The sequence below is a fragment of the Tursiops truncatus genome, chromosome 12 (assembly GCF_011762595.2).
Source record: "Tursiops truncatus isolate mTurTru1 chromosome 12, mTurTru1.mat.Y, whole genome shotgun sequence".
In the NCBI taxonomy this organism is placed as follows: domain Eukaryota; kingdom Metazoa; phylum Chordata; class Mammalia; order Artiodactyla; family Delphinidae; genus Tursiops; species Tursiops truncatus.
The window spans coordinates 40,620,696-41,087,844 of record NC_047045.1 but is presented as its reverse complement, the minus strand read 5'-3'; the positions used below and the strand labels follow the sequence as shown (position 1 = coordinate 41,087,844).

The window sequence follows — 467,149 nt, the reverse complement described above, 5'->3', positions numbered from 1 at the left end:
GAGTGTTTTAGAAAAAACAAATAGGCAGCATTTTGTGGGTAGAATGGCAATGGGAGTTTCTCCTTTTATAAGGACATTCTGTGGTACCTGGCTGCCTCTTCTTACAACTTACTTGATGAATCTTCTATGGTTATTCCAATGGTTAAAGGCATCATGGAGTGAACTGAAGAATGTTTAAGTGACATAAACACAAAACTTCATTTCTATTTGAAATAGATATTGCACATGTCCACATGCTTCACTGCTTGACACAGATTGTATATTTAATACTGTGATACTTACAGGGTAGAGCTTCTCTTGGAAAACCTCTTTGACCACAGCTGCCTTTCTAAGCAGCCACCTGGGTAAGAGAAAGCAGACGACTGCACAAACCCCTTACCACTCCTGGGAAAATAGCTTGAAAGTATGGGTCTGTCTCCCTAGCCAACTGTAAATTCTTTGTGAAGGGTCTGGATTTTATTCCTCCTGCACTCCTAGCACCTGGCATGATGCCCAACACAGAGCAGACGATTAACATGGCGAGTCATTAGCATCAGTTTTGTACATTGGCACAGAATTCCTTCATATGCTGTATTTGTATATGGACAGGGATGAACCAATATATTTTTGTTCCATGAATAATGAAAATGCTAGAAATAGGCATTACTTTATTTTTTTTCTTTTTAAAAATTTATTTATTTATTGTTGAGGTATAGTTGATGTATAATATTATATGTTTCAGATGTACCACATAGTGATTCATAATTTTTAAAGGTTATACTCTATTTATATAGTTATTATAAAATATTGGCTATATTCCCTGTGTTGTACAATATATCCTTGTAGCTTATTTATTTTATACAGAGTAGTTTGTACCTCTTAATCTCCTACCTCTGTCTTGCCCCTCGCCACTTCCCTGTCCTCTCCCCTTCCCTGTCCTCTCCCCATTAGTAACCACTAGTTCTCTATATCTGTGAGTCAGTTTCTTCCTTTTTTGTTATATTCACTAGTTGTATTTTTTTAGAGTCCACATATAAGTGATAACATAATTTGTCTTTCTCTGTCTGACTTGTCTCACTAAGCATAATACCCTCCAAGCCTATCCATTTTGCTGCAAATGGCAAAATTTCATTTTTTTCTATGGCTGAAAGTAGTAGTATCCCATTATTTATATATATTTTTATATATATATATATATATATATATATATATATATATATATAAAATGGGATATATATGTGTGTGTATATATATCACATCTTCTTTATCCATTCATCTGTTGATGGACACTTAGGTTGCTTCCATATCTTGACTATTGTAAATAATGCTGCTATGAACATTGGGGTGCATGTATCTTTTTGAATTAGCATTTTTATTTTCTTTGGATATATACACAGGAGTGGGATTGCTGGATCATAAGGTAGTTCTATTTTTTAGCTTTTTGAGGGACCTCCATACTGTTTTCCTCAGTGGCTGCACCAATTTAGTGTATAGGGTTCCCTTGGGGCATTACTTTCTTAAAATAGGTTCATTTCTTATATTTTTTGGCTGCAAAGTCATAATAAAGTATCACCCCAGAGGAACAAACAATTCAAACTGCATTTGAATAAAAGATTAGGCCAAGTTAGTCAGACTTGCCCTCTTCTTTAGATGCCATCTTTCCTTTGGTCCTCCTAGAGGAGGGCATCTTAAAGCCTCGCATAGCATTTATCTAGCAGGCAGTGGAAAGCCAGCTTGGACAAGCAACACACAAACATAACAGGAAAATTTGTTCATTTGATCTAAATGAGAGAATATAGGGGAAAGAAATGAAAATACTGACTTAAAACATTAATATATATTTAGCACATTCCTCCTCATTTTTCACACTTTCTGCTCTTCAGACTTGTGCAAAGTACTGCTGGATTTTTGCCACACAAAGATGCTATTAAGGACTAGATGTTTGTGTCTTCCCCCCAATTCTTATGTTGAAGGCCTTATCCCCAGTGTGGCTATTTTGGAGATGGGATGTTTATGGACATAAGCATGAGGTCCATGTTTGAGGTCACAAGGGTAGGGCCCTGATCCAATAACATTAGTGTCCCAGTAAGAGGAGACACAAGAGAATGCACTCATGCTCTCCCTTCGTTCTCCCCACTCCCTTCTCCCTACTCTTTCTCCCCTTCTTTTTCTTCCCTCCTCTCTCTCCCTCTCTCTCCCCCCAACCCCACCCCTCCCCACCATGTGAGGACACAGCAAGAAGGTGGCATCTGCAAGCCAGGAAGACAGTTTTCACCAGAAACTGAACCCTGCCAGACTGATCTTGGACTTCACAGCCTCCAGAACTGTGAGAAAACAAATTTCTGATATTTAAGCCATCTAGTCTATGGTATTTTGTTATAGGAACAGACTAATACATATTTTGTATTAATACATATTTTGGACTAAGAAGTAGGGTGCTGCAGTAACAAACACCTAAAAATGTAGAAGGGGCCTGGGAACTGGGTAGTGGGTAGAAGCTGAAAGATGTGCATGCTAGAAATATAAAGTGTTAAAGGCAATTCAGGGGGCTTCCCTGGTGGTGCAGTGGTTGGGAGTCTGCCTGCCGATGCAGGGGACGTGGATTCGTGCCCCGGTCTGGGAGGATTCCACGTGCCGCGGAGTGGCTGGGCCCATGAGCCATGGCTGCTGGGCCTGCACGTCCGGAGCCTGTGCTCCGCAACGGGAGAGGGGCCACAGCAGTGAGAGGCCCGCGTACCGCAAAAAAAAACAAACAAACAAAAAGCAACAAAAGAAGGCAATTCAGAAAGAGAAGACAGCTGGAGAGAAAACTTCCATCTTCTTAGGATAAAGAACATAAATAATCATGAACAGAAAGTTGGTAGAAACATGGACATTAAATGACATTCTGCTGAGCTCTCAGATGAAAATGAGAAACAGGTCATTGGAAACTGGAGAAAAGGCAATCCTTGTTACAAAGTGGCAAAGAACTTAGCTAAACTGTGCTCTAGTGTTTTGTAGGAGGTAGAAATTTTGAGCAACGAAATTGCTCTTAAAAGATCTCTCTTTGGGCGGAGGGGAAGTTGGCGGAAGAGTAGGACGCGGAGATCACCTTCCTCCCCACAGATACACCAGAAATACATCTACACGTGGAACAACTCCTACAGAACACCTACTGAATGCTGGCAGAAGACCTCAGACCTCCCAAAAGGCAAGAAACTCCCCAGGTACCTGGGTAGGGCAAAAGAAAAAAGAAGAAAAAACAGAGACAAAAGAATAGGGATGGGACCTGCACCAGTGGGAGGGAGCTTTGAAGGAGGAAAGGTTTCCACACACTAGGAAGCCCCTTCGCGGGCGGAGACTGCGGGTGACGGAGAGGGGAGCTTCGGGCCGCGGAGGAGAGCACAGCAACGGGTGTGGGGGGGCAAAGCGGAGGGATTCCCGCACGGAGGATCGGTGCCGACCGGCACTCCGACAGGCTTGTCTGCTCGCCCGCCAGGGCAGGCGGGGCTGCGAGCTGAGGCTCGGGCTTTGGTTGGAGCGCAGGGAGAGGACTGGGTTTGGCTGCGAGAACACAGCCTGAAGGGGTTAGTGCACCACGGCTAGCCGGGAGGGAGTCCGGGAAAAGGTCTGGAGCTGTCGAAGAGGCAAGAGACTTTTTCTTCCCTCTTTGTTTCCTGGTGCGCGAGGAGAGGGGATTAAAAGCGCTGCTTAAAGGAGCTCCAGAGACGGGTGTGAGCCGCGGCTAGAAATGCGGACCCCAGAGACGGGCTTGAGCCGCGGCTAAAACCGCGGACCCAAGAGACGGGCGGGAGACGCTAAGGCTGCTGCTGCCACCACCAAGGGGCCTGTATGCGAGCACAGGTCACTATCCACACCCCTTTTCCGGGGAGCCTGTGCAGCCCGCCACTGCCAGGTTCCCGGGATCCAGGGACAACTTACCCGGGAGAACGCACGGCGGGCCTCAGGCTGGTGCAACGTCACACCGGCCTCTGCCACCGCAGGCTCGCCCCGTACTCCGCGCCCCTCCCTCCCCCCAGCCTGAGTGAGCCAGAGCCCCCGCATCAGCGACTCCTTTAACCCCGTCCTGTCTGAGTGAAGAACAGACGCCCTCCAGTGACCTACACGCAGAGGCGGGGCCAAATCCAAAGCTGAGCCCCTGGGAGCTGTGAGAACAAAGAAGAGAAAGGGAAATCTTTCCCAGCAGCCTCAGAAGCAGCGGATTAAAGCTCAACAATCAACTTGATGTACCCTGCATCTGTGGAATACATGAATAGACAACTAATCATCCCAAATTAAGGAGGTGGACTTTGAGAGCAAGATTCATGATTTTTTCCCCTTTTCCTCTTTTTGTGAGTGTGTATGTGTATGCTTCTGTGTGAGATTTTGTCTGTATAGCATTGCTTCCACCATTTGTCCTAAGGTTCTATCTGTCCGTTTTTGTTTTAATTTTTTCTTAATAACTTTTTTAATTTAATAACTTTATTATATATTATTTTACTTTATCGTCCTCCTTTCTTTCTTTTTTCCTTCCTTCCCTCCTTTCTTCCTTCCTTCCTTCCTCCCACCATCCCTCCGTCCCTCCCTCCCTCCCTCCTTTCTTTCTTTCCTTCTTTTCTTCTTTCTTTCTTTCTTCCTTCCTTCCTTCCTTACCTTTCTTTCTTTCTTTCTTTATTCCTACTTCTACTAATTCTTTCTCTCTACTTTTTCTCCCATTTATTCTGAGCTGTGTGGATGAAAGGCTCTTGGTGCTACAGCCAGGAGTCAGTGCTGTGCCTCTGAGGTGGGAGAGCCAACTTCAGGACACTGGTCCACAGAGACCTCCCAGCTCCACATAGTATCAAATGGTGAAAATCTCCCAGCGATCTCCACCTCAACACCAGCACCCAGCTTCACTCAACGACCAGCAAGCTACAGTGCTGGACAGCCTATGCCAAACAACTAGCAAGACAGGAACACAACCTCACCCATTAGCAGAGAGGCTGCCTAAAATCATAATAAGTCCACAGACACCCCAAAACACACCACCAGACGTGGACCTGCCCACCAGAAAGACAAGATCCAGCCTCATCGACCAGAACACAGGCACTAGTCCCCTCCACCAGAAAGCCTACACAACCCACTGAACCAACCTTAGCCACTGGGGACAGACATCAAAAACAACTGGAACTACGAACCTGCAGCCTGCAAAAAGGAGACCCCAAACACAGTAAGATTAGCAAAATGAGAAGACAGAAAAACACACAGCAGATGAAGGAGCAAGATAAAAACGCACCAGACCTAACAAATGAAGAGGAAATAGGCAGTCTAACTGAAAAATAATTCAGAATAATGATAGTAAATCTTTAGATGATCCAAAATCTTGGAAACAGAATAGACAAAATGCAAGAAATATTTAACAAGGACCTAGAAGAACTAAAGAGGAAACAAGCAATGATAAACAACACAATAAATGAAATGAAAAATACTCTAGATGGGATCAATAGCAGAATAACTGAGGCAGAAGAACGGATAAATGACCTGGAAGATAAAATAGTGGAAATAACTACTGCACAGCATAATAAAGAAAAAAGAATGAAAAGAACTGAGGACAGTCTCAGAGACCTCTGGAACAACATTAAACGCACCAACATTCGAATCATAGGGGTTCCAGAAGAAGAAGAGAAAAAGAAAGGACTGAGAAAATATTTGAAGAGATTATACTAGAAAACTTCCCTAATATGGGAAAAGAAATAGTTAATCAAGTCCAGGAAGCACAGAGAGTCCCATACAGGATAAATCCAAGGAGAAATACGCCAAGACACATATTAATCAAAGTGTCAAAAATTAAATACAAAGAAAGCATATTAAAAGCAGCAAGGGAAAAACAACCAATAACACACAGGGAATCCCCATAAGGTTAACAGCTGATCTCTCAGCAGAAACTCTGCAAGCCAGAAGGGAGTGGCAGGACATACTGAAAGTGATGAAGGAAAAAAACCTGCAAAACCAAGATTATTCTACCCAGTAAGGATCTCATTCAGATTTGATGGAGAAATTAAAACCTTTACAGACGAGCAAAAGCAGAGAGAGTTCAGCACCACCAAACCAGCTTTACAACAAATGCTAAAGGAACTTCTCTAGGTAAGAAACACAAGAGAAGGAAAAGACCTACAATAACGAACCCAAAACAATTTAGAAATAGGGAATAGGAACATACATATCGATAATTACCTTAAATGTAAATGGACTAAATGCTTCCACCAAAAGACACAGATTGGCTGAATGGATACAAAAACAAGACCCATATATATGCTGTCTACAAGAGACCCACTTCAGACCTAGAGACACATACAGACTGAAAGTAAGGGGATGGAAAAAGATATTCCATGCAAAAGGAAACCAAAAGAAAGCTGGAGTAGCAATTCTCATATCAGACAAAATAGACTTTAAAATAAAGACTATTAGAAGAGACAAAAAAGGACACTACATAATGATCAAGGGATTGATTCAAGAAGAAGATATAACAATTGTAAATATGTATGCACCCAACATAGGAGTACCTCAATACATAAGGCAAATACTAACAGCCATAAAAGGAGAAATCGACAGTAACACATTCATAGTAGGGGACTTTAACACCCCACTTTCACCCATGGACAGATCATCCAAAATGAAAATAAATAAGGAAACACAAGCTTTAAATGATACATTAAACAAGATGGACTTCCTTGACATTTATAGGACACTCCATCCAAAAACAACAGAGTACACATTTTTCTCAAGTGCTCATGGAACATTCTCCAGGATAGATCATATCTTGGGTCACAAATCAAGCCTTGGTAAATTTAAGAAAATTGAAATTGTATCAAGTATCTTTTCCGACCACAACGCCATAAGACTAGATATCAGTTACAGGAAAAGATCTGTAAAAAATACAAACACATGGAGGCTAAACAATACACTACTTAATAACAAAGTGATCAATGAAGAAATCAAAGAGGAAATTAAAAAATACCTAGAAACAAATGACAATGGAGACACGACGACCCAAAACCTATGGGATGCAGCAAAAGCAGTTCTAAGAGGGAAGTTTATAGCAATACAAGCCTACCTTAAGAAACAGGAAACATCTCAAATAAACAACCTAACCTTGCACAAAGGAATTAGAGAAAGAAGAACAAAAAAACCCTGAAGTTAGCAGAAGGAAAGAGATCATAAAAATCAGATCAGAAATAAATGAAAAAGAAATGAAGGAAACAATAGCAAAGATCAATAAAACTAAAAGCTGGTTCTTTGAGAAGATAAACAAAATTGATAAACCATTAGCCAGACTCATCAAGAAAAAAAGGGAGAAGACTCAAATCAATAGAATTAGAAATGAAAAAGAAGTAGTAACAACTGACACTGCAGAAATACAAAAGATCATGAGAGATTACTACAAGCACCTTTATGCCAATAAAATGGACAACCTGGAAGAAATGGACAAATTCTTAGAAATGCACAACCTGTCAAGACTGAAAAAGGAAGAAAGAGAAAATATGAACAGACCAATCACAAGCACTGAAATTGAAACTGTGATTAAAAATCTTCCAACAGACAAAAGCCCAGGACCAGATGGCTTCACAGGCGAATTCTATCAAACATTTAGAGAAGAGCTAACACCTATCCTTCTCAAACTCTTCCAAAATATAGCAGAGGGAGGAACACTCCCAAATTCATTCTACGAGGCCACCATCACCTTGATACCAAAACCAGACAAGGATGTCACAAAGAAAGAAAACTACAGGCCAATATCACTGATGAGCATAGATGCAAAAATCATCAACAAAATACTAGCAAACAGAATCCAACAGCACATTAAAAGGATCATACACCATGATCAAGTGGGGTTTATTCCAGGAATGCAAGGATTCTTCAATATATGCAAATCAATCGATGTGATAAACCATATTAACAAATTGAAGGAGAAAAACCGTATGGTCATCTCAATAGATGCAGAGAAAGCTTTTGACAAAATTCAACACCCATTTATGATAAAAACCCTGCAGAAAGTAGGTATAGAGGGAACTTTCCTCAACATAATAAAGGCCATATATGACAAACCCACAGCCAACACTGTCCTCAATGGTGAAAAATTGAAAGCATTCCCACTAAGATCAGGAACAAGACAAGGTTGCCCACTCTCACCACTCTTATTCAATATAGTTTTGGAAGTTTTAGCCACAGCATTCAGAGAAGAAAAGGAAATAAAAGGAATCCAAATCGGAAAAGAAGAAGTAAACCTGTCACTGTTTGCAGATGACATGATACTATACATAGAGAGTCCTAAAGATGCTACCAGAAAACTACTAGGGCTAATCAATGAATTTGGTAAAGTAGCAGGATACAAAATTAATGCACAGAAATCTCTTGCCTTCCTATACACTAATGATGAAATATTTGAAAATGAAATCAAGAAAACACTCCCATTTACCATTGCAACAAAAAGAATAAAATATCTAGGAATAAACCTACCTAAGGAGACAAAAGACCTGTATGCAGAAAATTATAAGACACTGATGAAAGAAATTAAAGATGATACAAATAGATGGAGAGATATACCATGTTCTTGGATTAGAAGAATCAACATTGTGAAAATGACTCTACTACCCAAAGCAATCTACAGATTCAATGCAATCCCTATCAAACTACCACTGGCATTTTTCACAGAACTAGAACAAAAAATTTCACAATTTGTATGGAAACACAAAAGACCCCAAATAGCCAAAGCAATCTTGAGAAAGAAAAACGGAGCTGGAGGAATCAGGCTCCCTGACTTCAGACTATACTACAAAGCTACAGTAATCAAGACAGTATGGTACTGGCACAAAAACAGAAAGATCAATGGAACAGGATAGAAAGCCCAGAGATAAACCCATGCACATATGGTCACCTTATCTTTGATAAAGGAGGCAGGAATGTACAGTGGAGAAAGGACAGCCTCTTCAATAAGTGGTGCTGGGAAAACTGGACAGGTACATGTAAAAGTATGAGATTAGATCACTCCCTAACACCATACACAAAAATAAGCTCAAAATGGATTAAAGACCTAAAGGTCAGGCCAGAAACTATCAAATCTTAGAGGAAAACATAGGCTGAACACTCTATGACATAAATCACAGCAAGATCCTTTTTGACCCACCTCCTAGAGAAATGGAAATAAAAACAAAAATAAGCAAATGGGACCTAATGAAACTTAAAAGCTTTTGCACAGCAAAGGAAACCATAAACAAGACCAAAAGACAATCCTCAGAATGTGAGAAAATATTTGCAAATGAATCAACTGACAAAGGATTAATTTCCAAAATTTACAAGCAGCTCATGCAGCTCAATAACAAAAAACCAACAACCCAATCCAAAAATGGGCAGAAGACCTAAATAGACATTTCTCCAAAGAAGATATACAGACTGCCAACAAACACATGAAAGAATGCTCAACATCATTAATCATTAGGGAAATGCAAATCAAAACTACAATGAGATATCATCTCACACCAGTCAGAATGGCCATCATCAAAAAATCTACAAACAATAAATGCTGGAGAGGGTGTGGAGAAAAGGGAACACTCCTGCACTGCTGGTGGGAATGTGAATTGGTACAGCCACTATGGAGAACAGTATGGAGGTTCCTTAAGAAACTACAAATAGAACTACCATATGACCCAGCAATCCCACTACTGGGCATATACCCTGAGAAAACCATAATTCAAAAAGAGTCATGTACCAAAATGTTCATTGCAGCTCTATCTACAATAGCCCGGAGATGGAAACAACCTAAGTGCCCATCATCGGATGAATGGATAAAGAAGATGTAGCACATATATACAATGGAATATTACTCAGCCATAAAAAGAAATGAAATTGAGCTATTTGTAATGAGGTGGATAGACCTAGAGTCTGTCATACAGAGTGAAGTAAGTCAGAAAGAGAAAGGCAAATACCGTATGCTAACAAATATATATGGAATTTAAGGAAAAAAATGTCATGAAGAACCTAGGGGTAAGACAGGAATAAAGATACAGACCTACTGGAGAACGGACTTGAGGATGGGGGGGGAAGGGTGAGCTGTGACAAAGCGAGAGAGAGGCATGGACATATATACACTACCAAACGTAAGGTAGATAGCTAGTGGGAAGCAGCCACATAGCACAAGGATATCAGCTCGGTGCTTTGTGACCACCTGGAGGGGTGTGATAGGGAGGGTGGGAGGGAGGGAGACGCAAGAGGGAAGAGATATGGGAACGTATGTATATGTATAACTGATTCACTTTGTTATAAAGCAGAAACTAACACACCATTGTAAAGCAATTATACTCCAATAAAGATGTTAAAAAAAAAAAAAAGATATCTCTTGCGGTGGTGGGGAAGATGGACTGGGTAGGTCCAACACACAGAAAGCATGTTGGAAGGCATACTGAGGAGGAAGAAGACGCACCTTAAACACTTCGGGGACTTCCCCAGTGGTTAAGAATCCGCCTTCCAAGGCAGGGGACGCAGGTTCAATCCCTGGTTGGGGAGCTAAGATCCCACATGCTGCAGGGCAACTGAGCCCATGTGCCGCAACTACACAGCCCATGCGCTCTGGAGCCCACGCGCCACCACAAAAGATCCCGTGTGCCACAAGACCTGACGCAACCAACAATAATAAATAAATATAGAGAAGGGCACGTAACTCAGACCAAGGAAGTACAGAATACTCTCTGAAAGTCATGCTTGTTTCAGAACCAATTTATGCCTGTGTACTTGTTACTGTATTTCTATAACTTAATTACATATTATAAATTAAAATCTACGTAAGATAAATAAATTTTAAAAAAACATTTCAGACTTTTGTCTTCCTCTGGTCTTGTCCTCTGCATTCATTTTCTTACATGCATTGGTTGGTCCTGGTCACCCACCTTTGAAAGATCTGGTCCTCCAAGAAAATGCTGTCATGTACCAAGCTTTTTCTTTTGGTTGCAAGATCAACCTAAATTAATTGAAACCTATAGATCCTAAATTATAAACAAGATGTTCAAGATTTGACTGAATTCAGCTGTAGGTGCCATATCTGCGTTGAAAATGCATGATTAAATCTCTACTGGCATAATTTGTAAGCAGTAAAATGCAGAGATCTTAAGTGTATAGTTCAACGAACTTTGAGAACTGTATGTATCTATGTAACAAAACCCAAATCAAGAAACAGAACATTTCCATCACTACAGAAAATTCCCTCATTCTCCTTTCCAGTCAATACCCCACACTCACAGAGGCAACCACTGTTCTATCAACAAGTATTAGTTTTGTCTTTTTAGAATTTCATTTAAATGGAATCATACAGTTTGTACTCTTTTGTGTCTGGATTCTTTGACACTAAATAATGTTTTTAAGAATCACCCATATTTGATATATCACTAATTTGTTTCTTTTTATTGCTGAATAATATTCCACTGTATAAATATACCATAATTTATTTAGTAATTTGTCTGTTGATGGACATTTGGGTAGTTTTCTCTTTGTGGTTATTATGAGTAAAGCTACTCATATTTTTGTAAAAGTTTTGTTGTGGACATACATTTTCATTTCTCATGGGTATACTTAGAAATGGAATTGTTAGGTCATAGGATAGGTTTTCTCTTTAAAAGAAACTGACGAAGAGTCTTCTAATTTTGTATCATTTTCTACTCTGTGAGTAGTGCATGAGAATTCCAGTTGCTTTACATTTTCAGTAACATTTAATATTGTCAATCTTTTCATAAATCGTACCAATGTTCTCTTAGGTCAGCCTCCCAAGTCAATAAAATTAGAACAAAAATAAACAAATGGGACCTAATCAAACTTACACGCTTTTACACAGCAAAGGAAACCATAAACAAAATGAAAAGACAACCTATGTAGAATGGGAGAAAATATTTGCAAATGATGAGACCAACAGGGATTAATTTCCAAAATATACAAACAGTTCATACAACTCAACAACAAAAAGACAAACAACCCTATCAAAAAATGGACAGAAGTCCTAAATAGACATTTCTCCAAAGAAGGCTTACAGATGTCCAATAGGCATGTGAAAAGATGCTCAACAGTGCTAATTATCAGAGAAATGCAAATTAAAACTACAATGAGATATGATATCACACTGGTCAAAATGGCCATCAACAAAAAATCTACAACAGTAAATGCTGGAGAGGGTGTAGAGGAAAGGGAACCCTCCTACACTGTTGGGGGGAATGTAAATCGGTATAGCCACTATGGAGAACAGTATGGAGGTTCCTTAAAAAACTAAAAATAGAGCTACCATATGATCCAGCAATCCCACTCCTGGACATATATCTGGAGAAAACCATAATTCGAAAAGATACATGCACCCCAATGATCACTGCAGCACTATTTACCATAGCCAGGACATGGAAGCAACCTAAATGTCCATCAACAGAAGAAGGATAAAGAAGATGTGGTACATATATACAATGGAATATTACTCAGCCATAAAAAAGAACGAAATAATGCCATTTGCAGCAACATGGATGGACCTACAGAGTGTCATACTGAGTGAATAAGTCAGACAGAGAAAGACAAATATATGATACCAGTTATATGTGGAATCTAAAAAAAGTGTACAAACGAACTCATCTACAAAACAGAAATAGAGTTACAGATGTAGAAAACAAACTTATGGTTACCAGGGGGTAAGGGGAGGAGGGATAAATTGGGAGATTGGGATTGACATATACACACTACTATAAATAAAACAAATAACTAATAAGGACCCACTGTATAGCACAGGGAAGTCTACTCAATATTCCGTAATGGCCTATATGGGAAAAGAATCTTAAAAAGTGGATATATGTATATGTATAACTGATTCACTTTGCTGTGCACCTGAAACTAACACAACATTATAAATAAACTATACTCCAATAAAAATTTTAAAAAACAAAAACAAATACCATGCCCTCTTCTCAAGGTATGACTAAATTTGATTTGTTTTACTCATGAAATGCTTAAATAAATCTTAACTAGCTTAAAAAAAATGGGCAGAAGACCTAAATAGACATTTCTCCAAAGAAGACATACAGATGGCCGATATGCACATGAAAAGATGCTCAATATCACTAATTATTAGAGAAATGCAAATCATTTAATAGGAAACTATTATAGATTTTGTTCATGATGTATTATCATTTTTATAATTTGCTGGGTTTTATTTGCTAATATTTTGTTAAGAATTTTGGTATCTATATTTATGAAAGATAGTGGTCTATAATTTTCTTATGATGTCTTTGTCAGGTTTGGTATCAGGGTTATGCAGGACTCATAAAATTATTTAGGAAATGTTCTCTCTTCCTCTGTTATCTGAAAGACTTTGTACAATATTTGTATTATTTCTTCCTTAAATATTTGGTAGAAGAAATCAGTGAGGCCTGAGGCCTGGAATTTTCTTTATGAGAAGAATTTTAAGTATAAATTTGATTACTTTTTTTTTTAAGATTTTTTTTATGTGGATCATTTTTTGAAAGTCTTTATTGAATTTGTTACAATATTGCTTCTGTTTTATGTTTTGGTTTTTTGGCCGTGAGGCATGTGGGATCTTTACCTCCCTGACCAGAGATCAAACAACGCACCCCCTGCATTGGAAGGCAAAGTCTTAACCATTGGACCACCAGCTAAATCCCAAGTTTGATTACTTTAAAGGATATAGAGCTGTGCAGATTTTCTATTTCTTCTTGAGTCAGTTTTAAGTTGTATTTTTCAATGAATTTATTTCATCTAAGTTGTAACTATTTCTCTTAAGATGTATACTTACACATGGAACTGTCAAGTCAAAAGGAATGAGTATTTTAAATTATGACAACATTTATTGAGCTAACATGTAGTGAGCATTGCTATATACACTTTGCATATATTAACTCATTTAATTCTCACAACAACTGTATGAGGTGGGTATTATTATTGTCCCCATTTCTAATTAATGAAAAACAGGTGAGACAGAGAGCTTAAGTAACTTGTATGAGTCACACAGCTGATAAACATCAGAGCTAAGCTCCTAACCACTTACACCAGTGCTTCTCAAAATGTACTCCCTGGACCAGCATCATCAGCATCTTCTGGGAACTTGTTAGAAATGCAAATTCCCAGACTCCACCCCATATCACAATATCAGAAACTCTGGGGGTGGTGCTCAGCAATTTGTGTTTTAATGAGCCTCCATGTGATTCTGATGCATGCAAAAGTTTGAGAACCACTGACTTATACCATACTCTTCTCACACATATTCCCAAATTACCTTCCGAAAAGGCTATTACTTTATTTCTACCAGTAGTGAATGAGAGTGTCCATATCCCTCGGCCTTACCAACCTCACTGTGAGCAATCTTTATACACCAGTCTGATAGACAAAGAGTAGTATCTTGTCTCTTTAAGAAAGTATTTCAATCCTCCTTCCAATGAGAGAGACAGGTTCTGCCCCTTCTCCTGTTCTGCTTGGGCTTCCTTTCTTCTGCATGGCTTCTGGCTCTACTGACCTTCCATTTTGGGGGGTTATCAATCCTAACAGTTCTGACTTTGCCAGGCAACCATGTGGTGCTTAGCTTGAGTCCTACGTCAATCTCATTCTTTGGGAGTAGGGAGAAGCAAATAGGAAGTAAATTAATACTTTGCATCATGGTGCCAGTGTGCTGAGTGGCAGTGGGGATGATACAGGAGCAGCAAAGATCTGTAGTCACCCCAAGTGATAGCTTCAAAAGTGTTTGGGGGACCTAATCCCCAATCTCAAGATTTTTTTTGAGAGAGGATACCTTTCTAATGTCCAAGAGCAGAAAACCCTTGGTTAACAAGCGTTCCCATGAATTGATTTCATGGTGTTTCCCATTATATTTTCACCACATTGCAGAAAAGCACATAGACGTTGAGCTGGTTAAATCTCACAGGGCTAATCCCACTATGGTCCCTAATAATTATTGAGTTGTAATATTCACCTCCACATCAGCCATATCAACACAGCATAACAGAAAAAACATGGATTTTGGAGACAGACTTAGGCTTGAAACCCAGCCCTTCTGCCTCTGAGATGTGTGGCCTTGGATAAGTTACTGAACCTCTTTGATCCTGTTTTATTATCTATAAAGTGCCAAAAATAGCACCTATCTCACAGTTTAAGGATTAAATAAGATAATATGTGTTGTGCCCAGCAGAGTGCCTTGCCCATAGGAGACACTCAATAAATGGATGCCATTGGTTTTCTCTTTCCTCTGCAATTTCTCTGTGCTTGAATGTGTGTTTCTAGTGTAAATGATATGTTTAATACCCTTTGGTGATCTCTCTTTTGACAGATGACATCTACATCTGTGCAGACTACTAGGTCGGCCACTTGCAGGTCAAGAAGGACACCACCCTTCATGCCAAGGAGCGCTCTTACAAGCAGAGGGTTATGTAACGGGCACCAGGGTTTAGCTTCTTTAATGAAACTCTATCAAAAAATGAGGGACTCCTTCCTTGTGTTTTGGTAGCTTCACCCATCACCTCTTTTTTTTCTACCTCAACAAGAAGTTTATTAAATTGTGTTTCCATACCATTTATAGCTGTAGTTATACCAATGAGAGCAACTCTCATTTCTGGACAAGCAATTGCAACATGAAGCAGAAGCCACCCACCCAGTCTGGATCCAAAGAGTACATAATTCCTCCATTTCTCCACTGCGGTTCTCATAAATTAGCACCTGTACTTCCAACTCCCGAGTGATCAAATCTCAGAAAGACATGGTCCAGAAATGGGCAAAACTCAACTACCAATACTTTCGTACCATTCACATGTGAAACATCTCCAGGAACAAAAATAACTCCTAAGTTTTGCCTTTTAGCCCCTATAGGCTAGGTTTGGAAGGTCCGGCCCACTAAGGGGAGAGGAGGGGAGCAGTAAAGAGAAAGAGATCCTCTCTTTGTGACCACACAAGGAGTCCCTCTGAGAAGAGCAGCCCGTAGTGGGTGAGTCTGGCCATTCCAGAACTCCAGCCTGCCGGTGAGTGCCATTGCGAAAAGGGCTGATGGACTTGGAGCAGTCTGGGCCCAAGCTCCAAACCAATAAAACAAAGTTCCCTTCCAAAAACTCCTGCACTTAGGAGGAACTGCTGGAAGCATCATTCAAATTGAAGAAGGCAGGGGCAGCAAGGCCAAAGGAAAGAGCAGGTCCAAATGAAAACGGGAGGGAGCAGGAGAGGTGGGTCCAGAAAATCCAAAGTAATTTTTTTTCCCTAACCTATTTGTAGAAACTTAAGTTTTGTTTTGTTTTGTTTTGTTTGCGGTACGCGGGCCTCTCACTGTTATGGCCTCTCCCGTTGCGGAGCACAGGCTCCGGATGCGCAAGCTCAGCGGCCATGGCTCACGGGTCCCGCCGCTCCGCAGCATGTGGGATCTTCCCGGACCGGGGCACGAACCCGTGTCCCCTGCACGGGCAGGCGGACTCTCAACCACTGCGCCACCAGGGAAGCCCGAAACTTAAGCTTTTTAAATGACGAGCATTTCAATTCCACTCACGTATCTAAAAATCTTTTTAAAATACCCACCTTCTTGATGTACCATTGGTTTTAGAAGTTCCATACATTTTTCTGTATAAGGAATAGATTTATATTTGCTTCTCCACTCACACTATGTATATAAAAGCTCTTTTGTCATGAACAAGGAGCTTAGCTTTGATTGTAATATATGTGTGTGTATAATTACTTATTTGCAATTCATAGGAACTTTCATTGAAGAAGATAATCCAAAAGAGAACCACCAGTTAAGTACGGGCTCCTGCCAACTAAATTATGTGAACGGTTCTTGTATGATTGTTTGTAACATGTTCTTTTTTTCTAGTGAGGGTTGGACAAAGGAAAATCAGTTTTTAAAAGCAGAAATTCAGGGTGTGTCTGTCTCATGCAGCCTTAATACTATCTGGTGACTTTCTTCTAAAATTTCCCTACCTCATTTTGCTATCCTATTATTTTAACATTTGGACTTGTATCTTGACACCAGCTAAATAGCGCTTGTTAAAGCAAGGACCACGTTTCTGATTTTGTTCATCTTTGAATCTCCCAGGACCTTGTCAATATAAGGAATGTCCAATTTCACTGTTAGTGAGCTATGGAAGATTCAGGTTGGGCACATGGAATAACTTCCTAAGTGGAAACTTTTAAAATTGGTTAGTGACCTAAGTGAGGCCACATACCCTTATTGTTGGACATTATTAACCATTACATTGCCCTTAGGGTGGTTTAATCCGTATGACTTGGATAGTCTCTTTGGATTGTTCCTGTCCCTGTGTCCTGTGGGAAAACAAAATAATAGAAAGGCTGGACATCTTATCTGGAACTCACCCTGGCCAACAGAATTAACTTTTGTTTGCTCCAAAGGCTAAGGAATGAAAACAACGGACCTAGAATCTAGATCTTTTCACCAGATCTAGTTTCAGCAAACAAGTCAGTCTCCAGCCTGCCCCGGTCGCCATACCCTTTCTAATTCAGAGAAGGGAACAAATGAATTCTGCAACGTTTTTATGCTCTTAAAAAAAGTAGCAAAACGCTCCAAATTAAAACTGTCTAAAATTCTTCTTCTAAATGTACCTGCACATAAAACTTACTAACACCTAACTTAAAATAGTTACGAAAGCCAAATGAACGTCCAGTATTCAACTCAGTGTCTCACAAACAGTGTTTCATGGAACACTACTTCGTAGATTTTCACAAACAAAACATGTCCGTACGTGGTCAAATACACCTGAAAAATTCTAGGTTAAACACAAAGTACAGCTGGCGCTGCCCTCTGCAAGCAGCTTCTGCGCTAGGCCAGCCGGGCCGTGGCTGGGATGCCGGCACTGGGCCTCCGGGCGGGAGGAGTGGCCTGCATTGAACAACAGCGCCTAGACAGCCGCCACATCCTCAGCGAAGACGGGGATATAAGCGCCGCCCCACGTTACGATTTTATACACTGGCTGAGTGCACGATCTGATGGCCAAATGCTTGGAAAACACTCGGGTGCTTCTCCCTGAACACCAGCACCCTTCCCTGTCTCCCCTAAGTACCTGGTTCTCCGCCTGGCGCTGCGCGGGAGCCCCTAACCCCAACCTCCCCAGCTGAGGCTGCACTTGGGGGGGTCTACATAACCCCCAGGGGCAGGCACGGCCGCTCGGAGCCACCCGGGGGCGTGTTTCCGTGCTGCACCAGCGGGAGGAGGGGAGGAACCCCCGGCGCAGAGCGCTAGAGGGCCATGGAACGGGTTACCTAGATGCTGCCGAGGCTTTGCTCCGCGCCCACCCCAGCCCGCTAGCCTTTCATCTGGCAGATGCATTCTTAGGAGTGATTGCAAACGCGATTCTAGAAAATTCGCTTGCTGATATGATTCTTTCATAAACTGGATTGTTATCCTTATTTTCTACCGTTCTCCCATCATAAAGGGAAACAATCACTGGAAAAACCCAAAGTAAAGACTTAAAAACAAAAGCAGCAGACCTGGTTAAATCCTGGGTTAACGAAGCCATTAAAAGCCAACGCAAAGTTAAATTTTTACCTCCTAGATTTGCTGAACGTGGGTGCACGCCTGGAGTTCAATTTCAGGGCTTTAGTCACTGGTGCCCCACCTTTAGCCACCAAAGGAAAGGCTCTCAGCCATCCTGCAGCCTCCTGATTCCAGGTATACAGGGAAAACCCTGGGTAAGTGGGGAAAGGAAGGAGAGTGGTGGAGTGGTGGATGATACACCGTGGCTCCTCCCATCACCAGCTGAGGTCAAGGCCCTTTACCCACCTGAGGCCAGGTGTTTCTTCTTTGTGAAAGGGGCTCTTGATGCCTACTCACGTTGTTGGGCTGCACGCCACAGGCCTGCAAGGCCTGCACTTGTCCAGCTTTAAGACTGAAGAAAGAGCCAGAGGCAGAAGCAGAGACATCAATGGTTTGATGGATAGAGGAATCTTACATGTCTGAAGCAAAGTCCTGGAGTGACACCCCACTGTGTGCAGCTGACGGTGGGCAGGACATGGTGGCAGTCTTGCTTGGTGAGCGGGGGAGGGAAGATTACCAGTTATAGGGGAATTGATGTCAGGTGGGCTCATTAGTTACGAGGGAAACCAGTGGAATGGCACGCCCCTCACCGCCCCTTTGATAAGAACAGTCACCAGCTGGGGCCTGGGACAAGAACAAAGGAAGATCAGTTGTGTATAAGGTTTAGGTGAAACAGGCACTGATCAGGCAGGGGATGTACAGAGAGCAAGAGAACAGCCATCTTGAGAAGCCTGACCATACACACAGGTTACTTAAATCGTTGCCCAAATATTGGGGAAACAGCAGAAAAGAAAAAAAGAAAACACAAAGTACAGGCTTTCTCAGAGGCTTTCATATGCTGAAGACGTTGTGAATTTTCAGGAACTGATATAGTGCACCCTTTTCCATGCTTATTTGACCAAAGAACTCCTTTTTCCTGCACCTCCAAAGAATGCTCTATGGAAAACAATTTGGAAATCCCTAGTAGTGACACACTACGGGCCTCCTCCACAACCTTCCCCTGCTTTCTCCTTACTGTCAGAAGCCTGTTTGGTTCATTCTAGCCTTCCATAGAGGCTGGGTCCCTCCTCAGCTCCAGAGGATGGACAGTGACGAGACCAAAACCAACACATTTGATCTCATTCCCTTTGGTTCAAGCATGAGCATGTCATGCAATTCCGGCTGATAAAATTTGAGAGAAAACCTTTTGGGGAGTTTTCTAGGAGGATTTGTTTCAAACTAAAAAAAAAACAAAAACTAAGACACTAACATTCCATTTTCTATGTCTGGACTTCTGTATATGAGTTGGCAACTGTGACCACCAATGGGACCATGGAGAGAGCCAGCTTCAGAGGCACGCTGAAACACCCAAGATCACTGAGAAGATGAAAAGAGCCAGAATCCTCGAGTGGATCGAATCACTGATTTTACCGGCTCTGCAACTGTCCTATCTTTGGAATTCTCTTCTGGGACATTATAAATGTCCTTATTTTAAAAGTCACTTTGTTTGTTTTAAATACTTGCAGTTAAAATCATCCAGGTATGGGGGTCTAAGCCTAAGTCAGAACCTTAATACCACTGGCACAAGTACAGAACATTCAAAATATGTGTTTGGAAATGTTAATTGTTGAAAAGCAGTAGCTTATTTCAAATTAAGTATCTCCTACCATTATTACTGGGATTTGAAATCTTTATATTTAAATGAATGACTCTAATATCAACATTTTTAGTGTCACTAAATTAGAAAATGAAACATTTATTCCTTAGCAACCGCAATGGGCTATGATGGTAATTAATCATGGAAGTGCTGCAACAACGAAATCCATAACCAACCGATGAAATCCCTCAGAGCCTCTTAGGGAGCAGAACGTGCACAACAGCCCCGTGTCTCTCTGTGGTGGCCTGGTGTGCGCTGCACCACGTGAGGGCTAAGACTGTTCTCCCCTTTGTGTTCAACACATTTGCGTAGAGTCCTCCCTGTGTGCAAAGCTCTGGGTGAGGTTCCCCTCCCCTGTCCTCCAAGCCTTACTCCCCCATGAAAGTCCTATTTGAGTCTCATTTCTGTGAAACCTCCCTAATTCCTGCAGCCTCCACTAAGCAACCTTCTCAAAGAATTCTTCCTAGATGACCAGTCTGAACCATTTACTTTGGCATTTAATTGTACTCACCCCATAGTTTCTCTTATTAGTTAATATTTTATCTGGGCCCCTCTGTTGAATGAAAAGTAATAGAGAGAAGGTGGAAGTGATAAGAATATTGTCTAAGTTGATGGTTCTCAACTGTCAGACCCAACACCCCCTTTTTATATGAAATACTTTTGTAATGCCATTTATCTATGAAATTCATAGCTAAGGTAACTGACCTACACATATAATTTCAAAATATATCAATACAATGCCCTAGCTGTAGTTTAAAAGAGAATAGGAAAGTAACTTATGATAAAGTAATATCTATTTCAATATGTAAATGACTGACATGATTGCATTGCGTTAGAAGCCACAATGAATTATGGAGAAAATGCAGACTGATACAAGATGTCTTACAACTCAAATACCACACATCATGGTGCTATTAGTGATGTGACTTTCTGAAAGGATGAACAAAATTTGCTGAAGTTAAAAAACAAAAAGTCAAAACACAACCTACCTTGATGTATGTGGTAGGCTCAATCCTAGCAATTCAGCATGTATTAAAACTATAAAAAATACTTTCTGTTTATATGTAAAGTAAGTTTAGTTCTAAGTTCAAATAATTATAAACAGGTTTTTCACCTTATGAATGACTGAAAGGATATTCAAAAGTTGCAAGGGATGCAGGACAATTCTTCATTGTGGGGCACAGTCCTGCACATTTTAGCAGGACAACAACTCTGGCTCTTGTCCACTGCAGGCCAGCAGTAAGCCCCAATCATTAGATAACCCCTAAAATCCCCACGAATTTCTCAAAAGCCCTCTGGGAGGTATTGGTTCTAGTGAGATCTGCTGAGCTAAACCAAGGCCAGCTGAAGATGGGATTATTATGGATAATCCAGAATCTTACCCTCAGCTTTAAAGGCCCTGAGAGCCTGAGTTAACCCCATGATGCCAGTTTACTGGTTCAACCCATGGTTCTCAAGGGGGAGCTGCAGACCAATCAAAGAAGGCAGCAAGTCGGGGCCTGGGGCACAGTCGAGGGTGGTCCGTCTGCTTCTTTCTCAGGTGTTTTCCATTTGTTCCATTTACCAGGTGAGTTCCATGTATTCTTCTGTTTGAACAAAGGGTTCCTTAGTTTTAGGAAGTTAATGTTATATATGTTTTGACAGGTTTTTTTCCAGATTTATAATTTCTGAGAGAAGATGTGTTGACCTCCTCACTCCATGCCATAAGTGAATGTCCCATTTGGTTCTTGTTTATGATTTCTACTGCTTTTTTGAGACTCACTATGTACTGAATCGCTATCATCATAGTTTCCTTTAATTCTTTGAACATATTCGTAATAGGTGCTTTGAAGTCTTTGCTAACTTCTGGGCCCACTCAGAGTCAATGAGCTCTGGCAACTACCCAAACCTGAATCTCACATCTCAATGTTCAATCAGGATATTTGCTCCCTGTGGTCAAAACTTCAAGGGAAACCATGTCATTGTAAGTAGCTGCCTTTAAAATTCACCATGAGAAATCCCTCTCCAAGGATAGAAACCTCTCAGGCTAAGGCCTTACTTATCAATTCCCATTCTCCTCTGGGGTTGGAACGGCCAAGGAGAGAGGGCCCTAGAGGGAGAAGGACGTGTGAACCACGGCTGAGTAGCCTGAGTCAGCCGTCAGGGTCTTCCGGAAGAACTGCAATGACAGCATCCCCAAGGAGGAAAGAAAGTGTCCCCTCTCTGGCACTTCCTCCTCTCGCAGGTGGCCCATGAGAGAGGGTACAGTGAGCCTGGACACAGAGGATTCCCTGACTTCAAGCTCAAGAGGCTGGAAACTATGATCCATTTCTACTCAAAACACTTCTGACACCAAATGGGAGGTTTTTGACACCAAGCCATTCTTCAATTTTCTGCAGACACAAACTGGGTGTTCTACAATTTAATTCAATTCTGACAGTAACTACCTAGAGTTAGTGAGGTCCCCACAGTTTGAGGGCTCAGTCCCACAAGACTGTCCCCACTTCAGGGCCAGTTGAATGTCTGGGCTCAGGTTTGATAATATGATAGAACAGCTCACAGAACTGTTATTTACTACTACCAGTTTATTATAAAGGATACAACACAGGAACAGCCAAACAGAAAAGAAGCACTGAGCAAGGTATGTTGGCGCAGGAGCAGTGGTGGCTGTGGAGCTTCTATGCCCTCTCTGAGCACCTCATCTTCCCAACACCTTGGTGTGTTCCCCAGCCCAGAAGCTCTCCAAACCCTGCTCAGTTTTTTTTTTTTTTTTTTGCGGTACGCGGGCCTCTCACTGTTGTGGCCTCTCTCGTTGTGGAGCACAGGCTCCGGACGCGCAGGCTCAGCGGCCATGGCTCACGGGCCCAGCTGCTCCGCAGCATGTGGGATCTTCCCAGACCAGGGCACGAACCTGTGTCCCTTGCATCGGCAGGCGGACTCTCAACCACTGCACCACCAGGGAAGCCCCTCCTGCTCAGTTTTTATGAAGGTTCCATTATGTAGGCACGATTGATTAAATCATTGACATTTGGTGATTAACTCGATTTCCAGGCTCTTTCCCCTCCCCAGAAGTTGGAGAGTGGGGCAGAAATCATGCCTCGGTCTTTCTGGTGAACAGCCCCTAACCTGAAACTATCTAAGGGCCCCCAGCCATCCGTCACCTCATACCATACGAAAAGATACTCATCACTCTTGAGATTCCAAGGTTCTCAGAAGCTCTTGTTTCAGGAACCAGGGACTAAGACCAAGTATGATAACAAAAGATGTTACTATTGCCCCTATCACTCAGAAAACTACAAGGGTTTTAGGAGCTCTGTGCCAGGAACTGAGAATGAAGACCAAATATATATTTATTACATCACAATATCACACTGATGTATTCATCTCACAGTTGGATGCCCTGGGAGCCTGTGTCTGGGTTAGAAATACTCAACTCCTCGGCCAAGTTCTGGTCCCTGACTATGCCTGTGTCTGTCTTGTTTTTTAATCTATCTTGGCCTCTCCTTTTCTGTTCTTTCATGGCTGACCCACCCCTAGCCCCACCTGAGTTTATTTATTGGACATTGAATATATTCCACAGAAGCTTCTGGGCCTGGGACCTATTTTGTAAATATCTCCTCTTTGATCCATTGACAGTTTAACCCCCATAGAGTAATATTATTTCTCACATTTCCAGTTCCCAAGAGAGCTCACTTGAGCCTCCAGGCACAGACAACCTCCCCACCTGGATGATGAGCTCTGGAGGGGCATAACGCAGGGTTGGGTCAGGCCGACGTGGGTCCCAACTCCTCCTGACCAGTTGTGTGTGTGCCCCCGGGTGAATAATTTCTCTCTCAGAGCCTTGTGTACTAAGCTGTGAAATGAGGATCATAACACTTACTTCATAGGACTGATATGATGACCAAATGAGATAAGGTGTGGTCAGCACCTGGCTGAGATGTTATTGATAAACATTGTTGTCTTTTTGGTTTCTTCACGGCAGGGGTCATATTTCCTGTGTAGGTTCCTCCTACAACCTCTAGACCAGTGTCTGGTGCCAGCTGCTGCTCAGTAAATATTTGTTAGGGAAATACCTGCTGCTGCTCTAGTCTCCTGCATTTTTTGTTGATTTTCACACTGTGCTCAGTGCACTCTTGGGGGTTCTGAGGAGGTGCCCAAGGTGCCCACCCCCATATATATATATATACTTTTTTTTTTTAAGAAGGTATTCTGTGATTTAAAGTTTGAAAATAACTGCTTTATACTTGGAATAGCTTAGAGGAGGAATTTAGTTTTACGAATGACACATATGTCTATATCTTTATTCTCCAAAACATTAGCCACTGTAATTAAATTAAATTTAGAAATTCAATTCTGTTCCTCAATTTCACTAGCCATATTTCAAGCACTCAATAGCCACGTGTGACTAGTGGCTACTATTTTGGATAGTACAATATGAACATTTCCATGATTGCAGAAAGTTCTGTTAGACAGCACTGGTCTATGGTTTATATTATTTAAATCATAGGACTTAATTGACAGTGGTCGGGTACTGTGTGCCGTAATATGTTTGCAGGCTTAAAGGGTAAGTTGAGTTGCCCATAGATGTAGGTTTGGGTCCTGCCATCAACTTGCCTACTGGACTGGCTTCAGGTTCCCTCATCTGTACCAGGGCGGGTCTGGGCCACATCATAGGTTTCCACCTATTTTATCTCCAAGGATCCCTTTGATTGTTACTTTGTTCCCTTGGACCCACACCCAAGTTTAAAATAAACTGCTTTATTAGGTAATAATTGGCTTACCATCCCACTTTTGTTAACCGGTACAACCGGTGCTATTTATACCTACCAACAAAAACCTCTGATCAGCATAAGATTACCAGAATTCTTATTTTGAGTTGAAGTAATTTCAGCCCAAAACTTAGAAATGGGACATTGTGGTTAGCTTAGCCTTATCTCTGATAATTGTATAATTTCCCTGGGGAGTTTTTCAAACATTGAAAATAATGTATTGATTGCTCCTCCCTGTCTCTGTTACTACTTTCTCCCACCCTTAGGGTTTAAGGTGCCCAAGTTAGGAATCTCCTGACTACATGATCATTTAAGATTTCTTTGAATTTTTAAAGGGATTCTGGGTCAAAGGAGGGAATGATCCCAAAAGTCCAATTTGGGAATTTAGAAAATCAATAAAAAGAAGCCAAATTATCAAATGCACAAATCAAACTAAAAATCTAGAATAGTTAGACTTTTCAGTGTAGAAAACAGGATGTGCAGTGTGATTGCATTTTAAAACTATATATTGGGTAAGACTTCTGGCTGTGGGAGAATGAAGAGGTTGGCAAATTCTCACCCCCAAAAATAAAATATAAAACTGGGCAAAATTATAAGAAACAATTTCAAGGCTTTGGAAATCAACCAAAGGGAAATAACAAATTGAGAAACATTTTGTCATGAAAAGCTGCATAAAATTTTATGAAAGAATGATGAGTCTGTGGCTTTCCTGCCTGGAGCTGCTCTCTCCCCTGAGCCCCTAGCACATTTAGCCTGATGATTTTACCAGGGCAATACTGGCTGTGAAAACCAGCAGCCTCACTATCAGAGGTGGAGTGGATTTGATTTGGAATGGAAGGTGAAAACCCACAACCAGCAGTGTTGTCAGTAAAAGTAGCAAACTCAGTAGGAATTGAAAAGGAAAACGCACAGCTCTCCTAGCCTGAAATTGCAGTCCTGGTTGAAGTGAGCCTCTGACGAGCCAGAAATGTAAAGGGGAAATCCTAGAAATGAGAGAGCCATAGAAAAGCTATATAATCTCTCCATGCATCCCTGGCTGACCAGGAAACTATGCATGTGTCTATGCAAGGGAGAGTCAAGAGAGCCTGGAAGAAAGTACAAGTCAGGCAGCCTTGAAAACTGACTGAACTCTGAATGAATTCCTTAACCCACACACACGTCCATCAGCAGAGGATGGATCTTATAAACTTACGGTGTTTGAGCACAATCTCTGCCTAATCATTGGCTGACCACTAAACTATGCAGACACAGGGGACAACCCATAGGCAGCCAGGCTAAAAATTAAATATAAGAACTTAAAACAAACAAACAAAACAACTGAGCAGAGACATTAGTGGCCATACACTTGAAACCGAGCAGGACCCTGTGGGGCTCCTGGGCATGAAAGCCTTTCTGGGTCCCCCTTTCTAGACCTTCCCTGAGTTCCAAAGGGCAGGTTCAAATGGTTGTTAATCAGGGAAGGGAGGGGATGCAGAGACAAGGGAGGAGCAGTCAAGAAACAACAGTGCAGCCTTGGGACAGGATCCTGGTTCCCCCTCAAGGGACACACGTAACAATATCTTTGAGCTCTTCTGCAGAACTAAAACCCCCAAGAAATGGAAGATGTTAACTCCTTGATGAAGCATTCTTCATTCCAGAGAGAAGGTCACAGTTTGATAATCTTGAGAACCACAGAAGCTCATCAGGAGACCACCTGAGGCCTAATTAAAGGGATGCAGGCCCTGCACACACCCTGATCCTTATCAACAACCCCACCCTTGAACCATTGCTATAAAACTCCTCACCAAATCCCCCTAAGTTAGGACACACAGTTTTTAAGGGCACGAGCCTGCTGTGTCCCCATTTGCCTGTCAAAGCAATAAAGCTGTTCTTTTCTACTTCACCCAAAACTCTGTCTCCAAGATTCAATTTGGCACCAGTTCACAGAGGCCAAGTTTTCAGCATCACACTGCAGAGACACAGATTCTGCTGATTAAGTACAAGCAAGTTAATAAAAACAATAATAACCACCTCAGGAAAATAAATCAGAGTCCAGAGTTGCTACAGTATATTATCTAAAATATCAGGATTTCAACAAAAATTATGAGATGTGAAGAAACAAAATCTGATTCATACTCCAAAATAAATATGGCCCATGCTCAGGGGAAAAAGCAAACAACAGAAACTAACTCTGAGAGGGCCCAGGACTTAGATTTAGCAAGTAAAGATTTTAAAGCAGCTATTATAAATAGGTTCAAAGAACTAAAGGAAACCATGCTTAAGAATTAAAGCACTGGGTAATGGCAATGACTCAACAAACAGAATCTCAACAAAGAAACAGACATTATAAAGGAAGAAGCGAACGGAAATTGAGTTGAAATATATATAGCCGAAATTTAATAATCTATGAGAGGAGGTCATAGAAGAGTCAGTGAACTTGAACATATTGGGTTGGCCAAAAAGTTCGTTCGGGCTTTTACCATAACATTTGACAGACCAAACCCGAACGAACTCTTTGGCCAGCCCAGTAGCTCATTAGAAATCATTCAATCTGAAGAACAGAAAGGAAAAAGATTAAGGAAAAATAAACTGAGCCTCAGAGACTGGTGGGACAACAATGAGCATATCATTGGAGTCCCTGAAGGCTAAAAGAGAAAGTGGCAGAAAAATATTTAATGACATATGGCTGAAAATTTCTCAGATTTGATGAAAACAACAATCTACAGACCACAGAAACTCAACAAACCCCAAGGAGAATAAATAAAAAGAGATCCACATCTAGACACATCATAGTCAAATTACTGGAAGGCAAAGACAAGAGAAAATCTTGAAACCACTTAGAGAGGATGACTCATCATGTACAAGAGAACAATATGATTAATGATCAACTTCTTGTCAGAAACCACGAAGGCCAAAAGAGAGTAGAATCACATATTCAAATTGCTGAAAGAAAAACACCTGTCAACCAAGAGTTCTATATTTAGTAAAACTATTCTTTAATAATTAAAATGAAATAAAGATATTTCCAGATAAAGACTGAGAGAATTTGTTGCTAGCTGACCAGCTTTACAAGAAATACTAAAGGAAGTTCTTCAGGCTGAAAGGAACTGACACCAGATCGTAACTTGAATCCAAAGAAGGAATGAAGAACACAGGAAATGGTAAATACGTCAGTAAATATAAAGTTCTTATAAATATATTTATTTTCTTCTCTTAATTTCTTTAAAAACCATAATGGTTTGTAAAGCTGTAATTATAACACTATATTTAAGCTTATTATACATATATATAATATATAAACAATAGTAGCATAAAGGAAGGATTGAAATGGAGTTATATTGGAGCAAAGTTGCTGTATTTTACTGGAATTAAGATTGAACTAGATTGTGTCAAGGTAAGAGGTATATTTTAATCCCTAGAGCAATCATTAATAAAATACATTTTAAAAATAGTTTAAAAATCAGCAATAAAGATGTTACACTTAAAATATTTGTTTAACACAAAAGAAGACAGTAAAAGGGCAACAGAAGAACAAAACAAATCTGCAACATATAGGAATTAAAGAGCAAATTGATAGACGTAATCCAATCCTATCAATAAGTTCATTAAATTACATTATTAATCATTCAATGAAAAGGCAGAAATTCTCACACTGGCTATAAAACACAACTCAAAGATAAAAATAGACGGACAGTAAAAGAATGGAAAAATATTTGCTATGTAAGCAATAACCATAAGAGAGCTGAAAAGTCTATATTAATATCAGGATATATAGACTTTAAAACAAGAAATACACTGCAGACAAAGAGGTATTTCATAATGATGAAAATGTCAATACATCCAAAAGATATAATAATTATAAGTGTATACCCATCTAACAACAGAGGCTCCAAATACATGAAGCAAAAGTTGACAGAATTGAAAAAAAATTGACAATTCTGTAACTATAGAGATTCCAATACCCAACTTTTGATAATTGACGGAATAACTGGACAGAAAATGAATAATGGTAGAGAAGACTTAAATTGAGGAGAATACACATTCTTTTAAAGTGCATATGAAACATTCTCCAGGATTGATCATATGCTAGGCCAAAAGCCAAATCTAAATAAATTTTAAATGATTGAAATTATTTAAAAGATGTTCTTTAACCACAATGGAGTTAAACTAGAGATCATCAACATAAAGAAACTTGGGAAATCTCCAAATATTTGGAAGTTAAACAATGCACTTCTAAATAACTCATGGACAAAAAAAGAAATCAAAAAGGAAATTTAAAAACATGAATTTAAAATCAACAGAACAAAATATATCAAAATTTATGAGATGCAGCTAAAGCAGTGGTTGGGGGTAATTCATAACACTGAATAGCTATATTAAAAAAGAAATATTACAAGTCAATTACATATGTTCACATTAAGAGTTAGAAAAAGCAGAATAAATTAAACCTTAATTAAGCAGAAGAAAGGAAACAACAAAGATCAGTGTAGAAATCAATAAAACAAAACAAAAAAATAAAACAAAATCAATTCTATTAAACCAAAAGTATGTATTTTGAAAAGATTAAAAAAAAAAGAAAAACCTTTAGCTAGACTGAATAAGAGAGAAGACACAAATTATCAAAATCAACAATGAAAAGAGGGGACATCACTACCAATCTGATAAAAATTAAAAGAATTTTATGGCAATAACATAAAAGACACAAACTACCAAAACTTACTCAAGAAGAAATAGAAATTCTGTATAAATCTATAACAAGTAAAGTAACTATTGATGTTTAAACCTTTCAGTAAACTCTAGTAAATTATTTCACTGGTATAACTATAAATGGATTATAACCTTTAAAAACTGTGAATCACTGTATTGTATACCTGTAACTTATATAATATTGTAGATCAACTATACTTCAACTAAAAAACAAATCCAAAACAACCTAGTCTAGGTACTGCTGTGAGGGGGCTTTCCAGATGTAATTAAGATCCCAAATCAGTTGACTTTAAGATAGGGAGATATTCTCAGTGGGTCTGATCTAATCATATGGGCCCTTAAACGATGATAGACTTTCCCTGGTGAGAGAGTTTTGAAGCATGAGAGGAATTTGACATAAGGAAGTATTACAGACTGAACTGTGTCTCCCCAAAACCCCTTTGTTGAAACACTAACCTCGATGTGACTGTATTTGGAGACAGGGCCCATAAGAAAGTAATAAAGGTTAAGTGAGATCAAAAGTCTGGGGCCTTAATGTGCTATAACTAGTGTCTTTATAAGAAGAAGAGACACCAGAGACCACCCCCTCTCTGCACACTCAAGAGAAAAGGCCATGTGAGGCCACAGCAAGAAAGCAGACATCTACAATCCACGAAGAGAGGCTCTCACCAGAAACCAATTCAGAAAGCACCTTGATCTTGGACTTGTGGACTTCAGACCTGTGAGAAAATAAACTTCCTCTGTTTAGGCAACCCAGTTTGTGGTGTTTTGTAGTGGCAGCCCTAGCAGACTACTACAGAAATATTCTCCACTTCATGTTTTGAAGACTGTGAGGGTCATGTGACGAGGAGTATGGAAAGTGGCCTCCAGCTGACAGCCATCAAGGAAACGGAGCTCCATCCTATAGCTGCAAGGAACTGAATTCTGACTCAGTCAATTGAGCTCAGAAGAGAAGCTCAGGATCCAGATGAGGACACCTAGACTCCAGCCTTATAAGAACCTGAGCAGGGAACCCCGCCATGCCATGCCCAGATGTTTGCCCTACAGAACAGGGAGTTAGCAAAGGAGTTTTGTTTTAAGTTGCATAAACAAACGAACAAATAATTTCACTGGTGAATTCTACTAACATTTAAGGAAGAAATAATACCAATTCTACACAATCTTTTCCAGAATAAAGAAGAGGAGGAAACACATCCCAACTCAATTTATTAGGGCAGCATTACCCTGATACCAAAACTCTCACCAGCAAAGCCAATTAACAATTCCTGGGAAATAAAAATAGAAGCTGGGCAATAAAATAAAGTCTAACCTGTCTCTTTCTTTTCCTTGGGCTTCTCTAGTTTCACTCGCTCACAGGGTGCCGCATTCAGAGGCCTTGCACCCAGCACATCAGACCAGGGTTCCTGCGAAATGCCTGCAGCCAACACCTCAGCTCCACGGGCCGTGTGCAGAGACGCTGCTCCAGCCCGGCACTGCGATCTAGAATGTGAGCAGCTGCGCAGGCTCCGTGAGAATTCTGCCCCCTCCCCAATTAAGGAGAACCCTATTAAGGAACCCCACCCACAGCCTGTGAGGAGCGCGCGTGCTCTAGAGCGCAAGCTCGCGCCTCTCCTGTCTTTGACCAAAGAGTAAAGCTTTCCTTTGCTTCTGAACCAAACTCGGTCTCGTTCTATTGGCACAAAGGACACCGGGCAGAAGGACCCTTGTTGGAGACCAACTTGAGAGGGCTGGTAACAAAACTAGAAAAAGATATTACAAAAAATAAAACTACAGACTCAAATTCCTCATGAATATATATGCAAAAATCCTTAACAAAACATTAGCAAATCAAATCCAACAGGATATATAAAAGGATAATACATCACAACCTAGTGGGTTTTATGCTGGTAATCAAAATTATAAATAATAATTGTCTCTGGATCCTGGGATTATGGGTAGTTTGTTTTCCTCTAAATTTTCAATAATGAACATGGCTTAGTTCTTCAACAAGAATTTAAGGCGTCGCGCCCCGCCCAATGCTCCCTGAGCGCCGGGGGCGGGCCTGTGCGGCACGTGGCTGGAACCTGGGGGATATCCGCGCGGGCTTGAGCCATGGCTGAAAGTGGCCGGGCACCTCAGGCTCGGGCCCTCCTGCAGCAGGGCCTGCACGCCCGGCTGCAAGTACGTCCCGACGAAGGGGACGCCGCGGCCCAGTGGGTGGAGGTCCAGAGAGGATTAGTGATCCACCTGTGCTTTTTCAAGGGAGCTGATAAAGAGCTTCTTCCCAAAATGGTTAATACACTGTTAAATGTGAAATTAAGTGAAACAGAAAATGGCAAGCATGTCTCTGTATTGGATCTACCTGGCAACATTCTTATCATCCCTCAAGCCACCCTTGGGGTGAGAGTAAAAGGAAGAAGCGTGCAGTATCACTCTAACTCTGGAAAAGAAGAGGGGTTAGAACTTTATTCCCAATTTGTGACTCTCTAAAAAAGAATTAGCTGCTAACAGCAAGTGTGCCGAAGCTGGGGTTGTGGTGGAACATGGTACTTACGGCAACAGGTGTTAAAGCTCGACACCAATGGACCATACACACACCTAATCGAGTTTTGAAAAATTAAAAGTTTCTACAGTTGTAATTAGATTCTCTTCCCCTTCTGCTTCAGTACACTCATCTGCAGCATTTTTAGACAAGAAAATCCTGGGTCCCATCCATAACTCTGCAGCCTGCTACTTGGACGACCTCGCCACGTCACCTAAACACGGGATCTCAGTCACCTTCCACCCTGCTTTCCCCTAAACTCACACTCAAAATTTTGAAAAATGCCTTGTATTCGCTTATAGTCATTGATAAGAACATGGAAATGTTCTTAGAGAGCTGTGTTTAAGCATTTTGCAAAATCAAGAAAAATATGTTTCTTATACCCTCAAATGTATGTAATATGTAGTGAAAATCACTATTTGTGTTACGGTTACAATTATAATTTTGTCAATTTTGTTTTAGTATTTCAGATTTCCATATTTTGAATGAAATATGCAATTTACTATTCCTTCTAATAACATCTATGAAAATGTAATACAAAAATGTTATTGTACATTTTAATATTATTTTCCAAGGACATCCAAGTGCTTTAAATTATTTTAAGAATCTTTAGTTGATAGAGCAATAAGGTATGGGGGACTAAAAGTTGTTTTTATTTAATATACTAATGGCTTAATACTAATGGCTTAATATTCTGTTTCTCAGTTTTTTACCAAAGCAATGTGTGTTGCATTTTCTGTCTTTGGTTTTTAAAAGTTACTGTTTCATTAAATTAACGTTCATAAATTTTTTTAGGAAGTTCCTTTCTTGTTGGTTTAGATTGCTATAAAAGGAATAAAAAGGGGAAAAAAAGAATTTAAATATTATTATTTTAAAGAAATACAAAGAATTTTCCTCCAGTATTTCCTGGAGTATATAGGAAGTGGAAGAAACACTGATTTGGGTGAAAGAGTCACAAAGTAAAAACATTTCTCACAAAGTAAAAGATGAAATGAAAGCATGAAACAAAAAAATAGTAAATGTTTACATATGTGATGCCCCCTCCCCTTTCCTACAAACAAGCAGGAGTCAAGCAGAGTTCTTAGTGAAAACCAGGGGCCTCAGCCCCCAAGCCCTTCCCTGCACGATGGGGGCTTTTGCATGTGAACATGAATCAGGCTTTGTAATTTGCATGGCACTTAGCTCCTCTTTGAAGGAAATGTGATGAAGAAGTCATCAAAGTGGCAGTTTTTTAAAATGGCATGTCATGTGCAGAAAAGAGAAATTCCTAAGTATTAATTCATTCCCTGTTCTTAGCTGGGAACTTGAACATTATTATAAGTAAACAGTTGCTCTAGCACCAGGTACTGAATGAGGTTATTGTGCATTTGGTCTCTGCTGATGGGAGACCAGAACTGGCCTACCTCTGAAAGCACTGGCAGAGATTTAAAATGTAATTTTATATTTCGTTTTGCAGTTTGCAGAAGGAAACAGTGGTTGATAAACAGAGCAATTTCTCTCCGTATCAATCTCCCACTTTCCCCGAAGCTCTGGTTCACAGCTCTGGTGACACAACTTCTTCTCCCTCAGTTTGGACCAGAGTGGCACATTTGGAGACTAAATCTTGAGACAGTTGAGGCAGACCCACTGAGCTGGTACCAGTGCTGCGACGGAGCAGGGTTCCACCCTTGGGCCTGCCTGGGCCTGAGATGCGTGGGATCCCTCTCTACTTGGGCCCCAAAAACCTCCCCACGTATTTGACAATGCCCCAAATTCCTTTAAAAAGAGCATTTACACTAGAGACAGAAGGTCCAAAATGCTAATAACTGTAGGAAAGGACAACCATGGGCTGATATTCAAACTAAAATGCAAACGACTGATAGAGAGCTGTGTCAGAGAGCTGACTGCTGAGAGTTCAAGGTCCCTGAAAGGAGGAATGGAGGATTCTTCCCACAGGATTTTGCCCATGTTTGGAAGCCATCTCTCCACCAGACCTGAAAACTGCCTCTGTATTCTTGTCAAAGCACAGCTTTGGATCCTTGGGGTCTCTGAGCTAACTAACATAACCAAGAATTCTATGATGCAACATGGCTGACTTCACACAAATAATTACCAAATTGCAGCTCTCATTCAGGGCACACAACAGAGTGCCAGAAGCACCACACACACAGTGTATCTCGAATCAAAAGGAGAAGGTGCCAGGCCTGATTTATCAGGAGGAATAATTCTATGAAGGATGCTGCTACTGGGCTGCGAGCTTCCGACAAGTACAGCAGGAGGCTGGAGGTTGGCTGACTGGGAAGAGGACATGAGACAGAAATTGAGGGTGAGAGCAGTCCAGTTACAGGACAAGAATCAGAGGTGTGAGAGGCCCTGGGCTAGGGGAGAGTGTGCAGGGTGGCTGAGGGCAGCCTGGGACAGGTAGATGAGGATTGGCCTTAGAGGAGGCTGCAGAAGCCCACTGAGGGCAGGGCCTGGGGCCACCAGTGTGCCTGAGTGTCAGCAGTTTCCCCTGAGGCTGATTGTGTCAGTGAGGCCCTGACTCCCTTGAGGCTGCCTCAGTGCTCTCCCTGCAAACCCAAAATACCACCCCTGCCCATCTCACCTCAGAATCTGCTCTGCTTGGGTTTGGCCAGGGCCAGGACATACATGAGGAACCTGAGAGGAAACCCCCTTAAGGCTTGAAGGTCAAGTCTTACGATTCCCACCTATGAGGCATAGCTCCAGGGTCACTGTTCACAGAGCCACGCCTTGTCTGCCCCTTTCCTCCACTTCCCATATCCCTGGTCTTGCACATGCTTCTGTTTGCTGGGCTCCGCAGGCTCTTGTTGCTTTACTTGGCATCTGAGTGTCACTGTCCAGGTGCCCACCTAAAATTTTATCAAAATGCAATGTGACGTAATGTGGTGGTTAAGCAGGTGGACTCTGGTGTCAGACTGCCATCCACTGTGCAATCATGGGCACTTAAGCACTTTCTGTCTTGGTTTCCCTATATGTAAAGGGGGATAATAACACAACCTGTTTACCTAAGGTTGTTACAAGAATTGAAAGAGCATTTGCTAATGCCTGGCATGGGTCACAAGAATTGGCTTTAGCTTATTTATTTAGTCATTCAACACATTTGTATGGAGCGCCCGCCAGCCACATGCTGTCTTAGGTGATGGAGATACAAGGTGAGTAAAAGGAAGCACTGTCCTTGCCCTCAGGAGGCTTCCAGTCTAAATGAGGGATGTCTAGACTCTAATCAAATATTACAATGTAATTATTGCAAATGCATTTTACATGTAATATAAAAGATGAAAATGTATTATAAATGTGAGTAACAGGAAACAGTGCTGCCGAGAGGAGGTATGTAGTACTAAGAGAGTATGATGAGGAGTCTCACTCGGGGAGGGGTGAGATGTGTGAGGAAGGATGAAGGGCACTTTATTTCCTTGATCCCACCTTCTCACCTGGCATCTTGAAATAACCACTAGCTACCCCTTGGACTGTGATTGATGAAAAGGAGCCAGGTAGCTTATTGAACTAAATCAGTGCCCGGTGATTGTATAAACACCAACCACCATAGTGTGTCAGCAAAACATACTATGGCTCTTCCACCAGCTATAGGACATGGGACAGAGCTCCCATTCAGCTGGGCCTCAGTTCATCAGCTCTGGAGTTAACTGCCATAAGCCCCACTCCTAGAGGTCTGTGGGGGCCCTGGCGCCTGAGGAGACCTTGACCTCTGCAGCAGGTGGGGTGAGCCTTGTTGGATGGGTCCTGAGCATTTATGGGGAATATTTCAGACTCTTACAGTGCCTTGAAGCCCAGAGTGATGAATCATGACAGAGGTGCTGAGGGGAGTGTAAAAATCCAATGACTACATTAGACATATTTAAAACGGTTCAGACTCTCAACTCTCAAAGAAATGCTCTATATCTTTGGGAGTATGCACAAGAAAGCGGTAACTGTGGTTACCTCTGGGGGGCTGGGATGAAAATAGAAGTTATTTTTCATTGTCTTCTTTCATACTTTTTGAACTTGTATCTGTATCATTGAATCTGTATCATGTATCTGTATACAAATATAGTAATTTATAATTAAAATAAAACAAATGGTGAGATTTAAAAATAGAACATTGTTAGGGCTTCCCTGGTGGCGCAGTGGTTGAGAGTCCGCCTGCCGATGCAGGGGACACGGGTTCGTGCCCTGGTCCGGGAGGATCCCATGTGCTGCGGAGCGGCTGGGCCCGTGAGCCATGGCCACTGGGCCTGCGCGTCCGGAGCCTGTGCTCCGCAACGGGAGAGGCCACAACAGTGAGAGGCCCGCGTACAGCATAAAAAAAAAAAAAAGAACATTGTTAAAAGCCAAATAATCGGATGTAAATTATAAGATACAATGGTGATTTTTTTGGGCCTTTAAAAAAGCTGTAGTTTTTGTCCTTTGGTAACCTTACTAGAGCAAGTGATTAAACCAGAAGTTAGGAATTAGTTTTCATTTTTTTCATTCAACAAATACCTACCATGTGCCAGGCACTGTTCTAGATACTGGGGATACAATGGTGAACAAAACAGATGCTGCCTCAAATTTCCTTTCCTCATGGAGTTTAAATTTTAGAAGACCTAAGTTTTACTCCTGTATATATTACAAATTAGCTGTTTGACCTTGGAATCTATGGACTTACATGTTCCCATCTTTAAAATTCACACCATACAAGCTCTTAGACAGCTTTAACCATCAATTCTGACTCTAAAAGGTCAATAGTATATAGCAGAGTAGGCTAGGTGCTGTACTGGTTTTCTATGCCTGTCAACAAATGACTACAAATTTAGTGGCTTAAAACAATACAAATTTATTTTCTTACAGTCTGGAGGTCAGAAGTCTGGCACAGGTCTCACTGGGCTAAAATCAATGTGTTGGCAGGGCTATGTTCCTTTCTAGATGTTTTACGGGAGAATCTGTTTTCTTGCCTCTTCCAGCTTCTAGGGGCCATCCGCATTCCTTGGCTGGTGGCCCCCTTCCTCTGTCTTCAAAGCCAGCAAGAGCAGGTCAAGTTCTTCTCACATTGCATCGTTCTGTCCTCTTTTTCTGCCTCCCTCTTCCGCATTTATGGACTCTTGTGATTACACTGGCTCCACCCAGAGAATCCAAGAAAATCTTCCTATTTCAAGGTCATCTGATTGGCAATTCTATCTGTAATTCTATCTGTAATCTTAATTCCCTTTTGCCATGTAACATAACATATTCACAGATTCTGGAGATCAGGACTTGGATATCTTTGGAGGGGGTGCATTATTTTGCCTAATACAGATGTTAAGTAAACAATGCGAGTCAGCATTTCTCTGACTTTTGAATTTCACAAACCATTTAAACAAACAAGCTGTCTGGTTATCTATTTCTATGTAACAAAATCATCCTCAAATTTAGTGGCTTAAAACAATAGAAATAAAAAAAAAAACAGAAATCATTTATTTCCCTCACAAACCTGTAATTTGGGCAAGGCTTAGTGGGGAGTCATCTTTGCTCCATGTCGTATCAGCTGTGGCAGTTCAACTGGGGCTGTAGGATCCACTTCCAGAAGGGTTCACTCAGTGACTGGCAAGTTGGTGCTGGCTATCAGCTACGAGCTCATCCAGTGCTGTTGGCCTGGGCCTTGCTTCATCTCTCTATGGGCTTCTTCTCATGGCTGCTTGAGCTTCCTAACAGCATGTCAGTTGGGTTCCAAGAGGCCCGGGAGGAAGCTGCAAAGCTTCCTATGACCTCGTTTCAGAAGTTCTAGAATGTCACACTTATCACATTTTTAATAAAGTAAGTTTATTACTTTATATATATTTTTAGCCAAGTAAGTCTCTAAGACCCTCCCAGATTCAAGGGGAAGAAAATTAGATGCACCTCTCAGGGGGAGAAGCGCCAAAGAATTTGTGACCATCATTAATCTACTACACACACACACACAAACAAACACACAAACAAAATGGAGGAATAACATAGTACTGTCATATTTTATTTTGATAAACAGGAATATGAAAAGGCAAAACCAAAAGTGTTATCATGTAGTATATTATCCAATCTGTTTTTTTTTTTTAACATCTTCAATCTGTTTCTTAAAAATACTTTTCTTCTACCAAAAAAGTAGAAAGGACACAGTACCAGAGCAAATGGCAGTTCTTTAAAATTCAGCAAATTTGCTTAGTGAAAAACTTACTATGCTATGCTTGTTTTTCTCATTTCAGCTTAGGTTAGAAAACTAGGTCATGGATAGGGCATCCAGATGGGTCTTGGGAAACCACCAGGCATAAGGCACGAGTGCTTCTGTGGTTCAGAGCAACAGTCCACTGCCACCCCCTTGTCCTGGTGTGCAGCCAGACATCCACGACCCTGTGTCCTGCTGGCTCTGGAGCCTTACCACCCTATTCCATTTCCAGTCCCCCGGGAGCTGCCAACGGGCAAGCGGGCAGAAGGCTCTGCCTATTGTCTGAGGTTTGCCTTGGGGCCTCCATGACAGGGCTTTTTTCTGGCAGTGTCAGGCTCTCAGGCCCCATCTTGGGCTTCTTCCAATGTGGCTTTCGCTCTGTGAGCTGGGCTCTTCTGACGCTGCAGGCCTGGACAAGGCAGTGATACAAGCAGCCTGAGATGTGGGAAGCCTGCCTGAGGCCTCTGCCATCACCCCGTCTGAGCTTAGCAGAATCCCTGGGGGAGACTTTCAGCACCGGCCCCCACCCTCCATGAAATCCCGACACCCCCTGGGTACTATGGTGTCTCCAGGTTCCACAGTAGAAATGTGTTTTTAGATCAACAAGGGACCTTTACTTGATCTTCTGAGACCCAGGATGTGGAGACCTCTGAGCCAAGTCAATGCTGTTTTTCTGCCTCTCCCACCACAGCCAGACCCAGGAAGGGCAGAGGGCCTGGCATCAACGAGGCTGTTCTTAAAAGGATGACTGAGGCTGACCTGTGGAAGGAAGTCACCTGCTCACAACCAGCTCCTCAGGTGGTTGAGGACTGATTTCCCTAGTGTCTCTGACCTGCACAGACAAGCATGTCACAAGTGGGGAGTAGGAGAGTGCCAGCCAGGGAGGCCCATACCCTCTGGGTCACCTCCTGCTCCAAGGCCTTAGTGTTTCGGAGAGCAGAGGCCTAGCCCACTTTCATGCCACAAACGGTGAAGAGGGACATTTCCAAAGTACTCAACGCAGAGGGAGGAGCCAGGGTTTATTGCTGACCTTATTCATTTTAGGTAAGTCGTTCCCTCTTAGAGAAATGATCTCAAATTGGACTTTTGTTAATTAAAGTATTTGTCATAGGGCCCAGCAGTGAGGCCAGGTGAGAATCCCAGAACCGGAGATACCAAGAAATGTAGGCAACATTCAATTCACAAGTCACTCGGTTTCTTGTACACAATTAGCACACAACACAGGATTGTCAAAGTAGGGGAAACAGAAAAGAGGAAAACGACCACTCCAAGGAGAAGTCCGGGAAGGAGGCGTCTCAGCAGCCCCAGCCTGGCAGCAGGTCCATGATAAGTGTGAGTGGGAAGAAGTCGCCCTCGGCTCCAACAGAGCCTCGCTAGTGTCCCCTCCAATGGCTCTCAGCATCATGGAGTTGGGTCCTCCAGTGAAGAGGCTTCCAATCTCTAGGCTCAGTGGTCTCTCTCTTTTTATTTTTTGGCCGGGCCACGCGGCATGTGGGATCTTAATCCCCAGACCAGGGATCGAACCTGCACCCCTGCATTGGAAGTGTGGAGTCTTAACCACTGGACCGCCAGGGAAGTCGTCAGTGGTCTCTTTTTAAGGAGTCTGCCAGTAGGGTGTAATGGATACACCCCAGGGTCTTATCTCTATCAGTTGCTCCTTCTGTTCCAGTGAAATCTTTCGGCAAATGTTACCAAATAAATTCCTTACCTAAAGTAACACTCTTAGCTTATCAAAGATGCTTAGCAGTCCTACAGCAGACGTTTCAAAACAACTAACATGCAAGTTCACGCTGGCCACTGTGACTCCATTTTGAACTACTTAATGTAGCTTAAATCCTACGTTTTGCACGAGATGAGTAGGAATCACAATGCAAAAGAAATCACATCATAACATAAAGGTCTTATAGGAGTAAAAGGGCAAACTAGATACCAGTCATTGTCTATTCATGTATCTTGGAAAGATGTCTTGTTTTAATGACAGGTGTGGTGAGGGGATGAGACAACACCCCCTCGGGTGTTTCTCAATATGGGACATCAGAGAGCGGGATCGGAGGTCACCCTCCCCATCTAGTGATGCCTCTGAGAAGCAGGTCAGCTGAGCACAGGCCGGTACAGAGCCCTCCGCAATTAGCACAAAGAGCCAATTCAACAGCACACAAAGCTCATCCTCCGTAATTGTCCTAATTAGAAACATTATACATAAGGAGGCGAAACAATTTACACCAACTCCAGCGTGAGCTCAGGGCAATAGAGTTGTTTGTTTTTCAACCCTGAGGCTATAGTCACACACGTCTCAAAAACTAATGCATGTGTATTTTAGAGCCTGATATTTTCAGACACTCGAGAAAAATGTGGCAGCAGCAATATGCCGTGGCAAAACAGCCTCAGTCACGACTCTCCTCCGCCTTAACTTCCTCTGCTCTCTGTATTGGGGTTAGGATTTTGTTAGTAGCTTACTATTTCAAAACCTAATTTACAATCTGTTCTTTCTTCTCTGTTCTTGCATAACCTTGAAATTTAAACATCTTTCTGTCTGCTTTTTGTCTTTTTCCACTGGGCGGACTCTGATGATGTTTCCCTTGCTTAACAGAGTGGAAATCAGCATGCGTTTCTGTTTAGCAGCGATGCTGCCTGGAGGAACAAAGTCAGCACGTTACTTGCGTTAACACTGATGCTACTTCACTGTTGCTAGGGGAGCCAGAGAGAAAAGACAAAGAGCATAAACCACAGCATCTCACTGATATTTTATATCCGTACTCTTCTCTCCCCTCCTTTGGAGCAGGTTTTTGGTTTTGTTTTTTTTAATTTTCTCTGCATTTTCTCAGTCTGTAGAAGTGGACTGGAATTCTCCACCCCGGCTTCGGGACATTCACGGGGCATGTTATCCAACCCTACCTGCTATGCCCCTCCTTTTTCTGCCTCCTGCTCTGTTCCCTGACTATACCCACAACAGCTGGTGGATAAGTGCATGGTCTGTGGGTCCACATCGCCTGGCTTTGAATCCCAGGTCTTCATCCTGCGATCTTGGGCCACTTCATTAACATCGCTGAGCCTGTTTCCTCCTCTGTAAGATAGGGGATGTGCTTGGTCCCCTCCTCAGGGTATTGTTTTCAGCATTAAATGAGACACTGTATGTGTGAAGAGCCGAGAACAGAATAAGAATTTGATAAACATGGTTTATCTTATCATTAATATTCTCATGGCTTTCTAGATTTTTTTGGTGACTGGTCCTCAGTGAAACTGTGATAATGGAGGACAGCAGCGTGTCCGGAGTACACATGGTTCAATAGACTCCACATGATGAATACCATTTTCACTTAGCCCCCAAAAGGGTGCTGAACATAAGGAATTGTTCGTGGTTTGGAAAGCACATCACGACCTTCCCATACTCTGGGGTTGCTGTTTTAAAACGTCTGGGTAGCATTCTATTGCCCTCATGAAGAGGCGAAGACTAATCAATGGACAGAATGCCACGCCAGCCCAGCTGTACCCTGCTCCCTCCTTCCTGCCAAAATTGAAGGCTTTTCCTATGGACTGAGACAGGGGTCTGGTCCCACAGCCTGTTAGGAACCGGGCCGCACGGCAGGAGGCGAGCAGCGGGCAAGGGAGCAAAGCTTCATCTGCCGCTCCCCATCGCTCCCCGTCGCTCACATTACCTCCTGAGCTATCCCCCCACCCCCGAGTCCATGGAAAACTTGTCTTCTGCGAAACTGGTCCCTGGTGCCAAAAAGATTGGGGACCGCTGGATTGAGATAAAAATTCTCTGGAGGCATCACCTCAGGTTGTACGGGCAGTGTGGGGAGTATTAAGTAACACACAGTGAATCTGCCTTAAAGACAATGGTTGAAATCGTTCTTCCTTTAGTTGGATGCAAGGTATATTTTGATATGAGGTTCTTCCTGAGTAAACGATTTCATTTTCCCACGGTTTTACCTATGTGAAAATGCTCTACTTTCAGACTGTGTTTAATTCAACAATCTCGAAAAATTTACAAGTTCACAAAAGAAGTTAAAACAATTACCAAGGTATGTACAGAGGGGTGTTTTTGGACTGCTATCAAATATCTTTATATGCACATATTGTGTGTTTCCCCAGGTGGGCCTCGTCCTGGCCCCGCCTCCTCCTCTGCCCTGGGAGCAGGGCTTAGCTCTGGCCACTGAGGAACTGCAGGTGTAGGAGAGAGGTAAAAAAGTGCAGCTGAGCTCTGAACCCAGGAGCAATCGCAAATAACTCCAAACACCAACACTGAACTCACAGCACAAAGACAAGTTCCGTTCCTTTGTGCTGCCTGGAGCCTTTGCCAGACCTTGGGTCACGTTGCCCGGAACCATGTGGTCCTGCAGTGAAAGGCCCCCATTGTAATGACTAATCAACAAGGCAAAGCCAAGGTTGCCTTGTGCATCAAAACCTGGAAGGTCCTGCCTTTTTACGTGCTGAGAAGTGTGTGCTTAGTATTGTGTTCAAGTAAATGGGGAGGGGGCATTTCCTTTAAAAGTACTTAAAGCAAAGAAAAATAGCTACTTATCTGCTGTGTCCAAGTTGGAGGCTTTTTAAATGACCTGAAAAATGGGCTATTGCTTTCATTGTTTCCTTCCTTCTTCCTCCTCCTTCTCTGGGACACTTGTCTGCCTTTCCAAAAACTTCCTCTCATAGTGACCCCAGGTTCCTGTTGGGAATTCTCACCCTGCTGCGTGGATGAACAAGCAAAACAAACTATCATATGTCCTCTGAAAACATGGACAAAAAGACTTGGAAAAGTTTCTGATACAAAATTCCAGCTGGGTTTGGAGTAGTTCTTGTGGGTAAATGATGTAGTGAGCTGAATGTATATTATAAATTCAACACCATTAAGAGCTGACTGTTTAACACTTAAGCACATCATCTTTCAGAGGTGGGCATCTGAGTGCAAAACCAAGACCTTAGCCCTGTCTGGGTGCACCAGTGAACCTATCTTATCCCAGTTTCCTTGTTTATAAGATGATATGTTGGCCCAGATGCTCTTCAGGCTCCCCTGGGAAGTCTTTGGGGTATGAGCTTAAATTCCAGTTCTGCTACCTGCCTCCTTCCTGGTTCTGAGATTCCATAATATCTTGCAATTTTTCTAAGAGATTGAGTTGATAGAGAACATCTGGAGGGAATGGAAGCCTCTACATTATCAATGCAGAAATTGAGGTAAGGGGCCAACACTGAAGGCACAAAAAATGGCAAATGTTGAAATGAGGAAGACAGTGAGACACTGAGAGCAACTAACTCTACTTTCTCTTTGACACAAAGGAGTCTTTATTTGAAGTTCCCCAAGTTCCTTCTTTTCTCCCACGAGCTTACTTCTTTGAAAACAACTTCCATCAGAAGTCAGGAGACCTGGCCCAGTTCAGAGTCTGCCACAAACTCAGCCTGCTCCCTTCTCCCATTCAGTTTCTTCCCTGGCAAATGGGAGGTATGGACTTAGATGATTTCTAAAAAGCTCACCTAAGAGCTAACATCCATGATTCCAGGAATTCCAGGAAATGCACACTAAAACCAGGATTCTGAATCAAGTGAAAAACCAGACCAAGTATTTGAACCAACGATTTTCAGACATTGGACCACAGTAGTGCATGACAGTGATTCCTGAGAGTGGGGGAAAATAATGAGGTGAGTCTTATGATTGCCCCCAGCTTACTGCCTGGAGAGAACTTACAGGCCATAGCATTGGGAAAGGGAATATGGGTGGACCCCAGCAGTATTCCTTCATAGAGAAGATGGTGCTGGGATCCCAGAGAGACCAATGAAGCTAGAATTAACAGAACAGAATACTGGAGAAGAGAGAGCTACACAGAGAGAGAACTCTGGAGTTCTATAGAACGTCTTTGAGTTTTCAGATGAATACTGATCAGTGCATGTATATGAGGGAACTGCATGAGGTCAGGGAAAGAGCCACCCAAAAGGATTAGAGAAAACAGTCCCTGGAGATCACATAGGACAGGGAATAGACCCCATTCCCACCAAACCAGAGTTGAAGATCTTATAATTCATGGGGCACTGAGCAGAGTACTCACAAGGGCATTGTTTCAATTGTGGGGCCTTAGACTAAAAGCTGTTCTGGTCCTTCCTAACAAACCTTAAAAGCAAGTCTTGAAGGGATCAAACTATTTCCAAGTAACTTATGATGCCCAGAACAACACACAAGAATATTTTAAAAATATTGAACAAGGTAAAATTAAAACTAGAGAAATATGAAAAAAATACTAAGGCACATAATCATATTTCTCAAAACCAGTGATAAAGAGAGAATCTAAAAGTAGAGAAAAAAGTTATGACATGAAAAGAGGAACAAAGATAAGGATTATATCAGAGTTCTTGTCAGAAACAAAGCAAGTGACAAGACAGAGGAACAATAATCTTTGAAGTATGTAAAGAAAAATATTGTCAATCTAGAATTCTATACCCAGCAAAATATCTTTCAAAAATGAATGCAAAAGAAAGACTTTTGCAGACATGCAAAAACTGAAATAACTGCTCCCTGGTAGACCTGTACTATAAGACATGTTAAAGAAAGTCCTTCAGTTTGACATAAATCATAGCAATATTTTCTTGGATCAGTCTCCTAAGGCAAAAGAGATAAAAGCAAAAATAAACAAATGGGACCTAATCAGACTTAAAAGCTTTTGCACAGCAAAGGAAACCATCAACAAAACAAAAAGACAATCTACAGAATGGAAGGAAATATTTGCAAATGATGTGACTGACAAGGGGTTAATATCCAAAATACATAAACAGCTCACACAACTCAATATCAAAAAAAAAACAGACCAAACAACCCAATCAAAAAATGAGCAGAAGACCTAAATAGACATTTTCCCAAAGACATACAGATGTCTAACAGGCACATGAAAAGATGTTCAACATCAACATCACTAATTATTAGAGAAATGTAAATCAAAACCACAATGAGGTATCACCTCACACCTGTCAGAATGGCTATCATCAAAAAATCTACAAATAACAAATGTTGAAGAGAATGTGGAGAAAAGGGAACCCTCATACACTATTGGTGGGAATGTAAATTGGTGTAGCCACTATGGAAAACAGTATGGAAGTTCCTTAAAAAACTAAACACAGAACTACCATATGATCCACCAATTCCACTCCTGAGATATACCCGGAAAAAACAAAAACACTAATTTGAAAAGATATGTGCATCCCAGTGTTCACAGCAGCACTATTTACAACAGCCAGGACATGGAAGCAACCCAAGTGCCCATCAACAGACTACTGGGTTAAGAAGATGTGGTACATGTGTATGTATATGTGTGGAATATCACTCAGCCATTAAAAAGAATGAAATACTGCCATTTGCAGCAATGTGGATGGACCTAGAGAATATTATGCTTAGAGAAATAAGTCAGACAGAGAAAGACAAATGCTGTATGATATCACTTATATGTGGAATCTAAAAAAAAAATACAGATGAATGTATATGTAAAACAGAAACAGGCTCACAGATACAGAAGTTATGTTTGCCAAAGGGGAGAAGGAAGTGGGGAGGGACAAATTAGGGGTATAGGATTAACAGATACAAACCACTATGTATAAAATAGATAAGCAACAAGGATATAGCACAGGGAATTATATCCATTATTTCGTGATAACCTGTAATGGAGTATAATCTGCAAAAATACTAAATCACTATGCTGTGTACCTGAAACACACACAATATTGTAGATCGACTATATTTCAATTTTAAAAAAATGAAAGAAGGAAAGTCCTTCAGGCAGAAGAAAAATGATACCAAATAAAATTCTGGATTGACACAAAGGAATGAAGAGCTCCGGAAATGGAATTTTATTTACTTTAAACACATTACAAGCTATTGAGTGGGACTCTTTTTGTTGTGTTGTGTTTGACTACTAGGACTCAAGAGTAAAGACAGAGGGGAATTCCCTGGCGGTCCAGTGGTTAGGACTCGTTGCTTTCTCTGCCTGGGGCCAGGTTCAATCCCTGGTTGGAGAACTATGATTCCACAAGCCATGCGGCACGGCCACACACACACACACAAAGAGTAAAGACAGAGAAGTTCTCTATCCCTGAGCTGACATCCATAGGAACCAGAGAACCAAGCATTCATACGAGGAGATCGATGTTCCACCAACCACCATCTTCTACCTAACAAGACTAGGAAGGAGAGAAGGAGAGAGAGAAATCAGTCTAAAAGTCTGGAGTGTAATGATTATGAGGAGATGCTATTCCTCCCCTTCCTATGGGGATGGGAAATGGAAGTAGCCATACTTGGTCTCTGGTGAGGGGGTTCTAAGAAAATCATTCATAAAGATAGGGTGTAAATTAGTTCCCCATTTGGACATTTAATTAGGAAAAGGGTTTTCTGATTTACCAGTACATCATTAGGAGCAGAGAAGAATCTTGAAGAAAGAAAAGAAGGGAGAAAGAAGGGTTGCAGGAGGTAGTTTGAACGCACCCAGTTTGTCAAGGCTGGAGAAGGAGTTCCCTGTGGTTCAAATGCGTGCTGCTTAGAAAGTAGTTGGATTTGTGCCATCCCCATCCTAAGACAGTTCTCCCCTCCTCCCCAGGAAGCTTAAGCCGAAAGAATTTGTAGAGTATACATCCACAGGTGACAGGAGCTAAGGGGGCATGGATGGGCTGAACCTGGAGTTGCCATATCTCTGCTCTGTAAGTCCTTCTAAAGAACCTACATGTATCACCCAGAGGAAGCCAGCATTCGGGTGCTTGCCTTCCAGAGAGCATCTGCAGTCAGTCCAGGCTGGCCAGAGAAGCAGCAGCTACTACCAGGCATAGCAATTATATGGCCCACTGCCCCTTCCCTGTCCTACCTCGTAGCCCAACTAGAGGAACCAGCACTGGAAGGGTAAAGTAGCGACAGGGGCTCCTGGAAATACACCTCCAATCACTCAGGGTCTAGGTTCAAGCTTACATTGCTTAGGGCGGGAGAGGGAAGGAAGTGAGAATAGAATCAAGTTTGGAATTGATGTTTTCAACTGCACTGAGACTTAGTAACTGAAAACAACTGGAAAGTTATGGATCTGCCTAAGATGCCATTAAGAGAGCTACTAACCATTGGGGAAGGTAGACTTGGTATAGTACATTTGGGAAGAGTGTTTAAGAAAAATAAAAAGCTTTTATGTCTTAAAAAACAAAAAAAACCTGTCTTTCCCCCACAGGTACAATTACTTCTGTGAAGATGCTTTTCATCTTAGTGCTCTGATCCCCAGAAGTGAGTGAGGTGCTAATGAGGCCAGGGAGGCACTCAGGAGAGCCCCCCACTGTCACCACCCTGTTCCTGGTAGTCTCACTCCCAGCACATCTGGTCCTTGGGCCGTGGTCTATTTGACTGGAAGGAAAACAGGAGAGAGTGATGACCTGGCCCAGTGAGTAAAAGCCTCAGGAGCTATGTGTCCCTTTTCAGCAGAGGGATGATTTCTGGGGCCAAGCTCAGCTCTGCAGTTGCAGTCCAGGTTGGTCCCATAGGAAGGCCACAGGTGTTGTCTCTGCCTGAGGATGGGATGGGGACATCCTACCTGGCTCTCCTGGGAAGAGCTCTTGGCAAAAAGTCAGCAGAAGCTGAGCCCTACCCTGGTTGAAACCTTGACACTTGGTTATTTTCTTTCTTTTTCACTCCACAAGTAATACATGTTCTTAATGGAATAAATTAGAACATACAGGTAAGTGAATGAACAACCTCCCATAATCTCATCACCAAATAGTTACTAACATTTTTGAGTATCTCCTCTCAGATTGGGTGAGTGTATGAAATATATATATATATATATATATATATATAAAATATATAGTATATATGTATATATAATATATATATACAGGCACACAAACACAAAATGGATAAATATTATGCACATATATTGTGGGGCATTTATATTCTTCACAACCTTCTGTTCGCTTAAATAATGTCCAATGAACACCCTTGCACACAAATCTTTGTACATATTCTTTATAATTTCCTTTGAATAAATTCCAAGAAGAAAGCTGTACCAAGGAGGCTGTGCATTTTTAATAGGTAGTATTTTAATAGGTAGTGTTTTAACAGGTAGTGTAGTGGTGGCTCAGAATATGTCACCCCAAAATATACCACTTTGGCATATTGATTATTTTGAATTAAAGGAACTTGAGAAACAGCCAGGACAAGAAGGACACTCTGACCCTCCTTTGTCCTCCTGAAAGCAGGAGATAAATCTCCCATGTGAAAGGTACCTCCCCTGACCAGGAAGGTAGAAAACATTCTTGTCAACTGAGATGGGGAATTTAGGACTGAGAAGGCTATATAAACAAACCTCGTTACTTCATCACCAACTTACTATCCCAAGCTCAAATCCCTTTGTCTTGTTAATTGGTCACAAATTTATTGTTTCTTTGTCTAAAAGGTATAAAAGCTTCCTGCTTTGGTCAAGTCTTTGAGTCTCATATCTTTGCCGGGCTCACGTTAGTATATATGTACATAATTAAATTAGTTTTTCTCGTTAATCTCTCCTTTATTACAGGGGGTCTCGGCCAAGAACCTAGAAGGGTAGAGGGAAAATGATTTTTCCTCCTCTACACAAGTAACTGGATTTCTGTGATAGAGGAGGACCTTGAGAAGAAGGTAGAGGAAGAGGAGAAGCTGGACCCCATAGGTTAGAGAAGCTGCGCCTGTCCTTTCCTCCTGTTTACCTATTGTATCCACCCTTCCCCTCTCCAGGCTCCCCTCTTCTCTCTCTCCCCTTTCACCCTTTAATTCCTTCATCCTTTGCCCCTTCTGCCATTTCAGCTCTGGACTTTTTCCTCTCTGTGCTCAAATCCCATTCTGTTTTTGGGCTTTGAGCTCTCTCCATTGCTCAGCCTGCCTGCCTTTGTGCTGGCTTCCTGGCCAAGTGCCATGTGGTGACAACATGGCCGCAGCAACCTCAGCTTTACATCCTTTTGGGTCTAGACAGACCTGCAGGGAAGAGTGAGTGTCTTTTCCAGTGGCTCCCTTAATTCCTCTGTGAACCTCTCATTGGATTGACATAGGTCACATGCTCACCTCTGAACCAGTGACTGTGGCTGAAGAATATGATGTTTTTATTGGTTATATCTGGGCCACTTGCTGCAGCCCTGGAGTTGGGGTGAAGCCTCACCCAGCCCACAGGAACTAAAAGTGGGGGAGGGAGACCCTTAGATGAAAATCAAGCTCTGTTCTGGGAATCTAGCTCTATGCTGGGAACATCTACCTTAGGAAATAGTGAAATGCTCCTTGCATTTTATTTTGCTTTTAAATGAAATAAGTGCTAGAGTCATGTCTAAAGAGTGACTGAAAAGAATACTAAATAAATAAGAATATTAAACGGACACAAGTCTGAAGGGTACACGGTAGCTTATCTAATACTACGGGGTTCTTTTTGTTTCTTAAAAAAAAAATCTCTCCTGTCTCTTGTAAACACAAAAAGGATTCTACTTGAAGAACAACCTAGTCTTCCTTTTCACCCAAATTTACAGCGTTAAAAATAATTTTACTATTAATGAGAACTTTTTCATTCCAGGTCTTGAGCTTTTTATTTTTTTAATTTTTTTTAAGAATATCTTTTTATTTATTTATTTTAAACATAGGGGCAAATCTTCTTTTTTTCTTATAAATTTATTTATTTATTTTTGGTTGCATTGCTGCACGCGGGCTTTCTCTAGCTGTGGCAAGCGGGGGCTACTCTTCGTTGTGGTGCACGTGCTTCTCATTGTGGTGGCCTCTCTTGTTGTGGAGCACAGGCCCTAAAGCGTGTGTGCTTTTATTATTATAATAATAAAAATATTATTATTTTTAATCCTTACAACAACTCTGCAAGGTAATCTTACTAATCCCATTTTATAGATGAGGAAACTGAGGCTGAGGGAGGTTAAATAACTTTCCCAGGTGATACAACTAGTAGCTCCCACCAATTGATTCAAACCCAGGTTGTATATACCAGCACATCTTTCTCTGATAAGAAAACATAAAGTTCCCTAAACTTGTGTTCAGTTGAATTTCTGAGGGCTTTTAGTGCCCAGAGTGCTTTTGTGCCTTCAGAAGCTGCAGCTTCAGTTTGCTTTTGAACATCTCAATGGCCACAGGGGCAGAGTAGCACTAAATGGCAGAAGAAATCCAAAAGAAGAGACTAAAGTTTCAGATATTGCATAGATAGAAAGATATACTACTTGGGTCTTTTCAAATGGGTTAAAGGATGCCACACTTAGGTGTTCCAAAAGAGCTATTTCCTTTTGGCATGCTGGGACTGGTGAGGTGCATGTGTGGGCTACTCAGAAGCATTCTGATGCCATCTCCTGGTATGGTCAAGGGCTTGGGAACTGAGATACATGAGAAACAAGTACCTTACAGTGTATCCTCTCTGTGCCTCCAATGATTTCTACAGGCTGAAGTTTCCTTTTAATTTTTGCATCACATCTTTAGCACAGTTTGACTTCCTGGAACTCTCAGTCACAAGATTTCAGGTTTGAAGTGATAGCTTTTGTTACCACCTTATCTGCTACCAGAGCCCCTTTTCTGTTATAGAAATTCGGAGCAGGAAAGTTGATGCTTTCCCCAACAGGAGAGTTACCAAGAAAGAGTTTGAGTTCCCAAAAGGTGATGGTTCAACTCCAAGCTGGTGAATTTCATGAGCAAACAAAGCTCTGTTTGTAACCCTGTCAGATAAGAATAATCTGCAGTGTGTTTTGTCTTTGGTACAGGAAATGAGAGGTGGGTGATTCCACTTTGTGGAATTTGGCAATCATCTCTTTGGTCAGTATCTCTTATTTTGTTACTCATATTTTAACAGAAAGAAAAGAGGTCTTTTAGAAGACTATGAAACCCATATTTCGAATGGGAAAAGGTAAGAAAGGAAGCGTGGGATGTGTCCAGAGGACAGACAGTTCATACCTTTGGCTGGAGCAAAGGGTATGTGACGGTCAGGAGAGGGTCAGCGCCAGTTCAGGGAGGGTCTTGAAGGCTCAGCTGAGGAGTTTAGGCTTTTTTCTCAAAGTAGTGGAAGTTACTGAGGGTTTTTGATAAGAACTGTGTTTTAGGGAGAATAATGTATTAACAATGTGTGAAATGGAGTGGAAGATAGAGAGTGGGTACAGGGAAACCCAAGAGACGTCCACTACAGTCTCCCAGGCTGAAGAAGGGGAGCAGGAGAATGTCAGATGGAAAAGATGTCATAGGGGTGAGGTGAGGTGGTAGAGCTACTGTAGAGGTAAAAGTTACAGGGTCAGAGTGGCTATGGAAGGCACTGGGTGAGTGGGAGGATGGTGGTGCCATGTAGAGATCTGGGGAGAACATGGGGCAAGGGAAGCACAAGTTTGAAAGAAGAGACCATGAGTCCCCTTTTGGGACATACTGAGTTTGAGGGGTTAATGGGACATGTAGGTGGAGATCAGAAGACAACAAAGCCTTGGAGGCTTAAGCTATTAGCTAAGCTTTTGGTCCAAGCTTCAGCTTAAATGAGTCATCTGAATTGAGTTCGTTGAAGCCATAACACTGGATGAGAACATGGGAGGTTTCCAAGGGAGCAATCAAAACTAAGGGGTACCAGGCAGGTCCTTGAAGAATCCTGACTTTGGGAACAGGGGGAGAAGGGGTTAGAGAAACAGTTGAACAGGAAGAGAGCCGGGGTCTGGGAAGCTGAGGAAAGAGTTTTAAGAAGGAGGTGGTCAGTAGTATCCACTTTGGTAAAGGGGCTGAGAAGGTGGAGGATGGAAGCTGGTGATCTTTGAGAGAATCATTAAGGACAGTGGTGAGGGTCAAAGCCAAATTATAAAGCACTGAAAAGTATGTGGGCGTACTTAATGTCACTGTAATAGTATAATGTATATTTAAATATAATATTTAAATTAAATTAATTAAATAAATAATTTCTAAGTATTTACTGTACCAAACAGAAATTAAAATTAAATAGTACGTTTAAATATGGTTAAAATGGCAAACTTTGTCATATTTTACCACAAAAAAAGTGGGAGAAAAATTTAAACATCTCAAAAGTCATATCGCTCTCTACACTTCTATGCTCGAAATACATCATAATAAATTGCTTTAAAAAGTAAGTGGAGGGACTTCCCTGGTGGTGCAGTGATTAAGAATTCGCCTGCTAATGCAGGGGACACGGGTTCGATCCCTGGTCCGGGAAGATCCCGCATGCCGCGGAGCAACTAAGCCCGTGCACCACCACAACTATTGAGCCTGCGCTCTAGAGCCCGCGAGCCACAACTACTGAGCCCACGTGCCACAACTACTAAAGCCTGCGTGCCTAGAGCCAGTGCTCCGCAACAAAGAGAAACCACTGCAATGAGAAGCCCATGCACTGCAGTGCAGAGTAGCTTTCTCGCCACAGCTAGAGAAAGCCTGGGTCAGCCCGCGCAGCAACGAGACCCAGTGCAGCCAGATAAATAAATAAATTTATTTTTTAAAAAAGTAAGTGGAGAAAAAATTAAGTGGTAAGTCAGAAATGGAGGTAGCAAATACAGATGACTCTTTGGAAGAGTCTGATAGCTGAGTGAAGGAACAAAAGGATGGATGGCAATGCTTGATAAGGTTAATGAGATAGAAAGAATTTACTTTTCTTTTGATGAGGCAGCTTGAACATGTTTCTAGATTCAGTGTGAGGATCCAGAGGCAGGGAGAGAATGAAGATGGGCTGGGGGGAGGGCATGTAGTGGGTTGAGTGGTGATGTCCCAAAAGATTGTCTATGTCCCAACCCCGGAACGATGAATGTGACCTTATTGGGAAAGAGAGTCTTTGCAGGTGTAATTAGGGAGTCTTGAGTTCATCTGGATTATCCAGTGCATCCTAATCCAATGACAAGTGCCTTTATAAGAGACAGAAGAGAAGACACAGGGAGAATAGGAGAAGGCCATGTGAAGACAAAGGCAGAGACGGCAGTGATGCAGCTACAGCCAAGGAATGCCTGGAAGAGGCAACGAAGGAGTCTTCCCTACAACTCCTCGAGGCAGCATGGCCCTGCCCGCAGCTTAATCTCAGACTTCCGCCCTCCAGACATGATAGAATACATATCTATTATATTAAGCCACCGGGTTTGTGATTATTTGTTATGCAGCCTAGAAAACTATACAGGGGTGGGGAAGGCATTTGGCCACAGTCTGAGGTCCTGAAACAGACCTGGGGCTGTGTCTCAGGCATCTTAGTGTTCTGTGCCGAGCCCAGGGAGACCACAGCTAGGTGCTCAGTGATTCGTTTAGAAATTTGGGGCTCAAATAAACAGAAGAGAATTTCACTCACAGAAATCATTTTCCTTTGTCTTCACTTTTTCTTTTCTCATTCCCTCTCAATTTTAGAAAAATCAACAAAGATCTCACAGTCCTGATGTCTTTCTCTTCCACCTTTCATCTTTTCAGCTGTGACAGTGGAGCCAGCATGGTCCCCAGGGGCTTCTAGGGGGAACCTCTCCTGGGATCTTACACCTCATGCTCATCTGCACAGGCCAAGTGACCTGGGGGCCTGCGATCGAGCTGGGCGGCAGGTGGCGAAGGGTGGAGCCCTGCGGAGGCCTGGAGACAGGCCTTCCCCTCATAAATGTTATGCATATTAGTTGCTTAGACATCCCAATCCTTCCAAATTCCAGTGACAGAGAGGGCCTCACTGAGGGGTGGGCGCTTAACAACCAGGGAGAGATGACTGTCCCTTTAAGTCAACTTTCCTCTGTGTTTGAATGAGCCATTTATTCCCTGCCGAGCAAGCTGATATATATGGTGGAAAAGCCTTTCCCAGGGAAAAGCTGGAAAGCAGAAGCTCATAAAGTACCTGAGGACAGGAGAGACTGTGCCACATATGATAGCCTTGCACTCTGGAGTCCCACACACACAGTGGATGCCCAGTAATGTCTTTTGTTTTTACATCTATAGCAGAAACTTAACTCTATTTAACTTAACCCATATCCCACTCCACTTCCCACACGGAGTGTTTCATCATTACAAAACTACCAAAGTAATTTAAAAATTTTTTTAAAATTTAAACATGCTTTACTGAAGAGCTGCTGGCTAAGGCCTTTGAATCTGTGCCCCTGAAGGCTCCAGGGCGGGACTCCAGCTGGGTGGTGTAAGCCTTGGTGTCCTGACATGGGTGGCAGTTGTTAGAACAGGGACTGTTTAATTTCATTAACACAGTGAAGTATGCTCTCAGCAGGCAGCAATAGCCACGGTACAAGATGCAACCAAATCTGACTGATCCATCTTGCTCTAGCCACAGGCAAACTCTTCCCCTTTACGGGTTCTCCAGGAGAAAGATGGGAATCACACAAGGAGAGCCCCCTTGAAGAGGAGTTATGGTGAAGTCAATCTAAAGTGACCTGAACAATCAGCTGCCTTAAAACTGCTGCAAACGCTGTATGCTACAAAGCAGAATTCACCGTCCAGAGGGGCTGTCTTGGACTCCACCCAAGAGGTTTTAGTTTTTGAAGAGCCTAAAAGATTCCCAGCATATCTGTAGGATGAGTTGTGAGAGCCAGATTCCAGAGGATTATATTGCTCATGGATGCTTTAGCACCCTGATTAACAAGAATTTAACAGAAATGAATGATTGTTTAGCTGGAGTAGATGTATCTAAGAAGCAAACCTTTCTTAAACCCCACTAATGTACAACCTCAATCCACAACTGGATTCAATTACCGCGTGGAAAGAAAGGCATTTTCTCATAAAGCCGCTCTGTTTCCGTGCCTGGCTGCGAGCTGGGTCAGCCATGACAAAGACAAGTCTGTGCGTTGTTTTTGGTTGTTTTTCTTTTCAAGCTCTTCCACTGGTACTGCCAGGCCCCAAGCTGTTTGGATCAGTTATGTGGGGGCAGGTTTACTTGTTTTGGCTTTCAGCCTTTCTGTCCAGCGTTGATGATAGAAGAGGAAGCTTGTGTCCTACTGACCAGTGGAACTGATGGGCTACCCAGCAGGATTCAGCTGTTGTACCATGCTCATGTGCCCCTTAGGAGCAGCATTTGTGAGGAAGGTCAAAATTCTAAGGAAGGAGCGTGGGAGACATTGTAGGGTACTGAAGAGTCTAGCATAAATGAGGCTAGGTGTTACTGTTCTCAAATATTAATAATAATACCTAATATATACAGTGCTTACTATGTGCTATGTGCTATCCTGTCTTAAGAGCTTTACATGTAGTAACTCACTTAATCCTCCCAACAATCCTCTGAAATAGGTACTCTCATTATCTGCACTTTACAGATGGGGAAATTGAGGCACAGAGAGGTGACATGATTTGCCCAAGGTTAAACAGTTAGTAAATGGCTCCGAGCCCAGGCCTTGGTCACTATATCGTCAAAGAGGAAGTTGCAGAAATTTTTAAACCATGATTGGCATTTATTTAGCTACTATACATATATGCAGTATTCTTAACTCATGATCTACCTTAATATACCTGAACGACATTTTTGTATTGTAAGGTGCATATTTTAAATCTTAAGACCCAGCAGACCCATGTGGCCCAGCCTGCCTTGGGGCAGACAAGACATGATGATTACTATGGAAAGCCAGTGGGCTTGCATAAAAGATATTGCACCCAAGAAGGTGAAGACCAGCTCACTCAGCTGCCTGATCAGCAGCTCAAGCTTCTGGCATGAGCTTAGATCTCTGACAGGAAAATCTGGGACTTCTGACCTGGAATGAACATGGGTATAGCTCAAGCTCCACCCGTCTGCTTAATTCATTATGACATTTATCATTTTGTTGCCTCTTGGCTCCAAATTGACCCTTCATTACCTGCTTGGCAATAACGGAAAAGCAGTTCTCTTTGACAGCTAGTGTGGTGTTAAGTTTTGTCAGTAGAGGGTCCTGAAGGGACACCGTGAGAAGAAGGGGCTTCTCTTCCTGGTTCCAGTGGCCTTGCTCATCAGGCTCCTGCAGTGGGCATAGCTCTTCCTGCAGTGCCAGGTAGCCAGCAGCAGTGGTGCCCTCTGTGGGTAGCTTCCCTGGGCACCTCCCTGTGAATGACTTCTGGGGCAATCCCCACAGGAGGCTTCATAGTAGAGCGCCAAAATGGGTGGATGGCTTCCTTGGCACCCCACCGGGTAGCTTCGCAGTGAATTCTGGGGCCTGGTATCCCACTCTATGGATGGCTTCCTCAGCACTCCAGAGAGCAGGTTCTGCAACGTTTCACCGGTCTGGTCCCCTATGAACTTTTCTACCGTCCAGAGAGCTGTGGCCATACCCTCTCCAATGAGGTCTAGATCTCAGCCCTGGGAGGAGATGGCCTCTTCGTGAATGCTCTATCTCAGCCCTAGGGGTGATAGCTGCTCTCTGTGTTTGCTATTCCTGTTTTTCTTTAGTGCTATCTCTACCACTTACTAGCCAAACTCACGTACTCTAATTCCCTTTCAAAGATTCTTTTTTTTTTTTTTTTTGCCATGCGGCACGGCTTGTGAGATCTTAATTCCCCAACCAGGGATTGAACCCAGGCCCTCGCAGTGAAAGTGCCAAGTCTTAACCACTGGACCGCCAGGGAATTCCCTCAATAATTCTTTAGAGTTAACTTTCCTTGTAGAAATTACTGTGTGGTTTCTGTCTCCTGTTTGGACTCTAACTAATACATTCACTATATTTTTTAGTCCACCATTTAAAATAAAAATGTAGCCTCCTTTAAGAATCATGGAAGAAACAAAAACAACATAAGAACATAAAAACACTTGCACAGTAAATACCAATGCTTAAATAATACATTTACTAATAAGTTAGAAGGCTCTGTGTCCTCTTTCAACCCTTAGCTCTATACCTGCATGATTCTTACATGGTTGCAACCCTTGTGCACAGCTGAGTCTGTGCTCTATGTTTACCAGTTTGACATCAGTTTAAACAGTTTGATGTAGTCCCATAATCCACATGTACCCACTGTCCACATAGTCTTGCGTTTATCATCACTCATGGCAATATAATATTCCATTTTTCTATATGCTAAAATCTGTTTAGCTAGTTCTTGATCATGGGATACTTGGGTTGGTTCCTGCTTTTCCATGTTACAAAAAGCACAGCTTGAAATATCTTTGTGCAAGTTGCATCAGCCTCATGTGATTTTTCCTCTTGTCTCTCCCTTTCTGACTTCTCTAACAGCTGGGCTCACACATGTTGCCACTGGTAGACAACAGATTATAGGAAAAGGGATGAGAAATACGGGGGGAATGTCTGCCCAAGAAGGAGGATGAAGCTTTTACTGAAGTAAGGGCTTCAAGAAGCAGCAGATTCTACTCAGGAAGTAACTCCTCCCAGGAACAGAACCGGTCTCAGTGACCAGGGGCAATAACTGGTTGGAGTGGGAAGCACTGGGAAGAAAGTCATTCCAGAGACCAAGACTGTCTTTTCTTGGTTCTCTCATATTGTAACTTGTGACTAATGCATTAGTCATACTGAGAGCCTGGAAACTACGCAATATATACTAGAAAAACATTTTAGTTCTCAAGAATAGCCTCAAAATCTGACAATGCTTGAAGTAATTGAGTGGGAAGCATATTGTGGTTACCTCTCTCTGACATTTTTTTTTTTTGCGGTACGCGGGCCTCTCACTGCTGTGGCCTCTCCCGTTGCGGAGCACAGGCTCCTGGACGTGCAGGCTCAGTGGCCATGGCTCACGGGCCCAGCCGCTCCGCGGTATGTGGGATCTTCCCGGACTGGGGTACGAACCCGTGTCCCCTGCATCAGCAGGCGGACTCTCAACCACTGCGCCACCAGGGAAGCCCTCTCTGACATTTTAAACCACCAATAACTCAATTGTTTCCTGAATTCCCAGAGAGTCAGGGAACACGAAAAACCCTCCTTGTCACTCAACTAAGTAAATGTTAATCTCATACTTAAATCTTTCTTTTTCTTCACAAAAAAGCATTCCTGGTATGGTGCCCAAAAAGGAGCTTAAGCATAGCACTCATCATATTGTTCATTTTTTTGTTCAAATATAACGTTTATCTGAAGATTATTTCAACTCATTCTTAAAAGTTGTTTTGCTGCACATGCTTTCCCAGTTATTTTCTCTTATCACTTTGAAGATATCATTCTAGTTTTCTGGTTTCTATTGCTGTACAAAGGTGTTGGCTGACAACCTAATTGTTTCTTTGTAGGACATCTGCCTCTTTTTCTGTTTCTTGCCTTTAAGATCTTCCTTTCTGAGCTTAGCATGCTGCAGTTTTACTTCAACGTGTCTGGGTGTAGATTTTCAAACATTTATCCTGCAAGGTATATACATATATGATGCTTTCTGTATCTGTGGATTCATATTGCTCAGCAGTGCCGGACATTCTCATCCATTATCTCTTTGAATATTGCCTTTTCACCTATTCTCTCCAGTCTTTTCTGGGACTCCTATGATCAGTATACTAAACCTCACTTTATCCTCCATGTCTTAGTCACTCTTTCATATTTTCTATCTTCTTGTCTCTCTGTACTGTATTCTGGGTAATTTCTTCAGACACACTAGTTAACTGATTCTCTTTTCAACTGTGTCTTACTTACTGTTTAATCTAGCCATTGAGTTCCTAATTTCAACAATTATATTTTTCATTTATAAATGTTTTACTTGGCTCTGTTTCAAATCTGCCTGGTCATATTCCACAGTCTCTCCGTACGTGCACACACTTATGATTCCATCGTGGATTTCTTTAAATAGTTCATATACAATATTTTAAACTCTGTATTTAATAAGTCCAGTACCGAAGTCCTGGGAGTATAAATGCATTGCTTGTTGTTTCTGCTTTCTCTTACCTGTGGTGGCTTATTTTCCTGCTCTTTGGCGATCTTTGATTCTGAGCTCACTTTGCTCCATCTGTGGGAATCCTGAAGGTCTCACTTGGAGGTGTTTACTTCAGCAGAGGTCTCCTTTTGCTTCCTCCAGGACCCAGAGGGCCAATGTAGCCCCCTTCAAGTGTCAGGGCTTAAAGCGGGAGACTTAGTTTAGCCTTTGTCCCTTGCAATGGGCCCAGGGTTTAGTGTTCTAGTTTGGTCTGCGCTTCCCACCTCCTGCTTGGATTGCAGCTCACTGCTTGTTTCTTTGGACTCTGGAGGGTTTCTTTGCTACCTGCAAGCCCAGCAGCATGCATTAAAAACCACGCTGTATTCAGGATCTAACTGAATTGTGGCAGGAGGGTCTTCAGATGATCGGCTCTGCTGTAATGCTGGGAATGGATGTCACGTGTTCATAATGTTCAGGGCATTTGGACACAACAGCAATATATGCACATGCAGAAGGAGGCCTAGCCTGCACTTCAAAAGTTTAAGATAAAGATATAAGAAATAATTAGAGAAAATTTCAAAGCTCTCTCTGCCTCTCTTCATATATATGTATGTATGTGTATACATGCATATATGTATAACACACACATATATTTTTATATATATAATAAACAAGAGATGGGTGAAGAGCTGATACGTGAAGTTAAGTATTAGACTCTAAGGAACAGCAACTGGTATTCAGAGAGGAGTAAACAGAGGCACCAAGAGGGAATCAGTAAGACCTTATCTTTGAGTCTCTGTTTATAAACCAGGCCTTGCCTTACTGTTATTTTATCCCTTTGGCTTCATAATTATGACTTAGCTAGTAATTTTCAAATGAATATCCCTTTTGAAAGTCCTCTATAATTTCCTTATTTACAAGATGGGTGCTCATTAGAGTCCTCCTGGCCTTATCAGGTGGCTTTTATCCCTGGACAACGAACGGATGGACCATGTCATTTACTCTCCTTAATGATCTTGTAGTGAAGGGTGCTGAAATCAAACAATAGCTCAAAGAGATGCACCTTATTTTCTACTTCTGCATGCAAAGTTAACGTTTTCTTCCTTTCAATATCCACTTATTGAAGAAGGTTTTGAGAGGACTGGTTTCGGTTTTTATCACTAAAATCTCCTCTGATGTGTATACACCTTCCCCCCGGTACAGCAAAGTCTGTCTGGCTCTGCCTCTGCCCAGATCTGCAGCTCTCTACTGAACTTTGTAGCCTTCAAAACAGAATGATCTGAAACAGGGCCTGCTTCTGAGCTGGGAATTAATTGAAGAAAAAAATCTGGGCTCTGAACAAAAACCACATTTAAAAGAGTATGTCTTTTCTTTTATTGGCTTTTGCTCTAAAAAGCAAAGGCTGAAAAACAGCTGTTAGCTGTTTATACAGTATTTTTTATTTAAGTGTTAGACAATAGCTGTTTTCTTCTCCACTTAGAATGGCACATTTTTTCTCGGGCCATTTAAGTCTTCTCTCCGTGTGGCCACAAGTATTGGTATGCACCTCCTCTCTCTCCCTAGGTTTCTGGAGGAGATTAAGGTTTTATGGGGTTTTTTTCCCCTTTTTTTCTCGTGTCTGGTTTTCTTGTTTTAAATTCAGACTTGGGTTTCTCAGGATAGATGGCTGAGTTTGGTATCAGGTCAGAACGCTGCAGGTCAACTTTTGGACCAACTTGACACAAGTACTCACAGCAGACACTCTAGAGGAAGTTTCTTTAGGTGCAAAGTGTTGATCGTTTGTGGCGAAATCACATGAACAGAATTAGTTATGGACTCAGTGACTGTCATCTGTTCTTCACCCCTAAACGTTGATGGGTGGTTTCCACTATTTGTAATTCAGAAGATAATTCCTGCCAATCCCCACTTCTTTGGACATGCTCTAAAGTCACCGTCATTCATCATCACCCCCACTGTCCAGAGCAAAGCAAGATCAGCAGGGGGAAGTTTTGTAGATGAGAGAAAAACACACCCTGGCCTGCAAAGGGACTCAGTCAAAACGTCTTCTTGCATCCTCATCTCATGTGTTACCATAGCAATTCTTTTCACATAAGACAATGGTAACAACATCAAGTTACATGTTATTTCAGGTTTTCCTGGGGTTTTACTTGCCCACAGCCTGCTTCCTTTTAATCAGTTTAGCTTCTTCAGGTCATCAACTTGTATTGACTCTGTGCAAGAGAATAGTCTAGCCTACGATGTTTGGAAAGGGTAGCATCCTATACCTCACCAAGAATAGACAGTTGCTGGGTATATCTCTCTGAGATATCAGATATTTAAATTCTGCCTAATGAACACTGAGCTCCTTCATTTATTCATTCATCACACCATGGGCCATGCTACCTCTAACCCAGTGTCTAGAACTCAGGAATTCTTACAAGGTGACATCCGCGAAGCATTGTAAGCTTGTTGAAATAAAGATGCACCTGGATGAAAGACAATCTTTGTACCCTTCACTTGGACCCTAGGTATTTGCAAATCTACAATGATACTGTTACCTCCAATCCCCTAATAATCCCCTAAAGGTACTCCTCAACCTTACTTTTTGTCACATATAATTAAACAATATTTGCTCTTATTTAATAAGGAATAACACATTAGGATTTTTTCTTTTAGAATAATTGGTCCAAATTAGATGATTAGAAAACCAGTTCCCATGTATATAACTCCAAACCCTAGGTTTGTATGACATTATTTCAAAAACAAGATTTGTAATAAATAATATCCCTCTTTGGGAGATAAAGTTTGATATATTAAAGACTCTGAGAAGTCTTGTACTAAGGAAACTTTATGAAACTCTATTTTCACGGGACAACTCTTAAGCTCTCTCAGTACCTCCACTGGGAAAAACTGGTTCTGAAATCTGTCGTGAAGTTCACGTTGCTGGCATCCTCACATTCTGCTTGGCAGCCCAGGCCTAGGAACCACCAGGAATCCTGATTTCAGCCACCCTATCCTCCTGCTGCCACCTCTCCACTGACCTCACCAACTCCCTTTGCTTATGGGGCAGGGTTCAAATAAGGAGCAAACACCCAATAATGGTGTCAGTTCCCATTGACTTCTCAGAGGCTTGAACTGAGAGGGGAGAAGTGCCAGTGGTTGATAAAGAATCTGCTCCTTCTGCATTGCTGTCCTCACCTGCCCTCTTGCTTACTGTGGGCTGCTTCTCTTTTGTGGTGTACCTGCTTCCATTATTAGTAATTGCGTGGTCTATCTGCCACCTTGTTCTATGTGGTGGGCAGAGCCATAATTGGTATGAAAGAGAAGGATGATGAACCACAGCTACACTTACAGAAAGGGGCAGACATTCCCAAAATATAGGGGTAAGGGCTTTTACCCTTAGCCACATTAGGCTGGCATGGAACATGAAGTCTAAATTGAAATGGGCCTGGCAACCACAAAGAAACACATGTGACTCTGCAAAGGGGGAAAAGTAGACAGTGACTTGGACCACTGCATCACGCCACACAGGCACCAACTTCCTGAGTGCGGAGGCATCCATTTCAGTCCAGACATCAGAAATCTTTGTAAGATCATGTGCCAACGTTCTGCCCACTCTCCCACTGGGCATCCAGGGGAGGTCAGGGAGAGCAGAGGGGCAAGAAGGAGGAGGGAACAAGCACATTCTGGCCAGTAATTCACTTGAGCAGGGGCCAGTGCAACTTCTCACAGGAGGGTGACTTCCATCTGTCAGTGAAATCTGCCTGTGTGTGTCATGCTTGCCATGCATGCCACAGGTTGCATGTGGTGTTGCACAACAGGTTTATTTCGTTACATTTATGCCCACATCCAGTGTACATGCACACTCTTCGCCAGGAGAAAATAAATAGCTAGAAACCGTTTGCATGACAATGATTAGTTTCATAGCTGAGTAAGTTATTCATAACAGCGCTTTCAGCTATTTTGTTACTAATCTGACCCCAGGAGCAAGTAAGGTTGATAAAATGTTTATGGGCTAGTAAATATTTTTCTACTAATTTGCAAGGCTATAATAAAACCCGTGAACTTGATGGCCTGCAGGAAACATACCAAGAACTGGGAATGTACAGTAATTTGGAGCTAGAAGGCCTCTTAAGGACCTACAGGAAATGACTCCCAGAAAGGAGATGAATTGCAGTATTTTAAACAGAGAAGAATGATGCTAAGTTTGTGCTTAACCAGTTATAGCCTTGGAAAAGATCTTCCAGAAGGAAATGGTGGAAATTTCCTGCTTTCAATTATTCTTGCTTTAAAGAATAAAATTAATTCAAATATACCAAAAAAACAGTCTTCAAATGAAAAGTTACTGGAGCACAGTTTATCCTGCCTTGTAATATTAACTTTTAGGATTGTAAATTGTTTTGTGCAGTATACACAGTCACACTGTGCCCTCTTGTGGCAGAAGTATTATTACAACTAGAACTTAGAAGACACACCCTGCTGTATTTTATATAGTAATGATCAGATACATTTGGGAAAGTTTGTTCAAGGGAAAAGATGGCTTACAGAAGGTGTTTGGCAAAAAGAGGCATTTCTAGGGCACTTGAGAGCATGTACATCTGGGTGAGACTGTCCTTACACAAGGGGAGCAGCAGTTGAAAGGAACCCCAATGTTTTCACAGATGCAAAGAAATATTCATCACAGAAACCTGAGTTTAAATTTTGATATTAAAATTTTTTCACTTTTAACATTTTATAGTTATCCACATCTACGAACAACAGTAACTGCTATCATTTAGCAAACGTGGCAGGCAGTTTGTACACATTATCTCATTTTGACTCAAAACTCTGAGGTTATATAGGGAAACAGAGGCTTGGAGATATTAAGTAACTGTTTGTGTTTATCCAGTTAGTAAATGGCAGAGCTGGGATTTGAATTAATCGTCCCCTGATTCCATAAGCCTGCACGTTTTCCATCGTGCCAACTTGACTCTCTAGCCAAATTTTTCTTGAGTACTTAATACATGCGAGACACTGCTTGCCAGGCTCCCTGGGACTTATAAAGTGTAAGATACTCTCCATTCTTCAGGAATTCACGGCCTAAATAGGGGATTAAAAACATACATGGAAAAGAAGCCACCATACAATGCAGTATACAAGGAGTATCCATGTAGAACTATTTTTTAAACAAACAAAGGATCTGTATGGTCGTGTACATTTTTCCCCATCAATGCAGAAAAGCTATGTACATTCTTCAATTGCTTTTGCTATTGCTTTTGGCCTTGAGTGCGGGCAGGACCTGCAGCTTGCTTCTAACCAATAGAATATGGCAAAGCTGATGGGATGTTCACGAGTATGTGTGATTATATGACTATGTTACTTAAGACTTTAGCATCCATTTTGCTAGGGTCTCTTTCTGGCTTTGAGGAAGCAAATGGTCATGTTGTGAAACCCCATGTGGTAAGGAACTATGGGCAGCATCTAGAAGCTGAGGGCGGCCTCTGGCCAATAGCTAGCGAGATATGAAATCCTCAGTCCTACAAGAAACTGAATTCTGTCAATAAATGTCCCCAGTGAAGCCACGAATGAGACCACAGCCTAGCTGACATCTTGACTGCAGCCTTGTGAGACCCTAAGCTGAGATGTCACCTACCCACTCCTGGACTCCTGACCACATTTTGTTATTCTGAGTCACAAACAAAATGTGTGTTATTTTAAGTCACTAAGTTGGTAGTAATATTGTTACTCTGCAATAGATAAATAGTACAGTTATCTTTTAGAAGTTTTATAATTTTAACTCTCATGTTTAGGTCTTTAATCTATTTGAAGTTAATTTTTATAGATGGTGTAAGGTAAAGGTCTTTCTTTTTCTTTTTCTTTTCTTTTTTTTCATATGACTAATCCAACTCTTCTAACACCAGTTGTTGAAAATATCATCCTCTGCCCACTGAATTACCCTGGGATCTTTGTCAAAAGACAACTGACCATATATATGTGAGTCTATTTCTGAACTTTCTGTTCAGTTGCTCTATCTGTCTACCTTTAAACCAATGTACACTGTCTTAATTACTGTAGCTATATAATAATTATTAAATTCCTGTAGCTATATAAATAATTCTTAAAGAAAGTTGCAACTCCTCCAACTTTCTTCCTTTTTTTTTCTTTTTTTCTTTTTTTTTTTTGCAAAGAATTTGGCTCTTCTAGGTGCTTTGCATTTCCATATAAACTTTAGAAAGCAGGTTCATCAGTATGCCCTGTCCCGCACCAAAAACCACAGCCTCTGCCTGGAGCTTCCCCAGCCCTATATTACTTGCCTCTGTGTCTCACAATTTCAGGGGACCCATATCAAGCTCTCTGCGAGGTTTCCTGGAAGCTCCTCTTACTAGGGTTGTGAGAAGGTGCCATTGCCCCTCTCAACGTAGTAGCCACTCTTGACAAGGAACCCTATCCACCAGCCCACTCAGTGGAGTTCCAGGTGGAGAGTCACTGGACTGTTTTATGCCTTCAGTGTGGGTTGTATTCTTGGCCCGCTGTGTTGAACATCTTCATCTTGGTCTGTCTCATAACTTGCTTTATATGTCTGATAGTTATAGCTTGGCATCTTACTCAAACTTCGAATTTAACATTTTGTTATACATTTAAATTTAGATAAATTAAAACATTTAAATAATTTCATTTAGCATTTTTAGTTGTTTTGTAGGGGGAGGGTTGTCCAGGGAATCAAGTCTGCAATACTACCAGAAACAGAAGTCTGCAGTTATTTTTTATCCCAGGATTGCCACTAACCTCTTCCTGTTACCATTATAGTTATAAATTAATTGTATGGAATGTACAAATTGTTTCTCTGCAGTGCAATTGCACCACAGAACATAGATAGAACTTTCCTACTTGGAGAGGTGGAAGAAATGAAGGAAGACTTCGCCTTCTGAATATATTGGGGAAGAAGAGAAGTGCTCAGAACTCAATAAACCTGAAATTTTCCAAGTCCTTTTCAACCCTTAAATGTACCTCTTGTGAGCACTAAGCCTAGCTCCCAGCTGGGCAGTGCTATATGCAGCAGCATTTAAATGGGAGATGAACAATCCTAACCACATGCTGGTTCTGAGGCAGTTTCATACAAGATGACTGTATAAATCCAGATGAGTGCTTGTTAAACACAGGATTATATACCCACAGTGCTGGGTGGAAAGCATGTAGGCAGCAATAAGCAGGGTGGGCACAGTTTCTAGGATTAATAACATGGCTATCTATCAAAGAAATAGAGGATCTCCTCTGCATTTTTTTTTTTTTTAAGGAAAAGGCCAATATTTACGCTCAAATATCTTTACAGTTTGGGATACATTTTTTATTAAAACAAAAATAATACATAATTGAGGCATTGTATATACATATGGTTTGGTTTGGGCCAATAATTTTTTTTATAAGTGTGTTTGGGCCAATAATTTTTTTATAAGTGTGTAGCACAAATCCAAGGAAAAAAAATTTGAACTAGTAATTAACTTGGGGTTTAAAAACTTGCTGACGGGGGTAATAATTAAAATAGTAACAGTAGAAATGTTGTATATAATAAAGGTAGCACTTGATCAGTGGAGAAAAAGTGGATTAGTCAGTAGATAGGTTTGAGACAATTGTCAGTCATTTGGAAGAATGTAGTATCCTTATCTCACTCTTTACACTGATGAAAATTTCCAATGAAGCTTTGTATATAAGAGAAAAACACAAACCAACCAGCAAACCTTAAAATGCCAGAAGAAAACATACATATGTAAGTATGTGTGTGCCTTTGTGTGTGCGTGCATACATATACTCGTGACCAAAATTTCTTTATCCCTTGACAGGTTGTTTCCAATTTTTCTCTATTACAAACAATAAAATTTCTAGCCCATGTCCTCTTGTGAGAGTTTCTCGAAGGTAAGTTCTCATATTTTCAAAGGATAATATTGGTTGTTGTGTTGAGAGTAGACTTGGGTTAGGGAGCAAGAACAAAAGCAGGGAGACTGGTTGGGAGGCCATTGAAATAGTCCAGATGAGGGGTTAAGTGGCTTAGTGGTGGCAAGGATAGTGGTGACAAGTGTTTGAAATGAGATACATTTCGGAGGTAAAGGTAACATGACCTGCCAATGCTTAGACATAGCATGTGAGGGGAAGAGAAGAGTCAAAGAAGATTCCAAAGTTTGGGGCCTAAACAACTGAGAGATTAAAGGTACCATTCACTAAGATACGGGTCACTGGGGGATGAGCAGCTTTAGGGACAAGATCAATATCATGAAATCTGTTTTGGAAATATTAAGGTTAAGTGCCCATCAGACTTCCCAGTGGAGATGTCAAGAAATTGGAGTTCAGGGAAAAGCTCAGTGCCAGAGATACTGACTTAGGAGTCATCAGCATAAGGATGGTATCTAAAACCATGAGACCAAGAGGGAGTGAGTGCAGAGACAGAAGGGGTTCATGGCTCTTCTTAGAGCATTCCAGCATTAGAAAGTGAAAAGAGGAATAAGATCCAGAGAAGGATACCAAGAAGATATAGCCATCAAGACAGAAGGAGACCTGGTTTCCAGTTTGATAAATGCTGCTGACAGATCCAATAGTAACATAAAGACTTACAATCGACTATAGGAATTGACAGTGTGGAGCTCTCTGATGTGGGCAAAAGCCCGACAGGACTGGTATCAAGAGAGAATGGGAGGAGAAGAATTGAAGACTGATTTTATAATCAGTCTTTTGAGGAATTTTGCCTTAAAAGGGAGGAGGAAAAAAGGGACATTAACCTGAAGGGATATGGAATCAAGTGAGGATGCTAAGATCAAGATATCACAACCTTCTTGTATGCCAGTGGGAGATCCCAAGAAGAGAGGGGAATGCAGAAGAGAGAGGAGGTAACTGCATGATTGATGTTCCTGAGTAGGTGAGAAGAGATGGGCACCCAACACACACATTGCTGGGCTGCCTGAGTTAGAACAGTTTATCTTTCACATGGTGGAAAAGCAGGGGTAAAAGCGGAAGAGAGGTTAGATGTGGTGCCGTGGGTGAAAGTTCTCTAATTTTTCTCTGCTATGTTCTCAGTGCAATAAGAGTAAGAGCTGAGACTGAGGACTGGTTGCTTGAAGGCAGTCACACAAGAGGTGAGGGAGAAGTTTTGCCTATAATGGAGGACAGCTGGTCAAATTGTGCCATTAAAGATAAGTGAATTTGCAAGACCATCATGCCTACCGACCAGGCAGGCTGGTAAGCCGTCTTAGAAAACCAAAGCAGTTTAAGGACAGCTGAGCAGCGGGTGGAGGGGTGGGGAGATGTGGGGTGGGCCTTTACTGAGCAATTGTTACCTTCTGTGGCACTGAATTCATTCAACAAACACTGACTGAGAGCCCACACCAGACCAGGAGGTCAGGATGTGATTGTGGAAGAGATCCCTCATGGATCATATAACCTATGGAAGTATAATTTTCTGTAAGAATAAGTCTCAATTTTAGCAGTGAAGTAAATGGGGGACAAAGGGATGGTCTCAGGTTTCTAGTGAGAGTAAGTGCAGAGAAGGAAGGTTGTGAGAACTGACGAATGCAAAGGCAGAGGGAGGGGAGGCATACATTTTACAACTCGGAACAGACACAAACATTCCTCCTTAGACTCGGCTCTCCTTTTTACCTGTTACGCAGAGTTAGTTGCTGCCCACTCTGCCATCAGCTTGATGGTGTGGTCTTCAACAAGTCTCTTAATTTATGGGCAAAAGTATCCTGGATGAGTTGTTCTCTGAGGCCCCCGCAACAGTGCCATGATTCTGTCACGGAAACTATTTTTCCATTATGAGTAGCAAAGGGAAGGTGTTTTGTCAAACTATAATGAAAATCCATCCAAAATATTAACTGTTTTTGTAAGCCTCTCAATTTGAGGAAGGAGATAGATGGGCCTCAGGTTAGACATTTACAATTTGCCTCCTGTTTGCGCTTTGAGACAAAGATAATAACAGGAATAGGATAAGCAGCTTGACTTTGTCTCCTGCGGACAATTCAAGATAATGGAAATGGCAGGAACAGAGATGGGCTAAGCCCTGCTTAGGTAAAAGATAAAGAGGCCACATAGTTCTCATTCTTGGGGTCAAGAAGACCTCCCAGACTGTACATGTGCAGCAAGATTCCTCGGGGGGGGGTGCTAGCCCATAATATGTTCTGCCAACCTCTCAGAGACCCTACTGCTGGAATCCACCTTGGCTAAAAGACGCACGTGCACACAGGGAAAGGCCCTGAGTCAGACTAAATATGGACCCAGAGCCAGACAAAGCAAGATGACTGGTCAGAGGAACCCTGGGAAACTGCCTCCACATATGTGATTTAAGCCACCCGAAAGGTGCAACTCTCTCTCCGAGCCTGCCTTTGTGCCTATCTGCATGTACCTGTCTCTTAATAAAACACTTTACCTGTTTCACTATTCTCTGTCTCTTTGCTAAAATTCTTATTTTTCAAAGAAGACAAGAGCCAGGGCCCTGCTTCTAGCCACTAGTCCCTGGGTGGTCTAATGGTGAGGATTTGGTGCTCTCACCGCCATGGTCCAGGTTCAATTCCCACTCAGGGAGCTTAGAGACCACTTCAAGCCACCACACACTGCGGCCCACCCCCAAGATCAAAGTCATCCTGCCTCTTTCCTCTCTTATGGTTCCAGATAAATCCTGAGAGGTCATTATTGAATAAACCACAATTGCAAAAGATACGCTAAAGCGTAGTGGGCTTGGCCTTTTCTGCTCCTTAGCTGGCAAAGATAAAACAATCAATCATAGCAGGATTCTGTTCTAAATCAATTCTGTTCCAAATGTAATTATTGTTTTGGCTTCTTTCTGTCATTATTCCAAAGAGAACCACACTGAGCTCACACACTTTCAAAATGACCATTTGTTTCTCCACACTACAGAAAGTTGTACAGAATTTTCTATCTCAGATCTATTGTTGTTTTCCCATGGCACGTTTACGTCTCAAAGCTACATCACTTGATGTTTATTGCATGCTACGATTTCCATTTACTTCTTTCAAATGCCCTTTCTTAATGGATTTTAAGTAAATACAGTTTTTAGCTAATTAAACTTTGCTCCACCTTTTTTCATCTTTATACAGGTTAATTATTTCTTTATTCTACTGGAAACAAAGAAGTTCTAGGTAATGATTAATTTTAGGCAATCACATCAAAGGAGCCATGTAACCACTTCCCATTCAGGGCTAATTGCTGAACACTTAGTAAAGGCAGTAATAATCTTTTTGTTTTATTCTGACCTAACAAATGTTTTTATTTTCCCATATTCTTCTGTGACTCAATTATATTTATCACACAGTGCTAAAAATTAAGCGATTCTAAGTTCCTTCTGCAATTGGAGGTGTGAGTGAAAGATGTTACCGGCCATATCAGTAAACAAAGGATGTTGCAGCCATCAAGCCACTACAGCCGCCCTGACAGTGAGCCATGAGGGAACTCAAGAAGGAGACAAATGGGATGCCTATCGCCCCAGCCACTGCAGCCTCCCCCAACGGTGCACCTTGAGGGGACTCAGGATGGGAAAGAACAGGATACTGGCCTAGACAGGTAAATGCATATCAGAGGAATGATTTCAGTGAGCCCAGACTCTTGCATCTTCCCATATATAGAAAAATACTAAATTCATTAACTTGAGATTTCTAGTTTTAATTAATGGTAATATTTTGATATACCAACTACCTGGTCTTCCTGGCAAAACCCCCTATATATCCTGGCTCCTCCTTTACCTCTTCAGAGCAGTTCCCTCAGAGCTATTCTCAGAGGCTGCCTCCTGGGCTTGAAGTCCTCAGAAAGTCTGCCAAATAAAACATAATTCTCAACTTTTAGGTTGTGCATTTTTTTTCAGTCAACACAGGGAATTTCTTTGTGACTGCACAAACCTTCTATATTTTGCAAGCTGGGATAAATCCTCCAGTGCTTTTCTTCCTCAGCTGAGGTCCATCTATCCTTAAAGCTTATTATGAGCTTTCCAAATATCTTTGTATGAATTAGGATTCTGGATTCTATGTTGCAAATAACTCAAAGTAGCTTAAACGATAAAGAGAAATGTCAGTTTATGTAACAGAAAAGTCCAGAGGTAGTTGGCTTCAGGTAAGGTTTGGTCCCGCAAACAATGTCATGAAAAGAATTTTAGAGAGTGTCAGAACATTCAGGAAAAAACATTAGGTTGGTTTCCAGATTTTGTGAGTTTTTTTTTAATTAGTCAGCTTTATTTATTTAAAAAAATTTTTAATTTTTTGGCTGTGCTGGGTCTTCTTTGCTGTGCATGGGCTTTCTCTAGTTGCAGCAAGTGGGGGCTACTCTTCGTCGCGGTGCACGGGCCTCTCATTGCGGTGGCTTCTCTTGTTGCGGAGCACAGGCTCTAGGCGCACAGGCTTCTAGTTGCAGCACGTCGGCTCAGTAGTTGCGGCACGTAGTCCCCAGAGTGCATGGGCTTCAGTAGTTGTGGCGCGTGGGCTCAGTAGTTGTGGCTTGTGGGCTCTAGAGTGTGGGCTCAATGGTTGTGGCACACGGGCTTAGTTGCTCTGTGGCATGTGGGATCTTCCTGGACCAGGGATAGAACCCATGTCCCCTGCGTTGGCAGGCGGATTCTTAACCACTGGACCACCGGGGAAGTCCTGTATTAGTCAGCTTTTTGAAAATCGTAAGGTATTGTCATATCTTTTCTTACTCTAAGTAATTTTGTATTCATTATTTTTATCCTCTAAAGTGGTTTCTGCAAATTGCATAAACTTCAAGCTTCACAAAACCTGGATCTGTCCCTGCTGGAGAGGATAGAAGGTTGCTCTCAGAAGAAAATATGTTATTAAAATGAGGGTGAAAGGACATCTAATGAAAAAACATGACCACTAAAGTTTTAAATCTGTTTTCAACTTCCTTTTTTTTAAAAAAAAATTGTGGGGTGCACCACGCAGCATGAAGGATCTCAGTTCCCCGACCAGGGATCGAACCCACACCCCCTGCAGTGGAATCGTGGACTCTTAACCACTGGACCACCAGAGAAGTCCCTAATTTCAACTTTCTTAGCTTTCAATTCTGCCTATATGAGTCTGATAAATGTTTTGTTGGTAATGAAGCTATTTAAAAGCAGGGACTATGTGTTAAAACCTTGTCTGGCTGTACTTCCAGTGATCAGCAAAGTAATTTGTATGTAAAAACATACTGACTTACTAATGCTTCTTTCCAGTACTCTGATTCCAAAATGATTATACTTTCTTTTTATTTGAACATACACAAAAGTCCAAGCTCCACAGAGGAGTTAAACCATAAATTCAAAAAACCCTATATAGAAATACTATTATAACAATAGCAAAACATTTTTATAGAACAACACAATGACCTAAGCCTTGTCCATGGACTTACTTGTTTTGAATAATTATCTATTGGCTATGTCTCTGATATTTGTTGAAATACAGCTTTAAATGAAGTAAGAAACCTTGCCTGAGATAAGATTCTTATAAATTCGAGAAGTATTAAATGTAACCCAGTGCTTTCCAGCATCCTTGAAGAGCATATGTTTATTTTATTTATTTTTATTTTTTATTTATTAAAATTTTTGTCCGTGCTTCGCGGCATGTGGGATCTTAGTTCCCTGACCAGGAATTGAACCCTCACCCCCTGTACTGGAAATGTGGTCTTAACCACTGAACCACCAGGGAATTCCCCAGCATATGTTTACTTTAGAGGATGCTCTAGAAAAATGCATTTTAGGAAAGAGTTAATGTGAAATTACTCAGGAAGGAAATATTTGAGTTATACTGTTCACCCTAGCATTTCCAGGAGAGATTTGGGATTCATGTTGTTTTGTCATTAACTGAAATTCATCCTCAGTGAGAAAGTTTGTGAGAATGAATTTTGTCAGTTTTGTCTAGAGATTGTTGTCACTGCTCTGGAGAGGGGAATATCTTATTCCTGCAGCATCTGTGGCTTCTTCCAGAACTTCTTCATTTGTCAGTTATGAGTGACACTTTGGTACATTATTAAATAACCACAGTTTTGGGTTTCTTAGGGTCTATTGGGAACAAATCCAAACAAGCCTGCATTTATCTTTTGTACTTTGCCGTTTGCCAAGTCACCTCTCTCAGCACAGCATCTTCATATGTGAAAACAAGGGGGCTGTTCCAGAACGATCTCTGAGGTCTAAGCAGTTGTGACATTCTGTTATTCTAGGATCCTACTCTATATATACTCAGACAAATGTTAAAGACTTGATTAACATGGGAAATAGTTCCATGAAACTCAGGAATCTTCTTCAACATATTGTGAATGTATTGACTTTAAACTTTTCTGGAAATTTTCTGGGAACAAGTAATGTTCTCCAAGATATTTTAGAAAGGAGGAGACTTTTCTTTCCCCTCAGCAGTTACATCACCCTGCCTCAGAAATCATCTTGGATTGGGAATATTTACAGAAGTGGTTGGAAGGCCTCAGAATCACCTGGGGGTCTATTAAACACAGATTGCTGGTATGCACTCTCAGAGCTTATAGTTCAGCTAGTCTAGGGTGGGGCCTGAGAATGTGCATTTCCCACAAGTTTCCAGGTGATGCTGGTGCTGCTGGTCCGGGACCAAACTTAGAGAACCAATGGTTTACAGCATTCACCCACTTAGTTGACCCTTCCCTTGAAGGGTGGAGGACATCTAAGGTTTGTGGCCATTATGTAGGATGTGGTTTACATATTCTTGTCCCTAAAGACACCTCTTCTCTCCCTGCACCACATCGTACTGACACAGGCCAGGAAACTCAAGTCTGTGATACTAGGCAGCCCAGCCAGATGGTGGGTGCACAATTTTTAATCTCTGGCCTGAAGTATGGAGGGGGACTAGACAATACTTTCTTCTTTTCACCAGTGGTTTGTACTGGGAGACTTCTTATTTGGGTGGACTGGAGCCAGGTAGCATTCCTGACCTTCCATCCAGTTAATTATAAAAAGATTCTTGTTTAATCCTGAAATATGGCTTTTCATCCATCTATTTATCTATTTGCCCAGCCATTCAGCTATAATTCATAAGTACCCTAGAAAAACTGGAAAATAGATGTAAACAAAAATGAAAAACATTCAAAATTCAATTAGCCCAAGAAAACCACTTCCAAATGTTTTTTTGACAACTATAGAAACACAGATTACAAAAATGAGATCATATTGCTCTGAAACATGCATCACCATTTATTGTGAACATTTTTCCATATTAATAAATATACAATTATGCCATCATTTTAATTTTAAAATGATATATTATTGATTATAAAAGTAACAATTTCTTACTGTAAAAGCTTCAGACAATCAGGAACATATAAAAAAGAAAGTCTTACCCTGAGGAAAAAGAACAAAGCTGGAGGCATGACCCTTCTAGACTTCAGACTACACTACAAAGCTACAATAATCAAAACAGCATGGTATTGGCACAAAAACATATAGATCAATGGAACAGAATAGAGAGCCCAGAAATAAACCCACACATCTATGGTCAATTAATCTAGAACAAAGGATGCAAGAATATACAATGGAGAAAAGGCAGTCTCTTCAACAAGTGGGAAAGCTGGACAACTTCATGTAAATCAATGAAATTAGAACACTTCCTCACACCATATACAAAAATAAACTCAAAATGGCTTAAAGACTTAACTATAAGACATGATACCATAAAAATCCTGGAAGAGAACATAGGCAAAACATTCTGTGACATAAATTGTAGCAAGATTTTCTTAGATCAGTCTCCCAAGGCAAAAGAAATAAAAGGAAAAATAAACAAATGGGACCTAATCAAACTTAAAAGCTTTTGCATAGCAAAGGAAACCATGAACAAAATGAAAAGACAACCTACAAACTGGGAGAAAATATTTGCAAGCAATGTGACTGACATGGGATTAATATACAAAATATACAAACAGCTCATACAAATCAATATTGAAAAAACAAACAACCCAATCAAAAAATGGGCAGAAGAGCTAAAAAGACATTTCTCCAAAGAAGACATACAGATGGCTAATAGGCATATGAAAAGATGTTCAACATCAGTAATTATTAGAGAAATGCAAATCAAAACTACGAGTTATCACCTCACACCTGTCAGAATAGCCATCATCAAAAAGTCTACAAATAATAAATGCTGGACAGGGTGTGGAGAAAAGGGAGCCCTCTTATACTGGGAATGTAAATTGGTACAGTCACTATGGAAAGCAATATGGAGGTTCCTTAAAAAAATAAAATTAGAGCTACCACATGATCCAGCAATACACTCCTGGGTATGTATCCAGGAAGAACAAAAACGCTAATTCAAAAAGATACATGTGCCCTGATGTTCACAGCAGCACTACTGAGAAAAGCGAAGACATAGAAGCAACCCAAGTGCTTATGAAGAGACAACAGGCTTAATAAGATGTGGTATTTATATACAATGGAATATTACTCAGCCATAAAAAGAATGGAATATTGCCATTTGCAGCAACATGGATGGACCTAAAGATTATCATACTAAGTGAAGTCAGACAGAGAAAGACAAATATCATATGATATCACTTATATGTAGAATCTAACAAGTAATAGAAATGAATCTATATACAAAACAGAAACAGACTCACAGACATAGAAAACAAACTTATGGTTGCCAAAGGGTGGGGGAGGGACAAATTACGGGCATGGTGTTAACAGATAAAAACTACTACACGTAAAATAGATAAGCAACAAGAATTTACTGTATAGCACAGGGAATTATATTCAATACCTTGTAATAACCCATAATGAAACATAATCTGCAAAAAAAAAAAAAACTGAATCACTATGTTTCACATCTGAAACAAATAAAATATTGTAAATCAACTATACATCAATAAAAAAAGAAAGTCTTATTTTCCCATACCAAAACATCATTTTTAATAGCTGCAGCGTATTTTACTATGTAGAGAACACCATAATTTAACCAGTCCCCTGTGAACATTTAGCCTTTAAGTTGCTTCATCTTTTGCCTGTATTATAAGTAACACTGCATTGAAAAATTTTGCATATAGACATTTTCACATTTCTATGGTTATTTCCTTATTTTAATGATATTTTTATATCCTTATGTTTATGAGGGTAATGTGTGTTTATAAAACTTAGAAATAATAAAAACTTTTTTTTTTTTTTTTTTGCAGTATGGGCCTCTCACTGTTGTGGCCTCTCCCGCTGCGGACCACGGGTTCCGGATGCACAGGCTCAGCGGCCATGGCTCATGGGCCCAGCCGCTCTGCGGCATGTGGGATCCTCCCGGACCGGGGCACGAACCCGCGTCCCTGCATGGGCAGGCGGACTCTCAACCACTGCGCCACCAGGGAAGCCCTAAAAACATTTTTTTCTGAGGCAGCTGTGACCAACAGATGGTTGATTAACTGAAAAAGTTGGTAAAGCAAGGAATCGAAAAAAAAAAGAGGAATTTTATGAAAGATTCAGATGACTCTAATGCTATTTAAACTGTTCCAGAATAAAGAAAGAGAAATAAAGCATCCAAATTATTTAAATGAAGCTAACACTGATAAAAATATACAATTATTGTACAAGAAAACTATAGAGCAGTCTCACTTATGAATATCAATACAGCAATTCAACATAAATATTAGCAAACAGACTTCAGTAGCACATTAAAAGAACAACATTAACAATTAGGAATTCCAGGAATGCAAGGACCATTCAATATTTGGGAACCTATTATTATGATAGGAGAAAATTAATATTATCTTTCCAACAGGAACTAAGAAGGCATTTGATAAAATTCAATATCCATTCTTGGTAAAGATGCAGTAAACTAGCAATAGGTGGATACTTTCTTAAAATGGTTAAATATATCTATCACAGTCTAAGAGCCAGAATTGAGCTTAATGGAGAAACAATACACATTTCCATTAAAATCGAAAACAAGGCAAGGATGTCTAGTAACACTGCAATTATTTAACATTATTCTGCAGGTACTTACTAATTCAGTTAGATAAAAGAGAAACCAGAGGTGTATATATATATATATATATATATATATATATATATATATATATATATATATATATTTTTTTTTTTTTTAAAAGAAGAGCTAACAATCACTATCTGCAGATGAGGTAATGCTATACCTAGAAAGTCTGAGTCAATGAAAAATGATGTCAAACAATCAAACAATATGGGAAGTAATTTGGCTTGGTAAAAAACAAAAACAAAAAACCCAACAGAATGAAACAGTCCTTTGGGACTTTCCTGGTGATGCAGTGGTTAAGAATCCACCTGTCAATGCAGGGGACAAGGATTCGATCCCTGGTCCGAGAAGATCCCACATGCCACGGAGCAACTAAGCCCGTGTGCCACAACTACTGAGCCTGCTAGCCACAACTACTGAAGCCTGCGTGCTCTGCGACAAAGAGAAGCTACCGCAATGAGAAATGCAGTCCATGCACTGCAAAGAAGAGTAGTCCCCGCTTGCCACTAGAGAAAGCCCATGCACAGCAACAAAGACCCAACACAGCTGAAAATAAATAAATAAGTAAATAAATTTATTTTGAAAAACCAGTCTTTTAAATAAAAAACAATAATCAATTACAGGATGTAACGGAAGACCTTACTTGCACTGTAACTGAAAAAATAAGCTGAAAAGAAATACGGAAGTTCTAATTAAAGAAAAACTTAAAACACCACTGAGGGATACAAAAGAGAATGTGGACAAATGGAAAGGCATATTCTGCTTTTGAGTAAAAAGACTTAACATTGGAGTCATGTACACTTTCCTTACTTGGCCTTCCCTGGTGGCGCAGTGGTTAAGAATCCAGCTGCCAATGCAGGGGACATGGGTTCGAGCCCTGGTCCAGGAAGATCCCACATGCTGCAGATCAACTAAGCCCGTACGCCACAACTACTAAGCCTGCGCTTCAGAGCCCACGAGCCACAACTACTGAGCCCGTGTGCCACAACTACTGAAGCCCGCACTCCTAGAGCCCATGCTCCACAACAAGAGAAGCCACCACAATGAGAAGCCCGCGCACCACAACAAAGAGTAGCCCCCGCTCGCCACAACTAGAGAAAGCCTGCGGGTATCAACGAAGACCCAATGCAGCCAAAAATAAATAAATTTATTTTTAAAAAAGACAAAAAAAACAAAAACAAAAGGTTTAAAAAACAAACAAAAACCTTTCCTTACTTTAAGGCAATCTCAGTAAAAATACTGTAAGGAACTTTTTTGAGACCAATTAAGATACCTCTCAAGTTAATATGAAAAATAAATGGGCAAGAAGAGCCAGGATAATTATAAAAAATAACAGGGGAAAACCAACCCAGTTATTAAAACATTTAAAGTCAAAACAATTTACACAGTGCAGTGTTGGCATATGATAAGCAGCTCAGTGGAACAGAGTATAAAGTCCTGGACTCGACCCCAAAACTTATATATGACATAGTATATGACATTTACTGTTGTTCTGGTATATGATAAAGGCGCATTTCAAATAAGAGGAGGAAAAATAAATTTATCAGTCAATGGCATTGGGACAAATTGGGTAACTCTCTGGAAATAAACTACGTTGGACCCATACTTCATACCTTACACCAAATAAATTTCAGGTGGGTCAAAGACTTAACTATAAGAAGTAAAGAGAAGTAGAAAGGAGTATGGAGATATTTTCATCTTGGAGTAGGAGAATTTTCTAAGTACGATATGAAACCTGGAAGGTTTGAAAAGAAGTTTGATAAACTGAACTATATAAAAATGAAAAAGTTCAGTATGAAAAATATTACCATAAGGAAAGTCAAAATACAAATATACTGGGCTTCCCTGGTGGCGCAGTGGCTGAGAGTCCGCCTGCCGATGCAGGGGACACGGGTTCGTGCCCCGGTCCGGGAAGATCCCACGTGCCGCGGAGCAGCTGGGCCCGTGAACCATGGCCGCTGAGCCTGCGCGTCCGGAGCCTGTGATCCGCAACGGGAGAGGCCACAACAGTGAGAGGCCTGCGTACCACAAAAAAAAAAAAAAAAAAAAAAAAAAAAAAAAAAAAAATGGGGGGAATTTGCAATTCTTATCACGCATAAGTTTTATTTTCCTGTTATAATAAAGAGCTCCTACAAAACAGTAAGAAAAATACCTACACCTAAAACAGGATGTGAACGGGAGAGGGGGAAGATGGAGGAAGAGTAAGAAGTGGAGATCAACTTCCTCTCCACAGATACATCAGAAATACATCTACACGTGGAACAACTCCTACAGAAAACCCACTGAACGCTGGCAGAAGACCTCAGACCTCCCCAAAGGCAAGAAACTCCCCACGTACCTGGGTAGGGCAAAAGAAAAAAGAAAAAGAATAAACAGAGACAAAATAATAGAGACGGCACCTGCACCAATGGGAGGGAGCTGTTAAGGAGGAAAGGTCTCCACACACGAGGACGCCCCTTCGCGGGCGGAGACTGCAGGTGGCGGAGGGGGAAAGCTTCGGAGCTGCTGAGGAGAGCGCAGCCACAGCGGTGCGGGGGGCAAAGCGGAGAGATTCCCGCACAGAGGATTGGTGCCGACCGGTACTCACCAGCCCGAGAGGCTTGTCTGCTCACCCGCTGGGGCGGGAGGGGGTGCTGGGGGCTGAGGCTCGGGCTTCGGTCGGATTGCAGGGAGAGGACTGGTGGCGTGAACACAGCCTGAAGGGGTTAGTGCACCACGGCTAACGGGGAGGGAGTCCGGGAAAAGGTCTGGAGCTGTCGAAGAGGCAAGAGACTTTTTCTTCCCTCTTTGTTTCCTGGTGCGCGAGGAGAGGGGATTAAGAGCGCTGCTTAAAGGAGCTCCAGAGACGGGTGCGAGCCGCGGCTAACAGCGCGAACCCCACAGACGGGCATGAGACGCTAAGGCTGCTGCTGCCGCCACCGAGAAGCCTGTGTGTGAGCACAGGTCACTATCCACACCCCTCTTCCGGGTAGCCTGTGCAGCCCGCCACTGCCAGGGTCCCATAATTCAGGGACAATTTCACCGGGAGAACGCACGGTGCGCCTCAGGCTGGTGCATCGTTACGCCGGTCTCTGCCACCTCAGGCTCGCCCCGCACTCCGTGCCCCTCCCTCCCCCCGGCCTGAGTGAGCCAGAGCCCCCGAATCAGCGGTTCCTTTAACCCTGTCCTGTCTCAGCGAATAACAGACGCCCTCCGGCGACCTACATGCAGAGGCGGGGCCAAATCCAAAGCTGAGCCCCTGTGAGCTGTGAGAACAAAGAAGAGAAAGGGAAATCTCTCCCAGCAGCCTCAGAAGCAGCGGATTAAAGCTCCACAATCAACTTGATGTACCCTGCATCTGTGGAATACATGAATAGACAACGAATCATCCCAAATTGAGGTGGTGGACTTTGAGAGCAAGATATATTATTTTTTCCCCTTTTCCTCTTTTTGTAAGTGTGTATGTGTATGCTTCTGTGTGAGATTTTGCCTGTATAGCTTTGCTTTCACCATTTGTCCTAGGGTTCTGTCCGTTCGTTTTTTTTGTTTGTTTTTACTTAAAAAAAGTTTTTTCTTAATAATTATTTTTTATTTTAATAACTTCTTTCTTCCTTCCTTCCTCCCTCCCTCCCTCCCTCCTTTCTTCCTTCCTTCCTTTCTTTCTTTCTTTCTTTCTTTCTTTCTTTCTTTCTTTCTCTCTCTCTCTCTCTTTTATTCTGAGTCATGTGGATGAAAGGCCTTTGGTGCTGCCGCCAGGAGTCAGTGCTGTGCCTCTGAGGTTGGAGAGCCACCTTCAGGACACTGGTCCACAAGAGACCTCCCAGCTCCATGTAATATCAAATGGCAAAAATCTCCCAGAGATCTCCGTCTCAACACCAACACCCAGCTTCACTCAACGACCAGCAAGCTACAGTGCTGGACACCCTATTGCCAAACAATTAGCAAGACAGGAACACAACCCCACCCATTAGCAGAGAGGCTGCCTAAAATCATAATAAGGCCACAGACACACCAAAACACACCACCAGACGTGGACCTGCCAAACAGAAAGACAAGATACAGCCTCATCCACCAGAACACAGGCACTAGTCCCCTCCATCAGGAAGCCTACACAACCCACTGAACCAACTTTAGCCACTAGGGACAGACACCAAAAACAATGGGAACTACGAACCTGCAGCCTGCAAAAAGGAGGCCGAAACACAGTAAGATAAGCAAAATGAGAAGACAGAAAAACAGCAGATGAAGGAGCAAGATAAAAACGCACCAGACCTAACAAATGAAGAGGAAATAGGCAGTCTACCTGAAAAACAATTCAGAATAGTGATAGTAAAGATGATCCAAAATCTTGGAAATAGAATAGAGGAAATGCAAGAAACATTTAACAAGGACCTAGAAGAACTAAAGAGGAAACAAGCAACGATGAACAACACAATAAATGAAATGAAAAATACTCTAGAAGGGATCAATAGCAGAATAACTGAGGCAGAAGAACGGATAAGTGACCTGGAAGATAAAATCGTGGAAATAACTACTGAAGAGCAGAATAAAGAAAAAAGAATGAAAAGAATTGAGGACAGTCTCAGAGACCTCTGGGACAACGTTAAATGCACCAACATTCGAATTATAGGGGTCCCAGAAGAAGAAGAGAAAAATAAAGGGACTGAGAAAATATCTGAAGAGATTATAGTTGAAAACTTCCCTAATATGGGAAAGGAAATAGCTAATCAAGTCCAGGAAGCACAGAGGGTCCCATACAAGATAAATCCAAGGAGAAACACGCCAAGACACATATTAATCAAACTGTCAAAAATTAAATACAAAGGAAACATATTAAAAGCAGCAAGGGAAAAACAACAAATAACACACAAGGGAATCCCCATAAGGTTAACAGCTGATCTTTCAGCAGAAACTCTGCAAGCCAGAAAAGAGTGGCAGGACGTATTTAAAATGACGAAGGAGAAAAACCTACAACCAAGATTACTCTACCCAGCAAGGATCTCATTCAGATTTGATGGAGAAATGAAAACCTTTACAGACAAAAGTTGAGAGTTCAGCACCACCAAACCAGCTTTACAACAAATGCTAAAGAACCTTCTCTAGGCAAGAAACACAAGAGAAGGAAAGGACCTACAATAACAAACCCAAAACAATTAAGAAAATGGGAATAGGAACATACATATCAATAATTACCTTAAATGTAAATGGATTAAATGCTCCCACCAAAAGACACAGAGTGGCTGAATAGATACAAAAACAAGACCCATATATATGCTGTCTACAAGAGACCCACTTCAGACCTAGGGACACATACAGACTGAAAGTGAGGGGATGGAAAAAGATATTCCATGCAAATGGAAACCAAAAGAAAGCTGGAGTAGCAATTTTCATATCAGACAAAATAGACTTTAAAATAAAGAATGTTACAAGAGACAAGGAAGGACACCACATAATGATCAAGGGATCGATCCAAGAAGAAGATATAACAATTGTAAATATTTATGCACCCAACATAGGAGCACCTCAATACATAAGGCAAATACTAACAGCCATAAAAGGGGAAATCGACAGTAACACATTCATAGTAGGGGACTTTAACACCCCACTTTCACCCATGGACAGATCATCCAAAATGAAAATAAATAAGGAAACACAAGCTTTAAATGATACATTCAACAAGATGCACTTAATTGATATTTATAGGACATTTCATCCAAAAACAACAGAATATACTTTCTTCTCAAGTGCTCATGGAACATTCTCAAGGATAGATCATATCTTGGGTCACAAATCAAGCCTTGGTCAATTTAAGAAAATTAAAATTGTATCAAGTATCTTTTCTGACTACAATGCTATGTGACTAGATATCAATTACAGGAAAAGACCTGTAAAGAATACAAACACATGAAGGCTAAACAATACACTACTTAATAATGAAGTGACCACTGAAGAAATCAAAGATGAAATCAAAAAATACCTAGAAACAAATGAAAGTGGAGACATGATGACCCAAAACCTATGGGATGCAGCAAAAGCAGTTCTAAGAGGGAAGTTTATAGCAATACAATCCTACCTTAAGAAACAAGAAACATCTCAAATAAACAACCTAACCTTGCACCTAAAGCAATTAGAGAAAGAAGAAAAAAAAAAACCCCAAAGTTAGCAGAAGGAAAGAAATCATAAAGATCAGATCAGAAATAAATGAAAAAGAATTGAAGGAAACGACAGCAAAGATCAATAAAACTAAAAGCTGGTTCTTTGAGAGGGTAAACAAAATTGATAAACCATTAGCCAGACTCATCAAGAAAAAAAGGGAGCAGACTCAAATCAATAGAATTAGAAATGAAAAAGGAGAAGTAACAACTGACACTGCAGAAATACAAATACAGAAATACAGAAATACAAATACAAATACACTCCCAAACTCATTCTACGAGGCCACCATCACCCTGATACCAAAACCAGACAAAGATGTCACAAAGAAAGAAAACTACAGGCCAGTATCACTGATGAACATAGATGCAAAAATCATCAACAAAATACTAGCAAACAGAATCCAACAGCACATTAAAAGGATCATACACCATGATCAAGTGGGGTTTATTCCAGGAATGCAAGGATTCTTCAATATATGCAAAACAATCAATGTGATACACCATATTAACAAATTGAAGGAGAAAAACCATATGATCATCTCAATAGATGCAGAGAAAGCTTTCGACAAAATTCAACACCCATTTATTTTAAAAACCCTGCAGAAAGTAGGCATAGAGGGAACTTTCCTCAACATAATAAAGGCCATATATGACAAACCCACAGCCAACACTGTCCTCAATGGTGAAAAACTGAAACCATTTCCACTTAGATCAGGAATAAGACAAGGTTGCCCACTCTCACCACTATTATTCAACATAGTTTTGCAAGTTTTAGCCACAGCAATCAGAGAAGAAAAGGAAATAAAAGGAATCCAAATCGGAAAAGAAGAAGTAAAGCTGTCACTGTTTGCAGATGACATGGTACTATACATAGAGAATCCCAAAGATGCTACCAGAAAACTATTAGAGCTAATCAATGAATCTGGTAAAGTAGCAAGATACAAAATTAATGCACAGAAATCTCTGGTATTCCTATACACTAATGATGAAAAATCTGAAAATGAAATCAAGAAAACACTCCCATTTACCATTGCAACAAAAAGAATAAAATAACTAGGAATAAACCTACCTAAGGAGACAAAAGACCTATATGCAGAAAATTACAAAACACTGATGAAAGAAATTAAAGATGATACAAACAGGTGGAGAGATATACCATGTTCTTGGATTGGAAGAATCAACATTGTGAAAATGACTCTTCCACCCAAAGCAATCTACAGATTCAATACAATCCCTATCAAACTACCACTGGCATTTTTCACAGAACTAGAACAAAAAGTTTCACAATTTGTATGGAAACACAAAAGATCCCGAATAGCCAAAGCAATCCTGACAATGAAAACTGCAGCTGGAGGAATCAGGCTCCCTGACTTCAGACAATACTACAAAGCTGCAGTAATCAAGACAGTATGGTACTGGCACAAAAACAGAAATATAGATCAATGGAACAGGATAGAAAGCCCAGAGATAAACCCACGCACATATGGTCACCTTATCTTTGATAAAGGAGGCAGGAATGTACAGTGGAGAAAGGATAGCCTCTTCAATATGTGGTGCTGGGAAAACTGGACAGGTACATGTAAAAGTATGAGATTAGAACACTCCCTAACACCATACACAAAAATAAGCTCAAAATGGATTCGAGGTCGAAATGTAATACCAGGAACTATCAAACTCTTAGAGGAAAACATAGGCAGAACACTCTATGACATAAATCACAGCAAGATCCTTTTTGACCCACCTCCTAGAGAAATGGAAATAAAACCAAAAATAAACAAATGGGACCTAATTGAACTTCAAAGCTTTTGCACAGCAAAGGAAACCATAAACAAGACCAAAAGACAACCCTCAGAATGGGAGAAAATATTTGCAAATGAATCAACTGACAAAGGATTAATTTCCAAAATTTACAAGCAGCTCATGCAGCTCAATAACAAAAAAACAAACAACCCAATCCAAAAATGGGCAGAAGACCTAAATAGACATTTCTCCAAAGGAGATATACAGATTGCCATCAAACACATGAAAGAATGCTCAACATCATTAATCATTAGAGAAATGCAAATCAAAACTAAAATGAGATATCATCTCACACCGGTCAGAATGGCCATCATCAAAAAATCTAGAAACAATAAATGCTGGAGAGGGTGTGGAGAAAAGGGAACGCTCTTGCACTGCTGGTGGGAATGTGAATTGGTACAGCCACTATGGAGAACAGTATGGAGGTTCCTTAAAAAACTACAAATAGAACTACCATATGACCCAGCAATCCCACTACTGGGCATATACCCTGAGAAAACCATAATTCAAAAAGAGTCATGTACCAAAATATTAATTGCAGCTCTATTTACAATAGCCAGGGCATGGAAGCAACCTAAGTGTCCATCATCTGATGAATGGATAAAGAAGATGTGGCACATATATACAATGGAATATTACTCAGCCATAAAAAGAAACAAAATTGAGTTATCTGTAGTGAGGTGGATGGACCTAGAGTCTGTCATACAGAGTGAAGTAAGTCAGAAAGAGAAAAACAAATACCGTATGCTAACACATATATATTGAATCTAAGGAAAAAAGAAAAAAAAATGTCATTAAGAACCTAGGGGTAAGACGGAAATAAAGACACAGACCTACTAGAGAATGGACTTGAGGATATGGGGAGGGGGAAGGGTAAGCTGTGACAAAGTAAGAGAGTGGCATGGACATATATACACTACCAAACATAAAATAGATAGCCAATGGGAAGCAGTCGCATGGCACAGGGAGATCAGCTCGGTGCTTTGTGACCACCTAGAGGGGTGGGATAGGGAGGGTGGGAGGGAGGGAGACGCAAGAGGGAAGAGATATGGGGACATATGTATATGTATAACTGATTCACTTTGTTATAAAACAGAAACTAACACACCATTGTAAAGCAATTATACTCCAATAAAGATGTTAAAAATAAATAAATAAAAAAGGATGTACTGTTGAAGAAAACACAGAAGGCTCTTAAATATATGGAAAGATACTCAATCTCACATATAATAAGGAAATGCAAAAAAAGAACAACAACTAAAAAGAACATTTTATATATCAATTTGGCAAATCTCATAAGTTTGCTAACATACTATGCAAGTGAAAGTGAGGGAAAAATAAACATTATTACACATACTGAATGGAGTCTAAATTGGCAGAATGACTCTGAAGGGCAATTTGGCAATATCTATCAAGATTATAGATATGAATATACTTCCACCCAGCAATCATTTCTAGGAAATTAGCCAACAAATAGCTCTCATATGTGCAAATGGTATACGTGCAAAGTTATTCATTGTAGTATAATTTGTAATTACAAAATACTGGAAACAATCTAAATGTTCAGCAACAGAAGTTTGGTTAAACGAACTACTGTATATTCATCCAATGGAAAAAATGTCATGCAACTATTGAAAAAAGATGTAGTGACTTGGATTATTCTTCAAGATAGAGTACGGCAAGGTGCAGAACCATTTGTGTGAAAAAAGGAAACTAATAGAAATATATTTAATTTTGCTTGCTTATTCATAAAGTATTTCTGAGTGGATCCCCAGTATCTTAGGTCAGTCTGCAACTAGACTAGATGCCACAGACTAGATAGCTTAAAGAAAAATGAATTTTCTCACTGTTCTGGAGGCTGGAAGTCTGGGATCAGGGTGTTAGCATGCTCACGTCCTGGCGAGGACTCTCTTCCTGGCTGAAGATGGCTCTCTTCTCCCTGTGTGCTCACATGGTGGAGAGGGAGTAAGCTCTCTGGTATCTCTTCTTACAAGGGCACTAATCTAATCCCATTATGGGGGCTCTACTCTTATGACCTCATCAAAACCTAACTACCTCCCAAGGGCTCCATCTCAAGATACCATCCCATTGGGGTGGGGGGACTTAAGCCTTCAACATATGAATTTGGGGGGGGGATACAATTCAGTCCATAGCACTAAGTAACTGATAATAGCAGCCGTCTCTTGGCCCAAGGAGGGAAACAGGAGCTAGGGGATAGGACAGTAAAGGTGATTTTTCACTGTTTGCTCTTTATACCTCTGTAATTCCCCAACAGCAGCTGGATGTCCAACAATTTGATTCAATTCTGATACTATCTACCTGGAGTTAGTGTCAGATCCCACAAATGAAAGGGCTCAGTCCCACAAGGCTGCCCGCACTTCAGATGCCAGTCACAACTCCTGGGCCACCAGTAATTCTGACCAACCAGTTATAAATTGGGGGTTCCCATGACCCCTTCCTCAGGTATGATAATTTGCTAAAATGGCCCGCAGAACTCAGGAAAACATTTACTGGTTAAGTATAAAAGAGGCAAATGAACAGCCAAACGAAGAGGCACATAGGAGAGGTCCAGAAGGGTCCTGAGTGCAAAAGCATCTGTCCCTGTGGAGCTGGGGCGCTTCATCCTTCCAGCATGTGGATGTGTTCACCAACCTGGAAGCTCTCCAAACCCTGTTTAGGGATGTTTATGGAGACTTCATTGCAAGGGTATGACTGATCAAATCACTGGCCATTGGTGATTGAACTCCATCTCTATCCCCTCTCCTCACCCCTCCCCAGTGGTTAGGGGGTGGGACTGAAAGTTCCAACCCTCTAATCAAGGCTTGGTCTTTTTGGAGACCACTCCTGATCCTGAAGCTATCTAGAGGTCCACCAAGAGTCACCTCATTAGCACGAACTCAGACACGGTTGAAAGGGGCTTGTTATGAATAACAAAAGACACTCTGTCACTCAGAAAATTCCAAGGGTTTTAGGAGTTCTGTATCAAGAAGGGCATGGAGGGGGACACAAAGACCAAATATATATTTCCTATAATATCACAACACCTTTCCTTTTTAAATTTTTTTTGATGTGGACCATTTTTAAAGTCTCTGTTGAATTTGTTACAATATTGCTTCTTTTTTTTTTTTTACCAGAATATTCTCACATTTTATTTATTTCAAGGCACTTTCCACCAGAAAGTGTAAAGAGAAGAAATAAACTACCCTGGTAAAACATTACATTTTAACAAAACAGTGAGATCCAAATGAGACAAAGCAGAAAAACTGACATACTTAATGTTCATTATCTTGAAATGGCTTAAAGTAGTTTGCCTGCTGAAAAAACAGAGACTGCAAAAAGGAGGAAACAGAGAAGTCTGCCAAGATGCCCCCTTGAAGATTTTGAGCCCATGGGGAAGGAACTAAACCCTTTAAACAAAGGTAAAGAACCGAAGAGTAACATGTGAATTCTCCACATCTCGCCAGCACCCAGCTCACATGGGTTTTAGAACTGGCTGATCAAGTCACTCACTGATGGAATTGGTGAATAAAATAGCAACACTTCTCATAAGCATTTAACAACATTTCATGCACGTGACAAACCCCATTCAGGTCCCAATAGCTTATGGATGATTCTTGCCCATTACTATACATCTCAAACCCTCTATTTTGAAAAATATGTCAAATTGATTATATATTAATTATGCACATAAACGATCTTATATACACTAATAATAAAGGACTAGGAATATGCTGAATTACCTGGTGCTTTTCAAAAAATGTACAGTTTTATCTCTACTTCCCTAATATTTTCCTTCCAGCTTCTGCTGTATTTAACTCTTAATTTCCTGAAGATTAAAACCCCCTTTCTCCTTAACTTATTTTTATCCTCAAACCTCAGAGGAAATGATTGTACAGAAAGGTCACACCTGAGGCTGACGACGGAGACAGAATTGAAATTCATCACTTCTAGGGGGTAAGGAAAGGACCCCTGCCCCAATCCTCACAAGGTCCAAAGGGCAGCACAAAAGGCCAGGTCTAGGCCCTGAATGGTCTACAAGGACCGCAGCAGTTTTGCCTTTGCACCCGTTACTGAATTACACCATCACCTGGGGAAGGAAGAAAAAACATGGAACGCTTCATGAATTTGCGTGTCATCCTTGTGCAGGGGCCATGCTAATCTTCTCTGTATTGTTCCAATTTGGGTATATGTGCTGCTGAAGCAAGCACTGCTTCTGTTTTTTATGTTTTGGGTTTTTTTTGGCCGTGAGGCATGTGGGATCTTAGCTCCCCGACCAGGGATCGAACCTGCACCCCCTGAATTGGAAGGCAAAGTCTTAACCACTGGACCGCCAGGGAAGTCCCCCACAATACCTTTTGAATTTTGACCTATGTACACACACATACACACTAAATAGTATTAAAATATTGAAGAGGGGGGAATGCTCAAAAAGCCTGAGTTAACCAAGTTCACATAACTTGCTAGGGTGAGACCTGGGCCTCAGATTTCCTTACTTCTATTTAAAGATTCTTTACAATGTGTCATGATTATTTTTTCATCTCTTTGAAGATGTTTACTGCTTTTGTGACTTCAGGGGTCTGAGACTTCTAGTTTTCATATTTTAAAAAGGTGAGTCCTCCAGACTTTGGGGCATGGGACACTTGTGGGAGATCAACATTAATGTAGTTTTTCTCCAATGATCAGTGCAAGACATAGTATACAGAGACAGTTATTTATATCATGCAAACTGGGAAAGACCTGGAAACCATCCCATACAAAATACCTCTCTACTAGTCTGTTCAACGACCTGAAAGAAATCCTACTACTGTAAACCTATTAAGAGAAATGCAAATATTTCTAAGAGAGGTACTCTCACACTCTGAACAACCATTATTAACTCCGCCTGAAAAAATGAGTTTATTAGGTTCCTACCTCCAGGTCAGATTCCAAGAGCAAGCTCCTAGAGGAATGGGACTAAGGATAGTAAATTTCGGTAAAAAAGTTTTAAGGCCCAGTTTTATCATCTGTAAAATGAGTGGGCTGGACCAGTGTCGCCTCAGATTTTCTTCCTAAATACTGCTCTGCTAAATACCTTATTTCGTTTGTTCCATGGAAAAACTGGGATGTGTGAAAAGGGGAGAGGGGATTGTTTTTCTTACTTGTGAGATGAGGAAACTGAGGCTCGAAAGAGTTGGGTCTCTTGTCCAAGATCATCAGCCCAGGAGCCTGTTGGACATGATCATTAAGTCCAGGTTCAGTGACCTTTCCACATCATATTCGTTGCTTCATCTTTTGAGCCCCTACTACAGTGTACGGTGCTGGGATACAAAACTGAAAAGATGAGGCTCCTGCCCTCTTGGGGTCTGGCCGCCATTGGAGAAGATAAGTACCTAGCCACATGGTCAGCTCCATGCTGGAGAGAGAGATAGATGGGAGGATGGAGAGTTGGGAGTGGGGATCAGCTAAAGCTTCACAGGAGAGGCACATCGCTGAAGCTGAACTAGGAAGGATGAGCAGGTGTTTGGCATAAAGAAAGGGGGGGCCAGTGCTCTCAGGAGAAGACTTCACCTTAAAGTGGGATGCAAGGTGCAGTGAGTTGTCTGCAGCAGATTGTCAGAGAGAAACTTTGGGGCAGAGGGGCCTTTCAACCTCTTTTGGATAACATCATTTGTCATTCCCTTGTTCAGGTCTGTGCCAGATTGTTGGGGTCCTAGGCTCCTTCTGACTGGCTCCTCTGCCATCCCTATGTGGTCCTTTATTAAAGGGGCTATATTATGAAAGAAGATGAAAAGTGACAGACGAATAACCGACCACGCCATAACTTCTTCAGTTGTTTTATACTTAGTTTTACTTCCCAGATTATGGAGTAGGGGATTGGAATCGCCCTTGAAGTTTTCACAAGACTCAGTAACACACCCAGGTTACAAGTGAAGGACACAGACAAAATTTTCATCATTGATTAAAGGAAGAAATCCATCAAGGCTACTGCCTGGGCCAGCTGGAGTCATGGGTGAGGGCTCCTGGAACGGGACAGGTTGCTACCAGATGGCTTTGAGACACCGCATTGTGCAAGCCTCCCCTTAACATCCCAGAAACGCACTTTGGAAGTAGAACTAGGAAGTCTCTCTCTTCCCTTCCTCACGTTTGCTCCTCAATTTTTGACCACTTGGGTCAGTATCACTCTGACATACATCTGTCTCTGACATGTCAGTGGTTCTCATTTAGCTCACTTACAGACCTGTAAACACAGACAGACAGACAGACAGACACACACACACACACACACACATATACAGACCTCTTGTACCTCTCTCCTGAAGTGGGTGAAATCCATCTTCTGCTACACTCTTTACATTTCTGACACAAATACAATACTCAGGGCTCCTAGCCAAAACTCTAATTCATTTCATGTTCTTAAAAGAGACCTAAGTTATTCCAAATCTTTTGTCCATCTTACAAATTCCCTCTTGTTTGCTTGTTTTCTTTTACGGTAATGGGGGAACACTGCATTCACCTGAGTCTTTCTTAACACATTGCATTTGTTTATAAGTCAATCCTTTTAAAGCTGCTCCGGGTAGATCCCTTGGTGGGTGTGCAAGTGAAATGCACCAGAGAAAGATTGTGCTGTCTAGGATAAGAGAAAATTGCATAGTTCACGAAAGAGAGTGGGAGGGAGGGTGAAGATGAAAAGAGGAAGGAGGAAAGAGAGGAGCCCGAGGGGCCAGGCCACCACCTTCCCAGTCAGCCAGGTTTGTAACCTCAGGGACTTCTCACCTCTTCACATTTATGTGCCCTCCCCAGGCAGCCAGTTGCCAAAGCCTGCCATTCTTCCTTCTCTGCCTTTTAAGTGGGAATCTCCTTCATTCTGTTCTTACTATCACATCTTTAACCGGGATCCTGAACACTGAGCTCGGAATATATCAGCCTCCCAGCGGACCAATTTATCAGCTTCCCGGCTGACCTTCCTACCACCAACTTCTCTACCCTCTGTCACACTCCCATTATCAGACCAATCTTCCTAAAACATAGTTTGTCCACCACATTGGACAAAGCCTTGGCGGCTCCCCACAGACGTTTAACTAAAGCTCGCTAGTTTTAGCCTAAAATTCAAGGCCCCATGCATATGGCCTTAACTTATTCTTTTTGGCCTAGCTTCATAGCATTAGCTATTAGTAAACACTTACCAAGGGCCAGGCACGCTGTTAAAAGCTTCTAAATGTTGTTTGTCTAGTTGGAATCTCTTTCCAGGAAAGGCGTTTGTCCCCCAGTTAGTGAGATCCCGTCCGGTGGCCATTAACGAGAGCTGAGCATGTGACACAGACCAGCCAATCAGAGCATTCTTCCACCCCAAGCCGCAGGCCAGCCAATCAGAGCATTCTGCTCTCCCCCATCTCCAAGCCCAGCTTTAGGAAATTTGACTTAAAGGTACGAGAGAGAGTGGGTTTCACTCTTCTTCTGGGGTTGAAATCTACACAGAAAAGCAGAGAAGAGCAGAGAGGAGACGAGATGGAGAATGAGAGAGAGGGGGAAACCTGATGACATTGTCCCTCTGGATCCCACCACGCAGGCAGCTAGTTATACGTCCGGCCTTTTACCATAATGAGTCAAAAAGTCCGTTCCTTACTTAAGCTTTTCTGAGTTAGGTTTGCTGTTATTTGCAACTGAAACGATGACTGGAGCACTTTACAGGACTTAGCTCATTAGACCCTTACCATGGCCCGGTGAAGTAGGACTGTCACTTTCAATCATTTTGATGAGGCAGTGACACTAGAGAGATGTGACTTTCCCAGGGTCTCGCAGCTTTTATTGCGGAGATATTTACGACCAGGCGTCCGACTACAGAGCTCTTACGGTGTGTTCTAAGGCCCTTCAGGAAGACATGCCCAGTATTTCCTGTGTGCCAGGTAGGAGGCTGAGTGCAACACACGCCTGCTCCCATCCCATCTGCTCATGTGCTGCACACTATGGCCTCACGCAGGTCCTGACTTTTTACATCTGGATCTTTACTCAGGCTATCTTCTCCACCTGAGCATGCTCCCTACCCCACCTCTGCCCGGCCATATATACTGAGCCTTCAAATCTGAAATCAAATGTCAAATCCTTCTGGAGGCCTGTCCTCAAAGGCCTCACCCAGAAGAAATTACTTCCTCCTTTGAGTTTTAAAGACTTTGACTTGAACACAGGGCCAAATGAGTGTCTTCTGGGGCTTACTGCACAGCAACTTGTGGGCATTTCTTATGGAGGTTGAGGGGACTTGTGGTTTGAAGTCACCAGATTTCCACTCCAGTCATTTCAATGGTAATTCTGCAAAACCCACATGTTTTGTAGCAAGCAGTGCCAGTGTTGTGGTCATGAGTGGTAGCTTTAGAGTGTACAGGGCTGGGCTGGAACCTGGCTCTATAACTCTCAAGCTTCGGCAACCTTAAACAGATTGTTTGTTCTCTGGGTGTTTCATTTTTCTTATCTGAATACGGAGATGAGAACAGCATTGATTTAGAGAGCTGTGAGAAGTAAATGAGATAACCAACGTTAAGGCCTTAGCATACTATCTGGCATATAGCATATATCTCTATCTATCTATCTGTCTATCTATCTAAAGTTTTTATGTAAGGGATCATAGCTTCTACTCATGTTGCCTCCTCATACAGAGCAGACACAAGTAAAACATGTATTTATTAAGCGAAGGACCAGTCTTACAAATATCCACTCCCTTAAACCTTCTCCCAGGCTTCTACAGCAAATGACCAATTACAGCTGCTTGAGGAAATGAAAGACAGTTGGAAGCAGCAGGAGAGAGGTGGGGGGGTGGGAAGGAAGAGGGAAGATGGGGGTCAGGAAATAAAAGCCCCTTTCAAGGAAGAGTATTGGGACTTCCCTGGTTGTCCAGTGGTTAAGACTCACCTTCCAACACAGAGGGTGTGGGTTCGATCCCTGGTCAGGGAGCTAAGATCCCACATGCCTTGTGGCCAAAAAAGCAAAACATAAAACTGAAGCAATATTGCAACAAATTCAATAAAGACTTTAAAAATGGTCCAGATCCAAAAAAAAAAATCTTAAAAAAAAAGACTATCATAAGAGCAGCGAAGGTAATCAAAAACCAGAATTATTTTTGTTCCTTAGACCACCCCTTCCTTCAGCCCTTATTTGTCTTCTCTCAGTGGACATCAGGTGAGGTAGCCAATGACATAGGCTCCATTATCTTTTGGAATTGTGCAGCATTACCAGTTCAATCCTCTTCCTATAAGTGGGCATGAGACGGTCGTGCTACAGTGGTGGCAGCAGCTGCACCTGCAGTTGCAGCAGCCTGCTGACTTCTGGGCTGCAACTATGGTGGTGTGACCTTGAAACAAATATTCAAGCTGTGGCCCCTGACTCCTCCTCCAGCCCTTCCAACAATATTGAAAGCATATAATCCCTTTTATTGTATCCCTCTCTTCTTGAAATACCTAGAGAGGTTTCTGTTTCCAGCACTAACTTCTGCTTAATACATATATTTAAAACAGCATATTAAAATTAGTTTTAAAATGTTAGTCAATTTAAAGTTTATTTTAAAATATATTTATAAACATGATATATAGATATGGCAATTATCATGAAGATGATCACCCATGGCTGGATACTAAAGTTGAGGAGACACGGATCTCGTTTAACACTCATAACCAAGTTGGCACTATTATTACCTACAAGAGAAAACTTTGAGAGGTTAAATGACTTGCCCAGGATCACACAGGTACTAAGTGATTGTTCTGACTCCACCTTTTTTAAACTGGAGAAAGGACTTGGAACTTCATTTGATTGTCATCAAGGATCAGACATCAAGCAGCACCTGAGCTGTGTCCTGAAGAATTAATTGATTTAGCCAGTAAGCTGGGGAGGTGGGGGGGGATTTCTAGGCTGAACGAACAGCATGAGCAAAGGGATGGTGGTGTGAATGAACATCCCTCATCACAGGATCCGATGGAACCTTACAATTCTGGAGAAGAGGGACATGACTGGAAGTGATGCTTGAGAGGTAAGCAGGGATCCAGTCCTGGGAGGCCTTGGAGGCCATGCCGAGGAGATGAAACAATTCTGAAAGCCAGGGGGCCATGGAAGGATTTTACTGATGGCATGGTCTATTTACATGGGAATTTTAGAGAGGTCATTCTGGTAATCTGAGGCGTGATGGGTGGAGTTGTCTAGTAGAGAGCTGGGATAAGGGGCTAGAGCTATGGGAGAACAGTGGGCTGGGGGGGTCTATAGGTAGGTGATGAGAACAGAAACCATCTATCTTTTTTTTTTTTTTTTTTCTTTTTTTGCGGTACGCAGACCTCTCACTGTTGCGGAGCACAGGCTCCGGACGCACAGGCTCAGCGGCCACGGCTCACGGGCCCAGCCACTCCGCAGCATGTGGGATCTTCCCGGACCGGGGCACGAACCCCTGTCCCCTGCATCGGCAGGCGGACTCTCAACCACTGCACCACCAGGGAAGCCCAGAAACCATCTATCTTTGCATGGTTGATGGTCCACATTGAACAAGACAGTCCACATTGGGATGAGGGCTGGGATCTGGAGGCTGTGGGACCACAGGACATCAGAATATTTTCTCACATGCCAGGGACCCTAAGTCACCCAATCTAACAACTACTCTTAGATTTAGAAGGATGCACGAACACTGTTTTCTCTTAGGCCCCTTCCTTTATCCCCTCCCTATCTGCCCATGTCCCTTCCACCCACTGGCAGAAATACATCTGCACTGTATTTGTGTTAAAATGACCTCATTGTATGTCTAAGATGGAAAGTGTGCTGTTAGTGGGCTCCTCTTTAGGAAAACCCAAGACTTGTCTGAGTGGTGGGTAGTGTTTGAGCCAGGCCCTTTTAGTTTTCTTCCATTCATTTGTGGAGAAACTGGTGCCCTTAGGAAACTGCTTAAATTTTGTTTCATTATTCCCTATGTTTGGATTATGTCCATTCAGTCATTCAATACATACTGACTGTATTCAGTCATTCAACACACCTGCTATATGTCAAAGTTCCTGCCCTCATGGAGATTATATTCTATAGTAGTGATAATATATATATATATGATATGGTAGTTATATATATATATATATATTAGGTTGAAGAAAAATAAAACAAGGTGGCATGGTAAGGGGCTAGAGAGTGATGAAGCCTGATACTTGAGGAGGAGCAGAGGAATCTTCTCACAAAAGACAACATTTGAACAGTGACCTGACTGAAGTAAGGAAGTGGCCATATGGCTCTTGGGGAAACAGGTCTCAGGTAGAGGAAATTGAACTCAGAAACAGAGACTAGATTTGTGGTTACCAGGGGCAGGGGGTGGGGGTAGGGGTAGGGAAAATAGGTGAAGCTGGTCAAAGGGTAAAATTACCAGTTATAAGATGAATAAATTATGGGGATCTAATGTACAGCATAATGAATACAGTTAACAATACTGTATTGTATACTTGAAAGTTGCTAAGAGAGTAGATCTTAAAAGTTTTCACCAAAAAACTATGTGAGGTGATGGATGTGTTTCCTAACCTTACTACAGTAATAATTTTGCCATTTATACATATATCAAGTCATCACATTGTACACCTTAAAATTACACAACGTTATATGTCAATTATATCTCAGTAAAGCAGGGAAAATAAAAGTTACAGGAAAGTTTCCAGACTGTGGCAGGCAGGGCGTGATTTTTTTTTTTTTTTTTTTGTTCTTGTTTTGTTTTTGGTTTTGGCCGTGCTTTGCGGCTTGTGGGATTTTAGTTCCCCAGCCAGGAATCAAACCCAGGCCTTTGGCGGTGAGAGGGTGGAATCGTAACCACTGGACCACCAGGGAATTCCCTGTTTGATTTTATTGTTGTGGCTGTTTTATTTGGGACATAATCTTAAATTGAAAAATAAACAGAAAGTCAAAGTGGAAAAAAAAAAAAAAAAAGAAGTTCTGAAGTCGAGGGAATAGCAAGTGTAAAGTGCAGGGACCGGGGTGTGTTTGCTGTGTTAGAGGAATGAGCTAGGAGGCCAGTGTGGCCGGAGTGAAGAGTGGTTGAGAAAGAGAGGTAGGAGATGAGTCAGAGAAGCAGCCAGGGTCATGGAAGGACTTTGATTTTATTCTAAGTGCGCTAGGAAGCTGCTGAGCAAGGGAGTGTCATGATCTGAATTTTATTTATATATGTATATTTTTTTCCCATAGAAAGCAGAAAAATTATTTATTCCAAAAGATGGCAGAAATAAGAAATTCATCCTGAAAATATACTTTGGTATATATTTTTGGTATAATTCTGGTGAGACAGATTTTCCCTCTGAACATGTTCTCCTACTGACTGCCCCACTGCAGTCTTACCGTGTATAACAGTTTCCAAACGCTTCCCTCATTCTCATGTTGTGAGCAGGCAGCAGCCACCTTCAAACCCACAGGATCCGAGGAGACACAGTAACATTATTTCTCAGAAGGATGGTACTTTCTATCTCGGAACAGTACATAAACATTTTGTGGAGGCAGCACAGTTTAGATTAAATAGACACATCATTCATCAAAATGTAAAGGAGACAGGAAAAAATACTGCATTCTAGAATAAGATATTCAAATGTGGTGTGAATGTTTAAGGCAGCTGACGGCCAAAGTGGGCAAGTCGGGAAGGTGGTCTGGGTATGGAGGTGCTTTTGCATCTAGAGGAGTTCTCTTCGTGACCTCAACGACTGAGCCCTGGCGAGCAGGTCTTCTTCCTCAAGGCCAATGATGTTTGAGGTACCTACCAGATGGTTTCATTTTTCAACTGTGGTCCATAGCGAGGGTTAAGTTGGGCCAGGACTGCAATCAGCCAAAAGAGATAGCAGCAAACTGAACAGGTCACCAAGATGGTGATGATAATGATGATAACTCCCCAGTTGGGACCCTTAGGGATGAACCCAGGGCACCAAGAAGCCAAGGAAGCCCTAGAACACACTCATCACGACGAGAGGCACTGTGAAGCCAGTATACGCCATGGTTGCTGCGGGAGGTGTCAGTCCCTGCCCCGCCACCTCACTTTGGTCCCATCCGGAAGTGTCAACTTGAATTATATTTTTCAGAAATGCTTGCCTGCTGTGTGGGGCGAGGGAGGAAGCAAGGGGATCAGTTAGGAGGATGTTGCATAATCTAGCAAGGGATGATGGTTTGGATAAAGAGGTTAGCAGTGGAGGTGGAGAGAAGTGTTCAGAATCAAGCTCTATTATAAAGGCAGAGCAACTAGAATTTTCTGATGGAAAAGGATGTGGAGTGTGAAAACGGAAGAGGACTAAAAGAAGATACCAAGGGTTTTGGCCTAAGCAACTGGGTGAAAGTAGTGCCATTTACTGAGGTGGGAAGTTCTGGAGAGAAGCAGGATTGAGGGTGGCCATGGTAAGTTTGAGGTGGCTTTTAGATAGGTGATGGAGACATGGAGAAGGTAGTGGTATTAACAAGTCTGGAGTGCTGGGGTGAGGTCAGCTTGGACATATAAATTTGGGAGTCATTAATGTAAGTTTTGAAAGCCATAGGACTAGATCACGGGTTGGTATGCTGTTTTCTGTTTGCCAGCAGAAGGGCAAACAGAAGGTCCAGATAGTAAACATTTTAGGCTTCGTGGGTCATACAGTCGGTCATAGTTACTTAAGTTTGGCACTGTAGTATGAAAGCAGCTGTAGGTAATCTATGAATGAATGAGCATGACTATGTCCCAATAAAACTTTATTTGTAGAAGCAAGTGGCAGGCCAGATTTGGCCCATGGACTGTAGTTTACTAACTCTTGGGCTACATGATGCTACTAGGGAGAGTGTAAAAAGAGAAGAGAGAGCTCAGAGCCCTGGGGCACTCCAACATATAGAGAAAATGGGAGGAAGGGGAGGATCGAAGAGACTTGAGATACAGAAAGTGGCAAAGTAAGAGGAAAATCAAGAGACGGGGCTGGCACAGAAGCAAAGGAAGATGTTTCAAGAAGGACAATATGATATTGTGGTGCCAGTAAACACTGTGAAAGATTTTGAAATGAGCACCCCCCCCCCCGCCCCCACCTGCCAAATAGAATGTCTGTCTAGTATACCCTTTAGGGTTATCTTCATCTATCATTGTCTTTGAGCTATTTTATAACTTTTTAAGTTGTGGAAGCCTGATCATAACCAATAATTCTTGTCCACAGAAATGAATTGCATCCTGTGGAATGCAACTGATTGCGCTGGTGGAATGCAATTACCCTGTGGATAGACCAGTTCTGCATCTATTTGTAAATCTGTTCTAGCATTCCTTATTGCTTTAATACTTGGGCTTCATTGAATTCTTCTTTGAACTGATTGTAACATCTTATTAGTTCCCTCATTAATTAATGATTAAAAGAGGGGCTTCTCTGGTGGCTCAGTGGTTAAGAATCCGCCTGCCAGTGCAGGGGACACGGGTTCGGGCCCTGGTCTGGGAAGATCCCACATGCCGCGGAGCAACTAAGCCCGTGCACCACAACTGCTGAGCCTGCGCTCTAGAGCCCACGAGCCACAACTACTGAAGCCCGCACGCCTAGAGCCCATGCTCCGCAACAAGAGAAGCCACTGCAATGAGAAGCCCACACACCGCAACAAAAGAGTAGCCCCCGGGCTTCCCTGGTGGCGCAGTGGTTGAGAGTCCGCCTGCTGATGCAGGGGACGCAGGTTCGGGCCCCGGTCCGGGAAGATCTCACATGCCGCGGAGCGGCTAGGCCCGTGAGCAAGGGCTGCTGAGCCTGCGCGTCCGGAGCCTGTGCTCTGCAACGGGAGAGGCCACAACAGTGAGAGGCCCACGTACCGCAAAAAAAAAAAAAAAAAAAAGAGTAGCCCACACTCGCCACAACTAGAGAAAGCCCGCACACAGCAACAAAGACCCAACCCAGCCAAAAATAAATAAAATAAATAAATTTTAAAAATAAAATAAAATAATTGATGTGTTCATTGTATATTTGTATGCAAGTCATGATTTTACCTTTTATTTTTTTAATTTTACTTTTTTTTAATTCATTTTAACATCTTTATTGGAGTATAATTGCTTTACAATGGTATGTTAGTTTCAGCTTCACAACAAAATGAATCAGTTATATATATACATATGTTCCCATATCTCTTCCCGCTTGCGTCTCCCTCCCTCCCACCCTCCCTATCCCAACCCTCCAGGCGGTCACAAAGCACCGAGCTGATCTCCCTGTGCTATGCGGTTGCTTCCCACTAGCTATCTACCTTACGTTTGGTAGTGTATATATGTCCATGCCTCTTTCTCGCTTTGTCACCGTTTACCCTTCCCCCTCCCCATAGCCTCAAGTCCATTCTCTAGTAAGTCTGTGTCTTTATTCCTGTTTCACCCCTAGGTTTTTCATGACATTTTTTTTCTTAAATTCCATATATATGTGTTAGCATACGGTATTTGTCTCTCTCTTTCTGACTTACTTCACTCTGTATGACAGACTCTAGGTCTATCCACCTCATTACAAATAGCTCAATTTCGTTTCTTTTTATGGATGAGTAATATTCCATAGTATATATGTGCCACATCTTCTTTATCCATTCATCCGATGATGGACACTTAGGTTGTTTCCATCTCTGGGCTATTGTAAATAGAGCTGCAATGAACATTTTGGTACATGACTCCTTTTGAATTATGGTTTTCTCAGGGTATATGCCCAGTAGTGGGATTGCTGGGTCATATGGTAGTTCTATTTGTAGTTTTTTAAGGAACCTCCATACTGTTCTCCATAGTGGCTGTACCAATTCACATTCCCACCAGCAGTGCAGGAGTGTTCCCTTTTCTCCACACCCTCTCCAGCATTTATTGTTTGTAGATTTTTTGATGATGGCCATTCTGACTGGTGTGAGATGATATCTCATTGTAGTTTTGATTTGCATTTCTCTAATGATTAGTGATGTTGAGCATTCTTTCATGTGTTTGTTGGCACTCTGTATATTTTCTTTGGAGAAATGTCTATTTAGGTCTTCTGCCCATTTTTGGATTGGGTTGTTTGTTTTTTTGTTATTAAGCTGCATGAGCTGCTTATAAATTTTGGAGATTAATCCTTTGTCAGTTGCTTCATTTGCAAATATTTTCTCCCATTCTGAGGGTTGTCTTTTGGTCTTCTTTATGGTTTCCTTTGCTGCATAAAAGCTTTTAAGTTTCATTAGGTCCCATTTGTTTACTTTTGTTTTTATTTCCATTTCTCTAGGAAGTGGGTCAAAAAGGACCTTGCTGTGATTTATGTCATAGAGTGTCCTGCCTATGTTTTCCTCTAAGAGTTTGATAGTTTCTGGCCTTACATGTAGGTCTTTAATCCATTTTGAGATTATTTTTGTGTATGGTGTTAGGGAGTGATCTAATCTCATACTTTTACATGTAGCTGTCCAGTTTTCCCAGCACCACTTATTGAATAGGCTGTCCTTTCTCCACTCTACATTCCTGCTTCCTTTGTCAAAGATAAGGTGACCATATGTGCGTGGGTTTATCTCTGGGCTTTCTATCCTGTTCCATTGATCTATATTTCTGTTTTTGTGCCAGTACCATACTGTCTTGATTACTGTAGCTTTGTAGTATAGTCTGAAGTCAGGAAGCCTGATTCCTCCAGCTCCGTTTTTCGTTCTCAAGATTGCTTTGGCTATTCGGGGTCTTTTGTGTTTCCATACAAATTGTGAAAGTTTTTGTTCTAGTTCTGTGAAAAATGCCAGTGGTAGTTTATTGGGATTGCATTGAATCTGTAGATTGCTTTGGGTAGTAGAGTCATTTTCACAATGTTGATTCTTCCAATCCAAGAACATGGTATATCTCTCCATCTATTTGTATCATCTTTAATTTCTTTCATCAGTGTCTTATAATTTTCTGCATACAGGTCTTTTGTCTCCTTAGGTAGGTTTATTCCTAGATATTTTATAATTTTTGTTGCAATGGTAAATGGGAGTGTTTTCTTGATTTCACTTTCAGATTTTTCATCATTAGTGTATAGGAATGCCAGAGATTTCTGTGAATTAATTTTGTATCCTGCTACTTTACCAAATTCATTGATCAGCTCTAGTAGTTTTCTGGTAGCATCTTTAGGATTCTCTATGTATAGTATCATGTCATCTGCAAACAGTGACAGCTTTACTTCTTCTTTTCCGATTTGGATTCCTTTTATTTCCTTTTCTTCTCTGATTGCTGTGGCTAAAACTTCCAAAACTATATTGAATAAGAGTGGTGAGAGTGGGCAACCTTGTCTTGTTCCTGATCTTAGTGGAAATGCTTTCAGTTTTTCACCATTGAGGACGATGTTGGCTGTGGGTTTGTCATAAATGGCCTTTATTATGTTGAGGAAAGTTCCCTCTATGCCTACTTTCTGCAGGGTTTTTATCATAAATGGGTGTTGAATTTTGTCAAAAGCTTTCTCTGCATCTATTGAGATGATCATATGGTTTTTCTCCTTCAATTTGTTAATATGGTGTATCACATTGATTGATTTGCTTATATTGAAGAATCCTTGCATTCCTGGAATAAACCCCACTTGATCATGGTGTATGATCCGTTTAATTTTTTGTTGGATTCTGTTTGCTAGTATTTTGTTGAGGATCTTTGCATCTATATTCATCAGTGATATTGGCCTGTAGTTTTCTTTCTTTGTGACATCCTTGTCTGGTTTTGGTATCAGGGTGATGGTGGCCTCGTAGAATGAGTTTGGGAGTGTTCCTCCCTCTGCTATATTTTGGAAGAGTCTGAGAAGGATAGGTGATAGCTCTTCTCTAAATGTTTGATAGAATTCGCCTGTGAAGCCATCTGGTCCTGGGCTTTTGCTTGTTGGAAGAGTTTTAATCACAGTTTCAATTTCAGTGCTTGTGATTGGTCTGTTCATATTTTCTATTTCTTCCTGATTCAGTCTTGGCAGGTTGTGCCTTTCTAAGAATCTGTCCATTTCTTCCAGGTTGTCCATTTTATTGGCATAGAGTTGCTTGTAGTAATCTCTCATGATCTTTTGTATTTCTGCAGTGTCAGCTGTTACTTCTCCTTTTTCATTTCTAATTCTATTGATTTGAGTCTTCTCCCTTTTTTTCTTGATGAGTCTGGCTAATGGTTTATCAATTTTGTTTATCCTTTCAAAGAACCAGCTTTTAGTTTTATTGATCTTTGTTATCGTTTCCTTCACTTCTTTTTCATTTATTTCTGATCTGATTTTTATGATTTCTTTCCTCCTGCTAACTTTGGGGTTTTTTTGTTCTTCTTTCTCTAATTGCTTTAGGTGCAACGTTAGGTTGTTTATTCGAGATGTTTCCTGTTTTTTAAGGTAGGATTGTATTGCTATAAACTTCCCTCTTAGAACTGCTTTTGCTGCATCCCATAGATTTTGAGTCGTTGTGTCTCCATTGTCATTTGTTTCTAGGTATTTTTTGATTTCCTCTTTGATTTCTTCAGTGATCACTTCACTATTAAGTAGTGTATTGTTTAGCCTCCATGTGTTTGTATTTTTTACAGATCTTTTCCTGTAATTGATATTGAGTCTCATAGCGTTGTGGTTGGAAAAGATACTTGATACAATTTCAATTTCCTTAAATTTACCAAGGCTTGATTTGTGACCCAAGATATGATCTATCCTGGAGAATGTTCCATGAGCACTTGAGAAAAATGTGTATTCTGTTGTTTTTGGATGGAATGTCCTATAAATATCAATTAACTCCATCTCGTTTAATGTATCATTTAAAGCTTGTGTTTCCTTATTTATTTTCATTTTGGATGATCTGTCCATTGGTGAAAGTGGGGTGTTAAAGTCCCCTACTATGAATGTGTTACTGTCGATTTCCCCTTTTATGGCTGTCAGTATTTGCCTTATGTATTGAGGTGCACCTATGTTGGGTGCATAAATATTTACAATTGTTATATCTTCTTGGATTGATCCCTTGATCATCATGTAGTGTCCTTCTTTGTCTCTAACCTTATGGGGATTCCCTTGTGTGTTATTTGTTGTTTTTCCCTTGCTGCTTTTAATATGTTTTCTTTGTATTTAATTTTTGACAGTTTGATTAATATGTGTCTTGGCGTATTTCTCCTTGGATTTATCCTGTATGGGACTCTCTGTGCTTCCTGGACTTGATTAACTATTTCCTTTCCCATATTAGGGAAGTTTTCAACTATAATCTCTTCAAATATTTTCTCAGTCCCTTTATTTTTCTCTTCTTCTTCTGGAACCCCTATAATTCGAATGTTGGTGCGTTTAATGTTGTCCCAGAGGTCTCTGAGACTGTCCTCAGTTCTTTTCATTCTTTTTTCTTTATTCTGCTCTGCAGTAGTTATTTCCACTATTTTATCTTCCAGGTCACTTATCCGTTCTTCGCCTCAGTTATTCTACTATTGATCCCATGTAGAGTATTTTTCATTTCATTTATTGTGTTGTTCATCATTGTTTGTTTCATCTTTATTTCTTCTAGGTCCTTGTTAACTGATTCTTGCATTTTGTCTATTCTATTTCCAAGATTTTGGATCATCTTTACTATCATTATTCTGAATTCTTTTTCAGGTAGACTGCCTATTTCCTCTTCATTTGTTTGGTCTGGTGGGTTTTTATCTTGCTCCTTCATCTGCTGTGTGCTTTTCTGTCTTTTCATTTTGCTTATCTTACTGTGTTTGGGGTCTCCTTTTTTGCAGGCTGAAGGTTCGTAGTTCCTGTTGTTTTTTGTGTCTGTCCCCAGTGGCTAAGGTTGGTTCAGTGGGTTGTGTAGGCTTCCTGGTGGAGGGGACTAGTGCCTGTGTTCTGGTGGATAAAGCTGGATCTTGTCTTTCTGGTGGGCAGGTCCACGTCTGGTGGTGTGTTTTGGGGTGTCTGTAGACTTATTATGATTTTGGGCAGCCTCTCTGCTAATGGGTGGGGTTGTGTTCCTGTCTTGCTAGTTGTTTGGCATAGGATGTCCAGCACTGTAGCTTGCTGGTCGTTGAGTGAAGCTGGGTGCTGGCGTTGAGATGGAGATCTCTGGGAGATTTTCGCTGTTTGATATTATGTGCAGCTGGGAGGCCTCTTGTGGACCAGTGTCCTGAAGTTGGCTCTCCCACCTCAGAGGCACAGCACTGACTCCTGGCTGCAGCACCAAGAGCCTTTCATCCACAGGGCTCCTTAATTTGGGATGATTCGTTGTCTATTCATGTATTCCACAGATGCAGGGTACATCAGGTTCATTGGAGCTTTATTCCGCTGCTTCTGAGGCTGCTGGGAGAGATTTCCCTTTCTCTTCTTTGTTCTCACAGTACCCAGGGGCTCAGCTTTGGATTTGGCCCCACCTGTGCATGTAGGTCGCCGGAGGGCGTCTGTTCTTTGCTCAGACAGGACGGGGTTAAAGGAGCCGCCGATTCGGAGGCTCTGGCTCACTCAGGCCGGGGGGGGGGGGGGGGGGGCGGGGGCAGGGGGGGGCAGGGCGGGTCACGGAACTTGGGGCGGGCCTGCGGCGGCAGAGGCCTGCGTGACGCTGCTAGCCCGAGGCGCGCCGTGCGCTCTCCCGGGGGAGTTGTCCCCGGATCCCGGGACCCTGGCAGTGGTGGGCTGCACAGGCGCCCCGGAAGGGCATGTGGCTAGCGACCCGCGTTCGCACACAGGCCTCCCGGTGGCGGCAGCAGCGGCCCCAGCGTCCCATGTCCGTCTCCGGGCTCCGCACTTTTAGCCGCGGCTAGCGCCCGTCCCTGGAGCTCTCTCAAGCAGCGTTCTTAATCCCCTCTCCTCGCGCACCAGGAAACAAAGAGGGAAGAAAAAGTCCCTTGCCTCCTCGGCAGGGCCACACCTTTCCCCAGACTCCCTCCCGGCTAGCCGCGGCGCACCAACGCCCTGCAGGCTGCGTTCACGCCGCCAACCTCAGTCCTCTCCCGGCGCTCCGACAGAAGCTTGAGCCCCAACTCCCAACCCCGCCCGCCCGAGCGGGCGAGCAGACAAGCCTCTCGGCTGGTGAGCGCCGGCCGGCCCGATCCCCTGCGCTGGAATCTCTCCGCCTTGCCCCCCGCACCCTCGTTGCCGCGCTCTCCTCCGCGGCCCCCAAGCTCCCCCACTCCGCCACCCGAAGTCTCCGCCCGCGAAGGGGCCTCCCAGTGTGTGGACACTTTTCCTCCTTCACAGCTCTCTCCCGCCGGCGCAGGACCCGTCCCCATCCTTTTGTCTCTGTTTAGTTTTTTCTTTTGCCCTAACCAGGTACGTGGGGGGTTCCTTGCCTTTTGGGAGGTCTGAGGTCTTCTGCCAGCGTTCAGTAGGTGCTCCGTAGGAGTTGTTCCACGCGTAGATGTATTTCTGGAGTATCTATGGGGAGGAAGGTGATCTCCGCGTCTTACTCTTCCGCCATCTTCCCGGAAGTCCATGATTTTACCTTTTAAAATTATTTTTTAACGGTGGACATTGAGTAAAATAAGGGTTGAAAACTGACCATGGAATTTGGCAATATGGAGATCATGGTGACTTTGGTAAGAGCTATTTTGGAGAAGTAGTAGTGAAAGATTGGAGCAGATGCATAAAACTAAATGATAAAGACACATGGGCACAGGAAAAAGTAAATAGACCAATGGAACAGATTTAAAGAGTCCAGAACAAACCCACATGTAAATAGAAACTTTATAGATGACAGAGGTGAAAATGCAGAGAAAAGGATGGAATATATTCCATAAATGGTGCTGGGACAATTTTTTACATGTATGGAAAAAAATAAAATTGGATCTTTACCTCAAATCAAATAATCTGTTCCAGTGGCTTTAAGACCTAAATAAGAAAAGCCAAAGGCTAAAACTTTTAGAAGAAAATAGAATATTTTTGTGACCTCATGGAAAAACAAAAATTTAAAACAAAATACAAAATCACAAACTATAAAGGAAAATATTTATGGATTTGACTTAATTAAAATAAAAAAGTACCACTTCTGATCATCAAAAACACCATAAAGAGATTGAAAATACAATTATTCCTAATGCTTAACTGACAAAGGTGTCTGGAATATGCAAAAAGCCCTTACAAATCAAAATAAATAAAAATAACCTAATAGAAAAATGTGCAAGAATATGAATAGGCAATTCTCAGGAAAGGAAAACCAAATGATCAATGAAGATATGAAAAGATGTACAACCTCAGTACTAATTAGGGAAATGCAGATTTAAACTCCAACATAATACCATTTCACATCTCTGAAACTGACTAATGTTTAAGGGTCTGATGAAACAAGTATTGTGACAAAGGTGTGGGGAATTTTATAGCCTCCCAGTTGGAAGGCAAATTGGTATGACCACTTTGGAGAGCAATTCAGCAATATTTAATAGTTGATGTATGTGCCTTACAACACAACAACTCCATTCCTAGGTGTATACTTTAGAAAAACTCTAATATATGTACATAGGGACTCTTTATAGCAGTATTGCTGTAGTAAAAATCTGAATACAATCTGCATGTCCATCAATTAGAAAATGGTTAAGTAAATTGTGGTTTGTTGGAACAATGGAGTACTAAATAACAATGAAAAAGAAATGAACTAGAGCTGCACATATTAATATGTATGAATTTCACAAACATTCAGAGGAAAGATCAAGTTGCAGAGTACATGTACATACCTAGATTTTAGTGATATATCTTGCACATTTTTTGTTAGATTTATCCCTAAATATTTATATTTTCAGTGCTATTAAAATGTTTTTTTTAAATTTCAATTTCCAGTTGTTCATTGCTAGCATAGAGACAATTAATTTGTTGTATATTAATCTTGTTATCATGCAACTTTGCCAAGGTCACTTTTTCTAATAGGTTGTTTTGTGGTTTTTTTTTGGTAAACTCCATCAGATTGTCTACATAGATTATCATATCATCTGTGAATACAGACAGTTTTACTTCTTCCTTTCCAATCTGGAGAACTTTTTCTTTTTCTCTTTTCTTGCCTGAACCCCCAGTACAATATAGTGGCAGTGAGAGTGGACATCCTTATTTTATTCCTGATCTTAGGGAGAAAGCGTTCAGTCTTTCAGGCATTAAGTATGCTATTAGCTATGAGTTTTTTGTTGATGACTTTTATCAGATTGAGGAAATTCCCTTCTGTGATATTGTAATATAATAAGAAATACATATGCCGTCTTAATTCTCAGTTCCCGATACAGAGCTCCTAAAGCCCTTGTAAGTTCCTGAGTGATAGGGGTGATAGGAGGATCTATTGTTATCATATTTGGTCTTAATTCCCAGTTCCTGACACAAGAGCTTCTAAGACCCTTAGAATCTCTAGAGTGATAAAGGTGTCTCTCTGGTATGGTAGTAAGATGACAGGTGGCTGGAGGCCCCTAGATAACTTAAAAATGGGGGCTGGTTTCTAGAAAGACCAAGGTAGGCATTAGAGAGTTAGAACTTTCAGTCCTACTTTCTGACCTCCCAGGAAGGCAGGGGGCTAGAGTGTGAGTTAATCACCAATGGCCAATGATTTAATCAACCATGCCTGTGTAATGTAACCTCTATTGAGACTGAGAGAGCTTCTGGGTTGGTGGCGTGCCTTCCGTGCTTCTTCCTCCGTACCTCGCCCTATGTATCTCTTCATCTGGCTGTTCATCTGTAGCCTTTAATAATAAACAGGTAAATGTAAGTAAAGTGTTTTCCTGAATTCTATGAGCTGTTCTAGAAAATTATTGAACCTGAGGAGGGGGTAGTGGGAACCCTGATTTTTGTCAGTTTATCAGAATTACGGGAAGCCTCGGACTTGGGATTGGCATCTGAAATAGGGGACAGTATTGTGGGACTGAGCCCTCAACTTGTGGGATCTGATGCTAACTCCAATAGTTAGTGTCAGATTTGAATTACATTTAGGTAACCCAACTGGTATTTGGAGAGTTGGAGAATTGGTTGTTGGTATGAGCAAAACCCCACACATTTCATGTCATAAGTGTTCTATGGGCAGAAACAGATCATAATACCTTCTATTACTAGTTTGTTGAGTGTCTTTATTATGAAATTTTGTTAGGTTTTTTGTCAAATGCTTTTTTTTGCATCTATTGAGATAATCATATGGTTTTTCTTTTTTAGTTTGTTAGTATGGTGAATTTTATTGATTGATTTTCAGATGTTAAACCACTCTTGCTTTCTTGGGATAAACCTTACTTGGTCATGATGTATTGTCCTTTATATAGAAAGATGCATTCAATTTGCTAAACTTTTGTTAAGAATTTTTTATGTCTATCTTCATGGGGTATACTGGTCTGTGGTTTTCTTATGTCTTTGCCTGGTTCTGGTATCAGGATAATACTGGCCCATAGAATGAGCTGGGAGGTATTCCCTACTCTTCAGTTTTCTTGGAGTGTTATGTGCAGAATCTGTATTATTTCTTCATTAAATGTTTGGGCCTCGGCTTTTCTTTGTGGGAAGGTTTTTAACTACACATTCAATTTCTTTAATAGATATAGGGCTATTCTGGTTATCTGTTTTTTTCTTGAGTGGGTGTTGGTAGTTTGTGTCTTTCAGGGAATTTGTCCATTTTATCTATGTTGTGCCATTTCTATTTGGTGTAATTAGAATAGCAGATAAAAGTTCAACTTTCCCCATATCTCCCCCCCCCCCCGCTTCCCCCACCACGTGTACCTCCCCAGCATTTCCAACCTTAAGACTTTCTAGTTAGTAAGAAGCTACCTAATTAAAAAAAAATCCATTCCAAATTGTTTATTACTTAATGGATTAATCATTCCAGGAGCATTTGCATTTCAAAAGAAAATAGAATTATTCATAGCAAAAATAAATAAATCGTTAATGGTGTTATTTCAGGCTTTGTGACAAGTAGGTAAGGGAAGTACTTTGGGAGATGCGCTTTCCTCTTTTTCAAATCCTCTTCAAGTACAAGTTTGCTATTTTCACTATTCTGCTTAAGTTTCTACCCAGGGAGTTCCCTTTGCCCTTTGGTTAACATAAGATATTTCACACAGCTCTGCAAGATCCTGCCACTTCTCAGGGTCATCAGAATCCATTCTCTATGCCCTGCTCTTGTACATCCCTGTCCTGGCCCTCAAAAGGGTGGACTTCTCTAAGAAAGCGATATTTGTGCCCAAGAGTGGCGTCCAGAAATGTGCATATAAAACCAAGTGCTGGGGTAGACTCAAGCGCAAGTTTGAGAGCCACGGAGGTAAGGCGCGCGGCTCCAGACCGAACCCCGGCCTCCGCATTCCCGCCTTGAGCTGTCGGGCGACAACCTTTACCCAGGCACCGGCGCTTCCCTCGAGCGGCGACCCAAACGGACGTGGTAAGTGTCCAGAGTCTGATGGGGCGGCGGGGAGGCCGCGGGAAGTGGCGGGGCTGGGCGCACTGTGTTACTGCGGGCTCCGGGAGCACAGCGCACTGTGAAAGAGGCCGCGGCGGCGGGGACTCGCTCGATGGGAAGAGAGAGGAACAAAGCCTGGCCCCGCGCGCGGCTCGAGCACTTTGACGCGCGGGGGACGCAGAAGCCGGGGCGGGCCGAGGCGCGGCGGGCGGAGGCCGGGCTGGGTTGGGCTAGGCTGGGCTGGGCTGGGCGCTGTGCCCGCAGCCCCCGGCTCTAGGCGAGCCTCGCGCGTCCTGCTTAGGAGCGCGGGGCACGGCGGCAGCATGGGGTGCGGCAGCGTGGGGTCCGGCAACTTGGAGCTGATTTTTGACAGCGTGGGGCACTTTGGCAGGTAGGGAGTTGGAGTGGGGGTGAGGAGGGAGGTCGGTGCCTGGGGGCGGAGGGGGAGCCGAGTCGGGGGAGGCGCCGGTGGGGTCTGTTTCTTCCAGTTGCGACGGGGTTCTCGCGCTGAGCTCGCGATCCGAAAACATTTCCATCCCTCCTTTCCCAGAGAAGTCGGGAGGCCTGCGTCCTGACTCCTGGCCCTGGCTGGGCTCATCCTCTCGAACTGTGGCGGCGGCACCTCCCCAGAGCAAGCAGTGGGCTCTGGGGCTCGCTTCGGGAGTGGTGGGTGCAGGGCTCGTCCGGCGCGCCTACCGCTTGGCAGGTGGAACCTGGGGCGCGCCGTCTGCGGGTGCCGGCGTCCGGAGCCCCGGCTGGAAAGCCAGCTCACAGGAGTAGAGGAATGCCGGTTCTTGGCGGCTCATTTCTCTAATCGGCCAAACGGGCTCCTCTTTCACTTCCCCAGAAGACTGCTGCCCCGCCCCGCCCCGCGGTAGAGTCTTCCTCAGTGCCTGGCAGGTATTGAATTGCTCCAGAAACAACCTTTAGCGGTTGTTGTTTTGTTTTGTTTTGTTTTCTGTTTATAGAAACCTAATATGTGCCAGCTACACAGTGCTTTATTTGATGCCCACGGAATCTTGCAAAGGGGGTGAATCCTTATCTTAATGATCGGGAAACTGAGGGACCCACAGGTCCCTCAGTCTGTGGGTCAAGGACCCAAAGCTACGGCAAGGTGGGACCTAGGTTTAACCTTTGTACGATTGTCACCCTCTTTTCATTTGTCAAGTTAATTAAAAAAATTTAAAGTGTATTCATTCATTCATTCATGGAGAAAACACTTCTCTGTCTTACCTGGAACGTTTTGGGAGGAGAGGTAGCTGGGTGAGGGGCCATACAGCGTGCGGATCAGAGGTTAGGAGCTCAGTCTGAATCCTGGCCTGCCACTCACCGCGAACGTGACCATGGGAATACTGTGCCTCAGTTTCCTATCTGCCAAGTGAGAATTATAATCATTCCTGCCTTTAGCTCCCTCCCAGGCTTGTGGTGAAGAGATGATGATGTGCTGTTCTCCAGGGTGGAAAGTTGCACAAAAAGTTGGTTATGATTCTCAGTGTCCACAAAAAAGAAGTGGTGGAGCAGGTAGAGGAGGGGCAGGAGGTCCCAGCTCTCCCCTGCTTCCTCCTGACACCTGCGTTATTGAATGCTGAGCTGTGCCTGGCTCTGTCATAAGTTCTTTGTATATGTCACCTTCTTTAACCTTCACTACAGTCCCATGATATGGGTGGCATCACTGATTTCACACATGAGAAAACCAGGCCTTGCGCCTACATCACAAATCTGTTAGTAGCAGAGCAGAATTGGACGTCCATTGGCCTTCACAGTCCATGCTGTCAACCATGGCGCTCTCCTGAGCACAGCCCTGGGACTCAGCCCATGTATTCCCAGGATCACGTTAGCAGTGAGTGGCAGGCCAGGATTCAGACTGAGCTCCAAACCTCTGATCTACACGCTGTATGACCCCTCGCCCAATATTATCTCATCTTAGACTCCTTGAAGAAGAATAGCATGGGGATTACAAAATCAGCTCTGGGGATGGATGTCTGAGTTCCGATCCTGACTTACCAACTATTAACCGTATGGTCTTGGACATTTGACTTACCACTTCCTCATCTGTAAAATGGGGGTAATAATAGTACTACAAATGTTTATTGTAAGCACTCCACCTTCAACCTCTCATTTTATCCTCACAGTAACCCTATGAGGTAGTAGTTACTAATGCCATTCTTTCCCTATGTATTTTAGGGATTAACTAAGATACTTAGGTGCTATAACAAAAAGATCCCTCAGTTGGATTTTGTTCCTCTCTGGTAACTGTGCAGGGCAGGTTGTGCTCCATGGGGCTGTCCAGGGACCCAAGTGGGTGAGGCAGCTCCGCCATCCGCAGCGCCGGGGGCAGCTGCTCCATGTCCTTACCCACATGGTCAAATGTGGCTCACCATGGTGGGAGAGGGGAGAATGGATTTTGAGAGACAGCTCTTAGCCAGCCACAATAATGTATGCAAAAGTCTTATTATTCAGTGAGTTCTCAATAAATCATGGCTATTATTACCTAAGTCCCCATCCTAGTGGGAAGGGTAGATTGTGAAAGCTGCTTATAGGAAGGAAAAGGGTAACAAGTCAATGCTTACAGCAAAAGGTGAAAATAGTGTACAATACTATAAAATATCACAGTACCCATATTTTCTTTGGCATTTGCTCTAATTGGTCTTTTTATTGTTTATAAGCAGAGTTTATTGTGTATTATTATTATTTAGTCTTAAGGAAACCTAGTTTATTGTGTATTATTATTATTTAGTCTTTTTTTTTTTTTTTTGCGGTACATGGGCCTCTCACTGCTGTGGCCTCTCCCGTTGTGGAGCACAGGCTCTGGACATGCAGGCTCAGCGGCCATGGCTCACGGGCCCAGCCGGTCCGCAGCGTGTGGGATCTTCCCGGACCGGGGCATGAACCCGCGTCCCCTGCATCCGCAGGCGGACTCTATTATTTAGTCTTAAGGAAACCTAGTGAAAGTGTTAAGTAGAAAACCCTAATTATCTCTCATTTCTCATTAGTCATTTCTAAGGTGCGGAAGCACTATCCTAATCACCTTTAAGAGAGGAAAGCAGGACACCTAAGAAGAATTAGGTTTCCAGGACTCGTCCTGAAGCCATATTGAAGTTACAAAAACTTCAAGGCTCAAGTCCCATGTTAGAGGGAGTTGAGGAAACCAAGATTCAGGCATCTGTGTTGGGGGATCTAAGAACCTGGATCTTTGAGTTATCTTGGGATAAAGGGAGAGATGGTTTAAAATTTCAGAGTTGGAATGTTGAGCCTTGTGACTGACTTAATCTATGGATATAGGTACTGGGGCCAATATATGAACCTTTTAGGTTTTTTTATTTTTATTTTGGTTGCATTGGGTCTTCGTTGCTGCAAACGGGCTTTCTCTAGTTGTGGTGAGCGGGGGCTACTCTTCGTTGGGGTGCGCGGGCTTTTCATTGCAGTGGCTTCTCTTGTTGCAGAGCGTGGGCCCTAGGTGCGTCGGCTTCAGTAGTTGCGGCATGGGCTCAGTAGTTGTGGCACGTGGGCTCAGTAGTTGGGGCTCACGAGCTCAGTAGTGTGGCTCGTGGGCTCTAGAGCGCAGGCTCAGTAGTTGTGGTACATGGGCTCAGTAGTTGGGGCTCGCGGGCTCTAGAGCACAGACGCAGTAGTTGTGGCACGTGCGCTTAGTTGCTCTGCGGCATATGGGATCTTCCTGGACCAGGGATCGAACCCTTGTCTCCTGCATTGGCAGGTGGATTCTTAACCATTGCACCACCAGGGAAGTCCCTTAGGTTCTTTTTTGACTTCACCTTATGAACATCATAATAACTAGCACTTTTATGCACCTACAGTATGCCACAGTGCTTTCCATGTATTAACTCTTTACATTCCCACAACAACCCATTTTTCACGTGAGGAAACTGAGGCTCAGAAAGGGTAAGGATCTTGCCCAAAGACCCAGATGGTAAGTAACCAGAGACAAGATTCAAACCATGGCAGTCTGGCTCTGGATCCATGCTCTTAACCACAATGGGATGACACTAGTTATGCTTCATTATACAGAATTATATAAATCTAGGACCAAAAGTAATCTTCTTCACCTGTCACCCAGATAGCATGAGTCTGTTTCCTGGGGGTTCTGATCATCTTTGCTTTTCCTTGCCTCTGGGTTTCCTGTCTATTGTGTCTGTATGACTCTTTTTCCATTAGTGTTTCTCTCCAGCTGTGGGCATAGTGATATGTTGTGTCTCTGTTGTTCTTTTTTTTTTTTAATTAAAAAAAATTTATTTTGCCTGCATCACGTGGCATTGTAGGATCTTAGTTCCCTGAGCAGGGGTGGAACCTGAGCCTCCTGTAGTGGAAGCGTGGAGTCTCTAAGTCTGTTTTTCTGAAGGGGCCTTAGGCTGGGGGGGACACCTTATGGACAACAATCTTTATAAGGGACAAAGTGATATGTTAGAATGCTAGACACCTAAGGAAGTAGGGTTTTGTTTTTTTCAGGAAGTTATCCTTGTAACAGGGAAAGGGAAATTCAAATTGAAAGAGCGCTCAAGACCTTCCCAGCACGTAGAAAGTATAATTATATGAACTAGCATGGTTTGTTTGGGGACTGCTAGGTGGCTTATTATTTATGGAGTATAAAGTATGAGGGTGAGAGAAGGCCAGTGAGGGGTACACTCACAGTCATCCACAAGAATATTTTCGATGTCATGCTAAACAGTTTGGGTATTAGGATCACTGTGGAGAATGAAAGGTGCATTGGAGGGGCAGGAGTTGGGGCAAAGAGACCAGAGAAGACCCAGGTAAGAGCCCTGGTGGGAGATAATGAGGGTCTGGACCGGAGCAGGGGCCGTGTGAGCAGGTAGGATGGGATAGTTTTAACCGGTGGAATTGATAGGTCCTCCAGGCCCTAAGGCATGAAGGAGAAGTGGGAAGGACCATGAGGGCCCCCCATGCCCTGCCCCTACCCCATATTTCTGGTTTGTGTGGATGGTGGTGCCCTAAACTCAGAAGCAGTTACACTCCAGGTGGGGCAGTCTTGGAACTTAGGTATTGAGATCCATTGGAGGCTCTTAACGCAAATTCATTGTGGGAATTCCAATAAGAAGCCAATAAGTGGTATTACATTGGTACATTAATGATAGAGGCTTAATGGACACAATTTGACACTTTTATCATTGTAATCATTGTTTTTGAATAGCTAGAAATGCTCATAATGTATATGTCTACACATTCCTATATATTTGTTGTTTTTTGAATGTTGGACCATAGTTTATTCCTGCAAGTCACACTGAAAAGAAAAAACAGCTAACATGGAGGTGGTAGGTGTATGCTGCTGTTAGAATCTTGCACCACTAAAGTTCTCCATGGCACAAATTATACCCCTTTTGTTGTCATAATAGATATACATAAATTTTTAAAATTTAGAAGTGCCAGTCTTTTTTTTTTTAAACATCGTTATTGGAGTATAATTGCTTTACACTGTTGTGTTAGTTTCTGCTGTATAACAAAGTGAATCAGCTATACGTATACTTATATCCCCATATCCCCTCCCTCTTGCATCTCCCTCCCACCCCTCTAGAAGACACCTTCTTGTCAGCATGGATTGGGTGGCCAACCAGGGCTGCAGCTAGATGATACGCACCATGTGGACAGATTGGGTGTGCCTCGGCAGCCACTCCAATCACACCTCAGCAGGGGCATTGCTGATACTTTTTCCTCTCCCTGGGTCTTGCAAATATAAGACTTCTAAATTGATGTATTATGTATATACAGAAAAGTGTGTACCCTAATCTACAACTTGATGAATCATCATAAAATGAACACATACGTGTTACCACCCCAGATCACCCCTTATCATGCCCCCTTTCTCTCCCCCAAACTCACTACTATCCTCACGTCTAACACCATAGGTTAGTTTTGCCTGATTCTAAACTTTGTATAATTGGAGTAAAAAATCACGTACTCTCTGTCTGGCTTCTTTTGCTCAACACTGTGTTTGTGAGATTCACACATATCGTATGTCACAGTAGTTTGTGGATTTTCATGGCTGTGTCGTATGTCATGGCATGAATATTCCACAGTTTATTCATTTACTGTCAACAGATATTTGGATTGTCTCCAGGTTGGGTTTATTATGAATAGTCTTTCTTGTATATGACTTTCGGAGCTCATGTACACACTTCATTGGGTATTTTCCTAGGAAAGGAATTGCTCTGTTACCTGAATGTGCATGTGGTCAGCTGCCAAACAGTTTTGCAAGGTGGTTGTAATAAATTACACCCTTGCAAGTTGTTTATGAGACTTCCAGTGGCTCCACAACAATTGTTAAGTATTTTGAATGTCAAACGTTGTATCAGCATATGGTTAAACCAGGGAATTCAATTTTTCGGAGCAGGAAGCTTGCTTGCTTATTTATTTATTTATTTATTTATTTATTTATTTATTTACGGCTGTGTTGGGTCTTCTTTGCCGCACGTGGGCTTTCTCTAGCTGTGGTGAGCGGGAGCTACTCTTCCTTGCGGTGCGTGGGCTTCTCATTGCGCGGGCTTCTCTTGTTGTGGAGCACGGGCTCTAGGGTGCACGGGCTTCAGTAGTTGTGACATGTGGGCTCAGTAGTTGTGGCTTGTGGGCTCTAGAGCACAGACTCAGTAGTTGTGGCGCATGGGCTTAGTTGATCTGTGGCATGTGGGATCTTCCCGGACCAGGGCTCGAACCCGTGTCCCCTGCATTGGCAGGCAGATTCTTAACCACTGCGCCACAAGGGAAGCCCCTCTCCTGGGAAGCTTATTAAGCTTGTATAGAGTCCTGGATCCCACCTCAGGCCTCCTGAGGGTGGGGCAGAGAAGACAAATCCTAGCTTCAGAGGCCTGCCAGGGTAGGTGCTCTGTTGCGGGGACTGTGTGTGAATGGAGAATGAGAATAGAACACTTGTGTGACTCTGTAGAGAACTCTAGTGACAACTGTGGGGTTCAGGTTGGCTGGGGAAGGACCTGAGGCCAGGAATATGGTGACAAACTAGAGAAGCTGGTGGGATTCAAAGACTGGAGCCCTGGACGGTGCAGGAGGTGGGATGAGTGGGAGGGACAGGGGGAGCTGGGAGGATGGGAGGCCGCGGTCAGAGGGCAAAATGTGAGCTTTTCAGCAGTGGAACTGCACCAGGTGATGAGACTACTTAGGAACCAAACCCAAACGCCTTCAGGGGCAGGTAAACTTCAGACAAACAAAATCTGTCTGCTGCTTGCGGGGGCTGTGTTGTACTTTGCAGTGTTGGAATTTGTGGGGTGGGGAGGAGTGAAAGACTTATAACAATGATGTATGTTACATTCTCAGTCATATTCATATAGGATGCCTCTTAGGTCCCAAACAGGATTTGGTTGCAAGAGGATCTGGTGCCCAAGTCTTTCATTGCCTGTGTCTGGTAGTTAGACACTGGCCCACCGCAGACTCCAGTCTGTAATGATCTAGACAGAGTGATTCTCCCTCTGTTCTAGACACCAGGAGCTTGCCTTTAGTGAAAGACTCCATGCTGCCCTTTTCCTCTGGCATCTCCCAGGCAGCATTTATAACTTTTACCATAATTTATATAACTAATCTCCTGCTGGAAGACATTTAAATTTCCAGTGTTTTCCAGTTACAGACTAAACTTGTACATTAACTTTGGGAGAGTTGATATCTTTATGATGTTGAGTATTTGTTACTCCAGGGAAGTAAAGAATAAAACTTACTCTCAAGGGCAGATGGTACTACCCATTAATCTAATATCTTCTAGTGTAGTAGAGATGCTTAGGTGCTTGATTTTAAAAAAAGAATTAGTAAATCTGAACTCTTTTCTTAAGTAAGATTAGCTTTCCACTTTATTTACATGAGTAATTTGCTAAGCAAAGATTGACCAAACTTCAGGTCACTGTCGGTTTCAGTCTGTAAATTTGGAGACCCTACATTTACTTTTAAAATTTTGAATAAACTTTTAATTTTTGGATAATTTTAGAGTTACAAAATAGGTGCAAAGAGAGTAAGGAGTGTCCCTGTGTGACCCTCATCAAGTTTCCCCCATTGTTAACACTTTATATTACCATGGGATATTTGTCAAAACTGAGAAACAGACATTAGTACGTTACTATTAGCTAAACTCTAGACTTTATATAGATTTCGTCAGTTTTTCCAGGAATGTCGTCTTCCTGTTCTAGGATCCAATCCCGGGTACCACACTGCATTTAGTTGTCATGTTATCCCACTCTTCTCTGGTCTATGGCAATTTCTCAGTCTTTCCTTGTTTTTTATGACCTTGACACTCTTTAGGCGTATTGACCAGGCAACCTATAGAATGTCTCCCAATCTGGGATTACCTATTGTTTTTCTTATGATTAAACTGGGGTTATGGTTTTTGGAAAGAAGACCACAGAGGTGAAGTGCCTGTTCATCACGTCATATGAGGGGGAATGTGATCACCCATACAACATCACTGAGGATGTTAACCGTCAACATCCGGTTAAGGTATTGTTTGCCAGATTTCCCCACTGTGAAGTTTCCTTTTATCCTACTGTGTTCTTTGGAAATGAGTCACTAAGTCTAGCCAAGGGGGAAAGAGTGGGAGTTAAGGTCCATCTTCTGTAGAGAGGGAATATCTACAGGTATTAGTTGGAATTCTACTGTAAGAAAGATTTCTTTCTTCTTTCTTTTTTCTTTATTTGTTCAGTCATTTTCTTATGTAAGTATGGTGTATTTGTCAGGGTTCTCCAGAGAAGCAGAATGAGTAAGAGATAGATAGATATAGATAAAGGTAAGAGGAGATTTATTGTAGGAATTGGTTCATGTGGTCCTGGAGGTGAGAAGTCCCACAATGTGATGTCTGCAAGCTTGAGACCCAGTGCTATAATTCAGTCCAAGTCCAAAGGCCTGAGAACAAGAAGCTGATGGTGTAAGTCCTGGTCTCAGTCCAAAAGCCCAAGAACCAGGAATGCCAGTGTCTTTGGAGAGCAGGAGAAGACGGATGTCTCAGCCCAAGCAGAGAGATCAAATTCGCCCTTCCTCCACCTTTTGTTCTATTCAGGCACTCAACAGATTGGATGATGCCCAACCCCATTGGTGAGGGCGATCTTCTTTACTCAGTCACCTGCTAATTTCCTCCAGAGTCACCCTCACAGACACACCAGAAATAGTGTTTTATCAGATGTCTGGGGATCCCTTAGCCCAGTCAAGTTGACATGTAAAATTAAACAACATAGTATAGGACATCATATCATATGACATCATATCATATCATATATCATATATCCCAAAGTATTAAAAGGATTGTCAGTGCAGGCTATCTTTCAACAGGTTAAAAAAATATATATGACATGAATGCTCACTAGATCTGATTTGCCTTCTGAATGACATAATTGTGAATACATTTTATTCAAAAGCTATCAGCATGTGTACTGCTGGAGTTCAAATAACTTTAAATGTTGTGAAACTAATTTTATTAATGTAGCTAGTGAGTGAATGGCACTTTCACATTACGGTGCTACCTCAGGTTTTAGCTTGACATTTGGAAAGAGCTTGCTTTGGCTTAAGATAGACTGAATTTATCTCCCAGCTCTTAATTCTGTGCTCTGAGCAAGTCACTGGCCTTCCCTGAGCCTCAGTTTCCCTCTCTGTAAAATGGAAATAAAAACTACTTCATGGAATTCTTAACAAATGTTTTATTTTATTTTATACTTTGGATTATACTGTGCTATTTATTTTGTTGCTCAGATTGTCTCAGCTTTGCCCTTTGGGAGCTCTTTCATACTGGTTCCTCTGTCCCCCTGACACGCCACCACGTTTTTTGTATTTTGAGTACTTCCTTACTTTCTGATACTGTAAGATGCTCCAGGCTTATTTTGTATTCTCCCTGTCCTGGTCTTAGAATCAGACAATTTTCCTGGTTCCTTTTATTGGAGAATGATATCTAGAGCCCAAGATCTGGGCACCGATGTGCTTGTTGCTCTTGGGATATCATCCCTTTTAGGCCCTGTTGACAGATATATACACATATGTATACACACATATCTATAATTATTTCTGTGTTTATCCCTTTATCCAAGCTAAGGCATAATGGAGACCTTTCATATTTGCATATGTCTTTTTTTAGCCCATAGGCCAGATATAATAACTTGATTTTTTTTTTCTCTTTGCAGATACCAGATATTCCTCTATTTTATATGTGCCTTCCAGAACATCTCTTGTGGTATCCATTACTTGGCTTCCGTGTTCTTGTCAGTGTCCCCACAGCATACTTGCAGGCCCCCAGGCAATGTGAGTCAGGTCCTTTTCCAAGATATCTCTAGTTGGAGGTTGGAGGACATCTGGACCCAGTCTTCCATCGGCCGTGAAGATCACATCATAGTGCAGCTACAGGACGGTGAGATTTGGGAGCTCACAAGCTGTCACAGGTTCCGGAGGGATGACAAGTCGAGTTTGAACTATGATTATAACGGCCGTAAGAGTAGCTTCCCTTGCTTGGATGGCTACATCTATGACAGGAGCAAGTGGCGCAGCACCGTGGTGACTGAGTGGGATCTGGTGTGTAACCGAGAATGGTTTGGAAGGCTGATCCAGCCTACATTTATGCTTGGAGTCCTGCTGGGAGCCGTGATCTTCGGCTACCTTTCTGACAGGTAAAATGAAATGTTTAGTATTGTTACATCAGTGTAGGGTTCATTTTCCTATCTGATTTTCTTAGGGGACAGGGAATTATGTTCAAAACTGTAGTCATTTTCATACCTCCTATCTCAATTCCTTGTTGATCTGTTATTTAGAGACACAAAATAACATAGTGTTTAGGGGATGGGTTCTGAAGACAGTCTGCCTGTGTTCTGCCATTTATTAGCTGTGGGACCTGGGTGAATTGCCTAACATGTGTTTTAGAATCTCATGTGTAAGCTGGCAATGAAAATAATAGCGCTCACCTCAGAGGGTTATTGCAGAATTAATACAGAAAAAGTACCTTGGACACATAACCACTCAGTAGTGAATTTTTTTTTCTTTAAATAGATTTGCTTTTTAGGAGGATAGTCTGGTCCTAAGCAATAATATCTATGAAATTGTGTGATATACCAGCCATATTTTTAAGAAATGCACATTAAAATGAATATGTAGCTCTTAAAATAAAGCAAAGTTCATCTCTATATGGACATGGACCACACTTTTCGTATCTGTCCTAAAGTACAGAGATGAACTTATTTATTTGGTCCCCATAGTTGTGAGTTTTACAGGTATGTGCTGGGCACTGGGAACCTAAAAACAACTGCTTAGGTCAGAAATCCTTGCCCTCAGGGTGTGCTAGTCAAATGGGGCCAACAAACATGTCCAAATAAAAATTATAGGACTTTGTTTTGTCCAGGGCCATACTAGAAGTAAAAGCAATGGAGGCAAAGACTGTGGAAGCCTAAAGGGAGGAGTACCCAGGTCTTTCCCCCCAACACACACATCCCCCCCAGGAGGTGGCATTTGAATAATGAAATTGGAGCAGAAGCGGAGTCTAGTTATTATTTGGTGATTGAAGTTATGTTTCAGTGTTTAAGAATCTTCTGCTTCATAACTGTCTTCCTGGGAAGTGTGGAAGTTAGGGTGTCAGTGGGGAGAGGAACAAAACAGGAGATGAAGAGGTAGATATTCCCTTTTGGTAAGTCTGTCAGTGCAAGATGCAAGGTGGCTACCAGAGTGATGGGGTCCAGAGAAGGTTCTTGTCTTTGACTGGAAGAGACTTAAACTGAAAGGGCGAAGTCAGAGGTGAGCAAAAGACAGAGGAAAAAGAAGTAATTGGTAGAATAAGGCCTCAGAGGAGGTGGGAAGAGACATGATCCTATACAAAGACTGCAAAATGGTATTTGGAGAGAAAAGGGTGTGGTCTCTGGAGAGGAGGAAAGAAGAGAAGCCTGAAGGCAGATGCAGGTCATGTTGGCAGGTGGGCAGACAAGGAACTTGTGGGGCTTTCTCTTTGATGGTCTCTATTCTCTGCAGGAGAGGGCTGCTCATCTGCTGAGAGTGAAGACTTTGTGGGTGGTACAGGGGGTTGAAAAATAGTTTTAAATGGCATTCAGGACTCAAATGAGATTGGGAACATTTATGTGCAGGGCCAACAATCCCTACTAATGCATGTGGGAGCAGAGAAGGCTGAGGCCATGAAAGTGACTGTTTCCAGTTTGCTTGCATACCCTCTGCTGCACTGGGCAAACCTGTTGGTTGGAATCTCAGGACTGTATTTTTTTTACCTTACAATTATCTGTCAGGGACATCTCACAGGGAGAAAATATCTGCAAATCACATGTCTAATGACAGTCTAGTATCTAGAATATATAAAGAACACTTATAACTCAACAATAAGAAGACAAATAACCCAATTTAAAAATGGACAGATGATCTGGATAGATATTTTGCAAAGAATATATACAAATGGCCAAAAAACACATATAAAAATGCTCAACATCATTAATCATTAGGAAAATGTAAATCAATGCCACAGTGGGATAACCCCTGCTCACTAGAATGGCTATAATCAAAAAGACAGGCAACCACAAGTGTTGCCAAGGATGTGGAGAAATTGGTGGGATTGTCAAACTGGGGCAGCCATCCTAGAAAACAGTTTGGCAGTCCCTCAAAAAATTAAACATAAAGTAGCTTATGACCCAGCAATTCCACCCCTAGGTATATATCCAAGAGAATTGAAACATAACTTTACACAAAATCTTGTTCGCAAATATTTATGGCAGCATTATTCATAATAGCCCAAAAAGTGGAAACAATCCAGGTGTCCATCAACTGATGAATGGATGAACAAAAGGTGGTATTAGCCATGCAATGGAATGTTATTTAGTCATAAAAAGGAATGAAGGACTATAACATGGATGAAGATTGAAAACATAATGCTTAGTGAAATAAGCCAGGTTATATATTGGGCAACTCCATTTACATAGAGAGAGTCCAGAATAGGCAACTCTGTAAAAACAGAAAGCAGATTAGGGGCTGTCAGGGGCTAGAGGGAGCAGAGCATGGGGAATGGTGACTCCTGGGTGCGGTTTCTTTTCGGAGTGATGAAAATGCCTTGGAACTAGATCGTAGTAAGAGTTGCACAACTCTGTGAATACACTAAAAGCCACTGAATTGTGTACTTTAAAAGGTTGAATTTTATGGCATGTGAATTACATCTCATTTTTTTTAAGTCTGCAGGCATATAATTGTTATTTGTTTGCTTTTTAGGCAAAGAAATGCACTTCCTAATTATGAAAATATAGGGCAAGTAAGCAGCTTATTCTAGTAACAGGATGTAGCAAGACTTCTGTTTTTAGAGGGGCTTAATAAGAGTTGTCTCCCCTTGGTGGGCTGAGCCAGCCCAACAGAGAAGATGATCCAGCAGGTCACAGAGCAGGTCCTGACAGGGAAAGGACAAATCTTCCCTCTCCTTGCTCCCAATCTCAGGTTAGGTGGTCCTTTGGGGACCACCCAGAGTGATCGAGTGTGTATATTAGCAGCTCAGGTGGAGACCAGTCACTGAAAAACTGACCTCTTGAAGAAATCATGTGTTAACTCATGATTTGCTCAAAATAAATGAATAACAACAATCAAATATTGATACATAAGGTATTAAAATATAGGTAGCACTTATCTTTCTTGAATTAGAGTGGATGTTTTAAACTGTTGCAGCCACACCTTGCTCCTTCCTCTGTGTAATTCTTATTTTTCAGGGCAGGAAGACGACTTGTCTTGTGGGCCACAAGCACCGGTGTATTTTTGTTTGGCATAGCAGCGGCGTTCACGTTTGATTATTACAGCTTCATAGTCGCACGCTTCCTTCTTGCTATCGTGAGTTGGGTTGTTGTTGGTTTGTTTTGTTTCGTTTTGTTTTGCCTCTTTAATTCCACTGCAGGACTTTTATATTAAACCTTAACTCTCTTAGTCTTGTTCATTTAGAATCTAGTGAGAGAGATCAAGGACTAATCTTTGTTCACTCCACTGCAGAAGTCTTTCTGTAGAATATTAATGTCCTATGCTTAGAATGGAACTCATTCAAATGAAAAATTGTTGCTTAGTAAGCAGAAACTTTACGTTTGACTCGATGCCTGACAGGTGATCCACATTCCACGATTACTAACAGCAAGGATTTGTGGAACATCACTTCCACTTGGCATTGTACTGGGGATTCTAGCCGATACTATAAAGCAAAAGAGAGAGAGGAGACAGGGAGAACAAGAGGGAGAGAGGAAGGCATAAGGGGAAAGAAAGGAAAAAAAAGTCATCATTTGTAGCCATTACAAATAATCGCTACAAATTGTTTTACTTCTGAGCAATTGTATGGGTCTAGTCAGGCTTTGTATGCACGAGCCAAACAGAAGGTTCAGTTGTATTGTTAAGAAAGTCATTTGTATAATGTGCAGGAAGAATGAGAACAAGAAGGCATCGGGCATTTCTGTTATGGGGAACAGGGTAGTAGAGTGGAAAGGGCATGAGTTTGAATCCCAGCTTTGTCATGTATTGGCTTCTCAACTGTATGACCTTGGGCAAACACCTTATCCTCTTCAAACCTTAATTCCTGATCTATAAACTGTAGAAAATAATACCTGCTTCACTGGGCTGTTACCAGAATTCATGTAAGCATCCACAGTTCAGTACCTGGCACGGACTTGGCACTCCCGACAAGGGTGCTATTACTGGAAGTGGACCAGAGAGTGAGGAAGCTGTTTGCACACTTGGTGAGGCTTCCAGACAGCTTCCAAACTACCAAACAACAGCAGCAGTGGTTCTGTTTGGAGGTCACTGGTCAAGGATAACCAGGTGAAGTTTTATCTTCAGGGAGAGCTTGTGATCTTGCTGAACACAGAGCAGGGCATGCATCCCCTCTCACCAGAATGGATGATCCAAGGGTCTGGAGAGAAGCCAAGGACTTCAGTCTCAGAAGAAGAGGTCACTGCACCTCCTCAGAGGGCAAGGTGGTGTATTCTCTTTTGGAGTCTTCATCGATGGCTGGGAAGGGTTCCTAGAAAGCCACACAGATGGCCAAGGGTAGGAGGATGCATTAAAAAAAATTTAGGAGAATTGAAGGTGTTGCCTCTTAAAAAAATGTACATATATCTAGGTATGTAGAGAGTTTTTAATACAAAAAATAAAAACCAGCAGTTCTGTCTCCACTGAGGATGGAATAAGAGGAAATGGCTCTGTAGCTACAGAGTGAGATTTGATAAGAGACCTTCTGGTGAGAATGATGGTACAACAGAGGCACAGACAGGACTTGAGAGGGTGTGGAGCCCTCTTTTGGAAGATTTAAGAGGATAATTCTAAAAATGTCGGTTTCAGTCTTGCAAAATACCATGAGTTGATTTCCAGAGCCAAGAAAATGAGACAGGCCACCCATAGAATACATCTGTAAAATGTGGCCTTAATTTTCTGTGGCTCCTTCCTTTGGTTTTTATGGGAAATGTATTTGTGATACAATTTTGAGTAGGGAAGATGCAGGCAGATTCATTCACTCAGCACATTTATGCATCTGCCTACAGAGTGTAATGCTAAGTAAACCTGACCAGGCTGTTTCAATATCCCTACATCGTAGAGCAAGTCAAGACCCTGACGGGCCATTTTAAAAACCCATACAATGTTGACGATGGAGGACTAACAGTGGAGGGGGTCCCGCAGCGGGGGATGGGATGGGGAGTCTGGAGAGTCAGGGGCTTTTTAGTCTGAGGGGTGGGTGAGAGAAGAACCTTCCAGGCAGAGGCAGCAGCAAGTGAGAAGGCCCTGAGACATGAAGAAACTGAAGGTCCCGATGCCTGGAGAATAGAGAGGAGGTGAAATACATGATAAGGCTGAAGGAGAGAGAGAGGACAAGGCAGGGCCTTGTAGGATGACAAAGAGTTTGCCTGGTTTCCTAAAGGCAATGGGAATCCCCTGAAGGAGTTCAGTGAATTCAGGGGTGAAGTGGTCATTTTGGCTGCTATGTTGGCGGTGGGGTCAGGGTAGATGTGAAGAATAGAGTGTTATCAGTGGAGGTGACAGGTATGAATGGTGTCAAGGAGGCTTCTGGAATTATTTAGGCAGTTGTGCAATGGATTGTTTGAACCCAGTGACAGAAGTAACCAGTAGGAAGTGGGAGTGAACACAAAAAGAACTGGCACTGAAAAAAACATTTTGGGGACTGATGTTATAACTTACTTTAATGGGGAAATTTGTAGTATTTGAAGGTTTAAATTTACCAAACAACTGGATTCTTCAGTTTGGGAGTCCTCATTATCAGGGTTCATTATCTGAGTCTTGCAATTGCAAGGTTTCGTGGGGAAATAAAAGCTGTTGCCACAGAATATGAAACTGACCATTAATACAATAGTCCCCATCCAGCACCTCTCTGCTTACTGCTAGCAGGCCAGCCTCTTTGCGACTCTGATGCAAAGTGAAATTGCAGATCTTACCAAAGATTCTAGATTACAGAAAGTCTTTGAAAGCAGTGGGGGAAAACTGCCTGAATCCTACACAGATCCCTTGACCAAGTGGGATCTGGCAGAGATAAACCAGTTAACTTTTTTTTTTAATTAATTTTTATTGGAGTATAGTTGATTTACAATGTTGTGTTCATTTCCTCCGTACAGCAAAGTGAATCAATTATGCATACACATATATCTACTCTTTTTAGATTCTTTTCCCATATAGAAACCAGTTAACTTTTGAAGAAATTAGCATCCACAAGGATAATGACAAGATGAGCCTTCAAAAGAGTATGATTCAAATATCAAAGGATTAAGAGAGGCCTTTGGAGAAATCAGTGGCACTCTAGAATAATTTTGCAAAAATTAATTTTACGATTTGTTTTATAAAAGTCAAATGTGAAATAATTTTGTAGGAAAAATTCTAATCCTTTCACCACCACCCCCCTCCACACACACACACAAAAATCCATCATTTGTTTCATTCTTTGTTTATTCCATGAGGGGTCACACATTGTTATTATAATCTAAATTTTGTTAAATTAAAGATAGGCCTATTTTGGGGGGCTTATCTGGTGGTGCAGTGGTTAAGAATCTGCCTGCCAATGCAGGGGACACGGGTTTGATCCCTGGTCCGGGAAGATCCCACATGCTGCAGAGCAACTAAGCCCATGCACCACAACTACTGAGCCTGCGCTCTAGAGCCCGCGAGCCACAACTACTGAAGCCCGTGTGCCTAGAGTCAGTGCTCTGCAACAAGAGAAGCCACCACAATGAGAAGCCAGTGCACCACAACAGAGAGTAGCCCCCCGCTCGCCGCAACTAGAGAAAGCCCACACGCAGCAACAAAGACTCAATGCAGCCATAAATAAATAAATTTATTTATTTATTAAAAAAAAAAGATAGGCCTATTTTCAAAATAAAGTTTTTTCCCCCATTTTTTTTATTGTGGTAAAATACACGTAACAGTATTTACCATCTTAACTATTTTTTTTTTCTTTTTTCTTTTTTGCGGTATGCGGGCCTCTCACTGTTGTGACCTCTCCCATTGGGGAGCACAGGCTCCGGACATGCAGGCTCAGCGGCCATGGCTCACGGGCCCAGCCGCTCCGCGGCATGTGGGATCCTCCCGGACCAGGGCACAAACCCGCGTCCCCTAGCATCAGCAGGCGGACTCTCAACCACTGCGCCACCAGGGAAGCCCCAATCTTAGCTATTTTTAAGTGCATACAGTTCAGTACATATTAAGTACATTTATATTGTTGTGCAAGCATCACCACTATCCATCTCCGGAACTCTTTTCATCTTGCAAATCTGAAACTCTATATTCATTAAACAATAACTCCCCATTGCCTCTTCCCCCCCCGACCCCTAGCGACCACCATCCTGCTTTCTGTCTTATGAATTTGACTGCTCTAGGTACCTCATAAAAATGGAATCACATAGTATTTGTCTTTTTGGAGTTAGCTTATTTCACTTGGTATAATGTCCTCAAAGTTCATTCACGTTGGAGCATATGTCAGAATATTCCTTTTTTAAAGCTGAGTAGTACTCCATTGTACGTATAGACCACATTTTGCTTATCCATTCATCTGTTGATGGATGCTTGGCTTGCTTCCACATTTTAGCGACTGTGAATAATGCTGTTATGAACATGGGTATAAAAATATTTCTTTGAGCTCTCACTTTCCGTTCTTTTGGGTATATTCCCAAAATAGGATTGTTGGATCATATGGTAATAATATTCTTAATTTTTTGAGGAATTCCCATACTGTTTTCCATAGCAGCTGTACCATTTTACATTCCTACCAATAGTGCATATGGGTTCTGATTTCTCCACATACTCACCAACACCTGTTATTTTTTGTTTGTTTGTTTTTTTGATACTATCCATCCTAATGGCCATGAGGTGGCATCTCACTGTGATTTTGATTTGCATTTCCCTAATGATTAGTAATGCTGAGCATCTTTTTGTGTGCTATTTGCCATTCCTGTATTTTTTTTGGAAAAATCCATTTTTGAATTTGATTGTTTGGTTAGCAGACGTTTGTTCCTGTCCAAAGCATCCATAAAACATTTGGTCCAGGCCAAAAGGTACTTGATATTTGGTCCTGTCCAAAACCGTTTGGCATAGACCAAATATGCTCATGGATGTTTTGGATAGGAGCAAATTTCAAGGACCTTTAGGTGTGGACCAAATGTTTTGTGGATGTTTCTGACAGAACCAAATATCCTGTAAGGGTTTGTTTTATTGTTGAGTTTTAGGAGTTCTCTACATATTCTGGATGGTAGTCTCCTATCAGATACATGATTTGCATATATCTCATTCCGTAAGTTGGTTTTTCACTCTGGTGATAGTGCCCTTTGATGCACAGAAATTTTGAATTTCCCTGAAGTGCAGTTTGTCTGGTTTTTTTGTTGTTATTGCTATTGCCTGTCAAAATGAAGTTTCAATCAAATCTTTTTTCTTCCCACTAGTTACCATAAATTGTTTGTCCCCATTTAAAATTTAGGATTTGATAATAAGGCTCTTCTCTATATAGATAAATTGATACACACATTTGCAAGGAACTGAGACATAAATTCACACTGTAAAGGAATATTTAAATGAAGCAAAAGGCAGTGTCTGACATTTATATCATGCATAACCAGTCAAGTTTTGCCATTTGGGGTGGACAGGGTGTGGGAAGATGAAAGGACCCATTTAAAGAAGAAGGATGGATCGGATTAAACGCCATTGTATAAATATGATACGGGTTTCAGAAAACAATGCTTTGTCATTTTCTTTCTTGCCTATGTGTGATTTGCAGAGAGATTGGACTCAGTAGTTACGTGTGTGACCTTAAATCTGGACCACCCTCCCTGCTTTGTTTTGCAGTCTGGAAGTGGCTATCTCGTGGTGGTGTTTGTCTATGTGACAGAATTTGTCGGCATGAAGTCTCGGACGTGGGCATCCATCCACTTGCATTCCTTTTTTGCTTTTGGAACCATGGTGGTGGCTTTGACAGGCTACTTGGTCAGGACCTGGTGGATCTATCAGATAGTCCTCTCCACAGTGACTGTCCCCTTTGTCCTGTGCTGTTGGATGCTCCCAGAGACACCTTTTTGGCTTCTCTCAGAGGGAAAATATGAAGAAGCACAAAAAGTAATTGATACGATGGCCAAGTGGAATAGGACGAGATCCTGTAAACTGTCAGAACTTTTATCACTGGATCACAATGGTTCTGCTGGTAATAAGCCCTCTCAAGTTGAGAAGCACACCCTATCAGATCTGTTTTATGACTGGAGAATTGGAACAAGGACACTTATTGTTTGGCTGATTTGGTTCACGGGTTGTTTTGGGTTCTACACCTTCTCCTTGAATTCTGTTAATTTGGGAGGCAATGAATATTTAAATCTCTTCCTCATGGGTAAGTGGTTAAATTACATTTAAGTTGTAGCCATGAAGTGAAATTTCTACCAAGTTTTGAGAGTGTTTCTATTGTCTTTTTTTTCTACCAGGAACAATACTGCCAACTACGTGATTATGGTCTCTTTTAGTGTTACACATGTATATATTCTCTTTAAAAAAATGCAAACAGTTAGAAAACTTGAGTCCCTCCTTCCTCTTCTGCCTCTTCTCCTTGTTTGCTTCCTTTCTTTAAGCCCATTGCCATCTCAGAACTATCTTTCAGAGGTAACTTCTATAACCTTTGGCTTGTACTTTCAGATCTCTTTTTATGCATCTCCATACATTTGTGCAGATAAACGTTTTATATTTTAACATAAATGAGATTATTCACTACATACTGTTCTCTGCAAGTTGCATTCCTTTTAATATTTAACATGTCTTGGAGACCTTCTGGTATCTTTCTACCTTCAAATGTCCTTAATTTAGGAATTTTAGTCAGTAAAATAACCTAAATACATGCAACTGTAATTTATGTTGTCATGCTTCTTTTAATTAAGTAGCAGGTTAAAATAGCTTCAGATACTGCTGTGATAGCTTGAGGCGTGACTCCTAGGGTAAACCAAATTCATACCAGACACGAGAGAATTATCAGAAATGCATTTGTCCAGCTGGTTACTTCCATGTAGCCTGCTGGTATTTGATATTATCCCCAGAAAAGTTTGCTTTAAAATTTTTATACATAGCTAACATCCCTTCTCATTAAAGTGCTCTAATGAGACACCTGTTTTTGTTTATTATAGCTCAGCAGAAATTATGAGATAAGTAATTTTAAGAAAAAAACTTTACTCTTTTTTTGGGCAGACCAACGAGTTTGTAAAAAGAGCCTATCTTGACTTCAAACACATTCTATGTGTCAATTGGAGGAAGGATGCAGTATTCGTAGAACAGAGCAGCAAATGGTAGGAGAATGAAGTAGGGTGGGGTGTGGCATAGGGAAGCTTAGGAGTGCTGGAGTTTTAGATCTTTATGCTATAGTCTTAATTTTGATGGAGATGTAAATTCTCAAGAAACCGGGCAATCTCGTAAATATAAAAATCTTTCCGAGACACATACCATGGTTTTATAGTCTCCACTGCCTTTGATTTTTCATGTCATTACCCTTGCCAGCAGCCCTCTGCCTGACAGGCGATTCTAGTCAACACTTCCGAGCTGTGAAATTTTTGAACAAGTTTTCACCTCCTGAGATGGTTTGGTGCTGGTGGGAATTTCAGCTTAGGTTTTGTGCTACTTGCAGGTGATAAGCGCTACAGTAGCCTGAAGGCATATCTTTGAGGTTATGTGGAGACAGGAGCAGAATGGAGTTATACATTATAAAGTAAAGAAGATAAGGGCACATGGTCCTAATCCCAGACAGATTGGGCCTCATTGGTTGCACCATTTCTATCCCAGACATAGTCAAGTCAAAATTTAGATGCAGCATCTATACAACAACTCAAGAAACATCAAGGTGGAATATACTTTAAAAGGTCTCTTCAGCTGTTTCCCAGTTGCTGTGCAGCTTTGCTAGACTCCAGGAAGTTGGTTGGTGGCCTTGCACACAGTACTGTAGAGAGGGGAGCCCTGAGTCAGACGTGGAGGGAACCAGACCTGAGGGAGGGAGGTTGCAGGAAAGGGGCCTTGGCTCCCAAAGACCAGTCCCTGAGCTGTCACTTACTCACTGGGCTCAAGTCATTTAATCTGAGTTGGAAAGTGGGGGTAATAATCCAGGCCTATTCCCATGAGGTTCTTTGGAGAATCATTGACTTATTTGACCTTGAAAAGTGTTTGATAAACAAACAAGCAAAAAAAAAGAGTAGAGTAATAGATGTACCTACTGATCGGGCCTGGAGGCACGGACCCTACAGCAGGGTCTGTGAAAGGGAGGCCTTTTCTCTGGAGTTGTTTATTTTCCATGTTAATGAAAAGGAGGGAGGCTGTCTCTCCAATGGGGCTCAGAATGTTATTTTTTTGTCTTTGCCCAGCCGTTTTTTTTTGTTTTTTTTCTGAGCAGCTGCAACTGAGTTTAATTTCTGATGTACTGCTAAGAATGTTAACTCAGAAAATATGTGTCCACCTGCAGAGATATGTTCCCAAAACTGTAAGAGACATGTAGACCCAGACCTGCCGGTCCAGGTGCTTGCAGCATTCTGTAGTTGAATGGGAAAATGCACATCAGTCCTAAAAGGCAGTGGTGGGTAGTGTCCTGGGATTAGGCAAGGTCCGGAGGGTCGAAAGAACGGACCTTTGAATTACGTGGACAAGCTGGGCTAGTAAACAGTGACAGTTTCTCAAAGGCTATTATTGGGTTTGGTCAGTTTTGCTGAGAGAACTTCTTGCTTGCTCCCTGATGCATTCTGGCTGATAGATGTAAAGCTGGCACTGAATTTTCTACTTTAATTGCTATGTTCGAAGTTACAGTACAAACATTTCCCCATAGTTCTGCCAAGCAGAAGAAGCCAAAGATCAAAAAAGATCAATGTTGCCTATTAATTTACATATTTATTCATTCAACCAGCCCATGCTCCAGTCACTGTGTTGTGTCCTGGGGAGCTTCCTGCCTAGTCCGGGATAAGATGCCGAAGACAGGTGATAAGTGCTAGGCAGATTATGTGAGCATTAGCGCACGTCACAGCAAACATCCTGCCCGCTCCAGTGAGTTTAAAAGTCGTGGGGCTTGCTGCCTCTCAGGCAGTTGTTAGTTCTTAGAAGCCCCTGGCAGCAGAGAGAGGGCTGAGCATTCCTTTTGGGGGGCATAGGGAAGCTCTTTAGAAGGCAGGGTCCCCTTGTTAGAAGGCAGGGTCCCCTTGTTCAGTTGGACACTGTGGCTATTGAGATGTATCATTTTGCTCCATGACAGGTGCAGTGGAAATTCCTGCCTACATCTTTGTGTGCTTTGGGATGGACCATGTGGGGAGAAGAAACATTCTGGTTTTCTCCCTTCTCTCAAGTGCACTGACCAATGGTGTGATTATGGTGATCCCCAAGGTGAGTTACTTTATGTGTTATTTAGGGAATGGTTAGTTATACTATGACAGTGTGATGGGAGCATTTTCAGCTTAGGAATATGAAGATGAATTAAGACATATGGATAGAGTATATGCTGTACATAGTATTTTAAATGTTTTCTTTAAAAGTGATTCTTTCTCTGTTGAGAAAGTTTGAAAATAGTTGAAGATAGTTGAAGATAGTTGAAAATTTAAGGAAAAAAAGAAATGTGGGGCGGGGGTAGGGGGAAAAGCCTATAATCCCACTTCCGAGAGATGGCCACGGTTGTATCTTGCCAACCTGATCATCCTGAGTGAGAAGAGTGGATTGCACCTTCCAGTAGTTATCGTCATCTTAAACTTTTATTCATTCATGAGAGATCTATCCAGCATCTAGTATGTGCCAGGTTCTTTTCTAGGTGCTGAGGATGTGCAGTAAGTCAAGTTTCTCTGAGTATAATAAAGAAAAGCAAAATAGGATGAGGGATGGAGAATGACTGTGTATGGAGGGGGAACACACATGTGAACTATTTTATTTTATCTAAGGTGACTGAGGATGGTGTGCCTCTCAGAGAAGGTGATATTTGATCAGAAACCTGGAGGGAGGAAGCCATGGAGACAGCTGAAAGATATGATGAGTCTTATGTTCAGGATTGGTCCAGTTTAAGTAGTCTTGTTTTTTTTTTTTCCACTGTGGTAGATTAGTAGTTTCCAATTTCTAGTGTGCATAAATCCCCCGAGGAGCTTGTTTTTAAAATTCAATTTCTTAGTGAGAAACAGTGCCATAAACTACTGAAACGACTTTCACGTTCCTGTATTTTGGCAAACTCCATCCCCTAGAATACCTCTTGCACCCAGAAGTGCTCTTCTCTTTCCCCCCAAAATGGAAAACCTGTATTTTCATTCTCAATATGGAAAATGTGGTCACTATGACAATACTTTAAAATACTTTGTTTTAAATCGATTTAATAATTATTAAGCAATAGTATCTCAACATTTAGATCAAGGCATTTTAAGTTTTGCATATTGTTTGAAATTTAACTTAAGCTAACCAGTGACTTCCTTTTATAGTAACGCTTCACTTTGGTGAATCAAATGTTTTAATGTATTGACGTTTCCAGCTGATTGATATATACGACTGATACACATCAGTTAAAACTGCTTAAGACAAGGAGGTCTCTGCCAATTTGAGGGAGCTTCATCCACACCCTTTTTGTTTGTGTTTTTAAGTAGCTTGCAGTTATATTTGTTGAGTTGATGGCAGCTGTCTTTGAGCGGTGAAGATTTAGGGAAACCCTAGAACCTTCAGGTTCTACGGTGGTTAAGCCCCAGTGGCAATGTGGAAGACAGGAAAGTGGCTGATGGGGATTTCTAGAAATAGAGTACTAACCCTTAGCCACAAATTTTTCCCCTCTAATAACACTTCTCTCCAAATGGTAATGTCACAATACAAAATTTTTAAGTCCCATTAATTCATCCAACAAATATCGTCTACAATAGTAATTAAGGTGGCAAGGTGACATTGGTTGCCTTAGTAGAGGCACCACCAAATCTCAGTAACTTCACATCATAGACATTTATTTCTTGCTCATAGAAAGTTCGATGTGGGTGTACCTCGTTGGTGGCTGTGGGAGTGGTGAAGGGGGTGTTCGGCTCCATGGAATCATTCAGGGACTCGGGTTGACAGAGGTGCTGCCACTCCTCACACATGAGCTCCAAGGTCACCTGGGTCTCAACACCCAGCTGGCAGACAGAGGAGGAGAGAAAAGATCGACTGTGGGAGGTCTCTGAGAACCACTGCAGGAAATAGAACATGTCAGGGACGACAGCAGAAACCATCTGGGAGGGTCTCATTCCAAAGTGTCTCTCCCCAAATAGCTTTTCTTATTTGGTAATTCGAAATCTCCAAGGCTGCAGGGAGGCACAATAAAACTTTCCTCTAAATTTCATAAAGATGGAAAGCTTTTGCAGACCATGTGTCGAGTTTACAAAATAAAACTCTTCATTGTTTTGAAAAATACTGGAGAATTAGAAAGTTTTAAGTAATAATTTTAAGGATTTTCTATTTTTCTTTTAAAAATATTACTTGATGACAAAATGATGGTCTATTTTGCTAATATATATTTTTTCAGGATTACCATGTTTGGTGCGTGGTGGCAACTATGGCTGGAAAATTTTCCATAGGGGCAGCGTTTGGCCTTATATACCTTTATACAGCAGAGCTGTATCCAACCATTGTAAGGTAAGAGTTACTTATTTTTCTGTTGTTTTCTTGGTATCTTTCACTTATGTGTCATTTGATTACATCTGGCCTTTGAGTATAAATGCTTTCTTTCCGTAGAAGTTACTGGAGCTCCAAGCTATGGGAGGGTTACATGATGACGCTAATTCTGAATCTGAGGCTTTGTCTATACGTCATTAGCAAGGATATTAGAGAACTTGTTTTGAAATAACACTCTTATTATCCTAAAACCATTTTAAGTCTCAAATACAGTCGACTTACATGGACTCAAGGCTAATTTTCTCAGGTTGTATCTCTTGATGTCCTGATGTTAGTTGTGTTAGTTTGTCGGGGCTGCCATAACAAAGCACCACAGACTGAGGGGCTCAAACAACAGAAGTGAATTTTCTCACAGTTGTGGAGGCTAGAAGGCTGAGATCAAGCTGTGTGGCAGGTTTGGTTTCTCCTGGGGCCTTTCTCCTCAGCTTAATAAGAGATACTTATTCCTGTTGAAGGCACATTCTTTGCTTCCTACTAGACATTCTATAAGGTTTAAATAACTTTTAAAGGAATGCATGTTAAGATATTGCTTGACTTTAAAAAATTGAAATAGGATGTTCCATAGATATAAATCTTTCGGTTTCCCAAATCCCCACTCCACACCCCAAATAAACTCCTGCTCTACAAGACTGATGTTATCCTCAATATTAGACTCAATGAGCGTATGTAAGGGCCTCATCTGCATAGCTGATGCTGATTGGTTTCCCTGCTTTTTTGGTCTTGAATTGTCTTGAATTATCTGCATGTTTGTTCGCACTGCTGTTTCACAGAATGAGAATATAAATCATGAATGATTCTTAAAAAATCAAAGTAAAATTATTTCCAAGTATATTAAGCTAAGTTAAGTTTTACTATTTATTCTCTGCTAGAAGGGTGGACAGGGGCTCTGGGCAGCTGTTCCCTCACTCTCTGCAACCTGTGCCTTTCTCGTCTTCTGTTCTTGCTGCTGTATGAATCCTCTCTGCGTTTCCAGGTCGCTGGCTGTGGGGAGTGGCAGCACGGTGGGCCGTGTGGGGAGCATCGCGGCCCCATTCTGCATTTACCTCTCCAGCGTTTGGATCTTCATGCCACAGGTGTTCATCAGTTGATAGAACTTTACTGAGATAGCAGCGAGGCAGAAGAGCTGACTGCCTCCTTTATTTTTATTTATTGGAAGCCAATTTATAATTCGGTTATGGGGGTTTATAGAAACCTAATTAACAGCTCACCAGCTGGTAAGTAGGGTGGTGGGTTGTTGTTTTTCTTGTTCGTTGATTGCCTTCTCCCCCTCTTCCCCATCCCGCCCCGCCTCCGGCCGTGAGCTGTTAATCAATCGCAGCTCTGCCAGCCAGAGCAGGGCCTCTGCTCAGCACATCGTGAAGCCGGGACTGCGCAGGGAGAGCTCTGGTCTCTGGTCTCTCAGCCTGCGCCCCTCTGTCTGGATCCGCAGGCTGCCTCCCACCCCCAGCGCTTGCCTCTGTGTTCCCACCGTGTGACGGCTGGTCAAGGCCAGTTCTGGAGGCTGCTGCTCCCGGAAGGACCCAGTGGTGTCTGGCGGAGAGGTGTAGGGATCTGTGGTTTCCAGCTTCCCCAAAACTTGAGGGGCTCTTCACAGGCAAGGCTGCCTGCGTGCTTCCTCCTGGCTCCGGCAGTGTGAGCCGTCCTCCTGGTTATGAAGTGTGCGAGGGGTTCTGTGCAGTTTGCACGTGTCCTCGTGGCCGGGCTGAGAGTTTGGGAAACCACGCGGACCACTGTTACACACCCGGGTCAGGAAGAGGATGGGGGGAGGGGAGGGGGCAGGGAGATGCGGACAGTGCGGAATGTCGGGGGTGGCCTGAGGGGCTGCACCACCAAGGGGAGAGCCCTGGGTGTGCCGGCCCTCCCTCCCCCTCCAGGCTCCCTCTCCGGGACTTCTTGGTCCTCGTTCTCTCTAGGCTGTTCCCTCTGGGGCTCCTCCTGTGCTCCTGTCTTCTTCTGATTGCTTCATTCTCCAAGAGCCATTCTGGCTGTCTTTCTCAGTCCCTGCGCGGGTGACCTCTCCTGATTCTGACTTCTCTTCCAAGCAGCAGACCCACTAGCCTCATGGATAGTCTCCCTGGGTGACTAAACAGCTTCACCGTTTCCCAAACCCAGCCGGCCGGTGACTTGCATTTCCTCCACCCGACTCCGCTCTGCGGTAGGAGTCCGTGGCCTGCAGCGTGACCCTTGAGCACCAACTTTTTATTCTCCAACCCACGACACCGAGTCCTCTCCTTCTCTCTCACAAGCAGCCTACTCACCTACTCCAGTCCAGCCCCTCATCACCGCCTGCCTCTCTGGTTCCTTCCCTGCACATGCCCCGGCCCCATCAGAGTAGTTTGCCGAACCGGAGCTCTGGTCCAACTGCCCCTCACCTTCAGAGCAAAACCCAAACTCTGCCTGATACTCATGGCCTTTCCAGATTGACCCCCTGCCCATGTTCCCTATTTTGTTTTGTTTCCTCACACACTTCCCCCTCCTCTCCACACCCTGTTCTCATTCATCCCCACCGGCGTCCTCTGCCCGAACATCCCCTCTGCAGAGAATGCTCCTCCCCCCACAAACTTCATGTATCTTTATTTTTTTTAAGAGAATGGGACCAGTTTTATACATTCTGTAGCCATGAAAGTAATGTTAAAACCAGAAAAGCAGATGAGGCTTATTGACTAAATCAGGACCACCTGTGGAAGAGAAGGGGAGGCTTCTGGGGTACAAGCAGTGTTTTCTTGTGGGTGATCAAGACCATGATGTGTTTGCTTTATAATTATTTCTTAAACTGCATTTGTTTTATGCATTTAAAAAAATTATGTCATTTTATGGTAGATAGGTAGATAGATATAGACTTTTTTTTTTTTTTTTTTTCCTTTTTGAGAGGTAAATCCAAGAACTTTTAGGATCCAGGCTGCCTCAGAAGCTTGCACTCCATCTGGGTCAGAGCCCTGAGGGCTCCCAGGACCGTAAGATGCGTTAAGGCAGTGACTTCTTCCCAGTATGTCTATGAAGTCCCTTTCACAGGGTCTTCCTGGGCTTCGTGGAGAGCAACGGCCTCACCAGGTTCTTCTGGATGAGGATGTCCTGGAGCTTTAGTGGCTGTGACTTGCATGGCTGGGGAAATGAGACCAGAGCTGGACCCACTTGCCTCATTCCTAGTTCGTCCTCCTGCACTGCCTCTGCCGGACAACTAGTGGAAGGCCCAAAGCTCTAGGGGTTTAGATGAGGCAGCTAAACCTCTTTTAAGACCAGAGCAAACCCCACTTCTTTAAGAAGCCCACCCAGATCCAGTGATGCAACCTCTCCCTTTCCCAGGTCTGCATAGCATTTCGTGTGTACCCTTTCCACAGCCCGCTGTCGCAGTCTGGCTCTATTATTCACACGTATGTCTTTGTCCCCCAGTTAAATTGTTGAACTCTTGCAGGATAGGGCATTTTGTGTACCCACAACTGAGTCCACTGGAGCATTTCTCTCACCTTGCGTGCCATTCATGCTATAATTTACTTAATATTTTAAATCAAATAGAATGGCTTTTAAAATTTAGCTTTGCCCTAAACAACAGTAACAGTGAAATCATGGGTGTTATACTAGTTACATGTTTTTCTAAAATACACTAACAATCTCATAAGTAGTAAAACAAATTGTTTGAGATGTTCTTAAAAAAAAAAAAAAAATCACCTGGCATACACAGGTGGTATGCGTCTGCTCTTTGGGAATCATTGTCTCAGCATGGTTCTCTCTCGTGTCCCAGTAACAGGCACTCAGTCAAGTTTGCTTAATTGGGGGCGTAGGGTCTGGCCTACACAGGAAGGAGTTTTGGAGAATCCACCACTCTTTTTAGGTCACGGACTTTTCCAGAAGCATCTCCTTTGTGCTAGCACTTTATGTTCTTTGTTAAATAAATAAAAGATAAAAATGGAAAAGATGTTTTTAAAAATAAGCTAAGACACACAGAAGAAGATAGACAAATCTATAAAAGCAAACTGCTATAAAATCACTAAAACCAAATAAAGACTTTTTTTTAAAGGACATCCATAACGGTTCATTATGGACTACAGAGATAAAAGGGGTTTTTAAATTTTATTTAACAGGTACTTAAATAGTGCTTGTTATGTAACAAGCTCTATTTGTTTGTTTTTTGCTGTATGCGGGCCTCTCGCTGTTGTGGCCTCTCCCGTTGCGGAGCACAGGCTCCGGACGCGCAGGCTCAGCGGCCATGGTGCATGGGCCCAGCCGGTCCGCGGCATGTGGGATCTTCCCGGACCGGGGCACGAACCCGCGTCTCCTGCATCGGCAGGCGGACTCTCAACCACTGCGCCACCAGGGAAGCCCACAAGCTCTATTTTAAGTGCTTTACAAGAAGTAGTCTTCACAGAACGCAGGTACTGTTTTTGTTATCCCTATTTAAGTGACAGAACTTGGGTTCAAACCCAAATACCATGCCTTTTGCATAGGTCAAACAAATAAACAACCAGTCCTAAAAGGGATACAGAGAAATAAGTTTTTCCTCCACCCTGACCCTGGTCCCCCCTTCCCCAGGACAACCTCTGTCAGCAGGGTCTTGTGTATATTTGCAAAATTATTCTGTGAAGTTACTTCCTTTGGACGTAGTAGATGTTACTTGTTATTTTTAATGAGTAAAAAAATAAATTATTAAATTTCTCATTAAGCTTATTTATGGGTGTCAAACTGCCTAGGGAGCCAGTATTTTCATTTTGAGGAATAGAAATGGTAATCTAGAAGATAAGCTTATATTTTCTCTTTCAAAAAGAAGCACATGAAAATCACTCCTTCTGTTGCTTTTATTATCAACCATCATTTTTTTAGTAATCTAAGGGAAAAAAGTGGACGCCTAATTCATATCCTGTTTGTATTCATGAACTCATTTGGCAAAGGTTGAGTGTTGATTTTGAATTAGCCTCCCTGCTAGGTGATAAGCAGCAGAGATGAAAGAAACAGCGTTTGTCCTGAGAGATGTCCAGTCTGGTGCAGAAGGCAGAAGCCCCAGAGAAGAGGGCTGTGGTAGGGAAATGCAGGGGTTATGGGGTGGTAGGCGAGGGCTACCAACCGAGGCTAGGGCCAGAGGGGAGGTTTCCCAGAGGAGGGGGCTTTAATCTGTGTCTGGAGGAGCCAGTGAGAGTCAGCAAGGTGGAGGGGGAGAGAAGGGAGTTCCACGCCGAGGAAACAGGAAGGCAAAAACTTAGAGGGAAAAGGAACTTGACCAGTTTGAGTTTGGGTGCAAGCATTACTGCTAACACCCAGGGTGGGTTGAGGGAGCCAGGATATATGGGTGAAAGGATGGGCAGGATCTCAAAGGAGAGCAGAACAGAAGAACATTCAGACCTAAAGGTGGGTTGGAGAGGACAGGATGCAAAAGTTGTATCCACAGGACCCATGATGAGTTTGCATATGGTGGAGGGGGGCAGCTGGAAGGATGGGAAGCTTGTTCTCGGGGCTGGAGGGAACCCAGAGGGGGAACAAGGTTGAGGTGGGGAAGGACAGTGCACTTGAATTGTGGGTGATGAATGTGAGGTACCTGCTTGACGGCGGAGGCTGGGGGAGGCATCCAGGTGGCAGGTCTGGAGCTCAGGGGACACGCCCATGGGAGGTACAGATTTGGGAGTCAGCTTATGAAGAGGTGAGGGAGACTGAAAAGCAGAACCCTGGGAACGGTGGCATTTAAAGCCTGATGGGAAGAGGGGTCCAGTGCAGAGACTGAGATGCAACAGCCGGGGAGACAGGGAGGTGACCAGAACCCCAAAGGAGGAGGGCAAGTGAGGAAGGCAGGACAGGACAGCGGCTAAGAAAGAGCAGAACAGGGAAACGTGCATCAGGTTTGGCAGCTAGGAATCTGTGGCCTGGGAAGAGCAGCTTCTGTGGGTGGTGGGAGTGGGCCATGCTGTGGGGAGCAGGATGGAAGGAGAAGCAGTGAGCGCTGTGGAGAGGATGGGCTGGGGGCTGCAGTGGGTGTGGGCTGAGGCAGAGGGCCTCTTTTGCTTGTTTCAAAAGACTCGAGAGTAGTAATGATAGCTACCATTTATTGACTCCTTAACATAAGCCAGTCCCTGTTTTGAGTGCCCTAAATGTGTCACTTAATTTTATCCTTCCAACAATCCTTTGGGGGCAGGTAGTAGTATTATTTCCATTTTACAGATAAGGAAACTGAGGAGCAGGAAAGTTAAGTCACTTGCCCAGGGTCATACAGGTCGCAAATACAAGTTCCTGGGCAGAGTGGGTGCAGAAATTATAAGAGGCTCAAGAACATCTATTTTTACCGAGGGAAGCTAGCCAGTGGAAAGGAAAGGATCAAACATCAGTGAGAATTGGGATTGACATATAGAGACTACTATATATAAAGTAGATAATCAACAAGGACCTATTGTATAGCACAGGGAACTCTTCTCAATACTCTGTAATGACCCATATGGGAAAAGAATCTAAAAAGAGGGGATATATGTATAGGTATAACTGATCCACTTTGCTGTGCAGCAGAAACCAACACAACATTGTAAGTCAACTATACTCCAATACAGATCTTTTAAAAAGTTAGATCCAATTGATGCGTTCCAAAAAAACAAATCAGCGGGTAAGAAGGGAGGTCTACTGATGGAGGAAGACCCCACCCCACCGGCACCCTTCCACCTCCCACCCACAGGAGGAGGTGAGAGGTGACAAAGGCTCCTCCTTGCCGGAGGCAGGGGCGGGGCGGGGGGGGGGAGAGGAGGGTGAGGGGGCAGGGGTGGGGGGAGGGGGAGGTTTTGGGGATGCTTGTAGTGGGGCTGGGGGAGCTGGCCAAGGGCCATGGGAGACCAGGTCTTCTGCTGAGAGTGAGAGAGGAGATGGAGGGTTCTGAGTTTGTTTAGTGCCTGACTATTCTTACCACCAAGTTAAAAAGGAAAATCCAGTCTTGTCTTGGATATTCCATTTGATTCTATTTCTTGTTTAGACTTATTCAGTGTTTTTCAGACCCTGGCAGAGGGCTCTTCTGGGGTTTCTACGTCCTTTGCAATGTCACTTTAGATTCTGTTACTGCTTCTAGGCTTACTCATGTATTTCTAGATTTAGGTTGTCAGCGTTCTGCAAACAAAGTAAGGAACCGTCTTCCCGGGTCACGTCTGTTAGTGATGTGGCCTCACAGCGCGTCACAGTTGCACTGTGTCTCAGAGGCTGTAAAAGCATAAGTATGCAGATTTATCAGAAAAACGGTGCCTTAATTTATTTTTATGGGGTCTTCCCGGGCAGTATTTTTTGCTAAAGGGGTTTAAATTATATAAGGACAAAGTTTTTACAGACCATAAAGAGATTTAGTTCTAAAATCCACCCAAAATCTACATAGTGATCAACAGAGAATAGATGTGCAGACTTTAGTTTTTAATGTGATTTGCATTTTTAAAAGCAAACACCTTGGTGCTAGTCTAAAAGGTTGCCTTTTACGTGTCAAAACCTGGAAAGTCAAGAAATACTGAATTTTTACAGGAAATCACTTGGACCCACCCCTCCCCCACAGTAGCAGCTAGTTTCCATTGCCTCTGTTTTGTTTCCCCCTAAATTCTGTAGGTTTTGGTTCATTGAAACATTCATTTGTGCATACATGCATTCATTCATTCCCCACCATTTATTGGATGCTGATAGCATGTCAATTTTTGGGGCCGGGGCAGGGTTGACTAAGACAGTCCCTGGCCGTCAAGTCCAAATCCAAGACTCTGGGTTTCCCCATGAGACTCTGGAGTCTGGGAAGACAGGGCAGGGACTTTTTTTCCCCTGTGTAGCTCCTAGGACAGTGCCTACATGAGTAATAATGCAGGTAGTAACTGGGATTTATTTAGTAGGTGGTTAATGAGTGATCAGATTAAGCCTAGTCAACAAATTAAAGAACCCCTGGACCAGCATAAGTAACCAAAAGGTCTCACTAAGGAATAAATGACAACTGTTAGGTCAAATTCAATTCTGTTGCCCTCTGAAAAAGGTTCAGAAATGACTATTCTCTGAAGGATACCTTTCTTTCTCGATGTGTCACTTATTCTTTTTTTAATTCCTTCTAGTTGCTTGTTGGGACTTCAGCCTTCGTGAGTGGAGTGCTAACGTTCATGCTTCCAGAAACCCTCGGGAAGCCTCTGACAACTACTTGGGAGGAGGCTGAAAAAGAGAGCAGTTCAGGCAAATTACTTTCCACAACCGATAATACTGCGTTAGAAAATATCGCAGTGGTTAACTCTGAGGATTCCGGTCTTAATAAATAAATGTGCCAGACGTGCTGTGTAGCACCTGAAATATTGTTTAATGCTTTTGTATTAGAGGAACATTATTCTCATCTCCTGCATGTCACGAGTATGTGTCTTTTTTTTTTTAATTTTGTAAGAACGTTTTGAAACAATGGCTTGGTAAAAGTAGAAGAAATAAAAAGCAAGATGAGAATTCGCATTTTTTTTACACTGCTTTCTTATTGCCACAAAATATTTTTCCATATTTGTTCTTCTGTGTCACTGATTCTTGCAGCCCTGAGGGACTGCTACACACTCCCTTCAGTATCAGGATCCCCTCCCCACAACCGGGGACCCGGACTGTCGACTGGGAAGGGAGGGGGCATGTGAAAGTGTTTTTCTTTTGACAAAGCCGCTCGAAGATTCTATTTCTGATATTCCTTCCTCTCTTAGGAGAATCATAGCTCTAAATTCAAGTTTTCAAGTCATTCAGAAATGCCCCATTAAAAAACACTTGTCTAACCATAAAAGTTATAGCTACACAAAAAGATATCTTGCTTTCCAGCACCCTGAAGGAAGAGGGCTTGAATATGCAGACACATGTGCTTGTGTTTGGCCCAGTTAAGGGACACACATCTGCTAGGGGCCAGGAGTGAGTTTTCTAGCCTGACAGTCTGATTTTTCCTAAATTTACCAAATTCTCTCCATAAGTCTCATTCCCTGTACATAGAAGCTGTGGCATTTTAGTGTACTGCAAACTTTTTTTTTAAAAAAAAGGGAACTTGATTTTTATTTATTTATTTATGTCTATGTTGGGTCTTCATTGCTGCGTGGGCTTTCTTTAGTTGCAGCAAGCAGGGGACTACTCTTTGTTTTGTGCAAACTTGTTATTGCAGTGGCTTCTCTTGTTGCAGAGCACGGGTTCTAGGCACATGGGCTTCAGTTGTTGTGGCTCGCAGGCTCTAGAGTGCAGGATCGGTAGTTGTGGTGCACTGGCTTAGTTGCTCTGAGGAATGTGGGATCTTCCCGGACCAGGGCTTGAACCCGTATCCCCTGCATTCGCAGGCGGATTCTTAATCACCGCACAACCAGGGAAGTCCGCAAATATTTTAAGTTTGTAGATCATCTAGGAAATTGACATCTGGATCTGTTCCCAATATTAAAAAATTTTTTTAAGTATTCTTGCCTTTTAAACATAATTTATAGAAAGATTTACTTTTGTAAAGATTTTACTTTTGTAAAGTAATAAACTTTGTTTCCTCAACTTCACTTTTTTTTTTGCGGTACGCGGGCCGCTCACTGTTGTGGCCTCTCCCGTTGCGGAGCACAGGCTCCGGACGCGCAGGCTCAGTGGCCATGGCTCACGGGCCCAGCCACTCCGCGGCATGTGGGATCTTCCCGGACCGGGGCACGAACCCGTGTTCCCTGCATCCCCAGGCGTACTCTCAACCACTGCGCCACCAGGGAAGCCCTCAACTTCACTTTTATCTGGCAAAAATAGATTAAGATCCTGAACATTTCAGCTGCAAAATTATGGCATAACCTTATCTGTTAGAGGAGTTTGCAGTCTACATAACTTTCCCATAGGTTTTGGGTATTTTCTTCACTTGGGTTTCATCAGAAGTTCATTATTTTTTCCTTTGCTCTTGAAATTTAGCTGTTGGATATGTCTTATGTCCAGTACATTAGAATTGATGAAGCATTAATGTTATCTGCAGAGGCAAGTAAAAGATTAAGACAATCGTAGAGATACTGTTGTTTAAAAAGCAATTGCTGGGCTAAAAAGCATTGCTTGGGTCTTGATTTGTGACCCAAGATATGATCTATCCTGGAAAATGTTCCATGAGCACTTGAGAAGAAAGTATATTCTGTTGTTTTTGGATGGAATGTCCTATAAATATCAATTAAGTGCATCTTGTCTAATGTATCATTTAAAGCTTGCGTTTCCTTATTTATTTTCATTTTGGATGATCTGTCCATTGGTGAATGTGGGGTGTTAAAGTCCCCTACTATGATTGTGTTACTGTCAATTTCCCCTTTTATGGCTGTTAGTGTTTGCCTTATATATTGAGGTGCTCCTATGTGAGGTCCATAAATATTTACAATTATTGTATCTTCTGCTTGGATTGATCCCTTGATCATTATGTAGTGTCTTCTTTGTCTCTTGTAATAGTCTTTATTTTAAAGTCTATTTTGTCTGATATGAGAATTGCTACTCCCGCTTTCTTTTGATTTCCATTTGCATGGAATATCTTTTTCCATCCCCTCACTTTCAGTCTCTATGTATCCCTAGGTCTGAAGTGGGTCTCTTGTAGACAGCATATATATGGGTCTTATTTTTGTATCCATTCAGCCAGTCTATGTATTTTGGTTGGAGCATTTAATCCATTTACGTTTAAGGTAAATATTGATATGTATGTTCCTATTACCATTTTGTTAATTGTTTTGGGTTTGTTATTGTAGGTCTTTTCCTTTTCTTGTTTTTCCTGCCTAGAGAAGTTTCTTTAGCATTTGTTGTAAAGCTGGTTTGGTGGTGCTGAATTCTCTTAGCTTTTGCTTATCTGTAAAGGTTTTAATTTCTCCATCGAATCTGAATGAGATCCTTGCTGGGTAGAGTAATCTTGGTTGTAGGTTTTTCCTTTTCATCATTCTAAATATGTCCTGCCACTCCCTTCTGGCTTGCAGAGTTTCACTGAAAGATCAGCTGTTAACCTTATGGGGATTCCCTTATATGTTATTTGTTGTTTTTTCCTTGCTGCTTTTAATAATTTTTCTTGGTATTTAATTTTTGATAGTTGGATTAATATGTGTCTTGGCGTGTTTCCCCTTGGATTTATCCTGTATGGGACTCTCTGTGCTTCCTGGACTTGATTATCTATTTCCTCTCCCATTCTAGGGAAGTTTTCAACTATAATCTCTCAAATATTTTCTCAGTCCCTTTCTTTTTCTTTTCTTCTTCTGGCACTCCTATAATTCGAATGTTGGTGCAGTTAATGTTGTCCCAGAGGTCTTTGAGACTGTCCTCAATTCTTTTCATTCTTTTTTCTTTATTCTGCTCTGCAGTAGTTATTTCTACTATTTTATCTTCCAGGTCACTTATCCACTCTTCTGCCTCAGTTATTCTGCTATTGATTTCTTCTAGAGAATTTTTAATTTCAGTTATTGTGTTGTTCATCATTGTTTCATCTTTAGTTCTTCTAGGTCCTTGTTAAACGTTTCTTGTATTTTCTCCATTCTATTTCCAAGATTTTGGATCATCTTTTCTATAATTAGTCTAAATTCTTTTTCAGGTAGACTGCCTATTTCCTCTTCATTTGTTTGGTCTGGTGGGTTTTTACCTTGCTCCTTCATCTGCTGTGTGTTTTTCTGTCTTCTCATTTTGCTTATCTTACTGTGTTTGGGGTCTCCTTTTCTCAGTCTGCAGGTTTGTAGTTCCTGTTGTTTTTGGTGTCTGCCCCCAGTGGCTAAGGTTGGTTCAGTGGGTTGTGTAGGCTTCCTGGCAGAGGGGACTAGTGCCTGTGTTCTGGTGGATGAGGCTGGATCTCATCTCTCTGGTGGGCAGGTCCACATCCGGTGGTGTGTTTTGGGGTGTCTGTGACCTTATTATGATTTTAGGCAGCCTCTCTGATAATGGGTGGTGTTGTGTTCCTGTCTTGCTAGTTGTTTGGCATAGGGTGTCCAGCACTGTAGGTTGCTGGTCATGGAGTGGAGCTGGGTCTTGGTGTTGAGATGGAGATCTCTGTGATTTTCACCGTTTGATATTAGTTGGAGCTGGGAGGTCTCTGGTGGACCACTGTCTTGAATTTGGCTCTCCCACCTCAGAGGCACAGGCCTAACACCCAGCCGGAGAACCAAGACCCTGTCATCCACACGGCTCAGAATAAAAGGGAGAAAGTAAGAAAGAAGGAAAAAAAGAAAGGAAGGAAGGAAGAAAGGGAGGAAGGAAGGAAGAAAGAAAGCAAACTTAGAAAACAAATCCAGCAATGATAACAAGTGCTAAAAACTATACTAAAAAAGAAAAAAAAAAAAAGGACAGACAGAACCCTAGGACAAATGGTAAAAGCAAAGCTATACAGACAAAATCACACACAGAAGCATACACATACACACTCACAAAAAGAGGAAAAGGAAAAAAAAATTATATATATCGTTGCTTCCAAAGCCTACTGCCTCAATTCGGGATGATTTGTTGTCTATTCAGGTATTCCACGGATGCAGGTACATCAAGTTGACTGTGGAGATTTAATCCGCTGCTCCTGAGGCTGCTGGGAGAGATTTCCCTTTCTCTTCTTTGTTCTCACAACTCACAGGGGCTCAGCTTTGGATTTGGCCCCGCCTCTGCGTGTAGGTCGCCTGAGGGCTTCTGTTCCCGTCCGGAGAGGATGGGGTTAAAGGAGCCGCTGATTCGGGAGCTCTGGCCGAGGGGAGGGAGGGGTACGGAATGCGGGGCGAGCCTGCGGCGGCAGAGGCTGCCGTGACATTTCAACAGCTTGAGGCGCGCCCTGTGTTTTCCCGGGGAAGTTGTCCCTGGATCACAGGACCCTGGCAGTGCCGGACTGCACAGGCTCCCGGAAGGGAGGTGTGGAGAGTGACCTGTGCTCGCACACAGGCTTCTTGGTGGCTGCAGCAGCAGCTTTAGAGTTTCATGCCCGTCTCTGGTGTCCACGCTGATAGCCGCGGCTCGTGCCCGTCTCTGGAGCTCGTTTAGGCGGTTCAGTCCCCTCTCCTCGCGCACTCTGAAACAATGGTCTCATGCCTCTTAGGCAGGTCCAGACTTTTTCCCAGACTCCCTCCCGGCTAGCCGTGGTGCACTAGCCCCATTCAGGCTGTGTTCACGCTGCCAACCCCAGTCCTCTCCCTGGGATCCGACCTCCGAAGCCCGAGCCTCAGCTCCCAGCCCCCGCCCGCCGCGGCGGGTGGGCAGAGAAGCCTCTCGGGCTGGTGAGTGCCGGTAGGCACCGATCCTCTGTGCGGGAATCTCCCCGCTTTGCCCTCAGCACCCCCGTTGTTGTGCTCTTCTCCGCGGCTCCGAAGTTTCCCCCCTCCGCCACCCACAGTCTCCGCCCGCGAAGGGGCTTCCTAGTGTGTGGAAACCTTTCATCCTTCATGGCTCCCTCCCACTGGTGCAGGTCTCATCCCTAGTCTTTTGTCTCTGTTTTTTCTTTTGCCCCTGTTTTTTCTTTTGCCCTACCCAGGTACGTGAGGAGTTTCTTGCCTGTTGGGAGGTCTGAGGTCTTTTGCCAGCGTTCAGTAGGTGTTCTGTAGGAGTTGTTCCACATGTAGATGTATTTCTGACGTATTTGTGGGGAGGAAGGTGATCTCCGCGTCTTACTCTTCCGCCATCTTGAAGGTCTCCTCCTTTTAGCCATTATTGTGGTTTATCTCTACATTTACTTGGATCGTCTTTAATGTCTTTCAATGAAGTATAATTTTCTCCATAAATCATGCACATTTCTTGTATTTTTCCTAGGTAACTATTTTTATTACAATTAGAGATGTTAAGTTTCTAATATATTTTCTACTGTTTATTTTGGGCATAAAGGAGGGTGCTTGATTTTTCTATGTTGCTCCTATATCCAGCAACCTTGATAAAGAGTGTTTTTAACTCAAAAGGAAAAAAAACCCACTTTATTGGGAGAAAAATTGGGCTTTACAGCATAACAATTCACAGATATGTCATACAGGAAACCAAACATACTTTGTTCCTCTAGCATTTCTTAGTATGCACAGCTTTCTGATTTTATACTTGAAAAACAGTGATGTTGTATATCTATAATAGTTGGAAGCTAGTCATACGTAGCACATCAAACCCGTCTCTGGTTGTAAACATTTCAAGGAGTGCTTTACCACCACATTGGAAAGCTCAGAAAACAACCCACATACAAGTAGGTAAACTTCAGGCAGATGACCTTGTTACCAGTTCTGTTTAACTGTGGACCATACATCAACTTGACCTCAACAGGCAATGAAGTGTGAGGGGCAGTGGAAGCACGTGGATTCAAACAAACAAACAAAAAACCTGGCTATCAGCCTTCTCACTTGGGCAAATCAACCTCTCTTTACCTCAGTCTCCTCATTTGAAAATTCAGGATCATAATAAAATGTCGCTCACAGGACTGAAAAGATGAGATACTATATCTACATCATTTAGTGCCACCCTGCACAACCCAGATACTGTACCATGCTGTTTCTCCATGCACTTTATACGATTCCACCATGCAGTCAAGGAGAGTGTGGCAGCCGTCCTGTCCAGTCTTGGTCTTGGCCAGCTGGCATTTGGAGCCCATCATGCTGTCTCTGTCCAATTTGATTGTGTCCTACAACATATGTTTCTCCCTTGAGGACTCTGCAATTTAGATTGTTCTGGTGATAGTTTTGGCCCATAATAGCTGCAGGGAAGACTTACTGTGAAGCTAATGAGGCACAAACTTCAGACTCACTTCCCTCACTTGCACGGGCTCTTGAGAAAGACCTTAGCAATTGGTTTATTTGGTTATAAATCTTGGTAAATTTTGTAAAAAAAATTTGCAAAAGTAAGATCTATTCACTGCAATCAGTTAAGACCACTACCTCCTTCTACTCTGTTTTCCTTCTGTAAGATATCCCCTGTCAGATGACATCAAAGTGGTTACAGACATTTTGTTCTTTCATGATTTTGTGTGTATATATATATATATATATATATACACACACACACACACAAAAGAGGGCTTAAACCTGTATAACTTCAGATCCCATAAAAACTGAATCTGTCCTCCTCCCCCCACCCCCTGAATCTCTGTTAATAGCTATGTTGTTAGGTATAAGTTCATATTAAAAATATACTCTCCGAATATATTCAATTGAACAGTCAGTTCTGAGGGGCTGACCTGTCCCCTTTTGATCACTCCTATCAAATACTTACCACATACTCAATACAAAGGGTTCATTCTGTAAAATGGCATTATGCGAAGGGGGTACATAAATTCTTGTGGTGGTGAAGAGGAATATTTTCTTGTTTAAGATTGTGAATTCTGACTGCGGAAACCAGTCTGTGGTATCTCCCCCCAACAGAGTGTCTGGGAGTTGTGGGTGTTCATGTCTTATCTGAATTTGCCAAGGGTCAGTAATGGCTGCTCATTTTATCTCTGAAGCCCACACTGTACCAGTATATACTGACAGCTTCTTGTTCCCTAAGTAACTTCATCTTCTTCCTTCATTCCCTGCCTCTCCCTGTGCCCACCTATCCCATCAGGGACCAAACGTTAGAGATTTTCTTGGATGTACAGGTAAGTCTTTTTTTTTTTTTTAATATTTATTTATTTATTTGGCTGTGTAGGGTCTTAGTTGTGGCATGTGGGATCTATGGTTGAGGTGTGCGGGCTCCAGAGCATGCAGGCTCAGTAGTTGTGGTGCGTGGGCTTAGTTGCCCCGTGGCATGTGGGATCTTAGTTCCCTGACCAGGGATCAAACATGCGTCCCCTGCATTGGAAGGTGGATTCTTAACCACTGGACCACCAGGGAAGTCCCTGTACAGGTAAGTCTTAAAAGTCTTATTTTATAAGGAAGAAAGTGTTCAATTATAGACTCTGCTCTACTTTTGTGTCCCAAGTCGGAGCTAAGCCAATGTATCACAGACTCGAATCTCCCTGAACTCACCCCTCCCATGCTTCCCTGCCCCAACCTGCAGCCATACACTGCTGAATCCCTGGTCCCATGAGCCTTGCTTCCTCAATAACCTCTGAAGAGGCTATTCAAGTTCCATTGGCTTGAGGCCCTTGATGTACTGGCAAACTAACACACCAGCAAGGCTAACATGTCTCGAGCCATTGACGCCCATGGAGAGCAGAGCAGGAGGGGCTGGTGGGCAGGGAGGACCCCAACACACTGCACAGGTGAGCCTCTGGGGACCTCCAGAGCCCAAAGTAAAAAGTTCCTGAAAAACTGTTGGAGAGGAGTGTGAAGCTGAGCTCACCTGCAGTCTCAGGGAGATCACATCAACTCCTGGACTTCAGCACCTTGGCAACCACAAGTCTGTTCTCTATGTCTGTGAGTCTATTTCTGTTTCTTAGATAAGTTCATTTGTGTCACATTTTAGGTTCCACATATAAGTGGTTTCATATGGTATTTGTCTTTCTCTTTCTGACTTACTTCGCTTAGTATGATAATCTCTAGGACCATCCATGTTGCTGCAAATGGTGCTATTTCATTCTTTTTTATGGCTGAGTAATATTCCATTGTGTATATATACCACATCTTTATCCATTCATCTGTCGATGGGCATTTAGGTTGCTTCCATGACCTGGCTATTGTAAATAGTGCTGCTATGAACATGGGGTGCACGCATCTTTTCAAATTATAGTTTTGTCTGGGTATATGCCCAGGAGTGGGATTGCTGAATCATATGGTAATTCTATTTTTAGTTTTCTGAGGAACCTCCATACCGTTCTCCATAGTGGCTGTACCAGTTTACATTCCCACCAACAGTGTAAAAGGGTTCTTCTTTTTCCACACCCTCTCCAGCATTTGTTATTTGTAGAAGGAATTTTACACATCTTAATTCAGCAGGTGCTCACAAAATTAGTTCATTTCCAATTTTCAAATGGGGAAACTGAAACTCAGAAGCAAGGTGACTTGTTCAAAGTAAAACAGACAGGTCTCCTGACACCAAAGTACATGCTTTAGTTAAGACTTTGAGCCTTGGAATCTAACACTCAGATGAAACTTTGCCACTTAAGAGCCTTTGGGCCTGTCCTTAGTCTTTTGGAGCCTCAATTTGCTCATCTATAGAGTGGGAATAATAATAACAGTACCTACCTCATAGGGTGATTGTGTTACATGGTATCATGAATGTGTCTGGCACAGGGTTAATGTTAAATACATATTAGTTACAATATTATTATCATTATTCTGATACTTCAAACTGCTTCCCTATAAACAGACTCACTGACTGTAAAGTGTCTACCACACAGTGGACACTCAGCAAATATTTGAATACGTGGGCTAAAGAATCATTTGATTCTTATCCTAGATTAATTCCTGAATCATTTTTTCCAGCTGCAATCAGGTCATCATCTTAGTGATCAACAACATTATTCTGCCCTCACCCAACCCCACTCCCACCCCCATCAGCTGACTCAGCAGAGCCAGGCACCAGGAGAGGGCCGCTAACTCGGGGCAGCCAAATGAGGAAAACGCGTCTGCTTCTGGATGGAACGTGCTGGAAGTTGGACAGGTTCACCCCTTATTTACCACGCTTACAAATCAGTTGGAGAAATCCCAGATTTGTGGCAAGACAGAGGGTTTGTAAACCAGGAAGAGAAGCGAGGGCTGCCAAGCACGGACCGGCTTCCAGGGGATCAGCAGAGCTGCAGCTCCACGGACGAGATGAGGTCAATCGCTCCTTTCTCCAGGGTAATAAGTGACAGAGACAGAGGCGTGTGGGCCAATGGAGATTAAGATTAGAGGGAATGTCCTTAATAAATCCGCCAATGGGAAGCAGTTTTGCTTCTTCTGTCTCTTAGGGCACTAGACCAACCACTCACTGGGAAAACAAGTTTTGGTGCCAGAGCCTTCGGTGGGTTCCAAGGCTGCCTTTTCAGAGACAGGTACTTGAATGCTCCTGCTTTCCGCTCAGGGGTGGTTCTGGACCTACTCCACGAGTTTGGGGGATGTGTCTAAGGGGGATCAGGTGACAGAGATTCACAGGTCACTGGACCAGAATGTACCCCCTTTGCTGGGTCACTTTTCTCTTCCCTGGTAGCTGGATATTCTCAGCCACAGGTTACTTTCCCTTTCAACTTAATTTATTCAAGCTATTTTGAGAAAGTTGCTGGGAAGGGGAGGCCTTGTGAAATAGGAAAGCCGGTAAGGGGATAGGTGTCTGCTTTCTACCTCTAGGGGCCACGCACAGGACTACGCTCCTCAAGCTTGCCCCCCATCCACTGGTCTGCTCCTTGCCCTGGACCCTTCCCTTCTCTTCCCTCTGCCCTGGCAATCCTGTTCCTTCTCAGCTAGCCAGCCCACTGGGGAGCAGTCAGATAAAATTATGGCTGAGGAAACTGTATACTGCTTGAGAAATGGAAATAACACACACTAAACCACTTTGGAAGACTTTACAATATCTCAGTGCCAGAGACCTTCAGAGATGGAAGTGAGCGCTGACTGCCTTTGCTGTACTCACAGTGGAGCGAACCACGCCACTCCCTCCTGAGAAAAGATGAATTTTACGTGCAGGTGGCCGTGTTTTGTACCACATGACCTGATGCCCTGGCTATTGCTGACTGGACAAGGAAGGACACCTGTGCCAAGGGCAGATTTATAGGCTCTGTCAGCCCAACAAGCTGGGCTGGGGCTAGAGCTTTGTGTAATAGGGCTGGTGACGACCAGTTGGACTAATTGCATTTTCTCTCTCTGGAGTTTCCACCTGAGACCTATTAGGGGAAGTTAGCTGGAACCAGAAGTGGAAAGATAAGCAGGGAAGCTTGGGGGAACACGGGAGCTGACGGTGGAGAGGGCTCAGTGGACTCCTGGTGCTCAGAGGTGAGGCGGTGGGAGAGTGTTGAACCCTCATCAACCCTCTGGTTTCCACCCTGGGTGCCGGTCTCAGGATGCCCAGCCCAGACCCCTGGATGTCTGTCTCCTGCATTTCCCTATGCACTCTCAGAAGAAGCCCCCTTTACAAGACAACCTCAGTGCATCTCTGTTATTTACCACCCGCAGGATCTAATAAAGAATTCACCCGGCCTGGTTTACAGATGAGGGAGTGGAGGCGAGGAGACCATGGCTAGCTCCCCAGGTTACAGAATCAGAACTTGAGTCCACGAAGGAATCCAAGCTCCTTACCTGGAAAGCCTGCTCTCAGAGGATGGGGTTTCAAGACAGAGGTTTTTGTGGGAGGAGTGGGTTTCCAGTTAGAGTGAAGAGCAGGAGAGATGCTGAGTTCCGTTGTTCGGACTTTGCATCACATTGTTATAATTAAAAAGCAGTTTGTAAACAGTAACAGCTGAGTTCTAAATTGCCCCAGGGTCTGGGTCGTGCCCTCTCCATGGCTGCTCCTCAGGAGGTTTCTGGGAGCAGATGCAGCAGCTCTGCTGCTCTTGTCCACCTCGCTTATTTCACCAACCTTCCCTAGGCCGTGTCCACAGGGAAAAGGGTTTAGGAATGAAATGAGTAGAAATCCACCCCCAAGGGCGGACTTACTCAGCTGTCCTTTGTTCTAAAGGCAACTTAGTCCCAGGTTTGGGACTAATGTCTAAACTCCATGGAGACCTTGTTGTCCGTACCCTGACATTTAATGGAAAGAGGGCTTACAGGGAGCTCTCTTTATCCCATGAGAAATGCCGGCAAGAAAGGTCGTATTTGGAGAGGCTGTGGACCTAAGGAAAGAACCTTCAGGGCCAAGCTTTGTACTGGACGGAATAACTCTTGAAACAAGGTTTGTAGCTCACACTGTGCCTCCTCACAGGCCCATGGGTACAGTACGGATTGCAACTGTGGGAGCTGGTGTGATGGGACTCTCCACTGCTGTGTGCATTTCCAAACTAGTCCCGCGATGCTCCATTACAGTCATTTCAGAGCAGTTCAGTCCCGAGACCACGAGTGATGTGGCAGCTGGAATGCTTATTCCTCCTGTTTATCCAGGTGAGAAAGAGATTTCTGCTCCTCTGTCAGATATGATGGACGTTAGATAGAATGACGTTGGTGGAATTCTGTTGACGAAGACAGCTGGATGTTCACGTAAGTGTAATGTGCACTTTTGACATCTTGTTGGTTCATCTGTTAGGAAAGGCTCAGTTATGCAGCAAGACAGAAAGAACCTTCAAATCTTAGCAGCTTAAAAAGCAAAGGTTTATTTCTTGCTCATGCTGTATGTTGATTGAGCATCAGCAAGGGTTCTGTTCATCACTCAGGGGTCTAAGCTGATGAAGCAGCCAGAGCCTTGAATGCGGTCAGTACCTGTAGCTGGGGATTGAGAGCCCTGAGGGGTCTTGCCTTAGCAATTAAAGGTTCATGGTCAGGAAGCAACATTCATCACTTCTGGTGACAGCTCATTGGCTAGTGCTAGTCACATGCTCCCACCCTTCAGAAGGAGGCCAGGAAGTGCAATTCTATAAGGCTCCCAGAAGGTAGACAGCCAGAGTATTTGGTAAACAGCACCAATGGCTACCACAGTTGGTAACTGGTAACTCAAAGTCTTTCTACTGATACCAGTAGTGACCATCAAGTCAGAAAATACTTGTAATGGGACTAACATTATCCTCACTTCTAAGCCAGTTTAAAAACAATCAGTCAATATGTATTCAGGACTAAAAATGCATTGATTTTTTTAAAAAATTAATTAATTAGTTTATTTATTTATTTTTGGCTGCGTTGGGTCTTCGTTGCTGTGCGTGGGCTTTCTCTAGTTGCCACCAGCAGGGGCTACTCTTTGTTGCATTGTGCAGGCTTCTCATTGCGGTGGTTTCTCTTGTTGCGGAGCACGGGCTCCAGGTGCCCAGGCTTCAGTAATTGTAGCACGTGGGCTCAGTAGTTGTGGGTCGAGGGTTCTAGAGTGCAGTCTCAGTAGTTGTGGTGCACGGGCTTAGTTGCTCCGTGGCATGTGGGATCTTCCCAGACCAGGGCTTGAACCTGTGTCCCCTGCATTGGCAGGCGGATTCTTAACCACTGCACCACCAGGGAAGTCCCAATGCATTGATTTTTAAAAACACTTTCATGCGTCCTTTCCATTCTGTATTCGTCATACGAAATGGGAAGAGGAGGAAATAGCATTAAATAGGAAACAAAATCACTTTGCAGCTAATGAAGTTTATACTCAGTGTCTTCACTTCCTCATTTCCATTCTCCTTTTTCCCCTTTAATTTTAGTTTTTATTTTTGTATCAAAGTTATACATGGACATAGTTTAAGCAGTCAAATGCTTATGTTATTACAAAAAAACAGCAATCTGGACTTTGAAAATTGCCCTGCCTATTTAATCTGGAAACTCATGTCTCCAGTTCAAGATACAATCTCTGAGTTACCCAACTGCCGATTCCTCCCTCCTGCCGTCTCTGCCTTTCTGTCCAGAATTGCTGTTTTGCTGGGCTTCCTGGATGAGTCCTCCCATTGGCTCAATTTTTTCCTCTTCCTATTTCTATCTTTTTCTCTTTCTATTTTACTTTCTGGGAGATTTTCTCAATTTTTTCTTTTTGCCTTGCTGTTGGATTTATTATTTCTACCGTAGCATTTTTAATATTCCAAAGATCATTTTTATTCTCTGAATTTCCCTTTGTTATACTATTTGTGTTCTGTGGCTGCAATGTCTTATCTTTCTGAAGACACTAGTAATAGTTTTAAAAGTTTTTCCTCCCTGCATAGCTTCTGTTGTCTCCAAGTTGTGTTTTTTTATTTGATGTGCTCGTTTTTCATGTTACAGGTTTTCCTTGGCCATGTGGTCTGGCCATCTTTACCTGTCTGTTGACCTTTAAGAACAGGATCCTAAACAGCTGATGGGAGTTTCTGGGTCCTTGCGTAGGGCTTGTTGCCTTGAGGCTCACTGGAGTGAGATGGGAGTGCTGTTTGGTTGGAGAACCTCTGATGTCATTATATTTAAGTCTTTCTTCTTGGGCAAGTCATGTTTCCCAGAGAAGAGGCTTCCAGTCCCCTGGCTAGGGTGGGTGAAGGCCTGGCTGGCAGCATTCTAGAAGGAGGGGGAGAAGAGGTCTGAGGTCTTAGCATGTGGTTTGCACATGTTTCCTTAACACTCTTGTTTTCACTAGGGTATTCCTGCCTTTGCCTGCACTTGGTGTTTTCCTAGTCCAGAGACACCCCCTGCTTCACCTAACAGAGGATAAACCCATTTTCTGCCAGAGTGGGAAGGGCAGTCGCCTCACTATTGCAATCCAGGAAATTGGCTTTGTCAGCACCCGTGATGCTAGTGTACCTCTTGGGAGCTGCCTTGCAGGAAACAAGCACAGGAGCCTGGTGTGTGTGCAGAATGCTAGTTCACACTGGACACCTTTCTTGTGACCAGAGTCCTTGTGTCCATCTCCCAGGCATCCCCTTGTATGCATCAGGCCCAGGTGAATGGTGAGAAGGCTGCCTGATAGTCATGGAATCATCTTCAAATAAGGAGACTCACCTGAGAGTTCATTCAGGCCCCTGAGGCCCAGCTCACCCTTTGGCTGGGTGATTGGGGCCCCTGGATCAGGGTCTTTCTCTCTGGTGCTGCTAGATAGACTTTGGTTTTCTCTCTGGGCTTCTTTCAGACCAGCCCCAGTGATGAAAATCTTCTGTGCCCATAAATGTCAATACCATATGGGGACTATACTGTCCCATAGGTTTGTTGTGAGGATTAAATGAGTTAATACATGTAAAGCACTTAGAACAGTGCCTGGACGTAGTAAGTGCTATGTCAGCACTTGCTATTGTTATTACCGCTACTCTGGCTACAGTTTTCTTTTACCAGCACTTGAACATGAATTAGGTCCCAGGCTTGCTTTACCCACTGTTGAACTGGAATTCTCTATTCTTTTGGGGTGACTTTTGCAGTATGTGAATAGCAGTCACTATTTTGTTTTTTAAGGTTTGGAGTGGGAACAGGGGTGTGCATTTCAATACAGCCTCGTACACTGTCTTAGATTGTTGGGGTATAATCCATATGAGGTCTAATTTAGTTCTTTGCAGTTTATTATTTATTTCCTCCTTATTTGTAAACCAGTAGACCCAGTCTGCAATTTTGGGAGTGTTGAGTTCACACGGGCATATGTTTAAAGACAACAGCACAGATCCACTACTAAAGAAATATTTACTGGCTCCTGAGCAAGTGAATTGCTTTAAAACCTGCTACTGAAATGCCCTCATTCACCTGGAAGCAGGATGCCTCCAGGGGCTTTTCGTCTCTACCGTGAGCTCTAGGGACATCTCTCCAAGCAAAGCTGACCCAGTATCCTCTCTGCTCAGTTCCCCCATCTCCTCTGTGTCTCCCCCTATAGCAGCCCCTCAGGATTACTGTTCCCCAGTCCCTGGCCTGACCCTGGACTCTTTCTCATGACCTTCCCACAGGGATCAGACGGCCAAATACTTCATCCACAGTTGGATTTGTCAGTGCTTCTGTGTCATGCTTGCTCTCTGTGCCTACACTGGACACTATTATTTTGGGGCTTGAACCCTGACCCGTATTTTCTCCCTGGCAGGCCTGGAACCCTTCCAGAGCTATGTCCAGATCCAATCTCCTGTACACAGGCAGGGATGCCTGGGAGATAGGGGGCACTGTTCCACAGGACTCTGACAGAGAGGTGTGGTCCCGGCACACCCCTGGTGACCCCAGGAATGCTACTCCAAGCTGGTCTATGATTCCATGGAATGGAGGGGAATGGAGGTAATGGCAGCCGTGGATGGGGCTGTAGGGAGCTCAGTTCCACAATGCAGGCCTTGTTTCCTTGTATCAGAAGGGTGAGCAACCTTGGCTTCCCACTGACGTTCAGTCTGTTCTTCGACCTGGTTGATCTGGGCCCCACAGATCTCCCCTTATCTCCTGCCATGTTTTCAGCCCTCAGGAAAGAGGCCCTGGGTTCTTTCTCCTATCATCTCGACTGTGTGGCCAGCTGGATGCCTCAGCCAGATTGGCTAACTTGGCTCAGATTGGTTATGGACCTTTCAAGGACCTCTGAAATATGCCTAGTGCCAAAGGCCAATACGCCCTTTCCAGCTGGCCCATATGTTAGATTTTTCCCTCATCGGTTGATTTCCCCTCTGTTGATTAATAATTATATGAACCGACCCTGACAGCAAGTGTCAGCATTCAAAACTCTGGTGGCTGACTGATCCTCCGCCACAATGCGGTACTTTATCTAAATGTTCCTCCCTGCCTCTTTAGTTTTTCCCAGTTTGTAGGAAGGAGCTTCTCTGACGATAATCATTGTCATTATTTTCCTTTCTGTTCTGCTTTGCTTTTCTCCACCATCACAGACACACCCATTCACAAGCAGAAGCAGTGGTTTAAAGAGACTTTTGATCACCTGTTTGCAATTGCCAATTCTGCAGAAGCTGAAGATGCTGGTGTTCTCCTGGTGTCTGGGTAAGAGAGGAAATCTGAAGTTATTTTAGAATTTAGAGTGATCTTAACAGACTTTAGAGTTCAACAGAAAATATCACTGAGTACCTGCTATGAGCAGAGTGCTGAACTAGATGTAGGAGGATTTAGAAGAACATTTTAGGTTTTACTCCAAAGAACTCAAGAAAGACAAGTTATAGCATTAGACTTTTAAACAATAAACAACCATTATAGTTTCTCATCACAAATGCTATTTTGAGTTTCCTCAGGGAATATGCAGTGATTTACAAATATGGCTAAAAATATATATAGCAGGTAAACACTGAGTTTGGGTTATATGGGGCTGATGGGGGGGTGCTGATGGAAAGCAAACAGGTGTGATTGATATGGGAATGGGTACAGAGGCCCAAGGCACAGGCACATCTTTCTTATTTGGTGTCCATGGAGAATGAAGTGTTCCAAAAAAGCAACTATTATAGGTCACTAAAGTTACCTTTTAAAGTGCCATTTGGGAAAAAATATTTCTGAAACGGTTAGCAAGCTTCATTTGATTTTTCACATCCAATTTCCGAAGAAATGCAAAATTAAATAAAAGAGTTTAAAATATTAAACATTTCTAACACAAACTGGCACTTAAAATATGACAATACCTTTCTATATCTTCTCAGACAGAAATCACTAACCATACTGTCACTTCTAAGTTACGACATAACACATACATTGTCTGTGTTATTCTATGTGATAACACAACTATGCCCTACAGCCTTCTGAAAAACAGAGGGATGTCTGCCTTTTACTAAGTTCTCAAAACCACTGCATCTTTTGTGCTGTTTAAAAAAAAAATGTCCTGTCTCCTCTTTTGAGTTCAGGCTGTCTGCTGACATTTTCTGCTGGAACGTACCTACATCAGGCAGATTTCTACTCTATTCCGCTTCTTGCTCTCCCTCACCATCACAAACACCAAACGCTATTGATATCACTAAGTCCCTACCCAAAGGAGCAGCTTTACTTCTCTACCTTCTGAAGATGGATTGAAACTGTAACTGTCTCCAGAGCCAGTTGATAAGCCACATAGAAACATTGTTGTCATTGATTTATGGTCACACTTTGTTTTTGTCCAAACCCAGCATGACCCAGTCTAATTCACAAACATCAGCTCTCAGTAATTTTTGGAAACAGTTGTGTCCAAGATTCAAATGTCCTTTCAAGAGCAAGACTTTGCCACTATTGAGGATATTAAAAGGAATGTACTTTAAGCCATTCTAAAAAAGAGTTATTTATTTTCCTCATATGAATGATTTTTATCCCACTTGCTTCCAAAAAGCATTTGAATCAGTCAAGTGAAGATAAGGGCACAAATGTCCTATGCACCTTGGCATAAGTATAAACTTTATTCATCTACTTATTCCTTCAAAACAATTTACTCAGCATTCACCCGTATCAGGTACTCTTCTAGGAATTAGGGAAATAGAAATGAGCAACTTAGTACATATTGCTTGGCACAAAGTAGATGCTCAATAAATATGTGTTGAGTGACTTTTTAGGAAAGACAGACATGGTCCTGCCCTCATGTAGCTTATGTTCTGTAGGGAATGTCCTAAATCTAATGAGTTACATATGAGACATGAGTCACCAAGGGAAGAGTACAGGGTGCTATGGAAGCATTTATCTGGAGAATAAACTTGTTCTGGTAAGTTATGAGAAGCCACTCAGAAAAAAAGTGATGTTTCAGTGGAGACCATCCACATGAGTGTAGGTTAGTCTGCTGACCCTGTAGAGGTGAAGGGGACAGAGATAGGGTCCAGGGCAGAGGAGGCAGCATTCAGGTAGAAGCAATAGTACATGTATAGACCTGAATCTAGGGTGACTCTGGTGTGTTGGAGGGACTGAAAAACGCCTAGGGTAATGGAAATCCATTGAGGGATTTACACAGTGAAGTAACTGATCATATTTGCATTTCAAAAACATTCTGTCTGCAGTGTGGAGAACAGATTTGTGGAAAGAGAGATGATGGTGGGATAGATTAGGTGTTGATAGTGGGCATAGAGAACAGATGGATTTGAGAAATGCTTATGAGGAGATTAGATGGGACTTGATAATTGATGGCATGTAGCGGGTGAGAGTGGAGAGAAGGTCAAGGATGATTCTCTGGTTTCTGGAGTTAGCACCTGGGTGGATGGGGAAAGGGGGAGCGAAAGAGCAGTGGGCATGGGGTAAATGTCTGAGACATGGGGGTAGACTTCTCCAGTAGAGAGTAGGCAACATGGGTCTGGATCTGGTTTTGGAGCTCAGGAGAGAGAAGAGGAGATAGAGTCTTCTGAGTGTTTGGCCTATAGTATGATGGTGAAGACAGGGAAGAGGACAATCTAGCCCAGGGAGAGTGTGCAGCATGAGACAGCAAGAGGGCCTGTTGTAGAGACCTGCAGCAAACAACATTTATACCTTCCACAGGAACCATATAGAATGAATTACTTAGAGATATAAATTCCAGTACATTAATTACCATAGCATTAGCAACCATGTATAGCACTCAAATGACTTCCCTTGCTACTTTAGAGCAGCCATGCTTTGCAACATTTATTCCTATTGATGTAAAGAGCCCGATACTTATAAATCCAAACATGTGCCTAGCAGCTATTGATAGCAAAGTTATAAGCTTCTTGTTAACAACTAATATCTTTCTAGCCTCATCAGCCCCAGCCATGACTGAACGATAACAGGGCTTGTCCTGACAACTCCTGGCTTCTCTTATCAAGAATGTAACGTGATGATCTACAACTTAATTCATAATTCACAGCCCTGTCTCCTGCACCACCACCGTTGCTTCTTCTAACTTAGATATTTTGTTCAGAATTGAGGCGAACCGTTAAACTTTTGATGGTTTACTTACACTTTATGTAAAGCATTATGCAAAACAGAAAAATCTTTCCTCAAAAATGCATCATCATAAGTAAATAAAGAAAATCTGGGCAAGAGCTTTTTAGAAAAAGAGAGTTAAATTCAATCTTTAAAAGGCACACAACTTTTTAAATGTCTTATTCCAATGCCGCACCCCCCACCCCCGCCATGAACATTTTAAATTTAGCTACTGAGTTATCTGAACCTGAGAGAATTGAAGAATAATTTCTTTCTCTGTATGGGTATAAGAAGTGTGTTTTAAAAATGCTTTAGAGAATGTAACATGGAGTTCACTAGAAATTTCATAGAACTTCAGGAAATTTTTCCACTTTATGTGTTTGAGTTGGCAGATATTTCGGAGCATTCCTACTGAGGAAGTGCCATTCTGGGCTGATGTGGTGCTGGGATTTCGAAAGATGACTGAGGATGAGCTGAAGAAATTCCCCCAACATGTGTTCGGTCAGGCTTTTACTACACTCAAATGTGAAGGCCCTGTCTACCTCCCGTGGTTGGAGAAAAGGTCAGTTGAAGTGGCTCTTTGCTGCTTTCTTTGTCTGTCACACCCATAAATAACTTCATAGCTTCTCTGTGGCTCCTCAGAGCTCTTGTGCACTGTGTCTTGCTGTTCATTAGTGGCTAGGGCTTTGTACAACATTCTGAAGACACTGTGCCACAAGGAGTGAGTCATACCCAAGTTAGTAACACGTCCATCTTCTGCTTCACTGTGCACCTTGATGCACGATTTGGTCCTTCTCTCCGCACCAGTAAGACCCCCTCGTTGAAACAGTATCTTACTTTGCTCATCCGTAAAGTGAGATGTTTGGAGAATATGCTTCCAGCTGTAAAATAATATGATTTACTCTAGTTCTTTCGAGAATCTTAGGCTTATTATAAGTTATTTTTGAATTTTTTTCTCATTAGTGAAAAAGAAAATAACCCCACTATTTTATTTTGTTATGAGCAAGAACTTTAAAAGTGAGGGCTTATCTAAATTAGGTAATTGCTTCCTTACCAAGTTCAGCCCCAAATTTCATGAACTTGCATTTTGGCTTGGTTTTCAGGACTTTCTGTTTCCAGTTGGTTAGGAAACACGTCAAGGGTATTTTTATTTAAGACACATCAATAAATCTCTCTTTAGTTTCATCTTGAAATTGCAAACATGTTGAAGGTTGTGAAACTTTGGCCCTTTCAATCCCCAAGTCTGTATATTTGGTAGATGAATAGGAACAATGCAAATTATTGGGTAAATGTTGGAAAAGTGACTTCAGGTAAGCAGTGGCAGCAATGGCTTGGTCCCAGATGTAGGAGATAGGATAATTAATTGGAATAATTAATTAATTCCCTAATTCTTTGTTGAACTTCTATGTATACCTAGCACTGTGCTAGAAGCTAGTCAAAAATGAAGGATAAAATATGATCAATTTTCTTAAGGAATTCATAGTCTATTTGGGGATGATGGTGTATATATGTGTGTGCACATTGATATACATGTTAATTAACAATTACAGTAACACATGTGATGAGGGTTAAATACAAATTTATGAAGGTGGATTGGGAGTGCAGAGGAAGGAACCTAAGTCTGTTAGGCACATGCTGGAGCACCATGATATATTTTTGTAGCTTTATAAGTGCTCTTTTCACTTTTATCTCTTAGCAATTTATATGGGACTTTTTTCTTCTTAAAGTGCCAGTTTCATAAAACCTACACTTTTGTGCCTTGTCGCTGGCCCATAAACCCCTGTTTGTATGCCAAATTTAAACCACTGTATATCAGCTGATAAATGAACATTTGAGCCATCGTGTGATGGAGTTACCCATCAGCCAACATTCCAGTTTCAGGGCATCACCATCTTTTCTGAGTGGCAATGTTGTGTGGTGTTGCATTTTTGTCTTTATATTATAAAAATGCCTGGAAAAAGAACATTGGAATTGCTAATGCTATTGATATGTAGTTGGGGTATCATATATCTTAATAAAATTCAGATAAGGGGAAATTATTAGGCAAGCCATAAGTGGGAGAGCTCTGTTGTAAATATATACATATTTATTTTGGGCCACCCTCAGCCAGTTTCACACGAGAACATATATTACCTGAACAATGTGTTCAAGTATCACCTTCTAGAAAACAGGCCCCTTATTTCCATAATAACCTTATTTTCGAGCCTAATCTCTAATTGTGGGATGAAGGCCTGGGAAAAGTCTTGATTTTCTCTCATTAGTTGGAAGCCTGCTGTCAGCGTTTTACTTTACTTAAAATAACCCTGAGCGAGTGGTACTTTGTGCCAGTGGGAGCCACCTCCCGGGTGCAACACCATCGGGCCTGATGACCAGCCAGCTGGAGTCATGCCTTGGAGCATGCTGTTTCCTGTCTGTTTTTAGGTGACAGAGTCAAGGAGAAGAGGTCTGAGGGGCTGCTTTTGTCCCCATAGAGTCCCGGGGAGGACTTTTTAGGTCCATTTGTTTGATATACGTGTCCACCATGACAGTGGGTGGGGACATGTGTGCCTCAGACAGACAGTACACACAGTACACACTGTTGCAGGGAAGCCACGAGGAGACCCCCTTCCTAGCTGTCCCACCCCCGCCCCACCTCCTGCTTTGGTACCCCCCTAGGTCCCTGATACTTCGTGCTTCCTCTTAACCCCCAGTGAGGGGCCTGCACAGACAGTATGCAGGGGCCTCCTCTCTGTAAGATTGGTCAGCCCCCCTTCCCTCAGGCCCTGGCACCTGACCAGAAGGCCAATGTGGGGGAGGAAGAGGGTCACCCGTTCCCTTTACTTCTGAGGAAGGCTTTGTAGGGCTGGGACTCCTTTAAGCCCAAGGCAACCCTCTCAGAGCAAGGACTTCAGGCCAGGTGGGAGGCCAGGCAGCATGGTGGTGAGAGCGTGGGACCCCTGGGGCTCCCTCTGTAGGCTGCCACCCACTTTCCACCTCGGATGACCCAGCTGGGGAGCCATACAATCCCTGCTTGTTCCTCACACCCAGGGTCTGTTATGTTGCCTCCTACGCCCCTTCTACACAGTGTGAGTGTTCAGCCTGCAGCGTTCTGACTCAAAAACAGGCATTTTACTTAGCAAGCCGCATAACAATGCCTTCAATTTGAGCTCTATCCTTCTGAAATAATATTAATTTCCAGGAAAGAAAAAAAAAGTTTATAACCACAAAGTAGATCGTTAGCATTTTTCAAAGAACAGAAAGAATCATCCGCTTCTCAAAAAAAAAAAAATCCAATAATACCCAGAACAAACAAATAAACAAAACCCCCTGAGGGTTAATCAGCCATGCAGATCATGTTTTATATCTTTGGCCAGTGGAGTTATATTCTGCTGCTTTGTACTTGCCCTTCCAGGAAATGAATCACAGAGGCAATAAGTCAACTGAGCCTGTCTCTTCACCAGGCATCCTACCTAAATAAATCATCCCGACTGGAGCAGGATGGTCCTGCCTTGGGAGACATTCAGAAAGCGGCATGCCCCATTTCGGTGCTGGGGGCCCTGTAACGTTGGTGCGTTGCCTTCTTTCCAGCAGGCCACGCCTTATTCTGTGGCCCTGATAAGGGCCCTGCACTGAGCACAGCACTAACCACACTGAGCTTCTCTCCCTGCACTTTCCTTCCCACTCATCTAATGAGTCCTCTCTGTTACTTTCCCTGCAGGGTCCCAGACTCTTGTCTCCTATAGCTTCTGTTCTCCTACTTGGCCTGACTCACAGCAGTGCCTATGCCACTCCCTCGACAGTTGGACAGAAATATGGATTGTACATCAGGCATGTGACAGGTCATCCCTGCCTAACAAATGTCCAACTTGCAAAGGTCCCTTCCTGTGCACAGTAGACCCCTGCTCCCCCATGCCCAACACACCCCGTGCCCACCAGAGCACAGCCTTCCTTTTCCAGGCCCCTAGAGAGTTCCTCCTACTCCCAGCATTGGCCCCTGGCCCTTAACCAGAGGAGGCATGGGCAAAAGTTGGCCTTAGACACAGGTCTAATATGAACTCCCCACTTTCTTCCTGGTTACACAAGGATGAGGCAGGAGGGCACCAGCCAGGAAAGTGGAAAATGATGGTGTTTATTTTTTTTTAATTTATTTATTTATTTACTTTTGGCTGTGTTGGGTCTTTGTTGCTGCGCCTGGGCTTTCTCTAGTTGCGGCGAGTGGGGGCTACTTTTCGTTGTGGTGTGCGGGCTTCTCATTGTGGTGGCTTCTCTTGCTGCAGAGCACGGGCTGTAGGCGCATAGTCTTCAGTAGTTGTGGCTCGCGGGCTCTAGAGCACAGGCTCATTAGTTGTGATGCATGGGCTTAGCTGCTCCGCAGCATGTGGGATCTTCCTGGACCAGGGCTCGAACCCATGTTCCCTGCATTGGCAGGCATATTTTTAACCACTGCACCACCAGGGATGTCCTATTTTTTTCTGAGGATGGCAACAAGGTTAGTAGGGAATAGATGGAGGCTGGCTGTGGTGCAATGGCCTTGGGGGCTTCCACTGGGGCTCCAATTGCTGCCCTAAGGCAGTGGAAGAGGGGAACCCCACCTGCTGGACTGACTAAGGGTGCACGGCTGCTCCCCTCCGGACCACTCTGCCCATAGAAACCCCAGGCCTCATCCACACCTCCTCCCCAAAGGGAACAGAAGCTGCTCTGTGACTGAACAGGGCTTAGACCGATTAAAATAAGTTCGTGCAGTGGACAAGGCAGAGATGGATCTTCCGAGAAGTGGGAAATAGAATACAGTTTATTTTATTAGAACATGCATTGCAGCAGAACGAGTGAGCAGTATGGTCATCAGATGAGGTTAAAATTATCAGGTTAAAATTATATGGTGAGAGAGACAGAGAGAGAGAGAGAGAGATTTAGTTGCTTTGTAAACCTAAAATGCATTTTAAAAATTCTAACTATGATATTTTAAGTATAGCTACATTAAGTGTCACTAGGAATAAACAGTGGATTTTCCCCCTGAATCTCTATGCATAGCATTATTTGCCAACTGAGATTTTCAGTTAGTTTTCTTCTTTTTCTCCTTTTCTTCAGACAAATGGACTAAAAATTGTTAATTTTCTGATTGCTGTTAATAAAGTACCCTGCTTCAGGTTTGAAGCAAGGATGCCAATGTGGTGCCACTCTCTAGCTTTTAGGGTTCTCTAGAGAAACAGAACCAAAAGAAAAAATATATATATATAAAGAGATTTAATATAAGGAATTGGTTCACACAGTTATGGAGGCTGACATGTCCTAGGATCTGCACGGTGAGTTGGCAAGCTGGAGACCTAGGAGAGCCAAGGCTGTAATTCCAGTCTGAAGGCTGGCAAACTTCAGACCCAGGAAGAGCGAATGTTTTAGTCTGAGTCTGAAGACAGGAAAAAGCTGATATCCCAGTTTGAAGGCGGTCTGGCAGGAGGAAGGTCAGCCTTTTTGTTCTGTTCAGGCCTTCAACCAGTTGGATGAGACCCACGTGAAGGAGGGCAATCTACTTTACTCAGTCTACCAATTTATGTGTTCATTGCATCCAAAAATACCCTCACAGAAACACCCAGAAGAATGTTTGGCTAAATATCTGGGTACCCCATGGCCCAGTCAGGCCAAAACATAGAGTTAATCATCATATACCCAAACTAGGATTTCATATTGTCTTCAGTATTGGCCAACACTCATGTCAAGTCCACTAGGTATTGGGCATTGAGCTGGGTCATAGGTGTAGTGAGAAGCATAAGACGTAGTCTCTCCCCTTGAGAAATTTATAATTTATTGATATCAGTCCCCTAGAATTTGTTGTGCTCACATCTTGTGAACCACTGTCATGCCTATTATTTCACTTGAACTTGAACTTCACAGCCATCTCTGAAACAGGCAAGGGAGGTGTCATCCCCATAACACAGGTGAGGAAACTGAGGGTCAGAGACAAGAGGTGAGTTGGCCCAGACCTCAAAGCTAAGCTAATGTGAGGCAACTGGGACCTAAACCCATGCTTTCCAATTCTACATCACCTCTCATTTGGAACTTGCTTCATTCTGCCAAGTATTTACACTCTGTCTCCCAACTCCTTTGTCAATCCTGAGGAAGGGCACTTTGCCTCTAAGCAGTACCTTGCACACAGGCATTCAACCTGCACCCTGGTGTAGAGAGCTGCCAATAGTCTTTTTCTCATATTACGTCTCCTATATTCTACAAGTGACCTATGAATAAGATGATAGGACCTGGAGTTATTGTTTAATAGGTACATAGTTTCATTTTGCAAGGTGAAAAAGTTCTGGAGTTGGATGATGATGGTGGTTGCAAACAATGTGAATGTATTAAACTTAATGCCATTGAACTGTACACTTAAAAATGGTCAAAATGGTGAATTTTGTGTTATGTGTATTTTACTACTATTAAAAAATAAGATTACAGAACTTGGATAAACCATTTCTTTTCATTCTTGATGTACTTGGTCCAAAAAATCATTAGCAACCACAACTGTTATTTAGTCCATCAGCTGCAAATATTTTGTGTTCCTCTTATGCTAGCATCCTTGTGGTAGACATAAGGAGGAGTGCATGTGAGCCCTGTCCCAACCATCTGGTTAGGGAGAACAGAGTAGTACACCGGAACATGCAAGAGTTAATTAACAACATGAGACAGAATGTCCAAGGCAGTAAATTTTTTTTTTTTGCGGTACACGGGCCTCTCACTGTTGTGGCCTCTCCGGTTGCAGAGCACAGGCTCCGGACACGCAGGCTCGGCGGCCATGGCTCACGGGCCCAGCCGCTCCGCGGCACGTGGGATCCTCCCCGACCGGGGCACGAACCCGCGTCCCCTGCATCGGCAGGCGGACTCTCAACCACTGCGCCACCAGGGAAGCCCCCAAGGCAGTAAATTTAAGTGCTAAATAAATGGCATGAACAAAAAGTGCTTGGGGTTTTTTAAATACCAGGTTAACCTGGTATTTATTTCGCATCTAGAATGATTTAGGAACTCCATTAAACATAAAAAGGATGAAGCAGGTAGTTTGCTTTGAGTTTTTGAAATAGGTATTTATTTAGTTAGGTTCAACTTTAGGAATCCCTGGTTTCCAAGGATGTGAGGCAGTCAGCTAGAATTTGGCCTGCTTGGGCCCTGGAAGCTCTGGAGGTATTTGATCATTCGATGGTCTCCTCAGTTTTGTTTCTGAGTTCCTGTCCATCACTTCTGTAAGGGGTTGAGCAGGAAACTGCTATGGCTCACTTCATGGTCTCTCGTTCTCCCCAGGCTAAAAGGAAGTGGGGGTCTGATACTCACCCGAAGAATAGAAGACCTGTGGGAGCTTCACCCGTCCTTCGACATTGTGGTCAACTGTTCAGGCCTTGGAAGCAGGCAGCTTGCAGGAGACCCAAAGATTTTCCCAGTGAGGGGTCAAGTGCTCAAAGTGCAGGCTCCCTGGGTGAAGCATTTTATCCGAGATGGGAGTGGGCTGACATACATTTACCCAGGTATATCCAATGTAACCCTGGGTGGAACTAGGCAAAAAGGAGACTGGAATCTGTCCCCAGATGCAGAAATTAGCAAAGGGATTCTTTCCCGATGCTGTGCCCTCGAGCCCTCTCTCCATGGAGCCTGTGACATAAGGGAGAAGGTGGGCTTGAGGCCCACCAGGCCAGGTGTGCGGCTGGAGAAAGAGCTCTTAGCCCAGGGCAGCCGGAGGCTGCCTGTCGTCCATCACTACGGCCACGGTAGTGGGGGCATAGCCATGCACTGGGGCACTGCTCTGGAGGCCGCCAGGCTGGTGAGCGAGTGTGCCCAAGCCCTCAGGACCCCTGCTCCCAAATCAAAGCTGTAGGCATGAAGTGACAGCAAATGGCCCCAGAAACTATTAATCAAAATATAATTTAAGTACCAGAAGAGATTCAAATAACTTTTCCATTGAATGAAAGTTTAATTGGACATGGCTTTGCTTTCAAAATTAGAAATGATGCAATATGTATCAGTAGACTTAAGATTAGTACTAATCTAACTTAGTACTAGACTTAAGTCTAGTACTAATGACATAGGGCATAAAGCTCTATTTTTGTTAAAAAAAACTTGCTATAAAGTAAGATTTCTTTTAGATCTCGTGTCCAAGGATCTATGCCGATTCACGTGGTTGCAGGGATTTTTTTGGCTCATAAATCCAGAGGAGGAGATAATGTATGGAAAACACTTAACTCACTGTTGGTTGCAGAGCTGCCCATGACGCTTATAGGTTGCAGTCAAGTGAACACCATAATCCTTTAAAATTACACAGTGATATACAATTCAGGCTTATTCCATTTAGTGGAAGACAAAGCATGATTCCTGCTAGTGCTAGTGGCAACCTCTACTTCCTCTCAGCTGGTACTGATGGTAGAACACAGGGATGATGTTGCCTACAGATGTGGCATTAACTCAATTGCGGTCTGGGGTCAATCACCTGAGGGGTGTACTTTCCACTACCACAAATGATTGAGAGCTGGTTTGTTGGATGGTTGACTTTGCCTGAGCATTTTTGAAGATTGAATAGTATGTGCAGCCAAAGGGCTAATTTGCTAATTAAAATGGAACAATCACTCTGAATAAAATATAAACAAAGAGTTTTCTGCAAGTCGTTAAAAGGTACTGGGGAGGAGTGGAAATGTATCTCATGATAAAATGAGTTTGGGAATTGCTGAATTAATAAATCTAATCTGGATTCTTGACTTGGTCTTTAATCTGTTCATGTGTATTGTGAATTCTTAGGAGGGTTTTTGGCTGAGTGAATGGTAAAGGAGATGCTATTCATTGAGGTAAGGAAGCTTGGGAGAAATATATGTAATTATTTTTTTATGAGAATAGTCTGTTTTATTTGACATTTTCTAGGACTGGAGAATTTCTAAGTTTGAATATTTCTAATTTAAATATAGGCCTAAATAGTAGGCCTTAATAAGATGTAATGTGTATGGTGTTTATGTTATAGTTATCGGGACTTCCCTGGTGGTTCATTGGTTAAGACTCCACGCTTCCACTGCAGGGAGCACAGGTTCGATCCCTGGTTGGGGAACTAAGGTCCCCCATGCCTTGTGGTGTGGCCAAAAAAAAAAAAGTACGGCTATCGTTGAAAAGGTGAATGAAAATAGATACATGAGGGTCAAAAAAAAGAAATATGTGTAATTTTAATTTTTGGAGGATATGGCTTATGTTTAGTGATGATAAGTTCTATTTTAGACATCCTGGGGGGAGACGTGGAACTGGCAAAGAGAATGGGAAAGAGAAAGCCCCCAGCACATGTCCATTCTTGCTGTTTTGTTCGTTGAGCTTTTGCATATGATTTTTTTTAACATCTTTATTGGAGTATAACTACTTTACAATGGTGTGTTAGTTTCTGCTTTATAACAAAGTGAATCAGCTATACATATACATACATCCCCATATCTCCTCCCTCTTGCGTCTCCCTCCCACTGTCCCTATTGCATATGATTTTGTTTGCAGAGAATGTTGTGCTGGGAGAGAGAAAGATGGAAAGAGCGGGTGTGCATTGCCAGTGTACTAAAGGACCTTAATCATCCCTTGCAGTATTAAGGTTCCCAAGTTAAATCGCGTGGATTCTTTTCTATAGATTTCCACCAGGGGGTGGTGGTGTATCAAATTCAGATAAATTGGTACATTGGAAAATTTAGAAATGGTTAGAAATAAAAATTGGATACCAGGTGTGTGGAGTATGTGGGTGATTCTTTTGAGGTTTTGGAGTTTATATGCCCTAAATGCAATTGTTTTGAATTCTGTTTAAAGTATTTGAGAAATGTACAAGCTCAGATAGACTGAAAATACACACATCCATCCACACACTCACACATGCACTCACTACATATGACCAGTGAGAAATAATATGTTATGACAAATGGCATTTGGAAGAGCGGGAATACATTTTTTAATGGTTAAAAATGAAAATCTTCAGAATAGGTGTATTTCAGTCATTGTTACAGCAGTTTTAAGTATACTCAGTTGTTCCTTATGCCCACAGTTTAGATCCTGCAGCATTTTCATTTCCTGTAGGTAGGTTCATACTCTATGACTATTGCCTATTTGCAATGGTCTAAGCAATTACTCTAGTTTAATTTAACTCTGCATTTTATACAAGACTGAAAGATTAGAGGTTTCTTGGGAAAGTGGTCACGGGGGCATGCCCTGATTTCATTTTTACTAATTGATAAATATTTGCTCCTTCTCTTAAAGGTTAATTCATTTCGATCAGTACCTGCCAACCTGGGTTGCACATTAAAGTCACCGGGGAAGTTTGAAAAACTAATCATTCCCAGCCCTGCTCTAGTAAATTAGCATTTGTTGGGGGTTGGGTGGGGCCCCGGCAACAGTATTTACTCATAACCCGCAGAGTTCTATCCAATAGCTGGGACTGAAGGTTATGAGCACTGTTTTACTCCTCTACTCACGGGGCTCTGCCACTTCTATAACCACTCGCCTCCCTTTCCTTCCTCACCATCTTGGGGCATTGAGCTAAGAGGGATGTTCTCACATATGCAGGTGTGTTCTTAGGCACTCCTGGGCAAGGTGGTAGGTAGGAATTAGCTGTCTCCCAAAGTGGCTCTCTAGAAATGCTGGGAACCACATTGTTGGCTGTAGGTCAGCTGCCTGTCTGAAAGATGAGAGGCTGAATATACAAATGGACAGTGGCCAGACTATATATAAAAGAACTCTGATCCATGGTCTGCAGCAACCTGCCTGGGAAACTAACCTCTTTCTTTACAGTAGCCAGCAGGGGAGCCAGTCTGCTATAGGTCAGATTTGTAAGAAGCTACATTGCTATCTCTAGTAACAATCCAGAAAGTTAAACAATCATTTCTGGAACAATTGGTTCCAAATGGCCAGTACTTGGTTAATAACTGCCAGCTGCCCCAATTCCTGTCCTGTTTCCAACTTAGGACCAACCAGAGAAAGCCAAATATGCACCCCTGACCAATCACACAGGATGCCCCACTTCTTAATAGCCTGCCGACAGCTTCCCCACGCCAAGAGCATCCATTCAGGGCACACCTGAAGTCTTCTCTTTTGTCACTATAAAGCCTTCCCACTCTTCTGCCTGCCTTGGAGTTACGGTGGCTGAACTCCCTTACTATAGCAAGCTCTGAATAAATAGTCATTGCTTTTCTCATTTGGCTGGTCTTTTTTTGGTTGTTGTTTGTTTCCACAAAGATTTCCTGTTTTTGTAAGCTGAAGTCTTAGATCACTATGCTAAAGCCCGAGAATGGGCTCCCATTTTCTATTACAGATCATTTAAAAACTTTTTCATAACATGGAGAACAACCGATTTCCTTCTTAAATCCCTGCTTTCAAGTGTCTGACATTTGTGGCTGAGCTAGGACCTGCTGCAGCCATGACCCAGTGGGACACAGCAGCTTTGCTGAACCTCTTCTTCAGCAGACAGAGGTTATGTAGACTTTTAGGATTTTATTTGCTTAGGAAGAAAAAGTTAAACAGAAAGGCCATAGCCCACTAGGACACGGTTGTACAGAAGAAAGGCTATTTTAAAAAATGATATAGATTCTTCCTTTTATTGAATACATGCATTCAACCCAATTGATATTTGAACTATCTTTTTTTTCCTCAATCCATTAAGAGCTTTTAGAGAAAAGGAAGAAAATGGTGGTGGGAGCTGTGTCCTCTGGGAGTTGTAGTTCTGGGAAACCTGTTCCAGGACTCTCATAACTTGTCAGATATTTGAAATGAACGTAGCACTTAGAGTATTTTTTTCTTGATTCCTCTCATCTTTCTTCTTGAGGGTGTGAATGATGGAAACACATTTGAAACCTGTTTCCTCTGGGTATCATTCACTGAGGAAAAGCTGAGGGAGATGTTTAAGTGGTCTCTTTCTTCTTGAAAAATCTCTGCAGTTTGCCACCAGGCCTGGGGGCTTTATTATCCTGAGTGACTTTGCTCCTATAAATCACAGCACTAAGTGGCTAAAGGGAATGAGTTAACCAAATGCCTGAAAAAATGTAACCAATGTTTCTTCAATTATTAGCAGAACAATTGACTTGCATCTGGTCAGGGCACCTGCAGACCTGGCCTGCAGTCATGTTACCTATAATTCCACCACTCAGAGCCTAAATTTCCCTTGAATTACAGTTTTTACTCTGATGCATGTTCTGAGCTATCAGTCCACCCCCCAATTTTTCATGCGTCCTAGTATTTCTCTTCCATACAAATCCAAGTGGTCTGGCAATGGAACTCAGCTATTGTAGTGAATACTCCAAATGGTTTGCCTGCTCTACCCAGGACCCCTTTTCTGGGACATCTGCTCAAACCTGGGAGTTCACTATTTGGGCAGCATCCCCGGTACCCTGCCTCTCTGATTATAGTTATTGGATCAGAGGAAACTTTCAGTTAGGTTTAGGTTCAGTTATACGTAACAGAAACTCTCCCACATAGCTGCTTAAATAAGATGGGCATGCATTTCTCTCTTACTTGGTAGAAGCCTGGATTTAGGCAGTTCTGGGCTTGTGTGGGGACTTCATCAGTGATCCAGGCTCTTCCTGCTCATGTTCTGCTATCTCAAGGGTATGGTTCCAATATGGCAGTTGGAGCTCCAGCCATCGCATCATTAATCCACCCCCAATGAAACTTTCCAGAAAACTCACACAATACTTTTGCTTATATCTTATTGCATAAGCCTACACTAGATTCAAATGAAGCTGGGGATGTAGTCTTTTGACTTTGTGAACAATGTAAAAGTCAAGGTTTTAGCAGGCTCTGCTAAAAGTAAGTTGGGTTAAGCTAGTCAGATTCTTAAGAATTTGTACCAAAGGATTCTAAAACTGTTTCCTGGTAATGGCAGGCTCTGGAGGCATGTAGACTTGGGGCAACAGTGCAGGCTGCTCAGGTTTATGTAGAGGAAGCAAGGCAAGAGAGAGAAGGCAAAGAAAAGCAGAAAACGGAGAGAAGAAAGCCCAAGGGGATGTACTTCGGGGGAAGCATCAAGAATGACCCAGGTCCTGACCCAGTTCCACTCCTCATGCTGTCTGCCTGGACAGTCAATTCTGTATTCCTCAGAAACCTCATGTTTTTAAAAATTGCTTTTCAGAAATTATTGTGTTAAGAAGAGAAAGGGTATGGGAGCTGGAGAGTTTCAGATTCCCCCAAAAAGAAGTTATTTTTTCCTGGAGCTATTAATGATACATATTATAGCTATAAGAGTAAAATCTTAATATCATGGAGCAAATCCAGCATTTGCTGAATTCTAGCTTTTACTTAAAAATCTTGTCCTTTCTTTTCCTAAACAGGGACATTTTATATATCCTTATATCCTTATCTCCTTTATAGTTGTTATCACCCTTTGTTAGGATAGACAAAGTCTAAACTACTCAAATAAATCTCTTGTGTTCTAACATTGGTGTTACCCTACCTCCTGAATACATTATCAGTCCCGGTCAATATCCTATTGTAATCAGTGGTATTCTTAGTAGTGCATATTTTGGCCTTTAATTAGTATAATTGAATTATGGCCAATTTGTATGACTGTAGGAGTAATATCTGTATTTCATTTCCTGTCTGTGGATTCTATGGGGAAATATTTTACCATAATCCCCTTTTCTCCTTGAGCCCATTAAGTAGATCCTCTCCTTTCAACCAAAACTTTTGTCTAAGTCTGCTTATAAAAAATGAGTGGATCCCTGGGATAAAAAAACAGATTTCAGCTATCCACTTAGACCAGGGGCAGCAAATTTCTTCTGTAAAGGGTCCAATGGTAGGGTCCAATGGTAAATATTTTAGGCTTCACTGGCCATGCAGTCTATGTTGCAACTTATCTCCTCAACTCTGCCACCATAGCCTGGGAGCAGTCTGATAATGTGTAAACAATGGTCACGGCTGGGTTCCAACAAAACTTTATTTACAAAAACAAGCAGAGGGCCAGATTTGACCTAAAGGCTGTAGTTTGCCTTGTACTAAACTATAAGCTCCATTTGGGCAGGGACATATCTGATTTGTTGAACAGTTTATACCCAGCTCCAAATGCCAGGTCTGTTTCTTGGTAAACATTTGTTGAATGACTTAGTGAGTAAACTATCAATGTGACATCAATGGACAGATTATTCCAGCTTAAATTTGAAAAAAATTGTCTTTCCTCTTGGCTTTCTGACTGATTTTCCTTAAAAATTGTGAAAATCTATCTATTACTAAAATCTCACAGATTGAGAATATCACAGAGGACTTCCCTGGTGGCACAGTGGTTAAGAATCTGCCTGCCAATGCAGGGGACACAGGTTTGAGCCCTGGTCCATGAAGATCCCACATGCCGGGGAGCAACTAAGCCCGTGCACCACAACTACTGAGCCTGTGCTCTAGAGCCTGTGTGCCACAACTACTGAGCCCACGTGCCACAGCTACTGAAGCCCGTGTGCCTAGAGCCCGTGCTCCGCAACGAGAGAAGCCACCGCAATGAGAAGCCCACGTGCTGCAACAAAGAGTAGCCCCTGCTCGCCACAACTAGAAAAAGCCCGCGGGCAGCAACGAAGACCCAATGCAGCCAAAATAAATAAATAAATAAAATTTATTTAAAAAAAAAAAGAATATCACAGAGAATACATTCATGGCCTGGATTCTCAGGTGGCTGAATTACCTAACCAGCTAGAAGGACCAGGACGAAGAACATTTTTTTAGGAGCAAAGCCATGATATCTGTGCCCCCATTCAAGCCTGTATATCTCACTGGTGTTATTCTACTGAACAAAGGTCTTGTCTTCATGGAGTTTACATTCAATTAGTGGAGGTAGAGTACATAAGTACATACACTCGTGTTCGGAGGTCTTAAGCGCTATGAAAAAAAACTTGTTTAAAAAAAACTGGGAGGCTCAAAGCCTGCTATTTTATCTAGAGTGGTTTGGTTAGTGTACGGAGCAGCACACACAGTGGAGTGTGGTGGGGTGCTGTGAGCCAGAAGGAGAGTGGGAGCAGATTGGCTCAGCCGTGTAGACGGGGGTCAGATTTGCAGCTATGGTAAGGATCTTGGATTTTGTACTAAGGGCAATGGGAAGTCATCAGAGAGTTGACAGCAAAGGAATCACATGATCTCGTGTTCCTCTGGTTCCTGGATGGAGAATAAACTGAATGGAGAGGCGAGGAAGCAAAAAGGGAGACAGTACCAAGGAGGCCATTGCAGGGGTCCAGGGCAAAGAGGAGAGTGGGCTGGACTAGAGTAGTGCAGGTGGTAAGGAGTGGCAGGACTCTGAATATTTTGAAGGTAGACAACAGGATTCACTAATGGATCTGATGTGGGATGTGAAAATAAAAGAGGAGATAAAGCTGACTCCAAGGCTTTTGGTCTGAACATCTGGATGAATGAAGCTGCTGTGTTTCAAGATGGAGAACACCGAGGGAGAAGAAGGTTTAGTTGGAGGGTGGGAGGTAGAAATAATCAGAAGTTTGGGGTATGTTAAATTTGAGACATCTATTAGGTACCCAGGTGGAGATGTTGAGTACGCAGCTGGATATATTTGTCTGGAGTTCAGGGACAGGACCAGGATGGAGGTATAAATTTGGGAGCTATTAGTGGGAAGCAGCCGCATAGCACAGGGAGATCAGCTCCGTGCTTTGTGACCACCTAGAGGGGTGGGATAGGGAGGGCGGGAGGGAGACGCAAGAGGGAGGGGATATGGGGATATATGTGTGCATATAGCTGATTCACTTTGTTATGCAGCAGAAACTAACACACCACTGTAAAGCAATTATACTCCAATAAAGATGTTTAAAAAAAAACTGAAGTCTCTAAAATAGAAAACCTAAAAAACAAATGTAAAACTTCCCTGAAATAAAGGAAGAATCAAATAGTCTAAAAAAAAAAATTGGGGAGCTATTAGCATATTTAAAGTTATGGGAGTCGATGAGATATTTTGGGAGTGACTATAAAAAAAGAAAAGAAATACCTGAGGGCCGAGCTCTGCAGTCAGTCAGCATTGAGAGGGTGGGAAGATGAAGAGGAGATAGCAAAGGAACTTCCAGTAAGGTAGAAGCAAAACCTGAAGAATATGGTGTCTCAGAAGTGAAATGAAGAGTTTGTCAGGAAGGATGCAGTGATCACCTGTGTTGAATGCTGCTGAGAAGTGCAATAAAGCAAGACCTGGGAACTGACCATTGGATTTGGCAAAGTGGAAATCACTGGTGGCCTGAGAAAAGTAGTTTCTCTAAAGTGGTGAGGGAGAGAGTCTGACTGGAGTAGGATCAAGAGAGAGTGGGAAGAGAGGAGGTGGAAATATTGAGTATAAGACAACTCCTTTAAGGAGTTTTTGCAACAAAAGGGAGTAGAGAAAGGGGGCGGTGGCTGGAAGGGGTGGCTCCAAGAGATTTGGTGAGATGTTCTCCAGCAGCCTCAGCAAGTAGCGTGGAAGATGGTAACTAGACCAGTTCAGGGCTGGGGACTGCAGAATGGGTGCGGCAGGGGGATGGGAGGCCAAACCATCCAGGGTGCTGCTCAGAATGGCTAAAGTAAGCCCCCTGGGACTGGGTTGGATGGCCAAGGAGGTAAAACCATGATCCTTAGGAGGAAAGAAGTAAGGGAACCAGAGAGATAGGACACTGTGGTCAGAGAGAAATACACAGAAAATTAGAATCAAAGAAGTAAAGCATTTGATGTCAACGTCTATACTGCAACATTGAGAATGGCTTTCTTAATCGGAGTGTGATACCAAGATGAATGAGGAAGAACAACCAGGAAACAAGAAGTTTAGAAGACAAAGTAATAGTGGGGAGAGAAAGAAACTAACATGTACTGAGGACCTACTATGGGCTAGGTGCTTTTTACATGTACTATCTCTTTAAAATATTTTCAAAAGCCTGAGATATTAAAATTCCCATTTTATATCCAGGGAAATTGCAATTCAAGAGGTTAAATAACACGCCCAAGGTCACACAGTTAGCAAATGGTCAGAATTTGAACTTGGTTCTGCCTGGCTCTGAAGCACATGAACTCCTGTTGTCCGTTCTTCCTTCCTTGCTGAGGTACAACTTATATACACTGACATGTACAAGTCATACTTGTATAAGTTACAAACTACACAGAGGTAACTATCACCCAGATCAAGATACAGAATATTTACAATGCCCTAGAAGGCTCTCTCATGCCCCTCTCATTTTGCATCCCTCCAAAGGTAGTTTTATGTGTCAACTTGACCAGATCATGGGATGTACAGATAACTAGTTCAACATTATTTCTGGGTATGTTTATGAGATTAGCATTTGAATCCATAGACTCAGTAAAGTAGATTGCCTTCCCCAGTATGGGTGGGCTTCATCCAATCCACTGAGGGCCTGAGTAGAACAAAAAGGTAGAAGAAGGCAGGAACTGCTTTCTCCCCGCCTGGCTGCTTGAGCTGGGACACCAGTCGTCTTCTGTCCTCCGTGCTCCTGGCTCTTAGGCCTTCAGACTGAGACTGGAATTTACACCACTGACTCCCAGGCCTTAAAACGACACCACTGGCCTTCCTGGGATTCCAGTTTGCAGAATGCCTCAGCTTGCAGGTTTGGAGCCACAGTAAAGATTTTGGATTTTGTACTAAGTGCAATGGGAAGCTATCAGAGACTTGAGAACAAAGGAATGACATGATCTGGTATTACTCCGGTTGCTGTGTGGAGAATAAACGGAATGGAGGGGCAAGAAAGCAAAAAGAGAGATGTAATCTCCCTTCTCCATAATCACGTGAATGACCAGTCAGAGCAGGGGCTCATGGAGGTGATCGATGGAGTATTAGCTCAGGTCTGTCTCACAGTGGGCCCAGTAGGTCCCCAAACCCATCCTGTGATTATCCCCCTAGTTCTGGAATGCATAATTGGAACAGATGTACTCAGCAGCTGGCAGAATCCCCATGTTGGTTTGCTGTTATGTGGAGTGAGAGCTATTATGGTGGGAAAGGTCAAGTGGAAGACACTAGAATTGACTCTACCTAGGAAAATAGTAAACCAAAAGCAATACCACATTCCTGGAGGGATTGCAGAGATTAGTGTCACCATCAAGGACTTGAAAGAGGCAGAGGTGGTGGTTCTCACCACATCCCCATGCAACTTGCCTGTTTGGCCTGTGCAAAAGACAGATGGATCTTGGAGAATGACAGTGAATTACCGTAGGCTTAACCAGATGGTGCCACCAATTGCAGATGCTGTACCTGATGTGGTTTCATTGCTTGAGAAAACTAGCACATTCCCTGTCACTTGGTATACAACTATTGAACTGACAAATGCCTTTTCTCCATCTCTGTCCATAAGGTCTACTAGAAGCAGATTACTTTCATCTGGTAAGGCCAGTAATACACCTTCCCTGTCCTACCTCAGGGGCATAGTTGATGTCAATCCTCTGTCATCATTTAGTTTGCAGGGATCATGATTGCCTTTCCCTTCCACAACATATCACACTGGTTCACTACATTGATGACATTATGCTGACTGGACCTGGTGATCAAGAAGTAGCAACTACTCTAGATTTACTGGTAAGACATTTACATGTCTGAGAGTGAGATAAGTCTGACAAAAATTCGGGGTCCAGTGGCGTGAGACATGTCAAGATATCCCTTCTAAGTGAAGGGTAAGTGTTGCATCTGGCCTTTCTTATAAAAAATTAGAGGTACAATGCCTAATGGGTCTCTTGGATTTTGGAGGCAATATATTCCTCATCTGTGTGTGTTGCTCTGGCCCATTTGCCAAGTGATTCAAAAAGCTGTTAGTTTTGAGAGAAGCCCAGAGTAAGAGAAGGCTCTGCCACAGGTCCAGGCTGCCATGCAAGCTGCTCTGTCACGTGGGTCATACGATCCAGCAGATCCATTGATACTTGAAGTGGCAGTGGCTGATAGGGATGCTGTTTGGAGCCTTTGGCAGCCCCTATAGGTGAATCACAGCACAAGCCCTTAGGATTTTGGAGCAAAGTTCTGCCATCCTCTGCAGATAACTACTCTTCTTTTGAGAAACAGCTATTGACCTGCTACCAGGCCTTAGTATAAACTGAACAAATGACTGTGGGCCACTGAACTACCATACGACCTGAGCTGCCCAACGTAAACTGGGTGTTATCTGACCCACCAAGCCATAAATCTGAGCATACACAGCAGCACTCCATCATCAAATGGGAGCTGTATGTATGTGGTTGGATCCCAGCAGGCCCCGAAGACACAAGTAAGTTACATGAAGAAGTGGCCCAAATGCCCGTGGTCCCCACTCCTGCAACACTGCCTTCTCTCTCCCAGGCTGCATCTGTGAACTCAGAGGGAGTTCTCTATGATCAGTGGAAGAGAAGACTCAGACCTGGTTTACAGATGGTTCTGCACAATATATGTAGGCACCATCCAAAAAGTGACAATTGCAGCACTACAGCCCCTTCCTGGGACAGCCCTGCAGGACAGTGGTGAAGTGAAATCCTCCCAGTGGGCACAACTTCGGGCAGTGCACCTAGTGGTATACTTTGCTTGGAAGGAGAAATGGCCAGATGTGATTATATACAAATTCATGAGCTGTAGCCAGTGGGTTGGCTGGATGGTCAGGGACTAAGAAGGAACATGATTGGAAAACTGGACAAGGATATTTGGGGAGGAGGTATGTGGATAGAACTCTCTGAATGGGAAAAAACATGAATATATTTGTGTCCTATGTGACCTCAACAGAGGAGGATTTTAATAATCAAGTTGATAGGATGACCTGTTCTGTGATATCAATCAACCTCTTTCCCTAGCCACATGAACAAAGTGGCCCTTGTGGCAGGGAGGAAGGTTATACATGGGCTCAGCAACATGAACTTCCACTCACCAAGGCCAACCTGACTGTGGCCACTGCTGAGAGCCTAAACTGCCAGCAGCAGAGACCAACACTGAGTCCCTGATGTAGCACCACTGCCTGGGGTGATCAGCCAGCCACCTGGTGGCAGGTTGATTACACTGGACCACTTCCATCATGGAAGGGTCATGTTTTGTTTTTACTGGAATAAGCACTTACTCTGGACACATGAATTTGCTGTCAATTGTGTGCAATGGATTTGCACACAATGCTTCTGCCAGAACTACCATCTGTGGACTTACAGAATGTTTTATCCCCTGTCATGGTGTTCCACACAGCATTGCTTCTGATCAAGGAACTCACTTCACAGCAAAAGAAGTATGATAATGGGTCCATGCTCATGTAACTCACTGGTCTTACCATGCTCCCCACCACCCTGAAGCAGCTGGTTTGATGGAACGATGCAAAAGCCTTTTGAAGACTCTGCTGTGTTCTCCCGAAGGCTGTGTATGCTCTGAATCAGCATCCAGTGTATGGTGCTGTTTCTCTGACAGCCAGCATTCAAGGGTTTGTCACCGGCAAAGCTCACTCGGGTCCCCGGAAAAAATAAGATGGAATCTAGGTGATACGGTCTAACCTCTTCTTTTGTGCTAAGTCTAGTTTCACTCACCTATAGGGTGTCGTGTGCAGAGGCCTTGGAATTGACAGGTTGGATCAGAGTTCCCAGCACAGAACCGCTGTGCCTGACACCCCAACTTCTGGGGCTGTGTGCAAAACACCTCAATTCAAGATGGCGGCAGCAGGACGGGTGCAGAGAGGCTGCGCCTGGCACTGCAATTTGGAGCCACGAGCAGCGCAGCTGTACCGCCCGCCAGCTGATGACTGAGGCTGACACTGACACTGACACGAACCCTATAAAGCTGCCCCGCCCACAGTCTGTCAGGAGAGCGTGGACTCCAGAGCAGGAGATCCTGCTGCTCTGTTCTTTCACCAAAGAATAAAGCTTTCCTTTGCTTCGAACTGAACTGCGTCTCCTTCTACTGGCCCAAGTGACATCCGGCAGGTGGACCCCTTGTTGGGGCCTGACTTAAAAGGTTAGTAACAGGTCCAGGAATCAAGAGGTGGAAATGGAAGTGGCACCACTTATTATTACCCCCTAGTGACCCCTGAGGAAAATATTTGCTTCCTGGTCCCACAACCTTATGCTCTGCTAGCCGGGAGGTCTTAGTTCCAGCGTGAGGTAATGCTTCCACCTGCAGATACAACAGTGATTCCATTGAACTGGGAGTAAAGACTGCTGCCTGCTCACTTTGGGCCCCTCATGCCTCTGAATTAACAAGACGAAGAAAGGAATTTTGGTGTTGCCTGGGGTGATTGGTCCTGACTAAGATGGGGAAATCGGATGCTTCACAATGGACGTAAGGAAGAATGTGTGAAGTACAGGAAATCCCTTAGGGTATGATTACCACACCCTGTGATTAAGGTCAATGGAAAACGACAACAACGCCATCCAGGCAGGGCTACTAACGGCACAGACTCTTCAGGAACGAGGGTTTGGGTCACCCCAGCAGGTTAAGAACCACAACCAGGTGAGGTGCTTGCTGAAGGTAAAGGGAGTACAGACTGGGTAGTGGAAGAAGGTAGTTAAAAATACCAGCTATGACCATGTGAACAGTTAACAGAAACAAGGACTGTAATTATCATGAGTATTCCTCTTTATTTTGTTATGAATATGTTTGTCTGTATGTGTGTGTGCTATTTGCAGCACAGTAATTAATGTTTATGGTTATGATTTGGGGTCGTTGACAAAAAATAAATTGCATTTAGTCTTTTTTTTTTGAGGCTGGGAAAAGTGGAAAGCACTTGAAAAAACGTTTCACAGAAAATAGTTAAAAGAAATGTATTTTAATACTTCAAGGTTGGTCTTCAGTTTAATTGGAACTTCACTAGTCAGGAATACAATGTAGTAGATTTGTTAACAGCCCTTTTGAGTCAGGCCCCAGCATGGGTCCTTCTGCCCGCTGTCATTGGAGCCAATAGAATGAGACTGAGTTCTGTTCTGAAGCAAAGGAAAGCCTTATTTTCGGATCAAAGAATGGAGAGATTCGAACTTGTATTCTAGAGCAGGGGTCCCCAACCCCAGGCCGAGGGCCGGTACCGGGCGAGGCCTGTTAGGAACCGGGCCGCACAGCAGGAGGTGAGCAGCGGGCGAGCTAGCGAAGTTTCATCTGCCGCTCCCCCATCGCTGGCGTTACCGCCTGAACTATCCCCCCCTCCCCCCGTCTGTGGAAAAATTGTCTTCCACGAAACCAGTCCCCGGTGCCAAAAAGGCTCGGGACCTCTGCTCTAGAGCACAAGCTCTCCCCGCAGGCCGTGGGCGGGGCTGCTTTATAGCCTTCCGGGCAGCGTCAGCGGGGAGGGGAGGGGGCGGAGTTCTCCAGTGCCGGGTGCAGTGTCTCTGCACACAGGCCGCCGCCATCTTGGGCTGAGGTGGAGTGTGCAGCCTGTCTAGCTGAGGTGTTGGGCGCAGACGTTTCACGCTATGAACTTGGGTCAGAAGTTCCGGGTGCAAGGCCTCTGCGCACCGTACGCTATGAGCAAGTGAAACTAGACTGAGCACAAAGGGGGAAAAAAAAGGTTAGACTTTATTTTATTACCCATATTCTATTTTTATTTCCTGGGAATTGTTAATGGGCTTTGCCAGTGACAGATTCCGTGAAATGGTCAAAATTTATTCTAATGTCCTTATAATGCGCTTTTCTGTGATGTAGAGTCTGGAAAGTTAAAAACTACATTTCCTCGGGAATTCCCTGGCTGTCCAGTTATTAGGATTCGGCGCTTTCACTGCCGGGGCCCGGGTCCAATCCCTGGTCAGAGAAATAAGATCCTGCAAGCCGTGCAGCACGAGGGTGGGAGTGGAGGGGCGGACCTACATTTCCTAGACTGTCTTACAGCTAGGGTTCCATATGTGATTAAGATTCCTTTGGACTTGTGTATTTGCATGAACCTTGGATTTGAAAGTGAGTTAAGTGTGGAAACTTAAACTGAGTGAAGTAGATGATGGCAGAGGCTTCGCGGTTCTACATCAGCCACTTCCTGGTTCCGCTGCATCTGATAGTAATGGCAAATGCTTTTCCCAAAATGGCAGAGGCAGTTGGGCATTGTTCTCGGTAGCTCAGTTAGTACCCATTCCTCTACTTTTCCATGGTTTAGGAAGCCACATAATACTTGGAAATAAATACTTTTCTGCTTACATTGCAAGTAGAATCTGTTGTCTACAACTGAATGCTATATAATAACCATGCCAGGTGCCTGAGAAGCTATACGCTCCACCACCCAGTTCTCAGTGCTTGGAACCATGCAGTCTTGTGACCAGGGTTAGGTTAGCCTGTAGATAGACTAGGTAGCACCCAAGTCAAGTGACTTTGGGGGATCCCCTCTGTTCCCTGAGTTTATTGACCTCAAATTTCGCCTGAAACTCTACTCTTAGTATTAAATTTCTTTAATTTAAGGTCTTTTTCCCCTTCCTCTAAACTGTTCCTCTAAACTATGTGCATCACACCCGTGTGGGACCATCTCTTATTATATATAGTGATTTTTAACAGTGGTGAGATTTCCTCTCTGCTGTGTTCACTGGTGATAGGTTGTGGGAGTGAATATACATGAAGGATGGGGAGGGAAGTTGTGTTATAGTCAAAAGGAGAGGCAACCAAAGTAAAAATGTTCAGGAAGGTGTAGCTCCTTAAGCAGACATTATTGATTTACACCTTATGTGAATAAGTTGCTGGTCTCAGCCTGAGAGCTGCTTTTGATTAGGTAGAATCAGAGCTGGGGAGGGTTGTGGAGTAAAAGGTGAAAATGTTTGGGAAATCCACATATATCAGGTCTCTTCTGGAGTTGCAAGTGTTTGTTGCCTAAGGGCTTGGTGTGCAGAGCATGGAAGTATTGAAGATACATCTGCTGAGGGTGGTCATGCCTTTATCCATTAGAGCTTAAGTGAGAGAATAGTATATGCTGATATGGACAGATGAGAAGAGGGTGTGTAAACAGTGGGCAATGCATTTGCTAGTTGTTATACTTGGAAGTAGACAAAGGAAAATGTGTTTAGAGAAAAGGAAGGGAGTGGGTAATGGGAGTATTTCCACTCCGAGACAAGGCAGGGCTGCTGGAATTTCTCTTCTGACTAATCCAGGAAGGGTTTGGAGGGGGTGGTGCAATTCTTTTTTTCTTTTTGTCAGTCACATATTAAATACTTCTGGGCTTCAAGTGGAATGATTTTTTTTAAAATTAATTTATTTGTTTGTTTTTTATTTTTGGCTGCGTTGGGTCTTCGTTGCTGTGCGAGGGCTTTCTCTAGTTGCGGTGAACAGGGGCTACTCTTCGTTCCAGTGCACAGGCTTCTCATTGCAGTGGCTTCTCTTGTGGAGCACAGGCTCTAGGCATGCGGGCTTCAGTAGTTGTGGCACGTGGGCTCAGTAGTTGTGGCTTGCAGGCTCTTGAGCGCAGGCTGAGTAGTTGTGGCGCATGGGCTTAGTTGCTCTGCGGCATGTGGGATCTTCCTGGGCCAGGGCTCAAACCCGTGTCCCTTGCATTGGTAGGCAGATTTTTAACCACTGCGCCACCAGGGAAGCCCCCAACTGCACCACCAGGGAAGCCTCCAAGTGGAATGATTTTTAAAGAGCTATTTAGAGGCAAGGTTACTGATTGCTTGGTCAGCAGAATCCTGGGCTTTTAATGGGAGAAGGCTGTGAGATGGGATCATTATGACTATTTTAAAGTTCCAAGGAACAAGTTTATCCACAAAGCATTTCTCCAGTCTTTCCTAGGAGAATTAGAAACACTTTCACAACTATCTAATTTTAATCTTTTCAACATCCTTGTGAGGTAGGTAAGAAATATTTTTACACTTTTTTTTTTTTTTTTTTTTTTTGCGGTACGCGGGCCTCCCACTGCCGCGGCCTCTCCCATTGCGGAGCACAGGCTCCGGACACGCGGGCCCAGAGGCCACGGCTCACGGGCCCAGCCGCTCCGCAGCACGCGGGATCCTCCCGGACCGGGGCACGAACCCGTGTGCCCCGCATCGGCAGGCGGACTCCCAACCACTGCGCCACCAGGGAAGCCCCTTTTACACTTTTTTTTTTAACAGATCATAAAATTTCATGACAAGTAGTTTCCAAAGAAACCACATGGGGCCAAAATGTGAAACCAGTCCGAACAGTCAGTCTTCTGAAAGCAGAGCTGTCTTTCTTGTTGCCGAAGCATCTTGTTCAGTGTGTCCTTTCTTCTTTCTGTTCTGATCTTACGGCTATTGGTGGCCTTCAATGTAGTAATGCAGGGTTTAGCACTGACCTGTAATGGATTCATAAGTGTGTTAATTATGAAGGCTTTCCTCTGGTTCTGAGAGTGGACTGTGCACAGAATATGCTTTTCTTTTTCTTTCTTTTTTAATTTTTTTGCTAGGTTTTAGAGAGGTTTCAGGGCTACAGAAAATTTCTCTGGTACATGAAGCTGTTGAACCTTAGGAGTTGTCTTTTATTCAGCAACTCAAAAAGCCTTTACTGGAGTATGAACTGCTAATGAAAGGCAGAATTAAAAAAAAAAAGACATGGCTCATCATTATCTTCCTACCTTCTATTACTGTAGAAATAATTCTATTGATCTACTCCACTAAGTTTTACCACTGTCAGTAACAGAGACTTAATTTCTAACAACACTGGATGAATAATAGACGAACAGCCAATTTATCCTGGGATGTTAAAGCCTGAAAGATAATGAAACCACTTCTCTTTAACATAGGATTTGAAACAGGCTACATAGAAATTGTTGTATTACATTACAGCTTGGTGGTCAACAGGATACAGACCTTTGTGTTAAAGGGGTGTTTCTCTGTTTTAAAGATAGACTGTGAGTTTAGTTTTGATTTTAATTTCCTATCAATGAAACCTTAAGCTATCTCCTTTTCATATTTAATTTCACTGTTAAAAAAAAGCTTAGGGGTGAAAGACCCTTGTGAAACAACACCCTTTTGCTTTTAAAGCAGAGTTAGGCAAAATGAAGGATTTGATTGTTCATATAGATGCCCAATGCTGACTAGCTCCCCCTTTATGCTGAAACTGAATGCTGGAATACGACTGTGTGACTTGCAAACTATTTTCATTATTGTCCACAAAACTTGGGAAGGCTCTAATCTAATGTAATAAATATACAAAATCAAGATTTCCTTAAAACTTCACCAGTGTTGCCTTTAAGAGCTTCAAGAAAGATACATGAGATGTATTTTAAGGTTACTCTCAGTGCATTCTGTGAGGCTGCAGCAAAAGTGAGAGGATTTGTTCTGAAATAATTATGCTACACCATTATCTAATTTTGTGTGAAGGAAATGTATAGTTGGACAATGACCGCTTTATTTTCTTATATCTCTGTGTTCGAAACTGATAAAATTCTATACATTTCTGGGAGCATGATCTAAAGTAAAAAAAGAGGTCCATCTCAGTCTTGGGTGATAAGGAGAAGCAGAGAAAGACCTAGAAAAGGGTTCTCTTTTTGCACTTAGAATTTTACATTCAAAAGATGTAGAATCAAACTTTTTCATTGTCAATGTATCTGATCTTTTGTGTTTTACTGATTGGTACTGTTTTCACTTTGAAGTATACAGATGGGGGTTTGGGAGAGCCACCATCTGCATTCTTAGGGTCTGTGAAGGTCTAAATCAGGCTCTACCTTGAATTCATACCAGTGTCTTCTGCCCAAAAACCATCAATAACTCCTCATTTACCATTAACTGAAAACCTAACTATTCAGCTAGCTTCTTTCCAAACCTGCCCAGGACCTTCCCATCTCTAGGACATGGCAAATTAGTACGAGAAAAGGTCCAGAGGCAGGAAAGCAGAGTGGTGTTTGGGGTATAGCCATTCGGGGTTCCTGGCTGGAATGTGGGGTGCCTGAAGGTTGGGTCCATTTTTACGAAGTCCAGCATTGCAGGGTTCTTCATACACTCATTTTACTGAGCTCCTCTCCATGCCAGAGACTGGTTACAGCAGGGAGGCAAAAATGAATAATTCACCATGCATGTCCCCATCCCTGCATCTACTGTGGGACTTAGACTGGTAAACAAGCACTGCAGAGACAGTTAAGTGCTATGATACCTGATGGGCCAAAGTTATGGCAATAATGGGAATTTGTTTCCTGGTTTTTACATGCTATTTTCCCACATTAAAGGTCAACAATGTGGGGGAATAGTATGTAAACCCACAAAGACATTAAAAGAAGAACTGCAGCTATTAAAAACCCATTCCAGTGACCTCATACTTTGCGGTTGAAGCAGCTAAGGGTAGCTACACACCCACAATATTAGCAAGACACAGAAACTCATCCCCACTCTGTCATCCAGTTTTTTCTTTTCTCCTGGAGGCCCTTTGTGGCGGGAACTATTTCTCCTTCGTTCTCTCCTAGCAACAGCAACATTCTTTCAGACAGCATTTGTCTACCTCTCTGAGCAATCCTCTAAGTCACGGGGTGGGGGTGGGGTGGAGTGGGTGGGAGGCGGGATAGTAGTTCCTGGCCTTCTTCTCCCCTCTGGGAGAGAGCTGCTCTTTGGAAATTCTCAGCAGGCTTCTGCACTGTGAACATTCCTGAAGGAAGTGTGGGGAGATGTGTTCTCTGCAACGGGGTTTGTATCTGATTGATGATGCAAACTCATAGTCGAGTGATCAAGGCTGTGGCTGTTCTGAGGGGCAGGTGAAAAGGTGATGGAGCTGGCCCAGTATGAAGAGCATGCTTTAAAGAGAAAGTGTAAAAGTGAGCAAGCAAACACAATAAGAAAGGTACGGGAGAAGAGTGGTGTGGGTTATGGCACACCAAACCCATAGGAATCAGAAATAAAAGGAAGAAAGGACATAGTTTAGAATACTGCAGGTCAAAGTGGGAAGGAAAAGACTTGCTAGTTAAATTGGATCAAGGTGCTTTCCCAGAAACAATGGAAACCTTAGGAAGATACACCCTGGCATGTGTTGATTCTGAAAGAAAAAGACTGTGGGCTGGGTGGTAACACCAGAAACAGAGGCGTGGTTTTCATTTCCCCTCTTATGCCAGTCAAGACCCAGTCTCAAACCCCAAACAATCCAACCTAAAGGCAAAAGGAATATAATCTAGAGCAAAACTAAAACAAACGTCCTTTCTGACTTACAGTGAGTGACAATAACACATTACACATGACAGCACTTACTGTGGGCTAGGCACATTAAGTTCTTTAAATACATTAACTCATTTAATCATCACAACAACCCAATGAGGAAGGTACTAGTATTATCTCTGTTTTATAGATGAGGAAACTGGAGCACAGAGAAGTAAAGTAACTTGTGCAGGGCTACACTGCTAGTGAGTAGTTTCAGAGAAGCCAAGCTTAGACTAGGGTCTTCTGCTTCATCTGATCTTTTGACTTTGTTTCCTTTACCTGCCTTCTTGAGTCCATCTCTGTTTAACTCTCTGGGGTCCTTTAGTGAGCTGAAGGGCATTGTATCTCAGCGAGGGCTTTGCAGATTTCCAGGTGCTACTGCCTTACTTTGAGTAAGCAAGGAGCAGCTCTGCCCATACAATATTCCTGTGGGTGCCCCCAGCTCCTTCCCCTTTCATTCCAGATCTCTGAGAAATTCCCAGAGCAGATAAGGGAAGGAAATTCTCCTCTCGTACTCCCTTCACCTTCCTGTCAGGTGTCATAGGGAAGAATAGAGTAGCTGCCAAGGGAGACCCTGAACTTTTGAATATGAGGACCCCTTGTTAACTTCTGAAAGTTTGTTAGTAACTGTACTTAGAGGATTGAAGGAGAACATTTGCACCCATGGATACATGGGACACCTTGTAATAACTGCTTCCTACATTCTGCAACCCCTTTATCCCCCTCAACCATCAATATGGCTGGGGTCCATGTCAAGGCTTCTAAAAGTTTGGTCACAGACCTTCTGAAACTTGTTAAATGAAAGATTTTGGGGACTCACCTCTGACTTAATCTCTGGAGGTGGGGCTTGTGAACCTACATTTTCAATAACTCCCAGGTGGTTCTCACACACACTTAAGTATGAGAGCCTCTCCATTATGATCTAAAAATAGTATAGTTCTTCTGCTCTCTCTAGGGCTAGAGCAGTGATGTGATGAAAAAGCAAAATGGCTTTTGATCCCAGGATTTTTAATATATTCACAAGCTAAGTTGAAATGACAGAGCCCTGAGATGTTTGCCTTTGGACATGCTGTGCTTCACTTTATCCTGTCAGTTCCCTGGTGATCTTTTCTGACCTTAAAAGGTTTCTTAAGCCCTTGACTTTGGGAAAGTTTCAACCAGGAATGTTTGTGACTTCAAAGTGATCTGTAGTGGGGAGATTATTTCTGGCATATGTCTTAATAAGATGAGTTGAGGGTGAGGGAGGGGAAATGCTCCGTAGGTGGTCCCGGTCCTATGAAAGAGGCAATTTTTTTTTTTTTTTTTTTTTTGCGGTATGTGGGCCTCTCACTGTTGTGGCCTCTCCTGTTGCGGAGCACAGGCTCCAGATGCGCAGGCTCAGCGGCCATGGCTCACGGGCCCAGCCGCTCCGCGGCATGTGGGATCTTCCTGGACCGGGGCACAAACCCGTGTCCCCTGCATCGGCAGGCAGACTCTCAACCACTGCGCCACCAGGGAAGCCCAAGAGGCAATGTTTTGATCGTTCTTAACCTAAGCTGCTTTATTGTCATAAAATCCAGGAATGTCTGTCTCATCATGAGAGTTGATGTCTATAAATAAACCTATCTAACAATGCTTCAGATATGTTTTCAGAATACAGGAAAGTGTGTGTGTGTGTGTGTGTGTGTGTGTGTGTGTGTGTGTGTGTGAGATGTGTCTTTTATGAACTTCCTTTCCAGGCCTAGAGCTATCAGCCCTCATAATTTTCACCCATTCCATGTACTGCTCTCCCCACACCCACATCTTTCTTTTTTCCCAGTGGCTTATGTGAAGCATTCCCTGATTCTTCCCAAGTTCCTTGAGGGGAAGAAAGGAACCAGGTTGGAAATATTACCTGTGAGCCATCCAGCACGGGTTTGAGCATGATTCTTTATTGGTTAGGGTGGATGAGCACCAGGATCTGCTGGAAGAAATGTGTTATCTTGGGTCTGATTTCAGCGGGGTTGGGTGTGATGTCTGCTGTTTGTCAACACTTCTAGATGTCTGATTGAGGCCGTATCCACAAAAGGCATTGCAGGGTTGCAGAGGTGAGTAAGACCGCATCCCATGCTTGAGAAACAGCCTGTGTAGAGGAAGGATAAAGCAAGTCCACAAATGCTTGAGTAAGACAAACACCAAGAATGAGAGAACACAGCATTAGGGGATTCAAAAGAGGCAGGAAAGAGCTCTTTCCCAAGCAGGCCGGGGGAATGGAGATATCCTCCAAGCATTTTCCATAAGACTAGCCCAAAGCCGGCTTTATTAGGTTGTAGACTAGGCAGTGGTGTGATTTTAGGGAGGGCTCCCAGCCCCAAATAGCAGTTCCAGTGTCTGTCATTCTATTATAACTTTGTTCTTCTAGGTCTTGAAAGCTTTCATCTTGATGAGTTCTTCCTTTAACATGGATGCTTCTGATGGGGACTTAAGTCGTGTTGAAGTCATCTTAATATTTAGCTACATCCTTAGGGTGGGGAGGAGGAAACTAATTGACAGTTCAGTGAACACAATCCCATCTACGATGCAGCTTGAGATGGGCATTGGAGGGGAAATCAAGTTGGTTCAAGTGTAGTGAGAGAAGTAGGAGGGAACTAAAAATAAACTGATTAGTTTATCTTAGAGGCTGGCTCAAGCTATCCTTTGAGGTTTCCCACTGATAACAAAGGAGTATTTGATGGGCTTTAAATGACATTAATACAGTCTTTTTTGATGGACTGAAAAATTAATAATAGCTCTTCACATCGAAAGACTTTCAGTTTTGCTTTAACTTATCAATTCTGCCCTTAAAAATTTAACATAATTATTAATACAGATTTGATTCACTCTTCAATTCAACAATTATTTATTGAGCACATACTACATGCCAGGTACAGTTCAAGGAACTGAGATTATAGCAATAAAGCAAAGTCCCTGACCTCATGGAGTTTACGTTCTAGTTGGAAGAGACAGGTAATAAAAAAGCATGGTGTTATCAAATCTCATGGGCAGTTTTCAGCCCACATTTTATTAAACCTCTCAGTCTTTTACTTCTAGAAATACTTTCTTCACTTGGTTTCTGGGACACCACATTCTTACTTTTCTGCCTATCTATCTACAAATCCTTTGTTGGATCCGCCTCATCTTCTTGACCTTAAACTGATCAACCCCAGAGCTAAGCCTTCAAATATTACTTCCCTCACTCCCAACATCAATATGCTGATGATCCAAATTTATATTTCCAGGCTTCACTGCACCCCTGAATTCCAGTCTTTTAAATCCAACTGCCTACTTGACATCTCCACTTGGATGGTTTCCCAAACTTAACATGACCACAAAAATCAAACCCTTGATTTTTCACCCAAACAACTCTTACTTGAGCCTTTCCCTTCTCAGTTAATGGCAACTTAATTCTTCTAGTTACTGAGGAAAAACCTTGGAATCATCCTTGACTTCTTTCTTTTTCTCAGTCTACCTCTGATTCATCAGATTTAGCTACAAAGATGTCTATCACAGTATTGTTTATAAAACGAAAACTTGACAATGATCTAATCATTCAACAGTGAAAGATCTGTTAAATTGTGGTATATGCAGCCATTAAAAATGATGTTGTAGGTTAATAGGTTAATGCTTAGTGACATTTTAATTATGGAACATTTCAAACATACTCAATAGTAGAGAGATGTGAATCCCCATCACCCAGCTACAACAATTATCAGCTCACAGCTGTTCTTGCTTCATTTATACCCCCGCTTATCTCCCACCTCCCCACTGGATTGTTTTTAAGCAAATCCCAGACATCATATTATGTAATATATGATAAATTATGTATTTAAATATTATATAATTATATATTAAATAATATACTTTATTATTTAATATGTAAATTATATAGCATTATGTTACAAAAGCAGATTATAAGGAAATACACATGATACGAGTTCTCTTTTGTTTTATATATATATATATATGAATAGGAACAAAATATAGCTCTATTTGAATTGTGGTATTATGAATGATTGTTGATATCTTCTTTTGCTTGTGTATATTTTCCACAATGAACAGGTATTACATGGAGAAAAGAGAATGGGGTTTAGGGGAAGATGTTAATGACAGCTCCATTCCTTTCTAAGTTTGATAACTTTAATTCAGTTTGGATACTTCACATTGTGAAACAGAAATAACCACCTAGTAGAGGTGAGGATCCTAGTCTGTCAGCTTCTGTTCTCTCTCTGGACAGCCTCTAATTAAAAGTTGGTACATTAACATCCATGGCTAGGACTTTCTTGGTGGTCCAGTGGTTGACTCCACGCTCCCAATGCAGGGGGCACGGGTTTGATCCCTGGTCAGGGAACTACATGGTGTGGCCAAAAATAAAAATAAACAAAAATTTAAAAAAAACCCACAAAGTAAAAACAAACAAACAAACAAACAAAATGTCTTCAGAAATAGCCAGTTGTCCTCTAGGAGGCAAAATTATCCCTGATTGAGAACCACTGCACTACAGTATGTGTGCAAGTTGAAATGTATGGTGTCTAGGAGATTAGTAGTAAAAATTTTCGGTTTCACTCCTTTTGTTGGCTGAAACCTTAAGGAGGATGTAATTTGTGATCTGATGAAAGCTGCTTTTGTGGTTTACTCAACTGCACATTTAACCAACCTACGACTCAGTGGTTAATGATTATCTGCATTTTGGAAACATCCAGAAATGACTGAGACAAGTTCAAGTCTATAAGAAAAGCAAAGGTCGTGAATGAAAGATTGCTTGTCAGCTCTCACAGTGATCAGTTAGATTTTCCTCTATCAACTGACCCATTTCCTGATTCATTACCATTGACAACACATGGAAATATGCATGCAAGTTAAAAATAGGAGATTCTTTCCTAGAAAATTAATGATGCTACATACATATAAACAGTTCCTTTTTATTAATAATAAACAAGTGAGACATTTGCAAATGGTAAGGAAAAAGGGCCTTTAAATATTACATTTTATTTGGATTTTCCCCTGCATAATGGAAATATTAGAGAACCACAGAAATGAGATAAGGGAAAACATGAGGTCATCTTGCCTCTTGCCCATTCTCAAGAGCTACACTGTTCTGTGTTCCCCTCCTCCACCCCCAGTTCAGAGTCTCATTTTAATAATATAGGATACTCCTCATGTTTCTCCCCTGGAGAGGAACTCAGCAGATGAGCAGAGGGTATAATTTAGTGGTATCATAATCTTCAAAAGATGACTTCTTTAGTTAGTGGCACTATGTTGGTTGCATAGAAATTAAAACTTCTAGCAAAGTCCGCATCAGACATTGGTGATCCACAATCACCACAAGCACAATACACATCATATCTTCAAAAGCTTCACACAATTATTTAATAGAGTGCATTTGTGGGATCTTGACTTTTAGTGGTTGTTTCTTGCAGCTGTTGGGTACTTCTAATCCAGAGAATACTGTGTAAAGTAAATATCTTAAGGATATACAAATACCCTTCTACTTTCTTATGTTTATCTACCTTGGAATGCTTAAATTTTGTTTTTCATAACATCCAGGATTTTTTTAATGGTAAATGATAAAAACAGTTACTGTTATTTGAACAACTTCTATAACCATGCATTATTTAGGTACTGAACATAAAATGTTTTATGAAATCTTGTCATTCTACCAGATATACAAGTCTATTTACACGTGAGAAAACTGAGGCTCATAGAGGTTGTCAAAAGTCTCACAGCTTCTGAAAGGCAGGGTCCTGATTCAGCACACAGTTCAAGTGTAACACCACAGCTCATGCTGTTTAAACAGTCACAGAATAATGAGGTTTTCTCTGAGAGTTTGTGTCAGGAAAAGTGTACTTGCTTGGATTCTTTAAAATAGAGCCCATCTATTGTGCAATAGCCAGAGGGCTACATCTATGAAAAATACAAAAATCATAATGAAACACTCAGAAGCCTGAGGACCTAGCGTGCCCAGGGAGTGGACTAGATCAGGTTGAGAAGTTTTGTTACATGTAGAGAAATAGCCCAAGTGTTCTGTGAGTGACAAAGATTAAATCACATCTTTCTTAAGCCAAGGAGATTTTAGAAAGGCGGACGCTATGGGAAATTCCCAAAATTCAAATGGAGGTGGGGTTTCCGTATTTGTTCTCTGCTGTCCTTGCTATAGGCTGTCAGGGGGAGAGGGTTGTTCGGCAGGGGTAATCTAACATGAAAGCATGGAAAATGCAAGCGTAGAGTATGAAAAAAACGTAGCCCCAGCTAAAGAAAGCAAACTCAAACCCAAACCCAAACCTCAAACGGGTGGTGAGAAAGAATTTTACTAACAATTGAAAACGGAATCAGCCAACACTGGACTTCAGGCTGTGAGCGTTCAGGCTGATTAATTGAGGTCAAGGTGGTGATGGAAATACCAGCTGGGGAGCATTTTGCCGAAAGATAAATTTGTCCCTGTTTTTCTCTGCAAGACAGCAGGGAGGTGTGTGTTTGGAGCTAAATTAATTTGATTTACATCATGCCATGGTAACTTCTGTTCTCTCTCCCTGCTGTCAGATATCTTAGCTGGCTTCCCCGCCCCCCCTTCCTTCACCTCCTACACATTTCATAACACGAGGAGAAAGCACGGGTTGGCTTCGGGCAGAATTTAGAAATGGAATAACTTTAATTTGATTATTCTGCATCCAGCGCTATTGTCTCCTCCCCCCTTCTCTTCTTTCTTGAGGGAGAGAAGTTGTAAACCTGAGCATAAGTGTGACGTATTTTTATAATGTGCTTAATGGCACAAACTGCTTGACAATCAGAACTTGTTCCTTGTAGCAAAACCTGTCAGCTCACCTATCCTCCTCCTGTGTTTCTTCAACAACACTAATACTAGAAAATGAAGTTATAGCCTAGGATCCCGTTAGGACTTTTTTTTTTTCGTGCTTTTTCTGGCTATGTAGCTTTCAGGCTCCGGGGGCCGGGCTGGGGGTCGCCTCCTCCGGGACCCTCAAGGTGGGGCTGGGCCCGGAGTCTGGCTTAGCCGAGCTGCCTGCGTGCCGCCTGCCGTCGCCTGCGCCGCCGGGACCCCTCCTGGCCCGTCGTCCCTCTCCCCTGCCAGCCGGGCGCTCTCGACCGGGCTGGATAAGGTTACGCCGAGGCTTCCTTGGACGGAGGAAGGGAGGCGGGTCCGAGCCCGCGCCCCGGCCCGCGTGGGAGTCGCCACAGTTGGCAGCTCGGCCCGAGGGGCCACATCCGGGCTGCGGGTCGGCGCGTGCGGGCGGCGGAGCGCAGCCCCGGGCCCGGCCCGCCATGGCGTGGGAGAGGCTACCGGGAAGGGGCTGCGGTGCCCTGCACCGCTGTCTGCTCGGCGCTGCTCTGCTGCTCGGCCTGCGGCTCTGCACGGAGCTGCGGCGCGCCGGGGCCCAGCCCCCGGCCCGCAGCGGCCTGCCGGGCCCGGCCCCCCGACCGCCCGAGCCGCCCCTACCGCCCGCGCCGGCCCAGCGGCGCGGTGCCAGCCGGAGGCAGGTGACGTACGTGCGCAGCGGGCGCCGAGCGCCGCCGGGGGGCGGCGGGAGCGGGACGCAGGAGCCGGGCTGCTGCCCTCCGCGCGGGCGTCCCCGCCGTAAGGTCAGTTGCAAAAGATACAGTCTTGGGCCTTAGACCCGGATCTCCCTCCCGGTCCTCGCTACAGAGCCCTCATTCAATATTCAACCAGTATTTGCTGAGCGCCCACTGTGTGCCAGGCCCCCTGCTATGCGGGCATCCAGGAGGGAAGGACCAAGCCCTGCTTTCAAGGAGCTTATCTTTTGGGGAGGGAGGGCGTGAGCGATTTACAAGGCCAGGAAAAGAGAGGAGTTGTGGTTTTGTTGATGTTTTGTGCCCCTCCCCGTTTTCTCCTTGAGGCCTGGACAAAGCTGGGTGGGTATCCACTGTGAATTGCTTTTCCATTCTACCTTCATCGCGGTGATGAAGATACACTTAGTCGAAATTTCCTTGAATTCCACCGCAGACTTTGGCAGGTTGTTGGGTGTGGGGTGAGAAGTCGAGCCCCCAGCACCACTTAATGGGAAGTTAATTGGAACTTGGAGGACTGTAGTAATAACCGGGGTTTTTCTTACAACACCAACAGTGTTGGTCTCACTCCCTCATTAACTTCTTGGCTCACACATTAAGTCGTTATCTTACTCAATTTTAACCTCTGATTGTTAAGCCTCTGGCCTCCTATCCACCTGTTGGAGCTCCATAATTTACTTGGTATTTGGGAGTGAAAAGATTAAGAACTGCAGGTATGAGCTTGCCTGGTCTTTATACCCATCAACCCTAACAACGTCCTTTGCCTTGCTTTCCCTCTTTTCTTTGAAACATCCCCCCTGCATCCCTCCAGCTTCCCCACCACCCCACTATTGGGAAGAAAGAAAAACTCTTCCTTGGACTCTGCTGCTTTCTTTAACTTCTACCTTACTTTTCAATATCATGTCCACCAATTTCTACTACTGTTTCCCTTTCCCTCACTTCCTCTCCAAGCCTTGCCCTCTGTCTTTCCACACCACTGCTGTCCCTGTCTAGGCCATCAGTGTTATCTTCCTGGATAAACTCATATATATATATATATCTGAAACGTCATTTCCTATGTAAAGTCCTAATTTGCTTTTCTAGAAGAATGTAGTCACTTCTTCATTGTCCTAACGCACTTTTCATGATACCATGTTTTGTTAAAGGCTTTTCAACACTGTTTTGCCAAGGGATTACCAGGTCCCCAGTGCTGCTTCAGGTGCTGGGGACACAATATGAGCTCAGAGTCTAGTGGGGGAGGCACACAGCACAGACATCCAGTACTGTGACCATTGCTATACTTAATGTCTTGAACTCTGCCTGGGGAGTCAAGAAAGGCTAACCCGGAGGGGACCTTTGACCTAGGATTTGATATTTCTTAGGAGTTCAGGTTTTTTTGTCCCTCTGGATGTCCTCAAATGTTCCATCCTTGGCACCTTCAATCCCACCTTGCACTTGCCCTTTCACATCTGCTCTCAGCCTCCGTTGTTTCCGTTTCACCTGTTCAAGAATCATTCTTAAATGATTAGTCTCAGTCTCCACTTCAGATAACAGAATCGATAACTGGAGCCTGTCCTACAAATGGAAAGGTTTGAAATGCATAGACTCAGAGGGCTACTGGAGAGTAAGTTCAAATCCACCTCCTTTAGGAGGCTGCTGTAGTGATTCCTGCAGGAGATAGTGGTGGCTTAGATAGGATGGTTGAAGTGGAGGTGTGAGAAGTGGTCCAATATTGGATATATTTTGCAGGAAGATGAGAAAGGAGTAGGTTTTTTTTTTTGTTTGTTTGTTTAGTTTTGTGTTTTCAGTGGAGTGGATGGAAATCAGGAGTTTTGTTTTAAACATCTTGAATTTGAGATATCCTTTGGACATCCATGTGGAAATGTCAAATAGGCAGTTGGACATATGAGTCTGGAGGTGGAGGAAATGTCCAGGCTGAAGATAGAGGTGTGGGAGTCATCAGTGTACAAGTGGTCCTTTTAAAGCCATGAGACTGCAGGAGATCATCTGGGCAGTGAGGGTGGCTAACAAAGACAGAGATCTGAGTCTGAGCCCTGGGGCTCAGTTTTATTAAAATTAAATTAAAAAAAAAAGAAATATTCATATGGCTGATTCACTTCACTGTACAGTAGAAAGTAACACAACACTGTAAAACAACTATACTTCTCCCCCCCAAAAAAGGAAATATTTGCATCGAACCTTATATGTTGTAAGCATTCAATAATGGTAGCTTTAATTTTCACTAATCTGTCCCAAGTCTTTAGCCTCAGCCATTTGCTAAATGTCCTTTGTTATAACCTATTTATATTCCTTTGGTTTACACTGATGCTTTTACCCCCATCCTTCTTTCCTATGATTCATGCCCTTTCCACCCTTGAACATTCAGGTCAAGGATCGTGGCCTGGAAACCTTTACTCATCATTCCTACTTCCTTGCTTATCTTTGCCAGTTTGGGAGACAACAGAAGTGCATTCTGATTTGTGAGTTGCTTTGTACGTGTTTTGACCTAATAATCTATTTCAGATTGAATGTTTTGTCTGCACAGTTGTTTGTGATGGAAAGGATCACATTTCCCAAAGTGACCCTTAGTAAATGCTTACTCCCAAGACACCAATAAGTAAAACAAATAAGAATCTTATTATTTCAACCTATTACGTATAACTCTAAGTGTCTTTGGTTAAAAATATATAAGAAAGAATTGAGTGAAAATAGCAATTAAAAATTACTATTTTTAAAGTATTGTTTTAGTTTTTAGCCTCTTAAAGAAAAAAAATTGCCTGGATTTTCTTTTCCCTAGCTACTTAGTTATTTATTTTCTTATTTTCAAGGTATACATTCTAAGCTTCCCAAATTCCTAGATAGTAGAAATCTTGAATTTATTTCATTTTTCCATTATTTCACAGTTGAATTAAAATGTTCCTCAAAACTGGAAAGACCAGTTATCTAATCTGTTCTCCCACTTCTGGGAACAGAGTGCAATGTCCCTTATCTCTCAGGGAACAAGTCTTGTTCCTTTTTAGCCTCCCATCAAGACAAGGTGTAATATAAACTGAATGCACAGTTAAATAATTGATATAATTAAAGTTTGGAAGCTATATGTTAAACTCCTTGGATCCTATTTTATTTAAATTTTGTTTGTTGTGGATAATGATAAATAATGTTATTTAGGTTCTTGGTTACTTTGCCGTAGGCACCTACCAGATTGGTGAAGGAGAAAAAGTTCCATTCTATTTTGAGGATGGCTTTCTGGGTGGATGAGAACCTGCATGAAATAATTGGGTTGCTGAGTGTTTCTTGTCAACATGCTTCCTTTGCAGGTGTTAGAGGCTCAAAAATTTAGCAATTATATTGCCACTTTAATCATAGCTTGTGCTTCTCTCAAAGAAAATAATCTATTATAAAAAAGAGAAGTGAAGTGTAGTTCCGGTATAATTCTTTTCCTCTTTTCTCATCCCCTTCTTTCACCAACCTAAGAAAGAAAGAAATAGCTCTAAATAGTAAATCTTCTTTCACATCAGGGGTTCTAATCTTACAGCATTATGAATTGAGGACAAATGAGACATGATGGATAAATAGTGTCTTATGTGATTACGACTCCCCTGGAACCCATATATTTTTGTATATTACAGAGGCTTTAAGCCTACAAATACCACTATAATTCTATTTCATTCCTTTCCTTTCTCTCTGTTTTCTGTCTGTGTTTCTTTATGGTTTTTCTTTCTTAAACAGACGTTTACTATGATTACATGGGTAAAGTTATTCTAGGGGGCGTTAATAGAGGACTAATGATGGTCTTCATGATTTATGCTTTTTTCTACAATCTTGGGTAGATGTTTCTTTTACACGTTGGCAATCCACCTAAAAGACAGCAGCAAAATATATGTCTCATATGCACAGGAGAAGTACTGTTGACAAAATAATTAATCAGTGGTCTATCTAAGAAAGAAATGGAAAATTTTATTTGAGCCAAACTGAGGATTATAACCCAGGAGACAGTCTCTCAGAGAGCTCTGAGAACTGTTCCAAAGAGGTAAAGGGAGAGGCCAGGATATAAGTGATTTTAGAGAAGGGCTAAGTGCAATCAAGCACACAACTTGGTGAAGGGTTACTATTATTCGTAAGGAACAGATATCTTAGTTAATGGTTTTAGTGCTTTTCTAAGTATGGGAAGATGAAAGAAACTGTGTCCATGAATTTTCTCCTGAAAATATCTATCTGAAGGCCTATTCTGCCGGTTTTCTCAGAGCACAGTGCCTCATCCTGATTTTGCCCACAATTCCTTTCTCAGGGTGTATTGTAGGTCAGTGACTGCAGTGGCTAATAACTTGATTCTTGTAGAACTAGATGGTGGGCAACATTGTTTATTTTACAATCCCCTCCCTTTTGGTCTTAATTTTGACCTAAGTTTGGGAGGCATTTCATGATCAATTTGTCTCACAGCACTAGGAATGCGCATTCCCAGGTCAGTCAGGGATTTCATTGATAGGCTATTCAACATGCTGTTACTAGAGTAGGCCCTGTTAACAATAGTCAAAAGCCTCTGGACTACTTGTCTTACTAGTCTGTTATAGTCTAGGAAATGCTTGCCTGTTGTTGCTTTTTCTTATATCTAGAGTTACACTATTACAATCTGTGATCTTACAGGACTATATATTTGGGCATTTGTTTCAAGTTGCCTCATCATCATTCATTTTATTGGAGGCTCCATCACACATTTGGCAGTACAAGAAACAATTATCTTGTAAAATAGGCGGACTACAAGTAATATAGCTAGTAACATTAATAAGGTCCTAAGTAAGTATTTAAGGTAAGAATTTACATTAGTTGAGGCCCAATATCTCCCCAGGTCATCTGACCCAGTCTGTTCTGTACCAGTTGCTATCTTTTAGGGAAATGATATATTAACATTGTACATAAAGTTCACCAAAAAGTCTGCATGTATAAGGTGAGTGGTGGGTCATCGTGACCTTTTACAGGATTGAGAAAGGAAGTTTAACTTCTAAGGAATTACATGGCTGGCTCCAGAAGAAGAAAAATTGATCTTTATGGTTAAGCGGGTATTTCTGCCATTGGGGTGGTCTGGTTAATGGATAATGCAGATGCACAGTGCACGCTGGAAGGAAAGGAGGAGGTCCAAACAGGCAGAGAAAAGAATATTATGTTTAAATTTTTCTCGTATTGCCTTAAAATATGAATTTTGTTTCATTAGTATTCATACAGGAGACAAGCTTCCTGAAGAAATTTTCTTCTCTCTTACCGGATGTATTTTGCTTGACATTTAATATGTTGGGTAGAAAAGTGACTTCTGAGTCACAGGCCTACAGAACCCAGCAATGCGCTGGCTTGGTTTGTTAGTTACAGATCCTTTGGAACAATGTGTCAGGGGAAAAAAAGTGCTGTTTCCTCTTCTCCTGAAAAACCATATGGCAAAAGTTAGTCTTTCTTCATTACTTCTTGTTATCCTCTTAGTTTTCTAATTCCATGATGGTCATCAAGAAGGAGGAAAAATGGCATAGTATGCCCCTTGATATATCCAACTGCCTTAAACATTATTCTTCTTTACAAAATACTTGAAGGTAGGTTTGAATTGCTTGTAAAATATGGCCCAGCAGTAGTTTCCAGCTACTTAGGTTTCTGCTGTATCCCTACACTTCTGTCCTTCAAGAACAACATTCATTAATCCTCTCACATTGTCCTCAGGAGGCAAAGCATTTTCATTTTAAGCAGTCGTTGAGGGTAATTGAATGTGCTCCAGCAATATGTGGGTGTGAAAGAGCAGTTGCTTAGTTTCGCAAAGAAAAGCAGGTTCTGATGAAAACTTTGATGTGCTGTAGGTGGAGAATAGGCTTCTGCACTCCTTCCAAACCCCGCAGTTCCTCAGAGAGCATTCTGTGGGCAAAGAAACTGCTAATGGAGGCCCCACTGTTTTCAACAATTGGTGGTGGAGATTTTAGGTTTTTTTGTGTGCAATTTGTCCAGTTCATTTTCTCCAAGGAACAGAAAGCCTTATTGGTTTTCTCGAATTGGATTTCATTTTTGGTCTGTGAAGAGAATCAGAGCTGTGTAGTTAAACTGGAGACTGTTAAGAGTGGTAGACATTTGATTTTTTTCCATCTGTGTTATGACACCTTTGGAGTCCTTATAAGGAGTTTGGCTCTTTATTCTGTGATTCATAGAAAGTAACAGGTGCCTGCTTCATTTACCATGAGATGCTAGCGTTGATAAGCTTCTCTAAAAGCAGCCCCTGAGTCCTCTTAGATACCTCACATCAATCCCATTAATGACCTATAGAGTTTTCTGCTAAAACAGGGTGGGAAAATTTGCTGTCCAAGAAGCATTTTTATTCTGCTCGAATGACTGAAACAAAATTGAGTTTTAGCCTTCTAGTCTAGGACCACATGTAATTTAAACTAATAGCAAGGTGGCTTGTTAGTTTATGGCTCAGGGAGGTAAATTGGACCCGTGAAGAATTTTGTTTGAGCCACACGGTGTTTTTAAGTATCTAAACATAAATATCTTCAGATATGACATATAGTGTCCAGTGGAGTCCAGTTCAGCACTGTCTCCCTTTATATTATCTGTCTGATCTGTGAAGGCATTTGAAGTTTCAACCTCTGAGCCAGATGTCAAAATTTGCAATTGTCCAGATGAATGGATAAAAAAGATGTGGAACGTATATTCCATGGAATATTACTCAGCCATAAAAAGAAATGAAAGTGAGTTATTTGCAGTGAGGTGGATGGACCTAGAGACTGTCATATAGAGTGAAGTAAGTCAGCAAGAGAAAAACAAATACCATATGCTAACACGTATATATGGAATCTAAAAAAAAAAGGTTCTGAAGAACCTAGGGGCAGGACAGGAATAAAGACGCAGACATAGAGAATGGACTTGAGCACACGGGGAGGGGAAGGGTAAGCTGGGACGAAGTGAGAGTGGCATGGACATGTACACTACCAAACGTAAAATAGATAGCTAGTGGGAAGCAGCCGCATAGCACAGGGAGATCAGCTCGGTGCTTTGTGACCACCTAGAGGGTTGGGATAGGGAGAGTGGGAGGGAGATGCAAGAGGGAGGAGATATGGGGATATATCTATATGTATAGCTGATTCACCTTGTTATAAAGCAGAAACTAACACACCATTGTAAAGCAATTATATTCCAATAAAGATGTAAAAAAATAAAACTATTATTTAAAAAAAATTTGCAATTGTTTTTCCTAAAAAGTGACAAGCGAGGTTAATGCTGCTAAGCTCAATGGTAGCATGGCACATAAATACTTAAATACACAGAAGCTGAATGTCTTTTAAGTCATTCCTAGTCAAGAGAGTTGAGTTACCTAAGGCTAGAGTTGGCTATTGGGGAGAGTAAGATTATAGGGGAGTGTACTTAGTTAATACAATATTCTTTTGATTATAAACAAGAAAGATGGACTCTGGCCTAGCTTAAGCAAAAAAAAAAAAAAAAAGAATTAAATAAATGTATTGAAACTTTGGAATTTACCACTGAATTGGAGGAAGAGTTAAATGATCATACTGTTGAGGAGAGAAAGAATAGGTTACTCTAGAATTCCCAGCTTTCCTTGGGCTTCTCCCTCCAGGTCCACCACAGTAAGACTCACCTCCCTCAACTCCTGGGTTTGGTCTCTTAGATACTCACCTTGGGTCAGCCAGCACTAACCACAGGCCACAAATAGCCCAGCAGCCCCTGTCCCTGTGCAGGGAGCCATTTTTAGAGAAAGGAGAGACTTTCTGAGCACCTGGAAATAGAGTGTAGGTCTTTTTTAAAAATAATAATCTCGGAGCTTAGCCTCTGTGCCTCTGTGTGTGTGTATTTCTTTATTGGTTAACTGTTTCTCTATTTAAAACTGTTAAAGATAGCCTTACTTCCAAGTAGCACTCAGCAATAAGTTGGTACCTTGTGCATACTTCTGATTTTTTATTCAGTTTGGTATATATACACAAGATCTATACTTAGGCAATATATATTTTTTTGGCCGTGCCACGTGGCATGTGGGATCTTAGTTCCCCAACCAGGGATCAAACCGGCGCCCCCTGCATTGTAAGCAGAGTCTTAACCACTGGACCACCAGTAAAACGTTATTTGTGAGGACTTTTGTGGAGAAGGTAAATATAATCAGTATTCATCCCGTGATCCCCATTAGGGTTCTCAAACCAAAGTTATTAGAATTTTATGTTCTTTGATTTTTTTGTCTGTCAGTTCAGAAAGTTACTTTGCAAAAAAGATCTGAAAAATTCTTCAGAGCATCTGAATATTTATAGCCCTTTTTGCAACTGGTTGGTTTGGGATTCTTTAACATATGATTACTTCTGTATCAGGACTCTCTAGGTTGCAAGTGACAGAACCCAACTGAAACTAGTAAAAACGGATTCATCGGAAGGGTACTAGGGTAGAACTGAAGAAAGAGCTGCAGAAACCAGGACAGCTCTCGGAACTTGATTATGGATTAAAATGAGTATTGAGTACGTTAGTTATCCGTATTACCCATTACCAAAGGTGTAATGGGTATTTATCATTCTTTTTTGGCCACACCTTTGGATTCCCTTTCTGTGTTTGAGGAATTCTCCACCTTTCTAAGAAAAAGGTAAAAAATAAATTTCCTTGGCCCTAAAGGGCATTCTTGTGACCTGGGCTTTACCATTCACATACACCCGCGTGAGAGTTTGGATTGTACTTTAGAGATTTGAAGAAGCAAGCTTCAGCACAAGGATCACAGAGCTCCAGGTTCTAGCAGAGACATCCAGTGCCTAGGGTGGTGAAATGAGCCATGGAGTCTGTGCCCAGTGGTGCGGTAGTGCGGTCTACACTGGTGTCCACGGTGGTGTTCCTCCTGCTCTTGAGATTCTGTAAGCTAATAAATCTTTAATTAATTCCTTTTCTACTTAACTAGCCAGAGTGGTTTCTGTTGTTTACAACCAAGAACCTTGGCAGATCAATAAATTAGAGTTGGCAGTTGGGAAGGTTACAGCTGTAGCTTTCCCTCTTCAATTTTGCTTGCTCTATTTAATTCAGATTTTGGAACATGATGATTGGGGTCCAAGTGAACTATGGGCTAAGGGACCTTTCCCTGACAAGATAATAACATTTAGCACCAGATACTAAATCATACAAATCTGCTGACTTATCACTAGAAACACCAAGCCCTTTTTCACGGCACCATTTGTCTAGGGTATCGGGCAGGGGAGGCCAGTTTATGCTGTGATCACAGACAACCCTCAAATCTCAGGGCGCTTACCAACAAAGGTTTGTCTTGCTTATGCTGCGTATCCATTGCTGGTTGGCAGGAGTGGGGTGCTGCTCTATGCTGTCTTCATCCTCTCTCTGGACCCCAGTCTGGAACATTGCCTGTCACCTCGGCAGAGCAGTGAGTGCTCTAGAGAGTCTTGCGTGGCATTGTTAAATGCCCTGACCAGAAGCCAGATATAACACTCCTGCTCACAATCCAATGACCAGAGCTGTTTGCTGGGCCTTACCCAGTGCAGGAGGCCAGGGGTCTGCCATGTGCTCAGAAGTCAGAGACAGGAACTGTTTGGTGAGCAGCACTTACGGTCACCACACTATGGTAACACTTCAATCATCCGTATCTAAATGGACATCGTCTAGGTCATGTTTCATGCTTGCCATTTCCAGTGCCTCACTGAATCTGCACATTTGGCAGTATTGAATAAAGCATGCGAGGCTCTTTTCAGGGGATGTAGATCTAAAATGAAGCAGACATCTGAATTTAGCAGAACAGTGAAATAAAACAAGACGCGATTTACATCTTATAAACAGTGCTGTGGCATGTCCTGGAGTTTGTTAAGTACAGTGATTCTCGTTGACGTGTTTATGTTAGATTCTTTGTGCAGAGCAATGATGAGATGATGGTCTGCAGTTCTGCGGAGAAAAAGGGCAAATTATTTGAATAAATAAAGCCATGAGTGTAAATGAACCGAAGGCCTCTGGTGAGATGAATCAAACTCCATGTTTAAATGCATCTTCATGGCAATCGCTTACTCATTTTTACTTAGAGCAAGCTGAAAGACTTCCAAGCTTGTTTTCAGAATCTGGCCACAAATCAGAGGCAGTATTCATGTTGTATAGTGTTTGCTATTGCGCACAATGACAACAGTATTTTTAGTTTATTTTCCATCTACTTTGAGTGCAGCACAACAAATCAATTTAAAATCCTAATTAGGGCTTCCCTGGTGGTGCAGTGGTTGAGAGTCCGCCTGCCGATGCTGGGGACGCGGGTTCGTGACCCGGTCTGGGAAGATCCCATATGCTGCGGAGCTGCTTGGGCCCGTGAGCCATGGCTGCTGGGCCTGCGCATCCGGAGTCTGTGCTCCGCAACGGGAGAGGTCACGGCAGCGAGAGGCCCGTGTACAGCAAAAAAAAAAAAAAAAAAAAAAAACCCAAATTAGCAAAACACATGCCCATTGAGTGCAGAAGGATTCAGTCACATATGGAAGGAGACCTCTTCTTTCAGCAATTTTTGGGGTAGAATATAGAGAAGCCAAGTAACGCGTGAGATCCTAGGAGACTTATTTACTTGTATTTGCAAATATCATGAAAACACTTCATTATGATGCATCCTCACCTCTAAGATGGGCTCGTAATTTTACACTTGAGGTCAGAAGTTTAAATTCTGCTCCCCTACTTACTGGATGTGGACAAGTGGCATACCCTGTCTGAACTTTAGTTTCCTCCTCTGTAAAAATGTAGTAGTACTTAACTCATGAAGGTTAAAGGAGAGTGAGTAGGTGAAAACACCTGGCCTATGGAAATAGTCCTGTAAATGAAGATTGTCTCTGTTCAGCCTCGTACTGCTGGCTGTGACACTAGCCCCTGAATCTCAAAAAGGTATAGGCATGTGTGTCTGTGTGGTGTAAAGCACAATATTCATTGGAATTTTTAATACTTCTTTTATTATTCTTGAAATTTAAAGCATATATAATATGCTGAGCCATCAGAGGTGCTGGAATATTTTTAATCTTAAATAAAAGCTAAAGTAAATATTAAATTTTTGTTAGCATTTTTATTATAAGCTTATTCCTCATGTAACTCATTTATTATAAAATTGTTAAGACTTACTTTTTCATATAAGTTTGTGATTTTTTTCTCTTAAATCCAGTTACAAATATCTTTTACAACATCGCTCTGTTAAATAATTTTCGTCCATGTTAGGGTTGACTGTATAAAATGTGTTTCCAAGCTTTCAAAATACAATTTTCACTCAAAAGAATGTTTACAAATCTCCTATTAACTGCCGCTTACTGTAACTCTGCTGCTTCTTTAGTTCAGGAGGGGCCACTGGAGTAATTGTGGGTGAAAGAGCTAATTGCTAAACTGTTTTTCTGGTTCTGTCTTCCACATTTTAGTCTAATAATTAAGTGCGTATTATTCTACTTGGTACTTTGTATGCATTTTATTATTTTTATTTATTTATTTTTTTGCGGTACGTGGGCCTCTCACTGTTGTGGCCTCTCCCGTTGCGGAGCACAGGCTCCAGACACGCAGGCTCAGCAGCCATGGCTCACGGGCCCAGCCTCTCCGCGGCATGTGGGATCTTCCCGGACCGGGGCATGAACCCGTGTCCCCTGCATCGGCAGGCGGACTCTCAACCACTGCACCACCAGGGAAGCCCAATGCTAGTATTCTTTCACTCAATTCTCACAAAAAATCTGCAAGGTAGGAATTGTCCTTATTTTTCAGATGAGGGAGCTGAGGCTAGAGACATTAATAAATGTGAGTAAGACATAACTAAAAGGGATGGGATGAAGGTTTAAACTCACAATCCGTGACTCTTTCAATTTGCCCAATGAAATGGGCAGCTAACAACCAAGTCTCACGTCAGATAGATCATTTACCAGCTGAAAATTAAAATCTTCATGTAAACAAAAGACACCACAGAGTTAAAAGGCAAGTCATAGGCTGGGAGAGGATATCTGCAATGCATATCACAAATAAAGGATTAATATTTCAAAGTTTAAAAAAACCCAACAAAACAATAAGAAAAAAGATAAACAACTGAACAGTAAAACAAACAGGGCATTAACTAGGAGTTAACAGAAGAGGGAACCTGGAAGAGATACATACATAACACATATATAACTATCAAATAACAATATAATATAATATAATTATAATATGGAAAGAGAGAGTGTGAGTGCAGAGAGATGATAAATCCTACCAATAAGCAGAATAAGCAAATCAAAACACAGTGGGATTATTTTCACCCCCAGTCATATTGGAACAGTGCAAAATGTCTGATAAAACAAACATTGATAAGAATGTCGAGGAAAAGGAACTCCTTACTAAACTACTTTATCCAAAGTAGCTCCCTATCCCAGTTGCTCTTCTAATACCTTCTCTTATTTTCTCTATGGCATTCCCACTCTCTGATATTTTTTCCTTCTCTAATTCTTGTTTGCAGTTTCATCTCCTATGAAGGTAGGGGCTCATCTGTTCTGCTCACCACTCTATCCCCAGAGACTATGATAGCATTAGCACAAAGCAGGTGCTTAGTAAATAGGGCTGAAAAACGGTTATTTCAATCCGCTGGGGTACTAGACCAATGTGTTTGAGGAACATTTGGATCTTTCAAGAGCTTTTCTAAAGCCCGCTCCAGATCTCTTAATTTCTCAGTCAGGGTTTTACACCACAGACTCTTGGAACAGAGCTCCCAGTCTTGACTTTGCTTCAGACAACAGTGACTATACTACAGAGATTTGAAGCCACATCCAGCCTGTACCTGTTTTTGTATGGCCCATGAGTAAAGAATGGTTTTTATAAGATAAACATTTTCAGTTGACTTGATGTTAGGAAACACTGACTTTGAACCCCAATGAAGCAAAATACTATCCAAAAGTAATATAGTATATCTATGTTACAAAACATTCTGCACAATTTTTATTATATGTTGAATTTTATCAATAAAAATGTAGAAATTTATCTTCTCTCTTATTATGTAAGAATCTACTTAATATCCTTGATTTTGCCTCTTGGCTCCGCAAGGTCTAAAATATTTACTATCTGACTCTTTACAGAAAACGTTTGCCAACCCCTGCTGTGGAAATAGCCTCAGGGCAACCTACACTTGCCTCAGTCGAGTCCACGAGACTCTTGTGCTAGAGTTTTGCCATCCTCAACATGAGAAGAATGGTCCTAGCTTCCAACAGGGATACTGAGAATATGTTTTGGTCCTCTGTAACCATTCATGGGAATGTCATCATAGTTATCCAAGGTCTTTGTTTTGAGACCACTGCCATGCAGTGAATGTTAAAATGGTTTAAATCCTGGTGTTTGCTTACTACTGCCTGTTACCCACCTTTTCTAACACACGTGTAGATTTGTTGAGATTATATTGTGACAGTCAGATGACCATATTTTTTCCAGCTTCTGGGTTCACTCTTTAATACTTAAAATGGTTTGAGCCGTGTGCTGTGAGAGGTCCGGTACCTTTCCTCCCCTCAATGTTCTGATAATATCTGGGGCTTACATTTTTCTGATCACTCTCCTAGCTGAGTGTTTTACCTCTGGCCACTGCTGTCTCCTCTCTGTTCTGCTCTGCCCACTTCTTTTATCCCCCAGAATGATGCAGGCATTAGTGAAGGTCTTAGGGTAATAGAGATGTCAGTGAAGTTCCAAACAAATTCACCTTAAAATTGATTAAAGATTTCTTGCCCATTGGGAATTTCTTACTGGCTGTCTTTTCTTCTTAGGCTCCTATACCATCGATCCTGCCTTCTCTTATCTACACATCAATCCCTTTCTTCCATTTTTCAAGCCTTCAGACCATCACTTGCCATCCTATTCTCTTGAACTTACAGCAAACAAATCCCAAATGCATGTCATTTTCTTACTCAGGCAGTTTAGTTTTCTCCTCTCCTTCCAGGCCTGGCATAGAGATGAATTATACCACTCTGGCAGGAAAGCAGAATTGGTTGCAATCAGTGTTTGTTTTAAAAAATCATGTTTCCTGGGCTTCCCTGGTGGCGCAGTGGTTGAGAGTCCACCTGCTGATGCAGGGGACACGAGTTTGTGCCCCAGTCCAGGAAGATCCCACATGCCGCAAAGTGGCTGGGCCCGTGAGCCATGGCCTCTGAGCCTGCACGTCCGGAGCCTGTGCTCCACAACGAGAGAGGCCACAACAGTGAGAGGCCCGCATACCGCAAACCAACAGCAACAACAACAACAAAAATCATGTTTCCTACATCCTCTCTACTATTAGACAGTCTGTATAATGTGCTCAGCACAGTGCCTTGGATGTATGTAGTAAGCACTCATTACCTGTTGATTGTGCCAGCTTATGTCCAGTGCTGGTCCCCTCATCCTGGCTGTGGCTACTGCTGTTTTGTGATATAGGGGAAATATATTACTAGTGACATTTTGGGAACAGTAATATGTTGCTTCATGCAGAACTTCCTTTTTCCTTCATACGTGTCTTCATTACTTCCTTTGGCTTTTGGGGTCCCTGGTGAACTATATTTCCTTCTGTCTGCCATGGAAATTAGTTTACATAGAGGGTGCTAACTTGAACTTTAGGGTTCAAGAGTGCCTAGAAATGGCACACCTAGGAACATACCCAAGAGAATTGAAAACATGTTTGCACAAAACTTGTTTGAATAGTATAAATGAATGTTTACAGCAGCACTATTTATAATAGCCATAAGTTGGAAACAACCCAGATTTCCATTAAATGATGAATGCATTCACAAAATGTGGTATATCTGTATGGTGGAATATTATTCACCTATAAAAAGCATGAAGTCCTGATACATGCTATGATGTGGATGAACCTTGAAAACATGATAAGTGAGAGAAAAAAGTCACAAAAGGCCACATGTTGCATCACTCCATTTTAATGAAATAACCAGAATAGGCCAATCTATAGAGACAGGAGTAGATTAGTGTTTGCTAAGGGGCTGGGGGAAGAGGGGAATGTGAAATGGCTGCTACTGGAAATGGTTTTTTTTTGCGGTGATGAAAATATTATGGAATTAGTGGTGATGGTTGCCTAATCCATGTATATGTTTAAAAGCCACTTAATTGTTCACTTAAAAATGGTAAATTTTAGGGTGTGTGAATTATATCTCAGTTAAAAAAAATTCTCAGAAGCCCATGGAATAAATGGCAGGTGTGAAACCACATGCTTTGCTCTGTCTGGATAAAGGTAAATTAACTGTGAGAGAGCCCTGGGACCCCAGCCTGATGGTGCTCACTAATTGGCATGGGTGTGCTCAACAGAAGGGCAGAGTCCACATGCTTGCTTCTCTAGGAAGTACCTGGCTTGGCCTCTCAGGAGTGGTCACTTGGCTACTGGTGAACTGCATGGTGCTCACTCTCCCATCAGCTCCCCAGGCGTGGCAGACGCATTGCAGAAGCAGACACAAGCAGCCGTACATTAGGAATCCAGGAGCCGGCTGTTTGCCAGATAAGGGGGAAGCTGAAGCTGCCATCACTGTGAGCTTGCTGGCCTCCTAGTGCATCAGTTTTTTTGTGCAGAGCACCAGGGGTTTGTCAAAAGAGGTGGCCGAGTACGGGAGCACCTGCACCGAGCCCACTGCACCTCTTCTAGGAGTGAGTTCTTCTGCTTAGGACTTCAGTTACCTTGGCTCTTTCTTTTTCTCACTTTCACCCACAGGACCCTTGTCACCTCATTCATAATGACTTGTGTGCAGGGAGCATCTTATACATTTTGGAGGGCATTTGTGTTAAAGGGAACAGCAGTTATACCAATACCTTGCTTTTATACAACTCTCCCCACCTTCCAAAGGCTTGCTCTGATGTTACCCCAAGTGGCTCTCATAGTAGCTTTATAAGTGAGATGGCTGTTATTTCCATCCCACCAAGAAAGAATCTGTTTAAATAATTAGTTCAAGGTAAATAGAGATTATAACCCAAGTTGGCTGAGGTCATATTTAGTATTGTTTCTACTATATACTATGGCTACCTCCATGCTGAAGTCTGGATCTCAGAAAAATAGTTGACTATTGTAGATGTTAAGTTTGATACAAAGACTTCTTAGATATTTTCCAAGTCAAATAATGTATTTTAACATTTTTTTTTTCTTTTTGCGGTACACGGGCCTCTCACTGTTGTGGCCTCTCCCATTGCGGAGCACAGGCTCCGGACACGCAGGCTCAGCGGCCATGGCTCTCGGGCCCAGCTGCTCCGCGGCATGTGGAATCTTCCCGGACCCGGGCACGAACCCATGTCCCCTGCATCGGCAGGCGGACTCTCAACCACCGCGCCACCAGGGAAGCCCCAAATAATGTATTTTAAAGCTTACTTTTAGCTATTTTATCAGGTTGGAATTTTCAAGCATGCCTTACATTACTTAAGAACAAATTTGAACTGATTATATAATTATGATAGGTCATGTTCTTTTGAATAGTGAATATTCATTTTGTACAGAAATAGTAAAAAATGGCTTATTTAACTAATGTGCACTTAGAGGACATTAACCTCAGTCAGGAGCAGACAGCTCCTGAGTTTTGAAACTGAGTTTTGAAACTGAAGTGCTTGAATTTCTTTGGGTACCCTGGATACAGAGAATTGTTTTGGAAAATCTGAGTGCCTAGGCCTTCCTCCTGGACAGAGAATGTTCTTACTTATAAAAGCAAACCACCAGCACAGATCGGAGCCTGTTTAACACATACAACATTGTATCCTTCCTTGTTATGAGTACTATCTCTATGTATAATTTGTTATTTTAAAAATATAGGCAAGCCAGGATGCTGATAATTAAAATAAAGGCACATATGTTTGGTCAAGTCATTAACCTAATAGGAAAAACAGAGCAAAAGTTCTCTTAAGGTTTTAAAAAAAGTTTCAGTAACAAAACCATACAAGAGTGGGAGAGGACTTCCCTGGTGGCGCAGTGGTTGAGAGTCCGCCTGCTGATGCAGGGGACAGGGGTTCGTGCCCGGTCCAGGAAGATCCCACATGCTGCGGAGCGGCTAGGCCCGTGAGCCATGGCTACTGAGCCTGTGCGTCTGGAGCCTGTGCTCCACAACGGGAGAGGCCACAACAGTGAGAGGCCTGCGTACCGCAAAAAAAAAAAAAAAAAAAAAAAAGAGTGGGAGAAGTGGAGTAAGGGAAATTGGAAATTTAATTTTCTGTGTCTTTTATTGGAGGAGTTCTTGGATTATAGTTATTTTGAAGCCAAAAATTTTCAATTTAAAAATAGAAGTGAAGAAATAGGAACAGATTGGAGTTTGGAGGAAAAAAAATTAGAGCAAAAAAGAGAAATATAACAGGAAGGCTCTGTACAGGGAATGCTTGTCTTCAGCTTCTCAGATTTCCTCAGGATTGTGTAGACAACTAGTGAGGTGAAGACTAGAATCAAGTTCAGAACAATGAGTCTTCACAATTTTTGAGTTATGAAAATTTGATGAAAACAATTAGATGAAAGCTATGGATAAGCATTCCAGAATACTGAACATCTGTTTGCATACACATTTGTTTACAGTTGATTTCAGGGGGTTCATGGGCCTCACAAAAATTCTTCTTTTGAGAGTGGATCAGAATCATTCATGGCGTTTTCAGAATACAAATGCCTCAGCCTCCCATACCCCAGACCTCCTCCCTGAGGGAGGTGTGAGTGCTGGGTTAAGACAGGTTCCATTATGGTTGGGACGGTTGATTCCTAAAGTTGGGATAAATGTTTCAATAACTAGTGTTCGTCTCTAACTGAGGGGTGCCCCCGTGTGATGGGCTTTTGTCTGCTGGAATCATCTCACTGCTGGCTGGGCTGAGCTTCCTCAGAAGGTGGAACTCGGAGTCCTGGTTAACAGCCTGTAGAGTCGGGACCAGCCCAGGTGAGGCCTGGTGTTGAGATACGGTGCTGAGAGGTATTACCAATCCTACTGATGGCCTCTTCTGCTCTCCGGGGTCTCAGGCTACACCTTGAAGAAGAGCCAGGTTTTGTTTTCAGAATAGCAGCCAATGGTTCCTCCCTGGTATTGATTTTTATGTTTTTTCATTTGTAAATAAGTGCATGTTCCATGCTGTTAAAATATTGAATGCTAAAAAAAATTTTTAAGGCAGAAAAATTCATAGCCTCTTGAGAAGCTTATGTTTATTATGTTATGGGTCATCTCTTCCAGTCCTCTGCCTTGTTTACAGTCCTGCTTTATGTTTATATTTCTCTAGCTATTCACCATCGTTAGTCCAGCATCTAAGCTAATTGGTAACGTTGCACTCTCTAACTATGCACTTATGGAATCTCTAAAACGATATAATTAGCAAGTGGGCCCATATCCATAGTCACCAGTTCACAGTAATTGGTTAGTTACATAGAAGGTGGTTAAAATAGAGAATCCCCAAAAGTATACACACAGCCTATTTTAACTTAAAACATATGCAAGTGCATTCTTTTGCCAGTCTTTTGTTCTGAGTATGAGCCCCTGCTGGAGTTCTGGTCTCTTGCAAAAACCCATGAACTGCATAACCCACCATTTTCAGTTTTGGTTTCTTTAAAGTAGAGCAAGAATTTGACACTTGTGAAGCAATCTGAGTGCCGAACATCTCTAGATTTTAGTGATTTTGTTATTCTCTTTTACAGTTACTTCACCCATGCCTAACCCGCAACAGTATTTAAAAAGAGCACCTAGCTTTTCTCGACTTGGTTTTTATAGAAAAGAGAACCCGTTTTCTTTCTGTGCACAATTTCATCATTTTACCTAAATTTTAATTAAATTATATAATTTCAGTAACTTGTACAACTGATATAAACTGGTTTGGGAACAAATCAAATGACTCCTGGTAAAAATATGACTAAACTGGTAGCAGCAGGAGTACACAGGTAGAGTAAATACTGACAACAAAGAGTAGCCCCCTCTCGCTGCAACTAGAGAAAGCCCACCCTCAGCAACAAAGACCCAACGCAGCCAAAAATAAATAAATAAATTAATTAATTTAAAAGAAGAGGATCTACACAGCATTGTTGTACAGATTGAATGATTAGAACTAGATCAGGGCAGTTATGAGCAGAAGGTCAATCTCTACAAGGCTCTGTGGAATCAACCTCCCATGGCAAACATAGTTTTCACCTTTACCTGAGCATTTAATTTTTCTGCATTTAACAAAATTTACAATAACAAATATTTATAGTTTCAAGGTTACGTGCCAACAATCTTTAGAATTATGAAAAAAACGTTCAATTTTATAGAAAAGCTCTGTGCTCTTGTTAACAAATAGATTTGGATAAAAGCTAACTGTGATTTCAAGATATAGAATATGTACAGATTTAACTTAAATTTTATAACCAGTATATAAATATTAATTAACCTTTTAATCTATCAAAACAAATGTTAATTAAAAAATTTTTTTTATATCCCCGCCCTCTTGCGTCTCCTTCCCACCCTCCCTATCCCACCCCCCTAGGTGGTCACAAAGCACCTACCCAGCCGATCTCCCTGTGCTATGCAGCTACTTCCCACTAGCTAGCTATTTCACATTTGGTAGTGTATATATGTCAATGCCACTCTCTCACTTTGTTCCAGCTTACCCTTCTATCAAAACAATTGTTAATTTTTTTACCTTCAGAATCTCTAAATTTTTTCTTTTGATTTAACAGAATTTTTTTTTTTTTTACATTGTATGATTCCATTTATGTGAAATGTCCAGAGTGGGTAAAGCTCCAGAGATACAATGTAGATGGATGGTTGCCAGAGGTGGAGGAGGGGGGAGTGAAAGTATAGGTAATGTTATCATCTGTACCTTTATCCACCTTTGAGCCTGTGTCCTAGATCCCATTTCTAACTAGGCTGACAGTGTCACCTGTAGCCTCTTAGCTTCCCCACATCCCATAAATCCTAAGCTCTGATGACTCCACTTTCTTTGATTAATGGCTTTCAGGAAGGATTTTGCTTCTGCTGGATGGTAACAAATTGTGGGATGGACTGAGGTCACAAAACCTGTTTTCTCTTTTGGGTTCAGTGAGGTTTGAACCCAAGTCTCCAGAGATGAAAAATTACTTCTTTAACCCAGGACATGAGGAGCCTCCCCTTAATCTGCAGGATCTCTGAATATTTTTTAAAATTTTTATTGGAGCATAGCTGATTTATAATGTTGTGTTAGTTCCAGGTGTACAGCAACGTGAATCATATATACATATACATATATCCACTCTTTTTTAGATTCTTTTCCCATATAGGCCATTACCGAGTATCGAGTAGAATTCCCCGTGCCATAGAGCAGGTCCTTATTAGTTATCTATTTTATTTTATTTTTTTGCGGTACGTGGGTCTCTCACTGCTGTGGCCTCTCCCGTTGCGGAGCACAGGCTCCGGACGCGCAGGCTCAGTGGCCATGGCTCATGGGCCTAGCTGCTCCGCAGCATGTGGGATCTTCCCGGACCAGGGCACGAACCCGCGTCCCCTGCATTGGCAGACGGACTCTCAACCACTGCGCCACCACGGAAGCCCTATTTATCTATTTTATATATAGTAGCGTGTATATATCAATCCCAATCTCCCAATTTATCCCTCCCCGCCTTACCCCCTGTTAACCATAAGTTTGTTTTCTACATCTGTGACTCTATTTCTGTTTCATAAGTAAGTTCATTTGTATCATTTTTTTAGAGTCCACATATAAGTGATATCATATATTTGTCTTTGTCTGACTTATTTCACTTAGTATGGTAATCTCTAGGTCCATCCATGTTGCTGCAAATGGCATTATCTCATTCTTTTTATGGCTGAGTAATATTCCATTGTATATATGTACCAAAACAAATGTTAATTTTGAATGAAATGGCTTAAATTCTCAACAATGCTTTATTTTTTTTCAACAATGCTTTCTTAAAGTTTCTGTCAGAATTCCTGCTAAACTTCTTGTCATCTCTGTTTTTATTTTAATTTGAATCAAAGACATTTAAGGTTGATAATAATTTATTTCCACCTCAATAAATAGTATTTATGTTTAGCTAGATTAAGATATTACTATAAAGCCCAGCTAGTGAATTTCCCTACTTTCTTCAAAAGTATTAAAAAAATTGTCCTTAATCCTAAGAATGCTATCATGTTCTTTCCTCCCTGGCATTTAAATCAATGTAAAAATGTCCCTTGGAATAATATCTCTGGGGGACTGCAAAAGAAATAAAACACATGGTGTCCTCACAAGGCTTGTAGTCTGGTTTGAGAAACAAGATTGACACACTTGAAACAAATTATAGCAAACATCTGATTTAGTATAAATGAGAAGTACAAGCGATAGTTGCTGAAGATCCAGCTTTGCATAATTTATTTTGTGTATAGTAGAGGCTTGAGTGATTAGGAAATTTGGGGGAAGTATGTGGGACTAAAACTGGATCCAGAAGAATAAGTGGAATTTGAACTGACTAGGGAATAAGAGAGAGAATTCTGGGTAGGAGGGAAAAGGCCTGGCCTGGCATGTTAGGGGCAAGATGCTTTTAGGAAACAGACCAGAGAGTAGGATCTGTTTTGTAATCAGTGTCCTTATGGTCTTTATCTGAGCACTTCCTAACTTCCCTGAGTCTTGTCTTGGCAATGAATTGTCATTGGTTACACTTCCTTTTTTTTCCTTATGGGAGAATCTCCATAAGACCAATCATCCATTCTAGCCTACCATTCAGTCCTTGACGGCATGGCATTGGGAAGGTTCTGTGGGGATGCGTTTATAATAATGATAACCATCTTTTACCCAGTGCCTTTTAGGGACCTGTATCAGTCAGAATAGGCTAGGTTATACTGCAGTAACAAACATCATCAAAATTTCAGTAGGTTAAAAGAAGAAATATTTATCACTCATGCTGTATTCCCAGTGTGGGTTGGGGAGGGAGGTGAGAGGCAAGATCTCACCTTCTTGCTGTCATTCAGGGACTCAAGATGCCCTTGCCTCAACTTAGATATACCATTGCCATTCATCAGAGAGGCCTGAATCTTTTCTAATCCTCCTTTTTAACTCACTGAGGATTCATCGTCCATGACATTTTCAGAGCCACTGGTGAATTTTTTAGTATATTCCACATCTTATGGATGAAGAATTTCATGAGTTTGTTACCCCTTGCATCAATGAGTGTGTAAGTGCAAGACAGCCATTGTGGTTTTCACCTGGGAATCCCTTCTAAGTTGCTCTTGGGCGTAAAATGTCTATCTTTTTTTTTGCGGTACGCGGGCCTCTCACTGTTGTGGCTTCTCCCGTTGTGGAGCACAGGCTCCGGACGCGCAGGCTTAGCAGCCATGGCTCACGGGCCCAGCTGCTCCATGGCATGTGGGATCTTCCTGGACCAGGGCACGAACCCGTGTCCCCTGCATCAGCAGGCGGACTCTCAACCACTGGGCCACCAGGGAAGCCCAAAATGTCTGTCTTAACAGTAAAACTAGATATGGGGAAGATAAAACTCTTGGACCTGGGATGAAGGCAGCATGGTGTAGCAGAGCAACGATGGGACTAGCAGCCTAGAGGTATGGGTCCAAGTCGCAGCCCTCCTCCTCCTACCTATGTGACTTGTATGTCACTTCACGTCTCTAAGCTTCATTTTCTTCAATTATAATATAAAGGAGTTGGTCTAGATCACTCTTTAGGTCTTTTAGAATACAGTGATTCTCTATTAGTATGAAACAAATAAAATTTAAGGCTAGAAATAGTTTCTGAATTCTATAACTTGTTTATTTTTAAAGCTCTTCCTGTGGATGGAAGTTTGCTTGTTTTTCTTTAATGCAAGGAGTGTTAGTGCTCCTTTCTCATACAATTAAGAAATATGGTCAACATTTTTCATCAGTTTAGATCTGCTGTATTTATTTTCACAATCTGTCCCCTTTACTCTTGTTATTTCCAGTTTGAGATGGGGAAAGGGAACTGGGCCAAGGTCAGATGACACTTCGGCAGCTTCACTTCTAACCTTTGAGAGTCCCTTTCTCTTTCACCAAAGAACTCTCAGTTCAGAGAGTTACAAACCCGGTAATAATTGACCTCCGAAAAGGTCTGCTTCCTTCGGCAATTCTTCGTGTTCCTGAAAAGGGCCAGTTAATGATAAGCTTCCATTTAGGTTTGAAGCTTAAAGTGCTTTTGGTTCCAGAGTTGTCCAGCCAGCTCTCTCTCTGCCTTGTTTTACACTGCTGGCAGCCTCCCACAGATGAAAAAGAAACATTTATTGGGCTGCCTCTACTTGTCAGACACTATAACTTACAGTGCACTCAGACAGAAAAATGTTCTATAAATATAGAATCATGTGAGGAATGTCCCAGAACCAGAGTCTTATCTCTAATTGTCAGTAGGATTCACTTAGGCTACCAGATACTATATCATAATCAAAAGGGCCAGAGAGTGGCAATATGGACAGTATATATGGACAATATAAAGGTGACAGTTAATAATGAATGAACAGACACTTAAAACTGAGAAACACATATATGCATACATACACACGTACACATATACATACATAAATAGTTGTGTGCAACCGATGGCTTATAGTCAGTGGGATATGACAGCCTCATCAGGAAACTGATGATACACTTGAACCGTGGTGTGTGGTTTTTCTGGGGTCCTGAACCCCATTTTCCTCTTTCTGTCCCACCCACCCTCGGCTGTCCTACTCACGGCAGAGCACCTTGTCTTGCTTGCTATGTCCTTTTTCAAAGGAGGCTACCCAAGCATCATCCAGTGTGTCTGGTTGATTTCCAGGGATGGCTTTGTGTCCCATCTATGCATTGTGCCACATGCAGCTGCTGTTCCCCCTGTCAGCCTGCGGGGTGGCTATTGGATGCTGCAGCTCTGCATCTCAGATGTGGCCTCTGGGATGCATTCTTTTTGCCATGATCCCCATCTCCCTGCACTTGGTGATGCTGGATGACGCATTTTAATTCTTTTTGGTAATAAAAATCATGTCTTGTTTAGACTGTAGAACTGAAACACTTTCCCTGTGAAACTGCTCAGCAGCACTGAGCCTTGCCACTGACAGGCTTTCTGCTCAACATTGTGCCACAGAGCCTCTTTAGAGGTTCGGAGGCTGAGAGGCTAGGGAGGCATCTGCATGGACGTGACTGGCAGCCTCAGGATCACACTGAGGGAACCCATGGGGGGGACTTGTGGTTTGGCATGAGGTTTGAGGACTCATGTGGCTCATGAGAGCCACCAAAGAGTCCTGGGTACCACTTATTGTACAACCCTGGGTCCCAGGTGAACTTGTGGGGAGGATGGAGATTGCTGAGCAGGCATTGGGGGAGCAACCCCTTTTCCTCTCATGCCCCCCACTTTCTTGTTTCCCTTCTCTATTCCTCTCCCTCCCTCCTGGTGGTTTTCCTGTTCTCCCTGCCCTCTGCTAACTCCATGTCTCCTTTGGCTTTGGCAGCTTCTCAGGATTCAAGAATCCTTGAAATAACACACCATTGTAAAGCAATTATACTCCAATAAAGATGTTAAAAAGAAAAAAAAAGAATCCTTGAAATGGGTTTATAGGGGTCCTGCAGACCTTCCATTTTGAGAGGGTCATGTTTTGGGAACTGGTAAATAACTTGGGGGATACTAACTGGCTGGAGTTTTCAAACTGAAGTAAATCCATGACCTCATAACAGATTGATGTTGATTCAGATGATGTTAAGCTTCTAAGATTCTGAGTCCCAAGTCTGGGTAACTTATATGTTTTGAATACAGTGTGCATGTATGTGGAGGGGTGTGTGTGTGCCAGAGAGAGAGAGAGAGAGAGAATCCTTAAAAGTGTGATAAGTGCTGTTTCTACATTCCTTTTTGCTTTCTTAGGCAAACAGTCTTGTATAATCTTACTTTCATAAGACAAATGAAACTCCTCCCTTCCTTTCATGGTTGATGTGTAACCCTAGTGAGATCCATGATTTGACATTTGAGTGCCTACTGTGTATGCAGATGTTATATAGTTTCTATATCATGAAAATGAATGAAAACCTCTGCATTTCACTGGATCTACTCCAGGAATTTGGCTTCTCTTTCTGTTGTCAATGATAAAAACCTAAAATACATTATATATTTTATTCTCTTCACCATCCCTTTGTGTGTTTCAATCTCACCCAGACTTGAACTGTTTTGCCACACACAGAAAACACAGTGAATTTAAAGATGTCAGTTTAAGAACAAAACCCAACTCAAATTAGTTTGGCATTTCTTTCCAACTTACCAGGATAACTTAGAGAATAAATCCAGAGCTGAGCATTTATTCCTCCTTGTCCTTTTATTTTTTATTTTATTTAAAAAATTTCTTCCTAAAAGTTATCTGCTTGAATGATAGTGCATTTTTTCTTGTCAGAGTTGACTTGATTTCTGGTTCCCTTGCTTCCCAGCCTACGCTCTGTGTAATGTTGCAGAGGCGGCAGATTGATGGGGAAGGGATTCACAATGTGCTCTGGATTTGGGTTTCAGTATGTGTGCTTTCTGCTGCCAAAGACATTTAGCAGATGGACTTGGGGAGGTGGGACTGGGCCTTGACAGGGAGGGGACCTCAGGGTAAGAAGCCCTTTTGAGCTCAGCTGGCTCTGCCTTTCCCATCTAGCCATTTGGACCCTGGCCCACTATTAAGTCTATCACAAGATTAAAGAGACTGAGCTTTTTGTTGTTGTCAGTGTCTTTAGTTTTCAGCAGTTTGATTAAGATGTGTATGGGCATAGATTTCTTTGTGTCTTTCTGTTAGGGGTTTGCTGAGCTTCTTGAATCTTTAGGTTTATGTCTGATGTCAAATATGAGAATCTTTTAGCCATTATACCTTTAAATATTTTTTTCTGCACTGCATTCTTTCTCTTCCTCCTCTTGGATTCCAGTAACTGAGTGTTAGATCTCTTGATATTGTCCACAGGTCCCTGAGGCTCTTTTCATTTTTTTAAAAAATAAATTTATTTATTTATTTTGTTTTTGGCTGCATTGGGTCTTCATTGCTGCGTGCGGGCTTTCTCTAGTTGTGGTGAGCGGGGGCTACTCTTCCTTGTGGTGCGCAGGCTTCTCATTGCGGTGTCTTCTCTTGTTGTGGAGCATGGGCTGTAGGCGCACGGGCTTCAGGAGTTGTGGTGCGCGGGCTCTAGAGCACAGGCTCAGTAGTTGTGGCGCACGGGCTTAGTTGTGGTGTGGCATCTTCCCGGACCAGGGCTCGAACCCGTGTCCCCTGCGTTGGCAGGCGGATTCTTAACCACTGTGCCACCAGGGAAGCCCTCATTTCTTTTTCAAATAATGTTTTCTCTCTGTTGTTCAGATTGGATACTCTATTGATCTATCTTCAAGTTCACTGACTCTTTTTTGTGTTATATTCATTCTGCTATTGAGTCCATCTGTTTATTGTATTTTTCAGGTCTGAAATGTCCATTTGGCTCTTTATATATCCTATTTCTTTGCTGAGACTTTCTATGTTTCTGTTGGTTTCAAGAGTGTACACTATTACTTCTTGGAGTATTTCTGTAATAGTTGCTTTTAAGTTTTTGTCAAATAATTCCAGTATCTGTGTCATGTCATTGGCATATGTTGATTGTCTTTTCCCCACACCAATTGGGATTTTCCTGATTCTTCATATGCTGAGTAGTTTGGGGTTATATCCTGGGTATTTTGTATGTAATATCGTGAGACTCTTGAGTCATGTTTAAATACTATAGATAATGTCCATATATTTGTTTCTACAGGCACTTGACCTGGTTGGGTTCAGGTCTTAAGTTCCAGCCAGCCTTCTATGGATTATGGTTTCAGTATCAGTTCTGTTTTCAAAATCTTTGCAGTGTTCTTCAGATCTGTCCCACATGCATGACACCAGGGGCCAGTCTGGCACCTGGTGGAAGTCTGTCTGTTAGCTTGGTTCTCAAAGTTTTTGATACGCTAATGGTTCAGATGCACGTGCAGATGCAGGTATCTAGGTATCTGGGGTGGGGAGGGGATTGTTTTTAGCACGTGCACTGATACCAAAATCTGTGGATGCTCCAGTCTCTTATACAATGGCATAGTACGTTCGGCCCTCAGTATCCCCAGTATTCCGCATCCACAGATACCGAGGGTTGACCGTATTATCTAGCTCCCTGCATTTCTGCACCTCTGGCTGGAAAGGCTAGACTTTAGTTACTCTTTGCTCTGCTTGTGTTTTATGGCACCCTTCCCATGACTATGTCCACGTCCAAGGCCAAGCTGCCCGAGAAGAGAGAAAATACTCAGCAGGGTTTGGGGCCACAACCTCAGATCAGAGAAGAAACTTCCCTTTCCTCAGAGTTTTAGTTGCTTGCGGACTCCTGCTGTGGCTTCCACCACTGCAGTGGGATTGCCTGGGAGTTGGGATGCTAGAATGAAGGAAAAGAAATGCAAGGAGAGAGGGAAATGGGGAAGCCCCCTGCTTTCTCTGAGCATTAGGAGACCCCTTCCCTCCTTGAGCCTGAACTTGAGGGCTTCTCCTGGAGCTCTCGGTCTGCAATGATGTCCACATCCAGTGTGCGGCTGCCTGAGTCGGGGCTTGAGGGGGATACCAGGAGAAAAACAGTGGTGACCTCACTGCTGGTTCCTGGTACTTTTGAGTTCTGGCCTTCAATCTGCCTGCCAGTATTTACTTTTCAGATTCCTCAGATGGCTGCCCTCTGCATTCTGTCCAGGTTTTATTGCCGTATTCAGTGCCAGACACAGGGTGCGGGCGTGCTTATCCATGTTACCCAGAACTGAAACTGAGATAATTTTTTTAATGAAATTTTTGCATGGGGTACCTGAATTTTAAGTGTTACAATAAAGTGTGTAACTGACCCCTGCTCTTTCCAAAGCAGGACTGATTCTGAGAGAAAGTCCTGTTACATGAGACTGGTGGGGAGAGACATGTGAGCTGCCACCCACAGACTCTGGGAGCCCCTAATCCCACTCGAGCGAAGTCCTAGAAACTGTGGTTATCTCAGGGCATTCCAGAAAGACAGTGGTGGTGCTTACCTAGATTCATGCTCTGCCCAGGTACCATTTTGTGCCTCCGCCTCCCCCAACAACTCCCACAGCCCCCCTTCTCCTTCTAAAAAGGAGCAAACAATTTCCTTCAATCGTTTCCTGCCTACTGACAGATGTTCTTAATTAGCACAGAATTGCAGCAGAATTGCCAAATAAATAGATTTTGCTTGTTTTGAGTTTGTTTTTTTTTTTCTAGAAAGCTTAGGCTTCCCAAAATCAACTCATCACACAGGCTCAGCGTATTGTTTAGTTTGAGTCAAGGACTCACAACCTTGTTCTTTTCCACAGGCACAACCACAGCACAGAAAATCAATTGTTAGCCGTCTCTCCCAGCAGAAAATTGCTGGTTCTAAAACCATTCAAGAGCTTAGTAGCTGTGGGAATGCGCATTTGAGAGTATCGAAACATCGTAAAAATATCCCAGACACTCTACCAATTATCCATCACAATAAAGAAACTGATTATTTAAATCACTTATCATACAATTTCATCCCCAAAGAACTGTAGCATTGAAACACAGAGGAGTGGGACCATTAGACTTCTTCTTTGGTTCTTATTTTAAAAGAAAGTAAAAAACATGCATGTACAAAACTTGCTTGTACAACTGATGGTGGAACTGTTGCTAATTGGACAATTTCTGTGTGGCCTGCATGAGGTCATTCATGGGTGTGGGGAAAACGGCCTCTGAAGAAGGAAGCTGCTGTTCCAAATTTCAAGGCAAAGAAAGCTTTTGCACAAGGCAGAATCGATGATTCTCTTTTCAGGTCATGGGTGGCTCTGCTTTTATATGTGTGTGTATATATATGTGTACATATATATATACATATTTTTTAATGCAACCAGTTTTGCTTGGGGCTTATGGTCTTGAGTTAATATATTTCTATTATATGCATACATATAGGCTGGTAGGCAAAAGAGTATTTTAAAAGATTGCTTTATTTTTTGCATTATCTTTTATTAGTAAAATCTTGGAATTCAGTTTCTCTGGCTTGAAAGAATCATTTTCTTTTTTCAAGAAACAAATTTGATGCTGAAGTCATAAATTATAAAAATATGTGGAAGCCGCACGGCTGTGCTTGCTGCGGTCTTTAGAGCCAGATCCATCATCTCTGTGCACCAACTTGGGCTGACTCAGCGATCACTTTTTACCCTTTGGGAAGAGATGCTCAGATGTCTGCAAAATAACCCCCAAACAACATGAGTTAGTTGTGTATAGAATCCTTTGCTTAGTGTTAATTTTTGGAATTTTTTTCTGTATAATCAAAACATTTCCCCTCGTTAGAAACCAGTTCACTTTGCAACGCATGTTTCCTGGAGGAAGTGCAGGATGAATCCTTCACAGACGAAAAGGGGTGGGGGCTGCTGCCTTTCCTCAGAAACCTGGGACCCTGCCTTTTCTGGGATGGCTGTCTTTGTTGTGGGAGGGGCTCCTTTGAACGACTGGCCTGGTGGTTTAGGTAGGGGCCGGACCACAGATTGCAAAGGAATTGGACAACGCCCCGCGCCCCTGCCCACCGCCCCTGCAGGGGCTCAGGAGCCTGGCCGCTCCTCTGTGGCAACGCATTGTGTATGCTCCATTTGACGCTTCAGCTCCAGCCTGCCAGGGACAGACAGACCAGCCTCCAATGACCCCAGTGACTGTACCTCCACCACCTTCTGCTTAAGCTGCTCCTTTACCCACCTGAAGAGGAAGTGGGGGTGACAAAAGGGACTGGGAATCTACCTTCCCACCTCCTGGGAGTGAGGGGGGTAGCCTTGCCCTGGCCACTTGATATTTGGACCACATGGCTAATAGTGGACGCTGGCATTTTAGGGAACTGTTTGAGGGTAAAATCATAATGATAAAATCTTTTTAAAAGAAAAAGATGGGTTTTTTTGCCTTGTACTAGTAAACACCAACCATGGGTATTTTAAGGTGCTCAGAGCATTCTGTTTGTGGGATCTTTGAAGGGCAAATATTGATGTGTGCACTAGAGAATCAAGACAAGTGATAATTGAAAGAGATGATAAAAGCTAGTGCTTTCCTTGGGGAAATAATCACAAACTGCTGTCACACTGATGCCGATGAGAACATTACTTTATGTGAAATGTTTTTTAAACAGCTCAACCAAAGCATTAAGCCAGAGCACTTCTGAGGGCATCTGTCTGCTGTGTATTTCTATTATATCCCCACCTGAGGCCCCTCAACTTATGTTATTCACCATTCCAGCTGTCGCGTTTAGCTTTGTCGTGGTCAATGCTCAGTGAAACTGAAATATCAGATAGCAAGATGGATACTGCTTGTGGATTCTTAAGATAATTATAGTTTTGTCATGTTGAGTCACCGTATGGATTCACTGTTACTGATCTGTGACATTACTTTCGTGTGTTAGCCCAGGTTAAGTGCTTCTACTGTTTTTAAGTTGTCTCTTTAATGAGAGTTTTGGACTTCTCACATTGGAGACTGCTTCCTATAATCTACATTTGGATTCTCTAGCATTTATTTTGGAGTGGTACTTGGGTACTTCTCTCCGTGACCCCTTTGTGCCCTGTAGAGATTTCAGTCAGAGCTCTTGCAGAACTTCATTGCATTTACTGGTGTACACAGCTCTGTCCTATATTAAATTGTAACCCAGAGCCTGGCACGAGGCACAAATGGCCACTGAATGAATGAATGACTCCCTGGTCAAGTCTCAGTGCCTCTTTCCAGAGATGCTGTGCAGGAGGCCTTCCACTTGCCTGTCTAGAGCCACTCTCCATCCTGCTCCTCCTGCTCTGCACCCCCTAGGCTGACCTGTGGGCCCACCACAGCCTCCCTCTTCTCTAGCTTCCCCTTCGATTTGACAGTTAGGGTGGGTATGTAATAGGGCTGGATGTGATGGGATTGGCTGTGTTCTTCTATGAAACACCTTCTCCATGCAGTTTCCCTCTCTGGGTTCCACAAATTCCTCCCCCTCCTTGCTCCTTCAGGCTCAGGGTTTGTAAGGGCTCCCTGGTGCTACCAGCCACAGGTATTGCATTACTCCTTATTTGTTTCCTAAACTCTGCCTACACCTTTGTATTATAAATAGTCTCTCTATTAAATTCTTCCCACTGTATCCTGCTGGGACCTGGCCGATATTTCCCCAGTCACCCAGATGACAAAGTTGTTTGTAACCTAGATATCATAATCTGTGTCTCTTGCATTATTTCAAGTAAACACTCTCCTCTAGGCTGGTCTACAACCAAATGAGAATCAAGTAGAGCAGGGGTCAGCAAACTACAGGCTTGCAGGCCCAATCCAGCCTGCTGGCTGTTTTTGTAAATGGAGCTTTATTGGAACACAGTCCTGACCATTTGTTTACTTACTGTCTTTGAGCTACAACAGGTGGTGAGGAATTGCAACAGAAACTGTATGGCCTGCAAAGCCTAAAATATTTGCTGTTTGACCTCTTATAGAAAAAGTTTACAGATCCCTGATTTAGAGGAAAACCATAATGTGGGAACTTTATCATTTTCATCAAGACGCTCCTGGGCCAGGTGCCAGGGTACTTGTCAGGGTTCCACGACAGTCATGTGGGGAGTTTTAAACCCCAGGGCTGGACAAGCTTGCATGCAGCATTGTGTTGCTGTGCTGACAGCAGCGGCAACCTGGGAAGACACTCTTTGTCATTAGACGCAAAAGGAGTGTGACCAAGCAAAACTAAGAGGTGTTTGTACTAAAGTGTGTCTATAATTTATGGTTTCATAATTAAGTAATTTCCCAGAAAGAATGACTTTCCCTAACGTTTCGGCATTTCCCTGTCAAACTTATCTTGTATGTATCTGTCTCCCCCACCAGACTGTGAGCACCTCCCAGGAGCCTCCAGGTGTTGTTCCCACGTGTGCCGACCAGTGCCTGGCACAGAGTGGCTGATGCTCAATAAGTATTGTTTGACTGAATGCTAGTCAACAGCTAATTTAGAGAAGGAACAAAGAAGTAGGGGGTGGGAGCCATTAACTGGGAAGATACATTACTTAATGTTCTCAGGCTCTCTGACTGGAGTCTCTTTGCCTACTCAACCTTCACAGAACAGGAACAGCTATACGAAAAGCCTGTTTCCCAAAAAAAGGTGCCCCTCAGGGCAGACTGACTACATAATTTGCAGGGCTCAGCACAGAATAAGAATGTGGAGGCTCTTGTTAAAAAATTATTAAGGGTGTCAGCACTGAGCCAAACACAGGCCCTTCTAAGACTGTGCAGGTTGCGTGGCCATGAAACTGTCCCTGCCTTAAGGATTCCTGAGGAAAAGACAGCCTGTGGGAAATCAGTGAGGGTTTTTTCAGTCCAGAGGACTGCAGGGGTCTCCGCCACCGTAAGGCAGTGCAGACCTGACTAGCCAAGAAGACTGTGGGTTCTCGGGACTTGGTGCAGTGATGAGAGTCTCATAATGCCTAACCTGGAAGAACGCCTTACCACTTACAGAGTGTCTGCATTTATCTCTGACCCTCGTGCCAGAGTGTACTCTTCTTCCCCAAGCCCACACACTTGGCTCCACACTGACTAACCTGCTTGCCCCCCGCTCTTCCTTGCTTTCCGTTTAACCTCAAGTAACCTAGGCCACCCCATTTAGGGGCAAAAAACCCATAAATGTACTAAAGTGCCTCAGGGCTGGCCTGTTTCGATATTTCTTTGTGGGTGACAGACAGTTCTTGCCATAATACCTGTCTTAAGCTATTCTGGCTGCCATAACAAAATACCACAGACTGGCTGGCTTACAAACACCAGAAATTTATTGCTCACAGTTCTGGAGGCTGGACGTTCAAGATTGGTGTGCCAGCGTGGTTGGGTTCTGGTGAGGGCCCTCTTCTGGGCTGCAGATGGCTGACTTCTCTCTGTGTCCTCACATGGTGTTAGGGCCTAGGGAGCTATGAGGAGTCTCTTTTAAAACAGCACTAATTCCATTCATGAAGGCTCCACCCTCATGACATGAGCACCTCCCCAAAGTCCTACCCCCTAACATCATCACACTGGGCATTAGGATTTCAACATAGGAATTTGGGGTGGGAGACAGACGTTCAGACCATTGCAATACCTGACTGAAGAACAATGTGTGTACATGAACAGTCCCTTTATATTGTCCCCAGAACCCTCCCCTGCCCCTTTCCTCACCTTAAAATGGGGTTTAGGGGCCCATCTTAACCACTCTGCAGGAACCCCTGTGCCCAGACCCCCAGAGTCTTTCCTGACGCTAGATGTTCACCCTGCCAGCTGCTGGGGCTTCTCCCTGCCCAGGCCCCTGCCCTTCCGCATCATACACTCTGGGCAGTACTCTGCCTTTGGGATCACAGTGAGCCTCCGGAGGTTTCCAGGTGGTGACAGCTGTAGGCGGGGAACTTGAGCTCTAGCAAGGATTTTATGACTAGTGCTTCCTTTTGATTGGAGGGGTCCCCATTTTTTATTCTTCTAGATCACCACTACTTTCCTCCAACCCTTTCTCCACTCTACCCTTGCTGTAAAAGGGGGCTTAGGGTTCTGATCCCCCTGCTCCTGGGAGCTCCTCATGTCCTCAGCTGAAAGCTGGAGGTTGTCTCACAGTGCTAGAAGGCCACCCTTGCCAGCCGTGGTAGTGCCAGCTCCAGGGACTGTTGGCAGGTGCATGGTCCAGATGACAGGTGCACTGAGGTTTAGAACTCTGGGTGCCGCCCCCCGCTTGCTCGGGGGGAAGGTGCCCAAGCGCCCTGAGGATTCAGGCATTATGGGACCATGACAACAAAACTGGCCCCTAGGAGGCACCTATTTCTGAAGCTCTAAGCCTTGGAAACCATAGTAGGCAGGGGAGGTTTTCTCCACAACGGGTAGCGGCTCCGGGTAATACAAAGCCGCAGCTGAGAGAGCCTGACGGGGTCGAATGGAGTTTGCCTTTGATCAGAAGCTCGAAACAGACATCCCCTCTAGCTTTTGCAGTCTCTTGCTTAATCTGGTAGCCGGGCTTTCTCAGGCCTCATTTGTCTCCCTGTGATTGATGTGGCCTTACCTATAGCAGCTCCGAACCAACTCCCTGCCACAAAGTGCAGCCGTGTTTGTTTTGCAGGCGGCTAGTAGTCTTGCCTCCCTGATGCTCTGCATCCTGCCCACCCCCATCCCAAGCTCCTGATACCTTACACACTGACCTATGTTTTCTCCTTACAGGGTCCCCGGTGGCATATAGACCTCCAGCCTTGGGCAGGCCCTGCTCGGTCCCTGGATGAAGAAGCCTTGAGGTTCCTGAGATACATCAGCACCATTCAGGTTGTGTTTCAGGCACAAGTGGGTATGGAGACTCTGTAAAAGACGCTAATTGCCCCCTTAAAATTTTTATTTATTTATTTATTTTTGGCTGCGTCGGGTCTTAGTTGCGGTGCACAGGCTTCTCTCTAGTTGTGGTGCATGGGCTCTGTAGTTGTGGCGCACGGGCTTAGTTGCCCCATGGCATGTGGGATCTTAGTTCCCCAACCAGGGGTTGGACCCGAGTCCCCTGCATTGGAAGGCGGATTCTTAACCATTGGACCACCAGGGAAGTCCCACTAATTACTCCCTTTTAAAGAAGGCTGGGGAGTTTCTCAGTGCCTCCTGATAGGGACTTGATAGAGTTTCTGATGCCTAGCTGCTTAAATATATTCACTCACTTAGAGGCATATAATAGATGCCTTCCATCTGCTTCGGCATCTTATCCCTTCCAGGAGTATCGTCACCCTGAGATGTTTTAATGATTCATCCCGAAGTGTTTTAAAGATCCACTTTAGAAAATTGTTTTGGAAAACCATGTGAAGCGACAGATTCGTGCCCATGAGTAGGCAGTCCAGTGTGTCACAAACCAAAACCATCATCTGGAGGTTCAAATTCCATTTTGTATTTGGAGAAGTCTGCCTTTTCGCTTTTCTGCCACAGAAGCTTGGCAGACAGGGATGCGTTAGGCCAGAGAGTAAAGGAGGCTTTGCAGGCAGCAGGAAGAGAAGCTACTGAATCCGAAGACTCTCTGTTCTTAAGGCACTTTAAATCATTACTGAGCACTGGCCTTCATTAGTGACTTAACACATTGTGGCAGCTCCTGCCCGGGCGACCCGAGCAGGCAGAGACCCTCCCTTAAGGAGAGTCTATGGCTCTTGACACATTAATCAGGAGGTTCCATTCTCAAGTAGCCTGATCTTGAGGAAAGAGAGACGGAAAAGAAAATCAAGGCCCGAGGGAAACTTCGCCCTGAACTGAGAGGTGCTAGTAAATTAGAAACTCAGACTGCCTGTGAAGCTGCAGCTGAGGAGGCTGCACTATGGAGCTGGTATGGCACTGGGGTCCCTGGGTCTTTTGATCTCCCTTCGGCCCACTCGCTCTTGGCAACCCACTTCCCCTCCCAAACCTCACTGGCGGCCAAGCCCGTTTTTCATCCATGGGAGAGCATATATTTCTGGAATTTTAGAAGGCTAGTTTAGGGGTAAAAGAAAGTCCCATTTCTCATATGATGCAGTCAGACAACCAGGAATTTTAATGTTTGTCACCTAGACATGGAAGTAAAAGCTTGTTGAATTCATCATGAGTAATGGGATGATAAATTGGTCCCTGTGCTTTACATAATTTCGTCTTATTTTGCTGCTGCAAATTAATTTGGTGGGCTCACACAGACAATTAAAATACTGAAATTTTAATTTTATAGTTTGGTTTTACACGAAGAATAAGAAGGTGGATCTCTTAACTATGACTATAAGAAGCCCTTAAAAGCCCTAGAGAAAAATGAGAGGTGTTAAATTTATGAGTTCAATTTGAGAATTGTGAGCTTCACCCCCCAGTATAAATTGACCACATGAAAGCCTCTAAATTCTATTTTATATGTATTTTAGGTTAATGTTCTGTAACTTATAAAAGGCATGTTAACTTAGAAGAAGCTCTTGAGGCGTGAAAGTGTTGTTTCAAGCCCCTCTTGGAGTTTTCCCATGAGTTATGGGCTGAGAGGGAAAAAATTCTTTAAAAAAAGCATCCTGTGATGTAGTTCAATGTTGTGACCCTGGGCAAGTTATTTTGCTTGTTTGGCTCTGGCTGTTCTGATCTTGAAAATGAAGAGATTGTATCAAATTATTTCTAAGGTTCCTCCCAGCTCCGTGAGCCTGTACTTTGTTAAGACTAGTGTAGAATTGTTATTAACCAAGTATTACTGAGCACCTACTATGTGCCAGGAGCACAGGCCTTGGGAATACAGTCTCTGCCCTCAAGTGGCTAACAAACTAGTCGGGAAGGTAGATAAATGGACATATAATTATTATTCAGCTTGATGAGTATAATAATAGAGAGTTGCTTGTTAAAGCTCGCTAGAAGATTTTTTCATCCTCTAGAAAGAACAAGATAAAGTTCCAGACCTCACAATTGCTTTGCAATCAGAGGTCATTTTACCCAGTTAAAGTCCTGTGCTTTTGTGTGCTTCTGAGTCACTAGACCAGCAGGTGGGAGCTCTTCAGAGATGACACTAACTGGTTTAATCAGAATCCTACTGACCAGTGCTCCCTCCCCCTCTCTATGTGATGCAGAGTTTTCGGCTGCTTTGGGAGCTTATGCCTCATTTAGAACTCATCTTGACAATGAAAGCCTGCAAAGCTGGCAGAATATTAGAGTCACTATTACCTAAAATTTTCACAGTTAGCAGTAGTGAGTCATAATGGGCAAGGGAAAAAAAAAACCCTCTGTAGGTACTTAAGCAAATTCCACCTCCATCCTCTTACACTGCTTTTATATATATATATATATATATATATATATATATATATATTTCCCTCAAATCCGTGTTCAAGCTTGTACAGCAAGTCCTAGCATTTGATATGTTTATCAGTTGATTTATTCATTCCTCAATTCAGCAGGCATTTGTTGAGTACCTGCTCTGTGTATGACGCTGTGCTAGGCACTGGCTGGGATGTCAAACCTGAATTAAATACCGCCCCCCAACCCCCGGCCCACAGTGGTGAATGGCTAGGATGCAAGAGAGCTGTGTGTTCTCTAACAGGGTGGACAGATGGGGTGGGTAAACTTCCCCAGGCCAAAGGAGCTTGGGAACAGAAGCACAGAGCAAGGTATTTGGGTAGAGTGGGCATAACATCAAGCTCAGTTTTACTAGGTATTGTTTTCTAATGTGAAAGGCCATGGTTACATCTCTGAGTTCTGGAGTAGACGATACACTGCTGCTAACAAGAAACAGTTAAATCATAAACCCAGTGCTCTGTTCTAAAGGAAGGCTCCAGATCCAGCTTTTTATGGCAACCCCCGAACCATATGCCTTCAGGAAGCATGGCTTGCAGTATGAAATTAATCTAAGCAACAGTTGCTGTTTTAAAAAGAAAAAATACGTTTTAAAGTCAGTCTATCTATCTATCTAATCATCTACCCATCTAACTGATTGTAAGAATGACATAAGAACCTATGGATCTAGAGATTCAGATTTTACAAATTTTACAAACTTTTTTACAAGAAGTTTCTATTATATTTACTGCTACACACATGCACACACACACAAACCGGGATAAAAGCAACAAAAATACAACTCTTTCATTGATATTTTACCTTTCAAAATAATGTATTTCATTAACATACAGTTTGATTATTGAAGTAATTCTTGCCAAGTCCCCAAAATTTAAGGCCTCCCTTTGCCAGATTCTACTTATGGGTTGGCAGAAATGCTGTTCAGGCTTTTGGGATACAAAATGAAATGAAAATAAATTAGATCCCTTCAAGTTAAATAACTAAAAAGCATTTCAGAAAACACTTTTTCCTGGAGTCTATTTCCTTTGTCCAGGCTTAATTCTGTTTATATGGCTAAAATTACAAGGGGAATTAGAGAGAGGGAGAAAAAAACCCATAATTACCTAAGTTAGAACTTAGCTAGGAGTTACTGCCCTCGCTGATTTTGCTCACAAGAGAGTTCATTGAAGCCCTGGCCATAAATCTTAACAAGAAAGTTTGAAAAATCAATATTTAATTAATTTTTAGGAGCTGAATTTTACTGAGTCCTTACTCCTAGTTGTTTTCAAAAGCTAATGTATATTAATGAGATGGTTAATAAATGGTTAAAATGGAAAAACTTCTGTGTTCTATTTTTGAGCTAGGAGAGGAAAGGGGAACATTAGCAGAGATTGAATGGAAAAGAATGTTTTTCCAGTAGGGATATCTGTGCAAGATGAAGTCTGTGGAAGAAGAAGAAATGCTTAAAGTGTTAACTTTAATAGAATAAAACCCCACTCCTCAAGGTTCAGTGGAGGAGCAGCTGAACCTCAAAGCCCTCTATCTTGACTTAGCGGACTCTTGGGGGCCTCTGGCTAATTGTAGGGGCCGCCTCTCTGGCCCTTTGCTAGGGGTGAGGTTGGAGAGGCTGCTGTTTTCAGTTGAAAGCTCTGGCCCAAGTGTAGCCTCTTCCCTTAATTTGCTAAGGCACAGGTGAGGCCAGGCTGGAACATTTCAAAGGGACTTTACAAAAGGCTGCCTGGAAACTCACAGGACCACCTGCGTAACAGTCACCTGGGGGAGCTTATTAAAATGCATGTTCACGTGCATCGGCCTCAAAGATTCTGATTTTATAGAATGGAGTGGGACTCAAGAATTTGCATTTTTAAGTACTCCCACATCCATCAGAATGTAGGTGGGCCACACCTTGAGAAACGCAGTGGGAGAGGCTAGAGTTAGGTTTAAATGGTGTTGGGAGGGTTCCATGAACAAGTACCTGCGAATGTCAGTCTCCTGATCTGTCTTTTGCAGGCTCTTAGGGAGAGTACATACAAAGAAACAATAGCAAATCATCATACCATTTTAATAAATAAATAAATCATCATACCACTTTAATAAAAATACCCCCAGGAAGCTGCCCTAGAACAAAAGGTTCAGTCTTACGAGATCCAGGCACGTCTTTGGGGCCCACCAAACTGCCTGGGCTTAACTAACTGCCTGCAGGAGCCAGGGCGTGGAACCAAGTTCCAGTGAAGGTTGAAGGCATCATAATCTACCTACTAGTGAAAACCAGCCAGATGAACATTGAGCTTTGACTAATTAGATTAGCAGCTTCTCCTTTGGGTGGGTGAGTGGAGGCAAGAAGTGGGCAGGCAGAGGCATAATTTCCATTTATTTGTGGGAGAATCGTAGGAAATGAATTATACAAATTAACATGTTGATGGATCCAGTTAATAAGTGTGTTCTGTACTAGTTGCTTGAGAGAAGATTCAGTTCCATTTTCTATTATCACTTTTTTCTTTAAACCATGGTTGTGGATAGAGAAGTATTGAGAGCAAGATACTGGGTTGAGGATGTTGACAAAAATTAATCAATAGTGAATCTGAGAAAGAAATGGAAAATTTTATTCAGGCCAAACTGAGGATTATTACCTGGGAGATGGTCTCTCAGCTCTGAGGACTGTTCTGAGGAGGTTAGCGGGGAGGTTAGTAGATACATGATTTTGACAAAGGGGTCCATGCAATCAGTAACACATCTTGGTAGAAAGTTACTATTAATAGCAAGGAACAGGTATCTTAGTTAATAGTTATAGTGCTTTTCTAAGTATGGGCAGATGCAAGAAACAGGATTCATACATTTCCCCCTAAAAATATCTAACTATCTGAAGGCCTATTCTGCCAGTTTTTCCAGAGCACAGAATGTCTCATCCTGATTTTTGCCCTGAATTCCTTTCAGGGTGTACTGTAGGTCAGTGACTGCAGTGGCTAATGAGATTCTTGTAGAACTAGGTGGTGGGCAACATTCTTTATTCTACAATCCCCTCCCTTTTGGTCTTAATTCTGACCAAGGTTTGGGAGGCATTTCATGATCAATTTGTCTCATGGCACTAGGAATGCTCATTCCCAGGTCAGTCAAGGATTTCATTGATAGGCTACTTAATGTGCTATTACTGGACTTGGCCCTGTTAAGTATAGTCAAAAGCCTCTGGACCATCTGTCTTTCTAGTCTGTTATGGTCTAGGAAATGCTTGCTCTTGTTGCTTCTCATGTCCAAAATTACACTATTACAATCTTTGATCTTACAGGACTATATATTTGGTCAGTTGTTTCAAGTCATCTAATCATCATTAATTTTATTGAAGGCTCCATCACACATATGGTAGTACTACAAGAAACAGTTATCTTGCAAAATAGGCAGACTGCAAGTAATACAGCTAGTAACATTAATAAGGTCCTAAGTAAGTATTTAAGCTAAGAATTTCCATTAGTTGAGGCCCAGTATCTCCCCAGGTCATCTGACCCAGTCTGTTCTGCACCAGTCTCTTATCTTTAAGGGGAAAGATGTATTTGCATTGTACATAAAGTTCACCAAAGATGTCTGCACATACAAGGCGTGTGGTGGGTTATAAAATTTCATGTTTAAATTTTTCTTGCCTTAAAATGTGAGTTTTTATTTCATCAAAAGAAAAGAACAGATAAATATTTAGGATTTCACTTTTTAAGCTTTCCTATAAAATGTCCAGATTCTAGCAGAAGGCTCTCTCTCAGTCACTGATAGATAGTGCCAGGATAATTTTGCCAGGCCAGCCCTAGATTACAGCAAGAATAAGGGAGATGCTGGCTCCATGTAATATGCTCTTTTCAGATTAACATTTTGGAAAATCAGTTAAATAAAAGGATTGGGCAAGTCTGGAGTACCTTCTTAAGAAGAAAATTGTCCTGTTATGTTTTCTAATGCATTAAAGCAATGAACCTCAAAACATCCTTTGCATCTGGAGTGGTCTGTTGTCTGGGATGTGACAGCAAAAGCTGCTGCATGATTCATGGAGCATCATGACGACTGTGAGAGTTTTGAGGGATTAGGCGGAAATACTGTTGCTCAGTAAGATAAATACCTTGGCCACAGAACTTGTTTTCTTTGGTTCCAACAGCCTCAGTTGTGCACACAGTGCCAGCCTCCAACACAAGTCAGAATTCCTCACTAAGTATGTTTACTTAATGTGCATTTGAAATTAGAGACTGGCTTCCTTCCACTTGACTTAGATACATGTTCCTTTTGGTTTTCTTATCTAATTTTGATGGATGAGTTAAGAGAGTTGCTTTGGCTAGCTCTGGAAAACCTCCTTCCTGGCTGGGGCTCTTGCCCTTTCCCCCCAGGAGGAATTTCAGTGGACCAGTGTAACCCAGAGAGTACTGTTTTGTTAGTAGGAACTATGCATTAGTCTCACTTGACCCCATGCTGTTTACCTTGGTTAACACATGCTTGGTCAGACCATGGTGGCCTGACTGTATCTGCCTGAGATAAAGAGTAGATAATCTTGTATCCTTCAAAGATCTATGCTCTTGGTCATATCTCACAATTTCTAATAGGAATGCTGTGGGTAACAGACCTCTGTGGTTTGGGAGCACTGTTCTCCATGTCTGGAATGCCCTTCTTGGTCTCAGCCTCTTAGTCAACTTCTGTTCCTCCTCCAAGACTGACATACCTCTGTAGAGCTTTCCTGACTTTTCCTCCCTGCCTTCCTTGCTCCTGATTTGTTCTCCCCTGTATACTCCATGCACAAGGCTATAGCAGTTCTTAACTTCCCTTCAAACCTGCCTCTAGTCTCCACGAGGTTACTTATAATCTAGTATTTGGAATTCCTCCAAACATTTTACAGCAGTCTTGTGATTCCCTGGGGAGGGGAGTAGTTATCAGTGGAGAAGGACATAACTCTCCCGTTACGGTTTTCAGGGACTGGGAAAGCAGTTAAATCTCTACCTACCATCTATCACCCGGTGCTTTAAATTATTCACATTGATTTCCAATCCTTACAGATTGCGTGTGATCACGTGAGCACAGACAGCCTGGCTACTGACTCCAGCCCTTCAAAAAAGCCCTGGTCTGTCTGTCTTGATGACAGGTTTGGCTTAGGTCATCAAATTCGCAACAAGCAGTGCCGCCTCTATTCTTTAGGGTAAGTACATTTTACAGCAGAAAACAAAAAACGCTCCTGCAGGCAACCAACGCTTTTTCAGCAACACAAATTATGAATGGTTGCAGGGTATAACGGGTGCTATGCTTCTTCTCCTGCCATCATTTCAGACTCATCTCTCTGTTATGTAACTGTGGGCACTTGCAGAGCACCAGTGGCCAGGGCCACTTTCTCTCCCATTCTGTTGGTAGTAAGTTGACAACTTCCATTTTCAGCATGATGATGATCCTCTTGGTGAAGCCGATGATTCTCAGCTAGAATTAGAGCATTCTTATTAGAAACAGAAAAGTATTAAGAATGCACCTAGAAAAAAAAGGAACAGTGAGTATGTTAGAAATTTTATGCTCAGTTATGATGAGTGACCCAAGACAAATGGCCACTGTTGGATTTTTATGTTTTATGTTTATTTTATGTTCAATGCCAATGGTAAATCTGTGTGTACTTTTACACTGTAAAAAGAAAGAAGAGGGAACTCCTATGAAAATAATGAGATTTTGTCAAAACTGTGGGAAGTTATTGATATTCAGTTATTCAGGCTGAAAATGACCTAAATGTATGCATAGATATAGAGGGCTTTTTGTAAAAGGGTGAATATAAAATAATGAGATTATATAAAAAATACACGAAACGCATCAGTATTCATATAAACAGTCCCGAGAATTTTCAGATTATATGTGTCTCAAAAAAAAGGTAGGAGAGGGTTATTTTTGTTTGGAATACTCTGTTGCATCGACTCTAGAAGCTGTGTGGTTAGGTTCTCAGGCAAGATCCCTGGAGTCCTTTACAAAATACTGGGGACCCTCACAAGTGTCCTCTGCTTGTTCCTCACCGATAGGTTTCATCTCCTCTATGATTTACATTCAGGCTCATGAGTGACAGCTGCCACCCAGAATCCTAAATGATAAGGGTTCAGAGCTGATTTTTGGGTGCTGTGGAGACCCACCAAAAGGTGCTAACGCACGGAGGATCACGACCGTTGTCAAACTTCACCAAACAAGAATTCTTAGAGTCATTGTGGATTAAAACAAAAGCAAAAACAACAAGTTTGAAATAAGTTTCAGGATAATGGACACATTCTTCTATGGGTTAAATGAAGAGCCATGGTATATTATCAGTGGAGCGTGGTACACGGTAGGCACTAAATATATATTTGCTACATAAAGATTGCTTGAGGCAAGAAGACTAAAGAGGGAAGCTGGTTCTGCCATGGTTTAAACTAGGAGCCTGAAGATTAGGAAATGAGTTGCTCAGCCAGTTGATTAGAACAGAGCTCTTTTTCTGGGAACCCACCAGCTATGATGCAAGATTGTATAAAGAATGGGAACTTGTGAGAGTCGAAAGTTTATTTTATATCATATTAACAATGTATGAAAATAGGTCATAAAAATAATTGCACAGTACTACATGCAAATTAGAGATCTCAGCTTGGTCCTGTTTTCTTGCTCCAAACTGCCTTTATGTTTTGGTTAATATTTTACACCCCGGAATAATTTCATTTAAAGCATACAACTGTGTAAAACAAAACTGTGAAAGCTGTTTTGGGGGAAATTTTTCACGTTCCTTTTTGCTTTCCTTATACTTCAGAGCCATTAGATGAAGTGGTTCTGCTGTGAGATTTCAGATTATTACATGTAAAAAGGTAGTTTCTTAGTTTCATTTAAATGTTCACTATTCAAAATCAACTTTGTAAAGAGCAGATAGGAGCAGTTGAATTCCACTGGGAAAAGAAGTGAATATATTTTAAGTGCCAACATTTGATTTAAAACCTAACAATGCTTAATTGAAAACTGGAAACTAAAGAAAATATTTCTTATGTCCTAAAAAAGGATGCTTTGGATTGTGGATGTTTGTGTTGATTGTCCTGTTACTCAGGATTGAGAATCTTCTCAGGTGAATTGCTTGCTTCAGGGGCAGGTAAATAGCCAACTGACAACACCTCAATTGATGCTGAGGGAAGAAGTGGTGGTCCTGAGGTGCAAGCATTTAGGCGTGTTGGGATAGCTGTGAGATGGGTGGGGAGGGCAGGTGGCAGGTGGGTCACGGGGCACCCACATCCAGGCAGTATGTGCTCCAAACCTCAGGGCTGTGGCAGCCATTCCTATCCTGAGCATAATGAATGAAGCTGCAACGGAGGGGTGAGGAGGGGTGGTGGCCTTCTGGGGGTGAGAGGAAGAAGGGATCTGAGGATATACTGATCAGAAAGCAGAGGCTGAATGCCCTCCTTCTGATCCATGTCCTACCTTTCTTCCACTCCCAAGAACTGAAGCAGCCGTCACCTCTACCTTCTCTCTGATGTCTGAAATTTCTTTACTAAGAATCAAAGCTTTTTATTCTGTAGTTAATGTAAAAGACCTTTTTCTAGGAGAGTATACTCTGAGTAAAGTTCAGTTGAAAATTTAAAGAAGCTCCTTTTCAATTTTGAAAAGGGATAGAATAGACCAATTAAGATAGGGGAAGGCACTGAAAAGGAAGGTTATGTTACGGAGAAAGAGAAAGAGAAGAGATAGGAGGAGAGGATGTGGGTTCACATGATGATATTTTGTCTACTGCATGACTTTAGATGGGGCCTGCCCTGAAAGTCTTTTTGTGTGTGAGGTGGAGGGGTGATGGTGGGGAGATGGGGTGGGGATGAGGGTGGTAGCTAAAGTGCATTGGGAAAATCATCTTTTTATCCTTCATGTCAAAGATTATATTTCAGGGGTAGGAGTGGGAATAGAAGAGAAAACTTGAGAAGGGATAATACATAGGTAACTCTTTTTCATCTCTCCTTTAGTTCTCTGACATGTTAATACCACTTGGTTTGAAGACAGATTCTCAATGTGAGACAGAAGAAAATTTGATACTGATACATGGTTAGGCAACAAGAGCCAATATCTTAGGCAGAAAATCTGGGACTTCTGGTTGCCCTGAGCATTTCAAGAGGAATGAATGAGCTTCAGAGCCAAAATTTTTATCTTTCAATAGTTTAATTAGCACAGCAGGAGCTCATATTCTTTTTTTTTTTTTGCGGTACGCGGGCCTCTCACTGTTGTGGCCTTTACCGTTGCGGAGCACAGGCTCTGGACGCGCAGGCTCAGCGGCCATGGCTCACGGGCCAAGCCGCTCCGCGGCATGTGGTATCTTCCCGGACCAGGGCACAAACCTGCGTCCCCTGCATCGGCAGGTGAACTCTCAACCACTGCGCCACCAGGGAAGCCCAGGAGCTCATATTCTATATGAATGAGGAATCAGAAAATCATGGACCCAAGGACCCTTTTTAGACAATTTTTTTCCTAATCACTCTTCCCATGAAATTTTAATACTATAGATACACCGTATATCTATTTATGTAACATATGTATTATCTATGCTTTAGACATAAAAACAAGAAGATTTTTTTTGGCCCTCAAGAATCAATTTTTGCCTGCTTAGGTGTGATATCATCCCTGTTAAGAATATATTTTAGATGAAGTCTTGTCGTTTTATGCAATGTTATTTAATAAAAATTAATAATTATAAAATATTTTAATCCACTCTTCAATGTCATTTATGCTTTGGAAAACCTATTTCTCCTTCTCTAGTAGTTGGCAGTTTACAGATCTAGATAATTATTTGGCCAGATTCTCTGGTTCCTGCTAGGATGAGGAATGGACGACTGAAACTCCTCCTGGGAAAAACACTAATTGTCTTACTTCTTCCAACCTTTCTGTCTTCAGTGATGAGAGTTAAAAACTTTCCCTGTATCTGCTCTGATTTTATTTTTTTAAACAGCTTTAAATTGAGGTATAATTCACATAACACACAATTCATCCATTTAAAGGGTACAGTTCAATGGTTTTTAGTCACCACAGTCAATTTTAGAACATTATCATCACCGCAAGAAAGAAGGCCTGTACCCAGTAGCACTGACTCTCAATTCCCTCCAACCCTCTTTCAGCTCTTTGTCTCCCAGTCCTAGGCAACCACTAATCTACTTTCTGTCTCTATAGATTCACCTATTCTGGACATTTCAGATAAATGAAAGCATATAATATGTGGTGTTTTGACTAGCTTTTTCACTTAGCATAATACTTTCAGGGTTCATCCGTGTTGTAATATGTATCAGTACTTCATTCCTTTTTACTGCCAAATAATATTCCATTGTATGGGTATACCACATTTTATTTATTCATTCATCAGCTGATAGACATTTGGGTTGTTTCCACTTTTTTGGCTACTATGAATAATATTATTATGAACAGTCATGTATGAGTTTTTGTGTGGACATATGTTTTCATTTCTCTTGGTTATATACCATTTTATGTTCCCACCAGCAATGTATGAGGGTTTCAATTTCTCCACATTGTCATCAACACTTACTATTATTGGTCTTTTTGATTATAGCCATCCTAGTAGATGTGAAATGGTATCTCATTATAGTTTTATTTTGTTTCTCCCTACTGGCTAACGATCTTGAGCATCTCTTCATGTGTTTATACTCTGAGCTTTTGCTTCTTAGGGAACATAAAGGATAGTCACCTCAATACTCTTGGAAATATTTTAAAAGAATAACCAAGGACTTGAAACAGTGCCACATCCATCCCTTCTACTCTTCAGTAACACTAAAGGGGATGCAGTTGCCAGCACTGTAGCTAGTTCAAGGGACACTTTTATACAACATGGGAAAGACATTTGCTCTCTCAAGAACCTTTACTTATCTGCTGCATAATCATTTTAGTGATTAGGCGGGGTGCCCCCTAGAGTTGTTTAGTGCACATCCTGCACACCCACACTTAGGGATCCTAGTTGTTGCTTTCTGAGACATCAGGAGAGGAGGGCAAAAATGGTTACTCTGTTATTCTACTACCTTTGGCTGTTTAGTCCTGTTATCTGCCCCCTTCCTATTTCTTCAACAAATCCCTCAGATTTGATGACCTTTCTGTACTGAAGAGTTTTTGTGATCTCAAACCTCTCCATTAACATATACAACGTAATATTTATAAGCATGAGTTATATAATTTATCTCTCTGCCACATAGAAGGATAGGTTACAGTCTTCATGAAGGCTTATACCTTTGAATATATGTATTAACAGCTTAACTATTTCAAAAATGGGTTATAGTAGAAATTGCTAATTGTCCCCCAGTATTCATTCTTCCATTCTTCTTTGGTAACGGAACTCCTGAGTTTAGCAGGGCACGTGGCCACCTTGCCAAAGATTGCATATTCTAGCCTTCTTTGCAGCTACAAGTGGCCATATGACTAACTTTGAGCAATGTGATATGAGTGCAAGTGATGTGTGCAATTTCTAGGCCATGCACCTAGGAGGAAAGGATGTGGCCTTCACCTCCCTTTTTACTTTTCTTGATGGCTGGAATGCAGTTGTGATGGCAGGAACTGGAACAACTGTCTTAGACTTTGAGGTAAAAGCCATATGATCATGATCTATATATATGTATATATATAGATACAGATAGACAGATAATTTCTATAAAGTAAAATTTTCTACAGCAAATTCTCTTTCCAGTTAAATAAGTGCAGAAAATAGTTTCCTTATAGACTAAATAGATTTTTGCTATAAAAAGAATTTTCTTTTACTTAATTTATTGTAGTTATTTGTTCAAAGATCTTTCTTCTTTACTACTTCTGAGTTTCTTCAGATCAAGGATCATGTTTAATTTATCTGTCTCTGGTGTCTAGGGTACTGCCTTGAACATATAAAGTGCTCTGTAAATATTTATTAATAAACATGAATAAGTCAGTGAAATGTAGCCCATTCCATGCTGTGTTGGATATTGTACTGTATATTCTGGGAATTCCAGACCCTACCTAATAGTTTTCTTTTACTTAGTGCAGCATTTTGTGGGTTTGTCTGTCATCATTCATCTATCTCCTCAGCACTAGGGATATAGAAATAAGCAAGATTGACACAGCCCTTTACTTCATGGAGCTTTACTATCTAGTAGCTGACAGTTTCCTAGATCCCTAAGTTCACAAATATTCCTTCCATGATTCTGTGTCCTACCCTTACTTGCAGTGAGGTAGAGTGTAAAGAGCCCATGCTTTGGAACTACCTGGATTGGATTTGAGTCCTGATTTTACCCCTTTGGGCCACTTTTTGCAACACTTACGTATATTAAATTTGTTCTTCCTGTTGCTTTTTACACCTACCACAAACTTGACTAATTTAAACTAAGTGTGAAGAAGTAGCAATACCATTTTGAATAAATGAAAGTAAGAATTACAGACCTTGATTAAATAAATGTAGTTTATTACTTTCCAGTACAGTACATATTATACATTTAGATTAAATGGATTTTGTTTAGTAAAAGCATAACAGAAAATTTACAAATTTCAGTAGTTTCATGTTATTTAGTGTATCATACAGAATAGTTCCCCTTCATCTAATGATTAACTTATATATGTGTATGTGTACTTATGATATTTCTAATAGAGAATCCTTGTACATGTGTAGAAAATCTCTGGAAGGATACACAAAAAATTGCTAACTGATTATCTCTGGAAATTGATGGCTAAAATTCTCGTGGTAGGAAACTTTTTGTTTTATATACTTATATACAACTTTAACTTTTTCTAAGTGTGTTTGTTATTTTTTTAATTGTAAGAAGCTAGTTTAAATTGAAAACATATCAATACATAATATAGTGCCTTACTAAAAAAACTAGTTACACAGCTGTTATGTGGTTAATTCTTAAAAATTTCTGAGGGCTTGATTAAAATACATACATGTTTTACAGTGGAAAGTGTTTTCTTGAAATTATATTTTGAAAATTCATGGAGAAATATTCACTTTTTTACATAGAAAATTTATATGGAAATTATATTTAATGAGTACTTATTTGACTAGTGTTTTGTTCTCTTAGTAAAGCTACAGGACTGCCATTTTTCCACTGGGTTCCATGTTTCCATGATAACACAGGTTTTGCTCATCTAAATTTCAAAAAACTCTTTTTTTTTGGCTATGACACACGGCTTGCGAGATCTTAGTTCCCCGACCAGGGATCAGACCCAGGCCCTTGCAGTGAAAGTGTGGAGTCCTGACTGTTAGACTGCCAGGGAATTCCCTAAATTTCAACAAATTCAATTAAGTGAAAAATCTCTTGGGACAGGTGAGTTCTATAACATTCTGATCTATAAAGAAATAAATCTGTGTACTAAAAAGTGCTTTGCAGCGTCTACTGCAACTCTTAGATATACATTTAATGCCAGGTTTATCAGTTAGCTGTTGCTATGTAACAAGTCACTCTAAAACTCAGTAGCTTAAAACCATTATTTATTGTTGCTCACATGTCTGCAGATCAGCTGAACTTCAGTTGATCCACGTCAGGCTCAGCTGAGAGACTTTACTTCAGGCTGAGGTGGCTAAGGGCAGCTGTGTGTTTCATAGAAGGCCAGTGGATTGTCTGGGACACCTCTGCTCCTCATGTCTTTTAGTTTCCTGAGACCAGCAAGCTATCCAGGGTATGTTTTTGTCACAATAATAGTACAAAAGAGTGAACCATTGTTCATTCTTGAAGTGCTCGAAGCCTAGGATCAGGACTGGTATCATGTCCCTTTCTTCCAAAAAGCAAGTCACATAGCCAAGCCAAAAAATCAAGGGACAGGAAAGGACACTCCATACGTGATGAGCATGGCAGTAGTGTGGATGAAGGGGTGAAGAGTTAGGGCCAGCAAGTCAATCTGCAACACCAGATTAGATAATGAACAAATTGGGGGAAAGCTTGGATAGAGATTACAATGGTCTGAGCTGTGTGGGTTCAATAGGAGGTTGAAAATAGGAAACAGGATCTCTTGGGTAGAAGGAATGGGAATGTTTGTGAGAAGAGTGCTGAATCTTTTTCTAGCCAAAAGTGTCAAGAGAATTACACCTGAAGAATAGCAGAGGGCTAACATGACATGGGTCCGGTGAGATTAAAAGAATGTAGTGGGAGTGAAGGGAGAGAACAAGGCAAACAGAATATTAAGAATGTTTAGGTGGAAGATCTCTGTAGTGAAGACTTACTTTAGTTAACTAAATTGTTACCCAATAAGCTTGTATATTTCCAAATTATAAAATAGTCTGTAATAGTAGAGTCTAAGAGGATGAAGCATTTCTGCCCTGGGTTCAGGTTTGGCCAATGCATTATAGATACTCTGGGATTTTGGTATCTTTAAGCACATCTAATTATAGTATTTGGGGCAGAAAAGTCATAATCACCTTTTTTTTAAAAAAAATCATCTTCTCTTGGTTAATTTCATGTTTTTTCATTCAAAATGATGCTTTAATCAAAGTTATGAATCTTATATCACCAAGTAAGGAATATTTATGAGTAAATTAAAAATTTGTAACTATGAATATTCCACAATATGTGTTACCTAACTGGGTACTTAAGTACAACTAATTCATGATTTCTACCCCCTGCTGATGTGAATTTAGGTGATATACCTCTTGCTTCTTGAGTACTAGATCCAGTAGAACCACATACGTCTGCCTTTTTTCTTTAACTGTACTATTTAAAATGCACTCCGTTCTTAAGAAAACAGCTGTTGTCTTTAAGTCAAACTGCATGCACAGCGCCATAGCCATGCACCTCTCCCTAAGGGAACTGTTGCTCAGACTTATATTTTTGACATATTCTGAGAAAATCTCTTAAGACGACTAGATAGTCTTCTTTGTTTCATTGCTACTATAATTTATATCTTTTTTAAAAAAATCAATTTGATACGCTTCTACATGTTTGAACATGTGGTTCTCTGGTCTGCATTTAGCACATAATTTCTCTCCTTTCTTTTATCCAGAAGCTTTTAGCTTTAATGCTTTTTGTGAAGGAAGGTTTATGGAATGTGTACAACAAGCCATGTGTTAAAACAGGAGAAGGCTTGATATGACTAAGAAAATTGACCTTGGCACTGTCATTTTTGTCAATACAACACTTTTGCTCCATATATTTTTTTGTTGTTGATTTTCATCCTCTTTCTTTACAGGCTGGGAAGTGATGATACCCATTTTGAGGTCAGCATGGCCAATGATGGTTGTGAAGTGCATCGTTTTGATCCTACTGTTAAATCAGCTCATGTTCTGGAGAGTGAGCGTTTTTGGTATCACCGCTTGTCCGTCGACTGGCGGGACTCCCATCCAGCTGTTGCTGCCCGAAAACCATATAGCAACACCAGAAAACTGAGAACCATTTTGAATGAATTTGGGCATCACAAGGTCAGATTTTTCATTTGATTTCATAGTTAAAGTGAACAAACTCATAAGATTTTTTTTTTTTTAATGCAAACCAAGGATTGGATAGTTGAAGGTCCAGTTTTAACCTTACTGATCACTTATCATTATTTATTGAGTCAGCTCTGTAGATATAACGTTTGGGCAAGGATAGAGATTTTAAATTGATTTCAAGATTTTAGTTGCTGTTGAGTAGTGCTAAGGTTTTGACCAACACTGGGCAAGGAGAGTAAGAAACTTACTCTGGTGTGGGCTCAAGAGTACCATTTCCATTTGGGAACTGATTTTAAATTTCCAGACAGAGCAAACTACTTATGTCAGCTTCAAATACAAAAAGTAATCAGAACCAGGTTTGTGTTTGATAAGAGATCGCTTGTTTCTCACTGTTGTAACAATGATTTTGAGTCTCTTAAAGGTCAGAAGATACATGTAGCTTTGATTAAAATGTACTTTGTAAAATTGAATGGACATTATATGTATTGCAACTAATATAATTATGTCAAAAGACGTCAAATCTCTACAAATATTTTATTGTGAATGGATAGCAAAAGGAAACTCAGTCTTTGAACTGCATGTTTTGAAAGCAATTTTTAGATGTGACTAATTGCATTCTGTAGGTAGATACTAGAGAAATTCTCCTGAGTGTAGTTGTCTTGCCTTTGATTACCAGCTCTTCTTGGGCTTGGCCTATCTTGGCCTATTATTCCCAGCCAGAGATGACATGTAATTTAGGACATGCCAGAATGGGTGTTCCTGAGATACAGTGTACATGGAACTCAATTTTAAATCTGAGTTGGCTGCTTGATCTTTAATAAAAAGACTTTTCCTCTGCACTGTTCTTTTTGCTCCCCCTCCCCCTCCTCCCCTTCCTCCTCCTCTTCTTCCTTTTAAAAAAAAAAATCCAAAAACAGAAAACAAAAACTTCCTTTAATTGGACAACAGGAACTTCTTCAAGAACAACTTCAAAGAATTTGGTGTTCTTTTAACATGTGTTTTGAATTTTGTATTTATTTTGATTTGTATTTTGACTTGCCATTCAGAGTAACTAGCATTTAATAGTTAGGAGCCTTAATGAAACACGTATAGGGGTTTTTGCGTAAAATGTTTGAACAGAACCCAAAGAAGTGAGAGCATTTTTTCAGAATATTGTTTTGTTTTTGCTGCATGTTACCTTCATAGACATGTTTTTTGTAGCTGAAAATTACAGGCTTGACCCTTTTAGCATGTCAACTCTAGGTTATTCAAAGAGCTAACTACTGATTCCTTGTGTTCATTTAGGAGTCTTGCTGCTCCCCCTTAATGCTCTTTACATCCTGGCCCTCCACCCCCATTCTTCAAAGAAAAGACTGAGTAGAGAAAAGAGGTGAAAAACACAAAGCCATTTTGCTTTTATTGGATAATATTTTAGCCAAAGATTTGGAAAATGTGAGGATAAAATTGACTTTGAAAAATGATCTGTGGATATAATTTATCTGTGCCACATTTCATATGAAAAACGTATTTTCAGATAACCAGGTAGGCACCTGAATTGTGCTTGTTTAATTAACTCCATGGGAGCTGCAGTGGGCGAACCTTTATGCTGTAGCTGAAGCATGATGCCTTTTACAACACTGCTCCTGAGACAGCAGAAATATTTACAGTGATACTTAAAAGGGATAAATGTTTTAAAGGATTTTTATATTCTTAGGGCTATTATTTTATTGAAAACACTAATAATGACACTTAAAAATGATTAAGATGGTAATTTTATGTTGCGTGATTTTTACCATAATAAAAAAAAAAATGGAGGAAAGAACCCCATAAATAGTGAAAGTGATCTGGCTCAGAATTGCCAAGTATGTATTTGTCGCTTAAAAAAGAGTCCCTTGCTGATAATCGAAAAGATACTGGTATTCTTTCATAGAGATTTTTTGGGTGAATCCTTTAAAACAAAAACAACAAAATCTAAAGCCATTGGTGAGTGATTGCTTCCATTAGGAACATGCTTCTAGCTAGAAGCTACGTGGTGCCAGATAAAAGGAAACCTCATTTCTGGCCTGCAGCAGGCAAGGTCTGTTTTCATTTCTCTGCGTGTGTACAGACCCTGGTAAATACGATGTAGCGCTCTGGCAGGGAAAACAAATGGGAAAAACACACTAAAAAATGTCAGTGTGTTTGCCTTGCCTCCTTCACTTATTTTTCCTGCAAGTGACCATAGAGACCAAAGGGGTTTTGTTGTTTTGTTTTCACTTCATGACCTTAAAATATCACATATAGTTTTGCGATGTTTTCCATTTTAAGGAGTTATTTTTCTTCTTCTCTTTAGCCATATGTACATTCCAGCAACTCAGGAAAAAAATGTAGGCAAAAATGAAAGGCAGAATTTTGAGATGGTGACAGTAAAATGCATGTGGCTTTCTTACTGCTTTTAAAACTCTTGGGTAATTTCAACTTCAAGCCGTAAATCAGAAAACCTTTCTAGAGCATCAAGTGAGAGCAGCTGTATCAGCAAAAGTGTGTGCACGAGAAGCCCAGTCTGTCAGGGAATAATATCACCTGGGTCCAGCATTATTTGGAATGATTAACTGTCTTCTCTTGGCTGAAGTGCTTGTTGCTGTAACTATGCATAAGAATTTTTCCAGAACATGACTAGAAATATCGAATCTGAGATTTCTGCTCATATTAATCATAATGGTTGCTTTCTTCTGAAGACTTTATTACACAGAGTATCCTAAATGATCCAGGCTGGTTAATGAGAATTATTATTTTCAGTCATAACCATGCTGGAGATAATATGAATAACAGGACTGACTGCATTAGAGCTTACCTCTGTGAGCTCATTACTCTAGGTTTGAGGCATGAGTGCTCTTGTTGGTTTTTGGCATTGGGCAAGCCATTTAACCTTTCTGACGCTCAGTTTGACTGTCAGTAAAATGGGGATATTATGATACCACCTAAATGGATTGTTTCTGAGAATTGGGTCAGAGAACACAGTGTGAAAGCCTTCAGCAGAGTGCCTGGCGTCAATTTGTCATTTGATTGTAAATTCAAAGAATTTTTATTAACAATTTCAGTAAGTTTTTACTAAATTTTATAGAAATGTTTTCTTTTTTCTCTTTGTTTCCAGGGAAAATATATTGGCAATTTCTTTGGAAATTGCTAACTGCACCTAATTCTAGTCAAGAGTTTTTAATGAAAGTTTTGTGTGAAATTGAAGGGAATTGGTCGTTCAGACTTGGTCATAGAAGAACTGTTCTTGTTTGCCTCCTCAGGGCACTGAACAGCTTTGTGGTGATTGTATAGAAAGTAAATCCTGTGCTGTATAGAAGTGAAATAAGCTGCTGAGAGTTAATTCAGAGCAGATGTAGACCATGGGGGTTGGGGCAGCTGGTCAGGTGATGTAGGTGCAGCTGACTTCTTGCTTGTTCAGCCCTGGGGGGGCAGGTCCTCCCTCGCCCAGGACGTTGCCCCCGAGGCTGAGTGCCCGCTTGGACTCTGAAAGGAATGCCAGTTTCTGCTTTCCTGGGCAGCCAGCCCGCTATTAATTGCAAAACATCTGTTGTATGCTTGGTGCTGTGTTTAAGAGAATATGAGCTTTGAAATTAAACTACAAAAAGATTCCTTTTTCTTCTCGCTTATCGAGTTTGCAAATATAAACAACATGTTGATACTGCCCTACATTGAAATGCTTGTTGGGAATACTGTTCACACTTTGCTGCTGGAAATGGAAAATGATAAGATTCTTTCAGGAAGAACATCGGACCATGTGTATAAGTTATGTCACTTTTTATTTCTAGAAATCTTCTTTGCCTTAAATTCTGTTTTGTCTGCTGTTAGCTCTGCCATACCAGCTTTTTTTTTTAGCGGGGGGAAATACGTTTTATATTAAATGATATTCTAGAGTCCTTTATTTTTATATTTTTTGGATATAGTTTCAGTTTATGTGTAGCCTGTAAGAGTGACATATTAAGTATAGGCCTGGACTGTATTTTTAAATCCAATCTGAGAGTCTGTCTTTAAACAGGTGTGTTTAATTCACTTACCTTTATTGTGATTACTGGCATATTGGACAAATTTCAATTCTTTTAAATTGGGCTATTTTTTTAAAATTCGTCTTGGTTACCCTTAAATTTTAAATGTATATTATTATTATTTTTTTTTAAACATCTTTATTGGAGTATAATTGCTTTACAATGGTATGTTAGTTTCAGCTTCACAACAAAATGAATCAGTTATATATATACATATATTCCCATATCTCTTCCCGCTTGCGTCTCCCTCCCTCCCACCCTCCCTATCCCACCCCTCCAGGCGGTCACAAAGCACCGAGCTGATCTCCCTGTGCTATGCGGCTGCTTCCCACTAGCTATCTACCTTACGTTTGGTAGTGTATATATGTCCATGCCTCTTTATCGCTTTGTCACCGTTTACACTTCCCCCTCCCCATAGCCTCAAGTCCATTCTCTAGTAAGTCTGTGTCTTTATTCCTGTTTCACTCCTAGGTTTTTCATGACATTTTTTTCCCTTAAATTCCATATATATGTGTTAGCATACGGTATTTGTCTCTCTCTTTCTGACTTACTTCACTCTGTATGACAGACTCTAGGTCTATCCACCTCATTACAAATAGCTCAATTTCGTCTCTTTTTATGGCTGAGTAATATTCCATTGTATATATGTGCCACATCTTCTTTATCCATTCATCCGATGATGGACACTTAGGTTGTTTCCATCTCTGGGCTATTGTAAATAGAGCTGCAATGAACATTTTGGTACATGACTCTTTTTGAATTATGGTTTTCTCAGGGTATATGCACAGTAGTGGGATTGATGGGTCATATGGTAGTTCTATCTGTAGCTTTTTAAGGAACCTCCATACTGTTCTCCACAGTGGCTGTATCAATTTACATTCCCACCAACAGTGTAAGAGGGTTCCCTTTTCTCCACACCCTCTCCAGCATTTATTGTTTCTAGATTTTTTGATGATAGCCATTCTGACTGGTGTGAGATGATATCTCATTGTAGTTTTGATTTGCATTTCTCTCATGATTAGTGATGTTGAGCATTCTTTCATGTGTTTGTTGGCACTCTGTATATCTTCTTTGGAGAAATGTCTATTTAGGTCTTCTGCCCATTTTTGGATTGGGTTGTTTGTTTTTTTGTTATTAAGCTGCATGAGCTGCTTATAAATTTTGGAGATCAATCCTTTGTCAGTTGCTTCATTTGCAAATATTTTCTCCCATTCTGAGGGTTGTCTTTTGGTCTTCTTTATGGTTTCCTTTGCTGCGCAAAAGCTTTTAAGTTTCATTAGGTCCCATTTGTTTACTCTTGTTTTTATTTCCATTACTCTAGGAGGTGGGTCAGAAAGAATCTTGCTGTGATTTATGTCATAGAGTGTTCTGCCTATGTTTTCGTCTAAGAGTTTGATAGTTTCTGGCCTTACATTTAGGTCTTTAATCCATTTTGAGCTTATTTTTGTGTATGGTGTTAGGGAGTGATCTAACTTCATACTTTTACATGTAGCTGTCCAGTTTTCCCAGCACCACTTATTGAATAGGCTGTCCTTTCTCCACGGTGCATTTCTGCCTCCTTTGTCAAAGATAAGGTGACCATATGTGCGTGGGTTTATCTCTGGGCTTTCTATCCTGTTCCATTGATCTATCTTTCTGTTTTTGTGCCAGTACCATACCGTTTTGATAACTGTAGCTTTGTAGTATAGTCTGAAGTCTGGGAGCCTGATTCCTCCAGTTCCTTCTTTCGTTCTCAAGATTGCTTTGGCTATCCGGGGTCTTTTGTGTTTCCATACAAATTGCAAAATTTTTTGTTCTAGTTCTGTGAAAAATGCCAGTGGTAGTTTGATAGGGATTGCATTGAATCTATAGATTGCTTTGGGTAGTAGAGTCATTTTCACAATGTTGATTCTTCCAATCCAAGAACATGGTATATCTCTCCATCTATTTGTATCATCTTTAATTTCTTTCATCAATGTCTTATAATTTTCTGCATACAGATCTTTTGTCTCCTTAGGTAGGTTTATTCCTAGATATTTTATTCTTTTTGTTGCAATGGTAAATGGGAGTGTTTTCTTGATTTCACTTTCAGATTTTTCATCATTAGTATATAGGAATGCCAGAGATTTCTGTGCATTAATTTTGTATCCTGCCACTTTACCAAATTCATTGATTAGCTCTAGTAGTTTTCTGGTAGCATCTTTAGGGTTCTCTATGTATAGGATCATGTCATCTGCAAACAGTGACAGCTTTACTTCTTCTTTTCCGATTTGGATTCCTTTTATTTCCTTTTCTTCTCTGATTGCTGTGGCTAAAACTTCCAAAACTATGTTGAATAAGAGTGGTGAGAGTGGGCAACCTTGTCTTGTTCCTGATCTTAGTGGAAATGCTTTCAGTTTTTCACCATTGAGGATGATGTTTGCTGTGGGCTTGTCATATATGGCCTTTATTATGTTGAGGAAAGTTCCCTCTATGCCTACTTTCTGCAGGGTTTTTATCATAAATGGGTGTTGAATTTTGTCGAAAGCTTTCTCTGCATCTATTGAGATGATCATATGGTTTTTCTCCTTCAGTTTGTTAATATGGTTTATCACATTGATAGATTTGCGTATATTGAAGAATCCTTGCATTCCTGGAATAAACCCCGCTTGATCATGGTGTATGATCCTTTTAATGTGCTGTTGGATTCTATTTGCTAGTATTTTGTTGAGGATTTTTGCATCTATGTTCATCAGTGATATTGGCCTGTAGTTTTCTTTCTTTGTGACATCCTTGTCTGGTTTTGGTATCAAGGTGATGGTGGCCTCGTAGAATGAGTTTGGGAGTGTTCCTCCCTCTGCTATATTTTGGAAGAGTTGGAGAAGGATAGGTGTTAGCGCTTCTCTAAATGTTTGATAGAATTTGCCTGTGAAGCCATCTGGTCCTGGGCTTTTCTTTGTTGGAAGATTTTTAATCACAGTTTCAATTTCAGTGCTTGTGATTGGTCTGTTCATATTTTCTATTTCTTCCTGATTCAGTCTTGGCAGGTTGTGCATTTCTAAGAATTTGTCCATTTCTTCCAGATTGTCCATTTTATTGGCATAGAGTTGCTTGTAGTAATCTCTCATGATCTCTTTTATTTCTGCAGTGTCAGTTGTTACCTCTCCTTTTTCATTTCTAATTCTATTGATTTGAGTCTTCTCCCTTTTTTTCTTAATGAGTCTGGCTAGTGGTTTATCTATTTTGTTTATCTTCTCAAAGAACCAGCTTTTAGTTTTATTGATCTTTGCTATTGTTTCCTTCATTTCTTTTTCATTTATTTCTGATCTGATTTTTATGATTTCTTTCCTTCTGCTAGCTTTGGGGTTTTCTTGTTCTTCTTTCTCTAATTGCTTTAGGTGCAAGGTTAGGTTGTTTATTCTAGATGTTTCCTGCTTCTTAAGGTGGGCTTGTATTGCTATAAACTTCCCCCTTAGAACTGCTTTTGCTGCATCCCACAGGTTTTGGGTCGTTGTGTCTCCATTGTCATTTGTTTCTAGGTATTTTTTGATTTCCTCTTTGATTTCTTCAGTGATCACTTCGTTATTAAGTAGTGTATTGTTTAGCCTCCATGTGTTTGTATTTTTTACAGATCTTTTCCTGTAATTGATATCTAGTCTCATGGCGTTGTGGTCAGAAAAGATACTTGATACAATTTCAATTTTCTTAAATTGACCAAGGCTTGATTTGTGACCCAAGATATGATCTATCCTGGAGAAAGTTCCATGAGCACTTGAGAAAAATGTGTATTCTGTTGTTTTTGGATGGAATGTCCTATAAATATCAATTAACTCCATCTCGTTTAATGTATCATTTAAAGCTTGTGTTTCCTTATTTATTTTCATTTTGGATGATCTGTCCATGGGTGAAAGTGGGGTGTTAAAGTCCCCTACTATGAATGTGTTACTGTCGATTTCCCCTTTTATGGTTGTCAGTATTTGCCTTATGTATTGAGGTGCACCTATGTTGGGTGCATAAATATTTACAATTGTTATATCTTCCTCTTGGATCGATCCCTTGATCATTATGTAGTGTCCTTCTTTGTCTCTTCTAATAGTCTTTGTTTTAAAGTCTATTTTGTCTGATATGAGAATTGCTACTCCAGCTTTCTTTTGGTTTCCATTTGCATGAAATACCTTTTTCCATCCCCTTACTTTCAGTCTGTATGTGTCTCTAGGTCTGAAGTGGGTCTCTTGTAGACAGCAAATATATGGGTCTTGTTTTTGTATCCATTCAGCCAATCTGTGTCTTTTGGTGGGAGCATTTAGTCCATTTACATTTAAGGTAATTATCGATATGTGTGTTCCTATTCCCATTTTCTTAATTGTTTTGGGTTCGTTGTTGTATGTCCTTTCCTTCTTTTGTGTTTCTTGCCTAGAGAAGTTCCTTTAGCAGTTGTTGTAGAGCTGGTTTGGTGGTGCTGAACTCTCTCAGCTTTTGCTTGTCTGTAAAGGTTTTAATTTCTCCATCAAATCTGAATGAGATCCTTGCTGGGTAGAGTAATCTTGGTTGCAGGTTTTTCTCCTTCAACACTTTCAATATGTCCTGCCACTCCCTTCTGGCTTGCAGAGTTTCTGCTGAAAGATCAGCTGTTAACCTTATGGGGATTCCCTTGTGTGTTATTTGTTGTTTTTCCCTTGCTGCTTTTAATATGTTTTCTTTGTATTTAATTTTTGACAATTTGATTAATATGTGTCTTGGCGTATTTCTCCTTGGATTTATCCTGTATGGGACTCTCTGTGCTTCCTGGACTTGATTAACGATTTCTTTTCCCATATTAGGGAAGTTTTCAACTATAATCTCTTCAAATATTTTCTCAGTCCCTTTCTTTTTCTCTTCTTCTTCTGGAACCCCTATAATTCGAATGTTGGTGCGTTTAATGTTGTCCCAGAGGTCTCTGAGACTGTCCTCAGTTCTTTTCATTCTTTTTTCTTTATTCTGCTCTGCAGTAGTTATTTCCACTATTTTATCTTCCAGGTCACTTATCCGTTCTTCTGCCTCAGTTATTCTGCTATTGATCCCATCTAGAGTACTTTTAATTTCATTTATTGTGTTGTTCATCGTTGCTTGCTTCATCTTTAGTTCTTCTAGGTCCTTGTTAACTGATTCTTGCAATTTGTCCATTCTATTGTCCATTCTATCTCCAAGATTTCGGATCAACCTTACTATCATTATTCTGAATTCTTTTTCAGGTAGACTGCCTATTTCCTCTTCATTTGTTAGGTCTGGTGGGTTTTTATCTTGCTCCTTCATCTGCTGTGTGTTTTTCTGTCTTTTCATTTTGCTTATCTTACTGTGTTTGGGGTCTCCTTTTTTGCAGGCTGAAGGTTCGTAGTTCCTGTTGTTTTTTGTGTCTGTCCCCAGTGGCTAAGGTTGGTTCAGTGGGTTGTGTAGGCTTCCTGGTGGAGGGTACTAGTGCCTGTGTTCTGGTGTATGAGGCTGGATCTTGTCTTTCTGGTGGGCAGGTCCACGTCTGGTGGTGTGTTTTGGGGTGTCTGTAGACTTACTATGATTTTGGGCAGCCTCTCTGCTAATGGGTGGGGTTGTGTTCCTGTCTTGCTAGTTGTTTGGCATAGGATGTCCAGCACTGTAGCTTGCTGGTCGTTGAGTGAAGCTGGGTGCTGGCGTTGAGATGGAGATCTCTCCGAGATTTTTGCTGTTTGATATTATGTGCAGCTGGGAGGCCTCTTGTGGACCAGTGTCCTGAAGTTGGCTCTCCCACCTCAGAGGCACAGCACTGAGTCCTGGCTGCAGCACCAAGAGCCTTTCATCCACAGGGTTCCTTAATTTGGGATGATTCGTTGTCTATTCAGGTATTCCACAGATGCAGGGTATATCAAGTTGATTGTGGAGCTTTAATCCGCTGCTTCTGAGGCTGCTGGGAGAGATTTCCCTTTCTCTTCTTTGTTCTGACAGTTCCCAGGGGCTCAGCTTTGGATTTGGCCCCGCCTGTGCGTGTAGGTCGCCGGAGGGCGTCTGTTCTTTGCTCAGACAGGACGAGGTTAAAGGAGCCGCTGATTCGGAGGCTCTGGCTCACCCAGGCCGGGGGGTAGGGAGGGTCACGGATTCGGAGGCTCTGGCTCACCCAGGCCGGGGGGGTAGGGAGGGTCACGGAGTGCGGGGTGGGCCTGCAGCGGCAGAGGCCGGCGTGACGCTGCAGCCTGAGGCGCGCCGTTCGCTCTCCCGGGGAGCCGTCCCTGGATCCCGGGACCCTGGCAGTGGCGGGCTGCACAGGCTCCCCGGAAGGGCGTGTGGCTAGTGACCTGTGTTCGCACACAGGCCTCCTGGCGGCGGCAGCAGCGGCCTTAGCGTCCCATGTCCGTCTCTGGGCTCCGCACTCTTAGCCGCGGCTCGCGCCCGTCCTTGGAGCTCTCTCAAGCAGCGTTCTTAATCCCCTCTCCTCGTGCACCAGGAAACAAAGAGGGACGTAAAAGTCTCTTGCCTCTTCGGCAGGTCCAGACCCCTCCCCGGACTCTCTCCCGGCCAGCCGCGGCGCACCAACGCCCTGCAGGCTGTGTTCACGCCGCCAACCTCAGTCCTCTCCCGGCGCTCCGACAAAAGCCGGAGCCTCAGCTCCCAGTCCCGCCCGCCCCGGCGGGCGAGCAGACAAGCCTCTCGGCTGGTGAGTGCCGGTCGGCCCGATCCTCTGCGCTGGAATCTGCCCGCTTTGCCCTCCGCACCCCTGTTGCTGTGCTCTCCTCCGCGGCTCCCAAGCTCCCCCACTCCGCCTCCCGAAGTCTCCACCCGCGAAGGGGCTTCCTAGTGTGTGGACACTTTTCCTCCTTCACAGCTCTCTCCCGCTGGTGCAGGACCCGTCCCTATCCTTTTGTCTCTGTTTAGTTTTTTCTTTTGCCCTAACCAGGTACGTGGGGGGTTCCTTGCCTTTTGGGAGGTCTGAGGTCTTCTGCCAGCGTTCAGTAGGTGTTCTGTAGGAGTTGTTCCACGCGTAGATGTATTTCTGGTGTATCTGTGGAGAGGAAGGTGATCTCCGCGTCTTACTCTTCTGCCATCTTCCCCAGGGCTTGTTATGTTAAAATGTGATAAATGTATATTATTAACTATAAAATTTTAAAACAACGTATCAAATTAGTCAGTATTTCTATATTCCTCCTAAACACAACAAGGATCCTAGCAACTTAACTACCCATTGAATATGAGCCCCACATTGCTATTATCTGGAGTTTTAGTTTACCTCTTTAAAATTTTTATATTTTCTTTTGAAAAGATGTAAACATAAACGTTGGAAGAATAAGAATAATACAATGAACTCTCATATATTCATCACTGAAATTCATCAATTGTTAATATTTTGCCACACTTGCCCTCTCTCATTTGTACAAATATTACATTTGCATTTGACTGTTGTCTCTGCAGATTTTTAAAAAACTCAATGGAAAGGAATGGATGGATACTTCTATAATACATCTATGTATGTGAATTTAATCCATTTGTATTTATCGTGATTGCTGATATATTTGGATTAATTGCATCTTTGTTATATCAGTTGGCATCACGATTAATGTTGAAACAATGAAAATATCCTTATTAAAGTCGGGGAAAAATAAGGATACCTGTCATTATCATTAAAAAAAACTGGATTAGAGCTCTTTTAAAAAAAATCTTATTTTGAGATAATTATAGATTTGCATGCAGTTGTAAGAAATAATACAGAGATTCCATGTCCCTTTTCCCAATGGCAAACCTATAGTATGATATCACAGCCAGTATATTGACAATGATACAGTTCAGATACAGACCATTTCTAGTACTGTTGGGATCATGTTAACTTTTTTTTTTTTCTGCGGTTCGCGGGCCTCTCACTGTTATGGCCTCTCCCGTTGTGCAGCACAGGCTCCGGACGCACAGGCTCAGCGGCCATGGCTCACAGGCCCAGCCGCTCCGTGGCATGTGGGATCTTCCCGGACCGGGGCACGAACCCGTGTCCCCTGCATAGGCAGGCGGACTCCCAACCACTGCGCCACCAGGGAAGCCCCCATGTTACCTTTTTATAGCCACACCTACCTTCCTTTTCTCCACCTCTTTCCCTAGCCCCTGATAACCACTTATCTGTTTTCCATTTCTATAATTTTGTCATTTCAAGACTGTTATATAAACAAAATTGTACAGTGTATAGTCACGGTTATTTAACACAGTTCCTAAGATAATAGTTAACACAATTAGAAAAGAGAAAGAATCTTAGGGGTAAAATTTAGGAATAAGGAGGTAAAAATTGTTATTATTATATGCATATGTATTATTATTATTGGAGCACTCATTATTGGTAGATAATATGATTGCATACTGGAAAACTCAAGAGAATCTAATGAAAAACTATCAAACAATAAGAGAATTTAAGGAACTGTTTGAGTGCAGTGTACAAAAATTAAAAACATACACTTTCATGAATAACCAGAATATATAAAGGCAGAGAAGACACCATTTACAAAAGCAACAAAAAAAAGATAAAAATAAACTTAAGACATGTGCAAGATCTATAAGAAGGAAACTTTATTTAAGAATTTAAAATAACACTTGAACAAATTCAAAAGCATAACATGTTCTTGGGTAGAAGGACTCATCATCATAATGATTTAATCTTTCTTATGTTAATTTATTCATTTAACATGATCCCAGTAAAATTGCTGGTAGAATCTTTTTTTTTTTTCAGAACAATAAACACATTCATTACACAAGCTAAGATAGGAGGGAGGAGGATTTATTTGATTTTCCAGGCCTTGATTTTCCTCAGATAGAATTCCAGCTCCTTTCCCTCTAGCACATAGCCGTCTACTCGGCCACACTGGCCTGGTCTTGAAGCGATGCATGCAAGAACCTTGCCCTGCTGGAACTGCTCCTCTAGAAGACTGCTGATTTTGGCATCCGTTTTCTTTCCATCATATTTCTTCTGAATTTTTTTGATTGTTTTTTGTTTAATATCTCTTCCTCCTCAGGAGTCATCTTGGCCCCCTTCTTGTAGCCCAGGGGCAGTGCATAGTGGGACTTGTGCCACTGTCCGTATGGTGTGCTGTCAATGAGCATGATGCAGTTCTTTACCAGGGTCTTGGTACAGAACAGTTCGTGGTTGGATGCATTGTAGACAACATCAGTTATCCTTGTCTTGCACGTACAACATTCCGAGCCCCAGAAGAAGTTCCCTACATCCAGCCTCAAGGCCTGGTACTTCCTGTTGCCTCCCCACCCACAGACTGTGTGTATGCAGTGGGGGGTCAACCTTGGTGTCAGTGGGGTGTCCCAGCACATACTTCTGCTTCTTGTGGTAGGGCTTTCTCTTGCCCCCAGTCTTGTGGCGCTTGTGCCAGTTGTCCCGAGAGATGCCAAACACTCGGTGCTGGCTAGAAAGAGCAGTCTTTACTCCTTTGTATATTCTTGCCTCCTTTGTCACAGATTAATTGACCATAAGTGTGTGGCTTTATTTCTGGGCTCTCTATCTTGTTCTATTGATCTACGTGTCTGTTTTTGTGCCAGTATCATACTGTTTTGATTACAGTAACTTTGTAGTATAGTCTGAAGTTGGGGAGTGTGATTCTTCCAGCTCTGTTCTTTCTCAAGATTGTTTTGGCTATTTGGGGTTTTGTGTCTCCATATATATTTAAAAATTTTATGTTTTATTTCTGTGAAAAATGCCTTTGGTATTTTGATAGGAATTGCATTGAATCTATAGACTGCCTTGGGTAGTATGGCCATTTTAACAATATTGATTCTTCCAATCCAAGAACACAGCATATTTTTCCATCTGTTTGTGTCTTATAGTTTTTGGAGTACAGGTCTTTTGCCTCTTTAGGTAGTTTTATTCTTAGGTATTTTATTCTTTTTGCTACAATGGTATTGTTTCCATAATTTCTCTTTCTGATACGTCATTGTTAGTGTATAGAAATGCAACTGATTTTTGTATATTAATTTTATGTCCTGCAGCTTTACTGAATTCACTGATGAACTTTAATAGTTTTCTGGTGGCATCTTTAGGATTTTCTACATATAGTATCATGTAACCTGCAAACAGTGACAGTTTTACTTCTTCCTTTCCAATTTGGAAGGAATTCCACTCCTGGTTATATTCGGAAAAAAACCCCACTAATTCAAAAAGATACATGCACCCCATTGTTCATAGCAGCATTATTTACAATTGCCAAGATAAGGAAGCAGTCTAAGTGTTCATCAACAGATGAATGGATAAAGAAGATATGTTATATATATTTATACACACACACACACACACACACACACACACACACGCACACTGGAATACTACTTAGCCATAAGAACGAATGAAATTTTGCCATTTGCAGCAACATGGCTGACCTTGGAGGGCATTTTGCTAAGTGAAATAAATCAGACTGAGAAAGACAAATACTGTATGATATCACTTATATGTGGAAAATAAAAAATACAACAAACTAGAATATAGCAAAAATGAAACAGACTCAGAGATACAGAGAACAAACTAGTGATTACCAGTGGGTGGGAGGGGTGATATAAGGGTAGGGGAGTAGGAGGTACAACTACTGGGAGTAAGATAGGCTCAAGGATGTATTGTACAATGTGGGGAATATAACCAATATTTTGTAATAATTGTAAATGGAAAGTAACTTTAAAAATTGTGTAGGGGGTGACTGGTTCAAGATGACAGAGTAGAAGGATATGCACTCACTCCTTCTTGCGAGAGCGCTGGAATCACAACTAATTGCTGAACAGTCATCGACAGGAAAACACTGGAACTCACCAAAAAAGATACCCTACATCCAAAGGCAGAGGAGAAGCCGCAATGAGATGGTAGGAGGGGTGCAATCACAATAAAATCAAATCCCATAACTGCTGGGTGGGTGACTCACAAACTGGAGAACAATTATACCACAGAAGTCCACCCACTGGTGTGAAGGTTCTGAGCCCCATATCAGGCTTCCCAACCTGGGGGTCTGGCAAGGGGAGGAGGAATTCCCAGAGAATCAGACTTTGAAGGCTAGCGCGATTTGATTGCAGGACCTTGACAGGTCTGGGGGAAACGGAGTCCACTCTTGGAGGGCACACACAAAGTAGTGTGCGCATCAGGACCCACGGGGAAGGAGCAGTGACCCCATAGGACACTGAACCAGACCAACCTGCAGGTGTTGGAGGGTCTCCTGCAGAGGTGTGGGGGGGTGGCTGTGGCTCACTGTGGGAACAAGGACACTGGCAGCAGAAGTTCTGGGAAGTACTCCTTGGTGTGAGCCCTCCCAGAGTCTACCATTAGCCCCACCAAAGGGCCTGTAGGCTCCAGTGCTGGTTTGCCTCAGGCCAAACAACCAACAGGGAGGGAACCCAGCCCCACCCATCAACAGACAAGCGGATTAAAGTTTTACTGAGCTCTGCCCAGCAGAGCAACACCCAGCTCTACCCACCACCAGTCCCTCCCATCAGGAAGCTTGCACAAGCCTCTTTGATAGCCTCATCCATCAGAGGGCAGACAGCAGAAGCAAGAAAAACTACAATCCTGCAGCCTGTGGAGCAAAAATCACTTTCACAGAAAGACAGACAAAATGTAAAGGCAGAGGACTATGTACCAGAGGGAGGAACAAGATAAAACCCCAGAAAAACAACTAAATGAAGTGGAGATAGGCAACCTTCCAAAAAACAATTCAGAATAATGATAGTGAAGATGATCCAGGACCTCGGAAAAAAGAATGGAGGCAAAGATCGAGCAGATGCAGGAAATGTTTAACAAATACCTAGAAGAATTAAGGAACAAACACCTAGAAGAATTAAAGAACTAACAAACAGATGAACAATACAATAACTGAAGTGAAAAATACACTAGAAGGAATCAGTAGCAGAATAACTGAGGCAGAAGAACAGGTAAGTGACCTGGAAGACAGAATGGTGGAATTCACAGCTGCAGAATAGAATAAAGAAAAAGGAATGAAAAGAAATGAAGACAGCCTAAGAGACCTCTGGGACAACATTAAATGCACCAACATTCTCGTTATAGGGGTCCCAGAAGGAGAAGAGAGAGAGAAAGGATCCGAGAAAATATTTGCAGAGATTACAGTCGAAAACTTCCCTAACATGGGAAAGGAAATAGCCACCCAAGTCCAGGAAGCACAGAGAGTCCAAGGCAGGATAAACCCAAAGAGAAACATGCCGAGACACATAGTAATCAAATTGACAAAAATCAAAGACAAAGAAAAATTATTAAAAGTAACAAGGGAAAAATGACAACATACCAGGGAACTCCCATAAGGTTAACAGCTGATTTCTCAGCAGAAACTCTGCAAGTCAGAAGGGAGTGGCACGATATATTTAAAGTGATGAAAGGGGGCTTCCCTGGTGGTGCAGTGGTTGAGAGTCCGCCTGCCGATGCAGGGGACACGGGTTCGTGCCTCGGTCCGGGAAGATCCCACATGCCACGGAGCAGCTGGGCCCGTGAGCCATGGCCGCTGGGTCTGCGCGTCCAGAGCCTGTACTCCGCAACGGGAGAGGCCACAACAGTGAGAGGCCCTCATACTGCAAAAAAATAAAAATAAAAATAAAGTGATGAAAGGGAAGAACCTACAATCAAGATTACGCTAACAGGCAAGGACCTCATTCAGATTCGACAGAGAAATCAAAAGCTTTAGAGACAAGCAAAAGCTAAGAGAATTCAGCACCACAAAAACATCTCTACAAGAAATGCTAAAGGAACTTCTCTACGTGGGAGGAGACACAAGAGAAGAAAAGGACCTACAAAAACAAACTCAAAACGATTAAGTAAATGGTAATAGGAACATACATATCGATAATTACCTTAAATGTGAATGGATTAAATGCTCCAACCAAATGACACAGGCTCGCTGAATGGATACAAAAACAAGATCCATATATATGCTGTCTACAAGAGACCCACTTCAGATCTAGGGACACATACAGACTGAAAGTGAGGGGATGGAAAAAGATATTCCATGCAAATGGAGATCAAAAGAAAGCTGGAGTGGCAATACTCATGTCAGATAAAATAGACTTTAAAATAAAGAATGTTACAAGAGACGAGGAAGGACACTACATAATGATCAAGGGATCAACCCAAGAAGAAGATATAACAATTATAAATATATATGCACCTATCATAGGAGCACCTCAATACATAAGGCAAATGCTAACAGCTATAAAAGAGGAAATCAACAGAAACACAATAATAGTGGGGGACTTTAACACCTCACTTACACCAATGGACAGATCATCCAAACAGAAAATTAATAAGGAAACACAAGCTTTAAATGACACAATAGACCAGATGAATTGATATTTATAGGACATTCCATCCAAAAACAGCAGATTACCCTTTCTTCTCAAGTGCACATGGAACATTCTGCAGGATAGATCACATCACAGATCAAGACTTGGTACATTTAAGAAAATTGAAATCATATGAAGCATCTTTTCTGACCACAACGCTATGAGATTAGAAATAAATTATAAGGAAAAAACATAAAAAACACAAACACATGCAGGCTAAACAATACGTTAGTAAATAACCAAGAGATCACTGAAGAAATCAAAGAGGAAATCAAAAAATACCTAGAGACAAATGACAACAAAAACGTGACAATCCAAAACTTATGGGATGCAGCAAAAGCAGTGTTAGAGGGAAGTTTATAGCAATACAATCCTACTTCAAGAAACAAGAAAAATCTCAAACAATCTAACCTTACACCCAAAGGAACTAGAGAAAGAAGAACAAACAAAGCCAAAAGTTAGTAGAAGGAGAGAAATCATAAAGATAGAGCAGAGGGTCTTCCCTGGTGGCACAGTGGTTAAGAATCCACCTGCCAATGCAGAGGACACAGGTTCAAGCCCTGGTCTGGGAAGATCCCATGTGATGCAGAGCAACTAAGCATGTGTGCCACAACTACTGAGCCTGCACTCTAGAGCCCGTGAGCCACAACTACTGAGCCCGTGTGCTACAGCTACTGAAGCCTGCATGCCTAGAGCCCACGCTCTGCAACAAGAGAAGCCACTGCAATGGGAAGCCTGCGCACTGCAACGAAGAGTAACCCCCACTAGCCACAACTAGAGAAAGCTCGTGCGCAGCAACAAAGACCCAATGCAGCCAAAAATAAATAAATAAATAAATTTAAAAAAACAAGATCAGAGCATAAATAAATGAAAAAGGAACAAAGAAAACAATAGTAAAGATCAATAAAACTAAAAGCTGGTTCGTTGAGAAGATAAACAAAATTGATAAAACTTTAGCCAGACTCATCAAGAAAAAGAGGGAGAGGACTGAAATCAATAAAATTAGAAATGAAAAAGGAGAAATTACAGTGGACACCGCAGAAATACAAAGCATCCTAAGAGACAACTATAAGCAACTCTATGCCAATTAAATGGACAACCTGGAAAAAATGGACAAATCCTTAGAAAAGCACAAGCTTCCAAGACTGAACCAGGAAGAAATAGAAAATATGAATAGAGTAATCACAAGTAATGAACTTGAAACTGTGATTAAAAATCTTCCAACAAACCAAAGTCCAGGACCAGATGGCTTCACACGTGAATTCAGTCAAACATTTAGAGAAGAGCTAACACCTATCCTTCTCAGACTCTTCCAAAAAATTGCAGAGGAAGGAACACTCCCAAACTCATTCTATGAGGCCACCATCAACTTGATACCAAAACCAGACAAAAATACTACAAAAAAAGAAAATTACAGACCAACATCACTGATGAATATAGATGCTAAAATCCTCAACAGAATACTAGCAAACAGAATCCTACAACACGTTAAAAGGATCTTACACCATGATCAAGTGGGATTTATCCCAGGGATGCAAGGATTCTTCAGTATATGCAAATCAATCAATATGATACACCATGTTAACAAATTGAAGAATAACCATATGATCATCTCAATAGATGCAGAAAAAGCTTTTGACAACATTCAATACCGATTTATGATGAAAACTCTCCAGAAAGTAGGCATAGAGGGAACCTACCTCAACATAATAAAGGCCATGTATGACACACCCACAGCAAACATCATTCTCATTGGTGAAAATCTGAAATCATTTCCTCTAAGATCAGGAACAAGACAAGGATGTCCAATCTCGCCACTATTATTCAACATAGTTTTGGAAGTCCTAGTCATGGCAACAGAGAAGAAAAAGTAATAAAAGGAACACAAATTGGAAAAGAAGAAGTCAAAACTGTCACTGTTTGCAGATGACATGATACTATATATAGATAATCCTAAAGATGCTACCAGAAAACTACTAGAGCTAATCAATGAATTTGGTAATGTTACAGGATACAAAATTAATGCACAGAAATCTGTTGCATTCCTATACACTAATAACAAAATATCAAAAAGAGTAATTAAGGAACAATCCCATTCACCATTGTAACAAAAAGAATAAAATATCTGGGAATAAACCTACCTAAGGAGGTAAAAGACCTGTACTCAGAAAACTATAAGACACTGATGAAAGAAATCAAAGATGACACAAACAGATGGAGAGATATATCATGTTCTTGGATTGGAAGAATCAATATTGTGAAAGTGACTATACTTCCCAAAGCAATCTACAGATTCAGTGCAATCCCTATCAAATTACCAGTGGCATTTTTTACAGAACTAGAACAAAAAATCTTAAAATTTGTATGGAGACACAAATGACCCTGAATAGCCAAAGCAATCTTGACGGAAAAAAATGAAGCTGGAGGAATCAGACTCCCTGACTTCAGATTATACTCAAAGCTACAGTAATCAAGACAATATAGTACTGACACAAAAACAGAAATATAGATCAATGGAACAGGATAGAAAGCCCAGAGATAAACCCACGCACCTATGGTCAACTAGTCTATGACAAAGGAGGCAAGGATATACAATGGAGAAAAGACAGCCTCTTCAATAAGTGGTGCTGGGAAAACTGGACAGCTACATGTAAAAGAATGAAATTAGAATGATCCCTAACACCATACACAAAAATAAACTCAAAATGTATTAAAGACCTAAATGTAAGACCGGACACTATATAACTCTTAGAGGGAAACATAGGAAGAACACTCTTTGACATAAATCACAGCAAGATCTTTTTTGACCCACCTCCTAGAGTAGTGGAAATAAAAACAAAAATAAACAAATGGGACCTAATGATACGTAAAACCTTTTGCACAGCAAAGGAAACTATAAACAAGACCAAAAGACAACCCTCAGAATGGGAGAAAATATTTGCAAACAAATCAACGGACAAAGGATTAATCTACAAAATATATAAACAGCTCATGCAGCTCAATATTAAGAAAACAAACAACCCAGTCAAACAATGGGCAGAGATCTAAATAGACATTTCTCCAAAGAAGACATACAGATGGCCAAGAAGCACATGAAAAGCTGCTCAACATCACTAATATTAGAGAAGTGCAAATCAAAAGCACAATGAGATATCACCTCACACCGGTTAGAGTGGGCATCATCAGAAAATCTACAAACAACAAATGCTGGAGAGGGTGTGGAGAAAAGGGAACCCTCTTGTACTATTGGTGGGAATGTAAATTGATACAGCCACTATGAAGAACAGTATGGAGGTTCCCTAAAAAATTAAAAATAAAATTACCATATGACCCAGCAATCCCACTCCTGGGCATATACCCAGAGAAAACCATAATTCCAAAAGACACAGGCACCCCAATGTTCATTGCAGCACTATTTACAATAGCCAGGTCATGGAAGCAACCTAAATGCCCACCGACAGATGAATGGATAAAGAAGATGTGGTGCATATATACAATGGAATATTACTCAGCCGTAAAAAGGAATGAAATTGGATCATTTGTAGAGACGTGGATGGACCCAGAGACTGTCATACAGAATTAAGTAAGTCAGAAAGAGAAAAACAAATATTGTATATTAACACATATATGTGGAATCTAGAAAAATGGTACAGATGAACCAGTTTGCAAGGCAGAAAAAGAGACACAGATATAGAGAACAAATGTATGGACACCAAGGGGGGAATGGTGGTAGTGGTGGGATGAATTGGGAGATTGGGATTTACATATATACACTAATATGTATAAAATAGATAACTAATAAGAACCTGCTGTATAAAAAATAAATAAAATTAAATTTAAAAAATTATGTAAAAAATCCTGGAGTAAGGATGTCATAAAAGAAGGAATGATTAATTTGATTACATATAAATATAAAATTTCTACACAGTAAAAATACCAAAAGCAAAATTAAAAGGCAAATAAAAAACTGAAAAGTATTTACAACTCATTTCATAAGCAGAGAGCTAATTTCACTGGTATGTAAGAGCTTTAACAAATCAATAAGTAAAAGGTTAGCAACTTAACAGAAAATTTGATAAAGACTGAAAAAGTAGTTCACATAAAAGGAAATACAAATGGCTCATGAAAAAGTATTTAAACTTGCTCATAGTATGAGAAATGGAAATGAAACTACCCTTAGATACAATATTCTCAGGAATCAGATTATCAAAGATAAAGAGTGGCGTGAACATAAATTGGTACAGTCTTTATGCCAGGCCATTTGGCAATATCTGTTACACTGCAGATGCAAGTACCTTTTGATCCATCAATTCTACTTCTGTGAATTTGCCATACAGTCATACTCCCATATATGTGAACTGCTATATGAACAAGGTTATTATTATTTGCCTCATTGTTTGTAATAGCAAAGGACAGGAAATAATCTACATGTTTACCATTGTGGAAGTGTTTAAGCAGATTATTTGACTTGTATTCAGAATACATGAAGAGCTGTACAACCAAAAATGAAACAACTCAACTAAAAAATAGGCAAAAGATTTGAACAAACATTTCACCAAAGAAGATATTACAGATGGCAAAGCACACATGAAAAGATACTCAATTTTGTTAATCAATAGGGAAATGAAAATTAAGGCCACAATGCAATACCACTTCACAAACACCAAGATGGCTAAAATTAAAAAGATTGATGATACTAAGTGATGATAAGGATGTGAAGTAACTGGAACCGTCAAACATTTCTGGTGGGAAGGCAACTTCTTTGGAAACGAGTTTGGCAATTTCTTACTACGTTCTTACATTTACCAATTGACCCTGCAAACCCACTTCTAGGTATTTACCCAAGAATGTTGAAAACATATGTCCACACAAAGACTTGTACTTGAATGTTCATAACAGCTTTATTCATTATCACCCCAACTGGAAACAACCCCATTGTCCATCAACAGGTGAATGGTTAAGGAAGTTATGGTTTGAATATACCATATACAATATACCATACACCATTCCATCCATCTATGATGGAATAGCACTCAGCGGTAAAAAGGAACAAGTATAGTGATACATCAACATGAACAAATCTCACAGACCTCATATTGAATGAGGGAAGTGAGACACAAAAGATTACATGTTGTATGATTCTCTTCAGTGAAGAAGAAAAACTATCCTATAGTGATAGAAATCAGACCAGTGGTTGCCTGAAGCATGTGGTGGTGGAATGGAGGAGATTTACTGAAACGGTCACAAGGGAATGTTCTGGGGTGTTGGTGGTTACATGGGTGTATACGTATGTCAAAACTCATCAACCTGTATACTTAAAATATGAATTTTGTTGTATATAAATTATATCTCAAAGACAAATTGCAGAAGAATGTATGTAGATTTTTATCATTCACATACTTGTTTTTATACATATAGGATCTCTCTGAAAATATATACAAGAAACTGGTGATACTAGTTGACTCCAGGGAGGAGAACTGAATGGATGGGGAAGGGACTCTACTTTCTATATCTTTTAATTTTACACCTTGTGAATATTTGAAAAATTAAAATATTTTCAATGCTTCTCCTCCAATTTCCTTTATTCTCTACTTCTGGTGTTCCCTTTAGATGTCTTTTGGAACCTCTCAGTCTTGAGAGGTTCCTCCTTGTCTCTCAATTGCTTTTTCATATTTTAAAATCTCAGTCACTGGCCTACTTAGGGGTGAATTCTTCCGTGCTGGCTTCCAGTTCTTTAATTTTCTTTTTAACTATGTCCAGTCTAGAGTTCATACCCTTTGTTGATATTTTTAAGAATTATAATTATTGTATTTTTCACTTCCAAGATTTTTAATTGGTGTTTTGCCTGTCCGTCCGTTCTTTTTTAGTTCTGCATGTTTTTATTTCAAAGTGTATTGCCACTACTTCCGTCTTTGTGAAAGTAAATATTATTCTTACTGATTGCTCTGAGTGCCCTAAACATACTTGTTTTAAACTTTTGTCAGACTGTTCAACAAAATTAATTTAATCTCGGAATGAAGTAATGTTCCAGTTATTGGCTTTGGTTGGCTGTTTCTCATCATTTAATTTCTGTGTGTATTTTCGAGTTTCATTTGTTAGTTCATTTTCAGTGAAAGGTTTTTGGTTTGGTTTTGCTTTTTTCTTTCCTTTTTGGTTCCACCCTTCTCTGCCTAGTGATTTTATAATAGCCTTCAGGTCTGGTCTTTTGTAAGCATTTGGGGACTCCTGCTTCTTCCAGTGATACTGGGAATATTCAGTTACTGAACCATCTGGGGTCTGGCTTATTTGCTGTCTGCAGGGGTGAGTCTCTCTTCTCTCACCTCCCTAGGCCAATGACTGGTTTTAAGCCATAGCCGCATCAGTGGTTGTCAGCAGTTTATTTTGAGCTCCTTTCTGGATCCAGGGTACTCCATTACAGACTTTGGTGTTAATCAGTGAATGTGGCCCAGCTGCTCTCTCATGGGAGCACTTTTAGTTCCTGTTCTCTGCAGGAGATGCACCCCCAGGACCACTGCTATACCTGCTTTATGTCGAGAACCCAGCATGTCCTCGCTTCAGTCTTGCTCACTGCTCTGTGTTCTGGTCCATGGAGACGTTCATCTTGTTTTTGAGCCCTGCTTTGATCTTTTTGTCCCCTCCCTCATCATTCTCTTTTTCACTTTGTGTTTGATACAATGGGGAGGATGTGCATCTTGCCTTCATACTTTTCTTTAAATTGATTCACCTTTCTTCCTTAGAATTATTTGCAGAAATAATATCCATGGACTCATGAGTCAACTGTCCTGGCTGTTTTCCAATATACATTAAAAATACCTTACGTGAAAGATTTTGAAATCCTTATTTATCTTGCCCTAAATCATATTCTTTACCAATATTTCTCATATTTGCTGTGTATGTGAACCACCTGGGGAATCTAATGAAAATGTAGATGTTGATTTAGGAGGTTCAGCGTGGGGCCAGAGACTCTGCATTTCTAGCAAGCTTCCAGGCAATGCTGATGTTGCTGGTTGGGGACCATACAATGACTAGCAGCTAGGTGTGTACCACAGTCTGAGAAGCATAGGAGCGGAGGATATTAATAGTAATTGTCAGTGCTGGGACCTGAACTTAAGTGGTGTCACCCAGAGGCCCAGCACTGGGCCACTTTGTGTTCTCCTGATGTCCTCTGCCTCTAGCCTGAGTCCTTACCAAAGGTGGAGCGAGGCACAGATGCTGTGCTTCAGGTCATTTTTCTATTCATGTGCCAGCCTGTTGCACCAGCTTTGTGTACTAGACTTGCTGTTTTTCTGGGACATTTTTTTTTTCTCAGGAGGAAAACTCCTTTATAAAAATATCCCCTGGTCATCTGCCACACCAGTGCAAGGCCCAGACATGCCTGAGTCCTGGATGACTAATGGCTTTACCCTGTAGCTGGACCTCTGCTTCGCAGATGTGTGCTTCCAGCTGAACTGCGTGGGCCTCAAGACCAGAGACTCTGTATTGTATGGGGTCACATCCCGACTACCCAGTGAGGAGCTCAGGAAATATCTGCTTGTCCACCTGACTTTGTCCTTGGTACCTTTCTAAATAAAACGTGCAGGGTATCAAAGTTTGAATACTTCACCTTTTCCTACAACCTACCGTGGAATTAATCAGCAGCAGTATGAGCATCCAGAGGCCTTAGTCACTGGTATTTCAGAAGAACATTTGGGTAGAAAACTGCATGAAAACAAGATATGCTGTGATAAAGGTAGAAGTCCAGGTGATTCTTTTAGGGCCCAGTGGAATCTTCTATTTAGACTTGTTTATATTCTTTTTTCAAAGAGAGGTATGTATCTTTCTGTATATTTGAAGGCACCTTCATCTCACAGAATTGCTATTTAATCATGATGGTGCTGTGTTTCTGTGAAATAAGCCAGTGGCAATTTAAGAGTCATGAGTCATTCATGGTACTGAATTGTAATTTGAAATGCAGAGACATCTTTCTGTCTCCATCAATCTGCAGTGGACCCTAAGGACAAGCCATCTTGAGAACATGAGTCAAGCACTTGTGCACTCAACATTTAGGAAATGAGTTTTGGCTTTTTTTACCCTGTTCACGCATCAGTAAATGGTGAGATTTGCTGTGAAACAAAAAGGCTTGGCTCTTCTTAATAATTTTCAAACCGTTCAGTGCCTCTGCATTGAGCTACAGTTTTTGTTTCCTTAGATGTGTCCTCCCCTTGGTTTTCCATGGCCAAAAGCCATGACCGGGAAGGCTGTGTGTGAACAGTGCCCTGGAATCCAGAGACCCACTCCTACCTGTACAACCAAGCGCTTCTCGGATTTCAGTGTTAGAATTCAGAACACCAGAAAACAAACCAAAAATAACAGCAACAGGCCACCGTCAAAGCATCCAGTCTTCTAGGGAGATTGATTCAAATGTCAAGCCCAGGACCAACCTCAGAGATTCTGATTTAACTAGTCTGGCATGGAGCTCAGGAGCCTGCATGTTTAACCAACCCCACCCCGCTCTGCCCCAGGTGATATGAGCATCACCCTTTGAGGAACCTCCCTGTGTAGAGAGGACTTTAGTGGCTCAGCCTTCCGTTTGCAAATCCCTCATCCCCTGCTGTGCATAAAACCCGTTAAACAGGAATGGAGTCCGGAGCCTGGCTGTCAGCTTCTGTAGCCTCACTCCCTCGCTCCTCACAAAGTCTCTGTGTCCTCTGTGCCTCAGTGTTCCCTACTAAAAGGTGAGCGATATGGATCTCTGCCATTTGAGAAGGTTGTACAGGCAAATAAACTCATGTTGGTGACAGTGATGAATGAAGAGTATTCATGGAACCAGAATTGGAACTTTATTTTATAGAGCACTGTGACTGACTCTCACTCCTTTGAGATTTTCAAGGGGGTCCAGTGTTATTACCAAAGAGGAAGATTTCACAAATGGAGGAAATTAGGCTCCAGGAAGCTGGCATTTGTTTTTCTTCGTCGCTGTGTACCAGGGCTGGGTGTATTTGTCTGAGAATCTTCCTTTTTGACAAACTTTGGGGCGTGAGAGCCAAATGAATCCTGAGGGAGCAGAGGGGGTCTCTAAGCTCCAGGTGCCTCTAAAGGTTTCCTTTTTTGTGACTTTCTTTCCTAAAGGAGATGGGCCGATAGAGGGATGCTATGCTCAGTGCTACACAGCTCAGATTCACTGGGTCAGGCAGCTCTGCAAGTTCCTTTATGTGTGTTAAAAAATGCTTAATGCCTTTTGACATTAAGAGCCCAAAGAACTTGCTATCATATTAGCGAATCCTCTGAGGGAGAGATTCCTGAACAAATCTGTGAGGTCACGCCTAGGCCGGCTGTTTCTGCCTCGGGAGCTCAGCCATGCCAGCCTCTGGGGTGCCCATGCATAATAAACAGCCCACAGAGCAGGCTCCAAGTGCATGGGGAAAGGTGGTCGCAGTTTCACTTGGAGGTAAAAGCTGATTTATTTTTCAGCCATGAAAATATTAGAAAAGGAAGATGTCATTTGCCACTTTTTAGTTAAAAATATAAGGACCTTTTAAAAAACACAAATTTCCTAGCATGGAGTGGCATTCAACAGTTTTGCAATTAAAATGATAATGAAACATTTCTCATAAGAACTTCTCTTTAAAATCAGTGCGATGGGTTCACAGCACACCATTAGAAGGAATTATGTAAAGCAGCCTCTCTGTTCCAAGTTTTAAGATCTAATTTATTCCAGATTCTGCGGGAAAAAACCGTTCATGTGACAAGCCTGCTAACAGATGTCAATTTAGTTTTATAGCACATGCCTGCACTTCAGAGTCAGAAAATGGAGATTATTCTTTTCGCCTACTGTTTATTACACGACACAGCTTCATAACACTATGCCCTGGAGGACAGCTGATTAATAACCTGTGGGCAAGCAACTTATCACCCGCTTTCATCTTCTGCAGTGTTGAGTGTAAGCTTTATTTCACATTACCCTTTCGGATTAAGAGAGGTGCTGGAAAAAGCAAAGGTGACAGAAAATGGATTTTTCTGTTTTAATGTCTTGTAGGTCAGAGGACAGATTATACTGTAGTGAAGAGAAATAAGAGAAAAAATAGGAATTATTCAACTAGATAGAACTGAATCTATATAAAAACGTTTTTGTGGTGTTGGTTGGTAAAACAAAGTAATTCTATATGAAAGATGATATGTCAAACCAACCGTAACAAGAACTCTCCACTTCTTCACATTCACAGGGCCCATTTCTCAATGTTCACATGGTATAGTAATTATTGGTTTATATGTTACATTTCTGTTCACATTCCCATCTGTCCAGTCCATCCATCCATTTATCCATTCCTCCATCCATCTATCCGTCTAATAAATATTTATTAAGCATCTTCTATATGCAAGGACCTGTGCTTAAATAATAAAGATGTAGGGGCAAACAAGTCTCTTTTTAATTGAAAAAATTTTAAATTGTGGTAAAATACACATAACAGAAAATTTACCATCTATCTATTTTTAAGTGTGGTTCAGTAATGCTATGTATGTTCACATTGTTGGGAATCTCTAGAACATTTTCATCCCACAAAACTGAAACTCTGTACTCATTAAACACCAATTCCCCTCTTCCCCCAGCCCTTGGCAACCACCATTCTACTTTCTGTTTCAATGAATTGGACTATGCTAGGTGCCTCGTATAAATAGAATCATACACTATTTGTCTTTTTGTGACTTATTTCACTTAGCATAATGTCCTCAAGATTCATCCATGTTGTAGCATGTGACAGGATGTCCTTTCTTTTTAAAGCTGAATAATATTCCCATGTACGTATATACCACAATTTTGTTTATCCATTTATCTGTCAGTGGACAATTGGGTTGCTTCCACCTCTTGCCTATTGTGAGTAATGCTCACAAAGGGTGTGCAAATATCTTTTCAAAACCCTGCCTCTAGTTCTTTTGGATATATACCCAGAAATGGAATTGGTGGATCCTATGGTAATTCTATCTTTAATTTTTTTGAGAAACGGCCATACAGTTTTTCATAGTGGCTGTACCACTTTACATTTCTACAAACAAGTGTCTTAAGATTTAACACATTTCTAAAAAGGCAGAAATGTGAATCTGTAGTGAGTGCTACAGAGAAGTGTGATGTGCTATGGGGAGTGTTTAACAGAGAAATCCAATCTAATATGCCATTTATTTTTGTATTCCTGATGCCTAGTCGATAGTGGAGACTCGGTAAGTGTTCGGTGGGTGGGAGGGTAGGCCATGGCGACCCTTTTCCTTTGTTTCCTTCCTGCTATGCAGCTGCCCTCTGTACTGCAGGAATGGTAATGGAGGTCAGTGAGAGCATTTGTTAATAGATTACTAGCTTTTCCTTGGTTGCCTCTACGGCTCTTTTGCAAGATTATGGAAAACATTTTCCCAGTAATGTTCTTTTTCTTATTCTGTACCTCGTCTAATACTTAGAGATGTTGAGATGTTTCCAGCAGATATGTCCCTGCCTCTTCTTTGGGGGAGAAAAAAGAAAGCTGCCTGAGTATGTAAGATGACAGTGTAGTGATGTTAGGGAGTCGTGGGGTATTCAGGGAGAAAATGTTCTTTCTATTCTTAGAACACTGCCTGTATTCCCTAGAAAATTTTGTTCTATCAAGATAGCAAAAGGGCCTCTCGCTCATTTTCTCATTCCAGTAACATTTTTCTCAATCCTGTGCTATTTATAGATACTTTCAGTTGAAATTTCATTTTTGAGATTTTTCAAGGGATTGTCTGATATTTAAGATATATAGGCATATTTGGAGACTTAAACTTCTTGATCCTGGTTTTACAAAAGGAATCTTTTTATCTGATCCCCAAACCAACGAAAGACATGTTTATTATTCTGCCCAGTTTTTAATTTTGTTAGCAATTGAGGCAAAGGAAGAGGCTGGCTACAGAAATACTTGGCACAGCTCTTTCCTTAGAAACTTAGATTGTTTTTGCTGTTTGCTATGGCATTATTATTCTGATGGGCTAGAGAGATCCAGTTATCTGTCTGAAATGAGTCCTGAGGGTTTTTCACAGTTGCCCTGCACACGGTATTGGCAGAGGAAAACAAACGTTGATGACATTTTCCGAATGCTGTTTTGGGGGCAGGTGGGAGTATGGGGCCAGGTTGCCCAGTGGAGGGGTCACTGGCTTTCAGCCAAAAGGTCTCTAATGCTGCCTTTCCCTCCTGCTAGTTGTGTGAAAAGCATAGGCAAATTAAGCCCTCTGAGCCATGCTTTATTTTTCTGTAAAATGGGGATGATAATACCTTTTGTGTGAGATTGTTAGGATTAAAGACAAAAGGCCTATAAAGAACCTAGCACACAGTGCCTGGGCTGTTGATCCCCAGATGGTAGCTGTGTATTTAATAGTTGCTGGGTTGAATTGATTTGAATTGTTTTAGGCCGATATTCAAATACTTGGAATGGAATATTATGGTGTGGACCATTTGGTGTATTTCGTTGTTCTTCTGCTTTCTTAGTGATAGTGGGGTATTTCCGATAGGTCAGCCATTTACTCTAGAAAACGTTAGAGAGTCAGTATCCTGGATTGGATTTTGGAAGTGCTTAGAACAGCAGCAATGTGAATCTGATGTCCAGACATGCCTTCAATGTCCCTGGGATCAATCTTTCTGCAGTGACAGTAATAAATATGGTTGGTGTGCATTTCAAATAGTTCACCTGCTTCATGGCATTGGTAGAAAGCTTGTAATTCAGTCATTTTTTCCCATGTCCATGTCTTGGGTATAAGCCCCACAGGCTCATTGAGCATACCGTTGTGGAATCATTTGGGTGGTGAGTATTGATGTCTTCGAAGGTATTTTATATAGTAATAACTCTTTAATACTTGCCACTACATTTGCCTTATGACATTGAATCTCCTCTAGGTTGATCTTTCTCTCTCTGAAACCCTCTGTTAGATAATTTTGACTCCTTTTTGGAGACACATCAGGTATAGCACCAACTGTTGGCTTAACTAAGTGTTCAAGAATATTCTGAATAACTAAATTTTCTGACTAAATGAAAGATGTGCTGTTGCCCACCTCTGTCTTCATTGTTCCTCTACTGTGCTACTTACTGTGTTAAGTATAAACACCTCATCTGATGTGCAAGGTCTCAATTCAGTTTCCAACTTCTTTATTTTCCACCACTTTTCTACAGATATTCTATGCTCTAACCTAACCAGACAATTTTATTTCCAACTTGCCAAAACTTCCTCACCCCATATAACTTCAGTCACAATTCCTTTTGTCACTCATATTTTCTCTGTATCTGAACAAGTCAAAATTTCACTCATCTTTCAAGGTCTGCTTCAAATGCTGTCTCATCCACAAAGCTGTTCTTAAAAACATTTATTTTAGTGGTTTTTAATTATATAAATTGCATATGTTCATTGTAGAAAATTTAGATAATAGAGAACACAGAAAGTAAAAAGATGAAAATTAAAATCACCTTTAATTCTACCTCTAAGATAACTACTATTAATACATATAGTCAATCCTTTCAGATTATTCTCTGTATAGTAAATATATTTTAACAAAATTAAAATGGGATCATACTGTATATGCTATTTTATAATCTGCTCTTTTGTTATTGACTATTTTTTTTAGAGCAGTTTTATGTTCACAATAAAATTGAGCAGAAGGTACAGAGATTTCCAGTATACTCCCTGCCCCCCACACACGCAGAGCTCCCATTATCAACGTTCCCCACTAGAGTGGTACATAGTTTATGATATGATTCAGTCTTCTGTGGATTTGGACAAATGTGTGATGACATGTATCATTATTATGCTATCATGCAGAGTATTTCCACTACCCTAAAAATCCTCTGTTTTTACCTCTTCATCTCTCCTGTTGCCCACTTGCCCCAGACTGCTGGCAACCTCTGATCTTTTTACTGTCTCCATAGTTTTGCCTTTTCCAGAATGTCATACAGTTGGAATCATACAGTATGTAGCCTTTTCAGATTGACTTCTTTCACTTAGAAATATGTATTTAAGTTTCTTTCATGTCTTTTCATGGCTCGATAGCTCTTTTTATTTATTTATTTATTTTTTAGTGTTGAATAATATTCCATTATCAGGATGTGTCACAGTTTATCTATTGACCTACTGAAGGACATCTTGATTGCTTCCAAGTTTTGGCAATAATAAATGCAGCTGCTGTAAATATCCATTTGCTGTTTTTTGTGTGGAAATGTTTTCAACTCCTTTGGATCTTATAAAAATAGTGTTTAATATTGTATGAAACTGCAGAACTGTCTTCTAAAGCGGCTGTACCAGACCATTATGTATTCCTACTAGCAGTGAATGAGAGTTCCTGTTGTTACACATCCTTGCCAGCATTTAATATCAGTGTTGCAAATTTTGGTCATTCTAATAGGTGCATAGTGGTATCTCATTGCTGTTGTAAGTTGCATTTGCCTGATGACTGACATATGATGTGGAACATTTTTTCATATATTCAACTGCCATATGTGTGCCTTCTTTGGTGAGGTGTGTATTAAGGTCTTTGTCTAATTTTTAATCTGGTTGTGTGTTTTCTTACTGCTGAATTCAAAGAGTTTTTTCTCTGTTTTTGGATGTATCCTTTGCAAATATTTTTCCCAGTCTGTCACTTATCTTTTTCTCCTGACATTTTCTTTCACAGAGCAGAAGCTTTTAGTTTTAATGAAGTCCAGTTTATCTTATTTCTTTCATGGATCATGTCTCTGGTGTGGTATCTAAGAAATCATTGTCAAATCCAAGGTCGTCTAGATGTTCTCCTATGTTATCTTCTAGGAGTTTTATAGTTTTGTATTTTACATTTAGGTCTGTTATCCATTTTGAGTTAATTTTTGTAAAGGGTATAAAGTCTGGGTCTAGATTCATTTTTTTTTTTTGTAGGGGATGTCCAGTTTTTCTAGCACCATTTGTTGAAAGACTGTTTTTCTTCCAATGCTGTCCTTTGCTCCTTTGTTAAAGATCAGTTGACTGTATTTATGAGGGTCTATTTCTGGGCTACCTATTCTGTTCCATTTATCTATTTGTCTATACTTTTGTCAGTACCACAATGTCTTGATTACCATAGCTTTATAGTAAGTCTTAAAGTCAGTTAGTGTTAGTCTTCCAACTTTGTCCTTCTCAATCAATATTGCATTGGTGATTCTTGGTTTTTTCCTCTCCATATAAACTTCCGGATCAATTTGTTGACAAAAGAAGTTGCTGGGATTTTGGTTAGGATTACATTGAATCCATAGATCAAACAGGGAAGAACTGACATCTTGGAAAATATTGAGTCTTCCAAACCGTGAATGTGGAATATCTCTCCATTTATTTAGTTCCTACTGGATTTTATTCATCACAGTTTTGTGATTTTCCTCATATAGATCTTGTACATATTTTGTTGGATTTATATATATTTAAATATATTTATTATATAAATATATACTAATATATAAATATATATTATATATAAATGTATATATTAATATAAAACATACATTTATATGTTGTATATTTATAAATACAACAAATATTTATATATAAATAAATATTTGTTAATGTATAATTTATATATTAATATATATATTTATATATTATATAATATACATATATAATATATAAATATATAATAATATATTTATCCATACAATTGCGTTCTCTGTGACTATTTACAAACATGCTATAGAACTATATTTTGCTAATACATAAAGATATCTGAGATAAATGTTAAAGGCCCCAAACAAAGATCCAAATAGTATGTTACCCACTATTTGAATAAACGTGAAGAGTTTTACTTACATATGTATGTGTGTGTACTTTTTTATTTTTTAATAAATTTATTTATTTTATTTATTTATTATTTTTGGCTGTGTTGGGTCTTCGTTGCTGCCTATGGGCTTTCTCTAGTTGCGGCGAGCCGGGGCTACTCTTCATTGTGGTGCGCGGGCTTCTCACTGCAGTGGCTTCTCTTGCTGTGGAGCACGGGCTCTAGGTACGCGGGCTTCAATAGTTGCGGCTCGCGGGCTCTAGAGTGCAGGCTCAGTAGATGTCGTGCACTGGCTTAGTTGCTCTGCGGCATGTGGGATCCTCCCGGACCAGGGCATGAACCTGTGTCCCCTGCATCGGCAGGCGAACTCTCAACCACTGCGCCACCAGGGAAGCCCGAACATTTTTTTTTTTTACCGTGTGTATTTTATACTTTTTCTATAACCTATAATGAAATACATATTTGCAATGTAAATTTTAAGACCTGCATATATTCTGATTAATAGGTGTATCAGAGTTTATTTAACCACTCCCAAAATGTTAGGCATGTCGATTATTTCCAGTTTTTAACTACTATAAACTGTGCAGTGTTAAGGCTTTTCATACATATTGCTAAATTACCCTCAAGAGAATTTGTACCATTTTACTTTATGGGGATTCTTACAGTGAATGTGATTGCTTACCTCTTTGAGTTTCCCCCCAATTTTTTTTTTTTTCACACAATAATTCCACATTTACTAGAGGCTGTAATTCAGTGAGTAAAAAATGATACTAGAATATTAATATTTAGATATTGGAAAAGAGTGACAAATGTCTTTGAGATATGACTGTGATTTTTTTTTTAACATCTTTATTGGAGTATAATTGCTTTACAATGGTGTGTTAGTTTCTGCTTTATAACAAAGTGAATCAATTATACATACACATATGTCCCCATATCTCTTCCCTCTTGCATCTCCCTCCCTCCCACCCTCCCTATCCCACCCCTCTAGGTGGTCACAAAGCACCGAGCTGATCTCCCTGTGCTATGCGGCTGCTTCCCATTGGCTATCTGTTTTACGTTTGGTAGTGTATATATGTCCATGCCACTCTCTCACTTTGTCACAGCTTACCCTTCCCCCTCCCCATATCCTCAAGTCCATTCTCTAGTAGGTCTGTGTCTTTATTCCTGTCTTACCCCTAGATTCTTCATGACATTTTTTTTCCCTTAGATTCCATATATATGTGTTAGCATACAGTATCTGTCTTACTTTCTCTGACTTACTTCAGTCTGTATGACAGACTCTAGGTCCATCCACCTCACTACAAATAACTCAATTTCATTTCTTTTTATGGCTGAGTAATATTCCATTTTATATAAGTGTCACATCTTCTTTATCCATTCATCCGATGATGGACACTTAGGTTGCTTCCATGGCCTGGCTATTGTAAATAGAGCTGCAATTAATTTTTTGGTACATGACTCTTTTTGAATTACGGTTTACTCAGGGTATATGCCCAGTAGTGGGATTGGTGGGTCATATGATGGTTCTATTTGTAGTTTTTTAAGGAACCTCCATACTGTTCTCCATAGTGGCTGTACCAATTCACATTCCCACCAGCAGTGCAAGAGCGTTCCCTTTTCTCCACACCCTCTCCAGCATTTATTGTGTCTAGATTTTTTGATGATGGCCATTCTGACGGTGTGAGATGATATCTCATTTTAGTTTTGATTTGCATTTCTCTAATGATTAATGATGTTGAGCATTATTTCATGTGTTTGTTGGCACTCTGTATATCTTCTTCGGAAAAATGTCTATTTAAGTCTTCTGCCCATTTTTGGATTGGGTTGTTTGTTTTTTTATTATTGAGCTGCATGAGCTGCTTGTAAATTTTGGAGATTAATCCTTTGTCAGTTGCTTCATTTGCAAATATTTTCTCCCATTCTGAGGGTTGTCTTTTGGTCTTGTTTATGGTTTCCTTTACTGTGCAAAAGCTTTGAAGTTTCATTAGGTCCCATTTGTTTATTTTTGGTTTTATTTCCATTTCTCTAGGAGGTGGGTCAAAAAGGATCTTGCTGTGATTTATGTCATAGAGTGTTCTGCCTATGTTTTCCTCTAAGATTTGATAGTTTCCGGCCTTGCATTTAGGTCTTTAATCCATTTTGAGCTTATTTTTGTGTATGGTGTTAGGGAGTGTTCTAATCTCATACTTTTACATGTACCTGTCCAGTTTTCCGAGCATCACTTATTGAAGAGGCCGTCCTTTCTCCACTGTACATTCCTGCCTCCTTTATCAAAGATAAGGTGACCATATGTGCATGGGTTTATCTCTGGGCTTTCTATCCTGTTCCATTGATCTATATTTCTGTTTTTGTGCCAGCACCATACTGTCTTGATTACTGTAGCTTTGTAGTATTGTCTGAAGTCAGGGAGCCTGATTCCTCCAGCTCTGTTTTTCGTTCTCAAGATTGCTTTGGCTATTCGGGATCTTTTGTGTTTCCAAACGAATTGTGAAATTTTTTGTTCTAGTTCTGTGAAAAATGCCAGTGGTAGTTTGATAGGGATTGCATTGAATCTGTAGGTTGCTTTGGGTAGTAGAGTCATTTTCACAATGTTGATTCTTCCAATCCAAGAACATGGTATATCTCTCCATCTATTTGTATCATCTTTAATTTCTTTCATCAGTGTCTTATAATTTTCTGCATACAGGTCTTTTGTCTCCTTAGGTAGGTTTATTCCTAGGTATTTTATTCTTTTTGTTGCAGTGGTAAATGGGAGTGTTTTCTTGATTTCACTTTCAGATTTTTCATCCTTAGTGTATAGGCATGCCAGAGATTTCTGTGCATTAATTTTGTACCCTGCTACTTTACCAAATTCATTGATTAGGTCTAGTAGTTTTCTGGTAGCATCTTTAGGATTCTCTATGTATAGTATCATGTCATCTGCAAACAGTGACAGCTTTACTTCTTCTTTTCCGATTTGGATTCCTTTTATTTCCTTTTCTTCTCTGATTGCTGTGGCTAAAACTTGCAAAACTATGTTGACTAAGAGTGGTGAGAGTGGGCAACCTTGTCTTGTTCCTGACCTTAGTGGAAATGGTTTCAGGTTTTCACCATTGAGGACGATGTTGGCTGTGGGTTTCTCATATATGGCCTTTATTATGTTGAGGAAAGTTCCCTCTATGCCTACTTTCTGTAGGGTTTTTATCATAAATGGGTATTGAATTTTGTCGTAAGCTTTCTCTGCATCTGTTGAGATGACCATATGGTTTTTCTCCTTCGGTTTCTTAATATGGTGTATCACATTGATTGATGTGTGTATATTGAAGAATCCTTGTATTCCTGGAATAAACCCCACTTGATCATGGTGTATGATCCTTTTAATGTGCTGTTGGATTCTGTTTGCTAGTATTTGGTTGAGGATTTTTGCATCTATGCTCATCAGTGATACTGGCCTGTAGTTTTCTTTCTTTGTGACATCCTTGTCTGTTTTTGGTATCAGGGTGATGGTGGCCTCATAGAATGAGTTTGGGAGTGTTCCTCCCTCTGCTGTATTTTGGAAGAGTTTGAGAAGGATAGGTGTTAGCTCTTCTCTAAATGTTTGATAGAATTCGCCTGTGAAGCCATCTGGTCCTGGGCTTTTGATTGTTGGAAGATTTTTAATCACAGTTTCAATTTCAATGCTTGTGATTGGTCTGTTCATATTTTCTATTTCTTCCTGATTCAGTCTTGGCAGGTTGTGCATTTCTAAGAATTTGTCCATTTCTTCTAGGTTGTCCATTTTATTGTCAAAGAGTTGCTTGTAGTAATCTCTCATGATCTTTTGTATTTCTGCAGTGTCAGTTGTTACTTCTCCTTTTTCATTTCTAATTCTATTGATTTGAATCTTCTCCCTTTTTTTCTTGATGAGTCTGGCTAATGGTTTATCAATTTTGTTTATCTTCTCAAAGAACCAGCTTTTAGTTTTATTGATCTTTGCTATCGTTTCCTTCATTTCTTTTTCATTTATTTCTGATCTGATCTTTATGATTTCTTTCCTTCTGCTAACTTTGGGGTTTTTCTGTTCTTCTTTCTCTGATTACTTTAGGTGCAAGTTTAGGTTGTTTATTCGAGATGTTTCCTGTTTCTTAAGGTAGGCTTGTATTGCTATAAACTTCCCTCTTAGAACTGCTTTTGCTGCATCCCATAGGTTTTGGGTCGTTGTGTCTCCATTGTCATTTGTTTCTAGGTATTTTTTGATTTCCTCTTTGATTTCTTCAGTGATCACTTCATTATTAAGTAGTGTATTGTTTAGCCTCCATGTGTTTGTACTTTTTACAGATCTTTTCCTGTAATTGATATCTAGTCTCATAGCATTGTGGTCGGAAAAGATACTTGATACAATTTCAATTTCCTTAAATTTACCAAGGCTTGATGTATCCTGAGAATGTTCCATGAGCACTTGAGAAAAATGTGTATTCTGTTGTTTTTGGATGGAATGTCCTATAAATATCAATTAAGTCCATCTTGTTCAATGTATCATTTGCAGCTTGTGTTTCCTTATTTATTTTCATTTTAGACGATCTGTCATTGGTGAAAGTGGGGTGTTAGAGTCCCGTACTATGAATGTGTTACTGTCGATTTCCACTTTTATGGCTGTTAGTATTTGCCTTATGTATTGAGGTGCTCCTATGTTGGGTGCATAAATGTTTACAATTGTTATATCTTCTTCTTGGATTGATCCCGTGATCATTATGTAGTGTCCTTCTTTGTCTCTTTTAATAGTTTTTATTTTAAAGTCTAGTTTGTCTGATATGAGAATTGCTACTCCAGCTTTCTTTTGGTTTCCATTTGCATGGAATATCTTTTTCCCTCCCCTCACTTTCAGTCTGTATGTGTCTGTAGGTCTGAAGTGGGTGTCCTGTAGAGAACATATATATGGGTCTTGTTTTTGTATCCATTCAGCCAGTCTGTGTCTTTTGGTGGGAGCATTTAATCCATTTACATTTAGGGTAATTATCGATATGTATGTTCCTATTTCCATTTTCTTAATTGTTTTGGGTTTGTAATTGTAGGTCTTTTCCTTCTCTTGTATTTCTTGCCTAGAGAAGGTCCTTTATCATTTGTTGTAAAGCTGGTTTGGTGGTGCTGAACTTTGTCAGCTTTTGCTTGTCTGTAAAGGTTTTAATTTCTCCATCAAATCTGAATGAGATCCTTGCTGGGTAGAGTAGTCTTGGCTGCAGGTTTTTCTCCTTCATCACTTTAAATATGTCCTGCCACTCCCTTCTGGCTTGCAGAGTTTCTGCTGAAAGATCAGCTGTTAACCTTATGGGAATTCCCTTGTGTGTTATTTGCTGTTTTTCCCTTGCTGCTTTTAATATGTTTTCTTTGTATTTAATTTTTGACAGTTGGATTAGTATGTGTCTTGGCGTGTTTCTCCTTGGATTTTCCCTGTATGGGACTCGCTGTGCTTCCTGGACTTAACTATTGCCTTTCTCATATTAGGGAAGTTTTCAACTATAATCTCTTCAAATATTTTCTCAGTCCCTTTCTTTTTCTTCTGGAACCCCTGTGATTCGAATGTTGGTGCATTTAATGTTGTCCCAGAGGTCTCTGAGACTGTCCTCAGTTCTTTTCATCCTTTTTTCTTTATTCTGCTCTGCAGTAGTTATTTCCAGTATTTTATCTTCCAGGTCACTTATCCGTTCTTCTGCCTCAGTTATTGTGCTATTGATCCCTTCTAGAGTATTTTTCATTTCATTTATTGTGTTGCTCATCGTTGCTTGTTTCCTCTTCAGTTCTTCTAGGTCCTTATTAAATGTTTCTTGCATTTTCTGTATTCTATTTCCAAGATTTTGCATCATCTTTACTATCATTATTCTGAATTCTTTTTCAGGTAGACTGCCTATTTCCTCTTCATTTTTTTGGTCTGGTGGGTTTTTATCTTGCTCCTTCATCTGCTGTGTGTTTTTCTGTCCTCTCATTTTGCTTAACTTACTGTGTTTGGGGTCTCCTTTTTGCAGGCTGCAGGTTCGTAGTTCTCGTTGTTTTTGGTGTCTGTCCCCAGTGGCTAAATTTGGTTCAGAGGGTTGTGTAGGCTTCCTGATGGAGGGGACTAGTGCCTGTGTTCTGGTGGATGAGGCTGGATCTTGTCTTTCTGGTGGGGAGGTCCACGTTTGGTTGTGTGTTTTGGGGTGTCTGTGGAGTTATTATGATTTTAGGCAGCCTCTCTGCTAAGGGGTGGGGTTGTGTTCCTGTCTTGCTAGTTGTTTGGCATAGGGTGTCCAGCACTGTAGCTTGCTGGTTGTTGAGTGAAGCTGGGTGTTGGTGTTGAGATGGAGATCCCTGGGAGATTTTTGCTCTTTGATATTACATGGAGCTGGGAAGTCTCTTGTGGACCAGTGTCCTGAAGTTGGCTCTCCCACCTCAGAGGCATAGCACTGACTCCTGGCTGCAGCACCAAGAGCCTTTCATTCACACGGCTCAGAATAAAAGGGAGAAAAAGTAGAAAGAAAGAAAGAGGATAAAAGAAAATAAAGTAAGATAAAAGAAAATAAAGTTATTAAAATTAAAAATAATTATTAGGAAAAAAAATTGTTTTTAAATAAAAAAAAACAAAACCAAAAAAACGGATGGATTGAACCCTAGGACACATGGTGAAAGCAAAGCTATACAGACAAAATCTCACACAGAAGCATACACATACACACTCACAAAAAGAGGAAAAGGGGAAAAAATAATAAATCTTGCTCTCAAAGTCCACCTCCTCAATTTGGGATGATTCTTTGTCTCTTCAGGTATTCCACAGATGCAGGGTACGTCAAGTTGATTGTGGAGATTTAATCTGCTGCTCCTGAGGCTGCTGGGAGAGATTTCCCATTCTCTTTGTTCTCACAGCTCCCAGGGCTCAGCTTTGGATTTGGCCCCGCCTCTGTGCTTGTAGGTCTCCGGAGGGCGTCTGTTGTTCACTGCGACGGGACGGGGTTAAAGGAGCCGCTGATTCGGGGGCTGTGGCCCACTCAGGCTTGGGGGAGGGACGGGTGCGGATGCGGGGCGAGCCTGCAGCGGCAGAGGCCGGCGCGACGTTGCACCAGCCTGAGGAGTGCCGTGCGTTCTCCTGGGAAAGCTGTCCGTGGATCCCGGGACCATGGCAGTGGTGGGCTGCACAGGCTCCCAAGAAGGGAGGTGTGGATAGTGCCCTGTGCTCGCACACAGGCTTCTTGGTGGTGGCAGCAGTAGCCCTAGCGTCCCATGCCCGTCTCAGGGGTTCGCGCTGCCAGCCACGGCTTGCTCCCGTCTTTGGAGCTCCTTTAAGCAGCGCTCTGAATTCCCTCTCCTTGCGCACCAGGAAACAAAGAAAGGTCCCTAAAGGTTTGTTTGCATGTCTTTTATAGAACGTAGCTAGCTCCCTGTATCATAATTACCTGGATATGTAGTGTATCTTTGTGATACATTGTTTCTCTATGATACACTATGAAATTTCTGAGATAGTGACTCTATCATATTCACCTTTTCTCCACTGCAGCACACAACATAGTGCCTGGCCCATGTGAAATATGTAACAAATAAGTACAGGTGCAGTTAAATGAGTTAGTTTCACACTGTTAGTGAGCATCTTTCTACAATGATGGTAGTGAAACTTCAGCTGGGTGAGCATCCTGAGCTCATAACCCCCTTTATAGGCCACTATACTCATTGTGGAACATCGTGAAATACCAATATCTGTAATTTAATGATTTGACCTAGGAATAATTTCACCAGGAGAAAACATAACTCTTTATATGTATGTAATATAAACTCAGAACAAAGGCCACGTGTAACCAAGCTGTAGGACTAAGCAGGATTAACGACTTTAGCCAATTAATAATTGGTTGCCACCTTCCATTCATTTTCCTTCTATTGGCCCTTGGTGGCAGACAATTAGCAGAGAGTATGAAGGCTTAAGAAACACTGATGATTTTTGTCATGTGGGAAATTACCTTGATGCAATATAGCCTTCAGATATACTACCAGGTAAACTATCCCATGGGTTATGCATCACAAATTAAGATGCTTTAATCACATGGTTTATTGAATCAATTAAAAACACACAGTGAGAAGTAAGGGGAAAGAGATGGAGTAGGTGTATGTACTTAGGTTTGGGTGCAAGTGAGGTAGAAGGACCACACTGCATGAGTCTTGGTCAGTTGGTCAGTCTCCGCCTCCTCTCCCCCCACCCCACGTTCTCCCCCTGCAACCCTTCCTCTCTCATCAGCCTTCTCTGCTGATGGTGTGGTTACAAGGAACAGACCTGAGGTTTGGAGCAAGAAAGCTCAATTAGAGAGATACAGGGACAAGTGTGTCTGGCCACAATGGTAAGCTCACCAACTAGTCTATGAGCAGCTATGGATTTTATCTGGCAGACTCTCTGTGGAGCTAGAATGGGTGTAACCAATGGGTGACCAATTTAAGACTTCATAAATATTAAGTGTCTCATACATCATGTATGTGTAATGTTTAGTGACAATTTTAGTGTTTACCCAGCATTTCTATCTCTTTCTATGTTCAGCACATCTATGTATTTTATTTATGCCTAATGTCTCATAAGTTACTTATCTGTATTTAGCATATCTTACAAGTTTCACCTATCCCATTTGATTTCTCATTTTCTGTAGCAGAATTGCATATTCTCAAATAAAACAATTTAAAACTTAAAACTGATAAAATTGTGTTGATTGTTAATCCACTTCAGCATTTACATGTTCAAACATCTGTATCCAGTATTCCATAGAAGCCATTAATAGGCCCTAGTTAATAAAAAAAAAATAAAGTGAGCAAAGTGAGGTATTTGACAATCCTGTAAAGTCACTCTGAACTTCACTCTTGTGGTATAGAAATTAGCTGTAGAAGATAGAACTGGGTATGCACTTATCTTAGGACCGTCCCTGGAAATTGTTTTCATTTTTTTTTTTAAATTTATTTATTTATCTATGGCTGTGTTGGGTCTTCGTTTCTGTGCGAGGGCTTTCTCTAGTTGCGGCAAACGGGGGCCACTCTTCATCGCGGTGCGCGGGCCTCTCACTGTCATGACCTCTCTTGTTGTGGAGCACAAGCTCCAGACGCGCAGGCTCAGTAGTTGTGGCTCACGGGCCTAGTTGCTCCGTGGCATGTGGGATCTTCCCAGACCAGGGCTCGAACCCGTGTCTCCTGCATTGGCAGGCAGATTTTCAAACACTGTGCCACCAGGGAAACCCCTGTTTTCATTTTTTTTTTAAGATATATTTGATGACCATTTTTAAAAAGCTCTTTATTAAATTTATTACAATATTGCTTCTGTTTTATGTTTTGGGTTTTTGGCCGTGAGGCATGTGGAATCTTAGCTCCCCAACCAGGGATTGAACCCACACCCCCTGCATTAGAAGGTGAAGTCTTAACCACTGGACTGTTTTCATTTTTTAAAAACAAGATTTCTTATATGAATTTGTTCTTTCATCATTCAACTCCCTTAAAGTTGATCTGCAGAAAAAGTTATTTTGGCATATTTTTAAGCCCCATATTGCCCAAGACAGTGCTTTATGACAAGTAGAAATTTTTCTCCTGTGGTTAGATTCTGGTTAATTGAGATTTTGCTGTTCAGCTGATGGCTATCATTTCAGAGATGGTTGTCCTGGAAGATATGTGTTTGAGGTACAAAGTCTCTGTTTTAGGTACAGGACAGCCAGGATCTTAACACTTCATAGAAAATTGAACTTGCCAAATCACGAAGTCCCCACTCGTTAGCCATTGGTCTCAGTTTCTTCCCTAGTCTAGGTTTTAACACAAGCTGTTTCAAAGAGGAAAGTAAAGAGTTAAACTTTAACCTCATCTAGTTTTCCTGTAAAAAGTGCTAATGTGTGGAGAAGCCAAAAGCATGACCAAGGGCTTCCCTGGTGGCACAGTGGTTAAGAATCCGCCTGCCAATGCAGGGCACACGGGTTCGAGCCCTGGTCTGGGAAGATTCCCACATGCCGCGGAGCAACTAAGCCAATGCACCGCAACTACCGAGCCTGAGCTCTAGAGCCCGTGAGCCACGACTACTGAGCCAGTGTGCAGCAGCTACCGAAGCCTGTGCACCTAGAGCCCGTGCTCCACAACAAGAGAAGCCACTGCAATGAGAAGCTTGCGCACCACAACGAAGAGTAGCCTCCACTCGCCGCAACTAGAGAAAGCCCACAGGCAGCAACGATGACCCAACGCAGCCAAAAAAGAAAAAAAGTATGAGCAAGGGACATAAACAGAAGGAATATTCTACCCACTGGAAAGTCTGCTCTCAGAATGCCCTTTGTTCATTTAACAACACAGGGAACCAGAAATGGAAGACCCAGCACACTCAATGAAATAATTACTTAGGGCTCAGAGAGTTACAGGAAGTAGAGGGACAGGGATTTGGCCAGCAGTGTGGTTTTTACATAAAACAAACATGTGCCAATGTCATGGATGGCACTTTCTATAAGTTTCCCCATGGCAGTTACTCGAACTTTTCTCCCTCATGGTTGGGCCTATAACAGACAAAAGCTGAAGAACATTTGTCATGTACAGAAAACCAAATATCATTCCTTTTGCTTCTTACACATTGTTATCAAGGGTATTCTTTCATTAATGTTTAGGGGAAAGTCAGAATAATTTTGCATGCTTTAGTTCAGACCAGAATATTCCTATTTATATTTTTTGACAGGCTCACATAAGTGTGTTTAATTGAGGCAAATTCAGTTACGTATAAGAAGACTCCACATTCAGTAATCAAAATGAAGAATAAGATATTGTGGATAAGAAAATCTCCTATCTCAGTAGAAGAATGTTAATGTATTGGAACAGCAAGAGATATTAAAGGAACTTTGGCTTTATATGACATTTTCCTGACAAAGATTCCTGTACTGTAACTTAAAGTGCACTTTTTGAGGAGCCTTTGCATTTAGAGTAGATTTAACAATCATAGGTATAATATAGAGTAGAAATTTCCAAGATATTATTGAATAGCAAAGAATAAATGAATCCTGTTCCCTAGGCAACCACATGGAGGGGTATAACATCCCTCATGCTCCTGAAACGAAGTTTAAAGTTGCTACTATTTTTGGTTTTGGCTTCCCCTGAAAATGGTTTTTATGCCTTGAAAACTTTTTTATATATATAATGAATTTTGAGCCCTTTCCAACTCTTCTCTCTATAACATTAGTCTTGAATATAACAGCCTCTCCATCCTTTGATCTCAGCATGTGTGGCTATAAGAGAAATGGCCGCCCTGGAAATCAGATCAAATTGGGGATGGAAACTAATATCACGAGAAGTGAGGGTAGAGCAGAGACACTTCCAGCCATTCAGCAGGCTTTCATAATTTCAGGAAGAAAAGTACTCTGGGGTTTTCTAATCCACTCAGTCTTTTATGTCTTTTTGTTTTTGTTTCTTTTTTTTAGCTAATATGTTATAGGACACTCAGCTTTTTTAGGGGAAAAGCATTTTAATGATGGGATGGATGCATTTCTGATGTTTTCAGTAGTTTTTTTGTGTGAGTGCCCAGTGTCATCTGTTTGGGCTTTTTATCTCCTATGTGATTCTCCCAATATTGACATCCTTTCTCATCTGTCACTCTTCTCTCAATCTTTTCCCTCCTTGCTCTCTTGCCTTAATTCTATTTGTTTTTTTTGTTTGTTTGTTTGTTTTTTTGCGGTACGCGGGTCTCTCACTGCTGCGGCCTCTCCCGTTTTGGAGCACAGGCTCCGGACGCGCAGGCTCAGCGTCCGTGGCTCACGGGCCCAGCCGCTCCGTGGCATGTGGGATCTTCCCAGACCAGGGCACGAACCCGTGTCCCCTGCATCGGCAGGTGGACTCCCAACCACTGTGCCACCAGGGAAGCCCCTTATTTGTTTTTTAATGATTTATTTCTACCAGACCAAAAGTGTATACACTGAGCGATTGTGATCTTCTGAGCACCGACCCTCTAAAGAAGGTACACTGAGAAATCCCTGCAGATGTGCCTGATGTGGGCAACCTTTCAGAAATACGGGGTCTGGTTGCTGACACCATCTCTTCCATCTTGGGGCTGGTAGGGTCTAAATACCCAGAAAGTCCAAGGGACTTCAGGAATGCCTTCCAATAAAAATATCTCTTAAGTACATTCTGCTGGTTAGATTCATTTGAGTTAATTAGCTAATCTTTTATTTTTTTCCGGTTTTAATATTTATTTATTTTGTTTATGTTTTTGGCTTTCTCAGGTCATAGTTATGGCACGTGGGGTCTTTGTTGCGGCACGCGGGCTTTTCTCTAATTGTAGCGTGCGGGTTTTTCTCTCTCTAGTTGTGGCGCACGGGTTCCAGAGCGTGTGGGCGCTGTAGTTTGCAGCATGCAGGCTCTCTAGTTGAGGCACACGAGCTCAGTAGTTGTGGTGCAAAGGCTTAGTTGCCCCACAGCATGTGGGATCTTAGTTCCCCAACCAGTGATCGAACCAGTGTCCCATGCACTGGAAGGCAGATTCTTTACTGGACCACCAGCGAAGTCCCAATTAGCTAATCTTTTAAAAAGCCATCTCTCTCTGGAAGATTGAGCTTATTCTTGCCTGGACATCAGCTACTTAAATCATATGACCTCATTTGTTTCTCGGGTAGGTGTCTCATAACACTTGGCTGAGGGAGTGGAAGTTGACCGAGATGGAAAAGTAGGAAATTTCTGTGTCTGGCTTGATGAACATTTTGTAGTAAAGAGCTTTGTCCAGCCAGAGGGCATCTGAGAGTGAATGCCATGGGTGTGAAGTCACAGGAGGTGAGAGAGGAAGGCAGAAGGAGGGCAGGAAGGAGAAATACTTAGGTATAGATTTCCTTCTTGGTCATTTCGATTGTGGCTGTGGAAGTGCCCAACAGCAGTTTCTTAGCATGCTTTCCTTGTGCAGGGCAGCCATAGATTGTTATGTACTTGTTATGTACTAAGCACTCTGAATTACTTCATATTCCATGCCACAGACAAAGAAGAGAGCCTGGATTTTTGTTGTTGTTTTTTAGTTTTGCTGGATACTGTTGAACACTTTTTAGGTGTTCAGTAAACACTTTTTGAGGCTCTCCTGTAAATCAGGAACTCAACCAATGAAGGGCAGCAATGATGAGGGTCCTTTCCCTCAAAGACATCATGGTCTGTAGGGGGAGACAAACATTTGTGCAAAAATTATCCTGAAATGTACTAAGTGCTAATGCAAGAGAAGCAGAAGAGGAGATGTATAGCTCCTTTTAGGTGGGGGGTCAGGGAGATATCACAGAAGAGGTGATACTTCAGCTGGCTCTTAGAAGTGGAATGGGAGGTTGTCAGAGGTAGGAGTGAGGGGAAATAGTAAGTGCAGGGGTGGAGACTTGAGAAAGAGAATCGTGAATTGCAAAAAGGTAAAAAATTCAGCGTGGCTTGCACAAAAAGTGATCTGTGGAGAGAAAAAGGATATGAGGCAAAAAAAAGAAGGTTAAGTCCAGGCCGTGAGGGCCCTAGTGAGCCCTGTAAAGGAGCTTGGATTTCATTTTATAGCTACAGGGAGCTAGCAGAGGCCCTGAAAGTGGGGACTAAAATACAGTAGGCCCCTACATACGAACCTTCAAGTTGAGAACGTTCAAATATGCGAACGTGTGTTCGCATGTCCAGTCACATAAGTTCACGTGTTCACATGTCTGGCATACAGTGTCACGTTCGTGCATCCTCTACAAGTGGTTGTGCTTTTGTGTACTTTACTGTACAGTACCGTATGGAGTACAGTAGTACAGTATCCTTATTTCAAGCCCAGGATATCCAGAAGCAAGTGTAAAAGCAGTGGTAATGTAGCTGGTACTGCTAAGAAGCGCCAAGAGATAACGATGGAAACAAAAGTGAACGAAGAAGTAACTGAAGAACTGAAGAGATTCATGACACAGGAAATGGCAAGGGGATTTTCTCTATTTGAGGAGGCTCTGTTAGTTTTTGAGGCATAGGACCCAAACATAGAACAGTACATGAAGGTTGCAGCGGCTGTTCAGAATGCAATCCAGTGCTATAGTGTCATCTATGATGAGAAGAAAAGAGCTACTACCCAGACATCACTGGATCATTTTATTAAGAGGGTAGATAGAATTGAATCCAGCAAGGAACCAGAACCGTGCAGTCAACGTCAGGCGTGAGTGAAACTGCAGCTTGCCCTCCATCTTCTATTGCTGATGATCCTTCAGCTCTACCATCTCCCACCTCCTCTCCTTCCTCCAGCCAGTAACTCTTCTTGCCTGTTCACTCAGTGCCAGCCCCTGTATGCCAGCTGTTGTACTGTACTACTGTACTTTTCAAGGCACTGTACTATAAGATTAAAATTGTTTTCTTTATTTTTTGTGTCTTTTTTTTTTTACATATTATTTATGTGAAAAGTATTATAAACCTATTACAGTACAGTATTGTATAGCTGATTGTGTTAGTTGGGTACCTAGGCTAACGTTGTTGAACTTAGAAACAAATGGGACTTACGAACATGCTCTTGGAACGGAACTCGTTCATGTGTAGGGGACTTACTGTAATTAGGTTTAAAATTAGGTAGATAATTCTGGAAACATTGTGGAAGGTGGACAGTTCAAGGCTGTGAACTCTTGAGAGAAGGCATAGTTCATTAGAAATATTGGGCAAGCAAGTACTAAAAAGATTGATAAGAGCCAGTGTTGGTGAAGGTGCTATCAGTCAGCCTTGGCATTTTAGCAATAGCTATTACATCTATCAATCTCTACCAAAATTTAAAATGTGGGCAGGAATAAGGTACTTTTACTTTTTGTTTTATACATTTCTGTCCCAGTTGCATTTTTACAACCGTTTTAATAAAACAAATTTATTTTTGGAAAAAAAGTCAAATCCTACTGCAATAAAAAATTAAAGCTACAAAGTCAGAAAGAGAAAGACAAATACTGTATGCTAACACATATATATGGAATCTAAGAAAAAAAAAATGTCATGAAGAACCTGGGGTAAGACGGGAATAAAGACACAGACGTACTAGAGAATGGACTTGAGGATATGGGGAGGAGGAAGGGTAAGCTGTGACAAAGTGAGAGAGAGGCATGGACATATATACACTACCAAACGTAAGGTAGATAGCTAGTGGGAAGCAGCCGCATAGCACAGGGAGATCAGCTTGGTGCTCTGTGACCACCTAGAGGGGTGGGATAGGGAGGGTGGGAGGGAGGGAGACGCAAGAGGGAAGAGATATGGGGACATATGTATATGTATAACTGGTTCACTTTGTTATAAAGCAGAAACTAACACACCATTGTAAAGCAATTATACTCCAATAAAGATGTTAATAAATAAATAAATAAAAATTAAAGCTACAGCATGAAACATTTTAAAACTATTTAAGAATTCATTTTAAAAGAAATATTCATTACTAAAACATTTAAAGTTGCTCTGGGGCTTGCTATAAACAAATTTGAACTGGGTTTTGTCTATGAAGAAAATAGAAATAAGTCACATTACCCACAAATAATGAAAGCTGGTTGTGCACTATCAACAATTTATTATTTTCCTCCAGGGATCTGGTTAATCCAAATTGTATATAACTAAAAATAAATATTTGATATATAGCTATGAAGTGTACATGTCTAACTGCTTTTTGAATGTGGGTTTTGAAATTACCCCATAGATAACTGAGAACTGACTTCAAAAAATATATAGGCTATATAGACTTTTTACAATAAACTATGGACTCCTTTTAATCCTTCCCTGTTAATTTTTTTTTCAATTTCAAATGTGTATCTGGTTGACAATTTCTAGCACATAGATCAATAAGCTCGCATCTGGTACGGTACACCACGCTCAGTTTTTTGAAACAACAAATTAAAGATGTATGCTCTTAACTAAAGATATTAAGAAGCTGTTTTTGGCATGAATTCTTTAGTTAAACATCCAGTTAGTAAGGAACTCAACTAAATTTGGCAACTCACTTCAGAAGAACCGAGATGGTACTGCTTTTCCTCCTCTCATAAGAAACAAGACAATTAGAACACATTTATCTCCATTTAGACATTTATGGAAAACACTGGTATGAGGTCACTAGTAACTGAAAGAATTTAAACTTGCTAAGTAAAATGTCTTGTAAGAGTTTTGGCTTTCCAAGAAGTTTATGTGTTATTACTACATTATATTCAGGGAAGTAGTCAGTAGGCTGTCATTCTACTTAACATGATTCAGAGCTAACCTTGGTGCCTGAAATATGTCTGCCTGAAACCACTCACTCCCTGAAATATAGGGAAGGTGTTGTTCGTGGTGACAGGTTAACAACGGACTGGCCACCAAGCTCCACAAGTGGTGTATGCCTGTTAGGGAAACGACATCCTTCCTTTTGTTTCTATTGAAAAGATGCCATTTGGAAAACTCCTCTAGCTCCAATAAAACTGCATTGCCTCATGGCTGAAACCTCCCAGGCATCAGCAATTCTTTTAAAAAATAAAGGAAGATGAATAAGAGGATAGAGAATCCTGGGAACCTCAATTTAAAAATTATAAAAACAGCTACCACTGAAATCAAGCAAGATGATGAAGTCCTTGGCTGACAACCCATAAAACTTTCATGATTGCCTCCACTCTCTCTGTTCTGGGCCAACACACAGGCTTAAAAAAAATCTATTATATGTATTGATCTCTTTGATTCAGTTAGAAGTGTATAGATTTGGGTGATTTTCAGGTGATCATCTGCCAAATGTCCCACATGTCAATTCATAGCAAACAAAGTAGTAAAGGCACCTTTTCACCTTAACTGTTGGGCAGCCATTTTACTTGCTGTGAGACTGAGGAATAAGAAAGGTTTTAGGGCTGCTAGAAAGGAGAAATCTCAACCAGAAGTCCTCTACAAGGCACAGGGCAGTTGGAGGATGAAGCTGAGTCTCCTCTCCCCCCTCCTCCTCCTTCACACCCTCTTCTTTCACCTCTTCCTTGTCAAACGAATGAGGCTCTTGCACACTTTTTATCTTGATAAATGTTTAAATGACTCCTCCACTTCTCCATATGTGCTTCCTTTCTTTTGAATTTGCAATCTTTCCTGCTTGTGTAATTCAGAGAGTGCCAGGTGTAAATCAGTAGATGTTGTAAAACATGAAAAAATACAAATTTCTCACTAAATTCATATTAGCATGAAAATACAATGACAACTCTTATTTTTCAGGAAGGTCAGTTCCCATCTTGTCACGTAACTCTATGGAGGGTAAATTGTGAGGGCGCATCTTCACTTCTATGGAGCAGAAAGTCCCAGGACAGCCTACTGAATTACGTCTAAGAAAAGCTTGGCCTGTTTTCAGATGTCTCTAGAATGTTCCAGTCAAGCTGTTGAAATGCTCTTTGCCTGTAAAAAAGGGCTCCGTACATGAGTATTAAGCAGATGACCTTTTAAAGTGAAAAAACAAGCAAAGCAAAAACTCCCATTAGAAAGAGATTTCAGAATTATATGTACTGTTTGATCTCAATTATTTTCTAAGGTAGATAAAATACTGCAAGAAATATAACCAAAATGTTAATAGTTATTTCCACTTGGGACTGGGATTTTAAACAGTTTTTTCCTTCTTCTCTATATCTTTTTGTACTTTCCCAATTTTTAACAAATTCGTGTCTTATTTTTATAAACAGAAACAAACAAACAGCATCCCAAATTATTGCCCTTTAGGGAATGGAGAGGCCTGAGGTAGATGGAATGTCATATATTTGTTTCTTGGTATGCTAGGGTTCAAATAATTTTTTTTTTGGACAATTTAACACATGACATGGTGTTGGCTATAGACCTGGCCCTTTCTGGTTGGACCTGAATCTGAAATTAGGAATTAAAGGGAATACATAATCCATTTTTGGTGTGGAGGGGATGAATTAGCGGGAGGAAACCCCTCTTTAGCTAAGGGACACGAGTCTTGTGTCTGTTGTTCCAGCCAGCCTCCACAGATGCAAATGGTGGTTTTCTTATTATTATGTATTTATATTACTTTGTATGGAACTTTATAAAACATGACTTGGTAAAGAAAATGTCTCAGCCCCAAGTTATGCCTTTTGGTCATACAAAAGTTATGAAATGAATATAGTGACAATGTTATTATTCTAGAAAAAGTACGTGGAACAAAGGGGAGAGGGCACTAGTTCCAATGATAAAATAAGCTATTGATACAACTGCTAAAATGTGGGTGTTTTGTCTAAAGCCAGGCCTAATTGCTACCTTTTACCCCCAAGAATGGCAGCAAGGGGGCCATACACATGCTAGGAGCTCAACAAAGATGTATTAGGTTAATAAACACTCCATATTTGCTTTCCACCTGTCTGTCATTTTTGCAAAGGGAACTGTAAATCCAGAAACCCTCCACAATATCATATTTTGTGCTTGGTTTCCTTAACATTCTGAGGATATAAAAAGATGGTGTTAAGAACGTCTGTTTTGATGTCAGACCCAGTTAGATTCCTGATTCTACCACTTAATAGCTGTGTGACCTGGGTTGGTTGATTAACTTCTCTGAATCTCAGGTTTCTATGGAAACTGCTTGGGTTTGGCTTTGGCTTCACCTCTTGCAAGTTGTGTGACCTACCTAGGCCTCAGTTAGCCCATCTGTAGCATGAGGATAATTAAACACCTCATTTGTTTGTTGGGAGATGAATTGGGGGCATTGAATGAAAAGTGCTTAGTATGCTGCTTGAGTGGGCATATAGCAAGTGCTTGATTAAAGTAGGCTATTAATTTTTTTTTATTACCAGTAGGTATAAGATAAAAAGGTATGTTCTGAGGGATGGCGCATCTAGAGCAAATGTTAGGGACTTTTAAGTAATATCCAGTGAGAACCAATGAGAAAATTTCTCCATCATTGTCTTAACATTTTCCCTAAGATGAGGCTTTAGATACAAGCTGTGTCTGAATATCTAGCAGATTTCTTTGGGTATTTTATTGATAATTTCCATATGTGATAGTCGGCACTGATATTTCTGTGTATAAAGTTTTTCTCCCCTCATTGAAATTGCTACATAAATTTAACAGGAGGTTCAAAACTGGTACTGCTTGAATTTTTTTCTTGTAGGTTTTTAAAAAACTCTTTATTTTTTGGCTTTTAGCCATACATCTGTTTATAGTTCGCTATCATTTAATCCTCTTTTCTCTTGAGTTGGGACTTGTACATATGTCTTGATTATAAGCAGAAGTGATTTTACCTAATTCTGTATTTGTAATTTTATATTTTTTTCTTAAAAAGGGTCCTCAAATTAAATAAGCTTCAAGCTTCACAAAACCTGGATATACCCCAATTATAAGTTACATTTGTTTTGCAGGTGAAGGACTTGACACATTCAACTTAAAATTGCCTAAAGTGAATGTTATTATGAGAGCATTATAAGACTAAAGATATCTTTATTTTCTTGCTCCAGTTGAGGACTGACTGAATTTTGCTTTGATTCTTCAAGAGAATGTCTCTGTGCTTTCAATAAAAATATACAAATGTGTAGATTTCATTGAATGGTCAAGATAATAAGTCAGTATCTGGCTTCTTAAGCATATACTAGAATTTCAAATGTATAGAACAGATCAAGAATAGTACTAACTTCATTAACATGATGACTCAAACCTAGATTTTTCAGGCTAAAAGAACTGACCAGGTGTATTTTGCAGATCCATTTTGTTAATGCATTGTAAATTTATGCGTTAAGAGAGGAAAGGAGAGTGCAATGTGGTGGTCATAAGAATTCTGGGAGGAGAGGAAATGCTATGGTTTTGGAGCAAAGGAAGAGGAGGCCAGAAAGAAATATGTAGGGAATCTAGAGGAAGAGTAGTAATTCCAGAATTAGAAAGTTGCTTACCAATTCAGGAAGTGCTGAATAAGTTAATTTCCAGCAGGCATGGATTCCTGGTCTGTTTCACTGCCACTAACTACTTCTTCACAGAAGATTTCAATTCTAAATAAATTTTTCAACAGAGACACCACTCTTTATTAGCAGCTAAGAATACTAGAATATGTTGAATGTATTTAAAATTAGGTTGACTGGGGGCTTCCCTGGTGACGCAGTGGTTGAGAGTCCGCCTGCTGATGCAGGGGACACGGGTTCGTGCCATGGTCTGGGAAGATCCCACATGCCGCAGAGCGGCTGGGCCCGTGAGCCATGGCTGCTGAGCCTGCACGTCCAGAGCCTGTGCTCCGCAACGGAAGAGGCCACAGCAGTGAGAGGCCCGCGTACTGCAAAAAATAAATAAATTAAAAAAATAAAATTAGGTTGACTTACATGTGAAAAAAATTATAGTGGCTTAAACAGTAGGAAACTTTTCTTCCTCTCATATAAGAGAAGTCTAGAGGTATGTAGTACAAGTCTTGTATAGAGACTCCATAGTCACCAGGAATCTGAGCTTCAACCAGCTCGTCTTTCTTCTTAGGGTGTACTCTTTCTCCTCATGGTGCAGTATTGCTGCTGCAGCTCCAGCCATCACATTCTCACTCCAGGCAAAGGGATGGAGGAAGCACTAAGTACAGCCTTTTCCTTTAAGGGAACTTACTGGAAATCCCACATGACAATTTTACTTTTATATCATTGGTCAGGTTTTAGCCACATGGCCACACAGCCATAAGAGAGACTAGGAGATACAGTCTTTTATCTGGGCAGCAATGTGATCAGCTAGAAATCAGGGTTTTGTTATTGAGAAAGAAGAAGGAATGGATATGTGTGCAAGTGATACCTCTGCCATGCTACATTTCCCTTTAAACTAAACAATAGTATATGTTGCTATTTTTCTCTACTAAGAGAAAAGCATTTTATAGGATCTGAATTTGTACTAATGTTCTTAGTGGTGAGCTGGTATTGATCAGAAGTAAATTTAGAAAATGCCAGATTGTGCTTTTCTGGGCACTTCTGGTGCAAAGTGATTCTTGGCAGAGAGGGATATTGAGAGAAGAAAGGAATCATGCTTCTTTCTCAAATATTGTAGCAGTCATGAAATAAAACACTTCGCTAGTCCTTAAGTCTCAAGGAAAATAAAGCTTAGAGTTGTAGACTCATCTCAAAGCTGTATTAATGCGTGATAAATGTTACTGGATGTATGTGTATGTATGTGTATGTGTATCTAAGACTCAAGAGCAGAGAGTGATGTTTGAGATGTAGAATATCTGCCACTGATTAATTAATTTGTGATCTTGGACAAATCATTTAGCCTCTTAGGCCGCAGTTTTCCTTGTCTAGAAAATGAGGAAGTGGCCCAGATATTCACGTATCATTACTGGCTCTAATCTTCCAGAACCTGGATCCTGGGAGGTCCATTTAACCATCTCTCCATTCTCTTATCCATCCACCTGTCCATCTATTCACTTGTCCATTCATCCATCTATCTACCTATCAATTATTTTTACTTTTTTTTTTTTTTTTTTTTGCGGTATGTGGGCCTCTTGCTGTTGTGGCCTCTCCCGTTGCGGAGCACAGGCTCCGGACACGCAGGCTCAGTGGCCATGGCTCACGGGCCTAGCCGCTCCGCGGCATGTGGGATCTTCCCAGACTGGGGCATGAACCCGTGTTCCCTGCATCGGCAGGCGGACTCTCAACCACTGCGCCACCATGGAAGCCCAGACACATTTTAATATTAGCTTAAATAAGATAATCTTAACTGAGGCAGGGCTAATGAAGGGGTTATGGACCACGCTGAGAATTTGTGAAAATAATAACAGCTGCCACAAACAGAGCACATACTCTCTGTTAGGTGCTGTGCATTTCTGTGAGTTATGTGCATTTCTCCTTTAACCTCAAGAGAGCCCTGTGGTAGGAGAGGCTAAACAACCTGCCCTAGACCCATGTGATAAGGCAATTGGCCCCAGAGCCAAGGTCCCAGGGACTAGAATTTTCTTAGAAAAGTGCTCATGGAAATAAACACACATTTTTCTGTACACAGTCAAGGAGTACAAGCCTTATCAACACCTTGGTGATATGTTTAGGAAACCCTGACCTAACTGTATCCTAGTAAAGAAAACATCTGGTGTTGGAAACCCACCATATACCTTCCAAGCCAAAGATGACCAGTGTGTAGATACTTTCTTTCTCTCTCCCTTTTTTTTTTTTTCTTTTTTGGCTGCATCGGGTCTTAGTTGCAGCACTCGGGGTCTTCCTTGAGGCGTGTGGGATCTTTCGTTGTGGCGCGGGCTCTTTGTTGTGGCGTGCTGGCTTCTCTCTAGTTGTGGCATGCAGGCTCCAGGGCGTGTGTGCTCTGTAGTTGTGGTGTGCAGGGTCCAGAGTGCATGGGCTCTGTAGTTTGTGGCACATGGACTCTCTTGTTGAGGCGCACAAGCTCAGTAGTTGTGGCATGTGGGCTTAGTTGCCCCACGGCGTGTGGGATCTTAGTTCCCCAACCAGGGATTGAACCCATGTCCCCTGCATTGGAAGATGGATTCTTTACCACTGGACCACCAGGGAAGTCCCTACCAGTGCGTAGATACTTTCTGCATCTGCTTATGAGAAGGGGGAGAACCCAGCCTGTGCTGAGGCTGAGTTCTTTGCAAACACACCATGAAAAGCTCACCCAGTGTCATCGGCCAAGTCCGATGTGTGGCCCAGTGGTTCTCAAAGTGTCATCCTTGGACCAGTAACAACATCATCAGCTGGGCTCCTGGTAAAAATGTAAATACTCAGGCCCCACTCCAGATCCACTGAATCAGAACCTGTGTGTTCACAAGCCCTCCAGCTGATTCTGATGCATGTGATACTCTGAGCAGCACTGTCCAATAGAACTTTTTGTGCTGATGGAAATTAAAGCAGTTGCCTGGTGCTGTCCTTGGTGCTGCCTGACTCTGCCCTGGGCCAGGTCCCTTGCTGCCACCTCAATCCTGCCTAAATTTGCACTGCTTGGTTCCTTGCTGTTGCATGTCACCAGTAGCCCTGCTGACTTCTTGACTTGTCACCAGCTCACCCATTTCCTGTCTCTGACCTAGGTTTCTGGGGTTACATGTTATATGACCTCACCCAGCCCAGAATGTTCTTGCCCGGCAGCTTCAGGTTAACTCCTTTGGAATAGGCTAGAGATTTGGCAGAAAAAAAAAGTGTTTGTAAATGTTTCCCTTAATTCCTTTAAAATTCATTTACAGAGTGTTGCTCCTTGCAGAGGTCACTTCTGTGAGCCGATTACTACATACAAATCATTTTCTTTTATTATTAGTTCAGAATTGCTCCTACATTAGCTTAGAGTGACCCTTCATATTTCCCATACTATGCAGGGCAAGTCTTATCTCCCCCTTTCTGTAGTGGTAGCAAAAATCCTGTAATGTTACATTTCTGCCAGCCAACACTGATAATTGGGCCTGATTTAGTGTGTTTAAAGTTTAAGGCTTTTAAGGAGACTTTTAATCCTCTTCTTCATTTAAGATAAATTTCTTGTATTTTTCTACAAAAACAAGATCCTCTTTCTAATGTGTTCAGCTTTTAATTTTGTAGGTGCAGATATATCTTGCTTTAAGCAGACAGTATATAAAAGCCTGGATTTACCTTGCTTCAATCATTAAATAACAACTTTTCATAATTAAACTAAAAGCCAGGAAGAAGTTGTATTGATAAAATAATTTTAAAATTATGATTGAATATTGACCTAAACCACGGTGAATATGGAGAATGAATGCAGCATGTATTGTTGGGGTGCTAAGTAATTGCTGAGAAATTAATTTAAAAATATTTATAAATAACTCAATGAGTGGTCAAATAATAATTTAAAAAATAGAGCCTAATTACAAAAATCAATTTCCACACTTTTTCAGGAATCTATCTTTTACAAAATGTGAGATATATCTGTAAATGCCATATACGTAGTATCTGATTCTTGCCTCAGAACCAGACTGCCCATAGTGAGGCAAGCAGCTGTGTTTGCAGGTCAATTCTGGTATGAATGGGAAATCCCTTGTTCTGTGTTAGTCGATTGATAAGCTGTATGGTTAATATTGACATTTTATTGGCGTTATGTAGTTTTGGCTCTTAGCCAGGGATTTTGACTAATATAATGATTAATTAGCTTTATGAGGGATGGTGATGCCAGTTTGAAGCTTTAATACACATTTTCTGGGTGGAAAAAGAATCTATCTTCTTTTAAAGATTTAATATAGAACAATAGATAAAGCATTTTTTTATTAAAATGTTTAAAATAAAAAGTTATATAAAAACAGTTTAACATGTACTTAGTTAAAATTGATTTGTCTTGTTTTCTCTTTCTTTAAATGGTTTTTGTCTTATCTAGAGAATCACTGGGACATAAAAGTATACGTCTGTTTAGGAATGCTCCAGAGTGTCATGTGGCTTCAGGGTAAGAAAACAAGCGAGTGTAGACTGGGCTGATAACAGTGGAGGAGCCTTTTGTGGTCTGCCTGCCCGTGCTTCCCACCTTAGGGCAACCTGGTTTGTCCTCAGTTTCTCAAGAGAAGGGATAGGAAGGGGTTGCTGGTTAGTAAAATTATTAAAGGTGTAAACTGTGCCTATGCTTTGAACCTGCTACTCTGCTTCTGGGAGTGTTCTTCTTCTAAGGAAGGAATCAAACACACTTAAATATTTAGCTGCAAGTTGGTTGAACATGTCAGTTTGTAACATCATCCAGTTGGAAAGAACCTAAATGACCATCAGAAGGGGAATTTGGTTAAGTAAATTAAACTAATATAAAAATTGTTAAAAAAAATTATAGCTGGGGCTTCCCTGGTGGCGCAGTGGTTGAGAGTCTGCCTGCCGATGCAGGGGACACAGGTTCGTGCCCCGGTCCGGGAAGATCCCACATGCCGCAGAGCAGCTGGGCCCGTGAGCCATGGCTGCTGAGCCTGCGCGTCCGGAGCCTGTGCTCCGCAATGGGAGAGGCCACAACAGTGAGAGGCCACGTACCGCAAAAAAAAAAAAAAAAAAAATTATAGCTGGAGGCTTCCAAATTCTTTTTTTCTTAGGCAGGAAAGCTCTTTCTTAAGCAAAAATTTACAAGGGATTCCAAGCATGTAAAAGAGGGAAAAGGGGAGCTGCTCCTGTTGAATCGAGGCAGAAGGTCTGGGGCCTCCTCCACATCTCCCTCACTCCTGCAGGGGCCTTACTCACCTCCATCACATTCTTATGAAAGCTCCCAAGGATGCTATTTGAGAGAACGTTTTAGATGAAAATTTATTGGCCTGGAAAAATATTCATGGCCTGTTACATTAAAAAGCAAATTTTAAAACAGTATAATTCTAATTTTATAAACAACATGTGTATTTGAATTATGCCCATGTAAGCTGTAATCTGTGGGGTGTGTATGTGTGTGTGTTTAAGACAAAGAAAAATGTTTAACAAGAAGTATACCAGGTGTTCAAATGAATTGTTTTTAAACTCTAGATGATGTGTATTTTAATTCTTTTTCTTTTTGCTTATCTGTAGCTTTAATTTTTAAATAATGACTATGTACTGGTTTTTTTTTTTTTTTTTTTTTTTTTTTTTTTGTACTGGTTTTTTAATAAGAAAATATCTTTGGTTAAATATACATTAATTTCTAGAAGTCATAGCTTTGGAAAATATAGTATTTGACACTATACAAGTAACTTGTAATGTTTCAAAAGAAGACTTGCATAAACAGCACTTGGTCTCTGTTCTAGTTATTTCCTGTCACATAATGAGTCACCCTCAAAACTTAAAGTTTCTTAAAACACCAGCAATTGATCATTTTATTATCTCTCCCAGTTTCTGGGGGTCAGTGTTTGGGAAGGGCTTTTCTGGGCAGTTCTGGCTCAGGATCTCTTATTGGGTTGCAGTCAGATGCTGGCTGGAGCAACTGGGGTCAGTCAGGCATCACTCTCTTCATATTGATTGAGTCTCTTCGTATGGTCTCTCTGCAAGGGCTAGTTTGGACTCATAGCATGGTGGCCTCAGGGCACTTGGGCACCTTGCATGTTGGCTAAAGTTTTCAAGAGAAAGAGTACCAGTGAACAAAGGAGAAGCTGCATCACCTTTATGGCCTGTGCTTGAATGTCACCTAGAGTCACTTCTACCAGACTTTAGTAGTCCCTAGTCACAAGCCCATCAAGATTCAGGGGGAGGATAACAGGACAGGATACAGAATTTGTGGGGCTGAGTACAAAGTGAAAGTGTAGGGTCTTTTGTTCAAAACGTATTAAGAAATTCAACTCAATGACAACAGAGCATTAAACCAAGTGTTGAGCCCTTTTAAGTGCAGGGCCTGGTGTGACTGTGTACGTTGCATCCCAAGAAGCTATCCCTGGGGAGGGGACATCAACTTCATCTCTTGATGGGAGGAAGATCAAGGCCATATTGTAGAAAAGCATGTGAGATGGGCATTAATGGTGAGACCACCTTTGGAAAATAAAATCTGCCACAGTGTCTATGACTTACCTTCAATTAATTAGATGGCTCACATTTTTACTACCCAGAACTGGAGTAGCCATTAGCTATGCAGGAAGAACTGCTGGCCCTCTCCAGCAACCGGGCTGCCATAGCAGTAACAGGGATGTATTTTAAAACTCCTCGTGCAGAGATACTGGTTGCCTCTAAATAAAGTACAGCAAAAATACCTGTTTTATATCTGTTATGGACTGAATTGTGTCCCCCCCCAAATTCACAAATTGAAGCACTTATCCTCAATATGATTGTGTTTGGTCATAGAGCCTTTAAGGAGGTAATTAAGGTTAAAATGAAGTTGTAAGAGTGGTGCCTGATCCAATAGGACTGGTGTCCTTATAAGAAGAGGAAGGGATACCAGGAGTGCTCATACAGCGGAAAGGCCATGTGAGCACAGTGAGGAAGCAGCCTTCAGCAAGCCACGAAGAGGGACCTTAGGAGAAACCAAACCTATTGACACTTTGATCTAGGACTTCCAGCCTCCAGAACTGTGAGAAAACAAATTTCTGTTGTTAAGTCACTCAGTCTGTGGTATTTTGTTATAGGAGCCCTAGTAGACTAATATATCTAGGTCTTATACATGTTTACTTGTTCTTTTCAGAATTTTCTTTATTAGTCATCTTTAATCCATTGGATATCCCAGGTTCTCTGTCAACTTCCAAGGAAAGCCAGTTCTAACAGAAAATACCATGTTTTAATTAATGTCCCTTCTTTTTTTTTTTGGCTGCACCGCGAGGCTTGTGAGATCTTAGTTCCCCAACCAGGGATTGAACCCGGGCCCTCGGCAGTGAAAGCATGGAGTCTTAACCACTGGACTGCCAGGGAATACCCTAATGTCCCTTCTTTAATAATATTCTGATGAATAAAGGCTTTATTATTCATTTTTCCTGGAGTGTTGCTTGTGTTCATTTAAGGCTCATGTCTATGGTAATACATTCATGGATTTGTATATAAAATAATATTGTTTTCAATCATTGGGGTCAATTATCTGCAGACATGGCTGTGAACAATGACTATCTCCTCGTTTCTGTGTATGCCACTCCTCCCCTCAAGAGTGGCATCTATTTCATCTCCCCTTGAATCTGGGCTAGCCTCGTGGTTTGCTTTGGCCAATAGAATGCAGCAGAAATGATGCTGGTGTTGCAGCTTCCACTTTTGCCTTCTTGAAAGTTAGCAGGCATGTAACAAAATCTTCCTATCCTGCTGGAGAACCCCCTCAAAGGGGAGAAGGCTCAGGTGGGGAGCTGTAGGCATGAGGACACTGACTGCCTGAAGGAGTTCCAGAGGAGGGAGAGGGATGGGCTAGGGAACAGGAGGGTGCCAAACAGGAGCCACACCTGCTGGGCCTGGTTGTGTGGCCAAGAAAGACCCAGGGAATGAAGAAAGGGGTTTCATGATGATGGTTTTAATTGGCTTTGGAGGCTTGTTGATCTGCCTTGGGTTTGACATTTAGCAAGATTGGAGCTGTCAGTGTTGGCTGATGTAAGGGACCATCAGGACAACATCCATAATTCCCTCAGGTAGTTGCTTGCCCTTGGATCTCTGGTACAGGACACTTGCCCTGGGCACTGGCCCCAGAAAACTGGCTCCTGACACATACTTGCCAAAGCTCTATAGCAGTAGTTACTTCAAACACTGTTGTGTCCTCCCAAAATACGTATGTTGAAGTCACAACCCCTGGTTCCTCAGAATGTGATCATAACTGGAAATAGAGTCAGAGTCAAGCCAGACGTAATTAGTTTAAATGAGGTCATAATGATGGGGGTGGGTCCCTAATCCAATATGATTGGTGTCCTTATAAAGAGGGGAAATTTGGACACATACACAGGAATAACATTGTATAAAGATGAAGACATAGATGAGAGAGATGAAGAAACCAAGGAATGCTAAGGATTGCCAGCAGACCACTAGGAGCTAGGAGAGAGGCATGAAACAGAGTATCCTTCATAGCTCTCAGAGGAACCAACAATGTTGGACACCTTGATTTTAGACATCTAGCCTCCAGAAATGAGACAACACATTTCTGTTTCTGAAGCCACACAATCTGTGGTACTTTGTTACAGCAGTCCTAGCAAATTAATACCCATGCCAGTGCACCTTACCCTCCTTTCCTCTCATCTCTGCATTTCTGGGTGGATGAACACAGAATAAACTGTGCCCATGAAGAGGAAGCTGCCAGGTGGCCTCACATCTTAATCCAGTTAAAATTAAAATTCTCATTTCCTCAAAAAGTTCTATAAAAGGTGATTTATTATATATTTCAGGCACAAGGAAAAGGAGATAACTTTGATGGGAGGACTACTTTAATGCCTCTGATTTTATACCAAATAGGTTGCTTCATCTACTTTCTTTGAGAATATGTCCTCAGTTATTCCAGAGTTTACAGAGAGCTAACATTTAGTTGTTTTTCTCAAGAAACCTGATTTAACCTAACTGTATTAGGATTGACACTTGATTATTCCGATATAGTAATTTGCATGATTTTTAGTGCCATAATTGTTGAAAGCTGATATTAGAATCTTAAGAGTGGCATACCTTATTCAGAGATGTTTAGCACCTTATAATAACAATAATATTGGGTGCATTACGCAGTAATAATAGAAATTACACTTGCAAAATAGCTGTGGTAATAGAACATTCTGAAATGCAAGAAATAGAAAAAGCACACTGGAAGAGAAAACCGTGTTTTATTCACCGCATTTGGCTGTCTGTGCGCTAAGGCTGGAAGATAGGAAAGAGCTATGTCTTCCTCAGTGCTGTACTACCCCTGGGCTGCATGATTTAGATCAACCTTTATAATTCTGATTGAAGTGGAGAATTTTCAGTCACTGGATTCAAAAGGGGGTGGGGGAGTGTGGTCATGTTTGAAATACTTTTTGCTCTTTAGTTGGAATAGCATTTTGTAAATGAAAATTGCATTTCTAAAGAAAGCATGTATTTGCTATGAATTAGCCTAATAATTTGTTTTTTTCCAGTTGCGCATAGCTTCTTTTATATAAATTTATTTATTTATTTTTGGCTGTGTTGGGTCTTCGTTGCTGTGCGCGGGCTTTCTCCAGTTGCGGCGAGCGGGGGCTATTCTTTGTTGCAGTGTGTGGGCTTTTCACTGGGCTGGCTTCTCTTGTTGGGGAGCACGGGCTGTAGGCGCGTGGGCTTCATTAGTTGTGGCATGCGGGCTCAGTAGTTGTGTCTTGCGGGCTCTAGTCCAGTTGCTCATAACTTCTGATTGATGGCTTGTTTTAAAAATATGATTGAAAAAATATGTTAAGTATATTCTTCTACACTTCACCAATATAATTTTTAGGCCAATTTTAGGCTGATTAAGTTTACTCTGCCCCTCTAATACTTTGATTTATTGATCACATTCAGTATATCCAAACTCACAGAAAGCCATAGTAAAAAATAAACCTGTAAGAAACCTAAGATATTCTTGACTATGTGAACTGACACAACAAATGTTGATTTTGAATATTTTCTGTATAAGTTAAAAAATTCTGTGAAGTTTTGATTTAGTATTTCTTTTGGCAGCCTAATTACCCTAATTCAGGAATATTCTGCTTAAAACTTTGAAGATTAAACAAAGCCAAGGATGCTCCAGGGCAGCAGAGATAAGAAAAGAGTGAATTAACTCTATTGTGTCCAGTTCACAAGAATTATTTCAGCCTTGTATATGTTCACATGAAACCTGCCTTTGCTCGCTTCCTTTTAGAAAAGAAAGTTGCTTTTGTTTCTTTAAACTTTTCCCTTTGATTTTGGAAGCATTGAACAACAACAACAACAACAAATCTGGTTTATGGATATCTAGCCTTTTCTAAGGCCTCCTGATATTCTTGGGGTTGTTACTATCACTCTTTCTCTGGTGGACCAGGAGGTACTATCCAAGGCAAGTGAGTGAAAGTCTCTCCTGCAGGGTCTCAGTATGCTGGGCAAAGGCCATTTTCTTGGATCAATTATATCTGAATTCTATGCATCTCCTCCAGTCAACTCTGAAATGACACAAGGAATTTTACCATTCACTGAGAGCCTCACATCTCAGCTGCAAATGAGAAGCTTGTCAAATAGACATGCACTGAGAGAAAGGAGAGGCTGGGGCAGGATTGGCCTTGGTTCTTATTCATCCTTCTGAAAAGTCAAAGATACTTCACTTTCATGGGTAGGATTTTGGTGACTTCAGTTAGCAGCTTCCTGAAGAGCTGTTTAGGGTTTTGCTGTCACCTCTTGGAACTATAGGCTTTGCTCTATTGCAGTGATTCCCTGCATGTTGATTATTCCCGTTTGTGTCTGAATGTGCCAGCCTTCCTCTGTGTGGTCAAATTATCCCCTTTAACTTCTCCCTCCATTTCTTGGCAGCAGAAAAGTCATTTTTACCAAATCCTTGCGTACCGATAGGGCTGTTTTGCTGAGATAATGTATGTGGAAAGTGATTCTTTAAGCTGGAAGGTGCTCTGCTTTCCAGTGTAAAATGGCGATGCTGATAACAATACTTGTACTCACTGACCCTTACTCCCGCTCCAATAGCACCTTATTTTCCAAACCAAAGCCTTTTAGGAACTCTGAGTTACCATTTTTCCTCTTGTGGTTTATGGGAATTCAACGTCATGTCGTGGTTAAGAACATGGGCCATGTAGACAGACTCAGTTCAGAGTTCACCACTGTCTCTCAAGCTATGTGACTGAGGATGGATTAATCTCTGAGTCTGGTTTTCTCAGCTTTAAATAGGGATACACCGCTGTAGAATTGTTGAGAGGAGTAAATGAATATTGCGAGGTGAAGCACTTAGCATAGTGCCAGGAGCAAAGTAATTAGCTTTCATTGCTTTCTGGAAGTATTTGGTATTCTGCTATTCTAACGGATTTTGTGCAAAGTCAGCAGAAAGGAGCTGCTTCTCGTAGCTTGATTAATTGCAAAATCTCTCCCATCCTACTCTTCTTCCTATGTTCCATTTCACCTGGAATGTGAACGTGTATTCATTAAATGAACAGAGAATGGTTTTATTAGAAATTTTTTTAGAACACTGTACTGGTATATACTTTTTAAAGCAATCATGGAATAATGTTAATAATTTTCTTTTTCAAGTCCAGAATTCAGATACCTGAGAACTCTTTCCCTGGCTTCCAATCCTGATGAAGTTGGTGGGGGGGTAAGGTTTTTTGAGATGGTTCCTGTAGGCAGTGGCCCTTTGTCAGTCCCTCCCTGCAGGCTACCATTCTGCCAGGACATGGCTGGGTTCCTCTGAGCAGCATATAGGTTGCTGGGGAGAGGCTGTGGACATGGTGCTTCGTGATATACATGCTCCAGCATCTCCTTCTTGGACATCCATTCCCACTGGGCAGAGAGTAAGAAGGTCCATCATGATTTCTGACTGGTATTTCATTATTTGTATATTAACATTTGGTGTGGTGTGAGGTTAGGAATTCATGTCATAAGTGACCATTTGAAAAAGACTTCTAACTCTAAAATTTGAAAAATTCTGCTTTCTTGGAAGGTAGCTACACAGTGATGCTTCTGATATCAGTGGTATTTTTAACAATGTTTATTGACTCTGCTAATCTCATTTCATCATTTTGTTACAGATTGATGTTCTCAAAGCAGATCTGGAAAGCGCAGAATGGAAAGTTTTGGAAAATCTTATTCTGGAAGATGTCCTTGAACAAATTGGACAGCTCATCTTTGAGATCCATCTCCACTGGCCCGGGTTTGAGGTCAGTGGCAGTGACAGCAGTGTTGTGCGGTTCTGGTACAGCCTCCTCAAAGAGTTAGAACTACAGGATTTCAGGCTTTTTCACAGTTACAAAGATTTATCTAAACCTCAGCTATTCCTGAAGAAAGATATTTTCAATGCGAGTAGCTGTTATACTCTGAGTTGGGTGAATACAAGATGGAAATAGGATGCAGGAGCTCATCAACAACTCAAGGAAATATTTGCAGCATGGATCATGTCCATGATTCTAGTTATTCTGGTTTACTTGTCCAGTCTCCCACTAGCCTGTGACCTGCTTGAGGCAGGGATTGTGTTATTGCCTTTGTAGTACACGTAGCCTGGCATCTCGCACATGGTAGGGGAACAGTTAACACTTGCTGAGGGGATGGACACAGGAGTGCCACAGTAGTCAATCTCCATCTGCCCAAACCCAGGCTCTTTGCCTGTCTGCCTCTGACAGAGTGGGGATGCTTGTCCTCTTTCATTTCAGCTTGGAAGATAATCCCACACTTATCTCAGTTTTCCCTAAAATTAATTATGTATCTGTAATCCATGAATTTACCACCATGAAAAAGAAATTATTTCACATTTCTGTTTTTACTGGGTTGATGAGCTCCTTAAACGTGTAGCCTGCTGTTTAAAATAGGGCCTTTCATCTGATGTTAACTCACCTTTTCCTAGGATTTTCTTGTCCACTGTGTCAATAACATTCTTTACAGCCTTGTAGATTTCAATTATTCTTCCTCAGTTTTTGTTGAGGCCATGCTGTGACTTTATAAGAACCACTGATTCTGGTTTCTGGGAACTCAGACACACCAAATTCTGTAACTGAGTTTAAAAGACTAGAGTATCAAGTTATTCAACTCAGGATTCTTTTCATGCTCAGCCTTAAATCCCCTCTGTTCCTATGAAACTAAACACAAAGCAGAACTTGGGTGTCTTCAAACCTGATTTCTCAACCTCTGACTTGCCTATGGTGTCAAATCTTTTTTTTTTTTTTTATTATCTCCAAGATTAAGTTTTTCCTTGCTGCCAGTTGGCATTCATTGTAAGCCTGTGGCCTGAGGGCCAGAGTCTCTCTCTTTCCCGGGACAGGTACAGTGTGTTTTGGTAATACCAATCCTTTTTTGTATATATTTTTTAATTAAGCAGATAATGCATGTTCTCAGTAGTTCAAACAATCTCTATCATTTCTATTTAGAGGATTAGACATTTCCCCCTACAAATGATTTTCAAAAATCCTATTTCAAATAAATTAATTAAATAGTATAAAAATAAATCAAATTATTATCTTATTATAAATTAAGTACATCTTCTGGTATTTTTTATATCCCAAGAGAGCAGGAATACATACACTGTTCATTTAAGGAATTTTGGGAGAGCATAAAATACTGATTACTACTAGACCTCGATTCCTTCTCCCCATCGTTTTACCTCCTTCCACCCTAGACATGCCCTGGGTTGCCTTTTTGCTTTTTGCAGTGGTTTGAAAATACCATTCCTCAGGTGAGAAACCAAAATACAATAGAGTTATATCATCTTACTAACTTGGGTTCAAAAGGGAATAAGACTTTCTGAATTAGTAGTGATGATTTTTTAAAATATAAATGAGGTTTTTTATATTAAAACTTATAGTACACTAATAAAAGTCATTGAAGTGAGAGGACCAGCTTGAATAACTTTGATTTGAAATAACAGTTTAGTTGCTTTCAATGTCCCTAGGTATTTCAAAAGTACAAAAAGTTTATCAAACTCAAAAGTGGTTTTTACTGTTAGTTTGCATGGTGTAGCCTCCAAAACAAAGTTAACTTCAGTCCTGTTTGGATTATATCAGATTGTCTTTCATTTTTTAATAAAAATTTTATACACTAAAGTAAACACAGATCTTTTTATACATTAAAATTTTTAACCCTTCTTATATACCAAGGTATGAAGTATACTAATCCTAAGTATCTAGTGTGACTAGGTTTTAGATGTATTCACACTCATACCAAGATTTTTAACTCATGGGATTGAAGATTAATGGCATTACTGAAAGCCCCCTTTGTACAGGACAGGTTACCATTGATTCTGGATTGGTGGTGCAGAACATTGACTTCATCACACTATATATATCTGAGCAAGAATGGAAGTACTGTTAAGAAAAAAATAAAGACAAACTCAAAATAAATCCCAAACACACCCACCCACACCCACCTACTAGGCAGCCTGTTCAATTGTTATTTGTACTTATTTTATGATATTTTTTCTAAGACTGTCCTTCATTCCCTTCATGGAGAGTTTGAAATTTGTGATGAATATTCTGACTGTTGCTATGGTTTCCCTGCCTCTAGAATTATTATGTTTATTGTGTGGGCCAGGGTTTTTTAACCTCAGCATTATTTCCATTTGGGGCTGGATAATTCTTTGTTGGGGGAGGGAGGGCCATTCTGTGCATTGTAGGATGTTTAGCAGCATCCCTGGCCCTCCCCCTAGGTGCCAGGAGCACCACAAAAACAACACAAACAAAATACAAAAAACAAACATACAAAATCAACAGCTGCTATTCATTGAGAGCTTACTATGTGCCCAGTACTGTGCATAGATTATTCCTAATTCTCCAAACAGTCCTATAAGGAAGTGTAATTTTCCCAATTATACAGGTAAGGAAACTCTGAGAGGTTAAATACCTTATTCAGATTATTCAAATGGTGAAGTAGGAATCCATATCTCAGACTGCCAGATCCCAAAGCCCATGCAGGGCCCCTCCTCCGTCTGCTTCAATAGCCTTTGACAAACGTAAGGACATATTTTTGCCTCCCGATTAGTAAATGGGAAGAAAAGCCTACAAATTTACTAATACCAGACCTGCAAATCTGTTAGAGTTGGGATCATTTTTATAGCATGCAGGTTTAATTTAAACAGTCTACTTAATTAAAATGTGCCCACCAAATGGAGGCTTACTGAAAAAATATGGGGTCCCAACAGTTTCTCTGGTTGCCAGGAAAGATCTTGCAAGTCCTGGAAATGACCCTTGGCCCTCATTGGTCCCAATATGCCGCACTTTGCTCCTAGATTTTAGGGAAGGCCCAGTCACTTGGAAGTGTAGTGTAAGTTTCCTTTGTTTCAAACTCGCCTTTGACCTGCAGATATATGAGCTCAGATGTGAATATCTGTGACATACATCTCTTAATTAACTCCTACCAGAGCAGTGCTCATAAATGAATCTGAAGATAGAAATTTAATAATGCTCTTCTCAGATGATTTTAAAAACTGTTCCTTTTTGGATGAAAGACATATGAGGATGTAAGAGATTCAGAGGTCAACCTTTTAGCACAAAAGGTTGTGCTAAATCACGATTTGAGATTAAAGTCAAAGAAAAGCAGTTTTCCTATTCTCCCTTTTCTTAGAGTGATTGTATTTGACACAGTTATAATAGGTTATCATATAAATATTTGTAACTATTTGACATAGTTCAAATGAAGTGAGCCAGGAAGAGATAAACAAACTTATGTTAGAATTGACTGAAGGTCCGCTAGTATTTACATCAGGGTGGAACAAAAGCAAATTCATGAATTTACAGTGTTTAGTCCAAATCAGTTATTCATGTAAGCATTTCTGCTTTGACTATAAGATTTTAGTATATAGTAAATACAGTACAAGATTTGCATTTCCTAAGTGTTACATGTTTGGATTTTGCAAAGCTTGAATTAATACCAGGGAGCCGGCCTCGTTGTCATATTTCTCCAGATGAAAAATGAAGGCCTCATTTAAACAGATTATTCTACTTGACTATACAATGGTAGGTACCTACAAGCTCAATTACATAATATAATTCTCTTCTTTTGGAGATAAACTTATTTTGCCTTTTAAGCAATAACATAATTCTTTTTTGTACTAGCCAATTGCTGGTTCTTTGTGAATTCAGTGCATTTAATTGTATGCTAAAATATGTTCCTTTTTCTTACATTTAAAGAGGTATTTGAACTTTACTTATCACATGAAATCGTAATCCAAAGATTCAGGATATTCTTAAACTGCTTAAATTTAGAAATTCTATAATTTTATTGTATTTCTGTCCTTAAGAAAAGTAAATCAAGCAAGCTTAATATTGTCACACTTTATATTTAGTGCTGTATGGAGAAATGCTAGTCCCCAACACTTGTTAAAACTAATTGCTGTGTAAAACTAGCAGTTTATATTCTCATATAAAATATTATAAGTTTTTCTTAGTGATTGGTTTTATGCAATAAGATTGTCTGAAGTAATAAGGGTTTTTTTTCCTGTTAAGTTTGGATTCTAACCTAGACTATTTTAATATAGAAACTCAGTATATATAGGACAGATATGCAATCAGTGTGTACCAGGGAGCAGAGTTGGTGAATGACTGTGGTCCTCAGTCCTCCAGAGGTTCTCCTCCACTGCATTGCCTCCCACAAGACCCCCAGACCGCCCCAAGATCAAGCAATTAATGCACAGCACAATAGGCATCCTCCAGGACCCTGCACCATCCCTGTGTTTAGGTTCTATTCTAACTGCTCTATGTCATGCGTTACCGGTCATTGGATATTTTGACATCGCCCCTAGGTGGGTATATATAATAACCAAAAGTCCAAGTGGGTTCCATAACATTATTGAGAAACCACAATTATGTATCAATAAAAATAAGCTATTAGTTATCTGTACAAGAAAGTATTACTTCTCAAGGATTGGTGTTAGATTGAACATCGTTTTCTCAGGGACTCCCATATTGAAGGCCCCCAGCTATGTCTCCTTACAATGTCTTCTATTCTCCCCCGCTTCACACTCCTTTTACTTTAATGGATCTGCTTGTGTAATGGCTTTCCCAGCAGACTGTAAGCTCCATGAGGGTAAACACCATGTCAGTATTCCCAGTGCCTACCATGGAGCCTGCTAGGTCAAAGGTGCTCAATAAATATTGTTGAATATGAATATAAAGAAAGCTATTTCACAAAGGATTTTTCAGTGAAATTATTTCATCATCATTTGTTATTGACTTTTTTTCTGGTATTAAAAATGTCTTTGGAATTTAGATGGACCAATATTTCTCATTTTGGTTAATTTAATTTTAGGCACAATTTGTCCTTTTCTTGACATGGTTGTTTATTGCACTGCTTGCAATAGTCCTCATTCCTGATTAAAGGATGCTAACCTGAAGATCTTTCTTGACCTCAGGGACTTGAGAGCTATATAATAATTGAATCGAATAAATACAATAATAATTAAAGGCTCAAGTATTGGTAGAAGGTACCCTAGGATATAAAACCTCAATCTTCCTTTCTCATTCCTCATTGTCCTTTTTTTTTTTTTTTAACCAATTCCCAGAAAACACACTTTAGAGTCAGTGTATTTGGTCACAACTCACAGTAGCATGGAGAATATTTTTCAGTTTATGAGAGAAAGAAGGTATGATGTAAAGGACAGGGGCTGGTATTTCTACAAAAATGATTAAAATCACATTGTTTTTCTAGGACAAAAAAATTTAAGGTAGTTGTTCAAAGAGTACAAACAAGGTGAGAGAGGGTATTATGTTCTCCAGAATATTTGAAGTCTGACCAAGAAAAGTCCTTTCGGGCAGTTATCATTAGGTCTAACTCTCAAGGAAGAGGCTATGAGAATCTCTTTAGCTATAGGTTCTGTTTTACTAAAAGATGAAATAAATACAGTCTTTAAAACTACCTCAGTGAAAGCAAGCTGGAAGCCACAAAGATTACAACACAAATCTTGACAGTTTTAAAAATACACACTTAAGTGGCAGTATGTAGAAGAGAAAGGATAGCAGGATGAAGGGAGAAAGATTCTGACCCTGCTGCTAACCAGCTGCGTGATACCAAGCAATTCATCACCCTCATCGGCCTATTTTCTTATCTTAGGTTGGAATATTTGATTTCTAAGGTTTCTTCTAGCTTGAAAATCTCATTATTCTAGCATTTTATAGTTAGAGAAGGCTTAGACAGTGGTTAGGTAATTTCTTGATTTGTGTGCTATATAAAGTCTTAGGATAAATTCAGGAGAATCCAAATGATATGTTTATTCAGAAGACAAGCCCCAGATAAAAGATGAATCCATTATGATGCCCCTCCAGTCATCGAGTGAAGTGCCCTTAGGTAAAGTACCTTTTTAGGATAACACACTTAAACTCACAAGGTTCTAAAAATCAGAATGTTTCAGACTGCACTTGTTTACACTTGTGTTTTTAGACTATCCTAACAAAGTGGCAATATCCAAAGATACTAGATTAAGTATTTATCTTTATGGTGATCCTCTGTATGTATATGTGTGAATATGTATGTATGCATTTATCTATGTATGTATGTCTATGTGTTTATGTACATATATGAATGCCCAAGAAAGAAAAATCTTCAGGCACAGAAACCCCGGGGGACCCTAGAACCAGAGAGGTAGAGCAGGAATCTACACTGCAGTGGTCCTAGTTCGGTATACTAGTGATGGCCAGTGGCCTAGAGCATTAGAGATAAGGCCTGCTATGTTGGGGGAAAGGATTGGAACTGAGTGAGATACTTGAAGCAGTGGGACCCTTGGAGGGCTACAATCTCGATGGAAGAGGGTTCTAAAAACTACCCCTATCCCCCTTCCTCCGAGCACAAGGAAGTCTACCCTTGCTATAGCTCTGGAGAAAATCAAATTTTCTCATGAGAATTTGAAAACTTCAGCCTGTTTAAAGAGTTGAATCCATAATCACGTGGTTAAGAAATCCATAAGCTGAAAAATTTAGATATAAAACTGGTTCTAGGGGGTGATGTCTCAGGGGTACATGGCAGAAGCAAATGTAAAACCACTCAAAGGGACTCTTCAACTTGGACTACAAAGTATTTCTTCCAAAAACAAGACCCACGTAAGATGAACTCCTAATAAAAAATTACAACTGACAAGGAAATGGCCCACCATGAGATAGAGTTAACAGACACATCATACACTGGGATTTTCAGTCCAAGAATTTGCGATAACAGAATAACAATCTTAAAGAAAGTATAAATTATTTGATGTGATTAAAGGCATAAAAAACTATATAGAAACCATAAAAAATAAGACATATGAAGAACAGGTAGATATAAAAAAGTACAAATAGACCTACCACAAAGGAAAAATAGTCACTGGAATGAGTTTAATGAATTAAACAGCAGATTAGACACAGCTGAAGAGGCTGTAAAAGTGAACTGGAAGATAAACCTGAGGAAACTGTCCAAAATGTAGTACAGAAAAATATGAACATTTATATTGTTTAAATAAGACATCTTATGAGTAGTTTGAACCTTAAAATGTCTTTCAGAAGATGAAGCAGTAAAGCTGGGTATTTGAGCCACTGTGTGTAAAAAGTGGTACTAGAATTGTATGGACAGTATGGTAACCAGCAGCCACATGTTGCTACTGAGCATCTAGCATGTGGCTAGTATGACTGAGGAGATGAATTTTAAATTCTATTTACTTTTAATTAAGTTAAAAACTTATACTTGATTCAATTATTAGAAAACTCTTAGTAGGTCTGCTTGGAACAACTTAGGCGTGTAAATCTACTTTGTGTGAAACAGATAAAATATTTGATGAAAATTTAGTGTCTGCATTGAGATGTGCTGTTAAGCGTAAAATATACACCAGATCTTAGTATGAGAAAAGTAAAATATTAATTTTAAAAATAATTGAATGTTGAAAGAATATTTTGGATCATATATTATTTATACTAATATCCCCTTTTTAATGTGGCCATTAGAAAATTAAAAATTATGTATATGGCTCATGTATTTCTATTAGTGCTATACTAGAACACATACTTAAATACAAAATGTTTGAGATTTGAGTTAGTCCCTCAGATCTCAAAAATGCTGAAGGTTGGAGAGTAGGATGTGGGGAGCTAAAAAATCATCTGAAGACAGTTATTGCAGTTACAGGAAGCTGTAAAAGCAAAGGAGTTATCACTTTGTCACTAAAAATAAAGCCACTCTAAGGACTCTGGCTGCAAGTTGTGACTTAAGTTTCAGATAAAATTTCAGTGTTTAGATTGAGAAAATTGTTTCTACAATTATTAAAGTGACTTTGAACAGGGAAGGTGTACATATAAACATGTAAAATGTATATCATATTCACATACATACATGCATATAAATACATGCACACACATACACACACGTGTATATATTTTTGGTTAGCTACATTTCTCTGAGTTTACACACTCTAAACAGTGTAGTTTCTGAAATACTCAAGATAAACTCAGACTCCGCTAATTCTCATTCTTAGTGTGCATATCATCTGGGGAACTTACTATAGTAAGTGCTGACTTTGAACCAGGGAATGAATATATAGTATTTGTAAAATTGCAGTCTTTTGCTAGTTCATTCACTTTATTTACCCACTGATCAAATAAATATTTGATAACATAAATTTTGAACCAGCTGCTAAGATGGAATCTTCTTTCCTCTGGATCTTCTCTTCTCCTTCTTAGGTCCCTTAGTAATTGCCTTGTTTACACTGTATTTCATCAGTTATTTCATGATCCATTAAGAAAGAATGCCGCCAATTAAACTATGACACATCATTGATTTTAAGACATAGCCCTATTTCAGAGATGTTAAAAATGTGAAAAACCTGCATCTTTGATGAAATATAGCATCAATGTTCCCTAGGTCTCACTTTGAGACCCAAAGTTAATACTGCTGATGGATATTTTGGCCTGGATGGCACTTCACACTTCCCTTCTCCATACCTGAATTCATTACGGTTTCCTCAACCAACCACTACTTTCTTCTGAATTCTGTATCTCAGTAAGTGACACCATCTCCAGGTGGTTCTCAGTCTACACTCTGAGAAACAGTATTCTTCAAGTAGAGTCTCTATAATTGTTGCTAGTGTTGCAATTCTTACAGCTACCATCCAAGGGTTTGCTATTTCATTGTCCATGTTTTCTTCCAGGTAATTAATAAACATGCTGAGGACATGAACCAGCCTCACAATGTATCCTCAAAAATCACTCTATACTGTTCTACTTAGAGAAGTGCCTGTTTGAGGCTACGCCCTGTTCCTTATCTTAAAACGGGCTCCCTATTTAGGACAACATATTCTCAGCCTGTGCTTCAGTATTGAAATATTCATTAAACCTTCACTAAAGCATCACTTTTATTCTAACTTTTAGGAAGGAAATCTGTCCTGGGTGTGACAAAAGGGTTGCGGTGAGGAAAAGGAGCCAGATGGTAACCACTTAATTCCAGTCACAACATAATCTGTAAACTTTCTTATGCTGGAAAAGAACCCCACTCATTTGTATCCTCTAAAATGGATGCAATCATGACTCAGTGGCACCAAGTGGATAAATATGGACTGTGTTAAACTTAATCTATGTGCTCTGAGGACACTGCCCTGTATTTTTGTCATTTATTTAGAATAAACCCATTAATATACTGTACTCACCTTTAAAGCATCATTTCTCCCCAGAAAATCAAAATGACCCATTTAAAATATGCAAATGGTTTAACGTGGTGTCTCAGAGTTAAGACTTAAAAGGAGACTAAGAACGAAAATTTTGATAACACTTTCTACAAAAGTGCTTTATTTAAAAATACAGTCTTTTAAAAAAAAGCGACAACTTTTATATACAGTTCCTTAGTTTAGAAACAGTTAAAAACACAATAAAGTAAACCCATATTTTGAAATTATGATTTGTAACATACACAATACTGGTGCTGAACAAGATAGTTCAAATGTATGATTAACTTTTTGTCCCATCATATTTCAGTAATTCACATTTGTTAAAACCAGTGGTTGGGACTAAAGAAAAGCTCCTGTCTGAATTTTTTCCTCTCCAGGAAATGGTAGGCACCCTTCCCAGCAGATAAAGAAATAGAAATCACAGCAGCCAGGCAGTGTATTCTTATTTCTTTGAGTGCCTGTGTGTCCAAAAATACATCTCTACCACTTTTATTCTCTTTTTCTATTTTCTTCTTTGAAATTTATTTATATGTGGCTATAGCACCTGGTCATCTATACCAGGTCTTTTTAAATTTAATGTTTAAAAATGGAAGTTCTAAGGGTATGGAGCATGAACTGCTCTTGATAGCACAGGACTCAGAGCTAATAATGATGTTCCTAGGATATCAACACTCAACATGATTCTGGTCTCCAAGTCAGCACTCTGAGCAGCTATGAACCAATCTTTTACAGCATGGTATTGAAATATTTCACACTACATTCAAACATCTAACATAGATTTGTAAAAAAACAGGAGAAATGTCTTGTCAAACTAAAGTGCTCTTGGTTACTATATTTAAGAGGCTATCTTGATTTCACAATCTGAAGTTGAAAAAAAATTTTTTTAACCAATCACAGTCCCTGCTTCTCCAACTGGGAAACCTAGCCATCTTTCTGGAGTGTCAATTTTACCCAAAGATTTGGAAAGAAGTTTAAAATTTTTCTAATCTTAAAAAGTTTTATTGAATATATTCATAAGAAGAATCAGATTAATTTTAATAGATAAAACATACAGCTTCAAAGAAATTACAAGTTGACATTTTGAACTATGTCCTCACATCCAATCTCCTATGAGGAGTATTTCAGTAGTAACAACAGTGAAGAGGTGAGTGACCTAGGAGACCCTGATTTTTGAAAGTGTAGCCAGGTCTTTATTGGACAGTAAATACAAAATACAGTTCAAAGTCTTGATTCATCCTCTTGAGTTCCATCTTCAAAAATAATGTAATTCTCTAATTATATACAATCCTGTCTATACTGATCAGGAAGAAAGTCAAGGAAAGAACTCTGGACTGATTTTTATTTTACACTGTTTAATAATTAGAGGAATGCTGCAGTCAGAGAAGATTGCTGGCTTACAACTAAACAGACACAACATATGTCATAAAAAATAGTGGAACTCGTGAATCCGAAAGATTAGAACTTGACCCACTGAAAATAATGGGAACAGTAACTGTGGGTGGTTTTATCCTTCTTTCAGATTCACATTAAATTATACCATCCCTGTTCTTCCCTTTTTGTTGAAGAGGTAATCCACTAGGGATTCCTTCTTAGCTCTAAAGGGATCCTTTCAGTACGTCATGGGAGTAAACCCAAACTGCCTGCCAAAAATAACTACTTGTCAAATATAAAGTTAATGGTCATTCTCTGTATAAATAACATCTATAAAGAACAAAATGAAGTTGCCAATGAAATTATACGAGCCAAATTTACAAAGTTTTTTTCTTTTAAAACAATGGTTCAACTTCATAAGGCCACGTAAGAAAATCATAATCTGTAAATCAAGTTGTCATTTAACACACTTAATAATTAAATATAGTTAAATATGATACTGGATCAAAAATGATCCCAGATAGTATAAGGATTAATCCCATTAATCCCACAATTTAATGAGACCATCCCAACCACAAGTTATGACTTTAGATGTTTCATGAGGATGCCACACTGCACCTATACACACTTTATCATGAGCTTTGAATCTACTGTAGAGTTTTGTGGTCTTCCAGTCCCAGATGTTTAATTTTCCATTTCCATCTCCTGAAATCACATAGCTATAATGAGAAGAAAAATAAATTCAAATTATTCAAACACCTTCAACTGGTAAAGTGGGTGAGGAACAGAGAAATAATTTATCTTTTCACCTTAACGTAAGAAAATCACTGTGATTATATAATACTTAGAATAATAAGGTAGAGTATAAAGCAGTCTATAATTTAAACTTCTATCAGAAAACCTCCCCACTGAGTGACCAATCTAAGAGTGAAAAATTATTTTTAACTTGGAAGATTGGGAGAGCCAGGGGCCACAGTGAATGCGGTATCACAATCACTCTCTAGACAGTCAGAAACAGTGTAAGGGAACCAATTTCATACAGAGCCAGCAAACACATGTAGACCCATTCAACTATAGTGGACTCTACCACCTTCGTAATTATTTTTGGCTCCAACAGCTTCTGAATATATACAAGATTCACTCAGAGGTAGGAGTCTAAATCCCAATTACCAGGCTAAACATACAAGTTTATAGGGATTTCTAAATTAGTGATACCCATACATTTTAGCTTAACAATAGGGGAATGAATGCAGAGTTTCACTCTTAGGAAGGCTATAGGCTTCAGAAATCTAGTGTGACCAGAAGATGGATTTGAGGTTTCAGCACAGAAAAGCTGTAGTGAAACTGTTAACTTCAACCCTGCAATACAGGATTAATTCTTCTGGTGCTCATTCAATCACAGCAATATAGAGATTACAGTCCTTCCAGCCTTGCTTAGAAACGCAGAAAGAAAGTAGGACATAGCCTATAAAGACAGGGATTCATTATGTGGTTAAAGGGCACAGAACTAAACAATATAAAGAGACAGACTAAAGAACTTAAAAAAAAGCCAAATGTAGCTGTCTTAATTTGTTCTTGCCTTTTATCTGGCACTTTGACAATCTGAACAATTCTCATACAATTACATATATAAAAGTGATTTGTACAGTGTTATTTGTACAGCAGTAGTTTATATCATTATATATGAATATAGGAATACATGAGAAGGTTTAAACTTACCTCATGTCTGGTGAAAAGTCTACCTGACAAGCATAGCCTGCTACCATATGGCCCTTAAAAATTTTTTTCTTATTTAATCTAAATCTGTTCTGTGCTCCAAAAATTAAGATTTGGTTGTCCATTGATTGGCACGCTAGCCATTTCCCTGTAAATTCAATAAATGAGACATTTTAGAGGAAGGCTGAAAATTTTAAAAAGACTTTATTTAAATATGTTCAATCATTAATATTATTTTATTCCCAACTACTTCATAATAGTAGGAAAATTAATTTACCATACCACCTGTAAAGTGTTACAAATTTGTTGCTGGTGAGAGGTATTTATATATAAAGTAATGGATTTTGCTCATACAATCTTATATCATTTAGCACTTTTCCTATAAAAGCTTTTTTGTTTGTTTAAATTAGGATATACAAAAACTCTGAGTTTAGCATTAATAAAACTAAATTTTATGAAATGAAATTAATTTGTAGTAAGTATAAACAATAGAACCATGGAGAGAAAGAGACTTATTTATGTTAATTATGGAAAGAGGAAGGATAAACTCCAGGTGAGAAAACCTAGGATTATTAAATAAAACTGTACAAAGAAAGATATGACTAAAAAAATTCTAGTAACTGTTGTTGTGGGCCACACTTGTTTTTAAAAAATTTTTTTATTGAAGTATAGTTGATTTACAATGTTGTGTTTAATTTCTGTTGTATAGCAAAGTGACTCAGTTATACAGATATATATTCTTTTTATATTCTTTTCTATTCTGGTTTATCACAGGATATTGAATATAGTTCCCAGTGCTATACAGTAGGACCTTGTTTATCCATTTTGTATATAATAGTTTGCATCTGCTCATCCCAGATTCCCAGTTCCCCCTCCCCCACCTCCCCTCCCCCCACCTCCCCTCCCCCCTCCCCTGGCCACCACAAGTCTGTTCTCTGTGTTAAGTCTTTCTGTTTCATAGATATGTTCATTTGTGTTGTATTTTAGATTCCACATATAAGTGAAATCATACGGTGTTTGTCTTTCTCTTTCTGGCTTACTCCACTTAGTATGATAATCTCTAGGTCCATCCATTGTGCTGTAAATGGCATTATTTCATTCTTTTTTATGGCTGAGTAGTATTCCATTGTATATATGTACCACATCTTCTTTATCCATTCATCTGTCAGTGGACATTTAGGTTGTTTCCATGTCTTGGCTATTGTAAATAGTGCTGCTATGAACTAAGGTGCATGTATCTTTTCGAATTATAGTTTTCTCTGGTTAAATGCCCAGGAATGGGATTGCTGAATCATATGGCAACTCTATTTTTAGTTTTTTGAGGAACCTCCATACTGTTTTCCTTAGTGGCTACACCAGTTTACACAGTATAAGAGGGTTCCCTTTTCTCCACACCCTCTCTAGCATTTATTATTTGTAGACTTTTTAAAGACAGCCATTCTGACTGGTGTGAGGTGGTACCTCATTGTAGTTTTGGTTTGCATTTCTCTAATTAGCAATGATGAGCATCTTTTCATGTGCCTACTGGCCATCTGTATGTCTTCTTTGGATAAATGTCTATTTAGGTCTTCTGCCCATTTTTCAATTTGGGCCACCTTGCTTTTATCTACCCAGGATCCACCAAAGCCACTAGAGTCTTAACTGCAGTATCTTTACATCCTATATATTTGTAAACATGATTAACTAAGGGATGACTCTAACAGTGCTCACAGTCTGACTGGGTAAATGGCCTTGTTCAAGATGGGCACAGTATTTGTAATGGATGGTTTAAAAATACACTATATGAAATTCAGGTGCACAGTGACAAATGTGACTGTATACAATATAGTGATTATCAGAACAGCACCCAGTGAGGTTGCTCTTCTCATAAAAATCATAGGGCATTTGACAAATATCACTGATTTGCCTGTGGCAGATGCCCTGACTAGAAAAGCAAACTCTTTCTTGTCCCCTCTTCCTCGCTCTATACTCACAGTAGCTACTGAGTTCACAATGCTGCCCAAATATCGGATCCTCCACTTTAATATCGTCATATAGAATTATATCAGTATATCTGTAGTACTTGTACTTAAAAGGCAATGAATTATTAAATAGAAAATGGTATTAGACTTATCTTTTTAATTTTTGCCTGAAAAAATCTTTTACAGTAAATTGCTAAGGTGTTCTCTATGAGGAACCAGAACAAAATTTCCTATTCTCTGAAAGAAAAAGAGCTCACAATAAATCACTGAGCTGTTGAACATGATTCTGTTGGAAGGATAATTACATATAAAAAAACAAATCCTGATTCTCAGATAGAAATCCTTAGATGCTCGGGCAATGTTAGTTGCAAATCATCATTTCTTTTATATTTACCTTTTAAAAATAACAAGAGAATGGGTGAGGTGACTCACACATGAAAACCAGTGATTATTTCTAATATTGAAAAGATTTCCTTATATAAGTATGGCACTGTGACAGACTTCCCCTAGGAGGGAATGGCCAAGGCTCTTTTGAAAACAGAGCTCATTTAAAAACACTATCTACTAACTTACCATTTGGAGACAAAGTCACTGCAGGCATTGAGTGCATGCTGGGTTCTGCTATATACTTGAAATCCACAGGGATATCCCTAAAAATTAAAAATAGCATATCAGAATAGTAATTTCTAAAAGTACTTTTAGAATAATAATCTCTGAAACAAAAGAGATGCTCTTGAAATTATATATTTAATAAACCTTTCATGAAACTTCCTGGAAGAAGGAAAACCACAAAATGACATTCTATTGATTATTATAAAGCTTTTACTTTACAAATGACTTTCCATGATAATTACAAGTGTCAGTGATTTAGTTTTCTATCTCTATTTGATTTAAACTTTGGCCTTTATGTTTAAAAAAAATCTGTTACTATAAGTTCTTTAATAATGAACTCATCTAAAAATGTACCACGGTAGGCAGAAGCAAGATGTCTGAGCAAGCCTACAGGGAAATATTCTTATTTTACCTGCCAGTCAACCATAACTTGTTACTCTGCAAGCAGGTGAGAGTGCTAAAGAGCTTTCAGCAATGCAAGCAGATAGATGGTAGGCAAAGATGTACAGGGATCTGAAAGCAGGTCGAGCCCATCCAGATGGGTAAGGGATGGGTAAGGTAGATTAAGTGCTTGGTACCTGGACATCTTCTGTTTTTCAGCTTATTTGTAAAGTATTCCAAATGTGTACAGTGTAGGAGAAAAAGCATTAAAATTTTTTTCTTGTGAGTGATACAAAAGATAAAACAAAAACAACAAAAATCCAAAACTAGTCACCTAAATCTAGACCTATCCAAAATTCTAAGTGTCTTTTCATTTTTAATATTCTCCATGATAAAAAAATTCTTTACTAATTCTGAAGGATTTTGGTCCTTCAGAGACCATGAGACATCAGAATTGTTTTTTATAGAGTAATGTGTGGGAAATGTAATCTGATGAATAATACAGACTATAAAGCACCAATTTCAATGTCAAACCATGGTTCAAGTTCAAAGACTTTGATTAATTAGAACAATAATAATAATTTGCCTTTTAAGTAAGCATCTTCTCTAACCATCTCTCTATCAACCCGGAAGAAGAAGCAAATGATTGGAAAAAACTCTATCAGAGTCTTGGTTGGAGGAAAACATTTTCAGGTATAACCTGAAGAACAGTATCATTTATCAAATCTCCAACCCTTTAATAGCTCTAAGTTACCAGTGAGAACTGACATTCAGAATGAATGACCCAAATGTATTGAGAAGAGCCTCAACCTTAAAAAGGTTCAACTACTTTTCCCTTCTCATTATTAGTGGCTGATAATTTTATAACATGAATTAAAAAATAAGAGCATTTTCTAAATTAAGTTAATGATAGTTCAGGTTCATATCAATCAATGGTTTACTAAAATTTAAACAGATCCCTTACTTCAAGGACTCTTGGTGCAATGAGCTCTATAACATGAAAAGAATCTGAACACCTGTGAACTTCATAATTGCTAGTAAAAATGCTAGGCATAGTTCTATTTAATAAACATAATACTATATTCTAATTAGAAATTGTAAATCAGTATAATAAGCTAGTAACTTATGTTACAAATAATCTTCAGTCTGGAAATGAGATCATCAAAAAAACAAAACCTAACAAAAACCTATGAAATTTTAAAAATAAGAGACATTTGTGCCAACCACTGTAAAATTTTCTTTTAAAAACATTTTAAGAAAAATAAATGCCTTTGGGAGAAAACATGCCTATAATATCTCATGAATTTAGAATTTAGGCAATTAGGATACCACAGGATGCTCAATATCTAATTACAATCTCCTGTTCTTCTTTAAAGCTGTATAATAGTCTTAGTTTGTATAGTATTGTTTAAGAACACCAAGGTTCCTTTGGGTGAACCTGGAGGGTAGGTGTTATGCTAAGTGAAATAAGTCAGACAAATACTGCATGGTATCACTTATTTGTGCAGTCTTAAAAAAAAAAAAGTCAAATTCATAACAACAGAGAGTGGAATAGTGGCTGCCAGGGGCTGGGTGGAGGGGTGGGCAGGGAATTAGGCAAAGCTAGTAAAAGGGTACAAACTTTTATCTGTAAGATTAATAAGGTCTGAGGTTCTAGTGTATACACCATGGTGGCTATAGTTGATAATACTGTATTGCATAATTGAAATTTGCTAGGAGAGTAGAACGTAAGTGTTCTTACCAAACAAAAAAGTAAATATGTGAGGTGATGGATATATTAATTAAGGGTTAATGAATTATTTCACACCGTATACGTATATCAAATAATTATGTTGTACACTTTAAATACATTACAATTTTATTTATATCTCAGTTTTAATTATACCTCAATAAAACTGGGGAGAAAAAAAGGAAAAGAAAAATCTTTGGAGTGGCTTCCCTGGTGGCGCAGTGGTTAAGAATCTGCCTGCCAATGCAGGGGACACGGGTTCAAGCCCTGGTCTGGGGAGATCCCGCTTGCTGCGGAGCAACTAAGCCCGTATGGCACAACTACTGAGCCTGTGCTCTAGAGCCTGCGAGCCACAACTACTGAGCCTGCATGCCACAACTACTGAAGCCCGCGTGCCTACAGCCCATGCTCCATAACAAAAGAAGCCACCGCACCACAACAAAGGGTAGCCCCCGCTCGTCGCAAGTAGAGAAAGCCTGCGCGCAGCAACAAAGACCCAACACAGCCAAAAATAAATAAATTAAATAAGTAAATTTATTAAAAAAAACAAAAAAATCTTTGGAATCAGTTTGATCTGAGTTTGAATTCTGGCTCTTTCGTTTCTCGTGGAACCTTGGGCAAATTACTTAATCTATCTCAGTTTCCTTATCTATAAAACAGGAATAGGAAATACACCTATCTCGTAAGATTACTTGCCCATTAAATGAAATAGTTCATGTAAAATGCTTAGTGTGCCTGGGACATAGAAAGAGCTCAATAAATGTAACATCATTAATAATCATGACAATGAGTTCCTTAGATATTCAGTGCATACTACATGCCAGGCACTGTGCTGGTGTTGAAGACAGATGGAGAATTTGACTGACACAGTTCTTTCTCTCATGATTAAGAACTCGTCAGGATGCAACACTGTAAATCAACTATACTTCAAAAAAAATTAAAAATAAAAAAAGAACTCAGCAGGGAAGAGAATAAATAAGCAAGAACTAAAAAGCTGTGAGAAGCAAAGGGTTGTCTGTGGGATAATAGAGAAGATGCCTAATCTCATGTGAGGATTGGTTAGGAAGGCTCGAATAGCAAGTGAGAATTAAACTAAAATCTACAGGATGTCATCATTTATAATGAAACAGTATCATGAGTCTTAGGAGTATTTCTTAAGCTCTGAGAAGGAAAAAAAAGAAACATGATCATTTAATCAAAATATTTTACTGACCGATGCTCTAATTAGAAAACATACACAAGTGTTCTAAAAGCCCTGTAACTGGTGCATCATTCAAACATTTACCAATTTCTTTTATACTACTTCCCATTTTCAAATGGAGCCGAAAATATCTGATAGAAACACCTGAAAGTTTAAGTATAATCAAACTGTTACAGTACATAAAACAAAACAGCTATATGTACACTAAACTATCTAGCTTGTTGTGCAAATGGTCTATATGGCTCATATAAAACTATATCCTTATCAGGTCCTCTGCATGTAACATCATTTCTGAAGTAGAAGAGATCTTAGTTATGAGATAGTCTCAAACCATGGACATTAAGAATGATGTTAAGACTATGTGTAAAGTACAGTCAACTCTCCATTAATTGGGGGTAATTTGGAGGGGTATACTGGTGATGGGAGAAACAGCAGTTAAATTACATTAAATCTTCAATTACCCAAACTGTCCTGACAATGGTTAGGGACGTGCTCAGGTCCCCAAACAGACTCAGTTTCAGGAGGAAACTACTGCCTGTAGTTCAAGGCTTCTCACTTCCTACAGCTGAACAACTTCTGGGGGTAGGGAGATAGTTTCTAGTCCCCGCAAGGCTGTAACCACAGTTGAGTTGTGCCTTATAATTGACTATCAAAACAAGCTGGGTTCCAACCAAACATTAACTCTAAAAAAAAGATTATTATGCATTGCTTTGAAAATCAACTATAAAACATGATCTATGATAGATACTTAGTGAAATCAGCTTTAGTATTTCTTGACTTTAGAAAAGTGTTTTTTTCTCTAGGAAAGCAAAATTAAGCAATATATTCTGATTATACTCTACAAGTAAAACATTATGGGCTATAAACAGCAGGACACAGGGGTGATGACATGGGGCAATTTTCAGTACTGAATAATCAAAATGCAGACATTTAAAAAATTAAGAGATTTAAAAAATATTTTCTTTGGGTTGGTTCTAAGGCTAGGATGTTATGCTCAATCCCTAGCATAAGGAACACAGTCTATACGTGTGTGACCCCTACTTTTTGTCAGTCATTCTGCAAAGATGAATAAGATACCTAATAAAGAATGTAAGATGGCACTATATAAGCTTTTTTACTAGTGCAAGAAAAAGGACTCAAAATACATATTCTTTAGAAAGATTATCTAAAGACTATGAAAAGTAGCATGTTTAAATTTTTATTTTCATATTCTGGATACCTAAATAGTTAAACCAGTTTGACTGACAGGCCAGAGATCACAGTTGTGAAAATATTCAAATTGAAAGCCTTTCACTACAAAATTTTAAATTGTTTGCTTTATATTAATTAGATTTTCTACTGATAAAAACTCACCATTCCCAAACTCTTAGGCTCTTATCATCAGATGTGCTCACAAATCTCCTATTCTCATCAACAAAAACAATGGTGTTGACAGCTCCCAAATGCCGATCATATTCCTGTACAATTTCTCCACTTCGAATGTCCCACTGTATATCAAATAAGAGAAATGGCAAAGAGCAGATTTATGAAAACAAAGATCATAACTGTGGAAAATGGAGAAGGAAAAAAGATCTCCAAAATCGTGTTTTTATAGATTTACTGCTTCCAAGACTAGAGCATCAGCACTCCCTAGAAGTAGCAAACATTAAACAAGTTAATATTCCTTATTCTAGCCCCTCATATAGTGTAAAGCTCAGGAATCTTAATAAAAATATTGTGAAAAGACTTACTTGCACAATCTTTTTATCAGACATCCCAGCCACAAAGAGATTTTGCTTATCTTCATCAGGATTAAATTTGACACAATAGGGTACTTTTCGGTTTGTAAATCTTGATATACACTGTCCTAAAACCAAAGACCCAAGTTAAAGTAGGTAAAATAAATTTGACCCTTTAAAGATAACCCTGGGATTAAGATCTAGAGATCATTTGCTAATAAATTTTGAGGAATGGCAACCTGCTTGTTCTTTACTGTAAACTACATTGTCCCTTTTCAAGGATTTTTAATGATTAAAAATAGTATATTCAAGGGGCTTCCCTGGTGGCACAGTGGTTGAGAGTCCGCCTGCCGATGCAGGGGACACGGGTTCGTGCCCTGGTCCGGGAAGATCCCACATGCCGCGGAGCGGCTGGGCCCGTGCGCCACAACTGCTGAGCCTGCGAGCCACAGCTACTGAAGCCCGCGTGCCTAGAGCCTGTGCTCTGCAGCGGGAGAGGCCACCGCAATGAGAGGCCCGCTCACTGCAGCTAGGGAAGGCCCGCGTTCCCGCGTGCAGCGGCGAAGACCCAGTGCAGCCAAAAATTAAATAAATGAATGAATAAATAAATTTATAAAAAAAATGCAGCTAGAGTTGAGGACCACTGCCAAAGAGGTTAAGAGTATGGGCTTTGGCATTACAGAGACCTTGGTTTGAACCCAATTCGACCATTACTAGCTGTGTGACCCTAGAAAAGTTACCTCTTAAGCCTCAGTTTCCTCATCTATAACAATAATAGTATTTAATCTCATAATGATATTTTAAGGATTGACCAAGATACTGCAATATAAGCACTTAGTACAGTGCCTGGTAGACAGTGTTCAATAACTATTACCTATTTTCTTTATCCTTAAAACTCAGTAGGATGAAAGATGGTTGTCTAATTATATAAAATTATACTAGCCACAACGTGCTGATGTAATCAATATGTCTGTGAATATATAAAACCAATCTTTCCATGGAAGTTTAGACCTACATTTTAACCAATTGGGGCAATTAAATTAAATTCTGCTCATCAGTTATTTATTGTGCTTCTATGTTGTGCAATGCAGTGTGCTAGGTTATGTAGGGGAACAAAAAGATCAATTAAATAGTCTACGGAAATTTTTAAATTTCCTTGTCTATCAATATATTTGCTTTATAAATTGTAAATATTTGGTGGAAAAGAAATTTCATAGTAAAAGAGCTACTTATATAGCTGAGTTTCAACTCTACAAACATTTTGTGATATTAGCTGATAGTCAATGATATGAGAATCAGCAGTTAGGGAAGGTACCATTTTACCACAGAAGACCACTCACATTGTTTCATTTAAAAACACTAATTTATAAGGTAAATAGATGTTAGTATAAGTGAGCTCTTTCTTACCTGTCTCAGTGTCCCAGAGCTTAAGATACCTGTCATACGCTGCACTGAGGAACTGTGTTCCTGCAGTATTAAAGCAGATGTCCCTAACAGCTTTACTGTGACCTAAAGGCAGAGACAATAGAAATGGAGGTGAGGTGAAGTATGTTCTTTTAAAATATAAGCACCATAAGAGAAACAGCATTAAACAGTATTTTTCAAGCCATGCTGTGAGTCAAAATCACTGGAACCCCACATGCTGATTTACTGACTCAGAATATGTTATGTGTGGGCTTGGGAATGTAGGTGGTTTTTTTCCCCTTTGAAAAGCTCCTCTGGTGATTCTGATGCATAAAATTTAGGTAAGAACCAAAAGAAAAGATGTAACTTTGTTTTAAAAAGTCTCTCATGCACTCTCTTAATATGTTATACATACAGCTGATGACTAAACAGTCAAAAGAATTTAAGGAAACATAATAGTCCAGTTATTGCCAATGAAAGAGAAATGGCTGGTGACGTTTTGAAGGTTCACTCTGAGATTACTTGCCAAGCTGGAAGTGAAAACAAAGTGACCTAAACCTAAGGTTCATGAAGTTGTGGCCTTTGTTCAATAATTGTCTATTTCTGTGATCACATTCCCGAATTTCATAGAAATGGATTCAGAATCTCAGAGACTAAACCTTTTTGAAAACAAATATTAACTATTATTTAGTTTTAAAATGGCATTTGACAATAATGTTAAGGTGCTTTCCTTGGAAATCAATCTTGCCTGACCAGTGAATTCTTCTGAAAGTTACAGAGGCAAATAAAATATGATTAAATGAAAGCAGAAACTTTCCTACTCTTTACCATCCCACCATGACAAAGACTGCCAAGCACAATTGTGCAAGATGTGCATGGCACAAATTGTCAGCCGTACCCAGGGGTCCTGAACCACTACCACCGATGACCTCCAGTCATGGCAATTAGGCATTCTTTTGTACAGCAGGAGTCCCAGTCAGAGCTGCTATCATCTTTCTAAGTAGGAAATTTTCAGTTTTCCACTGAAAAACTGCCAGTGCAGGGGAGACAGATGGAGATCAAATCCCCTGTGTCGCAGGAGACATTTTGTTCCCTGTACACTGCTGAGAGCCTTCCCACAAGTCTTCTTCTGGGCTGCCCTGGCATCTCGGGCCGCATTTGTGCAGTGAGGCCCTAAAATCGTAACAAAGCACTGGCAAATGGACTCCCACTTAAATCTAAAAACAAAGCCAATGTAATTCACACAAATACCATTTCAATTTGGTACAGTTAAATTTCAAAACATAACTAGCCTTCACACAAAATCTGACAAAGACAATAAACTAGTATCTACCAACAAGGCTGTCCTCTTTTTGGCTTTCTTTCCTTCAAGGAATTCTCTCAACCTTATCTCTTTATCTGTTTTTGTTGCCAATTCCCAACCTCTCTGCAAAGCTCAACATCTGTCTATCTAATTGCTTACTGGACATTTTTATCTCAGTATCTCAAAGGCAGCTCAAATTCCATTAGTCTGAAATCTCATCATCTTCCTATGATGAGTAGCACCACCATTCTTCCAGCCACCTGAGAGTCACTCTAGATTCCTGCCTAACTCTTATCACTCACTTGCTAACCAAGTCCCATTGGTTTTAACTCTTTTTTTTTTTAATTTCTATCTTAAAATTTATTTTTTATTTTTACATCTTTATTGGAGTATAATTGCTTTACAATGGTGTGTTAGTTTCTGCTTTATAACAAAGTGAATCAGTTATACATATACATATGTTCCCATATCTCTTCCCTAACTCTTGTTTCTTTCCTCTCTCTCTGCCGCTTTAGTTCAGGCTCTCATTATCTCTAATCCAGACCAATGAAATAACCTTGTAAATCACTTTCTTGCCTCCAGGCCTGCCCCACCAAAGCATCCTCCATACTGCCACTGTGATCTTTGTAAACTTCAAATCTGATCACGTTGCTTTCCTGCAAGAGCAATTCAGTGGTTGGCTTCCCAAGGCCCCCAGGACAGTCTAAAGGTCTTCCATACTCTGCCCTCCTCTACTGCTTTTCTCCACTGTCATCTCGTACTATATCCCTCAGGCTAACAATTCTGAAGTATAAGTGGTTCCCTCAAAGCAGTATGCTTTCTCATTCCACTCTTGCTTTAGCTTCTGCTGCTGTCTCTTCCTAGTTCTTTGTCTACATGGGGAGACTTACCCCTCCTTCAAGACTCAGCTCAAGTCCATGAAGGCTTTCCTTCATATCAGTGTAGTAAAATTACTGTTAATGTTATTGTAGTTTAAAAAGTCTTTCCAAACAGATTTATAGCCAGAGAGAAAAGAAGTATTACCAATAAATGTTCGCAGACAGCGCCTGTCTCCGTAAACCTCCCATAGCTGGAGAAAAAACCACACACAGAAACATTAAATTTAATACAAGACTTTGATAAAATGACAACTATCAATCACTAACAATAGTCGTATGCCAGCTATGTATGTGCATATCTGTGTGTGTACAGGTTATTTAACCAAAGGCATTATATATCATTAAACATATTGTTCAGTGCTGTTAGTGACTTGCACTATTTGGACTACACACATACGCATGTGCACACACATACACACACACTTTAGAGCTAAACTCTGAAATCAAGAGAACTTAGATGGAGCTTATACAGGTGGTTTTCATTTTCTTCTTGTTCTTTTCTGTATTTGATATATTTTCTATGATGAAAAGTTTCTACTTATGTAATACTATGAACTACTTTTAAAAGAATTATGTTATTAAAATATTATAACATTTTGGTACTGAGAGGTTTTTTTTTTAACTTTTCTGAAGTATTAACTTATAAAAGCTGTTATGAAAATGATAATCTAGACTAAAATATAACAAGTTCATAATTCTGATCACATCTAAAGCGAATTAATACAATAGCTTTGAAACTACCTTTATTATTGCCTGCCTCAAATCCAATCCTTGACAGTGTTGCTAATGATCTAAAATAGAAAGCATTTCCTGGCCACCCAGTGCCTACAGGATAAAGTCTCAGTTCCCATAGCATACCAGGAAAGGACCCTAGGTCCTGGTCCTTTGCCTTGATTGTAGTCATTCTATGCCTCTCAGATTTTAGACTCTAGCAGTCACACCACTTGCGGTTTTCAGCACATACCATGCTGATTCATTCTATTTACTCCTCTCAGACATACTCTACTCCCTATGCCCTTCCCCTGCTTACTTAGTTACCTTCCTATTGAGGTATGCTTCCTCTCTGAAACCAGAATACCTTGCATCTGCCTCTACAATGATCATTTACATCATAACGAAACAATCACCTTAAGAGCAGGGACAGTGCCTAAACAATTTTTTTTAAATTTTATTTATCTATCTGTCTTATCTATTTATTATTTATGACTGCATTGGGTCTTTGTTCCTGCACGTGGGCTTTCTCTAGTTGCGGTGAGCAGGGCTACTCTTCGTTGCGGTACGCAGGCTTCTCATTGTGGTGGCTTCTCTTGTTGCCGAGCACAAGCTCTAGGTGTGTGGGCTTCAGTAGCTGTGGCACGCAGTCTCAGCAGTTGTGGCTCATGGGTTCTAGAGCACAGGCTCAGTAGTTGTGGCTCACAGGCTTAGTTGCTCTGCAGCATGTGGGATCTTCCCAGACCAGGGCTTGAAACCGTGTCCCCTGCATTGGCAGGAGGATTCTTAACCCCTCGCCACCAGGGAAGCCCCTAAACAATTTTTCATCCTCAGTCCTTTGCACATAATAGGTACCTAATAAATGTTTACAGACGTGAACAAATTAAATTCTATGCTGGTCAAACAGAAGACCTTAATCTCAATTAACATAGTCTGTATAAACTGCAAGTTAAAGGAAATAAGTCTTTTTACTCCAAACTGTTGTCCGGTCATTTTAAGCCACTAAGTTGAGGTAAATGCCTAAATGGTTGCTCTTATCAAAAAAAGCTGCCTTTATATGTTGTTACTACCCATGAATTATTTACAAAGAATAAAATTTTCATGAGTCAACTTTCCAAGACTCAAGAGCACTATAGGGTTGATATTTATTGACCAGTATAATGATCCAGACACAGAAGACATAAAAAAGATAAAAACCATGCTTCCAGATTTAAGTTTTTAAAAGGCTTTCCCATATTCAAGTTGACATGTATTGGCAAGTGAGTTTTTCTACCACACATTCTACAGCTGAACATCAACTAAAGTTGGACCTTCCCAAGACTATAAAAAGTGTGAGAAGAGGCTGGGAGCAATTCTGCTACTAGCATTTAGAAGAAAAAGGGTGAATTACATTATCTGCTCTCTAAAAATGGGTTTTCTATCACATGTCCTCTCTACCTTTAAGGTACTAAGGAACAAATGAACTCAGTTACATATCTAAAACCTCTATAAAAATGCATTATTGGTGATTAAATATTTATGTGCCTAAAGCCAATGTGATTGATTATGTCCTAATCAGCTATCTAAGCTTACAAAGAGCCTAGCCAAGGGCCTCCCTGGTGGTGCAGTGGTTAGGAATCCACCTGCCAATGCAGGGGACATGCGTTCGCGCCCTGGTCCGGGAGGATCCCACATGCCACGGAGCAACTAAGCCCGTGCACCACAACTGCTGAGCCTGCGCTCTAGAGCCCGTGAGCCACAACTACTGAGCCTGTGTGCCACAACTACTGAAGCCCGTGCGCCTAGAGCCCGTGCACCGCAACGGAGAGTAGCCCCCACTCACCTCAACTCGAGAAGGCCTGCGCATAGCAACAAAGACCCAACGCAGCCAAAAAATATAAATAAAAATTTTAAAAAATTAAAAAAAAAAAAGAGCCTAGCCAATTGGACCACAAAGCCATATCTGAATCAACGTGTTTGGAAGCAGTTCATAAACTGCTGCATTCACAGGGCTTAAGAGAAAATAATTAGCCTCTAATTGCCTAACAAACCCAGATTTATCTATAATAACCGAATAGATTTAACCAAAGCACTAGCTTTGTAGCACTCCTACTCTGTTACTGAAAACTCACCTTAATTTTACAGTCCATGGAACAAGACAGCAACAAATGGCCAGAGAGAGGAAACAATCTGACTGCACTGACGCCCTGTAAAAAGGAATTAAAATTATGTCAGAAGCATTTGAAATCTCAGCTAAAATTAAACAGAAGGGAAAGACAGTGTATTTTTAAGCCACCTAATTTACTATTTTTCTTCATTCTAAAAATCATACCCTAGAATAACCTTCGTTAGTATTCTAAGAGCAGCCCTTTGGACGCTAAGCTTTTCAAGATTTTTTTTTAACCTTCATTACTGACTTCCTCACCCAAGGGAATTCTTGGTCAATCATGTTACTAATGCCCTCACTCCTCTTCCTTCTTTTACTCAGTACCTTTGCTCTTTGCTAAGAGCTGGAAATTATCAGTTGGAACAGTGCAGATGACAAAGAATAGTAACATCAAAATTTTCAAGTGTCTTTGTCTCTGCATCAGTTTAAGAATATCATAGTGTATAAACCAGGGAGCATCTAATCTTCTTTGAAGTGTGATAACTCTAATTGCTAAGGTAAAATTATTGAGGCTTTTGTGCTAGTATCAGCCCATTACTCACTGACTTGGTGCCCAAGAGGAAGAATATTATGGCAGGAACTTGGAGGCGAAGGCCTGGGCTACCATAAGGGGATAGGACACCAAATCATGAATGCTTATGTCACGGCCCAATCAGATGACCTTGAAGACTGAGTATTCACTTGTGACTCATATGTGTTGGTACCGCCAGAGTCTGACTCCGGTTTATCTTCAGTTTGACCTCCCTGTTCTATCTTGACTTCTTTACATCTTTACTAGAAATATTGAATGTCCCACATCAATAGCTGAAAAGTTATGCTGGTGTCACTGTTATACATTACAACAAACAAAAACAACCAATTTGCTTACCTTTGTGTGTCCGGACCACACATGAATTTGTTTTTTGGGAAGATAACACTTCTCAGGTGGCACAGGTGACCGCAGATTAACACCAACATCCTGAGGTATGTGAAGATAGGACCTGCCTTGATAGTCATACATTTCTTTAACTGAAACAAGAAGGCAAAAGAAAGCAGTGAACAAATAAAAGCCATAGTCATGAAATCTACATTCTTAAAATAATAACAAACATTTTATTCATAGGGATATTGTTGCATATCAAGGTTTTGGTAAAAATACTCTGATGATGTTAAGACCAAGAGTCAGCTAAAATTTAACTGCCTGAAATCATAGCTATTATTTACAATTAGTGGTAGTATTTTAGAATCCCTAAATATTGAGAGAATATCAGACCTTTAAATAAGCTCTTACTTCTTTATCCAGTTACACATTTTAGTGGCATATACAAAGACTCCACTGCAGTACAATTACAGCGAGAGAAGAAAAGATAATACTTGGGCCTTGTGAGTCATTGGCAAAGAATCAGAAGCAAAACAGGATAAGAAGGAAGTTAAAACAAAACAAAAATATATCAACTACCCTTTTCCCTGCTTTCCTCCTTTATGTCCTTCCAGGTTCTTTTTACAATCTCTTTTCTACTTTCAACCCAGATTTTACAATAAAGTCACATGTGAGAATTAAATGACATAGTATATATAAAGCATTTAGTAGCATGCTGCACAGAGTAAGTACTCAATAAATGTTGGCTATTATTGTTATTATGGCCACAAGTACCACAGTACTAAATAGACTCCTTGGAGATAAAACTGGAGCTTGAGAAGCTAAACGTGACCTCGTGAAACCTATATATTTGATAAGTGATATAACATTAGAATAATCAATACTATCAGAACTGAATTATTCTTTTAGTCTGGTAGTCACTACATAATTTCCCCAATATAACTAGTTACTAATGAACCAGGTAGAGTTTAGAATATAATTTATTTTGGTGAATATGCATTTCCTTCTACAAATCAAAGTAAGTATGAGAATCTTAATCTCCAGTCCACTTACATGAAAAACAAAGTTTATTCTTTTAAAGTATAATTTAGTAACAGTTACGAACTGTGATCATACCTGGAGAATATTTGGCTTGGGTTAAAAACAAAAGGTTAAAATGACTGGGGGAGGGCTTCCCTGGTGGTGCAGTGGTTTAGAGTCCGCCTGCCGATGCAGGGGACACGGGTTCGTGCCCCGGTCTGGGAAGATCCCACATGCCGCCGAGCGGCTGGGCCCGTGAGCCATGGCCGCTGAGCCTGTGCATCCAGAGCCTGTGCTCCGCAATGGGAGAGGCCACAACAGTGAAAGGCCCGTGTACCGCAAAAAAAAAAAAAAAAAAAAAAAAAGACTGGGAGACTAGTTATACATCAAAAAGAGTCAACTTTATCTTAGGAAAGAACAGACTGTGACCCATAATCTCCTTTATCTACCTTTAAAAAAAAATTCATTAGCACTTCAAAAAAAATCATCTGTGGCTATCTCTTTAATTAGAACATAGAAGAGGTTTGCTATAATTTCTTTGGGATGCAAACTGTCCAATATAATTCTTAATAAAATGAATTCTAGCAGCTGATTAGTAAAGGCAATACATATATTATGTGAACAGAGTAAATATCTGAAAGTTTATCATAAAAATGAGGAGGCATAAAAAATATATTACCATGTAAGATTGTCTTTTCCTCTCCAGGTTTCTCTTCTTCCTGTTTGCCTTTTTTCTGCCTCTTTGCTGTAATTTCATCCAATTCTTTTTGTTCTTCCTAAGGGAATTAAGGAGTGAACTTTTAAAATGGATGTTCTAGAACCCCATCCTGGCCAACATTGGTCATAAATTCTTTATAATGAGGCACACTTTTTTGGTGAGGCAATAGCCGCAAGTATGTCTCCCAGGATAACAATCTCAACTCTTTGGCAGACTACAAAATGGCACTAAACACACAGTGGGTACTAGTTAATACTTCTAAACTCATTGTATACAAAACCCATCCTTCTGGGACACCTAGAAAGTAATTTGATGTATTATGCTAATTATGTAAGTGAAAAAATGAGGCAATTAGAAAATCTAGTACCAGAAAAGACAGTGAATTTTAGTAGATGATGTTCTTCAGTAAACAGCTTTTAATAGTCATAAGGATATAAGCAGTGACTACAGATTTGTGACACAACTTTTGTGGGAGAAGCAGTAAAAGCAAGGTGGGGTAGTAGTAAATCCTTATAATAACTGAGAAGTCAAAATAAATAAAGAGCAGCATATATGTATTACTGAGATAATTGGATGTGAGATACAGCTAGAATGTAAGCTTCATGAGGATGCGATTTTCTTAATCTTTTCCACTGCTATATCCCTATGACCTAGAACAGTGACTGGCTCATAGAGACAGTAGGATTAGGAGGTGGAGAGGGGCAAGTAGGGTTTTATAGTTTTACTTTATAAACTTCATAATATTATGAAAAAAAATAGACATACTACTTTGTTAAAATTTTAAAATAAATTAATAAATAAAACCCATCATGAATTCTAAAATCATAGAAAGGCTGATTCTGTAATTACTATCTGAATATCTGGCATCAGAAAATCAGCTACCATAGCACCTTAATAGTATTATCAAGGTGATTTTTATTAAAAATTGTTCAATATTGTATTTTAATTAAAAAGTATGGAAGATAATAAATCAGAAAAATATAAACAAAAATTATTCCAAAGAAAAACAAAGGAATTATTGTATTTTCTCTATCTAAGGCAGAGAAATTCTGATGAGTTATTTGGTTCTCTAAGGAAACCTCGTTTATTAATATAGGTATCCTTCATAGAGACATAGCAGACACCTGAATTGGCAATGAAAAACATCACAGCTTACTTCTGAAGGTTTGGCTACATCTTTTTCATCCACATATTTTGCCCACGGTCCCAAGAAACCATCAATATTAGATGCATCATTTTCTTTGAATTTTTTCCTCTTTTCTATTTTCTTCTGACCAGTTTCAAACACAGTTAAACCTATATTAAAAACAAAAAAGCAGAGATCATAAATATGGATATTTTCTAAAGAAACAGCAATGTATATATTTATATATATTTATAAACACAAAATATTTAAAACACAAAACGAAACCTACATGAATCAAGATACACCAACTCATGCTATATAAAAAGAGACTCAACCTTCTGGGCAAAGCAGCTTTCTAACACTGCAATATGTTGCAAATTCTAGTATATGTGAAGGAAGAAAAGACCCAGCTATGTAATCCTGCAGTGGTACACAATCTTTTTAATTAATCACAGATCTTTATCAGTAGATTTTACCAGTTTTTGAAAGAAACATAGCAATTTAATAATGCTGAATAATGATAAAGTTACCTTTGAAAGCAAGAATAAGCTAAAATTTCTCATTCAAAAGCTGAATTAGATAAAATTACATTAAATAATTAATAACTTTTCCTTGCTTCACTTGCTTCACTGTATTGTAATGCAACAATATAAATTAAAGAAGGTTTCACAAGAATCTGGCACTTCTTCCAGGTGATCTCAATCTAAACTTGACCTCTAATACCATAAATCTTAACAGTAAGAAGAAAAGAGGAAAGAGGATGTTTCTGGTTGGGATTCTCATTTGATCAGTAGGAGGTGGCATGCTGTGTGTAGTCATTAAATTGGAAAAAGAAAGGTTTACGGGAGTCAGTCAAAATTTAACTGCTAACTGAGAATCTAGCTACATAAAGATATAGCTTGTAGAGGTCTAACAAAGAGAAAAGCTTAACCTATATTAATCCAAATCAGTTTCCTTTAAGCTGTGTTATAACAAAAGGTTGTTAAAATCCTATTTTAACAACAATCTAGCTCATAAACCATCATATAGGCTATCGGTTCCCAACCTTTTTGGCACCAGGGACTGGTTTGTGAAAGAAAATTTTTCCATGGACCGGGGGGTGGGAGGGTGGGGATGGTTTGGGGATGATTCAAGTGCATTACATTTATTGAGCACTTTATTTCTATTATTATTACATTGTAATATATAATGAAATAATTATACAACTCATCATAATGCAGAATCAGTGGGAGCCCTGAGCTTGTTTTCACTTGCCACTCACTGATAGGGTTTTGATATGAGTCTGCAAGCAGTTGATTTATTATGGTCTCTGTGAAGTCAAACCTCTCTGCTAATGATAGTCTGTATTTGCAGCCGCTCCCCAGCGCTAGCGTCACTGCCTCAGCTCCATCTCAGATCACCAGGCATTAGAGTCTCATAAGGAGCGCACAACCTAGATCCCTCACATGCGCAGTTCACAGTAGGGTTCGTGCTCCTATGAGACTCTAATGTCACCGCTGACCTGATAGGAGGTGGAGCTCAGGTGGTAATGCAAGCGATGGGGAGTGACTGTAAATACAGATGAAGCTTTGCTCATTCGCCCACTGCTCACCTCCTGCTGTGCAGCCTGGTTCCTAACAGGCCACGTACCAGCACCTGTCTGTGGCCTGGGTGTTGGGGACCCCTGATATAGGCTCTAGAGTTACTAAGTGCCTTCGTACAAACAGCATACTCTTCTTCTATCGAACATTTTATGGATAAGATTCCAAGGGGCCAATGAGCTTTGTGGCAAGTTAGCATTTAGAGTATGATGCTTTGTCTTAAAATAAGTACAAAATGAATACAAGTATAAACATATGTTTTAAAACACATATTCAAACTCAGACTTCAAAGCAACCCTTGAAAGACAATCTCCACAGACGTGCACGATGAGATTTTTTTCTGCTCTCTTAAAATGGAGCTTGACATTAGTGTTGAGAAATAAACTGCTAAAATCAGATATACATTAGTTTTCATTTCTTGAATGATTTCCACAGGACTGGAACTGTGCCAAGAAATCACTCCCCACCCCCCAACCCCGCCACTACAGGTATGACTATCTTCCTTACAAGGTTGCACACCTAGTAAGTGGCAAAAGCAAGCTCCAAACTAATATTTCTATACATTGCTCTAAACTATATCCCACTATTGTCTCAACTTAAAAAAAAAAAAATCAAGAGATAAATTACATACTAGTTTTTCCCTACTGTCCAAAGTCAATCTACAACCAATAAGTATAGGTATATATATTTGATATTAAATATTGATATTTCAAATAAATTACCTTGATTTTTTTCCGCTTCTTCTACAGAACCAATATACTTAGTAGACACTTGATGGTTATCTAATGAAGGGTCCAAGGCATAACCTGAAAGGAGCAAAGTACAAATTACTGACTCCATTTTTTTCCATTTACAATTCATTTTGATTCTATACACATTTACTCATTTTACATTTTCCTTCCCAGATGCTGAAAATGGTCTCTTTTTTTGTTTGTTTTCTTGTGACTTTATTTCTTCCTTATGTTCTGAAAGTATTAACAGCTTCCTTTATCATCAGGATGTACACACCAATAATTCTATCACAAGCAAACCAAATTTTCGATTGTAAAGTTGCTTGTGCAAGATAATTTCAAAGACCTTTCATTGTGTTGGATCTCTCTGAGCTTATCTCCAAAAGAGTTATCACTTTACTTTATCACATTCAACTGTCCACTGTTACTCTGAGGACTAATCCTTCTTTCATGAGCTATGTTTCTATTTAGAATCATTAACCCAAATCTCAGGCTGGACAATGAATGACTTCAGTAGAACAGATGAATCTAGCATATTGACATTACATTACTAACAGCCCGTTAGGCCAAAATATCAAACTTTAGTCTTAAATTTTCTAAGAGCTTAAAAATATACGTATATCATACATTCAGGAGTTTAGAAATCTTTTTATTTTTGGTAACAGATAATGCATGGTTTAGTTTATCAAGTTATATAAACTTTTAAATAATTTAAAAAAGAAATAGGGTAAGAAGAATCACATAAAATTTAGCTATTATTTTGCAAATACTATTCTCAGTAAAGATAGTCTTCCCTCCCAATGTAAAAATAGTATATTTCTACTTCATAAATCATTATTTATATTTCTTTGGTAAGAGCAGTAAGGCTATCTATTAGCATATTTATGTACTCCTTCAGCTAGAGTGTGTAGCTACATATAAATGTAGTCTTCAGTGGTCTATGGGAACTTCAGGAAAGAAAGTCTGTATTAACTGAAATCAGTTTTTCTTCAATTGGGGGTGCTAGTATGATAAATGTTTGGTAAAATCAGTTTTAGTAATAATCCAGTATATTCACAAAAGAGAGCTAGATCATTAAATCAGTCTATGGCCTACAACCCATGTGAACAAGCATGAAATACTACATAAGAGTACTTGCGCATTTTTCTTTAGCGGTACATTCTAGTGAATGTAGCTAACAATTAAATTTTCTTATATATTTATTTACATTTTAATTTTCCAGCTGAAGATTAAAGGGAACTTCTTCTGGGAAAAAGAAAAAGATTTGTCATTAAACATACTTTTCAGACAAGCTAAGCACGTAGGTATTCAACTCACCCTCATAATACGCTAACACTGAACCAACCACCTAGGTATTAGCTCATTTGCATATAGTTTTTTTTTTTAGTATTAAAATATGTTCTTGGCCTGAGGAGAGAGCTTGATGGCAGAAAGCAGCTTTGCAACCTCTGAAATCACAGGTTCAAATCCCATGAGTTATTTTATCTTTCATCTCTTTGACATAGAGAATAGTGTTTAGTGTTCTATAAATTATTTTTCTAAAATGAGACTTCATAAGGCTCATGTAAAATTTAAACATACCCTAAGTTAAAAATCCCCATCTCAACCATAAAAATTTATCTAAAATGTAATTCTGTCTTGAAGGAGATATATATCTACACAAATGGCGTTGCATTATGTGTTTAGGGAGATGGTGTAGGAGGCAGAGAGGGAAGGGAGAACTCTGGTTCTTCTTATGGTCTCTGTGTAAGCACCAATTGCCAGCTCATCTGGCCTGGAATTTCCTCTTCTTCTGAGGAAAGGAACTTATGTTCTCCTCCTTCTCCACACCCTCTGCGGTAAAATCTTTACTGCCACTGTCACCATTACCACTACTGCCTCCCACCCAGGTAATTAGGGGATAATAGTATTTCCCTTTACTAATAAGGGATGTTAAATATTTATCTATTGATAAATGTCTTACTAGAAGTTAGCCAGCAACAGAACAAGATATAACTCTAACACTACAGAATTTTAGTCCAATTAGTTTTCTACCAACCTATGTCTCAAATAAGTGAATATATCTATATTTAAGTTCTGAAATATTCTTATCTATCTTTCTGAAGCTTATTTTCCATTTTATCTTTTTAATAGAATTACTGTTCACTTTTTAAAAAATTTTTAAATTTATTTTCTTTATTTTTTTGGCTGTGTCGGGTCTTAGTTGCAGTACACAGGATCTTTCATTGCAGCGTGCTGGCTCTTCATTGTGGTGCGCAGGCATCTTTCTAGTTGTGGCGTGTGGGCTGCAGGTTACATGGGCTCTGTAGTAGTGGTGAGGGGGCTTCAGAGCACGTAGGTTCTGTAGTTTGTGGCATGCGGGGTCTCTTGTTGAGGTGCGCAAGCTCATTAGTAGTGGCGCATGGGCTTAGTTGCCCTGCGGCATGTGGGATCTCAGTTCTCTGACCAGGGATCGAACCTGTGTCCCCTGCATTGGAAGGCAGATTCTTTACCACTGGACCACGAGGGAATTCCCAGTGTTTACTTTCTTTCTTTGCAGTTTTACTTGAAATGGCTCTAATAATATTAGTTTTATTGTTAGATTCTTAAGATTAGTAATATTAATGTCTCAATAGGTAAATGAGAAGAGACTGTAAACAATTTGCAAAAGAATGATTACAAATATATGAAAAAACCTTCAAACCTCACTAGTAATCCAAAAGGATAAAGTTAAAATAAAGAAATACAATATTTTGACTATCAAATAAACAAAGGAAAAACAATCATATGGATCTTGAGTAAGGAAAAGTAGGATTTTTATACATGGTGGTGGCAGTAAAAGTTGGGAGAATTCTTTTGGAAAACAATTTGACAATATATAACAAAAGTTTTAAAAACATTTACATTCTTAGATCCACTTCTGGAGATTCATCTTAATAACGAAAAACAACCCATAAAGTTTTATGCACAAACAAATTCACTACCACATTTTAAAAAGCATTTTACTGCAGCTTAAAATATACATCACCACATTTTAAATAATGAAAACTAGAACCAACTTGCAATCTAAATGATACAAGAATTTTTTCATAAATTATGACATCTTCATTCAGCAGAGTATTTTAAAAAATCATTTAAAAATGTTAATAAAAGCTTTGTGACCGCCTGGAGGGGTGGGATAGGGAGGGTGGGAGGGAGGGAGACGCAAGAGGGAAGAGATATGAGAACATATGTATATATATAACTGATTCATTTTGTTGTAAAGCAGAAACTAACACACCATTGTAAAGCAATTCTACTCCAATAAAGATGTTAAAAAATGTTAATAAAAGGGTTTAATAAAGAGTTAATATTGAAGTTAAAACTCAGTTAATAATGAGTGTGGTGAAACTAAATGTGTTTATTAATTAAAAAAATTTTTTTTACTGGAGTATACTTGCTTTACAATGTTGTGTTAGTTTCTGCTGTACAATGAAGTGAATCAGCTTAAACGTGTCTATTTAAAATTTTCCACTTTCATAGACTGGTGTGGAGAAAATCATGAGTGAAAGGAGGACAAAGGGGAGAAACCTTACTGAGAATCCCCAAGGAAGACCAGTAAGGGAACAGGCCAGAAACCCAAGACAAAAAGGGAGGAGAACAGGACAAAAGAATTCATACAAACCATTGAGAGACTAAGAACTCAGGACAAACATGATAAATGGGAGCTAAAAGCAAAACTGTAGCATAAGTAAATGGGATGATACAGTAAAGGAGACTGTCTTTACAGATTAAGGAATAGAGGTGGCTGTGATAAACTAAGTAAAATAATACACTTAGATTATAACACTGCTATAACCATTTAAAAATGGTTAGAAAAGTAGGATCAGTGTTCTATATCCCAGCAGAGTTATAGAGTGATAAATATGAGACTTAGATGAATTCCTGGACTTCCCAGGTGGTACAGTGGTTAAGAACCCGCCTGCCAATGCAGGGGACACGGGTTTGATCCCTGGTCTGGAAAGATCACACATGCCGCGGAGCAACTAAGTCCGTGCGCTACAACTACTGAGCCTGCGCTCTAGAGCCCGCGAGCTGCAACTACTGAGCCCATGTGCCACAACTACTGAAGCCCGCGTGCCTAGAGCCCATGCTCCGCAACAAGAGAAGCCACCGCAATGAGAAGCCCCGGCTTGCTGCAACTAGAGAAAGCCCGTGCGCAGCAACGAAGACCCAACGCAGCCAAAAATAATAAATAAAATAATTTAAAAAAAGCTGAATTCCTGTGCCATCTCCTTCATGTCTCGTAGGTAAGAGAGACATGTCTTGTGTCTTATACAAGATATAAGGAAGGTTTGCTCCCTGGTACTTTGCAAATCAGAAGGTAACAGAAAGGTCTCATAGCATTACATTCCATGTGTAAGAGTGAGAGGAAAAACTCAGATAGGAATTACTATCAGAAGCTAGACAAGAACTTTCTATGAGAAAATAAGACTTTTAAATTAACAGAAGCTATACTTGCTTAGTACTTGGGGGTAAAGAAAAAAAGACTGCTAAACTTGAGGTTGGTTAACTTGTTTATTTAAGTTCAGATAAATGGTTCTCAGTTCTAAGATTCTCATAAGGGAGACAGACATACATTACTTAATTTGCAAGTGGCTACTCCTTTTATTCCAGGCCACCTAACATAGTATATACCCCACATTCCTTTTTTATGTCTTTGACTCACTAAATAGTTCAATCTTTGTTCTAGTCCACGCCCTCTTAATGGAAGAGGCAAAAAATACCAGCTATTATTTTTCCAAGTAAGCTGTTTCTGAACCTGGGTCTAAAGCCAACTGAATAGCTTTCAATGCGATAGGATAGTTTTTTCACCTGTTTTATTTTGTTCTAAAGATTTAAGCTACCTAAAATATTGCTTAAGGCCCTTCCTTCTAAAGTCTAAAAATAACCCTGCAGAGTCTTTAAAAGTCCATTTTATTATAGGCTAGGATATAATAAATTCATGATGCAATAGAATTGATTTTTATGTAATGCACATATACTTTAGATTTACATGGGATCCCTTATACAATCAATGGGTACAATGCATTTATAACCATTTTATTGGACTGGAAGTGTCACTGAACTCTTTTAGGAGATTTCAGAGGTATAAAGTCTTTGCTATGACTTTTGGCACCTGTTAAGTCAATTATAACCTAGCCACAGTGAAATATAATTTAATATATGTCAATCATTTTACAACCAGTTTCCAAGAACATATTGTGGATAAATAAATAAGACTATCTGTACTAAACCTCTAAACTAATTCACGATGAATCAGTTTGCATGGCTCACTAAAAACTAGAAAAAAGTAATTTTCTAACAGAATAATTATGTAAATTGTAATATAAACCCATCAGTGGATGTTACATAGTGCTTAAAAATAATAAGCTTTGAGATTATAAAGTAACATTGAAAAATGCTTATGATAGAATATTGAATTAAAAAGTTGCAAAATTTTCAGTTTAGAAGGATTACAGCACTGTAATACAAATATGTATAATAAAAAAGACTTGGAGGAATAAAATATCTACTAAAAGTAGATATTTTAGTATAGTGGGATTATAGGTAACCTTTTTCTTCTCTTTCCTAAATGTTTAAAATTGGTTTATGTTATTTTTTAGTGAAAACAATTGCTATTAAAAAGCATCACCGAATACATAACATTTCCCATGATACTGCTTTCTTAACTTTATTTTGGGTGCTATCTTATAATAATGGAAGTTAATCATAGATAGGACAGAAAAATCTGTTTAGAACTTTAAAAAAATCCTATAAGAAATAAAAGGAGGAGGTATTAGAATTTTAACTGCAAAGAAAACTAAATGAAAATAAGAGAGACAATGTTGCTGATGTCTAAAAATGTGATTATTAAATCTCTTGTTAAAAAAGTTCAAAGTTTTCTTTTTCAGTTACTCTTTGGGGAAGAGAACATCAGCATAAATAATTAATTCATAAAGATCACAACTACAACAGGCATAAAAACATTCTCAGTTACTTTGCTCACCCACCCTACCAAAAAGCTCTTCAAAGCAGGTGATCAGTGTGTCTGTCAACCTACAGATGTAGATTATGGGAAGAGAAAGAAAAGGCACTACCAAATATGGACAAAGCTGATATAAGTGACCAGACCTATGGTCTGTGGAACCATGAGCAAGGACATTTTTATAAAGACCATCTTCTTGTAGAGGGGATCCCCAGCCTTGTATGCACATTAACTTTCTCAAATCCCACCGATAGGATATAATTATTTTACGCAATGAATTTGTGGCCATTCCATTTCCTGATAACCCTCAGTAATCAACAGAAAACTTTTCAGAGATAAAATCTGAGAAAGAGAGTTAAGTCAACTAGTACATAAGAAGATAAAAATATACCTCTTAACACTATCCGGTTATTTACCAATTTCAATAGCAGTCTACATGCAACAGTCATTCAATAACAAGTGTTCATTAAAAAGTACAACAGAGAGGGCTTCCCTGGTGGCGCAGTGGTTGAGAGTCCGCCTGCTGATGCAGGGGACGCGGGTTCGTGCCCTGGTCCGGGAGGGTCCCGCATGCCGCGGAGCGGCTGGGCCCGTGAGCCATGGCCGCTGAGCCTGCGCACCCAGAGCCTGTGTTCGCAACGGGAGAGGCCACAACAGTGAGAGGCCCGCGTACCGCAAAAAAAAAAAAAAAAAAAGTACAACAGAGAATGTTCTGTTTTTAAGACCACAGAATATTTCTAGTACTCAGAAATCAGAACAGATTTAGAATGACAGCTAAAAATATTAGTGCACCTTCCTATTTGTATAAATATTTATAGATGTGTATAAGAAAACATACTACCCTTTTAAGGAATCCAGGTTAATAAATTTAAAAAGCCAGAAGATAAAATCGATCATTGCGCGCACACACACACACACCCCCCACTTCTAATAAGGTTTAACCTGAAACTCGCGTATCATCTTACCGTATGTGGCAAAAGTTCTTCTTTGCTGTTCAAACATAAAATCATTGATGTGGGCTGGTTCAGCATATCCAGAAAGCATATTTCTAGGGGCAGCCATTTGCTGTGTTCTGAAGGGATTTTCTGGTCCAAACTACAATGTTGTAAGAAAAAAAACAACCAAAAATCCCAAATTCTCAGTGTATAAAGCTAGAATGAGTAGAATTATTGTACAATGTATTTTTAACTCTAAATCATCAGGGGCCCATTAACTTGTGTGGGAACATGCTTACCTCCCATGGTTTAGTACAACTGGACAATGGCTGGTTAGCACTGTTTGGCAGCCACCAGGACTGGAGAGGAACCAGCTCACCCAAGCCTATGTGTGGCTATTGAAATTTAAATTAATTAAAATATTCAGTTCCTCAGCCATACCAGCCACATTTCAAGAACTCAACAGCCTCATACAATTACTTGCTACTACATTTTCATTATTGCAGGAAGTTCTGTTTGACAGTGTTGCTCTAGATAATTGAGACACACTATAGTTTTGTCTAAACGATGATTTGGGGGATTTTTGGAATGGTACCATGATGTAATTTAAAAAACACATGTTTCTCTGCTACTAGATTATGAGTTCCTCAAAGGTGGAGACTTAGAACCGTCAATACTTTCCATAGTGCCTGGCATATAGAAAGCACTAATGAAGGAAAGATTAATCAGTCTCACTGGGGGCAGAAGATAGGAAATAGACAGTAAAAGTAAAGTCCTTGAAAAAGTCCCTAGGAAAAGACATTACAAATGTAAATAAAACTTCTCCACTCTGAAAAGTCACACTATGAAAATCTTACACAAAATAGTGCCATTATTATCTGTATGTTTACAATGTTTTGAGTTTCCAGAATGGCTTTCCAAATGTTATTTAATTTGATCTGTACAAAAATTCTGGAAAGTTAAAGAGGTATTCTCTTTCTCATGTTAGAAATGGAGAAAAAGGTCAAGATGGCATACCTTGCCTGCCTAAAGTCACTAATGCTATTAGAAAAGGTATTGGGAAGATCCAACTCTTTTCTTTACAGTTTTAAAAATAAAGAATAAAATGAACTTCCCACTTTGGAAACAGTGGAAGTAGACGGGATATTTTTATTTGAATTCTGGAAGGTCGACTGTCATAATAAATATTTTGACATTAGAACATCTTAGGTCACTACCATTTGAAACCACCTTTTCCATGATACACTTCCAGAGCCATAAATATAAATTATTGACCTTTCCTTAACCAGAATGTTGTCTTCTCTACATATCAACATTATGCTATGCATAAAAATCTGAATTTAAACGTTAATTTGCCTTATAATTTTTTCTGCTTTAGAAGAAAATAAATTAATATTCCTTTCTATTGACAGCTTCCATTTCTAGGTTTAAAATGATTCAATCTTAAGATATCTAATTCATATATAAAGCTTTTATTACTATTTATTCTAAATTAAAGGATAGGGCAAGACTTTATAGCCCGTATTAGTTCTTCCTGAGCTGACGGGTGGAAATGTAGGGAAAAAAATCTAGATTGCTGAACGCTGGAAGTTACAGTTAACTTCATTCAGTCATGAAATTTATTACATGAAATTTATTACAAAAACATCCATAAAATCAAAGATAATAAAATGACTTAAGTTGACTAGATGATCTAATTGCTATAGTCAGTTAACATCTGCAAAGCAGCATGTGATATTTCTGGGGGTAAAAAAATTCCAAAATGATAAAAATCCCCATTGCCTATATTGTTACTCCTATCACATCTAATAAATTACCAATCGTTATGCTTATAATTTCCAATTTCAAAAAGGAAAGTACAATTTCCATATTCTAATTCTATTAAAATTTTACAAAAAGGGAATAATTCTTCTACAGGTCATACATATCAAACTGCCTCCATCTTTTTTTTTTTTTTTTTAAATAAATATTTATTTATTTATTTATGGCTGCGTTGGGTCTTCGTTGCTGCGTGTGGGCTTCCTTTAGTTGTGGCCTTACGGGCTTAGTTGCTCCGCGGCATGTGGGATCTTCCCCGACCAGGGCTCGAACCCGTGTCCCCTGCATTGGCAGGCAGATTCTTAACTGCTGTGCCACCAGGGAAGCCCTGCCTCCATCTTTTAAAGAAAAATTCTCAGTGTTAAGAACTTTGATTTCTGTAAGAATATAGATCCATATATTACAGCAAAGTATATCTTGTGGTACTCTTCCTAACACTGTCTAAAAATTTAAACGTGCTTATATTTTATACATATTTAAGCTGAGACAAGAAAAAAATCTTCCACTGATATAGGAAGCTGCCTGGGGTAGGCTCATCTACTTCTGGCTCACCTTAACTTTCTGGTTACTGGCAGCTATTGGAGCTGACCTCAAAGACGTTACATGTCAACAGAGGAAGGCAGAGAATGTTATTCAGCAGGACTCAGCTCTTACCAATTACTCTCTGAGATGTTCCTGGTCTGTGTGAATATGCAACTCTTAATTCTGGGTTAACCATTAAAAAAACAAAACGATGCATATTTAAAAATACACAAAACTGATTTCTAAATGCTTCTTTTCGACTTTTGGTAGTTAAGTCTAAGCCTAAGTTTGTATACAAGTGATTTTTTTAAAATACATATTCAAGTTAATTAGGTATGAGTATTTAATAGTTTTTGGCTAATATAATATTGAAGTATATCACAGTCAATTACAATTGTAAATCTCCTATATAAAATATACATATTTAAGTATTAATTCAGACATTGCACCAAAAACGAAAATGTTTCTGAGGTAAGTAACCTTACCTCTTTCATCTCAGTGAAGTAGTGATTTATTTATAAACTTGGGAGAAAAGCACTTTTAATTTAAGACATTAGTTGATAAATCTAAGAGATCCATGTATTATAAGGCAGTGGTTCTCAAGTCTTCAACAGGCAGAGTACTTGAGGGTTGATGCCTTAGCAGTATAACATCACAGGAATTAAGAAAATTCATATAAGTAAAAATTGACTATATGAAATCATAACCATAAATTCACATATAGGAAAAAAAACCCAAGTTACTAAACAAATAATCATATACTCAAGTTGCTGTATTAAGTTTTCCATTAATATTCATTGAAGTAATCAATGTATAAAACATTTATAAACAAAGTTTAAGGTGAGAAGAGCATATTAATTGTTATTTTCTATAATTTTGGAAAAGATCACCACAATTCAATTTTATTGGCAGAATACCTCAATCTTGTAAGACATAAGCACAGTTTAATTATTACGATAGTATATTTTATTAGTGGTTCTATGACCTTGCACCTCAGTTCCCTCATCTATAAAATAAAAGAGCTGATCTATATGACTTCTAAAGTCCATTTTAACATTAATATTTATAGCAGCCCTTTTGGCCAGATTTTAAACAGTAACTGGCATTTTCCCCCTCTAAACTTTTATAGCTTTTCTATTCCTAAAGTAATATTATTTTAAGGAGTCTGAAATTCTCTCTGAGGCTTATGGGTTTTATATGAGTCTAGAGAAGCTAACAAACAGACTTTTCTCTAAGCGGATCCAACAGGATTGAGTGAAATGAAGAAAATCACTAGACTAAAACAATGGCTCTTATGTCTTCAAGTTCCTTCTGTAATTTGAGAAAGCTTATCTGGATAACTAGGTAGATCAACTAGGAAAAGTCCTTGGTTGGGAGGGAAACAGTAATTTATAAAATAAAATAGCCAATTTGTTAGTTTACTGAACTAATAAAGTCAAAACTGCACCTTCTAAATGGTCTTACAGTTATGGTGTGATTGTTAAGAATGATCTGGACTCAAAGCCTCAAATATGGCACTTGCTGGCAGTATAATCTGACAGTTGAATTCCTCACTATAAAATAGGGATAAAAGTACTTACTTCATAGGGTTGTAGTGAGGGCTAAAGGAGATAAGGTATACAAATCCCTCAGTGTGGTACCTGGCATAGTGTACTAAATGGTAGTTTTATTAGTCTCCATCCCTGTTCTTTTCCATCATGCAAACCTTTAAAATTAATCTTCCTAAAAATTCATCTATTAAATCAAGACCGAACTCTTTACCTTGGCCCCTGAAGCCTGTGCAATACCGATTGTACAAAGTACTATTCTAGCCTTATCCCGTTCTCCCCTACTGATAATGACTAAAACACTGCTGTTCTTTAGATTTTATGATTTGGCTCATGCTGTTCCCCTCTGTCTGGAATCTTTCCTCACAAAGGCCTATCTCGCCATCAATGCCAATAATATTAACATAAATAACAGTAAAGGCTATAATTTATTAAATGCTTATTCTGTGCCAGACAGTTTCCTAAGCACATCGCGTATTATCTCATTTATCCTTATAATTTGGTCAAGTAGAAATTATCTTCATTTTACCTGTGAAAAAACTAAGATAATCTAAGGTCACATAAGAGCTAATAAGTGGTCTGTTTAGCCCCACATCTCATGTTCTTAACCTGGACTGTATCACTTATTTCAAAAAACATTTGCCAGTTACAAATACTTTCATGGAACTTTTATCTTTATAACGAGATGCAGTCTCTCCTTAAACTTCACTGGTGCTTTAGAGGCACTATAGGAAATAGTGTGGTCTCCATCTTTTTTTTTTAAAAAGCACTTAGCATGTCTTCTCTGGTAAACACTAGATTGAGAAGAAGGATTAAATCTTGTCTCTAATGATGGATTCTCAAAATATGAGAACTTGAATTTCATCCAGCAAAGTTCCTGGTAATACCCTTCCAGACTTTGCCAAGTTATACAGACCCTAGTCATAAAGTTCAAAGTTGATAATTTATTATGTCACAGACAATTCCTTAGAAAAATTGTAATTTTTCTTCACTTTTCAGTCCCATCAGTCTTTCCTTAAATTGTTGACAATAAGCACTGAAATGTTCCTGACATAAACTAGTTGATATATTTAATGTGAGCTTCCCTAACACGGGAAAAAAAAGAACAGAAAATTAGACTGATAATCCCCCAAAGAGAATGATAAACCTACTGCCTCGTCAATAGCACCAAAAATTTTTTGACCTTTTGAATTTTTCTTGAAAGTTTGGAAAACTAATCATACAGCAATATATTAGTTATGCATAGGATCTAAAAATTTAAGAAAAACAGGCTTCATAGAAAATACACTGACACAGGAATGTCATACACCATGCCACTTCCAAATTTTCTTATTTTCTAAAGTTAGTGGCTTAAATTGAAGTACTTTACATTAAAAAAAAATCATGCAGCGTGCCAGCGCTAAAATGGTGCCAAGGGATATAAAACAGCCTATAATTCAACAGGTTATAAGGATTTAGGAAATAATGGAATAAAATAAAAAATGTACCAGTCTCAGAGCATGAGAATGAGTTTTTTGCTTATTGTACACTTAGGAGAACAGCTAGAGCACTAGCACTGACATCCTTGGCTGTGCTATACATTTCCACTGCCATATTTTAAGTGACTATGGAAACCTAAGCAGGCAAAAATTACATGAAACAGCTTTATCAAAAAAAAAAAAAAAGACAATGACTATATGCTAAAAAATGAAAAATATTAAAAAGTACTTCTTTCTCCACCAGGGTGCAATAAGATATAGCTCCTCATCTCTATCTTTAAAGTGCTCTTAAAGATCCAGCTACTGAAACCATATTATTATTTCTTATAATGACCTTTTTCTGATATCTGTATCTTGTCAGTCAAGCATTCTTTTCTCCTTTTTAAAGGCTAAATACCTAGAAATCTAATCTTTTCTACAAAGACTTTCCTAAATGGACAATTTTCACTATTTCTGCTTTTTTTCTTCTTCTTCTTCAGCTTTTTTAAATGCTTCCATCACCATTTATCATCATCAGAAAAAAGAATCCATAAGATGTCTGACTCAGAGCAAGCAATAAACCGTGTGACTATTTTTGAGCAGTGACCACGTCAGTATGGTACCTCTTTTTAGTGTTTAACACAGCAGCATTTGTCACTAGATGTTTCATAATATACTATGCATTAATGATGCTAATCAACCAAAATTTTTTCCCTCATGGTTAACTTGTAATACTCCCTTATCAAAATTGAGAGGAAGATGTTAACTAAGTTTGCATCTAAGAATTAGATATTATTCTTACAAAAGCATACTATTCAACTTTTGGAGAATAGAAGGATATCTTTTCCTTCTTTTTTTAATTGAGATATAACTAACATATAACAGGATATATTTTCTAACAGTTTAAGTAGTATACTTTCATCAGAAAACATTGAAAAATTCACCAACTGTTTATCTACGTATGTATAATTTAAATACTATAAAGCAAAAGACACTCTTAACTATAATACGTTTTCTTACCTCAGGAGCAAACATGGTCTCATAGGTAGGATTATACTGAACCTCTTTGACAGCAGGGTCAAGGTGAACTCCAGTCTCCAAATCTTCCTACAAGAAAACCAAACAAACGTGAAAGATACGACAAGTATTTACTGTATTTTAGAAACTACATTAAGGTCACACTAGCCATTTTAACATCACTTTTATGAAGATTACACTAGTGCTATGTGATTAGTATAAAATTCTATATATTAATGTATAGAATTATATATAGGTCTAATAATCAAAGACTAATAAAAGTAATATAAACAGTTATAGAGGTTAGAATGCATAACAAAAATTCTTTCCTTCAAAAACATTGACTTTGGGCTTCCCTGGTGGCGCAGTGGTCGAGAGTCCGCCTGCCGATGCAGGGGACACGGGTTCGTGCCCCAGTCCGGGAAGATCCCGCATGCCGCGGAGCGGCTGGGCCCATGAGCTATGGCCGCTGAGCCTGTGCGTCCGGAGCCTGTGCTCCGCAGCGGGAGAGGCCACAACAGTGAGAGGCCCACGTACCGCAAAAAAACCCCCCCCAAAACATTGACTTTATTCCATCTGAACAAATTAAAATTTCTAAGTAAGTTAATACTACTCAAAGCCTTAAAGTAAGAGAGTCCAGCTCTTTTTTATGAACTCAAAAGACCTGATCTTCTGGTCCCATATTCAGGAGAAGCACTCCTTTATTCAGCAGACCGTATTAGATATGTACCCAGATGGACCTGCTTAGGGACTGCAGAAGAAACAAAAGGAGGTGGCAGGGCCCAAATCTTCTAAATCTAAAGTCTGACAATCTACATCGACTATTAAATTCATCCCCTAACTTAATGAACATAAAAATCTCATCTCCACTAGAGAATCACTGGTAGTCTATCTTTTGTGAAGCCCCACCACATAAACAATACATGCAATACATACAATATAACAATTTTCTGGCCTGGATCTCTCCCTTGAACTCTAGGGATTTATATATCTGAGCTTCAACTCAACATCTTTTCTCCCAGGATGTCTAACAGACATCTCAAACTTAATATATCCAAAAAGGGAACTTCTGTTCTCCCTTCCCCAGTGACTCCTTCTACCCTCCTCTAAATTAACGACTATCCCACCCTTACATGTGTTCAGGCGAAAACTGCCACAGTTATCCTTGACTCCTCTTTCTTTCACGTTGTGTATCCAACCCATCAGCAAATCCTCTGCCTTCTATGAACACCCAGAGTTCAACCACTTCTCAAGTCCTCTTTCACGATCACCTCAGTCCAGTTTATCATTTTGCACCTGTTACTGTAATAGCCTCCTAACTGGTCTCCCTGCTTCTGCCCTTGTCTACCCACAGCCTCACTCCACACAGAGGCCAGTGTGATTCTTTTAAAATATTAGTCCAATTATGTTACTCGTTCACTCTAAATCCTCCGGTAGCTTCCCCATTTAGGGTAGGGGCCTTATAAAGAACTACAGGGCTCATTACCAGTTGTTTTCAGAAAGTATGGCTCCCAAGGGTAGTTTTATAGGCCATTTTTGTCTTCCTGTATTGTCCTGCCTGAGCATTTACTAGTAAAAACATGTTATTAGTACATGTTTAATTTACATATCAAACATGATATAAAGTTGCTTTACAAAATTTAATTTAATTAGGGTATTCAAGTTATATTTTGAAATTCTTAAGGAAGTTATATATCATCTATGGGTTATATTTCAGGAAAGCTTAAGTTACAAAATCACTATTATAAACTGAAGAAGTCTGAATCTAACTGGTTGAGAGAATTTACCCTCCAAATCTGTCCCTTGCCCCTACTAACTTCTGTCTTCACCTAGCCCTGTGCCTGTGCTCACTTTACTCCAGCCTCACTGGCTCATTTGTTATTCCAGGAATTCACCAAAAGACAGTCCTGCTTTGGGGTCTCCACACTTACTGTTTCCTGTTCTTGGAATGTTCTTTCTCTGGATACCCACATGACTGTTCTCTCTCCTTTCAGGTCTCTGCACAGTTTTCCTACTTTCCCCTTACCTTGCTTTATTGTTCTCTATTATATTTATCATCACCTGACATGTATTAATTGTCTACCTCCCTCTATTAAAGTATAAGCTGGCCTCCATAGACTGGTGGAGTCCAGCAGGAAGCTTTAAAGAAGTTTCATGCCAGGCCTCACCTCATATTTTCTCATTTAATTCCTCCCGAGTGAGGCCCGGCATTGGTTCAAGCTTCCCACGTGATTCCAAAGTTGCAGGCTGAGAACCAAAGTCTAAGCAAATTGACCATGAAGTCCTTTCACAGAGGAACAGAGAGAAGTTTGAAAAAGGACCAGATATTCGGAAGCCCTGGTCTGTAGTGTGTATGTGTATGTTTCTTTGTGTGATATTGTTTGTTTAGGTTTGCTTTTACCATTTGTCCTAGGGTTCTGACTGTTCGTTATTTTTTTTGTTTATTTGTTTGTTTTCTTGTTATGAGTGTGTGTGTATGTTTATTTCTGAGATTTCTGTCTGTTTAGTTTTGCTTTTACCATTTGGTTTGGGGTTCTATCTGTTAGTTGTTCTTTTTTTTCCCTAGTTTTCTTCCTTTTCTTCTGAGCCATGTGGCTGGCAGGGTCTTGGTGCTCCAGCCGGGTGTCAGGCCTGAGCCTCTGAGGTGGGAGAGTCAAGTCCAGGACACTGGACCACCAGAGACCTCCCAGCCCCATGTAATATCAATCGGCGAGAGCTCTCCCAGAGATCTCCGTCTCAACATTAAGACCCAGCTCTACCCAACGGCCTGCAAGCTCCAGTGCTAGACACCCCATGCCAAAAAACTAGCAAGACAGGAACACAACCCCACCCATTGGCAGAGAGGCTGCCTAAAATCATACTAAGTTCACAAACACCCCAAAATGCACCACTGGACATGGCCCTGCTGACCAGAAGGACAAGATCCAGCCCCACCCGCCAGAACACAGGCACGAGTCCCCTCTACCAGGAAGCTTACACAAGCCACTGAACCAACCGCACCCACAGTGGGCAGACACCAAAAACAATGGGAACTACAAACCTGCAGCCTGCAAAAAGGAGACCCCAAACACAGTAAGTTAAACAAAATGAGAAGACAGAGAAATACACAGCAGATGAAGCAGCAAGGTAAAAACCCACCAGACCAAACAAATGAAGAGGAAATAGGCAGTCTACCTGAAAAAGAATGCAGAGTAATGATAGAAAAGACGATCCAAAATCTTGGAAATAGAATGGAAAAAACACAAGAAACGTTTAACAAGGACCTAGAAGGACCAAAAAGCAAACAAACAATGATGAGCAACACAATAAATGAAATTTAAAATTCTCTAGAAGGAATCAATAGCAGAATAACTGAGGTAGAAGAACGGATAAGTGACCTGGAAGATAAAAGAGTGGAAATAACTGCCGCAGAGCAGAATAAAGAAAAAAGAACAAAAAGAATTGAGGACAGCCTAAGAGACCTCTGAGACAATATTAAATGAATCAAGATTCGAATTATAGGGGTCCCAGAAGAAGAAGAGAAAAAGAAAGGGTCTGAGAATATATTTGCAGAGATTATAGTTGAAAACTTCCCTAACATGGGAAAGGAAATAATCAAGTCCAGGAAGCGCAGAGTGTCCCATACAGGATAAATCCAAGGAGAAACACGCCAAGACACATACTAATCAAACTATCAAAAATTAAATATAAAGAAAAAATACTAAAAGCAGCAAGAGAAAAGCAAGAAATAACATACAAGGGAATCCCCATAAGGTTAACAGCTGATCTTTCAGCAGAAACTGCAAGACAGAAGGGAGTGGCAGGACATATTTAAAGTGATGAAGGGGAAAAACTTATAACGAAGATTACTCTACCCAGGAAGGATCTCAGTCAAATTTCACAGAGAAATTAAAACCTTTACAGACAAGCAAAAGTTAAGAGAAATCAGCACCAACAAACCAGCTTTACAACAAATGCAAAAGGAACTTCTCTAGGCAGGAAACACAAGAGAAGGAAAAGACCTACAAAAACAAACCCCAAACAATTAAGAAAATGGTCATAGGAACATACATATTGATAATTACCTTATATGTAAGTGGATTAAATGCTCCAACCAAAAGACATAGACTGGCTGAATGGATACAAAAACAAGACCTGTATATAAGCTGTCTACAAGAGACCCACTTCAGACCTAGGGACACATACAGACTGAAAGTAAGGGGATGGAAAAAGATATTCCATGCAAATGGAAATCAAAAGAAAGCTGGAGTAGCAATAATCATATCAGACAAAATAGACTTTAAAATAAAGACAAGAGACAAAGAAGGACACTACATAATGATCAAGGGATCAATCCAAGAAGAAGATATAACAATTGTAAACATTTATGCACCCAACATAGGAGCATCTCAATACATAAGGCAAATGCTAAGAGCCATAAGAAGGGAAACTGACAGTAACACAATCATAGTAGGGGACTTTAAACCCCACTTTCACCAATGGACAGATCACCAAAATGAAAATAAATAAGGAAACACAAGCTTTAAGTGACAGACTAGACCGGATGGACTTAATTGATGTTTATAAGACATTCCATCCTAAAAAAACAGAATACACTTTCTTCTCAAGTGCTCACGGAACATTCTCCAGGATAGATCATATCTTGGGTCACAAATCAAGCCTTGGTAAATTTAAGAAAGTTGAAATCATGTCAAGTATCTTTTCTGACCACAACGCTATGAGACTAGATATCAATTATAGGAAAAAATCTGTAAAAAATACAAACCTATGGAGGCTAAACAATATGCTACTAAATAACCAAGAGATCACTTAAGAAATCAAAAAGGAAATCAAAAATACCTAGAAACAAAGTGAAAACACGACGACCCAAAACCTATGGTATGCAGCAAAAGCAGTTTTAAGAGGGAAATTTATAGCAATACAATCCTATCTCAGGAAACAAGAAAAATCTCAAATAAAGAACCTAACCTTACACCTAAAGCAGTTAGAGAAAAAAGAACCAAAAAAATGCCAAAGTTAGCAGGAGGAAAGAAATCATAAAGTTCAGACCAGAAATAAATGAAAAAGAAACAAAGAAAACAATAGCAAAGATCAATAAAACTAAAAGCTAGTTCTTTGAAAAGATAAACAAAATTGATAAACCATTAGCCAGACTCATGAGAAAAAGGGAGAAGACTCAAATCAACAGAATTAGAAACGAAAAAGGAGAAGTAACAACTGACACTGCAGAAATACAAAGGATCATGAGAGATTACTACAAGCAACTATATGCCAATAAAATGGACAACCTGGAAGACATGGACAAATTCTTAGAAAAGCACAACCTTCTGAGACTGAACGAGGAACAAATAGAAAATTTAAACAGACCAATCACAAGCACTGAAATTGAAACTGTGATTAAAAATCTTCCAAGAAACAAAAGCCTAGGACCAGATGGCTTTACAAGTAAACATTTAGAGAAGAGCTAACACCTGTCCTTCTCAAACTCTTCCAAAATGTAGCAAAGGGAGGAACACTCCCAAACTCAATCTGCGAGGCCACAATCACCCTGATACCAAAACCAAAGACGTCACAAAAAAAAGAAAACTACAGGCTAATATCACTGATGAACATAGATGCAAATATCCTCAACAAAATACTAGCAAACAGAATCCAACAGCACATTAAAAGGGTCATACACCATGATCAAATGGGGTTTATCCCAGAAATGCAATGATTCTTCAATATACGCAAATCAATCAATGTGATACACCATATTAATGAATTGAAGGAAAGAAACCATACGATAATCTTAACAGGTGCAGAAAAAACTTTTGACAAAATTCAACAACCAGTTATGATAAAAACTCTCCAAAAAGTAGGCATAGAGGGAACCTACCTCAACATAATAAAGGCCATATATGACAAACCCACAGCCAACATCGTTCTCAATGGTGAAAAACTGAAACCATTTCCTCTAAGATCAGGAACAAGACAAGGTTGCCCACTCTCACCACTATTATTCAACATAGTTTTGGAAGTTTTAGCCAAGGCAATCAGAGAAGAAAATAAATAAAAGGAATCCAAATCGGAAAAGAAGTGAAACTGTCACTGTTTGCAGATGACATGATACTATACATAGAGAATCCTAAAGATGCTACCAGAAAACTAGTAGAGCTAATCAATGAATTTGGTAAAGTAGCAGGATACAAAATTAATGCACAGAAATCTCCTGCATTCCTATACAATAACAACGAAAAATCTGAAAGAGAAATTAAGGAAACACTCCCATCTACCACTGCAACAAAAAGAATAAAATACCTAGGAATAAACCTACCTAAGGAGACAAAAGACCTGTATGCAGAAAAGTATACGACACTGATGAAAGAAATTAAAGATGATACAAACAGATGGAGAGATATACCATGTTCTTGGATTGGAAGAATCAACATTGTGAAAATGACTCTACTACCCAAAGCAATCTACAGATTCAATGCAATCCCTATCAAACTACCAATGGCATTTTTCACAAAACTAGAACAAAAAGTTTCACAATTTGTATGGAAACACAAAAGTCCCTAAATAGCCAAAGCAATCTTCAGAAAGAAAAACGGAGCTGGAGGAATCAGGCTCCCTGACTATAGACTATACTACAAAGCTACAGTAATCAAGACAGTATGGTACTGGCACCAAAACAGAAATACATATCAAGGGAACAGGATAGAAAGCCCAGAGATAAACCCACGCACATATGGTTACCTTATCTTTGATAAAGGAGGCAAGACTATACAATGGAGAAAAGACAGCCTCTTCAATAAGTGGTGCTGGGCAAACTGGAGAACTACATGTAAAAGAATGAAATTAGATCACTTCCTAACACCACATACAAAAAATAAAATCAAAATGGATTAAGGATCTAATTGTAAGCCCACTCACTGTAAAACTTAGAGGAAAACATAGGCAGAACACTCTATGACATCAATCACAGCAAGATCCTTTTTGACACACCTCCCAGAGAAATGGAAATAAAAACACAAATAAACAAAGGGAACCTAATGAAACTTAAAAGCTTTTGCCCAGCAAAGGAAACCATAAATAAGACGCAAAGACAATCTTCAGAATGAGGGAATATTTGCAAACAAAGCAACTGACAAAAGATTAATTTCCTAAATATACAAGCAGCTCATGCAGCTCAATATCAAAAAAACAAAGCTGCAATGAACACTGTGGTACATGACTCTTTATGAATTATGGTTTTCTCAGGGTATACACTGCAGCACTATTTACAATAGCCAGGACATGGAAGCAACCTAAGTGTCCATCGACAGATGAATGGATAAAGAAGATGTGGCACATATATACAATGAAATATTACTCTGCCATAAAAAGAAACGAAATTGAGTTATTTGTAGTGAGGTGGATGGACCTAGGGTCTGTCATACAGAGTGAAGTAAGTCAGAAAGAGAAAAACAAGTACTGTATGCTAACACATATATATGGAATCTAAAAAAACCAAATGGTTCTGATGGACCTATGGGCAGGACAGGAATAAAGATGCAGACGTAGAGAATGGAGTTGAGGACACGGGGAGGGGGAAGGGTGAGCTGGGATGAAGTGAGACAGTAGCACTGACATATACACTACCAAATGTAAAACAGATAGCTAGTGGGAAGCAGCTGCATAGCACAGAGAGGTCAGCTCAGTGCTCTGTGACCACCTAGAGGGGTGGGATAGGGAGGGTCAGAGGGAGGAACAAGAGGGAGGGGATATGGGGATATAGGTATACATATAGCTGATTCACTTTGTAATATAGCAGAAAGTAAGACAACACTGTAAAGCAATTATACTCCAATAAAGATGTTAAAAAAAAAAAAGCTACAGAAGTTGGATTTTGTATGCACGAATGTGGCCTTAACCCCCTAGAACTATTCCTATCATGTCACCATCTTTGTTGGCCACTTGCGGATGTAGGATATATCTGTAAACATAATGCAAAGATAATGCAAAGTAACATCGCAAATTTTGCAAAACAGGTAGAAAAGCATGAAGTTGACAGTGATGCTGGAGAAGAAGCAATGCCACTGACAAATGAAGATCTCGTAGAGTTAGACCAGGTAATGACCAAAGATAGAAAACTGACAGGAAAAGTAATACTATAGGCACACAGTTATTGTTCCAAAATTTTGTCACTATTAAAACACCCCCCACCAAAGCAGGTGACTTAGTTTCTCTACTTTACAAAGATAGAGTCCTTCAGGTCAGACTCTCTTAAACTTCCTTCCTCTCTTGTTTCAAATTTGTCCACATCTTTATCTTATCTCTTGACTTCAATTTCCAGCCCCAATTTTTATCTGCAGCCTTGACCATACCTAGCCTCTGTATTCACATATCTAACGGCCTACTGAACTTCATTATATGGATATTCCACAGCATCAAACACCTTGGTATGTCCAAAACACAAGATACCATTTCCCCATGACTCCACTGTCACACACGAACAAATTAGGCACTGAGTCTTACTGATTCTACCCCTAAAATATTTCTCTAGCAACCCTATTCCCACCTTCCATTCTCCACCATCCTAGTTCAGACTTCATATCTTGCCTGGTCTATTATAGTATGTCCTTATCTGCTTTAACATACCCCTAATTGCTGACTTTTTAAAATATCAAGCACTTTCATGCTTCCTGTGTTGTTGGCAATGTTACTTTGTTCCTTATGCATTTCCCTTTGCTATCTGATAATATGTCATCTTCTTCTTTTCCCTGATACCGCCCCTCCTCTTGGCTCAGGAAAAATGCTTTTTCATCCACAGTCCTAAGAGATGTTACACATAACTCCTAATAGCCCTTGTGATACATTACTTGTTGCACATGACTTTTACTTATATTTTATAGTCTTACTGCCCAGTAGAATGCAGGGCATGAAGTGCACGTTCAATATATATTTGTTAAATTAAACTGAAGAAAGATATGTCAAATTCCTAGAGAAATTAAAGAGGATGAAGGCTGACCAAAGATCACTGAAATTGGCAATTATGTCACAGAAAACCTTTGCCAGAGCAATTTTGGTAGCGGGGTGAAGTATGGAGAGCCAGTTGCAAGGGGCAGAGGTATAACCGAGGATTTAGAAAAAAAAAAGACATCAATATTTTTGTTCTTTCAAGACATCTGGCAGTAAAGAAGAAGAGATGGGGTACCAGATTGAAGGATTTTCAGGGTAAAATTCAGTTTACTTTTTTCCTTTTAAAAGAAAAGGCTAAGCCAAAGATTTAGTCAATCATAAGCTACAGGAAAGGAGCAAGTAGGGAGAAACATATGATAAGAATGAGGGAATGATCAAAAAGGTATGGTCATTCTGGAAGAGGTGAGAGGGGAGATAATCCAGGATACAACCAACTAGCCTCTGAAAAGAGAAGGAGAATCCTCCCTGAGATGAAACAGAGATTACAAAGACAAAAATGGGTGATGGGTGATAGATTTTTGGAGTTGGTGGGAGATGTTGGGAGTAGATGATGATAGATCTGAAGCTAGCAAAGATCATAGATGATCTTTTAATTTTCTTTTAATCTTTTAGTGTTGGGAGTCATCACTGCCACTTAAAATATTCTTTTTCTTTGCTTCTTTGTGGATTAGCTTTAGACTAGAATTTAGGTGGGTGCATCTGCCTGAGAGCCCAAATTATAGTCCTAAACCTTAGCTGAAAGGGAGTTGGGAGGATAGAATCTGGTTTCCAGCTTCTGAAGGTAGGAGGCAGGGAAGGATGCTGTTTACATTAAGACTATTAAGGAAGGGGGTTCAAATGCTGGGCCACCTATATTACCCTAGAAAGCATACCCCAATCTTCATTGATTAGAGGGAGTATCTACCTAGGGCTCAGTAGCAAAACCAAGTACCACAAAGTTAAACTGCATAAAAACTAAATTAAATGCTTTTCTCTCTTTTATAAGGATAAACTGCTTATAATAACAAAAAGCTTAGCCGTGTTCATACTTCCCCAATGGCTTTTTTAGAATACAGTTGTTAGAACCACTTTATAATATGGTTTACCAGATCTTTCTGATTAAGGGTATTTTAAATATTCTAAATTTGAATTATTTTGAACAGAGTACCACAAGACATCAAGTTTTAAATGCAAAATACAATTTTAAAAGAACTACTCTTAAAAAGCAATGTGGCAACTAATGAAAATATAACTAGGTCCTCCATCTCTGGCTCCTGCTAAAATTATAGAACAAACTGGACAACTCCTCAGAAAATGAAGAGTTATTAATTTTACGTTTAATTAGAAAAAGTTGGACAACACCACAACCTTGTTTTAATACCCATGAGGAGTTCAATAACAATTAGGCATGCAATTGAAATTACCAGAGAATTACAAAGGATTTCTATTCAGCTTTCATTATCCATAAAAATTAAAGTGCAGTAAGTAAAGTATACCCTATGAGTCAAATAAGTTTAAATATGTTACCTTTTGTTGATTCAAAGTAATTTGAAAATAAAATCATATAATATTTACCTTTTAGTCCTTTTCACATTTCTTACTGTTATACAAATAAGAAAATGGATGTGAAAGCACTTTGTAAACTATAAACAAGACATAAATATCAACCATTATTACAAACTATCAATTTATGTTATAGGTTTTTTGTCAAAAAATAGAAATGAACAGACTTTCTATAATGGGAGTTTAAGTGGCTGAGGAAAAAAATAGAAATTCATATAAAGATATCTTTTGAGTTTGGCCCTTAACAAATACAGAGGAAAAAGACTGTAATAAAAGACAAAGATGGACATTACATCATGATAAAGGGGTCAATCCAGCAAAAAGGTATAACATTTGTAAATATCTATGCACCCAACACAGGAGCACCTAAATATATAAAGCAAGTATTAACAGACCTAAAGGGAGAAATTGACAGGAATACAATAATAGTAGAGGACTTTAATATTCCACTTACATTAATGGACAGATCATCCAGAAAGAAAATCAATAATTATACCAGATAGACTTAATAGATAAATACAGAACATTCCATCCAAGAGCAGCAGAATACACATTCTTTTCAAATGCACATAGAACATTCTCCACGATAGACCATATGTTAGGCCACAAAATAAGTCTCAATACACTTAAGAAGACTGAAATCATATCAAGCATCTTTTCAACCACAATGGTATGAAACTAGAGATCAATTAAAAGAAGAAAACTGGGGCTTCCCTGGTGGCGCAGTGGTTGAGAGTCCGCCTGCCGATGCAGGGGACACGGGTTCGTGCCCCGGTCCGGGAAGATCCCACATGCCGCGGAGCGGCTGGGCCCGTGAGCCATGGCCGCTGGGCCTGCGCGTCCGGAGCCTGTGCTCCGCAACGGGAGAGGCCGCAACAGTGAGAGGCCCCAGTACCGCAAAAAAAAAAAAAAAAAAAGAAGAAAACTGGAAAACCCACAAATATGTGGAGATTAAACAATATGCTACTGAACAACCAATGGGTCAATGAAGAAATCAAAATAGAAATTAAAAAAAATACCTTGAGACAAATGAAAATGGAAATACAACATACCAAAATCTATGGGATGCAGCAAAAGAAGTTCTAAGAGGGAAATTAGAGACATAGGATTACCTCAAGAAACAAGAAAAACCTCAAATAAACAACGTAACTTTACACATAAAGGAGCTAGGAAAGAAGAACAAATGAAGCCCAAAGTTGGTAGAAGGAAGGACTTAATAAAGATCAGAGTGGAAATAAATGAAATAGAGACTAAAAAGACAACAGAAAGAAAAAGACAAGAGCTGGTTCTTTGAAAAGATAAACAAAATTGATAAACCTTTACCTAGATTCACTAAGAAAAAACAGAGGATGAAATAAGATCAGAAACAAGAGAGAAGTTACAAGTGATACCAAAGTACAAAGGATTATAAGATACTACTATGAACACCTATATGCCAACAAATTGGACAACTTCGAAGAAATGGATAAATTCCTAGAAACATACAATCTTCGAGACTGAATCATGAAGAAATGGAAATCTGAACTGACCAATTACTAGTAAGGAGACTGAATCAGTAATCAAAAAACTCCCAAAGAATAAAACTCCAGGACCAGAAGGCTTCAATACGCTACCAAATATTGAAACGTTTCACACCTATCCTTCTCAAACTCTTCCAAAAAACTGAAGAAGAGTGAATGCTCCCAAATTCATTTTATGAGACCAGCATTACCCTGATACCAAAACCAGACAAGGATACCACAAAAAAGGGAAATTACAGGCCGATATTCCTGAAGAACTTAAATGCAAACATCCTCAAAATGTCAGCAAACCAAATTCAACAATACAATAAAAGGATCATACACCACGATCAAGTAGGATTTATTCCAGGGATGCAAAGATGGTTCAACATCTGCAAATTAATCAACGTGATACAGCACATTAACAAAGAATAAACATCATCGCAATAGACATAGAAAAGGCATCTGACAGAGTTCAATATCCATTCCTTATAAAAAGTCTCAACAAAGCAGGTATAGACAGAATGTACCTCGACATAATAAATGCCATATATGACAAACCCACAGCTAACATCATACTCAATGGCAAAAAGATGAAAAATTTTCCTTTAAGATCAGGAACAAGACAAGATGCCCACTTTCACCACTTTTATTAAACATAGTATTGTAAGTCCTAGTCAGAGCAATTTAAGCAGGAAAAAGAAATAAAAAGCATCCAAATTGGAAAAGAAGTAAAACTGTCACTACTGGCAGATGACATCATTTATATAGAGAAAACTCTAAAGACTCCACCAAACAACTATTAGAACTAATAAATGAATTCAGTAAAGTTGCAGGGTACAAAATCAATATACAAAAGTCTGTTGCTTTATATGTTAACAATGAACCACTAGAAAGAGAAATTAAGAAAACAATCCAATTTACAATAGCATGAAAAACAATAAAACATCTAGGAACAAATTTAAACAAGGAGGTGAAAGATACATACACTGAAAACTATAAGATATTCATGAAAAAAATTGAAAAGATACAAAAAATGGAAAGATATTCTATGCTCATTTCTTCTATACTGTTATGTGTATTTAAGACTATACTTGAAAAAAAATTATTACTATGGCTGCACCTCATAAGTTCTGATAAGCATTGTTTTCTTATTGTTTAGTTCAAAATATTTTCTAGTTTTTAAAAATTTGGCCCATGGTTTACTGAGTACAATTTATAATTTTCAAATGTGGGAATTTTATAGTTTATCTTTTTGTGACTGATTAGCTTAGATGCACTGTGGTCAGAGAATGTGATTATATGACTTAAAATGTATTGAGATTTATTTTATGGACTAGTACAGGGGTTGGCAAACTACAATTATTGGGCCATGTCCAGCCCACAGTCTGCTTTTGTACCAACAAGCTAAGTAAATGTAAGATATTTACATTTTAAAGGGTTGTTTAAAAAAAGAAAGAAAGAGGGAAAGACATTCATTAAGATGTGACAAAGACTGTATGTGGCCTGCACAGCCCCAAATATTTACTGTCTGGCCCTTTACCAAAGTTTGCCAATCCCTGGCCTAGTATATGGTCAGTTTTTTAAAAATGTTTTATTACTGCTTGAAAACAGTTTTCTGCATTGAGTGCCATGTCCTTTATACCCTTCAGATACAGTTTGCTAATTTCGTTGTTTGAATTTTCTGTGTCATCATTGATATTGTTTTGCTTATTCTATCAATTATTGAAAGAGGTATATTAAAATCTTCTGCTGTAATTGTAGATTTGTCAGTTTCTCTCGTAGTTATAAAAACTTTTTTTTTTTTTTTTTTTTTTTGCGGTACGCGGGCCTCTCACTGTTGTGGCCTCTCCCGTTGCGGAGCACAGGCTCCGGACGCGCAGGCTCAGCGGCCATGGCTCACGGGCCCAGCCGCTCGGCGGCATGTGGGAATCTTCCCGGACCGGGGCTCGAACCCGTGTCCCCTGCATCGGCAGGCGGACTCTCAACCACTGCGCCACCAGGGAAGCCCCTATAAAAACTTTTGCTTAAATATTTTGCGCTTACATTATTAGGTGCATATAAATTTAAAATTGTTATGTACCTCTTTGTGAACTGAACCTTGTATCATTATGAAGTGATCCTTTTTCTGTTTTAAAGTCTATTTTATTGACCCTAATACAGCCAATGCCATTTTCTTCTTCTTGGAATTTGCCTGATATATTCTTTTCCCCTCTTTTTATTTTTGATCTTTCTGGAGATCTTAGCAATCATGGCAAGGCAAGAAAAAAAAAAGAAAAAAGGACTGAAAGGAAGAAAAAAATACTCTGTTTGCAGCTGATACCATTATTTAAGTAGTAAGATCAGTCAAAAAATTAAATAATGGAAAAAATAACACAATTTATTATTATAATAGCATAAAACTAAGATGCACCTAGAAATATCTGCAACAAAACTGTTCAAGATACTGATAGAGAAAATTATAAACTTTCAAAGAAATTAAAAACCTAAAGAAGACCTAAATGAATGAACAGATATAACACTGTCTTCAAATTGATCTAGGAGTCAACCCAACTCCAAACAAAATCCCACCTGGGTGTTAGCAGAATTTACATATTAATTCTAAACCGTATACAGAGTTACAGGGGACAAGAATAGCCAAGACATTCTTGAATAACAACAAAAAAGGATGGAGGTGGGGTGGGGGTGGGGGAGGTAGAACAGCCCTACCAAAGATCGAGCTATATTATTAAAAATGTTCACACCATACACAAAACTTAATTCCATGTGGAGTCATGACTTAAATGGAAAAAGCAAAAATACAGTGCTTTCAAAAGACAAAATGGGAGGATATTTTTATGACTTTGGGAAAAGGAAGAATTTCTCCAACAAGGAAAAGGAACCACAATGCATAACAAGCCACAAATTTGCAACACATAATTGATGAAGGGATAGTATCCAGAATATATAAGGATCTCCTACAGATCAAAAGGAAAAAGACAACCCAACAGTAACTTCAAAAAATCAAATCAAATCACCTATAAGGTACGTGAAATCTCATTAGTGTTCAGTGATATGGATTAAAAACATTACATAAGTTCATACTTTGCCAGAATGCTTGCTATTAGTCACAATACAATTTGACAAATACAGATGAACTTATTTGTATGCTTCACATCTCCTCCCCTGGACATTTTTCTGTCATTAAATTTAGTGGGTGTAAGCTTTTTTAAAAGCATGTTAACAAATGAGCGATGATCAATATCCCTTACTCTCTCATCATAGAAACCAGATCACTGTGGGGTTTAGCCCCAGCTCTGCTTCTAATGGACCTCTGATACCTATTCAGTCTTTCCTCCTGGATTATCTTACTTATAACTTGAAGTGATTGAACTGAGTTTTAGAGACTTCCTCTCACTCCCACCCAATCAATGTACCTTGAATCTCAACATACATGCTTTTTCAAGACTTTGGTTTTCACTTACTCTTTCATTCATTTTCTCACCTAATGTATTTCTCTTAATCTTGTGTACTAGGCATTGAAGACATGAAAACAAATATACACAACAATCTCTGGTCGCCAGGGTCTGGTCCAGGGGAAAGAAAAAAATGAACAGATCACAGCAATGTGGCAAGTGCTATAACTGAGATGTGGAAAGGGGGCTAAGGTAGACAGAGGAAATATGTGCACTGAGACTGAAGGACGGTAGAGTTTTCGGGGGTGGGATGAGGGGAGGCATGAGGCAAGGGATCTCCATGCAGAGAGACTAGCGTGGGCAAAAACTTGAGAGAAAAAAAGAAAATAGGCTTTGGGTGCTTTGTAGAGAGTTCAGCATGGGAGAATGGCAGGTCTCATAAGGAACTCAAAAATTACCCAGCAGGCAATAGGATGTCTTGGGGCAAGGAAGTGATATGATAACACTGTAATTTAGAAAGACCACTCTGAGTGCATTGTGAAGGGAAAAGTGGGTATGGAACTGGGAGACAAGAATGGAGGAAGTAGAAAGACCAGTTAGAAGGTTATTATAATTGTCTTGAAGAAAAATTATAAGAATCTGAACAGTGGCAGGAGGAAAGAGAGGAAAGAGAGATTTGATAAACATCATTGGTACTATTGGGTAATGGGTCCTGGTAATGAACAGGACCCATTACCCAATAGCAGGGGTTCAGAAAGAAAGAAGAGTCAAGAATGACTCCTGAGAGAAGTAAGGAAGATATGAAGTAAGGCTGTGTCAGTAAAAATGGAAAGGAAGGAGTTGATTTGAGAGAAATTAATGAAGCAGAAATGTTAGAAGCAGCTGAATGACTAGCTTCAGGGTCTGAGGAAGAAGGAAGAGAAAAGGAAGACCCCTCTGTTCTTGGCTTGGACTAATGGGTGGGTTGTGGGGTCATTAATCCAAATGGGAAAAACAGGTGAAGCAGATCCCGAGGGAAAGAAAATGTCAATTTTTTAGCACATTGGATTGGAGGTGCCTGAGAGCTATCCTGGGAGAGACGGCAATAGTTCTGAAGCTAGCAAGGAGTTTAGAATTGGATAAGGATAGTGTGCCTGGCACATGCTTTATGACAAGTCTTGAACTCCATGAGATAGTTACTAGTGTTATCCCTACTTCACAGATGAGAAAAAGCTTAGACACAGAGCACCTAATTTATCCAAGGTCACCATCTGGGTAACTGCTGGAGGTAGGACTTGAATGCTGGCGGTCTTGATTCCAGAGCCTGTGTGAACCACTTCACAGTGTTCACCTGTAAGTCATCAGGAGCACTGCAGGTTGAAGGCCTGGAGAGTATGAGGGGTGCAAAGGGGGACTAAGGACAGAGTTTCAGGAAACATATTGAAAGGGAGGGCAGAAGAACAGGGGATCAGAAGACTGCGGATGGCCCCATGGAAGCCAAAAAGAGAGAAAGTTTCAAAAAAGAACTATTTAATAGTGTCACTTGATGCAAATATTCAACTCAGATGACAGAACTTGACAAATGGAAGGGCAGTGACATTACTCAGGGAGAGTAAGTTTCCCAAGAGGCTAGGGCAAGGCTGCATTGAGTTGAGGAGAAAATGAGATAAAGTGAGAGAGCTCCAAAAAGCTGAGCTGTGAAAAGAATGAAGACTCAGGAGGCTGCTAGAGGAGGGGTGTAAGTTTGGGGAGTTTGTTTTGTTATAAAAGTAGGAGGATCCTAAGCATTCTTTCATACTCGATATACATTAGTAAAAAGTAAAATCCATGAATAGCTCACTAAAAGCCTGTAAAAGACTCAGGTATATCACTATCACTAGACTGGGAAACATCTTAAATACAAAGGAGTTTTTGCACACTGCCTCCCGTCACCACATCTTCAGCTCCTGATCACCCCCACTGGGCTCTACTGGGCCTCTACTACCAACTGGTGGATGCTCTTCTCCAGCTCTAGACACACAGACCTTTCCTCAGTTCTTCAAACACACTAAGCTCTTTGCCATCTCAAGGCTTGCTGTCTCCTTTTGCTGGGAAACTCTTGCCTTATCGTGCACTTGGCTGGCTTTTTCCTGTTCCTCAAAGCTGCTTTTGCAAGAGGACTTCCCTGACCGGTCTACAGAAGTCATACTCCTAGCTTATTCTTCATCACTGAACTCTATTTCACGGAATTCTTTTTCCTTTACAGTACTCAATCCAATCTGTAACCACTTTATTTGCTCATATTTTATTGGCTGCCTCTTCCACTAAAATGTACGCAATCATGATGTCAAAGATGTCTGGCTTGTTTGCCTCTGTGTCTTCAGCCCTTAGAACAGTTCCTGGCAAGTAACATGTGTTCAATAAATATTTGTTAAAGGAACTATATAACTCAATTTCTCCCTCTGTCACTTTCCTCAATTGGGATCATGCACACTGTTTCTTAAATCTAAGGCCTTTTCTCACTGTCTTGACTTATATATGCACTTTTATTAGATACCAGGAGCTCTGCTGCAAGCTTTATTTTTATCATTTCATTTAATCGTCACAATAGTCCTCTCATATAGATAGGTCCTTTTAAAATTATATCTCCATTGTACAGGTGAGGAAACTGAGGACGTTGTACAACTTGCCCAAGTTCAAACAAGTGGTGGAGCCGGGATCAGAATTTAGTTCTGACGTCAAAAACAAAACAAAGCCAGGCCACAGCTCACTTCAAGTGTGGGCACATACTCTAGTTTGGGAAGTCCTTATTTACCTTTGTTTATGTTGTTACACCTACTCCATCCAGGCCACATCCTAATCCATAAATTCAAATTTCACCCCCTCTTCCCGCTTGCTTTCTGAAGGTGGGAGGCGAGAGCAGGGAGTGCAGGGCTGTCCTGAACTTCCAGTTCCCAGCTTCTCCCAAGGAGGATGCATGTAGGGAGAAGAGATCCAAGCGTTAGCCACTTACCTTTCAGGACTGAGGACGAGGTGACCCGGGGCCTAACAAGTTACTGTCGGATTCTGGAGCAGAAACCGACAATTCCAGCCCCGCAATAGTAGCCAAAACGCTTACCTTAACTGCCACCTCCGGAGCGGAGTCCACCGCCACTGCCAGAGAGGACTTATCTGAAGACGATTTAGTCAAGTGCATAAGGGAGTCCGCGGCTGGCAGCGAACACCGTCCACCCTCACTGTCCGAGTCCGATTCGGACCCTGAACCCGAACCATACGAAGCAGCCAGAGATTCGATCGCAGCCGACATGACGGCAACAGACACTCTGCGGAGACCAGGCCCTAGCGGAAGAAGGAGTAGCTTCAGGTCCTGACAGATTGCCATGACACATTATTTAGCTCCTTTCCTACGAAATCGTTTATATTTTAAAACAATCATTACAGTAGATTAATTAGTATTAGAATAAGAACAACAGGACTTGGAATTTTGAAACATTTACTTAGGGAAATAGAATTATAATAGCTTATAACTTTCGGGACCTTTGCGGCTAGATTAAAGACTACGAGTTCCGAAATGCCTTGAGGCCTCGAAGTGCTACGCTTCCGGCGTGCCGCGCGGCGGGAAGTGGGAGAGGCACGATGGGAACTGTAGTTTAGGTCAAGGGGGCGGGGCGGGGTGGGCAGGCCCCTCTTTGACCCCGCCCCTGAATGGTAGGTTCATTCAATTGGCTATCATCTTTCCTCATTCCCTGGCCGAGCACTGTTCTCTCCGTCCCCCTCCCCCAAACTGAGGATTGGGCAATACCATAAAGCCTCAGGAAAGGGGGGGGGGAAGAGAGATATTCATTTCCCCCACTGATGGGTGAGTGGGTGGGGGCTGAGTTTCCCACCACAGATGCACCTGGGCACTGGGAGCTGAAGAGGAAAGTGAGAATCATAAGTGGGAAGACCTTGACTGGCGGGGAATAGCTCCTTTTGGGAAAGATGGGGGATTAGGTGGCGAGAGTCCTGCGGTTCCCCCTGCTTCAGGCGCGGGTCTTCGAGCCCGGTTGTGGAGAGTCGCGCGCTGGGAGGGGGCAGCTGGGGGGCGGCGGCGGCGGCTCGCGGTGTTGTTCGCTCGCGCGTCGAGCACACGGTGGGTCCGGTGACCGGCGGTCGTCGCAGGCGGCGTTCCTTGTGGCCCGGTACCTCGGCCACTGCCCACAGCGGGTTCCACCGGGAAGCCTGACAATCCTGGAGGCTCTAGGTGGAGTCCCTGGAGCTGAGGGGACCGGCGGCCACCGCCGAAGCATGAAGAAGGGGTAAGGCTAGAGCCCCTCAAGATTCCTCGGTGAGCGCGAATCTCTTAGGAATTGTTTAATTTGGGGGGACAGGGTGCCAGGAGAGGAACTCTTCCTCACTGGCCAGAACGGAGAGGTGTGCGTGGAGCACTAACCCAGCAAAGGTTGCGAGGATGGGCGCGCCTACCCCGCGACGGCCCCCACCCCCATTCGCGGGTTTCCAGAGCTTTGGCAGCCAGACCGCCGGCCCGGCTGGGTACCCAGGGACACGGCGGCCGGCGGGCGCACCTGGGGCTCGGTTGCGGGGACCGCCCCGAGGCTGCTCTAGGCGGGGAGACTGCGGGTCTTACTTAGGTGCCACCGCCTGAGAGCCCCTGCCCCCGCGGCCTGCCCCTGTACCTCCTCGCTCTGGGGGAGGCTGCGGCACCCGGTGCCGGAGAAGCCCCGCTCGAGATACGTGCCCGAGGCTCTGTAAAGCCAGCTGGTGCGTTTGCGTTTTTGCGCCGCGCGTCTGTGTCTAAAGAGACAACGGTAAAGCGAGTGCGGGGATCGCTTTCTTCGCTAGAAGAGGAGGCCAAGCGCGGTTCTAGCCTCCGATGCCTGCTATGGGGAGGGGGGTGCCTTGAGCAGAGTTAGGGAGCTGCTCACCCAGCTCCGATGTCAGCAGGACTCGCCCATTGTGCCACCCGGATAATTATTCAACTCTGCAGCATCCATTGCACCTTTCCCATTTTTCTTTTCCCCTTGCTGTAGCATGCCCCCTAGCTTCGGTACTCTGACGCCTTCTCTTGCACTTGCGGATGATGAACTGGAATAATGGTGAAAAGAAAGCACATCTGACATGAACATTCATAACCTGTCCTATAGCCGATTAATTAACTAATCCCCAGATAGACTAGATACTTGAATACGACTCAGTCTAATTCTGTCCTTTTCTATGTAAAGTGTGCCTAGGATTATATATAGGTTTTTTTGTTTTGTTTTTTTGTTGTCGGTGTTAGATCCATGTATTAGCTAAGTCTTATTCCTGTCCGGTAATTGATGTAATTGATTTATTGGTTATTCAACCCGTCTAATGTTTTAAATTTAATTTGTATAGGAGATAACTTTCATTTTCCTAATTGTTGGTAGCACTGTATCATAATTACAGATTCAGTCTCAGTCTTTGAACTCTCAGGAACAGTTTTTTCCCTTATGCTCTAAGTTTCTGTTAGGAAAAGTGTATTTTTTAATGTCCAATATTTGATATAAAATTTCTCAAGTTTTGAATAAGGGAAGTTTTGTATTTGTTTTTCAGTAGCGGAATATTTGATTGCCAGTTCTAGCCTTCGGTTGAAAGAAAGGAAGCACTTAATATTTAAGATGGGGTTTTAACTGCCATAACATTTCCTAAATTTATCTAAATTTTACTTTTTATTCAGTTCTTTTCTTTGCAATATCATGTATTTAATTACTTGTTATAGAATTTCTTCTCATTTTTCCAACTTCTGTCTACAAGGATGGGTAGGCTACAATTTTGCACGATCTACTTGAAAAATGAAATATTTTTTGAACATGGAAGAAACAACTGTTGGTTATTTATTATGTTAAAAACTGTTTACATCCCACTATTTAAAAATAAACGATTCACGACCAAAAATAAGTGTTTTATTTTTCTTTTTGTGATCCTCCCTTTCCAGCTTTTCTTGTTTAAGATTGTTGCCATAACCCTCTTGGTAAAACGGAATTGCACATAGACATTGCAGAGGCAGTTGTTTTAAGATACAGTAATTGTTTTATGGCACTTGGAAGTGGCGCACATATAATATAACTTGATGGTGTAGCATCAGTTGCTTGTTAGGAAATGACCTTGCAGTTTACAAAATGGACACCTTGTCTTGGTTTCTTTATATGTAAATGGAAATAAACCCATTTATGCCACTAAGTAGTATGCATAAATTAAGTAAATATGTTTTCATGACGCTTTCAAAGAAAATTTAAATATTTTAGCTAATGAACGATGAAAATATTTCAGTGTAAAATACAGTGAAAAATGTCATTAGGAATTTCTGTGGCATGTTAGAATGGATGATTTACATTGAATTTTGCTTTGGAGACATATGGCTGTAAATTGAAGAATGTTTCTCATCTATCAAGTTTTTAATAATTGAAAATTTAATAGGTATTACAGTTAATACATATATGTAGTTGTAAATATAGGTATAGTTAATATTCATGAAAAAGTTATATGACTTGGTAGTAAACAAGTAGAATATTGAATTAAGTTTGTGAAAAAGAAAATCTCCAGAAAATATTAAGGCCTTTTTCATTGAAAAATTTGCAGATGACACAATTCAAAATACATTTTGAATTTGTAATACATTGATTTTTGTAGTGTAATATAATACATTGACTTTGTAATACATTGAAAATACGTTGATCATTTGTGAGGTGTGATATGGAGCTACTTTGTTTATTATTCAGGTATGTAAATAACCATTTATATATTCAGAGACGGTGTATAAATATAATACTATATTTAATTATACATTTTGCTTTATTGTCAGAATAATTTAAGGTATTTCCAAGTGCTTGATTTTCATTATCACAGTAGCTAGTAGCTTTTGATTTTATTATCGTGGGATTAACTGTTAATTTTCATAGCAAAAACTATTAAAATATATTATTATTACTTTTACCAAAACAGTGCTTTTAGTTACTTTGTGGGTAAACTTCATATAAATAAGACTATTCAAATGTCTTTAAAGTTACTATTGTATAGCTTCTATTTTTGAGAATTAATTTGATGACATTTTTAATGTTTTCTTAAATGACCAACTAAAATTTAGCTGTCATTATTACTTGGATAAGTACAGTTTACTCAAGGTTTTTCTAAGCTTCTTGAGGACAGGAACTGACCCAGTGCTTATTGTCATAAATCTGAAATTGCTAGCATAGTGTTTAGCAAATAGTATAGGTTTAATTTTTTATTGGACAAATAAAATGAATGAATGAAGACTATCCATTGATTTAATGTACCATATAGACATTTTTTAAAAGATCTATCAAATAAATTTTTAATTCATAAAGCTTATAGCTTTATCTCAAGAGAAAAGAAAAAAAATGTATTTGGAAGTTCTTTGAACTTCATTTACCTGTTCAGGCATAATTCCTTTAGCCACACATTTTTTGAACTAGCACTAAATACTGTATAATGCATACATTGTCAACCTTTCGTTTATGAAATGATAATAATTTTCTCCTTATTTCTTACAGGTCACTTCATGAAAATGTACATTAAAGGTTTTTTTCCCTAAATTAGATGAGTATAGATATATGTTTGATTCTTTTTGACTTTTCATTTTTCCAGTAAAATATTAATAAAAATGTGTATGTAGAGTATATCCTGTGCTAAATGTGCCTGAGTACCTAATTTTAAGAATAAGTGACCTCTAGGGTGGAGATTTTTATAAAATGAAGAATCTTGTGTTTTTAGTTTATCATATTCAGTTTATAATTTTGAATCTTTGTGTAGTGGTAGTTCCTAACTTACAATAGGATTAATTATATTTTAAAACTTGTAAAATGGTTTAGAACTTGGAACTTACGTTCTCAGAAACAATATGCTTGGTTAGATTTGCAGACAACTCACCAAATTTAACCTATAATATACTTGAATTTTAAGAGTAGACTAATACTATTAGAGAGTTGTAAAATTGTATTATTAGTTAATATAAATACTATATTGAAAATACCTATTACATTGAAAATACCTATAGGTATAATACCTATACCTATATTGAAAATAATGTGTACAACAATCTTTCTGTGGGAAAATCAATTCAGAATCTACCTTGAAATGCTAGGAATACGTTTCTCTTGTGCTAGACATAGCAACGTTATTAGGAACTTGTCCTCTGACACCCACTGGACATGAAGAGGAAGATTTTCCTCAGTTCAGTGAGTGGTGCAACCTTACATCATCTGGGGCAAGAGGTCAGAGAATGAGAAATTGGAAGGAGCTAAGATCTGTTTTGTAACGTTGGACAAGTCATTTTACCTCTTAAGGTCTTTGGTTTTCTCATTTATAAATTGAGAAGGTTGAAGTAGATGATCTCTGAGGTTCCTTCTGGTTACAAATAAAATTCAAAGGCGTTTTGAAGCTAAGTGTAACCCTTTTTTCTGAGAGTTCATTTTCCCTTTCTAATGTGACTACTTATATACTTCCTGTCAGAAAATTTCTCCTTTCTGGATCTACCTCTGGAAAGATTATAGTCTTACTCTTTTTCTCACATGCCTATTCGTGGGAGCAAGACTTTTTAGGTTTTTAAAGGAATTTTTGTTGTTGTTACGGTTGCTGTTTTGTTTGCTTTTGTTTTTATTCTTAAACTCCCAGCACCACCAAGAAACAGAATTAAGATATCTCCAGAGAAATTGTTTTAGAAGGCAAAAATATCGTAACTAAAGTTGTGGAGTGGGTGTATGAAGGTAAAGAGTTGGAATATGACCTGAGAATAGGGTTGTCAGATAATGTACGGGGTATCCTGTATTTTTATTTGCTAAATCTGGCAGCCTTGCCTTGGGTGCTGTGGATCTTTTGGCCGGGCAAGAGTACGGTGATGGGGTGGTTGGAGGCAGAGGGAGACAGGGAGAAAGTCCTCCTTCAGGACAGGGCAGTTTTGTTGTTGTTTTGGTTGGTTGTTTTGTTTTGCCCTCATTCATTTTTGTGTTTCTAGTACTTGTTCTTTAAGCTAAATGGATGTTTGAGCTGATATAATTACGACGGAAGAGCAGGTAAATCTCTTAGGAAGGTGGTAAGATCAAGATGCTGTGAGAAAAGGGGTTATGAAACACAGCTGTGTTTGTCATATACACTGGAGTATTTTGTAGGTTTTTAATTAACTTCTTATTTGGAGGTTAATAATATTCAAGAATAACAGGTAACAGGGTAACGTGGTCTCCTAAGAGGAAAAGAAGTACCACTGCATGCTTGCTCCGCGTGCCAGCTACTGTATAGGTACTGTTATATTTATTGTCTTACTTATTTGATATCATAGTCTTATGAGGATTTTATGGAAGAAGGGGGTTAACTGAATTAAACAAGTTCATCCTGCTCAGCAGGAGCACAGGTTCCCTGGGCACCACTCTCTTCCCTTTACTGCTGAAGCAGCCATTTTAATAACTTGATAATAGTAATTCTGCCTGCCTGCTACCTCTCCTTCATCTGCATTTGTATAATCTAGTGGTGATTGTCCCATGCTAAGCCAGTTATTCATTCAGCACATAATTAGTGAGGGCCAACTAGGTGCTAGATAGATACAGAAAAGAGAGTAAAATAGAGGTCTTGATTCTCTTAAGCAGCACGGTAAGAGACTGATACTAGAGAAAGGCACACATTTATCATTAGAAATTGTGATGAGCGCTCTAAAGGACAAGAACAGGTAACCTAGTTTACCTTGGAAATCAGGGACAGCTTCTTTGAGGAAAGATTGGTGGACATTACCTATGTGAAAAAAGAATAGAAGGTAAAGAATGCGTGGAAAACAATTTTTGAGATGGGAAAGAACTTGGCAGGTTCAAGGGACTAAAGAAAGGCCAGAGTAGATGAAGCTGAGCTGTGTAGTGGGCAGGAGGGCTTTTGGAGGTAAACGGGAGGCAGACCAGGCAAGGCGCATTAGCTCTGGCTCAGTGAGAGGTATGGATTTCTACTTTAAGTGTATTGGGGAAGGCCATGAGGAATTTTAACCAGGTTAATCCTGAATCAGTTCTGTCCTTTAAAAAGATCGCTCTGGCTTAGAGGGGGCCAGGGAGGCCAATCACAGTTCTGCCCATTTCTGTAGTTTATTGGTCCAGTTCTAGACGCCCGCACTGAGCCAGGCTACTCAATTTTTCCTGGGTCCTAAGTGCCCAGAGGGTGGAATAATTTGTTTTCTCTCCAGTGGCTGAAGCTATAAAACACAAAACTGAGAAACTGTTAATGGCCTTGTTTCTTGCCCTGTGAAGTAGATAAGCAGGGGCATCTTGAAGAAAGAACAAGAAGAGAAGCAGATACAGAGTCTTGGCTGTGTTCAAGTGACTTTGTCCATGGTCCTGAGATTGGGTTGCAAGAGGCACCCTAGTATCTTTGTTATAAGTTGTCCTTTGTTACACAAACTAGTTGGAATGATATTTTTGGTGCTTGGCAACCAACTAATTGAGTCCTAGATTAAGTAACTTGTACAAGGTCACAACGGTAATAAAAATGGTAGAGGTGGAACTTGAATAGAGATTTCAAAGTCCCATTTTTTCCTATAACCATATGCTGCCAAGCCACCACTCCTTAAATTAATGATTCTAAAGTGATTCTAAGGAGGTGGGTGTTGGGTGTGATGACACCTGTTGGATGATGATGGCAGCAGTGCTTTATTTGGGGTATGTTTTGCAATGGTAAAACTTCCTGGCATTCTTTTCCGTTGAGTAACAGTTACTCAGGTCTACTCTAAAAAGTTAGCCTTTCTATAATGACTAACTCATTTGAAAAGAAAAAGAGAAAGAAAAAGCTTGTGTGTCAGGGAATGGATTAACTCATTTGATTCCTCTACTGAGAAATGTGAAGTCTGTTATGTTTTCATGTTATGCTACAAAAGTAAGCTTTTTTGTTTTCCATTCTTTGATAAGACGTATGTTGTCTTATATCTGGGTTTTGTTTGCTTGTTTTTTGGTAAATTTTTGTAACATAAATGTGCTCTATATAAAGCCAGAGAATTGTGGAAAGGTTAAGCAAAATGGGAGGAATATGAGAAGCATTTTATATTTTAGTTGGAGAAGAAAACTAGCACTCATTTATTTTGAAAACCAAAATAAAAGCTTTGTGTGATACACCATAATACATGGCTAGAAATCTATCAATTTTGTTGATATTTTCAAAGGACCCTTTTTTGTTTCATTGGTTTTCTCTGTTGATTTTCCATTTTCAATTTCATTGATTTCTGCTCTATTTTTCAAAAAATTCTTCTGATTACTTTAGGCTTATACTGCTCTTCTTTCTCTAGTTTCCTAGGGTGGAAGCTGAGATTGATTTTAGATCTTTCTTCTTTCCTAATATATGCAGTCAGTGCTATAAATTTCCCTTTAAGCTTTTGATAGATCTCACACATTTTGATGAGTGGTATTTTAATTTTCACTTACTTCACAATATTCAAAAATTTATCTGAGACTTCTTTGACCCATATGTTATTTAGAAGTGTGTTATTTAGTCTTCATATATTTGGGGATTTTCCAGCTACCTTTCTGGTATTACTTTCTAGTTTAATTCCATTGTGGTCTGAGTGTATACGTTGTATGATGTCTGTTCTTTTAGGGGGAGGGTGTTTTACAGCCCAGAATATGGTCTATCTTGGTGAATGGTCTGTGTGAGCCTGAGAAGAATGTGTGTTCTTTGTTGTTGGGTGAAGTACTATATAAATGTCAATTAGATCCAGTTGACTGATGATTCTGTTCAGTTCAACCCTATCCTTATTAATTTTCTGCCTGTTGGATCTGTCAGTTACTGATAGAGAGGTGTTCAAGTCTCTGTAATAGTGAATCCATCTATATTTCTCCTTGCAGTTCTGTCAGATTTTGCTTCACATATTTTGGTGCTCTGTTGTTAGGTATATACATTGAGGATTGTTATGTCTTCTTGGAGAATTTACACCCCTATCATTATGTAAAGCCCCTCTTTATCCCTGGGATATTCCTCTGCTCAAAAGTGTCTGCATTCTCTGAAATTGTGTCTTTATATTTAAAGTGGGTTTCTTGTAGACAGCATATAGTTGGGTCTTTTTTTTTTTTCTAGTGCACTCAGATGTTCTTTTAATTGCTGTATTTGAACCATTCACATTTAAAATGGTTATTGATACAGTTGGATAACTATCTACCATATTTGTAACTATTTTGTATTCATTACATTTGTTCTTTTTTTAATACTTTTGTCTCTTTCAGCCTTCTTTGGCTTTAATTAAGCATTTTATATGGTTTCATTTTTCTCTCCTTTCCTTGCATATCAATTATATTTCTTTTTAAAATGTTTTTAGTGCCCTAGAGTTTGCAATGTACATTTACAACTGATCTAAGTCCACTTTCACATAACATTATGCTGCTTCACAAGTAGCACAGGTATCTTATAACAGAATATATCAGGGACTTCCCTGGCGGTCTAGTGGTTAAGACTCCACGCTTCCACTGCAGGGGCCACGAGTCTGTTCCCTCGTCGGGGAACTAAGATCCCTCATGCCTTGCTGCATGGCCAAAAAAAAAAAAAGTAAAAACAAAACAAACCCCAGAATATTCCCAATTCCTCCATCCATTCCTTATATCATTGCTGCCATTCATTTAATTTATGCATATACTATAATTACCCAATACTTTGTGGCTATTATTACTTTGAACAAAACAGTTGTCTATTAAAATCAAAGAGAAATTAAAAAAATATTTTATTTTACATTTATTTATTCATTCTCTGTTGCTCTTCCTTTCTTCATGTAGATCCAAGTTTCTCATCTATGTTGTTTTCCTTCTCTCTGAACTTCTTTTATCTTTTCTTTCAAGGCATGTCTACTGGTGACAGATTCCCTCAGTTTTCACTTGTCCAAAAAAGTCATTACTTCTTCACTTTGAAGGGTAGTTTCTCTAGGTTGGTGCTTTTTCTTTCAACACTTTAAATATTTCACTCCACTCTCTTGTTCATGGTTACTGACAAGATGTCAGTGTAATTCTTATTATTGTTTCTCTATTCGTAAAGTGTTTTTTCCTCTGGCTTTTTCAGTATTTTCTCTTTGTCTTTTAGTTTTGTGCAGTTTTTCATTCTTGGTGTAGTCTAAGCTTCATGGATTTATGGTTTGGCTCCTATCATTAATTTTGGAATATTCTCAGGCATTATTACTTCAAGTATTTATTCTACTCTTTTCTCTCTTCTCTTTCTGGTATTTCCATTATACATATGTTACACCTTCCTTAATTGTCCCACAGTTCTGGGATATTCTGTTCTGTTTTCTCATTCTCTTCTCTCTTTGCATTTTAGTTTGGGAAGTTTCTGTTGATACTTCTTCAAGTGCGCTGATTCTTTTCTCATTTGTGTCCAGTTTACTGATGATCCTATCAAAGGCATTCTTCATTTCTGTTGCAGTATTTTTTATTTCTAATATTTCTTGGCTCTTAGAGTTTCCATCTCTCTGCTTACATTATCCATCTGCTTTTGCATGGTGTCCACTTTTTCCATTAGAGCCCTTAGTAATCATAGTGATTTTAAATTCCCAGTCTGATATCATAAAACCTCTGCTATATCTGAGTGTGGTTCTAATGCTTGCTTTGACTCTTCTGACTATGCTTTTTCTTTCCTTTTAGCATGACTTTTAATTTTTTTTTTTTTTTTGTATTTATCTGACTGGGAATTAGGCTGTGATTACTGTTTGCTGTAGCAGTAGGTGTCAGAGGTTTCAATTTCCTTTAGTGTCCTTGTTTTTGTTTCCCTTGTTGTCTTTGGATTTCCCTAGAAACACCTTCTTAAATAGAGTTAGAGTGTTACATTTTTTTTTTCAGCCATAACCCTGTTATTGTGTAGGAGCCCTATTCATGTGGTGGTAAGGTGTAGGGGATGGAAAGTGGTCTATAACCCTATGATAAGATATCAGTCTTTTGCAGGGTCTGTGCCCCTAAGTCTTCACAAATGCTTCTCAGCTTCCGCTCTTCTTTCTGTAGGTATGTCAGTAAGGCTAGAGTGGGCAGGAATTGGGTAATTTTCTTCTCCCCAAGTTGGATAAAGCTCTGGCAAAGTCTTTTCCTTTGCTGAATAGGCTTTTGTTGTGGAGAAATCTCTGGACTTATATCAGAATGGTTACTTTCCCCCTCCTCTGGCCAAACAGGAGGTGATTTTTCTCTGATCCTCACTATGATAACCTTGTGGGGCATAAAGCCCAGGAAAGTATAGCAGCCCATACCTCCTTAGAGGAGACCCACAGGAGTTTTAAACTTTCAAACTAGTCCACAGTCAGTGTCCAGCAACTTGTTGAAGTTACCATTTAAGTGTTCATACCAATTCCTGGCTCCCGTGGCTTCTGCTTCAGTTAGCTAATCTATATTCTCTGGATTCACTGTTCTCTCTAGTTTCTTGGGTGGCACTTTGTCCTGTGACTTCAGTCTCTGATGGATCTAAGAAAAGTCCTTGGTTTTCAGTTCGTTCAGCTTTTGTTTCGTTATGAGAGAAAGAGTGATGGCTTCCAAGCTCTTTACATGTTGGAGTGGAACCTGAAAGTTATCATATGTATTTTAAAAAACTGCATAGTATTTCATTGTATAGGTAAACCGAAATTTATTTCACTTATTCCTCACTGGTAGATGTTTAGGTTGCTTCCTTTCTTGTCATATGACAAGTCATGATGTAGTAACTGTCCGTGAATAAACTGTTGTTTTGATTTTAATGGCTATTTTCAGTTATCTATATTTCCTCCTGCAGTTACGTAGAAATTAATCAGGAATTGACTGTATTTAAATCAGAAGACTGAATTTAATTCTTAGTACTTTCACTTATTATGTACTCTTGGACCATTTTACTTCTGATAAGTTTCCTTATTTATGAAATGTAAATGATAAAAACTACCTTGAAGAGTTGTTGTGAGGATTAAATAATATAATAGAAGGCATTTGTAAACTATAAAGCACTATATAAAAGTTGGGTAGTTTAGGTATATCCAGTTGTGATATAAACTGTGAGTCTTAGTAATAAAGCACTCTGTTAATTAAATAGCTTTAGACCAGGCTGCTTAGTACAGTATTTTGAAAGAAGATACTTTGATTTATTGATAATTCTGAGAAAGGGGGCATAGTTGACTCTGAGACAGGGGTCATAGTTGATTCTGAGTGAGATAGCTAAGTAACAAGTACACTTTGAAAACTTAATTGAGGAAATAATATGTTGGTGGAAGCTGATATAGTATACTCTTAAACTTATGATAGAATACATTAAGTTTTTTTTTTTTTTTGAGGTACGCGGGCCTCTCACTGTTGTGGCCTCTCCTGTTGTGGAGCACAGGCTCCAGACGCGCAGGCCCAGCAGCCATGGCTCACAGGCCTAGCCGCTCCGCGGCATGTGGGATCTTCCCGGACCGGGGCACGAATCCGTGTCCCCTGCATCGGCAGGTGGACTCTCAACCACTGCGCCACCAGGGAAGCCCACGTTAGGTTTTATGAAGATAAGAACTAAGAAAAGTAAGCAAAGCTAATTTTAACTTAGCTTTGCAATTATGCATTCAATATGTTGTTCTAAAACTTTGGTAAGACTTAATCAGATAGAATTTTGATTTTTCATTTATCTCAATATTCTTCTCCAAAGTGACTTAGTAATTTTTGAGGTCATATAGTCTTTAGTGCCTTGATACTCAGAAGTATGATCTGTGGACCAGTAGTGTCAGCATCATCTTGAGAGCTTTTTAGAAATGCAGAATATGAGGCTTACCCCAAATCTACTGAATCATTTTAACAAAATCCCTGGATGACTGGTATGCACCTTTACATTTGAGAAGCTCTGACTTAGTATACATAAATCTTGCAGTTGAGAAAGACCTTTGTCAAGGTTTTCAACTACGTAGTATTTCTGAATAGCTTATGATTTAAAGAGAGAAATGGGTATTGGGTTAAGTGTAACTTTACCAGTATTGTTAGAAATTATGCTAAACAGAGGAATGCACTAATCTATTTTAAAAATCTTACACACTTCTAACAGAGGTGAGGATAGGCTGTTGCAAGCCTAATGATCTATAGGTCAATAATGAATTTTTTCTTAAAAAGAAAAATTAAGTTAATTTTTAAACTTGTCAAATGTGGTAATGATTTCTTCATCTGACTTCATTGGGAATTGAGAGATTCCATTTACATGTCTTTTCCAAAAAATTATATCTTTTCCTTTTAAAAGTAAAATTTGTGTTTTAATTACTTTCCATGGAAATAGTTTTAAAATTCACTTTTTAAAAAAAATTTAAAAGTTTTAAAATTTAAGGAGACTTTGCTTCCTTAAACAAAGTGCATGGAATACAATTTAACCTTTTCTTAGTAATAAAGATTCCCCTAGCTCCTACCAAAGCCTTACCTGTATAGATGCTCAATTAAACTGATGAATTGACTTATTATGAAGACCTTTTGTTATTGCAGTTTGTTGTAATACAGTGATATTGATTATTAAAGGATATAGGATTATTTATCCATATAACAAATGATCTGCATTGCTGGCCTACATTACTGTGTTTGCAATTTTGAACTTTCTCTATCTTTCTCTGTCAGCTTTCAGTGTTTATATGGCTGCTTCTCTCAGCTGCCCCCTTTAATTTGTTGTTTCTAACTGCACTCTAAGAAACCAGATGAGACTATATATCACATGAGGGTCTTGACCTCTCCAGTCATTCATTCATTAATAGATATTTATTGAGCACTTATTAAATGCCAGGCTCTGCTAAGTACTGAGTATTCAGTGGAGAACAAAACAAAATCATTGTTCATGTGGAGCTTACATTCTGGTTGGGGAGATAGGCAATAGACAAATACCTGTGTAATACATAAGTAATAAATACCTATGTAATAGATGTAAGTTCTATGAAGAAAAATAAAGCAAGGCATAGATATAGTAAGTAATGGGAAGGGCCACTACTTTAAATAGGGTTGTGAGGGAGAGTGAAGGGAGCAGAGAGCTGAATGAAGTAAATTGAGATATGTATAATATTTTTTTAAAAAAGGGTACATAAATGTAGTGTACAGACTATGGCTTCCACTTTGCCTAGAATCCTCAGGTGTTTAGTTAAGGTATAAATCTTAAGTATTTCTGCAGTTTTGAACATGGCAACCAAAAGTATGGTTACCATCACGCTCTCTAAGGATTTTTATGTTACTTCTGGGAATGAAAAGTGGGCTGAAAGATGAGGTTTAAATTGACAGAATATTGGAATTTTTGGAACATTTGAATGGTTTAAAAGAACAGTGGACTAGAATACAGTGATCAAAATTAGAATTGTTCTAAAATTTAAGACATAGATTGATTTAAAATAAAGATGTGCTATAAGCAGTCCCCTGAAGAAGCAGAATGGCTTCCCATGTGGCTGTATTGCTCTTGACTTAATAGTGACACCAGTAATCACAGTAGCACCATTTTTTGAGCCCCTATTATGTGTTAGGCACTGTTCTAGGCATATGTATGGTGTAATCTTCAAAACAACCCAGTGAGGAGGTATAATTCTCACTTTTATCAGGTGGAAACTAAGGTTTAAGCATAGACAGCTACAGTCTTTCACAATACTAGCCAAAATCTAACTGCCCAATCTCTTATGCTTACTCCTGACTCAGGTGTCCTCTAGATGTAGGGGAAAAATGGGATTATTTTGATTAACTTGTTAGGTGGCAAAATTGGAGGTATGTGTTGGGGATTGGTTCCAGAGTTCAAGCCACGCGCAGAGTAAAAATCGTGTACCAAATTAGTGAACTATCAAAAGAGTTGAATGAAAATGGCTGTATCATATCCTTTTGATGAAAATGCAGTTATTTTGCCAGGAATTTGCATACAATCAAAAGTTTACTGAATTGATATTGTAAAGAAACCAGTACTTTGCTTTAAAGATGACCTCAAATGCTAGGTGATTAGGTGATGTTATTAGAAATAGAGAAGTCCAAAGAATGAGTAAATTTTCTTTGCGGGGAGAGTGGGGAGTCACTGATGATGAATATGATTTTGGATATGTTGAAAATGAGTTAATGAGACATTATTGTGTTGCTGTCTGGCAGACGGCACAGGTCTAAATGTTTACAGGGATGTTAGGGTTGTTTGTATCAGTAATTTAGAGATGATAGTTCAAGATCTGGATATAGATGGATTTATGTATAGAATGTATGTATAGAATGTATGTAGAATTTATGTATAGTATAGAATGAACTGGGGTATAACTGGGGAATAACAAAACTGTTGATTCCTGACTCATTATTTACAGAGTGGAAATTAAAAGGACAGCCAGAAGAGGATGCTGAAGATGTGATCAGAGAAGATGTAATGTGTTGCATTCTGATATGACTGTTCAGTAGGAACCAGAGGATAAAGTAAGGCCTGTGGTCTGGGGCAATTCTCCTTTGAAAAGAAATCTGAAATGCTAGTGAGGTAGGAAGGGAAGCAAAGCCAAAGTATGTTGATGGTTTTGAAAACAGAGGAGAATGAAAGGATCACAAGGACTGGGTAAGGACAAAGAAATTTAACAATGAGGACTTGGAGGGGTGGAATAGAATATTTAGGTCAGAAAGGGACATTTCATAGATGGAGATCTTAGAGGCAGAACTGTAAGAGTCTATACTGACTCTTGATGTATGCTCAGTAGCAGAGGGGAAGGGGCTACTCCTCAGTCCTCAGGACTGGAAGGACTGAAGTTTGAGCCCTCAAGAGAGATGAGGTATACTTTACACAGCTTTGCCCTAGTCTTTATGCCTCTAACCGTTGCCCTGGGGTTAGTAGGCAGTGCACGCCACATTATTTGAAGTGGGAATTTTGGAGGGAGAAAAAGCATCGTGCATTACTTGTGAATGCTCAATTATAAATATATTCCCCTTCTTGCTTGCAAAAATAAGTCTTTTCATTGTGATAGAGACAGGCAACAATTGTGTACCTAATATATAGGAGATCAGTGTTAATATCATTTTTATCATCAGTGTAGTCATGGAAGTAAATGAAATAAAGAATATCTCTTAATGGATATGTATATAAAGGCTTTAGTTTCATTAACATTAAAAAGAAAATGTAAATTTCTTTTTGTAATTTTATGCTAAGTACAGAAAGATGACATTAATGACCTGTCATCAGTTGAACATGAATTTTAATATATATTTCATGTAATAGAGATGGATTTATGAGTTCTCCAATTAATTTTTTTAATTTTTAAAAATTAAAAAAATTTATTTTATTTATTTTTGGCTGCGTTGGGTCTTCATTGCTGCGTGCACGCTTTCTCTAGTTGCGGCAAAAGTGGGGGCTACTCTTCATTTTGGTGGCTTCTCTGTTGCAGAGAACGGGCTCTAAGCGCGCGGACTTAAGTAGTTGTGGTGCGTGGGCTCAGTAGTTATGGCTCGCGGTCTCTACAGTGCAGGCTCAGTAGTTGTGGTGCACGGGCTTAGTTGCTCCGGGGCATGTGGGATCTTCCCAAACCAGGGCTAGAACCCGTGTCCCCTGCATTGGCAGGCGGATTCTTTTTTTTTTTTTTTTAACATCTTTATTGGAGTATAACTGCTTTACAATGTGTTAGTTTCTGCTGTATAACAAAATGAATCAGCTATATGTATACATATATCCCCATATCCCCTCCCTCTTCTGTCTCCTTTCCCCCCTCCCTATCTCACCCCTATAGGTGGTCACAAAGCACCGACCTGATCTCCCTGTGCTATGCTATGCGGCTGCTTCCCACTAGCTATCTATTGGCAGGTGGATTCGTAACCACGGCGCCACCAGGGAAGCCCTCCAACTAATTTTAAGTTAATTAAATCTGCTCATTAAAAGTCTGACTGTTGGGCTTCCCTGGTGGCGCAGTGGTTGAGAGTCCGCCTGCCGATGCAGGGGACGCGGGTTCGTGCCCTGGTCCGGGAGGATCCCACGTGACGCGGAGCGGCTGGGCCCGTGGGCCATGGCCGCTGGGCCTGCGCGTCCGGAGCCTGTGCTCCGCAGCGGGAAAGGCCACAACAGTGAAAGGCCCACATACTGCCAAAAAAAAAAAAAAAAAGTCTGTTATGTGAGAAGTCATGGTAAGAGCAGAAACTGCTGGCTTAAATAGTATTTACTGTAATATTCTTATGGAGTCTTTTTAGGGTAAAATGAGATACTTGTTATAAAAAAGACTTTTGAAACAAGTCTATATTAATATAAGTTGTTACTGTTATAGGCCCATATGGGACTAGGACCATAGATAAGGTCATGATTTACATTTTTAATGAAATATTTAATGTGGTATTTAAATGTTTCCAATGTAATAAATGACTAGAATAAATAATGTTTGTTTTGATATTCATCAATTTAGCTTTATTATTTTTAATTTTTAAGTAACTATACTAGTAATACTGAATTTTAAAGAAAGATGGTGATGATTTATTGAAAATTAAATCACTTATTTTCTTTTTAATTTTTTTGTATTTGTTTTTCATCTGCAGCTGCCTCTCCAAATGATAGAATTAGCCATAACTGACCTTATTTGAGGATTACAGTGAAGCAATCAAATCCTTTAAGTTAGGTATAGATGTATCTTACTTTAAGGAAATTTAATATGAAACTGCTAATGGAGTAAGTATAGATAAAAATAAGAAAAAAGGCCCAAGGACTAAGTCCTAGGGTACTCTTAATATTTAGAGGTAGAGAAGATGAGGAGAAGGAGGTAGGAGGAAAGCCAGGAACTTGAGGTTTCCTGAAAGCCACATTAAGTGATTTCGAGGAGTGAACAACTGTGTCAGATGCTGTTAGGAGGCTGAGTGAAAAGAGACTTCAGAATTAACCACTGGATATAGCACATAACTGACCTTGGTCAGATGGTTTGATACAGTGCTGGAAATGAAAGCCCGAATGGGGCAGATTTAAGTGAGAATTGCAGGAGAGAAATCAGGAACTAATTCAAGGAATTTTACCAAAAAGGAGGGTGGAGAAATCAGGGAATGGGGGGTTGAATGGCTAGAGGCAGAAGTAGGACCAAGAGAAGTTTGTATTTGTTGTTGCTGTTCTGTTTTTTTTTTTTTTTAAGATGGATGAAATTATAGCATGTCCTTCTGTTGATGACAGTGATCCAGTAGAGGGAAAACAGTGCTGCAGAAGAGAAAGAGGGGATAATTAATCCTTACTGTGTAAATAAGATTTGGGAACTGGCCTGGAACTTTCCCACCATGTGAAATGGTTTCTGTGGAGAAATTTTTCACTTCGACATAGGCAGATTACAAATGAGTAGTAATCCAGCTCATCTACCATTTTATACTTGTAGATTATTATTATTATTATTATTTTTGCGGTATGCAGGCCTCTCATTGCTGTGGCCTCCCGCGTTGCGGAGCACAGGCTCCGGACGCACAGGCTCAGCGGCCATGGCTCATGGGCCTAGCCGCTCCGCGGCATGTGGGATCCTCCCGGACCGGGGCACGAATCTGTGTCCCTTGCATCGGTAGGCGGACTCTCAACCACTACGCCACCAGGGAAGCCCACTTGTAGATTATTTTTAGTGATGGGATGGAAATTGTTAAAGCCACCTACCAGTTTTCCATTGTGATAACTGCATTTATTTTCAAGTCAGGAATAGGATTGTAATATGCTGACAGAAGATAGCTAAGCAATCTCACTGATGTACACTGAATTTGCACTATGTTTTAATCCATTAGTCAAGATTTTTTTGCTTGCACATTTCCAGAAAGAAATGTACTCTTCTGCACACTGAAGTTGAGTAGTATAATATTACTACTATAAATTTAAATCATTTTTTTGTTAATAGGTGGTAGAAAATAATCATTGTATAGCAGGATATGAGTATTGACTATATTGGAATAAATGGTTATTGCTATTTGATTAAATGGATTTTTGAGAGCTGTATTGGAATATAACTGACATACAATGAATTGTACACTTGGATAAGTTTTGAAACCATCATGACAATCAAGATAATAAACCCCTCCCCTCAATTTCCTATTCTTCCTTTGTAATTCCTATATCCTGTCTTTCCTACTCCTTCATCTATCCCAATCCCTACCCTAGGCAACAACTAATCTACTTTCTGACACTATAGGTTAGTTTGTATTTTCTAGAACTTTATATGAATGGAATCACACAGTATAGAGTCTTTTTTGTTTGGCTTCTTTCACTCAACATAATGATTTTAAAGTTCATCTGTATTGTCACATCCATCATTAGTTCATTTTTTTGCCGAATACTATTCTATTTTGTAAACACTATTCCAGTGGAAAGCAATTTGTTATTCATTCGTCTGTTGGTGGTCATTTGGGTTGTTTCCAGGTTTTGGCTATTACAAATACAGCTACTGTGAGCATTCATGTAGAAGTCATTGTTTGGACATATGCTTTCCTTTGAGTAAATACCTAGAAGTAAAATGGCTGGGTCATATAGTAGGCATATGTTTAACTTTATAAGAAAGTACCAAAGTCTATTTCAAAGTGGTTATGTCATTTTATAATATTTCTACAAGCAAGGTAGGAGTTCAGTTGCTCCACATCCTCACCATTTTAGTTTTAGCCATTCTAATAGGTGTGTAGTGGTATCTCCTTGTGGCTTTAATTTGCATTTCCCTAAAGACTAATGATGTTGATCATCTTTTTATATGCCATTTGTATATTTTCTTTTGTGAAGTATCTGTTTAAATCTCTGGATGTTTAGCTTTGGATTATTTGTTTTCTAATTGAATTTTGAGGGTTTTTTATTCTAGATACATGTGCTTTATCAGATATGTGATTTGTGAATATTTTCTCTCAGCCTGTGGATTGTCTTTTCATTCCCTTAATGGTATCTTTCAAAAAGCAGAAGTTCTTGATTATGATGAATTCCAATTCAAAAATTTCTTCTTTTATGGATTGTGCTTTTGGTGTTATATCTAAGAGATCTTTGCCTAACCCGAGGCTGTTTTCTTCTAGAAGTCTTATAGTTTTACATTCTGCATTTAGGTCTATGACTTATTTGTACATGGTATGAAGTAAGGATCAGAGTTCTTTTTTTTTTTTTAATACAGATATCCAAATGTTGTAGCACCATTAAAAAAAAGAATATTAACTTTGCACCTGTGTAAGAAATCAGTTGACCCAATAATCCATCAGTTGGATTATTTCTGGAGTTTTTTCTATTCCATTGGATATTTGTCTGTCTTTATACCAATACCACACTACCTAGAATAGTGTAGCTTTATAACAAGTATTGAAGTCAGGTAATATAAATCCTCTAATATTGTTTTTCTTTTTCAGAGGGCTCTGTATTTCTTCTTGAGTGAGCTTTAGTGGTTGTCCAGGAATTTTTTCCATTTCATTTAAGATGTGGAATTCATTGGTATAAGTTGTTTATAATATTTCCTAACTATTCTTTTAGTATCTGTAGAATCTATGATGATAGCACTCCTCTCATTCCAGATATTGTCAATTTGTATCTCCCTCAAATGCCACCCTCCCCCCCTCAGCCTGGCTAGTGGTTTATCATTTTTATTGATGTTCTCAAAGAACTAGCTTTTGTTTTTGTTGATTTATTGCCCCCTCCATTATTTTTCTGTTTTCTGTTCCATTGATTTTTGCTCTCACCTTTACTATTTCCTCTATTTTGCTTACTGCCAGTTTAATTTGCTTTATTTTTTCTAGTTTCTTGAGGTGAAAGTAGTTGAGGCCATTTATTTGAGACCTTTCTTCTTTTCCAATATAGAAATTTTAGTGCTATAATTTTCCCTTTATGTACTGCTTTAGCTGCTTCTCTCAAATTTTGATACATTTTTCTCATTTTCAGTCAATTCAAAACAAGTTTTTTTCTTTTTATTTCCTCTTTGACTTGGGGTTATTTGGAAATATGCTTCCTGATTTCCAAATATTTGAGAATTTTCCATATATCCTTCTGTTGTTGATTTCTAACGTAATTAGATTGTGGTCAGAAAACATACCTTGTAGGATTTGGATCCCTTTAAATTTAGTTTTACTTATTTTATGACACAGAAGTGGTCTCTCTTGGTAAATGTTATTTATATACTTGTAATACTGGAAAAAATGTGTATTGTTTTGGGATAAGATGTTCTATAAAGTTCACTTAGGTTAAGTTGGTTGATGGTGTTCTTCTAGACATCTGTATGCTTATTGATTTTCTGTCTACTTATTGTATTAGTTATTGAAAGAGATATGTTGAAATTTCTAACTGTATGTTAGTACGAATGATTCCCTCTATCTCTGGTAGTATTCTTTCTCTGAAATCAGCTTTGATGTTAATATAGTCACTCCAACTTTTTTTTTCTTTAGCGTGGTGTATCTTTTCCTGTCCTTTTACTTTTAACCTATTTGTGTATTCATATTTAAAACATGTTTCTTGTAGGCAGCGTGTGGGTGGGTCTCATTTTTTTAATCCAGTCTTACAGTCTCTGCCTTTTAACTGGCATGTTCAGATAATTTATGGTTAATGTGATTATTGATACGGTAGGGTTTAAATCTACCATTTTGCTATTTGTTTTCTTTTTGTCTTAACTGTTCATCAATCTTTTATCTCCCTTTTTGTCTTCTTTTAGATTAATTTTTTTAATGATTCTATTTTTTCTCCTTTGTTGGCTTAATAGCTATAATTCCTTGTGATATTTTAGTGTTTACTTCAGAGTTTATAGTATACATCTTTAACTTACCATAGTTTACTTTTAAGTGGAATGGTGAATTTTTCACAGATCAATTTGTTCAGCTTTCAAATTGTCACTACAGGCTCACATTCATTTGGACTTTGGAGTCATATACACCTGGATTCAAATCCCAGCCATGATACTTACTCAGTGTAGGATTGCTTACACTTTCTATGCCTTAGTCTTCTCATCTATAAAATGGAGTTAAACTCTTTCATAGAATGGTGCCTGACATACAGTAAACTATAATTCGTAGCTACTTTTATTAAAAATCATGTTGATGAAAATCTCTTAACGAATTCTAGCTACCTTGACATCATTCTATTTTTCCTATCACGCTAAAGTACCTATTACTTCTTTTTTTAAAATAAATTATTAATTTAATTTATTTTTAGTTTTGGCTGTGTTGTGTCTTCGTTGCTGCGTGCAGGCTTTCTCTAGTTGCGGCGAGCAGGGGCTACTCTTTGTTGCGGTGCGCAGGCTTCTCATTGCAGTGGCTTCTCTTGTTACGGAGCACGGGCTCTAGGCGCACGGGCTTCAGTAGTTGTGGCTCATGGGCTCTAGAGCGCAGGCTCAGTAGTTGTGGCGTACGGGCTTAGTTGTTTTGCGGCATGTGGGATCTTCCCGGACCAGGGCTCGAACCCGTGTATCCTGCATGGGCAGGTGGATTCTTATCCACTGTGCCACCAGGGAGGCCCCATTATTACTTCTTTAGATTAGTCATTTGTCTGCTACTGTTCTGCCTTTCTCAATTTGAATCATTCCTCTTGCCAAGTTAATCTTTCTCCAATATAACACCAATCATATCACATCATTTCTCAGTTCAAAACTATTTCCACCTGACTGCTCACTTCCTCCAGAATTAAGGACAAACTCTTCATACTGACAAGCAACATAGCCCATTGTATCTGTCTTCAATTTATCTTTCCCCTTCTTTTCCTTCACTATTCTTCTACTTTTATTCTGTATAGTTCAGTCAAACTGCATTCTCTTTCTTCTCCAAATATATACTGTAGTTTCCTGACTCCAAATTTGTTGTTGCTATTTTGTATGTCTCTATAAAATTTTGAGAGCAAGTATGTCTGAAAATTACCTCTTGTACTAGTGTTCACCTGTCATGATCCTTTGCATCTTTGAAGGCTCTCATCAAATTCCATCTATTTCATTGAGCTTTTCCTGATACTTAGCTGGTTGTGGTCTTTCCATTCATCATATTTCTGCAGTTCTCCTGTGCTTTTCTTATATCACTGGCCTTGTACTACCTTTGGTTATACAGGTCCAAAATTCCTTACCTGTAGTTCTAAAGTTCAAAAGACTGAAAACTAGAAGTTTCTTTTTTTTAAAAAAAAAAAAGACTAGATTGGTGGCTCTGGTAGGCAAAATAATGGCCCCCCAAAGATGTCCATGTCCTAATCCCTGGAACCTATGGACATATTACCTTATTTGGCAAAAGGGACTTTGCAGAGATGATTAAATTAAAGAACTTGGAATGGAACTTGTATAAAGGGCCAGAGAGGAAATATTTTAGATTTGCCATATGATCTCTGTTGTATCTACTCAGCTCAGTCATTGTAGCCAAAAAGCAACCACAGTAAAATGTAAATAAAGGAGTATAACTGTTTCAATAAAACATTATTTATAGACAAGGAAAAAAAAAAAGATCTTGCAATGGGGAGATTAGCCTGGATTACCTAGATGCACTCAGTGTAATCACAGGAGTCCTTATTAGAGGAAGAGAGAAGCAAGGGAGTCAGAAGGAAATGTCATGGCAGAAGTAGAGGTTAGAGTAATGCGATTGCTGACTGTGAAGATGAAAGAAGGCCAGGGGCCAAGGAATGCAAACAGCGTCTAGAAGTCAGGCAAGGCAGAGAACAGATTCTCCCATTTATCCTCTAAAAAGAACCCAGCCCTGTAGACACCTTGTCTTTAGCCCAGTGAGAGTTCTGACTTTTAGAAGTATAAGATAATAAATTTGTATTGTGTAAGCCACTACGTTTTGTGGTAATTTGCTACAGCAGCAGTTGGAAGCTAATACAGTGATAAAACCTGACCTGAACTGATGGGAGGCTATTTATAGTCAATATTTATACCAGTTAGTAAATATTTATATATTTCATCATAGAAATAACAATGTTGGATCATAGGGTGCTGACCTAGACCTTGCTGAGTGGTTTCTTAATATATAGTATATATACTGTATTACCTTTCTAAAATCTGGGAAATTCTAAATTCTGAAACACATTTTCCCCCAAAGGGTTTCAAAAAAAGAGTTTGTGGACCTAAAGTCATTTACACTAAATAATGTCTCTTTCCCTCTAAAAGATTACTATAAGCTAAGTGAGGGCAGAAATTGAGATTTATCTTTGTGTCTCCAGTTCAATGACTTACAGGTAATATGTGTGAAAAAAATATTATTGAATTGACCTTAAATATTTGTATACACTGTGGGGAGTATAAAGTTGTAGGAGATCTGCCAAAATCATCTCAGATCCTAGTGAGGGAGATAAGACATGTATTGGCTCATGATGAGGCATTCCAATGTAAGTGACATACAAATAGCATCAGAGAAGAACTGAAGTAATCTGTGAAAGTTCCTCTAAAGAGGCGACTTTTTAGCTGTAACAATGACTACCATTTGTATAGCACCTTCTGTACTAGGTTCTTAATGTGCATTACTAAATCCCCACAAAAATCTTATAATAAAACAGATGCTCAGGGATGTTAAATAACTCAGTCTTAAAGGTGAGTAGATTGAGATTGGGGAGATTGAGGAGAGAATGGCATGAGCAGAAGTCTGGAAGTAGTTGTATAGAAGTCACAGAATAAGTTCAGAGAATTAGATTCTTTTAAGAGTTTATCTACATAATACTGTAATTGATCCAAAATATAGTTATCTGTTAAATAAAATGTTAACTGTTAGTCTCTCTGGTTGCTGGGATTTGAGATAATTTTATTTTCATGTATGTGAATATTTTCTAAATTTTCTTCAAGAAACATGTACTGATTATATAACTGGCAGCAATAAACATTATTTCACATGATTAAAAGACAAGTATGGGGGCTTCCCTGGTGGCGCAGTGGTTGAGAGTCCGCCTGCCGATGCAGGGGACATGGGTTCGTGCCCCGGTCTGGGAAGATCCCACATGCCGCGGAGAGGCTATGCCCGTGAGCCATGGCCGCTGAGCCTGCGCGTCCGGAGCCTGCGCTCTGCAACGGGAGAGGCCACGACAGTAAGAGGCTTGCGTACCGCAAAAAAAAAAAAAAAAAAAAAAAAAAGACAGGTATGTTGTTTCTGAATATAGTTGGGAAAACACTTCATTTGAAGCTAACTACTATTTGATATATATTTTTTTAAATTAGTGAGCTATCTAAACTTATTTAGTTTGTTATACTGTACTAACTTACATGCCATATAGATATGTTATTCCACTTTAAAGTAACTGACCTTAGAAATTCCCTCTTTCAACTGCCTGCAGAGAATCATTATTTAAAAATCTGTTTCAACATTAGTTATTCCTTTTATGCTGGAAACAGTGTAATTCTGTCTTTGGAAATACACTGTACTGTGTTTGAAATTAATGTATAAATTCCATTTCTGTATATTTCAGCAACCTAGTATTTAACCTGAGAAGTGTTCCTATAGAGAAATAGAAGAGGTGAGAAAAGCCTATTCTGAAGAGTCACACTAGCAGTAATATGATTATCCCTGTAGATACTCTGGGCACATAGGAATTAGGTTTTATTTGTTGGACAATTAATAATCTAAGATGATGGTAACAGGTACTTATTTTAGGCAATAAATTTTATTTTCATGTTGGGTGTTGACCTTGGAAATCTTTTCATTTTCATTCCCTGTGGTAAATTTAGTTTTGTCCATCCTTCTTTTATTATCTGCAGTTATTGGAGAATAAACCAATATGGTACCATACAAAAAATTAAATATTGATTATTTTAAAAAATATTTATTGAACACTTACTATGTAGCAAGCAGTATGCTAAGTATTTATACAGTAATGAATGAAACATAGTTTGTACTCTCAGGGAACTTACAGCCAGGTAGGAAAGATATAACAAGTAGATAAGTAAGTATGTATTTATAAATTGAAAACATGCTATGAAGGAAACAAATAGGGCACTATAATAGGACAAGAAGGGGATGTATGTGAGAGGAGTTAGGAAAGGCCTGTTTGAGCCTTGAGAAATGAAAAGAGGCCAGTGGCGTCAAGAGGGAACAGTACATACAAAGGCCCTACAGTGAAAAGAGCGTGGTACGAAAGGAAAAGGGTGGTGTGACTGGAGCAACAAAGAGAAGGGTTAAAGGTGAGGATGGAAAGGTAAGCAGGGTCTCGTAGGCTACACTGAAGGGATTACATTTAGAATAGGGAAGCTGTCATGAAGGGTTTTAAGCAGGAGAAATAATGTGATCAGACTTATATTTTAAGAATATGTTTTTTTAAAAAAAAAGAATATGTTTAGCTCCTCTAAGAAGGCAAGAATGGACACAAGGAGACCAAATTGGTGTCAGTTATGGTTTGAGCAAAAGACAGTAGTAGCTTGATTCAAGGTAGTGTTAGTGGAAATGGAGAGTAGTAGATGGACTTGATATATATTTTGAAGGTAGAATCAACCAAGATGAGGGGGATGAATAGACATAGGAGTCAGAATGATTAATAGGCTTCTGACTTGGGTAACTAAATGCATATTTGTGAATATCTGTTTATACATACAGGTGACACAATTTATTGAACTTGGTATTCCTATTAGCTATTGCAGGGTTTGACTGTAAAAAGGAATATATTTCCATTAAAATAGTATATCCCAGAAATTTCTCCGAAAATAAATACTTCCCTTATTAATACTTCTTTCTTATTCATGATTCAAGGAAGGCATCATAATGTGGGAGAAACTTTTAATAAAGTTTATAAGAGCAGATTATCTTGCTGTACCTTCAGTATTTAGTACAGTGACTGACATAGGCAACAGGCATTCAGTAGAGATTCATTGAATGAATTCTGTTTGAAAGAAAAATAATGTGCCCAGAACCAAACTGAAACAAGATGATTCCTGTGCCATGTAAACTGGTTTTCATTAAAGTTGCCCACAGGTGTTTTGTTAGGTTAGGTAGACTGTGACAAAGAAATCAAGCAAATATGACTTAAACTAACATCTCAAATTATAAAATATTTTGTTATGTGACATTATTTAGAGGCTATTTTATAGAGGTGTTATAGGACCACTAGGATCTTGCAATCAATTTCTAGACAAATAGGATGATATAAGGGAAAAAACATTGAACTAGGTAGAACCTAGGAAGCCTGATTTCCAATTTTGACTCTGCCATGTATAAGTAATAATATTTTGGGCTAGTTACTAGCTCTCTACACTTCAGTTGCCCCACATGGAAAAATAGGATTAGTCTATATCTCTCTTGAGGACTTTTTGTAATGATTTAATGTAATGATTAAATACATAAAACATTCACATCTACATGTATAAAAAGACCTTAACAATACCTGATATATAGGTCTCTGGGTAAATTGCAAAAATGACCACAATAAGCAGCTCCTTGACTTTGTTTCTCCATCCTTTTAAGTCTTGGCTTGCCTTGTGATATGCTTTGGCCAGTAAACTCAGTGGAAGTGATGTTTTATGAGTTCTGAGCCTGGGCATTAAGAGGAATGTTTCCACATGTAATCAAATCTAGGCTAGCCAGATAGATGACAAGGGATCATTTAGAACAGAGACAACCATACCAGCTGAGCCTTCTTAGACCAGCCAGTCTACCTGGCATCTGTCCACAGCACATGAGTGAGCCTGGCCAAGATCAACAGAACTGCCCAGCTGAGCATAGCCCAAATTGCTGACTCAGAATTGGTTGTTATTTTAAGCTACTAGTTTTTGAGGCATTTTTTTATGTAACAGAAGCCAATTGATAAGATCAGTGTCCTTAATAAATCTTACTAAATTATAGAAAAATAGAATTTATTGAGGTGCTGTTATTTGCCAGATAATTTAAAATTTTTACATGAATTTTTCTTGTTTCTAATCCTTAAAACTGCTCGTAGTGATTTCTTGATTAGTATGATCGAACTTAGGTCTCCCTGACCCAAAGTTTGTGCTCTGTCCAGTAAGCCATGCTGCCTTTCAAATGAGATTATTTAAAAATGTTTTATAAACTTAAAAAAAACACTATAAAATGTTACTATAGATGAAATTAATATAGTGTATTAGGTCCTTTCAGATTGTAAAGAAAAATGCTCAGATTTCCTTAGCCAATGGAGGCTCACTCCAGAGTAGGGTCACAAAGAGGCTGAGTAGACATACAGCCCCTTGGGTCCTAGTGCTTACAGGATAAGGATTTACATTTTGTTTTTCAGGATGCAATAATAGCTTTAGTGACCAGTTTTTCAGTGTTTATATTGCATTCCTGTTACCTAATAAACGATGTGAATTTGTTTGTCACTACCTTCCACGGAATTGTCCACTAGGGCAGAGTTTTGTGCCATGTCACTTTATAGATGACTAGCTTTTCCTATGTCTTGTAATATGTGGCTGCTTTTAGATCAAATACCAATCCAGTGGTTGTGATCATATTATCAGGTTTGGTTTAATTGAAGGCAAAGTAGTACAACTCAGTTTTACTCTACGAAAAGATAATTTCATTTATTTAGAAGGGGGTTGTGGGCTTGTGTCTGTTATCTCTCACAGGATAATAAACCACTGCAAACCTTAATGGCTTAAAACAACTATTTTATTTGTTCATGATTCTGTAGGCCAGTAATTTGGGCTGGGATCAGCTGAGCAATTCATCTGCTGATCTTGTCAAGGTTACTTACATGACTGCAGTTATCTGGTGGCCCAGTTTGGGTTGGAGAGTCTAAGAAGACCTCATTCATGTGGCTGGCAGTTGGTTCTGGATATTGGATGGGCCATAGATCTCCAGGAGGCTATCTGAGCTTATCTGTGGAAGACTTCAAAGAGAGCATTTATAGGAGCTGTGAGGTCTCTTGAGGCCTAGACTTGGAAATCACAGTGTCACTTCTACCACATGATATTGTCAAAACAAGTCACAAAACCAGCCCATATTCAAGGAGTATGGAAATAATGTAATAAAGAGTTGCAAAGAATTTGCAGTCATTTATAATTTACCATAGGTCCTGAGGCACTTAAGGTTGCATGAACTGGACAATACCTATGGGTAATAATACACAATTATTAAAAAATTACCACACAAATTTGACCTATGTTATTTGGTAGAATAAGCTAGGGAGTCAGAGGTCTGAGGAAATGTGGGAGGTGATAAGAAGATGGAGTCTAAGGTAATTTCCTTAAATGGCATGGAATAGCAAAGAGAAATGTTATTTGCAAGGAATGGATCCTCACAAAAAGAATAATTTCACAGTTTTTATCTTTTTTATAAGACAATTACATGTAGCTAGACTTTTAGAAATCTGAAAACTGGATCTCTTTTTTTCTATCCTTCTTCATCCTTTGATATAAAAAGGAGGTGAAAATGTATTACTGCCTTCTGACTTAATAGCCTCTAAAGCAATTTAATTGAATGTACTTTTGGACTATTAGGAGTATAGACACAAGGATAAATGACTAAGATATATCTTCATTTTGATTTTAATTTATTTTTTATCTTTTTAAATTTTCTTTTAATCTTCATTTTTAACTGCAGAATTACTTCTTGTGATATTGTGATATAATAAGAAGCATATAGTTGGTCTTTGTCCCTGGTTCCTCGCACAAGTTGCTAAAACCTTTGAGTGTCTTTCTGTATGCAGATGAGATGACTAGTGACAAGGGGCCCCCTAAATAGCCCCTAGGTGGGGACCAGAAAGACCAAGCCTTGATTAAGAAGCTTGGGGGGGCTTCCCTGGTGGCGCAATGGTTGAGAGTCCGCCTGCCGATGCAGGGGACACGGGTTCGTGCCCCGGTCCGGGAAGATCCCACATGCCGTGGAGCGGCTGGGCCCGTGAGCCATGGCCGCTGAGCCTGTGCATCCGGAGCCTGTGCTCCGCAACGGGAGAGGCCCCCAACAGTGAGAGCCCGCGTACCGCAAAAAAAAAAAAAAAAAAAAAAAAAAAGTTTGGAACTTTCAGGCTTACTCCCCAACCTCCAAAAAGGGAAGAGGGGCTAGAGATTAAGTTAATCACCAATGAACAATGATTTCATCAACCATGCCTATGTAATGAAACCTCTGTAAAAACTCTTAAATTACAGGGTTTGGAGAGCTTCCAGATTGGTGAACACATTGAGCTGCTGGGAGGGTGATGTGCGCAGACAGGGCATGGAAGCTCTGCCCTGATTTCTACCCACTCCCAATACCTTGCTGTTCAAGAACATGGCTGTTCTTGAGTTGTGTAACAAACCAGTAATAGTAAGTAAAGTGCCTTCCCGAGTTCCATGAGCTGTTCTAGCAAATCTGAGGAGGGGGTCATGGGAACCCTGATTTATAGCCTGTTGGTGAGAAGGATGGAAGGCCTAAGACTTTTGACTGGCTTCTGAAGTTGCGGCAGTCTTACGGGAGTGAGCAACCTGTGGGGTTGCGCAGTCTCTGGGTAGTTAATGTCAGAATTGAATTGACGTGTAGGACACTCAGTTGATGTCCACAGAGAATTGGAGAACTCCTTGGTATGGAAAAATCTACACATCTGTTGTCAGAAGTGAGGTGTGCGTAAAAACAGATCACAGTACTTCTGTTCTTCTGAGTCTGTTAAAACTAACGTTCAGATTTGATTATTGATTATGTTAAAGACCAGACCAGTCTGTCTGAAGATTCAACAAAGCACTTTTCTACAAGCATATACATAGTGGATTCTGTGGACATGCAAAATAATAGTTCATAAAAGGGAAGGTGGCAGAAATCCAGACTACTACTGTTCCTTTCATTCAAATATTGTTCTTTAAAATGAAAGAAAGTCATTCCAATTATAATAAGATAGGGTAGCCCTTTATCCTTGGAAGATTTTTCTTTAAGAAATACTTATAGAATTTTTTCACAGAAATAATAATTAACATTTTTGAGTTCTTATTTGCTATGTACCAGGCCTTCTGCTAGTCATTTTAGCTTATTTAATCCTCACAAACAACCAAGTGAAGTAGGTACTATTAATCCCAGAGGCACAGAGAGGTTAAAGTCTTTAGCACAATTTGTGAGTGGCAGAACCATATTCAAACCCCATCTCCTCTGTTGTCAAACTCTGTATTCCTAAACATTATAGGAAACTGCCTTTAAATTTTACAAATTAAGTTCAACTAGCAATATTTTTGCTAGAGGACAAAGTAAATAAAAATGTTTCATCTATTGCTGGAGTATAAAATGCCAATGTTAGTTTATTGTTTTAATAATGTATGTAATACTAAAACTGAAATAGGTTTCATCTCATGTCGGCTTTCCTGGGGTCTCTGCTCATTCTTTGAGCCTTGCTTTCCATAAAATGAGGATGCTATTGTAATCTGAATATTCTCTGTAAAGACTCTACTTTTGGTGTGTAAATGCAATCTGAGAATGACATTGGTATTTTAAAAACATTACAGTTTTAAATCTGTTCAGGATAAAAGGGTTCAGAAATATTTTGGTCAAAATGAGAATTTAGAATAGGAGAATTATTGTTGGGTATCATTTTTTTTTCTCATTATTAAACCCTCTTCCTAGTCTTTTGCCCTAATTTCCTGGTCCATCGAACTGTTTCTTTTCACATGCATTCATCTGTTTCCCATTACCCTTAGTCCCTGATACTGACATTCCATTTTGGCTTGGTATACCACTGATTTTTCTCATAAATGTTTCTCTTTTCCCAGCTACACGCTTGGTTCCCTTTTAAATTCAAGCTGACACGACTGCATCCCTACCCTTTCTCCTTTTATAAAAACTTTAAATTTTTGTTGTTCCTTGCTTCCTTTATTGCTAGAATTCATGCCTCTTGCCAAGAGTCTAAAGGAAGAGGTAAAAGGGGGTGTACACAAGAGCTAAGTCTTCTAGAACACTGTACTCAAACTTTATTGTGCATCCTAATTACCTGGGTCTGGATCTTGTTAAAAAAGTAGATTCTGATCAGAAGTTACAGGGTGGTATTAAAATTTTGCAGTTCTTACTTGTTCCCAGGTGATGCTGGTTTAAGAACCACACTTTGAATTAGTGCTGCTATGGAAAGTCTAAGCCAGAAGGAAGTAGTTAGGAAAAATATCGCCTTAAAGGAGACTCATTCTTAAATGATTATGTTATTATAAAAGTTCCCTTGCCCCTTTGGCCATGTGAGGGCACAGCAAGAAGACAGACATCTGTGAACTAGGAAGCCGGCCCTCACCAGATATCTTGATCTTGGACTTCCCATCCACTAGAACTGTAAGAAATGAATTTCTTTGTTTACAAGCCACCCAGTCTGTGTTATTCTGTTAACAATAGTCTGAACAGTAAGGCAGTGGTTTGAGTAAGAAGAGATGGAGAAGACACAGACATCTGAATAGAATACCTTCTAAGTTCCTAATATTGCTAGAACTCTCTTAGGACTTTTTGAAAATTGTGGTAAAATATACATAACATCTTACCATTTTAAGCATTTTGAAAGTGTTCAGTTCTGTGGCATTAAGTACATTCACATGTTGTATGACTTTTTAAAATAGATTTTATTTTTATAGCAGTTTTAAGTTCACAGCAAAATTGAGTAGAAAGTACAGAGTTCCCACATACACACTCACTCTGCAAAGGTATGCCTACCCCAGTATCAACATTCTGCACCAGTGGTACATTTGTTACAATCAATGAACCTGCACTGACACATCATTACTATTCAAAGTCCATAGTTTACATTGGTGTTCGCATTTGGTGTTATATATTTTGTAGATTTTGATGAATGTCTGAAGGCATGTATCTACTGTTTTAGTATCATCCAAGAATGCCCTAAAAATCCTCTGAGCTCTGCCTATGCACCTCTTCCCTACTCTCAAACTGTGACAAACACTGATTTTTTACTGTCTCTATAGTTTTGCCTTCTCCAGAATATCATATAGTTGGAATCACACAATATATATTTTCAGATTGGCTTTCTCTTAGTAATATGCAATTAAGGTTCCTCCATGTCTTTTCATGGCTTGATAGCTCATTTCTTTTTAGCACTGAATAACTTTCCATTGTTTGGATGTATGTACCATACTTTATCCTTTTACCTGCCGAAGGACATCTTAGTTGCTTGCAAGTTTTGGCAGTTATGAATAAAGCTGCTATAAACATCCATGTGCAGGTGTTTGTGTGGACATAGGGTTTCAACTATAGGGTTCCTTGAATAAATACCAAGGAACTTGATTGCTAGATCATATGGTAAGGGTTTATTTAGTTTTATAAGAAACTGCCAAACTGTCTTCCAAAGTAGCTGTACAAATATTGCATCCGCATCAGCAATAGCAATGAATGAGATTCCTGTTGCTCTACATCCTCGTCAGCATTTGGTATTGTTGTCAGTATGGTCTAATAGGTATATAGCAGTATCTCGTTGTTTTTTATTTTATTTATTTATTTATTTATTTATGGCTGTGCAACGTGGCTTGTGGGATCTTAGTTCCTCAACCAGGGATTGAACCTGCACCCTCGGCACTGAAAGCATGGAGCTCTAACCACTGGACTGCCAGGGAATTCTCATTGTTTTGATTTGCAGTTCTCTAATGACAGATGATGTTGAACATCTTTTCATATGCTTATTTGCCATCTATATCTCTTTTTTGGTGAAGTGTCTGCTTAGATCTTTTGCCTAGTTTTTAATCAGATTGTTCCTTTTTTTTAAAACTGTTTTTGAGAATTCTTTGTATATTTTGGATAACAGCCCTTTTCCAGTCTTTTGCAAATATTTTTTCACAGTCTGTGATGTGTCTTCTCATTCTCTTGATAATGTCTTTTGTAGAGCAGAAATTTTTAATTTTAATAAAGTCCAGCTTTTCAATTCTTTTCGTGGATCTAAAAAGTCTCTGCCAAACCCAAGGTCATCTAGATTTTCTCCTATGTTATCTTCTAGAAGTTTTATAGTTTTTCATTTCACATTTAGGTCTTTGATTCATTTTGAGTTAACTTTTGTGAAGGGTGTAAGGTCTGTGTCTGTATTCACTTTTTTGCATGTAGATGTCCAGTTGTTCCAGCACCATTTGTTGAAAAGACTGTCTTTGCTCCACTGTACAGGCATACCTTGGACATGTTGTGGGTTTTGTTCCAGACCACCCCAATAAAATGTATATCACAATCAAGCTAGTCACATGAATTTTTTTGTTTCTCAGTGCATATAAAAGTTATGTTTGTACTATACTGTAGTCTATTACATGTGCAGTAGCACTATGTCTAAAAAAAGTATATATCTTAATTAAAAAATACTTTATTGCTAAAATATGCTGTCATCTGACAACACAGTGTTGCCACAAACCTTCAATTTGTAAGAAATGCTGTATCTGTGAAGCATAATACAACTGAGGTATGTCTATTATTACCTTTGCTTTTTTGTCAAAGATCGGTTGACTCTATTTATATAGGTCTGTTTCTGGGCTCTGTTCTGTTCCATTGATCTGTTTGCCTGTGCTTTTGCCAATACTGCACTGTCTTGCTTACTGTAGCTTTATACTAAGTCTTGAAGTCAGGTAGTGTCAGTTTCCAACTTTTTTTTTCCCTTCAGTACTGCATTGGCTGTTCTGGGTCTTTTGGCTTCCACATAAACTTGAGAATTAGTTTGTCAGTAGCTACAAAATAAATTGCTAGTATTTTGATTGGGATTACATTGAATCTATAGATCAAGTTGGGAAGAACTTACATCGTGACAATATTGAGTCTTCCTACCTGTGAACATGAAATATTGCTCCATTTATTTAGTTCTTTGATTTTTTTAAATCAGAGTTTTATAGTTTTCCTCATATAGCTCTCATACAAATTTTGTTAAATTTATACCTAAGTATTTTTGGGTTTTGGGGTGCTAATGTAAATTATGTGTTATTAATTTAAATTTCCAATTGTTATTGCTGGTATATAGAAAAACAGTTGAGTTTTATATATTAACCTTGTATCCTGCAGCCTTGCTATAATAACTTACTACTTCCTGGAGTTTTTTTGTTGTTGTTGATTATTTTGGATTTTCTACATAGACAGCCATGTTATCTGTGAATAATGACAGTTTTATTTCTTCCTTCTCAATCTGTATACTTTTTCCTTTTCTTGTCTTATTGCATTAGCTAAGACTTTGAGTAGGATATGGTGATATGGAACATCCTTGCCTTGTTTCTGATCTTGGCAGGAAAGCTTCTATTTTCTCACCATGAAGTATGATGTTAGCTGTAGGTAACAGCTTTAACTATTAGGTGTTCTTTATCAAGTTGAGGAAGTTACCCTCTATTCCTAGTTTGCTGGCCATTCTGAATTTATCATGAATGGGTGTTGGATTTTTGTCAGATGTTTTTTTCTACTCTATTAATATGATTGTGTGACTTTTCTTCTATAGCCTGTTGATGTGATGGATTCGTTTGATTGATTTTTGACTGTTGAACCAGTCTTCCATAACTAGAATGAATTCCACTTGGTCATGGTGTATAATTTTTTTATATCTTATTGGATTGATTTTGCTAATTTTTGTGGGGGATTTTTGCATCTATATTCATGAGAGATGTTGATTTGTAGTTTTCTTTTCCTGATACTTCTTTGTCTGGCTTTTGTATTAGTGTAATGCCAACTTCATTGAGTTAGGAAGTATTCCTTCTACTTCTGTCTTTGTTTTATGACTTTTGAAGCAAGCAAGTGCTATCTGCCTGATATATCTTAGTTTATATTTTACCTGTTTTGAGAATACTATACAATGAAAAAGTGAAAATGTGATTAGGTCAGAGTAGACTCACAGGAGAGGAATCATGGAAAAAAAGGGGAGTTGGAGCAGATTTTATCTCTCTATGTTCTAGGACCTGTCCCCCCAAAAAGAAAATATTTTTCATAAGTAATCATTCTCAATAAATTCAAATTCCTTTTACTCTTTAAAAACACTTGAATATATTTCCTAAAATATATTCACTGAAATGCCCAATAATCACTCAGATATGTCCGTGAGAGCTAGAATGAATTTCACCGCTTACTTGTGCTCTTTCAAAATTGCTTATTAATCAACTTCAGATTTATTAATGTTAGTTGGCGGTAACAAGTCCACCATTATGTGTTTTGTTTTAGACTTCTTTTCTTTATTTGCTTATGTGTGTAATACTTCTTAATTGAAGACTACTCATAGAGGCTGAGTTCTTGCTGAACTGTGGTCCTTCCATAGAGGTCAGGTTAAGGCTGGGCCATGGTTCTTGTTGTCACATAGCCTGTTCACAGAGGACAAAGTAACATTGTTCATCACAGTAAATGAGAAATCTGGAATGCAGGCATCTTTGTAATAATGCATTGAAAATGCATTGTATATAATATGTGTGATATTGTATTTTATTAGGCATATAGACAACAAAATAAAACCATGGAAAGAAAGATACGTTGAAAAAAAGTAGAATTTAGAAGAGACTTAGATCTTTGCCTGTTAGCCCATTGTCCTTGTTATCATTCAAACTGTTTGTAGAATCCTAGTTCCTCCAAGGTTTTTTCCAGGTACAGAAGAGGAGACTTCACAGCTTCTCCTGAAATCTACTTTTGGAACTCAAAAGAGTTCCTCTCCTTTTTTGCAGCAAAGGTAACTCTGCCTGCCACTTATCCTCTCCCTGCCCCACCTCAGGCTCTTAAAACAAACTTATGTATGTTATTTATCAAGAAAAACAAAAACATATGTTCACACACAGACTTGCACAAAATGTTCATAGTCATTTTATTTGTAATAGCCCCAAACTGAAAATAGCCCAAATGTCCATCAACAGATGAATGGATAAATTAGGGTACATCCATACCATGAACAGTAAAATTCAATAATAGTAATGAATGAATTGTTGATACATGCAACAACAGGGATGAATCTAAAAAAAATCATTAGGCTAATGGAAAGAAGACAGGCAAAATGTATAAATATGATTCCATATATACAGAATTCTATAATAAGCAAACAAATCTATAGTGACAGAAAGCAAGTCAGTGGTTGATTGCAGGCATGAGTGGAGGAAAGGATTGCAAAGGGGCACAAAGAAAATGTAAGGAGTGACTGTAGTGATTTCACAGTGTTAAATTGTTAAAACTGCTTTAAAACTAATTAAATCGTACAGTTATAAATATGTACACTTAATTTTCTGTTGCTGCTTAACAAATTACCACAAATTTACCAGATTAAAACAGCATCTATTGATTATCTCACAGTTTTGTAGGTCAGAAGTTTGAGTGGGCTCAGCTGGTTTTCTGTTTAGAGTCTGATAAGGCTGAAATCAAGGTGTTAACTGGGCTACATTCATTTCCAGAGGCTTTGGGGGGGAAATCAGCTTCCACACTTATTCAAATTGGCAGAATCGGTTCCTTACAGTTGTAGAACTGAAATTCTTGTTTTATTCCTGGCTGTCAGCCAAATGTTGCTCTTAGGTCTTAAAGACTACTCTCAGGTCCTTTCCAAGTGGCCTCTGTCTTCAAGCCAGCAATGATATGGTGTATCTCCCTCATGATTTGAATCTCTGACTTCCTCTTCTGCTATCAGCTGGAGAAGACACTCTGCTTTTAAAGGGCTCATGTGATTAGGTTAAACCCATGCATATAATCTTTGTATATTAAGGTTGGCTGATTAGCAAACATAATTACATCTTCATAATCTCTTGTAACATGTAATGTAATCACAGGAGTAGTAGGAGGAGGTGCTGGAGATCTGGGGGCTATCTTAGAATTCTGCCTATCACATAGGACAGTATACTGTACTTCAATTATACCTCAATAAAGTTTGTATATGAGGTTTTTTTCTAAAAATAAGACAAAAGACCTAATAATAATAATGGTTATAATAAATGCTTGCAGAGGGATGATTGTGAGACTTAGAAAAGATGTAGATTGATTATTCTCACTGATTCAGCATAGCATTTGCATAGCATTTCCATGTCAAAGCCAGGGAATAGAACTAAAATATTAATAATATGCCTAGCACCTTTTCAGTATTTGTATTTTTTTCACCTGTAATGAGAGGAAACTAGAATGTTGAGGATGTAACTATGAATCAAACATAATAGAAAAGAGGTGATTTTGAAAGTTTTACAAGTTCTTGACTCAAAATTGTGATTAATGAATATTATAATTTAATTGTATGTCTACCAATATAAATTTAATAAAGTCCCTATTCATTATTTAAACTTGTATGATAGATGAATTAATGTAGCTATGAATTTTGTTGATCTTATTATTTAGACCAATCTTGGAATTCTTGAGTTTACAGAATTCTTATATTACAGAATGTAGGGAATACTGTTTGTATATCATAGAAGAGATTTTATGTATTCATCATTTACTTTCTAACAAGGATTAAATCAAGAATAATATATTTAATATTTTATTATAATTATTATTTAATGGCCAAAGATTTTAGAAATTTAAAAAATATTGTAGACTAGAAGCTTTAGAATAAAATGTGATTAGTCTTGGTTGGATCATCAAATTATTAGTGTACAATACCAAGTGTTAGCAAGGATGTCAAACAGCTGGAATGCTCATAAAGAGCTGGTGGGGTATAAATTGGTTCAAGCACTTTGGAAAACTATTTAGCAATATTTACTAAAGCTCTGCTTATGTATGTGTATATATACCCTATGGCCCAGCATTTTACTGCCTCCAGTCATTTCACATATGTTCCATAATAAACAATAAGATCTCTTTAAAATTCTTTAAAGGCAAATGTTTGTGATCTTTTGCTCCTTAAGAAGACTCGTATGTTCTTTATTGAATATCAAAGTTCAAATTTTTCAATTTGATTACATTTTATCTTCTAGTTCTATTGATACCTTTGTGTTCCTTTCAGGCATGTTTCCTTACTTTTCCTCTCTTATTCTTGACTTGAAATATCCTGTCTCCTTGCCATTTTATCCATCACAGACATCAGTGTTGTCCAGTACAACTTTCTGCAGTTATGGTATAATGTTCTATAACTATGTTGTCCGGTATTGCAGCCACGAGCCACATGGGGCTATTGAGCACTTGAAATGTGGCTAGTGTGACTGAAAAACTGAACTTGAAATTATTTATTTACTTTTAATTTAGCTACATGGGGCTAACAGTTAATATATTGGATAGCACAGGTCTATATCAATATTGTCTTCCTTATCTCTTTACGTTGTTTTGATTTCATTCTCTCTACATACCTAATAATTTGTCTTATCCTACTTTTAGACCATAGCCATATGTTAATTTTTATTGTTTTAAATTTTTTGACATATATCTTTGTTTCCTTATTATCTTGTAAGCTTCTGGGTAGTGAAGGTATTTTATTTCATTTATATCTCTTTTTCCACCTGTGTTTTGATCATAATATATAATCTTAAAATATTTGTTGGAAGAGGTAGTCACCTGGGAATTGCGGAGCTTCAAAACACCATCGAAAATCTTCTAGAGTATTGTGAAATTTGAAGGCTGATTTGTCAAGAACATAAAATGGAATTAAAAAATACTAACAGATTAAGAGTAGAGCAGTAGATTAAAAATCTGGAAACCTAAAATCTAGTATTAACTTTGATGTTAATTTTGTGAACTTGGACAAGTTTTAATATTTTCTCAGGTAAGTTTGTTCATCCAAAAAAATGAGAGATTAAATGGTTTTTAATATCTCTTCCACCTTAAGATTCTTTAAAGAGGTCTATTTTGAATTGAAAACTATTAACAGTAGGGATTAATGTTGATACTGGTTTTATATGTTTAAAATGTTCAAGAGGAGAAAGCACATGTTGAAATGCCAGTACATCCCTTTGTGTAGTGAAAAATTATGTGAAGATCTAATGAGACAATGCACAAGAAAATAGCAAATGAGCTTCTTTGTAGCAAACTGAATACAACTAAGGGAAAATAAAACTATGTTTAAATGATTATGTATTCCAAGTAATTAGTTACAAATCCAGGAATAAGATTTAGGAGAAAGTGTCAACTTGTTGTAATGAAGGAAACACTGAATTGGAAGCCAGAACTGAAATTATTATCCCTGCAATGCCGATAGTTAGCTATATGGCAGCATGTGGTAAAATTGAAAGGATATTTACTTCTGCATGCCATAGCATCCTCTATTGATATCTTCAGGACCATCGCATAAACCAAAGAGTGTACCCATACTCTTTCAAAAGACCTAGAAATAATTTGACTATGCCTCATATCACTGTTTACCTGTGTCAACTGGCAGAAATACAGGCCTTGTTTTCTGTTATCTTCTGAACTCACATCTTCATACTGCTTTGAATAGCTCCTCGTTTGACCCATTTCTCCATCTTTCTCAAATCTTCCCATTGTGCTCCAGAGAACTTCTGTCTCTGTGACCTGCAAACTTTTCTATGTATAGTCATTTTCATTCTCTTCTCCAAACTTAAACCTTCCATCTCTATCAATTCTATCTTCTAACCATTAATGTTGGTGAGAAATTCAAATAAATTAGTATCCATTGTGCACTTACTGTGTGCCAGGGCCTTTTCCCCACCAGCTTCACTGAGATATAATTGACAGAACATTGTATAAATTTAAGGTGTACAATGTGATAATATGATACAAGTATGTATTGTGAAATGATTACCACAATAAGATTAGTTAACTGCATCCATCACTTCACATACTTTTTTGTTATTGTGAGAACATTTAAGATCTACTCTCTTAGCAACTTCCAAGTGTATAATACAGTATTGTTAAATATAGTCACTATGCTATTCATTGGATCCCCCAAATTTATTCATCTTATACCTGGAGATTTTGTACCCATTTCCCTCAATCCCCATTCCCTGGCAACCAAAATTCTACTTTCTGTTTCTGAGTTTAGCTTTTTTAGATTCCATGTATAAGTGAGATTATACATTGTTCATCTCTGTCTGGCTTATTTCACTTAGCATAATACCATCAAGGTTGTCTCAAATGGCAGGATTTCCTTTATTTTTATGACTAAATATTATTTCATTATAAATACTGTATATAGCACATTTTCTTTATCTCTTCATCCGTCAGTGGACATTTAGGTTGTTTCCATGTCTTACCTATTGTGAATAATGCTGCAATGAACATGGGATTGCAGATACCTCTTCAAAATAATGATTTCATTTCCTTCAGATATATACCCAGAAGGGGGATTGCTGGATCACGTGTTAATTCTATTTTTTTTAATTTTTTTGAGGCGCCTCCATACCATTTCCATAGTAGCTGTGCCAATTTACATTCCAACCAACAGTATACAGTGGTTCCCTTTTCTCCACTTTATTTGTTTTTGGCTATGTTGGGTCTTCATTGCTGCGTGCAGGCCTTCTCTAGTTGCGGCATGTGGGGGCTTCTGTTTGTTGTGGTGTGTGGGCTTCTCATTGCGGTGGCTTCTCTTGTTGTGGAGCACGGGCTCTAGGCACACAGGCTTCAGTAGTTGCAGCGCATGGGCTCAGTAGTTGCAGCACGCGGGCCCTAGAGCACATGGGCTTCAGTAGTTGCGGCACACGGGCTTCTGTAGTTGTGGCGTGCTGGCTCAGTAGTTGTGCCTCGCAGGCTCTAGAGCACAGGCTCAGTAGTTGTGGTGCACGGGCTTAGTTGCTCCGTGGCATGTGGGATCTTCCCAGACCAAGGATCGAACCCATGTCCCCTGCATTGGCAGGTGGATTCTTAACGACTGAGCCACCAGGGACGTACCTGTTATCTCTTGTCTTTTTGAGAATAGCCATTATAACAGTTGTGAGGTGATAATCTCATTGTGGTTGTAAATTGCATGCTATCACTTATATTTGGAATCTAAAAAATACAACAAACTAGTGAATGCAACAAAAAAGAAGCAGACTTACCAATATAGAGAACAAACTAGTGGTTACCAGTGGGGAAGGGGAGGGGCAATAAAGGGATGGGGAAGGGGGAGGTACAAACTATTGGGTGTAAGATAGGCTCAGGGATGTATTGTATAACACGGGGAATATAGCCAGTATTTTGTAATAACTGTAAATGGAAAATAACCTTTAAAATTGTATAAAAAAATTTTTAAATAAGAAAAAAATTGCATTTCCCTGATAATTAATGATGTTGATCATCTTTTTACTTGTTGACCATTTGTATGTCATCTTGGGAAAATGTCTGTTCACTCCTCTGCCCAATTTTTTTTTATTTTTATTTTTTATTTATTTATTTTTTGCACGGGCCTCTCACTGTTGTGGCCTCTCCTGTTGCAGAGCATAGGCTCCAGACGCGCAGGCTCAGCAGCCATGGCTCATGGGCCCAGCCGCTCCGCGGCATGTGGGATCCTCCCGGACCGGGGCACGAACCCGCGTCCCCTGCATTGGCAGGCGGACTCTCAACCATGGCGCCACCAGGGAAGCCCCTCCTCTGCCCAATTTTTAATTGGATTGTTTGGGGGTTTTTTGCTGTTGGATTGTGTGGGTTCCTCATATATGTTGGATATTAACCCCTTATTAAATAAATGGTTTGGAAATATTTTCCCCCATTCTGGAGGTTGTCTCTTCACTTGTTGATTGTTTCTTTTGCTGTGCAGAAGCTTTTTAGTTTGATGTCATCCCTCTTGTTTATTTTTGCTTTTGTTACTTGTGCTTTTGGTCTTGTATCCAAAAAAATCATTGCTAAGACCAATGTCAAGGAGCTTTTCCCCTTTGTTTTCTTCTAGGAGTTTTACATTTCAGGTCTTACATATAAATCTTTAATTCATTTCAAGTTAATTTTTGTGAGTGGAGTCAGATAGGGGTCCAATTTCATTCTTTTGCATGCGAATATCTACTTTTCCCAATACCATTTATTGAAAAGACTATCTTTTCCACATTGAGTATTCTTGTCTCCCTTGTCAAATATTAGTTGACCATTTATACATGCATGTATCTCTGGGCTATTTATTCTGTTCCATTGGTCTGTATATCTTATTTTTCTGTCAGTACCATAATGTTTTAATTTCTATTGCCTTTTAGTATAAAATCAGGAAGTATGTTGCTTCCAGTTTTGTTCTTCTTTCTCAAGATCGATTTGGCAATTTGGGTTTTTTTGTGTTTCCATATTAAATTTTAGAGTTGCATTTTCTATTTCCATGAAAAATGCAACTGGAATTTTGATAGGAATTCAGTGCATTCAAAATGCATTGAATCTGTAGATGGCTCTGGGTAATATGGACATTTTAACAATATTAATTCTTCTAGTCCATGAACATGAGACATCTTTCCATTATTTGTGTCTTCTTCAATTTCTTTCATCAGTGTCTTATAGTTTTCAGTGTACATATCTTTTACCTCCTGGGTTAACTTTATTCTTAAGTATTTTGTTGTTTTTGATGCTATTGTAAATGGGATTATTTTCTTTATTTTTTTTCTGGATAGTTCATTGTTAGTGTATAGAAATGTAGCTGATTTTTTTATGTTGATTTTGTATTCTGCAACTTTACTGAATTTATCATTTCTAACAAATTTTTTTGGTAGTCTTTAGGGTTTTCTAGATATACTGTGTCATCTGCAAACAGACATAATTTTACTTCCTTTTTACCAATTTGGATGCCTTTTATTTCTTTTCATTTTTTTTTTCTTTTGCCTAATTGGACTTGCAGTACTCTTGAATAAAAGTTGTAAGAGTGGACATCCTTGTTTTGTTCCTGACCTTAGAAAAAAGCTTTAGCTTTTCACTGTTGAGTATGATGTTAGATGTCAGCTTGTCATATAAGACCTTTACTATGTGAGATATGTTCATTCTATACCAAATTTGTTGAAAGCTTTTATCATGAAAGAGTGTTGAATTTTGTCAAATGCTTTTTCTGCATCTATTGAGATGATCATATGATTTTTATCTTTAATTTTATTAATGTGATATATCACACTTATTGACTTGCATATATTGAACCATCCTTGCTTCCCAGGGATAAATCCCACTTTATCATGATATATGATTCTTCTAGTGTGCTGTTGAATTGGTTTGCTAGTATTTGGTTAAGAATTTTTGCATCTGTATTCATCAGGGATATTGGTGTACACTACTAAGTGTTGTGTAATGTCCTTATCTGGCTTTGGTGTCAGGGTAAAGCTAGCCTCATAAAATGAGTTTGGGAGTGTTCCCTTCTCTTCAGTTTTTTGGAAGGGTTTGAGAAGGATTGGCTTTTAATTTTTCTGTAAATGTTTGATAGAAGTCACCAGTGAAACCATCTGGTCCTGGGCTCTTCTTGGTTGGGAAGTTTTCGATTATTGATTTAATTTCCTTACTTGTTACTTATTTGTTCAGATTTTCTATTTCTTCATAAATTAGTCTCGGTACTTTATATATTTCTAGGAATTCATTCATTTTTTCTAGGTTATCTAATTTGTTCATGTATAATTGTTCATAGTAGCTGCCTATGAACCTTTGTATTTCTCTGGTATCATTTGTAATGTTTTTTTTAACTTCTGATTTTGTTTGAGTCCTCTCTCTTATCTTCTTGGTTAGTCTAGCTAAAAGGTTGTCAATTTTATCTTTTCAAAAACCAATTCTCAGTTTTACTGACTTTTTCCTATTGTCTTTCTAGTCTTTATTTCATTTGTGTCTTCTCTAAGCTTTATTATTTTCTTCCTTCTGCTAACTTTGGGCTTAGTTTGTTCTTTTTCTCATTTCTTGAGGTGTAAAGTTAAGTTTTTTATTTCAGATCTTTCTTTTTTCTTAATGCAAACATTTATCGTTTTAAGCCTCCCTCTTAGAACTGCTTTTGCTGCATTCCTTAAGTTTTGCTTTGTTTTGTTTTCCTTTTTGTTTGCTCAAGATATTTTCTCATTTCTTCTTTGACCCATTGGTGGTTCAGGAGTGCCAAGGACTTTTCTAAAAGCTCTATGTGTAATAACCATTTTAACCTTCATAAACAACCCTTGAGGTAGGTGTTGTTATTATCTCCATTTTAAAGATGAGAAACTTGAAGTACAAGTGGTCTCATAGACAGTAAATAATGGAGCCTCGTGTGATGAAAATGGAAATGGCATAATTTTATTAGAGGCAATTTGGAAATAAATACTTCAAAGGCATTGAATTTTTCATATTCGAAGAAAATAACCTGAAACTTGCATTAAGATTTATATAATGAAAAATTTTCCAGTAGTATGTATTATAGTAAAACTTTTAAAGTCACCAAAATGTCCAGCATTAGGGGAATCCAAATAAATTATGATAAATCTTATAGACTATAATGTGGGCATTAGAAAGCATTTTTCCCTGGTGTTTCCGAGGATATGGAAATATAATTTGTAGAAAATTTTTAGAAGGTTATTGGTCAATATTTCAAAAAATTAAGGAATATACCAAAAGTTTTTTGTCAACAGGTCTTCTGCTAGGAATTTAATGGATATTCTTGTACAGGTTGGATATGGTGAGACTAGAAGGAGTCAAAGAAAAATCTGTTTCTAACTTTCTACTCTCCAATGGAACTGTTAATTAAAATAAGAAAGAGATAGGGTTTTTTTGCTGGGGAAAAATAGCAGCTTTGGTTTGGGGCTTGTTGATTTTGAGGTTTATTCATAGGGAGTAAACAGTATCTGAAAATACATATCTGAAGATAAGAGAAACACTGGCCCGAGAATGAGAGAAAGACAGTGGGAAGGGGGAATAAAATTTTCCATATCTTGGCATAAATCACATGCAGGAGGCTGGGTGGGCTTATTCTCATCCATGGTACATACTGATGTACTTTTATACTTTTAAAAAAAATGTGTTAATCTGTTTCGGTTGGTGAAAGAATCATTTTGTTTCTCCTCTTAAGTGAAATTTTGGTCAGTTGCTGAATAGTGAACTGTTAGAATGGTTTTATAAAGTCTGTGTTATATAAATTCATCTTAATATAATAGAAGCAATAGAGTATGATAAGACACACATGCATACAGATAGGTTCTGTTCCTGGCCCTGACTTTTTTTTTTTTTTTAACATCTTTATTGGAGTATAATTGCTTTACAATGGTATGTTAGTTTCAGCTTCACAACAAAATGAATCAGTTATATATATACATATATTCCCATATCTCTTCCCGCTTGCGTCTCCCTCCCTCCCACCCTCCCTATCCCACCCCTCCAGGCGGTCACAAAGCACGGAGCTGATCTCCCTGTGCTATGCGGCTGCTTCCCACTAGCTATCTACCTTACGTTTGGTAGTGTATATATGTCCATGCCTCTTTATCGCTTTGTCACCGTTACCCTTCCCCCTCTCCATAGCCTCAAGTCCATTCTCTAGTAAGTCTGTGTCTTTATTCCTGTTTCACCCCTAGGTTTTTCATGACATTTTTTTTTTTAATTCCATATATATGTGTTAGCATACGCAATTTGTCTCTCTCTTTCTGACTTACTTCACTCTGTATGACAGACTCTAGGTCTATCCACCTCATTACAAATAGCTCAATTTCGTCTCTTTTTATGGCTGAGTAATATTCCATTGTATATATGTGCCACATCTTCTTTATCCATTCATCCGATGATGGACACTTAGGTTGTTTCCATCTCTGGGCTATTGTAAATAGAGCTGCAATGAACATTTTGGTACATGACTCTTTTTGAATTATGGTTTTCTCAGGGTATATGCCCAGTAGTGGGATTGCTGAGTCATATGGTAGTTCTATTTGTAGCTTTTTAAGGAACCTCCATACTGTTCTCCACAGTGGCTGTATCAATTTACATTCCCACCAACAGTGTAAGAGGGTTCCCTTTTCTCCACACCCTCTCCAGCATTTATTGTTTCTAGATTTTTTGATGATGGCCATTCTGACTGGTGTGAGATGATATCTCATTGTAGTTTTGATTTGCATTTCTCTAATGATTAGTGATGTTGAGCATTCTTTCATGTGTTTGTTGGCACTCTGTATATCTTCTTTGGAGAAATGTCTATTTAAGTCTTCTGCCCATTTTTGGATTGGGTTGTTTGTTTTTCTGTTATTAAGCTGCATGAGCTGCTTATAAATTTTGGAGATTAATCCTTTGTCAGTTACTTCATTTGCAAATATTTTCTCCCATTCTGAGGGTTGTCTTTTGGTCTTCTTTATGGTTTCCTTTGCTGCGCAAAAGCTTTTAAGTTTCATTAGGTCCCATTTGTTTATTTTTGTTTTTATTTCCATTTCTCTAGGAGGTGGGTCAAAAAGGACCTTGCTGTGATTTATGTCATAGAGTGTTCTGCCTATGTTTTCCTCTAAGAGTTTGATAGTTTCTGGCCTTACATTTAGGTCTTTAATCCATTCTGAGCTTATTTTTGTGTATGGTGTTAGGGAGTGATCTAATCTCATACTTTTACATGTAGCTGTCCAGTTTTCCCAGCACCACTTATTGAATAGGCTGTCCTTTCTCCACTGTACATTCCTGCCTCCTTTGTCAAAGATAAGGTGACCATATGTGCGTGGGTTTATCTCTGGGCTTTCTATCCTGTTCCATTGATCTATCTTTCTGTTTTTGTGCCAGTACCATACCATCTTGATAACTGTAGCTTTGTAGTATAGTCTGAAGTCAGGGAGCCTGATTCCTCCAGTTCCTTCTTTCATTCTCAAGATTGCTTTGGCTATTCGGGGTCTTTTGTGTTTCCATACAAATTGCAAAATTTTTTGTTCTAGTTCTGTGAAAAGTGCCAGTGGTAGTTTGATAGGGATTGCATTGAATCTATAGATTGCTTTGGGTAGTAGAGTCATTTTCACAATGTTGATTCTTCCAATCCAAGAACATGGTATATCTCTCCATCTATTTGTATCATCTTTAATTTCTTTCATCAGTGTCTTATAATTTTCTGCATACAGATCTTTTGTCTCCTTAGGTAGGTTTATTCCTAGATATTTTATTCTTTTTGTTGCAATGGTAAATGGGAGTGTTTTCTTGATTTCACTTTCAGATTTTTCATCATTAGTATATAGGAATGCCAGAGATTTCTGTGCATTAATATTGTATCCTGCCACCTTACCAAATTCATTGATTAGCTCTAGTAGTTTTCTGGTGGCATCTTTAGGGTTCTCTATGTATAGGATCATGTCATCTGCAAACAGTGACAGCTTTACTTCTTCTTTTCCGATTTGGATTCCTTTTATTTCTTTTTCTTCTCTGATTGCTGTGGCTAAAACTTCCAAAACTATGTTGAATAAGAGTGGTGAGAGTGGGCAACCTTGTCTTGTTCCTGATCTTAGTGGAAATGCTTTCAGTTTTTCACCATTGAGGATGATGTTTGCTGTGGGCTTGTCATATATGGCCTTTATTATGTTGAGGAAAGTTCCCTCTATGCCTACTTTCTGCAGGGTTTTTATCATAAATGGTTGTTGAATTTTGTCAAAAGCTTTCTCTGCATCTATTGAGATGATCATATGGTTTTTCTCCTTCAGTGTGTTAATATGGTTTATCACATTGATAGATTTGCGTATATTGAAGAATCCTTGCATTCCTGGGATAAACCCCACTTGATCATGGTGTATGATCCTTTTAATGTGCTGTTGGATTCTGTTTGCTAGTATTTGGTTGAGGATTTTTGCATCTATGTTCATCAGTGATATTGGCCTGTAGTTTTCTTTCTTTGTGACATCCTTGTCTGGTTTTGGTATCAAGGTGATGGTGGCCTCGTAGAAGGAGTTTGGGAGTGTTCCTCCCTCTGCTATATTTTGGAAGAGTTTGAGAAGGATAGGTGTTAGCTCTTCTCTACTTGTTTGATAGAATTCGCCTGTGAAGCCATCTGGTCCTGGGCTTTTCTTTGTTGGAAGATTTTTAATCACAGTTTCAATTTCAGTGCTTGTGATTGGTCTATTCATATTTTCTATTTCTTCCTGATTCAGTCTTGGCAGGTTGTGCATTTCTAAGAATTTGTCCATTTCTTCCAGATTGTCCATTTTATTGGCATAGAGTTGCTTGTAGTAATCTCTCATGATCTCTTTTATTTCTGCAGTGTCAGTTGTTACCTCTCCTTTTTCATTTCTAATTCTATTGATTTGAGTCTTCTCCCTTTTTTTCTTGATCAGTCTGGCTAGTGGTTTATCTATTTTGTTTATCTTCTCAAAGAACCAGCTTTTAGTTTTATTGATCTTTGCTATTGTTTCCTTCATTTCTTTTTCATTTATTTCTGATCTGATTTTTATGATTTCTTTCCTTCTGCTAGCTTTGGGGTTTTTTTGTTCTTCTTTCTCTAATTGCTTGAGGTGCAAGGTTAGGTTGTTTATTCGAGATGTTTCCTGCTTCTTAAGGTGGGCTTGTATTGCTATAAACTTTCCTCTTAGAACTGCTTTTGCTGCATCCCACAGGTTTTGGGTCGTTGTGTCTCCATTTTCATTTGTTTCTAGGTATTTTTTGATTTCCTCTTTGATTTCTTCAGTGATCACTTCATTATTAAGTAGTGTATTGTTTAGCCTCCATTTGTTTGTATTTTTTACAGATCTTTTCCTGTAATTGATATCTAGTCTCATGGCGTTGTGGTCAGAAAAGATACTTGATACAATTTCAATTTTCTTAAATTGACCAAGGCTTGATTTGTGACCCAGGATATGATCTATCCTGGAGAATGTTCCATGAGCACTTGAGAAAAATGTGTATTCTGTTGTTTTTGGATGGAATGTCCTATAAATATCAATTAACTCCATCTCGTTTAATGTATCATTTAAAGCTTGTGTTTCCTTATTTATTTTCATTTTGGATGATCTGTCCATTGGTGAAAGTGGGGTGTTAAAGTCCCCTACTATGAATGTGTTACTGTCAATTTCCCCTTTTATGGTTGTCAGTATTTGCCTTATGTATTGAGGTGCACCTATGTTGGGTGCATAAATATTTACAATTGTTATATCTTCCTCTTGGATCGATCCCTTGATCATTATGTAGTGTCCTTCTTTGTCTCTTCTAATAGTCTTTGTTTTAAAGTCTATTTTGTCTGATATGAGAATTGCTACTCCAGCTTTCTTTTGGTTTCCATTTGCATGAAATACCTTTTTCCATCCCCTTACTTTCAGTCTGTATATGTCTCTAGGTCTGAAGTGGGTCTCTTGTAGACAGCAAATATATGGGTCTTGTTTTTGTATCCATTCAGCCAATCTGTGTCTTTTGGTGGGAGCATTTAGTCCATTTACATTTAAGGTAATTATCGATATGTGTGTTCCTATTCCCATTTTCTTAATTGTTTTGGGTTTGTAATTGTAGGTCCTTTCCTTCTTTTGTGTTTCTTGCCTAGAGAAGTTCCTTTAGCAGTTGTTGTAGAGCTGGTTTGGTGGTGCTGAACTCTCTCAGCTTTTGCTTGTCTGTAAAGGTTTTAATTTCTCCATCAAATCTGAATGAGATCTTTGCTGGGTAGAGTAATCTTGGTTGCAGGTTTTTCTCCTTCAACACTTTCAATGTGTCCTGCCACTCCCTTCTGGCTTGCAGAGTTTCTGCTGAAAGATCAGCTGTTAACCTTATGGGGATTCCCTTGTGTGTTATTTGTTGTTTTTCCCTTGCTGCTTTTAATATGTTTTCTTTGTATTTAGTTTTTGACAGTTTGATTAATATGTGTCTTGGCATATTTCTCCTTGGATTTATCCTGTATGGGACTCTCTGTCCTTCCTGGACTTGATTAACTATTTCCTTTCCCATATTAGGGAAGTTTTCAACTATAATCTCTTCAAATATTTTCTCAGTCCCTTTCTTTTTCTCTTCTTCTTCTGGAACCCCTATAATTCGAATGTTGGTGCGTTTAATGTTGTCCCAGAGGTCTCTGAGACTGTCCTCAGTTCTTTTCATTCTTTTTTCTTTATTCTGCTCTGCAGTAGTTATTTCCACTATTTTATCTTCCAGGTCACTTATCCGTTCTTCTGCCTCAGTTATTCTGCTATTGATCCCATCTAGAGTACTTTTAATTTCATTTATTGTGTTGTTCATCGTTGCTTGTTTCATCTTTAGTTCTTCTAGGTCCTTGTTAACTGATTCTTGCAATTTGTCCATTCTATTGTCCATTCTATCTCCAAGATTTCGGATCAACCTTACTATCATTATTCTGAATTCTTTTTCAGGTAGACTGCCTATTTCCTCTTCATTTGTTAGGTCTGGTGGGTTTTTATCTTGCTCCTTCATCTGCTGTGTGTTTTTCTGTCTTTTCATTTTGCTTATCTTACTGTGTTTGGGGTCTCCTTTTTTGCAGGCTGAAGGTTCGTAGTTCCTGTTGTTTTTTGTGTCTGTCCCCAGTGGCTAAGGTTGGTTCAGTGGGTTGTGTAGGCTTCCTGGTGGAGGGTACTAGTGCCTGTGTTCTGGTGGATGAGGCTGGATCTTGTCTTTCTGGTGGGCAGGTCCACGTCTGGTGGTGTGTTTTGGGGTGTCCGTAGACTTATTATGATTTTGGGCAGCCTCTCTGCTAATGGGTGGGGTTGTGTTCCTGTCTTGCTAGTTGTTTGGCATAGGATGTCCAGCACTGTAGCTTGCTGGTCGTTGAGTGAAGCTGGGTGCTGGCGTTGAGATGGAGATCTCTCGGAGATTTTTGCTGTTTGATATTATGTGCAGCTGGGAGGCCTCTTGTGGACCAGTGTCCTGAAGTTGGCTCTCCCACCTCAGAGGCACAGCACTGACTCCTGGCTGCAGCACCAAGAGCCTTTCATCCACAGGGCTCCTTAATTTGGGATGATTCGTTGTCTATTCAGGTATTCCACAGATGCAGGGTATATCAAGTTGATTGTGGAGCTTTAATCCGCTGCTTCTGAGGCTGCTGGGAGAGATTTCCCTTTCTCTTCTTTGTTCTGACAGTTCCCAGGGGCTCAGCTTTGGATTTGGCCCCGCCTGTGCGTGTAGGTCGCCGGAGGGCGTCTGTTCTTTGCTCAGACAGGACGGGGTTAAAGGAGCCGCTGATTCGGAGGCTCTGGCTCACCCAGGCCGGGGGGTAGGGAGGGTCACGGAGTGCGGGGCGGGCGGCAGAGGCCGGCGTGACGTTGCAGCCTGAGGCGCGCCGTGCGTTCTCCCGGGGGAGCCGTCCCTGGATCCCGGGACCCTGGCATTGGCGGGCTGCACAGGCTCCCCGGAAGGGCGTGTGGCTAGTGACCTGTGTTCGCACACAGGCCTCCTGGCGGCGGCAGCAGCGGCCTTAGCGTCCCATGTGTCCCATGTCCGTCTCTGGGCTCCGCACTCTTAGCCGCGGCTCGCGCCCGTCCCTGGAGCTCTCTCAAGCAGCGTTCTTAATCCCCTCTCCTCGTGCACCAGGAAACAAAGAGGGACGTAAAAGTCTCTTGCCTCTTCGGCAGGTCCAGACCCCTCCCCGGACTCTCTCCCGGCCAGCCGCGGCGCACCAACGCCCTGCAGGCTGTGTTTACGCCACCAACCTCAGTCCTCTCCCGGCGCTCCGACAAAAGCCGGAGCCTCAGCTCCCAGTCCCGCCCGCCCCGGCGGGCGAGCAGACAAGCCTCTCGGCTGGTGAGTGCCGGTCGGCCCGATCCTCTGCGCTGGAATCTGTCCGCTTTGCCCTCCGCACCCCTGTTGCTGTGCTCTCCTCCGCGGCTCCCAAGCTCCCCCACTCCGCCTCCCGAAGTCTCCACCCGCGAAGGGGCTTCCTAGTGTGTGGACACTTTTCCTCCTTCACAGCTCTCTCCCGCTGGTGCAGGACCCGTCCCTATCCTTTTGTCTCTGTTTAGTTTTTTCTTTTGCCCTAACCAGGTACGTGGGGGGTTCCTTGCCTTTTGGGAGGTCTGAGGTCTTCTGCCAGCGTTCAATAGGTGCTCCGTAGGAGTTGTTCCACGCGTAGATGTATTTCTGGTGTATCTGTGGAGAGGAAGGTGATCTCCGCGTCTTACTCTTCCGCCATCTTCCAGGTCTCTTCTTAAATAATACCCCTGGCCCTGACTCTTGAGCCACTCATTCCACCTCTTTGAGTCATGTCTTTGGCTTGGCCTATGGTTCTCAGTCTGAATATTTTTGGATGTTTGTGAGTTTTCTATGAGAATTATAATTTTTTATTTTTATTTTAAAAAGGAATTAGTCCTGTCAAGTAATTTTAGTATCTCTGTTTATGATTATGTTTAGCATAATTTTGGTGCCAAATAGTACAGCTTTAATTATTTCAATCTAATAATGATATCACAGGGGCACACTTGCTACATAAATGTTGTATTTGTAAATAGTAAAGCCTAAATAGTGTCAATCAGGTAATGAATGAATAAAATTTCACAGCAGTTTAAATAGAGAAAAGGCTCTTATACATAGTAGGATAGGCATAAACAAAATAAAGGAGGTTTTTGGAGCAGTCAGTACAAGATTCATGTAGCAAGCAGGATGGAATTAAAGCAAAATGGTTTCATTGTATTTAATACTGTTATTTTGAATTTTATTGGTTTTTTCTTGAATTTATTTTAAATCTATTTTGGTTTCATAGATTTATATATATATTTGGCATAAGAGTTATAAGCATAAGGATTTTACATCTGATTGTACATCCATATACTGCTAAGTAACATTACATTAAAAATAATTTAAGCTAATATCAAGGGTCTGAAAGATTTTTTTCTCTTCCAAAAAAGTGCTAAGGTGGTACTTCCCTGGTGGTCTAGTGGTAAAGACTCTGCACTCCCAGTGCAGGGGGCATGGGTTAGATCCCTGGTCAGGGAACTAAGATCCCGCATGCTGCACATCACGGCCAAAAAAAAAAAAAAAATGGCTAATACATTATTTAGTTTTTGATGTGTAAACGTTAAAATTTTCCCTATACTATATATCACTTCACTGTTAACTTTAAGATATTTAAGGAGATCTTTTAAACTCTTGTTTAGTAAATTTCAACAAAACAGAGAAATGAAATTCGTCCCATTATGGATATACAGTTCCACAGAATAATATGGCTGTTGTTATTGTCAGTGGTCATCATCCATTCTGTTTCATAGTACACATGAAGAGAAAGGTACAGTTCAACATTGGAGAAATTAAATTGTCAACGCAGAAACCCATGTTTTGCTGTGCTGTTCCCTACAGAAAGAAGATGGCTGGAAATTTCATATGAGTGGGGAAACTGGAAGGTGAAATGCTAGGAATATTGTTTTACCCAGGCTCTCTACTCTAGAAATCAAGTGAACTCAAGTTACAGGGTACGGAGATGGGAACAGTGTAGGGAAAAAAATGAGTTAAGTGTATCTAAGATTTCTCCTTTGGGGCTGAAATAGATAAAAGAAGACATATGGAGAATAATGAATTATAAGGAAATAAAAAGGGAAAAAGAAAGTCACTAAATGCTCCTTTATCCTCTCAATTAGTTTTGGTTTTAAAAGCCATCATTCCCCCATAACCCTATGCCGCAAATACCATGAAATTACTCTCTCTGTGATCCCAGTTACCTGGTTATATTTATTACTAGTATTGGTCATAAATCTCTTCCTAATCTCGTAGACTTTGTAGATAGGGAATAATATATCATATAATTGATGTGATTTAGAAATAATTTTCAGTTTTGGCTGACATAGAAATTTTCTTAAGCCAAGAATTTGGGCCTCACCCCTACATCTAATCCATCATCAGTCCTATTGATTCTACTTTCAGGATATATCTTGAATTGACATGCTTCTATGTCACCATCATCTAGTCCAAATGACTACTATCTCTGTTATCAGGACAACTTCTGTCATCTTGTACCTGGGTTTTCTAACTGGTCCACCTGCATTTATTCTGCTATCACTCACCCCCCCAAGTCTCCATGCAGCAATTAGAATGAACAGCAATTCCTGATCTTGGCACTTCTTTACTTAAAATTCTTAAGTGACTTCCCATTAGGATACATTGAAAATCTTTGACATTACCTTCAAGGTCCTACTTGATCTGACCCCCTACTGACTCTCAGTCTATGCTCACTGTACTCTTGTCCACTGTCCTGCTCTCATAGCTGCCAGTACATTAAACCCCTTAGCGGTTAAGGGCCTTTGCGTGTGATGCACCTTCTAAGTTAGAATAAAAACATACACACACATGCTCCAACTCCCCCAACCTAGCTAGCTAATTCCTAATAATCCTCTGGTGCCAACTTAAGTGTCATTTTCTTGAGGAAATAGATCTCTTTATAATACCTAGTACTTTTTACTTCATTGCACTTATCATAAGTATAATTAGATACTAAATTCTAGCTAATCCCTGGGAGATTGTTTTTGCTTACCTTTTTATCTTCAGCAGTTAGCATAGTGCTTGAGCCATTGGTGTTCAGTAATTGAATGTCTAGATGAATGGATGGATGGCAGTGTGTCAGTATTGCCATTTTCATATAAAGTACAACATATAGGTAATTATTGCTTTTAGAGGTATTACTTTCCAATAGAATAAAGAACACGTGATCTCGTTTTTCAAATAATTTAATCTGCATTTGTGGTTTACATACCTCAAATTTCAAATTAACATCTCTTAAAACACTAAAAATAACCTTGGAGCGATTTTATGCCTGTATGATTTATCCAAGTGAGTTTCAGTAGTGGTTGTATTAATTTAAAAGAAATACATATTTTCTTTGAGAGTAACATGGAATCAAATTTGACTACACTGAATCTCATTTCCACTCTAGAGGTGTTTAACAATATTAATTATTTCATTAGCATCCACTTTTCTTTTTGAATCTAACAGTAACGTCAGTAATGAATTGCAGTGTGTAGCTTATTTCTTCATTTCTTTTTTGCTTTAGTTCATATAGCAGTGTATTCTTTTCAACCAAAATTTAATACTTTGCTATTGTGACTTGAGGTGAAAAATATACTTTCTTTTTCGTAAAGATAGCACTCTTCTTAGGGCACATTCTTTAAGCAAGGGCCAGAGCACCTCAAAACAGTCAAATAACTGTAGATGTTCTGCATGATCAATAGTTCTTTAATCCTGTGAGTGCCTAGTTTGGCTTTGTCATCTCTTCGTGTGTAGAATTTTAGAGATTCATGAGTAGTGAGTAGTTTTAAAGTTTACTGCTCATAACAAAGGGGAAATTTGTTATTTTTATATATTCCCAAGGAATATATAAAATTTATTTAATTCTTCTGTTATGCATAATTAAGTGGCTTCTACTCTTAAGGAGGTAGGAAATTTCTTAAAAAGTATTTGCACCCTCAGAAATTCTTAAAGTATTTAAAATACTGAAATTTATTTTTATTAGAATGGTCATTTTATTCTAACCTGTTCCCTTAGGTTACATAATACAATATAATCCTTTAGTTTGGATCCTTATAAAGTTTGAAAATTATATTTCCATGATTTAACATAAAGCTTTTCTTATTTAATATTAATGTCATTTAAAAAAATCAGAAATACCCTTAAACAATCATAGATTAGTTGTTTCATTAATATATTAGTGAATATAAGGAATTAATACCTGTCATTGATGACATAATAAAATACTTTTAATTCTTATGCTCTTTCTATAACCTGCAAAGCAATTATTAACTGTAATTACTTTATGGCAGTCTTTTAAAAAGCAGCTATTTTATTTTCCTTGGAATTGCTAACTGAAGGAGTCCTTTAAATATTTAAAATAAATTTTATGGGCTATTTTTGTGTTCTGAAAATGATAATTTATTTTTCTAATATTTAAAGCCATAAAATTGCTATGATACCTGATCTTGGGTTATTTTTAACACTTTACATATTTATACTTTTGTGTATATGTATGTGTGTATGTGCATGTCTGTGTGTGTGTGTGTATTATATATATATAATATATATATATAAAATATATAACTGGTCTATGTGGTCCATGCTTTCTCTTGGGAGGGTGAAACAAGTAAGCCTGTGATTCCACAATACAAATAGAATAGAAAGATATTATTTTTCTCAAATGTATTTTCCATACACATAGAAAAGAGCAACTCCCTAGAATCATAATTAAATAGTTGCTTTAGAAAGGTGTGTGTGTGCGTGTGTCCTCTCCACTCAGTAACCTAAAGAATTTTTTTTGCCTCCTTACAGTTAATGGTTTTCTCCTTTTTCCCTTTATTTATCATCAACTATTGAACATCTTCCATTTCTTAGATCTTGGAAACACAAGCTGAGTAAGGCAAGATTTTTTTGTCCTCTAGGAGTTCTTATTCAAGCATAGACATGTAAACATATAAGTATAATACAGAAGAGTATAATTGGTAGTATTTGGATAGATGCATATGTGGGTCAGAGTTGAGGGCACCAAAGAGTAGGTAGTTACATCTGCCTGGGGCTTAAATCATGCTTCAGAAAAGAGGTAATGCTTGAGTCTAGTCTTGAACAGCTATTCTCTGTGAGGATAAAAAGGGAAAAGCATTCTAGACAGAGAACAGCATGAGAAAAGGCAGGACTATAAGGCAGCAAGGTGTGTTAGAGCATGAGGTAGAAGGAGTGTAGTATGAATGAAGCTAGGAGACATTGGGAGGGACTAAATCCTGAAGAACTTGGTATATTATGTTTGGACTTTATCCTGGCAGCAATGAACCATTGAAGAGTTTGTTTCTGTAGGACAGTGACGTTACCAGCTTCAAAATTTTGACAATATTCTTAATGCTGTGATGGGAGTGCTGATATAGATGGCATGGCAGGAAAAAGCTGTGTCCATCATCGGATGAATGGATAAAGAAGATGTGGCACATATATACAATGGAATATTACTAAGCCACAAAAGAAACGAAATTGAGCTATTTGTAATGTGGTGGATGGACCTAGAGTATGTCATATAGAGTGAAGTAAGTCAGAAAGAGAAAGACAAATACCGTATGCTAACACATACATATGGAATTTAAGGGGGAAAAAAATGTCATGAAGAACCTAGGGGTAAGACAGGAATAAAGACACAGACCTAATAGAGAATGGACTTGAGGATATGGGGAAGGGGAAGGGTAAGCTGTGACAAAGCGAGAGAGTGGCATGGACATATATACACTACCAAACATAAAATAGATAGCTAGTGGGAAGCAGCCGCATAGCATAGGGAGATCAGCTCGGTGCTTTGTGACCACCTAGAGGGGTGTGATAGGGAGGGTGGGAGGGCGGGAGATGCAAGAGAGAATTGATATGGGAACATATGTATATGTATAACTGATTCACTTTGTTATGAACCAGAAACTAACACACCATTGTAAAGCAATTATACTCCAATAAAGATGTAAATAATAATAAATAAATAAATACATTTTAAAAAACCTGTGCTTTCATACTAAACCAAAAAGAAAAAGAGTGATAAATTCCATCACTTTCTCATAAAAGACATCAAGAGAATGAAATAGCAAGTGACACAAGAGAAGATGTTTTCATCATATATAACCTTTAAATGGCTCATATCCAGTGTTCCTACAAATCAACCCTAACACAACAAATGGTAAATAGAAAGTGGGCAAGAGCATTGACTAGGCACTTCTCAGATGAGAAAAATCCAAAAGATAAACACGTGAAAAGGTGCATAAACTCTCAGTAACTGGGGAAAACATAAAACTGCAGTAAGTTATCACAATTTACCTACAAGAATTGCTAGATTTTTTAAAACTGACAGTACCGAGTGTTGTGAGGATGTGGAGCAGCAGCAGCCTCTTACACTGCTGAAAGGAGTATACATTAGTACAGTCGCTCTTGGAACAGTTTGACATCGTCTCCTAAAGTTTAAGCTGTGCATATCCTTAACCAAGCTATTCTCCTAAGTATATTTCCAACAGAAATGTGTAGATAAGACACATTTGTAAGACTTGTACATGAATGTTCATGTACAATGTTCATGTTATTCATAATAGCTTCAAACTGGAAGCACTCATGTATATAATAGCAACATTAGAATGTGTAAATAAATTGCGGTGTAGTTATACAGTGGAATATCTTACAGCATTGAAAATGAACATCCTACGGTTACACAAAGCAACATGGATGAATGTTACAAATATGTTGACTGTAAAGGGTAAGACACAAAATAATAATACATATCATATGGTTCTATTCACATAAACTTCAAAAAGCAATAAAAACAGAACTACAGTGTTTAGAGTTATCTGCTTAAGGTGTGAAAGTATAAAGAAAAACAAGGAAATATGTATTGTAAGAGTCAGAATAATGGTTACCTTTGGGGAGAAAGGAAGCGAGGGTGACTGGGGAGGAGACCAAAGTGGGACAGTTCTGGGATTTTTATTTCTTATGTTAGCTTGCTAGGGGCTTAAATCATTGAGCTGCACAATTTTGTATACTTTTTTTCCTACATGTTTCATGTTGTACAATTGTAAAAAGGTTTAAAATTGTAGAGAGAATGCTGAGCAAACAGGTCAAAGAGGACAGATTTCATGTAAAAGTTTGTTTTTAAAGAATGGTGATGAGTAACACTTAAATGCAATGAGATTTATCCAAAACTTTCCATTTGGTAGTGATTAAAACTCAGTAAATACTAAATGCCTTCCTTCAGTAAACATTGTTTACCAGTAGGTAAGTATAGGCAGTCCTCACTTTGTATGGTAGTGTGGGACCAAAAAGAAAAAAAGATGACCATACAAGATAAAACTGTACAAAATGATCTTAATGATCAGTGGGAAAAAAATAACAGTTGTTCCATAATCTTTAAAAATTTTTGTCAAAACATTAAAAATTTTTCTATGTTGGTTATAAATATATAGGGAAATGAAAAAATTAGTAAAGCTAATATTAATTTAGTATAATGTAATATGAAACATTAGAAACAATTAGAATTATAGTGCTTTATTTCTTTGTAAAAACCTTAACCAAGAGTAGCTTGAACAGTGCTTTGCCTTTTCCTTGTATAACTTAGAAAAACAGAGCTAGTAGAGTAAGCATCTTTTCTGTCCCATGGTAAATTTTCTCTTTTCTACTAAATTTGGATCAGCTTCCAACACTTTATCCTTTGCACTTTCAGTGTCATGAAATATCTCCAAGAATTCCTTTATTGTGAAGTTTTTTGCTGTTGTCACTTCTTCTGGGACATCTTCCTTTTTGTCACAACGACTTTCCTCATTTACATCAATAATTTCACCTTCACTAAATTCCTCTGACTGCATATCTGTGTCTCTCAAACAGTGGCAGTGACAACATTCCTGCAATCAGCTGTTTTTTCTGTTACTCAACTTATATTCAATTTGAATTTCACTCCAGTGTCATCATTTTTCCTTTCTGTGCCACACTTTTATCTTTGTTGGCCAGTTCCCTCTTTCAGTTACCATTTTGTAAAATTTCATATGAGTTTATCACTGGGAGGCAAGAAGGTAAACCAGCTACATGCTTTGCTGTCTGTAGGTGAACTGAGTAACAGATGAGAAGTGACCTATCACCAACAGACTTTGAAAAGAAGTGATGTGATTGGTCACTGAAATGATGTGCATCTCTTATTAACATAGTGACCTGTGAACTGTGAAGTGCCAGCAAAGAAGTTTGTATTTATGTAGTTACTCACACTTAGTATACTGTGGTAAGTGAAGTTGGAGCCATGTTGTTGGGGGACTGTTTAACGAATTGTGGAAGCTGAAATTTGTGCATATGGGAAGCCTGGGAAGTGAGGACTGACTGTAATACATAGAAGGTTGAGCCATTTGATCAATTAAATATTTGGTTGGTTCTGATTAGATTGAGGATGTAGGGCTACTTGGACTATCTGATTTCTGAGCTATTGAATGCCTGATACATTTTATGTGGAAGTGTAATTTTGATACTACTCTTGCAGTTTCTTTAATCCTTTTAGATACTTCCTTACAGAGGACCTTTCATACTAACTCTCTAGAACAAAACCCCTAGTTGTATAGAAAGTAAAATCAGTGGTTTTAGGAGAATAATAGTAATGATGATTATGAATTCACCATGAAGCAATTGACATTGAAAGTAAGTTTTTAAAAAAAAATTTTACATAATGTTGACATTCTAATAATTGAAGATAAAAATGGTTAACAAATCAACTTTGATTCATTTAGCCCGGTGACTCCATTTTCACCATCTTCATACTAGCAAATATTTTATTATTAAATGAAAAAGATAAGGTCTCACTCTGTGTTGGTCGCAACTGAAGTGTTAATTTATTGTTTGATTTCCTACAGGTGAACTGCCATAGAGGTTGATCTCAAGATGCCATTAGTGAAAAGAAACATCGATCCTAGGCACTTGTGCCACACAGCACTGCCTAGAGGAATTAAGAATGAACTGGAATGTGTAACCAATATTTCCTTGGCAAATATAATTAGACAACTAAGTAGCCTAAGTAAGTATTTTTACATCAATTAAAAATATTACTCGCTGGCTTCTCTGGTGGCGCAGTGGTTGAGAGTCCGCCTGCCGATGCAGGGGACATGGGTTCGTGCCCCGGTCCGGGAAGATCCCACATGCCGCGGAGCGGCTGGGCTTGTGAGCCATGGCCGCTGAGCCTGCGCATCCGGAGCCTGCGCTCCGCAACGGGAGAGGCCACAACAGTGAGAGGCCCACGTACTGCAAAAAAATACTACTCGTAAACCAGAATGTTATGCTTTAGGGTATTAAGATGATACTCTTGTGATTAATTTGGAGGGGGGGGGGGATAGTTGATGAGAAGAGTACAAAGTTATCTTGAAAAATGTAGTCATTTTAAGTAAAATCAATGCGTTTTAGAATCATTTCTTCTTCCCCTGCATGTTTCCTCTGGGAAAGGGAAATAAGGATAGAATCTTTAGGAACAGAATCACATGATGGTTAAGAATTAATGAGATTGTTTTTAAAATATAATTCAGTCTGTAAAAGGTGGTGCTCAAGTTGTACTTTTGCTTGCTTGTTATCGCTATTTACTTTTTTCGAGGCTTAAACTATTTGTGTTTGGGGTTGCTAGTATCTCTCTCTTTATATACATATATATATATCTTACTAGCATAGGGAAATATTTTTTTATTACCAAATATCTAAAAGTGAAAGATGTGGAATAGTAACTAACTAGTCAGAGGATTTAGGTTAGTCAGGTGAGTTGTCTAAAGGACATTAGGATATCAGTCAAGTGCAGCATGATGGCAGACAGAAGGCAAGCAGGTTGGTCAGATAATAAAGGCCAGTGGAAGGGACAGGTTAGGGGAGGAGGAGACAGGCAGTATGTTTCCATTATAAGATTACATAACAGAGCTACTAGGTTAAGGAATTAAATAAATTATTTCCCATTTATTCTAAATGTAATATTAGAAAAATTTTTTTAAATATAGTTTATCTTTTGAATTGAAGGATTAGCTTTTTATTAGACATTTATATTTCATTTTAAAGATAAAACAAGATGGTTTTAGTCTACATATCTTCTCTAAGTAGTCCTAGATTTATCAGCCTTACCCACCCACATAGGTTGGCTTTATAGGCAGGATTAGCTCCTCTTTTCTTTTCCTTTTAACTTTTGTCCTTTCTTTTTATAATTGACTACTTAGCACAAGGTAAAAAGATGTTGTTAATCTGATTTGTTTCAAGTGAGAGCATTTGGACATACACTTGTAGTCAGAGCAACATAAAAAGTTATATTTGAATATTCTTGGTGAGAGCACTAAATTTCTACATTGCCTATGAAATAGTTGTAGGAGTAAATTAAAAGACTGTTTCTTTGAGTTTAAGTGTATTTGTTGTCTCATTTGGTGGGGTTTTTTTTTCAGGTTAGTTATCAGCAGTGAATCATTAATGTATTGTTTACTTGTTTCTTCCTTGAGAAATTCAATATAAAGTGTACTTTGGAGACAAGTCAAAAGAAAAGGCCTAGAAAGTACATTAATATATGATTATCCATATTGTTTAAAGTCATTTGCTAGCACTAATCGGTTTTATGATCTGTTAGATTCTATTAACGTAACATAACTTCATATAAAATTCATATATTCTATATGTATATGGGTACATGAGCTTGTTAATATTAGAATACATGTTAAGAGCATAGAAATGACATTAATAAATTTGGTTAAAATATTTCTTTAAATTAAAATGAATATTAGATCTAATATAAACAACTTCTTTTAGGTATATTTTCAATGTAGAATTTAGAACTAATGTGTGTCAGTTTTGCAGTACTAACCTGTTTCTTACATAATCTGAAGGTGAAAATTTAAGGAATTTTCAAGTTTGATACAGAAAGTCCATATAAGCAACATCTGTCAGCAAGCACATGGTCATGTTGTAGCCAGACTGAAAATAGAAATACATTGTAAAGATATAACTAAATTAGGTTTTGGGTACTTCAAACTTGGAATCAGAGACTATAGAGGCATGTTCTAAGCAGTTTGTAGAGATTTAAAAAAAGAAAAAAGAAAAAGCATAAAATATTGTAGCAAGGTGTAACAATAGTTTACCACTCCAGAATTAAGCTCTCTGGCAGCTTTCCCATGTGACATAGTTGAGAACCTGGAATTAAATTTAAAAGACCTCTAGATAGCCAGAATAAACAAGCCCAAGCACTAAAGACCATGCACATAAAATAACCAGTTGATCCCTCTCCCAACTTGTTTACTTTTACTTTGGTAATTCAGACAGGGTTTATGATGTGGTTTCCAAACGTTAATGTTTCAGAGCATTAAAAGAGGAGATACGGGGCGGGGGTGGGGGGTGGGGAGATAATAGAAGCAAGCAGTACTGAAGCCAACCAAAAGATATAGTTTATAGCAAAGGAAGAAGTGACATAAGGGAAAAAGCAACATAAAAACTGGAAAGAGGCCATTTAATGTAAAAGCAAATATTCTTATACATTTCAAAGCTGTTGTTTCTCATAATCAATTCATGACTATAAGTCCTCAATAAAAGGTTAAATTATGTTTAATTTTTATTTAAGAAGACGGGAAAGCTTAGAGTAGATTTTACATTTGTTTCCATCCAAAATAGTTAAAATAATAATTAATGCATTAAATAATTTCTGAATTACTTAGAAAGCTAGGCTATTCAGAATGGTTCTAGGTAATTCAGATTTTCACTTTGGTACTATTCCTAACACCAAAAGTGCTATTGCACACAGCAGTGAAGGTCAACTCCAGAGTTCATCATTGCTTGGAGCTGCACATCGTCCTGACCTCTTCCTTGCAAAAATATGCATCTGGTTCAGTTGTTTTTCCTAACGGAACACAATTCTGTTTTATAATAGATAATTACTGAAAACATAGAATTCACTTTATTTAAATTTCTTTTGCTATACCAAAAGTTTCCCCATTTTATTGCCATCTTATTTAACAACCATTGGGACTCTAATTACCTGAGAGATCTTTTACATTTTCTTTTCCCAAGGCCTTTCTCTTATTGAATATGGTCAGTTCATGCTACCAAGATGAGCTGATAGAGCCTACTTCTTGTTCTCAATCATAGAAAATTTGACAGATAGATAGGAAAGTAGATGGGTGAGAGGGTGGATAAATAGATTGGCTCTATAAGACTAATTAGGTAATAGATAGACAATGGACAGATAACACTGAATATTTTGCTGTGTGATAAAGGTACATGTTTCTTGTCCAAAAAGAACATACCCCATTTAGTTGAAGAGTCTAATATTATGAATTCTGTGAGTTTCAAACAGTGTGAGCATGTATATAATTAAAATCAGGAGTTTTAGATTATAGGAACTGAGAAAAGGGAGATAGGCATAGGTGAAGTCATTAGAGGAGGCTTGCTGAATGAAATATGAATTGAATTGGGCCTTTAAGGAACAAAAGAATTTGGAAACTGGAGATGAATGAAGAAGGAAGGCATTTCAACTTGCATGTAGAAGTAGGCAGATGAATGGATGCAAAAATAAATATATGAGGGGGATTAAAGGGACAAATGATATTAGACATGTAAGGTGGAGCTTGATTATGGAGGACAGTGTTAGCTGATGAGATTTTAACATCAGAGGTAATGAGACCTCATAGATTCTTGAGTAGAGACATAGTATAATAAATGTAAGGTTAGTTGAAATTCAGATCATACACAATTAGTTTTACATTGTGAACTTTATTCCTTTCACCTGTCTCTGGGAGGGAAGGAGGAGGTAGATGTGGAAAGTAAGAAGGAATATGAAAAGAGAACAGATGGGGTTGTTTATCTTACCCACTGCAGTGCTTTGGTGCTTAAACCTGAGGTGGGGAAAGTGTAAACTCTTTTTAAAAAATCTGTTAAAAAAAAGAAAAATCTGTGAGCCCTCTTTCCAGAAAAATGCAAATGCATTAAAAATCTGCATGTAATTTAAGGTGGTATACAGACTATAACTTAAAGATCCGTGTATTAAACTAAGTTCTTTTAGGTTTAAAATTGTCTCTTCCATCTCTGTATCCCTAACATTTGATGAATAAATGTATGGAATGCTTCCCTTATCTGCCAGAGAAACTCTGTGCCTCTGGAAGTGTCTCTAATACCATCCCACACCCAAACATTTAGATGCTTCTTTCTCTGTGCTTTGTGACTTTTACGTCGTTTTATAGTAAGAGCTGCCTGTTGTTGAGCCCCTATCCTGTATCAGGTACTCTACAATTGCACTCCATCCTCTCCTTCTTTTTTCTCCTTTTCTTATAACTTCTTTGAAGGAGATATTTTTATTCCTGTTTTATGGGTGAGGAAATTGATGTCAAGGCCTCAAAGTGAATGGAACAAAGATTTGGACTTATTTATTAAATTGGTTTTCACGTTTATTTAAATATTTGTTTCTCCCTCTGTTCAAAACCCGTCAGTGGCAGAGAACTTCGTCCAATCATTTTTATATCTCCAGGATCTGGTACACAGTCTGGCACATAAGACATTCCCAGTCATTTTGGCTTAAAGAATATATGTGAGCGAATGAATATATACAAAATTATCCTTTTTCTCTTAATTTATTATAGAGAGATTAAAGTTATGATTTTTTCCCTAAAGATTATAAAATCTTCTAGGACAGGTATTTTATGTTTTATTTCTTGGTGTCTTCAGTAAGAAATACACCTACCAGGCACAGGGTGAGCCCTCAGTAAACCTTTGTTGATTTAACTGATAATATATTGAAGTGCTTTGAAAAAAAGACAGCCATTGTTCAAATGTAAACTGGTGAGATTAATGAATTCATTCTATAAGTATTTAGTACCCTGTTACAGGACTCTTATAGAGTTTACTGTTGAGCTACATTTAACCTAGACTGTACGCTTGGGTCTAAAATGTCTTGATTTAGGAAGACCATCAATTTTTTTTTATTCAAAGGTACAGATAGTGATTGACTTATCTTTATATTGTGAGCATTTATTTATATGTTCTAAATACACTTGAACATTTTAAAATTATAGGTCATCTAAAACTTCTCCCTGGCTTATTTACTAGATAGAAATTTTTATTTCTCCTTTTAGAATGGGATTATTTTGGCTTATTCTTTACAGTAATGGAAATTTACATGACTAGAGGAATTCAGTGATTTTAGATTTATGATGTTTTAAGAAACTAGAATGAGAGAAAATATAAAATATCTCTCATAAATTTTCAGGATCTGTATTTTGGGTGTACCTGAGATTAGGTCATCTACTAGGTTTATGAAATATCTTGGATTCTGCCACTTGGCCTGAAATTCGGTTCTAGTGTACAGTCTGTTTATGACTGCTGAATTGGGATTAGAGATGTATTATTTATGTGTACTTTACATTATAACCTCTCTAACCCTCAACAGGTGTAGATAGGGATAAAGCAGGAGAGTATTTCCTTAGCCACAAGTCACCTACCAGGAAGTGGTAGAGCTAGTATCTAAAACTGTATTTCCCAGGGTTTGTGTTTTCTTCTCACTGTGTCACAGTTGGATTACTTTAGGATGGGTTTAAAATTTAAACTACTTTCAAGTAAATACCAAATTCATTGGGGCAGCGTTTTTAAATGTTAAATTGTTTGATATTTATCTCAGATAACATTAACTTTTATGGTATATGCTTCATTTTTGCTTAGGTAAATATGCTGAAGATATATTTGGAGAATTATTCAATGAGGCACATAGTTTTTCCTTCAGAGTTAACTCATTACAAGAACGTGTGGACCGTTTATCTGTTAGTGTTACACAGCTTGATCCTAAAGAAGAAGAATGTAAGTTTATTCATGTTATATTTTCTTTCACATGTATGTTTTTGGTTAGGTGGGATGAGTGATATATTTAAGAACACTATTATACATGAATTTATTAAAAAAAAAACAACTGGGAGAAATGTGCTTCAATTAATGAAAGAAACATACACACACACACACACACACACACAAAACATGAATTTACTACACCTCGGGGGGCAGGGGGAGACCTTCAAGATGGCAGAGGAGTAAGACGTGGAGATCACCTTCTTCTCCACAAATACATCGGAAATACATCTACATGTGGAACAACTCCTACAGAACACCTACTGAACGCTGGCAGAAAACCTCAGACCTCCCAAAAGGCAAGAAACTCCCCACGTACCTGGGTAGGGCAAAAGAAAAAAGAAAAGACAGACAAAAGAATAAGGACGAGATCTGCCCCTCTGGGAGGGAGCTGTGAAGGAGGCAAACTTTCCACACACTAGGAAGCCCCTTCACTGGAGGAGATGGGGGGTGGGCGGGGGGGTGAAGCTTCAGAGCCACGGAGGAGAATGCAGCAACAGGGGTGCAGAGGGCAAAGCGGAGAGATTCCCGCACAGAGAATCAGTGTCAACCAGCACTCACCAGCCTGAGAGGCTTGTCTGCTCACCCGCCAGCACAGGTGGGGGCTGGGAGCTGAGGCTTGGGCTTTGGAGGTCAGATCCGAGGGAGAGGACTGGGGTTGGCTGCGTGAACACAGCCTGAAGGGGCTAGTGCGCCACATCTAGCTGGGAGGGAGTCTGGGAAAAAGTCTGGAGCTGCAGAAGAGGCAAGAGACCATTGTTTCGGGGTGTGCGAGGAGAGGGGATTCAGAGTACCACCTAAACGAACTCCAGAGATGGGCGCAAGCCGCGGCTATCAGCACGGACGCCAGAGATGGGCATGAGATGCTAAGGCTGCTGCTGCAGCCACCAAGAAGCCTTCGTACAAGCACAGGTCACTATCCACACCTCCCCTCCCAGGAGCCTCTGCAGCCTGCCACTGCCAGGGTTCCGTGATCCAGGGACAACTTCCCCAGGAGAACACACAGCATGCCTCAGCCTGTTGCAACGTCATGCCAGTCTCTGCTGCCGCAGGCTCGCCCTGCATTCCGTAGCCCTCCCTCCCAGTGGCCTGAGTGAGCCACAGCCCCTTAATCAGCTGCTGCTTTAACCACATGCTGTCTGGGTGGGGAACAGATGCCTTCAGATGACCTACACGCAGGAGCGGGTCCAAATCCAAAGCTGAACCCCAGGAGCTCTGCAAACAAACAAGAGAAAGGGAAATCTCTCCCAGCAGCCTCATGAGCAGTAAATTAAATCTCCACAATCAACTTGACATACCCTGAACCTGTGGAATACCGGAATAGACAACGAATCATCCCAAAATTGAGGCAGTGGACTTTGGGAGGAACTATAGACTTGGGGTTTGCTTTCTACATCTAATTTGTTTCTGGTTTTATGTTTATCTCAGTTTAGTATTTAGAGCTTATTAACATTGGTAGATTTGTTTATTGATTTGGTTGCTCTCTTCCTTTTTTTTCTTAATATATGTATTTTTTTTCCTTTTTTTCTGAGTGTGTATGTCTGTGCTTCTTTGTGTGATTTTGTCTGTATAGCTTTGCTTTTACCATTTGTCCTAGGGTTCTGCCCGTTTTTTTTTGTTTGTTTTTATTTTGTCATATAGTTTTTAGCACTTATCATTGGTAGATTTGTTTTTTGGCTTGGTTGCTCTCTTCTTTCTTTCTTTCTTCTATTACTTTTTTTTTTTTTTTTTTTTTGTGGTACACGGGCCTCTCACTGCTGTGGCCTCTCCCATTGCGGAGCACAGGCTCCAGACGCGCAGGCTTAGTGGCCACGGCTCACGGGCCCAGCCGCTCCGCGGCATGTGGGATCTTCCCGGACCGGGGCACAAACCCACGTCCCCTATATCAGCAGGCGGACTCAACCACTGCGCCAGCAGGGAAGCCCTGCTTTTTTATTTTTAATAATAATTTTTTAATTTTAATAACTTTATTTTATTTTTATTTTATCTTTATTTCTTTTTTTTTTTCCTCCCTTTTATTCTGAGCTGTGTGGCTGACAGGATCTTGATGCTCCAGCCAGGTGTCAGGCTTGAGCCTTTGAGGTGGGAGAGCCAAGTTCAGGACATTGGTCCATCAGAGACCTCACAGCCCCACATAATATCAGTGAAAGCTCTCCCATAGATCTCCATCTCAACGTTAAGACCCAGCTCCACTCAAGGACCAGCAGGCTACAGTGCTGGGCACCCTATACCAAACAACTAGCAGGACAGGAACACAACCCCACCCATTAGCAGAGAGGCTGCCTAAAATCATAATAAGGTCACAGACACCCCAAAACACACGAATGGACTCAGTCCTGCCCACCAGAAAGGCAAGATCCAGCCTCATCCACCAAAACACAGACACAAGTCCCTCCCCACCAGGAAGCCTACACAGCCCACTGAACCAACCTTACCCACTGGGAGCAGACACCAAAAACAACAGGAACTACGAACCTGCAACCTGCAAAAAGGAGACCACAAACACAGTAACTTAAGCAAAATGATAAGACAGATAAATACACGGCAGATGAAGGAGCAAGGTAAAAACCCACCAGACCAAACAAATGAAGAGGAAATAGGCAGTCTACCTGAAAAAGAATGCACAGTAATGAGAGTAAAGATGATCCAAAATCTTGCAAATAGAATGGAGAAAATACAAGAAATGTTTAAAAAGGACCTGGAAGAACTAAAGAGCAAACAAACAATGATGAACAACACAATAAATGAAATTAAAAATTCTCTAGAAGGAATCAGTAGCAGAATAACTGAGGCAGAAGAACAGATAAGTGACCTGGAAGACAAAATAGTGGAAATAACTACCAAAGAGTAGAATAAAGAAAAAGAATGAAAAGAATTGAGGACAGTCTCAGAGACCTCTGGGACAACATTAAACGCACCAACATTCGAATTATAGGGGTCCCAGAAGAAGAAGAGAAAAGAGAGGGACTGAGAATATATTTGAAGAGACTATAGTTGTAAACTTCCCTAACATGGGAAAGGAAATAGTCAAGTCCAGGAAGTGCAGAGAGTCCCATACAGGATAAATCCAAGCAGAAACATGCCAAGACACATATTAATCAAACTATTAAAAATTAAATACAAAGAAAAAAAAGCAGCAAAGGAGAAGCAACAAATAACATACAAGGGAATCCCGATAAGGTTAACAGCTGATCTTTCAGCAGGAACTCTACAAGCCAGAAGGTAGTGACAGGACATATTTAAAGTGATGAAAGGGAAAAATCTACAACAAAGATTATCCAGCAAGGATCTCATTCATATTCAATGGAGAAATTAAAACCATTACAGACCAGCAAAAGCTAAGAGAATTCAGCACCACCAAACCAGCTTTACAACAAATGCTAAAGGAGCTTCTCTAGGCAGTAAACACAAGAGAAGGAAAATACCAATAAAACAATCAAGAAAATGATAATAGGAACATAGATATAGATAACTATATTAAATGTAAATGGATTAAATGCTCCAACCAAAAGACATAGACTGGTTGAATGGATACAAAAACAAGACCCGTATATATGCTGTCTACAAGAAAACTACTTCAGACCTAGGGACATATACAGACTGAAAGGGGTTGGAAAAAGATATTCCATACAAATGGAAATAAAAAGAAAGCTGGAGTAGCAATTCTCATATCAGACAAAGTAGACTTTAAAATATAAACTATTACAAGAGACAAAGAAGGATGCTACATAATGATCAAGGGATCAATCCAAGAAGAAGATATAACAATTGTAAATATTTATGCACCCAAAAGAGGAGCATCTCAATACATAAGGCAAATGCTAACAGCCATAAAAGGGGAAATCGACAGTAACACAATAAAATTAGGAGACTTTAACACCCCACTTTCACCAATGGACAGGTCATCCAAAATGAAAATAAATAATGAAACCCAAGCCTTAAACGACACACTAGACCAGTAGGACTTAACTGATATTTATAGGACATTCCATCCAAAAACTACAGAATACACTTTCTTCTCAAGTGCTCATGGAACATTCTCCAGGATAGATCATATCTTGGGTCACAAATCAAGGCTTGGTCAATTTAAGAAAATTAAAATTGTATCAAGTATCTTTTCTGACTACAATGCTATGTGACTAGATATCAATTACAGGAAAAGACCTGTAAAAAATACAAACACACGGAGGCTAAACAATAAACTACTTAATAATGAAGTGACCACTGAAGAAATCAAAGATGAAATCAAAAAATACCGAGAAACAAATGACAGTGGAGACACGATGACCCAAAACCTATGGGATGCAGCAAAAGCAGTTCTAAGAGGGAAGTTTATAGCAATACAATCCTACCTTAAGAAACAAGAAACATCTCAAATAAACAACCTAACCTTCCACCTAAAGCAATTAGAGAAAGAAGAACAAAAAACCCCCAAAGTTAGCAGAAGGAAAGAAATCATAAAGATCAGATCAGAAATAAATGAAAAAGAAATGAAGGAAACAACAGCAAAGATCAATAAAACTAAAAGCTGGTTCTTTGAGAAGATAAACAAAATTGATAAACCATTAGCCAGACTCATCAAGAAAAAAAGGGAGCAGACTCAAATCAATAGAATTAAAAATGAAAAAGGAGAAGTAACAACTGACACTGCAGAAATACAAAAGATCATGAGAGATTACTACAAGCAACTCTATGCCAATAAAATGGACAACCTGGAAGAAATGGACAAATACTAGAAATGCACAACCTGCCAAGACTGAATCAGGAAGAAATAGAAAATATGAACAGACCAATCACAAGCACTGAAATTGAGACTGTGATTAAAAATCTGCCAACAAACAAAAGCCCAGGACCAGATGGCTTCACAGGCGAATTCTATCAAACATTTAGAGAAGAGCTAACACCTATCCTTCTCAAACTCTTCCAAAATATATCAGAGGGAGGAACACTCCCAAACTCATTCTACGAGGCCACCATCACCCTGATACCAAAACCAGACAAAGATGTCACAAAGAAAGAAAACTACAGGCCAGTATCACTGATGAGCATAGATGCAAAAATCATCAACAAAATACTAGCAAACAGAATCCAACAGCACATTAAAGGATCATACACCATGATCAAGTGGGGTTTATTCCACGAATGCAAGGATTCTTCAATATATGCAAAACAATCAATGTGATACACCATATTAACAAATTGAAGGAGAAAAACCATATGATCATCTCAATAGATGGAGAGAAAGCTTTCGACAAAATTCAACACCCATTTATTTTAAAAACCCTGCAGAAAGTAGGCATAGAGGGAACTTTCCTCAACATAATAAAGGCCATATATGACAAACCCACAGCCAACATCGTCCTCAATGGTGAAAAACTGAAACCATTTCCACTAAGATCAGGAATAAGACAAGGTTGCCCACTCTCACCACTATTATTCAACATAGTTTTGCAAGTTTTAGCCACAGCTATCAGAGAAGAAAAAGAAATAAAAGGAATCCAAATTGGAAAAGAAGAAGTAAAGCTGTCACTGTTTGCAGATGACATGGTACTATACATAGAGAATGCCAAAGATGCTACCAGAAAACTATTAGAGCTAATCAATGAATCTGGTAAAGTAGCAGGATTCAAAATTTATGCACAGAAATCTCTGGTATTCCTATACACTAATGATGAAAAATCTGAAAATGAAATCAAGAAAACACTCCCATTTACCATTGCAACAAAAAGAATAAAATACCTAGGAATAAACCTACCTAAGGAGACAAAAGACCTATATGCAGAAAATTACAAAACACTGATGAAAGAAATTAAAGATGATACAAACAGGTGGAGAGATATACCATGTTCTTGGATTGGAAGAATCAACATTGTGAAAATGACTCTACTACCCAAAGCAATCTACAGATTCAATACAATCCCTATCAAACTACCACTGGCATTTTTCACAGAACTAGAACAAAAAATTTCACAATTTGTATGGAAACACAAAAGACCCCGAATAGCCAAAGCAATCTTGACAATGAAAACTGGAGCTGGAGAAATCAGGCTCCCTGACTTCAGACAATACTACAAAGCTGCAGTAATCAAGACAGTATGGTACTGGCACAAAAACAGAAATATAGATCAATGGAACAGGATAGAAAGCCCAGAGATAAACCCATGCACATATGGTCACCTTATCTTTGATAAAGGAGGCAGGAATGTACAGTGGAGAAAGGATAGCCTCTTCCATATGTGGTGCTGGGAAAACTGGACAGGTACATGTAAAAGTGTGAGATTAGAACACTCACTAACACCATACACAAAAATAAGCTCAAAATGGATTAGAGGTCTAAATGTAAGGCCAGGAACTATCAAACTCTTAGAGGAAAACATAGGCAGAACACTCTATGACATAAATCACAGCAAGATCCTTTCTGACCCACCTCCTAGAGAAATGGAAATAAAAACAGAAATAAACAAATGGGACCTAATTGAACTTCAAAGCTTTTGCACAGCAAAGGAAACCATAAACAAGACCAAAAGACAACCCTCAGAATGGGAGAAAACATTTGCAAATGAAGCACCTAGCAAAGGATTAATCTCCAGCATATAGAAGCAGTTCATGCAGGTCAATATCAAAAAAAAAATAACCGAATCCAAAAATGGGCAGAAGACCTAAATAGACATTTCTCCAAAGAAGATATACAGATTGCCAACAAACACATGAAAGGATGCTCAACATCATTAATCATTAGAGAAATGCAAATCAAAACTACAACGAGGTATAACCTCACACCAGTCAGAATGGCCAAAACAAAAAATCTAGAAACAATAAATGCTGGAGAGGGTGTGGAGAATAGGGAACCCTGTTGCACTGCTGGTGGAATGTAAAGTGATACAGCCGCTATTGGAAACAATATGGAGGTTCCTTGAAAAACTAAAAGTAGAACTACCATACGACCCAGCAATCCCAATACTGGGCACATACCCTGAGGAAACCATAGTTGAAAAAGAGTCATGTACCACAGTGTTCATTGCAGCTCTATTTACAGTAGCCAGGACATGGAATCAACCTAAGTGTCCATCGACAGATGAATGGATAAAGAAGATGTGGCACATATATACAATGGAATATTACTCAGCCATAAAAAGAATTGAAACTGAGTCATTTGTAGTGAGGTGAATGGACATAGAGATTGTCATACAGAGTGAAGTAATTCAGAGAGAAAAACAAATACCATATGCTAACACATATATATGTGGAATCCTAAAATAAAAAAAAAAAAAACTGGTTCTGAAGAACCTAATGGCATGACAGGAATAAAGACACAGATGTAGAGAATGGACATGAGGACATGGGGAGGGGGAAGGGTAACCTGGGATGAAGTGAGAGAGTGTCATGGACATATATACACTACCAAATGTAAAATAGGTAGTGGGAAACAGCTGCGTAGTCAGGGAGATCAGCTCGGTACTTTGTGTCCATCTAGAGGGGTGGGATAGGGAGGGTGGGAGGGAGATGCAAGAGGGAGGAGATATGGGGATATTTGTATATGTATAACTGATTCACTTTGTTATACAGCAGAAACTAACACACCACTGTAAAGCAATTATACTCCAATAGTGATGTTAAAAAAAAAAAAGGAATTTACTACACAACTTTTTTACCCACGTCCTTTGTTGTACATGTTGTAATAGATTGGTGGCTTATGTATAAATGCCATTAGCGTGAGTCTCCTGGGTTTTCTCCTCTTTTTTCTTTTTTCTTTTTTTTTTTTTTCTTGCGGTACGTGGGTCTCTCACTGTTGTGGCCTCTCCCGTTGTGGAGCACAAGCTCCGGACACGCAGGCTCAGCGGCCATGGCTCACGAGCCCAGCCGCTCCGCAGCATGTGGGATCTTCCCGGACCGGGGCACAAACCTGTGTCCCCTGCATCAGCAGGCGGACTCTCAACCACTGCGCCACCAGGGAAGCTTTTTTTCCCCTTTTTTACCTCTTCTTTTTGTATATTAAATAGCTCTTCATTTTTTGACATAAAATTTTTTTGGCCAGACTCTTCCTCCAGTTTCTTTGTCTTTTCTCTCTTATAATTTGTTTGTATACATTTGTCTTAGAAATAATTTGAAAATTACCTGAAATTCTTAGGTTTGATTGTTTAAGAATGCAATTCCTTTTAATATACTTGTGTGTGTGCATATTGCTAAACTGCTAGAATCTGATCTCGTTCTTTCAATGTTACTTCCCAATTTAAATCAACATTTCCAAAAGAAAAAAAAGTTCCCAAATTGCCAGTATATAGGACAAAAGTGTTCTATGCTGAGATATTAAGCTAGGGATATTAGGTTTAAAAAAATAATAATGGTAGAAAGTTTAGTGGTAAAACATTTCATGCCTTGATAGAAAACATTGAGTGGTGGTGTTTCTCAAATGCCTCTTTCTGTTTTGTTTATTTTTTAAGAAGGAAAACTGAAACTACTAAGAACATAATTTTCACTTATCTACCCTAGAGTATTATTTAATGTGAATCTCTTATAATCCTCTGTTCAAAATATTTTTTGTGGAATAACATTTTTATTATAAATGTAAGTTATATAATAGATCTAAACTTGAACAGTAAAAATATTAAAGGAGGGCTTCCCTGGTGGCGCAGTGGTTGCGAGTCCGCCTGCCGATGCAGGGGACGCGGGTTCGTGCCCTGGTCCGGGAAGATCCCACATGCCGCGGAGCGGCTGGGCCCGTGAGCCATGGCTGCTGAGCCTGCGCGTCCGGAGCCTGTGCTCCACAACGGGAGAGGCCACAACAGTGAGAGGCCCGTGTACCGAAAAAAAAAAAATTAAAGGATATCGCTGAAAAAAGCAAAAGGTAGAATATAATGATGGCTGTTTTAGTGATTGAACCAACTTCTGACATAATTTAATGCCTGAATAAGGAGAGGTGAGTACTTAACTATGCTAAGTTTCCTCTACATGCAAAGATATAAACTCATAGGTCTGGATATGAGAAAAAACCAAGACAGTACTTTAAAAAAAAAACAGCTTTATTGAAATATATTTCATACACCCTACAATTAACTCGTCTAAAGTTAAAGTGTATGATTCAGTGGTTTTTAGTATTCTCACCGAGTTATGCAACTATCACCACAGTCAGTTTTAGAACATTTTCCTCACCCCAAAAAGAAACCCTATATCCAACACTAGTTACTTCCCATCTCCCCTTCTCCGTAGCCTCCAGCAATCACTAATCTGCTTTCTGTCTCTATGGATTTGCCTATTCTGGACATTTCAAATAAATGGAATCATGCAATATATGGTCTTTTGTGACTGGCTTCTTTCTAAGCCTAATGTTTTCAATATTGGTTCATTTTGTAGAATGTATTGGCATTTGCCTGATGACTAATGATGTTGAGCATCTTCTCATGGCTTATAAGCCACTTAGAATCGAGTCTCCAAGCAGGAAAGTGGTGGAGCTAGGACTTAAAACCAGGATTTACACCCAGGTTACTCTGAGTGAAGTGGACCAAGTGCGCGATTTTGAGACTGTGTACAAAACAGGGAGCAGATTGTTGGCATGTGAGTGACATGAAATGAGGTGAAGTCAGTGTAGTCATGCCAGATCTTTCTTTTGTCCAAGAAGCCAGGTATCTAGATTTTTATCTCTTACCTCTTGTTTTTAAATGTTGACAACTGCAACTAGTTCAGTTAAAAGCAACTAAGACAAAAATGATTCTATTTTTGTGCAAAGGGCTGGATCTATAACCTGACTTTACATTGTACCAAAAATCTAACAGAAATAGATAGTAAAAATGTGTTTCTTCCTTTAATAAAACTACAGTCAAATGTAATTCACAGTGATGTATAAATGTAAAAAAAAAATTAATAAAAAGAATAATAAAACTTAAAAAAACAAAAGAAAAAAAACAAAACAGGGTTTAAATGACTTACTGGCCATTTGTGTATCTTCTTTGGAGAAATATCTGTTCAGATCCTTTTCCCATTTTTAATTCGGATTATTTTTCTTGCGATTGTTGAGTTACGCAAATTCTATATATATTCTGGATCCAAGTCCCAAATCTTATGATTTGAAAAGATTTTCTCTCATTCTGTCGGTTGTTTTTTACTGGTGGTATCCCTTGAAACATGTTTGTGTATATTATAATGTATACAATGTATATTGTTATACGTCATGAAATTCTTGAGATAAAAATCATTGCTAATATTAAAAAAAAATTTATGGCCATACTTTCAAATATGTCATTTATATCCAAAATTTCTTTTTTAAATAATTTAAACATGTAAGTTACAAGTACATTTCATCTAAAAATATAGAAATATACAGGCAGTTCTTTTATGTAACAAATAAAAATTAATATTTAGTTTGAAAATACTGTTAAATTTTAACAGGTATTTTAGCATTCCCATTAAAATTGAAAATGAAAATACAGATACTAGTAAATAACTTAAGGTGTGTTTAAGTGTTTTAAAAAATTCTTAATGTACCAACAACTATCAGAATTATTCAGTTTCCTTTAAAATTATATGGAGCATTGGGAAAGAATTCAGAATCTAAAACGTTGAACTACTTAATTTGAAATTGTCATGGGGATGTTGAATAGAGGAATTTTCAAAGTTATTTTACCTAGATTTTTTAACTCAGTTAAAGTTCACATAAAATAACATTATGAGTAGAATAATAAATTACAGAATGTAATATCAATATTTTGGGATTTTTAATTACCATTAAATAGTAAGTAACAGTAATTTAGAAAGGGTAAAAAACTGAGTCTTTAAACAAAGCTCTGTACCATTATCTTTAATTCAGTTATGTTTACAAACATATTGTGCTGACTTACTGTGTTATATAACACTAAGTAATATCAGATGTCATTGTTGGCAACTGGAAGGGGCTTTGTCACATTGGTCTGTTAACAAATGAGAGAAATGATAAATGAAAGGAGCTGAAGATAGAAAAATGCTTATTACTTTACATGTTCTTTATATCCTTTACTAAGACAGTTTTGGGAAATCAAACACTAGGTTTCATACTTACAGTTAATAAGTGGGGTAGGAGGGTGGCAAAAATTGATCCATTTTGATTGCAGAAAACAGAGGCCACTTCTGATAGGAGCCAGAGGAACAGCATGTGGTACTGTGGCAGAGAGATTAGCCTCAAAGGCAGACAGATCTGCGTTTTCTGTTCTGGCTCTACTGCTTATTAACCATTTTACCTTGGGCCAGTTATATAATATTTTCTATTTTCTTATGTTTAAAAATGGAATAATAATTCCTATCCCATTAAATTGTTATAAAGCTTAAGTAAAAATTAGTGAAAGCATCTAACACTATAGTTTATATTCATTAAGTATCTCTCATACTACTCTTTAGTGATAGTGGGAAAAAAACTTTTTTCCTTCTCTGAATTTTATTTTGGTGTTTTTAAGTCAGAAGTGGAATTGCTGGGAATGCAGTCATGTTGTGGCTATTGCATAGCCAGCCTCATTGCTCCACTTATTTCATAGACCCAAACATTCATGTTGAGTGAATTTTATTTGTAAGGATGAAAGAGATACTATTTTAGGGAGAAAAATAATTTAAGAATTGTTATGATTATTTAATACTGACCTTTCTATGGTATAAGGCATTTGTACTAAAACCCATATTAGATATGTTAAAAAATCACCTAATTTTTTAATATCAAGAAATCACTCTAAGAGTTAAAAATCTAGTATTTTGGTAAATTTTTTATTTTAACATGCTGCACAGTCCAAAAGAAACTGAGCAAATGAAGTTATTTTAAATCCTCATATGTATGATGGGGCTGTGTTAACTTACTGGAGAAACTAATGTACAAGATAGCCTCAGTCTTCAAGAACTTGTAGTTAATTGAAGACCCTTATAGAACAAGATAAAAGATAAGTGAAATAGACAACAGTACAGATTGCCCAGTACTTGAAAACTTAATTTTCTTTACAATAAGTTTGTTTTAACTTTATAGTCCATGTATCATACTTATAGCATACTTAAAGCATAGAGGGCAATAGTGCATTTAGCCCAGAATGCCACTGATAACTAAGTAGTTCCTTCAGTGTTATTGGTATAAGCTAAATAAAAGTAATAAAGGGAGATGGAAAAAAGATTATAGAAAAAAAGAGGAAAATGTAGGTTGGTGGGGACTGGGGACGGCAAGGAGAGAAAAGGAAAAGGTGCACTTGATGGGAAATGTAGCATATGCTTCAGGTGTCATTAGAGCCTTAGAAATCAGAGGTTGCATTAAAACCCATCTAATTGGAAAAATAAAGCACAAAATGATGTGGCATATAGTGATAGAACATTTAAAATATGGTTCCTGATTCATAAGCCACTAACAGTCATGACCTTCTGACTTTTAAACAAATACGGTATATGAATTTGTCCTTATGTTAAATCATCTTAGTAAAATAAAACAATACATTTTGGATTTTTGTTTTAGTGTCTTTGCAAGATATAACCATGAGAAAAGCTTTCCGAAGTTCTACAGTTCAAGATCAGCAGCTTTTCGACCGCAGGACTTTGCCTGTTCCATTACAGGAGACGTACGATGTTTGTGAACAGCCTCCACCTCTCAATATACTCACTCCTTACAGGTCAGTACGCTAATAAGTAAGAAGGCCGGTTATTTATTTCAGACTTCAAGTTCAGATATGTAGCAGTCTACCTTTAAATGCTAAATCCCCAAACATTTTTTATTTCACTGGTCTCCTGAGCAATGCAGAGAACCCTCCTTATCCACCACCTTTAGAAAACCTTTGCTTTATTCACTAGGTGAGTTCCCAAGGTTTGGGCATACAAAAAACAAGACTTACTCAAAGGAGTTGTTTTGACAGGTGTTTTTAAGAAAAGCCAATGGCAAACATGAATATGAAGAGACAAGGAGTTGTTATTGTCTTTTTAATTTAATTTCTAATTAGATGGAAAAGAAAAAATAAAGAGTTCAAAATCCCACCACATTAATAAAATATTGTTTTTTTCTGGTTCTTGTCTACTCTTGATCTTTGCATTAAATATCTGTGTATTGAATATGTAGTATCTGTTTTTAAATTTTTTTTACCATTTAAAAACTCTGGACTTATTCAGCCTTTCTTTGGAGTCTTTCACATGAATTGTTAAATGGGTGATTTAAGAGGCACAACACGTGTCCTGAATAAAATGGTATTTGGATAGTTATTTGAAACTATTTGTCAGTATGCAAGGCATTGGATATAACTATTACTATTAGAATGACTATTTGGTGATATTTTTTGGATTTGGTAAGATGATAAGTAAATTAGAGTATTGGCAGAAACCCTGTATAGTTTCTCTGTTCTGTTGTCCTTTCAGGCTTTTCTCTTTGGCAGAATCATTTGTAATTACAGGACTTATAGAAAACTTGGCATTCAGCAGAAGTTAGGGATGAAAATTGTCCAGTTGTACCTTTAAATTATTAATACCAACTCTGAAAAACTTCTGGTTTTCCAGAAGTTTCCTGTCTGATTTGTGAGAAATGTTCTATTGGTGCATATTCTCATTTATTTTGCCAATATTTTTACACATGCTATATTTTGTTAATGTAAGAGGAAACAATTTTAGTAAAATTACTTCTATTCCTATTGCCTCTCTAAGTCTTACTAATGTATATTTTAATTGATATTTTATACTTCAGAGATGACGGTAAAGAAGGTTTGAAGTTTTATACCAATCCTTCATATTTCTTTGATCTATGGAAAGAAAAAATGTTACAAGATACGGAGGATAAGAGGAAGGAAAAGAGGAAGCAGAAGGTATTTCAAAAAATTGAAGTTAGTTTTCATGTATTTGTGATTTGTTGCATATGTGGGACTTTCTTAATTCTGTACTTTGACAGTTTTATTTTATTTGGTCCATATGGTCAAATACTGAAGTCTTTATAACCACGCAGAAAGATCACAGTCTAATGGGGAGCAAATGAACAATTAGGTTATTATAATATGGTGTGATAAATACCCACCTAACAGAGAGGTATGCATGGAGGGTTTGAGTAGCACAAAATAGCACCTGCTTTAGGGAGGACGGGGCTGATAAACACTTCAACAAAGCTTATAATGAATCTTGACGAACAAATAAGAACTAAGTGGTCCAGGGAAGAGAAAGGCATTCTGCTAAAGCAGAACAAAGGAATATTGTACAGATATTGGTAAAGTAGATTAAGTTAATATTTTCTTACCACAGAGCATATCCTAAATGGAAAGCTTATAACAGTCTCACTAAATTCCTGTTACCTGTCTGCTGTATTATCATTTTCTACTTTCTAATAAAATTCACTTGGATCTGTTTTATTCCATGTTAATGATAACTAGAAATATAGAAGGAGGAAGCAAAGTTGGATTTAGGCAGAATTATGAAGGTGGCAAAGTTTGTCTTTATCATCCCTCTGTTTCTTCTATAGCTATCTCTGCTCTCCCTGCTCTTCCCCAAAATGCCTACATGTTATTATTTTCTGCACTAGACAGTGTACCAGTGTTCTAGCCAGAGTTTGCAGACTGGTGACTGGTAGCCCAGACTATGCCTGCAAGCAGTTTTGTTTGACAAACACAGTGGTTTTTAAATTTTTGAACTGGAATGCCTTAGATGGACATACCCGTCTAGTTCAGTGCAGGCCTCATCTTATATCTGGCTCTTTTTATTCACGTATGTTACCTGCTTGGCCCCTTTGGTTTCTTTCTATACTTTTTCTCCCACAGTTGGAATCACTTTTTGTTTTATTTTTCAAATACCCTATTTTCTGTTGAGTGACAGTTATTATGGTTTAATTGGGTAATTGGATTTTTTCCTAATGTATTGGCTAGCTAATTAGTCATTTCTCAGATAATATAACCTTAGTAAATTTTCAGGTTTTGGCTAGAGGTAGGCAGTGCCTTTAATTGTAGAAATTTCACTCATTATAGCAAAAACTAATAATGTGGGAGCAGAGTTGATGAATCTGTTTTCATCTGAAAGGACTTTCTGACCTCAAGTTTTATTATGTAGACATACTATTTTTATCTGATACATCAATTTCATTTAAAGGTTAAAAAAGCATTCGAAAGTGGGATTACAAACAAACTAGCTAAGATTTAACTCTGAATGCACAAATGAACTGTATCTCTGTTACTTTTACTATATTATGATGACATTGTCTTTTTCAATACTGATGTTAGAATTCTATTTTCGTTGTTATAACCTCTTTTTAAAAACGTAGTACTTCAGCATTTGGCTTTGTTTCAATACATCTGTTATAGCAGAAAAATCTAGATCGTCCTCATGAACCAGAAAAAGTGCCAAGAGCACCTCATGACAGGCGGAGAGAATGGCAGAAGCTGGCCCAAGGTCCAGAGCTGGCTGAAGATGATGCTAATCTCTTACATAAGCATATTGAAGTTGCTAATGGCCCAGCCTCTCATTTTGAAACAAGGTTTATTTTCTTTTGTTTGTTTTTTTAAACAAAATTAATGGTAAAACACTGGCTTTATTTCTAATATCTATATGTCTAAGTCTTAGGTCCTGAACTGTTGAATTGAGAGACTCTGTTCTATAAGTATTGAGTTGATTTTGAAACCCTGACCATTGTGAGCCTATTGAAGTCTGATCTTGGGCAGATCATTTTTGTACCCGGACTTCAGTTTTCTCATCTGTAGAAAGAAGTGGTTGGAGTAGATGATCTTCGATGTTTTAACTTTCATATGAGGTCTCAGCTCACTCTCAGTAGTTCAGGCAGAGTCTGTTAGAATTTCATAATAGAGTAATGGGGTCTGGATTTTTTTTTTGAAGTATTATTGATTCACTGCATATAAAATAGGAGTTGGAAGGGGGTTATATTTTGTTCCTTTTTCTTTCCCCTGACTTCCTTTCTATGCCACATCTTCCACCTCAGATATATCAGGACTTTCAAAACAAAATTACTCATCCCCTTTTGCAGAAATATGCAATAGGTCCTTTTCCTTTCTCAGTGGCCAGGGACCCTATCTAACTAATATGCAACCCTAACAAACATTATACTAGCATCTCTCTGTGAAGAGATTTGTGTACAGTTGATTATAGTTATTATTATATGTTTTATAGTTATTGATTTTTGAATGGAAAAGAACTTAAGACTTTCTTTCGAATAATACATGTAAATTATTGGGTCATAATTGTAAATTATTTTGGCCTATTTTAGGAGTAATATACATATAAGGTACTATCCATATGTAGTACTGAAAGAAAGAGACTGAAAGGATTGATTTTTTAAAAAATTAATAATCTGTAGACAGACATTTATTTCTAATCACTGTTAAGTGATTGAGGTATTGAGCCTACCCAGTTGTGTAAATATAATAATTTCTAACTTGCTTTGTACACATCTTTTAAATCCAGCTTTGTCTCCAGCATGCACTACAGTCAGTAAATATTTATGTCTTCACATGCTCAAGGTATCTAAAATTTTGCTTAAATCTGACTTAAGTCACATGTTATTATGTTACGCAGCTATTTTCTGAGTACCCTAGCACCTTTGAAAACAGCAAAAAGACAAAAACAATGTAGTTAGCCATGTCTGTGCTACTGGTATCACAGACCTATCTCCCTTGGGTGCCAGACACTTGGAAGTCATTTAGGTTTAAAAGAACAGCAGGATATTCTGGTGGTAGAAAATTCCAGTTTTCATATTCTAGCTTGTTGTCATTGGCATCTTATTGTAAAGAAAAAAATTAAATAGAGGCAGATAGCTTTGAACACAATTGGCTGAAAGTTATTTTCTTTTCTTGTTTATCAGATTATGAAAGTAATACTTTTCACCCTTGTGAATTGAGTTAGTATTATATTATAAAATAATAAAATAACTGAAGGTCATCATAATAACCTGAATCAGCAAGGAAAGGTTGCGTTGTGAGCAGCATTCTGTGTTTTAAAAGCAGGATGAGTGTAATAAATTTCTGAAAGAAGTTTCTTAAAGTAGTTAAAATATTGGCATTCAAAGGATAAACCTTCAATATCTCATGTAGAACATTTTACTTCACCAATAATTCAAGAAAAATACACTGATACTGTATGTATTTTTTAGACCGCAGACATATGTGGATCATATGGATGGATCTTACTCGCTTTCTGCCTTGCCGTTTAGTCAGATGAGTGAGCTTCTGACGAGAGCTGAGGAAAGGGTCTTAGTCAGACCACATGAACCACCTCCACCTCCACCAGTGCATGGAGCAGGAGATGCAAAACCCATACCCACCTGTATCAGGTATGTCAGAACAAGCACATGATGTTTCATCTCAGATGTTGGTAACCTTTTTCTTTAAAGACCCATATAATAAATGTTTTCGGCTTTAGGACATATGGCTTCTGTCACAACTACTCAACTCTGCCATTGTTGAATGAAAGCAGCCATGGACTATACATAAATAAATGAATATGTTTGTGTTTCAACAAAACTTTATTTACAAGAACAGGGATCGGGTCAGATTTGATCCGTAGTTTGCCAGCCTCTCATAAGAGCTGACACATTCTCTTGGGAAATTTTAGCTAATGATAACTTAAAGATTAAAGTGTGTTTCATTTTATTATAGCTTTGTTATCAAGCACATGATCTGCAATATATTAATAAAAATTAAGAATTTTTGGTATGTGGTTAGGGACAAAGAAATGGGAACCAAAGACTTGATTATAAATGTTAATTTAATATTAGGGGAAATACTCTAAGAATTTGAGAGAGAATAGGCAATTGCTCATAATAATCTTTTAGTAAAGCTTTTTGAAGTTTCATTTTGTCCACTGTTATCCACATTATATTTTTTTTCATAGAGAAATAGAGATCAGCTTTACAATTTCCAGTTAAAAAGATCAATCTTATATTACTGACTCATTTGATGTTCCATCCTCAGCAAGGAAGAGGGGCATAAATTTCCTTTTGTGGTTTGTAATTAGTTGTCATTGATTTAACTGAAATGACATATAATGAGTCTTAATAGCTTCAATACAAATACAGTATTGTTTTGGCCACAGGTATAGCAATACAAATGTTGTAATATGATAAATGTTGAGTCATTATGAAGACTCATATCCCAGTGTAAAACTGAGCATTTTATCAAAGGAAGGATAAAATGCTCGAGTGGATATGAAAGTTGCATGAGAGGATGAGATCGTTTAGAATATTATAAATCAAAGCGCCACGTATTGATTTTCTTGTTAGTGTACTTTTAGTTCTCATTTCATTCTAAATATTGCTGAAGAATTTTTAATTTTTATAGGAACATGTTAATGCCTCTACCTTGATAGAATTACTGGTAGCCATTTATGTTTTGTGTGGTTAGTTTTTTCTCTTTAAGTAACTTGCTGGGATCTCTTTATCATTTCAGTTCTGCTACAGGTTTGATAGAAAATCGTCCTCAGTCACCAGCTACAGGCAGGACACCTGTGTTTGTGAGCGCCGCCCCACCACCTCCTCCACCACCTCTTCCATCTGCCTTGTCAACTTCTTCATTAAGAGCTTCAATGACTTCGACTCCCCCCCCACCAGTACCTCCCCCACCTCCACCTCCAACCACTGCTTTGCAAGCTCCAGCAGTACCACCGCCTCCAGCTCCTCTTCAGATTGCCCCTGGAGTTCTTCACCCAGCTCCTCCTCCAATTGCACCTCCTCTAGTACAGCCCTCTCCACCGGTAGCTAGAGCTGCCCCAGTATGCGAGACTGTACCAGTTCACCCACTCCCACAAGGAGAAGTCCAGGGGCTGCCTCCACCCCCACCACCGCCTCCTCTGCCTCCACCTGGCATTCGACCATCATCACCTGTCTCAGTTGCAGCTCTTGCTCATCCTCCCTCTGGGCTACATCCAACTCCATCTACTGCCCCAGGTCCCCATGTTCCATTAATGCCTCCATCTCCTCCATCACAAATTATACCTGCTTCTGAGCCAAAGCGTCATCCATCAACCCTACCTGTAATCAGTGATGCCAGAAGTGTACTTCTGGAAGCAATACGAAAAGGTAATTTTCTCAAGAGCCGTTAAAAGCATTGCAATGGTAGCATTAGAACTTTTCTAAATATTGGAGACAATAATGTTTTCTTCATTTATAAAAGTTTAGATGCTCATGTTTTTGTACAAGTGATCTTTAGAAAGTAAAGCTATGTTCAATTTATATTTTAAGTCTTTTTCAAGAAAATATGTCACATTAATCATTTTATTTTCATACTTAGTAGGTGTTCTTGAAATGTTTATTGAATGAATGAGAAATTAAAAGTATCAGACTTAAATGTTATAGAAAATTTAGTTAAAACCTTTGTAAATATTATATTCAATATATATAACTCCTTTTAAAATGGTATTTTCTTCAGTGTTAAGGCTGTCCATTTGATATGTAAGTGACACTTGCTTTACCAATACCTTTAAAGGATTAAGGTTCCTACCTTAGTAACAAAGGAACAACCTGTCACATTCATTTATTTATTCAGCCAACGTTTCCTACTATATGCCAGGCAGTAACAGTATAGAATGAATAATAGTGCCTTTCCCTCAAGTACTGGGGAGAAAAAGCCACAGAAAATATGCTCAACGATGTTTAATTTATTTGACCGTAGAGGTAACAAACAAAAGAAATGTATCACCTGGTTAACTTTAGGAGGTGGTGAGTAGGGAAGCACAATAGACCATAATGGCTAAATAAACTATAGACATCCACTGGGGTATGTGGTAAGTTTCATCAAATCTTCAAATTCTTTTTAATAGATCTTGCTTTTTATTTTCCTGTTAGTATTTCTCATGTGTATTTGAATTTATTCGATTAATAATATCTAATAATATCTAGTATTTTGGTTTACAATGAATGGTTTGGATTTACTATATCAGGTATTCAGCTACGAAAAGTCGAAGAGCAGCGTGAACAGGAAGCTAAACACGAACGCATTGAAAATGATGTTGCCACCATCCTGTCCCGCCGTATTGCTGTGGAATACAGTGATTCAGAAGATGATTCAGAATTTGATGAAGTAGATTGGTTGGAGTAAGAAAAAAATGCATTGATAAATATTACAAAACCGAATGCAAATGTCCTTTGTGGTGCTTGTTCTTTGAAAATGTTTGGTCATTCCAGTGTTTTGCTTTCTTTTCCTTAAGGTAAATAACCCTTTTCCTCCATAATTTTTGATTTCTAAGAAAAATATTAGCATACATTTCAAACTAAATGTTTTACAGTGGCTTATCTTTTTTTATTTTTCCCTGAAAAGGCATCATTTGGTCAAATAAACCACTAAGTATTAAGCATGGACAGCTGTTATTAGAGTAGCTGATTCAGTTTTTTGATATATCTTAATTGTGCACTTTGTGAATTTTAATTTAAAGAGAGCAACTGAGATTAAAAATCTTGAGGGCAGCTGTATCTGTTAATGAGCCTTATTCCATTTCCTGACGTTTTAAAAGAAGAAACACTACCTTTATATGAATACACTCAGAAAGTACATTTAGCTTGTAGTATTGAATTCTCTTAAAGGAATGCTTGAATTTTTAATTATTGTTTTATTGTTTTAAAATACTTGCCTTATTTGAATGTTTAGCAGTATCCCCTTCCTACTTATATATTGTGTGGTACAATTTTGCTTGCCTATAAGAGTTTAAAAATTTTCCATGTGAAATACTCTGACATAAACCATGTAACTTACATAACTGTTAAGAATAACAGTCTGATTTAATAAATGGTTCATTTTAAAGGTTCATGGGTGTTACCTCTTTGAATAAAACTTTCTGATAGTTTATCAAATAATATAAAGTAGGCTCTAAATAGTCAATGAAAAAGTTAAAAAGTACTTAAGCTGTATAATTTCCTCTTAATTGTACAGACTCATATTGTCTAGTGCATAAGGTAGCTTTTATGTCATTTTTTCCTAAAGTCAAAAGTCAGTATTTTTCAACTCCTTATGCTCTTAAATTAAAATCTCAACTTGCTCTCTAATTGCAGCACATCTTGACTTCAGTTTAACAGCATTCTTGAAATTATGTTTTGCAATGATAAAATTAGTTGTTAATGTTTACACAGTCCAGATTCAGGGATGAACGAGAAGCAGCATCAATATCAGATTATTTAGTATGAAGAAAAGACTAAATGAGGCTTTGGTAGTTTGACTATAAAAGTGACTGTAATCTTCATCCTTGCTTCTATCCCATCAATAGAGGGATCCCTCTATCCCAGCTACTCCCATCAAAAGATGGGTTCTGTTACCACCCGCTTTGAATCTGAGTGTCCTGAGACTTGTTTTAGCCAAAAACATGTGGAAAAAGTAAGCTCAGCTGAGCCTGCTAGAAGTTCAGAAACCTTATGCAGAGAACTATCCCAAGTGAGGCCAACTTAGATGAGCCAATTGCAAGCTCACCTGCTGGCTGACTGTAGACAGATGAGCAAGCGTAGCTAAAATTAGCCCAGCCCAGAAGAACTGTTCAGCTGACCTATAAATTCATGAGTAAAAGTAAATGTTTATTGTCTTACACCTAAGTTTTGAGGTGGATTATTTCGCATAGCATTGTGGCAATAGATAGCTGAAACATGAGGTCATTGGTAACCTGCTAATTTGAGGGGGTTTTAGATAGCTAACTAATGATCTGTAATCCTTGTAGAAGAGGAATGATGAACTAAGTCCTCCAATAGCAATACGGTTTGGACATAAAAAACATTTCCCAATGGCTTTAAAAAAAGATTTGCTTTTAGGTAGATTTGCCTAGACCTAGAACAAGAGATTAGATAGCCATTTGAGTTTCCTTCCCACCTTACAAAACTGTATATTGTTGAACTTAACTCCAGAAAATATACCAAAATTTAAAGTTTGTCTTTCCAAGGTGCTTATGATCAAAAAGCAGTAGCTAGTAGATAGTTTTTGTAAAGCTCAATTGTGGCCAGGTAACTAAAAAGGGAATGATACTGGTATTGGTGCAGTTAAGGGAGATACAAAAGGAAATGGTTGAGGATTTCTTTTTGTCTTTTTTTTTTTAATTTTTATTTTATATTGGAGCATAGTTAATTAACAATGTTGTGTTAGTTTCAGGTGTACAGCAGAGTGATTCAGTTATACACATACATGTATCTATTCTTTTTCAAATTCTTTTCCCATTTAGGTTATTGAAGACTATCGAGCAGCATTCCTTGTGCTATACAGTAGGTCCTTGCTGGTTATCTATTTTAAATATAGCAGTGTGTACACGTCAGTCCCAAACTTAACAATAGAAGTGGATCTGTTGTAAAGCCTGGAAGTGTATATCCTAAATAGTTTATGATAGTTTTTTTTGTTTGTTTTTCAGAACATTCTAGAAGATAAGAAAGTGCCCACAGGCTGAAGAGGCCATACATGTAGTATTTATTTTAAAATCAAAATAACTTTTCAGTCTAGTATTCAACTTACCTTGATGAGAGACTTTTGGAGCAAATCATTCAGTAGTTAATTTTAATACCCTAAGAAGAATGAAAGTTACTGGGTAATGACTATTTTCTTTCTTATTGAATTATGTTACTGTTCCACAAGGTCATGCATAAGCATAGAGTCAGAAAAAATTAATTACATATTGTGAAGAAATAATTGGCTTCACTTGTTATGGTTGAAGTCACCCATTTACCTCCATATTACCAAATCTAACAAACACTGTTTAGTTCTTAATTTATTTGATCTTCATTTTCTGCATATACTCTACCTCCTTGAAACTGTCAGTCCCTCTGACATTCTTTTTTTTTTTTTTGTAACACTGTTCCTTCCCCTTCCCAATAATGGTGGGACAAAAGAAGGGGAGGAAAATACTTAGCAGCAGTGGAATTTGGGATGAAATTCAGTCACTATGGAGGGAAAGGAAGTGTGTCTATAACTTTTCCTAAGTAAGGGATATTTGTAAGCTGCAGATTTATGAGGTGTTTTAAGCTATAACTACTACTTTTCATAATTTATAATCTATTTGGGCA

At 40.0% G+C, this 467,149-nt stretch overlaps 5 protein-coding genes, 1 non-coding gene and 3 pseudogenes across 14 annotated transcripts; 5 read left to right on the top strand and 4 right to left on the bottom strand.

Annotated features, from left to right (window-relative positions):
* The first annotated feature begins 31,648 nt into the window (after positions 1–31,648).
* LOC101319732 (D-aminoacyl-tRNA deacylase 2 pseudogene) lies at positions 31,649–32,149 on the top strand (annotated as a pseudogene).
* A 56,704-nt stretch (positions 32,150–88,853) lies between these two features.
* Positions 88,854–88,960, bottom strand: LOC117307552 (U6 spliceosomal RNA). The gene has a single exon (XR_004521319.1). It is a non-coding gene; the product is annotated as a U6 spliceosomal RNA (small nuclear RNA).
* An 8,482-nt stretch (positions 88,961–97,442) lies between these two features.
* Positions 97,443–97,702, bottom strand: LOC101335648 (V-type proton ATPase subunit e 1 pseudogene; annotated as a pseudogene).
* A 12,495-nt stretch (positions 97,703–110,197) lies between these two features.
* On the top strand, positions 110,198–143,429 carry SLC22A16 (solute carrier family 22 member 16). Its single transcript, XM_019929210.3, has 8 exons — positions 110,198–110,319; positions 120,056–120,535; positions 123,602–123,719; positions 129,204–129,735; positions 132,613–132,740; positions 134,872–134,981; positions 135,994–136,093; positions 143,051–143,429. Exons 1-8 carry the CDS (start codon positions 110,252–110,254, stop codon positions 143,246–143,248), a joined length of 1,734 nt encoding a protein of 577 aa, XP_019784769.3. The 5' UTR covers positions 110,198–110,251; the 3' UTR covers positions 143,249–143,429.
* A 6,983-nt stretch (positions 143,430–150,412) lies between these two features.
* On the top strand, positions 150,413–171,011 carry DDO (D-aspartate oxidase). 5 transcript variants are annotated; one of them, XM_019929209.3, is made up of 5 exons: positions 150,413–150,477; positions 152,246–152,602; positions 159,139–159,247; positions 162,465–162,641; positions 169,340–171,008. In XM_019929209.3, exons 2-5 carry the CDS (start codon positions 152,374–152,376, stop codon positions 169,905–169,907), a joined length of 1,083 nt encoding a protein of 360 aa, XP_019784768.2. In that variant the 5' UTR covers positions 150,413–150,477; positions 152,246–152,373; the 3' UTR covers positions 169,908–171,008. The 5 variants fall into 5 exon arrangements, with proteins under 5 accessions (XP_019784768.2, XP_033723240.1, XP_004325009.2 ...); XM_004324961.4 differs by lacking the exons at positions 150,413–150,477; positions 152,246–152,602 and adding exons at positions 152,718–152,796; positions 154,656–154,831 and having other exon boundaries at positions 169,340–171,011; XM_073789503.1 differs by lacking the exons at positions 150,413–150,477; positions 152,246–152,602 and adding exons at positions 152,725–152,796; positions 154,832–154,927.
* A 25,921-nt stretch (positions 171,012–196,932) lies between these two features.
* Positions 196,933–393,798, top strand: METTL24 (methyltransferase like 24). Of its 4 annotated transcripts, none has more exons than XM_073789502.1 (6): positions 196,933–197,584; positions 231,528–231,644; positions 239,108–239,247; positions 248,208–248,436; positions 313,304–313,432; positions 392,892–393,798. In XM_073789502.1, exons 1-6 carry the CDS (start codon positions 197,267–197,269, stop codon positions 392,901–392,903), a joined length of 945 nt encoding a protein of 314 aa, XP_073645603.1. In that variant the 5' UTR covers positions 196,933–197,266; the 3' UTR covers positions 392,904–393,798. The 4 variants fall into 4 exon arrangements, with proteins under 4 accessions (XP_073645603.1, XP_073645602.1, XP_033723520.1 ...); XM_073789501.1 differs by lacking the exon at positions 392,892–393,798 and adding an exon at positions 322,577–322,838; XM_033867629.2 differs by lacking the exon at positions 392,892–393,798 and having other exon boundaries at positions 196,936–197,584; positions 313,304–314,737.
* LOC101318212 (small ribosomal subunit protein eS8 pseudogene) lies at positions 261,175–312,330 on the bottom strand (annotated as a pseudogene).
* Positions 322,962–377,996, bottom strand: CDC40 (cell division cycle 40). The gene is made up of 15 exons (XM_019929574.3): positions 377,772–377,996; positions 359,320–359,406; positions 352,986–353,115; positions 346,026–346,109; positions 343,754–343,893; positions 342,559–342,655; positions 340,869–341,008; positions 339,966–340,040; positions 337,289–337,334; positions 334,966–335,067; positions 333,571–333,686; positions 333,194–333,327; positions 328,491–328,567; positions 325,960–326,104; positions 322,962–324,959 (listed from the first exon to the last, which is right to left on the bottom strand). Exons 1-15 carry the CDS (start codon positions 377,958–377,960, stop codon positions 324,782–324,784), a joined length of 1,740 nt encoding a protein of 579 aa, XP_019785133.1. The 5' UTR covers positions 377,961–377,996; the 3' UTR covers positions 322,962–324,781.
* On the top strand, positions 378,121–464,925 carry WASF1 (WASP family member 1). Of its 2 annotated transcripts, none has more exons than XM_073789499.1 (9): positions 378,121–378,980; positions 438,252–438,412; positions 444,052–444,186; positions 456,680–456,833; positions 457,889–458,006; positions 459,486–459,655; positions 461,282–461,461; positions 462,576–463,204; positions 464,065–464,925. In XM_073789499.1, exons 2-9 carry the CDS (start codon positions 438,280–438,282, stop codon positions 464,220–464,222), a joined length of 1,677 nt encoding a protein of 558 aa, XP_073645600.1. In that variant the 5' UTR covers positions 378,121–378,980; positions 438,252–438,279; the 3' UTR covers positions 464,223–464,925. The 2 variants fall into 2 exon arrangements, with proteins under 2 accessions (XP_073645600.1, XP_019785132.1); XM_019929573.3 differs by having other exon boundaries at positions 378,129–378,980; positions 459,483–459,655.
* The last annotated feature ends 2,224 nt before the right edge of the window (positions 464,926–467,149 follow it).

Excerpts from the sequence above, each read along its gene's own strand:
- SLC22A16 (XM_019929210.3), top strand. The coding sequence starts at position 110,252 with ATGGGGTGCGGCAGCGTGGGGTCCGGCAACTTGGAGCTGATTTTTGAC. Across the intron at positions 123,720-129,203 it reads CACGCTTCCTTCTTGCTATC|TCTGGAAGTGGCTATCTCGT; the intron begins GTGAGTTGGGTT and ends TTTGTTTTGCAG. Across the intron at positions 132,741-134,871 it reads TGATTATGGTGATCCCCAAG|GATTACCATGTTTGGTGCGT; the intron begins GTGAGTTACTTT and ends ATATTTTTTCAG.
- DDO (XM_019929209.3), top strand. The coding sequence starts at position 152,374 with ATGAGGAAAACGCGTCTGCTTCTGGATGGAACGTGCTGGAAGTTGGAC. Across the intron at positions 152,603-159,138 it reads CAATCGCTCCTTTCTCCAGG|ACACACCCATTCACAAGCAG; the intron begins GTAATAAGTGAC and ends CCACCATCACAG. Across the intron at positions 159,248-162,464 it reads GGTGTTCTCCTGGTGTCTGG|TTGGCAGATATTTCGGAGCA; the intron begins GTAAGAGAGGAA and ends TATGTGTTTGAG.
- METTL24 (XM_033867629.2), top strand. The coding sequence starts at position 197,267 with ATGGCGTGGGAGAGGCTACCGGGAAGGGGCTGCGGTGCCCTGCACCGC. Across the intron at positions 197,585-231,527 it reads GCGGGCGTCCCCGCCGTAAG|GGTCCCCGGTGGCATATAGA; the intron begins GTCAGTTGCAAA and ends TTCTCCTTACAG. Across the intron at positions 248,437-313,303 it reads ATGAATTTGGGCATCACAAG|ATTGATGTTCTCAAAGCAGA; the intron begins GTCAGATTTTTC and ends ATTTTGTTACAG.
- CDC40 (XM_019929574.3), bottom strand. The coding sequence starts at position 377,960 with ATGTCGGCTGCGATCGAATCTCTGGCTGCTTCGTATGGTTCGGGTTCA. Across the intron at positions 343,894-346,025 it reads AGAAGCGGAAAAAAATCAAG|GTTTAACTGTGTTTGAAACT; the intron begins GTAATTTATTTG and ends TTTTTAATATAG. Across the intron at positions 337,335-339,965 it reads CCATGGACTGTAAAATTAAG|CTATGGGAGGTTTACGGAGA; the intron begins GTGAGTTTTCAG and ends TTTTTTCTCCAG.
- WASF1 (XM_019929573.3), top strand. The coding sequence starts at position 438,280 with ATGCCATTAGTGAAAAGAAACATCGATCCTAGGCACTTGTGCCACACA. Across the intron at positions 456,834-457,888 it reads AATATACTCACTCCTTACAG|AGATGACGGTAAAGAAGGTT; the intron begins GTCAGTACGCTA and ends TTTATACTTCAG. Across the intron at positions 459,656-461,281 it reads GCCTCTCATTTTGAAACAAG|ACCGCAGACATATGTGGATC; the intron begins GTTTATTTTCTT and ends TGTATTTTTTAG.